The 515,430-nt window shown below is 39.6% G+C and overlaps 6 protein-coding genes, 2 long non-coding RNA genes, 1 other non-coding gene and 4 pseudogenes across 26 annotated transcripts; 4 read left to right on the forward strand and 9 right to left on the reverse strand.

The window, feature by feature from the left end:
• Positions 1–36,064: 36,064 nt before the first annotated feature.
• WTIP (WT1 interacting protein) lies at positions 36,065–77,207 on the reverse strand. Its single transcript, XM_077132200.1, has 8 exons — positions 76,544–77,207; positions 70,781–70,882; positions 49,097–49,164; positions 48,865–48,927; positions 48,572–48,702; positions 47,690–47,741; positions 46,870–46,938; positions 36,065–44,427 (listed from the first exon to the last, which is right to left on the reverse strand). The coding sequence occupies exons 1-8, from the start codon at positions 77,205–77,207 to the stop codon at positions 44,287–44,289; spliced, it is 1,290 nt and encodes a 429-aa protein (XP_076988315.1). The 3' UTR covers positions 36,065–44,286.
• A 21,721-nt stretch (positions 77,208–98,928) lies between these two features.
• UBA2 (ubiquitin like modifier activating enzyme 2) lies at positions 98,929–133,159 on the reverse strand. 2 transcript variants are annotated; one of them, XM_077132201.1, is made up of 17 exons: positions 132,972–133,159; positions 130,264–130,347; positions 128,531–128,601; positions 127,325–127,389; positions 125,414–125,514; positions 123,836–123,957; positions 119,229–119,296; positions 118,684–118,805; positions 114,888–114,987; positions 113,846–114,012; positions 111,561–111,654; positions 111,361–111,473; positions 108,898–109,053; positions 106,565–106,661; positions 103,236–103,341; positions 101,501–101,637; positions 98,929–99,955 (listed from the first exon to the last, which is right to left on the reverse strand). In XM_077132201.1, exons 1-17 carry the CDS (start codon positions 133,107–133,109, stop codon positions 99,774–99,776), a joined length of 1,923 nt encoding a protein of 640 aa, XP_076988316.1. In that variant the 5' UTR covers positions 133,110–133,159; the 3' UTR covers positions 98,929–99,773. The 2 variants fall into 2 exon arrangements, with proteins under 2 accessions (XP_076988316.1, XP_076988317.1); XM_077132202.1 differs by lacking the exons at positions 127,325–127,389; positions 130,264–130,347; positions 132,972–133,159 and having other exon boundaries at positions 128,531–128,596.
• Positions 133,160–133,225: 66 nt separating this feature from the next.
• On the forward strand, positions 133,226–146,702 carry LOC143659344 (uncharacterized). Its single transcript, XR_013163499.1, has 4 exons — positions 133,226–133,363; positions 135,283–135,389; positions 146,168–146,239; positions 146,613–146,702. It is a non-coding gene; the product is annotated as an uncharacterized LOC143659344 (long non-coding RNA).
• Positions 136,235–142,681, reverse strand: LOC143659343 (serine/threonine/tyrosine-interacting protein pseudogene; annotated as a pseudogene).
• PDCD2L (programmed cell death 2 like) lies at positions 142,841–194,177 on the reverse strand. The gene is made up of 7 exons (XM_077132203.1): positions 194,033–194,177; positions 193,756–193,922; positions 193,571–193,628; positions 172,190–172,563; positions 170,475–170,585; positions 151,863–152,011; positions 142,841–143,111 (listed from the first exon to the last, which is right to left on the reverse strand). Exons 1-7 carry the CDS (start codon positions 194,147–194,149, stop codon positions 142,981–142,983), a joined length of 1,107 nt encoding a protein of 368 aa, XP_076988318.1. The 5' UTR covers positions 194,150–194,177; the 3' UTR covers positions 142,841–142,980.
• On the forward strand, positions 142,877–142,950 carry TRNAK-UUU (transfer RNA lysine (anticodon UUU)). The gene has a single exon. It is a non-coding gene; the product is annotated as a tRNA-Lys (tRNA).
• A 6,496-nt stretch (positions 194,178–200,673) lies between the features above and the next one.
• GPI (glucose-6-phosphate isomerase) lies at positions 200,674–228,152 on the reverse strand. Of its 2 annotated transcripts, none has more exons than XM_077132205.1 (18): positions 228,130–228,152; positions 223,714–223,804; positions 223,293–223,361; positions 221,845–221,964; positions 216,572–216,655; positions 216,315–216,461; positions 215,450–215,521; positions 214,926–214,970; positions 213,520–213,573; positions 205,379–205,439; positions 204,921–204,964; positions 204,659–204,811; positions 203,604–203,733; positions 203,374–203,450; positions 201,636–201,764; positions 201,377–201,452; positions 201,224–201,290; positions 200,674–201,124 (listed from the first exon to the last, which is right to left on the reverse strand). In XM_077132205.1, the coding sequence occupies exons 2-18, from the start codon at positions 223,732–223,734 to the stop codon at positions 201,001–201,003; spliced, it is 1,473 nt and encodes a 490-aa protein (XP_076988320.1). In that variant the 5' UTR covers positions 223,735–223,804; positions 228,130–228,152; the 3' UTR covers positions 200,674–201,000. The 2 variants fall into 2 exon arrangements, with proteins under 2 accessions (XP_076988320.1, XP_076988319.1); XM_077132204.1 differs by lacking the exon at positions 228,130–228,152 and adding an exon at positions 224,943–225,175.
• A 2,785-nt stretch (positions 228,153–230,937) lies between these two features.
• GARRE1 (granule associated Rac and RHOG effector 1) lies at positions 230,938–363,999 on the reverse strand. Of its 10 annotated transcripts, none has more exons than XM_077132211.1 (16): positions 363,910–363,999; positions 356,099–356,168; positions 330,942–330,996; positions 303,493–304,778; positions 283,321–283,533; positions 279,849–279,989; positions 279,534–279,629; positions 279,260–279,421; positions 275,132–275,290; positions 272,853–272,950; positions 242,581–242,706; positions 240,444–241,465; positions 237,585–237,750; positions 236,664–236,801; positions 234,907–234,985; positions 232,975–234,359 (listed from the first exon to the last, which is right to left on the reverse strand). In XM_077132211.1, the coding sequence occupies exons 4-16, from the start codon at positions 303,985–303,987 to the stop codon at positions 234,051–234,053; spliced, it is 3,204 nt and encodes a 1,067-aa protein (XP_076988326.1). In that variant the 5' UTR covers positions 303,988–304,778; positions 330,942–330,996; positions 356,099–356,168; positions 363,910–363,999; the 3' UTR covers positions 232,975–234,050. The 10 variants fall into 10 exon arrangements, with proteins under 10 accessions (XP_076988328.1, XP_076988330.1, XP_076988326.1 ...); XM_077132207.1 differs by having other exon boundaries at positions 355,947–356,168; XM_077132213.1 differs by lacking the exons at positions 232,975–234,359; positions 330,942–330,996 and adding an exon at positions 230,938–231,333 and having other exon boundaries at positions 355,947–356,168.
• LOC143659349 (uncharacterized) lies at positions 240,134–243,490 on the forward strand. 2 transcript variants are annotated; one of them, XR_013163500.1, is made up of 3 exons: positions 240,134–241,034; positions 241,215–241,395; positions 243,186–243,490. It is a non-coding gene; the product is annotated as an uncharacterized LOC143659349 (long non-coding RNA). The 2 variants fall into 2 exon arrangements; XR_013163501.1 differs by lacking the exon at positions 243,186–243,490 and adding an exon at positions 242,567–243,090.
• On the forward strand, positions 350,194–350,466 carry LOC143659348 (non-histone chromosomal protein HMG-17 pseudogene; annotated as a pseudogene).
• A 16,664-nt stretch (positions 364,000–380,663) lies between the features above and the next one.
• LOC143658410 (trace amine-associated receptor 4-like) lies at positions 380,664–381,245 on the reverse strand (annotated as a pseudogene).
• A 35,892-nt stretch (positions 381,246–417,137) lies between these two features.
• Positions 417,138–465,683, reverse strand: LSM14A (LSM14A mRNA processing body assembly factor). Of its 6 annotated transcripts, XM_077132220.1 has the most exons (12): positions 465,194–465,311; positions 452,060–452,223; positions 451,906–451,948; positions 449,463–449,592; positions 439,517–439,639; positions 435,650–435,826; positions 435,305–435,367; positions 431,431–431,613; positions 429,657–429,828; positions 424,482–424,713; positions 418,312–418,368; positions 417,138–417,334 (listed from the first exon to the last, which is right to left on the reverse strand). In XM_077132220.1, the coding sequence occupies exons 2-11, from the start codon at positions 452,167–452,169 to the stop codon at positions 418,345–418,347; spliced, it is 1,257 nt and encodes a 418-aa protein (XP_076988335.1). In that variant the 5' UTR covers positions 452,170–452,223; positions 465,194–465,311; the 3' UTR covers positions 417,138–417,334; positions 418,312–418,344. The 6 variants fall into 6 exon arrangements, with proteins under 6 accessions (XP_076988335.1, XP_076988331.1, XP_076988334.1 ...); XM_077132216.1 differs by lacking the exon at positions 451,906–451,948 and having other exon boundaries at positions 465,194–465,681; XM_077132219.1 differs by lacking the exons at positions 435,305–435,367; positions 451,906–451,948 and having other exon boundaries at positions 465,194–465,682.
• A 23,515-nt stretch (positions 465,684–489,198) lies between these two features.
• Positions 489,199–489,761, reverse strand: LOC143658411 (ras-related protein Rap-1b-like; annotated as a pseudogene).
• Between the last annotated feature and the right edge of the window lie 25,669 nt (positions 489,762–515,430).

Genomic DNA, 515,430 nt, shown 5'->3' on the forward strand with positions numbered 1-515,430 from the left:
CAAGTTGACAAGGGGTGGACTGTCATGGTCAGGTTCATGTTTTAACTTGACCAAGCGGTGGATGGGCAAGTGCTGGCTTGTCTGTTGCGGTGCAGACATTTCATAGAATTAAATCATGATCATGTCAACTGCATCCACAGCTGATTCCATTTGCAATCAGCCAAAGGGGCATGTTTTCTGCAATGAGTGATGCTTAATCTAATCACTGAAAGCCTTACAAGGAGGATTCAGAAGATACAGGCTCTTCCTGATTCAGCTGGTGAGCCTCTCTTGTGGAGTTTGTCCAGACCCTCCATTGGAATCATTGGCTTCACAGCCTACTCTGCAGATTTTGGACTCTGCATTCCCACAGTCACGTGAGACATTTTTATAAATTTTATATTTGCGAATGTTCCCTGTTGATTCTGTTTCTCTAGAGAACCCTAACTAATACACTCCCCAAAGTGATTTACAGGTTCAACACAATCTTGATCAAAATTCCAGCAAGTTTTTTAGTCAGAAATGGAAACGCTAATCATTAGATTCATATGGAAAGGCAAGAGCTCTGGATAGGCAAAACCTTATTAAGAAAGAAGAAAAGGGGGAAGGGGCAAGATTTAAGGAGAGGTTTAGATTTTCTATTTGGTGGAGGTGTGTTTATTGGTTATCTTTCTCTTGAGAATAATGAAATTATCTAAAATTGAGAGTGCTGATGGACTGTTGACTTTGGACATTATACATGATACCTAATGAATGGAGGTGGCTGAAGGATGCACTGACTGAGAAGTAGATTGGCAAATGATGGTGTATACATATGATCAAATATTGTGCTGCTACAAAAGGAACAAAGCTTTAAGGCATGCAAAATTGTGAATGAACCTGTGGGATATTTGGTGGGACAAAATAAGCCAGAAACAAAAGAGCAATTATTGTAAGGTCTCCTTCAGAAAATGCTTATAAGAAAACAGGTGCCCTGATTGTAAGCTCTGATAGCTGTCACATTTAGTCTGGAGTGGTAATTATTATTTCTAATTTTTGAGAGGCTATTTTATATATTTATAACCTGATATTTTGAGATAAAAATTAATCCAATCAGGTCAGGATTAAGGTAATTCAGAATACAGGACTAAGGAAGACATTGTCTATATTGTAGAACCTCATCTACTCTTTGAGACCAAATTTTCTGTAGCACATAATCTAATTGAACCTGTCTGAATAGATCATTTAAACAATCCAAACACAGGGACTCTAGAACAAGAATGAGGGCCTTTAATCCTGTATAGCTTAATGTAATGGCTGAATATATCCCCAAGTATATTAAGCAAATCATCAAAAAGTATTGGCAAAGTCCCTTGAGGAGTGGGAGAAAAAATATGGAACTATTAAACTTGAACACCGGGGAAACCCTGATACTGTGTCAAACATTGAAGACACCCAAATCAATAAGCCAAGCTCTTGATCTTGAGGCTTGCTCTTGTGAAGCTTATGTATGTAGTGGAGAAGTTTAGCCTACCTATAGGTACGCCTAAGAGTTACTTCTGGAGGACCTCTTTTGTTGCTCAGATGTGTCCTCATTCTCTTTAAGCCCAACCATGCAAGTGAACTCATTGCCCTCACCCCCTACATGGCACATGACATCCAGAGGTGAAAGTCTCCCTGGAGAGATGATTCCCAGGGATGAGTCTGGCCCTGGCACCGTGAGATTAACAATGCCATCCTGACCAAAAGGAGGAAAAAGGTGTAACAAATAAGGTATCAATAGCTGAGAAAGCTCAAATAGAGTTGAGAGGTTACTATGGAAATCACCCTAACACAAGCCTCAGTTAGACACTGCTTCCTACCATAACTTGCCAAACCCCAACCAAAACCATTCCAACCAATCCTAAAGAACACCTAGGTTGATATATAAGATTCTACAAAGGTTCTATGCACTAGGGTAAATTTCTAGGAACCTACAACCTCCAGATGGGTCCCTGGACCAGATAAGTCCTGAGATGCAGGCAAGACAGCCTCTTTAGAACCCCTATCTTATATTATTAACAGCCCCTTCCAACATGAAAAAATTAGACTAGGCATAGCCTAAATACCCCTAAAGAATGGGAGAAAGATCAAAGGTGATGGTGGAGTTATACAGAAAAGGTAGGGTTTAGCAAATGAGTACTATTGTTGAATCATTATATTGATATTTCTTTTAGTCTCCAGTATCTTAGAGTAGCTAGAAGGAAAAACATAAAATTGTGTAACTGTAATGCATACCAGCTCTGAAATCTATTCTACAACTAAGTGTTGTGATGTGCTTTTAAATTTATTGCTTTTTTGTCTACATGTTATTTTTCACAAAAAAATTTAAAAATCAGTTGTGATTATTAAAAAATATATATACCTTCTAGCCTCCAGTGTTTTGGAGCAGTTAGAAAGAAAAACATGAGATGATAGGCTGGTAGCCCATGACAAATTCTGGGATTTGTTGTGTAACTACTTGTTGAAGAGTGCTTAGAAAATTATTGCTTTTTTCTCTCTTTACTTTGTATATATGTTATATTGTACAATTTTAAAAGTTTAAAACAGAGAGAAAGAAGAAAAATGGTAGAGAACTCACAGCTCCCAATTTCAAAACAAGCTACAAAACTACAGTAATCAAGACAATGTTCTTAAAGGCTACAGTTATCAGAACAATGTGCTTAGTAGTTTGGATTGATGAAAAAGTTTTAATAAATGAAAGTGATCATGGCACAATATTGTGAATGGAATTGATATCACTGAATTGTACATATATTGGATAAAATGGAATAAATATATTTTAAAAGTGAATAAAATTAGAAATTATCTGATGTATATAAAATCCCAAATTTTGTTTAAAACATAGAAACAGAAAGGACAGGGAAAAGAAAGATGGGGAAGAAGCAGAGAATGAAAAACAAATGAATTGACACAAAAGAGAGCAACATGAATTAATGTCAAGAAGATAATGTTGAGCAAAAGAAATTAGAAATAAGTGAGTATACACAATACAACCATGTATTTATGAACCTTGAAGAGGGCAAAATTAAAATTTATTGTATCACCATACAATGACATATAGGTAATAAACCATAAAGCAAAGTAACAAAAGTCAGGATGGCAGTTATATTTGGGAGGGAAGGAGAGTGCATCTGAAGCACTGACCATGTTCTTTTCATGAGTTGGTTGGTGGTGGTTATCGAAGTGCTTGCATTATAATCACTGAAGATGTCTACTTTATGCATTTTCTGTATGTGTGTTATTTGTCATCACAGAAAGGAGAAGCAGAGAGCGTGGAGAAGGGAGAAGAAGAGAGAGAAAAGGAGAAATGGAAAGAGAAGAGAAAAAGGAAAAATGGAAGAGGAAGGATAGAAAGAAGCAAAGAGAGGAAGATGGAAGGAGAAAGAGAGAAAGAATAATGGGTAGAGAAGAGAAGAGGGGAAGACAGTGAGGGGAAGGTGGGTAGGAAGCAGTAGAGTCTAAGTTATGTCAGTGTAATTCCACCACAGCAGGGTCATCCCCACCCACACCCACCCTCTGTCAGGGTGAGTCCCTCGGCTGGCTGGGATCACTCCATGCCATCAGGCTCTCTCCCTCCACTCTCAGACTGAGGTTTCTACCTCACATTACCTGCAGAAAGCATCATTTCACCAGCTCCTACACCACAATCCTTAGGCCTGCCTCCACTTGAGTGGCTCTTCTTCCCCAGTATCAACATATTTCCACACATCCCAGGGCCAGGGAAAGGGAAAGGAGGTGAACTATGTGAGGAAAGGATTGTTTGGGGACAGGGACTTTTTCTGTGCCCCAGACTAGCCTAAGGGCCAACGGTCCCTGGCTAAGAATCATAGTCATTTTGTGGAGGCCACTAAGCACCAATGACCACATTCTGAGGGGTTGCCAGCCTGGCATGGGAGGAGGGGCCTGGCTGAGTGGGCCCAGAAACCCTCATCCTCACTGTTTCACTCACCAGGAAGGCTGTCAAGCTTACTAAATGACTGAAATTAAAGGCAGGGAGGTAAATGTCAGATGTCACCCTGGACTCCATCCACAGCTCCAGGCTGATGAGTGTTCTGGGGCTGTCCCAAGGAAATGGATTATGCAAGTACAAGCATCTGGGACTGGCTGAGGGACCTGGCTCTAGTCCATTTGCCCAGTAACTTCCTCTGGTCCTCGCAGCCATTCATCCCCACTCTGCTACTGCCGAATAGTGCCACATGTGTTGTTGTGTTGTGTGTCATCATTCCTGCATACTCCCTAACTAGGAGCTCCAGGAGCCTGGCCTCTGTGAAACCTGCAGCCCCTTGCCAGCCCTCAACCAAGATCTGTTTACACCATCTACCTCCTTTGCCCAGCTGGATCTGTCTGATCCTCACACTGACACCTCGGCTTCTGATCTACCACTAATTATCCCACTTTGAAACCAGACCACAGACAGGCCATCTTCCCAACTGCACCTGCTCTCCATCTTCCAGCATACACGTTTCTAACCACAACCATGTATCAGCCTAACTCCCAGCTCAGTCCATCCCCAGCCCCCAGGTCCACCTTCCACTCAGATGTTTGGCACACGCTTGCTCCAGAGGATGTGCATTGGTGGTTTCTTTGCTGCAGCACACGCTGCCCCTCTAGTCCTGAATCTGCCTTGAACCCTTCTCTGAACATAGGCAGAAACCTGAAAAATCACCATCCACCCCATCATGTATCCCCTCTGTGCCCGGCCCCCTCACTCCCTACCACACACTTCTACAGCAGACTTGATTTAAGAAAGTGCCGAAGACAGCTGGAAGAAATTAGAACATTTTTTAAAACCCAGAGCTAATGATACTTGTTACCAGATACCAAAAGAAAAGTGTAATAAAGGTAAATCCTTCATGAGGAGTCTTCTCCCAAGAATACCCTACTTTCCAGCACATTCTCCAATTGCCAGACCCTCTCCTCTCTCTACCAGAATGAAAGTCCCTTCTTGGAAACTTCTTCATTGGACATCTATATCATGCCCCTGGGGAGAACAGTCTTGCCTGTAAATCCATTACCTTCCTCTCCTTGGGATACTTGGGACATAAAACTCCACCTCAGGAATTCTTTCCAAACTTTTGAGTATTTCATCTCCATTGGTTTTTCCATTTCACTTTCTTTATGGGGATCCCTTTCTATCATACCATTTCCTTCAATAATCCCCACCTAGCACAATCCACCTTTAAACAAAATCCTCCTAAACCCTTCTTCATTCATAACTCTTCAATCCCTCATAGTCAAACTTCTTCAAAGATGTGTATATACTCTCCACTTCCTCATCTTCTATTCGTTCTCAGCCCACCACAATCTGGTTTTTGTCTTCAACATCTCATGGTCACCACTATGACCCTTGCCTATCTTTATGTTTCCAAATTCATCTTATTTTGGCATCTTTTGGCAAATTTCAGCACAATGTACTCTCTCCTCCTGAAACATTCTGCTCCTTATGCTTCTCCAACTTTATGCGCTCAGTGATTTCCTCCCACCTCACTGGTCTCTCTTCTAAGGTTCTTTGTTTACTTCTCCTCCTCTCTACAAGTCAATATTTGGTGTGGTGGAGCTTCTCATAGACCCTGACTTAGCTCTGGGTCGTATCTAGCCTCCAAAATGCCCCTCAGAGATCCTTGCCTCCTGGTATTCACATCTAGTATTCACATCTACCACAATGACCAAAATTAACATGTATAATCAATAGAATATTATGAAGATGATAGCATGTGAGTACAAATACTGGATCATAAAAGATATTGCAGCTTCTTTCTTGCTCTCTTTTTGGATTAGTCACTTTTGGGGAAGTCAGCCACTTCATTGTAAGAACACTCAACCAGTCCCATGTAGAATTCCAAGTGGCAAGAAACTGAGGCCTCTCTCCAATATCCAGCCCTAACCTGCTAATCATGTGAGTGATCTATTTTGGAAGCAGATCCTCTAGCCCCAGTCAAGCCATCTGATAACTGCAGCCCTGGCTGACACCTTCCCTGCCTCATCATGAAAGAAAACACAGCCAAAATTAGTGACCCACAGAAACCATGTAAAATAAAAGTGCATTGTTTTATACTAAGTTTAAAACAGATCCTTAGACAATGGTTTTTGTACAAATATGTTTGAAAGTGTAATCTCACAGAGGAGTTTGAGACAACAGAAGTGAAACATGGAAGGGAAGGAGCCAGTAAAATGATCAAGTTGGGCACCACTAATATTTCCTAGCCACTTGATCCTGGAGACATTCTAAGAAGTCTTATGAAATGTGTCCCAGTTGCCATCTCCCAAGGGAAGAAAAACAAGAGTATTAAGATCTTGTAATTCTATATAGCTTAATATAATACCAGGATACCTCTCAAACTATGGTGGGTAATAATTAAAAAGTATTGGTAGAGTCATTTCAGGATCCAAAGTCAGGGGGGGTACTATACATATATATTATTATATAAAACTATTAAACTCTCCCATCTGGGCAATCCTAGGTGTCTCTCAACCATTGTGGACTCCAAAGAAAATAGACCAAGCCCTGGATTTTGAGGCTTGTCTTTACCAAACACTTCTGTAGGGGAGAAGCTAACACTACCCATAATGAAGCCTAAGAGTTGCTTCCAGGAAGCCCCTTTGTTGGTTAGATGTGGTATCTCTCTCTCTAAGTCCATATTTTCAAAGAAAATAACTGCCCTCTGCCTTGCATGGTACAAGCTGTGTGGAGGTGAAGATCTTCCTAACAGTGTGGAGCATGACTCCATGGGGTGAGTCTAGCCCTGACACTGTGGGATGGACAATGTTTTCCTGATCAAAAAGAGGAAAAGAGGCGTAAAGAAATTAGGCATCAGTGGCCCAGAGAGATCAAATGCAGTCAAGATCAAATGCAGCTATTCCAGAGGCTGCTCTTACACAAGCTTCAGTTAGCTAGAGCTAATTACTATGATTTGCTAAACTCCAATCAACTCAACATCACTCCAGCTGACTCTTAAGAATACCCAGGGCTCAAACTGAGACTCTATAAAGGTTTCAAGTACTAGGTGCCTTCCTGGAGCATATAATTCCCAGAAGGTTCCTAAGCCAGATAAATCCTGAAACTCAGAGGAGTTACAGCACTCCAGGATGATCAATTAATTACTTCCATTAGTGTAGACAACCTTCTCAACATGAAAAAGTCAGAACAGGCATTGCCCAAAGATTCTATAGATTGGGAGAAGGGTTAAAGGAGAAGGAGGAGATATGACAGGGAAAATGGGGTTTAACAAATAAGTATAGCTGCTGAATCACTATATTAATATTCCTACAAGCCTTCAGTGTTTTGGGACAGCTAGAAGGAAAAATCTGAGATGATGGAATTGTAGCCCATGACAAACTCTGGAATCTATTCTGCAACTACTTGTTGAAGTGTGCTTTGAAAATTGTTTTTTTCTTTCATTGCTTTGTATGTATATTTTACAATAAAAAATAATTGGAAAAGGAGAGTATTTTTCCCATCCCTATGACTCATGGGTTATCATATTAATCCTGCCTTTGGGGCCACTCTGTGACCTAGGCCAGGTCACTGTGGCCCCTGTCCTTGAGATTACTGTAATTTCACCAGAATGTGTTCCTGTGACAGTCTCTAGCCTGGGTCTATGTAACCCCTGCCTTTTGAGTCAATGTAACTTCCCCAGGCACATCTGTCTCATAAATTTTTGTCTGTTTTTTGCTTTTTTGGTGTTTTTTTGTCTCATACACTTTTGATGGAAATATAAATTAGAATAAATATTCAGAAGGGAAATTTATGTTCACCCAATGTCTACTTAATATTCTTTATCTCCTTAGCCATATTTTCCTTCATATCCTTGAGTTGATTTAGGAGCTTTGTTTGAACATTTTTGATTAGTTGTTCCAAATTCTGTATCTCCTCTGATGCTAGACTGTTTAACTGGACCATAATCTTCCTGTTTCTTAGTATGGCTTGCAATTTTTTGCTGATATCTGGGCATCTGATTATCTTGATGGGTTTATTCTGAAGGTTGGTTTCCTTCTTTTGTCTAAGATTTTGTTATTAAGGCTTTCCTTTTGCAGTTGGTTTGCCAGCATTTCCCAGCTAAGACAGAACTAGGCACTCAGACAGAGGGCACAGACAAAATCCAAAGAGCCCTGGGGAGAGATCAGGAAAGATTCCAAAAATCCTTTTATTTTTTTCTTTAGCTTTCCAAGGCTGTACTTTCTTGACCTGCCCAGCAGACGGTGGACTTTGGTAATCTATTCTCCTAAACCATTTGGTCAGGCTCTTTTTAGCCCTTTGCCCCTTCTGCCTCTGACAGGGTGGAAACACTGGTGCATCAGCACCTTATCAGGCTGGGCTAGAACAGCAGGATCCAATGGTTTAAATTCAGCGGCCAATAGCTGGATCAGTACTGGCAATGTCCCCAAGCTGCAGGACCCCTGCCAGAGAGCAAACTTCACTAAACTGCTTGCCTCAAAGGTTGGCAGTGGGCACCAGGAGCCCCAGGTGGAAATACTCAGTATTTCACCATGGTTGCTTGGTGTCTTTGTCCAACTTCCTTGGATGCTGCACAGAACTCCCTGGTCTCTGGGTCCTCAGAATAGTTGATTCAGGTAACTTCTGCCTGACTCCTCACTGCTTTGGTGAAAAGAGTGAGCCCTGCAACCTCCCTATTCTGCCACTTTTCCATGAGGGAAATTTGACAATATTGTCAAAAACTTCAAAATCTTTGAAATAGTGCCATCAATGTTGTCACTTCTGTCTGGAAAATACTGACAGAATTTGTTGCCAATGATAAAGAACAAATTTTCAAGGTTTTGGAAAATTTATATCTGCCACTGTGAGCTTGAAAGCTTCCCAATATTTACACTATTCTGATGATCAGAAATACTGATCATCAGATACCGACAAATGTAATTTTTCAATATTGTATAACGAAATGTGTTTACATTTGGAAGATCTGCATAATGCACGGAACCAATGTTCTCTAAATGACAAATGTTTGTTTGTTTTAAAAAAAAAAACCTGGGTGCCCCCAGACCAGTGCAGTTACACAGCTACATCCTCCCTGGCCACTGGGCACCCACATTCACAAGCATCAGCATAACACCCCCAACCTGCACCCATATCTGCCCTGAAACAAATCACGACACTGCATGCTCCACCCTGTGCCCTGCACCATGTTGTACAATCATCCTGAAAACACAAGGCCTTAGACTACTGAAAGAAATCAACTCCCAGAGTAAATCAATCAAGATGTTTACATGCGACGAACACAGCAGAAGATCACTAAGCATATCACAATGCAGACAGATATAGCCCTGCCCAATGACCAAATTAAAACACCAGAGGAGACACCTCTAATCAAAGATGTTCATACAACTCTACTTAATAAAATAAGTGGGATAGCAAACAACATAAAGGAGAACAAGAAAGCAGTAGAAGAGCACAAAGAGGAATTTGAAAGAATAAATACAAAAATAGCAGAAATCACAGAAATTAAAGACTCTGTTGACCTAATAAAAAAATACTAGAGGCACACAACACCAGATTTGAAGGGACAGAAGAAAGACTAAGTGATATAGAGCACAGGATAATTGACTTCAAAAACTCAAAACAGCAAATGGCAAAAAAAGAAAAGATGGAAAAAATTGAAAGAGAACTCAAGGAAATGATAGACGAAACAAAGCGCACAAATAGAAACATTGGTGTCTCAGAAGGAAAAGGAGGAATAAAGGGCTAGGAAGAGTAGTTGAGGATATAATGGGGGGAAACCTCCCAACCCTCATAATGGACATAAATATACACGTCAAAGAAGCCCAAAGAACTCCAAACAGAATAAATCCAAATAGGCCTTCCCCAAGGCACATACTAATAAGTCTGTCAAATGTTTAAGAGAAGCAGAAAATCCAGGAAACAGTGAGAGAAAAACAATCTACTACATGCAAGGGAAAACAAATAAGACTGACTTCAGACTACTCAACTAGCACCCTGAAGGCAAGAAGGCAGTGGTATGATATATTCAAGATCCTGAAAGAGAAAGATTTCCAGCCAAGAATTCTGTACCAGCCAAATTGTTCTTCAAAATTGAGGGACAGAAAAAAAAATTGAGGGAGAGATTAAAGTTTTCACAGGCAAATAAATCCTGAAAGAATTTGTCAACAAGAGACTGGCCCTACAAGAAATACCAAAAAGAGTTCTGCTGGCCAAAAAAAAAAAAAAAAAAAAGACAGGAGAGGGAGGAGGAGGGCACAGAATTGATGAGTACCACTAAGGATAATTTAAATAATATGAAGAGAAAGAGGGAAAAGAATATATAGATCTGACAAATAAAATAAAAATGATAAGATGGTGGAATCAAGAAACATCTTTTCAGTAATAACTTTGAATGCTAATGGACTATATTTAGCAATTAAAAAATATAGATTGGCAGAATGGATTAAGAAACATAATTGAGCTATATGCTGCTTGCAAGAGACTCATTTTAGACACAAGGATACAAATAGATTGAAAGTGAAAGGATGGAAAAAGATTTCTCATGCATGTTGTAACCAGAAGAAATCTGGAGAAACTATACTGATATCAGACAAAATACACTTTAAATGTAAAGACATCATAAGAGACAAAGAAGGCTGTTACATAAAGAAACAATGTCATGAGGCATGCAATGATGTGAATGAAGATGTGGGATATTTGGTGAGACAAAATAAATTAGAAGCAAAAAAGTAACAATGGTATGGTCACCTTTAGAAAATGCTTATAAGAAAACAGGAGCCTAGATTGTAAGCTTTCAGAGCAGACACATTAAATCTGAGTGGTGATTATTATTTCTGGATTTTGAGAGGCTTTTATATATATGACCTGATATTTAGAGGTAAGAACACAGTCAAACAGGTTGGGGTTAAAGTAATTCAGAACATAGGGGTAAGGAAGACAGTGTCTATATTTTAGAACCACACATATTCTTTGAGGCCAATGGAAGAAAAGTTTATTTGATCTGGAATTGAAATTTTCTGTAGTGCATAATCTAATTCAACCTATTTATATAGCTCATTTGAACAACTGAAACACAGGAAGAACAGAATAGGAAAGAAGTCTTTAATCCTGTATAGAGTATTGTAATGCCTGGAAACATCCTAGAGTATATTAAGCAGATAGAAAGTATTGACAAAGTCCCCAGAGGGAGGGGAGAAAGACTATGGAACTACTAAACCTTACCATCAGGGAATACCCTGATACTGTGTCATACTTTACGGATACCCAAATCAGTAGGCCATGCCATCAATCATTATGCTTACTCTTGTGAAGCTTATGTAGGTAGCATAGAAGCTCAGACTACCTATAAGTATGCCTAAGAGTTACTTCTGGAGGACATCTAATTGTTGCTCAGGTGTCGCCTCAGTCACTCTAAGCCCAACTCTACAAGTGAAATCGTTGCCCTCCCCCCCTACGTGGGACATGACATCCATGGGTGAAAGTCTCCCTGGTGACATGGGAGAGGACTCCCAGGGATGAATCCAGACCTGGTACCATGAGATCAAAAATTCCATCCTGACCAAATTGGGGAAAAGAAGTGTAACTGAGGGCAGGCCACTGCGGCTCAGCAGGTAAGAATGCTTGCCTGCCAAGCCCGAGGACCCGGGTTTGATTTCTGGTGCCTGCCCATGTAAAAAAAAGTGTAACTAATAAAGTATCAGTGGCAGAGAAAGTTCAAATAGAGTAAAGAGGCTACTCTGGAGATTGCTCTTATGCAAACTTCAGGTAGACCTTGCTACCTGTTGTAACCTGCCAACCCCCAACCCAGGACCATTCCAGACAATCCTAAAGAACACCTAGGGCAATTTATAAGATTCTACAAGGGTTCCAGGACACTAGAGTAACTTACCAGAAACCTACAACCTCCAGATGGGTCCCTGGTCCAGCTAAGTCCTGAAACCTAGCCCAGCCTCTCCAGAACATCAGACAGTTCCATCTCCCTACCCCATATTAGTGACAGACCCTTCCAGTATCAAAAATTTAGAGTTGCCATAGCCCAAACAACCCTATAGAGAGGTATGGAAAGATCAAAGGTGTTGGTGGAATTATACAGAGAAGATAGGACTTAAGAAATTAATATGAATGCTGAATCATTAAATTGATATCTCTTTTAGTCTCCAATATTTTAGAGCAGTTAGAAGTAAAAACCCAAAATTGTGAAATTGTGACCCATGTCAAAGTCTGAACAATGTTCTACAACTAATTGTGGTGCTGTGCTTTGAAATTTATAGCTTTTTTGTATATATGCCTTGTTCACAAAAAAAGAAGAAAAAAAAGTGATGATAAAAAAGTATTTAAGCCCTCTAGCCACCTGTATTCTGGAGCAGCTAGAAAGAAAAATATGAGAGGATCGTATGGTAGCCCATGACAATCTCTGGGATCTATACTGCAGCCACTCTTTGAAGAGTGCTTTGAAAACTGTTTTTTTATTTCTTTGTTTGGTATATATGTAATACTATACAACAAAAAAAAGTTTAAAAAAAAAAAAACCTGGGTAGAAGAGCCACTCAGGGTTCAAGACAGACCAATGAATATTAACAGACTATAAGGTATTCATTAATATAATAATTTAATATAATTTCAGATTCCAATTGGCAACTACTCTTTAACAAATTATTTTGTATTTTGGTATAGTAATCAAAGAACAATATCTAGAGACTTCCGGAGAAGATGGCGGCTTAGTAAGACGCGCGGGTCTTAGTTCCTCCTCCAGAAAAGCAACTAAAGAAACAGAAACAATACGAAACAGCTCCCGGAGTCACGACAGACACCAAAAAGACAGCGTACCCCATTCTGGAACAGCTGAACCGGCAGGAAGAATCTGCTGCGGTGAGATACCCGAGGGGCGCGCGTTTTCCCGGCCGGGGCGGCTGGCGACTGGGGTCCCCTCCACGCACGTGGCTCCCCGGTCTGACTGGGAATGTTGGATAGCGGGGCCCTCCCGTCACGCTTGGCGTTTCGGGCCAGCTGGGCAATTAGGACTGGCACTCTCCCAAGCCGCAGCGGCCAGCGACCCCCGCCTCCACGCGCGGTTTCCCAGGCCGACCGCCGTGCAGACAGACGAGCGCCACGAGCGCCACCTACTGGGCAGGAAAAGAAAAACAGAGCCCAGAGATTTCACAGAAAAAGCTTTCAACCAGCTGGGTCCCACACCCAGGGAAATCTGATCAAATGCCCAGACACCAGCAGAAAATAATGGATGACGCTCGGAAAATTGAAGATATGGCCCAGTCAAAGGAACAAACCAATAGTTCAAATGAGATACAGGAGCTGAGACAACTAATGCTGAATATACGAACAGAAATGGAAAAACTCTTCAAAAACCAAATCAATAAATTGAGGGAGGACATGAAGAAGACATGGGCTGAACAAAAAGAAGAAATAGAAAATCTGAGAAAACAAATCACAGAACTTATGGGAGTGAAGGACAAAGAAGAAAAAATGGAAAAAACAATGGATACCTACAATGGTAGATCTAAAGAGACAGAAGCTACAATTAGTGAACTGGAGGATGGAACATCTGAATTCCAAAAAGAAACAGAAACTATAGGGAAAAGAATGGAAAAACTTGAGCAGGGGATCAGGGAACTGAATGACAATATGAAGCGCACAAATATACGTGTTGTGGGTGTCCCAGAAGGAGAAGAGAAGGGAAAAGGAGGAGAAAAACTAATGGAAGAAATTATCACTGAAAATTTCCCAACTCTTATGAAAGACCTAAATTTACAGATCCAAGAAGTGCAGCACACCCCAAAGAGAATAGACCCAAATAGGCGTTCTCCAAGACACTTACTAGTTAGAATGTCAGAGGTCAAAGAGAAAGAGAGGATCTTGAAAGCAGCAAGAGAAAAACAATCTGTCACATACAAGGGAAACCCAATAAGACTATGTGTAGATTTCTCAGCAGAAACCATGGAAGCTAGAAGACAGTGGGATGATATATTTAAGTTACTAAAAGAGAAAAACTGCCAACCAAGACTCCTATATCCAGCAAAATTGTCCTTCAAAAATGAAGGAGAAATTAAAACATTTATAGACAAAAAGTCACTGAGAGAATTTGTGACCAAGAGACCAGCTCTGCAAGAAATACTAAAGGGAGCACTAGAGTCAGATATGAAAAGACAGAAGAGAGAGGTATGGAGTAAAGTGTAGAAAGAAGGAAAATCAGATATGATATATATAATATAAAAGCCAAAAGGGTAGAGGAAAATATTATCCAAACAGTAATAACACTAAAAGTTAATGGACTGAATTTCCCAATCAAAAGACATAGAATGGCAGAATGGATTACGACCCAGCAATACCACTGCTAGCTATCTACTCAAGGGACTTAAGGGCAAAGACACAGACGGACATTTGCACACCAGTGTTTATAGCAGCATTATCTACAATTGCAAAGAGATGGAAACAGCCAAAATGTTCATCAACAGACGAGTGGCTAAACAAGCTGTGGCGTATTCCTACGATGGAATATTATGCAGCTTTAAGACAGACTAAACTTATGAAGCATGTAATAACATGGATGGACCTAGAGAACATTATGCTGAGTGAGTCTAGCCCAAAACTAAAGGACAAATACTGTAAGGTCCCACTGATGTGAACCGACATTCGAGAATCAGCTTGGAATATATCATTGGTAACAGAGACCAGCAGGAGTTAGAAACAGGATAAGATAATGGGTAATTGGAGCTGAAGGGATACAGACTGTGCAACAGGACTAGATACAAAAACTCAAAAATGGTCAGCACAATAATACCTAAGTGTAATGTAACTATGTTGGAACACTGAATGAAGCTGCACCTGAAATATGGTTTTTTGTTTGTTTGTTTGTGTGTTTGTATCTTTTGTTTTTGTTTTTTTCTTTTTCCTTTTTATATATATATATTATTAGTATTATTATTTTAATTCTCTTCTCTATGTTAACATTCTATATCTTTTTCTGCTGTTTTGCTAGTTCTTTTCCTAAATTGATGCAAATGTACTAAGAAATGATGATCATACATCTATGTGATGATACTAAGAATTACTGAGTGCATGTGTAGAATGGAATGATTTCTAAATGTTGTGTTAATTTCTTTTCTTTTTTTTGATTAATAAAAAAATTTAAAAAAAAGAACAATATCTACAATTATCTACAAAGACTATATATCTGTATAAGTTCATATATTTTTATACACTTTAACCAAAATGACATATCACAAAAGATTAAATGTAGACTCAGATTTAAGAATTCAGCTGTCTTTTATTAAGGCAGACATTTAGAAGAATTGCAAAAATGTAAAACAATACTACTCTTCTCACCAAGTTTTTTAAGTTTTGTAAAATGTACTAATTTCACATAAGAACATTATTTTGTGAACATGTAATGAGTTTATTATTGCTATTTCTAAAATAAGTAATAAATAAATATTTGAATGTACCAATATTAATTTCAATGCAGTAACTATTGAAAGCTTTTGGGGTCCTCAATAAATTTTAAGAGTATAATAGATAACTGAGGGGCAGGCCACAGTGGCTCAGTGGCAGAGTTCTCACTTGCCATGCCGGAGACCTGGGTTTGATTCCCGGTGCCTGTCCATATATATATATATATAAAAGATAAGTGAGATAAAAACCCTTAAAAATCATTTTTGTAGAGCAATATTTATTGACATGGAAAATATTTTCACACTGTAACAGGTTGGATTTTTTTAAAAATAGAATTCAAAAATCTATTTAGAGTATTTCTGCTAGAAGTGAGTTATTTTAAATTTTCAAATCTTCCAAAATGAACATGTAATTAGAAAATTTTAATGTGGAAGTCATTTTTTAATATGTTTCAAAAGGACAGGGAAAGTGTCATACATGAAAAGTTTGGGAACACCTTAACAAAGATTGATTTCTTTTTTCACAGCATTATCTCTTCAGGTAACAATCTGCATTAGTCAGATTTTCAGGGAAATAGAAACAACAGGAGATATGTGCAAACATATAATGTAAATATATGATATTTATCATAGGAATTTGGTTCCTTGATCAGAAGCAATGCTGTGTGGAATACCATGATAATGGAGAAAGCATTCTGTGAGTCTGTGGATGATAGTTTTGGAAGGAGCATTGTGTGTATGGCAGGCAAATCCATATACAGAGTATGTGTCTGTTCCAGTAAGAACAAAGCACTGCCCCTTTCAAATTAAAATGGTCTAATGTAATCAACCAGCTGATCAAGTTGGGGACTGAGTGTTGGTCTCTGCTGGAAGGTTGGGCATTCAGCTGTGGCTGTAGCCAGGTTAGCCTCAGTGAGTAGAAGTCCATGTTGCTAAGCCCATGCATGATCTCCCACCCTACATCAATGACCACTTTGTTCATGAGCCCATTGGGCAATGACAGGAGTGGCTGGGGTAAGAAGCCAACTGGTATCCACAGAGCAGTTCATCCTATCCACTTGATTATTAAAATCCTCTTTTGCAGAAGTAACTCTCTGGTGAGTTACTTCTTGGGACACAAATATCTTCATGTTTTTCACCCACTTAGAAAATTTATTCACACACCTCTTTCCCAGATCACCTTGCCACCAATTTCCCACTCATATTCTTTCCAAGGTCCTGACCATCAGCCAAATCATTGGTCACAGCCCATGAATCAGTATACAATTGCAAAACTGGCCATTTCTCCTTCCAAGGAAAATGAACAACCAGGTGCAATGCTTAAAGTTCTGCCCCCTGGTAGGATTTCCTTTGACTATTCTTCTTCAGAAATATCTCAGAGAAGGGCTGCAGTGCTGCAGCCATCCACTTTTTGGGTGGCCCACATAACATGCAGAACTATCTGTGAACCAGACCGAAGTGTTGTCTGCCTCAGTCAACCAATCACAGAACTCTCCAAGAGTCCATAGATGCAGGCTGGGAGACAGAAAGTAATGTGACAGGAGTGAGGGCCATGGGTGTTTAGGCCACATCTTCATGTAACTTACTTGCACCTTCAGGCTTGTTCAAGTCTGATATCATAAATATCACTTCCATTTAATGATGGAGTACTGCTGTGCACACCCAACTTTACCACTTGATGGGTCAGACACTGATGAGCATCTCATGTTGCTTGGTGGGCCATGGTTAAGCATTCAGTTTCTACTAAGACCCAGTAGCAGACAAAAAGTTTTTCTCAAAAGAATAGTTAACCACAGAGGATGCAGGGCATTGCTCCAAAATCTAAAGAGATTATGCTGTGATTCACATATACAGGCCTGCCAAAGACTCCAAACAGCATCTCTTTCTGCCATGACACTTTGAGTACCATTGGATCTGCTGGATGGCATAGCCCAAATGGCAAAGAAGGTTGTACAACAGAGCTTTCTCTTATTCTAGAACCAATTCAAAACTAGAAGCTTTTCAGGTTGGTTGGTAAATGGGACAATGTAGCACACCCAAATAAGGAATGTGCTGCCTCTAAATTCAAGGAAGCCAACTAGGTGTTCTGTCTCTTTTTTGGTTGAGAAAAAGCCAGAATCAATAGCTTATCCTTCACCTTAGAAGGGAAACACACCGCACACTGCTGGATGCCTAGAAATTTTAATGAAGCTAAAGGCTCTTGAAATTTTGTTGAACGTGTTTTCCAGCCCTTGAAATACAAATATCTTACCAATAAGTCTAGCGTAGTTGCTGTTGTAGAGTGCTCTTGCTCACTAGGTCCAATCAGCATTATTTCATCAATATAATGGACTAGTGTGATATGTTGTGGGGGGGGGGAGGGGAAGATGATCAAGGTTCCCGTGATTAGATTATGATTAAAGGATGGAGAGTTGATATACCCCTGAGGTAGAAGAATGCAAGTGTATTGCTGGCCTTGCCAACTGAAAATAAACTGTTTCTGGTATTTACTAATAGTCATTAAGCAAAAAAGCGTTTGCCTGAACAAGCTGCTTACCAGGTACCTGAGTATGTGTTAATTTGTTCAAGCAATGAGGCCACATCTGGAACAGTAGTTGTAATTGAAGTTAACACCAGATTAAGTTTATGATAATTCACTGTCATCCTCCAATTCCTTTATTTTGTGCCCAGGCCAAAAAAGACAGTTGAATACAGATGTGGGGGTATCACCACATCTGCATTCTTCAAGTGGGATACTAATCTCTGTAACTCCTCCAGAAATATGGTACTGCCTTTAGTTTACTGTTTCCCTAACTAGACGTATTTCTAGTAATTTTCACTTGGCTTTTCCTCCCATAGTATCTCTCACCCATGTCATGGACCCACTGTGGGGATTCTGCCAATTGCTCAGTATGTCTATTCCAATTATGCATTCTGGAACTGAGGAAATAATTACAGAATGAATCTGGAGACCCACTGAACTCACTGTGAGGCAGACCTGAGCTAAAACTCCATTATCACTTGGCCTCCATAAGCCCCCACTCTGACTGGTGGACCACAATGATGTTTTGGGTCTCTTGGAATAAGTGTCAGTTTAGAGCTTTTATCTAGTAATCCCCAAAAAGCCTGAATATTTCTTTTTCCCCAGTGCACGGTCACCCTGGTGAAAGACCATATGTCTCTTTGGGGGAAGCTGAGAGGAAACTTCACAGTATAAATTTTTGTCAGTATGATAGGGTCCTTCCTTAAGGGGACCTTGCCTCCCTTTCATTCAAGGGGTCCTGGGTCTGTAAATTGTCTCAAGTCTGGAAATTGACAGAGGAGACATGATTCTGTTTTTGTGACTCAAGGCAGACTTTGTTCACTTGATCTATAATTTTGCCCATTTATACAGATCAAGTAAGAATTTAGTAGTCTGCCCAACTATTTTGCTTCTAAGTATCCCATGATCAATTAGCCAATGCCATAGGTCTGTATGACTCAGACTATTCTTGTTACTGCTTTGACTCTGCTGTCTATTAAGGTAACTTTGCTCACCTTGTCTTTGGTGACTAAATGCCACAAATTGACCCCTGCCACCCCAGGATCCAGTTCTCCCCCCTTGTGTACTAAGGATCACAGTTCAGTGGCAGCAGTTCCCACAGCTGTATCTGGCCTACAGAGAAGAATGACCACAGAGTCAGGGTTCTCTAGGGAAGCAGATCAACAGGAGATGTGCATAAATATTATGAGATTTTTATAAGAGTTGTCTCACATGACTGGAGATGGACAAGTCCAAATCCCGTAGGGCAGGCTGCAAGCTGGGAACTCCCATGAAAGTTTTCAATGAATTCCCCTTGAGAAGCTGGCTGGTTGAAGTAGAAATAAAAATTCTCTCTGCTTTCTTATGTGGGAAGGCACAAGATGGTCTCTGCTGGCCTTCTCTCCAGGCCTCTGGGTTGCAACAACTTTCCCCAGGGTGATTTCTTTCTGCATCTCCCAAGGCCTGGGCTGAGCTGTGAGTGCTGAGATGAGGTATGCTGAGCTGCTTGGGCTGTGCTACATTGGGCTTTCTCATTTAAGCACCATCCAATTAAGTCAAATGTCATTCATCGCAGAAGGCACACCTCCTGACTGCAGATGTAAATCAGCAACAGATGAGGTTCACGTACCATTGGCTCATGTCCACAGCAACAGAACTAGGTGCCTTCACCCGGCCAAGTTGACAACTGAATCTAACTACCACAATGCCTTAAAGAGAATGTTGGTAGAATTGTGGACTCTAAGGATGATTCTGATAAGACCTTAAACAGAAATGATGCTTGTATTATTGCAAACTTGAAGGAAGGTGTTCCTTTTTCTAAAGTGACAGATAATTTAGCCAAACCATTTCCTGATTTGGGCTGGAAGTTAGAATTTAAAATTGGCAAGCTGTGGTACTTAATGGAAGAGATTTCCAAACTAAATGTGGAAAATGCTGCCTGGTTCCTTGTAGAAGTGTCCTGCATGAGGATTTAACCAAACTTGGAAACAGTCAGTCATTTCAGAGAAAGCCAGAATTAGAGATGGAGTTATCCAGGAAGGATTTCTGCAAAGTTCTATAGTCTTATGGTTTTGATGCTTACATACTAAATAGAAAACCAAGAAGAGTGTTGTGGTATCAGTATATTCAGAAACAATGCCAGTATGGACAGAAAGGGATAGAAAAGGACAAATTGAAGGAAAATTGACTTCAGGAGCAGAACCATGGAAGTTAAAATCTGAAGCAAAGAAACCTTGGTCCAGAAGAGTGGACCCACCTATCCACATGGAGAGGCTGAGTTTGCCCCAAAGGCAGAAGCAGGCCTTCTGCTTCCAAGAGTTTTGGTGTCTCAGGCTTGTGAGAGGGTGGAGCATGTTCCCTGAGAATTAGCAAGAGCCTTGTTGCTGCCTCACTGATTTGAGGGATTGAGCATGTGCCTAGGAGAGGACAGAGAGCTGGGGTGCTGCCCTGATAATTGGGGATGGTAAAGCTGAGATAAAGTTAGTCTCTCCAGTGTCCCACAAGGTTGCATATCACATTCCAGGGCTTGGAATGAGAAAGGCTGCTGCATAGGCTTTTGGGTAGGGTGAAACTGATACTTTCTAGAGCCTTGAGGATAATTGACTCTCAGACTTTGGAACCTAGTGGAGTTTGCCCTGCAGATTTTTGAAACTGTTTGGGACCTGTGCCTACTGTGTTCTTTCCAATATCTCCCTATGGAAATGGGAATATGCACCTTATGACTATCCCTCCTTTATAAATTGGCAGCAGTAAATTTCTGAGTTTTACAGGTCCAGAGTTAGAGGAGAATTTTGCCTTGGTACAGTTCATGCCTATAACTAACCTTGATGAAATTTTGTATGGGGCTTGACTTTGTATCATACCTGTATTGTTACTGAAATGGTTTAAGTCTTTGGAACATTGTAATGGATTGAATGTATTTGTAAATAGGAAGAACATGTCTGTTTAGGATCCAGAGGATGAAATGTGCCAGTTTGAAACTATTATGTAGCATAAAGAAAAGCCATGCTTTTAAATTGCCATTCAATAATGCTCATTGGGATCTTTTGAATAAGCTGCTTCCATTGAGATCTGACACACCCAGTTGTGGATAAGACCTTTTGAATAGGTGGTTTCCACAGAGATGTGTCTCCACCCATTTAAGTTTGGGTTGCCTACTGGGGCCCTTTAAGAGGGAAGAAGTTTGGAGAAAGCTTCAGAACCCATGCAGTCAGAGACTTTTGGAGATGAGGAAAGAAAACAACTTTCAGGAAAATGCTTGAAATTAGAAGCTGAAGACTCCACCAGATGCCAGTCACATGCCTTCCCAGCTGACAGAGGTGTTCCAGACCCATCAGCCTTTCTTGAATCAAGGTACTGTTCACTGGATGCCTTTGTTTGGACATTTTTACAGCCTTAGATCTGTAAATTTTCAACCTAATAAATTTCCTTTGTAAATTTTCAACTTAATAAATTTCCTTTTTAAAAGCCAAAAAAAAAATTCTCTCTGCTGGCTGCTGAGATCATCACTTCTTTTAAAGCCTTCAACTGATTGGATGAGACTTCTCATTTTGGAAGGTAATCTCTGTTGATTGTAATGTAATCAGTCATAGATACAATCAACTAACTCATGCTTTGAGTCCATGAAATATCCTCACAGTAACAACTGAGCCAGTGCTTGCTTGACCAAACAACTGGGCACCAAAATCTGGCAAAGTTAATATAGGAACCTAATTATCACAAGGCACATGTTAATAAATACAGCCTGATCCAACTTTATATTCCTTCCACCATTATCCCAAACCCTTAAAATCCATCCCCATGGATTAAATCCTTCCCTAGATTTCTGTCTATATAAATTAGAAAATCCATGCAATATTTTTGGAGTGTAGTGTGTCTCCTCTTGGCATCATACTTTGTATCTCACCTTTTGCAGCTCATTGGGACTTCAGTCCAGTTATAGGTCTAAAAGCAAAGAGGGCTCTTTGGGGTGAGACCTGAAGAGAATTAGTGATGTCTTGCTAGTTAGCTATATCAAGAGATTACATTACAGGTGAATCTGACAAAGCAGGTTTAACCTCCTCAGACAGGAGTGGAAGAATTGCTTCTACTGGCAAAGAGAGCAAAGTTTAGGAATTCAATGTCCCCAATTTCATCTTGATCTGCTCATATGTCTCCATTCTCATTTCCAGCATCCCATTCCTTCCCAATCAATATGCTTACTTTAACAGTAGCCACCCCCCAAGGTTAGGAATTCAATTTACATGATAATTCAGTTACTCACACAACGATACTCTGAATTTGGTTTTCAGAAATCGCAACTCTGTGGCTACATATAAAAACTTTTATGTAATTTATGTGGTGTTTGAGTTGGGAATTTGAAGCCCCAAGTTCATTCTGTTTTTCCTCTACTATCTCCAGTGCATTTATAGGAACAACCAATCTCACTACACTCATTAGTTTGGCACACATGTTATAAGGCATCAAATACATGGTCACCCATAACCTTAGGTCTTATAAGTGTTCAGTTAGGAATATTCTGTGGTGATATTTTGCATGACACCATGGACTATCTGTGCCTTCTTTACCACTGGAAAAAGTCATTAGTGTCTTTAAACCTAATCAGATTTAAAGTCAATTCAAGAAACTCATCCTCAAGATTCTGTTCCTCTAGAACCACTTCTAGTACCAAAAATCTGTATTAGTTAGGGTTCTCCAGAGAAATAAAACTAACGTGTGTGTGTGCATGTGCATATACATTGTGTGTGTGTGTGTGTGTACATATATACATATATAAAGAGATTTGTTATAAGAAATTGGCACACACATCACAAGTCTGAATCTCATAAGGCAAGCTGGAGGCTGGAAATTCTGGTAAGATGATGTTGAAGTCTTGAGTCCATATTCCTTAGGTTGAAAACTCAGGGAGCAATAAGGTGTAGTCTTGGAGAAGAATTCCTTCTTCTTTCTGGAACCCTCACTACTTTGCATTTAAGGGTCTCCGTCATGGTCAGTTTTATGTGTTAATATGGCCAGGTGGTTGTACACATTTGTCTGGTTGGGCAAGTGCTGGCCTGTCTGTTGTTATGAGGACATTTCATAGAATTAAATCATGATTTTGTCAGCTGCATCCACAGTGGATTCCATTTGTAATCAGCCAAGGGGAGCATCTTCTGTAGTGAGTGATGGATCTAATCACTGGAGGCCTTTTAAGGAAGATTCAGAAGAAACAAGCTCTCTTCCTGCTTCAGCCAGCGAGCCTCTCCTGTGGAGTTCATCCAGTCCCTACAATGGAGTCGTCAGCTTCGTGTCCTGCCCTATGGATTTTGGGCTTCATATTCCCATGGTTGTATGAGACACCTTTATAAATGTCATATTTACAGATATTTCCTGCTGATTCTGTTTCTCTAGAGAACCCTGACTAATACAGCTTGGTACCAGAAGTGATTCTTAAGAAACAGAGTCTTAAAAATGGGTTTTTAGAATTCGTTTTCTACTCTGACTGGACTCAAAGTCACTAAGGACTCTGATTCCCATAATCAGAATGACTCTGCCAATCCATGGGGTGAGATGACAAAAAAGATAGCCAAAATATCACCATTTGATTCTTCTAATGCTTCACTTGTATGAAGCCAGGCTCTGGGGGATAATGCTTTTGACACCTTTACAGAGTGTTGTAGAAATAGGAGGTACAGAGATGTTTGCTAGTTGTTGTCAGATACACTGTATACATTAATGAGTGAAAGGGATGGGCTTAAGGCTTCAAATAAGAAGCTTACGCACTGTTTGACAGATGTAGACGTTTCTATCAGTGTCTTGAAAGAAAATCTTATTTCCTGTAGCTGTAGACTGGAGATATCTGAAAATCAGACTTGGAATCTTATTGTTAGAGTAGCGACTTTACAACATAAACTGAAATCTCAATATTGCATGGTGTCTGCCATTAAAGTGAGGGCATTGATTGGAAAGGAGTGGGGACCCTGAAAAATGAGATGGCGACATATGGATTGAAAATGATGTTGGTGGAGAGATTGAAACCCTAGATCATGTTGAGCCTTCTTAGATAACCCTGTAATAGTTTGCCCTGAAGATATAGCCACCTGTCATGGTTAGGGACAGGTGTCAACTTGGCCAAGTTGTGGTACCCGTTCATCTGATTGGGCAAGCGCTGGCCTGTCTGTTGCAATGAGGACATTTCATAGGATTAAGTCATGATCACGTCAGCTACATCCACAGCTGATTCCATTTGTAATCAGCCAAAGGGGAGTGTCTTCTGCAATTAGTGATGCTAAATCCAATCATGGGAAGCCTTTTAAGGAGGACTCAGAGGAGACAGGTTCCATTCCTGCTTTGGCTGGTGAGCCTCTCCTGTGGAGTTCATCCAGGCCATCCATTGGAGTCATCAGCTTCGCAGCCTGCCCTGTGGATTTTGGACTCTGCATTCCTATGGTCACGTGAGACACTTTCATAAATTTTATATTTGCAAGTGTTCCCTGTTGATTCTGTTTCTCTAGAGAACCCTAACTAATACATCTTGGTACCAGGAGTGGTTCTTAAGGAACAGAATCTTAAAAATGGGTTTTTATGAATAATTTTCTACTCTGACTGGGCTCAGAGACACTAAGGACTCTGATTCCCATAATCAGAATGACACTCCCAATCCATGGACTGAGTTGGCAAAGGAGATAGTCAAAATATCATCATTCGATTCTCCTAACGCTTCGCTTGTACGAAGCCAGACTCTGGGGGATAATGTTTTTGACACCTTTACAGAGTTTTGTAGAAATAAGAGTTATAGAGATGTTGGTTGGTTGTTGTTAGATACACTGTCTACATTAAAGGGTGAAAGGGATGGGCTTAAGGCTTCAAACAAGAAGCTTAAGTGCCGTCTGAAAGATGTAGAGGTTTCTATGAGTATCCTCGGGGAAAATTTTATTTCCTGTAGCCGTAGACTTGAGATCTCTGAAAATCAGACTCAGAATCTTATTTTTAGAGTAGCAACTTTAATCCCCACGTTGGTTCTCTAACTCGTGCAGTGAGGGCTATTATGGTGGGAAAGGCCAAGTGGAAGCCACTAGAACTGCCCCTACCAAGCAAAATAGTAAATCAAAAGCAATATCGTATTCCTGGAGGGATTGCAGAGATAGCTGCCACTCTTAAGGACTTGAAAGATGCAGGGGTGGTGAATCCCACCACATCCCCGTTCAACTCTCCTATTTGGCCTGTGCAGAAAACAGATGGGTCTTGGAGAATGACAGTGGATTATCGTAAACTCAACCAGGTGGTAACTCCAATTGCAGCTGCTGTTCCAGATGTAGTATCATTGCTTGAGCAAATCAATACATCCCCTGGTACCTGGTATGCAGCTATTGATCTGGCAAATGCTTTTTTTCTCAATAGCCATTAGTAAGGACCACCAGAAACAGTTTGCTTTCAGCTGGAAAGGTCAGCAATATACTTTCACTGTCCTACCTCAGGGGTATATCAACTCTCCAGCCCTATGTCATAATCTTGTTCGCAGAGACCTTGATCGTTTCTCCCTCCCACAAGACATCACACTGGTCCATTATATTGATGATATCATGTTGATTGGACCTAGTGAGCAAGAAGTAGCAACTACTCTAGATTTACTGGTAAGGCATTTGCGTGTCAGAGGATGGGAGATAAATCCAACAAAAATACAGGGGCCTTCCACCTCAGTAAAATTTTTAGGTGTCCAGTGGTGTGGGGCATGTCGAGATATCCCTTCTAAGGTGAAGGATAAATTGCTGCATCTGGCCCCTCCCAGATCCAAAAAAGAGGCACAACGCCTAGTTGGTCTTTTTGGATTTTGGTGACAACATATTCCTCATTTGGGTGTGCTACTCTGGCCCATTTATCGAGTGACCAGAAAAGCTGCTAATTTTGAGTGGGGACCTGAACAAGAGGAGGCTCTGCGACAGGTCCAGGCTGCTGTGCAAGCTGCTCTGCCACTTGGGCCATATGATCCAGCAGATCCAATGGTGCTGGAAGTGTCAGTGGCAAATAGAGATGCTGTCTGGAGCCTTTGGCAGGCCCTTATAGGAGAATCACAACGCAGACCCTTAGGATTTTGGAGCAAAGCCTTACCATCTGCTGCAGATAACTACTCTCCTTTTGAGAAACAGCTTTTGGCCTGCTACTGGGCCTTAGTAGAGACTGAACGCTTAACCATGGGCCACCAAGTTACCATGAGACCTGAGTTGCCTATCATGAGCTGGGTGTTGTCTGACCCACCAAGCCATAAAGTTGGGCGTGCACAGCAGCACTCTATTGTAAAGTGGAAATGGTATATACGAGATAGAGCCAGAGCAGGCCCTGAAGGCACAAGTAAGTTACATGAAGAAGTGGCACAAATGCCCATGGTTTCCTCTCCTGCTGCCACATTACCTTCTCTTTCCCAGACCACAGCTATGGCCTCTTGGGGTGTTCCTTACAGTGAATTGACTGAGGAAGAGAAAACTCGGGCCTGGTTTACAGATGGTTCAGCACGATATGCAGGTACCACCCGAAAGTGGACAGCTGCAGCATTACAACCTCTTTCTGGGGTGTCCTTGAAGGACAGTGGTGAGGGGAAATCCTCCCAGTGGGCAGAACTTCGAGCAGTGCACCTGGTTGTTCATTTTGCTTGGAAGGAAAACTGGCCAGAGGTGCGTTTGTATACTGACTCATGGGCTGTTGCTAATGGTTTGGCTGGATGGTCAAGGACTTGGAAAGACCATAATTGGAAAATTGGTGACAAAGAGGTCTGGGGAAGAAGTATGTGGATAGACCTTTCTGAGTGGGCTAAAAACATGAAGATATTTGTGTCCCATGTGAATGCACACCAGAGGGTGACTTCAGCAGAGGAAGATTTTAATAATCAAGCGGATAAGATGACCCGTTCTATGGATACCAGTCAGCCTCTTTCCCCAGAAACTCCTGTTATTGCCCAATGGGCTCATGAACAAAGTGGTCATGGTGGTAGGGATGGAGGTTATGCATGGGCTCAGCAACATGGACTTCCACTCACCAAGGCTGACCTGGCTACAGCCACTGCTGAGTGCCCAATCTGCCAGCAGCAGAGACCCACACTCAGCCCCCGATATGGCACCATTCCCCGAGGTGACCAGCCAGCTACATGGTGGCAGGTTGATTACATTGGACCACTCCCTTCATGGAAGGGGCAGCGATTTGTTCTAACTGGAATAGACACATACTCTGGATATGGGTTTGCTTTCCCTGCACGCAATGCTTCTGCCAAAACTACTATCCGTGGGCTTACAGAATGCCTTATCCATTGTCATGGTATTCCACACAGCATTGCTTCGGATCAAGGAACACACTTCACAGCAAATGAAGTGCGGGAATGGGCACATGCTCATGGAATTCTCTGGTCTTACCATGTTCCCCATCATCCAGAAGCTGCTGGATTGATAGAACGGTGGAACGGCCTTTTGAAAACTCAATTACGGTGCCAACTAGGTGGCAAAAACTTGAAAGGCTGGGGTAATGTTCTCCAGGAAGCTGTGTATGCTCTGAATCAGCGTCCGCTGTATGGTGCTGTTTCTCCCATAGCCAGGATCCATGGGTCCAGGAACCAATGGGTGGAAATGGGAGTGGCACCACTTACTATTACCCCTAGTTATCCACTAGGAAAGTTTTTGCTTCCTGTCCCTGCAACACTGAGCTCTGCTGGTCTACAGGTTTTAGTTCCAAAAGGGGGAGTGCTTCCACCAGGAGAAACAACAATGATTCCATTGAACTGGAATCTAAGACTGCCACATGGTCACTTTGGGCTACTCATGCCCCTAAGTAGCCAAGAAGCCAACAAAGCCAAGAAAGGATTACATTACTGGCTGGGGTGATTGACTGTGACTATTAGGGGGAAATAGGATTGCAACTACATAGTGGAGGTAAAGAAGAGATTTCCTGGAATATAGGAGATCCCCTAGGGTGTTTTTTAGTACTACCATGCCCTGTGATTAAAATCAATGGAAAACTGGGCGGGCGATGGTGGTGCAGTGGCAGAGTTGTCACCTGCCATACCAGAAACCCTGGTTCAATTCCCAGTGCCTGCACATGCAAAAAAAAAAAAAAAAATCAATGGAAAACCGCAACAACCCAATCCAGACAGGACTACCAATGGCTCTCAAATTTCAGGAATGAAGGTTTGGGTCACCCATGTGGTAGTTAGATTCAATTGTCAACTTGGCCAGGTGAAGGTGCCTAGATCTATTGCTGTGGACATGAGCCAGTGGCATGTGAAACTCATCTATTGCTGAATCCATCTGTAGTCAGCTAGGAGGCATGCCTGCTGCAATGAATGATGTTTGATTCAATTGGCTGGTGTTTAAATGAGAGAGCTCAATATAGCACAGCCCAAGCAGCTCAGCATACCTTATCTCAGCACTTGCAGCTCAGTCCAGGCCTTTGGAAATGCAGAAAGAAATCACCCCAGGGAAAGTTGTTGGAACCCAGGGGCCTGGAGAGAAGGCCAACAGAGACCATCTTGTGCCTTCCCATGTAAGAAAGAACCTCAGTGGAAAGTTAGCTGCCTTTCCTCTGAAGAACTAATGAAATAAACCCCCTTTTATTAAAAGCCAATCCCTCCCCCTGTCTATGTAGAACATGACTCCCAGGGGTGTGGACCTTCTTGGCAACGTGGGACAGAAATCCTGGAATGAGCTGAGACTCAGCATCAAGGGATTGAGAAAACCTTCTCAACCAAAAGGAGGAAGAGCGAAATGAGACAAAGTGTCAATGGCTGAGAGATTCCAAACAGAGTCGAGAGGTTATCCTGGAGGTTATTCTTATGCATTAAGTAGATATCACCTTGTTATTCAAGATGTAGTGGAGAAGCTGGAGGGAACTGCCTGAACATGTAGAGCTGTGTTTCAGTAGCCATGTTTCTTGAGGATGATTGAATAATGATATAGCTTTCACAATGTGACTGTGTGATTGTGAAAACCTTGTGTCTGATGCTTCTTTTATCTACCATGTCAACAGACGAGTAGAACATATGCAATAAAAATAAGGAATGGGAGAACAAATGTTAAAATAAATTTAGTTTGAAATGCTAGTGATAAATGAAAGTGAGGGGTAAGGGGTATGGTATGTATAATCTTTTTTTCTTCTGTTATCATTTTAGTTCTTTTTTGGTTGTCTTAATTCTTTTTCTGAATTGATGCAAATGTTCTAAGAAATGATGAATATGCAACTATGTGATGATATTGAGAATTACTGATTATATATGTAGAACGGAATGATACATTAATGTCTTTGTTCTTAATTTTTAAATAAATAAATAAATAAATAAATAATTTTTTTAAAGCCCATCTGTCTCTGGTGTGTTGCATTCCATCAGCTAGCAAACTAGAACACCCCACCAGGCAAAGAACCACGGCCAGCTAAAGTGCTTGCTGAATGGGTAGTGGAAGAAGGTAGTGATCAATATTAATTACAACCATGTTGTCAGTTACAGAAATGAGGACTGTAATGCTGTATGTTGAGCTCTCTCATTTAAACACCAGCCAATTCATGTTCATGTATTTAAATTGTAAGATATCAATTTTAAGAATAAATATTACCCAAGGATTTGCACCCTATTCTGAGGAGATATAATGTGTTTCTGGTTGTATGCAGGACAGTTGAGTATTCTTAGGTGAGGAAAAAAATGTGTCTCTTATTGTTTTCTATTTAGAAATTAAGTATGGTTTAAAGTGATGGGTATAGCTGCCAAGCTGACAAGGGGTGGACTGTCATGGTCAGGTTCATATGTCAACTTGGCCAGGTGGTGGTACCTGTTTGTCTGGTTAAATAAGTGCTGGCCTGTCTGTTGCTATGAGGACATTTCATAGAATTAAATCATGGTCACGCTGGCTGAATCCATAGCTGATTCCATTTGTAATCAGCAAAGGGGAGTGTCTTCTGCAATGAGTGATGCTTAATCTAATCACTAGAAGCCTTTTAAGGAGGATTCAGAAGAGACAGGCTCTCTTCCTGCTTCAGCCAGTGAGCTTCTCCTGTGGAGTTCATCCAGAACCCCCATCAGAGTTGTCAGATTCACAGCCTGCCCTATGGATTTTGGATTCTATGTTCCCATGATTATGTGAGACACTTTTATAAATTTTATATCTACAGATATTTCCTGCTGATTCTGTTTCTCTAGAGAACCCTGACTAATATGGTCTCCAACTGATTGGAACAGGCCCACCCACATCATCAAGGGTAATCTTTACTTAAAGTCAGTTCATGTAAACTCTCTACATAGTCTCTTCTGTTGTCAGATTCCAGATTTAACTTTTCATCAGCTGTTTACTGATTTTCCACTCTGGGCACACAATATCCTTTCTTATCCCCATAAGTAGGACTCATTGAACACGGGAAGAACTGATTGTAGATGCTAATTCCATCTACAAAATATCTTCATAGCAACATTGAGGCCAGTGCTTTACCAAACAACTGGACATCATAATCTAGACAGGTTGACATGAAATTAACCATCACATAAATAAAATGTGGCGTATCATACAATGGAATTATTTAGCTGTAAAAAGCAATGAAGTCCTAATACATGTGACAAATGGATGAACCTTGAAAACATCTTGTTGAATGAAATAAGCCAGACACAAAAGAACAAATACTGCATGATCTTACTGATAATAAATAATCCAAATATGCAAATTTCACAGTCAGAAACTGTATTCATAGAATACAGTTCAGGGGCAGGGGGTAGGTGAGAAATGGGGAGTTAATATTCAATGGGTACAGAATTTCTGTTTGGGATGATGTAATAATGGATGGTGATGATGGTAGCATATTGTGAATTTATTGAACACTTGAATACTTGAGAGGTTGTATATATGTTGTCAGAATAGAACTTCACAACACAAACAGTGAACCTTGATGTAAATTATGGACTATAGTTAATATTATAAATTTAATAACATTTCACCGATTGTAATAAAAATACCACACTAATACAAATGTTAATAATAGGGAAAACTTGTATGTGTGTGTGTGTGTGTGTGTGTGTTTAACTCTACTTTTTACATGATTTTTCTATAAATCTACAACTCCTCTAATTTTTTTTAAATTAAGTTTACAGGTCTGGAAGTCTTGAACATGATTAGGAGTCACCTCCCTGTGATGGTGACAAGAAGGCCAGAACTGCTGCAGGTCAGTAAGTTCATGTTTAGGAAAGAGAGAGAGGATTTGAGCCCACATTTCCTCTAATTGGAGGCAGAGAACTCTTACCCCAGCCCTGAGTAGGATGGTGGGGATGGAAAGGAGCCACCAGGACCAGTAAAGGATGCTGACAGAAGCCTTGGGGACCGGGAAGCAAAATGTCCAAATGCTTTGATGTGAGCTGAGCCACAGGACACACAGAGGGAGGCAAAAGAGTATGTGGCCCAGAAGGGGTTTGCAGGGAAGGCTGGTCAGAGGGCCCCAACCCCAAACATGCACCTTCAATGTAGGCATGACCCTGGGGTCACCAGACAGATAATCTGCAGCTGGCTCAGTGACCCCTTCTGGGGAGGGAGTCTAATCTGCCCCCACAGAGTTGGGGACCACCTCAAAGTCAGACATATGTCTGGCCATCCAGCCAAGGATACAAAGGCAGGAGCTTGGCTATCTTCATAAAGTGGGTCCCATTTCCAGGATGTGTGACCCACCCCAGTACGTGGCCCCAAGTGTGTAGTGATACATCTCACAGCCACAGGGGATGCCAGTTGTTGCAGGGTCAAACCCACCCTCACTGAAATGACACAGACACTGTCCCAAACAGGGAACCATGTACAAAATGCACAAATGATTTCCCTCACATTCATTCACCTAAACAATAACAGTAACTCACTTTTCCAGAGCATTTATTATGCGCTATCAGTGTTCTAGGTGCTTTGCATGTATAGACCCATTTATCTAACTAACCACATGCCGAGCAAGGGGCTGGACACAGCAGTGACCTCTGCAGTCACATTCTCTGGCCTTGTAGAACATAAGGTCTGTTAGAGAAGAAGACCTTGGGATTACCCATGTGGAGGTTGGGTGTCATGACACACAGGGGTAGTGTTGAATAAGCCTCAGACATGCCTCAGCTTCACTCATCCTTGACCCAAAAGCCCCATTCAGCTGCTGCAGCTCTTCCCAGTAAACTCGAAAGACTTGGCTACACTTGCTGTCTTCTCTTCCCTCCCCTCATCCCAATGGGCTCTGATATATTTTCCCCACTACTCAACTGAAACAGCTCTATTCAATTTTCCCAAGGAGCTCTGTCTTTCCGAAATCATGGTTCAAACCCCTGCCCTCTTTGCTAGGCAATACTGACACGGCAAACCACCACTTCCTTCTTGGAGCCCTTTCTTGGCAAGGCTTCTCTGGCACCACGTTGTTACACAATCCACTCCTTCCCTTCCTTAAATCATGAACACATTGGTTACATCCATGGTTGATTACATCTGCAGTCAGCTAAAGGGAATATCTTCCACAATGAGTGATACTTAATCTAATTACCCAAAGGTCTTTAAGGAGAATTCAGAAGAAAGAATCTCTGTTTTTCTCCTTCAGCCAACTAGTCTCTCTTGGGGAGTTCCTTGAGGACCTTCATTGGTGCTGCTAGCTAGAATGGCCTGCCCTACAAATTTTGAACTCTTGCATATCCACAGTTTCATGAGACACTTACATATCTCAGATTTACAGATACTGCCTATGGGTTCTGTTTCTCTAGAGAACCCTAATACAACTTGGTACCAGGGGTGGTTCTTGACACACAGAATCTTAAAAATGGGTTTTTACAACTAGTTTTCTACTCTAATTAGATTCAAAGGCACTGATGACTCTATTTCTAATCATCATGGTGGCACTGAAAGTCCTTGGAGTGAATTGGTGATAGAGATACACAAAATATTACTATTTGATTCTACTAATTGTACATTTACATGAGGCAAGATTGTGGGTGACAGTGTTTTTGACAATTTAACAAAGTTTTGTGGGGTTAAAAAAGTATAATGATGTTGGCTGATTTTTCTAGATAGGCTGGATACAGTTATAAAAATGAAAGGGATGGATGAGCTGGAGGCTTCAATTTGCAGCTTAAGTGTCATATGAAAGATGTAAAAGTTTCTATGTGTCCTGAAGGAAAATCTTATTTCCTGTAACTGCAGACTTGTGATATCTGAAAAACAGACCTAGAATCTCATTGTTCAAGTAGCAGACTGACAACATAAATGGAAATCTCAAACTCGCAGGGTGTCTGCTGTTAAAGTGAGGGCACTGATTGGAAAGGAGTGGGATCCTCAAAATTAGAATAGGGACATAAGGATTGATAATGATGGCTGCAGGGACCTTGAAACCTTATATTCTGCTGAGTCTTTTCTAGATAAACCTGCAATGGTCTGCCAAGAGCAAACAGCTGCCCCACCTCCAATCTGCCCTGAGGAAGCAGCCACATATCTTTAGCTTACCCTAAAATGACAGCTACTCAACAATGTCCACCCTGCCTTAAGGAAAGAGCTTCCCAACCTCCAGTCAGCCCTGAAGAGTTGGCCATCCAACCTCCGCTTGAAGAGATTAAACCTTCAGTGTCTCCTAGCATGTAAACACTGTCCCTAGGGAAACATCTCTTTCTCCTCTATCTGGAGAGATTAATCCTGTTTCACAAGATGAAACAGCAAAAGAATGTACTGAGGTAATTGGTTTGAAAGACACTTCTAATTCTTCTCATGACTTCACCCCCACACCTCTCTTTTCTTCCAGAGCCATAACTAAAGTTCCATCAGGCCCCAAAAGGTGAAGTACAATGTGTGACCCATAAGGAGATATTCGAGACTCCAAAAGAAATGCATGAGTTTTCAAATATATATAGACAGAAATCAGAGGAATATGTATGGGAATATATACTAAGGGTGTGGGATAATGGTGGAAGAGCTATAAAGCTGGATCAGGCTGAATTTATTGACATGGACCCACTAAGCAGATTCTTGATTCAGTGTTGCTGCTCAAGGGGTTACAAATGGCAATAACATGCCTCTGCAACCAAACTTTTTCCCTCCTCTGTTCACCTCTTCATTGCTTCGCATCCTTCCAGGGAGGGATACCAGAGATCCAACCTCTTGGGTGTTGGCTGAGATTGCTCAAGGAAGGAGGAAACTTGGATTCTCTTCATTTCTGAGCCTCATGAGGTTAAGGAATATAGCAACAGTCACAGGACAAGAAAGCACAGGTCCAGGATTTGACTTGAAACCTGGACGTCTGACTGTGTGTGCTACCTTCCATCCACCCATCTGCAGTAATTTCCTCCTCGTTTATGAATCCTGCAGAGCTGGGTTTGGAGGGACTTGTACTTGAATCTCTTGCCCACTTAATTGTGTGGTCCTCCAGAGGATAAGGTTTGGCTTATCCCATTGTTATCACTGTGTCCAGCATAACCTCTTTGTCCAGCAACATTATCCCTCATCTAGACCGGTGTCGTTGCCTCTTTCCCAGTGTCCTGGCTTCTTCTCACTCCTCCTTCCTCCAGCCACAGAGACTTTATTTTATTCCAAGTCAGATCCCCCTCCCTACTTTGCTTAGAACCCTCCATGGCTCCCACTTCACTCAGAGCAAAAGCCAAAGTCCTTCCTGAAGCCCACAAAACCCTGCATGACCATCCCCATTACTCTTGCCCTCATCTCCTTCACTTGCCCCTCATTCACTCTGCTCCAGGCACACTGGCCTCATGGCTGTCCCTCAAATGCACCAGGCATGGTCCAGCCCCAGGGCCTTTGCATGGCTGTTTCCCCTGCCCAGAGGGTTTTCCACACCTGCCACCCCAAGGTGGGAGGTGCAAATATGTACTTCCTTCAAGTCCTAACTCAAATATCACTCTCTGCACCTCTCACATGACACATGTGACTATTCAGCACTTGAATGGAGGTGCATTGTAAGTGTAGACTACACACCAATAAGTGCAGCCTATTACACACCAAAATCTAGTCCAAAGAAAATAACATAAAAGATCTTAGTAATAATCTTTCATATTGATTACCTGTTGGATTGATGCCTTGGATAAACTGGGTAAAATAAAACATGAAAATTATTTTCACCTGTTCAATTTACATTTTTAATGCAGCCACTAGAAAATTTAAAATGTCATAGGTGGCTCTCGTTACATTTCTGCTGGGCAGTGCTGGTCTGGACATTTGATGCAAACATCACCGCTTTCCTTACCCACCCCTATGCCACCAACACTTCCCTTCCTTCTTCTCTGCTTTGCTTCTCTCCTTGGTACACATCACCTCTGACTTCCAGCATATTTATTGGGTTTATTCTTGGTCTCCCTCATGCAGGCAGAGGTCCCTGTGACTTATGTCCTTGGCACCCAGGGCAGAGCCCAGTGCATTGTAGGTGCATCATTCAATGTTTGTGAAACAATTAAATACCTGCAGTTTGCACTCCACCCCCTAACGAACAGCTTTTCACATCAGCCAAGGTGCAAGAATGTAAAGTGAAAGGAATGCAATGGTGGTCTTTGAGACAGAGTTCAAGGAACCTAAATGAATATCAGAAAATTGGTGGTATGGGGAGAGAGAATCGAAATCAATCATATTCCGCATTCTTCGGGATTGTATCGCGTTCCCCCACCTCCTGCTCTCCTGCTTCATAGCACACACTCTTTGTCCAAATCCCAGCCAGGCTTCCATCTCAGTTCCCATCCCAGGTCATCTCTGCAAACCATCACTTCAGCCTGGAAACTTCTACCCCCACTGACCTCAATTACCCCTCCTCATCCATGAGATCTTGACTTTGGGGAGCCCCAGACTAATTAACCCCTGGCTGCTATGTGCCCTCAACGCTCTTATCTTTCCAGCACCCTCTGAGAATGCATCACACCTCTGACAGATTCATTCATAGCGTGTGCAGGCACACCTTGGAGATATTGCGAATAGCTCAATAAAGCAAGTCACATGAATTTTTTTGTTTCCCAGGGCATATTAAAGTTATGTTTACTCTCTACTGTAGTCTATTAAGTGTGCATTGTCTTTAAAAAATGTGGACATCTTACTTAAAATGTGATACAGAGAAATGAAATGAGCATGTGCTGTTGGAAAAAACAACGCCAATAGACTTGTTCAACGCAAGGTTGCCGCAAACTTTTCATTTGTAAAAAAATACGTCTGCGAAGCACAATAAAGTAAAGTGCAATAGAAAAAAAAAAAAAGAAAGAAAGAAATGGCATTTACAGCTTGTTTGGGTAATTGGCAGAAACATGGATCAAAAGGTGGTCAACATTACCTGAGGTGGAAATGCCAGAACTACCCTTGTATAATGTAGATGAGGGGATCCAAAGGCTTAGAGAGATTGGAATGTTAGAGTGGATTTATCATGGAATACCTGCTCACACACCCTAAAAATGTACAGAGGACACACCTTTTACCAGAACTATGAGCAATAAACTTGTGAGACTAGCTCTATCATTCCTGAAGAGCTCTATAGTTGCCCTTCTCTGTAGGTCAGATATTACTGTGGGAACTGCCATCACTGAGGTGGAATCCTTAAACACAATGGGGATGATCAGATCCCAAGTTGACAGAGGCCAGGTGGTGGCACTTAATCACCAAAGACAAGGTGGGTGTGGCTATCAGACTCAAAGCAACAGTCAAAACACTGACTCAAAGAGACCTATGATATTGGCTAGTAGATCACGGGGTACCTAGAAGTACAATAGATGGGCAGTCTACTAAATTATTTTTTTTGAGCTGCATAAGCAGAATAGCTCTAGGTCAAGTGAACAGTAGTCTAACTTTAATTACAAAAACAGAGAATCATGGCCCTTTAATCAATTCCCAAACTTGAGACAGTTCACAGACTCAAAGCCCCTTGAATGAGGGGAAGACTGGGTCTCTTTGGGGAAGGACTCTATTTACTACCACAAATTTATATACTGTTAATCTTCCTCCCAGCCTTCTCCAAGGAGACCTATGACTTTTTACCAGAGTAACTGTGCATTGTGGAAAAGGAAATGATCTAGATATTTGGGGATTATTAGATACTTGCTCAGAAGTGACATTAATTCCAGGGGACCCAAAATATCACTCTGTTTCACCACAGTGGGGGCTTATGGAGGTCAGGTAATCAATGGATTCCATCTCACAGTGGGTCCTGTGGGTCCCCAGACCCATTCTGCACTTATTTCCCCAGTTCCAGAATGCATAATTGGAATAGACATACTGAACAACTGGCAGAATCCCCACATTGACTCTCTGACCCATGGAGTGTGGGTTATTATGGTAGAAAAGGCCAAGTGAAAATCACTAGAACTGTTCCCATCCAGCAAAATAGTAAATCAGAAGTAATACCAGATTCCTAGAGGGATTGTGTTTATTAGTGCCATTCTTAAGGACTTGAATGATGCAGGGGTGGTAATTCCCACCAATCCCCATTCAACTCTCCAATTTGACCTATGCAGAAAACAGATGTTTCTTGAGGCTGACAGTGGATTATTGTAAATTCAACCAGGTGCTGACTCCGATTGCAGGTGCTGTTCCAGATGTGGTATCATTGCTTGAGCAAATCAACACATTTCCTGGTGCCTGGTATGCAGCTACTAATCTGTCAAATGCTTTTTCTCAATAACTATTAATAAGGACCACCAGAAAGTTTGCTTTCAGCTGGTAAGGCCAGCAATAGACCTTCACTATTCTACATTGGAGTATATCAACTCTCCAGCACTCTATCATAATCTTGTTCACAGGTACTTTGATCATTTCTCCCTCCCACAAGACATCACACTGGTCCATTATATTGATGATATCAAGCCATAAAGTTGGGCATGCACAGCAGCACTCCATCATAAAATGGAAATGATGTATTAGAGATAGTGCTCTGGTGGGTTCTGAAGCCACAAGTTACATGAGGAAGTGGCCCAAATGCCCATAGCCCCCACTCCTGCTATACTGCGTTCTCTTTCCCAGCCCAGAGCCATGGCCTCTTGGGGAGTTCCTTATTGTCAGTTGACTAAGGAAAACTTGGGCTTGTTTCACAGGTGGTTTGGCACTATATGCAGGTACCACCCAAAAGTGGACAGCTACAGCACTAAAGACCCTTTCTGGGATGTCCCTGAGGGACAATGGTGAGAGGAAATCTTCCCAGTGGGCAGATCTTCGAGCAGTGCATGTGGTTGTTCATTTTGCTTGGAAAGAGAACTGGCAGAAGGTGCATGTGTATACTAACTCATGGGTTGATGCTAATGGTTTGACTGGATGGTCAGCAACTTGGAAGGAGCATGATTGAAAACTGGTGACAAAGAGGTCTGGGAAAGAGATTTGTGGATAGACTTTTATGAATGGGCAAAAAACATGAAGATATTTGTGTACCATGTGAATGTGCACCAGAGGGTGACTTCAGCAGGAGAAGGTTTTAATAACCAAGTGGATAAGATGACCCATTCTGTGGATAGTCAGAACTCTCTCTCCAGCAACTCCTGTCATTGCTTCATGGGCTCATGATAAAAGTGGTCATGGTGGCAGGAATAGAGATTATGCATGGGCTCAGCAACATGGACTTCCACTCACCAAGGCTGACCTGGCTACAGTCACTGCTGAGTGCCTAATCTGCCAGCTGCAGAAACCCACACTCCGCCCCCAATATGGCACCATTCCCCAAGGTGATCAGCTTCCTACATGGTGGCAGGTTGATTACACTGGACCACTTTCATCATGGAAGCAGCAGTGATTTGTTCTAACTGGAATAGAAATATACTGCGGATATAGGTTTGCCTTCCCTGCACACAATGCTTCTGTCAAAACTACCATCCATGGACTTAGAGAATGTCTTATTCACCATTATAGTTCCCCACACAATATTGCTTCTGATCAAGGAACACACTTCACAGCAAATGAAGTGTGGGAATGGGTACGTCCGCATAGAATTCTCTGGTCTTACCATGTTCCCTATCATCCTGAAGCAGCTGAACTGATAAAACAGTGGAATGGCCTTTTGAAGACCAATTATGGTCCCAACTAGGTGCAATACCTTGTAGAACTGAGGCAATGTTCTCCGGGCTATGTATGCTTTAAATCAGCATCCACTCTATGGTGCTATTTCCCCCATAGCTAGGATTCATGGGTCCAGGAATTAAGGGGTGGAAATGGGAGTGGCACCACTATTATCCCTAGTGACCTACTAGGAAAATGTTTGCTTCCTGTCCCTGCAACCTTGAACTCTGCTGGTCTACAGGTTTTAGTTCCAGGAGTGCTTCCACCAGAAGACACAATGATGATTCCACTGAATTGGAACTTAAGACAGTCACCTGATCACTTTGGGGTACACATGCCCCCGGATCAAAAGGCAAAGAAGAGGATTACTTTACTGGCTGGTGTAACTGACCCTGTCTATCAAGGTGAAATAGGACTGTAACTAAATAATGGAAGTAAAGAAGAATTTTCCTAGAATACAGGAGATCCTGTAAGGCATCTCTTAGTACTACCACGCTCTGTGATTAAAGTCAATAGAAAACTGCAATGACCCAATTCAGGCAGGACTACTGATGGTCCAGAAACTTCAGGAATGAAGGTTTGGGTCACCCTACCAGGCAAAGAACCATGGCCAGCTAAGATGCTTGCTAAGGGTAAAGGGAACATGGGAAACATAGTGGAAGAAGGTAGTGATAAATATGAACTACAACCACATGACCAGCTACAGAAACAATGTCTATAATAGTATCAACTTGTTTTGCATGAATATCTTTGTATTTGCATATGTAGTAAATATCTTTGCTTTATCTTATCCCCTTTAACATGACATGAGTTGCATTGTTCATGTTATAGTATTTAAGTTATAAGAGATCAAGTTTGACTGAATATTATCCAAGAACTTGCACCCTATTCTGAAGAGATTTAGTGTGTTTCTGATTGTATGCAGGACAGTTGAGCATTGCTAGGCCAAAAAAAAAAAAAATGCATCTGTTACTGTTTTCTATTTAGAGATTAAGTATGGTTTAAGTGATGTGTATAGCTGCCAAGTTGTAAAAGCGTGGACTGTGACAGGTCTGTGTGTCGATTTGGCCAGGTGATGGTGCCTAATTGTCTGGTCAAGCAAGCATTGGCCTGTTAATTTGGGGACACTTTGCGGTCTTAAATCATGAATACTTTGTCTACATCCACGGCTGATTGCATCTGCAGTCAGCTGAGTGACACATAATCTAATTACCCAAAGGCCTTTAAGGAGAATTCAGAAGAGAGAATCTCTTTTTCTGCTTCAGCCAGCCAGCCTCTCCTGGAGAGTTCACTGAGGATCTTCATTGGCACTGCCAGCTTATGTGGCCTGCCCTACAGATTTTGGATTCTTGCATACCCAGTTGCATACAACACTTTTATAAATCTCTTATTTACAGATATCCTCTGTTGGTTGCTTCTCTGGAGAATGCTAACTAATACACGTCCCTCTCTGCTGATCATATGAATGTTGGCACACCTCAGAGTTCCAGCTTAGGCCCTTTTTCCTTTCTCATATTCTTACCATGCAATGTTGTCCCATGAAACATCTTTGACTACTTCTATATCTGATAGCTTTGAAATGTATATCTTCAGCCATGACTTCTCCCCTAAGCCACAAACTGATTTATCCAATTGCCTAGTTGACTTGACAGACCTCTTCATTTGGTCAAACAGAATTTTAGATTTAAACCCCTACACAAACCTGTTCTATCCATCTTTCCTCTTTAGGAAAATGGGAACACCACCCACCCAGTAGTTCCACCTGAGAGTCAATGAGTTATTCTCTATTCCAATCAGACTTAAGTATAATAATCTCTTTAAATATGTTTAAAAAACAAAAGAGTAAGAAGAAAGGGAGGGAGGGAAAAAGGAAGAAAGGAAAGGGGGAAGGGAGGAAGGAGGGAGAAAGGGTGAGTGGTTGGGCACAGACAAATGAACATATGACAGGTACACATACACCACCAGTGAGTACTTCCCTCCAAGGTTCCAGGATCATCAGAGCCACAGTCCCCCCAGCCCAAGGCCCAGGAAGGCCTCATGTCCTTGGGGAAGCCCTCAGGGCCTCTCTGCCCTCCAGGGTAACCTTTCTTGCAGGAAAGGGCCCAAATGTGATACATACTCCAGTCTTGGGGAGGGCACCCCAGCAGTGCCCTTGAGACCAGAGAAGGAAAATGGAAGAGGAAGGACTGCCTCCTGCATGAGCTGTATTCCCCTTGAAATCTCATTTCTCCAGGAACCCAGACACTTCAGAACTAGATACTGGTTTGATCCCAAAACCAGGAATTTGATACATACCTGTTGTCCCAGATGGATCCTGTTATCCCAGGAGCCAGTGCCCCATGGATTTCCTCCTAGGAGTAGGTCAGGAAGAAACACACACACACACACACACACACACACACCCCACCCAACCTTAGGCCGTATGGTTCCTCCCCACTTTGAGCCATGTTGAGACTATAAAGGCCAGGGAAGGGTCTGATTCCAGCAGTAGTAGCATAGACAACCACATGAATGAGACAGCTTGGCCCTCACCTGGGGAGATTACCATCTAGCGAGGAGATGCATGTCAAAAGAATAACTACATGGCCAAAGCAAGGAAAGGAAGAGCCCTTGGAGGTATCTCGAGGTGCTGACATCGAGAGGGGATATCCTAGTAGCAGGTGGGTTTACCATCCACGGTTGGAGGGTCATGGATAATCTGCCAGGCTCAGAGTCTGGCTCTTACGCTGTTTCCTCAGTCTCATCCACCAGGTCAGTGTAACCCCTGAAACAGACTGGAAGATGCCACTTTTGGAAAATGAATGTGCCTATTTGAAACTGTTACATATCACAGAAAAGTCATGCTCTTTTTCCTAGTCCAGTCTTGTGAGGGCAGACCTATCGTTGGGTGGCATTTTTACGATTAAGATGGTTTCCATGGAGACGTGTCTCCACCCTTTGAAGATGAGTCTTAATCCACTTACTGGAGTCCTTTACAAGGGAAACATTTTGGAAAAAGCTCAGAATCCACACCAACAGAGACATCAGGAGATGCAAAAAAGAAATCACCCCCAGGGAAGCAGTTTGAAACATGAAGCCAAAGGACTAGCAGATGCCAGTCACACGCCTTCCCAGCTGACACAGGTATTCTGGACCCCATCAGCCTTTCTTGAGTCAAGATATCTTTATCTGGATGCCTTAGTTTGGACATTTTTATGGTCTTAGAACTGTAAACCTGTAACTTAATAACCCCCCTTTATAAAAGGCAACACATTTCTGGAATTTTGCATTCTGGCAACATTAGCAAACTAAAACAATGAGCTTGGAGAGCAGGACCAAAAATCCTGGGTGGCCAATGAAATATACCAAGTGGGAAGCCTGACAGATTCATGCAGCTGGTATCTGGAAGATGTGGCCAGGAATTAAAGCACTGAGCAGCAGCAGCTCCAGGCAGCAGGAACTGCATGTGCAAAAGTCCTGTGGTGGGAGGGAGAGTGGTGGCCACCAGTCTTGACAGAAGGCAATGTGGGGACCAGGAGCCCAGAAAGAAAGAACAGAGTGGGGTCTGAAATGAGGTCAGTCTCCCACAGGTCACTCCCTTGGACCTCACTTTCGACAAAGTATGTGTGCACACACGGTCCTGAGGGGGTGTCCATGCTGTGATAACCCGGTCAGCCGGGTGAGAGGAGTGTGATAACCATCAAGATAGGGCAGATGTGGAGAGTGACAGTGACCCCTATGGAAGGTGAGGGCCACATCCAAGTGGACAGAGAAAAAGAGAAAAGAGAAGGGCTGAGTTTGCAACAAGGAGGAACCCAGGTCAAGGCAGCCTTGACAGAAGGAGAGAAAAAAAGGGTAACTGGAAGAAAGCTTTGCAATAACTGGCTGGAAGTACAGCTGTCCAGCACAAGAGGAAGGGAAAGGTAGGAACTGAACCTCATTCCTGGAACATGCTCTCTCTGGCCCCGTAGGGATCACTTCCTCCCAGAAGCTGCTCTGATCGGACTGAGGCCCCCTTCTCCACACTTAGCCCATGTCAGCTCTCACCACTGTGTTCTACGAGCCTGGATACTATCGTCCAGTTTCCTATGTGGTGTTGTTTCCTCTGCCCACGAGGGGGCGTCCCAGTACTAGTCTTCAGCCCAGCTGGGGCCCCCCTGGCTGTCACCTCCCTCGCTGGGGGAAACTGCTGCACAACTGTCCCTGCCACTCCTCCCCTCTCCCCGGACTGGCTATAAACATATCCACATATAAGCAAGCAAACCCCACATGAGCACATGGGAGGGAAGGAGGGAAAGAGCAGGAGCCCAAGAAGAGCGGATGAGGCTCTCACAGGAACAAATGAGCTTAAGTCAAACTCCATGAACACTGAGGTTTCGCATGACCAGGGGCCACTTGCCATGGGACCAGCCACAAATGCAAACCCAACATAACCCCTGGGTGAGAAGGCCAAGTGTCCAATGCCCATGTCTTTCAGAGTGGTTTCACATTTCCCCGAACAGCACTTTGCAAAGTCACCCTTCTTCAGACACTGACACAAACAAAACCCACATCATTCTAAAGTCTGAAAGCAGACACGCATTTTTGAGATTTTAGAGACATTTATACAAAAATAGTTAAACTACAATGTTTTACCACTTGGAAACGAGCTACATGATATACAAATTGGGCATTTGTGAATTTCCTGTAATTTTTTTTTTAAGAAATAACAACCTTGGCCAAAAATCTTAGAAGAAAACTATATTCTTTTAAAGAAAATGAAAATATTCTCAAAAGAAAAACTTAATTTAAGTCAGATCATATCCTTTTGTCATGGAGCAGATACACAGGGCGCACTGAGAGGGCGTTCCCGGCCTATGGCTGGAATTTTGCTGGGAAGGTCCTTCCCACCTGGCTGAAGGACGAGGGATAGGAAGGGACACAGCTCCCCAGGCAGGGGCCAGGCATGGGGAGGACCAGGCGTGAAGTGTAGCTGAAAACATCCATCAGAGTCCTTGTAGCCAAACCCCAGTGGCCACAATGGCCAAAGGCAGGCCCCTCAGCTCTTACAGCTGCCACCAGCCAAGGGCATCTTTCCTCACGCTCCCCGTTACCCCACCCCAACAAGACCCCCTTCCCATCCACCACAGACAAGGTGATTAGGAGCTGCCACTGTGCGCCCTTCCAGCCACAACCCGGCCCCCAGGGTAGCGCCCTGGGAGAGGGTCGCAGACCCCCTCAGAGCCAGGGCCAGGCTGGGGCTGTGGTGCGATAGGAGGGAGGCAGAGTGAGCCCCGAGGGCAGCAGCCTGAGAGGCACAGCCAGTGAATAAATAGAAGATGGACGCCGGAGGCCATGGGGCCGGCCCCTGGGGCCAGCAGCTCCTTGGGAAGGAAGGGTGGGGTGTGGAGGGGTCCTGACACCCAGTTCCTCAGCTGCTCTGGGGCCACCTGCCCCACCGCACACCCCACACACACACACCCTGGCCCTGCCTGGGTTGGTTCCAGCCCCGGCTCAGAGCTCAGTGACATGTACGGCGGGTGAGGGCAGTGGACCGGGCCGGAGGCGCCGCAGATGGCAGCGACGGCACAGCAGGTGACCCTCCAGTGGGTAGCAGCGGCGACCGTCCTCCCCGCTCAGCTGCAGCCCGCAGTCCTGGGGAAGAACATAGCACTGAGCCCCACTGCAAGTCAGGAGAGGGGGCAGGTCTCGTCATGGGCAAAGGGCAGGGGCCGGGCCAGAAGGCTGATTTAGAGGGCTTTGCACACCATTGTAAGGACTCTGACTTTTCTGGGGCGGGGGGGGGGGGCGTGCAGGGGATGAGGAGCCCAGCGTTAACCACCCCAATTTCCAGGCACCTCTTAGACATCCAAGTGGACCAGGAGCGAGGGGAGTTACTGGCTGGAGAAAAAAAGTGGGCATCAGCACCCCGATGGGTTTTATTTGTTTTTTTTTAATATTGATCTTTCAGCTTTCTTTTGTTTTGTTTTGTTTTGTTTTACGTGGGCAGGCATGGGGAATGGAACCCCAGGCTCTGGCATGGCAGGCAAGAACTCTGCCACTGCCCCACCTTGGCCTGCCCCTCAAGGTTTCTGAAAACAAAAGAACAGATTACATTGCTCAGGGAGGGCAGATAACCAGAAGAGAGGACAGCTGAGCCCCGGGAGACTCTGTGCTTAAGAGGTGGAGAACAGGAGGAAAGAAGTGAAGGAGACTAAGTGGAAAATGGGTGATCTTGAAAGCAAAGTGAAGAAAGGGTACCAAAGACAGAGGCACAGCACGTCAGAAGCTGCTGAGAAGTCAGAAAGGTGACCACCAAGGTCACAGGATGACCCTTGGCAAGAGGTAGGGCATTTGCCTTAAGAGGTCATAGGAGATAATGGGAAGAGTCTGGAGACAAGTCTACAAGGAGTTTTGCTTCATGTCCCTTATCTCACCACTTTATCACTGCAGTATATTTTATTAGCTCCTTTTCTCAAGCTATTTAACAAGCTATTCTATCCTCATTTGACCTTTGTAAATAACTGACAGGAAGCATGTGAAGGGCAATCAAAGGGGCTTCCATGAAGAGACACTCCTGTGCAGGGCGAGTTCTTCTTTTTGCCCTTGTCCCCTCAGTGGCCCTTTGGTCTACTCTCACTGCCCCCAAGGCTGCATCTCTGCCTCACAGCTTCCACACTTGTTACCCAAAGCCCCCGAGACCCATGCCCACCCATCGTCCAAGTGGAGCTGAGCGGCTACGACTGAGTCCCGGCCTCCTGGCCCAAACCACTCACATCCCAGGGGTCCTTCCAGCCCAGCCACAGACTAAGCTCTGCCACCAAGCACCGCACACAGGAAAGGGGAGGACGGAGCGGGCCCGGAGACCCTGCTTTCAGTCCAACAGCCTCCTGGGGGACAACAGCACTGCATCTTACAGCCCCTCGAGCTGCTGACTCACAAGGTTCAGATGCCATCCTGGAGGGGCTCCCCTCAAGTGAGGAGTCTCCCTCTGTGCACGGCCAGTGGCTGAGGCCTTGGTCCTGGACTATCAGCATCCACCTTGTGTGCAGTGATCCCACGGAGAGCCTACGGTCCCTAGGATCGTAGGTCGCCCTCCAAGCAGGCCAACTGACTCTCTCCCATCTACTTGCACGGTGAAAGGGGAAACTGTGGCCCCTCCCCAGATGTCTGCTTCTGATCCTTCTGCCCTGGGCCCCATGCAGGATTTCTGTTCCCAGTGGGCCACTTATCCCCACCCGGGCAACCTTGTTGCCAAAAAGACCATTTCCTATTGAAGATTCCTCCCAGATGGTCCCTGATGCCCTTCCTTGGTGCTCTGTAAGCCAATCGTTCTTCTTGGTTTTCTTCCCACCCTCTGTTCTCTCCTTCACAGCCGCCCTTTGCTTCAACCCATCCTTCAAAGTCAGTGCTTCTTGAGCTGTTCTCAGCCACCTTCCTCTACCTTCCCAGGAAGCTCCCATCTGGCTTCGGCTGCCGTCCACACAACCACAATGGGAATCCTGCTTGGATCTACCCTCCCACCTTAAACAACTAAATAACTGAAACAATGACTGCAGACATTGGACAACAGGCAAGGCAGGTGAGTGAATCCTGAAAGAGGGGAAACAAACAAGGTGAGCCTCACAAGGGCCCCCACTTTACTACCTAGAGATATTACCTAGACTGTAGAGCAATGAGGGGGAACTCAAATGGAATCCACTTCTCTAGGGACAGAACCACAAACTCACCTTTGCACCTAGGCACATTCTGCTTCTATTACCTGGAATTGCCCTTCTCCCTCCCTCGCCAGCTCTTATTCATCCTTCAAATTTTAGCTTGGGCATCACCTCCTCCAGAAAGCCTTCCCTGGTTTTCCAAGGCCTCCTACTGCTTCAAGAGCAACTCTCAATAGCCCTGATCACAGCTGAAGGCGATGTCTTCCCATGAAATTAAAGAAAACATATTTTGGAAAGAAGGAAGAGAGCTCACTGCTGGAGGACAGTAGAATGGAGAAGAAGCCATACAAGAGACAGGCAACAGAACAGAGAGAAAAGGAGACTATATGGGCAGGGGGTTGCTCCAGCCATGGCCTTCCAAGGGGTCCACCCGGCTCACCTCACAGTGATAACATTCCACATGGTAGTCTCTGTCCATGGACACCACACGGATGGTTGTCTCACAGCCCTGGGGAAAGAGATGAGATTCGCACACAATGCATGCTGGGCTGGGGGCAAATTGCACATGGGAGTGCACACCTATACATGTGCTTATGTATTAGCAGATGTGGTTCATACTGTGTGAGTGCTGGCACAGGTGGTCCCCTGAGGCCAGCATGGGCCTCCGTGGGTGTGCAGGGATGGATGTGCATGTGCTTTGTGCATCCAAACACAGCTGCAGCCAAGAGCACACACAGGCCAATGAAACCGCCACATGGTTGGGAATGTGGGTCAATGTGTATGCACATGTCATTTTCACTCCTGTGGAGTCAGGAAAGTCCACGGCCAGTCTTGCTTCCCTGGGCACACCAGCCTGGGATGAAAGCAGGGCATGTGTGAAGCCCCACTGTCTCAGAGCTGGGCCACCCAGGGTCTCCCCTTCACAAACCACATCCTTCTTTCTCTGGTCCCTCAACCACCTCAACCTCAGCTTACAGAGCTGAAGAGACCCAGGGAGCAGCCCTTACATCAGTGCAGAATGGAGCTGAGGTGAAAGGGGGGCAGCCAAGCAGGGGCTACCATTTCCTTCCAACTTGTGCCAGGAGACACCAGTGCCTGGAGCACCTGGGCACAACCCTTCCCTCAGCCCTGAAGGATATGGAGCAGGAGCACCTGCTCATCCCGCCCACTGTGGCCCAAGACCTGAGGAAGACCCGTAGGATCAGGCAGATGCCAGGCTGGGCCAGGCACCTGAGCATCTCCAGGTGAGAGGTTCCTACCTGTGCAGGGAGGATAGGACGGGCACAGGAGGCACATTTTGGTGCAAAAACCCTGGAGGAGTAAAGGAAACCAGAAGTGACCAGCTGAGTGACCAGAGACCAAGGATACAAGGATATCCACCCATGGGCGCCCCATGACATGTCCTGAGTGAGCATCAGGCCCTCTTCCCCTGTGTGGACACCTGGGGGTGGGAGCAGTTTCTGCTATGGCTCCTTGGCACCAGCCTTTGAGCTATCTCCCTAATTCACTTCCACCCCATCATCTCCTTCAAGATGGCTTTGGGTTCTGCTCTGCCTTCCCCTTCATGCTTCCTGTGAATTTCCTGCCCCGAAACATCCAGGTTTGGACCACTCCCAACCTGTGACCCCTGCAAAGCTTGGCTTCACCCTGCGTACGAGGTACTGACCTAGCCCAGCCTCAACCCCATGCAAGACAGCAGCATAGGACAAAGCTCCCAGGGCTGAGCCTGAAGCCACAGCAAAGGGAAGCAGAGTGGCTGCCCACTTGGGTACCAGACAGGAGGAGAAAGGCTCTGCAGAGACCCCAATCCCTGACTCCCATAGAAGAGGGCTGGCCTGGCCTTAGGAGCAAAGGGATGGATGAAGGGTAGGACAGGGCAGGGCAGCTGAGAGAGTCCCCAGCAACAGGAGGAGAACATGGAGGCAGAGCTGGAGAGATGAGTGGAAAGAGACAACCGGTGGCTCAGCCACCTGGTCCTCCTCTAGTGCAGAGAGCACCAAGGGAGGTCTGAAGTGCCTTGGTTTGTGCTCTGTGAAAAAGCCAAGAATGAGAGAACACAGGCAGGCAGGTCAGGGAAATACTTCACGGGGAGGCAACTGAGACTTTGCCAGTCCCACCTCCCCCACATGTGGGCTACTCACGTGTGATAGTCCCTGACACAGTAGATGTTGTTCTTCACATCCACAGTGAATGGCACCCCATCCAGGCACTCATTGCACACGGAGCACCGGAAGCAGCCTGGGTGGTAGGACTTCCCGAGGGCCTGGAGGATCTGGGGGTCAGTGCAGGGGAAGGCTCAGCACAGCCCCCGGAAGAGGCTCTGTCCCTGAGCCCCTCGCAGGTCTGGAACAGGTGAAAGGGTGGGAGGGGGCGGTCCTCAGTCTCCGCCCAGGTCATAGGGGTAGAACTCCGGGAGGCTGGGGAAGGTTCTCACCATCTCCATGATGAGGTGTCCACACACGCTACACTTGTCAGCCGTTTGCTGGAACCCGGAGTACTGGTGGGGTGGGAGTAGGGGGACAGGATCCAGGATGTTATATGACAAAGGGGCACTTGTTGCCCAACCAACAGCTGCCTCCTGACCTCAGGTTTCCATGGGAGTCAGAAGGAAGGTCCCCCACCCCACTCCCACCCATGGCACAAACCAGGGCACAGCTGTGACTCACTAGGAAGTCCTCCTGGCAGTACACTTTCTCGCCCACGTTGTAGAATGCCTTGCCTCGAAGCCGTCTCCCTGCAAGGACAGGAACTGAGATGGAAGCCCCTGGACAGCTGGAGACCAGAGCTGGGGCCCTGCTCCCACCTCTCAGCACCCTCCTCCAGCAGATGAGTGGTCGGATTACAGATGAACTGTTAAATTTCCCTTTAATATTGTGTTCCTGGGATTGTAACCACGATACTTCAGAAAAAAATTAAACAGAACATGCTGTCTGTAGAGTAAGAGGTTTTCAAAGCAAATGCATGAAGACCTGTTTTTCAAATGTACACTGAAGTTTTGATTGTGAGAAAACACATTTGCTTTAGTCCATCTAGATTCAGAGCAGATTTTTGGAAAATGAATTTTCTTAATCCATGAATACTAGAAGTAAACTCTCAGCATTTGAAGGAGTCCAGTGTTAAAGAGAGCCCTGTCAATAAACAACCCCCCAGGACCTAGCAGAGCTAGGAGAAAGACAATTCCCTAGCTACGAATAAGAGGGTATTTCCTCAACGAACAATTGGAAAATGAATTCATAATTTTTACAATTGCATTTATACTAGCATCAAATAAAACCATGAAATACTTAGGGATAAATTTCATGAAAGATGTGCAAGATCTTACACTGAAGACTACCGCACTGAGAGATTTGAAAGAAAAACTACATAAACAGAGATACACCGCTGTTGGGAAACAATTCTCCATGGGTCTCTCATGTTTCCGCCCATCTTGCTAATGTGAGGACTTACAGCTTATGTTCTGGACTGTCTTTGCAAGATGTTTATAGAGCAAACTGCCTCAGAGATACAGATAGCATCTCGCACTGGAGCCTAGGGTAGGCTTGTCTGCTGTCTGGTATAATAACGTCTGCCTCCAGGACAAGGGCGAGATGGGTTTGCTGGCAGCCAACAATACAACAGGGGGTTCTCTACACTCAGAACTCCTCAGTTGTGCACACACCCAATACACATGCGGCATCCACCTGAGCTGCTGTGTCTTGCCCCAAGGAGACTTGGGGGGGGGGAGCAGAACTGATGCAAACGGAAGGCTCAGGCTGCTTGCAGTGCTTTGTGAGTCTCTGATGTAAAAATCTCATGCCTTCTGCTAGCAACCATGAAACTGCGATAGGTTAACATGTCAACTTGCAAGTAGAGGACAATCTCAGACCCTCCACAATTTTTTAAGTCACAGAAAGCAGTCACCATATAACAAATAGAAAATTGACAAACTGGACTTTCATCAAATTTTTAACTTCTCATCAAAAGATACTCATTAAGAAAATTAAAAATCATACTGGGATAGCCATGTTTCTTAAAGACGATTGTATAGTGATACAGCATTCTCAAAGTAACCGTGTGATTGTGAAAACCTTGTTCTGAATTTCCTTTTATCTACGGTATGGACAGATAAGTAAAAAATATGGATTAAAAATCACTACATAGTGGGGGAACAAATGTTAAAATAAATTGGATAGAAGGAAATACTAGTGGTCAATGAGAGGGAGGGGTAAGGGCTACAGTATGTATGAGTTTTTTCTTTTTTCTTTTTATTTCTTTTTCTGGAATGATGTAAATGTTCTGAGACATGATCATGGTGATGAATATACAACTATGTGATGATACTGGGAGGCACTGATTGCACACCAAGTATGGAATGTTCATACGTTAAGAATGTTTGTGTTGTATGTTGATTGGTTTTATTAATAAAAATTTTTTAATAATCATACTGGGAGAAAATATTTACAAAACATACATCTGACAATGTAGCTAAGAGATATTTACGAAACATACATCTGACAATGTACCTAAGAGGAGAGGGAATATATATACCAAATTCTACAGCTCAATAATGAAAATACAAATGTAACTCCCTTTAACAAAACGGGCAAAAGACTAGAAAAGACTTCACAAAAGATATATTAATGGCCAGAAAGCAGAAAAAAAGATTTTCAACATCATTAGCTTTTAGAGAAATGCAAATTAAAGCCAGGAGATACCACTTTATGCCTAACAGAATGGCTAAAATTAAAAAGACTAAAATACCAATCGTTGGCAAATATGTGGAGTAAACGAACCATCTTACATTACTAGTGGGAGTGTAAGATTGTACAACCCCTTTGGAAAACAGTTTGGCAGTTTCTTGTAAAGTTAAACATACACTAACCTATGAGCCAAGAATTCTACCCCACGGAATTTACCCAAGAGAAATGAAAACATGTCCATAAAATGATTAGTACAAGAATGTTCATAGCATAACCCAGTATCTATCAATAGTTAAGTGGATAAGCAAATTGCAGTCTGTTCCTACAATGGAATGCTACTCAGCAATAAAAAGTAATAAAGTATTGATACAGGCAACAACATAAATCTTTAGAAAATGCTCTGTAAAAGAAAGTAGCCACTAAATAGTATATATTATATGACTGCATTTATATGAAGTCCTTCCTAGAACAGACAGAGCTAATCTATGATAGCAGAAATCCAAACAGTGGATGCTTCTAGTCAGGTTGCAACTGAGAAAAAGTTGAGAAGGAGGAAGATGGAAGTTTCTGGGGTGTTTAAAACTTTCTGTGTCTTGTTAAGTGTGTGAGTTATATGGATGTATACATTTGTCAAAACTCTTTGAACTGTACACTTAAGATCTGTTTGCTATTCTGCATGTAAATTATACACAACTTTAAAAACAAAACAAAATAAGGATAGACCTGGAACATCTTGTACCAGAAGAAGTACTCAAAGAATGACAGGGACAAGTCAAGGCACAGGAGCCAGGTTACAGGGATTTCACCAGCCAAATCGGGGGCAATTTATGCACCAAAAAGAATAATGACTGTATTATAATATGCTACATGAATAAAAGTCTATACGCAACTAAGAATACTCAGAAAAAAAAATTTTTGCCCCTCATTCAAGTTTAAAACTTTGCTTAATCAAAAGTTTTACAACTTTCGCTGGAGAAATGCACCCTCAAGAGAGACCTCAATTAATGCACACAGATAGACTTTCACCATCAAAAATTATAAAACACACAAGGAAATAAGATATCATGATCAAGAGCAAGGAGAAAGAGCAAGGAGAAACAATAAACAACAGAAGTAGGACTTCAACAGATGTCTGATACTGGATTATGAGATACAAAATACAGAACAGGAATGTTTAACATGCTAACAAAATAAAAACAGACATCTAAAATATAAGAGCAATAGACTACTAAGATTTCTTGGACAGGACATAAAAAACAATAACCACAAAGAAAACATAAAATAATAAATTGGATTCCATTAAGAACATCTTTTCATCAAGACACCATTTAAAAAGTGGCAAAAGAAGCCAGAGGTTGGGAAAAGATATTTACAATATGTATATGCAACAAAGGACTTTTATTCAAAAATATATCACCTCCTCTAAATCAATAAGAAAAAGTTAAACAACTCAATTTTAAAATGACTTGAGGGCACATTACAAACAAAGGTATTCAAATGGCCAACAGACACACGAAAAGATGTGATGGTAACCACTACTCAACAGGGAAATTAAAATTAAATTCACATTAAGAATAATAATAATAGGTCAGGAATATAGGGGAAAAATACCCCTATGAAAACTATGGACAATAGTTATACTACTACTTTAATAATCTTTCATCAATTGTAACAAATTAAACTACCATTAAAAAAACACAACTACAGGGCGGGCCATGGTGGCTCAGCAGGTAAGAGTGCTTACCTGCCATGCCCGAGGACCCAGGTTTGATTCCCGGTGCCTGCCCATGTAAAAAAAATATATACAACTACAAAAAAAAAAGTGTTGTCAATTGTAACAAATTTTCCACACCACTGCAAGCACTGGTAATTGGGAGGTGTAGAGAAACCTGTATTTTATGCATGCTTCTGTAAACCTTTAACTTCCCTGATAAATTTTTTTTTAATTCACACAGATACCCCCATTAAAATGGCTAGAACTAAGAAAACTGGCTGTGTCAGGCATTGTGGGAATGAGGAAAAACTGGATCTCATGTACTCTTCAACAGGATTATAAACTGATCATCTCCTGTAGTAAACTGTTTAGTAATATATACTAAAGTGAAAACATGCTGCCCCATGACTAAGCAACTCCACTGCTAGAGAAATCAGTGCAAATGTAGATCAACCAACACGTAAAGAACGCTTCTGCTGTATTCATAATAGTCAAACATAGGAAACAATTCAAAGTTCCATCAACAGGTGGATGAAGTGAAACACATGAGAACCTTCTGATGTGATGGAAATATTCTATATCTTGATCTGGGTGGTGATCACATGCATAATCATATATGCAAAACCATATCATGCTATAATGCACTTAAAGTATAATACACTTAAACTTTACTGTTTGTATTTTAAATCTTGATAAAAATAAAATCAAGAGACTATCAAAAATGAGGCAGATTTTAAAACAGAACCAAATTAAACTAATTGTTAAAATGAAAAACTCAATGAAATTTTAAAAAATCTAATCACTAAAATGAAAAACTCAATGAAAAAGTTAAAGAACAGATTAGTAACATCTGAAGAGTGAAATCAAAGTTCTAGATTCCATATTCTGGCAGATGAATCTGAAGAAATTAAACAGAATGCAGCAAAAGAGATAAAGAAAAGGCTCATATGAAGGAGAGGTTAAGAGACAAAAAGAACAGAATGAGAAACCCTAACATTCCTAATTTAAGTTCCAGAAGGAAATAATAGAATAGAGAAGCGATTGTTTATAATTTTATTCAGAAATATTTTCAAATTTCCAGAACAGTTACAAAAATAATACAAACCCCACACAGAGAACTCTAACATATTCATAACCCCACCCCCAGATACCCAGATCCACCAATTTTAACATGTTGCTACATTTGCTGTATCAATCTATTTATCTATCTAACAATCTATTCTAGCAACACTTGACTGTGTGGGTATATACATCATGATCCTCAAACATTTAATACTGCCATTTACATACATTTCTTAAGAACAAAGATATTCACTTACGTACCTACCTTTAATGCAGTTATCAAGTTCAAGAAATTTAACATTGATATAAAGCTTAAAGTCTACATTTCAACTGTTTTTTATATGTCCCCATAATATCTTAAGACTTTCCTATCCCTTACTAGATGCCGTCCAGGATCAAGTATTGTATTTAATTATTTTATCTTCAATTGCTCTTTTTTTTAAACTGTGGAAACACATATACAACATAAACTTTTCCATGTCAGCTACCCACAAACATATCATTCAGCAGGATTAACCACATGCATTATGTTGTGGAACCCTCACCAACTCCCATTACTAAAACTTTCTCATCTCCCTAAACAGAAACCCGACGCCAATTATGTGCTAACTCCCCATGCGCCCCGTCCCCCACTGCTGGCAACCTGCAGTCTCTGACACCAAACCAACTTCAGTAGTATACACAAACCATATTCCAATACCCCTCCATCCCCCCAGCTTATCACAAATTAAATATTTTCCATGTTTCTTCCTCCTCTATTCAATATCATGTACATTTAATTGTCACTATCTCTTTTTCTTTCTTTCTTGATTGTGGAAACATATATACAGCATAGATCTCCCCATCCCAACCACTCCCAAGCATTCCAGAATTAATCCCCATTCACTGGGATTAATCACATTAACAATGTTGCAATTCCTTCACCACCATCCACTGCTGTAACTTTTCCTTGTCCCCAAACAGAAACCCTGCACATATTTTGCATCCATTCCCCATTGCCCCTGCCTCCCACCCCTGGTAATCTGTACTCTACTTTCAGTCTCTATAAATTTGCATACTCTGATATTTTCTTTGTGGTCACTATGAGTCTTAAATTTAACACCTTAAATCTAAAACTCTCTTTTGCACTGATAATTTAACAACTTAATAACATATATAAACTATGCTCCTGTACCCCTTCACCTCCCTCACCTTTATGTAGTTCTTCTCACAAATTACATGTGTAATTTATGTACCTATAGATTTATAAATTACCTATAAAATGTACCAAAGCCATTGATTTATCGTAACATTTTATGCATTTGCCTTTTAGACCCTGCAGGAAGTAAAAATTAGAGTTACAAATCAAAAATAAAATATTATTGTAATATATACTTATCATTTCATTATCTTTACCAGTTCTTTATTTCATTATATGGCTTCAAACAATTATCTAATGTCCTTTCCTTTCAACCTGAAGAACTCCCTTTAGCATTTCTTGTAAGGCTAGTCTAGTAGTGATGAAGTCCCTCAATTTGTGTTTATCTGGGAATGTCTTAATCCTTCCCTCATTTTTGAAAGACAGTTTTGCCAGATACAGAATTCTTGGTTGGCAACTTTTGCTTTTCGCATTTTTGGGGGGTGGGGGTGGGTACATGGTACGGGGGGGAAGGTGGGCAGCTTTTAGCACTTTAAATATATCTTTCCAAAGAAAACTACAAAAAACTGTTAAAAGAAATCACAGAAGACCTAAATAGATGGAAGGGCATACCGTGTTCATGGATTGGAAGACTAAATATAGTTAAGATGTCAATCCTACCTAAATTGATTTACAGATTCAATGCAATACCAATCAAAATCCCAACAACTTATTTTTCAGAAATAGAAAAACCAATAAGCAAATTTATCTGGAAGGGCAGGGTGCCCCGAATTGCTAAAAACATCTTGAGGAAAAAAAACGAAGCTGGAGGTCTCGCGCTGCCTGACTTTAAGGCATACTATGAAGCCACAGTGGTCAAAACAGCATGGTATTGGCATAAAGATAGATATATCGACCAATGGAATCGAATAGAGTGCTCAGATATAGACCCTCTCATCTATGGACATTTGATCTTTGATAAGGCAGTCAAGCCAACTCACCTGGGACAGAGCAGTCTCTTCAATAAATGGTGCCTAGAGAACTGGATATCCATATGCAAAAGAATGAAAAAAGACCCATCTCTCACACCCTATACAAAAGTTAACTCAAAATGGATCAAAGATCTAAACATTAGGTCTAAGACCATAAAACAGATAGAGGAAAATGTTGGGAGATATCTTATGGATCTTACAACTGGAGGTGGTTTTATGGACCTTAAACCTAAAGCAAGAACACTGAAGAAGGAAATAAATAAATGGGAGCTCCTCAAAATTAAACACTTTTGTGCATCAGAGAACTTCATCAAGAAAGTAGAAAGACAGCCTACACAATGGGAGACAATATTTGGAAACGACATATCAGATAAAGGTCTAGTATCCAGAATTTATAAAGAGATTATTCAACTCAACAACAAAAAGACAGCCAACCCAATTACAAAATGGGAAAAAGACTTAAACAGACACCTACCAGAAGAAGAAATACGGATGGCCAAGAGGCACATGAAGAGATGCTCAATGTCCCTGGCCATTAGAGAAATGCAAATCAAAACCACAATGAGATATCATCTCACACCCACCAGAATGGCCATTATCAACAAAACAGAAAATGACAAGTGCTGGAGAGGATGCGGAGAAAGAGGCACACTTATCCACTGTTGGTGGGAATGTCAAAGGGTGCAACCACTGTGGAAGGCAGTTTGGCGGTTCCTCAAAAAGCTGAATATAGAATTGCCATACGACCCAGCAATACCATTGCTAGGTATCTACTCAAAGGACTTAAGGGCAAAGACACAAACGGACATTTGCACACCAATGTTTATAGCAGCGTTATTTACAATTGCAAAGAGATGGAAACAGCCAAAATCTCCATCAACAGAAGAGTGGCTAAACAAACTGTGGTATATACATACGATGGAATATTATGCAGCTTTAAGACAAGATAAACTTATGAACCATGTAATAACATGGATGGACCTAGAGAATATTATGCTGAGTGAATCCAGCCAAAAACTAAAGGACAAATACTGTATGGTCCCACTGATGTGAACGGACATTCGAGAATAAACTTGAAATATGTCATTGGTAACAGAGTTCAGCAGGAGTTAGAAACAGGGTAAGACAATGGGTAACTGAAGCTGAAGGGATACAGACTGTGCAACAGGACTAGATACAAAAACTCAAAAATGGACAGCACAATAATACCTAATTGTAAAGTAATCATGTTAAAATACTGAATGAAGCTGCATCTGAGCTATAGGGTTTTTTTTGTTTTTGTTTGCTTGTTGGTTTGTTTGTTGTTGTTGTTTTTTACTATTACTACTACTTTTATTTCTTTTCTTTATATTAACATTTTATATCTTTTTCTGTTGTGTTGCTAGTTCCTCTAAACCGATGCAAATGTACTAAGAAACAATGATCATGCATCTATGTGATGATGTTAAGAATTACTGAGTGCATATGTAGAATGGTATGATTTCTAAATGTTGTGTTAATTTCTTTTTTTTTTTTCCGTTAATAAAAAATAAAAATAAAAATAAAAAAAAAATAAAAAAATAAAAAAAATATATCTTTCCACTGCTTTCTTGCCTCCATGGTTTCCAATGAGAAACTGGCACTTAATCGTTTTGAGACTCGCTTGTACATGATGTGCGGCTTCTCTCTTCCAGTTTTCAGAGTTCTCTCTTTTCTTTGGCATGAGACAGTTTGATTACACTTTTTTGATAATGTCCTTTGATATTTTTTCTTTTGTTGTTTGTGCTTTTGGAGGTATACCTAAGAATCCATGGTCAAATCCAAGAACATGAAGATGATCCCCTATGTTTTCTTCTAAGAGTTTTATGTATTTATGTCTTATATTTAGGTCCTGGATTCATTTTGAGTTAATTTTTGTTTATAGTGTAAAGTAAGGTTTCTTCTTCATTATTTCCCATGTGGACAATCAGGTTTCCCAGCATCAAAAGGTGAAAAGACTATCCTTTCCTCCACTGAATGTTCCTGGCACCCTTCTCAAAGACCAGTTTGGTCATATCTACATGAGTTTATTTCTGCACTCTCAATTCTATTCCATTGGTTCAAATGTCTATCCTATGTCAAGGCCACACTGTATTGATTACTGTGGCTCTGTACTAAGTTTCGAACCTGGTATGTGTTTCGGCTGCCAGAATGCACTACACCAGAAATGGGTTGGCTTCTAACAATGGCAATTTATTAAGTTACAAATTAAAATTCTAAGGCCAAGAAAATATCCAAATTAAAGCATCAAGAAGAGGATACCTTCTCTGAGGAAAGGCTGTTGGCACCCAGGGTTCCTCTATCACATGGAAAGGCACGTGGCCAGACTCTGTTGGTCCTTCTCTCTCAGGTTTAGCTTCTGGTCTCAGTGGCTTTGTCTCCCTGCTGCTGTGGGTCTTTCCTTCACATCTCTGGGGAGTTTCTCTCTAAGCTCTCTGGGCTCTTACTGTCTTTTATCCTCTTCACGAAGGGTACCAGTTAAGAATTAAGATCCATCATGGATGGGCTGGGTCACATCTCAGTTGAAATATCCACATCAGGTCTGCTTCCCTCAAGAATGGATTTAAAGAACATGGTCTTTCCCAGGGCACATGTGCTGGTTTGAAATGATGTAGGTACCCTAGAAAAGCCATGTTTTAATCCTAATCCTATCTTGTAAAGGCAGCCATTTCTTCTAATCCCTATTCAGTATTGTATGTTTGAAACTGTAATTAGATCATCTCCACGGAGATGTGATTTAATCAAGAGTGGCTGTTAAACCAGATTAGGTGACAACATGTCTCCACCCATTTGGGTGGGGCTTGATTAGTTTCTGAAGTCCTATTAGAAAGGAAACATTTTGGAGACTGAGAGACTCAGAGAGAGCAGAGAAGAATGACATAGCCACAAGAAGCAGGGAACCCACAAGCCAGCGACCTTTGGAGATGAAGAAGGAAAACCCCACCTGGGGAGCTTCATGAAACAGGAAGCCAGGAGAGAAAGCTAGTAGATGACGCCTTGCTTGCCATGTACCCTTCCAGCTGAGAGAGAAACTGTGACTGTGTTAGTCATGTGCCTTTCCAGATGAGAGAGAAAACCTGAACTTCATTAGTCTTCTTGAACCAAGGTATCTTTCTCTGGATACCTTTGATTGGACATTTCTACAGACTTGTTTTAATTGGACATTTTCTCGGCCTTAGAACCGTAAACTAGCAACTAATTAAATTCCCCTTTTTAAAAGCCATTCTGATTCTGGTATATTGCATTCTGGCAGCTAGCAAACTAGAACAGTACATTAACAGATTCAAACCAGCACAGGAAGCATAAGTCCTCCATCTCTGTTCTTCCTTTTCAAGACTGTATTGGCTATTCAGGGCCCCTTTTGAGTCCATATGAATTTGAGGATTGGCTTTTCTATTTCTGCAAAAATGGTTTCAGGAATTTTGATTCCATTGAATCTACAGATCACCTTAGGGAGTATTACCACCTTAACTATATTTGTCTTCCAATCCATGAAATAAGCTGTCTTGTCATTCACTAAAGTCTTCTTTAATTTCTCTCACAAATGTTCAGTAGTTTTCCATATACAAATCTTTTACCTCCACGGTTGAATTTGTTCTTAGACATTTTATTGTTTCAGATACTATTGTAAATGGAAGTTTTTTTTTTTTATTTCATTTTCAGATTGTCCATTGCTGGTATACAGAAACACAACTGATTTTTCTATGTTAACTTTGAACCCTGCAATTTTGCCAAATTCATTTATTAGCTCTACCAGTTTTCTTGTGGGTTCTTTGGGATTCTGTATATTTAGGATCACATCATGTGCAAATAGAGATAGCTTTACCTCTTACTTTCCAATTTGAATTTTTTTTTCTCATGTAAGTGCTCTGGCTAGAATTTCCAATACAAAGTTGAACAGCAATGGCGAGAGTGGGCATCGTATCTTATCCCTGATTTTAGGGGTAAAGCTTTCAGCCTTTCACCACCAAGTAGCTGCAGATCTTTCATAATGCCCCTTATCACGTTAAGACATATTATTTTTTGTTTGTTTTTGGTTTTTTGTTTGTTTTGTTTTGTTTTCTTAAGACACATTATTTTTAATGAATATATTTTAACATAGCCAAAACTGTCAATCTTTCATGTTTGGGGGTTTTTATGACTGATTAAAGAAAATCCTTTTTCACAAAAGGTCAAGTAAAGGTACACGTCTATATTTACTTCTAAAATGTTTACGTTTTGCCTTACATATTTAAGTCTTTAATCCATATGCTATGAATTTCATTTTTATATGGATATCCAGAACTATCTGTAATGTCATCTCTATCCATCAAGTTTCCACATACACATGGGTCTGCTTCTTTTTTTTTTTACATGGGCAGGCACCGGGAATCGAACCCGGGTCCTCTGGCATGGCAGGCAAGCATCCTTGCCTGCTGAGCCATGGTGGCCCACCCAGGGTCTGCTTCTTGACTCTATTCTGTTTCACTGGACTATCTGTCAATTCTTGCACCATTACTACATGCAAATACTGTTAACACTACAATAGGTACTAATATTCAGTAGTGCTAAGTCTTCCAACTTCTTCAAAAGCAACTTGGTTATTCTTGGCACTTTGCTCTTCCATTTAATTTTTAAAATTAGCTTGTCGAATTCATGAAAAATACACATAACTGGAATTTCAATTAATTAATAGATCAATTTGGGAAGAACTGATTCGTCGATCTACCGGTCCATGAATACGGCATATTTCTTTTTCTTGGGTTACTGCACTGACTAGGACCTCCTGTATAATGCTGAATAGAAAGCCTACCTGCAAGCATCATTCTTTTCCCAATTTTAAAATAAATTTCACTTTTCACTATTGGGTATAACAGCTGCATAGGATTTTTTGGTAACAAATCATTTGGTTTAGAAAGTTCCCTTCTATTCATCATACTAAGAGTTTTTTCTTCATGAACAAATGCTGAAATTTATTGAGTTATTCCTGAAATCTACTAAGGTAATTCTATGGTCTTACTCCTTTAATCTGTTAATGAGATGAATTACATTAATGAATTTTAAAATCTTAATCCACCCTAGTATTTTTCAGATAAATTCAACTTGGTCATAATATATTGTTTTGATTATACATTGCTGGGTTCAATTTCAGAGAAAAAAAGAAGGGAAGAAATAAAATAAATAGCATAAGAAAAACTCACAGAACTGAGAAGTAGGTCTAGAGTTTCAAAGTACTCTGTGATTGTGCAGCACAAGCAATGATAAAAAGTCTACACCAAATATAAACAGAATATCCTAAGCTAGGTTGCTGTGTCGCACAACTTCAAGGGCACTGTGGTGGTTTGAAACTGTATGTGCCCCAGAAAAGCATGTTCTTAAAGTTAAACCATTTCTGTGGGTACAGACCCATTGTAAGTAGGATCTTTTGATGAGGCTAATTCAGTTAAGGTGTGACCCACCTCAATCGGAAAGGGTCTTCATCCTTTTACTAGACTAACTTATAAGACAATGAAATTCAGAAAAAGGAAGAGAATGCCACAGAAGCAAGAAGCTGAAAGCAAGGAAACCAGGAAGAGAAAGGAGCCTGCATATGCCAGCATCCTGCCTTGCCATGTGACAGAGGAGGCGAGGGTCGCTGGCAGCCAGTCTTCATGAAGAAAGCATTGCCCTGATGATGTCTTGATTTGGACATTTTCTTGGCCTGAAACTGTAAACTAATAAATTCTCACTGTTTAATCCAACCCATTTCATGGTATCTACTTTAAGCAGCCTAGGAAACTGAAGCACACACCATTTTCACTGTATCTACATAAACAGAGACCCTGAGAATCACGCCATACACAACCATTCACAGACGCTACAAAGTTAAGCAGTGATCAGAATTTGTGTAACATGACAGCCCTCTTCCTCAGAGCACCCAAAAAAGAAAAAACAGATCACACACACACAAACAAGAATGAGAATGGCATCAGAATTTAACAGTAATATTGGTTGCTAGAAGATGAGAAAATTATCCCCTCAAAAGTCTGAATGAAAATTATTCCAAACTTGGAATTCGATTTGCAATTATTATTTAATAACTGATAGGTACTAAACTATCAATTAAATGTGAGAATAAAATATAGACATTTTAGATTACAAAGATTCAGAAAAATTACCTCTCACATACCCTTTTCTTAGTTAGCTACAGCAAAATTAGGAAGTCAATGTTAGAAACATTTTAGGTTGCTTCCCAGCACTGACTTCCCTCTTCTCCAAGTTCTGTTCAGTATCCAACCTTTCCTCACATAGCCTAGTGTGCTTCAGGAAAACCTGAACCCACTCCCCTATCCACAAGTGGTGAGTCTGACTGATACAGAGATAATCATTCTTTCCTTTCCACAATATTGGTTCAGGGACTAGGCAAGTCAGTCAATCAAATCATGGCATGCTTCCAACCAGTTCAAAAATGGACAGGTAACATGATTTGGGTCAGTGAGATACAAAACAAAGTTTGCTACCTGATTTCTGGGAAAGAATTTTCCCCTCTCCAAAGGAATGACCACAAATGAATGCCCTTCTTCCTTCAGACCACTATACCCACAGACCCATTAGACAAGCTGTTCTAAGGATAAAAAGCCAAACCCAAGGAAATCCAGCCAAGGGAATTACAGAGTGTGTCACTAGATCAAGCCCAACCTGAAGCTGGCCCTATCTCTGGACTCCCAGTTAACTGAGTCAAGAAACATTTTTTTAAGCTTTCTCCGCTCCTTTTCTATTATCTATAGTTGAAAGGTCCTAGGAAACAGTAGTTCTAAACCTAGAAAGTATATGGGGAAGGTGTACAATGAAGTTTCACATGAGTCTGGAAGGAAACTGGTTCAAAATTGGGAGGGTCCAGAGGGGACTCAGTAAAATGCCTAATATAAGGGAGCATTTGGGTGGAAGCGGGGAGACAACAATTGGAAATGGTAAAATAAGACAACACAGGAAAAAGATTCTTTCAAAACTTCTAGGAAAAGTAAATGACTACAGAAAAAAGGGAATGTGATCACAATGTGACTCTTGGCTCTGCAGTAAATAATATTTATACAGTCATAGTAATGTAAACCCAGTATATTGACTTAACCAAAATTAGGGCTGTGACTATATTGGGAAGATGGAATGAGAGAGGGGGGACTGGGTGGTATAAAAACTTATTTCTTGGCCTCACCCCAAACAAAATGGCAGAGTGGGAACTTTGAATAAACAGCAAGAACTGACTTTCTCAAAGCAAACAGTTAAAGGACTGCAGTAACAAGGCGCACATCAAATCAAGGAAAGGGCTACTTAAATGTGGTAGGGTTTCATGGCAACCTGGCTGGAACACCTTTTGGCTCAGTGCAGGGCTCACTGTGCTTACAGGGCAAATTCCTGGTCCCGGTTCCAGAGAGGGCAGATAACCCTCATGCACACACTAGGAACAAGCGTGCAGGGCCCAATCTGTCTGTCGGTAGCCTGAGGGACCTGCTTATACCAGAAGTTGCCCTGCATGTACAAGGTGGCTCACAGCTCTTCTACAGTCATATCATGCTGCCTGGGCAAGGGATTATTCACCATAGAACATACAGTACAGGGTTCAGGCCTGAGAGGAAACTGTTCCTAGAAAAGAGGGGATATTTACACCTGTGTAAATGGGGGAATTCCAAGGGCCAAATATGCACGTCCAAGACAAAGATACATAGGCAGAAAGAATTAGGGAGGTCCCTATGCTTTGCTGTTCTCCAAACTCATTGCATGGATACTCCCTAAAAGAGAGTACTCACACAGGTCAATGCGCAAAGACTGGGAAAGGTGTTCTCTTTTTTTCCTTCTTATTTATTTATTTATTTACTACCTCCTGCCATTCAAGGAAAGTTTGGTCATTACACTAGCTGGTTACAAGCTTAAGGAGCAGATGGCTCAGAATCTAAATTTCAGCAATAACACATTAAAATATCACAAGCCCAGGTTTCAACAAAAGATTACCAAACAAAAAAAAACCCAGGAAGCTGTGGCCCACATAAATGAAAATATTAAAGCATTAGAAATCATATCAATTGAGATGATCAGACCTGTGACATTCCGGACAAAGACTTAAAAAAAAAAATAGTCCTATGTAATTCCAAAGAGCTAAAACTAAAGGAAATCAGGAAAATGATACATGAACACAAAGACAGTATCAACAGAGAGATGGAAATTATGAAAAAGAAACCAAGCAGAGTTGAAGACAAGAGTAACTGACATTAGAAATTCCCTAGAGGACAGAAAATATGGAGTTATTAAAGTTTACCACCAGGGAAATCCCTGATACTATGTCAAACACTGGGGACACCCAAATCAATAGGCCAAGCCCTTGATCTCGGGCCTTGCTCTTGTGAAGCTTATGTATGTAGTTGAAAAGCTTAGCCTACCTACAGGCATGCTTAATAGTTACTTCTGGAGGACCTCTTTTGTTGCTTAGATATGGCCTCACTCTCTCTAAGTCCAACTCTGCAAGTGAAATCACGGCCTCCCTTCTATGTGGGATTTGATGTTCAGGGGTGAAAGTCTCCCTGGAAGCGTGGGAGATGACTCCCAGGGATGAGTCTGGCCCTGGCACTGTGGGATCAACAATGCTATACTGACCAAAAGGGGAAATGAACTGTAACAGATAAGGTATCAGTGGCTGAGAGAGTTCAAATATAGTCAAGAGGCTACTCTGGAGGTTGCTCTTATGCAAACTTCAGTTAGACATTGCCACCTATCACAACTTGCCAAACCCCAACCAGGATCATTCCAGTCAATCCTAAAGAATAATTAGGGCAATATATAAGATTCTACAAGGGTTCCATGCATTGGGTAACTTTCCAGATGTGACCCTGGACCAGATTAGATCTGAAACCTAGAGGGCCCAGCCTTTCCAAAACATCGGCTAGTTCTACCTCCCTACCCCTCAGTACTGACAGCCCCTTCCAACATGCAAAAGTCAGAATGGACATAGCCCAAATATCCTTAAAGAGTGGGAGAAGGATCAAAGGTGATGGTAGAGGTATACAGAGAAGGTAAGGTTTCACAAATTAGTATGTTTCTTTTGGTCTCCAGTGTCTTAGAGCAGCTAGAAGTGAAAACCTAAGATTGTGGAATTGTAACCCATGCCAAACTCAGAAATCTGTTCTACAACTAATTATTGTGCCATGCTTTGAAATTTATTGCTTTTTTGTATATATGTTATTTTTCACAAAAAAGAAAAAAAAAAAGTCGATTGTGATGATAAGAAACATTCCTTCTAGCCTCTAATGTTCTGGAGCAGCCAGAAGGAAAATCTGTGACGATGGTGGTAGCCAATGACAAACTCTGGGATCTGTCCTATAACTACTTGTTGAAGAGTGCTTTGAAAACTATTGCTTTTTTCTTTCTTTGCTTTGTATGTATGTTATAGAATACAATAAAAAAAGTTTAAAAAAAAAGTCAATGGCTTGCGATGTACTTTGAAATTTATTGCTTCTATGTTTATATGTTACTTGAAGAGAAGGAGGAGTATAACAGAAATGATAGGATTTAACAAATGAGCATGACTGCTGAACGATTATACTGATATTTCTGTTTGTTAGTCTCCAGTGTCATGGAGCAGCTAGAAGAAAAAATGAACAATTGTGGAACTGTAACCCACACCACACTTTAAAATCAGTTCTATAACTACTTATTAAAGTGTACTTGGAAAAAAAAATGTACTTGGAAATTTATTGCATTTTTGTACATATGTTATATTCCACAATTTAAAAAAATGTTTTAAAAAATTCCCTAGAGGTATTCACAGCAGATTGAAGATGGCAGAACAAAGAATCAGTGAACTGGAAAATAACTGAAATCATCCAATCTAAAACACATGAAAAATAAATGAAGGAACGTGAACAGAGGTTGAGGAACCTATGGGACGCTGCCAAATGTTCCAATATATATATTGTGTGAGTCTTAGAATGAAAAGAACCAGCAAAATAAGCAGAGATTATTCTAAGAAATAATGGCTGAAAACTTCCCTAATTTAATACAAGACATGAACATACATATCCAAGACACTCAAAAAATGCCAAGCAGGATACACCCAGTGACTGACACTGCACCATGTTATAATCAAACTGTTGAATGTCAAAGTAAAAGAAGAGAGATCCTGAAGGCCACAAAAGAGAAGAACCTGTCACATATTAGGGAGCTTCAACAAGATTAAGTGCTGATTTCTCTTAAGAAACCATAGAAACAGGAAGTCACTGGGAGGACATATTTAAATTGCTGAAAGCAAAAACTGCCAACCAAGAATTCTATATCCAGCAAACTATCTTCCAAAAATGAGGGAGGGATGAAGACATTCTCAAACAAACAAAAGCTGAGGGACTTCATCACTAGACCAGCCCCACAAGAAATGCCAAAGAAAGTTCTGCAGGTTGAAGGGAAGGGACACCAGACAACTGACTGAAGTCACATGAAGAAATAAAGATGTTCATGGGCAAATATAAATACACGCTCTACTGTATTTTTGATTTGTAACTCCACTTTTAACTTCCTCCAGCAACCAAAAGGCAAATGCATAATTGTAATGATAAATCAATGGTTCAGGACTCATAACATGTAAATATGTAATCTGTGACAAGAACTACATACAGATGAGGGCAAAGAAGGATATAGGTGGGAAAAGAGAGATTCAGAGAGCAGAGCAGAATGACATGGCCACAAGAAGCAGAGTCCACCAGCCAGCAACCTTTGGAGATGGGAGCTTCATGAAACAGGAAGCCAGGAGAGTAAGTTAGCAGATGATGCCGTGTTCACCAAGTGCCCTTCCAGATGAGAGAGAAACTCTGTGTTCCCCATGTGCCTTTTCAAATGAGAAAGAAACTCTGAAATTCATCGGCCTTCTTGAATCAAGGTATCTTTCCCTAAATGACTTAGATTGGACATTTCTATCATTTCTATAGACTTGTTTTAATTGGGACATCTTCTCAGCCTTAGAACTGTAAACTAGCAATTTATTAAACTCCCATTTTAAAAGTCAAAAAAAAAAAAGAAGGATATAGGAACAAACATAGTTTATGTATGCTACTGAAGTTAAACTGTTATCAAAGCAAATGCGATTTTTATAGATATAAGATATTAAATTTAAGCCCACAGTGGCCACAGGGAAAGTTTCAGAGAATAAACAAGATCATAGAGACAGAAAATAGAGTAGAGGTTACAAGGAGTTGTGGGCAGGGGTGGTGGGGGGTTGATGCAAATAAGTGTTGGGTCCCTGTACGTGGTGAAGGAAAAATTATAGCGACAGATGGTGGAGAGGGCACTGCAACACTGTGAATGGGATTAATCCCACTGGATGGCATTTGGGAGGGGGTGGAATTTATGTTGTATATGCATTTCCACCATTTAAAAAAAGGAGGAAAGACACTTCCTGCCACAATGGACAAGGAGCAGTGGGACGTGCCTGCTCAGATTGTTCCCCCATACCACACCATGAGCATCAGGACCCCAGAACTCCCTGCACAGACGGATGGACATGAGCTCCCTTCCTGGGCCTACGTGGACCTATTTCCTGCATTTTCTTCCCAAAGAATGGCTAAAAGACAGCTATTTATGGAGGTGCACTTGGACGTGCAATGCAGGATTACAGGGACCACTGGTTGAGGCTCCAAAACCCATTCGCTCCAACCTGCGAAGTTGAAGTTTCATGAACTCTAAATTCAAACCAAGCCTTCAGGTTATCATGGAGGCACGTGTGCCAACAAAGGAGGACAGAACCTAGGTTTGTTAGTTTGATGTATAATTTCTAAACATTTAGTCACATATGGGCTTTCATTTGAACTCTTGCTCTGGGCCGCACAAATGTTAGTGATGAGAATTCAACTCTGCCTGTTTTGGAGTTTGGTTGCTTGTTGGAACACATGCTGCTATGAACCACAGTGCCTTGAAGGCAAGTAGGAATTAAACAGACCTCAGCAATCAGTGCAAATAACTTCTTTGTATTCACAGAAGGACAGAAGGCCCAGAGAAGCAGCTAGTGTCAGGAATGGAAAAAGTTGGAGAGTTTCAAATAATCAACAAAATCCAAATGAAGGGGAAAAAAACATACGTTTATACACATAATAAGAAACTAAATGTAAACAAACCACTTATAAAGCATTAAAATGACTAGCACTGTTTATTGTGGCCACTGCTGTGCATTCCTTATTTAGTTATTTTTTCTTTATATTTATTATTTCAATATTTTTGCTATGAACCTAAGAATGATAGCAAAAATATGCTTTATGGCAGAACTCAACCAATTATTTAAGTGAAACCAATTGAATAGATGAGTCATGTTAGAAAACATACTTTATTATATAAATTTTCTTTAAAATTAAAAGTAACACTGAGAAAAGTAATACTTAAATTCATAAGTCTTTAAACACTGATTCTAAAGGATATCAAATTCACTCCACAAGAAATAAATATCCCATGTTAAACATACACACCAGGTATTTCTAGAATGTTTTAAAAAAACCTCTACTGAGTACTTACTCCCAGAAGCCAGGAATTTTTATGTCACAATTAAATCTTAAGATATTATTTTAACTTTTCAAAAGAAAAGAAATGGCATTTTAAGAACTTAGCCAATAACTTCCAAAGATATCTATGGAATGAGAAAATGGAAAAATGATTCCAAAGATTATTTTTTTCATGTTTGAGATAAAACATCCTCAATACCTGAGGAGATTGCAGTTTAATAATGTTTTGCTGGGGTAAAATATATAATTGCATATTTTCAGGTCTGTCTGTTAGTAACCTGTGTTTTAAGAAATAGTTGGAGGAAGATTCAGCTATTAGGTTTATGAAATGTATACTTGAGGTGACAATACAATATAAAGTGAGATTTGCAAATCTTATGTGTTGGCAGTGTATAACAAGCAATCATCTGTAAATAAACTCTTAATTTTCAATAGCACAAGGAAAAAGAAAATCTTCAAAGTAGTGACAGGCTTTGGATTAGATTTTTGAAGTTTGAAGATGCAATTTGCATAGAGCAGCAGAAAAGCATTTAACCTAAACCTCCAAAATTTTAGAAAGGAGAAGGTCAAGTAGTGCAGGATTAAAACAGAAAAAAACAAAAGGAAAATGGAAACATTAGGATGCAATTTTTGACTGATCATTATCTGCATAATGTCCTTTGCAATCGTTGATGTTGGCTATTAGAGTTTTTTTAAATGTTCTATTTTATCCCCCATTTTTACTTCTAGCATTTTTGTACTGATCAACTCATTAGTTTTACTCTCCATTCTGATTCCCTAAAAAATAAAAACATATGCATTTAAACACACACACAAAAAGTGCAGGGAAGAAGGAGGAACTACAGAGACAATGACAAATGTAGTGCATGATACTGGGTGGGACTAGGAATGGGGGAAAAAAGACATTTTGGGGACATGGGAAAAAATTGGAACATAGAATGCAAGCTTTTTATCAATGCTAAATTTCTTGAACTTGGCATCTGCATTTGAGCTGACTGCAAGGGTGAACGTCCTTGTTTTGTGGGAGATACACATGGAATATCACGTGTTCAAGAAGTGTGATGTGTACAGCCCTCTTTCAATTGTTCAGAAAACGGATGGAAAGATGGATGCATAGATGGTGGATGCACGAAATTATGTGGGAAGAGTAACAAGATGTTGAAATGGGTGGATCTAGGTATCTGGGGGTGGGGAATGTTGGCGTTCTCTGTATGAGGTCTGTATTATTTTGTAACTGCCTTATAAGTTTGAATATTTTGAAATAAAATGTTTTTTAAAACCTATTTTTCATTTATCACAGGAAAAATAAGGAGATCATGTCTCAAAGTGATATATCAAGAAAGAGTAGCACATGCTTACTAAAGGCACACAAGTGTCTACAAGATGAAATTACTTAAAAAAAGTGTTTAATTCTGGGAAATGGGATTGGAAGTGGAAATATAAGTGTTTTTTTACAATAAAGCATCTTAACACTGTTTGACTTTGACATTATGCATGCATTATACTTTTAGGAAATAAAATATTAAAGCACTAAATGTAAATAAATAAAAGATATTAACTGAATGCTTTTATGATTCTGTTGAAATGACTATGGTTTTTCTCTACTAATGTATTAATATGCTTAATTAAAACAAATAAATAAATAACTAGGAATGGAATTCCTGGGTCAAAAAGTTGGTGTATGTTTAACTTCATAAAAAAAAAAAAAAGATATTAACTGAAAGATAAGGTCTAGAAAAACACCGGGAAAACTGAGAGTGCAGATTTAGTGGGGTGGTCGATTATGGTCACTTTTTTCTTTTTATAATTTTGTCAAAGTTAAACTGTAAATTCTTTATACTGTGCATACAATTGGGAGAGAAAATAAATTGAAGAAGAAATGCAAGAAAAGGAGAGATGAGCCTCAAATCCAGGTGGGCAGAAGGCCCCTCATCTGCCACATGTCCCCTCCTAGGCAGCAGCTGGGAGGCATCAAATGCCCCCCTCCCTGCACAGAAGGGAGGCTCCAAAGCCAAGGGCCAGAGGCCAGCCTTTCCCCACGGCCACCAAAAGGCTCCTCGCTGTCTCCACACCCCCCTTCCCAGAGCCCAGCAGATCTCCCCAGGGGCCTGGTCCCTGAAAACAGGTCAGACCCAGAAGAAAAGAGGCCACACCCCTTCTGCATGGAAAGACTCTGCCCAGCCTCCCCTGTACCCGAGCACGGGCCTGAGCCAGGTGATCCTTCTGCCTAAGGTTTAGGTTTCTGTCCCAGGTGCAAAGGGTACAAAGGGAGAAGTTACCTACCACAGGAGTCACAGGTGAAGCAGTCGGTGTGATACAGGCTCCCCATGGCCTGGCACGCCTGCCTTGCTCCATAGATGCCGAGCCCACACTTGATGCAAATGCCTGTGAGAGGAGAGGCAGGATGTGCTGTGGTTAGCCCCCTGGACTCCCCATCCCAATGCTGACCACCTGCCTGCCTTGGGGCAGGTTAACTTCCCTAGGCCTCCAACACTCAGTTACAAACAACTAACCTGGGAACAGTAAGGGAACCCATTACTCAGGGTCTGCTGCTGTTGTAGTCTTGAGGATTCAGAGCTCAGCAGAGCACCTGACATGGAGTCAGAGCCGACCGAAGCTGTCCTCCCCCATGCTCCCCATGAAGCTATCACTGTGCCTACAGGGTGTCCTAAGACCTCCTTTACCCACTGGCTATTCTTGTACTGAGAGAAGATCCCTTCTGCTGTCTAGGAATCAAATCCTATTCTTCAAAATAAAAATACTAGGGATACTAGGTAGTTCAGTGGTAGAATTCTCACACACCATGCGGGAGACCCAGGTGAGATTCTGGGCCCGTGCACTTCCCCCCACCTCTCCCCCTACCCCTCCCCCACCCCAAAATCAATAAATGGTGCTGCAATAATGGAATAGTCACATGGAAAAAGAATGAAACGTGACCCCCACCTTACAGCATACTAAATAAATATGCATATTTCCTGATACAGACACAAAAAATGAAGACCAGATGGGCACATAGTGAGCAGGGTCACTGACCCTTCCCAGCCAGTTTCCTCATCTGTGCCAAAAGGTCCATTTTGTCCCCTCCCCATTCAGCACCCAGACACACCACTGGCCTGCCAGGTGCAGGCACAGTTCAGGGGTTGGAAAATCTGTAATGCACCAAAATTCTCTCCCTTAAAGGAACCTGTATTCTAGTGGAGGGAGACAGACAACAGTTGTTAACTAATCTGTCAGTGCTGGGGAGAAAAAGAGCACTGTTTAAGAGCACATCTGAGTGTGTGATTCCTAATCACCTGCTGAAAAGGTGATACTTGAGCAAAGGCCTAAAGGAAAGAAAGAAGGTATCTGGGATTGTTAGATAGAATTGGGGACCATCCCTGGCAGCATAGGGTCAGAGGTTCAGCAAGTAGGGTGCTGTGGAAAAGGAAGTGGAGCCCTATAATGCCAGGGTGAACCCCAGGTCTAGCCTTAGGGCACCACTGGCCAGCTGTCCCAGAGACCCAGACAGTGGCCAGCCATCCCAGACATCATGACTCCCCTTCAGAGTCAGTCAGAGTCTCCCACACCCCACACAAAGGGCAAGAAGACAGCTACCATATTCCCTCTGGATCCTCAATCTTCTGGCTCCAGGACAAAATGTCCTCACTCTCCTGCTTCCTACCAGAACACTCTCCCTAACACATAACCATGCTTCAAAAACCCCTTCTTGCTCCATCAGCCACCCCATTTCCTGCCTTCCCTCAGTCAAGAAAGAAAGATGAATTCACACTTAGTTGCATCCTAACCATCCACAACTGCGGACCTTCAGCCCTGATCTTGCTGGAGGGTGGAGCATCTCCTCCTCTGGTTTCCTCAATACAACCTGTCCCTGGCTTTCTGGTTCTTCTTTTTCCTTCTCAGATCTGTTGAGGAGCTCTGTCCCGGGCCTCCTTTGCCTCGCTCTCCCCTGGAAGTTCAATCCAGACGCCCCCAGAACGAAGCAGGACGTAAAGGCAGCCTGGTGGGGACCCTGGCGAATAGTGAGCGGGCCCCCCAACCCGAGGGAACGGCCATGCCTCAGCTCCAGCTGACCGCTGCTTGGTGGCAGCACAGGCCCACATGCCAGAGAGTCTTACTTTTCAAAAGAAAGTTACAAATCTAGATCTGTAGAACTATTCCCATACTGAAATTCGTTACTAATTAAATGTCTTCAAAAAGTGAGGGCTGAACATACCCAGTCTGCAGGCCACCACATGCAGCTGAGGCCTTACTCCACCTTCCAGGACAACCCCACCCACACCCACGCTCACCCTGCCAAGGGTCACTGGCCGTCCTCCTCTCATCCCATCCTCTTCTCTGCCTGACACATCCACCTCCCAATTGCCCCCGGACTGCGACGCCTGCAGAGCCACACAAACTGCTCCTGTGCCAGTTCTCACCAGAGGAAGCGGCACGTCCCTGTACCTGGATTCCAGGAAGCCGCCAGGTCTCTCCTCTGTCTGTCATATCCAACTCTGAGTCTTGGCTCCTCTGTTCCCTGATCCTGACTTCATCCCTTCCCCTCACCCCCCACTGACCTGGTTGAGACACTGTGTTTTCTCATCTGAACGGCTGGTACATCAGCCTCCTTGCTGCATCCCAGCCTGATTCCCAGTAATCCACGCCCCAGCCCCAGCCAACCTTATCTTTCTAAGGTGAAAAGGGTCCACCCTCACACCGTCACTCTTTCGTCAGCTCTGCAAACCTGACCTTGTCCCTTTCCTGGTTAAGTTACTAGAAGAAGCGGTGAAAACCTGGATTGTTTTCAGAATAAACGGTGAAAAGAATCGACCTCACGGGAAGCAGGATGGAAAGCTGGACAAGGGTGGAAGCTATTACCTTCTACAATGAGGTTTTTTGGCCTTGTTTGATTTTTCTATATATGTACTGGAGGCATCATTTTAATAAAAATACCTTGAAGAAGAGCCAGGAGCACGCAGCACCCCAGAAATTAAGGGAACAGAACATTAAGGAAAGCCTACACAATGCTGTCAGTTGCAGCAATGAGGTCCAGACAAGGAGACCTGAAAAATGTGCCTTGGAGCTGGGGCTGGGAAGTCACCAGTGTCCTGGCAGACAACTGAAAACAGGGGGGAAGGCGAGGAGGCAAACACATTTCAGCGGGACACCGAGAGGGAGGGGGCACTTTTTGTGGTGATGCAGGCTGGGGGGATGGGGGGTGGATTTATTGATGGCTTAATTGGTCATTTGAAAAAATTGAACGAATGCCCTAGAAGATATCAGTATAAAAGAAGTTAAAACAGGCTGAGCACCCCGGAAGTGCACCATGCGCCTCTTTCAAATGCAATTCCCTCTGCAACCTCCCCCAATAGCCCCCTAACCTTTCTCATGATTTCCATAGTAATCGCTTCCCTGCTTTTCTTTTTCTTTTTTTTTTTGAAAGAGTGAAATGAAGGCTCATCACAGAGGGCCTACTTTTCTTTATACTTTTTTTATTACACAAGTGTGAATTCCTAGCACCGCAGTTGGGTTTCTGCTGAACTCTTTTGCCTACCCAAATGCCTAAATAATTACTCAAGTGATTACATATATATATATGTGTATATATATATATATATATATAAAATCTTGTAGGTGTCTTTTAATCTATAGGTTCGGGAGAGGGGAGAATTTGCCTCTTTTTTTTTTTTTAAATATGAAAGAGTCTTGTACATATTTCTAACCAAAAGACAAGGGTCAGTGAAATAGGAAAGCTGCAGTTGGAGGGGAGGGGTGTTGGACACGTATTTGAAGGAGTCAGGGGGTAAGGGGCCCAAAGCCCCAGCAGACAGACTGTGGTGCTGGCTTCAAGGTTCCGAGCAAAATGGAAGGAAAGGGCAGGGGCTGGAGGAGAGAGAAAGGTTGTTGGGGGGGGGGGGGGAAAGAGTTGGCTAAGGGGAAGGAAACCAAGAAGAACGCAGGGGATGGAGATAATAAGCCTGAATTAGACCCAGAGGCTCCCTCAGCAGCCCCTTACCACCTAACACAGCAGCAGAAAAGGAGGGCTGCAGCTCTTAGAACGAACATTCAGCTAGGCAGACAGCAATTAGAGGGATGAGAGGTATGGGCCACACGCAGGCTGGCATCAGAACTGAAGCTGGAGTGAAACAAAACGGGGTGTGGCCCTGGGAGTGAGTGGCTGAAGAGAAGGCCTGAGGTTACCAAATTTAAAGAGGTTTCCGAATCTGAGGCCGTGGGCTGGCTGATGAAATTGGAACTTGGAACTTGAAGAGGAGACACAGAAAGTTTCAAAAATGTCAAATGAATGGCAGAGAGGGACCATAAGGTCAGCTGATGCCCGGGCCAAGGGGAAGGGATGGTTGGAAGAGAAGAAACACACTCTGATAATGAGGGTTACCAGAAATCACTTGGACTCACATGACCTACAGACTTAATTTTTTTAAATCATATTATATAGGTTGATTTGTATAAAAGTACCATTTTGTAGCTCAAAAAGGGGCCAAAGAGCAGCAGTAACATTTAATGCAAACAAAGGGCCCATATTTTTAAAAATCAAGGTAGTATCACCTGAGTCTGGATTTCTGGCTTCTTTTGAAAAAGACGTTCATCACTCATCTTCCACGTGGCTCCTACGGGTGGAGTAGAGCAGCTGCTCCCTTTTAGGAAAGCTGGGCTCCCCCGCTTCCCGTGCCACAGTGTTCTACCATCAGCTCCCCTCCTTCTCACATTCCCTGGCTGGGTCTATGGCCACCCCTGTTCCACAAAAACATTTCACCAGCTGCTCTGGAGTCCACAGAACACAACCTCACCCTGGTTCCGACCCTGCAGTACATGGGGTACAGGAGAAGGCGCAGTCACCCCGAAAAAACACTGGAAAGTGTGCTCTCCAGGATACAGCCCTGGTTTCTGCTCCTGTCACCTGCCTGGCATGAAAGACAACACTTTCCTAACTCATCCTCTTGTTTCCAGGCCACCCGACAGCAGCTACAAGATATGCCAAACGATGAATTTTCACCCTAATCTCCCAGATGGGCCTGAATCCCTTCAGTGTTCTGCATCTCAAAAGCAGGCCAACCCCGCTGGCCCCCACACATCCTTCAAAACCTGATCGCTTCTGGGCTGCAGCTCCTGGGAGCCTGGTGGAACAATCTCACATCCTTACTTCGCTCCTTTTACCCGTGCTCTTCCCTCTGCCTGGAATGCCCGCATATGGTCTGGCAGATGCAGCCTCATCTGTCAAGATCCAGTTCAGGCCAGCCCTGAGCTCCTCGCTCCAATGAATGCATGGAAGAGACAGAATCCCAGGAAAGCCTCAGTCCTAGGCATGATAATCCACCCACCCCCTCCAAAGCCAGGTGCGGCATCTCCTGCTTATCAGGGAGGGAAGGGAGCCCCGTCTCAAGGCCCCACAGTACTTCTACCCTTCCTCCTAGAACCTCTTGCTTCTCTGAGAGCTGTAGAAACGACTAGGGGGGAGCGGGCAGGGGGCCGGAGCCAGAAGGGGAAAGGTAGGCTGTCAGCGGGAAACATCTCATACACACAGCCCAGCGCCTAGGCAGCCCGGTGCGAGGGGCTTCATCCCTCCTAACCCCCACCCTAAGGGGGGGGGGGTCCCCTCCCTGACACACTCTCCACCCATCATCAAAGCCTCGAGTTAGGGGCCTGCCCCTGTTCGCGCCCTACACTCCTCAGGGAAGGCGGGCGCCGGGATGGCTGGGTCCCTACACAGCTTCTGCTCACCACGCAGGGCTAAGAAAAGACCATCTGAAATGGCTTATGCTACCTATTAATCTGGCTTTTTCTCCAAGTTAGAAACAGTGCATCAACTCCCTTTGCCAGAACACCGTCTACGGCCGGGAGACCTAGAGGCGAAGGCGCTGTTTTAAACGCCGCCCAGATCCGGCGGTCCCGGTTCACACACCCTCGGCGAAAGAAACGACGCCGGCTTCCCAGTGCCCCCTGAGACGCGCTTTTCTCGTCCTGGGCCCCCTTCCGACAAGCTCCCGGCCCATGCCGAGCTCTCTTGGGCTGAGCCGGCCGCCGAGGAAACCGCGGGAGCTCGCTCACCGAAGTAGTCCCGCGCCGTGCGCGCCTCCAGCGCCTGCTCCAGATCCCGAGTAAGCGCTTCCAGGCGCCGCTCGGCCGCGCTCGGGCCGCCCTCCCGGCCCGAGGGCAGCTGGATTGCAGGCAGAGCGAAGGGGGCCGGCCCAGCGGGCTCCGGGGACCGGGCCGGCGCGGAGCAGGCAACCGGCAGCAACAGGTCGGCGTAGGCACCGGCCGAGCCGCGGGATCCGAGACTGGACACGCTGGAGCGGGCGCTGCCCCCCGACGGCGGCCCGGGGCCAGGACGCGGGTCCGAACGGCCAGAGCGCGGGCTACCGTGGCGTTGGTCGTAGCCCAGGCTGATACCGCTGGAGCGGGCGCTGCCGCCGCCGCCGTCGGAGCCCGCCAGGCTGGCCCGCGGGCTACCCGCCGGCTGCACACTGGGCTCCGGGGCCACCGCGCGCCGCGGGCCCCTCTCCCCACGGCTCAGTCCGTCCGTCCCGGCCTCGGGACCGCCGCCGCCGCCCTTCCCTCTGCGGCCCAGCGCCTGCGCCGTCTCGTCGCCCGGCCCGGGCCGTGGACCCCGCCGGCCCCGACCCAGGGAGTCGCCGGCCGGCTCCGGCTCCCGCAGGGCCAGCCCGGCCAGGAGCAGGGCCGCCTCGTCCGCGGCAACCCGGGAGCGCTGCATGGCCCGGCCCGCCGGCCCTAGCGCGTCACCTCCGCCTCCGCTTCCCGCCGCCGCTTCGGCCGCGCCGCCGCATCGTCCGCCAGAAGCCCGGAGCCCGCCCCGGGACCCCTGGGCGCGGGGCGGGGCCGGGCCGGGGTCGCCGCGCCGGGCCGCGCGGTAGGGGGACGCGGCGCTCCGCTCGGTGGCGCGCGCGCGGCGGAGGAATGTGCGCTCCGAGGCGCCGGGCCGCGCCCCCTCCCCGCGGCCGCGCGGGGGGCGGAGGGACTCCTTTGCGGGGGCAGGAATGCGAGGAAGGAGACTGCGCTGCGGCTCTGGAATGTGGAGGAGTGGCGGCGGCGGCGGAGCCGGAGGGGCGCGGAGGCCCGGAGCTAGAAGGAAAGCGCTCAGGCCGGGCCCGGCCGCTGGGGCGTGCAGCGTGGGGCCGGAGGGGCCCTCGGGGGTAAAGCGAGAGGCCGGGGCGCGCCAACCACCGAGCCACTGGGAAGATGTCGGAGTCCCGCGGGCTGAGCTGGAGGTGGCCCCCAACTCTAGGCGAATCCCGGCCGGAGAAAGAGGGGCATTTGACAGACGTTCCCACATCCTTCCCCCTCTTACTTCCCCATGCCTGGCAGTCTCAGGCGCTGGCCTAGGCAAACCCAATCTGGGGCAGACAGCGCTGCGCCCGCTCTGGGGCCCCTAAGAAGACAGTGCGTCTCAGGTAGCGGCGCTTCCAGGACCTCGCTTGACACCCCCGAACCCCAGCCTGGCCCGGGGCCGTATGGCAGAGCACTAGGCAACGCCTGGCTGGTGGGGAAGGCGCGGTGCTAGGAGCCAGGGTGGAGTGGGGACTGGTCTTCGCGCAGGGTCGCTGTGCGTAGGCCCCCAAGGCCAAGCCGGAAGCAGGCCTCCAGCTCGGAGTGGACGGGCGAGCCTCGGCTAAAGCCATTGCGAGCAGCCCCTTTGAAATGTGAAGACCCCTCCCTTTTCCAGCACCCGCCCTCAGGGTCCTGGGTAGGCGGGCGAAGGGTGCTCCCGAGAGCACCTGCGCTCCCACAGGTCCTGGGACAGCTGTGGGAACTACATGGTGTCTAGGCTTTTGTACCCAGGAATACAAGCCACAAAGCCCTCGTCATATATTTCAGACGGCTGTAGGGAAGAAAACCAAACCATTACCTGTCAGGACCTGGTAGGTCCAGGAAAACAACCTTCAGTAAAGAGCTCTCTCTTATCCAGGCAACAATCCCCCCACCCACCCACTCCCACTCGGGGAATTCGTGGAAAGTCTCAGGAGTCAGGGAGGCTGGACGGTTAATTGACCCGCCACAGACTGACCAGGTCTATTTGGTCTCAACGCTGCCAAGGAACTGGCTGCGACCCCTTCGCCTCACTTGACGGCAAAACTTAGGGTCTCCCTTGGGACTCCACCTGGAGACTGGAACCTGCAGAATTCCAACCGCTCTCCACCTGCAGTAGGCCCCGGGACAAGCGTTTTGGAAAGCAAATATCCCGGGAAGCTAGTCCATGAAAAATGGTCGACTTCTCTAATGCAAAAGGAAGCACGAAGAAAGACAACCCATTTCACTGGTCATATTATCCATCATATAAAAATGATAATATTGGCACATAGTTTCAGGAAGAGCAATTCGGTGGGATTAGAATCATAACCAAAATCAACAAAAACATTTCTAAGTAATACTGTTCCTTCTAAGAAGCTCTTCTAGGAAGTAAGCCAAAAGGAAGGCAAGGATCTAAGCACAAAAGTGGTTATCACATTTTTTATGTAATCCATACATTCCTGGGATCTCCAGCTTTCCAAAAAGTAGCTCAGAGGGAGCTTTCTACCCTAAAAGGCAGTTCTTAATTAACTGTTCTGCCCTACCTGCCAACTTAGAGTTTTCAAGATTTAAGCAACATATTGGGGCCTGGTATCAGCTAAAATCCATTACTTATTCTAATTGTAAAAGAAAGAGAGGGAGAAAAGGAAGGAGAAAAGGAAGTAAGAAGGGATGGAAGGGATGAAGGATGAGAGAAAGCAAGAAGGAAAGAAAAAAAAACAAGTAAAATGTTCAGTGTTTAACACTTGAATAAAAGTATTTCCGTAAGTGGGAAATACATTAAGCAATTATTTATAAATATACTCAAAGCATTTAATTATAAGGGGAATCAAACCGTGGCAATGTGAAGAGGAAACTAGTCAAATTTTTGTGGTCTCAATTATACATTACCATCCCCCAGATGCCATCTTCTTTTGTATCCTCACTAAAGGCATGTTGAGTGTTTGATCTCAATTCTCTGGCTCTTTCTGTTTCGGGAGGCACCCTGGGAGAAAGGGAAAGGGACAGAGGCTGACTCCTGGGATTTGAAGCATGGTCCTTGGACTCACTGCCAAGTCTCTTGGAGAAAAAAAGTATTTGCAAAGTCCCCTTCGGGGAATGGTGAGAAAGGGGTAAACTCAACTTCCCCATGTGGAGAATTCCTGATATTCTCACAAGCAGTGGGGACAACCAAAGCAATAGGCTGAGCCCTCAATCTTGGGGTTTGTTCATATGAAACTTAACCCCACAAAGAATAGGTCGAGCCTACTTAAAATTAGGCCTTAGAGTCACCCTGAAGAGAACCTCTTTTGTTGCTCAGATGTGACTTCTCTCCAGCCAACACGACAAGCAAACTCACTACTCTCTTCCTGTCTGCGTGGGACATGACTCCCAGGGGTGTGGACCTTCCTGGCAAAGTGGGACGGAAATCCTAGAATAAGCTGAGACTCGGCCTCAAGGGATTGAGAAAACCCCTAAAATGAGCTGAGACTCAGCATCAAGGGATTGAGAAAATCTCAACCAAAAAGGGGAAGAGCGAAATGAGACAGAATGAAGTGTCAATGGCTGAGAGATTCCAAACAGAGTCGAGAGGTTATCCTGGAGGTTATTCTTATGCATTAAATAGACATCACCTTGTTAGTTAAGATGTAATGGAGAGCCGGGAGGGAAATGCCCAAAAATGTAGAGCTGTATTCCAGTAGCCATGTTTATTAAAGATGATTGTATAATGATATAGCCTTCACAATGTGACACTGTGATTGTGAAAACCTCTGATGCTCCTTTTATCTACCTTACCAACAGATGAGTAAAATGTATGGAATAAAAATAAATAATAGGGGGAACAAATGTTAAAATAAACTTAGGTTGAAATGCTAATGATCAATGAAAGGGAGGGATAAGAAGTATGGTATGTATGAATTTTTTTCATTGTCTTTTATTTATTTTTCTGAACTGATACAAATGTTCTAAAAATGATCATGATGAATATGCAACTATGTGATGATACTGTAAATTACTGATTATATATGTAGAATGGAATGATCATGTGTTAAGAATGTTTGTGTTTCTTTCTTGTCATATATTTTTTTAATTTAAAAATTAATAAAAAAATGAAAAATAAAGTAAAATATTCGCAAAGTCCCCTTGAGGGAATGATGAGAAAGGGGGAAAATTCAACTTTCCCAAGTGGAGAATTCTTGATATTCTCGCAAGCAGTGAAAACAACCAAAGCAATAGGCTGAGCCCCCAATCTTGGCGTTTGTTCATATGAAACTCAACCCCACAAAAGATAGGTCAAGCCTACTTAAAATTGGGCCTAAGAGTCACCCCCCAGAGAACCTCTTTTGCTGCTCAAATGTGGCCTCTCTCTCTCAGCCAACATAGCACACAAACTCACTGCCCCCCCCCCCCCTTCTACGTGGAACATGACTCCCAGGGGTATGGACCTTCCTGGCAACGTCAGACAGAAATCCTAGAATGAGCTGGGATTCAACATCAAGGGATTAAGAAAACCTTCTCTGCCAAAAGGGGAAAAAGGGAAATGAGGCAGAATCAAGTGTCAATGGCTGAGAGTTTCCAAATAGAGTCGAGAGGTTATCCTAGAGGTTATTCTTACGCGTTATATAGGTATCACCTTTTTAGTTAAGGTACATTGGAGAGGCTGGAGGGAACTGCTTGAAAATGTAGAGCTGTGTTCCAGTAGCCATGTTTCTTGAAGATGTTTGTATAATAATGTAGCTTTTGCAATGTGACTGTGTGATTGTGAAAACCTTGTGTCCGATGCTCCTTTTATCTACCTTATCAACAGATGAGTAAAACATATGGATTAAAAATAAATAATAGGGGGAACAAATGTCAAAATAAATTTAGTAGATTGAAATGCTAGTGATCAATGAAAGGGAGGGGTAAGGGGTATGGTATATATGAATTTTTTCCTGTTTTCTTTTTATTTCTTTTTCTGAATTGATGCAAATGTCCTAAAAAATGATTGCAATGATGAATATACAACTATGTGATGATATTGTGAGTTATTGATTATATATCAAGAATGGAATGATTATATGGTAAGAATGTGTTTATATGTGGTTAAGTTTAATAAATAAATTTTTAAAAAAACATCCCTGCAATATTGATATTCCTTTGTTCTTCCTCATGTAAAAACATTTTCTCATTTGTACATTTAGTCACTATCATTGTACATTCCAGGCATTCCTAGATTATACCATCTCAGTCTTTACTGTCTTTCTTTCTGATTTCGTTTGTGCCCCCAGCCCTCCTCCCTCTATCATTCTCACATTCAGCTTCATTCAGTGTTCTAACATTATTGTATTAGAGTTAGGTAGTATTGTGCTAGCCATTTCTGAATTTTTACAATCAGTCCTGTTGCACTATCTGTATCCCTTCAGCACCAATTACCCAATATCTACCCTATTTCTATCTCCTGATGGTCTCTGTTCTTAACTGAAGTTCTCCAAGTTCATTCCCTTGATGAACTTGTTATGTTAGTTCATATCAGTGAGACCATACAATATTTGTCCTTTTGTTTCTGGCTCATCTCACTCAGCATAATGTCCTCAAGGTCCATCCATGTTGTTATATTCTTCATAACTTTATTCTGTCTTACAGCTGCATAATATTCCATCGTATATATATACCACAACTTTTTTAGCCACTCGTCTGTTTTTTTTATTAATTAAAGAAAAAAAAAGAAATTAACCCAACATTTAGAAATCATTCCATTCTACATATGCAATCAGTAATTCTTAATATCATCACATAGAAGCATGATCATCATTTCTTAGTACATTTGCATCGATTTAGAAGAACTAGCAAAACAACAGAAAAAGAATGTTAATATAGAGAAAAAATAAAAATAATAATAATAGTACAAAAAAAAAAGACAAACAAACAAACAGACCAAAAAAAAAACCTATAGCTCAGATGCAGCTTCATTCAGTGTTTTAACATGATTACTTTACAATTAGGTATTATTGTGCTGTCCATTTTTGAGTTTTTGTATCTAGTCCTGTTGCACAGTCTGTATCCCTTCAGCTCCAATCACCCATTATCTTACCCTGTTTCTAACTCCTGCTGGACTCTGTTACCAATGACATATTCCAAGTTTATTCTCGAATGTCGGTTCACATCAGTGGGACCATACAGTATTTGTCCTTTAGTTTTTGGCTAGACTCACTCAGCATAATGTTCTCTAGGTCCATCCATGTTATTACATGCTTCATAAGTTTATTCTGTCTTAAAGCTGCATAATATTCCATCGTATGTATATACCACAGTTTGTTTAGCCACTCGTCTGTTGATGGACATTTTGGCTGTTTCCATCTCTTTGCAATTGTAAATAACGCTGCTATAAACATTGGTGTGCAAATGTCCGTTTGTGTCTTTGCCCTTAAGTCCTTTGAGTAGATACCCAGCAATGGTATTGCTGGGTTGTATGGCAATTCTATATTCAGCTTTTTGAGGAACCGCCAAACTGCCTTCCACAGTGGTTGCACCATTTGACATTCCCACCAACAGTGGATAAGTGTGCCTCTTTCTCTGCATCCTCTCCAGCACTTGTCATTTTCTGTTTTGTTGATAACGGCCATTCTGGTGGGTGTGAGATGATATCTAGCCACTCGTCTGTTGATGGACATTTTGGCTGTTTCCATCTCTTGGCAATTGTAAATAATGCTGCTATAAACACTGGTGTGCAAATGTCCATTTGTGTCCTTGCCCTCATGTCCTCTGAGTAGATACCTAGCAATGGTATTGCCGGGTCATATGGTAATTCTATACTTAGCTTCCTGAGGAACCGCCAAACTAAGAGGTCATTTTTAATCTTATCTCACACCATGTCTGGAACCATCATCTCCTTCTTCTGAGGCCACAGGGGCTGATCCTGGCCAACTGTCCCACTAATGCCCCCCACCACTTGTCTCTTCCTATAATCTAGCGTCTCTCAGACCCTCTCCTCTGTTTGTAGTGTCTGGACCCCAATTATGGAGTCTGGAAGCCCAGATCAATCAGATGTGGCTGCATGACTTGGGCTAGGAAGGAAGAGCTCAGCATGCAGTCATTCTTCACACAGAGCAGCTCCTAGAACTGACTCCTTCCTCGCTCTTAAAAGCTGACAAACCTTATGGAAAAATTTCTTCAGTGGAGAGCGGCAGGAATCTCTCACCTAAAGCACCCTGTACCTCTCCCAGCTCAGCTCCTGGAGATCTGTCCTCCACACACCACACAACCACAGGTTCATCAGGAATGTTCTTTCTAATACACTGATAATTTTTTAGGTGTGTCCAAGGGGATATTTTCCATCCCCTCTTCTCTGAGCCCCAACTCTTTCAACCAGATTGAGGAACCAGAATGAACCACCCTCAACTTCCTTGGACTTGGTATTTCCCTTAGGCCTTTCTGGGGGCACAGTAGGTTCAAGCACTGATAGCTGAAGCCACAGACACCTTGGTTCCCCAGTCTAAAATTAGCATTAGGATCTGTCATTTGCAGCTTGCTTCCTCCATCAAGGAAACAACTCTTCTCTCCCTTTCCTTGAACTCTTACTCCTGGACTCAAGGTTGGGAATTTCTGCCCAAGCTTTCAACCACAGTAGAGTCCCCCAGTCAATTGACAACTCCATGGAGAGAGCAGCTTTCGGTATCATATATTTGAGCATTAGGTTGGTGTTTCTGACTTTCAGTGCTGCTGGAGGCTGCTGTAGTGACCAACTGGGAACCCCCTGGCATTCTGCTCAGCTTGGTGGCACACAGGATATGGGTCCTCAGAGCCCCCCATCCATCACTTGTTGCTACCACTTACGAGATGAGGAAGTTCGGTTTCTGTACACACCAGTCAATGTTTTTCTGCTTTCAAAGGTTTCTACCTGAGCTGACCATGTTGGCCAGGGTTTCTATTGAGTGTAGCGTAGTACAGAGTAGGGATGCTTCTAGAATGAGTGGATGACACCGTGTGCACAATACCTAAATTCTCTGAGATGGATTAGTCTTCTGAGAAGCAAAATAAACTGGAGATTTCTAAAGTGTAAAGCCTGAGGACCTTCTTGGAGCTTTGATTATTCTCATAAGAATTTTGCTCCAGGGCTATATTAGTTTGTAAGCTGCCGGAATGCAATATACCAGAAATGGAACGCCTTTTAAAAAAGGAATTTGATAAGTTACAAGTTTACAGTTCTAGTGCCGAGAAAATGTCCAAACTAAGGCACCCAGAAAAAAATACCTTAGTTCAAGAAACGCAAATGGAACTCAGCAGGTGAACTCACTTCCCTTCCCCCCCATACACACACGTGGGACATGACTCTCAGGGGTGTCAATCTCTCTGGCAATGTGGGACAGAAACCCTGGGATGAGCCAGGACATAGCATCAAGGGATCAAGAAAGCCTTCTTGACCAGAAGGGGGAAGAGAGAAATGAGACAAAATAAAGTTTCAGCGGCTGAGAGATTTCAGAGTTGAGAGATTATCCTAGAGGTTATTCTTATCATCCTATAGATATCCCTTTTTAGTTTATGGTGTATCGGAGTGACTGGATGGAAGTACCTGAAACAGTTGAGCTGTGTTCCAGTAGCCTTGATTCTTGAAGATGATTGTATAAAGATAAAACTTTTACAGTGTGACTGTTGGATTGTGAAAACTTTGTGTCTGTTGCTTCTTTTATCCAGATTATGGACAGATGGGTAAAAATGTGAATAAAGAGTAAATAAATAATAGGGGGGAAAAGGGTAAAATAAATTGGGTAGATTGAAATACTAGTGATCAATGAGAGGGAGGAGTAAAAGGCATGGTACATATGAGGTTTTTTTTTTTTAATTTCTTTTTAGGGAGTGATACAAGTGTTCTAAAAAATGATCACGGTGATGAATACACAGCTATGTGATGATATTGTAAGCCACTGATTGTACACCATGTATGGAATGTATGTGTGTGAAGATTTGTCAATAAAAATATTAGAGGGCCACGGTGGCTCAGCAGGTAAGAGTGCTTACCTGCCATGCCCGAGGACCCGGGTTTGATTCCCGGTACCTGCCCATGTAAAAAAATAATAATAATAAGTTTCCTAAGGGCAAGCCCCAAAGTTGAGGCCTTGGTTTCTTAAATGGGGGCCCCTCTTGCTTAAGAAAAGAAAAATATTAGAAAAAAAAAAGAAAGAAAGAAAGGTGGATGGTTCTGGAACACCTCTGTTAGATAGGTAGGCATGTAGCTGGCATCTGCTGGTCCCTTACTCCTTGGCTCCATTGCTCTCAGACTGTTCCTGCGGGGATTCCTCACTTTGCTTCTCCTGGGCTGGCTTTCATTTCTCGGCTTCTCTTGGCTCTGTCCGGGTTCTGGCTTGCTCAACATCTCATCGGAACCACATGGCTATGACTGCTGGGCTCCAAGCATCTACCAACATCCATGTCTCTGTACTCCAAGCATTGGCATCTGTGTCAGCTTCACTCTCTCCAAAAGTTTCCCTTCTTAAAGGACTCCAGTAAACTCATCAAAACCCACCCTCAATAGGTAGAGTCACACCTCCATCTAATCAAAACATCATACTCATGACTGGATATATCATATCTGTGTGGATATAAATCTAATCAAATGTTTCTGCCCTACAGTACTGAATTAGGATTAAAAGAAACTGCTGCCCCACAAGATTGAATCAGATTAAAACATGTTTTTCTGGGGTACATAATATTTTCAGACCAGCACAGGGTCTTTCCCTAATGAGTCTTTATTTGATACTAGATTTAAAATTTTTAAAGCTGGTACATGAATCAGAGACATTTAGCAAAATTCCTAAAATGTTGCTTTACCAGGAGATGGTTATCTTCAAATATATATAAACCAACATGTAAAAAAATATTTAATTGTGTTAATATATATATACACAACATAACATTTCTCATTTTAACCACTTTCAAGTACATAATTCAGTGGTGTTAAATACAAATACATTCGCTGTATTGTGCTACCATCATCACCAACATTACCAATACTTTTTCATCTCCCTAAACAGACATTGTGTGCACCCCCTTAAGTATTAACTCCTCATTCCTGGGGTCGGGATCCTGGATGCTCTGTAATCTACTTTCTGTCTCTATGAATTTGCATATTGTATTTATTTCATATAAGTGAGATCGTGTAATTTTTTCCCTTTTATATCTGATTTTTCACTCAATGTGATAACGTCAAAGTTCATCCATGTTGTAGAACTTCATTTCTTTTTATGGCTGTATAGTATTCCATTGCATGTATATACCATATTTTGTTTATCCATTTATCTATTGATGAACACTTGATTTGCTTCCACCTTTTGGCTTCTGTGAATAATGCTGTTTCATGAACACTGGTGTACATCTTCCAAGACCCTGCTTTCAATTCTTTTGTAGAAGTGGGATTGCCAGGTCATATGGTAATTCTATACTTAACATTCTGAAGAACCACCAAACTATTTTCCACAGTAGCTGCACCATTTTACAATCCCACCAACAATATACTCAAGCCAATTTTTGACAAGGGTGCCAGTACCATTCAATGGGGCGAAAAGTCTCTTCAAAAATGGATAGTCATTGAGGGATTGGGAGAACCTTCTCAACCAAAAGGGGGAAGAGTGAAATGAGACAAAGTGTCAGTGGCTGAGAGATTCCAAACAGAGTCGAGAGGTTATCCTGGAGGTTATTCTTACGCATTAAGTAGATATCACCTTGTTAACCAAGATGTAATGGAGAGGCTGGAGGGAACTGTCTGAAAATGTAGAGCTGTGTTCCAGTAGCCATGTTTCTTGAAGATGACTGTATAATGATATAGCTTTCACAATGTGACTGTGTAATTGTGAAAACCTTGTGTCTGATGCTCCTTTTATCTACCTTGTCAACAGATGAGTAGAACGTATGGAATAAAAATAAATAATAGGGGGAACAAATGTTAAAATAAATTTAGTTTGAAATGCTAGTGATCAATGAAAGGGAGAGGTAAGGGGTATGGTATGTAAATTTTTTTTTCTATTTGTTTTATTTTTGTTGTCTTTTATTTCTTTTTCTGAATTGATGCTAATGTTCTGGGAAATGATCATGATGATGAATATGCAACTATGTGAATTGCTGAGTGTATGTGTTGGGAATATTTGTGTTTCTTGTAATTTTTTTTAATTAATAAAAAATTAAAAATTAAAAAAAAAGGATAGTCACATATAGAAGAATGAATTTGGACCCTTACCTTGCACCATATACAAAAGTTAACTCGGAATAATCAAAGATTTAATTTAAGAGTTAAAATTGTAAAACTCTAAGAAGAAACATAGGGAAAAGTCGTCATGTCCTTGGATTTGGCCATGGTTTCTTAAATGTGACACCAATAGTACAGACAACAAAAGAAAAAATAAACTGGACTTCCTGAAAGTTAAAAACTTTTGTGCAAATAACCCAAACAAAAGAGTAAAAAGACAACCTATGGACTGAGAGAAATTATTTACAAATCATATATTCGATAAGTAGATTACAGGGTACTTGGGATGGGTGTGGAGAAAGGGGAGTTAACATGATATCTGACAAGAGTTTAAGAACCATAATACAAAAAGATCTCCTGCGACTCAAGAGCAGAAAGGCAGCTCAATTAAAAATGGGCAGAGAAAGATAAAGAAATTGCCAATAAGCACACGAAAAGATGTGCAACATTGTTAGTTATTTGGGAAATGCAAATCAAAACCACAAGATACTACTTCACACCATTTTGATGGCTATAATAATAATAAAAAAAAAGTGGGAGAGGATGTGAAGAAACAAACCCTTTAATATTGCTGGTGGGGATGTAAAATTTGTGTAGCTGCTGTAGAAAAGTTTGATGGGGCATCAAAAAGTTGAAGATGGGAGGGAAAAGAACCATGGAACTATACAACCCTAATGTAAACTATGGGCTAAATATAGCATGATTATATTTTCATCAATTGTAACAAAGCTATCACAGTAATGCAAAATATTACTAGTAGAGAAAACTGCATATGAGAGGGGAGTATATGGGAAATCTGTACTTTCTGCATGATTTTCTGTTAAACTACAACTGTTCTAATTAATAACAATGAAAAAGTTAAACAAAATTACCAAGTACCCCAGTAATTCATTTCTAGGTATATAAGCAAAATTGCAAACAGGGACTCAGATACTTGAACATCAATGTGTTTAGTAGCATTAGTTGTAAAAGCCAAAAAATATATGGTGTATACATGTATTTGAATCAGCCATAGAAAGGAAGTACCGATACACACTACAACCTGGATGAACGTCAGAAACATTAGACAAAATGAGAATCCAGATATAAAAGGCCATATATTGAATGGTTCTAATCATATGAAATACCCAGAATAAGGAAATCCACAGAAAGCAAATTAGTGGTTACCAGGGCCAAAGGGCAGGGGAAGATGGGAAGTGGCTGCTTAATGGTCAGTAGGTTTCCTTTTGGTGTGGGTGGAGAAAATGTTTTGGACCTAGAGGTGGCACAACACTGTGAACGTTAATTATTGCCCCTGAATTGTACACCTAAAAATGAATAAAATGCAAAATTCCTACAATTTAAAAAAAATTTCACAGCAGCATCAGAGTCCCATAATTCAACTCTGTTGATTTTTTTATTTTTTAAGCAAGAATAGTTAAAATTTTTCTCAAATTAGCTTTTGGCTGGAATTTGTTTTAAATTACAGAAAAAAGTATTCCCTGTGTGCAGAATGCAAATAATGTATTTACAGCATGAAAGTGTCTATAAAGTTACTCCTCTAAATATACCCTCCCTCAAACTGTAAGTGGAGGTTCCGGACCTCAAGAATATAGCTTTAAGATGCAGAGCAATGAGGCCCTCCCTGCCTCTACAAGTTGCAATTAGAAACCTCTGCTGATATTCTTTCTTTCCTGTTTTCTCTTTACTTTTTATAGTTTTCATTTTTCTGTTTATTGTAAGAGGTGGATAGGAGGCTTTAATTTGCCCATGTTTTTTGGCTATGGGGCAAAAATGTACTTCAGATGCATGTCCCCCATGGACGATTTTCAGAAACAGGAACATTTATTATGAACCAAATTATTTCTGGGCAGCTACTGAATAGACCATAAGTATATTGAGAACAACCTGGCTCTCTTCTCTTTAGTTCTCTGGAGGCTCAAAAAGATAAGAATCCTTCTGAAGTCAAAGCCTGGCAAAGGGGAGGATGGGTGAAGCCAACTTCATTCATGTTGGACTCAAATAACTTTAACACTTCCTTGTCCCAACTTCAATTTTTTTTTTTTTTTTTTGTCTTTTTGGTGCATGGCAGTGTCACTGTCAGGTTCATGTGTCAACTTGGCCAGATGGTGGTACCTGTTTGTCTGGTTGGGCAAATGCTGGCCTGTCTTTTGCTATGAGGACATTTTATAGAATTAAATCATGATCACATCAGCTGCATCCACAGCTGATTCCATTTGTAATCAGCTAAGGGGAGAGTGTCTTCTTTATTGAGTGATGCTTAATCTAATCACTGGAAGCCTTTTAAGGAGGATTCAGAAGAGTTAGGCTCTCTTCCTGCTTCTGCCGGCGAGCCTCTTCTGTGGAGTTCGTCCAGACCCTCTACTGGAATTGTCAGCTTCACAGCCTGCCCTACAGATTTTGGACTCTACGTTTCCATGGTTATGTGAGACACCTTTATAAATTTTATATTTACGAATATTTCCTGTTGATTCTGTTTCTCTAGAGAACCCTAACTATTATAGGCAGGGAATCAAACCCAAGCCTATAGCAGGTGAGCATTCTACCACTGAACCAACTTCAAAACTTAAGTAACTTTTATTGCCTTACTGATTTCACCATAAGTATACACACTCAGATACAAAACTTGGAAGAATTAAAAAGGCACAAAAGGAAAACAGACTATGTATACATACAAAGTCAACCCACTTATATTATGAAAAGCTTTTAGAAAAAAGTTTAAAAGATATGATGAATAGTTGTAACTCCACCTGGATTCAACAAATATTAACATCTTGCTCTCTTTTTTTCACCTCTCATATTTTGCTCAGTCATCTAAAAGTTGTAGGTAAAGCTTCATACCTAATATCCCAAGAGTAAGGACACTGGCCTACATAACTACACATTTATACCTAAGAAAACAACAGTCTCATACATCTAATATGCATTCCATTTTCAAATTTCCCCAATTACCACAAGAATATTAACTATTATTTTAAGCCAAGATACAAAAAAAAGATTCATACATTATGTCCCTGTAATTTCTTTTAATCTAGAAAGGGCATCCTCTTTTTTAAAAAAATTATTTATTGAAGTACCTAGGCAGTTCAGCTAAAGAAAGTCCCACATTCTGCACTGTTTCCACTTAGAGTTGTTTAATCTGTCGTTCCTCTATCCCCCTTTCCTGTCAAGTGGGAGTTTGAGGCTTAATGAGATTTGAGTTAATCATTTGTAGGGGTTGGGGGGTGGGGGCAAGGTGCTCTTGTGTTCTCCATACCATTTCATCAGGAAGCACATTAACACTAAGACGTCCTAGTGCTGCCAAGTTTGATCAATAATTACGGTGGTAGCCAGATCTGCCCATTGTGCAGCAACTCTTGAGCCCTGTGTGACGATTTTGTTCAAGAGGCTTTCTACCTAAAGGTTTTAGCGTTCATTAACATTCACCAGATTATTTCATTAAGTGTTCAGGCTTTAAGAGTGTGGAATCTCCCTGAAGTACATGTTGAGTAAACAGTTTAATCTTTGGGATATTTGACTTTCCAGGTAAACCAGTTATCCAAGTGCTCCCAATGAGGCTGGATGACAGTTTGTCAGGACTGTATTTCAAGCTGGAGATGGAGCTGCTGCATTAACAGCCTTGACAGCCCTTGGGCCAACTCACCACTGAGAAGACAGCTCACAGAGGGAAACTGTGATACACATGGAGGGGGGCCCTCAACACCCCATACTCCAGACATGGAGGCAGTTTGGATCTGCCTGATTCACTAACTGAGCAAGGCCCCTTATACCTAAGTCAGATCTGCCTTGCTGAAAACCCTGATTTTACAAAAATGGGTGGAAAATGAACAGAACCTGTTGGAAAAGTTAGTAATAGAGTTGAGGCAAGAATGTAAACCATTGGTTTGCCAAAACAGAAGCACATTTGTAGATCTACCTGGCACTTATAGCCACGTGCATTCCAACGGTAAAGAAAAGAACAAAAGACCATATACAAATGCTGGACACACACTGTTGATGACAGCGTTTCAAGAATGCAATGTCAAAATTCAAAATCTTGGAAAGCTTTTTATAAGTCAAAGTTGAAAATGACCAAAGTTACCCCCTGATTAGTCAAAGCTTATTTCTGAGTGGTGGTATTTCAGGGTATTTAATTTTATCAGTTAAAAGATTCTAGAATTTTGGTCTCTTTTCCTGGAGGAAAATGAAACACCATCTAAAAATAGTGAGCCTCACAGGCTCACAGGAGTTACGGATGAAGTCCAGCTTGCTAGCAGCTGCTGTATCAGAAGGCTGTGTCCATCATGGGGACGTTGAGCAGTACATTTCTCAGGGCTCAATCTTGTTCGGTATAGTATGTCTGAAGGCTTGGATTACATGCTGAATTTACAAATGGTATAAAACAAGAAATAAGAATACAATGAATTATCAATTTGAAATTCTTCTCATATACAAAAGGACGGTGACACAAAACACTGGTATGTAATGGAAACAACAGCTTACCAGGTGGGTTTCTATTTTCTGAACACTCAAGACACATCCCTGTGTGATAAGAGCACCCAAAGGGCCAAGACCTTCTGACAGAGGAAGGGTGGCCATGCCAGCACTGTGTGGCCACCTCTACAAACTGGAGTTGGGTTGTTAATGTTCCACTCAAGAAGGGATCCTGGTTAACTGGGGACAACTCAGAGAAGGACTGTCAGAATAGAGAAAAGACTCCACCATCTAGCATTTCAAATCCAAGGCTCTAAGTAACTGGGACTGGGCAAAGATCACTTAAATGTTCTCAACAAAAGCCCAACTGTTGACAATACAAATTAAAAAGGCAACAGTGGGCCCTCCTCTCCCCTCTTTGTCTGCCCGCCCGGCACGCGGCGCCCACGCCCCGCTGCAGCCGGCCCGCCCGCCCTCCTCTCCCCTCTTTGTCCGCTGGCCTGGCGCGCGGCGCCCACGCCCCGCAGCAGCCGGCCCACCCGCCCTCCTCTCCCCTCTTCCCCCTCCTGCTCTGGCGGCTCTCCAACCACCACCGTGCCCTCTTCCGCCTTCACCGGCTCCTCCGCCACCGGCCTCGACAGCCTTGCCACCTTTCCTCCTCCAGAACAGTTACTGGGGGAGTGGAGACAATACAGAGCAGCTCCCGGAGCCACGACGGAGACCAAAGGGACGGCGTACCTCATCCTGGAACGGCTGACTGTCTGGGAGAACCAGCTTTGGTGAGATCACCGAGGGGCGCGGGCTTTCCCGGGCGGGGCGGCAAGCGGCCGGAATCCATCCCTTACTCCTTCCCAGGCCAGCTGGCAGAATTGGGCAGGCGGTCCCCTTGGGCCGCGGCGGCTGGTGCCCTCACCACGCAAGGCCCCCCGGACCAACTGAGAGAGTTGCCCCCCGGACCAACTGAGAGAGTTGGGTCGGAAATCCCCAGACTGCGGAGAACGGTGACCGGGGGGTCCCTTCCAAACACGTGACTCTCCGGTCCGGCTGGGAACAGTGCACTCTCCCAGGCTGCGACAGCTGGCGCCCTCCCGCCACGCTTGGTGCCCCAGACCGACTAGGAAATTCGGTTGGGTGCTCTCCCTTGTTGCGGCGGCGGCTGGCGACCCTCCCCGCGTTCAGACCCCCGGCCCGGCTGGCACTCTTCCAAGACGCTTCGGCTGCCGAACCTCCCCTACAGCGAGAGTTTTCCAGAGTTAAAGGACCCACAGCAACTTTCACTGGTGGAACCCGTAGACAAACGTGTGCCACGAGCGCCACCTACTGGGGAGGATAAGAAAAACAGAACCCAGAGATTTCACAGAAAAATCTTTCAACCTGTGGGGTCCAACACCCAGGGAAATCTGACTAAATGCCCAGACGCCAGCAGAAGATAACGGATCATGCTCAGAAAATTGAAAATATGGCCCAAAGGAACAAACCACTAGTTCAAATGAAATACAGGAGCTGAAACAACTAATGCTGAATATACGAACAGAAATGGAAAACCTCTTCAAAAACGAAATCGATAAATTGAGGGAGGACATGAAACGAAATCGATAATTGAGGGAATCCATCCAAGGGATGGATTCCGGCCGCTTGCCGCCCCGCCCGGGAAAGCCCGCGCCCCTCGGTGATCTCACCATGAAGAAGACATGGGCTGATCAAAAAGAAGAAATAGAAAAACTGAAAAAACAAATCACAGAGCTTATGGAAGTGAAGGATAAAGTAGAAAAGATGGAAAAAACAATGGATACCTACAATGATAGATTTAAAGAGACAGAAGATAGAATTAGTGATTTGGAGGATGGAACATCTGAATTCCAAAAAGAAACAGAAACTATCCGGAAAAGAATGGAAAAATTTGAACAGGGTATCAAGGAACTCAAGGACAATGTGAATCGCACAAATATACGTGTTGTGGGTGTCCCAGAAGGAGAAGAGAAGGGAAAAGGAGGAGAAAAACTAATGGAAGAAATTATCACTGAAAATTTCCCAACTCTTATGAAAGACCTAAAATTACAGATCCAAGAAGTGCAGCGCACCCCAAAGAGATTAGACCCAAATAGGCGTTCCCCAAGACACTTACTAGTTAGAATGCCAGAGGTCAAAGAGAAAGAGAGGATCTTGAAAGCAGTGAGAGAGAAGCAATCCATCACATACAAGGGAAACCCAATAAGCCTGTGCGTAGATTTCTCAGCAGAAACCATAGAAGCTAGAAGACAGTGGGATGATATATTTAAGTTACTAAAAGAGAAAAACTGCCAACCAAGACTCCTATATCCAGCAAAATTGTCCTTCAAAAATGAGGGAGAAATTAAAACATTCTCAGACAAAAAGTCACTGAGACAATTTGTGACCAAGAGAACAGCTCTGCAAGAAATACTAAAGGGAGCACTAGAATCAGATACAAAAAGACAGAAGAGAGAGACATGGAGAAGAGTGTAGAAAGAAGGAAAGTCAGATATGATATATATAATACAAAAGGCAAAATGTTAGAGGAAAATATTATCCAAACAGTAATAACTCTAAATGTTAATGGACTGAATTCCCCAATCAAAAGACATAGACTGGCAGAATGGATTAAAAAACAGGATCCTTCTATATGCTGTCTACAGGAAACACATCTTAGACCCAAAGATAAATATAGGTTGAAAGTGAAAGGTTTGGAAAAGATATTTCATGCAAATAACAACCAGAAAAGAGCAGGAGTGGCTATACTAATATCCAACAAATTAGACTTCAAATGTAAAACAGTTAAAAGAGACAAAGAAGGACACTATATACTAATAAAAGGAACAATTAAACAAGAAGACATAACAATCATAAATTTTTATGCACCGAACCAGAATGCCCCAAAATACGTGAGGAATACACTGCAAACACTGAAAAGGGAAATAGACACATATACCATAATAGTTGGAGACTTCAATTCACCACTCTCATCAATGGACAGAACATCTAGACAGAGGATCAATAAAGAAATAGAGAATCTGAATATTACTATAAATGAGCTAGACTTAACAGACATTTATAGGACACTACATCCCACAACAGCAGAATACACCTTTTTCTCAAGTGCTCATGGATCATTCTCAAAGATAGACCATATGCTGGATCACAAAGCAAGTCTTAACAAATTTAAAAAGATTGAAATCATACACAACACTTTCTCGGATCATAAAGGAATGAAGTTGGAAATCAATAATAGGCGGAGTGCCAGAAAATTCACAAATACATGGAGGCTCAACAACACACTCTTAAACAACCAGTGGGTCAAAGAAGAAGTTGCAAGAGAAATTAGTAAATACCTAGAGGCGAATGAAAATGAAAACACAACATATCAAAACTTATGGGACGCAGCAAAGGCAGTGCTAAGAGGGAAATTTATTGCCCTAAATGCCTTTATCAGAAAAGCAGAAAAGGCAGAAATGCAGGAATTAACTGTCCACTTGGAAGAACTGGAGAAAGAACAGCAAACTAATCCCAAAGCAAGCAAAAGGAAAGAAATAACAAAGATTAGAGCAGAAATAAATGAAATTGAAAACATGAAAACAATAGAGAAAATCAATAAGACCAGAAGTTGGTTCTATGAGAAAATCAATAAGATTGATGGGCCCTTAGCAACATTGACAAAAAGAAGAAGAGAGAGGATGCAAATAAATAAGATCAGAAATGGAAGAGGAGACATAACTACTGACCTCACAGAAATAAAGGAGGTAATAACAGGATACTATGAACAACTTTACGCTAATAAATACAACAATTTAGATGAAATGGACGGGTTCCTGGAAAGACATGAACAACCAACTTTGACTCAAGAAGACATAGATGACCTCAACAAACCAATCACAAGTAAAGAGATTGAATTAGTCATTCAAAAGCTCCCTAAAAAGAAAAGTCCAGGACCAGACGGCTTCACATGTGAATTCTACAAACATTCCAGAAAGAATTAGTACCAACTCTCCTCAAACTCTTCAAAATAATCGAAGTGGAGGGAAAACTACCTAATTCATTCTATGAAGCCAACATCACCCTCATACCAAAACCAGGCAAAGATATTACAAAAAAAGAAAACTACAGGCCAATCTCTCTAATGAATAAAGATGCAAAAATCCTCAATAAAATTCTAGCAAATCGTATCCAACAACACATTAAAAGAATTATACATCATGACCAAGTAGGATTCATCCCAGGTATGCAAGGATGGTTCAACATAAGAAAATCAATTAATGTAATACACCACATCAACAAATCAAAGCAGAAAAATCACATGATCATCTCAATTGATGCAGAGAAGGCATTTGACAAGATTCAACATCCTTTCCTGTTGAAAACACTTCAAAAGATAGGAATACAAGGGAACTTCCTTAAAATGATAGAAGGAATATATGAAAAACCCACAGCTAATATCATCCTCAATGGGGAAAAATTGAAAACTTTCCCCCTAAGATCAGGAACAAGACAAGGATGTCCACTATTACCACTATTATTCAACATTGTGTTGGAAGTTCTAGCCAAAGCAATTAGACAAGAAAAAGAAATACAAGGCATCAAAATTGGAAAGGAAGAAGTAAAACTATCACTGTTTGCAGACGATATGATACTATACGTCGAAAACCCAGAAAAATCCACAACAAAATTACAAGAGCTAATAAATGAGTACAGCAAAGTAGCAGGCTACAAGATCAACATTCAAAAATCTGTAGCTTTTCTATACACTAGTAATGAACAAGCTGAGGGGGAAATCAAGAAACGAATCCCATTTACAACTGCAACGAAAAGAATAAAATACCTAGGAATAAATTAAACCAAAGAGACAAAAAACCTATATAAAGAAAACTACAAAAAACTGCTAAAAGAAATCACAGAAGACCTAAATAGATGGAAGGGCATTCCGTGTTCATGGATTGGAAGACTAAATATAATTAAGATGTCAATCCTACCTAAACTGATCTACAGATTCAATGCAATACCAATCAAAATCCCAACAACTTATTTTTCAGAATTAGAAAAACCAATAAGCAAATTTATCTGGAAGGGCAGGGTGCCCCGAACTGCTAAAAACATCTTGAGGAAAAAAAATGAAGCTGGAGGTCTCGCGATGCCGGACTTTAAGGCATATTATGAAGCCACAGTGGTCAAAACAGCATGGTATTGGCATAAAGATAGATATATCGACCAATGGAATCGAATAGAGTGCTCAGATATAGACCCTCTCATCTATGGACATTTGATCTTTGATAAGGCAGTCAAGCCAACTCACCTGGGACAGAACAGTCTCTTCAATAAATGGTGCCTAGAGAACTGGATATCCATATTAAAAGAATGAAAGAAGACCCGTATCTCACACCTTATAAAAAAGTTAACTCAAAATGGATCAAAGATCTAAACATTAGGTCTAAGACCATAAAACAGTTAGAGGAAAATGTAGGGAGATATCTTATGAATCTTACAACTGGAGGCGGTTTTATGGACCTTAAACCTAAAGCAAGAGCACTGAAGAAAGAAATAAATAAATGGGAGCTCCTCAAAATTAAACACTTTTGTGCATCAAAGAACTTCATCAAGAAAGTAGAAAGACAGCCTACACAATGGGAGATAATATTTGGAAATGACATATCAGATAAAGGTCTAGTATCCAGAATTTATAAAGAGATTGTTCAACTCAACAACAAAAAGACAGCCAACCCAATTACAAAATGGGAAAAAGACTTGAACAGACACCTATCAGAAGAGGAAATACAGATGGCCAAGAGGCACATGAAGAGATGCTCAATGTCCCTGGCCATTAGATAAATGCAAATCAAAACCACAATGAGATATCATCTCACACCCACCAGAATGGCCATTATCAACAAAACAGAAAATGACAAGTGCTGGAGAGGATGCGGAGAAAGAGGCACACTTAACCACTGTTGGTGAGAATGTCAAATGATGCAACCACTGTGGAAGGCAGTTTGGCGGTTCCTCAAAAAGCTGAATATAGAATTGCCATACGACCCAGCAATACCATTGCTAGGTATCTACTCAAAGGACTTAAGGGCAAAGACACAAATGGACATTTGCACACCAATGTTTATAGCAGCATTATTTACAATTGCAAAGAGATGGAAACAGCCAAAATGTCCATCAACAGAAGAATGGCTAAACAAACTGTGGTATATACATACGATGGAATATTATGCAGCTTTAAGACAAGATAAACTTATGAAGCATGTAATAACATGGATGGACCTAGAGAATATTATGCTGAGTGAGTCCAGCCAAAAACTAAAGGACAAATACTGTATGGTCCCACTGATGTGAACGGACATTCGAGAATAAACTTGAAATATGTCATTGGTAACAGAGTCCAGCAGGAATTAGAAACAGGGTAAGATAATGGGTAATTGAAGCTGAAGGGATACAGACTGTGCAACAGGATTAGATACAAAAACTCAAAAATGGACAGCACAATAATACCTAATTGTAAAGTAATCATGTTAAAACACTGAATGAAGCTGCATCTGAGCTATAGGGTTTTTTTTTTTTTTTTTTACTATTACTACTACTTTTATTTCTTTTCTCTATATTAACATTTTATATCTTTTTCTGTTGTGTTGCTAGTTCCTCTAAACCGATGCAAATGTACTAAGAAACGATGATCATGCATCTATGTGATGATGTTAAGAATTACTGAGTGCATATGTAGAATGGTATGATTTCTAAATGTTGTGTTAATTTCTTTTTTTTTTCTTTCCGTTAATAAAAAAAAAAATGCAACATTGCCATAAAAAGCTTTATTTCAGAATGGCAAACAGTGGAGATCTTTTAAACTTTCAGACCCATTAGGAGTTTTTAAATGCGAATTATTTGGCATACCTGCAATACAAATAGTGTATCACCTAGTAAGGCAGCAGAAACACGAACTGCGCAGGCATGTGTAACAAGTATGTAGATACCATTTATTTGGTCCATAAGTACAGTATAGTTGTATTTGAGTTTTACAAAACATCAAATATAAATAACCTGAAACTGTAACAATACACAAAAATTGGTTTCTTACACAGACATACCAGGCAGTACAAGCTGAAAACTTGAGTAAATTAACATTGTTTTACAGTAATATACACAGTGCCAGTTAACATTTAAAAACAAGGTTCAATGCATAGCACTTGATAGTTTTTTGAATCTGTTTCAGTCAGTTAAGAGTATGAAAATGGTTAGATCTAGGCTAAAAATAATTCTTCTTCTAACCAAAAATAAAGGCATAATATTTATAACCAGGTATCAACTTTACTAAACCACAATATTTTAAAACTATTAAATGATACCTAAGGGTATTTACATTAAAAGGCAACATGCAAGGTGTTGTTTCATCTCATGACTCTTTATGCACACACTTTGTTCAAAGGGTTTTAAATCTATATTCCTACCTTCAATACAGTATACTGTAATGTTTCTAATAGTTCTAGCAAACTGAATGCTTTCAAAGTGAGCAGAAGTGTTTTCAAGTCATTGGTGTACATTTTTTCCCCTTTGGAACAAAGGACCCAAAGAATAATCTGGTTCTGTCCAGATGGCCTAATGTGATTATAAAGTTCTGTTCAGAGGCATTTCTTTTCAATCTAATGCTATAACATCATCAAGTTCTTCTGTCTGTTCTGTACGTGGCCTCTTTGCACTAACATTATCTTTCTCATTTAATTTCCTCTTAAGGCTTCTCTCTTCTTCACTGATGTCAGCATTATTTGAAGGGCCTTCTTCATCTGAATCAACTATAAGCACGTCATCTTGTTCTTGTGCTTATTTTAGAAAGAAAAAAACAAAAAAAAACAAAATAGTTAACAGTGTGGGAGCACCAATATTTTATATAACCGAAAGATAATCTTTCTAATATATACCAAATTTAAGAATGGCTATCTTTTTTTTTTTTTTTTTTTTTTTTTTACGTGGGCAGGCACCGGGAATCGAACCCAGGTCCTCTGGCATGGCAGGCAAGTGTCCTTGCCTGCTGAGCCACCATGGTCTGCCCGAGAATGGCTATCTTTTGATATCCAAATTTAAGAATGGCTGTCCTAAGGGAACCTTCATGAAATTACATATTTCTTTTCTAATCAAAGCAAAAAACTGTATCATATAACTCAAAAGAATCACTACAGTTCCTTGTTTCTATCTCTACCTTCTCCAACAGGAGAGGGAAGGTACATATCCTAATAATGATGGTGGTGGTAGTAACAGTAACATATGTAGCATTTACAATGTGCCAGGAACTGTTCTGAGCACTTTACACAGAGCCACTTAATCACCACAACAATCCTATAAAGAAGATAACACTGTTATCTGCTTTCCAGAAAAGAAAATTGAGGTAGAGAGACACTGGCTTGCCCCGGGGTCACAGAGCAGAAGAAGAGGCCAGGATTCAAACACGGGGCAGTAGAGCTCCACAGCTCCACAGTTCATCCTCTTAACCTTACCCACAAATTGGTTTTGTCTCCCTCCTCCAGGGAAGGTAAAGGCAGGATACGTATCTCACTCATGTCTATAGCTGCTAAAACCCACCCAGAGTAGGGGATCAATAAATGTAAATTTCAAATTATGATTTCTGAAAAAACTACCAGTTTCAGAGGATGATGATGGACCCTTTCTATTTTCATTCTAAAAAAGGTTCAGAAATTCACAGTGAGCCACACTCCAGAGAGTCTCAAAGTCTACCTTCAAAATTCTCAGAGGAATACCAGAAACAACTGCAACTGTACTCCAAAGAATGCCAAAGACAAAGGGCCAAAGAAATGAAAAAAAAACCAGAAGTGAAAACGTGGTAATTTTTAGGTTCCTGACTGAAAAATGAAAGGTACATGGGGTGGAGGGGCAGTAAATACTCAAACAGGAGCACAGTAGAGTCAGTTATTAAAAGTACCAAGTACCATCACAGAATACCCCCCAAAAAAAGATCTCTCAGGTGTACTTTAGCAAGGTTACACTGCTTCTGACAAAGCTCAAAAATGCTTAAATCCTTACTTGCCAAGCATTTGTTCACTCAAAAACAGTCAGATGCACTAAATAAAATAGGCCTACAAAATTCAAAACTAGTAAGGAAAATAGACTGTCTACTCTCTAGTAAACTGGCTGACATTTTCCAGTTGTAAAAGACAGTGTTTACCCCTCAATCTTAACTTACTGGTGCATGAATTCAAAGTTCTATTAAATCAACACCAAACCAACACATACCTCTAGTAGCTTTATGAATTTCTACTTTATGGTAAATGTTCATAAAAATAAAGCATACACTATTTCTATTTTTTGCTTAGTGGGTAATTAACAACCTTCTGGCTGGGGTCATGACTCACCTGTGGATGTGGAAGGCTGAGCTCCGTCATCACTGCCATTGGTTATACTTTTGGTAGCACCTTCTGCTTGTTTGGGCCCCACTTTTTCTGGGGCATCACCAACAACTTCAAATTCAACATCCTTTCCTAGATCTTCACTGTAAAAGAAACACACACTATAAAAAAGGCACCACCACAACTATATACAAGGCAAAGGAGCACTGGAGAGACACTGTTACTCAAAGCTCAATGAGTATACTATTATGCACACATCAAATAGATGGATTTTGATTTTCAAAGAGCTAAAATTATAGTAAAATAATGACTTGTACAGATCAGATTCTTGTTGTCATTCAAATGGTCATAACCACTGCACCTTCAAGCTAGGGAATGGCTTTTTTTTTTAAAGGGTAAACAACTTTCACTGCTAAAGCAGAAAACTGAACAAACACCTGTGGCCCACAGTAAATCTCTGCACTGATTTTTTCAGCTGCTAGACCAAAGGATTCTACACTGTACTTACAATGTCATCTTGATCACAGTGATTTGTAATTTGTTTTAGGAGTAAGGTTACACGGTTTCTGGGTTCCCCCCATCTTTACAAGCAGTCCTCCACTTTTGTACATGAGTCCCCAAAAACATGTATGCAAGTCTAAAGCATGAAAGTTAAACTAAAGACTCACATGTTATAAGAGGGGTTCTGTTTCCAGAGAGCTAAAAAATATGATTTTTAAAACAAACAAATAAACCCAAATATGCTTACTCTTTCAGAAACCATCTGACACATTTCTATTTTATTTTATCGCACATCTTTCATGGGTACTTCTTTTACAAGTGGACACAATTACGCTATTTACATTCAATTTGTGTTCAACTGAGGCTAGACAAGATGCCTAGCAATATTTCTGACTCAACTGTGTAAGTTTATGAAACTTATGCTTCTTATGAATAAATCCACATTCAAACTTTGTTATTTTATGCTTTTATAAATCAGGTATAAAACGTAATAATCTTCAAACAAGACAAAGATGGTACAGGCAAAAAATTGACAAAACAAATAGACACAGATAGCAATGCTACAACCACCCTTTATGTTTGTGGGATGCTATCCAATGGTTCAAGGTCATGGTGCAGTTTAGGAGTTATCAATGAACATGTACAAAAATGTACCTTGTTAAAACAGATGAATATACCAAAGTGAAGGACCATCTGTACTTTGTGTGATATTTAGGTAAATATTCTGTAATATAAGCAGTTTTGAATGTTTTTTAAGTGGGCAAGTGAGAAAAAAGGAAAAAGTAATCTAACCCAGGAATCTGTAAGCAGATTTTTTTATTCTTCTGTCACTGTCACAGATCACAAATGAAATATTTTTTGTTTTATAGGGGGAGAAATACTTCTTTCTTCTTGGAAATTTGTAAAAACAATTGAAATTTTTATTCCAGTTCAGTTACTGAAATTAATTTACCTCTGATTAAAATTATTCAAGGGCTGGCTTTCTACCTTCTCTAGGTCTTTCTGATTAGCCACCATTGCTGACAGTTACCCTTTTAATAATATGTTTTAATAATATATATCCTTTTATTTCTGGATTCTCAAATTTTCCTATAGGTCAAATTTGGCCAACTTGAGAAAGTATATTGTGTAACTTCAAATAACAGGATTTGGGGTAAGAAAACATTTCTTTCCCTATTTTATCTGTATATTGTATACTCAAGTAAGCATATTTAAGTATATTCTTATACTTAATTCCTACCTATGAAGGATGTTGATCAATAATGTGTAGTCCTGAAGAAAGTCATCTGCTTGAAGCCGGCTGCCATTCCTAATTCCAAATTCTGACAACTTCTTATGATTATTAGCTAGAAAATATGAGAGAAACTTAAATACTTTACTTATACTTTCATGGCGCAGTCAGGTCAGATTTAAACAAGATAACCCCCCTTTAAAATATATTAAACATTATCTGTAAGCTCCATGAACACAGGACAGGGCCTTCCTTCAGGATGTTCACTGCTTGTGCCCCAAGGCTCAGCAGCGCTAACCAGCACCTAGGAATTCAGCCCTGAAAACTCACTACCAAAATCTACCTCGAGAGGACCAAATTGTGATTAGTTCTGACAATCTTCTCCCATCAAACCAAATTAATTTTGGAGTCCTGGAGAAATCAGAGGCAACTTATAAGCTACATTTTATTGAATTTTACAATTCAGAAATGGGAAAATCTTGTTTAATGGATTTTTCACCGTAAAGACAGAAGGGCCAGTGAAGGCTCCAAAAGTAATCACCCAAAACTAGTTCTATATTCCATATGTTACTTCTGCATTATCCCATTATCCCCAGGCCAAGCTTCAGTGCGTGGTACCCACTAGCATTCAATAAGTCTTTGCTACGTAAATTATAAATATTATGATGAAAGACCATTCCCCCCCATCTTCCAGGGCCTTTCTACTTTAATTATCCACTCTCTTTGTTCAAACGCACCTTTCCTGGCCTGCCAAAGCACTCAAGTGTTTTTTTTTTTTACATTTACAACATTGCTCATCTTAATCCTGATTTACACTTCTTCCTCCCAATACTCAGTCCACTTTAGTATTGTAATTACTGCAATATTTGCTCTGTGAAGGTACAGACAGTATAGAACCTCTGATCTGTTCTTAGTATGTGGCTGGCACATACTAAGTAAATAACATATTTAAAATTTTGGTTATGATGTTTAAAGAATGTAATTTTCCATAAAATCTAACAACTTTTTTCTTTAGTATTTATCAATTCTTTCATGCTTCTAAGGAAAATACTTAAAAAGGCCCTCCCTATCTTGACCTTGAGATCCATGAAACACTGAATTTTAGTTCTTTTACAGACTTATTTCTTGTCTTAACTTTCAAATCTGTCTGGAATATCTTTGGAAAAAATTTCCTACCCAGACTTCTATCCCCAATCCCAGTCCTATGTATTTTCACATGTTCCCACTCACCAGAACCCCCTAGACCTAACACATTCAGCATTCAAGAGGGAACCAGTTAATATGGTTTTCTTATCTTGGTAGATCAGCATCTTCTCTGACAATAGTCCTGTACAGCCCTAATGGAATGCTTCCTCACTTCAGCTCTAAATTCTGACTTTACAAATCTCAAATCTATCACCTAAGTTAGTAAAAAATCTCTACCTCCCTCATTCTTTTTCTCCCTGACTGGCTCTCTGACTCTATACTCATGTCCCTTTAAATTCACCCTCTGCAGATTAAAGGTACCCACATTAGTTTCTGCTTAAACCCTGGCAGGAACAGTAAGACAGATGAGAAAGAAGCCAAACACTTACCATAGCACAAGTCCTCCAGTCTCACTACCACTGCCAACCCCATAGCACGTGTCTTCCAGTCAAAGCAACAAGAACAATAATAAAAACTGGCTGTTCCCAAAGGCTTTTATGTTCTTTTACAGATATATCTCCTTGTAGATGCTGCTTGTTCTGTCCAAGTGTGGATGCTCTCTTCTCTGCCCAGAGGGTCAGGGGTCATTGTTCAAGAACTAAGAGCCACTGCCACTAAGATCCCACCCCTCTTTAAGTTCTCCTCCACAAAGCTAAATATATTTTCCTACAACTCATACCCTGAACACACTCTTTCTACAATACTTTCTAAGCCTATACTAAACCCATTTGTAACAGTTTCTCCTCTCCTTCCAAAGCATAAGGTACTTGAGGCCAGGGATCACTGTCTTATTCAATTTTGAATTATAAGCACCTATGACTATGCTTATAATATAGAAGGACCCAAAACATTTTTGTTAAATGCTATCTCACCCTCAGTGGCACATGCATTTCGCATGGAAAAGGGCCACATTTAAGCCACTGAAATTCTTGACCAGTTTCCATTTCTAAAACCTAGCATTTTGAATAGCTGGCTAGAACTAAGGAAAGAGTACAGGGGTAGTGGACAAACATTTTGGGGAATGGAGGGCTGAGTGAACACAGTTAGCTAGAACAGCACTTGAAGAAATATTTCAACTAAACTTCTAATATACCACCCAGACAAATATGGCCCCCAATTACACTTGATGCAACATCCCAAATAACTTCTCAATAAGCAACTACAACCAAAAAGAATCCCAAAACTGAATCTTAATGTAAAGAAGGCTTGACATTTGAATCCCCAACAGAATCTGGCACAATGTATTGAATAAACAACCACAAACAAATAGGTGAATGAATTACTCATTATATAGGGAAAGCAGTGTTCCCAGCTTTTGAAAGTAATGGTAAACTGGCAAAAATTGGGAGATGAAGAAATCAACCACATGGTAACCTAAGAGATGAGTGCAAATGTGACAAAGGAGGTGCAGGAACTTCCAAGCCCAATCAAGTGACTAATGCAGTATGAAGGAAGTATATAACTACAATGCGATGCTAAGAAAGTTTCAACAGAATCAAACGTATTACAACTTATCTAACAAATGCATTAACAAAAGGAATGACCTGCCTGAACTTTTCTTTTTGTTTTTTTTTGCACGGGCAGGCACCAGGAATCGAACCCAGGTCTCCGGCATGGCAGGCAAGGACTCTGCCTGCTAAGCCACTGTGGCCGGCCCCCTGCCTGAACTTCTGAAAAGAAAAGCCAAACACTGGTTTTCAGCTTTCATGCTTTCTGGTACATAATTGACACAGGTTATCATGGTTTCTCCAATTTTCAACAAAGACCCCTCCCCACTCTGATCTAACAAGCAGAGGAGTCTTCTCATCACTAATTTAGCTCCTAGGATCCATGACACAACAAATAAAATTCCCTGAAAGTGGATGAGAGCATCATGGTCAGTGTCAATGATCAGTAACCTGTGGTCTGGGATATTAAGAAATAGTCCCCCTAAATTTGAGCAATTTCAGGACACTCCACCAAGGCAATACACCACTTTGGGAGAGTATCCCTGTGAACATGCACCTCCCCTTCTAATTATCTCAGGTATCACCAGTCTCAGTATCACAAGTGTGATACAGAGTAACATACAGGGAATGGATAGACTACTGTGCAGGCCTTGTTTTAGGCAGTCTCCACCCAATGAGGGGAGTGAATAATATAGCATATAATACCTTCTGTCTCTCCCTCTTCTGAAGATATAAGGATTGTTCCTTTTCCGTCTTCGATTTGGACATCTGGTGCTACCATTGCAAATTTTTCTTTCACTATCTACAAAAAAAAAGAGATTCAAAACATTAATATATGTCATTAGAAATCATTAAAAAAAACCTAGAATCTTTTTTCTATAAAGGTCTTACGTTTCTCTTCCATAGGAAAGGGTATATCATACTTTAAAATACTTTGGGCTAAGTAGGAAAAACAGCAGGCATTTACCTTATGTCAGGCCCACATCCTATCTCCATTTTTGACCACTGATGCAAATCATATTAAACTTCCTACAAACGGGTATTGAGGGCTTTTAACTGGCTCTTGGTATTTTGTCTTTTACTGTAGATTAGGTTCTGAGCTAAACTAGACACTCAACATTTGTTATCACTCAGTCTCTGTGCCAATCCTGCAATGGCAGGCATTTTATAGATGGAAAAAGTTCTTATTGATCTGAGCCTCCTCTTCCTGAATTTATCTCTCTATATATTTCAAGATGTGTTAAAAGTGATAATTTTCTATCAAATCCAACCAGCTCCTAAATAATAACAAAGAACCCTTTAAAGGTCCAAATTGCCCTACAAATAGAGGCATTACCTTTAGCCAAGAACCAGCAGGCACCAACTGAAATTATTTCCCAGGAAAGGTCAAGCAACCATCTTCCCTCCTGGACAGGACACCAAATCTTGCTGCCTCCTCACCCAAAACATGAGCTTAAAACAACCTATTGTGTGTAACCAACTCAGGGAAAGGCCACTTACTATCAAACAGCCTTTAGGGCCACAGATATGTATTCCCCCTTTATCAAGTGGTATGTAAATATGTCCATGATGGACACAATCAAGGAACAATATGAAGTGGGGTCCTGTTTGGGTCATTTACAAAATCATTCCTAATGAAGAAACTAATCTGGTCAACTTAGAAGGAAGGAATAATCAACCAACCATATCCTAAAACCCTGAAATTCCCTCACTCCAGATCTACAGGTGACTCCAGATACGAAAATGCCTTAACTCTTCAGGAACTAGTCTAACTTAACTACCAGAATCAGATTGTACTGGAAAAAGTATATACCGTCACCAAGTCTCAACTCAGACCCTAAAAATGATTAACAAGAGCGCCCCAATTTGGTGTTGAGTAAGGGTTGCTTATAATCCAGAGCACCCCAAACCCAAGCCCTTTAAAACAAAGCTAATAATTGGGATTTTACTCTGCTGGAAATGCAAAACCTCACCATCTTAAGTATTCATACTGCATGCAAAACTTGTCTGCTCTCTGCCATAGCCAGGACCACCTCCAGACCATTCAAGAATAACTCATGTCTGCCAAAAAAAATACAAAATTTACCCAATGTGTGGGAAACAGAGTTCTTCTACTTCTCAATACTGTGTCACTTCTGTACTATGTGTGGTACAGATTCCAGCCAAGTATACTGTAGTAGTAAGATTCAGGTGTCAACTTGGCCAGGTGAAGGCACCTAGTTCTGTTGTCATGGACATGAGCCAATGGTATGTGAACCTCATCTGTTGCTGATTACATCTGTAGCTCTGTACTATGTGTGGTACAGATTCCAGCCAAGTATACTGTAGTAGTAAGATTCAGGTGTCAACTGGGCCAGGTGAAGGCACCTAGTTCTGTTGTCATGGACATGAGCCAATGGTACGTGAACCTCATCTGTTGCTGATTACATCTGTAGTCAGCTAAGAGGTGTGCCTGCTGCAATGAATGGTGTTTGATTTAACTGGCTGGTGCTTAAATGAGAAAGCTCAATGTAGCATAGCCCAAGTAGCTCAGCATACCTCATCTCAGCACTCGCAGCTCAGCCCAGGCCTTTGGAGAGATGCAGAAAGGAATCACCCTGGGGAAAGTTATTAGAACCCAGAAGCCTGGAGAGAAGGCCAGCAGAGATCGACCTGTGCCTTCCCACATAAGGAAGAACCTCAGAAGAAGGTTAGCTGACTTTCCTCTGAAGAACTAATGAAATAAATCCCCTTTTATTAAAAGCCAATCTGTCTCTGGTGTATTGCATTCCAGCAGCTAGCAAACTAGAACATATACCTATTTCTTTCTCAAGTAAGAGAGACGTACTCTGGAACCACACATAAACAGGCCAGCAGGAACCCAGATGATAGAGCAACCCAGGTAGTCACTGACACTTCAGTAGTCAGAGTCTTACAGAATAATTATGTGCCTTTTAGTTTGTGATCACACCAACACTGTAAAAGGCAAAAGGGAACTTGCATTTCTTTTTTTTCCTCAAAGGAAACAGACATAGCAGAGAACTAAGCCATGCAGTTACCTTATCTTGTAATGTGAGAACAGTCACTTTATGGACATTCAGCCGTACAGTCACCTCTGGCTTGCTGGCACAAACATAACAATTGGGATTGGGAGGATCCAGTGTACAAGGCACAAGCAGCTTTTTTCTTGGGTTTGGTTGTTTATTCAAAAAAATCTTTGGAGAAGAAAAAAACCGGAAGAAATCAGAAATGTGAGTTATAATTTTATAAACCGTACAATCTAAAATCCTTTTACTATACATCCAATGAAAAATATTCCCTCCAAGATGGCAGGAAGGATAAGGAAAATCACAACCTTGTTAAAAGTCAGATCTTCCAGATTTCTTCTCAAATCAGCTACTACTTAAAAGGCTGGGCTTACTAAAAAGAAATCCTCCTGTACTGATGTTTCTAGATCCTTTTGCAATCTAATGTAGAAACAGTAAGGATCTAGCCATACTGGTCTCTGGTATCATCAGAGTAAACCAGCTTTTAGACACTGTTTTGGTATGCTAAGAAGAGTCCACCTGGAATCTGTCCCAACAAAGAATACTGGTAATCTGTTAGGACTAGAAGGAAACCAGCTAAATCAAGCAAGTTAAAATGGAGGAGTAACAGGAGGATTTATTTGATCTTGGGCTTCACTGAGGATTCAAATGTACTATGGGAAATCAAAGAGTAATGGAAACAATTGCTAACACTAAATACTTAAGCTAACACTATTAATCCACCCTGACATTAGTGTAAATATGAACAAATGGAATTCAGACATAAGAAAATCAGTAGCCCACGAAAGAGGAGCAGAACAGGCAAAAATACCAGAATGATGTTACAGAAAACAGCAGATGCCTTAATAAGTTCAATATTAAATACTCAAAGGGATACTATAGCCATAAGTTGTGGCTGCTATAAAAACATAGTAATCAAAAAATGAAGTTCTTAGAAATAAAAAATATGGAGCCAAAATAAAAATGTAAATATAAAATTGAATCAAGATGGCAGACTGGTAATAGGATTCTATACACCTTCAATATGAAATCTCACGAAAGCAATGATATTAGAAAAGAATACATCAATATATCAAACTGCAAAATTAGAGTGCCATCATACACTAGATATTTGAAGAAATTCCTGAAATCAAATGGGTTCTTTTATTTGTGACATTATAGTAAAAAGGTGAACTTAAACAGCCCCTTTGTTGTAAGCAGCTAAAAACATTGGCTACAATATATTTTAGGAAGTTTCTTCTGAATTGCTAAAAACAGGTTAGAAACCAAAGCATCTTCAAACACCAACTCAATAGAGAATGAAAGCAGTAATCCAAAGAAAACACCCAAATAGTTCCAGTCTTTCCCACAGAAAAAAAAAAACAGCAAGAAAAATGGTCTTGACCTTTAATGCTTAGTGGAGAGGGAATTAATAGCTCTCATGAAGCATTGCTGTCTGAATATATATGTGGGTTGAAAATCTAAAGTTGAAAATTCAAAAGTGGTCCCAGGAAACACAAATCATTTTTTGGATAAACACATCAGCAGCAGGTCTCTGAAGAATTAGCACAGATACAGTTCTAACATTAATTCAGTTAAAAAGCCAATCATATATAGCTTTCACAAGTGACTGTGTGGTTGTGAAAACCTTGTGTCTGATGCTTTTATCTACCTCATTGACAGACGAGTAAACATATGGATTAAAATATAAATAAATAATTTTAACAAATGTTGAAATAAATTTAGTAGATTGAAATGCTAGTGATCAACGAAAGGCTAGGGGTAACAGGTATGGTATATATGAATTTTATTCTGTTTTCTTTTTATTTCTTTTTCTGAATTTATGCAAATGTTCTACGAAATGACCATGATGAGGAATGTACAACTACGTGATGATATTGTGAGTTATTGATTATATAACAAGAATGGAATGATCATATGGTAAGAATGTTTGTGTTTGTATGTAGTTATGTTCATAAATAAATTTTTTAAAAAAAGGCAAAAAAAAAAATAGTACTTTGGGGCAGTGCGATAGTGGTTCAGTGGCAGAATTCTTGCCTGCCATGCTGGAGACCTGGGCTTGATGCCCGGTGCCTGGCCATGCAAAAAAAAAAAAAAAATGTACCTTGAAAATTATTGCTGTTTTCTGTATGTGCATATGCCATATTTCACAATAAAAAGCATTAAACGATAATAATAAAAAAAAGCCAATCATTAACCACATAAGCAAACAAGGTATCACGAGTGAGATCTGCAGAAATAACTTCTACATCCATTTACAGACAGAAATAAGAGAAGCAAGTGTGCTTTTTCTGTTGTAACTTCCAGGAAGCTTAAGTTTACTTTAGCATGTACTCACAAGGTAAATGGAACAATTATTTTTCCATGGTCTTAAATCAATTTTATTGTTTATAATTTTTTGTCTGTTTTAAACTTTTTATAAATCATTTTGAAAAAGAAATTGTATAAAAAGTGTAAACAAAAACAAATACTCACTGTTCTACATTGGTCTATTTTTCCTGATAGAATCTTCAATCCTTCCAATACTATCAACCCAGCAATCACTGCATTAGTAGTAGCAATAGCAGGAATAATGTTTCCTGCCATTGCTAGGGGAAGGGGGAAAAAAAGAATGTTTAGCAGTTAAAAAAAAAGTTCAAGTTTAAATGATACAACTTTGGTATGAAATAACTTACATTTTATGTCAAATCTGCTCTTCATATTCATACTGAAAATATGCATCCTGAGGTTTGCAGCAGAGGTGACAAAATCCATTGCAGATGGGTCATCCTGTCAGTAAGTTAAAGAATTTAACAACTGTCCCCACAGATTTGGTAGCTTAACAAAGTATTACTTTCAGAATGATACTTCTGAATGTTTATAACATTGTAGACAGCCAACTAGAACAAGGGAGAGGCTTGAAGGAGAGACCAGTCAGGTAGAGCATTACAGTAAGTAGTGTGGAGGTGGAGGATCTCATCATCAGGTTTCTCTGGTCCAGGAATGTGGCTTGACAAATGCACCAAGAGCCACCTAGGCTTCCCAGAATTCACTCCTGCTTAACTGAATGCACTGCTTAATTGAAAACATCATCCATTCAATGACACAGCAACTGTTTGCTGTGTCCATCAATTACTAATGAGAAGTTTGAGAAGCACAGAATCCAAGCAAGCAGACAGATGCTGTTTTGTGAAAGCTATGTCATTAAAGTCTCAGAAAAGTCTGGACCACTGCAACTGAGCTGCAGAGTATACATCTCTAGTAATCAGATTTTATCTCCCCAGAAACCTTATCTTTCTCCAAACTCCTTTCATACACACCACTTTCCATCTATATACACTGTTTCCTCAGATATGACTACAATAAAGTTTTCTTCCACAAATTTTACTCTTCCTGAAACTACATCCTAGTCTTTTTAATTGGATTTCATCAAGGCTTCCTACTTTAAACTGAGAAGATAGATACTATCCTAGCCTGGAACTCAAAAGAACTAGAGTACAAAAGAAAAAGCACTGATTGGATGGGATTCTTTGTGTACTTTACGGGCTAGCTGTGTAAACCCAGGCAAGTTACAATCTCCATGAGCCAACATTCCTTACTCTGTTAAACAGGGAAAATCATATCCACATCTCATAAAGTTGTGGTGAGGACTAAGTAACAATATCTAAAAGTTCCCAACCCAGTGTCCACTAGGTACTTCCCTAGGCAGTTAGCTAATTCCAATCATGAGGTATAATTTTATTCAAGAGGTAATAATTCCCTGTTCCAAGGGTCCTTTATTTAGCTCCTAAGTACTGATAACAACTTTCCAAACCACTAATATTCCAAATTTGTGCGGACACACACAATGTTACTTTAGGTTTCCAAAACTGGCCAAACTTTTCCCTTACTTTAAAACCCATGGTAAATCTTTACTGTGGTAGGAATACAGAAACTTTAACAGATAAATCACGTATAGTCTCTAAAGAAAATACTGACTACAATTAAAAATGACTCATAATAGCAAATCTCAACATATGACATCTAATTATACAATACCATCATTAGAAAGAATATCCCATTTTTATAAATATCTCATCTGTATTGAGGTCTCTTTCCATAACTATCCACTGAAAAGCAATTATTACTTTCAAAGTCAATGAGACACAGACTTGAGAAAAAAGGTCATGGAACGCACCACTGACAGTTTATTAATAAATTCTGCAGTGATTGTTGATCCATTTCAGATACCTATGGCAGGCAAACAAAATGTAGTTAGCTCATCTTTACAAATCGGGGAAAGACAAGAACTCTACTGAATTTTCAACCTCTCCTCAAACAGCAATATTTCTGAAGCTTTGAAAAAAATTGGTATTTCAGCAAACGACACCTCAATTATAACTGTTTATTTTGAAGAGGGAGTAAACAAATCAAGAATATCTAATATCTCAAGTAGATGGTTATCAGATTTCTCTGGAAACCCTTCTTGAAATAGCAAATATTATAGAAGTAATATTGGGACAAGAATAAAGTACTGGGACAATACTGGATGGTATTATTTGTAGAATGTCAACAAAAGATATTTTGTGAAATGTGAGAAATATTTAAAAAAATTTCAAAATTAAAAAAACACTGATATAAAAAAACTTAGACCAAGGAACTGTTGTCTACAAAAGGATTATCTGACTTCTAATAAACTATAAAGCATATACAAGAAGTTTAAGTCTGTTCTCTTAAGTCAGTGAAACGTTTACTGTAATAAATTTACATTATCTCCCCAGTCAACATAATCATAAACCAAAATAAGGTTTTACAACATTGCTTGAATTCACATTTAGAAAATTCATAGTTCAAGCCCCCAAACAGAGATGAAAATATCCAAACAATATATATTTCCTCAAAATCTGGGAGAATAGAAGACATTCAGAAAGTACTAGCTTCTTTTGCAAAACTCAACATACATTTAATATATAACTAATTGCCAGGCGTTTTCAAAACGAACCTTGTCCCATATGAGCTCAGCTCCATCCCCTTTTTCTGCTAAATGAACTCTCAAAGTCTCAATGCTCTTTGAAAAAAGACATGCATAGCTCTTTACATCTAGAACCTGCTGGTCTTTCAGACCCAACTGGGGTTCATTTAGCTGATCTGATGCATTGGTTTCTTCACCTAAGGGAAAAAATATGAGAAATATCAATATTAAAACATCATTCTTCTACTGTGTTCTATTTAACAAATTCAATGCCTAACGAGTAAGAAAATCAAAGAATATTGAAAAATTCTATTTTAGTAAATGTCACTATAATACAAATATCTGTACAGAAAACTTATAAAATTAAGATGGGAGAGAAACAAAACCATTCCAGTACACCTTATAGGGTTATTGGGAAATTCAAGCATATATTGTATACAAGCATTATGCTCAGCACACAGCTTACACTCAAAAAGTGGGAACTGCTAGAGCCATATATGAATTCGTCCATAAAGTTAAACATTCCATATTGTTTAGAACTATGCCAAAATTATATCCCCCTTTAAGTTCCAGGAGAGAGATTGCACTGCAATACAGTGCAGATAAAGAAGAAACACAGATGTGTTAAGAGGGAGTGGCATAAGGAAAAAGTCCTTACTACAGTAGTTCTTTTCACATTTAAAATTATATTTCTAAAGTAACATTAAAGAGCTAACCACACAAGGGTACAAAGGTGTATGCATATAAATGTTTATCACAGCACTATTTATTTCAGGGAAAATTTTAAACAATGACATGGTAATGAATTAGGGACTAACTAAATAATATATTCTGAAGAAAGCAAGTTAGGAGTATTAAACAGTATAACCTCAATTATGTAAAGTGTATACACGACTGCCTGTACCTAAAATGTTAATAGTGGCTATTTCTCTAGGTGATGGAACGTTGATTTTTCTCCTTAAACAGTCTGGAAAAGTACCAGGAACAATGACCACTTTCAAGAAAAAGGGCCACTGAAAGACTCAGACGAGGGAATCTCTAATATAGGTATTCCAAAGACTATACTCTTTACCTTGACTTTGCACTTCAGCCCAGTCCAACGGAACTGGAGGTTTCCTTTTCCTCCAAAGTTTGTCCATTGTCAGCAGATACCTGATATCATCTTTAAAAAGCTTAAAAGGAGAAAAGATAAATCCCATGAATCCTAAAGACCCTACGCTTCAACTGAATACTGAAAAATTTCAGTGCTGATCTTAAATATACCACATATTCTAGTTTAAAGACACATGCCATATGCCAGATTTCCAGCAATTTTCAAAAGCAAAAAAAAAGTATAAATCTTTTCTAAAAGGAAAACTTACATAGAGCCTCTATATTTAAAACAGTTAAAAGCAAAGGTGTCCTTGGGAAAGCAAGGTAAAGGAACTCTGAACTGGCATGACTACCTCCCCCAAATCCTAGACCTCCAAAGATGATGAAACACAATCGTACATCGAATAAATGCACACCAATTCCACATGAACTAAATACAATCATTGAGCCTAAAGATACTAGGTATCAGTATCTCTAAGTTCATGGGCGATACATACACTTGCTAAAAAGGAAGGTGCTCAACAGGATTTCAAAATTATCTGCAACAACTTTGAAAAGTGCCTCCCAATCCTTCAAACCATGCCCCACCCCTACCCTCAAAATGCTACCATAAGCACACTGAGAGACCATCACATAAGCAAATGAAAACAACAGGTAGAATTAGAGGTGATTTTAATATTTTCACTTTTTCCTTATCTGAATGTTGTATTGTGGCTTAATTATTCAACACATCTATTGTATGTACTAGATTTGGCTATGTCAAAATAGCAGAACTATAAGTCAAAATATATTCAACCCAACCAAGTTAATGAAAGTGAACGGCCTCAAACCTTCAGAAATCAAACTAAATATACAAATAATTAAAATACAATTAAATGTGAAAAATCACACATAGCCATGAAAACTGAGGATTCAAGATGGTTAACATGTGAAATGGGCACACAGGCACAGAGATGAGAAGTCCCTTGTAATTTGGGAGTAAGTAACCATGGCTGGAGACATTTTGAAAAGGACCTGAACGCTGGGCTGAAAAAGCTCAGGAAATGGAGAATTAGCATGGTTTTCCCAAGCACGAGCTCCACCTTCTTCTCCTTTACCTAACTATTAAATACCGGGTTCTGTTCTAAACCATTGTCTCATTCTATAAACCCCATCCACTCAATTAAATCCCATCTATAAACCTAAGTAAGATTCCCCATTTTATCTCTAGCCTAGACTTCTCTACTCACCTTGAGAACTATCTTCTAATGTTCCATAGGAATTTCAGTGAGTTCAAAGCTAATTGTATCACATTTTCCTATCTTCAAAACCCCATACACACATCTGCTTCTTACCTCACCTTATCTTAGCAAATGGCATCTGTTTATCCAAGTGCGCAGCAAGAAACCAGGTATCAATCTTGATTCCTTACTATTCTCCTTATACATCCAAAGTAGTCCTGTTGGGTCTACTTTGCCTCATGCCCCACTGGGAATGCAGATGGGTTGTACTTCAGATTATTCTGATACTGCACTCCAAGGGATGCTGTTTCATACTGATTATAGGTCATCCCCTAGAGTGGTTCGATGCGTATCTTTCACACACATACACAGTGATCCCATAGACTACCTTCCAACTCTCTTGATATATAAATCTGATCCCAGCTTCTCTCTCCAGTCATCTCTTCTTTCCACTCTCCTCTTATTAATGGGAATTACTTTACTTCAACCTAAGACTTTCTTTGTACATGGTGTTCTCCTATTCCTACCCTTAGAGAATTTTCAAAATATTTCTGAGAAATTTTCACACATACAGTCCACACATGGTGTACAGTCAGTGGCTCACAATATCATCACATAATTGTGTATTCATCACCATGATCATTTTTAGAACATTTGCATCACTCCAGAAAAAGAAAGAAAAAACTCATACATAACCATACCTGCTATCCTGCCCTCTCATTGGCCACTAGTATTTCAATCTACCCAATTTTTCACCCTTTATCCCCCCCATTATTTATTTTTTATCCTTATTTTTTTTGTTTGTCTGTCCATACCCTGGATAAAAGGAGCACCAGACACAAAGTTTTCATAATCACACAGTCACACTGTGAAAGCTACACTGTTATACAATCATCTTCAAGAATCAAAGTTTATGGAACACAGCTCAACAGTTCTTCTCAACAGTTTTTGGAGAGAGGTACTTCTCTCCACTCACTCCAATACACCATAAACTCAAAAGGGATATCTATAGAATACTTAAGAATAACCTCCAGGTTATTTATGTTTTAAACACTGAAGCTGAAATTACTTGCTCAATGTTTGATTCCCCCAACTAGACTGTGAGTTCCCCATAGGACTCTGTCTTATGTCTCACTCATCACCGAATCCCCTATACCTAAAGCAGTGCCTGGCACACAGCAGGTATGTAAGTTGTCTGCCTGGCACACAGCACGTATGTAAGTTGTCTGCTAAATGATCATGGTGATGAATACACAATTATGTGATGATATTGTGAGCCACTGACTGTACACCATGTGTGGACTGTATGTGTGAAAATTTCTCAGAAATATTTTGAAAATTCTCTAAGGGTAGGGATAGGAGAACACCATGTACAAAGAAAGTCTTAGGTTGAAGTAAAGTAATTCCCATTAATAACATTAATAACCCCAACAGATTGGGGTTGTACTTCAGATTATTCTAGCATGTGAATGTTGCTCAGACTGAAATGGAAACAGGGGCTTAGGAGACCAGTTTGGAAAACATTGCCACTGTCGACAGCAGAATTTAGTGCCCTTTCAGAATGATCAAAATAGAAACCATCTTTCAAGAAACCTGTAGTGAGGAAATAAATTCAATAGCTGTAAGAGTCAACCTCTGATATCTGTTACCACTGAGGGAAAGATGAAATACAAGCTAGAGAGATTAGGAGAACTATCCATTTAGTTCAGTGGGACCTGCGTATATCTGAAAGCAGACAGAAGTAGCTAGGAAAAGAGAGAGAAAAAATACTGTTGGAAGAGTAAGGTACAAGGGGATGGAAAAACACCAAGTGGGAGAGTTAAACTTCACTGGAAGATTTCTCCCAAAAGACAAAAGGGAAAAGATTTTGCAGTGAAAAGCAACAGTTCCTGCAGCTGGTAAATTATGTTCAAATGCTTCAAACCTGTTAACAAATCCATGGGATCCTTTGTTCAAACTGAGGCAGCTGAAGATGTGAAAAAGTCACAAGTCCAACTGTGATAACCTTGCTAGAAAGTTAAGGTAGAACACTAGACACAAATACGAGGGCCCAGCTAAGCAATAACTATGTGGACCAATTAAAATAATCTTGTATATTTATATATTATGTCTAGAAACATTCAGCAGGCCAGCAATATATACCAATGAAGAGGGATTCTGCCAAGAAAGAACAAGGGGCTTAGGCATTCAGGGCAATTTAGAACATACCAATCAAACAGCCAATCGAAAAGATTTGAGCAGGAAAATGATGTAAGTGAAGACAAAAAAGAAGTAGAAACCAGGGGAAAACAAAAGTTCAGTCAAAGGGAGGGAGGGAAAGATAACCATGAGAAGAGGGTATATAAGCAAGCTTCTGTATTTTATCTCCCATTAAGAGGCTACACTGTTTGGTACAGGTGCTAAAATTTCAAACCTGCTTATCCTGTCTACTTCGACCAATTTATTAAGGCGGCATTAGACAGATACCTTAAAAAGAAAAAAGCTAAATTGAATTCCATATACTATTTAAACACAATCAGATAATCTATCCATAATTATAAAGAAAATAAATCTAACCTTTGTAAAAAGTTTCACTGGATCATATCCAGTTGATTTAGCCCATTCCTTAGTGGAAATACGTTTAATGTCACCATCTTCATTAGATGCTCTAGCTCTAGCTTCAGCTTCCATTGGTTCCCCTATAAAACAGACATCATTTTATTTTCAACTGTATACCTTTGTGTGTCAGAGGTGAATGGCGGCGTGTAGTCATTCAGGGAAGTACCTAGATAGGACATTCTGAGTTCTAGGAGAAAGGAAAATTTAACAGGTTCATCAGCATCTTTCTCTACCTCACATTCTGAAGGCCATACGCAGTCTAAAGCATAGACTTACAGTCAGATCTGGGAAAAAGTCTACCATTAACTAGATCTTCAGGGAAACCATTATTTCACTACAGAACCACCTAGTTTCTAAAACATCACTTTATAAATCAAATATGTTAAACACATAATGTATTAACTAGCACATAACAGCAACAAATTTTTTCTCTTAAGCTACAAAAATTAAATTAGCAAAAGATAGTAAACAAAAAGAAAGCACATCCCAAATACTTTACTCACAGGCAGCTTCAGGGTCAGCTCTGTCAGGAGATACTTCTTGATCAGCATCTTCTTCCCCAAACAATTGGCTATAATTTAAGATTAATGAATATTTATGTAAAACAAAACATTTTATACAAATGTGTTTTTTCCCCTACCTTTTTCACAAACACCTAATTCAGAGTAATATAACAAAGGTTTAGCAGGAATGAAAAATGGACAATTGACAAATGATACTCTGTAAATTTAAAAAGTAAAAAAAAGCAAGGCTTAATTTAGTAGTTGTTGAACAAACACAACACCTGATAACTATACATGCAGAGCACTGCTCTAGGTGCAGGAAACATAGCAGTGAACAAGACACATTGCTTTTTCATGACAGTATATAAGATCTTAATAACCAATATAAAAGCTTTTTAATCTAATCATCTTAAGAAAACTGTTTAATTATATGTAAGAGCGAAATAATTCTCTAACCCTTCTTCATGCATAACTTATAAAAATTTGGTAAGGAACTCCTTTACACAGTTTAAAAAAAAACACAAACGAACCCACTATAATCTCAGCAGCTCCTGAAACATTTTACAAGAAAATATCGCTTCTCAAAGTAGTTGTATCAATTTAACAACAGCACATAATCCCTACAGATTCACTTTCTCTCCAAATTTAATATTTTATCAAATTAATGAGTGTAAAATAGCATTTTACTGCGGTTTTATTTTCAATTTCATAAGCTGGTCATAAGATTAAATATATCTTTATTTACTGCCTTTAAGTGAAATACCTGATCATATATTTTTGTGTCTTTTTCTTATTGATTATAGGAACACATAAAGATCACAAACTTTAACTATTTCCTCTCATAAGGCTGATTTATGTATCACTTGAAATCTTCTGATCAAGAGATATATTTAATGGACTTGAATGTACTAATCTTTTCTTTCATGGTTAGCACTTTATGTATATAAGAAATCATTTCCTACTTCTGAAGATAGAGTTTTGCCTTTCACATTTAAATATTTAATCCAGATGGACTTAATTTTGTTAGGAAAAAAACTGCTGTACTTGAAAGTGAGTAAATGCTCACTCAATTTTGGAGAAGAATTTATTCACGATCTTGCAATAAGTAGAGAATGAATCTTTTTTCCAACTGTCCTTGACTTAATCCCTTCTTATCTGTTATCTATAATGCAATCTCCATCAATTATCAATTTTCTTGATATATGAGGGTTTGAGTCCGCATTCTATATTCTATCCTGGTGGTCTACTTTTCTGTCCTGTATCAACACCCTATTATCTTCAGTTTATATTAAATTTTGATTATCTGTTAGAGCAAGTCATCTCACCTCTTTTCCCAGTAGTGGTCTGCCTCCTTTTAGGCCTTACTCTTCTATATAAATTTTAGAACCACATGCTCAAGTTCCAATAAAACCCTCTGATGAATTGGAATTACACTGAATCTGTAGATTAGTTTGGGGAGAAATGACAGTGGTAATACTGGGACTTCCTATCCACAAACACTCTCTTTCTATTTGATACTTATGTTCCAACAGCTGCATTAATTTTCTATTTTGCGTCAATTATCTTAAGCTTTCTCAGGTCTTGTTTACTTTATGATGCTTTTAAATTTAGTTATCTTTTACAGTTAACAATTTTTTGTTATATTTTCTGACTGCCTGATATTGTATATAAGAATGTGATTGGTATTTTATAATTATCTTTTAGTTGGCAATGCTGGCACACTCTCATTATTCCTAAGAATTTCTAGATGCTTTGAAATTTTCCATGTAGATAACCATATGCAAGTAAGTCCTTTTCTTCCTTTCCCAATTATTATTCGTATATTTTCTTTCTCATGTCTTACTGTGCTGGCTAGGAACTTCATTACAAACCGAAACAGAAGCAGCAGTAACGGGCATCTTGCATTCTTCATTTCCAAGGGAACTCTTTAAAATTTTTACCATTAAAAAAAATGCTTGCATTAAGTACATGGATGGGAGATGGCAAGAGTTTATTGTTAAGTAGGGGAAAGACGCTAAAATTATCCGTATGATAATGGATTAGAATTGGAGACATCAGTATGTCTCATCATGTTTAACTTGATAAACAATCACATATAGAAATATCTACAAAACTGTGTATGTACAAGGGTTACTACAAACACATCTATTTTTTTGTCAGCTGAGAGGGGACCTACAAGAAACCACCGAAACGTTTCAGTAGCAAGAAGCACACCTAGTTTCCAGAGCTTAGTTTCTAATATCATCCTCCAATAAAAGGAACAAGTGTTTTGAAGAAATGGCTGATTCTATAACAGGTACAATCTGAGCAACAAAATAAAGTAGTATTGGATTACAATCACAAGTATAATTAAATCCATGAAGTCACACTGATATGAACAATTTGAATAAATTTTGCATATTTCCAAAATAAAGCTGGAGCAACTTGTAATGCCAGAAAGTAAGGAACTGCACAAAGCAAAACCACAAAGCATACACATTGGTGGGGTATGTCAAACAAACACAAGAATCAACTGAAAGCTCCCGATGGGCAAAGCTGAAACTATTTGAGCAACAAAATAAAGTAGTATTGGATTATAACCAAAAGTATAATTAAATTCACGATTTCATACTGATATGATTTGAATAAACGGGGGAAGAGGAGACAAATTTCCCATGCAGAATATTTCAAATAAGTTATGTAGATAATCCATGTCAAAGAGGAGGAGCCGAACTCCCCACTCTATGGGTGCAGGCTGTGCTTACTGGCTTCCTTCCAGAGTGTACAATATGAAAAGGAGGAAAAAGGTTTTACAGTGGTCAAACCTGACAAACATGACCTCAGCCAAGTGAATGATTCCAACATCACCAGTCACAAATCATGCTCATAGAAATATCCTTGATCTGATGTAATATAAATGGTACTTCATCTTTGTGGCCCAATAACCCATAACTCAAGTCTTAACCATAGAAAAATATAAGATAAGTTCCAATACTGGAGCATCCTACAAAATACCTGATTAAATTCCTCAGAACTATCAAGTTCATCAAAAAGAAGGAAAGTATGAGAAACACAGCCAAGAGAAGACTAAAGAGACACGACAATTAAATGTAATCTGGTATCCTGGATGGGATCCTAGAACAGAAAAGGACATTAGGTAAAAACCAAGGAAATCTAAATAAACTAAAGACTTATTTAATAATATTGTATGAATACTGGTTCATTAATTCTAAAATAAATTCCATACTAATACAAGATATTAACAATAGGGGAAACTGGGTGCTGGGAACTCTGTACAATCTTCTCAATTTCTCTGTAAATCCAAACTGTTCTACAAAAACAGTCTATCACACACAAAAAAATACTTGCCAAAAAAAGATATGAATAAGTAAGGTTTGCAAGTGTACTTCTTAGTGAAAATTCTCAAGCTTTTCACTTATATGCATATTTTATTTAGACAATACCTTTTATCAGGTTGAGGATGTGCCTTTCTCCTCATATTTCACTAAGAATTTTTGATGAAAGGGTATCTCCTGCTCAATTTCATCAAATGCTGTTTCTACGTCTATGCAGCTTATATATTTCTACTTAAGTTTCTTAATGAAGTGATGACAATTATAGACTTTCTAATAAGTAGGCCATCCTATAAATTCCCAGAACAGATACAACACAGTCATGATATACTTTTTATTTCATATGATTCTACATTTGTTACTATTTTCAAAGAGGATTTCTGCAACTATTATTTATGAGTGAGACTGACTTGTAGTTGCTTTTTCTTATGCCATACTATCCATAAGGTTAGAATAATCTATTCCTCGTAAATTTACTGTACCATATAGGCTTGGTACATTATTCAGGAGACAGTTATAGTACTATTTAGGTTTTCTATTTATTTTTGTGTCTTTTTTTAAGCTTTTATTGTTTGTTTAGTGAATTTTTTCAGTTCATTAAAATTTTAAATATATTCACATGGTCTTACCTTTTTAAATCATTCTAATCTCTACTATATCTGAGATTATGCTCTTCTTATTCTTATCTATTCCTTCTCTCATTTCAAACCTGCTGGTTTTATTTTTGCTCTTATCTTGATTATATCTTTCTACTAATTTCTCTGAGTTTATTTTGTGGTTCTTTTTCTAACTTAGGTTGGATCCTTAGCTCAGTGTTCCCATTTTCTTCTTTTTTTAATTCATGTATTTAAGCCTATAAGTTTCCTTCTATCTACCACATTTCAGTGCATCCAAGTTTCATATGCAGCATTTTTACTACTATCCAAAGTAATTTAACTTTCATTATTTGTTTCATTATAAAACAAGTGGGTTTCATAATGTTTTTAAATTTCTAAATATGTAGATTTATATTTATTTAGTTATATGTCCACCGCCAATATCAGAAAAATCTTCCAAAATGGTTCATGGCACACAATAGGCATGTAATGACTATCTGCTTAATTAAATTTAACTCAAGAAATCTGACAAGAAAGCTACCAAAGTGTTCCTTCACCATATTTAAAAGAAATAACGCTCATTTTAAGCATACTTTTTCTAAGACATTTAAATTAAAAAATGACCCCATTCCCCATCATCAGTTCTCAAGAACAAGCCCAGAAATATATACACTCTTACTTGAACAAATACTTTGCCCAAACAATACAATGAATAGGTTCTGAAGGTGTGTTACGAATTGTGCAGCCAGGAAAAGTTCTCTGTGTTGGTTTAGGATGACATTCGTAACACTCAGTCACACCCTGCAAATTCAGGAAATGAGAAAAATATAAATTTCATGATGTGGTTATATAATAATAAAATTCCATTCATTCATCTACATTCCAACTGGATTTTATATCATCAAGGAAACTTAAAAACATTTGACTCCAAAATAGTTATTTTACAGACAAGGAAACTACAATGTAAAAGCTAATTGAAGGCAGGCCACGGTGGCTCAGCAGGCAGAGTTCTAGCCTGCCATGCGGGAGACCCGGGTTCTATTTCCAGTGTCTGCCCATGCAAAAAAAAAAAACTAATTGAATCAAGCAGACTCTCTTTTCATCTGAGGAATTCTCAACCTCAGTTTTAATACACAGTGGTGTCCCAGGATTAAAGTAATAAGATATGTAAAGAATTGTCTTTCTAATAATAATGAACCAAAACCTGAAAATATCTGAATATAAATTGAATGAGATTCTGGGTTTTCTCCATAATACCATTTCTTATGACTCCAGCCTTCTAATGTTTTCTAAAGGTAGCTACACCTCATTGTATCAGTAAAAATGAGTATTGCCTTGGCCTGTTCAACAGATCCTGAAGGCCTCCGTTGTTTTATCTAAATTTAATACACATTGCAGGGTTAAACAACCTTTGTAGAATGATTTTAAGTAATCTTTCGAAAGTAACAGTCAAAATAAATAAAATGGAGACATACTTTTTAGCATGTATAAACTGCCAAAAAATATTTTTAAAAAAACTGCAAATCTTAAGTACAGTAGAATTACTTCTTCACAGTCTCAAAATTAGCAAAATGATTCCTCAAATATACCTATAATGTTTAATTTCTTAAAAGAACTAAGAGAAAAGATCTGAAGAGGAAATGAGCCACAATGTTGAGATCTTGCAGAAGAAGGTTATGAGTACACAAGATATTCATTCTATTGTTATCTCATTTTATCTCAATGTCTGAAATATTTTATAAATACACCAAAAAAAGTTTTCAAGGTTCTCTTCAGATCTATGAATTCAGACTTCTTTTTTTCAGAAGTTTACCATATATTAACTATTGAACGTAGTTCCTTATCAGTCTAAGGACTGGAAAACAAGCTAAATGAAACGAGGTGGCAGAGTTAAAGGTCTCTTTTGCCTGTACCTTTTGAGTACCTTAAAACATCCTAAATTTTATATGTGCACAAAAATCCTTATGTTTAGGGTATTAACCTGCTCATCTCATACAAATTCAAAGTTTACTTCTTTCTTCCCTAAGTTTCCAAATAAATATATTTTTTTCTTCTCACAATTATTAGTTCATATTCTCATTTTCTCATGCCTGAATGGCTGGCAAAGGCAAACTGACCATCTCACTTCCAGTCTCTCCCTGCTCCAAGCCATTTTCTCAAATTCATCTTCCTAAAGCAAATTTATGCTCAAGTCATGCTTTAAATAAATATTTTGAAAGTAATAAAAATAAATAAACAAAAGAAAGCTTTTCTTTACCTTTTTAATAACAGTTACTTGTCCAAGATAACCTGCAGTTCCACTCTCAATAAGGGGGACATCAGCTGCTAGACACATCCTATTAACATGGTTGCGGGCAGCTGGAAGAAAAATACTAGTCATCTAGAGTTTTGGGGGGAGATAAAAATCCCAAACTCCCCCAAAACAAAAAAACAGAAATTAGTTACCTTTAATTAGGATAACATTTACCCAAACTACTGATTGTCTTTATATGTAATTTTTTCTTTCTTTCTTTTTTTTTTTTTTGGCATGGGCAGGCTCCAAGAATTAAACCCGGATCTTCAGTATGGCAGATGAGAACTCTGTCACTAAGCCACCTTTGCACCGCCCTATATGTAATTTTAAAATTACTGTCAATGATAGACATTTATGCAAAATTCGTTTATTATAAACATAAGGAATTTATATCACAAATTTATTCTATGAAAAAGATCCCTAGGTGAACACCCATAGAAATTTAATTTTTAAATTTCAAAGTGCCACCCTTCTCTTCTACTACTGTATCTACTCTATTAACCTAGGGTGAAACACTGTTTCAATGTGTTCAAAGTCCTTAACTTACTATCATCCTAATATAATTATCAGAAACATATAGGAGTGAGTGAAGAATATGGAATATCCTTACAACTATTAAGTCGATTTAAGTCTAGGAGAAAAGAAGGAAGTCTGATTCTTTCCTGTTTTCTTTTTTTTTTAGTACTTCTGGCCCAAAATTAACTTGAACATAATAACTGATGATTTTCTTTTAAAAGGTATATTTTATAAATAATAGGGGGAACAAATGTTAAAATAAATTTAGTTTGAAATGCTAGTGATCAATGAAAGCGAGGGGTAAGGGGTATGGTATATATAATTTTCTTTTTCTGTTGTCTTTTTATTTCTTTTTCTGAATTGATGCAAATGTTCTAAGAAATGATGAATATGCAACTATGTGATGATACTGAGAATTACTGATAATATGTAGAACGGAATATGTTAATGTTTTTGTTTGTTGTTAATTTTTTAAATTAATAAATAAATAAATTTTTAAAAAAGCTGTATTTTACATTCTTAAATGAGATTGTTTCTGGGCAATGGTGGCTCAATGGCAGAGTTCTCGCCTGCCATGCTGGAGACCCAGATTCATTTCCTGGTGCCTGACCACGCAAAACAAAACAAAAAAAGAGATTGTTTCCTAAGTAAAAATTTTTCCAAAGAAATAAAAATCCAAATATATATTAAACTGCAGTTTATTCACTGATAAACCCTGCCAAATATCCAACCTAATTCACTTGCCAGATGTACTCTTACATGTGGAAGTAATTACAAGCAAGGATACTACTTAAATCTTTACCCTCACAGCCCAGACACAGATTTGCTAAACAATACTTGATTATATGGAATAACATATAATGCATGTATCTATGTCTAAATTGTGTATATCTAATACATTTCAATTTGATAATTTATCTGAAGTAATTTATGAGTCACAGTTCATATTAACCTCAGCACCTTGTTGCTTCATTCCCCAAACAGTGGTTATCAATCCTGACTGCACTACAGAACAATCTGGGGCATTGTGAAAAAAAATAAGTTCAGCACCCATTCAGTCTGCTTTAAATGGTCTTGGGTAAGAACAAGGCATTGATATTTCTTAGGTCCCATGTAAATGAAGTCATTGTGTCACACTCCCCTTTATTCAGAACTTTTGGAAAAAGAGCATGGTATATAGTAGCAAAATTCCTGCCTTGAACCAACCAAGGTAAAACTGCAATTGATGGGCAATCTTTAAACCTGAGTCCATTTCTCTTTTGGCCTGTCAATTCCAGCTATTTTAATTAATAGTATATTTGTAAACAGCCTTGATGTGGGGGAAGGTGATATACTTTAAAAGTATTTCAATAATCTCACCTCTGTTATCTAAAGCATTCATAACCAATATAAACTGTCGAAAAAATTCCACATTATAGTCGGGGCTACAAAGCAAAACAAAAAAAAAGTCACCAAAACAGAATAACAGGGTCTAAAAAAGCATAATAAAGTAGTAATAGTGCAAATATAACTGGCATTAGGGGTTTCTATTATATAGACAGTAATTAAAGAAATTATTTCCCCCAAATTCCTATGAGTGACTTCAGATCTTTTTTGGCTAGCTACCCAAGGCACAAGAACAGGATCTCACACTGGCAGAAGGATGGCATAACTTCACTAGTCCCACCAGGCCTTCTCCAGGCAAAGTGCCTGGGAACACACAGAGAGCACATTTTCCCAGGATATGCTTAGCCTCTGGCTTTACCTCATGTGGTCAAGATCAGGCAAGGTTCAGGTCCCTAGGGTCCATGCTTTTAGCAGTATTGGGAAAGCAATACAGGGTAAGGGTTATAGAGCTACAGTGAGCTTGTGGAACAAACATTAAGAGAATAAACTGGAGATACAAATTCCCTGGAAAAGTGAAAGACTTCCTCTAATCCCAGCACCCCAAACAAATTATTTTTAATACCATCTGCTTCTGAGATAGAGAACAACGATAGACAAGGGATAATTTAGGCCCACGGTTTCTTTGTCCCAACACTTCCAAATTATATATTTAGTGTCTATAGCTTTATTGGGATCACAGTGTATTTAAGTACTGTTAAAGCTAATACTCCATTTACAATTCCTAGTGTTTTACAGAGTCAAAAAGTCCATAATAAACAGACTATTTGGGGAAGGAACTTTGTAAACAGTAAAGGGCCACAACTAAAATCAATCAGAATAAGAGAAATATATTTAGAAATGTTTGATTATATCTGAATCATCACTTATAAGGATATGTCATAGTTTAAGATATCACTTTTAAAACAACCGAAGATGCTTTAGCTGATTTATTAAAAGTACTAAAATATCTCACTTATCATCTAAACCATTTAAATTGTACATATAAACTACAAAAGAATGCTTTTTACATGGGCATAAACTACCACATTATAATAATTCTATTAGAGCATTCCACTTTTTTAAAAAAAAGTAGAATGACTTCGAGCTCATATATTTGGCCAATAAAAATACCTTATATTTTAAAAATTAAATTAAAAAAATCATGGCAAACAATTTTACAACATAATAATTAAAGCATACTTCATGATGCTGTCATGGTAGGCTACGATATTAGCTTTCGGATAAAACTGCAGCACACTTTCTTTGGCAACCTGGAAAAACAAACAACACTAAATTACTAACACTACATTTCTATCTGTATCTGAAATCTACTTCTGGCAGCCCCTTAACCTAAATTTTCTGTAACACACACTCTAAATTAAACTGTCTGGATAGCTCATTTAAACAACCCAAACACATAGAGCCCAGAATGGGAATGAGGCCTTGTAATTCTGTATAACTTACTGTAACATCCAGAGTCATCCTAGACTATCGTGGGCTAATAATTAAATGTATTGGCAAAGTCCCTCGAGGGACTAGAGAAAAAGTATGGAAATACTACATTTTCCTATCTGGGAAACTCCTGATACTCTCTCAAATATTAGGGACTCTCAATAAAATAGGCCAACCCCTTGATTTTGAAGCTTACCCTTACAAAACGTATTTGTAGTGGACAAGTTATGACTACCTATAATTATGCCTAAGAGTTGTTTCAGGAAACCTCTTTTGTTGCTCAGATATGGCCTCTCTCTAAGCCCAACTCTTCAAGGAAAATTATTACCCTCCTGCCTACGTGGGACATGACATTCAGGGGTGAAAGTCTCCCTGACAATGGGGGACATGACTCCCAGGGTTGAACCTGGCCCTGGCACTGTGGGATTGACAAGGCCTTCCAGATTAAAAGGGGAAAAGATAAATAAGAAAATAAGGTATCAGTGGCTAAGAGAGTTCAAATGGAGTCAAGAAGCTATTCTGGAGACTACTCTTACACAAGCTTCAGCTAGATATTGCTAATTGCCATGGTCTGCCACACCCCAACTAACATTATTCCTGTTAACCCTACAGAACAATTAAGACTCTGAGACTCTACAGAAGTTTCATGTACTAAAAGTTTACTTTCCTGAAACCTATAACCTTCAGAGGGTTCCTAAGCTAGATAAGTTCTGAAACCCAGAAGGGCCAGCCTCTCCAAGAATATCAACTAATTTTATCCTTCTATTTTGTATTGCTGATATCCCTTTTCAATATGAAAAAGTTAGAATGGACATAGCTCAAAGACCCCTATAGATTGGGAATAGGATCAAAGGAGAAGGAGGAGTTATAACAGAGAAGATAGGATTTAACAAACGAGTATGACTGCTGAATCACTATAATGATATTTCTTTTAGCCTCCACAGTTTTGGAGCAGCTAGAAGGAAAAACTTGAAAATGTGGAATGGTAACCCATAATAAACTCTGAAATCTGTTCTGTGACTACGTGTTAAAATGTACTTTGAAAATAATAGCCTTTTTTTGTATACATGTTATATTTCACAATAAAAACTTTTTTTTTAAAGATAAGGTAATGAGTTTAGAGTCTCAGAGGAGGCTGTATTCTTTTAAAGGGGACAGCAGCATAAGCTTAGCTTCTCTTGCACCAACTTCTGGGGGTGATAAGACCAAGGTACATAAGGCTCAACTTAAGTAAAACAATCAGAAGTTTAAATAAGAAGGGGGACAAACAGTCCCAACATTTACAATATTACGATGGAGCATTCTATTTCCTCTTAGACCAAACTAGGAGGTTATAATCTTTAGTCCTTTAACTCTCTGTATTTTTATTCTCCACAATCCCTCAGCTAAAAAGAGATAGTTTATTCTCTCCCTTCTAACCAAGAATTAATCTGATACTATAAATAGATCCATCAAAAGGCTATAGAGAACTATAAGGTTACCTGTGCCTTTGATCTTCCAACATGCTTCTTTTGAAACAAAAACTGCCTGTTGAGGTTGCTGACATCAATAGTATCCAGATCAATCTACAAATGCATAAAACCCAGATAAATCACAGTTTTTCTGTTACATTTGAGCATTATCACTCGCTTCACCATCCATGATCCAGAACTTTGACATCTGCTATACGAGCTCAGAAAATGTTTTTAGGACATACCAAAATTGTTAATTGGCCATAATTTCTTAACGCATGCACATATACATACAAAAAAAAAGACCAAAGTTTAATTCCAGACATAACTTACTCAAAGATATTTCAGAAAAGGCTTATTTTTTAATTTAATCATTCTGTCAAATATTTCAAGAAATCCCTTAGATGGCATAAAATGTATGTGTAATTATTGAAAATTCACTATAGTTCATTTCTCTATTAATTCAATTAATTATACTTTTAAGTCTAATATACTAAATTGTGCCCTTTCCTTTTTAATGATACTCCACAAAGATTTATTTAATTTTTGCTGTCTTCTTTATTCAAAAGTTTTCATCCATACACAACTTCATTTACAATTATTACCTGAGGACTGTGAAGGGATACTTTTACACATAGCTCAAAAAGTGTTGGGTTTAAAGCCTTATATAAATGCAGCTTAAAAATAAATATGTGAGTGAGGGAAAGATCAAAGGTGCTGGTGGAGTTATACAGAGAAGATAAGATTAACAAATGATTATGAATGCTGAATCATTAAATTGATATCTCTTTTAGACTCCAGTATCTTAGAGCAACTAGAAGTAAAAACAGAAAATTGTGTAACTGTAACCTATGTCAAAAACTCTGCACTACATTCTACAACTAATTGCGGTGCTGTACTTTGAAATCTATTGCTTTTTTGGTGTATATGTTTTCACACACATTCACACACACACACACACACACACACAAAGAAAAAAGTCAATTATGATAAAAAAAAATTTAAGCCTTCTAGCCTCCTATATTTTGGAGCAGCTAGAAGGGAGAATGTGAGATCATATAGGAGCCCATGACAAACTCTGGGATCTGTACTGTAACTACTTATTGAAGTGTGCTTTGAAAACTTTTGCTTTTTTTATCTCTTTGCTTTGTATATATGTTATACTATACAATAAAAATAAATATAAGAAAATGATAACGGCAAAAAGACATTTTCATTTCATTTCAATGTACTTTTATAAAAAATAATCAAATGTTCTAAATGTGAAGCTCCCCAATGATTTTGGCTGTAACTTCTGAAATTTACCAATATATAACCACCTAAACATTTTTTAGTTTTACTTTTTAATTATAAAAATTAAACAAAATAAAAAGGGGCCAGCATTTATTTTTTCAGGTGTCCAAATTTACTGCCTCTTCTATTATAAAATAGTTCTTCGATACAAATATCAGTAGTAACCAGCTAACGCACAATGATATTTGGATTTGTGATTCAGAATTGGATGTGAAAACTAACCCTATTTTTTTTTGCCACCTCTACTTTCTTTTCATTTCATTTCCACTACACCTTAAGACACTTCAAGTGCATCCAAATTCCTAGTCACATTTCTAGTCTAAGTCTACAAAAGAAAAACTTGACTCAAAATTACAGCGGCTCCCTGCCATGTACACCAATGACATAAGTTAAAAATCTACATATATACAAACAAATAAAATAACAGAAAGACAAGCTCAGAGTATTCAAACAGTAAGCCCTTAGCAGAAATACCAAGAAGATGCACCTTTAACTTTAATTAAGGTACACAACACTTTAAGGTACACGAAGTACATAATAATTCGGTTCGATCAAAACTTCATTCCCTCAAAAGAGGGAGAAACAGATTATCTCAATAAAGAACAGCTGGGTTTAAATTTATTTAAAGCAAAGAACTACTACATGCTGACAGTTCTGACATAAACACATACTCTCAGCGCAGAAGCACGAGACTGCACACATTATTTCAGGTGAATTTTGTTGAGACAGCAAGTGAAATTCTAACGAGCATCTTTAATATAATAAGCTGTATCTCTGGTGACATTAACAATGACACACGCAGAAGGTCTGTACTCAACGGAGAGGAAGGAGCGCGAGCCGCGGAGTCCTCTTCTTGCTTCGTGATCCAGGGCAAGCTACTAAATCCCATTGCATCTCACTCTCCTCATTTGTTAAAAATAAACAGGGATGAAAACAGCGTTTGCATCCACCGAGTGGTAGAGAAGATTAAATGCGTTAATAGGTGTAAACTGCCCGGGACCGAGCCAGGTTCGCGACTAGGGCTCAGTATGTGAGTTGACTGCTATCAATGCCATCCTCTGCTCTAGATCATTATTTCTCAGTTGGGGTGACATCTAAATTGAACAAACTATCCACAAGATACTCAATCATCTCCCGCCTCCCCTTAAAGCTGGGGAACTGCTCTAAAGCGAAAAGACACGAGGCCACTTCCACGTCCCAGAGTCGCCACCCATTGGTGCGGTCCGGGAAGCGGGGGGCTGCTTCGGCAGCGCGGCCTCCTCGGTCCCAAGAGGGCCGCGAAGTGCTGCCGAAGCCCGCCCAGCCCTTACAGACCAGCTTCTTCCACGCCGGTAGCCCCAACCCACCGGCCTCTCGGCCCGCCCCCACCTCCCCGCCCTCCGGGCCCCGAAATCCTGGCCCCTGCCCCACAGCCCGCCATTCAGTCCGCGCGCTCTGAGTCTCACCAGATCGATGTGAGAGAAGCCGGTGAGCACGAGGTTCTTGAGGAGTTCGCAGCCGATGCCGCCTGCGCCCACAACCAGAACCCGGCCCCCGGCCACGGCTTCGGCCAGCTCCCGGGAAAGCCCCCGCGACAATGCCATGGCGGGACGACCACGAGCGGCAGCGGAGGCGGAGGCGGAGGCGGGAGAAATAAGCGGCGGCCGGAAGCGGGTGGGGGAGGGGCAGCCCGGCTTCCGCTCATGCGCACCGCGGTGCCCGGGAATAGGGTAGTCTGACTGCCACCCCGGTCCAGACCAGGCTGTGCTCTAAGGGTATCTCCGACCCCCGGCTGTGCTAGAGCTTGGACGTGTTTTTTACGAATTTATACGCAGACCTACTCTCTGGCCTAAGAAGTGTAAGGATCATGTTTTAGTCTGGGGTTTGTTCGAACTCCCAACCAAGACTTTATTACAAGTTAGAAATTAACCAAAAAATATAGGTAAACAAAATATATAGGTAAGGAATATAAAGAACACAAAAAGGGCAGTACGGTCAATAAAAAATAAAAATGTAATAAAAAACCATGGAAAATAAAATGGCATTAGAGCCGTTTTCACCTGTTAAATTGGCAGTATTCTAAACAAGAATTCCCATACACTGCCGGTGAGGATTCTAAATTGGCAAAACTTTCCTAGAGGACGAAACCCGGAAAATTGCATAGCTTTTGAATGGATGATACTGATTCCAAGAATTTGTCCTATGAGAGTTATTATTGATTTTTAAAAGATTTAGCTATAGAGGTGTTCATCATTAGAACAAAAAAACAAAAATTGTATACTTTTAATACATATTTTAACAAAATGCTTTGCAGCAGTTAAAAATGATGTCGTGGAGCAAACTAAGTGGGAGAATGCTCACAATACAAGGTCGAAAGATACAAAACCAGTATATACTGTGATTAAATTTTGCAAAACAAAAAACCAAAAATATATTAAAGGACAGGAAATAACCACATTTAATATTTTTATGTATCTGTGTGTAGTGGAATTGTGGATAATTTTTTCTTCTTTTAACTTCTCCGTATTTCTCAGGTATTAATGCTCATCAAAGAAAGTATTTTTTGAATGAGAGGAAAAAAACTATTAGAAGAATAAAAAGACTGAAAACAAAGAGGAAAACGCTATTTCAACTCCTGTGATCTCTCATTCAGCTGCTTGGTTCATCTGCCAGGCTGCTAGATGGGGGAGGGTGTGTGTGTGTGGGGGGGGATGTTCAGACTGCAGCACAGCAGTTCAGGAAGAGCCAGATGTCATCCAGGATGGAAGCCCTCAGCTATGGGCTTCTGATTCTCCACAAGGCCCCACCCTGGCAGTTGAACCTCAAGGTGGCCTCCACACAATGCTCACCTTCCTTCTCCTTCCCAGGCACTGATTGAATGGGAATGCACCTTCCCCTAGGCCTGGGAACTGGCCCTTAACCCCGAGGCCATTTGCTTTTCTTTGTGATGTTTTTTTGGAGGGTGGGTGGGGCGGTCTTGGGTGGGGCGGTCTTGGGTGGTGGATAAAGTGTAAAATGCTTGCTACACCAGAGACCTGGGTTCGATTCCCAGAGCCTGCCCATGCCCCACCCCCCCCAAAAATGCTTGCTCATCTTAATTGAACAAAGAAAATGCTTGCTCATCTTAATTGAACAAGACACAAATGCAGATGTAAAAAGCTGAGAGTACTGCCTACACTTCACGTCCAATCCTACTCCTCCAGGCCTTTGCTGGGTGGGTGTCCTTCCAGACTTAGGTCTTTATTTTTAAGCGGGTTCATACTGGACTTATTTTTATTTATCTTGCTTTTGAAATATGTCACAAACCCTTTTACTGGATCAATGGGAATGCTCTTACTAACCTGTAGTGTATTTTCATAAATTAAGACCTGGTACAAAGCATATATAATTAGATTCAAGAATGTGTTTGATTGGAAGTGCAGCAGTCTGTTTCCATATAAAAGTCACATGTGTTAACACCTAACTCATAATCTGAAAGTGTCTGAACTTCTGACCTCTAAGAATATTCTTATCCAACAACTCTTCTCCACCCTTAAGTCAAAGGAGGGCACCCCCTGATCACTTTTAAAAGTCCAAAGTAGGGTTGTTTCCTGGTGCCTGTGTTAAAAAAAAAAAGTCCAAAGTCATGTATATAGGTATCTGAGTGACAGGGCTTTTGCGCCAATTAGAGGAGGTGCTCTGGTAGTCTCTGCCCACAGCAACAGAAGTACTACTACAGGGAAACAGAGATCATTCTCCAGCCCGGCAGATAAAGGAAGGTTTATAATCTCTCTGCAGTTCTATGCTCAGCTTCAACCCACACACCCTAGAGAGCCTGAAGCCCCACTGGCCAGCACCTTCAGATCTCATACGTACATCTTCAGGTGTCCAGGAGAAGGAATCAGGTGAGTTTCCTTTTTATTTTAATGGCACAGTAGTTTAATACAGCCACCAATTTTAATACTTTGTGCCTGGGCTAGCAGCATCTTGCACTATGACATTCCTATGTACACATAAGCATTTTATCCAAGTACAAATGTTTGTTAAGAGTAAATTAAGCAATTTACTCAAAATTTTATTAGGAGCTAATAAAAAAATTTTACTCCATCATTTTTAAAACCTAAATTTACAGCTTTGAAGAATCTTTGTAGAATTAAGCATCAGAGATTATTGAATTGCAAGAGAGATCTTTGCTGACCTGTCCAATCTATATATAGGAAAGAGTGTTATCTGGCACTTTGCTAACTGAAATTCCTGAACACCCAATGCAAGTCTTTACTGCACACTTGACCACAATGGGATTACTGCTATGCTGTTTTCAGGATGGAAAGATGGGGGAAGGGAAAGGAAATCAGAAGACTATCACCTGGGTCAACAGGAATTAATTTAATTAACAAAGCATTTTAATCCATTTTCATTCTCTCACTTCACATGGATAAAATAGCTTTTCCTGTATTATTACATCATAGGAAAGCAAAGCAAGTACCTTCAGTGTAATAGGTTACCTTGCATAGTACCTCTTGGTATCAAGGGAATGTATAGAAATCATTCCTACCAGTAAAGCACCTCAAGAGAGGACTGAGAAAAGTGAAATACAAAGGAGTTTCGTTTGTGCTACCCCTAAAATCTCCAACTATAAAAAGTTAAAAACACTCCCCTCCTCCCTCCCATCACATACTTAAAATAGCAAATGTTTTTCTCAGAACAATTTTTAATGCATATAAATAAAAACATGGAGAACAAATAATTCATAAAGTGACTTTGCTAATGCAAATCATGGGGGAAATTTGGTTTATCTCAATTTAAAGAACTTATTAAAAATCTAATTTGTTATTTTTCACAAGAAAAAAAAGAGAGAAGAGTATAACAGAGAAGATAGGATTTACCAAATGAGTATGACTGCTGAATCATTATATTGATATTTTAGTTTCTAGTGTCTTGGAATAGCTCAAAGGAAAGAAAAATCATTGTTCTAGTTTGCTGCCTGCCAGAATACAGCACACCAGAGACAGATTGGCTTTTAATAAAAGGGTATTTATTTCGTTAGTTCTTCAAAGGAAAGACAGCTAACTTTCAACAGAGGTTCTTTCTTATGGTCTCTGCTGGCCTTCTCTCCAGGCCTCTGGGTTCCGACAACATTCCCTGGGGTGATTTCTTTCTGCATCTACAAAGGTCTGGGCTGAGTGCTGAGATGAGGTATGGTGAGCTGCTTGGGCTGTGCTACGTTGCGCTTTCTCATTTAAGCACCAGCCAATTAAGTCAAACGTCATTCATTGCAGCAGGCATGCCTCCTAGCTGACTGCAGATGTAATGAGCAACAGATGAGGTTCAGACCATTGGCTCATGTCCGCAGCAACAAAACTAGGTGCCTTCACCTGGCCAAGTTGACAACTGAATCTAACTACCACATGTCCACCCTTGTCAACTTGGCAACTACACGCATCACCTTAAACAATATTAAGGTGCAAAAAACTCTCTTCTGGTTGTGGACCTGTGAATCTCAAAAGAAGTTGTCTGGTGCCAATATGCAAAGGAAAGACAGTCACAAGATCCATAGGAAGAAACTGGAAGGAAAACCTGCAGGCAAACACCATTGGATTTCAAAGTATGAAAATCATTTATCCTTCAGCTTTAAAAAGTGGCAATCCCACCCTTTCTGAGAGCCTATGCAGTAGCCTGCCTCTTTCCAAATCAACCTCAGGGAACATTGAGGAGACCACCTTTTTCTTGGCTCCACTCTCTCCAGGCATCAGGGCCATCCCTGGGCTCTACCATTTCTGGGGCACACGCTCAACCCCTCCATGTGATGGCAGCCAGGCTCTCCCCAGTCCCCCAAGTAGCGTGCTCTACCTTCTCCAAGGCCTGAGGTTGCATGACTCTTCCACTGCAACAAGGTGGGAGACTCATCTGCACTCTTCAGGGTAAACTCACCCTCTCCATGTATATGGGTGGGTCCACTCTCCTGGCCAAGGATTCTTGGGTTCAGACCTGAGCTTCCATGGTTCTCACTCTGCAAACTCTAATCTCTCCCTTTTGTGTCCACCTTTGTCCAGGTTGGCAGTGGTTCTGTTTACACCAACAGTCTCTTCAAGCACTCCAGGACCTCTCCATCATTGTCTTCACAGTTCCTCCAAAATCTTCACCTTAGCCATCCAAAAACCATTTCAACATATCTGGTATTTGCAAACCACAGCAGCACTCGACTCTCCGGTACCAAATCTGTTCTAGTTTGCTGCCTGCCAGAATGCAACACACCAGAGAAGGATCGGCTTTTAATAAAAGGGGATTCATTTCATTAGTTCTTCAGAGGAAAGACAGCTGACTTTCAACTGAGGTTCTTTCTTACATGGGAAGGCACAGGATAGTCTCTGCTGGCCTTCTCTCCATGCCTCTGGGTTCCAACAACATTCCCTGGGGTGATTTCTTTCTGCATCTCCAAAGGTCTGGGCTGAGCTGCAAGTGCTGAGATGAGGTATGCTGAGCTGCTTGGGCTGTGCTACGTTGTGCTTTCTCATTTAAGTACCAGCCAATTAAGTCAAACGTCATTCATTGCAGCAGGCACGCCTCCTAGCTGACTGCAGATGTAATGAGCAACAGATGAGGTTCACGTACCATTGGACCACTGGCTCATGTCTGCAGCAACAAAACTAGGTGCCTTCACCTGGCCAAGTTGACAACTGAATCTAACTACCACAATCATGGAACTGTAACCTACACCAAACTTTAAAATCTGTTCTATAGCCACTTGTTAAAATGTACTTGGAAACTTATTACTTTTTTGTATACATGTTACATTTCACATGCAAAAAAAACCCGTTAAAACACAAAATTTAACTTAACCCTTCTGCCCCGCCCATCACCGCGCAGTGGGAGATGATATTCAGCACCCTCCAGTTGGGGCCCTCAAGCTTGGCCTTTAAGGCTGTTTTCTCTTCAGTTTCCAATTCCGTTTTGTCCTTGGCATTGACAGTTTGATCATAACATATCTCAGTGTAGGATCTGTTTGAGGTCATCCTGCCTTGTGTTCACTGAACATCTTGGACTTATATGTTCATAATTTCCATCAGATCTGGTGTCTTCTGAGATGTCCATCATCCTAACTGATCCCTGGTCACTGATACATACCACTTGCCACACAAAAGATGAAACCAAAAAAACGGGAAAGAGAGAGAAGAAAAGAAGCAACCATCTGCTATCAGCTTTCCAATGTATCATGTACTTCATGTTTAAGAGTTTATTCTGTGGTACTTTTGATATTTGGTTTGCCAAGATCACTACCGCAGCATCCAATATATTAAGGAGAAAATTATGTGTATAATTTGTTTGTTGGATATACAGAATGTAAATATATTTTAAATTGTATACGTATATAGCTATCTCTTAAATATCTATATCAAGATTGGTGGAGCAGATCCAACAAACATCCAAAAATGCCCACTGGATTCTTTCTACTTCTGTACTCTGAGGAAATATGACATTAAATGGACACTGTTACTAATTTTATATTTTTAAGATATAAATAGTTTCATATATTGTTCTCAGACAAATTTAGTATAATTTTTCAAACACAATGTTCAATTTCTTTAGAAAAGGCTGTTGAAAATAAATTCGCTATAACAAAATAAATATGATCAGATTTTTAAAACAACAGCAAAATATCTCATTTAAAACAGTAAGGGGGCAGTTCAATGGTGGTTCAGTGGCTCAGGTCTCTTGCCTGCCATGCCAGAGACCTGAGTCCAATTCCTGGAGCCTGCCCATGCCAAAAAACAAACAAAAAAACCCAGTTAAGTCTCCCACAAATCACTTTCCCCAATAAATGCATTTTCAGAGAAAAGCTTCTATCAGGGCTGGAACAATCTCACAGAATCATTAAGACAACATAAAATGAGTATATTCCAGATAATCTACTGAAGTCTCTTTAAAATTTTTTATTTAAACTAAGTTATGTTTTTTTAAAAAACAAAGAAATTACAGAAAAACATTTATCTTACTTTTCACTGTTCAGTATACTAATTTTGGAGATCATGAGCATTTATCTTTTTATTTTTTATTATTATTATTTTTTACATGGGCAGGCACCGGGAATCAAACCCAGGTCCTTGGGCATGGCAGGCAAGCACTCTTACCTGCTGAGCCACCATGGCCCGCCCTCTTTTTATTTTTTAAATGATACAAGTCACTTTCCTTTTTTGGGTTTCACTTGGGGGAAAAAATAGTGCTACATTGGTATATTATATGTTACTGAGAACCATTTCAGACAAAACAAAAACAAAAAAACCAGGTTCTCAAAAGAACAGATAAAAGTAACACAAAAAAGGAAACGTGCCACTTTGAATCTATTTGGGTACCCTAGAAAAACCAATGTCGTTTAATCCTCATTCAATTTGGCTGGGTAGGATCTCATTGTTTCCATGGAGATGTGACCCACCAGATTGTGGGTGGTAATCTTTGATTAGATGATTTCCATGGAGATGTGTCACCACCCATTCAAGGTGGGGTTGCTTACTGGAGCCATTTAAGAGGGAACCATTTTGGAGAAACGACAGAACCAACAGAGCCACCAGAATCCACAGAGCCAACAGAACAGACAGAGCCCCCTGGAAGCCATTGCAGATTCTTGGAGAGAAAGCTAGCAGATGCTGTCATGTACCTTTCCAGCTGAGAGAGAAATCCTGAACATCACTGACCTTCTTGAACCAAGGAATCTTTCCCTGGATGACTTAACTTGAACATTTTCACAGCCTTAGAACTGAGGCTTGCAACTTAATAAATTCCCCTTTTTAAAAGTCATTCCATTCCAGGTTTATTGCATTCCAGCAGCTTGCAAACTAACATAGAAAGTCACCTGAAACGTCTAATGCTATCCTTTTTTGGGGAAAATCTGATACTATAAAGTAAAACATCTTTCTTTGTTAATTAAAATTTTTTTGAATGGAATAAACAAATTAGGACGGTAACAGGAAAGGAAACAATAACTGGATCATACTAAAATAAGGAAAATTGGCTAATGACATGACTTAAAGACTCTTAATGAAGGTTCAAGAAGAGCTTAGAAAAAAATTAAAATAAATGGACAACTAATAAACTGAGTTACACTAAAAAGGAGAAATATGGCAGATTTCCTGCATTGTGTTAATGTTCCATCATTAAAGTTGAACAGTAAAATTATTTTTTAAATGTAACATAACACAAAATGAATTTTTAGCAAGCTTTAGTAAACTCTTTTGTTATAAATTACCCAAATTTTATAAACAAATCCCCCAACTTGCATTTTCTTTAAAGTAATAACTTTATATCATTACAAATAAATTTCAGCATAAAAGTACACTATTGCAATAATATCTTTTTGCAAGTGCAAAATTTATAATAAAACTGTAAAGTGAAAAATAAAAAAAATGTTTTTAATGAATAAAACCATCAGTGCCATCTATTGCAGAGGTTCAACATCTTAAAATGTTGCTCAATCAGAGCAGCTAGAAGAAAAAACAAAAAATCGTGGAACTATAACCCATACTAAACTAAAAACTGTTCTCAAACTACTTGTTAAAATGTACTTGGAAATTTATTGTTTTTTTAAATATGTTATATTTCACAATTAATAAATGTTAAAAAACAAAAACACACAACAAAAAAAGATGTTGCTCGACAAGTTGCAGAGAAATACACCTTGAAGCAACATAATTAAAAACAACGTATTTTTTACCATTTTACATTATTATTGTTTCTAGTATTTTCTTCTTCCCAAATAGAAATTCACATCTTCTATAACTCTGCTTGAGTTAACCATTCTGTGCAGTTGCCACCACATGTTTCCAAAATCATCATCACTTCATGTGTTCTCTTCAAACTGCCTATAGTACCAGAATGGACAGATAAGGACTTTTCTATCTGTAGTGGTAACATCTTCTGTGTTGTTAATTTTGCTAGGTACATGACTTCATATTCCTGAAGTTGATGGATGACTCTAGCATTAGGATTAACACAAAATCCTTCTTGAACATAAGCAACTACATCTCTGTACTTCATTTCAACTGTTTCCATAATGTATACGACAACAAAGGCAGCACTCCTGGAGATGCCTGCATTTCCATGGACAAGAACTTTTCCTCCAGTTTGTAAGCTCCCAATCAATAAGTTCTTTAGTCATGTGAAAAAAATGTACTATACTCTCAACTGGATTATCCAAGCCTAAATATCTAAATAATTGCTGAAAGTTTGGTTTAATAAAGTTTGCTTCACTATTTGATCTTATGCATATTATATGGGTTATTCCACGTTTCTGTAATATAGATAGTTTGCTTTTCATAGCAGAAAAATATGGGCCTAAAAACAATCCAGGTAAAATTTCCTGCATCTCTTATCTCACAGAACAGATCCATTCCTCAGCATCTTCTTTGTACTGTGGGAGGGTGGGGAACTCCAGCTTCACGTCCTCCATGGTCCCAGCCTGTGGGTTGGTGGGTGGGTTGAAAAGGCAACTTACCTGGCTGGCCAATGTCAGAGCTGGCAGTGGCAGTCCAAGGGAGAACCGGTGGACCACAAGACTGGCAGGCTTACAACTAACACATGCAACCTAAAGGATCTCAGTGGCAGCGAAAGCAAGGAACAGGAGGACTGGATGGCTCAGACTCAGCTACCTCGCTGTTGTTGCCTCCTACCCCCAATGTCTCCACACCTCGGGTGGGTTTCTCACCAGTCACACAATGCCTAGGAGATTCCAAACCTGGTAATCCAGGCCCAAGGTGTTATTTACTAGAGCAGCAAAACAAACTGTTTATGTGAATACCTTGTTTCCTCATTTACACAGGCAAAAAAGCAGGTCTGTATATCACAGTGGATTGCTGTCAGGAGCAGCAGAAAGGAAGAGGTGGAAAACATAAAAACTGTGTGGAGAAAGGGGAGAGAATGGAAGAGTAGAAAGCTGGATGGAGGGACAATGTCCAGAATAGAGTAAGGAACCCCATCTTGTGAGGCAGTAAGAGGCAGGTGGGAGAGGGACGTAGGGGTGGAGGGAGCTTGGGCTAATGTCACAGGGCCTGGGTCTCAAAGAGATAGAGCAGGTCAAGTGGCTTCATTTGTCAGCATCCAGAAACAGCTGCAGAATTTAATAGAAGACAGAGTCAGAGGGGTAATCAAAGGCTGACTGCTGCGCTTGGCTCATTTTCCTAGAATGCCCACCAGGCAGCCTGTGCAGGAAACAGATGCTTTTGGAGCTGCCCCACAAGGACAGGCCATTGACCCTAGAAGGATAAGGCAGCCCAGTTATGAGAGTCTAAGTTAATAACTTTTGAGTTAAAATTAGGTTAAAAACACCACAAATTTGGTCATTAAAATTTGTTTTAATATATATATATATATATATATATATATATGAAAAGGAAATACGAGTGGATGTGTAGTTCAGTGGTTAGAACGCCCACCTTTTATGTGGGAGACCCGGGTTCAATTCCCGGATCATATACAACCCCCTTCCCCCGCAAAAAAAGAAATGCTCTACTTAAATAGTAATTCATCTGGGTCTTCTTGTATAATACAAAATTCTTCCATGGGAGTCTGATGATTTTGAGGCCAGCAACTCTTCTCACATGTATAAATTAGAATTGTTCCAAATTCCACAGAAACATCTGAAAAATACAATATATTTGGTATTCCAACAACGAAAAGTCTTAGTAGAAGCACTCACTCTTTGGTTTACGTAAGCGAACGGAGTGTATCTGAAGAAGACTGCCGAGGTTCATATCCCAACTCTACCACTCTGAGCAAAGTACTTAAGCTCTGTAGTCATAAGACTGTTGTGAGGGGAATTAAATAAACGAATCTATATAACATGCTTAGAAGAGCGTCTGGCACATCTTAATGCTCACTGTGAAACAAAGAAATGAAGTAATCAGACGGTAACAGAGGTGGAGAAGAAAGATGCTCAACAGCAGGATAACTGGTATTACTACAGGGAGTGACCGCCCCTTAAAAGCATAATTAGATAGCGCAAAAACAGTGCTTGCTAGCTTCCAGTCGCAGTATAGCCCACTATTTCCTACAGTAAGTAAACATTAGGTCAAAAGGCAGATTTAATCAGAAGTAGCATGAACATACAATGCAATAATAAAAATCTCAACAAGTTTTCTTCATTCTGTTTAGAGTATCTAATACTGAAAATCCATATTAACATATATTACACACACACAAAACATGCTACCTCCAAAAAGGATTCAGTCAAAAAATAGAAGTGAATCCTAGAGTTTATAGAAATTTATCATTGGTTGGGGCTATAAAGAACACTACCAAGAAAACATGAGCAACAACAACTCCTGCTGATATTAGAATACAGGAAGCAGGAGTCAACAGCATGAGTTGGGTAAGTGATTTGGGACAGCAAAGGGACAGATTTTTTTTCAATGCATTTTTGTTACCAAACCAAAACAACATACAAACATGAACATTCTTAACATACAAACATTCTGTGTATAGTGTACAATCAATGGCTCACAATATCATCACATAGTAGCACATGCATCACCATGATCATTTTTTAGAACATTTGCATCACTCCAGAAAAAGAAATAAAAATTAAAAAGAAAAATTCATACATACCATACCCCTTATGCCTCCCTCTCATTGACCACTACTAGTTTTATATACTCAATAGATTTTAACCTTTGTTCCCCCTTTTTTCTACACCTCTTACCACTCCCTTTCATTGTTCACTAGTATTTCAACCTACTCAATTTATTTTGACATTTGTTCCCCCTATTATTTACTTATTTTTAATCCATATTTTTTATTCATCTGTCAATATCGTAGATAAAAGGAGCATCAGACAATTTTTTCACAATCACATAGTCACATTGTAAAAGCTATATCATTATTACATTCATCTTCAAGAAATATGGCTACTGGAACACAGCTCTACAATTTCAGTCACTTCCCTCTATCCTCTCTAAAATACCTTAAACTAAAAAGGGGATATCTATAAAATGCATAAGAGTAACTTCCAGGATAACCTCTCAACTCTGAAATCTCTCAGCCACTGACACTTATTTTGCCTCATTTCTCTCTCCCCCCCTTTTTGTTGAGAAGGTTTTCTCAATCCCTTGATGCTGAGTCCCAGCTCATTCTAGCTTTTCTGTCCCATGCTGCCAGGGAGGTTACACCCCTGAGAGTTATGTCCCACGTAGAGAGGGGGAGGGTGGTGAGTTTGCTTGCCTTGTTGGCTGAGAGAGAGATAGGCCACATCTGAGCAACAAAAGAGGTTCATAGGCTTAGTCTGTTCTTTGTGGGCATAAGTTTCATATGAACAAACCCCAAGATTGAGGGCTCAGCCTACTGATCTGGTTGTCCCCAGTGCTTGCGAGAATATCAGGAACAGGAGCTAGATTTTTTTTTTTTAATGTAGACAGGGATAATGGAAAGAAAACCACCAAAGAGAGAGCAAAGAAAACCGAGATAGTTTAGGAGAAAGAACCTGATGAATTTGAGATGATTTCCAACAAGAAATATACAATAGCCAGTTTGTAGAGAACACAGAAAGGCTGGAGAAACAACCAACAGTATTTAAAAAAAGGTGATGAAAAGGATCAGAGAGAATAAAAACCAAAAAAACAAGTACCATAAGTGAAAGCTAAGCCCTAAGAAATGCCACAGTCTTTACAGGTGCAGGGTTGGTGGGGGGGGGGTGGGGGGGGGGTGGCTTTAGGGGAAAAAGGAAACATTGAACCTGAGATAGAAAGAATAAGTACCCCAATACAAACATGTTCTTAATCCTAATCCACATTCCTGTAAAGATAAACTCAGTAGAAATAGGACCTCTTGAAGATATTATTTTTAGCTAAGGTATGATACAACTGAATGAGAGTAGGTCTTAATCTACACTATGGGAAGCCTTACAAAGAGAAGAAACCAGAAGCCAGAACTTAGAGAAACACTAGAGAAGTCAGAAACTAGGAGTCAGTGGAAAACTGGGAGAGCAGATACAAGATACTGTCATCGACAGGAGGCAGAAAGAGAAGCCAAGGAGCCCCAAGGATCGCTGGCAGCCAGCGTCAGAATGCTACAGACTCCCAGAGAAAGCAAGCCCTGAAGAAATCTTGATTTTGGACTTCCAGCCTCAAACTTACGAACCAAAAAATTCCTGTTGTTAGCCAACCCACTATGTGGTATTTATCATAGCAGCTGGCAAACTAAGACAGAGGCCAATAACATCCCCACTAAACATCTAATGAAACATCAGAAATCACAAGGATTAGAAAAGACAGTAGAAACCTTATTGCAGAAAGGAAAGGGAAAGATCTTAGCATTGATTTGAGAGGGAAAAGGTGACCCAATGTCAGAATAACTGGCATCACTGCAGGAGAAAAGCTTCAAATGAAACAGGGAAGGTATACAGAAATAAATCAGAAGAAAAACTTAATCTATGGCCCAAAGACATCTTATTTCATGATAAAAGTGATACAGATCAAGAATGCTGTGCTTGGCATTTTGCTAAGTGTCAGAGCATATAGATGGCGCATATAAAGAGGCCAGATTTTTATGTTTCATTTTACTTTTCTTTTCTTTTTTTCTTTTCATTGGCAGGCACCGGGAATCGAACCCCGGTCCTCTGGCATGGCAGGTGAGCGAGCATTCTTGCCTACTGAGCCACCGTGTCATTTTACTTTTAACAGAATATTTGTTTGACTAACAGAAATATTATGAAGGGCAGAACAAGAAAAATGGAAGAAGAAACCTACCACTTCCAGATGGGTCCCTGTACCAGGTAAGTCTTGAAATGCAGAGGGTCTAGACTCTCTAGAACATCAACTAGTTCCATCCCCCTATTCCATTTTATCAACAATCCCTTCCAACCTGTTAAGGGTAGAATGGGCATAGCCCAAATACCCTTAAAGAGTGGGAGAGAAAGAACAAAGGTGATGGTGGAGATACATAGAGAAGGTAAGGTTTAACAAATGAGTGTGACTGCTGAATCATTATATTGATATTTCTTTTAGTCTCCAGTACCTTAGAGCAGCTAGAAGTAAAAACTTAAAACTGTGGAATTGTAACCCATACCAAACTCTGAAATTCATTCTACAACTAATTATTACAATGTGCTTCGAAATTTATTGCTTTTTTGTATGTTATTTTTTCAGAAAAAAGAAAATGAAAAGTCGACTGTGAAGATAAATGCACAGCTATATAATATTGTGAACCTCTGATTGTACACATTGGGTGATTATAAGGTATATAAAATAAATCAATAAAAAATTAAAAAAAACAATTATTGGTAAGTCTCTATGCTGATATACTGTTGGAACCATTACTTCAAAAAAGGAGCCAGTGGTATAGGAGATAAAAATGCTATTTTAAAACTTCTTTCTTCTTAAGTTGCTCAAAACGCTTACAGAAATAATCTGTCAGAGGAGAAAGAACATGCTTCTTATCATCACTGTGAAACTCAAACAAAGCAAATTACTTTTTCAGCCCAACTGGTGGGAGAAGAAAGGTGGTCTGATCTTTTCCATCTGAACACTTTCCAAATAAAGAACAGTTAAACTGGAAACTATCCACGGGGCAGGGTGGTGGCATTATCATATATAAATAATGATATCAAAGCATAATTTTCAAAAAGTTAGAAATACTATTCATATAAACAGAGAATGAACTGAATACATGTCAAAGACTTTTTTTTTTTAACTCATCAATGAACTAACAAACAAGATGGTAAATCTTGTTCAAAGAGCATTTGAGGAACTGGATATTTCTTTGAAAGAAGAAACTTAAAATAAGATTGCTCACAGGGATGAATCTCCAAAGAATTTTTTCTAAGAGAAAAAAGCCAACCCCAAAAGGTTACATACTGTATGATTCCATTTATATGACATTCTTGAAATGACAAATTTATAGAAATAGAGAACAAATTAGTGGCTGCTAGGGAGAAGGGGGTGAAGGCTTTAGGGAAGTAGATGTGGCTAAAAAATGACAAGTGAAGGAACTTCATAATTGCAAACGTTCTGTATCTTTACTGTATCAATGTCAAGTCCTTGGTTGTCATATTACGTTACAGTTTTGCAAGATGTAACCACTGGGGGAACTCAGGTAAAAGGTACAGAGATATATCACTGCATTAAAATTTCTTATAACTACATGTGATGCTAATCTTGAAATAAAAGCTGATTAAAAAAAAAAAACTGGGTGGGCCATGATGCCTCAGCAGGCAGAGGTCTCACCTGCCATGCTGGAACCCGGGTTCGATTCCCGGTGCCTGCCCATGCAATAAAAACTAAAGGAATAAAGAAAGAGGATATGAGTTCCAAGAAACAGGGAAGCCTACCTAGACAAGGGGCCAAGGGATGCCCAGGATAAAGGCAGACATAACCCAAGATAAGCTCAATGCTACAGGTGTGGAAGGCAATAAGCTCTGCCTAGAGCAGGAGAACAAGAGGCACTGGAAGAGAGGTCTTCAGGGGAGAAGAATAGAAGTAATGGATTATCTAGAGCTTGATTTGCAAGAAAAATAATATTGATAACCTCCAGGAGGGTGTGAGAAAAACAGGCCAGAAGAATTAGAAATGAAACTAAGCAAATGAAAAACATTAAGTACTTATTAACTCCAAGAGAGCTAAATCCTCTTCTGCCTATAGTAATTCAATAAACAATGTCTAAAATAGATAAACCAAATAGTACATTTCATTTAGAACTATAAAAATAAATTATAGAAAAAACTTAAAGTGCTGATGATTTCTCCCTTAAGTGTGAACAGAGGGTGGAGAGAGGTCGAACAGGGGCTGCAATGTTTTGTTATAAGCCCTTCAGTACTATGTACCCTTTAAAATTGTGAATATTTTATTTATAAAAATAAAGATTAAATTAATAAAGAGAGAGGACACTGGTCTTTCATAACAGGGCTCACTGCTATCAACAACAACAAAAAAAACAAAATATAATACAGATACATGAACAACTTATTTTCAACAAAGGTGGAAAGACAATTCAGCAGAGAAAGGAAAATGGTGCAGAAACACTGGATGTGCAAAAAAATTAACTTTGAGCCACATGTCAAAATATGTACAAAATTAAATGAAAATGTATATAAATCTTAGGTTAGGGAAATATTTCTTATACAAAATATTAAAAGCATGATACATAAAAGGAAAAAAACTAACAAATTAGACTTCAAATTTAAAAACTTCTGCTCTTTGAAGGACGCTGCCTAGAGAACAAAAAGGCAAGCCAAAACTTTATGGAAATGAGGGAAAAAGAGCAACTTTACACTGGAAAGACCCGACAAACATGACCTTAGCCAGGTGATCAAGGTCAACATAGACAAACATAAGTCATTTTGATGGTACATGCTCTGGATATAATGTATGGTATACTGTTACCTCTGTAATCTTCATCTCAAAAAATCTCTAAACCCAGTCTAATCCTAAGAAAACATCAGTCATGTTCCAACATAGAACATTCTATGAATTAACTGAGCAGCACTCCTCAAAATTGTCAGGGTGACCAAAAATAAGTTAAGTCTGAGAAATTGCCACAGTCAAAAGGAGAGTAAGGAAACATGACAACTAAATGTACTATGGTATCCCAGACAGGAAATAGGTATTAGTCAAAAACCAAGGTAATCTATATAAACCATGGATTTTAATAATAAGGTATCAATCTTGGTTCACTAATGGAACAAATGTACAGTTACACTGTAAAGAATTTAAGATATTCAAAGGGGAAACGGGTGTGGAATATATGGAGACTCTCTGTACTATCTCCTCAATTTTTCTGTAAATCTACGAGTGTTCCTAAAAAATTAGTCTATTAAAAAGAAAAAGGTAAGCAAAAGTCTGGGAGAAAATAAATAGTGGTAAATCATGCTTTAGGACTTACATTGAAAATTTATACAGGACACTCAAAACTCAAATAATAATCAACAAAAAATTAAGAAGTGAATTAGCGACTCTTAGGAAATAAGGATGGAGATCTCAGAACAAAATAACAACCTCAAATAAAAAACTGCTCTGCAAGCTCAGCTGATCCATATTCCATATTGGGCACTACATTTTACAGCACCCAAGCTTGTGAGACAACAGGTGAATGAAAAAGACCATAAAAATAATTGAACAAATAACTCAATAATAAAAAATAAACAACCTAATTTTAAAAAGGGGCAAATGAGCTGAATTGTCAGTTCATAAAAGAAGACATACACAGTGCCCCAAGCACATGAAAAGATGCTCAAAATCAATAGTCAAGTCACACAGAATTTATTAATGGGATTTTTTACTGCACTTTTAAAAAATTTCTTTTCTTTTCTTTCTTTTTTAACATGGGCAGGCAACGGGAAATGAAGCTGGGTCTCTGGCATGGCAGGCGAGAATTCTGCCACTGAGCCACTGTCGCACCACCCTCATTTTCCATTTTGACCTTTGGATATTGCCATTGAAAATGAGGTACAGATGTTTTTTCCCTACTACTCTTTGATTCTAGGATATGAACTTTCAGAGAGTGAATTCAATTTAGGAAAGTATAGTCAATGGCTAAGCATGAGGATTGCAAAGTGAGAATGCCAGATAGTCTCAAATCTTGGCTCTAAATTTGACTAAATTTGAAATGCCGAAGTATCTATTAGTAGATGAACAGAGAAATAAACTGATTAGTCATGTTATGGTATACTATACAGCAGTGAAATAGAACATGGATGATCTCACAAACAATGCTGCATGAAAAAAGCAAGTTTTAAGAGAAATCGTACAGTATATCATTTATATAGAGCTGAAATATCTACAAACACTACTATATAGTTAGTATATTTAGGGTTACATAGGTGTGTGCTAAAAGTACAAATAAATGTGTAAGAATTATAAACACCAAGTTCAGAAGAGTGGTTACTTCTGGTAGAAGAGGAGGGGAATATGATTGCTGAGGAGCAGAGCAGTACAAAAAGATTTTCAGCTATATTGTTATGTTTTATTTATTCGGTTAGGAGATGGATACATAGGTGACGTAAAAAAAAATCGTAACTCATTAGGGAAATAAAAATTAAAACCATGAGATACCACTACATACCTACCAAATGGCCTAAAATTACAAAGACTGATCATACTAAGTGCTGACAACAATGTGAAATTCTCATGCATTGTTTGCTAGTGGGACATAACTGGTGTTTGTCAGTGGGATATAAATGGTACAACCACTTTAGAAACACTCTGGCAGTGTCTCATAGAACCAAATACACACCTACCAGCTATTCCACTCCTCGGTATTCACATGAGAGAAATCAGAATCAATACTCATACAATTAGGGAATGTTAACAGCAGGTTTGTGTAACAGTCCATCAAAAGGTGAATGGAGAAACAAACTGTGGTGCTTCAATAATATAAAGGAATGAACTACAGATACACATAATTGACACAGATGTAGCTCAAAATAATTACGCTGAAAAGAGTACACATCATACGATTCCATAAAATTCTAGAAAATGTGAAATTCTAGAAAATAACAAAAAAGAAGATCAGTGGTTGGCAGGAACAGACAATAGGGCACTATAAAGGAGCTTGAGAAAATGTTTGGGATGAAAGATGTTTTCATTTTGACAATGTATGTGTTAACACTTTAAATATGAGCATTTTTATTGTACATCAATTATACCTCAACAAAGCTGTTTTGCAAAAGATCCTTATATATTAACATGGAAAAATGCCCCCAAAATGAGAAAAAAAACATAAAATTGTAAGCATATTTAAAAAAATATATATATATATACTTATGTGTACATAAAATATGTATAGAAAATTTAGTAGATTGAAATGCTAGTGATCAATAAAAGGGAGGGGTAAGGGGTATGGTATGTATAAATTTTTTTCTGTTATCTTTTTATTTCTTTTTCTGAATTGATGCAAATGTTCTAAGAAATGATCATGCTGATGAATATGCAACTATGTGATGATATTGTGAATTACTGATTATATATGTAGAACGGAATGATCATATGTTAAGAATGTGTTTTTTTGTTATATTTTTAAAAAATTAATAAAATATGTATAGAGAAAATATAGAAAAATAAGTCTACCATTAAAAATAAAAATACAGTTCCCTCTACTAATTGATATTAGGAAGGCTTTTTACTTCTTACTATATATATTTCTGTACTGTTTGCACCTTGAATTACGAACACATATTACTCTAACTAAAAAGCTTTTAATTTTTCTTAAAACAATTATAAAATTAAAGACTATAATGATAAAATAATTTTAAAAGCTGTTTCTTTTAAAATAATTTCAATTTCACTAGTTTTCTATAATATGCTTATGATATTTTATAAGTAAACAAAAATAATCTTCTGTTTTCAAATAATTCAAAATAATGCCAGAAATCCACGCACTCAAATTAAAAGGGGATTTGTTACCTAAATCAGTACTTTTGAGCATGCTGACAAGTGCTGGCATAAGCTGAAACTCAAATGTCCTTTGGCTTCCACAGTGGCTGCAGGCTGGGAGCTCAATGACCTCTGATGAAGGACAGGTCAAAAAGAGTGGCTCTCCACTCCAGGAATACCTAAGGCAAAAAAAAACAAAGGCAACTGAATCAGAACCCACATACCACCTTGTCTCATTTCATGATCTAAGGTCATGCTCTGCAAACTTTCTTTCTGGCAGAGGACAACTTCCCAGCAGACAGAATTACCAGTAAGAATGTAAAGCACAATAGGATATACAAAGTCTTCTCAATGTTTGCATCAAAGTCTTGACAAAGGGACTAATGCCAGTGTTGAACAGGAACAAAAGTCCAGACTCAGCTCAACTACAGATTACACTGACTCAGAATCCCATACTAATGGATTTACAGAAGAAGGGAATGTCTCTGTAGAGGGTTAGTATTTACTTCAGTATCTACTGTACTACCTAAAATATCTGGCAAACAAATGTATCATAAGACATTTGAAGAAGCAAGAAAAATTCACCATAAAAAAAGTTAAAACAAGAATTATGGACAAGTTGTTGCAATTTTGAGACAAGGATTTAAGAAAATAGAATGACAGAATCAACTCAACAATATCAATAATTATATTAAAAGTAAATAGACTAGAGAATGCATAGGTAGTTGAACGGTAGAATTCTCGCCTGCTATGCAGGAGACCTGGGTTTGCTTTCTGGTCCATGCCCTTCTTCAAAAAAAAAAAAAAGTCAACAAATCATGCTGCAATAAGGGAATACTCACATGGAAAAAGAGTGAAATGTGACACTCACCATAGAGACTATAAAAAAAAAAAAGTAAATCGACTAAATACTCCAAGCAAAAAGCAAACGTTGTCAGGTAGGATAAAAAAAGGCAAGACCCAACCATCTAAGCTATTTAAGAAATGTGCTTTATATTTCAAGTCACAAATAGAATGGAAGTTAAACAGTGGAAAAAGATAAATCACACAGCTAAGAAAAGAAAGTTAGTGTGACTATATTAATATCTGACAAGATACACTTCAAAGGAAGACTATCATCAGAAATAAATAGCAACATGTCATAACTATAAACGAATCAATTAATTAGATAGTTATAACAATCCTAAATGTACATACATCATAAAACAGCACAAACAAGCATAAAGCAGAAGAACTTCTGTGAAGATGGCAGATTAGGGATTTGCAGGCCCCACTTCTCTTACAAAAACAGTGAGTGGACAGGCAGAAACTGTACCACAGGAGTACTGTACAGCATCCAGAGAAGAGCAGAACGAAGACTGAGAAACTGCGGTGAAAACTGTAAATCGCTCTGCCACGGATCCTGACACCCTTCCAATGCTGGAGGCAAACAGCTTCAGGTAGGTCTGGTCTTTGCCTGGTGGCTGCTGTGGACTGGGAAGGCTGTAGAAGTCCACCTTTCAAACAGATGGGAACATGGCCCCGTACTAATTCAGCTGCTGGCCAGCAAATTTAGAAGGCTGGGTCCCACTGCATTAGTCTGACAGCTGCAGCCACACAATTGTTTTGACCCCTTCCAGGATGAAGTCTCTGCCTAAAAGTACCCTGACTTCTTAGGGCTGCCAGGAAATAGGTTGCCGAAGAGCGCCATCTGCTGAGCAGAGCAGGAGATCACAGCTGAAATAATGGACTTTTTGGCATGGACCTCTCCCTCTTCCCAGGGGTGTTTGGAACTGGTCTGCATCCCCAGCGTGGGTCCCTGGCACTGTTTTGGCTGGAAAATACTGCCAAACCAGTGTCAAAGAGCCTTAACATAAGCCCAATCAACAAGATCTTAGCAAAGAGAGAAGCCAACCTTCAGAATAATCACAATAATCTTACCATGATAATCAGAAGCCCAGATATCAGCAAAAAAATTACAAGCCACATTAAGAAACAGGAAGATACGGTCCAGACAAGGGAACAAATCAGAGTCAAGAGATACAAAATTTGGAGCTAATCTAAGATGTTCAAAAAAGAAATTATGCACAAAGAAATTTTAAGGATATTAAGAAGACATAGAGTGAGCATAAATTTCTCTCCTAATCATTTACTGCAATTTATATTTCCATATAAAAATATGTGTATGAAACAAGCAACAAAAAAATAGATAAACAGGATCTCCATAAAACTGAATTACTACTTCCGGGTCAAGATGGCGGCTTAACAACGTACGCATTTTAGTTCGTCCTCCAGAACAACTATTAAATAACCAGAAACAGTACAGAACAGCTCCTGGGCCACGTCAGTGACCAGACACATAGCATATCCCAGTCTGGACCAGCTGGACCAGCTGTGAGCACCCCCCCGAACTGTGAGTTCCCAAAGCTGCAGTGGCCAGCGCCCCTCCCCTACAGGCCGCTTCCCAGAGGGGAAAGGAAAGGACTTTACCAGCAGCAGGGACTGGGCTGCTGTTGTGGCTGTTCCACAAATGCCAATTGTAGAACTAATTAACAAATTCTGACTACTAAAAATAGGCCCCCAGCTTAGGTGAACTTGATCAAAGCGGAGGTTGCTCATTTTTGCTCCCCTGCCAAGGGGGCAGGACAGACAGAATAAGGGGGAAAAGAAAGAAGGAAACACAGGTTTTTGTGGCTTTATATCTACAAAGGCTTGACTGCCTCTGGATACAGCAGCAGGAATTTTCAGGCTGCAACTACCCCAGGCATAGGCAGAAGTGAGCTCTTTTGGAGGCTTGTCTGGAGCCTGTGCCTTCCCAGGGGAGGGGTGAAGCCCAATTCAGGTGGAATCCCTCCATCAAGGAATTCAGACACCAGGGCTTGGTAATTTGAAGCCATTAAAACCAGCCTACAACCTCTCCTCTGTCTCCACCACGCCCCCAGCAGGGAGAGTCTGCCAAAGTTAAAGGTACCGCATCATCTTATGCTGGTGGGACCTGCAGTCAGAGAAGCACCACACACAGGGCAGGATAAGAAAAACAGAGTCCAGAGACTTCACAAGAAACTCTTTCAACCTGCTGGGTCTCACCCTCAGGGAAAACTGATGCAGGTGACTCTTTCCTCCTGATAGGAGGCCAGTTTGGTCTGGGAAAATCTGGCTGGGGTCTATAATATCTAAGTAGACCCTCCTAAGTGTGTGTGTGTATGGGGGGGGGGGAAGGCACCACACAAGCAGGGCAAGAAACAGGAAAGCAAGAACTGAAAAATTCTCCTCTGTTAAACAAAACTTAAGCTAAAGGTCCAGATAAGGTTAACGGAATGTCAAAGAACAGATAAACAACAAATTCATCCAGCAAGAAAACCCTAGATAAAAGAAGTGAAGGCAATCTCCAGAATAAACTAATTAAGGTAACTAAATGCCTAGACGCCAGCAAAAATAACAAATCACACTAGGAAAATTGAAGATATGGCCCAGTCAAAGGAACAAACCAACAATTCAAATAACATACAGGAGCTGAAACAATTAATTCCGAATGTACAAACAGACATGGAAAACCTCATCAAAAACCAAATCAATGAATTTAGGGAGGATATAAAGAAGGCAAGGAAAGAACAAAAAGAAGAAACAAAGTCTGAAAAAACAAATCACAGAACTTATGGGAATGAAAGACACAGTAGAAGAGATGAAAAAACAATGGAAACCTACAATGGTAGATTTCAAGAGACAGAACATAGGATTTCTGAATTGGAGGATGGAACATCTGACTCCGATAAGAAACAAAAACTATAGGAAAAAAATGGAAAAATATGAGCAGGGACTCAGGGAATTGAATGACAATATGAAGCGCACGAATATACGTGTTGTGGGTGTCCCAGAAGGAGAAGAAAAGGGAAAAGGAAGAGAAAAACTAATGGAGGAAACTATCACTGAAAATTTCCCAACTCTTATGAAAGACCTAAAATTACAGATCCAAGAAGTGCAGCATACCCCAAAGAGAATAGATCCAAATAGACATACTCCAAGACATTTAATAATCAGAATGTCAGAGGTCAAAGAGAAAGAGAGGATCTTGAAAGCAGCAAGAGAAAAGCAATCCATCACATACAAGGGAAGCCCAATAAGACTATGCGCAGATCTCTCAGCAGAAACCATGGAGGCGAGAAGACAGTGGGATAATATATTTAAATTATTAAAAGAGAAAAACTGCCAACCAAGAATTCTATATCCAGCAAAACTGTCCTTCAAAAATAAAGGAGAAATTAAAACACTTTCAGACAAAAATCACTGAGAGAATTTGTGACCAAGAGACCAGCTCTGCAAGAAATACTAAAGGGAACACTAGAGACAGATATGAAGACAGAAGAGAGAGGTGTGGAGAAGAGTGTAGAAAGGAAGACTATGAGTAAAGGTAAAAAGAAGGAAAATTAGATATGACATATAAAATCCAGAAGGCAAAATAGTAGAAGAAAGTACTACCCATGCAGTAATAACACTGAATGTTAATGGATAAAACTCTTCAATCAAAAGACATAGTCTGGCAGAATGGATTAAAAAACAGGACCCATCTATATGCTGTCTCTACTCAAAGGACATGAGGCCAAGGACACAAATGGACATTTGCACACCAATGTTTATAGCAGCATTATTAACAATTACCAAGAGATGGAAACAGCCAAAATATCCATCAACAGACAGTTGACTAAACAAACTGTGACATTTACATAAGATGGAATATTATGCAGCTGTAAGACAGAATAAAGCTATGAAGTATGTAACAACATGAATGGACCTTAAGGACATTATGCTGAGTGTGTTAGCCAGAAACAAAAGGACAAATACTGTATGGTCTCACTGATATAAACTGACATTAGTGAATAAACTTGGAATATTTCCTTGGTAACAGAGACCATCAGGAGATAGAAACAGGGTGAGATATTGGTAATTGGAGCTGAAGGGATACAGATAGTGCAAAAGGACTGAATATACAAACTCAGAAATGGACAGCACAATACTACCTAACTGTAAAGTAATTACGTTAAAACACTGAATGAAGCTGCATGTGAGAATGAGAGAGGGAGGAGGGCTGGGGACATAAATGAAATCAGAAAGAAAGATAGATGTTAAAGATTGAGATGGTATAATCTAGGAATGTCTAGAGAGTATAATAATAGTGAAATGTACAATGTACAAATTTTAAAAATGTTTTTGAATGAGGAAGAACAAAGGACTGTCATTATTGCAGGGTGCTGAAAATAGAGGATAACTAATACTTTAAAATGTCACATTATGTGTGAGACTAAAGCAAAAATGTTTATTTGTTACAAAATTTATATTTTGACTAGAGCATTTCCTAATATAACTTATGTAGATAGTTTGATTGAATGTCATAAGTACTTGGAATCTCAGGTAGAACATGAGTTTTTGTTGGTTTGTCCAGAGTGATGCCCCGATGAATCCTAGAGTGATTTGATCAGTGACTGGAAAAGCCCCCTTCGGGGAATGGTGAGAGTGGGGAGAAATTCAACTTCCCCAAGTTGAATTCTTGATATTCTCACAAGCAGTGTGGACAACCAAAGCTATAGGCAGAGCTGCCAGTCTTGGGGTTTGTTCATATGAAAACCCCACAAAGGATAGGTCAAGTCTACTTAAAATTTAGGCCTGGGGGTCACCCCCAAGAGAGCCTCTTTTGTTGCTCAGATGTGGCCTCTCTCTCCAGCCAACATGACGAGCAGTCTCACCACCCTCCCCCTCTCTGTGTGGGACATGACTCCCAGGGGTGTGGATCTTCCTGGCAATGTGGGACAGAGATCCTGGAATGAGCTGAGACTCAGCATCAAGGGACTGAGGAAAACCCTAGAATGAGCTGAGAATTAACATAAAGGGATTGAGAGAACCTTCTCGACCAAAGTGGGAAGAGTGAAATGAGACTAAGTGTCAATGGCTGAGAGAGTCCAAACAGAGTTGAGAGGTTATCCTGGAGGTTATTCTTATGCATTAAGTAAATATCACCTTGTTGTTCAAGATGTAGCAGAGAGGCTGGAAGGAACTGCCTGAAAACATGGAGCTGTGTTCCAGTAGCCATGTTTCTTGATGATGCTTGAACAATGATATAGCTTTGAACAATGTGACTGTGTGATTGTGAAAACCTTGTGTCTGATGCTCCTTTTATCTACCATATCAACAGAAGAGTAGAACATATGGAATAAAAATAAATAATAGGGGGAACAAAAGTTAAAATAAATTTAGTTTGAAATGCTAGTGGTAAATGAAAGCGAAGGGCAAGGAGTATGGTATGTATTATCTTTTTTTTTTCTCTGTTATCATTTTATTTCTTTTTCTGTTGTCTTTTTATTTATTTTTCTAAATCGATGCAAATGTTCTAAGAAATGATGAATATGCAACTATGTGATGATATTAAGAATTACTGATTGTATATGTAGAATGGAATGAAATCTTAATGTTTTCTTTGTTAATTTTTTTTAATTAATAAAAAAAGTTAAAAAACAAAAAACAAAAAACAGGACCCATCTATATGCTGTCTCTACTCAAAGGATACGAGGCCAAGGACACAAATGGACATTTATACATCAATGTTTATAGCAGCATTATTAACAATTACCAAGAGATGGAAACAGCCAAAATGTCCATCAACAGACAGCTGGCTAAACAAACTGTGACATTTACATAAGATGGAATATTATGCAGCTGTTAAGACAGAATAAAGTTATGAAGTATGTAACAACATGAATGGACCTTAAGGACATTATGCTGAGTGTGATTAGCCAGAAATAAAAGGACAAGTACTGTATGGTCTCACTGATATAAACTGACATTAGTGAATAAACTTGGAATATTTCATTGGTAACAGAGACCATCAGGAGATAGAAATAGGGTAAGATATTGGGTAATTGGAGCTGAAGGGATACAGATTGTGTAACAGGACTGAATATAAAAACTCAGAAATGGATAGCACAATATTACCTAACTGTAATACAATTATGTTAAAACACTGAATGAAGCTGCATATGAGAATGATAGAGGGAGGAGGGCTGGGGCATAAATGAAATCACAAAGAAAGATAGACGATAAAGATTGAGATGGTGTAATCTAGGAATGCCTGGAGTGTATAGTGATAGTGACTAAATGTACAAATTTAAAAATGTTTTTGCATGAAGAAGAACAAAAGAATGTCATTACTGCAGTGTGCTGAAAATAGATGGTACTTAATATTTTAAATTTTTCAACTAATGTGTGAGACTAAAGCAAAAAATGTTTATTTGGTACAAATCTATACTTTGACTAGCGCATCTCCTAATATAACTTAGGTAGATAGTTGATTGTACACCTTAAGTACATGGAACTTTGGGTAAGACATGAGATTTTGTTGGTTTGTCCAGGTGATGCCCTGATGAATCCCAGAGTGATTTGATCAGTGAGTGGAAAAGTATTTGCAAAGTCCCCTTCGGGGAATGGTGAGAACAGGGGAAAACTCAACTTTCCCAAGTTGAATTCTTGATATTCTCACAAGCAGTGTGAACAACCAAAGCTATAGGCTGAGCCCCTAGTCTTGGGGTTTGTTCATATGAAACTTAACCCCACAGGGGATAGGTCAAGGCTACTTAAAATTAAGCCTAAGAGTCACCCCCAAGAGAGCCTCTTTTGTTGCTCAGATGTGGTCTCTCTCTCCAGCCAACACAACAAGCAATCTCACCACCCTCCCCCTGTCTATGTGGGACATGACTCCCAGGGGTGTGAATCTTCCTGGACAGAAATCCCGGAATGAGCTGAGATTCAGCATCAAAGGATTGAGAAAAACTCTACAATGAGCTGAGACCCAGCATCAAGGGATTGAGAAAACCTTCTCGACCAAAAGGGGGAAGAGTGAAATGAGACAAAGTGTCAATGGCTGAAAGAGTCCAAACAGAGTTGAGAGGTTATCCTGGAGGTTATTCTTATGCATTAAGTAGATATCACCTTGTTGTTCAAGATGTAGCAGAGAGGCTGGAGGGAACTGCCTGAAAATGTAGAGCTGTGTTCCAGTAGCCATATTTCTTGATGTTGATTGAACAATGATATAGCTTTCACAATGTGACTGTGTGATTGTGACAACCTTGTGTCTGATGCTCCTTTTATCTACCATGTAAACAGACAAGTAGAACATATGGAATAAAAATAAATAATAGGGGGAACAAATGTTAAAAAAAAAACAAAACTGAATTACTTCTGTGCTTTTAAGGACTTTGTCAAAGGGGGAATGGGCACCCGACTCAATGGGAGAAAATATTTGGAAACCACATCTTTACCTAGGATTTGATATCCAGAATATACAAAGAAATTGTACAACTCAACAATAAAAAGACAAATAGGGTGGTGCAATGGTGACTCTGGCAGAATTCTCACCTGCCATACCAGAGACTCGAGTTTGAGGCAAAAAAAAAAAAAAGACTAACAACCCAACATAAAAATGGGCAAAAGATATGAATAGACATTTTTCCAAAATGGAAAAACAAATACTCATCTTCATTAGCTATTAGGGAAATGAAAATCAAAATCACAATCATTTCACTCTTATTAGAATGGACATACTAAACAACAGGAGACTACAGGTAGTGTGGGACAGAATGTGGAGAAAGAGGAATACTTATTCACTGATGGTGGGAATGTAAAATGATATAGCTGCTGTGGAAGATGATATGACAGTTCCTCAGAAAACTAAGTAGAGAGCTGTCCTATGATCCAGCAATCCCACAACTTGGTGTATACCCAGAAGAAATGAATGCAGGAATGCAAACAGACATTTGCACACCAATGCTTATAGCAGCATTATTCACAATTCCCAAAAGACAAAAACAACCCAAGATTCCATCAACCGATGAATGGATAAAAAAAATGTGGTATACACATGTGATGGAATATTATTCATCAGAAAGAAGGAATGAAGTCCTGAAGCATGCAATAACATGGATGAACCTTGAGGACATTATGTTGAGTAAAAGAAGTCAGACACAAAAGGACAAATATTATACATTTCATTAATATGAACTAATTATGTGAATTCATAGATGATACATGAATTACCAATATAGGTTAACCAGGAAATAGAATGGGGGTAGAGAATGGGGAGCTGAATTGTGCAGAATTTCTAATTAGACTGATTGTAAATGTTTAGAAATGGATAGAGGTGATGGTAGCACAACATTGTGAATAACAGTTAACAGTGCTGATAGTTTGCCAATGTGGTTGATAGGGGAAGTTTAGAGTCATACCTGTCTCCAGAAGGAATGCCAGAGGTTAAAGCATGGGACTGTATAACACAGCAAAACTTGTGGTGGACAATGACTGTGATTAACAGTACAAATATAAAAAATTTCTTCCATGAACTATAACAAATGTATGAAACTACTACCAAGGAGTTAATAACTGAGCAGTATAAGTGGGAAAAAAAACGCACCTATTGCAAACTACAGACTATAGTTAACAGTAATAACTTAATACTCTTTCATCAACAGTAACAAACGTACCACACCAATGCTAGGGATCAATGATGGGGGGAAAAGGGGATAGAACATTTTGAGTTTTCTCTCTCTTTTTTTTTGAAGTAATGAAAATGTTCTAAAATTGATTGTGGTGATGAATATACAACCATGTGATGATACTGTGAGCCAATGACTGCATACTTTGAATGGACTGTATGGTGTATGAATGTATCTCAATAAAATTACATTTAACAGTGGGGAGAGAGTTAAGAAATAGATGCGCCTAGGGAAGTCACAGTGACTCTGAAGGGCAAGGATTATACTGACCCAGAAACCATGGAGGTGAGAAGGCAGTGGTAGGATACATTTAAGATACTGAAAGAGGAAAACTGCCAGCCAAGTTGCTTTAGTCAGCAAACAGCTTGGCTGTTTCTTAAAAAGTTAAACCCATATAAAACATGTAAACCAGCAATTCTAATTCTAGATTACCCAAGGAAAATGAAAGCACAAGTCCACGTAAAGATTTGCAAACCAATGGTCACAGCAAGTTGATTTATAACAGTCAAATTCAAAAGGTGAATGGGATAAACAAATTATAGCATGTCTATACAATGGACTATTACTTGGCAATAAATGGTAATGAAATAGTAATATATACAAGGATGAATCTCAAAAGAATTATGCCGAGTGAAACTGGATCCCCAAAACAGAGTACATCCTAGATGACTCCAGCTATATGAATTTACAGAAAATGCAATAATGTATAGTGACAGAAAGTAGATCAATGGTTGCCTAGGGACAAGGGGTGAGGGAATACAGAAGAGGCAGGAGAGAGAATTTACAAAGGAGTGCAAGCAAATTTCTGGGGGTGACATGTTTTCTTAATTATAGTGAATATTTCATATTATATACATATGTCAAAACTTATCAAATAGAACATTTTAAAGATGTTCAATAAAGCTGTTTAAAAAAAGATCAGGACAAAAAAAACTTTTGAAAGGTGCAAAAAAGATATACACACGTTTAGATAAAAAGATGTAAATATATGCTTCATAAAGAAGATAAACAGATGGCAAAAAAGCACATGAAAACATGCTCAACATCACTAGCTACTAAGGAAATGCAAAACCATGAGATATTGCTACCATTTAATAGAACTGCTAAAGTTTAAAAATGACTGATAAGTTCTTAAACCACCACCAGGCTTTTCTCACTGTCATTCTGTATTCAGTGTACTCTAATATTTGCAGATGTAGTTCTTATATCATCTTATTCCTATTTTAATCTTGACTATTGTTTTATGATCCATTTGTTGGATTCCCTATTTTGGGCACCAATTATCCTTATAATATCTTTGTCAGTCCTTCAGAGATGTCATCTACTCTCTGATTGTTTTGTCTGTTTTAATGCATTTCACTGGATGTCTCAAGTATTTCCTCTGTATCAGCACTTTGATACTTACCCAAGTCTACTTTGTTCCTCATAATCTAAATTCATGAGATATATAATGGCATTTGTTGTGTGGCTTAGCTTCATAAGCAATTCATCTTTGACATAAAGATAAGGAGGTTATCTCATTTATTTCCTCAACTTTGAGCTCGTTTTACTGAATTCATTTTCTAATGAAGTGCTTCTATATCCTCAAGTATCTGTTGGGAATCATGTATTCTTTGGATGTTTTATTCCATACTCGTTTCTTCAGCTCATTTCTCTGTGTGCTATTCATTTCTTTAATTTTACCGACCACAGGAAGATCCCGTGGGTCCCGTGCCATTTTTCATCTACCTCACACTTGTACAGGGCACCTCCATTTAGACCTTTCGTTTGCTCTGAAATGGTGTGCAGAGTTCTCACTGATTTCCTGATAATCCCATATATGAGATTTCCCCTCTCCAAGGGTATTTTCCATTTCCTCTACCTTCCTGAAGGTGAGGAAATGGATGGGGCAATGTCCTACTGAGACTAGATATAATATTTACTGGAATATCTGAGCTCCTTTTGAGCTACCTTGTAAGTCTTGATTGTTGAGGAGATCCCACACTAGTGGAGAGAAGTTGCCCTTGACCTCCTTATCTTTATTCTAATTCATCATGGAACCTTGCAACTTTTGCTTCTACGAGGTAAACCCTGATTTCTACACCACCACCCCATCACACCACAGTCTACCTGACAGCTAGTTTCATTATTGCCCACATCATAAGATGAGGATTCTACTTCTGTTTGCTTCTTTCCAGATTCAAGACTATTAATCAAAATTCTCAGGATTTTCTAGACTAATCAGTATATCTTGGGGAGGTGAGACAAGAGGTCCACAGAATTAGAATTTGCAATAAACCACACCTGAAAATTCTATGCCTTGCTCTGTGAAGGGTAAATGAATTACATAAATCAGCACAGGTGCAGCTCTCAGAACTGTATTGGACATTTACCAATAACTATACTCTGGGCTGCTACTTTAAGTTTTATTAAGTCCCTTTCTTTATTTCTATATTGACAGAAGGGATTTTTAAAAAAATATTTTTATTGGCAAATCTTCACACACACATACATTCCACACATGGTGTACAATCAGTGGCTCACAATATCATCACATTATTGTGTATTCATCATCATGATCTTTTTTTTGCATCACTAGAAGGGATTTTTATTTCTTTAATTTTTGTTTATTTGTTTTAGCTGATTTTTTAGATTCATTGTGTTAGGCATTAGGGGAGAAAAATGTTTGATCTCATCCCACCCATTTTATCTGGACCCAGTTTTACAAGTTTTCACTACATGGCTGACTATTCTTATAAATTATATCTGCTGGGTACATCACCTCCTCTGAGGCCTCCCTGGCCCCCCCCTACCAAAAATAGCTCTGTTTTAATTTTCTTATAGCACTTATCACTTCCAGAAATCATACATGCCTGTTTATTTTCAATCTCCTCCACTAGAAGGTAAAATTAGGAGAACAGAGTTTATTTCTGTCATACCCTGCTGTATCCTCAGCACCTATAGCTAAAGTGAACGACATGAAGAATAAACCCAATAAATATTTTTGGATGAATCATACTTTAGTTTGCTAAAGTGCTGAAATGCAACGTATCAGAAACGGGCTGGCTTTTAACAATGAAGACGACTTAGCTTACAAGCTTACAGTTTTCAGGCTGTGAAAATGTCCAAATCAAGGCACCATCAAGACGACACCTGGACTCTTATCATACAGCAAGGCACAAGGCTATGAAAATGCCCAAATCAAGGTACCAACAGATGATGCCTTCTCCCCGATGCCAGGCTACAAACAATCTTGGAATCCTCTGTCACATGGCAAAGCACATGATATGTTTGCTGGTCTTTTTCTCCTATGTTTTGTTGCTTTTGGCTTCTAGATCTCCATCTGTGTGGCTTTCTTTCTCAGCTTCTGTGTCTTTCTCTCTGTATTTCATCCCTTTATAAAGGACTACAGTAAAAGGATTAAGACCCACCTAGGGAATGCCTCAACTGAAATAACCTAATCAAAAGTCCCACCCATAGTCAGTAGCTCGATATTACAAACAGAGTTTTGGAGGTTATTCTTACACATTATACAGATAACCCTTTTTAGCTGATGGTGTATCAGAGTGGCTAGAGGGAAGTACCTGAAACTGTTGAACTGTATTCCAGTAGCCTTGATTCTTGAAGATTACTGTATAACTATAAAAGCTGTATAGTGACTATGTGATTATGTGATTGTGATAATATGACTATGTGATTGTGAAAACCTTGTGTCTGGTATTTCTTTTATCCAGGGTATAGATGCATGAGAAAAAAATATTTTTTAAAAAGTCCCACCCACAGGAATGGATTAGCTTTAAGAACAAGATCTTCTGGGGAAGCCTCCAAACCATGGACATATTTTATCTCCCTGCTTCCTAAATCCTCCCGACCACCTGTAAAATGGTTCATTTTACTGAGAAGAAAAAGAAGGCAAATTTCTTTGCCCAAGGACAGGTGTTCTAATGCCAAGACCAAGGATCTTTTCCATCCCTACTTTGTCTGCAAAGGAGTTAGCACTATCAAAGATTTAAGTACCCACTATATATAGGCCACTGTACTTCGCACAAGAGTTATTACTGTCCTCACACACAAGGAATTTACACAAATCGGATAAATCAATAAACCCTTACCCTGAAATCACAGGCAATCCATAAACTTGCAAATACCAGTAAGAGATCCCACAGATCCCTGCTTCCCCAAAAGGCAACCTGGTGGACTTCAGACAACAGCCAGTGCTTATATATGTTTTACAGAGTATTTTCACTCATCATCTCATTTATTTCTCATAGAAGTCCCATTAACATCATGGAAATAACCAAACTTACTTGTCAGTTACACTACTTTGCTCTAATGCTTCTCTAGAAGAACACATCAACAGAAACGCACTTTAAAAGAGAAGCAAGGCAAATAAGTATATAAACTGCGTTCTACCTATTAACTAACATAACTCTGGTAAACATATATAAGCAAGATAGGACAAGACTTCTGCTACAGTTTATGGATGATGACCCCAATATAACTCAACTGACAAAAAAAAAACTTACTCAAAAGTCTGTAACAGGTATGAATAGAGATGATTCCTAAATGTAGGAGAAAATGCTCATAATAAGAAAGGAGCAAAGTAAAATTATACCAAAATGCCCTTTTCTGTCATAGATACAATCTCTAAGGAGGTCAATTAGTTGCAATCAATCAAAATTAAAACTGCATATTTCCTTTAGCTTTACTATGCCACCTCAGGGAACATATCCTACAGATACACTTGCAGGCATACAAAATGTAGGTTCATGTTACACCAAAATCAGGAGCCACAAAAAGAAAAAGAAAAAAAAAACAGATAAACTGGACTTCATTAAAATGAAAAGCTTTTACTCAACAAAGGACATTATCCAAGGAAGTGTAAAAACAATGAAATGGGAGAAAATATTTGGGAACCATATATCTGATATTTGATGAAGTTTTATTATGTAGAATATACAAAAAAGCTCATACAATCCAACAACAAAAAGAGATCGCAATCAAAAAATGGGCACAGTTCTTGAACAGATAATTCTCTAAAGATACACAAATGGCCAACTTAGCATATGAAAAAAAGTTCAACATCATTAGCCATTAGGGAAATGCAAATCAAAACCAAAATGAGATCACACTTCACACCCACAAGAATGGCTATTATTAAAAAATGGAAAATAAAAAGTGTTGACGAGGATGTGGAGAAATAAGAATGCTCATCCATTGTTGATGGGAATATAAACGGGGCAGCCACTGTGGATAGTTTGGAAACAGAATTACTATATGAGCCGGCAATCCCACTTCTAGGTATATACTCAACAGAATTGAAAGCAGGGATTCAAATAGTTATTCACAGGGCAATGTTCATAGAAGCAGTATTCACAATAGCCAAAAGAAATTCAAGCGTCCATTAACCAGTGGATGGGTAAACAAAATGTGATATATACACACGATGGAGTATTATTTAGGCATAAAAAGGACTGAAGACCAGATACATGCTATGACATGGATGAACCATGAAGAAAACATATTGAGAGAAATAAGGCTGAAACAAAAGGCAAATACTGTATTATCTCAATTATATGAAATATCTAAAATATGCAAAGTCATATAGATAGAAGGACGATGACAGGGTACCAGAGGTGGGGAGGGGGATGAAGAAGGGGGAATGCTTATGGGTACAGAGTTTCTGTTTGGGATGAAGGAAAAGTTTTGGCAATGAATGGGTGTTAACTGTAGCACAACACTGTGAATGTAATTAAAGCCACTGAAGTATATGCTTGAAAGTAGTTAAGATGGGAAATTAAAAACAAAACAAAACAAAAGGGTGGGTAACAGCAGCTCAGTGGCAGAGCTCTCTCCTGCCATGTTAAAGACTCAGGTTCGGTTCCTGGTGCCGGACCATGTAAAAAGAAAAAGAGACATTTTTTGTTGTACATATGTAACCACATTAAAAACTAAAAAAAGAGAGAGAGAAACTAAGTGGCTATAAGAGAAAAACAACTAAAATGCAAAACGTGAGCCTGGGCTGCATCTAATGGAGGAGAAAATACCCCAAAACACATTATGGGAACGTTTGAAAAAATCAGAATATAGGCTATAAACTTCATATTAATGTTAAATTTCTTGAACTTGATAATTACACTTAAGGTGGTTGCATAAGTGAATATCCTTATGCTTTGGAAAAGTATATGAGAGTATTAAGTATTTAAACAGCATAATGTATACAATCTACTCTCAAATGTTTAAAAAATAGATAGATAGCCATACAAATAGAGAGAATGGTATGGCAAATGTAGCAAAATGTTAAAATTGGTAGATCTGGGTATCTGGGTAGGGGAATGTGACAGTTTTAAACTGTTATATACTGTAGAAGCCAAGAGTTTAAAGCAAGACCTACAGAATTTGTTGCAAGCTGCTGGCCTCGGGATGGCAGCGGTAAACTGTGGAGATTGTTATGTAGAGCAGTCTGGGAGGAAGAGAATGTTTACCCAAAACAGTTATGTTAAGTATGAAGAACACTGTGAGATAAGAATCTTGCTCCCTCAGGAAATGCCTGCATATCTATTGACATCCTGTGGTATATAACTAAGATCTGGTTGAGAATAAAGTTGTCTGAAGTCTGTCTGAAGTAAACTCAAGCTTCAACCCCCCTGAGCCCGTCTGTGTCTTTCTTTCTTTCTTTCTTCCTTTCTTTTCTTTCTCATCATTCCTTAATATCCTTCGAGCTCCGTTTCTACAGGAAGCAACAATATACCCCAGAAGGCCAGGTTCTTTAATCCTTATTCAATATTGCTGGGTGGGATCATTTTTATTGTTTCTATGGAGCTGTGACCCACCCAATTGTGAGTGGTACCTTTAGATTAGGTGGTTTCCATGGAGATGTGTCTCCACCCTTTCAAGGTGGAGTTGCCCATTAGAACACTTTAAGAGGGAACTATTTTGGAAAAAGCGTGAGAGCTCACACACCTTTGGAGATGCAGAAAGAAAGCACACTCTGTCCCTAGGAAGCCATTTCAAAAAGTCGCTATGTGCCTTCCCAGCTGAGAGACAGACGCCGAACTTTATCACCCCTTTCTCTGGAGTTAGGGTATTTTTATCTGGATGCCTTAGTTTGGACATTTCTATGGCATTAGAACTGTAAACCTGCAACTTAATAAATTTCCTTTTTAAAAGCCACTCCATTTCTGGTATATTGCATTCTGGCAGCTTCAGAAAACTAAGATGGGGGTATACTGGGGTTCTCCGTATGAATTTTGGCTTATTTTTGCAACAGTCCAGTAAGTCTGAAATTACTTCAAATTAAAAAGTTAAAAAAAAAGGTTCAATTAGCATTATCTGCAATAGTAAAAATCTGGAAACAATCTTGAATGTGAGGGGTTGATTAAATATATTATACAGACACTACACTATTATAAAACTTTTCTGTTTTTAATAAAGCTCTCAATTTACTGAAAAGATATAGTACTCCAAGATATAATATGGAGTTAAAAAAAGCAAGACAGAATATATCTAGAATGCTTACTTGAGTGTAATAAAAAAAAAGGGAAAAGTAATATATAATAATATCTGCTTCCACATGCATAAAGAAACTATGGAAGTATGCCCAAGAGTTACTTCAAAGGACTTGCTCAGATGTGTCCTCTCTCTCTCTCTCTAAGCCTAATTCTGCAAGTAAAATCAGTACCCTCCCCACTATGTGGGGCATGACATCCAGGTGTTACAACATGGGATAGAACTCCCAGGGATGAGCTTGGCTCTGGTACTATGGGATAGACAATGTCTTCCTGACAAAATGGGGGTTATCAGTGGCTGAGACAGTTCAATTAGAGTTGAGAGGATATTCTGGAGGCTACTCTTACGCAAGCTTCAGCTAGATACTGCTGTTTATCATGGTTTGCCAAACCCCAACCAAAACCATTCCTGCCAACCCTAAAGAACATTTAGGGCTCTGTTGGAGATTCTACAAAGGTTCCATGCAAGATGATTACTTTCCAGAATCCTACAACTTGCAGATAGGTTCCTAGGCCAGATAAGTCCTGAAACCCAGAGGGGCTAGCCTCTCCAGCACATCAACTAGTTCTATCCCCCCTATTCCCCATTAACAACAGCCCCTTCCAACATGAAAAAGTTAAAATTGGCATAGCCCAAATACCCCTAAAGAGTAGGAGAAAGATCAAAGAAGAAGGTAGAGTTATAACAGGGAAGATGGAATGTAACAAATGATTGCTGAATCATTATATTGATAATTCTTTTAGTCTCTAGTTGGAGCAGCTAGAAGGCAAAACCTAAAATAATGGAACTATAACCCATACCAAACTCTGAAATCTGTTCTATAACTAATTGTTGCAGTGTGCTTTGAAATTTATTGCTTTTTTGTATATATATGTTATTTTTTCACAATTAAAAAAAAACAACAGTACCCATTTCCCCATAACCTCACAAACACTACAACGATCCACATTTTCAGTCTTGGCCAAAAAGGAAGGCCAAAAGAATTAACATTTTATTGTTTTTATTCTCACTTTTATTACTACTGAGTTAATCTTTTTGATCAATTCAATTATGTAATTACTTATAGAATACAATACAATTATCTCTTCTGTATTAAATATACTTGAATAACACAGTAAAAAAAATTGGTATGCATGGAGTTATGGATTTGCAATATAGCTTTAATGAATAAATACCAAGGAGGCAGAATAACAAAAACAAAAAAAGCAACTATGGAAGGACACACAAATTAACATTAGTGGTTACCTGAACAGATTGTGGATGGCTGGGAACAAATTATTTCACCAATTTATACATACATATGTATATATTTTTATATTATAAATTTATTACTTATTCAAAATTTAATTTTAAAAAAGCAAAAAAAAAGTTTTAATAATATAGGAAAACTGTCAATACCAATGAATGTGTACTGGAAAGCAGAAAAATTAACGAATATTCTAGATCCCAACTATGATTTTAAAAATACATATACCTAAAAATTATGTGATGTTAATACACTAAAATCTTAGTGGTGTTTTTCTCTTCATGTGGGAATGCTGTAGATTTCAATGTTCTCATTATGCTTTACTGTGTTTTCCAAAATCATGTGCATTATTTTTATAATGAAGAAAAACGATAAAAGAAAATGTGCCACCTTTACCTTAAAATCTGTTCCGGACAAGCTGCAATTCTCTTCATGAATTTGTAAAACATCTTATCCCCACTTTTAATTACGGTCTTCTCATATTTTTCATCACTATCACTAGAAAGACTAAGAGAAACAGAAAATATTTTAGAGTTCTACATCCAGAGAAGTATAATATACAGAAGAGTAAGATAATTTTTTTCAAAAAATATATTTTTTCAAACTAAATTTATTTTAACATTTGTTCTCCCTATTATTTATTTTTGTTACATATGTTCTACTCATCTGTTGATATGGTAGATAAAAGGAGCATCAGACACAAGGTTTTCACTATCACAGAGTCACACTGTGAAAGCTATATCATTGTTCAATCATCATCAAGAAACATGGCTACTGGAACACAGCTCTACATTTTCAGGCAGTTCCCTGCAGCCTCTCCACTACATCTTGAATAACAAGGTGATATCTACTTAATGTGTAAGAATAACCTCCAGGATAACCTCTCGACTCTGTTTGGAATCTCTCAGCCATTGACACTTAGTCTCATTTCATTCTTCCCCCTTTTGGTCGAGCAGTTTCTCTCAATAGAGAGATTATTTTATCAAAGATATACTAGCACACAATTTATATATTTAAAAATTTTAACAATTTCTAAGGAAAGCAGTACTGCTTCCTCAACCTCCTCCCAAGTCCTGTCCCCCAGCCATTTTCAATTCTGGGGTAATTATTACAATTTAAAAAGTCACTGTGCCAAATATCCCTAAAGAGTGGGAGAAAGACCAAAGGTGATGGTGAGTTATGCAGAGAAGGTAGGGTTTAATAAATGAGTATGATTGTTGACTCATTAGATCTGTATTTCTTTTAGTCTCCAGTATCTTAGAGCAACTAGAAGAAAAAACCTGAAGTTGTGGAATTGTAACCCATACCAAATTCTGAAATCTGTTCTACTAATTGTTGTTCTGTGCTTCGAAATTTATTGCTTTTTTGTATACATGTTATTTTTCACAAAAAAGAAAAAAAAATCATAGGCCAAATGCTTTTTCTCTTCATTTTAGATTATTTTCAAACAGAAACACCTATTCATGCACTGTACTTTCACATTATTCTGAAAAAGCCTAAAAAAATAAAATAACCTAGTAAAAATCAGGTAATCTCTTCAAATATCCTGTTTTAATAGCAAAAATGAATCCTTACTTTGATATATAAAGCCTTTCAACATCAATTATCTTGAAACCATCTGATGTGGTAGATAACAGAGATATTATTATTATAGGTGAGAAGTGAGGTTTGGGAAGGTAAATGGTAGTATGAGCTCAGGCCTAGACTTCCAGAACCAATTCTTGAGCTATAGCCAAGAGTCAATAAACAAATGCTGTTTTTCTAACTCACCTACACATTTTTTTTCTTTTAGTGAAAAGAAAATAAAGAAGATAGTCAACACATCTTCTATGAATTCTTGGCATCCCTTACTTCTGTTATTTGTTCATTTTCTTCAAGGTACTAATAAATACAGCAGTGTTTCCAAACTAACACAAGGGTGGCTGGTAAGAAAATTCCTTTGTTTCTGTCTCCCTGTTCATCCATGATGAGGAAGCAAAAAGGGCCTGCATACACAGGGCCAGCCTGAAAGGTTTCTCTAAGAACTGGGGTACTGAAGTAAAACCAAGGGCACCTACTGTGGCAACTTCATAACTAAGTCACCTCTCAACATCAATAGGACAAATTCTCACCTTTGGGAAAGCAACTGTTCCATGTCAATTCCTTCTCTCTGTTGATACTCTCTCAGAAGGCTGTGGGCATGATCTAGGTTGACAAAGTCTGCGTAATCATCCTCTTCCATGACACAGATGTAATAAGGCAGGAAATGTGGTCCCACAGTGGGCAAGGCCAGTCTTTCCTCAGGAGGTGTGGGATGAGCAGCACCTGAGACAGCATTCTGCAGGCTGAGGTCTTGGAGCTGGGCAATGCAATCTGCATCTTTGGCACTGTTAGAATAATTTCTAAAACCTAAGGTAATCTGTGGTGGAGATGTCTCCTCACTGTCACTTCCCCAGTCGTCTGCACCTTCACACCAATCCTCTGCAGCAAGGCCATTTTCATGTTTCTGCAAGAACATCCAATGAATGAAGTCCTAGCACACTTGGGCAATCTCATCAATTCTGTCAGTTTCAACTACCCATCTTTCCACCAGCCCCTTTTCCTCTGGCACACTCTGATTCATGCCCCTGGATCCCATTTACTCAGATTATGTTAAAGCTTACATAAATATTTGTCTTTCCTTTTCAGGTGCAGTGTGGCAAAGGTATACAGTAGTTTCTTCAACCACTTGTTCCAAATACTTTCTGTTGTGCTTCACATATTGAAGAGGCAGGAAGGGAAGAATTACATTTCCCGGACATCAGTTAGGGTTTTGGATATGATCAGGAGTCTGCTAGTCAAGTACACTAGAGACAGACATACTCTTAGGATAGACTGAAATGGGGAGAAAGGCCATGAGACAAAAGGCAGCCAGTTTGTAGGTGTAGACTGAGCAAAGCTGTAGAGCCAACAATTCTGACAAAGATGACTTCCAGTTCACCCGAACACACCTAAACTTCCTAACTGTAGCACAGTGACTCCTTCAGAGGCCAATACTGCAGAGTGGTTCTGGAGATCATTCCAGAAGTTGCCTCCTTCAACCTACCCAACAAGTTAGTAAAAACCTAATTCCTTGCATTAAATTCCTCTCAGCTTATGAAAATAGATGGTAATTAATATTTTAAAATGTCACCTTCTGTGTGAGACTAAAGCAAAACATGTTTATTTGGCACAAAATTTATATTTTGACTAATGCATTTCCTAATATAACATATGTAGACAGTTTGATTGAACGCCATAAGTACTTGGAATCTCAGGTAGGACATGAGATTTTGTTGGTTTGTCCAGAGTGATGCCCCGATGAATTCCAGAGTGATTCGATCAGTGAGTGGAAAAGTATTTGCAAAGCCCCCTTCGGGGAATGGTGAGAATGGGGAGAAATTCAACTTCCACAAGTTGAATTCTTGATATTCTCACAAGCAGTGTGGACAACCAAAGCTATAGGCTGAGCCCCCAGTCTTGGGGTTTGTTCATATGAAACTTAACCCCGCAAAGTATAGGGCAAGCCTACTTAAATTTAGGCCTAAGAGTCACCCCCAAGAGAACCTCTTTTGTTGCTCAGATGTGGCCCCTCTCTCCAGCCAACACGACAAGCAGTCTCACCACCCTCCCCCTCTCTGTGTGGGACATGACTCCCAGGGTTGTGGACCTTCCTGGCAACATGGGACAGAGATCCTGGAACGAGCTAAGACTCAGCATCAAGGGATTGCGAAAAATCCTAGAATGAACTACGAATTAACATCAAGGGATTGAGAGAACTTTCTCAACCAAAAGGGGGAAGAGTGAAATGAGACTAAATGTCAATGGCTGAGAGATTCCAAACAGAGTTGAGAGGTTATCCTGGAGGTTATTCTTACGCATTAAGTAGATACCACCTTGTTGCTCAAGATGTAGTGGAGAGGCTGGAGGGAACTGTCTGAAAATGTAAAGCTGTGTTCCAGTAGCCATGTTTCTTGATGATGATTGAACAATGATATAGCTTTCACAATGTGACTCTGTGATTGTGAAAACCTTGTGTCTGATGCTCCTTTTATCTATTATATCAACAGAAGAGTAGAACATATGTAACAAAAATAAATAATAGGGGGAACAAATGTTAAAATAAATTTAGTTTGAAATGCTCGTGATCAATGAAAGCGAGGGGTAAGGGGCATGGTATGTATAATCTTTTTTTTTTCTGTTACTGTTTTATTTCTTTTTCTGTTGTCTTTTTATTTCTTTTTCTAAATCGATGCAAACGTTCTAAGAAACAATGAATATGCAACTGTGTGATGATATTAAGAATTACTGATTATATATGTAGAATGGAATATGTTAATATTTTTTGTTTTTTTTAATTAATAAAAAAAAAGACAAAAAAAATTCCCCTCAATTTAAAAAAGGCAAAGTGTTTTTCTATAACCTGCAACTGAATCCTAGCAAATACAGCCAGACAGCACCACCTTCATCTTTTTATTCTTGGTAATACTTTCAGCCTCTCCAATATGTGAAACACAACAGAAAGCGTGATTCACAACAGCTAGTATGATTCTGAAAATGATCAAAGGTGGGGGGTTCTCTGCCTGATGTACTCAAAGGATCAATTCAGGAGAAAGTTCAGAGCTACAAAGAGAGAGTTTATTGTGGGACACAAAGCAGGAGAGCAGATGGTTAACTGCCTAAAAATCTGTCTTTCTGAACAGCAATAACTCTGATGGTTTTATAGTATCAAAAGATGGGCAGGTTTTAGGATAATGAATTGAGGTGGGTTAGTTCTGGGTTAACTCAAGACCCTTCATTAATAAACATTAGGGGCTATCTTTAGTGATCATAATGCTCTAAAGTTGAAAAACAAGATAAGGGGGTGTAAGTGAGGGTCAATCACAAGGTTTTTACAATCACATGATAGTTCAGAAATTTCAGGTATTTCTCTCGGGTCACTCCAATACATCAGATAGTATAAAGAAATATCTATATAATGACTACATAATCATAACCATTTGTTAAATCATAACTTCTTGGTTACAACTCCTCCCTCTCATTTTGTTCTCTCAGATCTCGATGGATATCTGGGTGAATCTTTCTAACTTCTTCATGCTAAGGCACTGGCATTAGAGTACAGAGGAATGAAACTGGATGCTGTTTTTGGAGAGACCAGTACCTCTGGGTTTCAGGACTTACCTGGCATAGTAACAATCAGGACTGACTACAACAAAGTTAAGTTTCACAAAACTTCTACATTTTTCCATATCCACTCCAGGCTCATAGTGAGCAATGACTACAACAAACAAAATCCACTTTCACAAATCATCTACAACTTTCTGCATTCACTCAAGTTTTATCCTACACGTTCTTGAGAATAAAACTACACACTTTCTTTTAACAAAGCACATCTTGTATATTCTACATACCCACATATTTAAGTTACCAAAAAGATCTTTGATACTGTCTTTAAATAGCTTATAGGGCTGTGCATTGATGGCTCAGTGGCAGAATTCTCTCCTGCTGTGCCAGAGCCCCACATTCGATTCCCAGAGCTGGGAATAGAACCGAAAAAAAAAAAAAGAACCTAAATAGCTTATAAAATATAATTACTTCAAAAATATTTTTTCAAAATAATAACTTCATTAAACACCATAATAAAGATCTAATAATATAATGCTAATTTACTGTACCTGTAAACTTGCTTAAATTTAGAGAGAATATACCTTAGTAGAACAAAAGTGTATCTGATTCAAAAATTCATCATAAAAACAGGAACAGGACTAGATTTAATGCATTTTCTGCAGCTGTATTTGCTTTCTTATTCCTTCTATTAGAGGTTAAAAAGAATTTCTTTTTCATAATAACCTAAAATTATGAACAACCTTAAAAGTATATTATAGACTCCCAGTGGTCAAAACAGGATGGTACTGGCACAAAAACAGTACTGATGAATTCAATCGAATTGGTAATAGACCACCAATTCTACGGACAACTGATCTTCGATAAGGCCCCCATAGTCACTGAACTGGGAAAGAATAGTCTAATCAATAAATGGGCATGGGAGAATTGGATATCAATAGTTGAAAGAATGAAAAAGGACCCCTACTTTACACCCTATACAAAAATTGATTGGAAATGGATTAAAGACCCAAATGTAAGAGCTAGTACCATAAAATTTCTAGAAGAAAATGCAGGGAAACATCTTTAAGATCTAGTATAGAAGGCAGCTTCTAAAACTTGACCCCTAAAGCACAATCAGCAAAAGAAAAAAATAGACAAATGGGAACTCCTTAAGAGCAAGAGTTTCTGTGCCTGACACTGGTGTTTCTGGTGGCAGTGATCACAATCCACAATGAATGGAAGTGGCCTAAGGGTACAATGGCTGAGGAATGGAAGGGGGAACTCTTATATACACATACAATGGACCACTGAGCTACCACGAGAAGGAATGAAGTTGTGAGGCATGCAACTAGATGAATAAACCTTAAAAACTGTATGGTGAATGAAATGTTAGGAACAAAAAGACAAACATCATCATGCCTCAATTATGTGGTCTAATTATAATACAAAAACTCATGAATTAAAGTAGAGAGCATGGGTTATCAGGTTGGGGTTTATTGTAAAAGGACCTAGATTATAAGCTCTTATAGCAGTCACATATATTTAGGAGGTGAAATTGCTAATTCTAAATTCTGAGATACTGAGCTATTTGTATATAAGTTGGTCTTTCCCTGAAACTTTGGGTATTTATGTGACACCTGAAACTCAGAGGCAGAAGTCTGAAGCTATGCAAGTCAGCAGTACCCCATACAGGAACGGTTTAAAAAGGTGAAAAAGACACCGAGTAGAGACATGAATGAAGCTTACCTGGAAAGGACTAAGGAATATCAGAAGACTGGGTTAAGGATGGTATCATCCAGTATCTTAAAACTTCAAATTCTACATGAGACTAAAGGAAAAGATGTTTATTGGGGGCAATATTTATATTTTGGGTAGTGCATTTTCTAATTTAACTTCTGTGGACAGTTTAACTGAACACCATAATTACAGGGAATCTTGAATAGGGCATGATATTTTGTTGATTTTTTTTTCAGGTTAGTCTGATGCCCTAATAAATCCCAAAGTGATATGGGCAAATAAAGAAGTATTCGTAGGGTCCCCTTAGGGCAATGGGGAGAAAGGGGGAAAGATTTAACTTCCTCATTTGGAGAATTTCTGATACTCTTGCAAGCAGTGGGGATGATGAAATCAACAGGCCTAGCCTCCGATCTTGGGGTTCACCCCTATGAAACTTATTCCTGCAAAAAAAAGGGTAAGCCTACTTAAAATTAGGCCTAAGAGATTGAGAAAGCCTTCTTGACGAAAAGGGGGAAGAAGGAAATGAGACAAAGCGTCAATGGCTGAGAGATTCCAAACAGAGTCGAGAGGTTATCCTGGAGGTTATTCTTACACATTAAGTAGATATCACCTTGTTAACCAAGATGTAATGGAGAGGCTGGAGGGAACTGCCTGAAAATGTAGAGCTGTGTTCCAGTAGCCATGTTTCTTGAAGGTGATTGTATAATGATATAGCTTTCACAGTGTGACTATGTGATTGTGACAACCTTGTGTCTGATGCTCCTTTTATCTACCTTGTCAACAGATGAGTAGAACATATGGAATAAAAATAAATAATAGGGGCAACAAATATTAAAATAAATTTAGTTTGAAATGCTAGTGATCAATGAAAGCAAGGGGTAAAGGGTATGGTATGTATAATCTTTTTTTTTCTGTTTTTGTTTTATTTCTTTTTCTGTTGTCTTTTAATTTTTTTCTGAATTGATGCAAACATTCTAAGAAATGATCATGATGATGAATATGCAACTATGTGATGATACTGTGAATTACCGATTACATATGTAGAATGGAATGATCATATGTTAAGAATGTTTTTGTTTGTTGTTAAATTTTTTAAATTAATAAATAAGTAAAGTTAAAAAAAATTAGGCCTAAGAGTCATTTCCAGAGAACCTCTTTTGTGGCTCAGATTCAGTCTCTCTCTCTAAGCCAAAATGGCAAGGGAACTCACTGCCCTCCCCTCCTACGTGGGACCAGACTCCCAGGGGTGTGACTCTCCCTGGCAACTGGAACAGAAATCCCAAGATGGGCTGGGACTCGGTATCAAGGGATTGAGAAAACTTTCTTGACCAAAAGGGAGACCAGAAAAATGAGAAAAAATAAAGTGTCAGTGGCTGAGAGATTTCAAACTGAGTTAAGAGGTTATTCTTACCATTATATAAATATCTCCTTTCAGTTTATGGTATATTTAAGTGGCTAAAGGGAAGTACCTGAAACTGTAGCGCTGTGCTCTCGTAGCCTCGTTTCTTGAAGATGATTATATGAAGATACAATGTTTACTGTGTGTGTTTGTGAAAATTTTGTGTCTGATGCTTTGTTTATCTAGGGTATGTACAGATGAGTAAAAAATACGGAAAAAAAATCATGGGGGAACAAAGGTTAAAATATATTGGGTAGATGAAAATACTAGTGATCAATGAGAGGGACGGGTAAGGGGTATGGTATGTGTGAGTTTTTTTCTTTTTCTTCTTATTTCTCTTTCTGGAATAATATAAATGTTCTAAAAAATGATCATGATGATGAATATACAACTATGTGATGATACTGTGAGCCATGATTATACTCCACGTATGGAATGTTTGTATTTATATGTTGTTTTGTCAATAAAAATATTTTTTAAAAAAGTAACAACAAAAAAATAAACAACCCAATTATAAAATGGGCTAAAGATGTGAATAGGGATAGAAGGGGCCAAGATGGTGGCTTAGCGAGGTGGGGGATTTAGTTCATCCTCCAGAGCAGCAAATAAATAGCCAGGAACAGTATAGAACTGCTGGGGCCACGTCAGTGACTGGACACACAGCCTACACCAGTCTGGACCAGTTGGGCTGGCTGAGAGCCCCCCCAGAACCATGAGTTCCCCAAGCCCCAGCAGCCAGCACCCCCCCCCCCCAAAGGCTGCTTCCCAGAGGGGAAAAGAGAGTATACCAGCAGCAGGGGCTGAGCGCAACCAAACTTCAATTGTGGAATTAATTAACAAATCCTGACTACTAAAAATAGGCCCCCAGCTCAGCAGAACCTTGAATAAAAGCGGAGGTTGCTGCTTTTTGCCCCAGTGCAGAGGAGGTCGGAGCTAATGGAAAAAGAAAAGAAAAAGAGATTTTGGGGGCTTGAAAAGGTCTGCGCCCTGAAGGAAAGGAGGGGGAACATAGGACCTGGAAAAACACAGAGCAATGTACCAACTTAAGCTCTTGATTGGCAAACCTGACGAATGGAGGTCCTGCTCTGAAAAGGATTTTTCTCTTTTGTTTTGGTGGCTGTGTTTCTATGGCTTGACTGCTCTTTAGATACAGCTGCAGGGCTTCTTTGGATCAATTGCCCCAGGTATACGCAGAATTAAGCTTGTTTATGAGTGTTTGTCTGGAGCCTGTGCCTTGCCCAGCTCAGGTGGAATCCCTCCCTCAAGGAATTCACACCTTAGGGTCTGGAAAAGTGAAGCAATTAAAACCAGACTACAACCTCTCCTCTGTCTCAACCAAGACCCCAGAAGGGAGAGTCTGCTGCAGTTAAAGGTACCACATCACCTTATGCTGGTGGGACCTGCAGGCACGCAAGCGTCATACACTGGGCAGGAAAGGAAAAACACAGAATTCAGAGGCTTCATAGGAAACTCTGTCAACCTGCTGGGTCTCACCCTCAGGGACAACTGACGCAGGTGATTCTTTCCTTCTGACAGGAGGCCAGTTTGGACTAGAAAAATCTGGCTGGGGTCTATAATACCTAAGTAGACCCTCCTAAGTGTGTGTGTGTGGTGGGGGGGGGAGGCACCATACAGGCAGGGCAAGAAACATGAAAACAAGAACTGAAAAATTCTGCTTGGTTAAACAAAACCTAAGCTAGAGGTCCAAAATAAGCTGAACTGAATGTCAAAGAAGAGACAAACAACAAAGTCATCCAACAAAAAACCCTAGGTAAAAAAAGTGAAAACAATCTCCAGAATAAAATAATTAAGGCAATTAAATGCCTAGACAACAGCAAAAAAAATGATGAAACATACTAGGAAAATTAAACATATGGCCCAAATCAAAGGAACAAACCAAGAATTCAAATGAGATACACGAGTTGAAACAATTAATTCAGAATGGTCAAAAGGATGTGGAAAATCTCATAAAAAATCAAAGCAGTTAATTGAGGGAGGATATAAAGGCAAGGAATGAACAAAAAAAGAAACTGAAAGTCTGAAAAAACAAATCACAGAACTTATGGAAATGAAAGGCATAGCAGAATAGATGAAAAAAACAATGGAAACCTACAATGTTAGATTTTGAGAGGCAGAAGATAGGACTGGTGAACTGGAGGATAGGACATCTGAAATCCAACAAGCAATAGAAAATATAGGGAAAAGAACGGAAAAAATATGAGCAGGTACTCGGGGAATTGAATGACAACATGAAGCACATGGATATACATGTTATGGGTGTCCCAAGGAGAAGAGAAGGGAAAAGGAGGAGAAGAACTAATGCAGGAAATTATCACTGAAAATTTCCCAAACCTGATGAAAGACTTGAAATTACAGATCCAAGAGGTGCAGCATACCCCAAACAGAATAGATCCAAATAGACATACTCCAAGACACGTACTAATCAGAATGTCAGCTGTCAAAGACAAAGAGAGAATCTTGAAAGCAGCAGGAGAAAAGCAATCTATCACATACAAGGGAAGCCCAATAGGATGATATATTTAAATTACTAAAAGAGAAAAACTGCCAACCAAGAATTCTATATCCAACAAAACTGTCCTTCAAAAATGAGGGAAAGGGCAGCCCATGGTAGCTCAGCAGGCAGAGTTCTCACCTGCCATGCTGGAGACCCGGATTTGTTTCCCAGTGCCTGTCCATGCAAAAAAAAAGAGGGAGAAATTAAAACACTTTCAGACAAAAAAATCACTGAGACAATTTGTGACCAAGAGACTGGCTCTGCAAGAAATACTAAAGGGAGTACTAGAGACATACAAAAAGACAGGAGAGAGAGGTGTTGAGAAGAGTATAGAAATGAAGACTAACAGTAAAGGTAAAAAGAAGGAAAATTAGATATGACATATAAAACCCAAAAGTCAAAATGTGAGGAGAAAGTACTACTCATACAGTAATAACACTAAACTTTAATGGATTAAACTCCCCAATCAAAAGACATAGATTGGCACAATGGATTAAAAAACAGGACCCTTCTATATGTTATCTACAGGAAATGCATCTTAGACCCAAGGATAAACACAGGTTGAAAATGAAAGGCTGGGAAAAGATATTTCATGCAAATAACAATCAGAAAAGAGCAAGAGTAGCTACACTACTATCAACAAATTAGACTTCAAATGTAAAACAGTTTAAAGAGACAAAGAAGGACACTATGCATTAATAAAAGAAACAATTCAACAAGAAGATGTAACAATCATAAATATTAATGCACCAAGCCAGAATGCTCCAAAATACATAAGGCAAACACTGAAAACACTGAAAAGAGAAATAGACACATTTACCATAATGGTTGGAGACTTCAATTCCACATTCTCATCAATGGACAGAACATCTAGACAGAGGATCAATAAAGAAACAGAATTTGAATACAACAAATGAGCTAGACTTAACAGACCTTTATACAACATCACAGTCCACAACAGCAGGATACACCTTTCTCTCAAGTGCTCATGGATCATTCTCTAGGACAGACTACATGTTGGCTCACAAAGCAAGTCTCAATAAATTTAAAAAGATTGAAATCATACAAAACACTTTCCCAGATCATAAAGGAATGAAGATGGAAATAAATAAGAGGCAGAGTGCCAGAAAATTCACAAATATGTGGAGGCTCAACAACACACTCTTAAACAACCAGTGGGTCAAGGAAGAAATTACAAGAGAAATGAGAAAATATCTTGAGGCAAATGAAAATGAAAACACAACATATCTCACTTATGGGATGCAGAAAAGGCAGTGCTAAGAGGGAAATTTACTGCCCTAAATGCCTTTATCAAAAAAGATGGGGCAAAAATCAAGGAATTAACTGCCCACTTGGAAGTAGAGAAAGAAGAGCAAACTAACCCCAAATCAGGGAAAAAGAAAGAAATAATGAAGATTAGAGCAGAAATAAATGAAATTGAGAACATGACAACAATTGAGAAAATCAACAAAACCAGATGCTGGTATGATGAGAAAATCAATAAGACTGATGGACCCTCGGTAAGATTGACAAAAAGAAGAGAGAGGATGCAAAGAAATAAAATCAGAAATGGAAGAGGAGACATAACCACTGACCCCAGAGAAATAAAGGAAGTAATGACAGAATACTATGAAAAACTTTATGCTAATAAATATAACATAGATGAAATGGACAACTTCCTCGAAAGGCACGAACAACCAACTTTAACTCAAGAAGAAATAGACGACCTCAACTAACCAATCACAAGTAAAGAAACTGAATCAGTCATTAAGAAGCTCCTCCAAAAAGAAAAGTCCAGTACCAGATGGCTTTACATGTGAATTCTACCAAATATTCCAGAAAGAATTAGTACCAATCCTGCTCAAATTCTTCAAAAAAACTGAAGAGGAGGGAAAACTACCTAACATTCCATGAAGCCAACATCACCCTCATACTAAAGCCAGACAAAGATATTATAAAAAAAGAAAACTACAGACCAGTCTCGCTAATGAATATAGATGCAAAAATTCTCAACAAAACTCTACCAAATCGAATCCAACAACACATTTAAAGAATTAGACATCATGACCAAGTAGGATTCATCTCAGGTATGCAAGGACGATTCAACATAAGAAAATCAATTAATGTAATATACCACATCAACAAACCAAAGCAGAAAAACCACATGATAATCTTGATTGATGCAGAAAAGGCATCTGACAAAAGTCAACATCCTTTCGTGTTGAAAACACTTCAAAGGATAGGAATAGAAGGGAACTTCCTCAACATGATAAAGGGAATATATGAAAAACCCACGGCTAACATCATCCTCAACAGGGAAAAACTGAAAACTTTTCTCCGAATCAGGAACCAGATAAGGATGTCCACTATCACCACTGTTGTTCAACATTGTGTTGGAAGTTCTAGCCAGAACAATTAGATAAGAAAAAGAAATAAAAGGCATCAAAATTGGAAAGGAAGAAGTAAAACTCACACTGTTTGCAGATGATATGATACTATATGTCAAAAACCCTGAAAAACCCACAGCAAAACTACTAGAGCTAGTAAATGAGTACAGCCAAGTGGCAGGTTACAAGATCAACACTCAAAAATCTGTAGTGCTAAGACCATAAAACAGTTATAGGGAAATGTAGGGAGATATCTTATAAATCTTATAATTGGAGGCGGTTTTATAGACCTTACACCTAAAGCAAGAGCACTGAAGAAATAAATAAATAAATGGGAGCTCCTCAAAATTAAACACTTTTGTGCATCAAAGAACTTCATCAAGAAAGTAAAAAGACAGCCTACTCAATGGGAGACAATATTTGGAAACGACATATCAGATAAAGGTCTAGTATCCAGAATTTATAAAGAGATTGTTCAACTCAACAACAAAAAGATAGCCAATCCAATTACAAAATGGGAAAAAGACTTGAACAGACACTTCTCAGAAAAGGAAATACAAATGGCCAAAAGGCACATGAAGAGATGCTCAACGTCCCTGGCCATTAGAGAAATGCAAATCAAAACCACAATGAGATATCATCTCACACCCACCAGAATGGCCATTATTAACAAAACAGAAAATGACAAGTGCTGGAGAGGATGTGGAGAAAGAAGCACACTTATTCACTGTTGGTGGAAATGTCAAAAGGTGAAACCGCTGTGGAAGGCAGTTTGGCGGTTCCTCAAAAAGCTGAATATAGAATTGCCATATCACCCAGCAATACCACTGCTAGGTATCTACTCAGAGGACATAAAGGCAAAGACACAAATGGATACTTGCAGCATTATTTACAATTGCAAAGAGATGGAAACAGCCAAAATGTCCATCAGCAGACGAGTGGCTAAACAAACTGTGGTATATACATACGATGGAATATTATGCACCTTTAAGACAGAATAAACTTACGAAGTATGTAACAACATGGATGGACCTTGAGAACATTATGCTGAGTGTGTTAGCCAGAAACAAAAGGACAAATACTGTATGGTCTCACTGATATGAACTGACATTAGTGAATAAACTTGGAATATTTCCTTGGTAACAGAGATCATCAGGAGATAGAAATAGGGGAAGATATTGGGTAACTGGAGCTGAAGGGATACAGATTGTGCAACAGGACTGGATACAAAAACTCAGAAATGGACAGCACAATACTACCTAACTATAATACAATTATGTTAAAACACTGAATGAAGCTGCATGTAAGAATGACAGAGGGTGGAGGGCTGGGGACATAAATGAAATCAGAAAGAAAGATAGATGTTAAAGATCGAGATGGTATAATCTAGGAATGCCTAGAGTGTACAATAATAGTGAAATGTACAATGTACAAATTTTAAAAATGTTTTTGCATGAGGAAGAACAAAGGAATGTCATTATTGCAGGGCGCTGAAAATAGATGGTAATTAATATTTTAAAATGTCACCTTATGTGTGAGACTAAAGCAAAAAATGTTTATTCGTTACAAAATTTATATTTTGACTAGTGAATTTCCTAATATAACTTATGTAGATAGTTTGATTGAATGCCATAAGTACTTGGAATCTCAGGTAGGACATGAGATTTTGCTGGTTTGTCCAGAGTGATGCCCCGATGAATCCCAGAGTGATTCAATCAGTGAGTGGAAAAGTATCTGCAAAGCCCCCTTTGGGGAGTGGTGAGAACGGGGAGAAATTCAACTTCTTGATATTCTCACAAGCAGTGTGGACAACCAAAGCTATAGGCAGAGCCCCCAGTCTTGGGGGTTGTTCATATGAAACTTAACCCCACAAAGGATAGGTCAAGTCTGCTTAAAATTTAGACCTAAGAGTCACCCCCAAGAGAGCCTCTTTTGTTGCTCAGATGTGGCCCCTCTCTCCAGCCAACACAACAAGCAGTCTCACCAACCTACCACTCTCTACGTGGGACATAACTACCAGGGGTGTGGACCTTCCTGGCAACATGGGACAGAGATCTTGGAATGAATGGAGACTCAGCATCAAGGGACTGAGAAAAACCCTAGAATGAGCTGAGACTTAGCATCAAGGGATTGAGAAAACCTTCTCAACCTAAAGGGGGAAGAGGGAAATGAGACAAAGTGTCAATGGCTGAGAGATTCCAAACAGAGTTGAGAGGTTATCCTGGAGGTTATTCTTATGCATCAAGTAGATATCATCTTGTTATTCAAGATGTAATGGAGAGGCTGGAGGGAACTGCCTGAAAATGTAGAGCTGTGTTCCAGTAGCCATGTTTCTTGATGATGACTGAACAATGATATAGCTTTCACAATGAGACTCTGTGATTGTGAGAACCTTGTGTCGGATGCTCCTTTTATCTACCTTGTCAACAAAGGAGTAGAACATATGGAATAAAAATAAATAATACAGGGAACAAATGCTAAAATAAATTTAGTTTGAAATGCTAGTGATCAATGAAAGCAAGGGGTAAGGGGTATGGTAGGTATAATCTTTTTTTTTTCTTTTCTGTGTTCGTTTTATTTCTTTTTCTATTGTCTTTTTATTTTTTTCTGAATTAATGCAAATGTTCTAAGAAATAATGAATATGCAACTAAGTGATGATATTGTGAATTACTGATTATGTATGTTGTTTTATTTTGTTTATTTTTTTAATTAATAAATAAATTAAAAAAAAAGAAAGATGTTAAAGATCTAGATGGTATAATCTAGGAATGCCTAGAGTGTACAATAATAGTGAAATGTACAATGTACAAATTTTAAAAATGTTTTTGCATGAGGAAGAACAAAGGAATGTCATTATTGCAGGGTGCTGAAAATAGATGGTAATTAATATTTTAAAATGTCACCTTATGTGTGAGACTAAAGCAAAAAATGTTTATTTGTTACAAAATTTATATTTTGACTATAGCATTTCCTAATATAACTTATGTAGATAGTTTGATTGAATGCCATAAGTACTTGGAATCTCAGGTAGGACATGAGATTTTGTTGGTTTGTCCAGAGTGATGCCTCAATGAATCCCAGAGTGATTTGATCAGTGAGTGGAAAAGCATTTGCAAGCCCCCTTCGGGGAATGGTGAGAACGGGGAGAAATGCAACTTCCCCAAGTTGAATTCTTGATATTCTCACAAGCAGTGTGGACAAAAGCTATAGGCTGAGCCCCTAGTCTTGGAGTTTGTTCCTATGAAACTTAACCCCACAAAGGATAGGTCAAGTCTACTTAAAATTTAAGCCTAAGAGTCACCCCCAAGAGAGCCTCTTTTGTTGCTCAGATGTGGCCTCTCTCTCCAGCCAATATGACGAGCAGTCTCACCACCCTCCCCCTCTCTGCGTGGGACATGACTCCCAGGGGTGTGGACCTTCCTGACAACGTGGGACAGAGATCCTAGAACGAGCTGAGACTCAGCATCAAGGGACTGAGAAAAACCCTAGAATGAGCTGAGAATTAACATCAAGGGATTGAGAGAACCGTCTCCACCAAAGGGGAAAGAGTGAAATGAGACTTTCAATGGCTGAGAGATTCCAAACAGAGTTGAGAGGTTATCCTGGAGGTTATTCTTACACATTAAGTAGGTATCACCTTGTTGTTCAAGATGTAGTGGAGAGGCTGGAGGGAACTGCTTGAAAATGTAGAGCTGTGTTCCAGTACCCATGTTTCTTTTTTTATCTATTATATCAACAGAAGAGTAGAACATATGGAATAAAAATAAATAATAGGGGGAACAAATGTTAAAATAAATTTCGTTTGAAATTCTTGTGATCAATGAAAGCGAGGGGTAAGGGGTATGGTATGTATAATCTTTTTTTCCCTCTGTTGTCGTTTTATTTCTTTTTTTATTGTCGTTTTATTTCTTTTTCTAAATCAATGCAAATGTTCTAAGAAATGATGAATATGCAACCATGTGATGATATTAAGAATTACTGATTGTATATGTAGAATGTAATATCTTAATGTTTTGTTTGTTGTTAATTTTTTTAATTAATAAAAAAAATCTGTAGTGTTTCTACACACTATTAGTAATGAACAATCTGAGGGGGAAATCAAGAAAAGAATTTCATTTACAATTGCAACCAAAAGAATAAAATCTAAGAGGACCTATACAAAGAAAACTACAAGAAATTGTTAAAAGAAATCACAGAAGACCTAAATAGATGGAAGGGCATACCGTGTTAATGGACTGGAAGACTAAATATAGTTAAGATGTCAATTCTACCTAAACTGATCTAGAGACTTAATGCAATACCAATTAAAATTCCAAAAACTTACTTTTCAAAAATAAAAAAAAAACAATAACCAAATTTATCTGGAACGGCAAGGTGCCCTGAATAGCTAAAAGTATCCTGAGGAAAAAAGTGAAGTCGGAGATCTCATGCTACTGGACTTTAAGGCATATTATGAAGCTACAGTGGTCAAAACAGCATGGTACTGGCATAAAGATAGATATACTGACCAATGGAATAGAATAGAGTGTTATAGATATAGACCCTCTCATCTATGGACAATTGATCTTTGATAGGCAGTCAAGCCAACTCACCTGGGACAAAACAGTCTCTTCAATAAATGGTGCCTAGAGAACTCAATATCCATATGCAAAAGAATGAAAGATGACCCATATCTCATACCCTATACAAAAATTAACTCAAAATGGATCAAAGATCCAAACATTAGATCTAAGACCATAAAACTGTTAGAAGAAAATGTAGGGAAATATCTTATAAATCTTATACTAGGAGGTGGTTTTCTAGATCTTACACCCAAAGCAACAGCATTGAAGAAAGAAAGAAAGAAATGGGAACTCCTCAAAATTAAACACTTCTACGCATCAAAGAACTTCGTCAAGAAAGTAAAACGACAGCCTGCAAAATGGGAGACAATATTTGGAAATGATATATCTGATATGGCCTAATGTCCAGAATATATAAAGAGATTGTTCAACTCAACAACAGAAAGACAACCAATCCAATTACAAAATGGGCAAAAGACTTGAACAGACACTTCTCAAACAGGAAATACAAATGGCCAAAAGGCAGATGAAGAGATGCTCAACTTCCCTGGCTATTAGAGAAATGCAAATCAAAACCACAATGAGATATCATCTCACACCCACCAGAATGGCCATTATCAACAAAACAGAAAATGACAAGTGCTGGAGAGGATGTGGAGAAAGAGGCACACTTATTCACTGTTGGTGGGAATGTCAAATGGTACAACTGCTGTGGAAGGCAGTTTGGCGGTTCCTCAAAAAGCTGAATACAGAACTGCCATATGATCCGTCAATATCACTGCTAGGTATCTACTCAGAGGACATGAGGGCAAGGACACAAACAGACATTTGCACACCAGTGTTTATAGCAGCATTATTTACAATTGTGAAGAGATGGAAACAGCCAAATGTCCATCAACAGACGAGTGGCTAAACACACTGTGGTGTATACATAAGATGGAATGTTATGCAGCTGTAAGAGAGAATAAAATTATGAAATATGTAACAACATGGATGGACCTTAAGGACATTACACTAAGTGAGATTAGCCAGAAACAAAAGGACAAATACTGTATGGTCTCACTGATATGAACTGACATTAGTGGATAAACTTGGAGAATTTCATTGGTAACAGAGACCATCAGGAGACAGAAATAGGGTAAGATATTGGGTAATTGAAGCTGAAGGGATACAGATTGTGGAACAGGACTGAATGTAAAAACTCAGAAATGGGCAGCACAGTATTACCTAACTGTAATACAATTATGTTAGAACACTGAATGAAGCTGAATGTGAGAATGATAGAGGGAGGTGGGCTGGGGGCACAAATGAAATCAGAAAGAAAGATAGACGATAAAGACCGAGATGGTATAGTCTAGGAATGCCTAGTGTGTATAATGATAGTGACTAAATGTACAGATTTAAAAAATGTTTTTGCATGAGGAAGAACAAAGGAATGTCGTTACTGCAGTGTGCTGAAAACAGATGGTAATTAATATTTTAAAATTTTAACTTATGCATGAGACTAAAGCAAAAAATATTTGGTACAAAATTTGTATTTTGACTAGTGTTGCATTTCCTAATATAACTTATGTAGACAGCTTAATTGAACACCATAAGTACATGAAACCTTGAGTAGAGCATGAGATTTTGTTGGGTTGTCCAGAGTGATACCCAGACAAATCTCAAAGTGATTTGAACAATGAATAAAAAAATATTTGGGGGAATGGTGAGAAAGGGGGAAAATTCAACTTCCTCAAGTGGAGAATTCTTGATATTCTCACAAGCAGTGGAAACAACCAAAGCAGTATGCTGAGCCCCCAATCTTGGGGTTTGTTCATATGAAACTTAATCCCACAAAGGACAGCCTAAGCCTACTTAAAATTGGGCCCACGAGTCACCCCCAGAGAACCTCTTTTGTTGCTCAGATATGGCCTCTCTCTCCAACCAACGCAACAAGCAAACTCACCACCCTCCCCCTGTCTACGTGGGACATGACTACCAGCGGTGTGGACCTTCCTGGCAACGTGGGACAGAAATCCTAGAATGAGTTGAGACTCAGCATCAAAAGACTGAGAAAACCTTCTCGACCAAAAGGGGGAAGAGAGAAATGAAACAAACAAAAAAGTCTCATTAGCTGAGAGATTCCAAACAAGGTCAAGAGGTTATCCTGGAGGTTATTCTTATGCATTAAATAGACATCACCTTGTTAGTCAAAATGTAATGGAAAGGCTGGAGGGAACTGCCTGAAAATGTAGCACTGTGTTCCAGTAGCCATGTTTCTTGAAAATGATTGTATAATGATACAGCTTTCACAATGTGACTGTGTGATTGTGAAAACCTTGTGTCTGATGCTCCTTGTATCTACCGTATCAATAGAAGAGTAAAACATATGGAATAAAAATAAATAATAGGGGGAACAAGTGTTAAAATAAATTTAGATTGAAATGCTAGTGATCAATGAAAGGGAGGGGTACAGGGTACAGTATGTACGAATTTTTTTTCTGTTTTCTTTTTATTTCTTTTTCTGAATAGATGCAAATGTTCCAAGAAATGATCATGATGATGAATATGCAACTATGTGATGATATTGTGAATAACTGATTATATATGTAGAACAGAATCATCAAAAGTTAAGAATGTTTGTATTTGTTTGTTGCTTATAGTGTAAAAAAAAAAATTAAAAAAGAAAAAATATTCGGTAGGGATATGGGGGAAAAGACCCCTACAAAAACTATGGCCAATAATTAATAGTACTACTTTAATAATCTTTTATCAATTATAACAAATGTAACTACTGTTAAGAAAAAATAGAATTACCAAAAAAAGTGCTATCATCAATTGTAATGAACTTTCTTCACCAAAGCAAGTGTTGATGGCGGGAAGATATATGGGGATCCTGTATTTTATGCATGATTGTTCTGTAAACCCACAACCTCTGTGACAAAAAATTTAAAAACATTCAGGGGTGAGGATTTCCCGGGCAACATAGGACATGATGAGCCTAGCACTATGGAATCAACAATGCACTCCTGATCAAAAAGGTGAAAAGAAATGTAACAAAACAAAGCATTAAGTAAGAGAGTTCAAATTGAGCCAAGAGGCTATTCTGGAGGCTACTCTTATGCAGGCTTCAACTAGACACTGCTAATTGGTATGGTTTGCTAAACCCCAAACAACATCATTCCTTTAACCCTAAAGAACACCGAGAGCTCTGAGATTCTATAACAGGTGTATACATTGTTTACTTTTCAGAAACCTAAAACCTTCAGATGGTTTCCTAGGCCAGTTAAGTCCTGAAACCCAGGAGTGCCAGTATCTCCAAGAACATCAACCACCTCCACCCCCTATACCATATGGTTGACATCACTTTGCAACATGAAAAAGTTTAGAATGGGCATAACCCAGATATCCCTAAAGACTGGGAGAGGAAACAAAGGAGTTATGACAGAGAATTTAGGATTTAACAAATGAGTTTGACGACTGAATCATTATATTGATTTTTCTTTTGGTCTCCAATGTCTTGGAGCAGCTGGAAGGAAAAACCTGAAATTGTGGAACTGTAACCCACACCAAACTTTGAAACCTGTTCTATAACTACTTGTTAAAATGTACTTGGAAATTTTTTGCTTTTTTATATATACATTTCACAATTAAAAAAATTTTTTTTTAAAACAAAAGAACTAAGGCTTTGAACTTTGGTGCTTAGAAGGTTTTTTTCTTTTTGTCCAGGATTCCAAGAGTACTAATTTATATATATAAAGCAGTTATTTATCTTTAAGTAAATCTAATAGAGGGTAAGCAACAGTGGTTCAGTGGCAGAGTTCTTGCCTGCCATGCCGGAGATCTGGATTCGATTACTGGTGCTTGCCCATGTCAAAAAAAAAAAAATTAAATCCAACAAAGCTCTATTAAGAATTTTCTGTTAATTAGCTATTATCATTCTGAGGTATTAAAATATACAATGGACAAGCAGACAGACACAAATAGAAAGTGAGACACAAAAAAACAGAAACACAAAACATACTTTTGAGTGGGACAAATACACACATCTCATCCCATTTCTGCTCTCTTTTGCAGAACAACTCTAACTGTAATACAATGTTGTTTATTTCTATAGAGTCTTTTCAGGCCATTTCTTCCCTGCATTTAAATCATACTGAGGCTAGACTGTGCTACAGAAATAAACTTTTTGTTGTCATTTTTCATAGTCTTGTAACTAAAACTTTTCCAAATTTTCAAAATATACCACAAAGGGCTATATTCAGTAATGCTATTAGAATCAGAACTTTCCATTTAAAAAAATTTCTACAATCAATAACCAATTAGGAACATCTGAGCAATACAAAGTGTACACGAACAAAAATATTTAAACATTTAACACATATATATTTAAGAAACACTGATTAATAACTAGACCAAACACACTGATTAACAATTAAACAAGCATTAAATACATACTATAAGTAATACCCCAATTAACAGTTAAACAGGCATCATAGTTACTTAATTTCATTGATTACCAGTTAATTTCTGGAGTATTTATTTTCTAGGATTATCTCATCAGAAAGGTATAGAGGTCAAAGAAAATAGGATCATTCCTGAAGCAGGACCCAGGCTTCAAAGACAGGTCCAGGATACTTTAACCGTCATACTGATTTCCCAACCCATCTTTACCCTGATAACCCACTCACCCAGTCTGATATTGGGACTTGGAACAGGAAACCGCTTCTCTCTTTGAAGATTTTTAAGGCACAGAGGGTGTGGAACGCAGGCAGAATAGAGAAAAACCCAGTTGCCGAACCTGTAGATTAAAAGTCCAGCAGTGGAAAAAGGCCCAATTACCATGTCTACCTGTCCTGCTGAGGCGCCAAAACTTGGGGCAGATGGACTTCCTGCTTCTTAGGAATCCTTGTCCCATCTGGGTCACCAAATTGATATCTATCAAAGGCAGTGGGTTCTCTGCCCAATGCACTAAAAAGACCAATTCCTGAGACACTGGGGCTTCAAAGAGAGAAAAATTGCATTGCTAGGCACAAAGTAGGAGATCAGATAGCCTATGACCTAAAAATCTCTCTCCCTCAACCGTAGTAACCAGATGATTTTATAGTACCAAAAGATGGGTAGGTTTTAGGAGAATGATTTGGGGCGGGTTAGTCCTGGGTTGACTCAAGGTCCTACATTAATAAGTATTAGGGGCTGTCTTTAGTGATCATAAGACTCAAACTGAAAAGCAGGATAAGGGGATACAGGTGAGGGTCAGTCAAAAGGTTTTTACAATCACAAGAGAAAGGCTATGTAGTATATCATTATCAGAGATCAAGGTATTTGGATTACAGTTCAGAAATTTCAGATATTTCCCTCTGGCCACTCTAATACATCAGAAAGTATAAAGAAGTATCTATATAATGACTGAGTAATCATAATCATTTGTTAAATTCTAACTTGGTTACAATACCTGGAAGATAAAAACTTCAGTGACATAAAGTATCAAGAGACATTTACAGGAAAAGGAGAATTTCTGAACAGGAAAACTTTGTTCAGGAGCTACCAACTTGACTGACTTCATAATTCAATAAATTCAGGTATCTTACTGTTTTATATATATACGTATATATTTATACACACGCACACATCACAGCAAGTTTATTTATTATTAAATATGTATATAAAAACACTTATCTCTCTATACATACTTTTTTCCAGACAGCAAAAATCATCTCAACCTCCTTCAAAACACACGGTTTAATTCTTAAACTATATTCCCGAAAATAATCTCAAATTAATGCACCAATAACAATCGCTTTACCTGAGCGTCCTGCGTCTCCTCTTGCACCTGCAGACACTGGGAGCGGTACACCTTCCAGCTTTGGGGGAACCAAAGATTACAGTGAGGACTCCGCTCGCCACGCTCAGCCCTCCGACCCACCCCTCGGCGCTGGTCCAGCCCACGTGGACTCCCTTCCCTCAACACCTCCAAAAGCCCCCGCCTACCTGCGTGCCCCGCCGCTCCCGCACACCCGGCTGACGCAGGCGAACACGTGCAGCAGCCGATGAAACGGAGAGCCTTCCAGAGGACAATAAACTTGTACGGCCAGGATGAGCAGCTGCCCACAGCGTCCACACACCGGCCTCGGCACTGATACGGCAGGCAGGGCGTCCTGAGAACAAGGGGGGCGCTCAGACCCCCACTCTGCCCCAGGATCCTCGCCCATTCCCTCCTGAACCCTCACTAGCACCCACCGACCCCGGCTCCGGGGCCCGCCCTCACCGGGACTCCGCCCAGCTTGCTGGCAGTCCAAGCGCCGGGTCCCTTGAGGCAGCCAGGCAATGCAGCGTCTCGGAGCCCGAGCAGAACCGGTTTCCGAGCAGCAGCCATGACCGTCATCAGAAGTATTGGTGGAAATGGGAACTACGGCAGCTGAGAGGGTGCGTCTCTGTGCGCATGCGTGCTGCCGTCTCCTGCGTCTCCTGTGATTCAGCCCCACCCTCTTAGGATTTGGTAGGGGATGCAGAGGCAAAAGCCTGAAGGCCCGTAGGGGTCGAGTCCTCGTCACTGCAAGAGATTGCTCAGGGTGGCAGGGGCTAAACATCGGGCGCCCCAGGTATTATGTGTCTCCTAAACTGTTGTGATAGGAAGTACCATCTACTATGAAGTGGTCTTGCCAAAAATGTTTTATATGAAATAAAATATTTTTAGATAGGATAATGGTATTTTCCTTAGGTTAAAAAAGATACATAACGTCCTGAAACCTAGCCCAGCCTCTCCAGAACATTAGATAGTTTCATCTCCCTACCCCATATTAGTGACAGACCCTCCCTATATGAAAAATTTAGAATTGTCATAGCCCAAACACCCCTAAAGAGAGGGATGGAAAGATCAAGGGTGATGGTGGAGTTAAACAGTGAAGAGAGGATTTAACAAATGAATATAAATGCTGAATCATTAAATTGATATCTCTTTTGGTCTCCAGAGTTTTTTGAGCAGCTAGAAGTGAAGACCTAAAATTGTGGAATTATAATCCATGTCAAACTCTGAAATATGTTCAACAACTAATTGTGGTGCTGTGCTTTGAAATTTATAGCTTTTTTGTATATATGTTATTTTTTACAAAAAAGAAGGAAAAAAGTCAATTGTGATGATGAAAAATATTTAAGCCCTCTAGCCTCCTATATTCTGGAGCAGGTAGAAGAAAAAATTTGAGAGGATCATATGGTAGCCCTTGACTCTGGGATCTGTCCTGTAACTACTTGTTGAAGAGTGCTTTGAAAACTATTGCTTTTTTCTTTGCTTTGTATAAATGTTATACAATAAAAAAAGTTTAAAAAAAAATGATCACAGTGATGAATATACAACTATGTGATGATATTGTGAGCCACTGATTGCACACCAAATATGGAATGTTCATATGTTAAGAATGTTCATGTTTGTATGTTGTTTTGTCAATAAAAGTTAAAAACAAAAGATACATAGCGAAAATTTTGATAGATGAAATGATATATCTAAGACTAGCTACATTATAATTAAGGGAGGGGAGGTAGATGAAATAAAATTGTCCATGAATTGGTAAGTGTTGAGGTTGGATCATTGGTACATGGGATGTAGTGATATGAAGCTGTATGATGCTCAGGAATACATGTTCTTAAATCCAGCCCATTCCTGTGGGTGTGGACCCATTGTAAGTAGGACCTTTTGATAAAGTGTGACCCACCTCATCCAGGATGGTTCTTAATCCTATTATATTAGTCCTTTATAAGAGAATGAAATTCAGACAGAGAGAAAGCCACAGAAGCAAGAAGCTGACATCAGTGGAACCTGGAAGAGAAGGAAGAGACTAGCAGACACTGCCAGGTGCGTGGCCATGTGGCAGAGGAGCCAAGGAACCCTGGGAAGAAAAGTATTTGCCTTGATGATGCCTTGATTTGGACATTTTCCCAGACTCTTTACTGTGAGCGAATAAATTCCCATGGTTTAAGCTGAACCGTTTTGTAACCAAGAGTTAACAAATGATTATAATTACTGAATCATTAGAGGCCTTTTTACTTTCTAGTATATTGTAGAATAGCCAAAAGTAAATACCTGGCACTACTAAAACTCACTGAACTGTAACCCAGATGTCTTGATCTTTGATGATGCTTTATTGTATAAAGCTTACAAGACAAAGTTCTAATCAAAATTGGCCCGCCTGACATGCGCAGTAGTTACCTAACCTATAGGTGACCTATATTTCATTATAGGCAACTTTTATATATGTTAGAAACTTTGCACAATAAAAATTTTCAAATACCTGTGGCACAACGTGGATGAATCCCCAAAGCATCATGCCAAGTGAAAGAAGCCAGAGACAAAAGGCAAAACTTTAGGCACAGAAATCCAGTCAATGATTGCCAAAGGTTGAGTTTGGGGAGTAGGGACTGATTACAAGGATGCTAGGAATATTCTGGAGAGATGAAAATGCTGTACATCACAACTGTGGAGCTGACAAGACTATATACATTTATCAAAACTCAAAGACGTATACATGAAAGAGGGGCAAGTTTTACCATCTGTAAATTATATTTCAGTAGATCAGACATTTAAAAAATGTGTTGCACAAGCAATTTGTCAGTCTGCCTACTATGATTTATGCAAAGGAAATGGCTGCCTTCAAGAAACAACACCTCAAAAGAGAAAGCACATGTCTTGGGATGCATGGCTCCAGCACCAGTGAGGACCTGGAGCCTTACTGCTGGTTAAACGTCCTGCCAACTAGATAGCTTTTTTTTTTTTTTCCATTTTTTACAAATATTTATTTTAGTGAAGCTGGTACAATGTCCATTTAAAACCCATGTCCCAGGCCAAAAAGTACAAATAAAATAAAAAAGAGCAGTGCTCTGTTGTATATACTTCTGCATGAGTAACTTTTTAAAACTGTTAATGAAAATTAGGACTCTTCTGGGATCTTCTGACGAGATTGTTTTGTACTTTGTCTCTTCAGTGAAGCCATCTTTGGAATTCGTTTTTACTCCCCCCTTATTTGTCATCTTCACTCCAACTAAATATCCCTCTTCTTTTGGCCCAGACCCTCAGATTTTAAAAGTAGCTTCAAGTTAAGGAAAGGTCATTTTTCCACAGTTCAGTTCTCTGAAAAACTTCCATCTCCCACTGAAAGTCATAGTTCAAGAGTGAAGCAATCAGGGTGTGGACTTTCCTGGCAACGTGGGACAGAAATCCTAGAATGAGCTGAGACTCAGCATCAAGGGATTGAGAAAAACCCTAGAATGAGCTGAGACTCAGCATCAAGGGATTGGGAAAACCTTCTCGACCTAAAGAGGGAAGAGTGAAATGAGACAAAGTGTCAGTGGCTGAGAGATTCCAAACAGAGTCGAGAGGTTATCCTGGAGGTTATTCTTAGGCATTAAGTAGATATCACCTTGTTATTCAAGATGAAATGGAGAGGCTGGAGGGAAGTGCCTGAAAATGTAGAGCTGTGTTCCAATAGCCATGTTTCTTGATGGTGATTGTATAATGAATTATATAGCTTTCACAATGTGACTGTGTGATTATGAAAACCTTGTGTCTGATGCTCCTTTTATCTACCTTGTCAACATACGAGTGGAACATATGGAATAAAAATAAAAAGGGGAACAAATGTTAAAATAAATTTAGTTTGAAACGCTAGTGATCAACGAAAGGGAGGGGTAAGGGGTATGGTGTGTATAATCTTTTTTTTTTCTGGTTTCGTTTTATTTCTTTTTCTGTTGTCTTTTTATTTCGTTTTCTGAATTGATGCAAATGTTCTAAGAAATGATGAATATGCAACTAAGCGATGATTTTGTGAATTACTGATTATATATGTAGAATGGAATGCTCACATGTTAATGTTTTAGTTCATTTGTTAAGTTTTTTTAAATTAATAAATTAAAAAAAAAAAGAGTGAAGCAATCACATGCTAGAGCCTCAGGGCCAATGGAAAGGCATTATCAACACTCTCATTGGTTGATCTTATTTATCACAAGCCTGAAAACTTGTCATAGTTCTGGAAAAGGTGACCTCTCTATGCAATCACGTAATTTTTTAAAAGGAGAGAGAGGGCAATATGAAGGGTGCTGAGTCTTGATCAACAAAATCAGCACAGTGAAAACGTTAGTGAATACTGAGCACTAGAATTCTAAATACTAGGTGTTTTAGAGAGATGAAGCGCCAGTTTTCAATTCCATTTTGAACACCACATTACAAAAGAATTATTTTTAATAAAAAAGGATTAAAGGGGCAGGCCACGGTGGCTCAGCAGGCAGAGTTCTCACTTGCCATGCTGGAGACCCGGGTGTGATTCCTAGTGCCTGCTCGTGTTAAAAAATAAATAAATAAATAAATAAGGATTAAGGAAAAATAAAGAATATCTCAACTGCTGAATGACACCTTTTGTTCCTGATATACTTCAGTCCCATCTTCTTCCTCCATTCCCAGTTCTTTTGGAGTGTGATTTTAAGCAATTCTCTGACCTTTAAAGAGAAACCTGAATGAATTCATTGGAACTCCTTTTGACAGTATGGTTCTGAGTTTCTTAAGATGTGTTGTCATTTTCCCTGAAGTGAATCTCACTGCTATCCTGTCCAATGACTTTCAGTTTAATGTATTCTCCCTCTTCTTTTTTATCCTCCAAGTCCTCAGTTAAAAGTTTTGCCTGCTGGTCAGACAAGGTGACATGGCTTCACCCTGGGGTCTCTGCACAGAAGCGACCCTCGGGCAAGCAGAACCTCATTCTAGGATTTACAAATCTGTCCCTCTTCCCCACAGCCAAACAACATGGCTAGAGGGGCTTCCATTTCGCCCCTCATAGCTTTAAAAGGCATTATGAAGTCTGTCCTTGATGGTAACTTCTGGTCTAGTGAGAAAGGCTGGAAGACTTGGCAGGTAAGATATTTATTATATTATCTGTTTCCCAATATATGTTTAAAAATTATTTTAAGAAAAAATTTTTTAAAAATTATTTCAAGAAACAGACTTCAAAGTTATTATTAACAACCCTGCAAGATATCCTCTAATAGTTACTGAGATCTTCTCAACGTCAGTCATCTGTTTGTATCATAACACTACTTATTGCAGCCTCTTGATTAAGGTGTGATAGCAATATGATGGCTTATTAAGGTGAAATTCTGAAGTGTTAATTGCTGTTGCTGAGGGCAGCAATGCACAAATGCTTCCCAAATTCTGGAGGCAATTTAACATCCAATTTGCTTTTGGCATTATTGTAGTCAAACTTGGAACCAAAGATATTCATGATTTTGTAGGATTTTGGACCTCCTGACAAAATCACACAAATCAGCAAGTTTTGATTTGAGGAAGTAAAAAATGAAGATGCTGCTTGCCTCACATGCTAAAGATGTATTGAATACAATGAATATAAACCTTGAACTACTGGCAGCTACCTGACAATTAAAGCTGCAAGTGATGATAGTAGCAATAATGAGGGGCAGGAGAACAAGTCAAAGTCAAGAGCCATGAGGCTAATTGACATGTGCAGTTTCTCCGGCATAAGGGAAGACATGGGACTTGGAAGCTGGCCATGGGAGAAGCACAGTAATCCCACTGCTAAGAGATCCTTCCCATGAAGCCAGGTTAGCCTGAGAGGGTCTGCATCTTTAAATCTTCCTCTCAGCCTACAGACTTTTTTGTGCTTGCTCCTTTGTAATAGAGAAAGTACCTCTGATGGGAAAAGGCCTTCAGTTTCTACCAGCTGCAGTAAGAAAGGAAGGGAGTCAGTAGGGGCCTCAACAGAGCTTGACTGTCAAAGAATTGTCTATCACCTCAACAAAGATGAGAATTGGCAGGGAGCATTCACTTTTGGAATAAACAAACAAACAAAACAACACTTCACCGATAGAAAGATGAAAAGTGCTAGCAATTTCTGAGTATTAGCCTTGGTGGACATTTGCAACTATATGGTAATGGTTCTATAATTAGGTCCTCACATTGTGCCTTCATGGTGCAGTTTGCTTCCTCCACACCGGAGCAGAACATGCTAATTGTGGATTTCCCTCTTTCCCTTACAGATCCGAAGAAGGTATGAGACCAAGCTAGGCTACAGCTGGAAGTGGGTGACCCAGGGAAGATGGGACAATGAAACTTTTTACCAGCTGCAGTAAGAAAGGGAGTCAGCAGGGGCCTCAACAGAGCTTGACTGTCAAAGAATTGTCTATCACCTCAACAAAGATGAGGAGGGCAGGGAACATTCACTTTTGGAATAAACAAACAAACAGTGGCATCTATTGCCTCATTTCGGGGCAACAGTTTCCCCACCCAGACGTTCTCTATCACGGAGCATAGGTCCTAGAGTTTCTGCCTTCAGCCTGCCCATTGATTTTGTGAGATACCAATTCATACTCTGTAAATAAAATTCCTTTCTTGCTTAATTGGTCAGAAATAGTACTTAAAATATTGAGTAAAAGATAAAAAGGTAGTTTGTTTAAAATCCTTTTGTCCAATGTCTGCTTTATAAAAGGAACTAAGAGGGTAGGCCACGGTGGCTCAGCAGGCAGAGTTCTCACCTGCCATGCTGGAGGTACAGGTTCGATTCCCGGTGCCTGCCCATGTTAAAAAAAAAAAAAAAGGGTAAAGGAACCAAGAGATGCCAGTTACCCTTGATCTTGGCCAGGAATTCACCCAAAATAGATATGATCTTAATGTGATTTTTAAAGATATCCATTTTACACTGATCATATATTTCTGATGTCTCCAACGTCACAGAGGTGAGGCGTAGAAGGAATTTGAATTCAGAAGTCAAGTTGCCCTCCTGGTTTTGATTAATGCAGCACCCCACCCACTCTCTTTGCACCTCAGCATCCTCTTTCTAGACCTGCTCACCTCTTACAGTCAAGCCTTGACCAAGATAGGCATTCCTACCACAAATCATTTCAGGAAACAAGAGGCTGAGCCCACCACCTCCTCTGTGGCATCTTTATTTCTCTACCTGGGAGATGAACAACGTGATTATGGGTGGGAAAAATTAGCTGCAATGAAACACTTCAGACAATTGCAAAACAGAGGGAGGAGGACACGGAAAGGGAAGCAAGGCGATTCCAGACCAGCTCCCCCCAAGAGGCTTGTGGTCCAAGCCCACAACCCAAGGTGCTCTGGACACAGTGGGGCAGGACCATGCAGTGCAGACTGGTGGGGGGTGGGGGGGCGGTGTGCAGTCAAGAAAGGCCAGTCACAACAGGGGCTGCCGCTGAGCATGAGTTTATTGACTTCGGGCCTCACACTTGCTGCTGCTTGATGAAGCTGATCAGCCCATTGGTGGAAGAATCATGAGAGGTCACCGGGCTGCTACTGTCAAGCTCAGGCTCAATTTTTTTAGCCAGCTGCTTCCCCAGCTCCACTCTGCCAGGAAAAGGAGGAAGAATGGTTTAAGGAGGTTCCAGCATTGCTAGTGAAATCCACGGGCCAACCCACAACGTGCCCCTGCAGTCAACAACTCACCCCCACTGGTCAAAGCTGTTGATGTCCCAGATGACGCCCTGTACGAAGATCTTGTGCTCATACATGGCTGCAGAGGTGGCAGACAGTACATATCAGGACACTGCTGGCCCAGTCCAAACTACCCCAATTTGGTACCCTTCCCACCTCACTCACCAATCAAAGCTCCAAGAATGAAAGGGGTGAGCTTAGTGAACACGATGGAGTTGCTTGGGCGATTTCCTTCAAAGACCTTCAGAAAACACCAAGGAATGTTTCCCAGTTAGTTGTGACTCTCAAACATGCTGCCCTAGAGACTGGACAGTGAAGACTGATCCTACTACTGGGTAGAACAAGCCAGGCCTTGCCCTCGCCCCACAACTTCATCTCTCCAACTCTGACATGCCACTCCAAAGCCCACTTCCGAAGTGCTGACCTTGTGCGGCAACAGCTTTTCAATGTCCTCTGCACTCTTCCCCGCAGCCTGGAACTCCTTCCGGGCCTCGTCAGTCGTTTTCCCCTTCATGAGGGCCTCAGTCTGGGCCAAGAAGTTGGCCAGGAGGATCTGACAAAAGAGACATCCAATTTACTTGAAAGCACTGTCTGAACTTCAGAGGAGACAAGACCATCTGGCACTGCCCACTGGAGCTGGTCCCAGCCTGAGTCAGGCTGCCTGCCCTCCCTGCATTCCTCATTTGGGGTGAGCGGGCACAAGGGCATGCCTGATGAGCCCATGGCAGGCAAGCACTCTTACCTGCTGAGCCACCGTGGCCCGCCCCTTGCTAAGGGTCTTGTTAAGAACATTACCAACATCCATCTTTTAAGATCCTAAGGGGGAGGGGCATCAACTTTCTTTTCTAGTTGAGCCTCAGTTTCCTTAATCTTTTGGTCACAGAACGAAAGAGGAGAAGAATGAGAATTCACACACAAGTCTTTTAACTCCAAAGCCTGTGTCCACAGTAACTTTATACTACTCTGCATCCCCAAGACAAGACACTCACTACTCACTGGGACTTTTAAAATTAACGAAAACCTATGACTGATTTTCAAGGACTTTGTTTGATTGTGAATTGGAGAGTTGTCCTGTTCAATGCTGTGACAGGCAGGACCTCACCCCATGAGCTTCGTCCCTGGCTGTTGCACCTGTGCATGTTAAGTCAAGTCGCCAAAGGGACTTTACAATTTATATCAAGACTATGGGCCTTAAAGTAGGGAGATTATACTATTGGGGGGGGAGGTGGGGGTCCATGTGATTACAGGGGAAGAAAAACAAGAGTTAGAGAGATGTAATAGAAAATAGGGGAGGAGAGAATCGAAGCTTGAAAAGGACTCAACCTGCCACTGATTGTTCTGCAATGAAGGAAGCTACAAGTTAAGGAACACAGGCGGCTTCTGCTATAACAAATACCTAAAAATGTAGACATCACTTTGGAATTAGACAGTGGGCGGATGCTGGAGGAATGCTAAGGAGCAAATAAAGCCTAGAATGCTTCGACAAGACTGTTAATAGAGATCTGGTCTTGGAGGAGTGAGGGCTCAGTGGGGCAGGAGAACCATGAACTGGAAACTGTGGCAAAAACTTAAGTGAAATTTTGTTCTGCAGTTAAGTAAAAAGCAGAACTTGTAAATGATGAAATTATTATTTGCTGATGTGATTTTCAACATATTGAAGGTATAGCCTGGATTCTTCCTGGGACTCAGTAAAATGCAAAAGGAGAGAGATAAATTGAAGAAAGAACATTTAAACAAAGTTTGAGAAGGACTCAGTCTGCCATTGCTGGTTCTGAGATTAAGGAGGCTATAAGCCAGGGAATGTGGGTGGCCTACAGAAGCTGAGTATGACTCCCAGCTGACAACCAGCAAGGAAACTGGACCTGGGCCCAACAACCCCATGGCAATGAACTCTATTAACAAACTGAAGGAGTAAGGAAACATTCTCTCCTAGAGCCTCCAGAAAGAACACAGCCCTATGAGACTCTAAACAGAGCCCACTTAGAGCCTGCTGGACTTCTGTGGAACCTACACAATACTATATGGATATGTTTAAACCACTTAATTTGGTTAGCTTTATTAGGGCATCAGGAGAAAACCAACAGCTGCCAATCAGCACATCAGGTCTAAAGACGTCTGAGAGTGATATGAGCCTGGGGATGTATGAGGATAAAGGCTCTTACCTTGTGATGCAAGCCCTTCCGTATTGGGTGCTGGGTCTGGACCGGGATGAGGAAGTCACAGGGAATCATCCTGGTGCCTGTGAAGGGCACTTTGGTCACCCAGGCAGCACCCACCCCAGTTCACAGGAGCTACCGGCATGATCTACAGGAGAGCACTGACCTAAGCCAGACGTCTCTGCTGACTGGTCTCCAGGCCCAGCACCCCCCCACCCAGGCCACAGGGACCCTACCTTGGTGGATAAGCTGGTAGAAGGCATGCTGGCCGTTGGTCCCAGGCTCCCCCCACAAAATGGGGCCTGTCTGGTAGTCCACACGGTTGCCAGACTTGGTGATGTACTTCCCATTGGACTCCATGTCACCCTGGAATGGGACAGGAATCCAGCCCTTTACCTGCAAGTCGTGCCCCTCCATGCGCTGCACCCAACACCCACCTGCCTTAGCCCCACGAGGTGGACATGCACATGGGTGTGCACATGCTCACCGCCTTTCTGACTTAAACATTCTGCCAGTGGGAGATGGTGGGTATGGGGGCCGAGAAGGACCTCCCCAAGGGCAAAAACCAGCCACAAAATCTTTAACTGATTTCTTGAGGGAGGAGGAGACTGGGGTCCTGAGTGCATTACTTTTGTAGGTTGTCACCTCAATTAGATATTGGACCCCCTGAACAAATCCTTGGCATGAACAAATCCTTGGCAAGGATTTGATCATGCAAATCCTTGCCAAGGCAGCTGAGACTAGGGGACCCTTGGCCTCTCCTTCAACCACAGGATTCTTCTCCAGCTGTTGGTGAGCTCTGCTGTGCCCACCACAGGAACCCAGAGCCTGCAGGGCAGGGACCAGGTTTGAGCCAACAAAAGACTGACTAGGATAGGGGCTGCTCAGTTTCTGGGGATGTTGGAGATTGCTGGGCAGGGGGCTGCAGAGGGCTGTGAGTGGCTCAAAGAGGTGCCCAGACCAGTGTAAACCTGTTACCAGGGCCAGCAGGCTATAGTGGTCCCAGCCCCACCCTACAGCAGGCCACACAGAATCATGTCCAAGAAAGAAGGGGCCCTGGCTGAGACACATGTCCCAAGCCAAGGCAGGACCTAACTAGACAGAATGCACAGATAGCCAATCACTCACACCCTCACAAGTGGTCGAACTCAGCTCAGACAGACACTGGATGTGAAGGGGAGCAAAGGCGGGCATTGACTATGTCCTAGGAGATGGGGAAAGTGCCCCTAGAGGAGCAGGAGCCTGAGATCACGAGCCCCACAGACCCTGCTGACCCCTTGGCTGTTGGTACCTGCTGGAAATAGGCAGCAAAGCGATGTAGATACTGGTCATAGGGCAGCACAGCCTGCGTCTCACACCCAAAGAAGTTGATGTACCAGACACCCAGCAGGGCCAGCACAATGGGAACGTTCTTCTCCAGGGGTGCCGTGCGGAAGTGCTGGTCCTGAGACAAGAGCGGGGTGGGGGGGAGCTGAGCAGCTGCCCGGGAGGCAGGGAAGGGAGCCGGAACAACACAAACGTCTCTGGCAGAGAACAGAAGCTTCAGCACTCACCATCCAGTGAGCCCCCGAGAGCAGCTGCTCAAAGTTGTCAAAACCTGTGACACAAAAACAGTATCAACAGAAAGGGCCATGCTCTGGGCCCTCCTGACAGCAGGCACAGCGTCTTTATGAAAGAGGGAAAGACCAGATGTGGCGCTAGAAGAAAGAGGACTGGGAGGGCTAGGGCCTGCGGAAGAAGTTAGCCTTTCTAACCAGAGTGGGCCTCGAGCATAAGGCCAGGTCTAACTCCCCCTAGATGGGAAATGAATAGGACTGCAGGTGTGAGAGGCAGAAAGAAAGGCTAGCCTGCAAAGCTGACTGCAAAGAAATGTTTTGGCCAAGGGCAGAGAGGCCAGCTGGTCTGAGGGGCCAGAAAGGTATTTGGAGATACAAAACACTCCCACCCCTGAACTAAGATGACAACACTGCCTACCTTGGGAATTGCAAGAAGCAGAAGCACAGACACTCACCCACGTGCAGGGCAATGGAGAGTCCGATGGCTGACCACAGAGAGTACCGGCCTCCGACCCACTAGAAAAGACATGAAAAGGTGCTGAGGAGGGGTTGGCACAGCCCACCCCCTGCCCCTCCTGCCACAGAATTTGCCCCCTGAGAGCTCTGCTCCTCTGCGGGGGCAGCTCCGAGGACCTGGGCCCACCTCAGCTCTGAGAAGCTAACAGCAGGCCAGGCACAGGTGAGTCCTCAGGCTGCCCCACAGAGCAGACTCCATGTGGGACCACTGGAACCACAGACTCAACTGGAGAGCTTACCATGGCCAGGCCTGTCGCTTCAGGCCGCATGGACAGACCTAGTCTCTGGTACCTGAGTCTGGTTCCACCTCCTCAGATGCTGACAGACCTACCTACCTGTGCCTGGTCTGGCTTCCTGAATCCAGCAGTCTCAGTACCTGTTACCTGGCCCCTTCTACTTGGACACTGACTGATCCAGAGCCTTCTACTTGTGCCAAGGACCACTTCCTTGGATACTGACAGGCTGAGTACTCCTGCCTGTGCCTGGTTCAGCCTTCTCAGACACAGAGCTCCCACCAGCGCCCAGCTCCCTCTCCTCAGACACTGAGAGACTCAGCATCTCCTCCCTGTGCCCAGATCCAAGTCCTCAGACCAACAGACCCACTGCCTCCTACCTGTCCCAGGCCTACCTCCTTGGACACAGACAGGCCCAGAACTGCATACCTGGTGCTGACCACACCTCTTCGGACTGACAGACTGAGTCTCATACCTGTACCCAGTCCTGCCTCTTCAGGCTACACTGACAAACCCAGTGCCTCCTACCTGTATCTGGCCCCACGTCCTTGGACTCTGAAAGACCCAGCATTTCCCACCTGTGCTTGGTCAAGCCTCCTCAGACGGCAGACTCAGCACCTCCTTGCCCCTCCTCCTTGGATAATGACAGACCACAGCTTCATACCTGTGCCTGACTCAGCCTCCTAACACAGTGACATGAATCCAAAGCCTCCTAATTCGTGCCCAGTCCCCCTCCTCAGACACTGACACTTAATAGATCCAAAGGCTTATACTGAGTCCAGCCCATACCCTTGAACACAGACAGATTCAGAGTCTCATACCTGAGTCCATTCCCAACTCCTCAGGCTGCACTGGCAGACCCCAAGCCTTGTACCAGGGTCTAGCCCAGCCTCCTGAGACACCAACATATCTGCGTCATACTGGGTTTGACCCATCTTCTCAACCTCAGTCCAGAGACAGCTAGGCCCACCACTCATTCTGTACCTCCTTGTTCAAGCCACATGTACAACAGACTCACCTTTATACAAAAATCTCTTCAGAATCTTCCTAACTCTACTACAACAAATATTTATGGAGCACCTACCATGTGCCCTGCACAGGCATTGAAAACAATCCAGTGGTGAAGAAAGACATAAAAATAACCACACCAATAAATAAAAGTGTTCAGGAGGAAGGGAATATGGTACCAAGACTGAGTACAAAAGGAATCTGAGGGATATGTGATCCTAGGTTTGACAGATGAACAGTCATTATCCAGGGAAGCAGTGAGAGAAGAGAAGCATTCTAGCAGCCAGAACAGCATATGCAAAGGTCCTGTGGTAAGCACAGCTATTCTCAATAGTGAAAGAATTAAGCCAAAAAAATAATTTAAGTGACTTAACTTCTCAATTTGTCTAAGAAGGAAAGATGTTAATTAATTACATCACAATGGATACCTAGGGCATGAGGTCTTAAATCTCTCTAAGATGCCTGCTGAAAAGAAGGAAGCCTAAGCAAGGCTAGGCATGGCACAGTCTAGAAGAGGAAGGAAGGGTAGAAGCTAAGAGGCAAGACTGGATATCAAAAATAGCCTATAGGTAAGGTCAGGGTAGAAGAAGGGAAACAGTTTAGGAGGCCCTGGTGGTCATCTAGAGAATAATGCTACCCTGGACAGAAGAGCGAGGAGGAGGCATAGAAGGGGACTGACTTTAGAAAGTTCCACCAAACAGGATGACTGAGAAGAATGAGAGAGATCAGGTGTGGCTCAGGGTCGCTGGCCTGGGCAATAAAACAGATGGTTGGCACCCTGACCAGGAAAGGCCTTGGGTTTGGAGGAGTCTTACATGACAGACACAGACCCACAGACCAGACCATGCCTGTCAAAGGCTCTCAGAAATCACCTAACAAACTCAATTATAAAAATTCGACCTGAGCAGAAAGCTATAGCTTCTAGGCTGCTCACCTTTGCCTGAGGCCAGGTCCACAAACCTTACTTTTGGGAGAGCCAAGCAATGACAAACAATGATTGATTTGGGCCTCGGAGACCTCAACCTGCAGACACAAGCCTCTGGATCTCACCTTCACCCACAATGGGTCTCTTGAACCTTTCAGACACAGCTCCTCAGTCAGTTCAGCTGTCTATGCTTCATGTGCCCCAGTACCCCAGACCTCCTCTTTTCTAACCAGGTAGAGTCCTACCTTTCTATTCACCTGAGCAACACAGACACATGTCAACCAGCTCCAATGTCACAGACTGAACCTTGGACGGGTTAGGGATCCTCAGGTCTTGGCAACAACCTCAACTCCACACATATCAGACTAGGGTACTGAGGAGCCAGGTGGCTGTCCTACCTGACACTGAGGGGCTCCCCAGATCCCACCAGGCAACCCAGTAAACACACCTGTGATGGCTCTGGCTTTCCCTTGATAAAGCCCATACTGCCCACCTGATTTGATTGTGCCTACTCCTACCACTGAAGGTCCCACATGTCTGACCTGCCTTCTCAGGCCAGTTACACATTCCTGGGCCAGACCCTGCTCCATCCACTTCCCCTAATAAAAACCAATGAACCTGAGCCTAGCTTCCAAGGACCCAAGGATGAAGTTTATACATCTCTGCCCAACAGACCCTGGAGCCACAGACCTTGCCAAAAGATGCAGGTAAACATTCTAGTACTGGACACGATGCAAAAGTTTTAGAGGGGAGACCAGGCTTTGCTGACCTGTGTCCAACTCCAGTGCCTCCCATGATGAGGTTAAATGCCTGTCAGAAACGGGCTTCAGACATCTCAGGGGATGGACCAGGCTTCAAATATCTGTCTGTATTTCACCCAACCCCGCACACCTCAACCAACAGGCTCAGGCCCACCTCCCTGAGCATAGCTCAGGTTCCTCATACCTTCCTTCCCAAGGAAGTTCTGTTCTCATAGACCTCAGCTCCCATCTTTATCTGGGGTCTGACTTGGCTTTTCATGTCTCACAGACAGATACATCATCACCAACCTCTGCTTAACCTAGGCACCAACAACCTCACTGAGGATCCTTGGACATCACCAGATAAGAACATCTCTGCATACCTGTGCTCCAGAGACCTCATCTGAGAGCACCTGAGAGAATAACCCATGCTCTCCAGGCCTCACCTCTAAGACCCAAATCTGTACACCTCAGGTAGAGCTATGATCGAAGAACTTCACCTGCTGGAGCCCAGTTGTACATACCCCTCTAGTACCAAACGCCTTGCCTGAGAGAGCCAAGTCTATTCATCCCTGTCCAACTTGGCCTGCAGACCTCTCATGACAGACCCACAGTGGTCTGCCTACCTGGAGCCTAGAGCTGCAAGCCTAACCTGAGAGGCCCACCAAGGCTTAACCCTTGTTCCTCAGGTCTCACTGTATAGACCTTTGTCTGAATCCAATTCCTGAAAGGGCCAACTACCTACATGTACCCAACCCTTATGCCTCAGGTCTCCCCAGGAGAAAGCACCTGGAGGGCAAGCTCTCCCTACCTGTGATTGCCTTGTTTCCCAAGACTGCACCAGACAGGTCAGTTCTGCTTACCTATGCTTGACCCTGGCTCCTCAGATTGCACATGGCAAAACAGTTCTGCCTACCTGGGCCTCACTGGCTCCTCAGCCCACACCTGGCAAGCCAGCTCTGCATATTTGTGCCTGACCTTGCTCTCAGACCATACTTGGAAAGCCAATTCTACTGACCTGTGCTTGACCCTGGCTCCTCAGACCACAATTAGCAAATCAGTTCTGCCTACCTGTGCCTGACTCTGGCTCCTCAGACCACACCTGTAAAGTCAACTTTACCTACTTGTGTTTGGCCTCTGGCTCCTCACACTGCACCTGACTAGCCAGCTCTGCCTACCTGTGCTTGACCCTGGCTACTGAGACTGCACAAGGCAAACCAGTTCTGCCTACCTGGGCCTCACTGGCTACTCAGACCATACCTGGAAGGCCAACTTTACTTACCTGTGTTTGACCCTTGGCTCCTCAGTCTGCACCTGGCTAGCCAGTTCTGCCTACCTATCCTCGACCCTGGCTTCTCAGACCATTACCTGGCAAACCAGTTTGCTGACTTGGATCTCACTAGTTCCTCAAACCATATGTGGCTTGACAGTTCTACCTACCTGTGCCTAACCCTAGTTCATCAGACTGCACCTGGCTGCCCAGCTATACCTACCTTTGCTTGACCTCAGATCATACCTGGAAAGCCAATTCTTCTTACCTATGCCTGACTGTATCTCCTCATACCTAGAAGGCCAACTCTACCTACCTGAGCTTGACCCTGGCTCCTGAGACCACACCATGAGGGCCAGCTCTACCTACCTGTGCCTCACTTCAGCTGCTCATACCCCATCCCAGACATCGGTTCTTCTCACCTGGGCTTGACTCTGACTTTTTAGATCTCATTGGATAGGCACAGTTTTGTGAAACTTCCCTGACCCTGGATCCATGGACCTTACCTGATAAATTCTGCTCTGTGCCTAACTCGTGTTCTTCCAAACTAACAGATTAAAGGATGCCAATCTGTGACAGACACAGACACCACAGATAATCCTGAGAATTCAGTTCCACATAATTTAACTGACCATGGCTCTTCAGACCCCACATACTACTATCTTGGCCTCACCTGAAAGATCTTGCTCTGTTTACCTGTCTTTACTTCACATCCTCAGAGGTTATCTGAAAAATCAGATTTCTTCCTAGGTGAGCCCAACCCTGGCTCCTCAGGCCTCACCTGACAGATCTGCTCACTTACCTGTCCATGACCTCAATAGAAGGACCATGTCTTTCAGTTCAACCTGCCTCTACTTACTCTTGGTTTCAAAGATGCTACCTGATGCTCAGTTCTACTCACCTGTGCTTGACAGACATGGAGTACAAACCAGGGTCTGACCTTACTAGCTCAGACCTTACCTGTGACATCCAAAAATACAAACCAGTGTCTCTCCTCAATTCTCCTCAAAACCTTCCTCAACAGACCTGGCTCCTCAGAATACAGCTGGCAGCGAGCTCTACCTACCTGTGCCAGACTCAGGCATCATAAACTTGGATGGAGGCAGGTCTCAATCCCTTTGCCCGACTTCAGCTTTTCAGTTTTTCTCAGGGGACCCAGGATTACCTCCACGACCACCTACCTGCCCATCACCTGAGGATATAGTTCTAACCTGGACCCAATCATGGATTTTCAGACTTCATTAGTCAGACCCAGCTCTACGCACCTCTGCCCATGTCCTTACCTGACTAACCCAGTTCTACTTATATGTGCCCAATCCTGGCTCCTTAGATCCCAGTTATACACAAACCTTTTCTGGTTTTAGTTCCCAGGACTTCAGACAGACTTGGCACTACAGAGCACACCTGAATTATACATGCCTACACTGAACTGATGCTGTCCCTCAGACCCAATGGAATCCTGCTGCTGACCTCAACCTGAGGTAAGCCGGGGACAGCTCAGTCATGCCAGTGTCTGAGTGACCCAGGCCTGAAATACCTCATCCTAAGGACACGAGTCTCTAGACCTTTACCTACCCCGAGCCTCACAAATCACACATTACAAAAACAGCTCCTCTGTCAATTCACTCATCTGTGCTTTGCCTGCCCTAGCTCCCCAGTCTCACCTCTTCTAACCAGATACAATCCTACCTTTTTCTCATCTGGCTCCTCAGAGCTCATCCTCTGTGACCCTAAGTTCTGCACATCACACTTCTTTAGGAGGCCAAGAAAGTCAGGGACTGACCTGGCATGGAAGACTGTACCTGTCTGTGTTTGCCTAATCCTGAATTCTAACCATCTTGTTTGAGCAACCAGCCACCCATCGCGTGACACTGGCTTTTCAGAACTGGTCAGAGAAACCCCAGTTTAGAAAACCTGCCCCAAGTTATAGATCTAAAGCTCTCATCTCACAGAAACAGGTTTAAGTATCTGTGCATGCCTGTCACTCATCAGACCTCATCTGATAGAACTGTCTCTAAATACTCGTGTCACCTCCAGAATTCAGACCTTTACCTGTCCTGGCTCCTCCTAACTCACCTGTATCTTTCCTAGTTCCTCCTTGAATCTCAAATATACTTGGTCCTGGCTCCTCCTCAGACCTCAACTGTACCTATCCTGGTTCCCCCTTGGATTTCACCAGGGTAGAATCAGCTCTCCAATGTATGCTGACTCTGGTTGACCCCACAGACCCCACAATTCACCACCTCACCGCTGCCTGATCCTGACACAAGAGGCTGCCCCTGTGATTTACCCCAGCACTCCCAGCCTGACCACTGATACGTACCTCTGCCAGGCCAGACTCATCCTATTCCCTTCAGAGCCATGGCGACAGACCTATGCCTGACCTAACTCCTCTAACACACCAAAAGACCCCAACTTCAGAAACCTCACCTGTCCCTAACCCTGGCTCTTCAGACTTCACCGTCTGGATTCAGCAACATAAAGGAGCTCATAGCTAAGCTAAGTCCCTCCTCCAGCCACTGAGGCATGTCTGAGATGGACCACAGTCCCCTCCTCCTTGGTCACTCAGGCTCACTAGGCAGCCACAGCCCTGTGTCCAACTACCATTCCTCATCCTTACTTGGGAAACCTGCCCCTCTCCCTAAGCCATACCCCAACTCATGTCTCCATGCTGGGTAATAATGTACAATGACAACCCAGACTTGGGAGACAACCCTGCTCTGCTGGGCTCCTTGGCTGGCAGGAATACTCCATGTTTCTGAGCATTACCTGCTTAGGCTCTAGTTCCCTGGGAGGAGGTAATAGGGCCCCTTTCTCCTTTATCAGGCATACAACACTTGTTATAATCTATACTGTCTTTCTCCACTGGGTTCCTCATTTGAAGGACATGGAAAATGAACTGAGTGACTACTCTTCTAAAGATGGTACATAACTAGTCCCATTGACTCATTATACAAAACAGATGCCTTGGGGCACTTGATTTAATTCTTTCCCAGACTATGAAAGAAAAAGGTCTTTAAAACTTTCAACGCAAGGAATTCATATCAGTGAATGCTGCCACAAAGAACAGAGCCTCCAGCCCAGAGGCCAGAAAATAGCCCCCAAAGGGGAACACTCTGAAAGGACTATGCCCTCTGTGGTGCACCTGCCCGGCCATGTGTTAGAGCACTGCCACACTCACAGTGCTCACACCCACACCACAACCTGTACCCCAAGTCTTCACTGTAATCCACAGTCAGAGCCCCAAATCTCACACTACCAGGCACTCAGGCAAGCCTGCAAGGAAACCTCCTGTTAACTGCTCGGCTCCAGCTCAGGCTCCAGCAAAGATGAGTCTATGTGATGACCTGTCACTACAGAGGAGCCAGTAGTTTTGCCACTAGAAGCAAAGTTGGCTGTGCAAGCTGCCCAGGCATTGCCCCATCCACCCCAGGCAGGCCTCCGCCCCTACTCTTTGGCCCTCTAGCTGCTCCTGCAGCAACTTTCCAGGTCCACCCAGGAATACCTCCTACCTCACCCTGCTCCTTGACCTTTACAGATTGTGGCTGCAACTCGGAGAAAGGTCGTTACTAAGAATAACTCACATCCTCAGCTCAGTGTGGGGTTAGGGTAGGGATGGCTCTGGTTACCCCATAGTGGGGGCTGCTGGCATGTACCCCACCCCAGAGACTTGGCCCTGCAAGTTCTGCTCAGCACTTGGGTGGAAGCAGAACCCTCATCCTGACCAGGCTCTTCTTGCCCCACAAGTCTTTATTTGGGCCTTTCTGCTGTTTCCAAAGCCAGGCATGCAGCAGGTTCCCCATAAATGCTAAGCTGACCTCACAGGCCCTTCATCTAAGTCTCAAGTGTCAAGACTTGGCAAAGGCCAAATAATTCACCCAGCACAGGAAGTGCCTTTACTTACATCCCAGAACTCGAACATGTTTTGAGGATCAATTCCAAATTCCTTCACTTTGACCTAAAATGAACAAATAGAGAGAGAAGAAATGAAGACTTTGTTAGCCAGATGGACATAGGCAGACAAGAACAGGAGTACCAGGATGCAGGATGCAGGATGCAAGGATATGACTGTACCAGCTACCAGAGCAGCCTTGCCTTCCTCAGAGCCCGAGATGGAGCAGGGCTAGAACAGCCTGTGAGTTGAAGGTCAGAATGAGGATCTGCCCACTCCCAGAGCCGGATGCCAGGCCAACCTACCTACAGCATGCCAGCCACACTGGCCCGTGCAGCCCTCCTGCTGAGGGAGGCTGGGCATCCAGTGTGAGGATCTGACCCACTCAGTTTGGTCTGCGAAAGCCACTTCCTGGGATACCAGACAGATATCTTCCTGGGATACCTGAGACCTCTCAGGACCTAGGATGGAACCTGGGAAAGGGCTGGGGCCATCTCCTAGGCCAGGGCTCACACAGCCTGTACACATGCCCAGCCCTTCCAAGAGCTGAGATGGTAACTCCACTCTAGGAAGCCTTTAGGGACATCCAATCCTGCTCTTCAGGTGCCCCAGCAACCCCTTCTCTCTATTCCCCACAAGAGAAACCCTACTGACCAGTTTAAGTCTGCCTGCAGAAGGGTTTATGGTTAGCCAGCCTCAAAATGTCTTCCTCTCTACTCCACGGCAAGTCAGCATCCGAGGCAGAGATCAGGGGTAGGAGGGGTGGGAAGGGGAGGAGAGGAAGACCTGGGTGTGGTTCCCAGCTCTTGACAGAGCTCAGTATGGCACCCACCACACACCAAGTGCTTGGTGAGGTTGCTGATGCAGTTGTTCCTGGAGCCTAGCCTCAGTCTGCCCTGCTGCCCCACCATATGCATTGCACAGCCTTGTGGCCTGGACAGACTTGGAGCTGGCAGGCAGGTGACCCCAGTTCCAATCCTGCCATCACAAAGTTGTGCAATCACTAACTGGGGCAAGATGGCACATGCCTTCATTGGGCTGAACGTAGTATGTAAAAAGTGGGATCCTCCCCATCCCCGCCCAGCTTATCTAATTTGGGGAGGAGTAAGTGGCAGAGGCCCAAGAGGTCAGGAGTGTGGAGGGCTCTGGATATCAGCCAGGCCCAGAATACGGGTTGGGATTAACATGATCCAATTGGCTACAAGCTCCTCATTGGAGCTGCAGAGGTTTAATGGGAGAACATAAAAGAGCAAAGATGGTTTGCAGCTCATGCCCCTCACAGGCAACCAACCCCCTACCCCATCAGCTGAACCTGGATTCCCCAAACCCACAAACCAACTCTCAGATCACGTATTCTGAAAGGCCGTGACCTCAGCCTGGCCTGACCCCTCCAGGGAGGTGATTACATGGACACTTACCGTGTTGGTAGACAGGGCAACAAAGTGCTTCGCCACCGCAGAAGGCTACAAGAAACAGAGCCAAGTTACGCCAAACCCACCCGAGAGGAGCCATCCAAAGGCAGTGATCCCCATTACTGGAGAAACCAAGGCCCCTTGAAACACTGACTGTTCCCAATTCTGGGTTCTGAGACTGTCAGATAAGCCCAACTTGAAGTTGAGAAGGTCGAAGGGCCAGATGCTGGCCTGCCCATGCCACCACCCCACACCTAGCCCAGGAGTCCTACTCCTGAAAATGGGTGTGGAGAGGATCCTGCATGGCCAAGGAGCCTTCAAGCTTGGCTCCTTAGAAACAGCTCTTAGCCAGTCAGCACAGGTTCTGCCATATTTGATGTGTCTGGAGGTAGGTGAGGAAAAGGAAGGCACCAGAAAGGCTGCCTCCTGCTTCCAATCTCAGGGCCACTTGGCCCACTCAGCTCTCCTGGGCCCAAGAGCTGCTCACTGCCTATCCACCTCCCGTGTGAGACACCCATCTATACACTTACATCCTTGGCCGACATGAGGAGCCACTCCTTGGCTGTCTCTGCATTAGTGATGGTCTCCTGGGTGGTGAAGGTCTGGGGGCCAGAGAGCACAGCAGTTAGCCCCCACATTCACGGTGTTGCAGCCTGAAGCTAGGGCCCAGTAGCGGAGGGCCCTGAGGCCATTTCACAAGGAGCATGCATGTGGGTCACCAGCAGTTACTCCACACTGCAGAGCTGGTACCTCCAACCCACATATCCAGAAAGCCACAAAGAGTGGCTATGTCCGGGGCAGGGGCCTGGAAGTAGCATCATTATCCTGTGATTCCAGACATTATGACCATAGGAACAGGAACCTTAGTGAGAGCCATACCCACCCCCCATACCATTTCCATAGGCCAAAGGTCAGAGCCCCTCTAGAGAGGGACTGTACCCATGCCCTGGGCTCCCTTCAGCCCAGACTAGGCTGTATCTCAGCATTCAGATGGAATTCCTATATTTCATGTAAGGAAATAGGGCATAAATTACAAAAACAAAAACAAAACATAACAAAAAACCTCCTCTATTATCATGGCACTATTCTGATGAGAAATCAGGGAGAAGCAACCATTAGGGCCAGATCTGGAAGAGAGATGAAGACAGCCCCAGGCCACGCACAAAACTGCCAAGTGAGTGCAGGTAGCTTTAAAACAAAGGTTCCAATGGACAGATCCAGGATTTCATAAGTTAAATCACATTTGCTGCCAAACAAGGTAGCTATCTTGACCCAATCCACAAAGCATGGTTCACTCAGAACCAGTCAGGAGGGTCCAATGCCCAGGGCAGAGGCAAAGCGTCCTCCCACCCCCACCCTACCCAGTGTGGGAGCCAGGCTGTTTCAGGGACATACCTTGGAGGCGATGATGAACAGGGAGGTCTCAGGGTTCAGGCAGGCCAGGGTTTTGGCAATGTGGGTCCCATCAATATTGGAGACAAACCAGACCCGGGGGCGTCCTGCAGAGTATGGCTTAAGGGCTTCAGTTACCATGAAGGGTCCCTGTGGGAAGACACATTAACACTACACGATTCCAGGGCCCACAGGAGGTGGGGCAGGGGAAAGCCAGAGACCAGCCCCTCAACCCATCCTAAACACAGCCCCCTCCTCACCAGGTCAGAGCCGCCAATGCCGATGTTGACAACATCTGTGATGGCCTTGCCTGTGAACCCCTTCCAGTCTCCACTTTGGACACGCTGGGACAGAGCAAAGACAACGTTAACCCAAATCCCCACAGACGAGCTACTGCTCAACAATGTCATGACCTCTGTGTCCTTCCTGCCTCAGCCCCAACTTTCAGGCCCTGGTAGTAAGGACCATGGCAGGAGATCCCAAGTGGGGAGACATTCCCAACCTCACAGTAATATTTTCAGAATTTGCAAAACCAAGGGTCAAGTCTCAGCACAACCTCATATGTCAGAGCTCAAGAAATGTGAAACCACTGTGATGGTCTGTGTCAGGGCCAGGAGTATCAGACATGTAGGTAACCTCCAAATGGATCCATACGCACTGGTGATCACACCCCTGTACAACTTCTCATCAAGGGCTGATCTGTGCAGCCATTAGGATATTGGGGAAATGATAGAGTGCAACTTCCAAGGCCAGATCATGAAAGACCTGGCAGCTTGTGCCTTGCTCTTTTGGATCACTCAGTTTAAGCGAAGCCAGCAGCTTCGCTTCCACGTTGTGAAGACACTCAACCTATTCCAGGAAGAGGCTTCCTTCTAACAACCAGTACTGACTCGCCATCCACATACAAGAATCAAATTGGACTCAGATTCTTCAGATAACTGCAGACCTGGCCAACATCTTGAATACAACCTCAAGAGAGACCCCAAATCAAGACCACCCAGGTAAACCACTCCCAAGTTTCTGACCCAAAGTGGGTTAAGATAATAAATGCTTACTGCTGTTTTAAGCCAAGTTTTGGTATAGTTTGCCACATGATAGATAATTTAAGCATATTTTGGTATCAGAAGTAGGGTGCTGCTATAATAAAAACCTAAAATACATGGATAAAAGCCAGAAGGACTTTAAGGAGTTAATGAAAGCCTAAAAACATTGGCTTGGAAGACACTGATAGCAGAAGTCATGGAAGACATTGATGGCAGAAGTCTGATGGTCCTTGAAGTGGCTGCTGGTGCAGGTTTAAAGGAAACTGTTACTGGAAGCAGGAGAAACACAGATGTTTGTTATGTAGTGGTAGAAAGTTTAACAATATTTTCACCTGCACTGACCTGGAAAGTAAAGGATGTATTGTTATAATCTGGATGTTCTAGCTAAGGAGTATTTCAGGCTATATTGTAGGAATTGTCTGGTTTGGAATGCTTACAATAAAACATAAGAGGAGAGAAAAAACTAATGGAAGAACTTTTAACAAGGATCCAGGAAACAACTGATTCTAAAATTAAGAAATGGTTCTGTGGCAAAGATCAAATTCAGGGCTGTCACAAAAGCATAGTAAAGAGACGAAGCCAAGGTACAGTTATAAAACCCTTGTTAAGACTACAAAGAGATAAGGTGGTACTTCAGGGAACCTTTCAAAGACAGAGCCTCTAAACAGCTTAAGAGTAACGTTCCTTTGCAGTCTCAGAAGCAAAGGTAGAGAGAATTTGAAGAAATCTGTGGATATGGCTTTTTGTCTAATGGAGTGAACCCCCACAGTAAGCTTCATAGGAGACTCACAAAGTTTTTAAGATAACTGAATTGGTAGGAACAACACCAGTTAAACTGAAAGGGACAGAGATAATATCAAAGGAAAAGAGGTCTAGGGATCACATTCCTACAGGCAGGAAGTAGGCTGAGAACTCTGTGTGGCTACAAACACAGGTACATTTCATGTAAAAACAACGACAGAGGGTGAAGCCAAGGGACTTGAGAAAATCATTTTCAGGCCTTGAGTCCTTCTGGCTTTCAAAATTGCTATGTACCAGTGACTCCTGCGTGTCTCTCATCATCCCCTTTTTTTTGCATGCTGTATGGTGTGGGTCACACTTCATTCTTTTTCCATGTTACTGTCCCATTATTACAGCACCATCTGTTGATTTTTTGGGGGGTGGAGTGCATGGACCGTTAATGAAACCTGGGTCACCTGCATAGTAAGTGAGAATTCTACCCCTGAACTACCTTTACACTTCCATTCCCCCTCTTTTGTAAAGGAATCATCCCATATCAATTTTCCAAGCCTGACCTTCTATTGCATGTTGGGTGTGTACAGGCAGGGTAGATAACTTACTGTACTAGAGTTGAATTAAAGGAAGTAGAGGTATTACCACACCTGTACTTGCTTTAGATGATGAGGTCCTAGATTGCAAGAAGATAAGTGGATAATGGGATAAGATTTAGAAAGTCTTTAGATAAGTGGGGTATTTTGCATGTAGAAGGCATATGAATCCCAGGGAGCTGGAGGGCAGACTTGCAAGACGGTTCCTAATAATCCACACCTACTGGCACTCATCATCTTGTGTAGTCTCCTCCCACTTTGACTGGAGCTGACCTGCACAGCCTTTAGGATGTTATAGAAATGACAGTGGGATTTCTGAGACTAGGTCATAAAAGACCTCAAGGTACTCTGCCTTCCTCTCTCTTGGACCATTCACACTGGGAGAACTCAGTCGCCACGTCATCAAAACATTCCAACAGCCCATACAGAGACCCAAACATAAGGAACGAAAGCCTCCTGCCAAGAATTAATGCAAACTGCTGGTAAGCCCAATTGGAAACAGATCTTCCCTCTCTGGTCAAGCCTTCAGATGATGGCAACCTTCCTGGTTAAGCCTTCAGATGATGGCAACCTTGGCCAGTATTTTGACTGCAGCCTTCTGAGGCCCTGAGCCCGAACCACCCAGCATAGCCACTGCAAATTTCTGCCCCACAGAAATATTGATTGTTGTCTTAAGCTGCTAAGTTTTGTTCTTTTTTTTTAACATGGGCAGGCACCGGGAATCGAACCCCGGTCTCTGGCATGGCAGGCAAGAATTTTGCCACTGAGCCACCATCGCACTGCTCTAGCTGCTAAGTTTTGGGGTGATTCGTTACACAGCAATCCAAAACTAGTGTACATGCCTTTCTCCCAAACCACAAAGAACCAGCAGCTTTTATTTTTAATTTAAAGAAAGGTTTTCAACTGCCCTGGCAAAATTTCCATCAATACAGAAAGAGATAAAATGCCTTTCAAGGTCCCAACTCTTCACCATGAAAGGTTTGTTATAAAGTATCCCAGGAGAGAAATCGTGTATCTCTTTAAGTATCACGACACATACCCTTTCTTTGATCAGATGTGGCTTTACAGCACAGGCAGGCAGATTCTGTAACTTCCTTTTTCAACTGCCAACTTCATTGGCAGGACAGGTGACTCCATTGCAGCTTCCTCACCGCTAATGCCTCACAGGACTATACCATATGAACCTGCCCTGTCTTTAATGATCAGCCCCAGAAATGATCTCAGGTTGTTTTGGGTTTGTGCCACTACAACCAAGGTCACAGTGAGCACCCTCACCCCTGCTTGGCAGATTTCTGAGAACACAACCATGGGTAGTGTTTCTCATAGTGGGATTGATGCAATTCAGCAGTTTTTTATATACATTTTTTATTTATTTTAATATGGTAACATAAAATTTGCCATTTTAACCATTTTTAAGTGTACACTTCAGTGGCAATTACATTTACAAAGTTGTGCTGCCATTGCCACAACTTTTTCCACTCATCCCAAACAGAAACTCTATACCCAATAAGCAATAACTTGCCATCCTTCATCTACCTTCTGTCTACATGAATTTTCTCATTCTATAATATTTAATGTAAGATGAATCTTACAATATTTGTCCTTTTGTGTTTGGCTTATTTCACTTAGCATATGTTTTCAAGGTTTACTCCACATTGTAGCATTTATCAGAATTTCACTTCTTTTAATGGCTGAATAGTATTTCCATTTCATACATAGAGCATACTTTATTTATCCATCTGTTGATATACACTTGGGTTGCTTCCACCTTTTGGCTACTGTGAGCAGTGCTGCTATAAAACACTGGCGTACAAGTTAGCTATCTGAACTCAATTTCAATTCTTTTTGGTCAGCAGCTTTTGTTGAACTATAAATACCCCATCTGCTGAGTCAGGGACTCCAGCTATAAGTGAGGGATTTCCTAGAAGTGGAACCCTACATGACCAGTACCACCCCCTCTACCTGGCCCGCCTAAACCCACAGGTTAACCAAACAGAGCACATTAGCTCTGCCACTCCCAGAAGATGGCTGGAAATGCCTCACACCTGAAGCCCAACACACAGACTGACCACCATAAAGGACACATGGGGATCCAGATGGCCATCAGGATCTCAAGCCTTCTTTACCCTGTGAAGTGCCACTCACATCGCGGCCATTCCTTTAGGGTTCATGCCAAGATCCCCTCCCACTGCTTACAGCATCTTCATATCTGAAGGTGGCTCTTGGCCAAAGCAACCCGACTATGACCAGCCACACTGGGGGCCACTGCTCTCAGGGATGAGCAGTGAATGATCACAGCCAATCAGAGCCCAGATGATCACCCTCAGAACATGGTGCCCGTACACACAAGATGCAACAGATCCCCACAGACCACCCTAATAATCCAGACTTGAGGACGTCTTGCGGAATCATCCCTGGGATAGACACTGAGTTAGCAGCAGTTGATGTGGGGCAATCCAGCTGGTCTGGAGCAATCCCTTACACACACACATACACACACACACACACATGCATACATGCATGCAAGAAAAAGAAAAGGTGAAGTTAAATGCACTGATGCTGACACAGAGCTATTTCTTCAAACTGATGAATAGAAATTAGCTGCTTAAGAGTAGGGACAAAATGAACCTCTATGCATGTGTGTGCATTTCAGAGGACATGGACATATGCAGTTTCTGAAAGACTTCACAATAATCTTCAAAAAGGTAGCCTCTGGGGAGTTGACCAAGGTCAAGGAACTTTTAGAACGTTAATTTTATCTGGTTCTGGGTTAGGCAATAAAGGCAAATAACTAAACAGTTTAAGAAAAAGCAACCTCCCTCCCCTGCTGCCCCATCCCACAGGGGCCTCACTTTCCATTTTAGATCTCTGCTACTGGCCAGCTTGTCACCATGAACCAACAGGTGTCTATAAATTCAGGAAAGAGGCTATCCTGCTGATGTCATTGTGGGTTCCCTCAGAACAGGGACAGGGCAAATTTGGGCCTCAGCAGAGACCCAGGGTTAGGCCTGATACAGTGGGGTGGGGTGGGGGGGCATGGTCCCCATCTCAGGCTGCTGTGGGGCCTGGAGTCCTGCCTCCAAGAGCAGGAGCCCCCATCCCAGCTCCCAGATTCTCAAGCACACACATGGCCAGAACACAGCCAGCCTAGCAGCCACGTACCTGGCAAAAAGTCTTCATCTTTTCCAGGACCCTGTTGACCTCCGGCATCACATCCTTGCCATCTACCAGAATGGGCGTGTTTGACCGGTTCCGCAGGGCAATGTGTAACACTGCCCGGTTCTGGGAATGAGAGTCAGAGTGTGATAACCCACCTCCCAGGGCAGCCAGTCCCAGTTAGGCACAGAGCAGAATCAGCTCAGTTCTCTGTCCACCGGACATGCAGACCAAGGGGTCAGTGCCATGGTCTCCTACTGAGAACCTACTGTACACTCAGCAGTAGAGGCTTCCCCAGGACCCTGAGCAAGGCAAGGCATGCAGTGCTAAGGGAGCATGCCAAAACAAGCCCCCAGGGCCGAGAGATGCTCAGGGCATGAAGAATTAGAAGAGGCAGTGGTGAAAACATAGGTCAGAGACAGGCAAAAAAATGTCTTCAGACAACCTAGGGCTCATCAAGCCTAAAGTAAACTCATCTTACCTAGGGGACCCCTCCGGGCCTACCTTGCAGGCATCCTTTGAAAAAGTACCCTTAGCCCTTTCTTCAGAGCAAGGCAGGAAACTCAAACTGCCCTCTCCACACAGCCCCATCACCTCCAACACCAAAAATGAAACCAGCCCCCAAGTCTGTGACAAGAGCCAGGCAGCTGGCCTGATCATGTGACTGAAACAGACCCACCAAGCTGAAGCCAGCAGGAGTTCCTGAGGGAAGCAGATCTCAAGACTTCAGATGGGCAGGAAAGGGACGGTCCTGGGACTCCAATCCAGTGAGAGGGCCATGAATGTGGAGGGCTTCATGCCACACCAGCCCCTCCAGAAACACCTCATTGAATGCAACCTCCCTCAGCCTTGCCAAACAATGCAAGCCAGGCTGAGCATGAGTCCCAGTTCTACCACTTAAAGCTGTGATGCATTTAGCTCTAAGCCTCGGATTCCTCTACGGAAGGGAATTACTATGAAAGCCCAGATGACAAGCTCATGCTTATTACACTTCCATGGACTCCACAGTAAATCAGGAACCAGGGCCTCCAACGTATGACCTTGCCACTTTTTACTGGCTCCCCATGCTGAGGTTAGGGTATTCTGACCTCAGATCTCTTTTCACTAATAAAGCTCACAGCAAGAAAGTGATGGCAGAGTCAACTTCTCTGGGAAAGTCGCTAAGCAAAGTTTGTACAGCCGTTGCCCTCCAGGTCTGAGATATGCTCCTTCCTGGGCAGACATCAGGAGCCATTTCAAGAAGCTCATCAGACTCAGCCTGCCAGTGTCTAGGCAGATCCACCCTAAGGCTGTACAACCAGCTTGAGAAAGTACACCCTCAGGCCCTACATTAAGCAAAAGCCTTGCAAAAGAGAAGGGAGGAAGCCACAGGGTGATGCTGCTAACAGTCAGATGAAACCCAAAGGGAAGGAAGAGGCCCTGGCCAAAGCCTAGGGTCCATCAGGCCTGCTCACCTCGGTGAAGTTAATCTTCTCACCATTGAACATGTGCTCCCGGGCGGCCTCCACACCCCTGGACTTGGCCTGGAAAAAGAAGACACTGAGGTCTGGTCTCACCCACAGAGGCCACTATGAGTCCCAGTCTCCAGGCCAAAGACTGGGTGCTGACACAAGGGGGCTGGTGGATGGCTACAGCCTCATTCCCTGCCCCATATAGGTTCTCTGTCCCATATGCTCCACAAGGGTTTGATCAAACATCGGCACTGAGGTCCTCTTGGGCATGGCTCAAAACCTGGGCCAGAGGCAGGTGCCCAGAACCCACATGAACACACAGGCAGTTACTGAGGTCTAAAGGAACTGAAGATGCTCAAGGACCTGCCCAACTCGCCTGCTCCACCATGGGTCACAGGTCAAGCTGCCCAAAAAGGAACATTACCAGCTCCACCAGCATCTGCATCACATCCTCGGTCACCAGGTTCTTAGAGTAATCCACCAGAATCTGCCCATGACTGGTGTTGAGATTCAAACTGCAGAAAGAAAGCAGGAGTGAAGCTGCTGAGCACCTCCCACCAACACACTAGGCCCATCTGTAGGTCTCCCCAGCCTACCATTCCCCAACAGAGTTGCTTCTGGAAGAACCATCCTCCCTGGGCCCTGCCCCACAAGGGCATCAGCTGCCAACCAAAGCAGTTCTGTCAGTCACATCTCTGCCCACTAGGCTGACTTATAGAAGCAGCACAATGAAAGACATCATCCTCATAGAGCCCACATGCAGACCCTGGGTGAGGGGCCATGCCTCTGCCAGCCAAGACTGCACCCGAGCATGGGGAGATAAGAGGGTGCAGCTGTCCCTGTGTAATTCAGAGTGGGCACCCCATCCCAGAGCTTCCACCCTGACACTCACATTCATCAACACGTACCCTGATGAGAGGCAGCCACTGGGGACTTCTAGTCAGGAGACACAAACCCCACCCCACCCCACAAGCAGCGACCAGAGAACCACTCGGCCCCATCTCCACCCTTCATGTTTGCCTCCACAGACTCCTTTCCATTTTCCTCGTTTCTAAGTCTAACGACCTCAGCCTCCTCAGTGGCAATCACACCCCAACACAGCCACTCTTCCACCACGGTTCTCTACAAATCCCCCGGGCCTGCCCCAACCCGCGATTGCACCCTGCACACGGTCACCAGCCCGTTCTCCGCCAGGAGCGGATGAAGGGAGCGGCCCTACCTCCGCGGGCTGCGTCGGTGAGAACCTCCCCTCACAATCTCGGGGTAGTAAGCCCCTTCTCTAGTGACCTGTGGGGGCGAGGGGGCGGAGCTTGCAGGTGGAGAGGAAGCTGGGGAGAGGCCTGCTCCTCCCTATGACTAAGCACCCCGGGCCCCCAAACATCCGGGGAGCCCTCCTCGAGAATCCGCTGCAAGGAGGCGTCAAGGGCGAAGTGCGGCCTGGACCCCAGGCCCGTGGATGGGGACCCCCGGGCCCGCCGTCCCGGCCTCCTGGTCCCAGTCCTTCACACCTTGCCCCCTACGCTTCGGCCCCGCGCGCCCCTCTACTGCTCCTGCGCGCTTCGAAACCATGCGGCCCGATCCAGGTCCTGTGCGCCCCGGGCCCCGCCGATAGCCTCGGCACCGCGCGCCCGGATCCCGGTCCCGAGCGCGCACCTGAAGCGGCTGAAGCGCTCCTTGTCGGCGTCGAAAAGGCGGCGCAGATTGAGCTCGGAGCCGTGCTCGCGGTGCCATTGCTGCAGTTTCTGGAACTGCGGGTTCCGGGTTAGAGTGGCCATGGCGGGGCCAGCGGGGAACAAGGACTCCGACTAGCAAGGAAGAGGAAGGAGCCGAGGCGGCGCGCGGCAAGCAGGGACCCGAGGCGCACAGCGGTCTTTATGGCGCAGGCGCCCGGCCCCGCCCCGTCCCGCCTAGTCCGGCTCTTGCCGGGTCCCCGCCCCCGGCCTTCGGCGCCCGCTACGTGACCTTGCTCAGGGCCGCCGCACCCAGGCCTCTTCGCTCGGTCCTCCGCACAACTGAGGGACCCCTTGCGCGGTCTCCCTGAAGTGGCTTAGGGCAAAGGCCGAGCTCCTATGTCCCAGTCTGCCATATTGATTCATTCGACACAATTTTGGCCAACACTTCATGTTACAGGTAGTGTTCCAGGTGCTTTGAAAAGAGATAGGACAAATGACTGAGTAAAACATAGGGTATGCCAGATGATGAAAAATGCTACTGAGAAAAAAAAAAGAAAGCTGGAAAGGGGGCTGACAATAAGGGTTTCAATTTTAAATAGGATGGTTAAGGAAAAACTCACTGATAGGGTGACATTTGAACAAAAACCTGAAGAAGGTGAGGGAACAAGCCAATTGGGCATCTTGGAGCAGTAATGTTCCAGACAGAGGGAACAGCAACTGCAAAATCCCAGAGACAAGAGCATGCTTAGATGTTCCAGAAATGGCAAGGAAGCCATTGTGGCTCCAGTGGAGAGGACAAGGGGAGAACCTGTGGGGTTGGGGGATGGTGGTGTGGATAGATCTGAGAGGGGAGGGAAAGCAACAAGATCACATGGGATCTTGCAAGTCATTATAGTTTTTTAGAGATAGTCTGGTACCTAGTCTCAAAGAGAACTTGGAGAGAATGACTCCCAGAGAGATGGGAACTGCTGGAGAATTCTGAGCAGAGGAGGGAGATAACTTGACATGTTTTACAATGGATCACACCAAAAGGGCAGGAGAGCCCAAAGTAAAGACAACAGTGAAGAGGCTCCTGGAGGCAAGAGATGAAGGTGGTTTGGGTCAAGGTAGTGGGAGTCGGTATGCTGATCTGGAAATATAGTGAATAAAGAACTGACAATTTCCTAATGAGATAGAAAAATGGTCACAGATGAAATCCAGTTTTTTACTTGAGTTCCTGGAAAAATTGAATGACATTCAACTAAGATGAGGAAGACTTTGAAAAGGGCTAGTTTTTTTGGGGGGGTAGGGGGTAGGGGGAGATCATGCTCTTGTCCAAAACAAGGTGCAAGTGGAGATTTTGAGAGGGGCACAGAGGAGAGAAAATCCCAGCTGGAGGAGAAACTTGGGAGTCATCAGTGAATAGATGACTGGATGAAAGCCAGGCCGTGAAAGAGTAAGTATAGTCAGAGGGAAGAGATCCAAAAACTGGGGGCACTCTTCAGTTGAGCTTCTCCATCATCACTCATCTTTTCTCCTGCAAGCCCAGCCACCCAGAGTGTGTGCCCTGTCCTACTGCAGTCCCAGGCCTCGGTTCTCCCAGCTCCATGCAGTTGCTGCCACCTCTGGCCTCCAGCATGACTCTTCTCTCCTGGCCCAGAATGAAGTTTCCCAATTTGGGGTCCTAAAGATGAAGAAAATACTAGGTTCTTATCTGGACAGTCATAGAGGAGTAACTGACAACAGAAAATGCAAAAAGTAGAAGAGCAAAGGTAACCAAAAGCCACTCATCATTTAACACAGCTCCACTGCCGGCAGGTTACCCTGTGCAGAGCCCTGGGTTAAATCATCTCTCGTGTAGCCTTTATTGCAGCTTAGCAAGGGATATCTTAACCGAGAGGTTAAGAAATTTGAAATGTTCAGTGGTAGCATGCTTGCTGGCCATGCAGGAGATGGGGTTTGATTCTTGGTCCATTCACACCCACTACAACCCCCCATCCCACCCCCCACCCCCAAAAAAAAGAAATTTGAAAGGGGCTACTCTGCTACTAGGTAGAAAATCAACCCAACGTTGTCTGATTCCTGAACCTCTGCTCTTTATCACAACCCTCTCCTGCCTGCCACTCCTCAGCTCTTCAGCCTTAGGAAAAAGGTGCACAGAGGGTGGGGGGAGGGGGATCACCCCAGTCATCCCAGTTGTTTTATTATCAATTAGGCCTCTGTGATTAACAGAGAAGAATTTTACAAGTAGCAATAGCCAGGAACCGCTTCCTAGAAGGAACAGCATGGACAAAGGCAGAGAGTAGGAAAATCCAGCCAGTGACTGCGTAACACTTGTCCCTTGAACTGGGTTCAACAATTTGTGTAACATACTAGCAGGAAATCCACCAGGGAAGATGTGGATGTGTTGGAGGGTGATCACAGTCACCGTAAGGGTGGAACCTTCTCTTAGAATCTTGGGGATTGAAGTGGGATCTGTTGTTCAAAAAAAACACGTAACTTTTTGAAGAACTTAAACCCTACTGTTTCTTAATACTATCATGACAACTGCTACTATAATTGTGCCAAGTATAGGGTCTAGAGTCCTCGAGACCTTGGGGGCAGTGAGGGTCAGAGGGGTCTTGCCCTGACCAGGGGCTGATTAACTGGAATAGAAAGAAATCTTGGCTTTAAAGCCCAAAAGACCCTGCTCCAGCGCAGGGCACCTTCAAGTGCCCCTCAGCAAGATGATCTGACCCCAGAGAGAGGAGTGGACTCGGAGGGGGTACATAACAGCAGAGGTGAATAAAGAAGCCCCAGTCCTAACTTCCAACAAGCTTTTTACTTTACAGCCTTGAGCAGCCATGGAAAAACAGTGATCTCCCAATAAATATTCGTGAAACCACCACTTATTGGGCTTGTGACGAGCCCAGGTCCAAACAAGCAGCCCTATTCTACAGACAAGAGAAACTGAGGCATGACCACTTAAATCAGGCCTTAATCAGGCCTGCTGGACAGGGGTCGGGCAGGACCTGGTGGCGGAATCTCAGGAAGGGTGTGGGGCTGGGGGTGAAACTTGGCGAAGGAACGGATTCAACGGGCGCGGGTGCAGTTCTGAGGTCTGAGCTAACAGCGCCCGCAGGAGGTCTTGCCCGAACGCGACACAGACACGCCGACGGATTTACGCTAACTGTATCGGGGAGGCGCACCCTTCGGAAATGGTGAGTCACGGTGACCCAGCAAGACAGAGGGGAGCGCGCCTCGCTGGACTCCCCGAAAGCTCCTAGCGCGGGTGCGCACGCTCCCAAACAGGCGGTGCGCATGTGTGCGCGCGCGCGGGGAATGCGAGCTCGCGCGCAGCTAGAAGGGCCGTGCGCACGCGTCTGCGTGTGGACCCGCACGTCCGGGGGTGGGTGGGGCAGACGCGTCTGCGCATGTCCCACCTCCGGGCCCCGGGCTGGGATGAGAAAAAAGGGCATGGGAAACGTCTGTGTCCACACGTCAGGGATGGCTTTAGTGCTCACTTGTGCGCCTGCTACTTGTGGGGGCGGGCGTACGCATGCGCACGCGAGGAGTAGCGCTGGGTGGGAACTCTCGCTTCCTGCGCTCCTGAGGAGACCCTGAGTTTATTTTTCCTCGTTTTCTTCACAGTCCGTCCTCTCGGCAAGTTCCGTCCCTTCGGGGTGTCACCGCTAGAACCCATTACTAAGATTTTTTCCCACCGCTCGTAGGCATGGGTTTCCACGAGAATAGAAAACTTTGTAAGGATTGCTTAGCCCTGGCCGCGGCTATTATTAATTCCACTTTGCAGTCCTGGTACAAACTCGGGTCATGATGTATAATTCTTTTAATCCAAAGCGAAAGTCGATTTTCAACTAGATTCTTAAGTCTAGTTCTGCTCCTTACTCTGTATTAGCATTCTACTTCTCATCCCAGCAACATCCCCTCGTTTCCTTTTTTCCTTCGCGGTGTTCTGGCTTCGCGGCGCCAGGTGCTGTCCTGCACTCTGAGTTGCTCCTACAGGGCCTTCGTTCTAATGGGAGGGCAAGATGCAAAGACACAGAAGATTCCAGGAGTGCTAATTGCTGTCATGAAATCAGAACCAGTGGGGAGACTGGAGCAGACGACAGCCTTGGCTGCAACAGGTGGGAGGGCTGGAAGGCACAAAGCAAGGCTTTGCAGAGAGAGGCCAGAGCCAGGTGAGGATCAAGTTGATGGCAGTGGACAGGGGCGAACACGGTGGAATTCAAGTGTGCTAGGAGAGTTACAGGACTGGCTGATTTGATTGAACGAGGTAGTAAAGAGTAATCAAGAATGTCTTGTAAGATTTTCTGCCTGAGCAACTGGGTGGAAGGTGGTGTTTCCTACCAAGGGTAGGAAAGATGAGGCTGAAACTGGCATATGGAGGGTTGGGAGACATAAGCGCTTGATTTTTGAGAGAACTCCTTACAGATGTTGTGTGTATGTCGGGTGTGGGTGGTGTGAGGGGTTGGTATATCTGGGTTATTTGAAGAGAGTCCCTGAAATCACTGAGTCTCTGTAGATAGAGAAGATGGCTAAAAACTGACCCCATACGTATTCCCAGATTTAGAGATGAGGAGAAAAGAAAGCGAAAACTACAGAAATGGCAGGAGAACCAGAGGAGGAGGAAGTGGCCAACCATCTCACAGGCTACCAGGTCAAAGGAGCACTCTTTGAATCTAGCAAAATAAATATTAATTTTTTACACATGTTGAAATAATACTTTAAATTGGGATAACTATATTATTACAGTTCATCTCACTTGTTCCTTTTTACTTTTTAATGTGACTTTAGGAAATTAAAAATTACATATGTGGTTCAATGTATTTCTATTGGGCAGAACTAGTTTAGAAATTTGCTGCAAAGAGAAGCATAAAATGGGACGATAGCTGGAGAAGTTGGGGTAAAGGGAGATTTAAAACAACAATAATTTAAGGCTGGGAAACCCCAAGGTATATTTGTAGAATGAGAATAAGCAGAGGTGAAGCAAAAATGGATGATTGGGGAGAGAGAGAAGACTGCAGGACTTAAGGCCCTGGGGAAGAGGGATGGATCCAGAGAAAAAGGGTGTCAGGGCTGGTGGTCCAGCAGACTTGACTGTGAGAATCTGATGTCCTTCTCACCTGGAAAAATATTATATGTGCAGGTCCTTGGCAGAGAGTGAAGAACAGTATGTTGAGGGTTGAAGAGAAATTGTTAAAGCAAGACTACCTATTAACAGTGATATTCTGTATGTCTCCCTCAAAAGATTGAGTTTCAAGGGTAGGGACTGCATTTTCTTTGCAGCCTTGGCTCCTAGCAAGAGCCTGTCCCCTGTATGATATCAGTAAATGTTGAAATGAATGTGCCACTCCTGAAATAATTCTTCCTCTGCTCCTAGGCCCATATCCCCCTTCACTCCCAACACAAGTTACATCCAGTTCCACCACAGGCACACATAACCCTGCGCCCCAGCCAGCCACCCCTGTGGAAGCATTAAGGTCACTTGCCTGGGTTACTTCTCTGGAGGTTCCTCAGGCTCCCAGCATCTGTGGTTGGGAGCCAGCTGGTCACGCTGTCCATGTGCAGGGCTTCTTTAGCAACTGAGAAGCTGGCCGCTGGAAGAGTTTATTCCTTTGTCTCCAGAAGAGGAGGCAGGCAGTACACAGTGGGCCAGCCCCTCACAGTTCCATGGTGGCATGCGGCATTTCAGTGACACCCCTGGAGTAGAAGCCCTTCTCTACAAGGAACCCCCAGGTAGAAAAGGAGGTACACAAGCCTCACCAGAACCCACCTGCCTGTGACCTCCTCCGTTTTTCAGCTAGGCTGTCCCCAGGCTGAGGCCTCCAAGGACCCTCTTGGAGTTCAGGTGTAATATCTGTGCTGCATCCATCCCCATTCAGGGGTAATGGGACTCCTATCCTTACCACTGCTGTGAATCAGAAGTCAGTGGACAGCACTGGGGGTTTGTGGTAATTAGGAACAGAACTGAATAAAATATGTGCCTTTCCCTGATAGAATTTTAATATGAATATTCAGTTTATTCCTTAGTACATTCATGTGACATGGCTGTTATTAAGCAACCTTGTCCTGAGGTGTACTTGGAAGGCTCTGGGACTTGATTCTCACAGTCAACTTTGGTGCAACCTCAGTGGAAAGAAGCTTGAGTGATAGTTAGACTTGTAGGTTATATATCAATGCTTCAACACTACTTTGTTTTCCTAAGTTCATGAAGAAGTTTAAAGAGTTTAAGTGCTGTAGTTCTGCCAACGTATGGGTTAACTTCCCCTGTAACCCAGCCTCCATTTGTGCTTCCATTGTATATTTCCTTCAGTTTATCAAGTAGTGTCATGCAATGAGAAGGTCCTTCTTATCCCTGAGGAGACAAGATAGCTCTGCCACAGATTGGGTCCCTAGGATAGAGAAAGGGTGGAATGAGTCCTCATCCCTGAGACTCCTCCTCTGAAAAGCGTGGTGAGTAGTTCACAGCACCCACGCTTGGTGGGATATGGGTGCTGGCAGACCTTAGCCCAAGGAGAGAGCCTGCATTCTTTTAGGAGACAGTCTCCTTCATCACTACCTTGGCTCTGCCTACACAGAGGCCCCTCTAAGCTGTGGCCTTCAGGAAGCCAACAGAGTGTGGTGGGTTGTGCTACTTTCCACCCACCCACCCCACCTCATCCTAATATCCCAAGTGGTCATCCCTCTCACTAGGTCTCAGAATCAGGACAGGCTGATCTAAAAGCCAACTTGAGTGCAGGACCAGGCTTCTCAAAGTAATAAATCAGGAAAGGCTTCCGGGATGATGTCGGCTACAGTTCATTTTAAACAAAGATACAAAAGTATTATTAAATGTATATTTTTAATAAAGCCAATAGTTATTTTACTTATAGGAGCTTTAAAAGTAAGATACAAAATGTAGAGTTCCAGTTTGGAAGCGTTCAACTATTCACACGATGTCCTGCTGATGCCCGAGCAAGGCAGCCACGCTCGGCCATGCAAAGGACTCACACGCACACACGCACACACATGCGCTTTGGCGAGACCCCTCTGCCGAGCGCAGCACCTGGAATTACCAATGTTCAAAGCAAGGTGGTGCTGAGAACACAGCACCTTCATGGAGGCCACACAAACAGCTTCACATAGTCTCACAGCCCATGGAGATGCAATTACAAAATGTCTTCCTTAATAGAGAAAAACAAACTGGAAAGTGACAACAGAAATGTCACTTCTGCTGGGACATCAAGGACTGACCTCTGTTAGGGATGAGATCTCTAGGGAGGCACTATTAAAACAAGAGTACTTCAGTACAATAGAATTTGAAATACAGGGTTCTGTAGACACATTACTGAAGGAAAGAGAAAACTATATTACAAGTAAAACAGCCACAACTTCAACAGAGAAAAGTGTGCACAATGACAGCTAACACAGACAAGAGCCACGCAGGGGTGTGTGGGGGTGTGTATGTGTGTGTATGTGTGTGTGTGTGTAAAGCATGTGCCTGAAAAAAGTCTATGTACAAAACAGTTCTCTGTAAACACGATGAGGTGAATATTCAGAATCCACGGTGACAGTATTCTAGGATCAGGCAGCAATGGCATCGCCACACAGCACAAGACAATACCTGAGGCCTGGAAACAGCCTGGCAACACAAGACTAAATATAGGTGGCTGGGCTCAGCTAGGGTCCTCTAGAATTTGTGTGTTTGTGTGTGTACATATATATATATATATTTCTTTTTTGGTATTTTTAAATATAAATTTACTTATATCTGTAGAAAAATGAGAACATAAATGTGTTATTACAATCTCTGCTGGAAAAGCTTATATGGAGTTAGAAAGAATAAACCATTTATTAGTAGTTAACATATATTAAAATGGTTTAATGATTTAAGAAAATATAAAAAAAAATATTAATACTGTCAAACTTTCATACCAGAAAATATTATGGATATTTCTCAATTAGAACTTTTCAAAGATGAAATATGAAAATTTAAATAAGTTTTCATATAAAGAACTTTCTGTAACCTCAATTAATATACAGTGGGATGTCTATTCTATATAGATATATTTATTATTATTTCTCAATTTAAGCACCATTCAATTCTTCTGGATCCATTCTGGCTGGAAAATATCTCTAAATCCACAGGATGTTAACTTATTTAATGGCACATGTTAACTGAAAGTGAGGTGTTTTTTTTTAAGAAAGACTAATTCCTATCTACATCTTAATTGGTTTGTCTTTTGAGCCAGCTCACAATGTTACTGCAATTTTAAGTGCAGGTGTCTCTGTGCAGCCCTTGGCCACACCCCACACCCTGAGGACTGTGGCGACGTCTCTGGCCATCTGTGCAAGTATCCAGTGGGCAGCAGGTGCGTCCTGCACGTAGACAGCAGCTGGCTGGCTTCTCTCCATTCACCATCAGGAATATGCCTCCCAACATCAGCTTTACAATCCTGCTTCTGTAAACGTGGTAAAAGTTGTATCCTTTGGATGCTGCCAGGGTGGTAAAGGGCTGCTCTCCCACAGACAATGCAGGTGATTGCTTGTGACCACACATATTTTATAATTTGCATATTTTTTATAATCTTAAAAAAAGGTAGTGTTGAACAAACCTCCAGCCACTCTACCTGTTAAAATATTCAATGTATTTTAGGCAGGAGGTGATGTTTTAACCTTCATGAAACATAGCTACATAATATAGTGATAGGTGTGGTCATCACGCAACATGTCAAGGAGGGGATTTCAGAAGAATGGTCAGTTTCCTCAGCCTTCAAGCCTGATGCCTTCCCAACACACACAGTGTGACTAAACTTTAAAGCTGTGTTTCTTAAAGCGTGGTCTGTGGCCTGCCTGCATCAGAATCACCTGAGGTGCTTACTAAGCAGACAGATTCCCAAGCATCCACCTGAGGGTCAGAAATCTCCATCTTCAGCTGGCTTTCCAAGGGTCTGAAGTCTCCATAGTTCGAGAAGCCAGGCTTTAAAGGCTTGAAGCTGCCAAACCACCCCCATCCCCAAGGATCACTGCCCGGAACAGGGGTGCACTGGTCCTCTCAGGAGCTGGTGTCAGCTAGTTGGCCCTTGGGTGGGGATACTAGCCCCACAGCTCAGGGCAGGTGAGTCCTGGATCAGTACTGTGGCAAGTAGGCTGGCCTGCGCTCAGCCTTCCCAGGGAAGGCCTTGAAGCCCTTGGGTGCTGCTTTGTGTGCTGGTGGGGGTGGGGGTTGTGGAGGAGTCTGCACGTAGGTGAAGGAGGTGGCACTGCAGTCGCTGGTTGCAGCCCACACCGGGGACTGCAGCATCTGCATGGTGTCATTCCACTGGCTGCCAGGGCTGGCCACTGCATAGAGGGGTGCACTTGGGCTGGGCAGTGTGCTGGGCAGTGGGGAAGGGTGTTGCCAGGGTGCTTTGGGCGGCCATGTTTTGGTTTTGTTATCCTGAGAGACAGAAGAGGGTTCTCCTCAGTGACATTTCTGGCAATTTGTCCTCTTTTCCCACCTTCCCATATCTCCACCCTTATTCCCACCTAGGAGGCAAGGTAGGAACCCCTCACTCCCACTCCTCCCCTGGAGCAGTGCTGTCCAACAGAACTTTCTGCAATGACGAAAATGTTCTATATCTGCACTGTTCAATACAACAAAAATACAGCCACTAGCCACATGCGGCTGCTAGTGTGAAAGAGAGAGTAAATTTTTATTCATAATTTTAAGTAATTTAAACTTAAATAGCCACACATGGCTAGTGACTATCACACTGGATAACATGGCCCTAAAGCCTCCTCTGGACATGGCTCTGTGTCAGCTGAGATGGCTTCTCATTTAGACAACTTTGTGGGAAAAAAAGTTAAGCAAAAAGTGTTTCACTACAATCAAGAAGGACCACTTCTTACTCTGAGGCCCTCTTAAAACTTAAGCTTTGGAACTTTGCTCACAGTCTGTGCTCCACAGAGCCCAGCCCCTCTTGGCAGACAAGGGCCCACAATACCTGGTTCACATCCTCCACTGTAGTAAGAAGAGGTGGTGAGGGCATCGTGCTGGTTTCTTGCTCTCCACTGCTGTGTTTTCTGAAAGAACCAAGAGCTCAGTGCAGTGATCATTAGGCTTCCTGTGCCGCTTATCAACAGGGGACACCGTATCTGCTCGGATTCCGCATCTCCAGGCCCTTGTTCTAGGTGGGAAGTTCTTGGGCCCAAAGCATTCAGGGGGATAAGGGGAACCAGTAATTGAGTGGTATACTCCTGCAGAGCCATCCTAGGTGGGTGGGGTGGGGGTAGATATGACAGGCATTGAAGACAGCTGCCGGCTTTTTTCAGCTACTCAGAGTTCACCAGCTTTGACTTCTTGTTAATTTATTCAATAGATACCAACTGAGTGTTTACCATGCACTGGTGATATGTGACTTAAAAACTACAGGCCATTAGTTTTACTAAGAACATGAACAAATTTGTGTTATAATTTTGAGTGAAAAAGACAGGCTGGAGCAGGACTGCAGGCAGAGAAAATCAAGCTCTGTCAGTGCTTCTGCATGCAGACAGCTGTCTCTGCAGGTGGTGCTAGAAATGATTTAATTCTTAGATGTCCGAATGGTCTCTTGAATTTAATGTCTAGATCAGAAGTCTCAGTTCCAATTCCTGGCTCAAGCCCACCTTTCCTGCCGTCTCCCCTCTTGGTTCATGATACCCTTCACACAGAGAGGCTCTGGCCAAAGCATGTATCACACTTAATTCTTCTCTCACGCACATCCCATGGGTAACCCCTTTCCAGTCACTCCCCACTTTGTTCAGCTCTCTGCTCATCAGAGAGCCTTTCTGACTACCCTTCTGAAAAGAGGAAATCTACCCCTCCACTGCATTCACCATCCTTGTACCCTGCTTTAGTTTTTTTCACTGCACCTAACCCAACATGATATCTTTATTTAGCTGTTTGTTTTTATCTGTCTTCCTCCACTAGAATGTAGATTTCATGAGGGAAGGGCTTTGTTTTATTCAGTGCCTGGTACACGATAGGTGCCAATGAATGAATGAATGAATTTAACTTCTCTGAGCTTGCCATCTCTGGGCTGCCTTCCTCAACCTCACAACACTCCACTTCTTTCTGTCCAAATTCTCTTATTACAGAGCCCATTTTAAGTTTCGTGACTCTTGAATACTTCTCAGATCTGAACTGATCTGATTTTTTACCTACTTTGGAGAGAGGTCATTTTATCTAGTCCCACCTTTGACAGAAAAGAAATAGTCACCTGCAGCCTGTAGTTGCATGGCTTACTGGTAAATCTGGATTAGAATTTGGTTGTCCTGGCCCTGCTCCTTTCAGAGAAAGCACTGCCTTCTACAAGGCACAGACTGGCTTTGGCAGAAGACTCCCAAATTCTCACCTGATTTACTGGTATTCTTGGCTATTGCTGCATGAGATTATTCTGCCAGCAAAACCTCAACCCAATGAAAGTCATCTGGAGTACAAGCCTGTATGGTGGCGCCACAGAAGCTTCAGCAAGCTGAAGCCACTTGTTCTTTGTGGAAACCACCTCTTGAAGGTGCTCTTTAAAGGCCTGTAGTCAGACAGTGCTGGGACCAAGGCCCCTCTGTTTCTCTCACACAAGGCAGACTGAGAGAGATGGGGCTCCTGACCTTTCCAAAAAAATAAACTATGGGTCAAATTCATATGCAATGCCCACCAACCCCACCCCCACCCTCAAATTCATATACCCTTCTCTCCTCTCTTGGTTTCAAAATCTCTTCATACCTTCTCTGCTTGACAGCAGCAACAAGGTCAGGCCCTGAGAACATGGAGAACAAGCTGTCTCCATTGGCAGAGGATGTCTCATCACTTGAGCTGGCTGAGTCTCCTTGAGTACCCGACCAGCTGCTGTGCAGTCCATCCCTGGAAACCAAAGACAGAAGCTGGTTCCATACATCCTGTGGCCAGACTGAATGCTGGCTGGACAGCCTTGAGGCCAGCTCCCACCCTCCATCCAACCCTTAAAAGAGCAGTCTTTATCCTGCACTCATCTCATAACCAAATAATGGTTTGTCTCTCTCTTCTAAAAGCTTGAGGTTTTTTTCCTTTACATTTTTATATGTAATATTACACATTCATCACTTCCCTTTATTTTTCTCAGAAGCCTGTGGTTTATATAGGAAATTTATTTTAGAGAAAACAAAATGATGAGATGTCTTTACCTGTCCAGATTTATTATCCAGGTAGCAATAAGGGATGCAAAAAGCCAGTCTCCAGTTCTTTCTATGACAAACATTGCAATTCTCTCCATACACACTGAACTCTGCACTATCCATCTTTGCTTTTTGTAGGCCCCAATGAATAGGTTTTCAATCAATCAATAATATGAGTTTCACAGCCATACTCATTCAACATAAAAACTCCATTAAACATGCAACTGCTTCACAAACACCATCCAATAAGATCCTTGACTAGGGCTGAAGAGTCTATCTTGAAAATCATCGTTTCCTACTGATGGTATACTCATGGAGGCATATCTCAAAAAACTGAGTCCCTGAGGTTTAACTATGTGTCATCCTCTCATTTGGAGGCTTGGTATTGAATTGTGCCTGACAAGAGCACACAAGTGCCCAGAAGCCTCCTTTCACATGCCCTTTCACATGCCCAGTCCCCAGACTCAGTCTCCCTGCAGTGTCCAGCACTCACCCTTCTGTGAAGAACTCTGGGAAAGGCCAGGTCCGATGGGCATCATCCATGGGCAGCCAGTTGCCCCGGGGATTGCCTAGGCGGCGACCATGTTGGGTGTGCCGCTTCTGCTGCATAGCCTGGCTCACTCCTGCCACATAGCGTGCAAACTCTGGGTCGGAACCCACTGTGTTGAGACAAAGGGACAAGCAAGGTTTGGAGCCAAATTGGCCTCTCGCTACCCTTGCTACCTTCAAAGGATGTACTGAACACACATGCAATAAAAAATGGTTGGAGCTGCCAGGCCTGTGCCACAGAGTTGATTCGACATTATGTCCAGACACAGCTATGGTGAGATGAGCCTTTCAGTACACCAAGATCTGAGGATGGGTATGGTATGTGCAGAGACTGTCAGAAGGGGTTATGCCTAGGGCAGGCAGGCTGAACATGAATGAAAGACACAGAGAAAAGAAAAAGGTTTGATTTATCCAAGACTAAAATTTAAAGGCAAATATTAGTTGCTTTAACATTTTTCAATGTCTGGTGTTATTTACCTAGAATCATTACTTAAAAACTTAAAAAATCAGGTGGTGACGCTGGCAAAATGGTACCCTGAAAGTGATTATCAAAGTGTTAGGGTCAGCCAGGTACAAAATACAAGCTGTTCTCACTTGGCCAAATTTTGATCCAGTATTTTCCTGAATAGTGAACAATGCACATGATCATTCAGACTGAGGATAAGAGTGGCAAAGAATGATTACCAATACAAAAGATGAAATTCCAGAATAAAGAACACAATGAACAGAGCCAAATAAGGATGTTCAGGGCAGTACAGGTGGGAAGAAAAGCAGCATAGACAGCATTTAGAGAAAAAATAAAAAAGATACAGCAAGACAGTATCTATGGGTGACAAACTGAATACAACTTTTTGCTTCAAATTGGGAAAGACTCTTAAGGTACACTCCCATTGTCAGCCTGTTTTTAGAGTACAGTTGTGGGTCCACTACATGAGGCTGTGCTATTTGTGCACTGAACAAAGATGACCAGACAAGGGGAGAGCTGCAATCAACCCTCAACTTGGTTAGTCAAGCCATGTCGCAAGGGGCTGTGTTTGCCTGTCCAGAGGGGGAGCTCTAACTAGCCCACCTTCTGTAAGTCACCTGCCCAGAGGAATGCTCTCCTTTAATTTGGGCAAAGGGCTAGGCAGACTTTATGCCACCAGGGCAAGGTGTACATGAAATTATATCCAGGACTTGAGGGTCAGAAGGAACACCCAAATGGTGGAACAAGGCAGGATTCCTAGATTAAAGAAGTAAAGATTGCCAGGGGTGCAAAAGAGGTAACAGATGGTAAAATTTTGCCACATACTATTTATACCCTGGATTCAGTTACATTACTGTCAAAAAATGTACAGAGCATTTATCATCAATTGAGAACATGTATCATGCCCACCTCAGATGGTGGCAGCCAGGAGAGCCTGCTCTATCAAAGCAGAGTGGAATCATACACCATTCCTGTGCCCCAAAGGCACATCTACCTACGCAGGGAGAGCAAGAACTAGAAAACATGAGCTATGAGAAATTTCTAGAAGACCTAAGAATATACTTCCTTCTTTTAGTAGTTAATGCTGGGGTGTTTTAGCAAGGATCTCCTCTTCTGGTGCTATTTATTTATATAAACATTTACTATATATATTTACAATATTTTACATATTCCCCTGTGAATGTTACATATTTTTCATTTCTGTATGCCCTTGGCTAAATTTGAGAGAAAAATAATTGACTTTTACAGATTTATCTCACATCTATTCACCTTTCCAGATTCTCTTCATTTTATAAGTTCTCTTTTTAAATTGAGCAGTCTTATTTTTCTCCAGTCCTATCACCAGCAAAGAGATGTGGTTATCTATCCTTTTCCAAAGTTTATACCACTTATTTCATTTGTTTCTGTCTTGATGCATTTTCTAGAAAGTCCAAGACAATCATATGTTTTTGGTGATAACAGATGCCTGTCTGCTTCCTGGTTTTAACTGAAATGATTTTATGTTTCATTATATAGATACAATTTGTTATTGGCTTTTGGCAAATAGTCTTTTTTAAATGCAAGAAATATCCTATTCCAATTTTATTTTGAGGGATTTATTTTTTAAAGAATTGCTGGTGTCTTATCAAATGTCTTTTTAGCATTCATGGATGAGATCGGGTTTTTTTCCATTTAATTGGCTGATATAACAGATTATTGTAAAGTAACAAAATTTCTTCTATGGAACTACCCTTACACCCTGAAATAAATCAGGTTAGTCCTAGAGTATTACCTTTTGACACTGCTAGGTTTTCTTGTATCTATCATATTCATAAATAAGATGCCCTATAGTTTGCTTTTTCAGTATTATCCTTGTAAAGTTTTGTGGTAAAGTTATTTTGGCTTCATAAAAAATGAACTGGGACAGGCCATGGTGGCACAGCAGGTGGAGTTCTTGCCAGCCATGCTGGAGACCCAGGTTCATTTCCCAGTGCCTAGAGTTTAGGCAAAAAACAATCAAAAGAACAAGTTATATATATAATCAAGAAAAACATACCTCACACAGCGCCAGCTGCCTTGGCTTCCAGGAATGGGAGGGTCCAGGCTGAAGCCCACTTGAACTATGGGACTTTGACCAGCTGAAGTTCTCTATGCCTCAGCTCTATCCTCTCAGCCTAATTCTCACCAATACTTTCCATCTTGCTAGATCTTTCCCACACTTGCCCCCCCAAAGTAAGAAAGTATCTCTAAATCTGGGTTAAGTCATTTTACCTCTACAAGTAAAGGCAGAGGTAGACAGGTCCCAGGAAGCCTTCAGTGATTACATTTTATGTTAACACCCCAGGAAACCACACATACCTGCAGGATCAAAAGGCAGAATGTCTCCCAACATCCCAAAGACTCCATCACTTTGGTCACGGTTTGGCCAGGTGTTATTTCTAGGTCCCTGTGGCTTCTGGCCCAAAACCTCCGACATCACGTTATCCATATAGCTGCTCACCAGACCCAAACTGTACAAGTCAGAACTGAAATCAGATATGCCAGGCCACTGGCCAAGAGGTGACAGACCCGCTCCAATGGGCTGTGCTGGCTGTTGGGATGAGCCATGTGCCCATTTCCCAGGTGCTCGAGGCTGGGGTGTGGGCTGCTGAGGTCCAATTGGTTGGAGTAGGTGTTGGTAGTATTGAACCTGGGGGTGCTGTTGCTTCGGGGACTGCTGCTGAGGTGCCAGCCCCGGCTGGGGTGTCAGAGGTGTGTGTACACCAGCATGGGGAGGGCGTGTTGGAGGGGGCACTGACAGTGGTGGCTGCATGGCTCCTGCCTTTTGTTCAGTCACCATGGCTGTGACAGCAGAATTACGCCTTGTCATCAATGGGGAACCTTGATGGGACTGGCCCATGTTAAAGCCCGAGAGAAAATCTATCACATCTTGCATTTCCTGATCAGTGGGTAAGTTCATGCCCTTCTCATCCTTGCCATCATCCCCATGCAGGCAGTTCTCATGCCTCTCCAAGACAAAACCATTCGCCATTTGATTACTGGAATTCTGCGCTGACTGTGAAGGGTCTGTAGTCCTAGGGAAATTACCAATGTTCAAAATGCTTTGTAACCTTGTGTCAATGTTACCAGGCACTTTGGCCTTCTCTTCTGAACACCCAGCTATGAAGATATTTCTGGAAGGGGTATTAGGGATGGAATAATTTGTGCTGCTAGAGCTGGTGCATGAAGCTTTCTTGGTGAACCGAGATGTCAGTTTGGAGAATGTCTTCTGCAGGCCACCTGAAGATTTGTTTCCATTTCCAGATGGCAGGTCAGTCTGATTCCCAAAGTCACAGATCTCTCTTTGAAGTTGGATCTGAATACATGGTAAAGCTTGCTCCCTATTTAAACAGAAATTTATTTAAAGAAAAAAAAAGACATAAAAATTAGACAATGAAATGGGCTTTGTGTTTTTAAGGAAATCTTAGGAAAGACCACCTGTTCTACAGAGAAATAAATGAACACCCAGGGATTTTGAGTGTACCTAATTTAAATACTACCTATATTTATTAGTATAAAAAAATCTATAGCACAGAGCTGGGAAAATTACAACATTAGCATTCTGGCTCACTAGAGAAGTTTGACCTAGTAAAACCCTCTCATCATAGCACAAGAGAGAAAGCATGCCTAGATATAATTGAATATAACTGGCAGAGCTCAGCTTTGTGTCCAGAGAAGAGGAACTGAGCATGTGGCAGATCCAGTAGAGGGACAATGAACAAATCCACAAAGCAGAAAGGGGTGCATGGGGAGGACTCAGAGACACTAAGCAGTATGGCTGTTCACGGAAGTAATTTACCAATTTTGCCAAAAAGAGATGTTGTTATTTCTAAGGTTTTCTGAGTATTTTTTTCTGATATTAAAAGACTGCCCTCGAGATAGGGCAAAGGACATGGCATGGGAGCTAAAGGCAGGCGATAGGTGGGATGACCCTGGATAAACCCTGGATAAAACATCACCATTCTGAAACTCTGTGTGCTCTTGAGGAAAGAAAGGGGTAGGGGCATGGCTAGATGTTTAAGGTTTTAAAGGTTAACAGTTCACTAAAAGATAACCTTGTAATTGTTAGCTACTTTCAGATCTAAATAAGTTTCATGCAGAACATAAGTAAATTTTCTCTGTCCTTAGTTCAGGAGAAGAAATGTGAGTTGGGTTAAAAGTCCTCTTGATTGGTAAAGGGGCATCATGTCTGTAACCTACTCTCAAATGATAAATAAAGGCAAAAATGTTAATAAATTGGGGAATATGGATAAAGGGCACACAGCAATTCTTTGTATTATTCTTATAGCTATTCAATAAGTCTGAAATTATTCTAAAATAAAATGTTCTCTTTCCTGCCTTATTTACCGACATACTATTAGAGACATGAGTATATATGAAATTGAATATGGTTCCACTGCCCCAGCTGTGGACCTGAATGCAAACTATTTGCACAATGACAGGTGTGGACACCAACCTCCCTGCCCTCCAGCGGTTCACATCCAGCACAGCAGTGTAGAGCACATCCACCAAACCCAGGGTCTTCTCGGGGTCGAGGCTTCTCTGCAGCAGGGACATGGTAGCAGGATCTTCTTTCAGGCACCTGGTCACAAACAAGTCTTAATTAACTGTGGCTACACTTCTCCACAAAGATGTTTCAAGCAGGCCTTAGAGAAAAGGCTATGACTTTTATGCACTTTTGGCAGCCAATAAAAATTCAATAATTTTAAGAACAGGGTTACCACTGTACTCATGGTTCTGCAAAAGAAGAAAGGGGGAAAAGTCACAGAAGCAATAAAGGTCTGGAGTCCCCATGAATTTATAACTCTCAAGAATCTAAGGGCTGCCCCCAAGGGGCCCTAATGCTCTCTTACTCTCCAACAGTTGCTTAGGACCCCATTTTCCTCTCTGCCTTGTTGAGATTCCTAGGTATGGCACAATAATCACTTTGGCAGACACTAATCAAGTAGAGGGTCAGCCTGCAGTAAGAGGAGGGCTCATCTTTCTTTACAGTAGGAAGGCAAGGTGTGTTGATGCAGATGTTAACTCTTCCATAACTCTTGCCCCTTTCTTCCTCTACAGCACTTCACATCTGTACTCAAGAAACCAAAGGAGGAAAAAAAAAAAAAAAACCTTGTGGAACTGCCATAATAATTCACCACAAATTTCAGAAAATAACCAACATGACCTTCCCATAAATTAACCTGTGTTCTTTCTAAGATGATCACTTCATCACTGTTCCTTGTTCCTCAGAGCTCTGATATCCTGTCACCTCTTCATTCTCTTCCTTAACACTCACTTAATTGAGAAAACAAATGAAACAGATGAAATCTACTTCACCTCCTCTACCAGTTTACTCGCATCTGCCTCCATTCACTTTGCCTTACCCTCCCATTGTAAGGAAAGATGAGACCTCCTCTTGGCGCAGGCTCACCCTCCACCTGAACAATGGCCGCCAGGTCCCCAGTTACCTTCCCAAGGACCTCATTCTTATAATTATCCCTTCCTCCCAGCGATATTTCCTCTGGCAAACAAAGCAGCTCAGCAACCATCCTCTCTTGACCCCAAGTTCTCCCTCAGGTATTGCTCCATCTCTCTGCTTAGCAAAACACATTGTCTCATTTTATTCCTTACCCCTTATTCTCCTGTCACCCTACTTTGACTGGTTTTCATCCCCATAACTCTACTAATATAGCTTTTTTGTTCTACCAGTAACATTTTTTAAAAACTTTTTTTATTAATTAAAAAAAATTAACAAAACATTTAGATATCATTCCATTCTACATATACAATCAGTAATTCTTAATATCATCACATAGTTGCATATTCATCATTTCTTAGTACATTTGCATCGATTTAGAAAAAGAAATAAAAAGACAACAGAAAAAGAAATAAAATGATAATAAAGAAAAAAAAGACTATACATACCATACCCCTTACCCCTCACTTTCATTTACCACTATTTCAAACTGAATTTATTTTAACATTTGTTCCCCTATTATTTATTTTTATTCCATATGTTCTTCTCTTCTGTTGATATAGTAGCTCAAAGGAGCATCAGACATAAGGTTTTCACATTCACAGAGTCTCATTGTGAAAGCTATATCATTGTTCAATCATCATCAAGAAACATGGCTACTGGAACACAGCACTACATTTTCAGGCAATTCCCTCCAGCCTCTCCACTACATCTAAGTAGTAGGTGATATCTACTTAATGCGTAAGAATAACCTCTCAACTCTGTTTGGAATCTCTCAGCCATTGACACTTAGTCTCATTTTACTCTTCCCCCTTTTGGTCGAGAAGTTTCTCTCAATCCCTTGATGTTAATTCTCAGCTCATTCTAGGGTTTTTCTCAATCCCTTGATGCTGGGTCTCAGCTCATTCCAGGATCTCTGTCCCACGTTGCCAGGAAGGTCCACACCCCTGGGAGTCATGTCCCACGCAGAGAGGGGGAGGGTGGTGAGACTGCTCGTCATGTTGGCTGGAGAGAGGGGCCACATCTGAGCAACAAAAGAGGCTCTCTTGGGGGTGACTCTTAGGCCTAAATTTTAAGTAGACTTGACCTATCCTTTGTGGGGTTAAGCTTCATGTGAACAAACCCCAAGACTGGGGGCTCTGCCTATAGCTTTGGTTGTCCACACTGCTTGTGAGAATATCAAGAATTCAACTTGGGGAAGTTTCTGTTTCTTGTCGGATTTCAGATATTCCGTCCTCCAGTTCAGAAATCCTATGTTCTGTCTCTTGAAATCTACCATTGTAGATTTCCATTGTTTTTTTAATCTCTTCTGCTGTGTCTTTCATTCCCATAAGTTCTGTGATTTGTTTTTTCAGACTTTCAATTTCTTCTTTTTGTTCTTTCCTTGTCTTCTTTATATCCTCCCTCAATTCATTGATTTGGTTTTTGATGAGGTTTTCCATGTCTGTTTGTACATTCTGAATGAATTGTTTCAGCTCCTGTATGTCATTTGAATTGTTGGTTTGTTCCTTTGACTGGGCCATATCTTCAATTTTCCTAGTGTGATTTGTAATTTTTTGCTGGCCTCTAGGCATTTAATTACCTTAATTAGTTTATTCTGGAGATTGCCTTCACTTCTTTTATCTAGGGTTTTCTTGCTGGATGAATTTGTTGTCTATCTGTTCTTTGACATTCCGTTCAGCTTTATCTGGACCTTTAGCTTAAGTTTTGTTTAACAGAGGAGTATTTTTCAGTTCTTGTTTCTTGCCCTGCTTATGTGGTGCCTTTCCCCCACACACACTTAGGAGGGTCTACTTAGATATTATAGACCCTAGCCAGATTTTCCCAGACCAAACTAGCCTCCTATCAGGAGGAAAGAGTCACCTGCATCGGTTTTCCCTGAGAGTGAGACCCAGCAGGTTGAAAGAATTTCCTGTGAAGTCTCTAGACTCTGTTTTTCTTATCCTGCCCAGTATGTGGGGCTTGTCTGACTGCAGGTCCCACCAGCATAAGATGATGTGGTACCTTTAACTTTGGCAGACTCTCCCTGCTGGGGGCGTGGTGGAGACAGAGGAGAGGTTGTAGGCTGTTTTTAATGGCTAAATTACCAAGCCCTGGTGTCTGAATTCCTTGAGGGAGGGATTCCACCTGAGTGGGGCTTCACCCCTCCCCTGGGGAAGGCACAGGCTCCAGACAAGCCCCCAAAAGAGCTCACTTCTGCCTATGCCTGGGGCAGTTGCAGCCTGAAAAGTCCTGCCGCTGTGTCCAGAGGCAGTCAAGCCTTTGTAGATACACAGCCACAAAAACCTCTATTTCCTTCCTTTTTTTTTCCCCCCTTTTTCTGTCAGTCCTGCCCCCTTGGCACAGGGGCAAAAATGAACAACCTCTGCTTTGATCAAGTTCACCTAAGCTGGGGGCCTATTTTTAGTAGTCAGAATTTGTTAATTAGTTCCACAATTGGCGTTTGATTGTGCCCAGTCCCTGCTGCTGGTAAAGTCCTTTCCTTTCCCCTCTGGGAAGCGGCCTGTGGGGGAGGGGCTCTGGCTACCTCAGCTTTGGGAACTCACAGTTCTGGGGGGGGTGGGGGGCTCACAGCCAGTCCAGCTAGTCCAGACTGGGGTACGCTGTGTGTCTGGTCACTGACGTGGCCCCAGGAGCTATTCTGTACTGTTTCTGGTTATTTAGTAGTTGTTCTGGAGGATGAACTAAAATGCACACATTGTTAAGCCACCATCTTGACCCGGAAGTCCCCCTTTTCTTTTTTTATTAACTAAAAAATTTTTTAAAAATATAACAACACAAACAATCTTAACTTATGAGCATTCTGTTCTACATATATAACCAGTAATTCACTATATCATCACATAGTTACATATTCATCATCATGATCATTTCTTAGAACATTTGCATTAATTCAGAAAAAGAAAAAAGACAACAGAAAAAAATTCATACATATCAATACCCCTTACCCCTCCCTTTAACTGATCACTAGCATTTCAATCTAAATTTATTTTAACATTTGTTCCCCGTATTATTTATTTTTATTCCATATGTTTTACTCTTCTGTTGATAAGGTAGATAAAAGGAGCATCAGACACATGGTTTTCACAGTCACATAGCTAATATAGCTTTTAACAAACATTTCAGCTCTTGCCAAAATCAATGGTCAATTACTTGTGCCCACCTTCCTTAATCTCTTGACAACATTTTGCAATGTTTCCATTCTCCTAGAAACACTACCTTCTTTAGCTTTGTCAACCCCACACTTGCTCGATTTTCTTCCTAACTTGCTGGCTGCTCTTTGGTCTCCTCTGCTGACTTCTCTTGCTCCTTTTCTCCCCTCTCTACAAATTCAAGACCTCTGAGCCTCTGTCTTCTCTCCCTAGAGAGAGTATCATAGACCACCCCATCCCCAGTTTCATGCCCCAGCTTAGACTTTTCTCCTTAGCTCCAGTCACGCATACTTGACAATTCTCTTTGCATACTGAGTAGGTGGTCAACAGAACTCTTGAGTTCCTACCTCCCTGCCAAAACCCACTCTGATTCTTACATACTTCCCCAATCAGTAAAAGACACCACTGTCTACCCAAAAACCTATGTCATTCCTGTCTCCTAGTTCCCTGGCATCTATCAGCAACATCCAATCTATCAGCAAATCCTGACAACTCTTTTTTCAAAATTTATTCAGAATCCAAGTACTTCCTACTATCACTCTTATTTCTACCCTTGTCCAAGAAACCACTAACTCCTCTGTCTGAAGACCAACATCCCCATCTGTTCTCCCTTTCTTTACCACTGCCCCTCCAAAGTCTATCCTCCACATAGCGGCCAAAGTAAGTGTCCTATGGCACAAATCAAAAGATCATTCCCCGGGTAATTGAAGCTGAAGGGATACAGACTGTGCAACAGGACTAGATACAAAAACTCAAAAATGGACAGCACAATAATACCTAATTGTAGAGTAATCATGTTAAAATACTGAATGAAGCTGCATCTGAGCTATAGGGTTTTTTTTGTTTTTGCTTGCTTGTTGGTTTGTTTGTTGTTGTTGTTTTTTACTATTATTACTACTTTTATTTCTTTTCTTTATATTAACATTTTATATCTTTTTCTGTTGTGTTGCTAGTTCCTCTAAACCGATGCAAATGTACTAAGAAACAATGATCATGCATCTATGTGATGATGTTAAGAATTACTGAGTGCATATGTAGAATGGTATGATTTCTAAATGTTGTGTTAATTTCTTTTTTTTTTTCTTTCCGTTAATAAAAAAATAATAAAAAAAAGATCATTCCCTGTTTAACACTCTCCAGTGGCATTCCATCATGCTTGAAATAGAATCTTTGCCACTCACTGCAGCCCCCAAGGACCTCTATAACCTCCCTCCACCCACCTTTGTAACCACACTTCTCTTCACTGTCATCTCCACTTGCTGTGTCCCAGCCATGAGGCAGTCACTTGTTTCCTGATTATCGAGTATACCCCCATTTCAAGACCTTTGCTCTTGCTGCTCCCTTTACCTAGGCTGCTCTTCCCCAAGATCTCGCTATGGCTATAGGCTCTCACCACTGTCTCATTGCAAAGGGCACCTCCTTCAAGAGGCCTTTTCTGAGTGAGCCATCTGCCTCTTTTATCCTCTTTATAGCATAAATAAGAAGCCAACATTATCTCATGAATGTGACGTACATTTGTTAACTCTTGCCCCTATCTACCATCCAAGCTCCTAGAGAGCAATGTCTTTCTCTTCCCACTACTGCACATCCATAGCTAATGAACTGCCTGGGAGAAAACCACTATGGTTCTAGGAACACAGCAGCCAACTGGGACTCCAGTCCCACGGGCCTGACCTGCTCTGAAGACTGGAAGGCAGGTCAAGGGAGAATTAACCTGTTGTAGGTTCTCAACATCCATATGCACAAAACATACAAGCTGACCTAACTGCTGAAGGTGAAAAATAAAATCCACAGACTACCTCTCTAAAATATGTTACAATGAATCAAAAATGAAAAAAGACTATAGACTGAATAGAAAAAGCAATCTAAAAAGAAAGTCAGTAAGAACAATGAAGTTTATAAGTGACACTAAGAGGAAAAAGAAAACAGAGAGCCAGGGAAAGGCCTCTCTGTCTGAGAGGAAGAACTGTTTGAGCAGTATTGTCTCCCAGGAAGATACTATCTGTTAGTTCCTGGGCCCTCTGGAGTTAAATGGTGAAATCAACACAGGCAAAGCCACCTCAGTGAGGCAGGTGTTTCCCCAACATGATTTTGGCTTGAAAAGGAATATATCTGTGAGGATAGTACCTGCCCAGTCTCAGGAGCAAAAAAGAAAAGGTGAACAAAAAGGCAAGTTCTGACACTGCCTTGGATTCAGGCTCTGGGACACTGAACCTGGCACTTCTCTGGTCTCAGCACCCTAATCACTCCTCTGTGCACCCGTTTCTCTCAGCCTGAAGTCACTGATTATCAAGTCTTATTCCTCTGCTTGCTCGAACTCTGCTCCCAAGTAGACTTCAGTTGTGATTCAGCTTGCCACATGTTTGCATCATCATTTACTGGTGATGCAAAATAAAATACTACACTTCCTGGTAATAATTATTTCTTTCTGAAAACAATAAATTGGCATTTTTATTTTATTCATTAGTTTTGAGAGCCTATCAACAAAATGCCCTTATGAGGTTAAACCTATCCTGTTGACAAACCATCAAGAATTGCTTAAAACCCTCCAACTGTTCTTAGATTAAAACCCAAGGGCTTCAAGGGCCTTGCATGTCTTGGCTTCTGTAACTTCCTTTTTTTATCACTATATAAAACATCTCCAGCCGTGCTGGTCAAGCCTCAGGCCTTTGCATTTGCTGTTCCTTCTGTCTGGAGTGCTTTCCCCATCTGTTCTTGGCATAACTGGCTGCTCAAGTATCATTTCTTCAGAGACCTTTCCTGACTGACCTTCTCATCTGAAACAACTGTCCCTCCCCCACCTCCACCCTGGTTATTCTCTATCCTATGATGTTTGTTACTCTTTTTATTTCCTTCATAGCACTTGTCAGTTTATTTAACTTCTCATGAGATATCTTTCTCGTCCTCCCCATTATAAAGTCAGCTCTTTGAGGGGCAGGGACCCTGTCTGTCTGTTTGCAATCAACAAATTCTCAGAGTCCAGTACAGTGTCGGGTACATAGTAGATACTCAGTAAATATTGGTAAAAAAAGAAGGGATGGATGGCCTTAAATATGACAGTTTAAAACTATCAAGTGAAAACTGTTAAAATGACAAATTTTATGTTATATATATTTTACCATGATAACATTTCAGTAAAAAAAGTTTTTAAGTCAAATAAGGTATTATTTTGGAAAAACAGCATCTGGCAGCTGAGACTTTCATTTTGCTAAAAGTAAAGCATCTGATAAACTTAGGCTTGCTTTGCTAATAATTTCATTTTCCTGAAGGTGAATTAAAGCAATCAATTCTATTTGAGTTTTTCTCACATACTGTTCTGTAACTTGAAACAAAATTCTAAAACTGAATCTTTACCAAAAGCAGCCAATAGAGGGAGCCAATTCAAAGTTCTTCAAGTCTATCATAGAGGTACAATATATTACAAAGGAAATGAATTACACAGGGAGAAAGTTTGAAGTAAAATAAAGTAGTAACCTTTTAGTATTAGCTGTTTATATTTGCCTAACCAAGAGTTTAAACTGTTTCTTAAAAATGAGAATCCTGGTTAAGTTCAATATTTTCAAATGAAAACATGAATTGGAAAAACAAATTAAGAATCTAGGAACAGAAAAACATACATAAAAGTGAACTTTTAATTTTTTGTCTGGTAGGAATGAAACTGTATCATCCATCTCGGTAAGCAATATATCAACTCAACAATTAAATTCCAACTTTGGGGGTTTGTGGGAGGAGAAACTAGAGACAGGAGGTTTTAGGACACAAACTGAATCACCAACCTTTACTTGATATATCGACAAGCTTTGAACATTACACTAATAATACTTTTGCTAGAATCTATAACTGTACCCTCACATTTCAAGGTTCAAATACAACTCAGATGCATTACCCAGCTACCACTTAAGTCCACAAATGCATCAATATTCCTTAGTATCTTTTTTCTATGTAAACAATTTAAGTATTTTCTATATTTATTTACATATTTATCCAGGTTACAATTTTAATATCATTACAGTTTTCTAGTATATGCTTAATTTTTGTTTATTAATAAAGTTATGATGTTGATTCTTATAGCTGACTCTACCAGCACATCAAAAAATTATTTCCTATGAATAAATCCCGAGAGGTGGAACTGTGGAGTTTCTGGGGTCATAATTCCTTATTTTAGGCTGCTGATGTACTAAAATGCCCTCCAGCAAGGCTGTGTGATTTATTTTCCAGTCAATAATTTCTGTGCCTGTTTCTGTATAGTCTGACCAAACCGTGGTATTATCATTTTAAAACAATTTAACAACATGCTGGGCAAAATGGTATTATATTATTTCTTTACTGTACCTCTCTTTGATTAATAGGTGAGTTAAATAATTTTATGTGTGTATTGACCATACTTTTCCTTTTCTGATTTACCTGTTTTATGTCCCCTGCCCATTTTCTTATTATATTGTAGGAGCTTTTGAAAAGGAATTAAGAATATTTCATCTATTATAAATGTTACAAATAAAAATAAATAATTAAAAACAGATCAGGAAGACAGCAGAATAGGATAGGCTATATTCGGCCCTGCTCCATGGAACAACCAGAAAAGTGAAAGAAAAACAACTGGGGACAGCAGTTCCAGGATACAAGTGACCAGAGAGGGGCTTCTATACTATATAGGGAGGTCCTAGGTAAAAAAGCAGAGGAATTAGGACAGAGAAAAAGGAGTGTGCTTGGTTGTGACTCCATTGGAACATGAGGCGGTGCTCAGCACAGTGCACTTCCTGAAGAAGTTGAGCACCCCTGCACTCCTGCCTGACCCTGCAGCTAACTAGGGATATATGCCCCACAGGTCCCTAGCCAGGAGCTACTGTGGGGAACCTGGAAGCCACCAGACTTGCATTCTGTATGCACAGAGACCATCCAGCTAGTACACAGTGCCTACCACTCCCCTTTCCTACAGTGTGGAGGGCCAGGAGCAATCAATCAGGCCTAAGCAGGAGCAATCAGTCAGGCCCAAGCAGGGAAAGTCCCCACAATATTGGGGCAGAATGTTCCCAAGAGTTAAACAATAACCAATGGTAGGAAACTGAGAGAACGGGATGTGTTTCAGCAACAGCTAACGGCATTTTTCTGCTTCTATGATACGCTTGCTTGCTAGCAACTGCAAAAGCACAACATGATTTTAGTCTTTATAAGCACACCTTGAAACCTCTGGGGGCTGCTCTCTCTCTCAATCTTCCTTCTTGGAAGTTTCTGAGGCAGTCGCCAGCTGGCTAATAAAGACTCCAAATTTGCTTGCAGTTTTGAATTATGTGGTCTCTCTTTTGGTGCGCCCCACAACATTTGGAGGCCCCAGCGAGATCGTCCCTAATGGGACATCTGGTGATCACAGGTCCTGGGGATCGCCCACAGAACTGAGGTCAGGCCTTGGGGAAGGCCTCGGAAAGATGTTCCTCTGCCCCAGGCAAGGACCAGGAACCGGGCCAGTTCTACAGGACCCTCCAAAATTATACAAAATCTGGTGGAGTCATCTGTTTCTGGAAACCTCACTGGTGAGTACAGGTCTGTTATTGGATCCAGTGAGGACCTCTGGAAGGCTGGACGCAGCATTACTTCCAAGGTCAGGTCCCGGAGCAAGACAATGCCTGGGCCTTCTGGTTAGGAATCAATTAATGATAAGGCTTTTGTGTGTCTTGGTTCAGTTTGTCCCTTCTCTCACCTATTGGTCTCGCCGCATTCTGTGTCGTTCTTGTCATAATTGCCATGGGTCAGTCAAGCTTCTCTGTCTATACTCCCCTTCAGTGTTTTTTGAAAAATTTCCAGGAATTTCAGCAGAAGGCCAGAGACTACAGAGCCCCTGTGAACACCTTCAACTTGAAAAAAATTCCGCTCATGGGAGTGGCCAACTTTTGGTTCTGGGTGGCCTCCTGAGGGAACCACAGATCTATCTGTGGCTTATAAAGTCCAAAGGACAACTTTTGGTAATCCAGGTCACCCTGACCAAATCCCCTATATATTAATTTGGATTGAAATTTTGCCTGGATTCCCAAAAAGAAAGACCCCCCAGAGCCAAAACGGCCCTCTTAATAAAAACCTCTCAAAAAAAAAAAAAGGACTAATGGGATCCCAGTATTGACAGGACCATCGGAGGATCCGCTCTTGATGGACCCTTCCCCATACCCAACAGCCCCTCCGCCCCCTCTAAGACCAGAGGGGAGAAATGGCCAAGAGGCGGCAACTAGCCCCTCTAGTAGCCGGCAGGTGACCTTCAGTCCCCCCGATACCAGAAGTGGCTCTGCTTACCACCCTTCTCCTGGTTCAAGATCACCAGATTCTTCCGGAGTCCCAATTTTACCCTTGAGGCAGGTTGGCCCTGCCCCGGGGGACAACCACCCACCTTTCGTGGTCTATGTCCCCTTTTCCTCTAGCGATCTGTATAACTGGAAAAACTAGAATCCCTCTTTCTCTGAAAAGCCCCAAGGGCTCATCTCCCTCTTGGAGACTGTCTTTTTTACCAACCAGCCCACCTGGGATGACTGGCAATAACTCCTCCAGGCCCTCTTTACCTCCGAGGAATGAGACAGAGGCAAGGAAATTAATTCTTGGACCTGATGGACAACCTACTACTGAAACAACCCAATTAGAGGCTGTGTTCCCCTCCACCCGTCCTGGATGGGACCCCAACACTGATAGAAGTAAGGAGGCTCTTGATTGGTATTGCCAGACTCTACTCCGAGGAATATGAGCGGCAGCCAAGAAGCCTACCAATTTATCTCGGGTAAGCGAAACCGTACAAAAGCCAGACGAATCTCTGGCTACTTTCCTTGAGCCCCTCCTTGAGGCATACTGCTTGTACACCCCTATAGATATAGAGGCGCCCGAAAATAGGCGAGCTGTAAATATAGCATTTGTCACCCAGTCGGCCCCAGATATAAGAAAAAAGTTACAGAAATTAGAAGGATTTAAGGGTAAAGTGCTGTCTGAGCTGATAGAGATTGCTCAAAAGATTTAATAACAGAGATGACCCCGGGATCACACAGTCCAAAAAATAGCCAAAATTTTAGTAATCGCAATGGCTGAACAGGAAGAACAAAAAGGTAAATGGAAAACCGTTGAAAAAAAGAAAGGAAGGGCGGGCCACGGCGGGTCAGGTAAGAGTGCTTGCCTGCCATGCCCGAGGACCCGGGTTCGATTCCTGGTGCCTACCCATGTAAAAAAAAAGAAAGGAAAAAGGTTGGGCCAAGGTGCAAACCAGTGCACCTACTGCAAAGAAAACGGACATTGGAAAAATGAGTGCCCTAAAAGAGGACTTAATGGACTGAAACCGATCCCCATTCTAGTTGAAGAGGCGAATTGATGGGGCTGGGGCTCCATTCTGTTGAGCCCCTGGGAGCCCAAGGACACCTTAGAAATCGGGGTCAAGCCTATAAAATTTCTTGTGGATACTGAGGCGACCTTCTCCTCAGAGAAGGTCTTGAGGAGAAGAAGACTTGCTTCTTCTTCCAGCAAGCAGAATAGCCCATATCTAAGGAAAAAATCCCCATACAGGGAGCAACGGGAAAGATAAAGTCTTACCCATGGACTAAGACTAGGATCACTAACCTTGGGGAAGGAACTGTCACCCACTCGTTTCTTATAATGCCAGAGTGTCCGTACCCTCTTTAAGGGAGAGACCTTCTCCAGAAATGACAAGCCACCATCTCTTTCAAAAACTGTCCGGCCAAGCTCTCCTTCAATACAAACCCTACAGCAATCCTCCTTACTTGCCCGTTATCGGAAGAGTATTTACTTACTGCAGAAGTGGTACTGCCAGCCTCAAGCCCATATTTGCGGGAATTTAAAGAAAAAATACCAGGCGTATGGGCAAAAACCAACCTACCAGGAGTAGTCGCCCACCGGGCCCCCATTGTTGTCCAGCTGACTAGCACCACCCCAAAGTCCAACAATACCCAATAAGCTTAAAGGCTAAAAAAAAGGCATTGCAGTTCATCTCAAAAGACTCCTGGAGGCAGGTATTCAAGTCCCCTGTGATTTGGCCTGGAACAGCCCCCTTCTCCCAGTCCAAAAACCCGGGACTGACGATTTCCAGCCAGTGCAAGATTGCCGAGATAAACAAAACAACTGAAACCATTCACCCCACTGTGCCTATGCTCTTGAGCCTGTTATCTCCCAGCCAGCAGGTCTACATTGTTCTGGACTTAAAGGGTGCCTTCTTTTAGCTTCCCCTGGCCACGGTAAGTCAACCCATCTTTGCTTTAGAACGGACTGACCCAGAGTGGGGGTTCTCTGGACAACTAACCTGGACTCGGTTGCCACAGAGTTTCAGAAATTCTCCCACCCTGTTCGATGAGGCCTTAAGCCAGGATCTGGCTTGTTTTAGACAAGAGCATCCAGAGATAACCCTCCTACAGTATGTGGATGACCTCTTACTGGCAGCTAATAACCTGTCAGACTGCAAAAAGGCAACCGAAAACTTGTTACAGGAACTAGCCCTGTTGGGCTATCAGGTCTCAGCCAAAAAGGCCGAACTAATAGCTCTGACCCAGGCTCTAAGGTGGGGAAAAGGGAAGGTTGTCAACATCTGTACAGACAGCAAATACGCCTTCACAACCGTGCATGTCCAAGGGGCACTATATCAGGAGCGGGGACTTTTTTTTTTTTTTCCATTCTACATATATAATCAGTAATTCACAATATCATTACTTAGTGGAATATTCATCATTTCTTAGAACATTTGCATCAATTCAGAAAAAGAAATAAAAAGACAACAGAAAAAGAAATAAAACGAAACCAGAAAAAAAAAAGATACATACCATACCCCTTACCCCTTGCTTTCACTGATCACTAGCATTTCAAACTAAATCTATTTTAACATTTGTTCCCCCTATTATTTATTTTTATTCCATATGTTCCTCTCATCTGTTGACGAGGTAGATAAAAGAAGCATCAGACACAAGGCCTTCACAATCACACAGTCACACTGTGAAAGCTACATCATTATACAATCATCATCAAGAAACATGGCTACTGGAACACAGCTCCACATTCTCAGGCATTTCCCTCCAGCCTCTCCATTACATCTTGAATAACAAGGTGATATCTACTTAATGCGTAAGAATATCCTCCAGGATAACCTCTCGACTCTGTTTGGAATCTCTCAGACATTGACACTTTGTCTCATTTCATTCTTCCCCCTTTTGGTCAAGAAGGTTTCTCAATCCCTTGATGCTGAGTCTCAGCTCATTCTAGGATTTCTGTCCCACATTGCCAGGAAGGTCTGTACCCCTGGGAGTCATGTTCCATGTAGACAGACAGAGGGTGGTGAGCTTGCTAGTTGTGTTGGTTGGAGAGAGAGGCCACATGTGAGGAACAAAAGAGGCTCTCTTGGGGGTGACTCTTAGGCCTAAATTTTAAGTAGACTTGACCTATCCTTTGTGGGGTTAAGTTTCATATGAACAAACCCCAAGACTGGGGGCTCAGCCTATAGCTTTGGTTGTCCACACTGCTTGTGAGAATATTAAGAGTTCAACTTGGGGGAAGCTGAATTTCTCCCCGTTCTCAACATTCCCCAAAGGGGACTTTGCAAATACTTTCCCATTTACTGACTGAATCACTCTGGGATTCCTCGGGTTATCACTCTGGACAAATCAACAAAATCTCATGTCCTACCCAAGATTCCAAGTACTTATGATGTTCAATCAAGCAATCTACATAAATTATATTAGGAAATGCACTAGTCAAAATATAAATTTTGTACCAAATAAACATTTTTTGCTTTAGTCTCACACATAATGTGAAATTTTTAAATATGAATTACTGTCTATTTTCAGCACCCTGAAGTAATGACATTCCTTTGTTCTTCCTCAAGCACAAACATTTTAAAAATTTGTACATTTAGTCACTATTATTATACACTCTAGGCATTCCTAGATTATACCATCTCAATCTTTAACGTCTATCTTTCTTTCTGATTTCATTTATGCCCCCAGCCCTCCTCCCTCTATCATTCTCACATTCAGCTTCATTCAGTGTTCTAACATAATTGTATTACAGTTAGGTAGTATTGTGCTGTCCATTTCTGAGTTTTTACAATCAGTCCTGTTGCACAATCTGTATCCCGTCAGCTCCAATTACCCAATATCTTACCCTATTTCTATCTCCTGATGGTCTCTGTTACCAATGAAATATTCCAAGTTTATTCACTAATGTCACTTCATATCAGTGAGACCATACACTATTTGTCCTTTTGTTTTTGGTTGATCTCACTCAGCATAATGTCCTCAAGGTCCATCCCATGTTGTTACATACTTCATAACTTTATTCTGTCTTAAAGCTGCATAATATTCCATCGTATGTATATACCATAGTTTGTTTAGCCACTCGTCTGTTGATGGACATTTTGGCTGTTTCCATCTCTTTGCAATTGTAAATAATGAGGAGCGGGGACTTTTGACATCGGGAGGAAAGGAAATAAAAAATATACCAGAAATACTCGCCTTGCTAGAGGCTTTCTGGTTGCCAAAAAGGGCAGCCGTTCGTTATACATTGCAAAGAACATCAGACTGCTGAAACTCAAATCGCCAGAGGAAATGTCCTGGCTGATAAAACGGCAAAAGAGGTTGCCCAAAAACCAGTGGGGACACTACAGATACTTCCTGTTTTACTGGGGCGAGTGCTGCCAAGTCCTCCAAAATATACCGGGGAAGAAATTAGACTGGGCGGAACTCTGGGCACTAAAACAGATCCGGATGGTTGGAAAATTCTCCCGGACAGGAGAATCCTAGTGCCAGAGCACCTGGGGAAAAACCTGTTTACCCAGGTTCACCAAGGTACACACCTGGGCAGTACAAAATTAACTGAACTCTTACAGAGAGATTACTACGTTCCCCAATTGCAACAACAAAACCGGCAGGTATCATCCAGATGCCACATCTGTGCCCAGGTAAATTCCTGCCGAGGGAAAGAAATGCCCCAAGGAACTAGGCTGAGGGGACAAGCCCCAAGGGAACAGTGGGAAATAGACTTCACGGAAATATTACCTGGTCCATATGGATACAAATACCTATTAGTCTTCATCACACCTTCTCCAGATGGACTGAGGCATTTCCTATCAGAACCGAGACAGCACAAAACAAACAAAAAAAAATAGTTTCTGAAATTGTCCCCGATTTGGCCTCCCAACTGCAATGGGGTCCGAAAATGGGCCGGCGTTCATCACCCAAGTTACACAATTATTAGCAAAAATATTAAATGTCAAATGAAAATTACATTGCATTTACAGGCCACAGAGATCAGGGCAAGTTAAAAGAATGAATAAAACAATAAAGAAAACTTTACATAAACTAAAGCTCGAGACTGGCAAAAACTGGGTGAGTCTCCTTCCATTTGCCCTCCTAAAAACTAAATGTACTCCCTATGTTAAGGGCATTACCCTATATGAAATCATGTTTAGGCAACCACCTCCACTAATCCCTAAATTGGAAGAAGAAAAAAATAGCTAAATTAAATAACCATTCTCTTCTAAAATCATTACAGGCCCTGCAATCTGGCACCCAGCAAACTCAGGAACAGGTGAAGGCAGCCCATCCAGGACCAACAAATTCTGCCCCTAAGAAAAAGATCTATTTCAGATGTAGCCTGGAGACCTAGTCTGGATAAAGAAGCTTCAGCCAGCCACCTTGGAGGCCCAGTGGACAGGACCCCTGCCAGTGATATGAAAACTTATTTTCCTGGTCCCCATGGCTGACCACGCCCTTGTCTGCCATAGCAGGGCCCCTAATTCTCATATTATTAAGCTTAATATGTGGACCCTGTATAATCAACTGTCAAACCTCATATGTGCAAAGAAAAATACAAACTGTTAGATTATTAGTCCTTGGAACCCAATATCAGCAAATTTATAATCAAAGTAAAGAAACAATGATTTGATTCTCTCATAAAACCAGTGGGGAATGTGGAGGGCCAGGAGCAATCAATCAGGACCAAGCAGGAGCCATCAATCATGCCCAAGCAGGGAAAGTCAAAGTTCCCACAACACTGGGGCAGAATGTTCCCAAGAGTTAAACAGTAATCAATGTTAGGAAATTGAGAGAACGGGTTGTGTTTCGGGAACAGATAACGGCATTTTTCTGCTCCTGTGATACACTTGCTTGCTAGGAGCTGCAAAAGCACATGATTTTAGCCTTTATAAGCACACCTTGAAAACCTCTGGGGGCTGCTCTCTGAATCTTCCTTCTTGGAGGTTTCTGAGGCAGTTGCCGGCCAGCTAATAAAGACTCCAAATTTGCTTGCAGTTTTGAATTATGTGGTCTCTCTTTCAGTGCGCCCCACAACAAAAGGAGGCTGGAGCTCTCCGTACTGCACAGACAGAGAAGCAGGGACGAGATTGCAAGCCATATTACACCTCAATGAGCCAGTAGGCATTTCCGGGTCAACTGTGGGCAGGGAAAGTTGAAATATCCACTTCCACAGCCCAAGGTCATACCAAGTGAGAGGCTGTGGGCCACCAGACCCATCACCCAGTGGAATCTCCAACTAGGTGCACAGTGCCTACCCCTTAGCCCTGGGATTAGTGGCTTTCAGTGTGCACCAGCACCAGCACAACTGGCTGGAACTGCACCACGTCTCCAACTAGCTCAGTCACCGGATGCAGCTAGGGAAAGGCGGGACAGAGAGGAAGAAGCAGTCTAAGAGCCTCATCTGCTGGGAAGAAGCAGTAAGGGCAGTATGGCAAACTGCCTCTCTAGCTTTAAACAGCTCCTCAACCAGAGCTGCATCTCTGCATGAAGTCTGGACCTTAGTTTGGAGGGGGATTATTGACAAATCAAATGAAAAAGGAGAGTGTCATGGTCAGGTTCATGTGTCAACTTGGCCAGGTGGTGGTACCTGCTTGTCTGGTTGGGCAGGTGCTGGCCTGTCTTTTGCTATGAGGACACTTCATAGAATTAAATCATGAGCACATCGGCTACATCCACAGCTGATTCCATTTGTAATGGAATGGGGAGTGTCTTCTTTAATGAGTGATGCTTAATCCAATCACTGGAAGCCTTTTAAGGAGGAGTCAGAAGAGACAGGCTCTCTTAGTGCTTCAGCTGGTGAGCCTCTCCTATGGAGTTTGTCCAGACCCTCCATCGGAGTCATCAGTGTCACCACCTGCCATACAGATTTTATACTCTATGTTCTGATGGTTATGTGAGACACTTTTATAAATTTGATATTTACGAGTATTTCCTGTTGATTCTGTTTCTCTACAGCACAGTAACTAATACAACTTGATACCAGGAGTGGTTCTTAAGAAACAGAATCTTAAAAATGGGTTTTTATGAATGGTTTTCTTTTTTTTTTATCAATTTTTAAATTAAAAAAATATATATAACAAACACAAACATTTATAACATATGATCATTCCATTCTACATATATAATCAGTAATTCACAATATCACATAGTTGCATATTAATCATAATCATTTCTTAGAACATTTGCATCCATTCAGAAAAAGAAATAAAAAGAAAACAAAAAAATTCATACATACCATACCCCTTACCCCTCCCTTTCATTGATAACTAGCATTTCAATCTGCTAAATTTATTTTAACATTCATTCCCCCTATTATTTATTTTTATTCCATATGTTTTACTCGTCTGTTGATAAGGTAAATAAAAGGAGCATCAGACACAGGTTCTCACAATCACGCAGGCACACTGTAAAAGCTATATCATGATACAATCATCATCAAGAAACATGGCTACTGGAACACAGCTACATCTTTAGGCAGTTCCCTCCAGCCTCTCCATTACACCTTGACTAACAAAGTGATAATCTATTTAATGCATAAGAATAACCTCCAGGATAACCTCTCCACTGTGCTTGGAATCTCTCAGCCATTGACACTTTATTTTGTCTCATTTCACTCTTCCCCCTTTTGGTTGAGAAGGTTTTCTCAATCCCTTGATGCTGAGTCTCAACTCATTCTAGGATTTCTGACCCACGTTGCCAGGAAGGTCCACACCCCTGGGAGTCATGTCCCACATACACAGGGGGTGAGTGGTGACTTTGCTTGTTGTGTTGGCTGGAGAGAGAGGCCACATCTGAGCAACAAAAGAGGTTCTCTGGGGGTGCCTCTTAGGCCTAATTTTAAGTAGGCTTGACCTATCCTTTGTGGGGTTAAGTTTCATATGAACAAACCCCAAGATTGGGGGCTCACCCTATTGCTTTGGTTGTCCCCACTGCTTGTGAGAATATTAAGAATTCTCCACTTGGGGAAGTTGAATTTTCCCCCTTTCTCACCATTCTCCCTAGGGGACTTTGCAAATACTTTCTTACTCAGTGTTCAAATCACTCTGGGATTTTACTGGGGCATCACTCTGGAAAAACCTACAAAATCTGATGTCCTACTCAAGGTTCCACGTACTTGCGGTGTTCAATTAAGCTGTCACATAAGTCATATTGGGAACTGCACTAATCAAAATACAAATTTTGTACCAAATAAACATTTTTTGCTTTAGTCTCACACATAAGGTGAAATTTTTAAATATTAATTACCGTCTAATTTCCAGTACCTTGCGGTAATGATATTCCTTTGTTTTTCCTCATGCAAAAACATTTTTAAATTTGTGCATTTAGTCACTATCACTATACACTCCAGCCATTCCTAGATTATACCATCTCAGACCTTATCTTCTATATTTCTTTCTGATTTCATTTGTGCCCCCAGCCCTCTTCCCTCTATCATTCTCACATTCAGCTTCATTCAGTGTTTTAACATAATTGTATTACAGTTAGGTAGTATTGTGCTGTCTATTTATGAGGTTTTACATTCAGTCCTGTTGCACAATCTGTATCCCTTCAGCTCCAATTACCCAATATCTTACTCTATTTCTATCTCCTGATGGTCTCTGTTACCAATGAAATATTCCAAGTTTATTCACTAATGTGACTTCATATCAGTGAGACAATACAGTATTTGTCCTTTTGTTTCTGGCTAATCTCACTCAGCATAATGTCCTTAATATCCATCCATGTTGTTATATAGTTCATAACTTTATTCTATCTTAAAGCAGCATAATAGTCCATCGTATGTATATACCACAGTTTGTTTAGCCACTCATCTGTTGATGGACATTTTGGCTGTTTCCATCTCTTCGCAATTGTAAATAATGCTGCTATTTACATTGATGTGCAAATGTCCATTTGTGTCCTTGTCCTCATGTCCTCTGAGTGGATACCTACCAATGGTATTCCCGGATCATATGGCAATTCTAAACTTAGCTTCCTGAGGACTGCCTTCTACAGTGGATGTACCATTTGACATTCCCACCAACAGTCGATAAGTGTGCCTCTTTCTCCACATCCTCTCCAGCACTTGTCGTTTTCTGTTTTATTGATAATGGCCATTCTGATGGGTGTGAGGTGATACCTCACTGTGGTTTTGATTTGCATTTCCCTAATAGCCAGGGAAGCTGAGCATATGAATGGTTTTCTAAACTGACTAGACTCAAAGGCACCAAGGACTCTGATTCCCATAATCAGAATGACGCTGCTAATCCATGGAGAGTTGGCAAAAGAGACAGTCAAAATATCACCATTCAATTCCTCTAATGCTTCGCCTGTATGAAGCCAGGTTCTGGGGGATAATGTTTCTGACATCTTTGCGGAGTTTTGTAGAAATAGTAAGTATAGAGATGTTGGCTGGTTGTTGTTAGATATACTGTATACATTGATGAAAGGGATGGGCTTAAGGCTTCAAAGGAGAAACGTAAACACCATCTGACTGATGTAGAAGTTTCTGTGAGTGTTCTGAAGGAAAATCTTACTTCCTGTAGCCATAGACTTGAGATATCTAATAATCAGACTCAGAATCTTATAGAGTAGCAACTTTACAACATAAACTGAAATCTCAGTCTTGCATGGTGTCTGCCATTGAAGTGAGGGCACTGAATAGAAAGGAGCTGGACCCTGAAAAATGGGATGGTGACATATGGATTGATGATGTCGGTGGAGAGGTTGAAACCCTAGGTCATGCTGAATTTTCTCTAGATAACGCTATAATAGTCTGCCCTGGGGACATAGCCACCCCACCTGCGGTCTGCCTTGAGGAGTTGGCCACCCAATCTCCACCTGAAGGGATTAGCCCTAGAGTGATTAATTCTGTTTCACCAGATGAATCTGCAAATGAATGCCCTGAAGCAAATGGCTTGGAAGATACTTCTAATTCTTTTCATGACCCACCCCTATCACCCCTCATTTCTTCCAGACCTATAACTAGACTAAAGTCCCAACAGGCCCCTAAAGGTGAGGTACAAAGTATCACACATGAGGAGGTACATTATACTCCAAAAGAACTGTGTGAGTTTTCCAATTTAAATAAACAAAAATCAGGGGAATATGTGTGGCAATGGATTTTAAGGGTGTGGGATAATGGTGGGAGGAATATAAGGCTGGATCAGGCTGAATTTATTGATATGGGGCCACTAACCAGAGATTTTGCATTCAATGTTATAGCTCAAGGGGTTAGAAAAGGTATTAACAGTTTGTTTGGGTGGTTGGTTGAAATATGGATCAAAAGGTGGCCAACATTACCTGAGGATGAAAAGCCAGAACTGCCCTGGTATAATGAAGATGAGGGGATTCAGAGACTTAGAGAGATTGGAATGTTTGAGTGGACTTATCATGCAAAGCTGGCTCTTATACCCCAGGAATGTTGGAGGATGCACCTTTTACCAGAACAGTGAGAAATAAATTTGTGAGACTAGCGCCATCATCCCTGAAGAGCTCTGTAGTTGCACTTCTCTGTAGGTCAGATATTACTGTGGGAACTGCTGTCACAGAGCTGGAATCCTTAAACACAATAGGGATAACTGGATCCTGAGTTGGCAGAAGCCAAGTGGCAGCACTTAATCGCCAAAGACAGGGTGGACGTGACTATTGTAATAGACAGCAAAGTCAAAGCAGGAGTCAAAATAATCTGATTTACAGTGTCTGTGGCACTGGCTAGTAAATCATGGGGTACCCTGATTGGCTAGTAAATCATGGGGGAAATACAATAGATGGGCAGTCTACTAAATTCTCTTTTGAGCTAATAAACAAAAGATTTCTAGGTCAAGTGAACAGAAATACAACTTGAATTACAAAAACACAGAGTAACAGCTCCTTAATCAATTTCCAGATTTGAGACAGTTTACAGACCCAGAGCCCCTTGAATGAAGGGAAGGCCAGGTCCCTCTGGGGGAGAACCCTGTTACACCGCCACAAATCTATACTGTTAATCTTCCACCAAGCCTTCCCCAAGGAGACTGATGGCCTTTTACCAGGGTAACTGTGCATTGGGGTGAAGGAAATGATTAGATATTTTGGGGACTATTAGACACTGGTTCAGAAGTGACATTAATTCCAAGGGGCCTAAAACATTACTCTGGTCTACCAGTCAGAGTGGGGGCTTATGGAGGTCAGGTGATTGACGGAGTTTTAGCTCAGGTTTGTCTCAGAGTGGATCCAATGGGGCCCTGGACCCATTCTGTAGTTATTTCCCCAGTTCCAGAATGCATAATTGGAATAGACATATGGAGTAACTGGCAGAATCCCTATAATGGCTCTCTAACTTGTGCAGTGAGGGCTATCATGGTGGGAAAAGCCAAGTCGAAGCCACTAGAACTGCCCCTACCTAGCAAAATAGTAAATTAGAAGCAATACTGGATTCCTGGAGGTACTGCAGAGATTAATGCTACTTTTAAGGACTTAAAAGGATGCAGGGGTGGTGATTCCCAGCACATTCCCATTCAACTCTCCTATCTGGCCTGTGCAGAAAATAGATGGGTCTTGGAGGATGACAGTGGATTACTGTAAACTAACTAGGTGGTAACTCCAATTGCAGCTGCTGTTCCGGATGTGGTATCATTGCTTGAGCAAAGCAATACATCCCCTGGTACCTGGTATGCAGCTATTGATCTGGCAAATGTTTTTTTCTCAATAGTTGTTAGTAAGGACCACCAGAAACAGTTTGCTTTCAGCTGGCAAGGTCAACAATATACTTTCACTGTCCTACCTCAGGGGTGTATCAACTCTCCAGCCTATGTCATAATCTTGTCTGCAGGGACCTTGATCATTTCTCCCTCCCACAAGACATCACACTGGTCCATTATATTGATGATATCATGTTGATTGGACCTAGTGAGCAAGAAGTGGCAACTACTCTAGGCTTAATGGTAAAGCATTTGTGTGTCAGAGGATGGGAAATAAATCCAACAAAAATACAGGGGCCTTCCACCTCAATGAAGTTTCTAGGTGTCCAGTGGTGTGGGGCATGTCGAGATATCCTTCTAAGGTGAAGGATAAGTTGCTGCATCTGGCCCCTCCTATAACCAAAACAGAGGCACAATGCCTAGTTGGTCTCTTTGGATTTTGGCGACAACATATTCCTCATCTGGGTGTGCTACTCTGGCCCATTTATCAACTGACCAGAAAAGCTGCTAATTTTGAGTGGGGACCTGAACAAGAGGAGGCTCTGTAACAAGTCCAGGCTGCTGTACAAGCTGCCCTGCCACTTGGACCATATGATCCAGCAGATCCAATGGTGTTGGAAGTGTCAGTGGCAAATAGAGATGCTGTCTGGAGCTTTTGGCAGGCCCCTATAGGAGAATCACAACACAGACTCTTAGGATTTTGGAGCAAAGTCTTACCATCTGAAGCAGATAACTACTCTCCTTTTGAGAAACAGCTTTTGGCCTGCTACTGGGCCTTAGTAAAGACCGAACGCTTAACCTTGGGCCACCAAATTACCATGAGACCTGAGTTGCCTATCATGAGCTGGGTCAAGCCATAAACTTGGGCGTGTGCAGCAGCACTCCATTATAAAATGGAAATGGTATATATGATACAGGGCCAGAGCAGGTCCTGAAGGCAATAGTAAGTTACATGAGGAAGTGGCCCAAATGCTCACTGTCTCCACTCCTGCCAAGAAGGGGATTACATTACTGGTTGGGGTGACTGACCCTGACTATCAGGGGGAAATTGGACTGCAACTACACAATGAGGGTAAAGAAGAGTTTTCCTTGAATACAGGAGATCCCCTAGGGCATCTTTTAGTACTATCATGCCCTGTGATTAAAATCAATTGAAAACTGCAACAACCCAATCCAGATAGGGCTACCAATGGCACTGAAACTTCATGAATGAAGGTTTGGGTCAACCCAGCAGGCAAAGAACCATGGCCAGCTGAAGTGTTTGCTGAGGGTAAAGGGAACATGGAATGGGTAGTAGAAAAAGGTAGGGATGAATATGAACTATGACCACGTGATCAGTTACAGAAAGGAGGACTGTTGTGCTGTTTGGTTCATGCTACAGTATTTAAGTTATAAGATATCAAGTTTAAGAATGAATATTACCCAAGGCCTTGCACCCTATTCTGGAGAGATTTAATGTGTTTTCAGTTATATGCAGGACAGCTGAGTATTGTCAGGTGAAAAAAAAACGTGTTTTTCATTGTTTTCTATTTAGAAATTAGGTATGGTTTAAGCTTATGAGTACAGCTGCCAAGCTGACAATGGTCAGATTCATGTGTCAACTTGGCCAGGTGGTGGTACCTGTTTGCCTGGTTGGGTAAGTGCTGGCCTATCTTTTGCTATGAGGACATTTCATAGAATTAAATCATGATCACATCTGCTACATCCATTGCTGATTCCATTTGTAATCAGCCAAGGGGAGTGTCTTCTTTAATGAGTGATTCTTAATCTAATCACTGGAAGCCTTTTAAGGAGGAATCAGAAGAGACAGGCTCTCTTCCTTCTTTGGCCAGTGAGCCTCCCCTGTGGAGTTCGTCCAGACCCTCCATCGGAGCTGTCAGCTTCACAGCCTGCCCTGTAGATTTTGGACTCTACGTTCCCACAGTTATGTGAGACACTTTTATAAATTTTATGTTTATGAGTATTTCCTGTTGATTCTGTTTCTCTAGAGAACCCTAACTAATTACAGAGACCTTCAAATGCAGACAAGCAAATACAAAATGTTAGATGAATGAGGAAAATCAATGCTCGAAATAACCCTATGAAGGAAAAATTCAACTTCCCCAAGTTGAATTCCTGATATTCTCACAAGCAGTATGGACAACCAAAGCTATAGGCTGAGCCCCCAGTCTTGGGGTTTGTTCATGTGAAACTTAACCCCACAAAGAATAGGGCAAGCCTACTTAAAGTTAGGCCTAAGAGTCACCCCCCAAGAGAGCTTCTTTTGTTGCTCAGATGTGGTCTCCCTCTCCAGCCAACACAACAAGCAAACTCACCACCCTCCCCCGTCTACGTGCGACATGAGTCCCAGGGGTGTGGACCTTCCTGGCAACGTGAGACAGAAATCCTAGAATGAGGTGAGACTTAGCATCAAGGGATTGAGAAAACCTTCTTGACCAAAAGGGGGAAGAGTGAAATGAGACAAAGTATCAATGGCTGAGAGACTCCAAACAGAGTGGAGAGGTTATCCTGGAAGTTGTTCTTACGCATTAAGTAGGTATCACCTTGTTATTCAAGATGTAATGGAGAGGCTGGAGGGAACTGCCTGAAAACGTAGAGCTGTGTTCTAGTAGCCATGTTTCTTGATGATGATTGAATAATGATAAAGCTCTCACAATGTGACTGTGTGAGTGTGAAAACCTTACGTCTGATGCTCCTTTTATCTACTTTGTCAACTTACGAGTAGAACATATGGAATAAAAAGAAATAATAGGGGGAACAAATGTTAAAATAAATTTAGTTTGAAATGCTAGTGATCAATGAAAGGGAGGGGTAAGCGGTATGGTATGTATAAATTTTTGTTCTGTTTTCATTTTATTTCTTTTTCTGAATAGATGAAAATGTTCCAAGAAATGATTATGATGATGAATATGCAACTATGTGATGATATTGTGAATTATTGATTATATATGTAGAATGGAATGATCAAAATAGGAATGTTTGCATTTTCTTTGTGTTTTTTGGTATTGAAAAAAATAAAATAAAAAATAAAGCGCCAATGACTGAGAGATTTCAAACAGAAAAAAAACCCTATGAAGATAATCAAATATCTTGAAGCAAACAGAAAATCACAAAGCACATGAATATGCATGCAGATATGGCAAAGCCAAATGACCTAATTAAAACACCAGAGGAGAGAGAGAATTTGGGAAAAACTAATCAAAGATGTTCATACAAATCCCTGAAATAAATTCAGTAGATTAGCAAATGATATAAAGGTATCAGGAAGATAGTAGAAGAGCATAAAGAAGAATTTGAAAGACTAAACAGTAAAACACACCACTCTCCTCTATAGAGAGGACAATGAGACAGAGGATCACCAAGGAAATACAGAACTTAAACAATTTGATAAATGGATTAGACCTAACACACATATATAGATTATTACACCCCAAATCACCAGGGCATACATTCTTCTCTAGTCCTCATGGACTATTTTCCAGGATAGATCATATGCTGGGATGCAAAACAGATCTTCAAAAATTTAGAGGATGATATTATTCAAACAACTTTCTCTAATCACAAGGAATGGAAATCAATAACCATCAAAGAACGTGAACTTTCACAAATATATGGAGATAAAACAACACACTCTTAAACAGTCAGTAGGTCAAAGAAAAAAAATTGCTAGAGAAATTCATAACTATTTGGAAATGAATGAATATGAGAATACAAAGTATCAGAACTTAAAGGATGCAGCAAAGGTAGTGCTGACAGGGAAATTTATTGCCCTAAATACCTATAATAAAAAAGAAGAAAGAACAAATACATAAAACTTAACTGCTCACAGGGAGGAACTAGAGGAAGAACAGCAAGCTAACCCCAAGGCAAATAGAAGAAGAAAAATAAAAGAAAAATTAAAGCAGAAATAAGTGAATTGGAGAACAACAAAAAACAATAGAAAGAATCAATAAAACTAAAAGTGATTTTTTTTTGAGAAAGTCAGTGGATCCTGAGCTAGGCTGACAAAGAAAAAAAAGAGAGAGGATGCATAAAAAATCGGAAATGAGAGGGGGGGTTGTTACCTTGGACCCTGAAGAAAATTAAAAAAAAAAAATCATAAGAGTTGTCTTTTTATTTCTTTTTCTAAATTGATGCAAATGTTCTAAGAAATGATGAATATGCAACTATGTGATGATATTAAGAATTACTGATTATATATGTAGAATGGAATATCTTAAGGTTTTGTTTGTTGTTAATTTTTTTAATTAATAAAAAAATCGTAAGAGGATATGATGAATAACTATACTCCAGCAAACTAGACAACTTAGATGAAATGAACAAACTCCAAGAAACACACAAATAATCTATACTAACTCGAGAAGAAACAGAAGATCTCAACAAAACAATCACAAGTAAAGAGATTCAATCAGTCATCAAAAATCTTCCTACAAAGAAAAGCACAGGGCCAGATGGCGCCAAAGGGGAATTTTATCAAACATTCCAAAAAGAACTAACACCAATCCTGCTCAAACTTTAAGATAAAATTAAGTAAAAAGGTATACAACCTAACTCGTCGTTTTATGAAGCTAACATCTGTTTAATTCCGAAACCAGATAAATATGCTGTGCTGGTTTGAAAGGATGTATGTTCCCTAGAAAAGCCATGTTTTAATCTAAATCTCATTTCATAAAGGTAGAATAATCCCTATTCAATACTGTATGTTTGAAACTGTAATGAGATCATCTCCCTGGATGATGTGATTTAGTCAAGAGTGGTTGTTAAACTGGATTAGGTGATGACATGTCTCCACCCATTTGGGTGGGGCTTGATAAATTTCTGGAGTCCTATAAAAGAGGAAACATTTTGGAGAAAAAAAGAGATTCGGAAAGAGCAGAAAATGCTGCAGCACCATGAAGCAGAGAGTCCACAAGCCAGCGACCTTTGGAGATGAAGAAGGAAAACACCTCCCGGGAGCTTCATGAAACAGGAAGCCAGGAGAGAAAGCTAGCAGATGACGCCGTGCTCGCCATATGCCCTTCCAGCTGGGAGAGAACCTGCGACCCTGTTCACCTTGTGCCTTCTCACTTGAAAGAGAAACCCTGAACTTCATTGGCCTTCTTGAACCAAGGTATCTTTCCCTGGATACCTTTGATTGGGCATTTCTAGACTTGTTCTAATTGGGACATTTTCTCGGCCTTAGAACTGTAACTAGCAACTTTAATTCCCTTTTAAGAACTGTGTTAGTTAGATTCAGTTGTCAACTTGGCCAGGTGAAGGCACCTAGTTCTGTTGCTGCGGACACAAGCCAATGGTACGTGAACCTCATCTGTTGCTAATTACATCTGCAGTCGGCTAGGAGGCGTGTCTGCTGCAATGAGTGACATTTGACTTAATTGGCTAGTGCTTAAATGAGAGAAGGCAATGTAGCACAGCCTAAGCTGTCACCACTGTTATTCAACATTGTACTAGAAGTTCTAGTTAGAGCAATCAGGCAAAAAAATAAATAAAAGGCATCCAAATTGGAAAGGAAGAGGTAAATTTTTCATTATTTGTAGATGACATGATACTATACTTGGAAAATCCTGAGAAATCTATGCCAAAGCTTCTTGAGCTAATAAACACATTTAGCAAGGTGGCAGCAGTGGTGACAGAGGGCATCCTCATCATGTTCCTAATCTCAGGGGAAAGGTTTTCTGATAATAATACTTCAAAAGGAAGGAGTCAAAGGAAACTTCCTCAATATGAGAAAGGGCATATATGAAAAAATCCATACTCAATGGTGGCTACAGAAAGGAATGAAGTCGTGAGGCAAGCAACGAGGTGAATTAACCTTGAGGACATTATGTGGTGCAAAATGAGCCAAAAACAAAAGAACAAATGTTGTATGGTCTCTTTCAGAAAATCTTATAAGAAAATTGGGGCTTAGACTGTATGCTCTTACAGCAGCCACATTTAGTCTGGAGCTATAAATCACCATGCTATATATGTATAACTTGGTATCTCTCTGTAACTTTAAGTACCTGTACGACACCTAGAGTTGGAGTTCTGCAGCTCTGAAAGTCAGCATCACTACATACAACAAATGTTAAAAGAAACCAAAAAAAGATTAGGCTTCAATTAGAGAAAAGAACAAGGTAAATCAAAATACAGGGTAAGGATGATATTGTCTGTATTTTAGAACTTCACCTACTGTATGAGACCAAAGAAAGAGAGGTTTATTTTGTCCAAAATCCAAACAAACAACCCAAACACATGGAGCCCAGAATGGGAAAGAGGGCTTATAATTCTGTATAGCTTAATGTAATACCTGGATACATCCCGGAGCATGTTGGGCAAATAATTAAAAAGTACTGGCAAAGTCCCTTGAAGGACTGAAGAAAAATATGGAACTACTAAACTTTCCCATCCGGGAAACCCCTGAAACTCTCTCAAACATTAGGGACTCCCAAGTTAACAGGCCAAACCCTTGATCTTGAGGTTTGCTCTTATGAAACTTATTTCTGTAGCAGAGAAGCTAAGCTTACCTATAGTTATACCTAGGAGTTATTTCCAGAAAATCTCTCTTGTTGGCCAAATGTGGTCTCTCTCTCTAAGCCCAACTCTGCAAGGAAAATTTTACCTACACCCCTATGTGGAACATGACATCCAGGGGTGAAAGTCTCCTTGGAAATGTGGGACATGACTCCCAGGGATGGATGAGCCTGACTCTTGCACTGAGGGATCAACAGTACCTCCAAAAGAAATGTAACAAAATAAGGTACAGTAGCTAACAGAGTTCAAATAGAGTAGACAGGCTATGCTGGAGGCTACTCTTACACAAGCATCAGCTACATATTGTCATGTTTGCCAAACCTCAATCAAAACTATTCCTGTTAACCCTAAAGAACACCTAGGCCTCTATCTGAGATTCCACAAAAGTTTCACGCACCAAGATTACTTTCCAGAAACCTACAACCCCTGGATGGTTCCTAAGCCAGATAAGTCCTAAAACCCAGAGGGCCCAGCCTCTTTAAGAATATCAACTAATTCCATCCTCCTATCCCAATATTGTTGACACCCCTTTCCAACATGAAAAAGTTAGAATGGGCATAGCCCAAATATCCTTAAAGATTGGGAGAATGATCAAAAGAGAAGGAGGAGTTATAACAGAGAAGATAGGATTTAACAAACGAGTATGACTGTTGAATCATTGTTGACATTTCTCTTAGTTTCGAGTATCTTGGAGCAGCTAGAAGGAAAATCCTGAAATTGTGGAACGGTATCCCCCATACCAACTTTGAAATCTGTTCTTTAACTACTTGTTACAATGTACTTTGAAATGTATTGCTTTTCTGTATATATGTTATATTTCACAATAAAAAATGTTAAAAAAACACAAAACAAAACAGATCAGTCTGTCCTTAGATTTGAGTTGTCTTTGAGTATATAATAACATGAGCTCAAGATTATCAGGGTTGAAGTCAAAACAGACCAAGGAGGAAAAGAAATTCTATATTCCATATTCATCTTCAGAAAAACACAGCATGACTATGCCAATGAATGATATAGCTGTAAATACATAGCTTATAAAAACTGAACAGCACTGTGCTAATTTAACCTTTGATTTTTATCTCTATTTTGTCCAAGAATAATAGCCTTTTTTTTTCTTAGCATTTATTAGCATGGTCTTCTCTAATGCCTGCAGCAAAAGCAAAATGCAGTTATAAAATATAAAGCACAAAGTCAGTCGAACAAAGTAGCTGGTTTACCCAAGTAAAGGTTAACCATGTTGTCCTTTTACTATTATTAATCTAGAGCAATTAATCAAACAAATAGGTTGATTTTAAATAAATTGTAATTGTGTAACATTAAAAAAAAAGAAAAGAAAAACATTGGGTGAATTAGAGAAAATTGTATACTCTGTTTAACAGCTGTGAACTCACCAGTAAAGATAATATTGCTCATTTTGATCCAAAAGCACATAAATTTTAGTTACATTATTAGTCAATGAGACTATTTTTCGCACATCTTGACGTCCTCATCATGGACCAATAACCACGACACATGTCACGAGCATACCATCACTGCAGATAAACTAAGAAATGCAGCTTGGCCTGTCATGTCAGTTCGTACAAGGTTGTTAGAAACAAAGCAATTAATTTCAAAGCTATGCATACATCAATCAGAGTTTAGGCTTCATATTAATGTAAAAATCACACTACCATGTAGATGGAACTTGAACCACAATTCTGGAGCCTTCTAAACTAATTTGGGGGGCATAGGCTTCTTTATTTTCAATCTGCGCTGTGTCAACCACTACCTAAGAGAGAAACAAAAACAACAACCAGGTTTCAGAGAGGAAAATCCAATACATAAGCCTATGGACACTGAATAACTCTAACAAAAACCCTTCTCTTGGCAATGGAGTTATATAGAGGCCAGCCACGAGCCCTGATGAAGACAGGGGCTCCAAGTAAGAGATATGACTGAATATAATCATATTTCAATAAAGAACACATTGTGGGATTTATGGAACTTTTCAAGCACTTGGCACTTTTTCCAAACTATAAATATGTTAATTAGGAATTACTTAGTTTCTTTTATCTTAGTAATTTTTACTCTATATACTTGAAAGAAGTAAAAACACCATTAAAAATAAAAACACTTTTTTCAACCATCAAGAAAAACAGAACTATTTCAGGACAGATGAAGAACAAGCATTCTTTCAATGATTTCCTCTCATTTGGAGGAGAGTTTGTTAATACTACAAAATGGTATAGTATCTTATATATTCTTAAGAGTTTGACAAAGTGATGAATACATTTTCAAACAATTAAAAGAAATTTCAGAAAATAATCATAAACACTTTAAAACCCAAATAGTGTAATATTTCTAAAGTGGCAGAAATGTGTATTTGTTTAACATAATTCCAAATTCAGCCTCTAATGGAGCAGATTTTTACTGCGATAAGCACAGAGTTCCCATGGCTAGTCTTCAATGCCATTCAGAAAAGGCTTCCTGTCCAAGGAATAACCATTGTTGTACCAGGCAGGTGTTTCCTCTCTCCTTCCGTCCCTACAATCATAATCTAAAAGGCTTTGTCATTCATACATGAAGATGCCCTATAGTGGAGGGGTAGGGAAATAGGAAGAACTTTTTTGCTCCTTGAATAATATGAAACTTTAAATGAAAAAACAAAACCCACAATGCTTACCCAAAACAGCCTGTGTCTTTCTACCTTATTTTGTTTTCTTCTATTTTATTTTGCACACTCCTCTCTAGAGATCTCATCACCATGGTTCTCCTGGTTTCAGCTAAATAGTCTCTGGAAATATGGATTAATGTAAAAGTAGTGGGTTCTTCTATACTTCAGTGGTGGTTATGGTTTACTCTTGCTCTCGGAGGTTTCCATACCCAGAAACAGACCCTAGAGAAAGCATAACTTGGCAGTGTGGACAGGCCTGCATCTACAGCTCCACAAAGTAGTACCACCATGAGTTGGACCACCGAGCCCTCACCCACATGAAATGAAAGGACAGCATCTTCCCAACAGCTCATTTCATGAATAAAGTAGGAATCACACTTAGAAACAGTCCTTTAATCTTCTCAATCTCTAATTAGCTTTCTCTAACTTCTTGACTGAAATGCCAACGCTCTGAAAAGTAAGCACTTAATTGCAGAAAGCCAGATAAATTATATGAGTTTATGCCAAACAAACAGTTAAATGATAGTTTCATATGCCAATCTTCTGCCCACCAGACTTTGGAAAAAGTCTTCATTCTGAAAACTGAAAAAGAAAAATCAAACTATTTTTTTTTTTTTTTTAACATGGGCAGGCACCAGGAATCGAACCCAGGTCCTCTGGCATGGCAGGCAAGCATTCTTGCCTGCTGAGCCACCGTGGCCCGCCCCAAACTATCTTTTTGTACTGACATTATTTTATTACTGAGAAAGAGATAAGCTGACACCTGAGCCACAATGTGACTGTGCATGGATACTACTTATTCTAGTATGATCAAAAGAGTCCTCTCTGAGGAGGTGATATCTGAACTGTCACCAAAAAGATGAGAAGGAGGTAGCCACATGAAGATCAGAGAGAATACTATTCCCAAGCAGAAGGAGCACTAAATGCAAAGGCCTGAGAAAGGGACAAGTTTGGCATATTTGAGTAACAGAAAGATGCCTATTGCAGCTACAGAGTAATGAGGCAAGGTCATATGGGCCCTATGAGGTCATTACTATGTAGTGGTTTCCCTAAAAGGAGGAAAACCTACATCATTTTCCAAATAGGTCCCCAGCAAAAACATGTTATCAATAATAGAAAAAAATGAATTTTTAGTGCTGTCTTCCTTTATCTTCTCTATTTGGTTTAAAATCTATAGCACAGAATAACTTTTCTAAGTATTCAGTACTTTCACAGATGTGTACACACCCCATCCTCACAGGCTGGAAAAGTCTCTCTCTATTCCCTCTTTCTCATCTATCATACACATTCACTCACCAGCCCAGCCTGGCCAAACAGTAGCTGCACAGCAGTCTTGCAGGCACCTCGCCATGTGGATGGGCAAACCTGGTTCAGTACTTCAGTCACAGGAAGATCATCCCTGGGTGTGATTCCATTATAGCAGCCTGCTTCCTTGATCAGCTGCAACATTGTATGCTACAGATCGATAAGAAGAGAGTTCATTACTCTGCAAGATAAAGTCATGCTAAGTCCCATAAAATTGTCCTAAAAGAAAAGCACCCAAATCATGTCATTTTAATTTCTTAAGGAATTGTCATCTTCAACCTTCAGGGATTTTCTCAATCCTGTAGAATAAGAATTTAGATATGCATATACCCACATTAAGATACACATTTAATCTCTACAGTAAAACAAAATATAGCATTATTTAGCAAACTACTAAGCAAATTTGTTGAGGGATTTTAAAATTCTAAATTCCTTTGGATAAATAAACAAAATGACATGCTAAAAGTAAATGCCAAGCGAAACCTCAACTTTATTTTGCATGACCTAGTGGTCAGTATGCAGGCTCTGGAAACACGGCATAAGCGCATACTCCAGCTCTACTACTCTCTAGCTGTATGAGATTGGTCATCAGTTCTCATATGTCAAATGGAGAGAAGGGCAGTTCCCACCTCAGAGGTAAGCATTAAATGAGACACTGCATGAGAAGCACTTGGCACATGATGCTCCATAAATATTTGTTAATACTGCAGTATTATGATAAGATTTCTCCTTGGCAAATAGCTCATTAAAAAAATCACTATACAACCCTGCCTCACACAATATACAAAAATTAACTCAGGAGCCACATAAACAGGGGCATCCCTACGGCCACACGTGCATTTCCAAGACAAAACACATCCCCAGAAACAATCAATGCTCTATGCTTTGGCTTAAAGCTATTCTCTAAACTCACTGAATGGATAAGCTCTGAAGGAGCATGTTAGCACTGGTCAATTTGCAAAGACTGGAAAAGGTCTTTTCTTTTATTCTTCCTTCTTTTTTTTGTTTGCTTCTGGCAGTCAAGGGAAACTCTGTCATAACATTAGCTGGATACAAGCTTAAGGAAAGTACCCTTCAGAGTCTAAATTCCAGTAATAACACATTAAAATATCAAAATGTCCAGGATGCAAAAAAAAAAACACGAAGAAATATGAAGTGGTGGCCTAAGCAAAATATAAGATCAAAGAATTAGAAATCATCAGTGAAGAGGAACAGACCCAGAGCATTGACTTTTAAAAAGTAGTCTTAAATATGCTCAAAGAGATAAAGAAAAACAGGAACAAAAAATTAAGGGCAATCAGGAAAATGATAGACTAATACAAAGAGAAAATCAACAGAGAGACGGAAATTATGAAGAAAAACTAAATGGAGCTGAGGACCATTAAAAATTCTCTAGAGGAGTTCAACAGCAGATTGGCACTGACAGAGGAAATAATGTGATAAGACAACTGAAATCATTCAGGATGAAGAGCAGAAAGAAGAAAAACTAACAGAGTTTGAGGAACCTGTGGCACAACATGAAGCACACCAATCTACATATTGTGGGAGTTCCCAAAAGGAGAAGAGAAAGAGGCAGAAAGAAGATTCGGAGAAATAATGGCTGAAAGCTTCCCAAATTTAATGAAAAACATGACACTCAACAAACTCCAAAAAGGATAAACCCAAATAGACTCATACCATGACATAATTAAACTGTCAAATGCCAAAGATAAAGAAAGAATTCTGAAAGCTGCAAGACAGAAGCAACATGTCACGTACAAGGAAGCCTCATTAAGATTAAATGCCAATTTCTCATTAGAAACCAGAGGCAAGAAAGCAGGCGATAATGATATAATTGTTGAAAGTAAAAACTGCCACCCAACAATTCTACATCTGGAAAAATTGCCTTTCAAAAATGAGGGAGATTAAAACATTCCCAGATAAACATAAACCGAGGGAGTCTGTCACCATGAAATTGGCCCGACAAAGGATACTAAAAAGAGTTCGGCAAGTTGAAAAGAAAGGGCAAGAGACAATAGATTGAAGTCAAATGAAGAAATAGTGATCTGAGGTGAGGGCAGTGACATGGATAAATAGAAACGCCAGTACTATTGTATTTTTGGTTTGTAACTCTACTTTTTACTCCCTATAGGATCTAAAAGGAAAATGCATAAAATATAATGATAAATGAATTATTCTGAACTCAAAAGGTATAAACATGTAATCTGTGACAATGACTACATAAAGGTGGGGCTACAATGGAGTAAAAGAACATAGTTTGTGCAGATAACTGAAGTTAAGTTGGTATTAAACCAAATGAGATTGTTATACATTCAGGATGTAAATTTTGGCCCTTTGGTAACTACAAAGAAAATATTAGAGACTATGTAAACTCCTAGAGATAGAAATTAGAATACAGGTTTCTAGAGGTGGGGGCAAGGGTAATGGGGACTTAATGCATAATGGGGGTAGAATTTCTGTTTGGGGAGATGGGAAAGTTTGAGTAATGGAAGATGGTGAGGGTACTGCAATATTAATCTCACTGAGTGCTATGCTTGGGAGTGGTTGAGATGGGAAAGTTTGCGTTATATGTATGTTCCCACAATTAAAAAAGAACTAAAGAGACAATGACAAGCACAATACATGATGGGATTGCTGAATCAGATCTTGTAATGGAGAAGAAAGGCTCAAAGGGACAGTATTGGGACAAATAAAAAAAAAATAGAATACAAACAGCAAGTTTTATATCAATGTTAAATTTCTTGAATTTGATAAATGTATTTTACATGGTTACATAAGTGTACGTACAGTACTACATGTTCAAGAAACATGATATATATAGCCTATACTCAAACATTCAGAAAACAGACTGACAAATTGATAACAAATGCTGGTGAGGATGTGGAGAAACTGTAACACTATAAACTTCTGGGGTGAGTTTAAAATGGTACAGCTATTGTGGAAAACAGTTTGGTGGTTCCTCAAAAAGTTAAGTAAAAAATTACCATATAAACCACAATTCCAGTACTAGGTATATAAGCAAAACAATTAAGAACAGGTATTCAAAGAAATCTTGTACATGAATGTTCATAGTAGCATACTTATAATAGCCAAAAGGTAAAAAGAACCCAAATATCCATGGTCAGAGCGATGAATGAACAAATGTTAATATATTCATGCAAGGGACTATTATGCAGCCACAAAAAAGAATAAAATTCTGATAGCATGCTACAACATGGATGAGTCTCCAAAACATAAGTGAAAGAAGCCAGAAAGAAAATATCATATATTGTATGATTCCATTTACATGAAATATCAAGAAGAGATAAATCCATAGAGACAGAAAAGAAATTAGTGGCTGCCAGGGGCTGGAGGCAGGGGAAAATGGGGAGTGATCAGTGATCACTTAAGGAGTATAGAGTTTCCTTTTTAGATGATAAAAATATTTTGGCACTAGATAGAGGTGACTTGTACAACACTGTGGAATTACTAAATGCCACCAAACTGCATACTTTAAAATGGTTAATTTTATGCTATGTGAATTTTACCTCAATTAAAAAAAATTTAATACTCATCTGCTTTTAGACACCAGCTTACTGAGAAATCCCAATGCCTCCTGCCATGGCCTTAGTTATGTTTTTGTTTTAACTTTTTACTGTAGTAAAATACATACAACTAAAAATCTCGCATTTTAACCACTTTCAAGTGTACAATTCAGTGGTATTAATTAATTCACAATACTGTACTACCATCACCAACATCTATTACCCCAAATTCTTAATTACCTAAAAAATAAACTTTGCACCCATTAAACAATATCTTCCCATTCTGCTCACCCCAGCCCCTAGTAACCTGTAATCTACTATCTGTCTCTTTGGATTTGCTTATCCTAAGTATTTCATATAAGTGAGATCATACAATAGGTGTCTTTTTGTATCTGGCTTATTTCAGTCAACATGATGTCTTCAAGGTTTATCCATGTTGTACAGTGCATCAAAACTTCATTCCTTTTTATAGCTGAGTAATATTCCATTGTGTTATATAACATCTATGCACTGGGTTATGTTTTTTAATCTATATTCTTCACAAGCCCACTGTTTCCCTGGAAACTCTATTTTTAAAGTTCACTTGGGTTGCTACCGTCTTAAGTTTCAGATTGTCAGCGGCCGACTCATTGAAGGAGACCCCCTTCAGGAAGTGTGATCCTATCTGCACAGGAACGGTGGGGAGCTCACACTGCATGGGCTGCGGGGGTGTCTGCCTCCGCCCCGTCTGCTGGGCTTCCGCCTCGCTGCAGCAGCCCTGGAAAAGGTTTGGACAGGAGAGGAGAGATGACCCACAGCACAGCTATCACTTGGCTCACATTAGATTGCCACACCACAGCTCCAGAGAGCTTCCAGAAATAAAAATGTACCTGCAAACTTGCTTCAATTGCCTTTGGATTCAGGTGGAAGCCAGCTTTCATTGCGTATTCACAGTGGCCTAAGCTATCCAGAGCTATTTTATATGCCTATGAAGAAATTGTTTTCAAGAATCAAGATTAAGGTTATACAACAGAGCATAATATAGCAAAATTTAGTGAAAACAGAAATTTAAAGTTTCTAAAGTTAGTAAAAGACTTCAAGTCAATTACCATTTTATTATTCTTGCCAACTGGTTAAATTTCAGAACTTTTACTTCCTTTTCTCCATCCCTTGAATATGAATATGCCTGTCCTGAAAAAACTTACATGCAAAGCACTGTCGATCTTAATGTTCAGTTCTTTTAGCTGGTGCTCAGGAATTGCTGCACTTTGAGAACAGAAGAGCTGCTGAACTTCAATTCCTGCCAGGCAGCCATCACAGCCTCTTTCTCTAAGTCTAGATGTTGCCTGGAACACAAATAGTAGGTAAAAGAGGATGCTATAGTTACCAGCAAGTTTTTTTTAAAAAAATTTAAACCACCTAAAAATTAGAAAAAGAACAAACAAACAAGGGGTTCTGGATTATTACAAAATGAGCAGCCAAAATAAACCATCCTGAAGAGAAAACAGACATGGTATGGCATCACCCTATTTTAGAAACCCTTAAAAAGGGACTTATTTACCTGCTATTATATACACAAATATATGTATGTATATATAAAAACTGTTCACCCATTCTTAATTTCCCTGCTACAAAAAGACAGATAACCTAGAATATTGGCACTTGAGGTTTCCAGAGTAAAAAAGAAAATTAAAAAAAATATGTATATATGGTTTGACACTCCTAAACACAGAATTAAAAAAGTCAGGCTAATGTGGAAGAGAAAAAACATACACTGGAACATTAAAGGAAAAACAGAACTTAAAAAAACCCCAAGACTAGGAGAAGGGCATCTACAACAGAGCCTTGAGGAACAAAAGCTGCAAAGTTTACTGAGAAGAAGCGAGGGAAGTATATGAATAAAGGATGGCCCCAGAGAGAAACAAAGAAAACCTGCTATAATGAAACCACATGAAGAGAGCATTTCCAAGGGAAAGAGTGGCCCATGCTATTCTGAGTTGCTGAATGGGGTCAAAGGGGTTCTCTGGATTTGGCTTTATGGAAGGTACCAGTGACCCTGACAAGAAAAGTCATGTGCCAGTGTAGAAGTGGAAGCCAAATTTCTGTGAGCTGAATAGACACCATTTATATAAAATTTGAAATCATGCAAAATAATACTTTATATTATTTATAGATAAGTACATCTACGGTAAAAATAGAAAAATATGCATGGGAGTCACAAACCCCAAATTCAAGATAGAGGTTATCTCTAAAAAGGAAAGGCTGTAGCGTGCACAGGTGGTTCAGTGGTATAATGCACATGTAGGAGATCCGGGTTAGATTCCCAGACTATTACACCCCGAAACAAAACAAAATGAAAGGAAAGGATGTGGTTAAGACAGTAGAGAGATACAAAGAAGACAACTGCATTTGTAATGATTCTTTTCTTTTAGAAATAAAAGGTCTGAAGCAAATCTGGTCAAATGTTAAGATTTATTTGACAATGCTAAAGGGAAGATATATGGTATGTGTTACATTATTAAAAGATTCATAATAATTTTTCCTTTAGAATGAAAAAAGTTGGTTGTGAAAAGGAGCAGAGAAAGAGGGCAAAGTGGGGAGAATTTTTGTGTTTTTAATCAGGTTTGTGTGCTGGTGGGAATAAGCTCAGAATGAGGGAAAGGAAATAAAATGTCCCTCAACAGAACCAGGTCCTCAAGAATGGAACATGTGTAGGAGTAGGGCAAGCCCTGGACAGGAGGATAGGGCACCTCCTCTGCTGTAAAGAGGAAGGAAGGCAGAGAAGATGGGTATAAAGAGAGGGGGCCTGTTGCTTTAGTGATATGAAGAAGGGGGCTGGTGGTAGCTGGATTTTATTTTCTCAGTGTAATATGAGACAAGATTATTGGTTGGAAGGGAAGGGAGTGTGAGAGGGACAGGCTGATATGGGTATATGAAAAGATGAAGGAGAGGAGCTCGAAGGACTATGGCAAGGGTTCCTAGCAGGTGGGTTCCCTACATGAATGATGACAGTAGGTGGAGTGGAGAGGAAGACCATTAGCCAGGTACTAAGATTTCCTGAATGAGTTCAGTGATAACGAGGTTGGAGCACTGCAGCTGGAACACCCCACCTTTACAGAGGGTTGTAAAGCCAAGTGAGAAGAATAAGGGTTGGGGCCCCACTACACAGTCACCTGCAATTCTCTGATAAACACCAAGAAACCTGAGGAAAGCCTCCAATGTGAAAAGAGGGATGAAAACAAAAGTCAAAGGAAACAACAACAATGCAGTGAACACAAAATTTTAAAAATTAGAGAATGTACAATGTTAAAATGCAAAAAAATAATTTTTTAAAAATTTGATTAAAGATTTCTAAACAATAAAGTGAAACACTTTGCCAATTTAATTATACCATAGTTCAAAGTAGACATTATATAACAAATCAATATACTACTCCTTAATGATAAATGATCTTTTATTCTATAAAATGAAAGATATCATCCTGGTTAAAGTCTCAACTTGGAAGGCTTTTTTTCCCCTTACGTGCGACAAAGGAATATTAAAATGCTTACAAGAAATGTGTTGTCATTGACTACAGAAGTTTCATTAAGAGATACCTCTTTTTTCTTAAGGTGGGTTTTTGATTGACTCATATTTAAATTCTAATTCTTCTGACTGTAGAAAGAGATCCTGCACAAGAGTGACTTGCAAAGGAATAGAGAATCTCATAGCAGGTTGGATTCCTACTCTGGGGGTTGCAGGTACCTGGGGTCCACTATGGTGGTGAGTCCTCTGAGATGGTTACAAGGTTGTATTGGAAAGCAGACAACATTATGGGAGGAGAATGTTCATGGATGAACATGTACAATCAGCCCTGTAAACAACTCCTGTCCTCCATCGCTGATCTCCAGGCAAGATGATCCCAAACAAATGCTCTGTCCATCTACTAATGGAGTCAACCACATGGTGGTCTGTTGCTCATGGCTGAATTTTATAAACATATCTGCTGTTTGGGAAAGCAGTCAATCTTTCAAAGGATGAAAGGTTTCATGAAGTCAAATAAAGTAATACTGGAAGACTGCTCAAATCACATGCAAAACAACTGATGAATGAAGATCTAGGCAGAGTTGGACCAGTTAAGGAGTTTAAAGAAGAAAAAAGCTACAAAGATAGCAAGCATTTTTAAAAAGAATGACTTGGCTATCAAAAACCAGACAAAACTCCCTGTCTCACTGAGCTTTCACTCATGCAACTGTGGCTCAGAGGACTACCATTCCATTTATCTGCAAGCATACTCCTGCTTGTTCATCTCTACCTAGCCACCTGGCTTACCTCACCTGCCCTAGCCAGTTTCACACAGATTTAGGCTCCAGACTTTTTTCCTTGATCCCTCTTCCTGGAAACTTCGCTATACCACATCCACTTAGAGACAAGGCCCTTCTTCTGAAGCTCTGGCAACCCTCCAGTATGGCACTTTACTGCTATCTCTATAAGTCTTTTCCCACAGTAACCTATTGGTAAGACCTGTCACCCTAGTGCCTGACACATGCCTGACATAAACTGCACAAAGGCATTCACTGTTAAATGAGTGAATAACTAATGTAACACCTTAAAACTTTAAGTCAAAATAAACAGCTCTTTTGAGCTAGAGTCTCTTATTTGAACATAGGATACCAGTTTCCCCAAAGCCAGGGTTACCTCAGCAGCCCCCCGCCAGGATCGCACAGCTTCCTCCAGTTCAGGTGTGTGGCTCATGCCAGATAAGCCACCGGTGCCACTGCTGCTGTTCTTTTTTTCTGGCACAACAACCTCAGCAAAGCAAGAATGGGCCACTGGCTGGACCTTCTGTAATGCCTGGGTCAAAAACTGGAAATGGACTTGCACCACTGTCAAGAAACATCGTCCCAACACCTGTGAAAACAAGAGAGCCAGGGATTTTTAGGTTGCAAGTAATTTCTGGATTAGTAAAATAAATCCTCATCTATCAACTTGAGTAGAAAGCAACAATTAATTAGAAAGCCATAATCATGTAAAGTTAAAAAGCCACCATGCTTAGGAGGATCTGCCTTGGTTCTCATGTCTGGACCTGGATGCCTGATACCCAGAACTCAAAATGCTTCAACCAAATAGCAAGCCCCAAGGCTCAAATGGGTTTTCAATTTCCCATCAAGCCTCCACCACTCCTGTTATCACTCCCCTACCCTGAATTCTGGTTGATACCTTCATTGTTGTCTTTGAACTCTTGCTGAACCAGAGCAACCTACAATCCCAATTATGTCCACACAGTATTCAGAGGGAGGAATAAAAGTCATGTCATCAGAAATCTGAAAGAAGGTCAGTCTGACTATAAGATGACATTCTATTGGAAATGGAATCCAAATTTACCAGTTCCAGCAGGCACGCTGTTAACATAGTTATATGTCATATTTCCAGTCTTGCAAAACAGCTGGCAGACCAGTTTTTTAAAAGTCAACAAAATTCTCTCAGGGAGGTGTGAACTATTTCTGAATTATCAACATGTTTGACAAGTCTAATAGTCAGTATAGTGGAAACCCACTCACCAGAAACATTAGTGGTTGGCTAATGAAAAAGTCCATTAAAGTAGGTAATTCATTTTTTAAAATACTATATACATACTATGAACATTTTATTTCAATTTAAGATATGAATGTGCATTCATCTGCCAACTTATTGGCACTGCCCTCATTATTTGGCATTGGGTGAAACTGTTCTCTGATATTGTTCGTTGTTCCATTTTCTTTCTTGTGTTAACCAAAGCTAGAGTGAGTGTCTTCTATGATTTTTTATTTCCTTGTCTTTACAATAGAGCAGGAACCTGCCACTTGCAAAGTAATTTGAGCAGAGACCTTCCAGAGACATTTTCCCCTAATCTTTTACATTTGTTTTGCTCTTCGTAATTTGTCAACAAGAACAACAAAAACTTTTGCAGTGCTTTTATAATGTGGTACAACATTTAAATTCATTTTTCTGTGGAAAGTATTTCATACTTCATTGGCTCCCATAGCAGATAACTTACAAAAAATTACTTTACTGACTTTGCAATATATCTAATATATGCACATCTGAGAGGCCCACTCTCTGCCAGCATTTAGGACACTGCTGTGGGAAGTGGGGAAGGCTGGGGTACTGTTTTTGATCACTACAAAGAACTTGAACCCAAACCCAGTGCCCATCCTCCAGTCCAGTTCTAATACCTTAGAGCAGCCTCAAATCAGGCTCAGTCTCTGACCTCTCACCCCCAGCACATATGCCAGATGCTGCCCTTTACTATGTGCCTTTTCCATCCTCACCATCAGAGTTCTGATTCCTAGAGAAATAGGGGCAGGCTAGTTCTCAGCAGTGACATTTATACCCTTTGAATATTTTAACCTCTGTGGAAATCGCCAGGACCAACTAAAACAAACAAAAATACTTGCACAAATCTCTCACCAAAGTACCCTCCCCTTCATAGTGAACAACCAGAACCACAAACTGAACCCCGCCCCTGCAAACCTCCTGGTTTCCACTCACACCTCCCTCACAGCTCCTCCCCATCAGTGATCTGTGTTAGATTGCTCAGCAAATCTTGGAACCTAGATATGTGTCATGAATAGAATAAACAGCAGTTATTTACTACTGTATATAACAATAGCCAGCTTTGAGCACTGAGCATGTATGCGAGTCTATGCTAAAGATTTCACATCAACTATTTCATTTAATCCTAGGAACAACTCTGTGGTCATCCCCATTTTGTAGGTAAGACTGAGGCAAAGGAAGGTTATGAAACTTTGTCAAGGGGACACAAACTGGGTGTGACACAGTGGTCCCTTGACTCGAGTATTGATGCATTTAGCAACTGTGTCCCACTGCCTTTGATAGACTCTAGACAGCTGGAAACAGCTGTGGGCTGGCAGAACTGAGACCAAACACATCCCAGAAACTCAAATTTAACTGTTGTAGGCCAGAATAAAGGTGTATACTGAAGGTTTATACAATGCAAGCACAGAGAGGAAGCACGGAGCTGGGTCCTCCGGGACACAAACTCTTCCTTCCCTTCTCCTCCCTCAGTAACCTGGCAGGCCACAGGGAAGGGCAGGGAGGAGGTGGAAAGGCCATGCACTACCAGCTCTGGAGTTACAATCACAGCTTCTGACCGATTTAACTGAGTCATTCATTCTTCCAACAAATATGTAATATGTGAATGCCTAAAATGTACAAAGCACAAAAAAGCTAGAGGATACTATAAGAAAGATGATAAGCACATCTGTGTCATCATACTGATTACACTCTAGTGGGGTGGGGCTAAGGGAGAGAACAAACCAATAAATAGCTATATAAGGCAAGGTGCTGCTGAGAGAATGCACACTAAGGGTCAGGTAGTAAGGAAATGACCAAGGGGAAAGAAAGAGCTTCCCCTTCCCCCTTCTAAAATATAAAATTCTGAAGGTCTAATGCAGGGCCCCTAGGTCCAGAATAGGACACTCTTCTGACAATGCCTGTCTGGGCCACATTTTCACTCCTAGACACAGGAGACCTCTTGCTATGGGGCAGCAAAATGGCTACAGGAATAAGTTGGGGAAGAAATGCTGGAAGGTTTTAAAAGGCAGATATCCCAGTTTATTTAAATAACCTAATTACATAGAAACGAGAATAGGGAAGGAGATATTATTATTTTGTAAAGGTTAAAGTAATATCCTGATACATTCCAGTGTATTTGGGGCAGAAAATAAAAAAGTATTTGCAAAGTCCCCTTGAGGGACTAGAGGAAAATGTGGAAGTATTAATCTTCCCCACCTGAGTAATTCCTAATATTCTCCCAAGCACTAAGGACTCCCAATTTAATAATCCAAGCCCTCGAGCTTGAAGCTTATGAAACTTATCTCAGCAATGGCGAAGCTAGGCTTACTTATAACTATGCCTAAATGTCATCCCCAGAGAAACTCTTTTGTTGCTCAGATGTGGCCTCTCTCTCTAAGACAACTTGGCAAATAAAATCAATAACCTCCCCTCTTTGTGGGACGTAACTCCCAGGGGTATAAGTCTCCCTATCATCATGGGACATGATCCCCAGAGATGACCCTAGCCCTGGTACTGTGGGAATGACAATGCCTTCTTGACCAAAAGGAAGAAATGGAGAAAATAAATACAGTTTCAGTGGCTAAGAGATTTCAAATAGAGCCAAGAGATCATTCTGGAGGTTATTCTTACAACAGCTTCAGCCAGATTCTATAAATTGCCACAGTATGCCAAGCCCCAACCAACAGTATTCCTGAAAACTCTAAAGAATACTGTGGGCTCTAAGACACTAAAAATGTTTTACCTAGTAAGTTTATTTTCTTCAGAAATTTAAGGTCTCCAGATAAGCCCTTAAACCTAGATGTGCCAGTCTCTCCAAGAACATCAACCAGTTTCATATCTCTATACCACAAGATCAACACCCGTTGCCAGCGAAGAACTCAAAATGGCTATTACCTAGATATCCCTAAAGGTTGATTAAATGAAAGGGAGGAAGAAAAAAAACAGGCAGACATTCAGTATGCAGATTCCCTTGATTTATTACACATTTGCCCATGGACAAGTCATTTAACTTCTCTGAGTTTCTTCCCTGTAAATAACAAATGATAAGAACAAGAGCTCAGCTTCTCTGCAACTCCCTCCTCCTATTCATGACGCAAAGAACATCAACCTAAATTATGGTTTTGATAAAATATTTATGCTACAAACAATTCATTAAAAGCCAACCAAACCTAAGAGTCACCCCCAAGAGAGCTTCTTTTGTTGCTCAGAAGTGACCTCTCTCTCCAGCCAACACAACAAGCAAACTCACCACCCTCCCCCTGTCTATGTGGGACATGACTCCCAGGGGTGTGGACCTTCCTGGCAACGTGGGACAGAAATCCTGGAATGAGCTGAGACTCAGCATCAAGGGATTGAGAAAAACCCTAGAATGAGCTGAGACTCAGCGTTCTAGTTTGCTAGCTGCCGGAATGCAACACACCAGAGACGGATTGGCTTTTAATAAAAGGAAAGGCAGCTAACTTTCCACTGAGGTTCTTTCTTACGTGGAAGGTACAAGATGGTCTCTGCTGGTCTTCTCTCCAGGCCCCTGGGTTCCAACAACTTTTCCTGGGGTGACTTCTTTCTGCATCTGCAAAGGCCTGGGCTGAGCTGCTAGTGCTGAGATGAGGAATGCTGAGCTGCTTGGCTGTGCTACATTGCATTCTCTCATTTAAGCACCAGCCAATTAAGTCAAAACGTCCGTCACTCATTGCAGCAGACACGCCTCCTAGCCGACTGCAGATGTAATTAGCAACAGATGAGATTCACCTACCATTGGCTCATGTCCACAGCAACAGAACTAGGTGCCTTCACCTGGCCAAGTTGACAACTAATCTAACTACCACACTCAGCATCAAGGGACTGAGAAAACCTTCTCGACCAAAAGGGGGAAGAGGGAAATGAGACAAAGTGTCAATGGCTGAGAGATTCCAAACAGAGTCGAGAGCTTATCCTGGAGGTTATTCTTAGGCATTAAGTAGATATCACCTTGTTATTCAAGATGTAGTCAAGAGGCTGGAGGGAACTGCCTGAAAATGTAGAGCTGTGTTCCAGTAGCCACGTTTCTTGATGATGACTGAACAATGATAGCTTTCACAATGTGTGTGATTGTGACAACCTTGTGTCTGATGCTCCTTTTATCTACCACGTCAACAGACAAGTAGAACACATGGAATGAAAATAAATAATAGGGGGAACAAATGTTAAAAGAAATTAAGTTTGAAATGCTAGTGATAAACGAAAGCGAGGGGTAAGGGGTATGGTATGCATAATTTTTTTTTTCTCTGTTATCATTTTATTTCTTTTTCTGTTGTCTTTTTCTTTTTCTGAATTGATGCAAATGTTCTAAGAAATGATGAATATGCAACTATGTGATGATATTGAGAATTACTAATTATACATGTAGAACGGAATGATATGTTAATGTTTTTGTTAATTTTTTTTTAATTAATAAATAAATAATTTTTTTAAAAAAAGCCCACTAAACCAATAGTTATTTATGGTGGACCTCTGAAATGGCTGTTTCACAGAATATCTCTAATGAAATTTACCTAAAGTTACAGATACATAAACATCACTTTCTCTTGAGAGAGGGCAGAGTTCAACTTCCAGCTCACCACTGCCCCTCATGTCTCTATGATAGCTCATATCTTAGTCTTAGCTCAGCTCTGCTCTTGCTAAAGACTTCTCATTTTCCTGAGAGATCTAACATAATGAATTTGGCAGAGCATGACCCTAGGACGGCCAGCAGCTCTTAAGTAGAGTGGTCATAGACACACACACTCGAGTGTCAGTGGAGCTACAGTTCTAGCTCTATCAAGTTACCATTTATTGTATGCTTAACCCATTCCAGGTACTTTATGTGCAGTGAGGTGACCCTGTGAGATAAGAGCAAGTCACCACTTTACAGATGAGGAAGGCTTAGCAAAAAAGAGAGAAAAAGAAAGCTACTCAATGTCAAACAGAGAATAAGTATTACAGTAGGGACCTGAAGCCAGCTCTGTTTGACTATAAAAACTGTGTTCTTAACCTTTACGTTTCGTCTCCCTATGACAAGATGCGGGATGGAGCCACAATCATGAGTGGATTCTAAAAAGAAAAAGAGAAGGAATCTTGTGCAGGAACCATGAAGTTTCCCACAACATATTCGGCCTTGGTGTGGGAATGGAGACTGAGAGCCAGGGTTCAGTCTTCTACCAGTGGGGAAGGGAGAGGGCCAATAGCAATGTGGAACACACCCTGTGTGGCACTCCTACATGGTACGGATCTCAAAATGGGGTGACCTCCACAACACAGAGCAGCTGCCAACATGGGCTTAGCATGTACTTGAGTCTATGCTAAGGATTTCACATCAACTATCTCATTTAATCCTAGGAACAACTCTGTGGTCATCCCCATTTTATAGATAAGACTGAGGCGAAGGAAGGTTATGAAACTTTGCCAAGGGGACACAAACTGGGTGTGGCATAGTGGTCCCTTGACTCGAGCACTGATGCATTTAGCAACTGTGTCCCACTGCTTTTGATAGACTCTAGACAGCTGGAAACAGCTGTGGGCTGGCAGCACTGAGACCAGGCACATCCCAGAAACTCAAATCTAACTGGTTTAGGCCAGAATAAAGGTGTGTACTGAAGGTTAACATAATGCAAGCACAGAGAGGAGGCATAGAGCCAACATGGGCTGGAAGAAGTGCTGTTGTTAAACCAGGAGGAGGAACATGGGGCTTGGGAAAAAGAGTAGCTTTTCTACCTTTTAAGGACTTCCAAACCCAAACACACTGCTGTTCAATCCTTCATCCCATTTAAGAGTTATTAAAAAAGCAATCTGATTTAAGCCTCCCTCTATATTTGCATTAAAAAAAAGAATAAGTCCATTTGTCCCGAATACATCCTAAGTTGATAGAATTTCAGACAATAAGAGGCCTGCAGAGACTTGGCATAAAGAAAAACCTTCATATGGCTTACATTCCTTATAAAGGCCCAACTGCTGAATATAGACAGTGACTTTGCACTTCTGCCTCCAAATGCCTGTGAGTGTTCTGGATTCCAAACAGCCACCAGAGACCTGAAACTGAATGCTGTTTTCTGGGAATGCCTGACAGTAGAGGAAAATGGCGCATTTTCACCTTCCATTTTTCTGTATACACACCATAGTCACTGCTAAGGGTGTTGTGTTCATGGATATAGCCAGAAGACCTTTTCCTTTTTATGATTTTAACATTTTATGCAGGTTGTAAATCTATTTAATTTAAGGCCATCCTTTTTTGAACCCTCAAAAGACCACCCTTCCTACAACACCATGGCTGTTGAGAATCAACCTAGAATTTAACTCTACTTTCTAGAATATATCACAATTTGGAGCTGATTTTAGTTATTCCTCTTCTAGTGACCAGCTGAAAGCCTGAACCAGTCCTCAATAACTGCGTGTGTTTGGAATTACGGAGTTGTCCAAGTTTACCCCAACTCCCAACACACCTTGTGATTTTCACATGGACACAGTAATTCCTCTTTAAGCTCACTGCTCTGCTTACCTCACTCAAGTTCATCACTCTCAGATCCCTGCAGAATGACAAACAAGTAAATTGTCATATATATCATGTTATCAAATATTTTCAGGGTGCTAGCATTTATATCTGATCAGTTTAAAAGTCCAGGGTGGGTAAAAATGAAGTAGATCTGGACAGGCTACTTTTTTAGAAATTCCAAATTCATTCTGTTATTTCTTTCTCTTCAATACTTACTTTTACCTTACACATTACATTTAGTTCCAAGGGTCCACAGTCTTGTCTTTTTTTCTTTTAACAGCAAGGATGACTTTATGCAGGGGCTGCTATAGTAAGGGGAGAAAGAGCAGAATTCAACTCCTCAAGCTTGTTTTTCATAAGGACTCTTGCGTTCTTAGGACAATTCCAGAATAGTTACATAATGACCTAGCCAGGAGGCTAGAATATCATACAAAGACCTAAATGTGGCTCCAGAGAAATAGAGAATGTTATGGACCTTGCCTGGCCCAGGCAAAGTGCTTTCTGAAGATTAGCTTACAGTATAAAAATGTAAAAAAACAAGTCTACTGAAGCTAACATATATAGTCTGACCTAAAAACCAATTACAGTGAGTGTTTAAATATATAGCAAACAAACAAAACAACGATAAAAACCTCTTTGTGGTTTTAATCACATTAACTCAACCTAGAAGATAAAAAAGCAGCTGCAGTATGTACAGGAGAAAGAACTAGGGGAGAAAAGGCAAGCGGAAAGAAAGCTAACACATGTCCAAGGGTCAACAACAAATGCTAATAATTCCAAGGAGATTACATTCTGCCCCTGGACAGGCCGCTTTACTGCTGGTTAAAGTATTTCGCAAAGATGGTTTCTGAGTGCTACTTCATGGGCTAAGTACTGTGGTACACAAAACCTTTTCAATCAATAGTACTATGTATAGATTGAATTATATTCCCCCTAAAAATACATGAAGACAGAGGCAGAGTGGATTTAATGTGTCTACAAGCCAAGGAACACTGACAAGGATTGCTGGCAACCACCAAAAGCTAGGAAGAGACGAGGAAAGTATTTTTTCCTCAGAGCCTCTTTAAGACATCAAAGTTGGAAACCTTGCTAACACCTTAACTTTGAAGGTCTGGCCTCCAGAAATGTAAGATTACACATTTCTGTTGTTACAGCCATGCAGTTTGTGACTCTGTTAATGCAGCCCGGGGCAAATAATACATACATATTCACTGCAAATAAATTACAAAAAAAACACACAAAAATTAGATGAATAAAATAAAAAAATACATAGCACCCAAATTTTACTAAACAGATATAACCACTGACTACGTTTCCCAAATAACCTACATTCTTTCCTTAGCTGTTTATTACAAAAAACGAGATCATATTTTTGTTCTGTTGCTTGCTTTACAAAATCAAATATACCAAAAATCTTAATATAACCAACAAGGATAATTATAAAATATCATGATAATAACTGGCCCTCTAAATAAGTCCACATCAATTACTGCAGACAAAGGACTCTGCTCTTAGAGTAAATTTTCCCCATTCAAAATGCAAGTTTTTTCTATAAAAGAAACAAAACAATATTGTAGGTTTACTTAGGGCAAGATAAAGATATATTTAAGTCACCCAGATACCATATAGCCTAACAAAGTTCAGAAAATTCTTCTTCTTGATGCATCGATGCAAGGGCATTTTTTGTTACAAGTTGTCACTTTAATAAGAAAAATACTAAAATATCCCAATTGATAAACTGATTCAAAAAACAGGGAATTTGTAGATGGAAATTCAATTCCACAAAATTAGCTTCACAATGACACATCATTCAGGAGAGAAGTCCTCTGCCCGTGAGGGTACATCGTACCAGATGCCTTCCTTGTGTCACCTCATTGAGATAGGGATTGCCATCCCTACATGACAGATGGGACACTTAATAGCCAGTTTTATTCACACTGTATCCCACTGGCAATAACTATGGCAAGTCTTGGGATGAGGTGGAGAGAGGGCCTCACACCTCCTCTCAAAACACCTGAAATGGTGGGCCCCCTCTCTCCTCCTTGCTTCATGGCTCCAGATCACTGCACTTGCTTCACCTTCTTCTTAACTCTCCAACTACTCCTTACCCAAGATCCTTTTTGCTTCCTATTTATCTTCAGACCTCTAAATTAGTGTGCCCCAGGGCTGACTCACCCTTGGATGATCTCATCCAGTTTTAAAACTTTAAATACCATTATTCTCTGATGGTTCCGAAATCTACATTTGCATTCCGGAACTCAGTCCTGAACTCCAGATGCGTTATAACTATCTATCTATATCTACTTGATATTCCCCTTGGATGTCTGAGGCATTCACTGACATATTATTCTAGCCCATGTCTCCCCTACCGCTGCCCATCTCAGAAGACAGCTTTTCCAGTGACCCATCTGCTCATGTTAAAAACCTTAAGACTGACTTCTGGGCCAAGATGGCGGCTGAACAATGTGCACATTTTAGTTTGTCCTCCAGAACAACTACTAAATAACCAGAAACAGTACAGAACAGCTCCTGGGGCCGCGTCAGTGACCAGACACATAGCATACCCCAGTCTGGACCAGTTGGACCCGCTGCGAGCCCCCACAGAACCGTGAGTTTCCCAAGCAGTGGTGGCCGGTGCCCCTCCCCAACAGGCTGCCTCCCAGAGGGGAAAGGAAAGGAACTTTACCAGCAGCAGGGACTGAGCACAATCAAACACCAATTGTGGAATTAATTAACAAATTCTGACTACTAAAAATAGGCCCCCAGCTCAGGTGAACCTGGTCAAAGAAGAGGTTGCTCATTTCTGCCCCAGCGCCAAGGGGGCAGGGCTGACAGAAAAAAGGGAAAGATAAAAAAAAAAAAAAAAAAAAAAAACAGAAGGAAACAGAGGTTTTTGTTGCTGTGTTTCTACAAAGGCTTGACTGCCTTTGGATATAGCAGCAGGACTTCTCAGGCTGCAACTGCCCCAGGCATAGGCAGAAGTGAGCTCATTTGGGGCCTTGTCTGGAGCCTATGCCTTCCCCAGGGGAGGGGTAAAGCCCACTCAGGTGGAATCCCTCCCTCAAGGAATTCAGACACCAGGGCTTGGTAATTTGAAGCCATTTAAACCAGCCTATAACCTCTCCTCTGTCTCCAGCACGCCCCCAGCAGAGAGAGTCTGCCAAAGTTAAAGGTACTGCATCATCTTATGCTGGTGGGACCTGTAGTCAGACAAGTGCCACATACTGGGCAGGATAAGAAAAACAGAGCCCAGAGACTTCACAGGAAAACCAACGCAGGTGACTCTTTCCTCCTGATAGGAGGCCAGTTTGGTCTGGGAAAATCTGGCTAGGGTCTATAATATCTAAGTAGACCCTCCTAAGTGTGTGTGTGGGAAAGGCACCACACAAGCAGAGCAAGAAACAAGAAAACAAGAACTGAAAAATTCTCCTCTGTTAAACAAAACTTAAGCTACAGGTCCAGATAAAGCTGAACTGAATGTCAAAGAACAGATAGACAATGAATTCATCCAGCAAGAAAACCCTAGGTAAAAGAAGTGAAAGCAATCTCCAGAATAAACTAATTAAGGTAATTAAATGCCTAGAGGCCAGCAAAAAATAACAAATCACACTAGGAAAATTGAAGATATGGCCCAAAGGAATAAACCAACAATTCAAATGACATACAGGAGCTGAAACAATTAATTCAGAATATACAAACAGACATGGAAAACCTCATCAAAAACCAAATCAATGAATTGAGGGAGGATATAAAGAAGGCAAGGAATGAACAAAAAGAAGAAATGGAGAGTCTGAAAAAACAAATCACAGAACTTATGGGAATGAGAGGCAAGGTAGAAGAGATGGAAAAAAAAACAGTGGAACTCTATGATGGTAGATTTCGAGAGACAGAACATAGGATTAGTGAACTGGAGGACGGAACATCTGAAATCGGACAAGAAAAAGAAAATATAGGGAAAAAAATGGAAAAATATGAGCAGGGACTCAGGGAATTCAAAGACAATATGAAGCGCATGAATATACATGTTGTGGGTATCCCAGAAGGAGAAGAGAAGGGAAAAGGAGGAGTAAAACTAATGGAGGAAACTATCACTGAAAATTTCCCAACTCTTTGAAAGACTTAAAATTGAAGATCCAAGAAGTGCAGCGTACCCCAAAGAGAATAGATCCAAATAGACATACTCCAAGACATTTACTAATCAGAATGTCAGAGGTAAAAGAGAAAGAGAGAATCTTGAAAGCAGCAAGAGAAAAGCAATCCACCACATACAAGGGAAGCCCAATAAGACTATGTGTAGATTTCTCAGCAGAAACCATGGAGGCAAGAAGACAGTGGGATGATATATTTAAACTACTAAAAGAGAAAAACTGCCAACCAAGAATTCTATATCCAGCAAAACTATCCTTCAAAAATGAGGCAGAAATTAAAACATTTTCAGACAAAAAATCACTGAGAGAATTTGTGACCAAGAGACCAGCTCTGCCAGAAATAGTAAAGGGAGCACTAGAGACAGATACAAAGACAGAAGAGAGAGGTGTGGAGAAGAGGGTAGAAAGGAAGACTATGAGTAAAGGTAAAAAGAAGGAAAATTAGATATGACATATAAAATCCAGAAGGCAAAATAGTAGAAGAAAGTACTACCCATGCAGTAATAACACTGAATGTTAATGGATTAAACTCCCCAATCAAAAGACATAGCCTGGCAGAATGGATTACAAAACAGGACCCATCTGTATGCTGTCTCTACTCAAAGGACATGAGGGCAAGGACACAAATGGACATTTGCACACCAATGTTTATAGCAGCATTATTAACAATTACCAAGAGATGGAAGCAGCCAAAATGTCCATCAACAGACAATTGGTTAAACAAACTGTGGCATATACATAAGATGGAATATTATGCAGCTTAAGACAGAATAAAGTTATGAAGTATGTTACAATATGAATGGACCTTAAGGACATTATACTGAGTGTGATTAGCCAGAAACAAAAGGACAAATACTGTGTGGTCTCACTGATATGAACTGACATTAGTGAATAAACTTGGAATATTTCGTTGGTAACAGAGACCATCAGGAGATAGAAATAGGGTAAGATATTAGGGAATTGGAGCTGAAGGGATACAGATTGTGCAACAGGACTGAATATAAAAACTCAGAAATGGACAGCAAATTATTACCTAACTGTAATACAATTATGTTAAAACACTGAATGAAGCTGCATGTGAGAACGATAGAGGGAGGAGGGCTGGTATAATCTAGGAATGCCTAGAGTGTATAATGATAGTAACTAAATGTACTAGTTTAAAAAATGTTTTTGCATGAGGAAGAACAAAAGAATGTCATTACTGCAGTGTGCTGAAAATAGGTGGTAATTAATATTTTAAAATTTCAACTTATGCGTGAGACTAAAGCAAAAAATGTTTATTTGGTACAAATTTATAATTTGACTACTGCATCTCCTAATATAACTTATGCAGATAGTTGGTTGAACATCTTAAGTACATGGAACTTTGTGTAGGACATGAGATTTTGTTGGTTTGTCCACATGATGCCCTGATGAATCCCAGAGTGATATGATAGTGAGTGGGAAAGTATTTGCAAAGTCCCCTTTGGGGAATGGTGAGAACAGGGGAAAACTCAACTTCCCCAAGTTGAATTCTTGATATTCTCACAAGCAGAGTGGACAACCAAAGCTCTAGGCTGAGCGCCCAGTTTCGGGGTTTGTTCATATGAAACTTAACCCCACAGGGGATAGGTCAAGCCTACTTAAAATTAGGCCTAAGAGTCACCCCAAGAGAACCTCTTTTGTTGCTCAGATGTGGCTTCTCTCTCCAGCCAACACAGCAAACAAACTCACCATCTTCCCCCTGTCTATGTGGGACATGACTCCCAGGGGTGTGGATCCTCCTGGCAACGTGGGACAGAAATCCCAGAATGAGCTGAGATTCAGCATCAAGGGGTGTGGATCCTCCTGGCAACGTGGGACAGAAATCCCAGAATGAGCTGAGATTCAGCATCAAGGAATTAAGAAAAACTCTAGAATAAGCTAAGACCCAGCAGCAAGGGATTGAGAAAACCTTCTCAACCAAAAGGGGGAAGAGTGAAATGAGACAAAGTGTGAATGGCTGAGAAATTCCAAACGGAGTCAAGAGGTTATCCTGGAGGTTATTCTTACGCTAAGTAGATATCACCTTGTTATTTAAGATGTAATGGAGAGGCTGGAGAGAACTGCCTGAAAATGTACAGCTGTGTTCCAATAGCCATGTTTCTTGATGATGATTGTATAATGATATAGCTTTCACAATGTGACTATGTGATTGTGAAAACTTTGTGTCTGATGCTCCTTTTTCTATCTTGCCGACAGATGAGTAGAACATATGGAGTAAAAATAAATAATAGGGGGAACAAATGTTAAAATAAATTTAGTTTGAAATGCTAGTGATCAATGAAAGGGAGCAGTAAGAGGTATGGCATGTAAAATTTTTTTGTTCTGTTTTTGTTTTATTTTTTCTGTTGTCTTTTTATTCCTTTTTCTGAATTGATGCTAAATGTTCTGGGAAATGATTATGATGATGAATATGCAACTATGTGATGATATTGTGAATTGCTGAGTGTATGTGTTGGGAATGTTTGTGTTTCTTTCTCATAATTTTTTTTTGATTAATAAAAAATTAAAAAAAAAAAAGCACTAGAAGATATAAGCTATACTCCCCTTAAAGACATACAACTCTTGGGAGTTCTATAGGTGCTCTGGACTCCTGAACTTTCTACACAGAGCACCAGCCAAGATGACAAAACCCAAAACTTAGGCCCCACTGTGGAACTGTACCTTGAAGCTGTCAAGATGTAAGAAAAGCAAGGAGACAAGTGACATTGCTGCTGTTCCCACTGCCCTCTCTTCACTTTCCTTTTGGAGGGTGACCTCATCCTGCCTCCTCTTTGGCCACCTTGAAAGGCCAAAGTTTCTTTACCTTTCTGATCTTTCCACCATTCTTCCTTTCATTCACTCTGTTCCAGCCCTAACAGGTTCCTCACTGTTCATCAAACATTCCAGCTTTGCTTCTGCCTCGGGCTGTCCCCACTGCCTGGAATCTTCTTTTCTTGATTATCAATACCGCTTGGTCCTTCACCTCCTTCAGGTCTTTACTCATATGTCACTTTCTCAATGATGAAGTTTTTAAGTTTGAAATTGCAACTCTCTTCTATTTATGTGAAGGAAGAGATTTTTGTTTGTCTTGTTCACTGCTGTACACAGTGCCTGGTACAGCACCTGGCACAAACAAAGCGTGTGATAAATACATGTGGAATGAACGCAGGAACCACAAGTCAACTCAACTCTTTTATTTATATACATTTGTACTGAAAAATAAATTTTATTTAAGAAAACTATCAAGTGTGTAAAAAGAGGTGAATATGTAACTTTATAATAAATAAAATATAAGTTATTGCTCATCTATGTACTTCCTTAATATGAACTACATGTTTTAATTGCAAATGGTCCTTAGTTAGGATCTGAGAGCCCAAAGACAAATGAAACTGTGATAGAGATAAATCAAAGAAAAATTAGCCAACTTAATTCAGCCAGCCTAGCATCTTGCAGGAACACTGGGATTAAACAAAATCACAAAAACCACTAGCAGAGATGTTCCCAGATATCAAAAGAAGGAATGCAGACAGCAGGTGCCATGCAATCCACCTCTATAAAATGTCTGGGTGGGATAGCAAAGCTTTGTACAAAGAACAAATTCAATATGTGGAACCACATTCTTCCTGAATTTCACATGGTAGTTGGAAAAATAGCTGAGCCACACTTGGAAAATAGCTGAGCCACACAAACACAAAGAAATTCCCATGAAGCACTTGATAGGGACAATATTTTCCTTTTTAGGCAAAATGCCACTTCATACTCATTGTAAAATTATAAAATTTCTATAAAGCCCAGGGTGGAAAAAATAATCCTACCTCATCTGCTAACTGGCTTGTCAAAAGGTTCTAGCTGGGCAGGCCACGGTGGCTCAGCAGGTAAGAATGCTTGCCTGCCAAGCCCGAGGACCGGGGTTCGATTCCCGGTGCCTGCCCATGTAAAAAAAATAAATAAATAAAAGGGGAATCTATTAAAAAAAAAAAACTTTAAAAAAAAAAAAAAAAAAGGTTCTAGCTAACGCAAATATATTCAGTGGGCATCCTTCCCCTGCACTGGCTCCCCTCTGCTCCATTCTAGTTACAAGGCAAATGGAGCACTGATTATCGATAAAGGAATCTCATTGGGTTTTATGCTAAAAAGATCCTGGCAGTTCCAACTTGGGTGCTGCCTTATGACCCCCAAGAGAGAAGATAAAACAAGGGAAAAGAAGGCAGAAGATAAAACAAGGGAAAAGAAGGCAATCAACTCAAGAACCAGGAGAGAACTCAGTAGGGCCAAATGTCCTGGGGCTGGCAATTTCTTTCACTTAAAGGGGTTCTAGTAAGAAGAATGACTTGCTGCACATTTCTTTCTGATGTTGGTTCTGTACATAATTGTGCTCTGCACTTCAGAGTAGGTCTAATAGTACCTTTCAAGCCATACCAGAAATATTATTACTGTTAATAACAATAAATGATGACAATGAAAACTAACTGGGGTACAGCACTTCACATACAGTAATCAGTTCTGATCTTTACAACAACTCTGGAAGGTGAGTAGTAATTCCATTTTATAGATGGGCAAATTGAGGCTTAGAGACGTTAAAAGATTTGCTCAAGGCTGTAAAGGCTGTAACCAGTAGAGACATTTTCTAAATCTATATCTTCTAACTTCATGCCCCACGTCTCACTTCCTAAGCTGATGTACCAGACAAACTATCGCAAGCATTAGCTAACTAGTAAACACTACAGTCACAACTCATTTCTCTAATAGCAACACCTGAAGGTGAACCACCCAGGGTAAGGGGCAAAGTCAAATGAGTATAGACAGGACAGGATTCACACACACCTTGCCTGCTCCAGAGCAGGATGGCAGAGCAGACTGTCAGCAATCATGGTTTCTGGACATAGGTTTCATTATCTGTCAATCAGTGAGCATATCCCAAATTGGATAGAAGTCAGAATCACCTGAGGAGGGTTGAAGAATGCACTGGCCACATTCAGAAATGGGACCAGTGAATCAGTACTTTGTCCTAGGTTTAAAATGGCCAAGTATGTGAATACTTCTGAAGTCAGGTCTTTCCTGTCCACAGTCCTGGGCTAAGCTCCTGAGCAAGGGTCCTTGCCTTCTAACAAGTAATTTCAGACAGGCCCCAAACTTCTTTCCCCAGTATGAATGTTAAGGAACTCATAGTGCCTCACTGATAAAATTTTAAAGAAGACCTAGAGGAAAAAATCCAAATGCCTAGCCACTTTATCTAAATTGGTGATTATTCCCAGAAGACCTTTTATTGGCCTATGGCTAAATTCACTGGCAGTCAATAAATCCTGGAAACAACAAATACCGCTCTGTAGAAAAGGCAAATGTTAAGTTTGCAGGCCTACACTTAGCAATCACATCTTAGAATTCACTTGTAAGTCAGCTGTTTGTAACTTAGAATAGAACCATGGATTCTAAAATGTACCCACAGCACTTAGTTTCCAGACTAGCTGTAGTAAGTCTGTCAAACTGCTATGTACAAAAAATACAGCCGTATTTCTACTACCTTAAGCAACACTTCATTAGGAAAGCCAAGTCAAAATCCAAAATCACAACAACAGGAAATATTTCCCCCTTTCAGTTTGAGTGGTCCCATGGTGGTTCTAGGAAGCAACAAGGTAGGTGCTACTGCAGCCCAGTGACTTACTAAGTCCTTGCTTCTCATGGATGAGTAATCCTTCTCTAGTTGTTCTAACCTGCAACAACGCACTTGTCCTCAGGGTTGGTCAGAAGTTAAGCAGGTCTAGCTGTGTCTCCTCTACTACCTGCAGCACCATCTGAAGAAGAGCTTAACACTATTCAAGTTAAAATGAAAGCCTTTGGTATTACTTTTCAAACCATTCTTGTCTGAGATCCTAAATAAAGCTAAACATTCTTAGGTCATTGAGGGTTGGTATCTATAACAGTCCAGGTCTAATGCTGTTTGATACTTTCTAAGAGAGGGCAAGGTGTCCCTGACTGTTCTCCTGCCACATTACTCTGTAAACCAGCAACAAGACACAGTGGCAGCCCAACATAATGATTCTCTATGTAAAATAAATGAAGATCAGCACTGTACACCTGTGCATGCACAGATATGTAGCTATGTCTGTAGTCTAGCATGGCATACACCAACCAAATGGGGATAGTGGTCACTTCTGAACAAAGGACTGGGATGGGAAAGCGGTGGGAGGGTAAAGTAGAAGTTTTAAGCTTCATTGCTTGAATTTCTTTTGAGAAGTACATGCATGTTTTACATGTGAAATTAAAAAAAATATTTTAAACTCACATGTCATTTTGTAAACACCTTAAATAATAATCTCCCTGAATATAAAATGTGATCATGGAATTAATCAGAAACTATAAATATACTTGAATATATAGATTAAAATTAGAATTATCCAAGAAGGTTATTATATATTTATACCAGTAGGTTCAGCAAACTATGGCTCATCAGTCAAATATAGATCAATAAACAGGCTGATGAGGTAGGAATGGTTTTTCACATTTTAAACGTTATTAAAAAAAACACACAAAAAATACTATGTGATAGAGACCATATGTGGTGCATGAAATCTAAAAATTTACAATCTTTTCCCTTTGCAGAAAAATTCTGCTGATCCCTGATTTTTATCAACGATGCTGTGTCTGTTCAAAAATAACTCTAAATTACTTGTGGAAATGTCATCAAAATCACATTTTGACACACTAAAAATGTTTTTATTATTAAATAGCCTATCTTTTATTTTTTTAAAAACCCAAAGCAATATTAGGTAGTTTGTTCAGCCACTTCAATTATCAGACGGCTCAAAATATATAATTACCCAAAATCAAATTCAGCCCCAGGGTGGGAAAAGGGACATTCTCCCTCCAGGCTAGCACTTCAAGCCCAGGAACCAAACCTCTGATGTGCTGGTCCAAGGTACAAGGATACATGGAAAAATCAGTCTCAGATTAATTCTCTGAGCAGCTAAAGACTAATAAAAGATATTTAGTAGTCAAACGAGTATAACAGATCGCAGTCTAACAACTTATTCCCTAAACTCCAGGGCTGAGGAAAGACAAGGAAAAAGACTATCTTTATTCTGAATGAAACTTGTATTCTAATCTTACATTCTAATCTGGAGCCCTGAAAAAGGGAGAATATTTCATTTTGACTATCAAAACCCTAAGAAGTATGCAGAATTAGAATCAAATGCTTTTGTAAACCTACACTGTTCTAAAAAATAAAGTCTACGATTGAAAAAAAAATCAAATATATCCACAGTGAATTCTACAGCTGGAAAAAAATATAAACAATTGTCAAACTCTCTACATTTAGCCAAAGATTTTTTTAAATTTACTTATTAATTAAAAAATAAACAAAATAAAACAACATACATAATCAGTAATTCACAATATCATCACTTAGTTGCATATTCATCATTTCTTAGAACATTTGCATTAATTCAGAAAAAGAAATAAAAAGACAATAGAAAAAGAAATAAAACGAACACAGGAAAGAGAAAAAGAAAAAAAAAAGATTATACCTATCATACCCCTTACCCATCGCTTTCATTGATCACTAGCATTTCAAACTAAATTTATTTTAGCATTTATTCCCATTATTTATTTTTATTCCATATGTTCTACTCCTTTGTTGACAAGGTAGATAAAAGGAGCATCAGACACAAGGTTCTCACAATCACACAGTCACAATGTGAGAGCTGTATCATTATTCAATCATCCTCAAGAAACATGGCCACTGGAACACAGCTTCACACCTTCAGGCAATTCCCTCCAGCCTCTCCATTACATCTTGAATAACAAGATGATATCTACTTGACGCATAAGAATAACCTCCAGGATAACCTCTGGACTCTGCTTGGAATCTCTCAGCCACCGACACCCTGTCTCACCTCCCCCCTCCCCCTTTTGGTAGAGAAAGTTCTCTCAATCCTTTGATGCTAACTCTCAGCTCATTCTAGGGTTTTTATCAATCCCTTGACGCTGAGTCCCTGTCCATTCCAAGATCCCTGTCCCACGCTGCCAGGAAGGTCCACAACCTCAGGAGTCATGTCCCACACAGACAGGGGTAGGGTGGTGAGACTGCTCGTTGTGTTGGCTGGAGAGAGAGGACACATCCGAGCAACAAAAGAGGTTCTCCTAGGCTCAAACTCCAAGTAGACTTGACCTATCCTCTGCGGGGTTAAGTTTCACATGAACAAACCCCAAGACTGGGGGCTCTGCCTTACCGCTTTGGCCGTCCACACTGCCTGCGAGAACATCAAGAACTCAGCTTGGGGAAGATGAATTTCTCCCCGTTCTCACCATTAGCCAAAGATTTTAAATGATATTTTTTTGAAAGCTAAGCACCCTTTGTACAGTATATTATTTGCAAATTAAATTCCAATTTGAAAATTAAAAGATTAAGAACATGAAATACTGGCTGATTTATTTCTATTTAATAATTTTTTAACCTACTTAATTTTAAATGAAGGCAATTCAGAACCTGGTATGCATAAATTTCCCACAAGGATGAAATATTAACAGAAAGATGACAAAGATCACCATTACACTGTTTTGAGAAAATTAAGACAGCATTCTCACTTACCACTGGAATACATTTTCTTACCCAAGCATCTTACACAAAAGATACTTTACCTCAATGTCCTGGAGACTGAATTCCTTCTGATCTGTAAAGTTTGCAGCCCCAGCACTAAGTTCCATCAGCATCTTGGCAATCTCAGGCTTTATGGCCGAGGTCAGTCGGCTTGCTGCTTCCATGACATGCTCCTGTACGTCTTTGAGCTGCATGGCTGCCTTGGAATAGTGCGAGTTCCTGAACACAGTGCTGAAGAGGTCCGTGAGGAAAGTACTGGCACGGCAGAAGACATTGAGGGCGTCCAGGTACTTGGATATCCCCTGCTGGATGTCAGCGATGGGGGTGGAGTGGGACATGGCATGGTGGCAGCTGCCTGCAGCGGTCAGACTGCTCAGAGGGGCGGTGGTGGGTGTAGATGCCAGGGGAGCACTCAGTGCTCGTCCCAGCTCAGGCATCGGGTACTGCTGGTGCTGTTGCACCTTCTGCTTGGACCCGCCAAGCAGAAAGCGTCGTTTGTAGTCCATTTTACTATCCTGGGCACTGCAGCAATACATGCGGGAGGAGAAGTTGTCCCAGAGGCTATGAGTGGGTCAAGGTTTTAATTCTTTTTTTCAAAACTGTGCCTATGTATAAAAATAGTGGAGTTCTGAAAATTTACGTTTTAAAAAAGGCATTTCCATGAGGCAAGTGACCACAAGATCCCAATGCAGATGTGAAAAGGACAACAAGTTTATATAATTAATATTTTCAGTGTTGGCAAAAATTAAAGTGTATCCAAACTGTTCTGTAGGAAATGTTTAGCATTCCACTCTCTTAATAAAAAGATATGTATGCTGAGAAAAATGTTTACCTATAATTGCTTGCAAGAATATTTCAATACCTCTATTTACAATGGCAGAAAAATAACTTAAGTTTTAAAAATGTAATATAAGATATTATAATGTAAGATAATGTGTCTTCACTATACCAGAAAAGTTAGAACCCAACTCACATGCTGATCAACAGCAATTTAAAAAGCAGGTCTGAATTACTTCACACTAAGTCCTTAAGAAGGAAGATGAAACCTCTGCAGAATTTTGACAGAGCCTGCCTGACAAATCCATATACCTGTAAAGCTTTTTCTTAATGCAAAAAATTTCCAAATTCCTTCTAATGTTTTCTGAAAACAACCTTTTTTAAAAACTCGCATTTGTTATTATAGGTCTTCTCCTCTTTTCTTTTGTTGGCTGAGGTAGCAGTTTCCTTGTAACTTTAATAAGAGGTGCTTCCAGGCTGGGTTGGCCCTCGACTGTAAAGTCTGAAGCAAGAATGCACAGATGTATTTGTAAGGCTTTTAAGTCATTTCCTGTTAGGGATAAAAAAATAAGATAAAATGAGTAAGGTTACAGGATAATGAGTAATTCTGGAACATTAACTCCTGGAATGCTAGCACCCACTCAGCACGTAGCTATTTTCTACACTGAGTGAAATAAGAAATCATATTACAACTTTAAAAAGGAGGTATAACAGAGAGACTTGTACTATGAAATGATGATTGTTGTATTACAAAATTAACCCAACATGGTAAATTTAATTCCACACCCCACACGCCAAAACTGGGGATAACAAGACAAGTCTGAATCAAGGTGTTCGGCATTTCCTTGCTTCCCCCCTCGAAGGGTCCACAGACCCACAGAGGACTAGAGGAGCACGCAGAGTATGGTGAGGACTGTTGACAAGTATAGCACTCACAAAAACTTTGAAGGAGAATACGAAAAGAGAGATGTGGGCAAAGCAAAAGAGAAATCTGGAAGGTTTTTATGAAGAGAATGTTTTTCTGAAGTAGGCCTTGATTAGAGGAAAGGTTTTAACAGGTGGAAAAGGGACAGGTGGGGTTCAATAAGTGAAAGGACCACCAGAGCAAAGGTCCTGAAGCAGGACAGCACAGCGCTGTTCAGGATACACAGCTGGGCTCAAGTGCAGGGTGCAGAAAGAAAAAGCCTGGAGGAGTTGGTGGCAGGCAGGCAAAGTTTGCACAAAGGATTCCTCTCATCCTCCCCCAGATTTGGATGTCAGAGGGGAAACGTGCCAATAATAACTCAAAATGGATGATTAAAGACCTAAATGTAAGAGCTAAAACTATAAAACTCTTACAAGAAAATACAGGTCTAAATCTTCATGACCTTGAAATAGGCAACGATTTCTCATTTCTTATTTCTTATGTTACCTAAACATAAGAAATAAAAGAAAAAAAAAAGACTCTATCAATACTAAAAATGGTTGTGCATGAAAGGAGATTTAAAAAACACAGGATGCATGGGTGGTTCAATGTAGAATGCTCACCTTCTAAACCTGGGAGAACCAGGTTTAATTCCCAGACTATGAACAACCCCCCCCCCCCAAAAAAAAAACAACCCACAGTACAGGCAAAATCATGTACAAATCATTTATTTTTTTGATAAGGGTCTAGTCTCCAGAATATATAAATAATTCAAACAACAAAAACAAAAAGACAAACAACCCAATTTAAAAATGGGTAAAGGCAGGGGTGAAAGTCTCCCTGGCAGCGTGGGAGATGACTCCCAAGGATGAGTCCGGCCCTGGCACCGTGGGATCAACAATTCCATCCTAACCAAAAGGGGGTAAAGAAGTGTAATTAATAAAGTGTCAGTGGCTGAGAGAGCTCAAATAGCGTCGAGAGGCTACTCTGGCGGTCACTCTTACACAAGCTTCAGGTAGACTTTGCTGTCTATCATAACTTGCCAAACCCCAATCAAAACCTTTCCTGCCAATCCTAAAGTATATTTAGGGCATTCTATAAGATTCTACAAAGGTTCCATGCACTAGGGAAACTCCCCAAAAACCTACCACCTCCAGATGGGTCCCTGGACCAGATAAGTCCTGAAACCTAGAGGGCCCAGCCTCTCCAGAACATCAGCTAGATCCATCTCTCTACCCCACACTAGTGACAGCCCCTTCCAACATGAAAAATTTAGAATGGCCATAGCCCAAATACCCCTAAAGAGTGGGAAAGATCAAAGGTGATGATGGAGTTATAGAGAAAAGGTAGGGTTTAACAAATGAATATGACAGCTAAATCATTAAAATTGATATTTCTTTTAGTTTCCAGTACCTTAGAATAGCTGTAAGTAAAAACCTAAAATTGTAGAATTATAACCCATACCAAACTCTGAAATCTGTTCTACAACTAATTGCTGCGTGGCGCTTGGAAACTTATTACTTTTTTGTATATGTTATTTTTCACAAAAAAAAAAGAAAAAAAAAGTCAATTGTGATGACAAGAAAATATTTATCCCTTCTAGCCTCCTATATTCTGGAGTAGCTAGAAGGAAAAATCTGAGAGGATGGTATGGTACCCCATGACTCTGGGATCTGTCCCATAACTTACTTGCTGAAGAATGCTCTGAAAATTACTGCTTTTTTCTTTCTTTGTTTTGTATATATGTTATATTAAACAATGAAAAAGTTTTTAAAAAATGGGCAAAGGATGTGAACAGACATTTCTCCAAAAATATACGACTGGCAAAGAAGCATGTAAAAAGATGCTCCACTGATCACTAGCCATCAGGAAAATGTAAATCAAGCCATATAATGAGGTATCATTCACATCCACTAGGATGGCTGAAAAAAAAAAAAAAAGAAACACGTGATGGTGAAGATGTACAGAAAATATAACCCACATTTGGTACTATTATAACCCAATACTGTAAAATGGTGCAGCCACACAGTGTTTCCATATGATCCAGCTACTAGACTCCTAGTTACATGTCAAAGAGAACACATGAGTTTACACAAAAATTTGTACAAATGTTCACAGTACCAATATTCATAGTTAAGAAGTGGAAACAACCGAAATGTTCACTTGCTGATGAAGAGACAAAATTTGGTATACCAACAATAGAACAGTGTTCAACCATAAAAAAGAATGACACATACTACAACACAGATGAACCTTGAAAATACTATGCTAAGTGAAAGAAGCCAAACACAAAAAGCCATATATTATATGACTGGGGGGATATGAAATGTCCAGATAAGGCAAAACAATAGACACAGAGAGTAGATTAGTGGTTGCCAAGACTGAAAGAGAAGGAGAATGGGGAGTGACTACTAAAGAGCAGGAGTTTTCTTTGTGAAGTGATGAAATGTTCTGAAATTAGTGATGATGATACACAACCTTCTTAATATATACCTACTGAACCTACTGAACTGTACACTCTAAATGGTGAATTTTATAGTACATGAATTGTATCTCAATAATAACAATGATAATGATAATAATACAGAAACAGAAAAATTTACTACTGACTTCCAGAAACACCTATTTAGAATAGACGAACAAAGTCCCAATATGCTACTTCTGAAAAAAGGACCTACTAGTTACTGGTTGGAGGTAGTCAGATTGGTAGGTGGTCACTAACTGACCTAGGTGGTGATTACATAAGTATGTTTATCAGGAGACAATCAAGCATTGTTACTATAACCTGTACACTTTCCTAGGTATTATGTGTCAGTAAAAAAAGTAAGGGAAGAAACAAAGAATTGACTGACACAATAAGGAGGGAAGTGTATAGAAGATTGGGCAAGGGAACTTTCATTCCAAGGAGAAGGAACAGCATAAGGGGAAAAGATATAAGAAACTACCAAGAAGCTGCTATCAATGCAGTATTCTTCGTCCTTTCCAATAAACCCAGAGGTCAAGAGTATCTATACTGTACCACTGAAAAAATGTGTGTGCTTAAATGACTCATCAAGTATAAGAAAAAAGTTCTAAATGGTATTTACTAAATCATTCTCAAATCTTTGATACTTATATCTAATCCAAGGCACAATTTTGCTATTAAAAGAGAGTACCACAAATTTAAAAATGTTTTTGCATGAGGAAGAACAAAGGAATGTCAACACTGCAGGATGTTGAAAACAGATGGTAATTAATATTTTAAAATTTTAGTCTCACACAGAGACTAAAGCAAAAAAGGTTTACTTGGTACAAAATTTATATTTTGACTAGGGCTGTTCCTAATATAACTTATGTGGACAGCTTAATTGAACACCATAAGTACATGTGGAACCTTGCAAAGGGCATGAGATTTTATAGGTTTGTCCAGAGTGATGCCTCGATAAATCCCAGAAGGATTTGAACAGTGAATAAAAAAGTGTTTGCAAAGTCTCCTTGGGAGAATGGTGAGAAAGGGGGAAAATTCAACTTCCCCAAGTGGAGAATTCTTGATATTCTCACAAGCAGTGAAAACAACCAAAGCAATAGGCTGAGCCCCCAATCTTGGGGTTTGTGCATATGAAACTTAACCCCACAAAAGATAGGCTTAGCCTACTTAAAATTAGGCCTAAGAGTCACCCCCAAGAGAACCTCTTTTGTTGTTCAGATGTGGCCTATCTCTTTCTCTCAGCCAACATGACAAGCAAACTCACCACCATCCCCCTCTCTATGTGGGAGATGACTACCAGAGGTGTGGGCCTTCCTGGCAACATGGGACAGAAATCCTAGAATGAGCTGGGACTCAGCATCAAAGGATTGAGAAAACCTTTTCAACTAAAAGGGAGAAGAGCAAAATGAGACAAAATAAAGTGTCAATGGCTGAGAGATTCCAAACAGAGTCAAGAGGTTAACCCAGAGGTTATTCTTATGCATTAAATAGTTATCACCTGTTTAGTTAAAGGCATAACAGAGAGCCTGTAGGGAACTGCCTGAAAATGTAGAGCTGTGTTCCAGTAGCATGTTTCTTGAAGATGATTGTATAATGATAAAGCTTTCGCAATGTGACCGTGTGATTGTGAAAACCTTGTGTCTGATGCTCCTTTTATCTACCTTTTAAACAGATGAATAAAACATCGGATTTAAAATAAATAATAGGGGGATCAAATGTTAAAATAAATTTAATAGATTGAAATGCTAGTGATCAATGAAAGGGAGGGGTAAGGGTATGGTATGTATGAATTTCTTTTTTATTTATTTTTAATTAATTAACGGAAAAAAGAAAAAAAAGAAATTAACCCAACATTTAGAAATCATACCATTCTACATATGCAATCAGTAATTCTTAACATCATCACATAGATGCATGATCATCGTTTCTTAGTACATTTGCATCGGTTTAGAAGAACCAGCAACACAACAGAAAAAGATATAGAATGTTAATATAGAGAAAAAAAATAAAAGTAATAATAATAGTAAAAACAAAAAAAAAACAAAAAAAAACAACCAGACAGACAAAAAGAAACAAAAAACAAAACAACAACAACAAAAAAAACCTATAGCTCAGATGCAGCTTCATTCAGTGTTTTAACATGACTACTTTACAATTAGGTATTATTGTGTTGTCCATTTTAGAGGTTTTGTATCTAGTCCTGCTGCACAGTCTGTATCCCTTCAGCTCCAATTACCCATTATCTTACCCTGTTTCTAACTCCTGCTGGACTCTGTTACCAATGATATATTCCAAGTTTATTCTCGAATGTCGGTTCACATCAGTGGGACCATACAGTATTTGTCTTTTAGTTTTTGGCTAGACTCCCTCAGCATAATGTTCTCTAGGTCCATCCATGTTATTACATGCTTCATAAGTTTATCCTGTCTTAAAGCTGCATAATATTCCATCGTATGTATACACCACAGTTTGTTTAGCCATTCGTCTGTTGATGGACATTTTGGCTGTTTCCATCTCTTTGCAATTGTAAATAACGCTGCTATAAACATTGGTGTGCAAATGTCCGTTTGTGTCTTTGCCCTTAAGTCCTTTGAGTAGATTCCCAGCAATGGTATTGCTGGGTCGTATGGCAATTCTATATTCAGCTTTTTGAGGAACCGCCAAACTGCCTTCCACAGTGGTTGCACCATTTGACATTCCCACCAACAGTGGATAAGTCTGCCTCTTTCTCCGCATCCTCTCCAGCACTTGTCATTTTCTGTTTTGTTGATAATGGCCATTCTGGTGGGTGTGAGATGATATCTCATTGTGGTTTTGATTTGCATTTCTCTAATGGCCAGGGACATTGAGCATCTCTTCATGTGCCTTTAGGCCATTTGTATTTCCTCTTCTGATGGGTGTCTGTTCAAGTCTTTTTCCCATTTTGTAATTGGGTTGGCTGTCTTTTTGTTGTTGAGTTGAACAATCTCTTTATAAATTCTGGATACTAGACCTTTATCTGATATGTCATTTCCAAATATTGTCTCCCATTGTGTAGGCTGTCTTTCTACTTTCTTGATGAAGTTCTTTGATGTACAAAAGTGTTTAATTTTGAGGAGCTCCCATTTATTTATTTCCTTCTTCAGTGCTCTTGCTTTAGGTTTAAGGTCCATAAAACCGCCTCCAATTGTAAGTTTCATAAGATATCTCCGAACATTTTCCTCTAACTGTTTTATGGTCTTAGACCTAATGTTTAGATTTTTAATCCATTTTGAGTTAACTTTTGTATAGGGTGTGAGATATGGGTCCTCTTTCATTCTTTTGCATATGGATATCCAGTTCTCTAGGCACCATTTATTGAAGAGACTGTTCTGTCCCAGGTGAGTTGGCTTGACTGCCTTATCAAAGATCAAATGTCCATAGATGAGAGGGTCTATATCTGAGCACTCTATTCGATTCCATTGGTCGATATATCTATCTTTATGCCAATACCATGCTGTTTTGACCACTGCGGCTTCATAATATGCCTTAAAGTCAGGCAGTGTGAGACCTCCAGCTTCGTTTTTTTTCCTCAAGATGTTTTTAGCAATTCGGGGCACCCTGCCCTTCCAGATAAATTTGCTTATTGGTTTTTCTGTTTCTGAAAAATAAGTTGTTGGGATTTTGATTGGTATTGCATTGAATCTGTAAATCAATCTAGGTAGGATTGACATCTTAACTATATTTAGTCTTCCAATCCATGAACACGGTATGCCCTTCCATCTATTTAGGTCTTCTGTGATTTCTTTTAACAGTTTTTTGTAGTTTTCTCTGTATAGGTTTTTTGTCTCTTTAGTTAAATTTATTCCTAGGTATTTTATTCTTTTAGTTGCAATTGTAAATGGGATTCGTTTCTTGATTTCCCCCTCAGCTTGTTCATTACTAGTGTATAGAAATGCTACAGATTTTTGAATGTTGATCTTGTAACCTGCTACTTTGCTGTACTCATTTATTAGCTCTAGTAGTTTTGTTGTGGATTTTTCCGGGTTTTCGATGTATAGTATCATATCGTCTGCAAACAGTGACAGTTTTACTTCTTCCTTTCCAATTTTGATGCCTTGTATTTCTTTTTCTTGTCTAATTGCTCTGGCTAGAACCTCCAACACGATGTTGAGTAATAGTGGTGATAGTGGACATCCTTGTCTTCTTCCTGATCTTAGGGGGAAAGTTTTCAATTTTTCCCCATTGAGGATGATATTAGCTGTGGGTTTTTCATATATTTCCTCTATCATTTTAAGGAAGTTCCCTTGTATTCCTATCTTTTGAAGTGTTTTCAACAGGAAAGGATGTTGAATCTTGTCAAATGCCTTCTCTGCATCAATTGAGATGATCATGTGATTTTTCTGCTTTGATTTGTTGATATGGTGTATTACATTAATCGATTTTCTTATGTTGAACCATCCTTGCATACCTGGAATGAATCCTACTTGGTCATGATGTATAATTCTTTTAATGTGTTGTTGGATACGATTTGCTGGAATTTTGTTGAGGATTTTTGCATCTATATTCATTAGAGAGATTGGCCTGTAGTTTTCTTTTTTTGTAATATCTTTACCTGGTTTTGGTATGAGGGTGATGTTGGCTTCATAGAATGAATTAGGTAGTTTTCCCTCCACTTCGATTTTTTTGAAGAGTTTGAGGAGAGTTGGTACTAATTCTTTCTGGAATGTTTGGTAGAATTCACATGTGAAGCCGTCTGGTCCTGGACTTTTCTTTTTAGGAAGCTTTTGGATGACTATTTCAATTTCTTTACTTGTGATTGGTTTGTTGAGCTCATCTATTTCTTCTTGAGTCAAAGTTGGTTGTTCATGTCTTTCCAGGAACCCATCCATTTCATCTAAATTGTTGCATTTATTAGTGTAAAGTTGTTTATAGTATCCTGTTATTACCTCCGTTATTTCTGTGAGGTCAGTAGTTATGTCTCCTCTTCCATTTCTGATCTTATTTATTTGCATCCTCTCTCTTCTTCTTTTTTTCAATCTTGATAAGGGCCCATCGATCTTATTGATTTTCTCATAGAACCAACTTCTGGTCTTACTGATTTTCTCTATTGTTTTCATGTTTTCAATTTCATTTATTTCTGCTCTGATCTTTGTTATTTCTTTCCTTTTGCTTGCTTTGGGATTAGTTTGCTGTTCTTTCTCCAGTTCTTCCAAGTGGACAGTTAATTCCTGCATTTTTGCCTTTTCTTCTTTTCTGATATAGGCATTTAGGGCAATAAATTTCCCTCTTAGCACTGCCGTCGCTGCGTCCCATAAGTTTTGATATGTTGTGTTTTCATTTTCATTCGCCTCGAGGTATTTACTAATTTCTCTTGCAATTTCTTCTTTGACCCACTCGTTGTTTAAGAGTGTGTTGTTGAGCCTCCACGTATTTGTGGATTTTATGGCACTCTGCCTATTATTGATTTCCAACTTCATTCCTTTATGATCCGAGAAAGTGTTGTGTATGATTTCAATATTTTTAAATTTGTTAAGACTTGCTTTGTGACCCAGCATATGGTCTATCTTTGAGAATGATCCATGAGAACTTGAGAAAAAGGTGTATCCTGCTGTTGTGGGATGTAATGTCCTATAAATGTCTGTTAAGTCTAGCTCATTTATAGTAATATTCAGATTCTCTATTTCTTTATTGATCCTCTGTCTAGATGTTCTGTCCATTGATGAGAGTGGGGAATTGAAGTCTCCAACTATTATGGTATATGTGTCTATTTCCCTTTTCAGTGTTTGCAGTGTATTCCTTATGTATTTTGGGGCATTCTGGTTCGGTGCGTAAATATTTATGATTGTTATGTCTTCTTGTTGAATTGTTCCTTTTATTAGTAGATAGTGTCCTTCTTTGTCTCTTTTAACTGCTTTACATTTGAAGTCTAATTTGTTCGATATTAGTATAGCCACTCCTGCTCTTTTCTGGTTATTATTTGCATGAAATATCTTTTCCCAAGCTTTCACTTTCAACCTATGTTTATCTTTGGGTCTAAGATGTGTTTCCTGTAGACAGCATATAGAAGGATCCTGTTTTTTAATCCATTCTGCCAATCTATGTCTTTTGATTGGGGAATTCAGTCCATTAACATTTAGTGTTATTAGTGTTTGGATAATATTTTTCTCTACCATTTTGCCTTTTGTATTATATATGTCATATCTGACTTTCCTTCTTTCTACACTCTTCTCCATACCTCTCTCTTCTGTCTTTTTGTATCTGACTCTAGTGCTCCCTTTAGTGTTTCTTGCAGAGCTGGTCTCTTGGTCACAAATTCTCTCAGTGACTTTTTGTCTGAGAATGTTTTAATTTCTCCCTCATTTTTGAAGGATAATTTTGCTGGATATAGGAGTCTTGGTTGGCAGTTTTTCTCTTTTAGTAAATTAAATATATCATCCCACTGTCTTCTAGCCTCCATGGTTTCTGCTGAGAAATCTACACATAGTCTTATTGGGTTTCCCTTGTATGTGATGGATTGTTTTTCTCTTGCTGCTTTCAAGATCCTCTCTTTCTCTTTGATCTCTGACATTCTAACTAGTAAGTGTCTTGGAGAACGCCTATTTGGGTCTATTCTCTTTGGGGTGCGCTGCACTTCTTGGATCTGTAATTTTAGGTCTTTCATAAGAGTTGGGAAGTTTTCAGTGATAATTTCTTCCATTAGTTTTTCTCCTCCTTTTCCCTTCTCTTCTCCTTCTGGGACACCCACAACACGTATATTTGTGCAGTTCATATTGTCCTTGAGTTCCCTGATACCTGAATTTCTTTTTATTTATTTTTCTGAATTGATACAAATGTTCTAAGAAATGATCATGATGAATATAGAACTATGTGATGATATTGTGAATTACTTATTATATATGTTGAATAGAATGATCATACATTAAGAATATTTGTGTTTATTTGTTGTTATGTTCTAAAAAAATTTAAAAATTAATTTTAAAAAAGAGAATACCAGATTCATAAAAATAAAAGCAAAAAAAATGGGAGAGAGGAGTGATACCATTGAAAATGGCAGAATAAAGACATCTCCAAATTCCCTCCTTCTTAAAAACAATCAGAAAACAGGCAAAAAAAAAATTGTCAGAATCAACTTTTTCACAACTACAGAAATTAACCAGGCTTGCAGCAATTGGGAAGCATTTATTCCAGAAAAACGAAGGAATGTCAGTAACAGCAGCTCGCTTATGTATTATTCTATCCTAGTCCCATTCCTCCCTCTCCAGTTCCACAACAGACTTGAAAACGAACAGCTGAAATCATGGTGAAATCCAGCAGTCTGGCAGCCACTGGAGAGTTCAGGATGGGGCTAGAACTTCTTCAGTCTCATTCTCAGAAAATCATCATCTCACCTGTTTGATGGTTCCCTGGAAGACTCCACCTCAAAAACTTTCCGTATTTCCAGAATTGCTACATTACATTATTAAAATGTCCAGTTTCATCAAAAAAAATTGATACATATAAAGAAACAAGAAGTATGGTTCATATAAAAGATTTTAAAAAATAAACAAGCTCAGCAATTAAACTTACTAAACAAAGATGTTAAATCAACTATATCTTCAAAGACCTAAAGGAAACCATGCCTAAGAACTAAAGGAAAGTATGAGAATGATGTCTCAACAAAAAGAAAATATAATAAGAGACTTTTTAAAAAAGAACCACACAGAAATTCTTGAGTTGAAACATAAAATAACTAACATAAAAAATGACACAGAAAAAAAAATTTTTTTTAAATGACTCAGAGCTTCTAGGGATATAACCCAAAGAAATGAAAACAAGGATGCAAACAGATTATTGTACACCAATGTTCATAGCAATATTATTCACAATAGCCAAAAAGCAGAAACAATCTAAGTATCCACTGATGAGTGGATACATAAAATATGTTATAGCCATACAATACATTATTTTTCAGCCATAAAAAGGAATGAAGTTCTAATAACTGCTACTAAATGGATGAACCTTGAAAATATTATGCTAAATGTAAAAAAGCCAGACACAAAAGGACAAATATAGTATGATTCCATCTATATGAAGTATCTAGAATGAGCAAATTCATAGAGACAGAAAGTAGATGAGAGGTTAGGAGGGACTAGGAGGAAGGAAAAAGGAGAGCCACTGCTTAATGGGTCTAGAGTTTCTGACTGTCTGACGGAAAAATTTTGGCACTAGATTGTGATGGTAGCAAATGTTGTAAATGTAATTAACATCATTAAACTTTATACTTGAAAGTGGTTAAAATGGGAAATGCTATGTTGTATATGTTCCCACAATTAAAACTTAAAAAAATGCTTAAAATGGAAATTTTGTATTATAAACGTGCCACCACAATAAACTTTTTTAAAAAACGACTGCAGGATTCAACAGATCTGAGCAGAAATCAGCAAACTTGAACATGGGTCAATTGAGACTCTCCAATCTGAGGAACAGAAAGAAAAAAAGAATGAAGAGAAATGCATACAGTCTAAAGGACTTATGAGATACCACCAAGGAAATCAATACCCACATGATGGAAGTCTGAGGACAGAAGAGAGAGAAAGCAGCAGAGAGAATATTTTAAGAAATAACTTCCCAAATTGGACAAAAAACCCTACAAATCTAAAAAGTTCAACAAATTTAAGTAGGATAAACTGAAAGATATTCACATCTAGATACATGATAATCAAACTGTCAAAAGCCAAAGGAGAATCCTGAAGTCAGCAAGACAGTACCAACTCATCACATACAGAGATTCTTAATAAGGTTTCATTCTAGTGCAGTTATTATTCTTATAGATGTGCTAATGTTCCATTTGGCCAGTTTGCTCCAAAGTCCTCTTGATAAACTCTGCTAGTTTCCTTGCTTTCTGGTATGCCAAGATGTTCCAGGCTCATTTTAAATTTTTTCTGCCCCAGACCTGAAATCAGACATTTCTCCAAAGAGTTCTAGTTTCTGTAAGTGGGAAGTGGTATTTATAAAAAAAAAATTGCAAAATGGATTCTAGAGGTCCTCAATGTTAATAGAGTGGTGAACACAGTTAAGAAGTACTCTTTTATTTTTAAGGTAAAGTACATCATGGGTTCATACTAATGCTTTCAGTTCAAATTCAGAACTACAGGGATTATATCTAACCTCATCTATGTGACATATGCATCTCCTTTCTACTATAGTAAAACTTCCAATAGTCTGAGAACAACATTAGCATCGGTGCAAATTAAATTAAAGAGAGACAAACTTGGAAGCTACTGGACGCTCATTTCCTCCCTCTTTTGGCAACTTCCCAGACAAGTGGCTTAACAGGTTTGAGATGGCTCAATGAAAGAAAAGGCTTGATACTAGTCACTGAGTTCTAAGGTCAATTTTCCAAACACAGAGCTTCCAAGAGGATAGGGACCCTCTCTACCCAATGTGGCTAGTGTGCATGTAGTCTATTTATGCCCAGCCTTAGCAGCAGATAGATTATTAGTGTTCTCCTATTTCTCTGCTAATAAATGCTTCACCATTAAACTCTATATTATATATACAGTGTGCCACTAGCGTAGTGATGTGTATTCAAAACATTTTTTAATGACAAATGTGATTAGTGAAAACAGTAAATTTAGGGGTTTTTGTGACGATAAGGTATATCTCAAAAGGTATATACAGCCAAGTTGTTGTGCAATAAGTTCTCCTTGCATAGTCAAGCCATTAAATCAATGCAGTCAGTATATCTGTTTCATTTTTCTTTTCAAGGTTTGCTGTTTTAAAATTTTTATTCAATTTTGTTATATACTTAAATTAATCAGTTGTTCCATAATATGGTTCCAAACTCAAATCATATTCAGAGAAGTCTATTAGTTTTCTTTTTTCCACTGTGCTTTTTGTTTTTGTTTTTTTAACTTCCTTTTAACTGGAAAGCACAGTAAATGTTTGTGAAATAATAATATTGGAATTATTCTATCATTTCCACATAAGGGGGCTATGGTTTGTTTTGTTTTTAAATATATATAACACTGTTTGAAATATTGGTATTCCCAATATAATAGGGTACACTTGTTTTTAAACCTAATATACAATAATATGAATATATGAAACCAAACAATGAGAAAGCTACTGAACATCTTAAAAGATATCTGGAAGTTCATTTAAGTGGAAAATGCTTAGAATATTTTGTGATTTCAAAGATTCCATTCACATACAGTAATCTTTAAAAATTTCATTACAATTGTTAAAAGCCAAAAGACTACAGATTTAAGGCCCAGCCCATCTATTACTTTAGAATACATAATTTACAAAGACAAATTTGTGTATCAAGAGAATAACTGTCTCAGTAAATTAGGGATGAGAGGATGGAATGGTTCTAATTCTTTTTTTTTAATGTTTTTATTGATAAAACCTAACATAAAAACATTCTTTTTTTATATCACATAGTTGTATATTCATTATGGTAGTTAGATTCAGTTGTCAACTTGGCCAGGTGAAGGTACCTAGTTCTGTTGCTGCGGACATGAGCCTCATCTCATGATAAGGTACGTGAACTTCGTCTGTTGCTCATTACATCTGCAGTCGGCTAGGAGGTGTGCCTGCTATAATGAATGATGTTGATTTAATCGGCTGGTGCTTAAATGAGACAGCGCAACATAGCACAGCCCAAGCAGCTCAGCATACCTTATTTCAGCACTCGCAGCTCAGCCCAGGCCTTTGGAGATGCAGAAAGAAATCACCCCAGGAAAAGTTGTTGGAACCCAAAGGCCTGGAGAGAAGTCCAGTAGAGATCATCCTGTGCCTTCTCAGGTAAGAAAGAACCTCAGTTGAACGCTAGCTGCCTTTCCTCTAATGAGCTAACGAAATAAATCCCCTTTTGTTAAAAGCCAATCCGTCTCTGGTATGTTGCATTCCGGTAGCTAGCAAACTAGAACATTCATCATCATGATCATTTCCTAGAACATCTGCATCAATTCAGAAAAATAAAAAGAAAACAGAAAAAAATTCATACATACCATACTCCTTACCCCTCCCTTTCATTGATCACTAGCATTTTGATCAACTAAATTTATTTTAACATTTGTTCCCCTATTATTTATTTATTTGTAATCCATATATTTTATTCATCTGTCCAGAAAGTAGATAGAAGCATCAGACACGAGGTTTTCACAATCACACAGTCACACTGCGAAAGCTTTATCATTATACAATCATCTTCAAGAAACATGTTACTTACTGGAACACAGCTCTACATTTTCAGGCAATTCCCTATAGCCTCTCTGTTATGCCTTAACTAAAAAGGTGATATCTATTCAATGCATAAGAATAACCTCCAGGTTAACCTCTTGACTCTGTTTGGAATCTCTCAGCCATTGACACTTTATTTTGTCTCATTCTGTGCTTCCCCCTTTTAGTCGAAAAGGTTTTCTCAATCCCTTAATGCTGAGTCCCAGCTTCATTCTAGGATTTCTGTCCCATGTTGCCAGGAAGGTCCACACCCCTGGGAGTCATGTCCCATGTAGAGAGGGGGAGGGCAGTGAGTTTGCTTGTTGTGTTGGCTGAGAGAGAGAGAGAAACCACATCTGAGTAACAAAAGAGGTTCCCTTAGGGGTGACTCTTAAGCCTAATTTTAAGTAAGCTTAGCCCATCCTTTGTGGGGTCAAATTTTCATATGAACAAACCCCAAGATTGTGGGCTAGCCTATTGCTTTGGTTGTTTTCACTGCTTGTGAGAATATCAAGAATTCTCCACTTGGGGAAGTTTAATTTTCCCCCTTTCTCGCCGTTCCCACAAGGGGACTTTGCAAACACTTTTTTATTCACTGTTCAAATCCTTCTGGGATTTATCAAGGCATCACTCTGGACAAACCTACAAAATTCCACGCCCTACTCAAGGTTCCATGTACTCATGGTGTTCAATTAAGCTGTCCATGTATATTATATTAGGAAATGCGCTTGACTCTCATTTTTTATTTACTCTTTTATTCCCTTCAAAAACATATTATCTCTGAGGGACTTCTGGGAAGATGGCCAACTAGAGCAGCTTGAGATTAGCCCTGCTCCACGGAAAAGTTAGAGAAGGGACAGGAGGCAGACTGAGGCAGCAATTCAAGAGTGCGGCTCACCTGGGAGAGGCTTCTGCACCACATGTGGCAGCCCCGGTTACAGAGGCTTAGCAGCTGTGAGGCAGAAAGCTGAAGCCTGGTGTGGAAGCACAGAGCAGCGGAGCCCACGGGAATGCATAGATGGGTAAACGGGACTAGTAAGTCAGGCTGCGTTCCTTGGGTGCCCTACCCTCACCAGCGCAGCCCCATGACCGGTGGCTCACCCCACACCCCACACACCTGAACCCCCTCACCCACTCCTATTCCCCGCGCTCCAGGCACCCCCACCCCACCAGCCCCCACTGCATGAACCTATCCCACAACCCCACCTCAAGTGCAGCCCAACTCACCTCTCCTACATCCCTCCCAAGCACTACCTCCCCCTCCCTGTTCCCTTCAGGCTGTTACCAGCTCATATAGGTTGCAGGCACTAACCTCCATACCTAGGCTACTCTGCCCCCATGGTGTTGTACAGCTTCAATCACCCTCCCTGAGCTCAGCGCACCCATTTACAGCACTGTAAATGAATAAAAATGAGAATACAACTTATCAGAACTTATGGGATGTAGCAAAGGCTGTGTTGAGAGGGAAATTTATGGCCTTAAATGCTTATATTAAAAAACAAGAAAGAGGGTAGGCCACGGTGGCTCAGCAGGCAAGAATGCTCGCCTGCCATGCCTGCCCATGTAAAAAAAAAAAAAAACAAGAAATAACAAAAATTGAGGACTTAACAGCAAACCTGGAGGAACTTTAGAAAGAACAGTAAACTAACCCCAAAGCAAATAGGAGACGAGAAACAACAAAGATTAAAGTTGAGATAAATGAATGGGAGAACAAAAGAACAATAGAAAGATTCAATAAAATCAAAAGTTGGTTCTTTGAGAAAATCAATAAAATTGATAAGCCACTAGCAAGACTGACAAAGAAAAAAAGAGAGAGGATGCAAATAAACAAAATCAGAAATGAGAAGGGGTGCGTTACCACAGACCCTGGAGAAATAAAAGAAATCATAAGAGGATACTATGAACAACTATACGCCAACAAACTAGACAACTTAGATGAAATGGACAAATTCTTGGAGACACACAAACAAGCTACACTGACACAGGAAGAAACAGAAGATCTCAGGAAACCAATCACAAGTAAAGAGATTCAATCAGTCATCAAAAATAGTCCAACGAAGAAAAACCCAGGGCCAGATAGCTTCACAGGGGAATTTTATCAAACATTCCAAAAGAATCCAATCCTGTTCAAACTTTTCCCAAAAAACTGAGGAAAAAGGAACTCTACCTAACTCATTTTATGAGGCTAATTTTTTAAAACTTTTTTATTAATTAAAAAAAATTAGCAAGCAAAACATTAAGATATCATTCCATTCTACATATGCAACCAGTAATTCTTAATATCATCACATAGTTGCATATTCATCATTTCTTAGAACATTTGCGTCGATTTAGAAAAAGAAATAAAAAGAAATAAAATGATAACAGAGAAAAAAAAGATTATACATACCATACCCCTTACCCCTTGCTTTCATTTACCACTAGCATTTCAAACTAAATTTAACATTTGTTCCCCCTATTATTTATTTTTATTCCATATGTTCTAATATAGTAGCTAAAAGGAGCATCAGACACAAGATTTTCACATTCGCAGAGTCTCATTGTGAAAGCAATATCACTGTTCAATCATCATCAAGAAACATGGCTACTGGAACACAGCTCTACATTTTCAGGCAGTTCCCTCCAGCCAATGAGGCTAATATTTTAATACCAAAACCGGGTAAAGATGCTGTAAGAACGGAAAACTACAAGCCAATCTTCCTAATGAATACAGATGTAAAAATCCTCAATAAAATATTAGTAAATCGAATCCAACAGCACATTAAAAGAATTATACACAATGACCAAGTGGGGTTTATAACAGGAATACAAGGATGGCTCAACACAAGAAACTCAATTAATGTAATACAGCACATTAACAAATCAAAAGGGAAAAATCACATAATCATCTCAACTGATGGTGAAAAAGCATTCGACAAAATTCAGCATTCTTTTCTCATAAAAACACTCCAAAAGAGAGGAATCAAAGGTAACTACCTCAATATGATAAAGGGAATATATGAAAAACCGATAGCCAGCATCATAATCAATGGAGAGAGACTGAAAGCCTTCCCCTCTAAGATCAGGTACAAGACAAGGATGCCCACTGTCACCACTATTATTCAACATTGTGCTAGAAGTTCTAGCTAGAGCAATCACGCAGGACAAAGAAATAAAAGGCATCCAAATTGGAAATGAAGAAGTAAAACTTTCATTATTTGCAGATGATATGATACAATACTTGGACGATCCTGAGAAATCTACAGCAAAGTTACTTGAGCTAATAAACAAATTCAGCAAGGTGGCAGGATATAAAATTAATATGCAAAAATCAGTAACATTTCTATACACAAGCAATGAGCTAGCTAGTCAGTTAAGGAAAAAATTCCATTCAAAATAGCAACTAAAAGAATCAAATACTTAGGAATGAACTTAACTAGGGATGTAAAGGACTTATACAAAGAAAACTACACAACATTGCTAAAAGAAATCAAAGATCTAAATAGATGGAAAGACATTCCCTACTCATGGATAAGGCGGCTAAATAGAGTTAAGATGTCAATTCTCCCCAAATTGATCTACAGATTCAACACAGTACCAATCAAAATTCCAACAACCCACTTTGAAGATTTGGAGAAGTTAACTACCAAATTCATCTGGAAAGGAAAGAGACTCCGAATAGTTAAAAGCATCCTAAAAAAGAAGAACGAAGTTGAAGGATTAACACTCCCTGACTTTAAAACCTATTATAAAGCCACAGTGGTCAAAACAGCATGGCACTGGTACAAAGACAGAAGCATTGACCAATGGAATCGAATTAAGAGTGCAATAATAGACCACAAAATCTATGGTCAACTGATTTTTGACAAGGCCCCCAAATCCTCTGAACTGGGTCAAAATAATCTTTTCAATAATTCGGCATGGAAGAACTGGATATCAAAAGCCAAAAGAATGAAAGAGGACCCCTATCTTACACCCTATACAAAAACTAACTCAAAGTAGATCAAACACCTAAATATAAGAACTAGCACCACAAAGCTAGAAGAAAATGTAGAGAAACATCTTCCAGACTTAGTAACAGGAGATAGCTTCCTAAACTTTACACCTAAAGCACAAGCAACAAAAGAAAAAATAGATAAATGGGAATTCCTCAAAATCAAATGCTTCTTCTGTACCTCAAAAGACTTGGTCAAAAAGGTGAGGAGGCAGCCAGCTCAATGGGAGAAAATATTTGGAAATCACATATCAGACAAAGATTTGATATCCTGTATACATAAAGAAATCATACAACTCAACGACAAAGAACACACAACCCATTATAAAGTGGGCTAAAATATGAATAGGCATTTTTCTGAGGAGCAAATATAGTTGGCTCAAAAGCACATGAAGAGATGCTCATTTTCATTAGCTATAAGGGAAATGCAGATCAAGACTACAATGAGATATCACCTCACACCTATTAAACAATCAGGAAATTATAAATGTTGGAGAGGATGTGAAGAAGCTGAGACACTTATGCACTGCTGGTGGGAATGTACAATAGTACAGCCACTATGGAAGACTGTTTGGCGGTTCCTTAGGAAACTAAATATCGAACTGCCCTATGACCCAGCAATAGTACTACTTGGTATATACCCAGAAGAGCTGAAAGTAGTGACTCAAACAGACATCTGCACACCAATGTTCACAGCAGCATTATTCACAATCACCAAAAGATGGAAACAAACCAAATGCCCATCAACAGACAACTGGATGAACAAAATGTGGTATATACATACGATGGAATATTATGCAGCAGTAAGACAAAATGATATCCTGAAGCACATGACAAGATGGATTAACCTGAGGACATAATGCTGAGCAAAATTAGCCAGACACAAAAGGACAGCTACTGTATGATTCCATTTTTATGACCAGCATAAAGGTATAATCAGAGACTTATAGAATACAGGGGACTTAGAGATACACAGAAGCTAGAGATGGGTGAACCGTTAGCTAATGAGGTTGAGCTCCAATGTAAGGGAATAGATAGGAGCAAAGGTGATTCTCTAGTGGGTCTAGAAGTAACATTACCATATTCAAGAAGAGTAAGATTGAAAGGAGTTGTATAAGATTTAACGTGTCCCACCGATTCACACCCGAAATATGAATGAGTTCTTGTAAGAATTACTTCAAAGATATGATTCTTGTACAAACAGTGTTTAAATCCAGGGTACAGGAGGAAAACTGCTATTGCATGCTCTGAGCTATGTTCAAAAAGAAACCATCAGCACTACCACAGCAATAATGGGGTGAGGGACAAGAGTTAAAAGGAGGTTTAGATCTCCTATTTGGTGAGGGTATATTTATTGGTTTTCTGTCTCTTGGTAACAATGAAATTATCTAAAATTGAGAATGCTGATGGGACTGTGGACCTTGGGCCCTCTACATGACGCTTAATGAATGCAGGTGGCTGAAGGATGCTCTGACGGAGAAGTAGAATGCCAAATGATGGTGTTTACTTATGAATGAAGGCTGTGCTGCTAAAAAAGGAACAATGTCAGGAGGCATGCAACGATGTAAATGAATTATGTGGGAAATTTGGTGAGACAAAATAAGCCAGAAACAAAAAAATAACAATGGTATGGTCACCTTTAGAAAATGCCTATAAGAAAACAGGGGACTAGATTGTAAGCTTTTAGAGCAGACACACCAAGTCTGGAGTAGTGATTATTATTTCTAGATTTTGAGAGGCTGTTATATATATATATAACCTGACATTTAGAGATAAGAACGAAGGCAAACAGGTTGGGGTTAAAGTAATTCAGAACATAGGGGTAAGGAAGACAGTGTCTATATTTTAGAATCATACTCTGAGACCAATGGAAGAAAGGCTTATTTGATCTGGAACTGAAATTTTCTGTAGGGCATAATCTAATTCAACCTAGCTGTACAGCTCATTTGAACAACTGAAACACAGAGAGCACAGAATGAGAAAGAGGTCTTTTGATCCTGTACAGATTATTGTAATGCCTGGAAACACCCTAGAGTATATTAACCAGGTAATCAAAAAGTACTGGCAAAGTCCCCTGAAGGAGGGGAGAAAGACTATGGAACTATTAAACCTTACTATCAGGGAATCCACTGAGACTGTGTCAAATTTCAGGGACACCCAAATCAACAGGCCATGCCCTCGATCATGAGGCTTACTCCTGTGAAGCTTATGTAGGTAGCATAGAAGCTTAGACTACCTATAGGCATGCCTAAGAGTTATTTCTGGAGGATCTCTGTTGTTGCTCAGATGTGGCCTCAGTCTCTCTAAGCCCAACTCCACAAGTGAAATCATTGCTTTCCCCACTATGTAGGACATGACATCCAGGGGTGAAAGTTTCCCTAGGCGATGTGGGAAAGGACTCCCAGGGAAAATCCAGACCTGGCACCGTACGATCAACAATTCCATCCTGACCAAATGGGGGAAAAGAAGTGTAATTAATAAGGTATCAGTGGCAGAGAGAGTTCAAATAGAGTTGAGAAGGTACTCTGGAGGTTGCTCTTACACAAGCTTAAGGTAGACCTTGCTACCTATCATAACCTGCCAACCCCTAATCAGGACCATTCCAGCCAATTCTAAAGAACTAGGGCAATTCATAAAATTTCACAAGGGTTCCACGCACTAGAGTAATTCACCAGAAACCTACAATCTCCAGATGGGTCCCTGGTCAACATAAGTCCTGAAACCTAGCCCAGCCTCTCCAGAACATCAGATAGTTCCATCTTTCTACCCCATATTAGCGACAGACTCTTCGAATATCCAATATCAAAAATTTAGAACTTAGAATTGGCATAGCCCAAACAACCCCAATGAGAGGTATGGAAAGATCAAAGATGATGATGGAATTATACATAGAAGATAGGACTTCAATGAATATGAATGCTGAATCATTAAACTGATATCTCTTTTAGTCTCCAGCATTTTAGAGTAAAAACCTAAAACTGTGAAACCGTAACCCATGTCAAAGTCTGAAATATGTTCTACAACTAATTGTGGTGCTGTGTTTGGAAACTTTTTGTATATATGTTATTGTTCACAAAAAAAGAAGGGAAAAAAAAGTCGATTGTGATGATAAAAATGTATTTAAGTCCACTTGCCTCCTATATTCTGGAGCAGCTAGAAGGAAAAATACGAGAGGATCGTATGGCAGCCCATGACAAACTCTGGGATCTATCTTGTAACCAATTTTTGAAGAGTGCTTTGAAAACTATTGCTTTTTTATTTCTTTGCTTGTATATGTTATACTATACAATAAAAAAAGTTTAAAAAGAAAACATTATCTTTGAAATGAAAAATAAATTTTTAAAAGCTAAAGAAGTTGAAGAATTATCTTATTAGCCATTAAATATTTTATTATAGTATGAAATTTCTTCACAGTGAAGATTTTTATAAATATGCCATATTACTATTGCTTAAAAAGCAACTAAGTAAGTTAAAAATATATTAAATATATAGATTAAATCTCTTCACACATAGTTGCTTCATCAAAATATTACTCAAATCAAAAGAAAGACAATAAGAAGTACTGGAAGGATGTGGAGAAATTGGAACCCTCATATATCGCTGGTATATATCGCTGGTAAGGTTGTAACATGGTACAGCTACTTTGGAAACCAGTTTTGCAGTTCCTCAAGATGTTACATATAGCGTTACCATCTGACCCAGCAATTCCGCTCCTAGTATACAACCAAAAGAATTAAGAACATTTGCCCCCACAAAAACCTGGTCATAAATGCTCACGAAACATTATTCATAACAGCGAAGGAATAATAGAAACAACCCAGATGTCCATCAACTGATGAATGAATAAACAAAATGTGGTATTATCCACACAATGGAATATTATCAATAAAATGCAGATCTGACACATGCTAGAACATGGATGACCCTTGAAAACATTATGCTAAGTAAAAGAAGCCAAACATAAAAGGCTATATATTGTATGCTTCCATTGATATGATATGAAACATCCAGAATAGTAAATCCATAGAAACAGAAGGTGGGCAAGGGAGAGGAGGGAATGTAAAGTGAATGCTAATGGGAATGGGGTTTCTTTTGGGGTCGATAAAAAGGTTCTGAAACTAGGTAGTGTGATGGTCACACAACTTTGTGAAAATACTAAAAGCCAATGCATTGTATTTTTTCCAAAAGGGTGAATTTTATGGTATGTGACTTACATCTCAAACAGCTGTTATTAAAAGATGATTGCTTCATCTTTCTTTGCTATTTTCCTTATGTAACTTTTCATTTAATAGCAAAAAATATATTAAAAAAATAAGATTCTCAGGGATTCCTTTAATGCCAGACTTAGTCTCTTTTTTTACACTTCAATTAGAAATCTGTATTTAAATGCTACTATCCAGAATCAGGGGTTGTAAATGCCAAAAGGGTACATAACAATCATTTAGTTCTAACCCTTCAATTTAAAGATAATGGGAAAAAGTTCAGAATGCTAAATGTCTTACACAGATATTGCACAGATATTTTAGTAATACTGCCAGGATCAAATTCAGATATCTTGACTCTCAGAATTCAAAACATGTAATGTTCTATTCTGAACTATTCAGACTGATGGACAGAGTAGGCTATGCTGCACTAACAAACCCTGAAACAAATGGACTAACATAATATTTATTTCTTACTAACATGAACTTTGCTACGTATCTGGCAGACCTTCTCCAACTTGTCATTATATTGGAACTTGTGTTTTCCACTGTTATGCAGCACAGGAAAAAAGTGTGAAAAATTCATACCCGCTTGTATTAGTTAGGGTTCTCTAGAGAAAGAGAGCCAACAGGAGATATCTGTAAATATGAGATTTATAAAGGTGGCTCACACAAGCATGGGAATGGAAGAGTCCAAACCCCGTAGGGCAGGTGGTGAAGGTGGCAGCTCTGATGAAGGATCTCAACGAACGCCACTGGAGAGGCACACTGGCTGAAGAAGTGAAGTCTTTTCTTCCTTAAAAGTCTTTGACTGATAAGATTATCTCATTTGCAGAAGACGTCCTCTTAGTTGATCAGAGATGCAATGGGCCACAGCTGCAATCAACTGACCGATGATTTAATAAACCGGTCTTCCAGTTTATCAACCAGCCATGAAATATCCTTGCAGCAATGGTTAGGCCAGTGCTCACGTGACCAGATTACTGGGCATCATCATCTGGCCAAGCTGACACCAGAACCTAGTCATCACACCACTCTTTACTGTTTCCCATTGGAAGTGACACATGTGACTTCCCCTCACAGTTGCTTGGTTAGAGTTAGTCAGATGGTGTCAATTTAACTACAAGAGAAGTTGGGCAATGTAGAGGAACATATGGGATATTGAGCAAGCACTGGTCTGTTGTACATGTCCATTTCGCCTATGTTCTGTGTAGTTCTGACAAGATGGCAAAAGCAATTTTGATTTCACACAGGAGAGAATGCTTTGTAATGCAGAGTCCACACAACTGCTCTCCAGACATTGAGTGATTCTTAGAGAGGCTGCTCCAGAAGAAGGTCCACGTGTGCGCACGTGTGTGTGTGTGTGTGTGTGTGTGTGTGTGTGTGTGTGTGTGTTGGAAGGGAGAAGGGAAGAATGGAAGGTGGTGGGGAAGGAAGGGTCACAGATTCTTTTGAGAAATTGATGAAAAAAACACTCCCTAATCAAAGAGGCATCAAAAACACCAAAGTTTCTATTCAGTTTTGGAATTGCACCCCTACTTTAAGTTCCCCCAGAGGAGGCCTATGCAGAGCTGGAAGCAAGAGATGCCTTCGTGAAAATCGAGCCTCACTTCCTTCACTGAGTGTTGGCCCTGCAGGTAACCACATAGGGGAAGCCCAAGACTCAGGCTAAAGCATCCAGTGAAACCAGAGAGAAGTACACATGAGATCCTTTGCACTCACACCACCACCAATTCATCTATTCTCTAGGTGTAGCCCTTGGACCATGAGTATCAGAGATGAACTTCCCAACATCAACAGTGCATCCTTATGCAGGTGAGTATTTCTGTATGTCATGACAGCATGGGGGTGAAGAGGGGAGGAGGGAGTCAAAACACCTACTGAGCACCTATTTATAAATGGAAACTTTTCAAAGAAATTTTCATAAGCTGTTATAGTACTATTAATTCTATTAAGATTAAGATAAAAAAAAAAAAAGAGAAGAATCCAACAAAAACCAACCCTGGCTTAAGGATTTCCCTCCTTGGTATTACAATCAGAATACCACTCTAATAGAATGACTATGAAAATACTGATGAATCCATCTTTGGGGGTAAGAACTGAGAATACGTATTTTTAAACAAGCTCCCCAAGTCATTCTGATATATGCTAGTAATTTGAGAACCAAATTGGTCAGTATTCGAAAACTGTCACTTGAAGAAAGCCACAAGGCTGAGGACCCTTATCATATACAACCAAAGATGCTAACTACCACTTAACACAATTCAGGTATTCTCATCAATATTCCTGTTCATTCAAAAATCCAGAAAAGGAGCACCTCCACTTCACTCCATTTGAGAAATGGCATTATTTATGAGAACCAAGGGACTGGAGGGACAATTCAATGAAAAATCCTATTTGTTTCCTATGTGCCTCTAACAGGACCACTTAAATCCCACAGTCAAGCCTGTAGTTGTGCTCCTGGCAGAGAAAAAACAAGACCCTTAAGAACATGAAAATTGGTTTTTACTTATCTTTAACAGATTTTGTGTTCTGTGCTGATTTTGCTGTCATCAAAAAATTAGACACCAGTGAATTCAAACATATAAGTCTAACAATTCAAGTTCTATAAATTTGAAATAAGATTTCACTAAGACACAATAAGCAGAGGAAGTGGTAACATCGATTTGAGAAGTCATCTCCACAGCAGATCATAATAGAGACACACAGGTTTACCACATCATTTGCTCTACTGTTATATATGCTTGAACATTTCTATAATATAAAGTTTAATTCATTTGCCAGCCCGTGCACCTAGAAAATAATAAATAAATAAAAATATATAGTTTAATATGCACACATACATGCATACAAGGACCTGGATATAACTCTTTTTTTTTTTTAATAAAATAAAACCCTTCCTAATGCTTGTTGTGCTGTTTTGAATAGATTGTGGACCCCAGAAAAACCATGTCCTTTAATCCTCATTCAATATTGCTGGGTGGGAACATTTTGATTGTTCCCATGGAGATGTGACCCATCCAATTGTGGGTGGTAACTTTTAATTAGAGGATTTTCATGGAGGTGTGTCTCCACCCATTGAAGGTGGAGGTGCTTACTAGAATCCTTTTAAAAGAGGAAACACTTTGGAGAGAGTCCTTTTTGTAGAGCCACGAGAAAGCCAGCAGATGCTGCCATGTTCGCCAGGTGCCCTTCCAGCTGAGAGAGAAACACTGAATGTCACTGGTCTTCTTGAACCAAGGTAGCTTTCCCTGGGTGTCTTAAATTGGACATTTCTATAGACTTGTTTTAATTGGAACATCTTCTCAGCCTTAGAACTGTAAACTTGTAATTTATTAAATTCCCATTTTTAAAAGCCATTCTGTTTCTGGTATATTGCATTCCGGCAGCTAGCAAACTAGAACACTTGTCAATAATTTTCAAATGTTTTTCCTCCTTACTTATCTGCCTACACATTAAGACAGGTTAAGGACATTTCTGTATTTTCTTAAAAACAACTTTCACAGTAAAATATTTCCTATTTAAGAATCCACTATTTATCCTCCATGGAAAGACCTCAGAAGTTAGCTATAGTCAAAACTTTTAAGATTTAAGTAATGTATTCACAAGTTTTAAGATTGCCTAAGATTCTAAACATGTAGCAAAGAAAGGACATTTTAGGGAAGAAGTCACATCTTTTCAACACCACAATCATTTGCAAAAGTTTCCAAAAGATTAAAATTGAACTCAGACCTGATTACATCATTTAAAACATTCCTTTTTGCAATCAAAACCCTCAACAATTTCTATTTCAAGCAATAACACAAAACATGCTTGAAACTAGACAAAGGTTAAGTATAAAAGAGTTTTCTTAAACCCATAAATTGATAAGATAAGGAAAGTGGCTGTACTAAGAAAATCTCCTGAAGTGCTTCCCCTCGTAGAGAGGCAGGATAGCATAGGGGTAAAAGAATAACCTTGGGGCCCAACTGACTGGGTGAGATCCTGGCTCTGCCACTTACCAGCTATGTGACCTTGGGCAAGTTCCTTAACCTCTCTGTGCCTCAGTTTCATCATCTGTAAAATAGGGATAATAACAGCAGCTACTGTTATTGAGTTAAATAAATTTATATATATAAAGCACTTAGAACAAGGTCTGGCACACATTAAACAGTAAATAAAGTGTTTAGTAATATTACTTACTATCATTCTCACAAAACAAGCAGAAGTACTTGTTATCTCTGCTTGTCCCTTGAATAAAGCTACAAACAAGAAGGATCTTGTAAAGTCGCCAAATCCCTAAACCAGGTCGAAATCTACCTATTCCAGGGCGGGAGGCATCACATGATTTAGTGATGTCTAACTTCTACTTCAATGGACTAAGTAGATGCTATGAGAAATTTAATCCCTGAATTGATTCAGTAATTAAATTTTTCCATTTAGCTAAATATTGACAGCTATGATTTGAGAACATGGAGAGGAAATTTAATCCATTTCAATCTGCAAGCCAAAAGAGAAACTGAGTGGCAAGAAGTCCTCTAGTCAGCAATGACATGGCATAAAGGATCTTCATTTCAAGATGCCAGGCTAAATAAACACACATATGCATTAAACTTTCCACCCTTTCCAAATTCCAATGACATAAAGATATTCACAAGGAAATCACAACATGACAGTAGTGAGAAGGTCTGAGGGTCACAGATTATTTAAATGCCAGCTTCTTTCTAGAAGATGAAGAGACAGCAGAGGAAATTGTATTATAAGACAGACCAGAGCAAAGCTAGCCACTTTCAAAGGATGCAGAAGCAAGGGAGGGCATAGAGGCAAAGCCCTTTTGCCTGAAGGAGCTGGATAATGTACAGCTTAGAGTCAGCAAACAATAGACGTGAGAAATAGGTTAATCAGCCAGATCTCAGCCATACTTCTTACTCCTGATCATTGAATCAACCAACTCCAGTGAGGCAAGAGAACTGCTGGAAAAACAGAGGAATCTCCTGCTAATAACTGATATAACCAACCCAGTTCCCTCTCATAAGGATCACCAGACAGTGGAGGAAAACGAAAGGACAAAAAAGGTCAAGTAAGATGAAAAATCAGATCAGACCCCAGAAGAAAACTATATTATAGGTTACAGCAAACACCTAAAAAAGAAATTCTAACCTGTATCCTCTGGGAGATTTGAAAAGACAAAGCATCCCTAAAATAAATGCAAGAAACAATAATGGACCTCCAGGGTGATGGCGGAGTAGGGTGGGCTGACTTTACCCAAGCTCCATGGAATAAGAACAGGGTCAATTAAAAAAAAAAAAAAATATATATATATATATGTGTATATATATATGAACAAATAGGACTGCAATTGAAGCAAAAGACTGGGATGGAGAGAGCAGGGTAAGTGTCCTCAACTGTGAGCCAAACAGGGGTGGGCAGTGCATGTGTGTGTGTGTGTGGGGGGCACAGGCCCCAAGGTGGGCCACCATGGGCCCCTGGTTTTGGCAGAGACTAGGGGTCCACCCCCACAGGGAGGAGAGGGGGATAAAGGGTGGGAGAGGGAGGCTCGTGGGATCCCGGTCCTGCTTCCCTTTATGCATGGAGACCTGGGGAATCTCAGGTGCATAAGGACAGAAAGGCGGGGCCAACCTGTGGGTCACCAACTTTATTATTTTTGCCCCCTGCTGCATGCATGGGCCAGGAGTCGAACCCAGATCTCCCACATGACGGGTGAGTTTTCTACTGCTGAACCACCTGTACATCCTTTTCTGGGTAGCTTTTAACAGATCCTCAAGTTTTGTTTTTTACCTTTTTTTCTTTTTTTGATGCATGGGTTGGGAGATGAACCCAGGTCTTCCACATGACAGGCGGGCATTCTGCCTCTGAGGTACTTGTGTACCTTTTCTGCTTAGCTTTAAATAGGCCCTCACGAAGAACTATACTCCCTACATAAGATCTGGGCCTTGATTTGACAAGGAATTTCTGACAAACCAAGTACAAAAGGGAACCGTCAATGCAAATACAAGAAAAATACAAAGCTTTAGACGAATGAAGGAAACCAACTCACCAAATAACTTTATTAAGATAATCTAACAAACCGGACACAAAAGAATGTGAACATACACACAGAAATGGCCCAGCTAAACGACAAAATCAAAACATCAGAGAGGACACAGAATATGGAATAACTACTCAAGGACATTTATAAAGAAACAAAAGGTATCAGGAAGACACCTGAAGAGCAGAAAGTTGAATTTGAAATATTCAACAGAAAAATAGCAAATCTCACAGAGATGAAAGATACTGGAGGCCAAATTAAAAATATACTAGAGACATATACCAGCAGATTTGAAGAAGTAAAACAAAGGGTAAGTGAATGAGAAGACAGAACAATTGAACCCCAGTACATAAAAAGAACAAATGGCAAATAAGATGGAAAAAATGAAATTGAATATCAGGGAAATGATGGACAAGAAAGGAAGTACAAATATTAATCATTGGTGTACTAGAAGGAAAACAGAAGGTAAATTAATGTTAGTTGAAAAGATAATCAGAGAAAACTACCCAACCCTTACAAAAAAAACATGCAAATCAAAGAGGCAAAAAGAACCCCAAATAGAGTTAAGCCCAACCAGCCTACTCCATGATACATACTAATCAGACTGTCAAACACTGAAGAGAAGCAGAAAGTCCTGAAAGTTGGACGAGAAAAGTAATCTATTACATACAGGGGAAACCGCATAAGACAGAGTTCAGACTAATCAATAGGCACAACGGAGATAAGAAGGCATGCTATGGATATATTTAAGATCCTGAACGAGAAAGGCTTCCAGCCAAGAATTCTTTATCCATCAAAGTTGTCCTTCAAAATTGAGGGAAAGTTTAACATCTTCAAAGACAAACAAAGACTGCTCAACAAGAAACATGCCCTACAAGAAACAGTCAAGGGAGTTGTTAGTTGAAAATAAAAGACAGGAGAGAGAGGTCTGGAGGGGAGCAAATAATTGAAGAGTAAGGGTAATTCAAAGGATAAAAAGAAAGAGGGAAAAGAATTTATAGATCTAACACAATAAAATTAAATATAAATAACATTTATACATAATAAAATATATGTTATGTATAATTATATATATTATAAATATATATATAAATAAAATATAAGAGCCAGTACCATAAAACCTCTAGAAGAAAATGAAGGGAAACATCTTCAAGACCTAGTAACAGTAGGTAGCTTCTTAAACTTTACACCTGAATCACAAGCAGCAAAAGAAAATCAGATAAGTGGGAACTCCTTAAGATCAAGAAGCTTCTGTGTCTCAAAGCACTTCGTCAAAAAGATGAAGAGGCATTCAACTTAATGGGAGAAAACATATGGAAACCACATATCGGTACTGGCTGGATCTAATATCTTGTGCACTTCAAGAAAGTATACAGCTCAACAACAAAAGAACAAATGATCCAATTATAAAACAGGAAGAGGTTATAACAGACACTTTCCTGAAGAGCAAATACAAATGGCTAAAAAGCACATGAAGAGATGTTCATTTCATTAAGCTATAAGAGAAATGCATATCAAGATAACAATGAGATAACACCTCACACCTATAAAAATGGCTACTATTAAACAAACAGAAAATTACAAATGTTGGAAAGGACGTGAAGAAATTGGAACATACATTCACTGTTGGTGGGAATATACAATGCAGTCACTGTGGAAAACAGTGTGGTGGTTCCTTAGAAATTGAATACTGAGTTGTCCTATAACCCAGCAATATCAATACTCGGTATATACTTAGAGGAGCTGAAAGCAGTGATACATACAGACATTTGCACACCAATGTTCACAGCGGAACTACTCACAATTGCCAAAAGACGGAAGCAATTCAAGAAACAAGATAAATGGTTAAACAAAATACGGTATATACATGCCATGGAATATTAAGTAGCAGTAAGATGAAAGGAGGTCCCGAAGCATATGACAATGTGGATGAACCTCAAGGACATAATGCTGAGTGAAATAAGCCAGACACTAAAGGGCAGATACTGTATGATTTTATTATTATGACTCTGATAAAAGTAATCTCAATCACTCCAGAAGGCACTTTGGCGGTTCCTCTAGGTATACATTCAGAGGAATTGAAGACAAAGACACAAATGGGCATTTTTACACCAGTGTTTACTGCAGCATTACTTACGATTGGCAAGAGATGGGAAACAGCCTAAATATCCATCAACGGATGAGTGGCTAAACAAGCTGTGGTACATACATACAATGGAATATTATGCCGCTTTAAGACAGAATAGTCATAAAGCATGTAACAATGTGGATGGACCTTATGGACATTATGCTGAGTGAAATTAGCCAAAAACAAAAGGACAAGTAATGTATGGTCTCACCATACTAATATTAATGAATGAACTTTGAGAGTTAAACTTGAGATCACAGTATCTGGAGATAGAGGGTAGAGATTGGGCATTTGATAGTAAAGGAGTACAGAATGTTCAATAGGATTTATTGTATAGATCCAGAAATGGATAGCACAATACTCTCTCATGGCAGCACAATATCGTTGATGAGTATCAAAGATGAGTATGAGTATGGTTAGAGGCTCATACGGTACCAGAAGGAAAGACAGAAGATAAACACTTACCTGTTTAACTTCACAAAATCTAGAGCGGTCCATGATGGTTATCAAATGTAAAAATATTGAAACATTTTTGCAAGAGGAAGAACAAATGAATGTCAAGAGTGCAAGGTATTGAAAATGGGATGGTTATTTATATACAGGGAAAAAATACAATCAATGCAAGCTTGAGTCTACAGTTAACAGTAATACTGTAATATGCTTCCACTGAATGTAACAAAGGCATTATGCCAAAATTAAATGTCAACAAGCAGGGGACATAGAGAGGGGTATGGATTCTTTATGGAAGAAGAGGAAATGCCTTCATATAGATTATGGTGGCAAAAGCATGGCTATTTACTTAGGGTGGATTGTATGATGAATGAATAAAACAGCTTAAAAATGAACAGAGGAAACAAGTGCTAGAGAAAATGTGTAGAAAGAGATGTACCTATTCACTGTTGGTAGGGAAGCTGAGAGGGGCAGCTCTTTTGAAGGGCAGTGTGGTGGTTCCACAGGAGACTAGTGGTAGGGTTGTCATATAATCTTGCAACCCGTTGCTAGGTATATATCTCGAGGAACTGAGAAGACATGAATGGTGTTTATGGTGGCAGTGTTTCACCATCCCAATGGATGGAGGTGGCCTAAGGGTACAATGACTAAGGAAGGGGAGGGGAAATTGTGGTGCTTACATACAATGGACTACTGAAATGCTGCAAGAAGGAATGAAGTTATGTGGCATGTAACTAGGTGGATGAACCGTAAGGACATTATATTCAATAAAAAGTCAGAAACAAAAAGACAAATACTATCATGCCTCATTCATATGAACTATAATATACAAACTTGGAGAACTGAAGTCAACAGTATGGGTTATCAGGATGGGGCCTATTGTAAAGGTTCCTAGACAGTAAGCTCTTACAGCAGTCACATATGTTTATGAGTCTTAACTGTTTTTTCTAAATTCTGAGATACTGAGCAATTTGTATATAACCTGGTCACATTCCCTAAAACTTGGGATATTTATGTGACACCCAAAACTCAGAGTGAAAGCACTGATGCTATCAAACTCAACATAATCCCATTTAGCAACTGTTAAGAAAGCTGAAAAAGTGATCAGACCTCAACTAGAGATATGAATGAAGCTGATATGGAGAGGACTAAGGTAAATCAGAATACTGGGTAAAGGATGATATGGTTCATATTTTCAAACTTCAACTTTTGTGCAAGACCAAAGGGAAAAAGAGGTTTGTTTATTGGTACAAAATTTGCATTTTGGGTAACACATGATCTAATTTACTTTGTATGGTCAGTTTACCTGAACACCACAATTACATGGAATCTTGAATAGGACATGAGATCCTGTTGGTTTGTACAGGTTAGTGTGATGCTCTGATATATCTCAGGATAATTTGGGCAGGGAATATAAAAGTATTTGCAAAGTCCCCCTGGGAGATGGGGAGAAAGAAGGAAATATTAAAACTTCTCCATCTGGGGAATTCCTGACATTCTCACAGACAATAGGGACAACCAATTCAATAGGCTGAACCCTCAATCTTGAGACTCGCTCCTGTGAAGCTTACTTCTGCAAAGGAAAAGCTAAGTCTATTGATAATTATGCCTAAGAATCACCCTGAGAGAACCTCTTTTGTTGCTCAGATGTGGCCTCTCTCTTTAAGCCAATTCTGCCCTCCCTGCTATATGGGACTTGAGTCCCAGGGGTATAAATCTTCCTGGCAATGTGGGACCTGAATCCTAAGGATGAGCCGGAACCCAGTATTGTGGGATTACAAAAGCCTTCTTGACCAAAAGGAGGAAGAGTGAAATGAGACAATGTTTCAGTGACTGAGAGATTTCAAACAAAGTTGAGAGGTTAACCTGGAGGTTATTCTTACATACTATATATACATTGTTTTTTAGTTTACGGTGTATTGGAGTGGGTAGAAGGAAGTGCCTAAAACTGCTGAACTGTGTTCCAATAGTCTTGATTCCTGACTACAATTGTATAACTATATAGCTTTTACAACATGACCGTGTCATTGTGAAAACCTTGTGTCTGATCAGCATCTGATTTATCCACAGTATGGACAAATGAGTAAAAAAAAAAAAGAATAAAAATTAAATAAATAATAGGGGGGATAAAGGGTAAAAATTGTGTACATCGAAGTACTGGTGGTCAATGAGCGGGAGGGGTAAGGGGTATGTGACATATGAATTTTCTTTTCTTTTTAATTCTTTTTCTGAAGTGATGCAAATGTTCTAAGAATGATCATGGTGATGAATACACAACTATGTGATGATACTGTGAGCCACTGATTTTATAGTATGGTTGGACTGTATGTGTGTAAAGATTTCTCGATAAAAATATAAATTTTTTTTAAATGGGCAAAGGCAAATTTAACAAAAGACATAAATATATAAATGCAAGACAGTCAACAAATTCCACAAAGGATAAACCCAAATAGACCCACACAGGCCTCTGCTTTAATCAAACTATCAAATGCTAAAGATAAAGAGAGAACACTGAAAGCTACAAGAGAGAAGCAGTATTTCACATACAAGAAAGCCTAAATATGTTTAAGTGCTATTCCTCCATCAGAAACCATGGTGGCAAGAAAGCAGTGGGATGATGTATTTAAAGTGCTGAAAGCAAAAAATTGTTAACCAAGGATTCTATACTGGCAAAACTGTCTTTCAAAAATGAGACAGAGACATTAATCTAATGTCTTAATCTGTATCTAATATTCTAATGTTTATGACATTAATCACAAACAAAAGCTGAGGGAGTACGTCATCACTAGATCGATCCTCCAAGTAATGCTAAAGAGAGTTCTGTAAGTTGAAAGGAAAGGACAACAAACAATAGATGAAACTGCATAAAGAAATAAAGATCTCTGGTGAGGGCAATGATGTAAGTAAATATAAATTCCAGTAATACTGTATTTTTGTTTTGTAACTCTACTTTTACTGCCTATGGGATCTAAAAAGCAAATGCATAAAATGCAGTGAGAAATCAGTGATTTTAGACTTTTAATGTATAATATATAAACATGCTATCTGTAATGAGAACTACATAAAGGTGAGGGATGACAGGGTATAGGAACATAGTTGTGTAAACTATGTTGATATCAAAGCTGTTACAGATTTAGGATGTTAAACTTAAGTCCATGGTAACTACAAAGAAAGTATCAGAAAATATGCAAGCTCATAGAGACAGAAATTAGAGTGCAAGTTTCCAGAGGTGTAGTGCTGGGTGAATGGGAAATTTATACATAATGTGTGCAGTTACTGTTTGAGGAGATGGGGAAGTTTTAGAAATGCAAGATGGTGAGGATATAGAAATACTGTGGTGAGGGATGACAGGGTATACGAACATAGTTGTGTAAACCATGAAAGTTAAGTTGATATCAAAGCTGTCACAGATTTAGGATGTTAAACTTAAGTCCATGGTAACTACAAAGAAAGTATCAGAAAATATGCAAGCTCACAGAGAAATTAGAGTACAATTTCCAGAGGTGTGGTGCTGGGTGAATGGGAAATTTATGCATAAGGTGCGCAGAGTTACTGTTGGAGGAGATAGGAAAGTTTTAGAAATGCAAGGAGGTGAGGATATAGAAATACTGTGAATATGACTAATCCCAATGAATGGCATCTTGAGCAGTAGTTATGATGGGAAAGATTATGTTGTACATATGTTCCCATAACTAAAAAAAAAGAGGACAATTAAAGCAAAAATCACAATTATATGTAATACATGATCCTGAATGGAATCTAGCAAGGGGAAGGAGAAAAAGCCCCAAGGGATATTATTGGAGCACATGAAAAAAAATAAATAAACAAACAGAAATATAAACTGTAGCTTTATATCAATGTTAAATTTCACGAACTTGACAACTTGAACAAAGTGAATATCCTTGTTCTTAAGAAACATATATGGCAGTATTAAGTGTTTAAGGTATATGATACATATAACCTGCATTCAAGTGTTTAGAAAATGGATTGATCAATACACAGACAGATAGACAGATAGACAGACACTTAAAATGATAAGGCAAATGAGACAAAATATTAAAATCAGTGGATCTGGGCCTCTCGGGAGGAGGGAGTAGGATATGTGTTGAACCACCCTGCATGAGTTCTACATTATTTTGTAACTGACCTGTAAGTTTAAAGGTATTCCAAAATAAAAAGTTTTTTTAAATGGGCAAAGGATTAAACAGACATTTCACCAAAGAAAATACTCAAATGGCGAATTAGCACATAAAAGACGTTCAACAAGCAAACAAAAAAGTATTTGCAAAGTCCCTTGGGGGAATGGTAAGAAGGGGAAAATTTAACTTCCCCAAGTGGAGAATTCTTGATATTCTCACAAGTAATGGGGACAACCAAAGCAACAGGCTGAGCCCCCAATCTTGGGGTTTGTTCATATGAAACTTAACCCCACAAAGGATAGGCTAAGCCTACTTAAAATAAGGCCTAAGAGTCACCCCCAAGAGAACCTCTTTTGTTCCTCATATGTGGCCTCTCTCTCTCAGCCAACCTGACAAGCAAACTCACTGCTCTCCCCCTCACTACATGGGACATGACTCCCAGGGGTGTGGACCTTCCTGGCAACGTGGGACAGAAATCCTAGAATGAGCTGGGACTCAGCATCAAGGGATTAAGAAAACCTTCTCGATCAAAAGGAAGAGAGAAATGAGACAAAATAAAGTGCCAATGGCTGAGAGATTCCAAACAGAGTTGAGAGGTTGTCCTGGAGGTTATTCTTTTTTTTTTTTTTAACTTTTTTTTTATTAATTAAAAAAAACTAACAAACAAAACATTTAGAAATCTTACACATTAAATAGTAGACATCACCTTTTTAGTTAAGGCATAACAGAGAGGCTGGAGAGAACTGCCTAAAAATGTAAAGCTGTGTTCCACTGACCGTGTTTCTTGAAAATTATTGTATAAGGATATAGCTTTCGCAATGTGACTGTGTGGTTGTGAAAACATTGTGTCTGACAGACGAGTAAAACATACGGATTAAAAATAAACTAATAGGGAGAACAAATGTTAAAATAAATTTAGTAGATTGAAATGCTAGTGATCAATGAAATGGAGGGGTAAGGGGTATGGTATATATGAATTTTTTTCTGTTTTCTTATTTCTTTTTCTGAATTGATACAAATGCTCTAAGAAATGATCATGATGATGAATATACAACTATGTAATGAAAGGAAAAAAGAATGTTCATATTGTATGTTTATTGACTTTATTAATAACAATTTTTAAAAAAAGATGTTCAACATTATTAGCCATTAGTGAAATGACAATCAAAACCACAATGAGCCCAAGAGAGCCTCTTTTGTTGCCCAGATGTGGCCCCTCTCTCCAGCCAACATGACAAGCAGTCTCACCACCCTCCCCCTCTCTGCGTGGGACATGACTCCCAGGGGTGTGGACCTTCCTGGCAACGTGGGACAGAGATCCTGGAATGAGCTGAGACTCAGCATCAAGGGACTGAGGAAAACCCTAGAATGAGCTGAGAATTAACATCAAGGGATTGAGAGAACCTTCTCGACCAAAGGGGGAAGAGTGAAATGAGACTAAGTGTCAATGGCTGAGAGATTCCAAACAGAGTCAAGAAGTTATCCTGGAGGTTATTCTTATGCATTAAGTACATATCACCTTGTTGTTTAAGATGTAGTGGAGAGGCTGGAGGGAACTGCCTGAAAATGTAGAGCTGTGTTCCAGTAGCCATGTTTCTTGATGACTGAACAATGATATAGCTTTCACAATGAGACTCTGTGAATGTGAAAACCTTGTGTGTGATGCTCCTTTTAGCTACTATATCAAGAGAAGAGTAGAACATATGGAATAAAAATAAATAATAGGGGGAACAAATGTTAAAATAAATTTAGTTTGAAATGTTAGTAGTAAATGAAAGCGAGGGGTAAGGGGTATGGTATGTATAATCTTTTTTTTCTGTTATCATTTTATTTCTTTTTATTTCTTTTTCTAAATCAATGCAAATGTTCTAAGAAATGATGAATATGCAACTATGTGATGATATTAAGAATTACTGATTGTATATGTAGAATGGAATGATATCTTAATGTTTTGTTTGTTAATTTTTTTTAATTAATAAAAAAAGTTAAAAAAAAAAACCACGAGGGGAAAAAAAAAACAACACAATGAGACATCATTTCATACCTCCTAGAATGGCTGCTATTAAAAGAACAGAACACTACAAGTGATGGAGAGGATGTGGAGAAATAGGAACATTCATTCACTGTTGGTGGGAATATAAAATGGTGCTGCTGCTCTGGAAGGCAGTTTGATAGGTCCTCAGGGAGCTAAGAATAGAACTGCTTATATGATCCAGCAATTATGCTACCAGGTACATACTATGATGGGCTGAAAGCAGGGATGCAGACATTTGCACACCTATATTCATAGCAGCATTATTCACAATTGCTGAATGATGGAAGCAACCCAAGTGTCCATCAACCGATGAACAGTAAACAAAATGTGGTATATTCATACAAAGGAATATTATTCAGCTGAAAGAAGGAATGATGCATGTGACAACATGGATGAATCTTGAGGATATTATGTTAAGTGAAATAAGTAAGCCAGACACAAAAGACAAATATTGTATCTTTTGATACAATAATATGAACTAATATGAACTAATTATAATAAGCAAACTCACAGAGTTAAAATCTAGAATACAGGCTACCAGGAGATAGAATGGAGGTAGAGAATGGGGAACTGGTGTTTATTTTGTGCAGAATATCCAACTGGGTTGATTGTCAATGTTTGGAAATGGATGATGATAATGGTAGCACATTATTGTGAGGTTACTAACAATGCTGAATTATGTATGTGAATGTGGTTGAAAGAGGAAGTGTATGGGAAGCTTATGGTTGTGTATGTCATTAGAAGGAAAGCTAGAGGATAAAATATGGGACTTTAATACACACATCCACGTTGCGGATGATGACTGTGATTAATAGCACAAATATAAGAATGCTCTTTCATGAGCTACAACAAATGTACGTCACTATTACAAGGTACTAATGATAGGGTGGTATATGGGGAAAAATAAACCTAATGCAAACTATGGACTATAGTTAACAGTAATGTTTTAGTATTTTATCATCAACTGTAACAAAGGTACCACAAAATGTCATGCATCCCATATAGGGTATGGGATTTTTCTTTTTGGAGTAATGAAAAGTTCTAAAATTGTGGTGACGAATGCACAACTCTGTTATTATACTGAGAGTCCTTCACTGTACACTTTGGATGGATTGTACGGTGTGTGAATATATCTCAAAAACCTGCTTTTTAAAAAAAAACCCACAAACAGCACTTCAAACCCACTAAGACAGTTATTACTTAAAAGTGGAAAACAAGAGTTCTGGGAAGATGGCAGAATAGGATAGATCGAGTTCACCCCTGCTCCAAGGAACAGCTAGAGAAGGTACAGGATGGCAACTGAAACAGAGGTTCCAGGATGTAAGTGACCTGGGAGAGTCTTCTGTACCACAAAGGGAGGTCTGACTGCAAACACTGAGGAACTGAGAGGCAGAGAACCAGAGACCAACCAGCTACTGCAAACAGCCTAATGTGGAAGCCCGGAGCCCTCAGGAGCGTATAGACAGGGAGAGAGGGAACAGGAAGTAAGCCAAGCAGCATTCCTTGAACGCACTACCCTCACAGGTGCAGCCCCGCGACCCAAGACTCACTCCATACCCCACGGACCAGAACCCTGTCACCCGCAACCCCTCCCTGCGCTCCAAGTGCTCCGCCCCGCCAACCCCCTGCGTGTACCCACCCCACACCCAAACCCCAAATACGCATGCACACCTGCTCCAGCCCAACCCACATCTGCAAAAGTGCATTCCCACCTCGCTGTTCCTGAGTCCTACCTCCTCCTCCCTGAGCAGGAGTCACCAGCAGGCAGTCGCCAGCACAGAAAGGCTGCTAGGCACTTACTGCCATACCCAGGCTACACCAATCCCCAGCCCATACAGTCATGCAACATCCCCCCACCCACCCACCCCCAGATCTGCACATGTGTCCATCGGTTTACAGCCCTACCAGATCTACGCAGGTGCACGGTCAACAGTCATGACCCCCAGCTCTGGGCAAGCGAACTCTGCAGCTGGGCTGCATGTGCCCCTAGCCTAAGCAGACACAACGCCACTGACCTGCTGCCCTGAGCTCTGCACATGCACCCAAAAGGCCCCACACTCTAGACCAGCACACACCAGAGCCCAGCCCCCCAGACTCATACAATCACATTCTCCTGCCGCTGAGTGCCCACGTTCACAGGCACCACTGTACCACCCCCAACACGAGACTATATCTGCACTGCAACGCATCAGTGCACTGTTGTGTACTGTCCCGCATCCTGCATCTTGCTCCACATCCATCCCGCAAATCAAGACTTCAGACTACTGAAGGAAATCAATTTCCAAAGTAAGCCAATCAAGATATATACATGCAGTGAAGACAACAGATCACTAAGCATATCACGATACAGACAGATATAGCCCAGTCTAATGACCAAATTAAAACACCAGGGGAGAAACATACATTGGAACAACTAATCACAAATGTTCATATAACTCTACTAAATAAAATAAATGGCATGGCTAATGACATAAAGGAGATCAAGAAGACACCAGAAGAGATAAAGAGGAATTTGAAAGAATACAAAAATAGCAGTTATCACACAGATGAAAGATGCTGTAGACCAAATAAAAAACATACTAGAGACACACAACAGCAAATTTGAAGAGGCAGAAGAAAGAATAAGCAAACTAGAGGAAAGGACAACTGATTTCAAACACTCAAAATGGCAAATGGAAAAAACATCGCAAAATTGGAACTGGATCTCAGGGAAATGATGGACAAAACAAAGTGCACAAATATAAGAATCACTGGTGTCCCAGAAGGAGAAGAGAATAGTAAAGGGCTAGGTAGATTAGTTGAGGAGATAATGGAGAAAACTTCCCAACCCTTAAAAGGACATAAATCAAAGTCAAAAAAGGTCAACGAACTCCAAACAGAATAAATCCAAAAAGGCCTTCGCCAAAATACATACTAATCAGTCTGTCAAATGTTGAAAAGAAGCAGAAAATCCTGAAAGTGGCAAGAGAAAAACAATCAACTACATACAAGGGTAACCACATATGACAGTTCAGACTACTCACCTGGCACTAGGAAAGCGAGAAGGTTATTTAAAATCCTGAAAGAGAAAGACTTCTAGCCAGGAATTCTATAGCCAAATTGTCCTTCAAAACTGAGGGAGAGATTAAAATTTTCACAGACAAACAAATTCTGAAAGAATCTGTCAACAAGAGACTGGCCCTACAAAAAATACTAAAGGGAGTTCTGCCAGTTGAAAAAAAAAAGGACAGGAAAGGGAGGTCTGGAGGAGGGCAGAGAATTGATGAGTACCAGTAAGGGTAATTTTAAGGATTAAGAGAAAGACAGAAAAGAATATTTAGATCTGACAAATAAAATCCAAAAGATAAGATGGTGGATTCAAGAAACACCTTGTCAGTGATAACTTTGAATGTTAACGGACTAAACTTACCAATTAAAAGATTCAGATTGGTAGAATACATTAAGAAATATAATCCAGCTATATGCTGCTTACAAGAGACTCATTTTAGACACAAGGATACAAATAGACTGAAAGTGAAAGGTTGGAAAAAGGTATTCCATGCAAGCTGTAACCAAAAGAAAGCAGGAGTAGCTACACTAATACAGACAAAAAGACTTTAAATGTAACGACATTATAAAAGACAAAGAAGGACACTATATATTAATAAAAGGGACAATTCAACAAGAAGAAATAACAATCATAAATGTTTATGCTCCCAATCAAGGACCTCCAAAGTACATGAGGCACACATTGGTAAAACTGAAGGGAATGATAGATGTTTCAACAATAATAGTAGGAGACTTCAATACACCACTCTCCTCTATGGAGAGAACAACCAGACAGAAGATCAACAAGGAAATAGAGAAGTTAAACCATTTGATAAATGAATTAGAACTAACAGACATACAGAGGTCATTACACCCCAAAACAGCAGGATATACACACTTCTCTAGTGCTCATGGAACATTCCCCAGTATAGATCACATGCTGGGGCACAAAACAGGTCTTTATAAATTTAAAAACAATGAAATTATTCAAAGCACTTTCTCTGATCACAATGGAATAAAGCTGGATATCAATAACCACCAAAGAATGAGAACTTTCACAAATACATGGAGATTAAATAACACCTTGTTAAACAACCAGTGGGTCAAAGAAGAAATTTTGAAATCAGTAGCTATCTGGAGACAAATGAAAACAGGAATACAACACATCAGAACATATGGGATGAGGCAAAGGTTGGGCTGAGAGGGAAATTTATTGCCTTAAATGTCTATACGAAAAAACAAGAAAGAGCAAAAATTAAGGACTTAACTGCTTACCTGGAGGAACTTGAGAAAGAATAGCAAACTAACCCCAAAGCAAAGAGAAGAGAAATAAAGATTAAAGCAGAGTTAAATGAATGGGAGAACAAAAGAATAATAGAAACAATCAATAAAACCAAAAGCTGGTTCTTTGAGAAAATCAATAAAATTGATGGGTAACTAGCAAGACTGACAAAGGAAAAGAAAGAGGATACAAAAAAACAGTATCAGAAATGAGAAGGGGTGCATTATCACAGACCCTTAAGAGGATACTATAAACAACCATATGCCAACAAACTAGACAACTTAGATGAAATGGACAAATTCCTGGAAACAGATAAACAAGCTACAATGACTCAGGAAGAAATAGAAGATCTCAACAAACCAATCACAAGTGAAGAAATTCAATTAGTCATCAAAAATCTTCCTACAAAGAAAAGTCCAGTATCAGATGACTTCACAGGGGAATTTTATCAAACGTTCCAAAAAGAACTAACACCAATCCTGCTGAAACTTTTCCACAAAAATAAGGAAAAAGGAATACTACCTAATTCATTTTATGAAGCTAACATCACTTTAATACCAGAACCAGGTAAAGATGCTACAACAAAGAAAAACTATAGGCCAATCTCCCTAATGAATATGAGATGCCAAAATTCTCAATAAAATACCAGCAAATTGAATCCAACACATTAAAAGAATTATACACCACGACCAAGTGAGGTTTATACCAGTAATGCAAAGATGGTTCAACACAAAAAAATCAGTTAATGTAATATAGAATATTAACAAATTGAAAGGGAAAAATCACATGATCATCTCGATTGATGCCCAAAAATTCAAAATCCTTTTCTGATAAAAACACTCCAAAAGATAGGGTACCTAAAAGGTAACTTACTCAATATGATAAAAGGCTTCTATGAAAAATCCATAGTCAGCACTGCACTCAATGGAGACAGGCTGAAAGCCTTCCCCCTAAGATTTGGAATGAGACAAGGATGCCCTCTGTCACCACTTTTTATTCAACATTGTATTAGAAGTTCTAACTAGAGCAATCAGGCAGGAAAAGAAATAACAGGCATCCAAATTGGAAAGGAAGAAGTAAAACTTTCATTAACTGCAGATGACATGATATTATACTTGGAAAATCCTGAGAAATCTACAGCAAATTTACTTAAGCTAATAAATTCAGCAAGGTAGCAATATATAAAATTAAAGTGCATTCATTTCCCGGTGCCTACTAATGCAAAAAAAAAATTAATTAATGTGCAAAAATCAGTAATGTTTCTATAAACAAGCAATGACCTAACTGAGGAATCATTTAAGGGGAAAATTCCATTCAAAATAGAAACTAAAAGAATCAAATACCTAGGAATGAACTTAAACAGGTAAGTAAAGGAGTTGTACACAGAAAACTATATAACAGTGCTAAAAGAAATCAAAGGAGATCTAAATAGGTGGAAAGACATTCCCCCCTCACAGATAGGAAGGCTAAATATAGTCAAGATGTCAATTCTACCCAAATTGATCTACAGATTCAACACAGTATCAATCAATATTCCAACAACTCACTTTGAAGATTTGGAAAAGCAACTTACCAAATATATCTGGAAGGGAAAGAGACCCCCGAATAGCTAAAAGCATCCTAAAAAAGAATGAATGGAGGATTAAAACTTTCTGACCTTAAAACTTATTATAAAGCCATAACAGTCAAAACCACATGGTACTGGCACAAAGACAGAAGTACTGACCAATAGAATAGAATTGAGAATGCAGAAACAGACCACCAAATCTATGGTCAACTGGTTTTTGACAAGGCCCCCAAATTCACTGAACTAGGACAAAATAATCTTTTCAATAAATGGGCATGGAAGAACTGGATATCAATAGCCAAAAGAATGAAAGAGGACCCTTACCTTACACCCTATACAAAAACTAACTCAAAGTGGATCAAACACCTAAATATGAGAACAAGCACCATAAAGCTTCTAGAAGAAAATGTTCAGAAACATCTTCAAAACCTAGTAGTAGGAGGTAGCTTACTAATTACACCCAAAGCACAAGCAACAGAAGAAAAATCAGATAAATGGGAATACTTCAAAATCAAATGCTTCTTCTGTACCTCAAAAGACTTTGTCAAAAAGGTGAGGAGGCAGTCAACTCAATGGGAGAAAATATTTGGAAATCACACATTGGACAAAGGTTTGATACCCTGTATACATAAAGAAATCATACAACTCAACAAAAGAACACACAACCCAATTATAAAATGGGCTAAAATATGAACAGAATTTTTCTGAAGAGCAAATACAGTTGGCTCAAAAGCACATGAAGAGATGCTCATTTTCATTAGGTATAAGGGAAATGCAGATGAAGACTACAATGAGATACCACCTCACACGTGTAAGAATGGCTACTATAAAACAAACAGGAAAGTAAAATGTTGGAAAGCATGTGGAGAAATTGGGACACTTATGCACTGCTGGTGGTAATGTATAATGGTACAGCTGCTATGGAAGACAGTTTGGCAGTTCCTTAGGAAACTAAATTATCAGATCGCCCTCTGACCCAGCAATAGCAATACTTGGTATACATCCAGAAGAGCTGAAAGCAGTGACACAAACAGACATTTGCATACCAATGTTCATAGCAGCATTATTCACAATTGCCAAAAGATGGAAACAATACCAATACCCATTAACAGACAAGTGAATTACTAAAATGTGGTATATATATATACAATGGAATATTATGCAGCAATAAGACGAAATGACATCCTGAAGCACATGACAAGATGGATGTGCTTTGAGGATATAATGCTGAGAAGTGAAGGCAGTTTTCTAGTGGGTCTATGAGTAATAGTACCATATTGAAGGTGAACATGATCGAAACAGGCTGTACAGACAGACCTACATGTCCCACTAATTAACCCTAGAAATATAAATAAGTTATTGCAAGAACTACTTCAAAGGTATGATTTGTGTACAAAGAGTGTTTCAGTTCAGGGTATGGGGAAAAACTGCTATTGCATGCCATGGGCTATGTTTAACAGGAAAACATCAGCAGTACCACAGCAACAGCAAGGGTAAATAATGGAGGGAGAGACAAGAGTTAAGGAGAGGTTTAGATTTCCTGTTTGGTAAGGATGTGTTTATTGGTTATCTTTCTCTTGGGAACAATGAAATTATCTAAAATTGAGAGTGTTGATGGACTGTGGACTTTGGGCATTATACATTTTGCCTAATGAATGCAGGTAGCTAAAGGTTTAACAAACAGATATGATTGCTGAATCATTAAATTGATATTTCTTTTAGTCTCCAGTATCTTAGAGTAGCTAGGAGTAAAAACCTAAAATTGTGGAACTGTAACCCACACCAAATTCTGAAATCTGTTCTATACCTAATTGCTGTGCTTTGAAATTTATTGTTTTTGTATATATGTTATTTTTCACAAAAAGAAAAAAATAATCACTCGTGATAATAAAAAAAAAAAAATGTATCCCTTCTAGCCTCCAACATTCTGAGGCAGCTAGAAGGAAAAATCTGAGATGATTGTATGATAGCCCATGACAAACTCTGGGATCTGTGCTGTAACTACTTGTTGAAGAATGCTTTGGAAACTACTATCTTTTTCCTTCTTTGTTTTGTATATATGTTATATTATACAATAAAAAAAGGAAAAAAAAGGCCAAAAAAAAATAAAGCTAAAAAATAAAATTAAAACCAAGTGAGATATCACTTCAAGAGCACTATGTGGGGGGGGGGCCATGGTGGCTCAGCAGGCAGAGTTCTCCCCTGCCATGCCACAGATCCGGGTTCGATTCCCAGTGCCTACACATGCAAAAAAGAAAAAAAAAAAAAGGCACTATGTAGGGTGCATAGGTGGTTCAGTGGTAGTATGCTTGCTTTTCATGCAGGAGATCCGCATTCGACGCCTAGACCATGCACCCCACCCCCCACCCCCACAAAAAAAGCACTAGGTAGCTACAGTCAAAAAGACATATAAGTATTAGTGAGGATGTGGAGAAACTGGAACCCTCATACACTGCTGGTAGTAAAGTAAAATGAAGCAGACACTAAGGAAAGCAGTGGCAGTTCCTCAAAAGTTTAGATATAGGAGCAGTGTGAAGAGGCAAGAATGACCCACAGATTGATCAAAGCCCTGGCACTACTGCATCCCTGCATCCACCATGAACAAAAGAAAGGCTGAAGAGGATGCTAAAGCAGATAAAGCCAAGATAAAAGATGAACCACATGGAAGATATGCAAGGTTATCTGCTAAACCTGTTTCTCCAAAGCCAGGACCCACGCCTAAAAAGGCCACTGCAAAGAAGGGAGAAAAGGTACCCAAAGAGAAAAGGGGGAAGGCTGATGCTGGCAAGGATGGGAATAATCCTGCAGAAAATGGAGATGCCAAAACAAACCAGGCACAGAAAGCCAAAGGCGCTGGAGATGCCAAGTGAAGTGTGTGCATTTTTGATAACTGTGCACTTCTGGTGACTGTACAGTTTGAAATACTATTTTTTTTTATCAAGTTTTATAAAAATGCAGTACTTTGTTTCACTTTTTTTTAAGTTATATGGTTAGCGCCCAGAATACTTCATTGTTGTTTTTTGGGGGAAGGGGCAAAAGTCACTAATAGAACATCTCCAAAGCTGGATTAATGTGAGAGAAAACACCTTTGCGCTCCAGTTTTGAGAGACTTCATCTTTAGTCCCAAGATACTGGATTCCCTGACACTGATACACATTAGCTACCTTGGCACAGATGCCTTGTGGTATGGAAAAACTAAAATTTGTTTCTATATCCTCACATCCTCTTCTCCCTCTCAGCATTCAGCATAAACTTGACTCCCCTTAAATGGGTTGGGGCCTGACCCCCCAAAATTACCAGAATATCAGTCAATCTGGACTTTCTAGTGATGCCCCTGAGATAGCATCCTGCAAAAAAGCAGCGAGTCCATGTTTAAGTTGTGGATTTTCAAACTGATAATTCTGCCATTTTCATTTCATTTCCTGAGAGTCAGGGTCAGCTTTTAAGAAGTTGTCAAACAACATGCTAAATGTGAATTTGTCAACCCTCACTCTAAACATTGCTTGTTCAGAACATTAAATGAAGGCTTCACTGGATTTTTTAGTGGCTTTCTGATTTTGGTAGTCCATCAAAGAAGGGAGTCTGAAAGCTCTTGTATACCGTTAATGATTGTCTGCCCATGTTCCACCTGAAGTATCATGATTGTTTATGAAAATTATCTTTTATAAAACTGAATAGTTTGAAAACAAAAAAAGGTTAAATATAGCATTATCATATGACCCAGAAATTCTACTCCTAGGCATATACCCAAGAAATGAAAACATATCCACATAAAAATTTGCACAAAAATGTTCAGAGAAACATTATTCTACAATAGCCAAAAAGTGTAAACAACCCAAATGTCCACCAACTGAATAACGTATAAACAAAATGTGGTACTTCCATACAACAGAATGCGCAGTCATAAAAAGGAATGAAGTATTGACACAATGAGCCTAGAAAACATTATGCTAAGTTAAAGAAGACAGACAAGAAAGGCTAAATATTATATAATTCCAGTGATATGAAATATATAGAAGAGGAAAATCCATAGAAACAGAAAGTAGATCAATGGTTGCTTAGGGCTAGGGGAAATGGCAAGAATGAAGAATGACTGCCAACTGGATACAGGTTTCTTTCTGGGGTGATGAAAAGCTATATAATTGATCGTAGTGATGGTTGCACAACTCTGTGAATATACTAAACACCACTGAATTGTACAGTTTATGGGTGAAATGTGTGGTATGTGAATTAGATTTCAATAAAGCTATTATAAAAATATCTAGAAAAAATTTTTAAAGCTAACTAAAAAAATTTTAAGTTGGAACAAAAAATATATAGATGAAAAAATATACAGAGATGAAACTTTCACACGATGCTGGTAGGAATACAAAATAATACAGTTGTAGAAAACAGTTTGCAAGTACTGAAAAAGTTAAACACAAAATTACCTTATGACCCAGCAATTCTACCTTTAGGAAGTAGAAAACAAGGACTCAGTTATAGTTACATCAAAGTTTATAGCGGTATTATTCACAATAGCCAAAAGGTAGAAGCGATCCCAGTGTCCATTAACAGATAAATGGATAAACAAAATACGGCATGTGTATATGGTTGTGCACACTATACAATGAAATAATTATTCAGTCATAAAAAGGAATGAAATTCTGATACTAACAGCATGGATGAATCCTGAAAACATCATGCTGAGTGAAATAAGCCAGACACAAAAGGACAAATAGTGTATGATTTCACTGCATGACACACCTAGAATTAGCAAATATGGAAAGACAAAAAGTAGATTAAAATCACCAGAGACTGGGCAGGTGCGTGGGGAAGGGAGATGAAGAGCTGTTGCTTAAAGGGTACAGAGTTTGTTTGGGAGGAGGAAAAGTTTTGTTAATGGATGGTGGTGATGACAGCACATCACATTTATAGCAGTAATTAATATCACTGAACTGTACATGAAAGTGGTTAAAAGGGAAAATTCTGTGTTATATATATGTTAACACAATGAAAATCTTAAAAATAGGGAGGAAGAAAAGGAGGAAGGGAAGGAATGAGAGAAGGATGGAGTCACAGTCCACAAACAATTCTCTCTTCAGAGAAAAAAATACAGAAAAATTAAAAATCCAAATATCTACCATTGATAATGCAGAGACGTTACAGAAAATTCTCTTGGCAGATTAGTGAAGTTATTGTCTGTGAAGTTCAAAGCCCACGCATATCCGTGGTTTTAGTCAGTTCAGAATAACATCAGCCATATTTAGAGATGCAGTCCAGAAAAAATACTTTGAAAAATTTTATTCTCAACATTCATGAATTTGAAATACCTATCATGCATAAGAAAATGCCTGAAAGATTCAATCCTTTGTTCCCTTAGGACTATGTACATTTTTGGATCCCCTTACATGGTAACATACTAAAAAATAGTGGGGGGGGGGGATGAAAAGTTATTGCTTAACACGCAGTTTGTTTGGGACGATGAAAAAGTTTTGGTACTGGATGGTAGAAATGGTAGTCAATATTGTAAATGTAATTGGTATCACTAAATGTACACACGAAAGTGGTTACAATAGGAATATTGTTACGACAATTAAAAAAACCCCAAATTTTCTAAAGTGAGGCAACTCCATAGGTGATGAAATGAAAAAGGGCTAGTTATCTTAGTTATTAGGCCATCAGTAGTTGCCTTTTGGGGCCACTCTTCCTCTGATAGCGCTCAATGGATCCTCAGAGCTCTACACTGTACTCCCTCTGTTTTGAAGATCCATATATTCGCCGTAGGAGGATTCCCAAATTCATTTTTCTAGCCAGATCTTTCTCATGCGCTCCAGACCCCGATATCCAACTGCCCACTGGACAGGTCCCCATATCAGTTGTGCAACACCACAAGTGTCTTAAATGTTTCTTCCCAAGGCTGGTGAATGGCATCACTATCTACTTATTTGAACAAGCCAGAAACCTGGGAGTTATCGTCTCCTTACTCTCCTTCACATCCCACTAAGTCATTTAGTCATATCCTTTCTGTCTCCTTATAAGCATCTCTCAAGTACCTTACCTTCTCTCCATCTTCTTTGACAATAGCAAAGCTCTGATCATATTTATGTCTTGCCTGAATTACCGAGGAGCCTCTGAAGTGAGCTTCCAGATACCAGAGCTGCTCCCTCTGGTTGCCATGTGATTATTCTAGGGCCAACATACTCATTCCACTCTCCTGCTTAAAAAGTGTTAATGGCTTGCCACCACCCTCTCCCAACTTTCTTTCACCTCCCACATTTGCCCAACACTGCCCAGTCTTTGGATGTGCCATCTTCCTTCCCATTGCCCAGTACATACGCAGTTCCCTCAGCCTAGAAAGCTCTCCTGGCTTACTTGTGCTCATCCTGGATGTCTAATCCAGATGTCACCTCCTCTGGAACGCCACCTTAACAAAGACAGAGCTTGGGGCCCTTCTGTGTGCTACCAAAATACTGTTTTTAGCCCCATGTTAGCATGAACTTTACAGCATTGTAATGCACTGTATTACTGCCAGTTTCCTCTACTTTTCTTTGCCATCTCCAAACCCCAGGATTACCAAATTCATTCAAGATATTCCCAGAGTGCTAAGCACAATGTTATCATTCAACAGATTAATTGTTGAATGATTAGCTTATCCTCAGTACTTATTTAATGGTTATTTCTGTACAGTATTCAGTCAAACCCTATCCAGAGTCAGTTGTTAAGTGCTTAGAAATAAGGTTCTGACAAAAAAAAAAAAAAAAAGACTGCTTATCACATGCCACATTCACACAAAAATTCTTCTACAAAGCAGACCATTCATTAAATGACTACAACATGTCAAGTACTAAACCTGGAGATGTAGGTCCATTAATCTCACTTTGTTCTCAGTAGGACCCTAAAATAAAAACAGTTAACATTAACTGAACACATATTAAGTGGCAGGCACTGTACATGTGTTATCTCACTGTATTCTCACAATGACCCTATGAAGTAGGTCCTGAACCATACACAGTGGAAGTTAAAGCGAGTTCTCCAAGGTCACATGGCTAAGTTATAGTCACTAAAAGAGCTATGTAGTCTGGCAGTCTGCCTCCAGAGGCTAAGCTTTCCAGCATTGCACTACACAACCTCATCAAATATCCAGACAAGGACATTTTGTTTACCATTCTTAGAAGATGGCTTAATGCTGTAGGCCTTAAAAATTACAGGAAATTGAGCTAGAGCAATGTAAAGAAAAGTAAACTGATCTCTCTTTAGGAGATCATACCCACATCTGTTGTTGATGACTCCCAAGTTCAACTCTCAGTCCAGATCTCACAACTCTGGGACCTGACCCATGAAACATCTTCTTAGGTCCTTCACGTTTACATTGTCACTCTCCCATTCCCTGCTCCTCCTGCTGTAATTACTGCCTTGCTTAAAGGCACTACCAACCCTGATCCAAACCCAAGATGGCATCCCAAATGGTCCTTGTTCTGTTCCTTACCTTTCTACCCTATTCATTCAATTCCAACAATCTGGCTTACCACAGTACCTGGACTGCTCCATAATTCTTTGCTATCATTTGTGTTACAGCCTAAATATTTCTTCTTCCTTCCTTTACAACACTGCTGTTCAGCCTCTCAGGAAGCAGAGAGCCTTCTAAAGACAAGCATGAGGACCAGAAACCCAGCCACCACTCTCTTAGGTCCCTAATCTTTCCATGAGAGCACACAAAACATACATTCCAAGGCTGGCTGATAGGGAAGAGCAAACTAAGACTGTATGAGAATATCAGATACTAGAGTCAAAACTAAACAATGGTTCCAATCTCAAGGAACTTAACATTCTACTTCATTCCATCCATTAGCACATGCTTCTCAACAAGTGGGGACAGGAATGATATTGTCTCTTCATACCTCCAGCCCTGACATTGAGCAAGGTCTAGAGACATTTTTGCTTGTTAAAACTAGGGGAGAGCTAGTAACATCTAGTAGGCAGAAGTTAGGAATACTGATAAAGTCCTAGGATGTATAGGACAGCTCCCAACAACAAAGAATTACCCAGCACAGAATGTCAATGGTTTTGCTATTGAGAAACCCAACTAAACAAATCTAACTTCCATATTCAAGTTACCATGTATAAAATGCTACTTCTTCCAGGGAAGAAGATACGATCTTTGTTCAGAAATGAAGTACCAACAGGGTAACAGATATTAAGAGGGATAACTGGGAAAGAGAATGGTAAGTGGATGGTAATGATTAAGAGAACAAATGTCCCGAGTTCTGCGCAAGGAGAGAGCCAGAGATTGAGGTATTCATCAAAGATCTCTGAGACCCAGCCAGCCAGTCAAGGTCCCCTAGAACAGAATCCACCTTTCCAGACTTACCTCTAACAGGTCTCCTCACTCACACTATCAAGCTGTTTGCTGTTGACAACATTTGGGTCACCGGGCCACAATATTCAACCCCTACGATTATCACGGGAAAACTCCTCAGCTGTTTCACCAAAGTGCAGTCATCTAGTTGAGCAGCAACCCACCTCTATGTCCAAGGTTGAGAAGGGCATGACATCATCTCAACCCAATCAAAAAATCAGGTTCTTCTGATTCCTAGAGGAAGAAAGTAGTGAAAAGATAAAGATGGAAAGTGCTTTAAATGGCTCTAGGCTCTAAGGCCTCGTTCTCTGCCACCTAAAATCAGTGTTTAGCAGCAGCCAGCTAGGAGCTACCTCATTTCCTGTAGTGGCTTTGTAAAAATAGGAAGTCAGGGAGGAAGTTCACAAAGCTGAAATAAAAGTAATCACTGCCTAGTTTCCTGAACACAAATCACTGAGCAGGATATCTTTAAAACATCAAAACGGAAAGGCAGGCACATAGAGCCAAGGCCAAAGGAAAGGAAGTGACACTTTGGGTCCAGCAAGCCCAGATTAAGTCTGTGTCTAGGAGACTGCCCCAAAAGAAACACGTGTGCAAAACTGAACACTAGCCTATTATACAGAAATGGCTCCCAAAGAATTAATACTAAAGAATGTTAATTTGAATACTCCTCCAAAAACTCTGAATGTTAAAAGTCTTATCAGAATAAAAATGTCAATGAAAAGGTTTCAAAGAAGCTAACATTAACTATTTTTCCTCTAGTCTTGAATGGCAACTATATATATATATATAATAACCTAAAATTAACTATTTTATGATCTAAATTAATCATTTTTGTTACTTTCAAATAAAGTTCTATCTACAAATACCCTACTACACATAACCAAAGGGTGAGCTCTTGAACTTCTGAGAAAAAGTTTTTATCTATCAACTAAAATGGCCATGTACTATTAAATACTTTCACATCAAATGCACCCAAGCACTATGAAAATACTACAACTAAATGTGCTGTTGATGCCTATCTAAAATTAACCTCAAAAGGAGAAAAATGAATATTTATCAAGAAACTTATATGCATAAATGGGTTAATCAAACTGTAATTGGGAAATTATTCTCTTGCTAGAGAAGAATTATATATATTTTACATAATTATACTTCAGATTCAGGCCCATTTCTGAAAATTTGAGTCACCCATGAAAATTTTTACCAGAGGATAATTCTAGCAGCAATCTCTCTCCAAGCTGAAAAGGAACACTGACACAGACTTTGCACACCCAGCAAGCCCTCCCATTCCTTAAAAGACCAGAGAGTCAGAGTCACAGCCAGAGAGACCACTCTTTCCCAAAAAACACTTAACATGTTAAACATTTAGGACGGAGGAAATTTAAGGAGCCTCTTCACTGTTTACATCCTAGGCAGGAAGATGGCCCCTGAGAGCAGGCCAGCAAGCTTTCTCCACCAGGCTGGCTGCTAAGTTTCACCACCTATCTAGGACATGAGTTTTCTCATACTCAAACATTTTTACCAAGTACCTACTATGTCCAAGGCACTGCTCCAGAAGCCAAGGCTGTAGAAGTGAATGAGAAAGACAAACATTTACACCCTAATGGGAGAAATAGGAGGAAATGCTCATGTTCTTACCTTTCGAGGAAGACGCTCCAATATAAAGAAGGGAGTTCATGGAGATCATACACTGCTAAAATGTAGTAGTTAATGATAGAGGTTTAGGAGCCAGCCTAATCTAGATTTGAATTCTGCTCTCACTAAATGTTAGCTGAAATAAATGGTAACTACACACTCGAGGACCTCAACCTACTTCATTTCTTGTGCCTCCGTTTCTTCAGTACTGTGGTGAGAAATAAATATACAAAATGCAGCACTTGACACACACTGAGTCTCAGTAAATGGAAGCTGCCGCTCTAAAAGAGGCCAGGGACGATCTTTTACTGTATCGTCATTCCACTCTGGCCTACTACTAGTCAAAAACAGACTTCTTTTTTTTTTCTGATTAAACCCATGGTACGCCAACTTTAAAAAATATGTTACCTTCCTGCAGCTCTGATCCCAACTCCCAAAGTCCAGGCAACAAATTAAAAGGAGTGCTGCCTTGTGTCTTCTAGAAAGGAAGGAAGGGGGTCAGGCCTTTCCTGCCTACCACCCACTCCTCTTTGAGCCCCAAGTTAGAGGGAAGAAAAATAGAATGGACACTGCTGAGGAAGGGAGCATCACACACTACAAAGTATATTACAAGGTTACATGTACAGGGGTGTGGTCTTGGCCATAATTACTATCTTAATAGCACCTAATCCCAGCATCATTTTAAATAAGAAAATTGATTTTTTCCCCAGGTAATTTCACACTCAAAAACCTGGCCATTCTGATTCCTCCCAAGTGACAACTTGAAAAACCACATATCTGACAGTGGCCCAGACACAAAGAACATAGTTAAATGGTAAAACATAAACAGACAGAGAGAAAACACATCTAGAAAAAAATTCTTGAAACAGACTAACAATAAATACAGTGATCTTTGTCATGGACACCCACTGACAGCACGGTCTATCAGCATCAATCTGGAAGTAACCCACATGTCCTACATTAAGGGGTTCATTAAATAAATTACATGGGAGCACCTTACAGCCACTTCAAAGATCAACGTAGAGCTGCTACCACATGTTATTGGGTCTAAGATGCCATCATTTATAAATCACATCATTACTTTATAAATGCTAAGAAAGAAAACTCTGCCAAATAAATGATGACAGGCCATCACACGACAATCCCAATTTCAAGTTCCCTCAAGGCTCTTTCCTGTCTTTGATTCTTTTTTTTTTTTCCTGTCTTTGATTCTTTTGCCTTGATCTGTCTTGGATGAACATTACCCTGAGACAGGGTGCCCTTTTCTCTCCTTTTAATTTTTCTAGGAGTTACTCATATATAAGATCCACTGTTTTAATGAGACCACCTGGGGCTCCTCTAGTTCCTATGGGACCTTTCCTGAGCTCCTGTAGGCTTTGCTGTCACTGCTGACACTAGCTTTGTACGTCTTCTCTTGCCAGATGAACTGTAAGCACCACAAAGACAGAGATGTGGGCACATCTTCACACTTACTGGATCGCACAGTGCAAGTCAAAGCACTCACAATGACAAAAAACCCCATACCTGCCAGAAATTATTATAAGCACTTTGTAAATATTTACTCATTTAAACTTCACTGTAACCCTATGAGATAGCTACTATCACCTACCCTTATATTCGGATACGGTAAAATGAGGTAATGACAGGTTATATGACTTACCCCTAGATCAGAGAGCTAATAAGAGGTAGAGACAGGATTCCATCCAAGCAGTTTGGATAGAGTCCTTGCTATTAATATCTACGCTACACACTCTCTCTAAACTATGCCATGTACATAACAAAGACTTGTCATTTTAAAACTTAGTTTTATTAATCTTTACTGAAATTATAATACTCGTACATGGTAAAAACAACTCATGCCATACCAAAGAGTATGCAAGAAAAAGCTAAAGTCTAGCAGACTGAATTTCTGGGGCCTTATCACACAAGTAACCATTGCTACCAGCTTCTTTTCTATCATTTCATATTTTCCCCCCATAATTATAAACCTGTGTAATATTTACATATATATTTTATGCAAATGGGCACATTTTATATACATTGTTCTATACCTTCCTTTTTTCACAGAACAGCTATTTCTTGAAGCTTGATCCATATCTGCATCTATACTGTTTTTATTCCATTCTAAGATGCACAATTTCTTTTTTTATATTTTAACCCAAGATGCTTTCACGGAATCAAAGGATCTTGATAGATTTGGACTTTATCAGGAAACAACAGCCATAAAAGGCTTTTGAATATACAAAAGACCTCAGGGTAAGCCTTGCAGCAGTGTGTAGGTTGAATGAAGAGGCAGAGAAATCTACCAGGTGACACTAGACATGTACTACCTTTGTACACATCACACCCCTGACTGGAAAGTCTTTTGCCCTTCCTGGGATGATGGTCTGATTCCCTTTTTCTCACAGTACTAAGTGTAAACACAGCCTTCTCTAGGAAGTCTTCTTTCACTTGCAGGCTGGAGTTCCTGAAGGAGCAACTTGGGAAGAGCCTGTCTTTACCACTGTCTAGGTTCTCAGCTTTGTCACTGCACCAGAGAGCAAGCCGGTTCGGGGGGCTGATTCATGCTAACTAAGTTCAAAGATGACTGATATTTTATATGGAGAGCTATCACAGGCTCAGTACTACTAGGTGGCAGGTAGGTGCCAAACACCCTCCTAACCAACACCAGGAAGAAGGTGCTACTATTATCTCCATTTTATGGATAGAGAAACCGAGAAATTAAGCCAGCATCCCAAAACCAGGATCTGACCCAGGCAGTATGGATCCAGAGCTCTCAATCACTCACATTCTCTCCTCAAGAAATCTCCCTCTAAATTCATATTCCAAACCAAGAGTATAAGGAGTACTATGGAAGCAAAGTGTAAGGGAAATATCCTCACAGCAGAGGGATCAACAGGGACACACCCATCTGTTTAGTAGTACATGCTACACAAAGCTCCTCTGGTCAGGGCCCCCAGACAGTACTACAGACACATAACCCAATTCCTCTCTTGGACTCCCACTCCAATTTCCACCCCCAACCATCTTAATCCTCTCTTTCTAGAAAGATAGTCTTTCTTCTGAGGATATAAAGTTTAAGCTTTCTGGCTACAAACACATTCCAATCATGCTTTCCTGGGGTTATAGCTGGGTCAGTTTGGCTGAATACAAAGTTTTCCCTGAAATCCTTCAAACTGCACTTACAAAATGACTTTTAGCTTTACTATAGATTGCTAATTTATGTAAACTTACTCTGATTTCATTCTCAGATGATTCTTCATTCATTCAACAAATATTTAAAGGTTCCCAGAACACTGGTTCCTAGCCCTGGAGATAAAGCAGTGAACAAGACAGGCAAGATCTCTGAAACCTGGCAGACCTTATCTGGAGTCTTCCCTTTAAGGCATGTAAAGAGACTTTTTGGCAATTTCTTATTTAGCTTTCTTCTCCATAGGCTGTCTTTCATCTCTGTATCCCTAGCATCTAGTACAGCATTTAATACAGTAAATGGCCAGTACTGTAAATGCTACATAAATTTGCACTAACTCAATTCATGACTAAATTCACTGGGTCTCATCTTTCTCATCCACAGTAGGACCAGATTATGTCTGAAGCTCCTTGAAATAAAGGCACATAGTACAAAGCTTAAATCATTGTGTTAAAAAAAAAATCAAGGTGTAGGAGTAGAAAGCAAAAGGCAATTACAATATGATTCAAGGAGGAAGACTAGACGAAATGTCAGCTGGTAAGAACCGTGGAGCTGTGAAGGACAGGCCACTTTGGGAAGGGATGAAGGGCTCCATCACCTGGAGAAGGTACAGCCTCAGGAATATGTCTAGGAGTCAATGCTGGAGGGAGATAAAGAACTGATTTGCAGTTGGGGTCACTGAGTGAAGGCCAGGTTGGGAGGCAGAGGTGGTTCTCTAGCTAAAAGTCACAGGTGAGATAACTAGAAAAGAAGGAGAAGAGAAGGGACATGAAGCTAGGCTTTAGAAAATGTTCCCAGGCAGAAGGGAGATGAGAAGCCCCCCAAAACAAGTGAAAAATCAGAGTTACAAAGTTAAGAAAATGGCCAACAATAGCTCCAATTCAAAAAGCCAAGCAGCAAGAGTGGCTCATCATGCCAAATGTTTATGGTCAAGATCAAGGGAAGTGAGTAATCAATGGCCAATGCATATACCAATTTTGAGGAGCTTCAAGGGGGTAGTTTCAGAAGAGACTAAGACATTTTAACCCCTGACATTCAGCTTTTAGACTGAATAAGGGAAAAACAGGCTTTCCATGAACTTATTTTAAGAGAAAACAGCAACCAACTTTTTCTTTAACTCCAAGATAAATCAATTCCTTATTCAAACCAACATTCTTTCTCCACCTGGGAAGGTCATCATTTTCAACAAAGAACAAAGTCACAGGGAGGAAAAAGTGGACACCCAAGGCATATGATGTCCTAGTCTGCTAGCTCTCAGACATAATTATTTTCCTATAGATTTGGAAGATGTGTTTGATAAAAAGCTCATGGTATATCAGCCTTCAGGTTTTCAACAGAATAGTAAAATTTTCAGTAGAATCATGTGTGACTAGTTTCTTTTTTAAAAAAAGAATGTTTGAAACATACTGTCTTCTGAAAATCCAGGGATAATTTTAGATTGAAAAATCTAGGCTTGCCAAGGGAATCTGAGAACTTTTCTATCTTGGTCTCCAATGCTAACCTACGTATTCGTGTGCAAAAATAGAGGAAGATTAGAATCTCAAATGCCAAACTGAAAAGTTGCCACAACAAATCTGAACTCTTCATATGGAGTTTATCTTGTCAGCAAGAAAATAAATGAAACAGCAATGAACTATCTAAACTTTTTCCTTTAAGAAATTAAAAAAAAAATCTCAAGCATAAAAACATTCCCTGGACTTGTAAAGGAAAATCCTTAAAAAAAAATACGATTTTGTGAATGGAATCTGAAAACCTTTTAACATATGCAAAATCTAAATATCAAAATTTTAATTAGCCCTTTACAAACACACACTTAGAATTATAGGTCGAAAATATGATTAAATGGCATTTATAGCTTATTCAATAAAATTGGGACAAATGATTGACCGTTTAGAAAATATTTCACATCTTAAGCCAAAAATAAATTTTAAGTTGATTAATCTGCTAAAAGTAAAAAAAGTAAAACCGTGAGGTAATGAGAAGCAAACACAGTTGAATTTTTTTGTAATAATGGGTGGAGGAGAATTTTTCAAACATGTCAAGGGAGGAAAAAAAAACCACTTTAAAGAACGAATGTTACCTTTGACCTCACAGGTAAATTTATTCCAAGACAATAAGCGATAAATCTTTTTGGCAGAATAGTTTATAACTGTAATAAATCAGAAACAATCTTATATGTTCATCAATTGGGCTTGGTTAAATTATGGTATACATGGTATACTATGAAGTCAGTAAAAGTGACGTAAATATCTATATTTATTGATATCACCAAAACATTAGCAGTGGTTGGCGCGATTCGCACCTTCTCCTTTATACTTTTTGTTTTGCCTAGTGTTTTACAAGAATGGGTTACTTTTATAATGGGAGGGGAAAAAACAGCTACTTTCAAACTGTGGCCACTGCAAAAACTGAGTTTTATCTGGCAAATTTTGTAAGGGATATAAACAAAATTCTTATCGTGCCAACCAGGCATGCTTCTTTCCTCGCACTGAGCTGGACAGGAAGACACACCCTTGACCCTGCGCTCGCCCCCCGGGGCGTGGGCCCTCCATCCTCAGCCCGGGCCTCCGTGGCCCCCGCGGACCTTTCCCAGACCCGACTTCGTCGGGGGGATCAAGCGAAGCCGGAAAATCTCTTTGCTGTGCAACGGGGCACGGCGGGGAAGGTACGCGCAGCAGGGAGGGTCAGCCGCGGGGAGGCGTGAGGGCCGCGTCCCCGCCAGCGCCGGCTGACCCTGGTCTCCTACTGCCCACAGGCCGCCGGCCCTCCGCAGACTGAGCTGCGGGCTTCCGGGAGTGAGTCTCCCGCTGCCGCCCGAGCTCCGCGGCCCTGGCGGCGGCGGCCAGAGGGAGCGCTGCCCCCTCCCCGGGCTGACCGGTGCCAGCCCCCTCCTCCCGTCCGCGTCCGCCGGGTCCCAGCTGAGCCCCCAGTCACCGGCACGCGTCAGAAGGTCCCTCCGGGCTTCCGTCCGCCCGGCCAGCGCCCCCAGAGCCCGGCGTCTTCCACATCGGCCGGGCAAGAAGCAGAAGCCCACGACCCCGCGAGCGGAGAGGCGTCCCACGGACTTGCCCGGCTGCCAGCTCCGGCCGCAGGCCACCGCCTACCCCCACTTGCGCCCGCCGGAGATCGCCCTCTCCCATTCCTCACCTGCGACGCGCCCCGGCCTCCTGCACACCGCCCGGACCGGCTGTGTACACCGGAAGTGACGTCCACAAACCGGCCCCGCCCCCACTCAAGTGGACGCCCTGACTGCGGTGGATCGGCTGCTGCAAGCTGACCCGCCCCTCGCGCAAATCGGGCGGTGGTCATCCCCGAGTCTTCCCTCCCCCAGACGGAGGAACCTGCATTTGGGCAGTTAGGGCGGGGGTGGAGGGCAGGTGTCCAGAGCTTGTAGAGGGATTTGCTGCCTGTTTATGGGTTTAACGTTGAAATTGAATCCTGAAATATTGAGCGCCTACCGAATACTAGAGACCCTGACAGACACTATAGGAAATGGATAACACCCTTACCCATTTGAGTATATTCTTTGGTGGTAGAGACACAATAAAATTAAGCCACAAATCCGTGGAATAACATAGTGCCAATTGTGACAAGTGTTAGGAGGGGAAAGTGAAAGGCGGAGCCAGAGAGAGTCCCCTGACCTAGTGAAAGGAAAGTGATCGTGATCGGGAACTGAGCTCCTAAAGGGGAGAAAGATAACTTGGGAGAAGAAGGGAGGAAAGGACGTTCTAGCAGAAGAAATAGCCGGCATCTTCAACGGCTTTACGTTCAAGAAAACGAGTAGTGGAAAGTCTGGTCGTCTCATGGGTTTTTCAGCAAAAGGTTACTTGACCACACTTGTGGGTTTAAAAGGATTACTTGGGCTTCACTGTGGAGAAAGACTGGGAGGAGGAGGCGCGAGTGGATGCAGAAACCTGTTAGAGGCTGCTGCCAGAGCCCAGGCAAAAGGGGATCCTAGTTTAGATCAGGACCTCCAAATTTTTTGTTCATGGATATCTATCAGAAAAACGTTTGCATGAAAGCACCTATATTTTACTTGTGTTATATACATGCACTACACTAATATACAATTTACATTATGAAATGGGCAAAAAAGAATTTTAAAAGATAAACATGCAGTATATAAAGAAATTACAATATTATTTTCTTCCCATACTCCAATGAATTGCCTTCTCACACTACTTACTAGGTGTATGAACCTCACTTTGTAACCTACTGGCAAAAAAATGATAGTGGCAGTGGGGATGGAGAAAAATTGGTCAAATTTGAGGAAGATGTTGGAATAAAATTGATGCAAGTCAGGACGAGGAGCTCGAGTCTGGGATGAGCCATTATGCTGGTGACACCGTGGGGGGAAGCCCCTGAAGAGGACATTTGGGAGGGTGGAGGATAGGAAGAAGGCCATGAGTTCCATTGTGAACATGGCATCAAGGAGGAAGCACCAAGTAGGCAGTTGGGGATGTGAGTCTGGAACTCTGACAGGAGGTTTGTGCAAGAAATGTAATTATGTGAGTCCCTGGGGCTTAGGTAGTAACCAAAGGTGCAGGCTGTAGCTGAAGGTGAGTGTAGGTTGAGATGAGTGTTTTTTTTTTTTTTGGTAGTTGATATTTTAAAATGGAAGAGACTTAAACATGTTTCGATGGCAGCGAGGATAACCTGGTTGAGAGATGATGACCTGATTCATATTGTAATGTTCTAAAAGGCTTGGAGGAGGGGGACTTGAAATGTTTGGTTTTTACCTCAGACCACAGCAAAAAGTGAGGAGAATCTGGGACCATACGTTTGAGGAGAATAGAAAAGGTCCAAAAGCAGAAAGATGAGTGGACTGGAGAAATGTGGTAGAATTTTCAACTAGATCCAAGAATCCATTTCAAGTTGATGACCATGAATTCAAGCAGAGCCCTCTTTCCTACTAGGTGATTTACCTCAGCAACCATGAGGGGAAAGTGGGAAAAGTTGGAGCAAGGATTCATTTGGGGGTTGAATAATATACAGAGGGGCAAGAGAGTTACTGATCTGATAGGCTGTGGAATCCAAGCCACAAGAGGAGGAATGTGAGGAAGAGGACAGCCAGGTTGGAGGAAGCATCCCTGGGTGCTGGTGTCATTCTGCCTTTGTGGGCTGGGGAAGGGGCCAGGTATGATGGTGGCTGCTGCAGTCTCAGAACAAGCCCAACTCCTACCTCCTACTACAATCCCCATGTGCCCCTACACCTTACCAGGGAAGCCTCCCATGGCCACACCTAGAGGCACCTGGTAAACATTGGAGGGGCCTTGAGGAAGTCTGCTCCCCATGGAGCAGACTTGTCATGCTCCAAGACAAGCCACTGCTGTTCATTTCACTCCAGTCCTCATGGTCCCAGAGTAATGTGCTGGAAACCACCCTTTCCTGATGCCATCTGGGCCCCTTCTGCAAACTTCACTCTCAGTAACAGCAGGTTCTGGGGACCTACTCGGCCCATAGACACAGTTCTTATTGGAGTCCACTTTGAATCTTGCCAGTCTCAGGGCCCTTTCAGTGACCTTTGTGGCTCTCCAAGCACCATGCTGTCTGGGACCTCTCAGGCTCATTTAAGGACATTTTCTGTTGTGGACATATCAAGTCTGCTTTGTTAGTGCATCTGCAGATATAATGCCCATCTCCAACCGGTTTGGACTCTGTTTTTATTCATCAAATACATATCTATATAGAGAGGGAGGAAAAAAAATACCCATGTACCCACCACACAAGCTTGAGACATTTGTCACCTCATGACACCTCTCTACTCCAAGCTCCCTTACACTGAAATGCCGAGAAAAGAGGATGGACCCACAGGATTTAGGGCTAGGGCATGAGCCCTCCTGGAGAGACCCCACATAAGAGGGACAGAAGTTGTGGACCTCCTGTTCTGCAGAGGTCTGTGTATTGGAACTTCAATTCAGCCAGCATGCAGGGATGGGATGGAGCCTCAGGCCACTGACCCTGCAAGCTTGATTTGCCATTTAAGAGTCTGAGAAAGCCAAGTCCAGGAGTCTTTCTCTAAATCCACAGCTGGAGCCAGATCCTGTGGAAAGGATGAGAGCCTCCGGGGTCATTGCGCATGAGAAGTGAGAGCAAAGCTCTGTGAGCTCTTCCATGACTGAGGAGCCAGAAAGAGCACTGCCTTAGTGAAATGTGCCCTTGAGATACACCTGGACCTGGACATGAGAGGCCTCCCTTGCAGAGAGAAAAAGCAGATTTGCTATGGCTGGCTTTTATAAGGGCTTTTCATTCCTAATGAAAATTAAGGCTTCAGAATACGGACAGCCTACTTACAGGACTCATGAGGGATACAGAACTGATTTTTTTAAGTAGCCAAAGTTATTATTGTTGGCTTGTGCATTCACCACTCACCATGACGGTTAAAGGCAGGACTTCCAGGCTGGGATTTTTACATGTTATTTTTAATGGGACTGTCTGAAAGAAGAGCCTTCATGGAAGAGTTTTTCTCAGCTAAGTGTTTTTGGTTGGTGGGGGTTGGGGGTTGGGAGCGGCGCAGGGTGGGCGGGTAGAGGCAATGGGGTTAAGTCTGGCAATACATACTTTACATTACCGGTCTGCTTTGGGCAGGATGGGAAAACTGCGAGATGGCCTGTGAGCCTCAGGAAGGGTAGCTGCATTCCAAGAGTTCACAGAAGTTAGGAGCGAGTCTGGGGAGAGCTGGCCAGACATTCTGGGCCCAGAACAACTGGCTGAGTCTGCTGGGTCAGGAGAGAGGTTGGGACAAGGCCAAGGCAGTCTAGCTTAGGTGGCATGGCCCAGGCAGGAATGGGATAAAGGGGGGGATAAGTTATGCTCCAAAGGGGAATCTTCTTCCACAATCTGCAGATTCCTTCCCTGGACATGACCATCTAAGTAAGTATCATGTTGTCCTCTGTGCACTGCTACTGCCTATTGCTTTCTCTTCCTATTCAGACCCTGTTGGGACTTGGGGCTGAACGGCTGTGCTGTAGCCAAGAGGCCTTTGCCAGGCAGAGCTATCTGTTTCTATCTCACACCCTCCTCCCCATCTCTAAGGTCCTAGCTTGCCTTTAATTGTCCTGAGGGTCTAGGGTCAACTAGAAGATCCCTTATGGGTGGACTGGACCCGAGAAGACTAGACCCCTTTCCCTGCAGCCTAGACAGGAGACCTGGTATGTCCTTGTTGATTTCTATTTGCCTGCAGTGTACTCAGTAAAAAGGGGCCCAGGTGGACATGTGAAAACACCTACCAGAGAGGTAGGCGGGAATTGGAGAGCTGCTTTTGGAGACTGTGCAGGCTCTCCAGGCTTTGTGAAGTAGAGGAGCTGGATGTGTATGTAACCACAGTGAGCCGAATAGAATAAAGACCACCCTAGAGACTGTGCCTAGGGTCTGTGTGTGTGAGAGGGTAAGTTTCCTAGTCTCGCAGGCTACTAAAGGTCCAAGGGCTTATAACCAGGACACAAAGGAAAGATGTTGGGGAGGGAACCTAGAGTTCTGGTGTTGGTGGACCCATGGCGGCTGCAGCCTTTGGGGTCAAGCCATCCTAAAAGCCAAGGCCAACTATAGTCTTGTCCACAGCTGACAGGGCCAAGGTCCTTCTCAGGGTCCAGTGCTGGGACCTGACTACGGACACTCCCTTAGCCCAGAAAGCATGTACTGTGTTCTTGGTCCAGCAAGATGTGTCTCCCAAGAATCACAAGAGAACGGTTTGTAGAGTCAATTCTGTGGCCTTTGTAAAGAGTTCAGACATAAACGAGTTTTAGAGCTCTGAACAATTAAGCATCTCCTTAGGTTTATAAACCCAAAGCTGAGAGGTGCGAGGAACCTACTCAGGGTCCATCGGATTGAAAAAAACAGAACCCTATCCCCCTTCCTGGGTGTGAGCAGACTCCTTTTTGGTTATCAAGATGTAATAATGACAACTTCTTGTCACAGAAACAAAAGGGGATGTATTAGCCTGAACAGAAAGGGCACTGGGACCACTAGAATGGCCACCCTTGGCAGCAATCTGTATTTTCTTTTTCTTTTTGGCATGGGCAGACTCTGGGAATTGAACCCCGGTTTCTGGCACGGCAGGCAAGAGGTCTGCCACTGAGCCACCGTTGCCCGCCCTATTGGCAGCAAAACTCATAGACCAGCACCCTGCAACCTGCCTGCTGATATCCCCCACTCCCTGCCCTAGTTTGGGGGTTTTTGAAGGTTGCCTTAGAAATATATGAGGTGATATTGAGAAAAATATATGGAGAAACCTTGAAAGAAAAATAATACCCCACATAAAGCCTGTCAGATCAGTAAGAAGAAACAGGATTACTTTTTGAAAATTCCTTGTGATCTCACAAAATCTGCAACTCAGTCTGTTTCTTTATTTGCACAGTCACGGACAAATCCAAGAGAACCAAAAGTCCAGAAAGCACTCGAAAGTTTGGTCCCCACACAAAATGGGCCTGCAGTTGTGGGGCTCTTTAATTAAGTTGTTCCAAGCATGACCTCATGAGACTTCTTCTCCAGGAAGTCTTCTCTGAAATATCAACTCATACTTTCCAGTGATAGTATTTATTTCTCTCACAGAACTCTAATGGAAACTATAATAACTTGGCCCTTTCTAGACTGTGAATACAGACAATATCTATCTCATGTTCTACTGAATCTCCATCACTTAACTTAGCGCTCTATATAACAAATAACAGGCATTCATTAAGTGATTTGTTCATTTATTCAACAAATATCTGAGCAACAATTGTGGGCTAGGCTGTGTGCCACGTGTTGGGGATAGAATGGTGAATGAGACAGAGGCGGTCCTTGAACTCATTTGCTGGGGCTTCAGACTTGAATAAACAAAAATGACCAAGATGAACATAACATAAACATGTAAGCACAATTAGGATATGTTTCAGTGGACGAAAAGTATGGAGTACTAGATTATACAGTACAAGGAGAACTTGATGCCTTCTGGATGATCCTAGAAAGCATTCCTGAAAATGGAAAGTTCAAATTGACATCTGAAGAATGAGAAGCAATTAGGTGGGGAAGAGGCCACTGGGTGGAAGGAGCTGCCTGTGCAAAGGCTGAAAGACAAAGAGGGATTGGGTTCATTTTAGAAACTGACGGAATGCTCAGTTTCATACAAGGTAGGCTGGGAGGGACTGAACTCTTCCTTAAGAAAAACAGGGAGTCACTGGAGGGCCTGCAAAACTTTGCCTTTTAGGCTATGACTATATCGGATTCAAAGCTATTTCCATAGCACTTGGGGGTTGGAGGTGGCAGGGTACTCAGAGGTCTGTGTGTGCTATCAGAGGGGCAGGATAATGGAGAAAATCCGAAGTCCCTTTCCATGTATCTTTCTTTTATATTAAGGTATAATTTAGATGAAGTATACACATCTTAAATACACACTTCAGTTTTTTGCTTCTGTACCCACCACTCCATGCTAGACATAAGCCAATCATTTCTGTTGGGCATATATCCAAGAGTGGAATAGCTAACTGGGTCATATGTTTAGCTTTGGTAGACACTGTCAATTAGTTTTTCAAAGTGGGTGTGCTAATTTATATTCCCACTATATTATTTATATAGTGTGTGGAAGTCCCAGTTTTCCTACTTCCTCATCAGCACTTGGTAATTATGGTCTTTTTTAATTTTAGTCATTTGGTGTGGGTGTAGAATGGTATCTGATTATGGTTTAAATTTGAATTTCTCTGATTACCAAAAAAATGTTAAAACACAATTCATGTGCTTTTTAGCTATGTAAATAACCTCAATTATTTCTCTGTTCAAGATTTTAAAATTTGAATTGTTGGTCTTTTAAAAAAACCTTATTTGTAGGTCTTCACTCTGAATATGAGCTCTTTGATGGCTAATATTACATATTGCAAATATCTTCTCCCAGGTGTGACTTCTCTTTTCACTCTCGTTATATCATCTCTTTTTTAACTTAAGTACTTCTAATGTTGAAATCACTTGTAATAATTCAGATGGATTCCAAATCCAACTGACTTTTTAACTGTCTTTTTCATTAGAGAAGGTGTAGGTTTACTTAAACGTCATGTAAAAAATACAACAATCCCATAGAACCCCCCATTGTAGACACTTGGCATTGATGTGGTACCTTTGTTACAGTGGATGACAGAATATTAAAATATTACTGTTACCTATAGTCCATAGTTTGCATTAGGTGTATTTTTCCATATACCCCCCCTATTATTAATACCTTGTAATAGTGACGTACATTTGTTCTAGTTCATGAAGAACATTCTTATACTTGAACTATTAAACAGTTATCATCTCCAACAGGTTCATTGTGTTATAGAGTCCCATGTTTTATCTTCTAGATTTCCTTCTAGTAACATAGTCAACCACATTCACACACATATTTCAGCATTGTTAATTATATTCACAATAATGTGCTTATCCATTTCTATACATTTATAATCAACCGAATTAGAAATTCTGCACAAATTAAGAACCAGCTCCCCTTTCTATCTCTTGGTAACCTATATTCTAGATTCTAACTCTGTGAGTTTGCTTATTATAATTAGTTCATAGTAGTGAGAAAAATACAGTATTTGTTTTTTGTGTCTAGTTTATTTCGCTCAACATAATTCCCAGGGTTCATCCATGTTGTCGCATGCATTGGGACTTCATTACTCCTTACAGCTGAATAATATTCAATCGTATAAATATACTATATTTTGTTTATCTGTTCATTGGTTGATGAATGCTTGGAATGCTTCCATCTTTTGACAATGGTGAATAATGCCGCTGTGGACATCGGTGTGCAAATGTCTGCATCTTTGCTTTCAGTTCTTTGGGGTATATACCTAGTAGCAGGATTGCTGGATCATATGGTGGTTCTATATTTAGCTTCCTGAGGAACCACCAAACTGTCTTCAACAGCAACTGAACCATTTTAAATTAACATGGGTAGTGAATGTGTGTTCCTATTTCTCTATATCCTCCCCAATTGTTGTTGTTTTCTGTTCGTTTAATAGTGGCCATTCTAGTAGGTGTGAAATGATATCTCTTTGTGGGTTCGGTTTATATTTTCTTAACATCCTGTAACGTTTAACATATTTTCATGTGTTTTTTAGCCATTTATATTTCCTCTTTGGAAAAATGTCTATTCAAGCCTTTTGCCCATCTTTTAATTGGGTTGTTTGCCTTTTTATTGTGGAATTGTTGAATTTATTTATGTATTTTTGATACTAAACATTTATCAGATGTATGGGTCCCAAATATTTTCTCCTATTGAGTAGGCTGCCTTTTCACTATCTTGACAAAGTCCTTTTTAAAAAAATTTTTTTAAACATAACGAACATACAAACATGAAGATTCTTACCATATGATCATTCCATTCTTGGTATATAATCAATCACTCACAATGTCATCACATAGTTGTATATTCGTCATCATGATCATTTCTTAGAATACTTGCATCAATTCAAAAATGAAATAAAAAGAAAAAAAGAAAAAAATTCATACATACTATACCCCTTATCCCTCCCTCTCATTGACTGCTGGTATTTCCATCTACCCAATATATTTTAGCCTTTGTTTCCCCTATTTTTTTCTATACATCTTACCACTCCCTTTCATTGATCCCTAGCATTTCAATCTACTAAATTTATTTTAACATTTGTTCCCCTATTATTTATTTATTTTTAATCCATATGTTTTACTCATCTGTACATAAGGTAAATAAAAGGAGCATCAGACACAAGGTTTTCATAATCACACAGTCACATTGTGAAAGCTATATCATTATACAATCATCTTCAAGACAGGGGGAGAGCGGTGAGTTTGCTTGTTGTGTTGACTGGAGAGAAAGGCCACATCTGAGCAACAAAAGAGGTTCTCTTGGGGGTGACTCTCAGGCCTAATTTTAAGTAGGCTTGACCTATCCTTTGTGGGGTTAAGTTTCGTATGAACAAACCCCAATCATCTTCAAGAATCATGTTCAAGAAAACTGCTCTACATTTTCAGGGAGTTCCCTCCAGCCTCTCCATTAAACTTTAACTAAAAAGGTGATATCTATTTAATGTGTAAGAATAACCTCCAGGATAACCTCTCAACTCTGTTTGGAATCAAGAATAACCTCCAGGATAACCTCTTGACTCTGTTTGGAATCTCTGTCATTGACACTTTATTTTGTCTCATTTCTCTCTTCCCCCTTTTGGTCAGGAAGGTTTTCTCAATCCCCTGATGCTGAGTCCCAGCTCAGTCTAGGATTTCTGTCCCATGTTGCCAGGAAAGTTTACACCCCTGGGAGTCATGCCCATGTAGAGTGGGGGAGGGCAGTGAGTTTGCATTCATGTTGGCTGAGAGAGGCCACATCAGAGCCACAAAAGAGGTTTTCTGGGGAATGACTCTTAGGCCTATTTAAAATATATATATATATATGTAACAACAAACAAACAAAAACATTCTTAACATATGATCATTCCATTCTACATAATCAGTAATTCAGCATATCATCACAAAATTGCATATTCATCATCGTGATCATTTCTTAGAACATTTGCATCAATTCAGAAAAAGAAATAAAAAGAAAAAAGAAAAAAATTCATACATACCGTACCCCCTTACCCCTCCCTTTCAATGATCACTAGCCTTTCAATCTACTAAATTTATTTTAACCTTTCTTCCCCCTATTATTTATTTTTATTCTGTATGTTTTATTCATTTGTTGATAAGGTAGATAAAAGGAGCATCAGGCACAAGGTTTTCACAATCACACAGTCACATTGTGAAAGCTATATTATACAATCATCTTTAAGTAACATGGCTACGGGAACACAGCTCTACATTTTCAAGCAGTTCCCTCCAGCCTCTCCATTACATCTTGACTAAGAAGGTGATATCTATTTAATGCGTAAGAATAACCTCCAGGATAATCTCTCAACTCTGTTTGGAATCTCTCAGCCATTGACACTTTATTTTGTTTCATTTCACTCTTCCCCATTTTGGTCGAGAAGGTTTTCTCAATCCCTTGATGCTGAGTCTCAACTCATTCTAGGATTTATGACACACTTTGCCAGGAAGGTCCACACCACTGGGAGTCATGTCGCACGTAGACAGCGGAGAGCAGTGAGTTTGCTTGTTGTGTTGGCTGGAGAGAGAGGCCACATCTGAACAACAAAAGAGGTTCTCTGGGGGTGACTCTTAGGCCTAATTTTAAGTAGGCTTGACCTATCCTTTGTGAGGTTAAGTTTTCATATGAACAAACCGCAAGATTGGCGGCTCAACCTATTGCTTTGGTTGTTTCCATTGCTTGTGAGAATATCATGAATTCTCCACTTGGGGAAGTTGAATTTTCCCCCTTTCTCTCCATTTACCCAAGGGAATACTTTTTTTCACTGTTGAAATCACTCTGGGATTTATTGGGGCATCACTCTGGGAAAAACCTACAAAATCTGATGCCCTACTCAAGGTTCCACATATTTATGGTGTTCAATTAAACTGTCCACATAAGTTACATCAGGAAATGCACTAGTCAAAATATAAATTTTGTACCAAATAAACGTTTTTTTTTTACTTTAGTCTCACACATAGGTTAAAGTCTTAAAATATGAATTACCATATATTTTCAACACTCTACAGTATTGACATTCCTTTGTTCTTCCTCATGCAAAACATTTTTTAATTTATACATCTAGTCACTATCATTATACACTCTAGGCATTCCTAGATTATACCATCTCAGTCTTTTTTCCTCTATTTTTCCTTCTGATTTCATTTGTGCCCCCAGGCCTCCTCCCTTTATCATTCTCACATTCAGCTTCATTCAGTGTTGCAACATTATTGTATTACAGTCAGGTAGTATTGTGCTATCCATTTCTGAATTTTGACAATCAGTCCTGTTGCACAGTCTGTATCCCTTCAGCATCAATTACCCAATATCTACCCTATTTCTATCTCCCAATGGTCTCTGTTCTTAACAGAAATTCTCCAGGTTCATTCACTGATGCTAGTTCATATTAGCGAGACCATACAGTATTTGTCCTTTTGTTTCTGGCTAATCTCACTCAGCATAATGTCGTTAAGGTCCATCCATGTTGTTACATACTTGAAGACTTTATTGTGTCTTTCAGCTGCATAATATACCATAGTGTGTATATACCACAGCTTGTTTAGCCACTTGTCTGTTGATGGATGTTTGGACTGTTTCCATCTCTTGGCAATTGTAAATAATGCTGCTGTAAACATTGGTGTGCAAATGTCTGTTTGTGTCCTTGCCCTCATGTCCTCTGAGTAGATTCCTAGCAATGGTATTGCTGGGTCATATGGCAATTCTATACTTAACTTCCTGAGGAAACACTAAACTGCCTTCCACAGCAGTTGTACCATTTGACATTCCCACCAACAATGGATGTGTGCCTCTTTCTCCACATCCTCTCCAGCACTTGTTGTTTTCTGTTTTATTGATAATGGCCATTCTGGTGGGTGTGAGATGATATCTCATTGTGGTTTTGATTTGCATTGCCCTAATAGCCAGAAAGTTAAGCATCTTTTCGTGTGCCTTTTGGCCATTTGTATTTCCTCTTCTGAGAAGTGTCTGTTCATGTCTTTTGTCCATTTTGTAATTGAGTTGTCTGTCTTTTTGTTGTTGAGTTGAATATCTCTTTATATATTCTAGAAACTAGACCTTTATCTGATATACCATTTCCAAATATTGTCTCCCATTGTGTAGGCTGTCTTTTTACTTTCTTGACATTGTTCTTTGATGCACAAAAGTGTTTAATTTTGGGGAATTCCCATTTCTTTCTTCAATGCTTGTGCTTTGGGTGTAAGATCTAGGAAACCGCCTCCTATTTTAGGATTTATAAGATATTTCCCTACATTTTCTTCTAAAAGTTTTATGGCCTTAGATCTAATGTTTAGATCTTTGATCCATTTTGAGTTAATTTTTGTATAGGGAGAAAAGAGTCACCTGTGTCAGTTTTCCCTGAGGGTGAGACCCAGGAGGTTGAAAGACTTTCCTGTGAGGCCTCTGGACTCTATGTTTTTCCTATTCTGCCCAGTATGTGGCGCTTGTCTACCTGCAGGTCCCATCAGCATAAGTTGATGTAGTACATTTAACTTCAGCAGACTCTCCCTTCTGGGGACATGGTTGAGACAGAGGAGAGGTTATAGGCTGGCTTTAACTACTTCAGTTTTCCAGTCCCTGGGGTCTGAATTCCTTGAGGGAGGGATTCCACCTGAGCTAAGTCCCACCCCTACCCTGGGGAAGGCACAGGCTCCAGACAAGCTCTCAGAGAAGCTTAATTCTGCTCATGCCTGGGGCAGTTGGAGTCTGAGAAGCCTTGCAGCTGTATCCAAAGAGCAGTCAAGCTGTAGTAACAGAGCCACAAAAAAGAAAAGAAAAAAATCCTTTTCAGAGCAGGACCCCCATTCCTTGGGTTTGCCAATCAAGAACTTAAGTTGGTATGTTGCTCTGTGTATCTCCAGGTCCTATGTGCCCCCTCCTTTCCTTCAGGCCCAGACCCTTTCAAGTATTTTGTGCTGTCTGATCCAAAAAACCTCTGTGTTTTGTTTTTTTATTTTCTTTTCCATCAGCCCTGCCCCCTCTGCGCTGGGACAAAACCCAGCAACCTCATCTTTTACTCAAGGTTCAGCTGAGCTGGGGGCCTGTTTTTAGTGGTCAGAATTTGTTAATTAATTCCACAACTGGAGCTTTGTTGTGCTCAGCCCCTGCTGCTAGTAAAGTCTCTTTCCTATTCCCTCTGAGAAGCAACCTGTGGGGAAGGGGCGCTGGCTGCAGTGACTTGGGGAACTCACGGTTCTGGGTTGGTTCACAGCTGGTCCAGCTTGTCCAGACTGGGGTATGCTGTGTGTCTGGTCACTGGTGTGGCTCCAGCAGTTATTCTATACTGTTCCTGGCTATGTAACTAGCTGCTCTGGAGAACAAACTAAATCCCACACCTCACTAAGCCGCCATCTTGGCCCCTGACGAAGTCCTTTCAAGAAAAAAGTTTTGAGGAAGTCCCATTTATCTATTTTTCTTTCATTGCTTGTGCTTTGGGTGTAAAGGCTAAGAAACTATTATCTACCACAGGATCTTAAAGATGCTTCCCTACATTTTCTTCTAGGCATTTTATGGTCCAGGGTTTTATATTTAGTCTATTTTGAGTTAACTTTGTATAACTTGGGAAATAGGGGTCCTCTTTCGTTCTATTGGACATGAATATCCAGTTCTGTCAGCACCATTTGAAGAATCAGTTCTATCCCAGTTGAGTGGACTTGGCAGCCTTGTCAAATACCAATTGGCCATAAATGTGAGAGTCTATTTCTGAACTCTCAATTCAATTCCATTGGTCTATTAATCTATCCTTATGCCAGTGCCATGCTGTTTTGATGGCTCTAGCTTTGTTATATGCTTTAAAGTCAGGAAATGTGAGTCCTCTAACTTCATTCTTCTTTTTCAAGATGTTTTTGGCTAATTGGGGCCCCTTATCCTCCCAAATGAATTTGATAATTATCTTTTCCATTTCTGTAAAGTAGGCAGTTGGAATTTTGATTGGGATTATGTTCAATCTGTAAATCAATTTGGGCAGAATTGACATCTTAATGGGATTTAGTCTTCCAATCTATGAACACAGAAATGTCCTTCTATTTATTTAGGTCTTCTTTGATTTCTTTAAGCAATGTTTCTTAGTTTTCTGTGTACAAGTTCTTTACATCCTTGGTTAAATTTATTCCTAGATATTTGATTCTTTCAGTTGCTATTTTAAATGGTATTTTTTCTTGATTTCCTCCTCAGATTGCTCACTACTAGTGTGTAGAAACACTACTGGTTTTTGCATGTTGATGTTGTATCCTACCACCTTGCTGAACTCTTTATTAGCTCTAGTAGCTTTGTTGTAGATTTTTCAGGTTTTTCTCTATATAGGATCATGTCATCTGCAAACAATGAAAGTTTTACTTCTTCCTTTCCAATTTGGATTCCTTTTATTTCTTTTTCATGCCTAATTGCTCTAGCCAGAACATTTAGCACAATGTGTGTAAGGATGGTGATAGTGGGCATTCTTGCCTTGTTCCTGATCTTAGAGGAAAAGCTTTCAGTCTTTCTTCATTGAGTATGATGTTAACTGTAGGTTTTTCATATTGAGGAAATTTCCTTCTATTCCTATCTTTAGAAGTGTTTTTATTTCTAAATCAAGAAAGGATGCTGGATTTTGTCAAATGCATTTTCTGTGTCAGTCAAGATGATCTTGTAGATTTTGCCCTTCGATTTGTCAATGTGGTGCATTACATTAATTGATGTTCTTGTGTTGAACCATCCTTGCATAGCTTGGATAAAACCCACTTGATCATGGTGTAAAATTCTTTTAATATGCTGCTGGATTTGATTTGCAAGTATTTTTTTTATTAATTAAAAAATTAGCAACAAACAAAAATATTAACAAATCATTCCATTCTACATATACAATCAGCAATTCTCAATATCATCACATAGTTGCATATTCATCATTTCTTAGAACATTTGCACTGATTTAGAAAAAGAAATAAAAAGGCAACAGAAAAAGAAATAAAACAATAACAGAAAAAAATAGATTATACATACCATACCCCTTACCCCTCACTTTCATTTATCTCTAGTATTTCAAACTAAATTTATTTTAACATTTGTTCCCCCTATTACTTATTTTTATTCCATATGTTCTACTCGTCTGTTGATATGGTAGATAAAAGGAGCATCACACACAAGGTTTTCACAATCACAGAGTCACATTGTGAAAGTTGTATCATTATTCAATCAGCATCAAGAAACATGGGTACTGGAACACAGGTCTACATTTTCAGGCAGTTCCCTCCAGCCTCTCCACTACATCTTGAACAACAGGGTGATATCTACTTAATGCATAAGAATAACCTCCAGGATAACCTCTCGACTCTGTTTGGAATCTCTCAGCCATTGATACTTTGTCTCATTTCACTCTTCCCCCTTTCGGTCGAGAAGGTTCTCTCAATCCCTTGATGCTGGGTCTCAGCTCATTCTAGGGTTTTTCTCAATCCCTTGATGCTGGGTCTCAGCTCATTCTAGGGTTTTTCTCAATACCTTGATGCTGAGTCTCAGCTCATTCCAGGATCTCTGTCCCACGTTGCCAGGAAGGTCCACACCCCTGGGAGTCATGTCCCACACAGAGAGGGGGAAGGTGGTGAGACTGCTCGTCATGTTGGCTGGAGAGAGAGGCCACATCTGAGCAACAAAAGAGGCTCTCTTGGGGGTCACTCTTAGGCCTAGATTTTAAGTAGACTTGACCTATCCTTTGTGGGGTTAAATTTCATATGAACAAACCCCAAGACTGGGGGCTCAGCCTATAGCTTTGGTTGTCCACACCTCTTGTGAGAATTTCAAGAATTCAACTTTGGGAAGTTGAATTTCTCCTCGTTCTCACCATTCCACAAAGGGGGCTTTGCAAATACTTTTCCACTCACTGATCAAATCACTCTGGGATTCATCGGGGCATCCTTCTGGACAAACCTAACAAAATCTCATGTCCTACCTGAGATTCCAAGTACTTATGGCATTCAATCAAACTGTCTACATAAGTTGTATTAGGAAATGCACTAGTCAAAATATAAATTTTGTAACAAATAAATATTTTTTGCTTTAGTCTCACACATAAGGTGACATTTTAAAATATCAATTACCATCTATTTTCAGCACCCTGCAATAATGACGTTCCTTTGTTCTTCCTCATGATTTACAAGTATTTTTGCATCTATATTCATTAGAGAAACTGGTCTGTAATTTTTTTTTCTTCTAGTATCTTCATCTGGCATTGACCTTAGGGTGATGTTGGCTTTAGAGAATAAGCAAAGTGGTATTCCTCCTCTTCAGTTTTTTGGGGGAAAGAGTCTGAGCAAGGTTTGTATTAACTTTTCCTAGAAAGATTGATAGAATTCACCAGTGAAGCCATCTGTTCCTGGGCTTCTGTTGGGAGGTTTCTGATGACTGATTTACTTTCTTTACTTGTAATTGGTCTGTTGAGTCTTCTATTTCTTCTAGATTCAGGGTCCTATCTTCTAGTTCACTGACTCTTCTATCTGTTCAAATCTGCTGTTGTATGCCTCTAGTATATTTTAAATCTCTTCTATTTTGCCTTTCATTCCCATAAGTTTTATTACTTTTCATATTTTCAAATTCTTCTTTATATCACCCACTGTCTTCTTAATATCTTTTATCTCTTTAGTCATATTTTCCTTCAACTCCTTGACTTGATTTAGAAGATTTGTGTGAACATTTTGGATTTATCGTTCCAAATTCTTTTTCTCCTTGGAACTTTCTTTTTTAATGTTTAAGATTCTTTTATATGAACATTAGAAATCTCAGGATTAGGACATACTACATGGAGGTATGGTGTCTTTGGGACAGGTCAGAGGATAGAGTTTGGTTAATGAAATATTATAATAGTTACTACAAAAGTTAGCATATAGTAAAATATACATAGCATTAAAATCTATGCTAATGATGTTTTCGCTTTGCCACCTAACAATGTCTTATGGTTCTTGTTATGAAAATCAACCTTTTACTGTAAAAACAAAAACAAACAAAGGTTGAGGAATAAATTGCTCCAGCCACATAGAAACAGTTTTGAAGTGTGTGAGTATATTATAGTGATTTGGAAGTGTGTTAATGTGTGACAGTAGGCTGGTATTTCTGGCACCTCTATTTAAGAAATTCCCTCAAGAATCTGTCACATTCACTAAGAATTTGTTGAGTGACCAAATTCTTCTATAGAGCACTTGCACTACTGAAGCAGTAGAAAGGATATAAGGTGTAGCCTCTATCCTCAGGAAGTTCTCTACATGGGCTTGAAAGCTAAATGCAGGGTTTCACAAGTGTTTCTGAGTTGATGGACCATTTTCCACTACGTGCCTTGCTGAATCGGTCTCCAAGTTCCCCAGCACAACATTGTTCACATGTGATGGAAGCCTATGCAGCTGACGTCTGCAGTGAAATCTTCTGCACCAATTATATTTAATTCTGAGAATAGCAGGACAAAGGCAAAAAAGATGGGAATGGGCCAGCTGATGATGAGAAAGACATCTGTGAAAGGAATAGTGATTTCGGTGACATAGCACTAAGGGTCACGCACAGCATAGTAGCAGTCAACTGAGATGAAGCAGAGATGGAAAATGGAGGTGATGCAGAGGATGATGTCACAGCAACCATGGACTTTGCAAAAGAGGTCTCCAAGGTACCAGCAGGACTCGATGGGCCTGACCATACTGAAGGGCATGACCATACAGCTCAACATAAAGTCAGCGGAGGCCATGGAGAGGATGAGGAAGTTGGTTGGGGAGTGTTGATGCTTGAAGTGGGCAATGGAAATGAGGACGGCCATGTTGCCCAGCATGGTCACAACTATGGCACCAGCCATGACAATGTACATGGCGCACATGCTCAGCACAGACCTTATCTTCCTGGGGCACAAATTGTTAACAAAAGAAAAGCAAAATGGGACTTCTTGGGAGTTTCAAATGTCAGTTGAGTTCATTGTCTTTGACCCAAGGGGATTATGAGTTTTTTCCAGAAGTTCTGTATTCCTAATATTGCTCAAATGATAGATTCTGTAAGTCTTGTGGATTATTATCTGTGATTTAGCAGCTGCTTTCATGAATTCAAATTTAGGTTGACGGTCTCCTATCTTGGTAACAAATTTGTCACATTGGAGTCCTCATTGTTTAGTCTGTCATTTGATAAAATTTATGCTGGTGTCCTTATAATGGAAAAATGATGGGACTGACTCATGCAGAGTATGACATGTTTTTCCAGTGCTGTATCTGCATGTGCAGCTCTGATGACTAATGGCCAGCATTTGTGTGGTGGAAGGCCAGATTGGAGAAGTGGACTTTGACCTGTGAAGAGACTAAAACTCATAGTATAATCAGGGAAATGAATCCACAACCACATCAATCACAGACATACTTGGAAAGACATTATAATGGGAATACAAACCCCTTTGAAAACAATACTTCCACTACTGACTAACATAGCTCAGCAATTATTTCCAGTATCTATGTGTTATTTGAAATCTTAATATTAGGGCAAATTTTATATGCTCTGGATACAGCAATTTAATTTCTCTGACTAGAAGTTTTCTTTAGATATTTTAAAATTGTAACAATTAAGTATATGATTGAGTTGAACTTGAGAAAACAAAATATAGGGAGGTATTAAGTAAGAAGGACAAAAGAATTATTCATACCTAGCAATGGGTTGCTAGATCATATGGCAACCTCACCCCTAGCCTCCTGTGGAACCACCATACTGCCTTCCAGAGTCTGTTCTGAAATTTTAATTAGCTCCTTTGACTGGGCCATATCTTCCTATTTCTTAGTAGGCTTGTAATTTTTTGCTGATGTCCAGGCATCTGATTGTCTTGATGAGTTTACTCTGAAGCTCAGCTTTTATTTTTTGCCTAGAGTTTTATTGTTGATTAAACTTGTTTTAAGGCTCTTCTTTGATGCTTAGTTTATCTTATTCTAGACCTTTAGAATCTCCAGTGTTTAACGGATCAGATTTATTCAACTCTTCTTCATCTGATTCTTGCTCTGGATATCCCGTTCAATTTTTAAAATTGCTGTTTTTGTATAGTAGATTGCTAGGTTTTTGAATTTTTGTGGGCTTCTATTATCAATGGTAATGTTTTAAATTTTAATTTTCTAATAAATTGTTGCTCCTATAGAGAAGCAACTGATTTAAATATATATTTTTATTATAAACAACAAACAAACATACAAACACTGTTGAGATGGTTACAATCAACGGTTTACAATATCATCATATAGTTGTGTATTCATCACCATGATTATTTTTTGAACACTTGCATCTCTCAGCAAAAGAAAGAAAAAATTCATACACGTCATACCCCTTACCACTCCCTTTCATTAGCCACTAGTATTTCAATCTACTCAATTTATTTTAACCTTTGTTTCCCCTATTATTTGTTGATTTTTAATCCATATTTTTTATTCATCTATCCAAACTGTAGATAAAAGGAGCATCAGACACAAGGTTTTCACAATCACACAGGCACATTGTGAAAACTATATGATTATACAATCATCTTCAAGGAACACGGCTAATGGAACACAGCACTACAGTTTCAGGTACTTCCCTCTAGCCACTCTAATATACCATAAACTAAAAAGTGGGTATCTATATAATGCATAAGAATAACCTCCAGGATAATCTCTATGTGAAATCTCTCGGACACTGATGCTTTATTTTGTCTCATTTCTCTCTTCCCCCTTTTGGTCAAGAAGGTTTTCTCAATCCCTTGATGCTGAGTCCAGCTCATTCTAGGATTTCTGTCCCACATTGCCAGGGAGGTTTACACCCTTGGGAGTCATGTCCCACGTAGAGATGGAGAAGGCAGTGAGTTCACTTGCCATGTTGGCTGAAGAGAGAGAGAAAGGCTACATCTGAGCAACAAAAGAGGTTCTCTGGGGATGACTCTTAGGCCTAATTTTAAGTAGGTGTCGCCTATCCTTTGCTGAGATAAGTTACATGGGGACAAACCTCAAGACTGAGGGCTCAGCCTATTGATTTAGTTGTCTCCACTGCTTGTGAGAATATCATAAATTCTCCAAATGGGGAAGTTGAATTTTTCCTGCTTTCTCCCTATTCCCCTGAGAGAGCTTTGCAAATACTTCTTTATTCACTGTTCACATCACTCTGGGCTTTATTGGAGCATCACACTAACCTGGACAAACTGACAAAGTCTCATGCCTTATTCAAGGTTCTAGGTACTTATGGTATTCAATTAAACTGTTCATATAAGTTAAATTAGCAAATGCACTAGTCAAAATATAAATTTTGTACCAAATAAACATTTATTGCTTTACCCTCACATGAACGTTGAAGGGTTTTTTTAGTGTTTTTTTTCTATACGAGCAGGCACTGGGAATCGAACCCAGGTCTACAACATGGCAGGTGAGAAGTCTTCCACTGAGCCACCGTTGCCTGCCCAGAAGTTGAAGTTTTAAAATATGAATGACCATCTATTTTCAACACCCTGAAATACTGACATTCCTTTGTTCTTTCTCATGCAAAAACATTTTTAAATTTGTACATTTAGTCACTATCATTGTACACTCTAGGCATTCCTAGATTATACCATCTCAGTCTTTATCGTCCATCCTTCCTTCTGGTTTCATATGTGCCCCCAGTCCTCCTCCCTCTGCCATCCTCACATTCAGCTTCATTCACTGTACTTACTGTGAATGATTTTTATGTTTTTTTCCTAATTCACTTAACTCTAGTAGTTTGTATGTATGTTTGGATTTTGTAATTGCATCTTCTGTCATAAATGACAGTTTTTCCCCCCACAATCTTTAAACCTTTAATTCTTATTACACTAGTGAGGACCTGCAAAACAACAATGAAGACAAGTAGTGATAATTGACATGTTTGGCTTGTTCCCAATCTCAAGGGGAAAGAATTCAATATCTCACCATTAAACTTAATGTTAGCTTTAGGGTTTATGGAAGATTCCATCTATTCTTAGTTTGCTGAGAGTTTTAATCCACTCTTCCTCTTTGAAAGGCTGAAGACTGTGTGTATATAGAACATGTGCATAGGTAGTGGGGTAAAAATTAGATGTAGGGATGTCAGCCTGCTCCAGAAGGCATCCTTGGGCCCATGCCAGCAATTCTATTAGGTTTTGTCAGCCTTTCCACCAACAGTCCCTGTGGGTTCATCACTGCAATGTCATCTGTGGTTGGCTGTCCTTTCCTGGGAGTTGGCTGTGATAGACATTACTTGTGTTAATATTTGTTTCTGTATTTCCCTGCCTTCTTAAGTAAAGTGAGACCAAGGCAAGTTCAGATTGGGTTAATGCAACAGTGAATATGTCTACATCTCCTTTGCATTCCTGGGAAAAGCAAAAACAGCTACCTTCTTACTGTATTCAGGAGAGATAACAGGATAGTGGCCCATGTCAGCTCATGGAAGCCTGCCTCTAGGATTTCCAGATTTGAACAAAGTTGTAGCTGGAAAGGAAGGAAAAATGCTGGCTCAGACACTCAATATGTTCTGAGCACAAGTTGTGACCTGGGTTGATGAAACCTGCAAAGAAAGCAAGTGGAGGAGACAGAGGGAAGATTCCCCTGACAGTCTGGAAACCAGACTCAGAAAGGCATCTGACACAGGGACAGAAGCAAGGGGAGCATTGCTTTCTTTGTCTATCAAGAAGGCCTTTAATACTTGCAGAGAATGGGGCCTGAGATTCTGGTCATTCAAAATCTACAGATAAATAATTCCAAGTTCTAGTACCCTGGGACTTGACAGCAGGACATCCCAGCTGTCAAGAACAACAGCAGTGCAGGACATTGGAACTCCCTGCTGCTGACCCATGGGCTAGCCACAGAACCAGAGGTATGCAGCTTCCCTGCAAGCTCACAACCCTGTGACTTATTTTTAGGTTTGTGACTCAGAGGCCTAGACCAGTGCTGAAGCCTTGGGGAGAGATGAGGCCTGGCTCAGGTGCTGGCTCATTGATATCATACATCTGGCTTTTGATATAAGAGTCACATCCATATCAAACCACAGATGCAGTGATACAATTTCTAGGAAGACATAATCTCTTGAGGCCTCCACATCAAATGCCTTCTTTAAGACGTGATATAATTAAACAATCAGATAAATGTTTCCAAAAATTTATCCTGGCTCCTGTGTAGAAAATTAACTGGAGGGGTGCAGTATGGATGGAGCGTTCCCAGTGCGGTTGTGGTAGTAGTTCAGGAAATAGCTGAAAGTATTTCAAAGTAGGGCAGGGAAAAATCTGTGAAATATTTCAGTAAATTTCTAGGCTGGCAAGAGCAATTGGAAGTGGTGACCCAAGGCAAGGCAGAGGGTGATGACACCTGGACCATAACCAGGGATGTTATTACGAAGAAAGAGCCACTTGCCTAAAGTCTGAGAGGCTGCCACTCTAAGGCAGCAGGTAAGGCAGAGGGCAGGCATGAAAAGGAAGCCTGAAAACAGGAAAACTAATCTAGTATCTGTACAACAAGCAGTGCTGCAATCAGAATGACTGCAACATACTCTTAGGAAAAACAAAAAAATAAAGGGGGGATTCTCCACATATATCTGGGATATTAGGATTCCAGAACAAAACCCTCTTAAGGCTAAAGATCCTTTCTATGCTCATCTACTCTAAAGTAAATCCGGCCAGTTGACAAATCCTGGCCATACACACAGGAGCTCTGGGACTATTCTTCTGCTTCCTTCTTATGACAGACAAGCAAGAATCCTCAGACATTTGAATAAAGTCTACTACAGGATAAGGAAAGAAAATATGAGAAAATGCTAAGAGACAAAAAGGATCAACCTGACAGCTCTATGTCTGACTAATATGGAGTTCTAGTGAAAGAATAGAGAGGATGGCTTAAAAAAAAAAGTTAGTGAAAAGAGAAAGAGCTAAAGGGAAGACACAATCCCTTAACTCAAAAAGGCCGACCAACTGCCCAGCATACCAGTCAGATAAAGAAAAAAGACCCACATCCAGAGAAGTCAATATAAAATCTCATAGTACCAAGGATAATGCTAAGTTTCCAGAAAGGAAAAACAAACACAAAAACAGGTTATCTTCAATGAAATAGAATCAAACCGATACCAAATTTAGCATTACTGCATGCTAGATCTGGAGTTGGCAACTGAAGTAAGTTTTTTTTTTTTTTTTTTTTGCTTTAAGTTTTTTTAAGGATTGTTAAATTAAAAAATACTAATAATATATGACAGAGACCTTACTATCTGGCTCTTTACATAAATGGTTTGTCAATCCCTATTCTAGATCATAAAACAATGTTTGCAAAGTTCTGAAAGAAAATGGTTTTCAGCTTAGAATAATATACTCAGACAAACTATCAATCAGGTATAAAGGTATCTGAATACTTTAGGTATCTGAATACTCAGAAAGTTTACCTTACACATACATTTTCTTAGTAAGCTCCCCCAACATGAATTTCAACAAACAAGGGAATGAAAAACATAACTTCCAGGAAACTGAAACTCTAACCTCGGAGAGCAGTGAAGAGAAATTACGCTATCATAACTTTGCTGAAGTTCAAAAGCAACATGTTCAGATGGAAGTACGTTGGTAGAAGATTATAGGACAATAGCCTCTAGGCAAAAAGGGGGGGAACTTCATAGACTAAATCAAAGAAATAGAATAGTTGAGGGCTTAGAAAAACTTTAGGATATAGATTCATAAAAGCAATACATACAAACAAAAAAAGAAGAGCATTCAGACATTCCAGGAAAACAAAAAGCTGTACAAAAAAGTACTGATTCTGGCAGTGCAGTGGTGGCTCAGTGGCAGAATTCTCACCTGCAATGCCAGACACATGAGTTCAATTCCTGGTGCCTGCCCATGCAAAAAAAAACTAATAATAATAATAATAATAATAATAGTGGTTCGAAGAAGAAATGGCCTAAATTAAGTTAGAAAGTAATAGAGAACATTCAGAAAAAGTGAACGTTTGGTGGGTCAAGGAGTATAGAAAACCAACCAGAAATTCTACAAGGAGAAAAATCATAAACAAACAACAAAACCAAGTTCAGTAATGCATAGATGCAGGTTGTTGACAATACCCTAGTTCTTGGGTTAAGTCATAGAGTCACAGTTATTCATTAAATTTTGGATAACATATTCTTTGTGCATACCAAATGTGAAAAAGATAAAGAAAAGACAAAGGAAACACAATGTAAAAATTGTAGAAGGCAAAGTCCAAACATGAAACAAATAAAAATGTGGGTGATTTTAGGCAACTAGGGAGATTTAGGAAATGACAATCCATGTGATCTTGATCATAGTAATATTTTCTTTGGAAGGGTAGAGTATTCAGGATACTAGATCTATAGGGAAGGCACAGCACTTAGCTTGTGCTGAAGAATTCTTAAAAATCATAGCAGAATATTGTTTATTAATTTTCATCTTTTAAGTTTAAACAACACATGAACATAGAGCAATTCCTGTTAGTAGGAAGAATGAAGTATAGCGCTAATAAATAAATGATATTTACTTAGTTGTAATACGGATTACCTATTAGCTGTAATCAAGTATTATGATAATATATATCATAATAATTACGTTATTTATATATGTGGTGGTGGGGTAAGAGGGTAAATCTTCATATCATGAAAGCAGTTGATATCTAGACTTGTTAAGTGAAAAATGCAAAGTAAAGACTAGTTTATACAGGCTCTCCCTACTGATACAATAATAGAAGGGAATATATGAGGGCATTATACATACACACATTTGGAAAAGGACACTTTCTGGAAGAATACAGATAAAACGGTGAATAGTATTGGCCTTTAAAGACTGGAACTAAAGGGCAAAAACACTGGAGCACACAGGGTGGGAAGAAAATGTACTTATTGTATATTATTTTGGTTCATTTATAGTAACTATGTACAGGTATTGTTCAATTACAAGCAAAACAATCTTCCTTAATGAAAAAGAGATCCATAAATCAACAAGAATAAGACTAATATCCAAAGAGAAAAGTGAGCAAAGAATATTTATGCATAGTTCACAGAAAAGGAAATATCAATAACTTTTTTTGAGGTTTTGCTCTATTTTACTTTTATGCATTTACCAGAATTACGTTAATTAATAGATAAACTATAATATACATATATTTGTCCTGCCTTTCTTTTTTTTTGCATTAAAATTTTTTTATTTATGAAACATAACCACATACAAACACAAACATTCCTACCATATGATCACTCCATTCTTGTTATATAATCAATAACTCACAATATCATCACATAGTTGTATATTCATCATCATGATCAATAGAACATTTGGATCAATTCAGAAAAAGAAATAAAAAGAAAACACCAAAAAATTAATACATACCATACCCCTTACCCCTTCCTTTCATTGATCACTAGCATTTCAATCTACTAAATTTATTTTAACATTTATTCCCCCTATTATTTACTTATTTTTAATATATAAAAAACTTATTTTTAGTCCATATGTTTTACTCATCTGTACATAAGGTAGATAAAAGGAGCATCGGACACAAGGTTTTCACAACCACACAGTCACATTGCAAAAGCTATATCATTATACTATTTTCTTCAAGAAACATGGCTACTGGAACACAGCTCTGGATTTTCAGGCAATTCCCTACAGCCTCTCCATTACACCTTAACTAAACAGGTGATATCTATTTAATGTTAAGAATAACCTCCAGGATAACCTTGTGACTCTGTTTGGAATTTCTCAACCATTGACACTTTATTTTGTCTCATTTTGCTCTTCCCCCTTTCGGTCAAGAAGGTTTTCTCAATCCCTTGATGCTGAGTCCCAACTCATTCTAGGATTTCTGTCCCATGTTGCCAGGAAGGTCCACACCCCTGGGAGTCATGTCCCACATAGAGAGGGCAAACATTTCATATATGGTGTTCAATCAGTGGCTCACAATATCATCACATAGCTCTGTTTTCATAACCATGATCATTCTGCATCACCCCAGAAAAACAAAAAGAAAAAAAGAAAAAACTCATATATATCACACCTCCCTCTCATTGACCATCAGAATTTCAATCTACCCAACTTTGTTCCTCTATTATTTGTTTATTTATTTATCCATATTTTTTACTCATCTGTCTGTACCCTAGATAAAAGGAGCATCAGATGCAAGGATTTCATAATCACCCAGCCACATTGTAAAAGCTGTATCTTTACACAATCATCTTCAAGAATCGAGGGCACTGGTCTACTTAAAATTTAGGCCTAAGAGTCACCCCCAAGAGAGCCTCTTTTGTTGCTCAGATGTGGCCTCTCTCTCTCCAGCCAACACAATAAGCAATCTCACCACCCTCCCCCTGTCTACATGGGACATGACTCCCAGGGGTGTGGACCTTCCTGGCAATGTGGGACAGAAATCCTGGAATGAGCTGAGATTCAATACAAAGGATTGAGAAAAACCCTAGAATGAGCGGAGACTCAGCATCAAGGGATTGAGAAAACCTTCTCGACCAAAAGCGGAAGGAGTGAAATGAGACAAAGTGTCAATGGCTGAGAGATTCCAAACAGAGTCGAGAGGTTATCCTGGAGGTTATTCTCACACATTAAATAGGTATCACCTTGTTATTCAAGATGTAGTGGAGAGGCTGGAGAGAACTGTCTGAAAATATAGAGCTGTGTTCCAGTAGCCATGTTTCTTGAGGATGATTGAATAATGATATAGCTTTCACAATGTGACTGTGTGATTGTGAAAAACTTGTGTATGATGCTCCTTTTATCTACTTTGTCAACAGATGAGTAGAACATATTGAATAAAAATAAATAATAGGGGGAACAAATGTTAAAATAAATTTTGTTTGAAATGCTAATGAAAGCAAGGGGTAAGGGGTATGGTATGTACAATCTTTTTTTTTTCTGTTTTCATTTTATTTCTTTTTCTGTTGTCTTTTTATTTCTTTTTCTGAATTGATGCAAATGTTCTAAGAAATGATGAATATGCAACTAAGTGATGATATTTTGAATTACTGATTATATATGTTAATGTTTTAGTTCGTTTGTTAAATTTTTTTTAATTAATAAATAAATTTAAAAAAAAAGAATCAAGGGCACTGGAAAACTGCTCAACAGTTTCAGGAACTTCTTTCTAGCCACTCCAATACACCATAAAATCAAAAGGATTACCTATATAATGCATAAGAATAAACCTCCAGAATAATCTCTTGACTTTGTTTGAAACCTCTCAGCTACTGAAACTTTATTTTGTCTCATTTCTCCTTTCTGGTCAAGAAGGCTTTCTCAATCTCTTGATGCCGGGTCCCTGCTCATCCTGGAAGTTCTGCCCCACGATGCCAGGGAGATTTACACCCCTGAGAATTATGTCCCACGTAGGAGAGGAGGGTAGTGAGTTCACTTGCCACGTCAGCTTAGGGAGGCCACATGAAACACATGAAAGAACACTCAACTTCACTCATAATAGAAATGCATGAGACACCACTTATCAAATTGGCAAAGATTTTCAAAGAGTTTGTAACACTATATTGGTAACAGTATAGGGAAATAGGCACCCTCAAAATTCACTGGTCAAAGTATAAATAGCTACAATCTGTATGGTGTGTGACATGACAATACTTATCAGAATTACAAAGCTGTCACCAGTCCACAATTTCCAGTTTTTGGAATTTATCCACAGTAAATTCACCTATTTATGAAATGCCTCATGAAGGTTCTTCATTGCAGCATTGTTTGAATTAGCAAAGATTGGAATCAACCTAGCTCCACATGGAGACGATAACTATGAGTCTGAGGTTCAGTGAGGATAAGGAGACTTGACTGTAAATCCTATTAAATTATTTTTTATGTTTAGAAGATATGATATGCATGCTTACTTAAAGCTTTGGCCAGAAGAAAGCTCTACTGAGGGTATCTCGCTTGTCGCCATACCACAAGTCTCTGCTGCAAAGTCCTTTGCAACCCAGGCTCAGTATTGGAAGTCTAGGCTGCAGAACTGTGCTTGTGTTCCAACTTCCAGCAAGCAGGGAGAACTACCATCATGGATTACAGCATTGGCTTCCTAACTGGTCTCCATATTTTTCACCCTACTAGTTTATTCTTAACACAACAGAGATTCTTTTAAAATGCGAGTCAGATTATCCCTCTTCTGCTCAGAATCATCCAATTGCTTCCCATCTCAGAATGCCAGACTTCCTGAGTGGACTGCAAACTGTATACAATGATCTCCCTCCCTGCCTGGCCCCCATTTACTCTTTGACCTCGTATTCTATTACCCTTCCCTCTCACACTCCACTCCAACCATTAGGATGTTCACACCTGCTTCAGGGTCTTTGCGGCTGCAGTTTCTGCTGCTTTGAATATACAATCACTTTCTTCAGGGCATTTCTCAAAGGTCAGCTCTCCTAACCTATTTAAGATTGGAAGCAACAACCCTCCTCCTTGCCCACATGCCCCTTCCTGGCATTTTTTCCACAGCACTTAACTTTCTGCTTTTATTAATACATAGTGTCCTTCTTTGTCTCTTTTAACTGTTTTACATTTTAAGTCTAATTTATTGGATATTAGTGTAGCTACTCCTGCTCTTTTCTGATTGTTATTTGCATGAAATATCTTTTCCCAACCTTCCACTTTCAACCTATGTTTATCTTTGGGTCTAAGATGCGTTTCCTGTAGATAGCAATAGATGGGTCCTGTTTTTTTATCCATTCTGCCAGTCTATTTCTTTTGATTGGGGAGTGTCATGGTCAGGGACATGTGTCAACTTGACCAAGTTGTGGTACCTGTTTGTCTGGTTGGGCAAGTGCTAGCCTGTCTGTTGCAATGAGGACATTTCATAGAATTAGATCATGAGCATGTCAGCTGCATCCACAGCTGATTCCATTTGTAATCAGCCAAAGGGGAGTGTCTTCTGCAATGAGTGATGGTTAATCTAATCATGGGAAGCCTTTTAAGGAGGATTCAGAAGAGACAGGTTTCATTCCTGCTTCAGTTGGTGAGCCTGTCCTGTGGAGTTCGTCCAGACCCTCCATCGGAGTTGTTGGCTTACAGCCTGCCCTGCGGATTTTGGACTCTGCATTCACGCGGTCACGTGAGACACTTTTATAAATTTATATTTGCAAGTGTTCCCTGTTGATTCTGTTTCTCTAGAGAACCCTAACTAATACAGGTAGTTTAATCCATTAACATTTATTATTATTATTGTACAGGTAGTACTTTCTTCTACCATTTTGCCTTTTGGATTTTATATGTCATATCTAATTTTCCTTCTTTTTATGTTTACTGATAGTCTTCATTTCTACACTCTTCTCCACATCTCTCTCTCCTGTCTTTTTGTATCTGTCTCTGGTGCTCCCTTTAGTATTTCATACAGAGCTGGTCTCTTGGTCACAAATTCTCTCAGTGATTTTTTTGTCTGAAAATGCTTTAATTTCTGCCTCATTTTTGAAGGACAATTTTGCTGGATATAGAATTCTTGGTTGACAGTTTTTCTCTTTTAGTAATTTAAATATATCATCCCACTGTCTTCTCGCCTCCATGATTTCTGCTGAGAAATCTATGCATAGACTTATTGGGCTTCCCTTGTATGTGATGGTTTGCTTTTCTCTTGCTGCTTTCAAGATTCTCTTTCTCTTTGACGTTTGATATTCTGATTAGTAAGTGTCTTGGAGTATGTCTATTTGGCTCTGTTCTCTTTGGGGTATGCTGCACTTCTTGGATCTGCAATTTTAAGTCTTTCATAAGAGTAAGGAAATTTTCAGTGATAATTTCCTCCATTAGTTTTTCTCCTTTTCCCTTCTCTTCTCCTTCTGGGACACCCACAACACGTATATTTGTACACTTTATGTTGTCATTCATTTCCTTGAATCCCTGCTCATAGTTTTCCTTCTTTTCCCTATATTTTCTTTTGCTTGTCAGATTTCAGATGTCCTGTCCTCCAGTTCACTAATCCTACCTTCTGCCTCTTGAAATCTGACATTGTAGGTTTCCACTGTTTTTTTCATCTTTTCTACTGTGCCTTTCATTCCCATAAGCTCTGTGATTTGTTTTTTCAGACTTTCGATTTCTTCTTTTTGTTCATTCCTTGCCTTCTTTATATCCTCCCTCAATTCACTGATTTGTTTTTTGATGAGGTTTTCCATGTCTGTTCGTATATTCTGAATTAATTGTTTCAGCTCCTGTATCTCATTTGAATTGTTGGTTTGTTCCTTTGACTGGGCCGTATCTTCAATTTTCCTAGTGTGAGTTGTTATTTTTTGCTGGTATGTAGGCATTTAATTACCTTAATTAGTTTATTCTGGAGGTTGTTTTCACTTTTTTTTTTTTTTTTTTTACCTAGGATTTTTCTTTCTGGATAACTGCTGTCTATCTGTTCTTTGACATTCAATTCAGCTTATTCTGGACCTCTAGCTTAGGTTTTGTTTAACAGATCAGGATTTTTCAATTCTTGTTTTCTTGTTTCTTGCCCTGCCTGTATAGTGCCTTTTTCTCCCCTTAGGAGGGTCTACTTAGGTATTATAGACCCCAGTCAGATTTTCTCAGACCAAACTGGCCTCCTCTCAGGAGCAAAGAGTCACCTGAGTCAGTTTTCCTGAGGGTGAGACCCAGCAGGTTGACAGACTTTCCTATGAAGCCTCTGGGCTCTCCATTTTTCCTATCCTACCTAGTATGTGGTGCTTGTCTGCCTGTAGGTCCCATCAGCATAAGGTGATGTGGTACCTTTAACTTCAGCAGACTCTTCCTGGCGGGAGCGTGAGGAGAGGTTGTAGGCTGGTTTTAATCACTTCATTTTTCTAGACCCTGGGGTCTGAACTCTTTGAGGGAGGGATTCCACCTGAGCTGGGGCCCATCCCTTTCCTCGGGAAAGCACAGGTTCCAGAGAAACACTCAAGCAAGCTTAATTCTGCCTATGCCTGGGGCAGTTGGAGCCTGAGAAGCCTTGCAGCTGTATTCAAAGGGCAGTCAAGCCGTAGAAACACAGCCACCAAAACAAAAGAGAAAAAATCCTTTTCAGAGCAGGATCCCCGTCCCTTGGGTTTGCCAATCAAGAGCTTAAGTTGGTATTTTGCTCTGTGTATCTCTGGTCCTATGTGCCCGCTCCTTTCCTTCAGGGCCCAGACCTTTTCAAATCTCCCCCCAAAAAAACCTCTTTTTTTAAAAAAAAATTTTTTTTTACCCTTTCTGTCAGCCCTGTACCCTCTGCGCTGGGGCAAAAAAGCAGCAACCTCCGTTTTTACTGGAGGTTCAGCTGAGTTGGGGGCCTATTTTTAGTAGTCAGAATTTGTTAATTAATTCCAGAGTTAGAGTTTGGTTGCAGTCAGCCCCTGCTGCTGGTAAGGTCCCTTTCCTTTCCCCTCTGGGAAGCAGCCTGTGGGGGAGGGGCACTGGCTGCTGCTGCTTGGGGAACTCACGGTTCTGGGGGTGCTCACAGCCAGTCCCCCTGGTCCAGACTGGGGTACGCTGTGTGCCTGATCACTGATGTGGCCCCAGCAGTTGTTCTGTACTGTTCCTGGCTATTTGTTAGCTGCTCTGGAGGACAAACTAAATCCCACACGTCACTAAGCCTCCATCTTGGCCCCTTCCTATCCTACCACTCACTTAACTGTCTTCTTAATATACTGTATATTTTATTCATTCATGTTGTCTCTCTCCAGTAGAATACAAGCTCCTTGAGGGCTGGGCTTGTTTTAACTCCAGTTTCCCCTTACAACTAAATTGTACCTGGTCTACAGTAAGGTGAATAAATATCTATTGAATAAAATGCTTCCCCTTTTTCATAAAAAAGTCAGCAAAACAAAAACAGAAGGCTAAGGGATAGGAAGAAATAAGATTGTTAGCATGGCAGCTGCTTTCCACTACAAACACTTCTTTGGGGTTAAAAAATACACACACATACATCTCCTATAAAAGTATTAAACCTTTTGATTTTTTAAAAAATAAGAGGTCAGGTTGGACACAGTTAGGAAGCAGAAATGACAAGACTCAATTTGGATGTAATGCTGATGCAGAATTGGAGGAAATGGAGGCTGTCAAAGCTGACTTCTAGGTGGTGCCGCTACACACCCAGTATTAAGAACACTGGAAGAAAAAATTGGGGTAATGGGAGGAGATCAAGAGTTAAGTTTTGGGAATATTAAATTTGAGAGGCCTATACAACCTTCAAATACAGCTGTAAAGAAATCAGACCTGGACTCAGAAGAGAGATTGGTACTAAATTTGGGGATTCCTCTATATAGTTAAGGCCTTAAAAGTGGATGCCAGAAAAGAGTATGCAGCTTAAAAAGGAAAACAAACAAACAAAAAATGGTTAAAGTAGAATCTGGGGTACACTATTATTTCAAGATGAGGTGAAGGGAACAGGTAAACAGACTGAGAACCAACAGCTAGGAAATGAAGAAGGAAAATGATGTGATTATAGTGGTCATAAGACAATCTGTTTTAAGAAGGAAAGCAGTGAATGGCATGGAATGCTTCTGTAAGATAAGATAGGAGGAAAACTGTGAAATGGCCACCGGAGATCACTGGTGACCCTACTAAGAACTGTTTAGTGGATTGAGAAGTGAAAGGGAGATCAGGAAGCTTGACAGTGAAAGACTTAGGCACCAGTGGGATGTGGGATTCAAGGATACTTTGTAAAGGAGGAGTCTGTAGCACAATTAAATACTTATGGAGGCTTGCATCCCAGGGCGGGTGCCTAATGGTGGCTTCTCAGCTACAAGGGTAGTGGCCATCCTCATATGGTGGCCCTGCCCTTCCCCCCATATTTATATTAAAAAAACAGAGGTGAATTGGCACCATTGAAAGTTTGAAACACTTTTTCATTTTTATTCCCATTGGACATTCTCTCATCCTTCTCAATGACTGATAATGCAAATTCTTTGGAAGTAGAAATTCAGCATATTGGTTTGGATCTTCCCACAACTTGGAGCTGTGAAAACATGCTCTGTGGAATAGCAAAGTAGGATCCCACTGAAAGAAAAAGTGAATACAAACAAACAAACAAAATCAAGCCCACAATAATTTTGTGCAGTAAATTACAGTCAACTGAGCCCTGAGGCCAAAACTGTTTGTATTTAATATAAACCCTGGAAATACTGAAACGAGTATCCTGTCAGCACAAACAAGACTCGTGCTGTGATATATTCCTCAATTAGACCAGCCTATGGGAATAGTAAACTATTCAACCTCAGATCCATTTCTTAATGTGTCCCAGGGAAGAGACAGAAAACCTCACCAAGAAATAGCAATTAACCTCTTGCCACTTACAAGCCACATTGAGACCCTGGTAGCTCAGCACTGCTACTGGCTTCAGATGCATGGATGCTGGATTCCCGTGAGGAATGAAGTTCCTGCAGCCATGGATCTTCAGTTGCTACTCACTGTAGGCTCTGTGTTAGATTTTAGCTATCACGCAGTACAGAGAGATTGGACAACATAAGGGTCTCCTCCTACAGTCAACTGTTCAACCAACAGAAGGATGATGGGAAGACCAAGCCAGGCCTGTGAGAATGGATTTAGCATCACTCAACCTTCAAGGTTGTGGTTGTGATTATTATGATCCTTGACTAAGAGAACAGCATCAGCTAGGGATGGACCAGGATTCCTACAAACTAATATCATTTACTACTCCAAAGATCCTGCATAGGCAAGTGCTCTTACCCTCAGGCTTCCCATGAGGACTTTGAAATATAGTGGTGTTACTTGACTTGCTAAAGTCAAACACCAGTAAATAGTGAGCCAGGTCTCTGTCATTTACTCCATACATTTGTTTGCAATGCCTGATGTTTCTGATACTGAATGATACAGCTATTATAATGTGACCACAAATGCATAGATTTATGTCACCAAGATGCCAATCTTCATTCCTCTCAGGTCAGAAGATCCTTAGGTGTGCTAAGGAATATGTCAACTCTGATGTTTGGCCCCTCCAGGGAAGCAGAAAACAAGCACTCTAGAGAAAGGTGCTATCTCCAGGATCAATTACAGCAAATTCCTTAATGATTCAAAAGTCTTAAAAGAGCTTATTTCCATTAATGGATCATTAAGAGATACAGATGATTATGAGATGTCCTGTGAGAAGAGGATGAGGAAAGCGATCACTTGGGACTTATTAATGAGCAGAGAATGCATGAAATCATCTTTGTGCTGGTTTGAAAGGATGTGTGTACCCTAGAAAAACCATGTTTTAATCTTGATCCGATTTTGTGAAGGCAGCCATTTCTTCTAATCCCTATTCAGTACTGTATGTTTGAAACTGTAATTAGATAATCTCCCTGGAGATGTGACTCAATCAAGAGTGGTTGTTAAACTGGATTAGGTGGAGACATGTCTCCACCCATTCAGGTGGGTCTTGATTAGTTTACTGGAATCCTATAAAGGAGAACGACGAGAGAAAGCAAGGAGATTCAGAGAGAGCAGAGAATCCTGCATCACCACAAAGCAGAGTCCACCAGCCTGTGCTTTGGAGATGAAGAAGGAAAACGCCTCCCGGGGAGCTTCACGAAATAGGAAGCCTGGAGAGAAAGCTAACAGATGACAGCATGCTCACCATGTGCCCTTCCAGCCAAGAGAGAAACCCTGACTGTGCTTACCATGTGCCTTTCCATTTGAAAGAGAAACTCTGAACTTCATCGACCTTCTTGAATCAAGGTATCTTTCCCTGGATGCCTTAGATTGGACATTTCTATAGACTTGCTTTAGTTGGGACATTTCCATGACCTAAAAACCATTAACTTGCAACTTATTTAACTCCCCCTTTAAAAAGCCATTCATTTCTGGTATATTGCATTTCAGCAGCTAGCAAACTTGAACAATCTTTTTCCAAGGAACAGTCTGAAGGAATTCAGTCTAAATCTGGGGGGCAGAACTAGGTCACTTACCAGTTAGAGCCATACAACGTGAGAACACCTACATCCTTCCTATTTCACAGACCCTTGATCCATTAAGAATCAATGACAGGAATACAGAATATGGTAACACTGAAGAAATTGCTAATGTAATGACCTTTATTGCATTTTATATACAGCTGCTCTTAAAGTATCAGTCCTCATAAACCAACCAAGGAGTCTTTGAACTCCTTCCTTGCCCTTCCTACATTCTGTAGAATTCTACAACCACCGTGGAACAGGACTGGTATCAGGTAGCAGCATTTAGGTTCATTTGGTATAAAGAAAGGGGTAAATATATTCTGGGGCCTCAACATTAAGGATTTTGTGTGTGGGAGTTTGGTCTCACTGCTCCCTACTCTCTACAATGGTGCTTATTCCTTCTGCCACATACTAGAGTGTCACACCTTCTTTTCTGACGTTACCTGGTTTAAACTGCACGCAGAGGCAGGGAATGCCTCCCACAACCTCCTTTCTGTTGAAAGTTGGGCTTTAAACAGAAGTTCTTTGAAAACGTGATAGGTGAATCTATAGTTTGAGTCCTAGTTTCCTGAGAAATAGGGTCTGGGGTTATCCCCAGGACCCCAGAACTTCAGTGGGGAGAAGGCCTGGGGCAGGAGAGGACTCCTAGAAAGATGACACAGCAGTAGGCAATGTCGAAGCACCAAGAGGAAGGAAAGACCAGGGAGTTCCTTATTCTCCTCTTCACTGGCCTCATCTGGTGACCTGGATGTTACACTTGCCGGAGAAGTTTCTCAGATAACTATCTTCTGCTTCTCAATCTAGAGGAATTTTGTTTTTGATCCTGGTAGGAGAGCTGATTTGTTTAGCCATGAGGCAACTAAAATGTGTCGAAATTCAGCCAACAAACAATTCTTGCATCAATCAGGCCCACAATAAAAATGGCCAGGAGCTCTTCCCAGAGTGGAAAGGCAATGCTTTTATAGGGCACAGTTGGAGCCATGTGAGAAAATGTTCAAATTAGATATCTAAACTGCATTGTTTTCTGGGTTGTTTCTGGTAGAAAGGCTCTTTGATTGGTTTGCATGAAATTGATATTTCTTAGAAAGGCATTCATTTAAGTGAAACATACTGCAGGTGTTTAAAGGAAAGGCTGCCTTTAAGTTCTGATGTTGTTACTTGGGTCTGTTGGTTATGGATTGGCCATGGCTGGTCACTCATCTCTTATTCCCCTATTGAGGTTTATTCTAACATGCCCAACTGGAAGGCACCATTATTTGGTGGGTGTCTGTACACCCTCTTTTACTTTGAAGGCCAGGAGTCACTTCTATACTAGCCTTGAGGAAATAAAATGTACAGTCCAAGGTTGTGAGATGTTACTGAGAGTGTGAAATTTGGGTAGAACCCAAGCAATGCAACCAAGTGTCTTTACTCATTTTCATATACAAGTGTTGTAGCTGTTCCTCACCATTCCCGTGCCTTATTCCAAAGATTTGAGAAATTAACACATAGTATAATAAAGAACGTGGCTGGTTTTTGTCTTGGGTTGCATTACATCCTTGGAATTTCCCATTATAGGAGTATTTTGCGAATTATTGTGGGTCTTAGACTTCACCTCATGTGCTAAGGACATGATAGGGTCAGGCTAGCCACACCGGTATTCTTACAGAGTGGGACAGCCACATCAGAATGAACCATTAATGGATCGGGATGTTGAGCCAAGACCTCCATGACTTCTGGGGAGAGAAGAAAGGATTGAAAATGAGTTCATACACATGGGCATTGATTCAGTCAAGTGTGCCTACACAATGAAGCTCATGTAAAACACTTGAAACAAGGGTGAATTCCAATAATTGAGGCAGTATATTGCTCTGTTGATGTATAAGTTTGTTCTGTCTCCTCACAGAGAGGACATAAAAGTTTGCATTGAAACCCTCCCACAACACACCTTACATGTTTCTTCTGTGTTCTTTTTTTGAACCCCGATTTCTTTTTTTATTGTGAAAAATAACAAATACAAAAAAAAGCAATAAATTTTGAAACACACTGCAACAATCAGTTGTAGAACAGATTTCAGAGTTTAGTATGGACTACAATTCCACAATTTTAGGTTTTTATTTCTAGCTGCTCCAAGACACTGGAGACTGAAAGAAATATCAATATAATGATTCAGCAATCACATTCATTTGTTAAACCCTATCTTCTTTGTATAACTCCACCTTCTCCTTTTATCTTTCTCCCAATATTTAGGGTTATTTGGGCTATGCCCATTCTAACTTTTTCATGTTGGAAGGGGCTGTCGGTAATATGGGATGGGGAATGGGACTAGTCGATGCTCTGGAGAGGCTGGCCCCTCTGTGTTTCAGGACCTACCTGGCCGGATAAGAGTAGCGAGCTCATTGCGCCTAAACTGTACAATGTGGGTTATGCTGAACACCTGCTGTGTTAGTTAGATTCAGTTGTTAACTTGGCCAGGTGAGCATACCTAGTTCTGTTGCTGCGGACACAAGCCAATGGTACGTGAACCTCATCTGTTGCTAATTACATCTGCAGTCGGCTAAGAGGCATGTCTGCTGCAATGAGTGACATTTGACTTAATTGGCTGGTGCTTAAACGAGAGAACGCAATGTAGCACAGCCAAGCAGCTCGGCATTCCTCATCTCAGCGCTTGCAGCTCAGCCCAGGCCTTTGGAGATGCAGAAAGAAGTCACCCCGGGGAAAGTTGTTGGAACCCAGGGGCCTGGAGAGAAGACCAGCAGAGACCATCCTGTGCCTTCCACGTAAGAAAGAACCTCAGTAGAAAGTTAGCTGCCTTTCCTCTGAAGAACCAACAAAATAAATCCCCTTTTATTAAAAGCCTATCTGTCTCTGGTGTGTTGCATTCCGGCAGCTAGCAAACTAGAACAGATTTGGTACCAGAAGTGGGGTGCTACTGCGGTTTGCAAATACCAGATATGTTGGAACAGTGTTTGGATGGTTAAAGGGAAGATTTTGGAGGAACCGTGAAGAGAATGATGGAGAAGTTCTGGAGGGTTTGAAGAAACTGTTGGTATAAATGGAACCACTGCCAAACTTGACAAAGGAGGATACAACAGGGAGAGATTGGAGTTTGCAGAGTGAGAACCATGGACGCTCGGGTCTGAAGCCAAGAAACCTCGGCCAGGGGAGTGAATCCACCTGTATACGTGGAGAGGGTGTGTTTACCCTGAAGGGTGAGGATGAGCCTCTCATCTTGTTGCAGTGGAAGAGTTGTGCAGCCTCAGGCCTTGGAGAAGGCAGAGCACTCTCCTTCGGGGACTGGGAGAGCCTGGCTGCCACCATGTGGAGGGGTTGAGCGTGTGCCCCAGAAATGGCAGAGAGCCCAGGGGTGGCCCTGATGCCTGGAGAGAATGGAGCCCAGAGGTGGTCTCCTCGATGTTCCCCGAGGTTGATTTGGAAAGAGGTGGGCCACTGCATGGTCCCTTGGAAGGGGTGGGACTGCCACTTTCTAAAGCTGAAGGATGAATGACTTTCAGACTTTGAAATTCCATGGCGCTTGCCCTGCAAGTTTTACATCTGTGTTTCATCCAATTTCTCCCTATGGAAATGAAAATGTGTATCCTGTGAATATCCTCCTTTGCTTATTGGCACCGGACTTGTTTTGAGATTCACAGGTCCACAGCAAGAGAATTTTTTACATCTGTTTAAGGTGATGCTTGAAGTTGCCAAGTTGACAAGGGGTGGACATGTGTTAGATAGATTCATTGTCAACTTGGCCAGGTGAGCATACCTAGTTCTGTTGCTGCGGACACAAGCCAATGGTACCTCATCTGTTGCTAATTACATCTGCAGTCGGCTAAGAGGCGTGTCTGCTGCAATGAGTGACATTTGACTTAATTAGCTGGTGCTTAAATGAGAGAACGCAATGTAGCACAGCCTAGCAGCTCGGCATTCCTCATCTCAGCGCTTGCAGCTCAGCCCAGGCCTTTGGAGATGCAGAAAGAAGTCACCCCGGGGAAAGTTGTTGGAACCCAGGGGCCTGGAGAGAAGACCAGCAGAGACCATCTTGTACCTTCCACGTAAGAAAGAACCTCAGTGGAAAGTTAGCTGCCTTTCCTCTGAAGAACCAACAAAATAAATCCCCTTTTATTCAAAGCCAATCCGTCTCTGGTGTGTTGCATTCCGGCAGCTAGCAAACTAGAACACCTGCTTTACTTCTGGAAGTCTCATGGCTGTGAGTAGGACAATATGCTAAGTCCTGGGAGACCTTCTAGCAAATCATTGAGCCTGGAGTGGAACTGGGGACTTCCAACATAGACAGGTAAACCACACAGAAGCTGAAATCATTCAGAAGGATGGAAGTAGAGAGAAGATGAAAGCAGTATTAGATTTCCCAAGAGGAATAGTTATCAAGTCATTAAATGAACATGACCAGAAGAGTGAAAGGATTCCATGAGCCTCAGCAGAGTAGGGTTTTGTACAGGAGAGTGGAATGGGCAAGGACACAAAGTCAATATCCTGAACAATTTGTAGGGCAAGAAATACCCCCCCACTGTCTCCATTGGAAAGGGCAGTAAAGGGAGCAATGTCTTTTGGGGAAAAGACTAGGGACATAAAGGATTAACCTTGGGTCTGCTCTAATATTCACACTTACCTATATCTACATCTCTAGTACCTCTGGGTTTACTTTTACTTTATTGCTACTTACAAACTACTTGCAGCAACACACTGGTGTGCACTGTAAATCCTCAACAGGTGTAAGTCAGTGTTCCTTTCATCCACCTGAGCACTAGCTTCTCTCTTGGGAAGACAAAACAGCACCAGCATTATTTTTGATAGTCAAAAGGTAGAAACCACCCAAATACCCATTTAGATGGATTAATTGTGGCCTATTCACACAATAGAATATTATACTGCAACAGAAACAGCCTGTAGTCAAATGCAGCAATAGAAATGATTCCCACAAACAAAATGCTGGATACAGAAGTCAGGCACAGAAGAGTATGTAATGTATAATTCTATTTATATAAAGAATTAAAACAAGCAAAATCAATCTATGCTGTTAAAAGACAGCATAATGGTTTCTCTTTGTGGGGGACTCCTGGAAGGGAGCTGAGGTGTGAAGGTGAACTGAGGAACTGTTACTATTCTAATTGCTGATCTGGGTGCTGGTGTGTTCAATCTGTCTAAGTACACCAAGCTGTAAGATTATATGTATACTTTTTCATATGTATATATGCCTATTATACTTCAATATAAGTAAAAAATAAAACAAAACTCAATACATTAGGTGAAAAAAGCAGGCTTCATAACAGTACATATACTATGAACTCTTTTCTGAAAAGCACATTGCTGTATGTAACACTGCCAGGGAGAATACACAACTTAAATCATTAGCAATGGTTGACACTGAGTGCTGGAATTATAGATGGGGGTTTTCCCCCCTTTCATTCATTCATTCTTTCTTTCCCCAGCTCCTTTTAAAACCATCTTCCACAGTCTGTATTCTCTTCACAATGTATTTTATTTTTATTTTTTTAAATTAATTATTTTTTTAAATTCCAAAAAACACAAACAAGCACAAACATTTGTAATTTTTGATCATTCTGTCCTACATATATAATCAGTAATTCACAATATCATCACATAGTTGCATATTCATCATCATGATCATTTCTTGGAACATTTGCATCTATTCAGAAAAAGAAATAAAAAGAAACCAGAAAAAAATTCATACCACTGATCACCAGCATTTCACTCTAAATTTATTTTAACATTTGTTCCCCCTATTATTCATCTTTATTCCATATGTTTTACTCACCTGTTGATAAGCTAGATAATAGGAACATCAGACACAAGGTTTTCACAATCACACAGTCACATTGTGAAAGCTATATCATTATACAATCATCTTCAAGAAACATGGCTACTGGAACACAGCTCCACATTTTCAGGCAGTTCCCTCCAGCCTCTCCACTACATCTTGACTAAGAGGGTGATATCTATTTAATGCATAAGAATAAACTCCAGGATAACCTCTCTACTCTATTTGGAATCTCTCAGCCATTGACACTTAATTTGTCTCATTTCACTCTTCCCCCTTTTGATGGAGAAGGTTTTCTCAATCCCTTGATGCTGAGTCTCAACTCATTCCAGGATTTCTGTCCCACGTTGCCAGGAAAGTCCACACCCCCGGGAGTCATGTCCCACGTAAACAGGGGGAGGGTGGTGAGTTTGCTTATTGTGTTGCTGGAGAGAGAGGCCACATCTGAGCGACAAAAGAGGTTTTCTTGGGGGTGACACTAGGCCTAATTTTAAGTAGGCTTGACCTATCCTTTGTGGGGTTAAGTTTCATATGAACAAACCCCAAGATTGGGGGCTTTGGTTGTCTGCACTGCTTGTGAGAATATCAAGAATTCAACTTGGGGAAGTTGAATTTTCCCCCGTTCTCACCATTCCCCGAAGGGGAGTTTGCAAATACTTTCAAATTCACTATTCAAATCAGTCTGGGATTTATCAGGGCATCACTCTGGGCAAATCAACAAAATCTCATGTCCTACTCAGGGTTCCATGTACTTATGGTGTTCAATTAATCTGTCTATGTAAGTTATAGCACTAGCCAAAATATAAATTTTGTACCAAATAAACATTTTTTGCTTTAGTCTCACACATAAGGTAAAATTTTAAAATATTAATTACGATATATTTTCAGCATCCTGCAGTAATGACGTTCCTTTGTTCTTCCTCATGCAAAAACATGTTTTAAATTTGTACATTTAGTCACTATCATTATACACTCTAGGCATTCCTAGATTATACCATCTCAGTCTTTATCATCTATCTTTCTTTCTGATATCATTTGTGTCCCCAGCCCTTCTCCCTCTATCATTCTCACATTCAGCTTCATTCAGTGTTTTAACATAATTGTATTACAGTTAGATAGTATTGTGCTGTCCATTTCTGAGTTTTTACATTCAGTCCTCTTGCACAATCTGTATTCCTTCTGCTCCAATTACCCAATATCTTACCCTATTTCTATCTCCTGATGGTCTCTGTCACCAACAAAATTCTCCAAGTTTATTCACTAATGTCAGTTCATATCAGTGAGACCATATAGTATTTGTCCATTTGTTTCTGGCTAATCTCACTCAGCATAATGTCTTAAGGTCCTTCTATGCTGTTACATACTTCATAAATTTATTCTGTCTTATGGCTGCATAATATTCCATCGTGGCTGTTTCCATCACTTCACAATTGTAAATAATGCTGCTATAAACTTTGTTTTTTTAGGAAGCTTTTGAATGACTAATTTAATTTCTTTACTTGTGATTGGTTTGTTGAGGTCATCTATGTCTTCTTGAGTCAAAGTTGGTTGTTCATGTCTTTCCAGGAACCCGTCCATTTCCTCTAAATTGTTGTATTTATTAGCGTAAAGTTGTTCATAGTATCCTGTTATTACCTCCTTTATTTCTGTGAGGTCAGTAGTTATGTCTCCTCTTCCATTTCTGATCTTATTTATTTGCATCCTCTCTCTTCTTCTTTTTGTCAATCTTGCTAAGGGCCCATCAATCTTATTGATTTTCTCATAGAACCAACTTCTGGCCTTATTGATATTCTCTATTGTTTTCATGTTTTCAATTTCATTTATTTGTGCTCTAATCTTTGTTATTTCTTTCCTTTTGCTTGCTTTGGGGTTAGCTTGCTGTTCTTTCTCCAGTTCTTCCAAATGGATAGTTAATTCCTGAATTTTTGCCTTTTCTTCTTTTCTGATATAGGCATTTAGAGCAATAAATTTCCCTCTTAGCACTGCCTTTGCTGCGTCCCATAAGTTTTGATATGTTGTGTTTTCATTTTCATTCGCCTCGAGGTATTTGCTAATTTCCCTTGCAATTTCTTCTTTGACCCAGTCGTTGTTTAGGAGTGTGTTGTTGAGCCCCCACGTATTTGTGAATTTTCTGGCACTCTGCCTATTATTGATTTCCAACATCATTCCTTTATGGTCCGAGAAAGTGTTGTGTAAGATTTCAATCTTTTTAAATTTGTTAAGACTTGCTTTGTCTGCTATAAACTTTGGTGTGCAAATGTTTGTTTGTGTCCTTGCCCTCATGTCCTCTGAGTAGATACCTAGCAATGGTATTACCAGGTCATATGGCAATTCTATATTTAGTTTTTGAGGAACCACCAAACTGCCTTCCACAGCAGTTGTATTACAACATACTATATGGTCTCACTGATATGAACTGACATTAGTGAATAAACTTGGAGAATTTCGTTGGTGACAGAGACCATCAGGAGATAGAAATAGGGTAAGATATTGGGTAATTGGAGCAGAAGGAATACAGATTGTGCAAGAGGACTGAATGTAAAAACTCAGAAATGGACAGCACAATACTACCTAACTGTAATACAAATTATGTATTTGACATTTCCACCAACAGTGGATAAGTGTGCTCTTTCTCCACATCCTCTCCAGCATTTGTCATTTTCTGTTTTATTGATAATGGCCATTCTGGTGGATGTGAGATGGTATCTCATTGTGGTTTTGATTTGCATTTGTCTAATAGCCAGGGAAGTTGAGCATCTCTTCATGTGCCTTTTGGCCATTTTGTAATTTCCTCTTCTGAGAAGTGTCTGTTCAAGTCTTTTGCCCATTTTGTAATTGGGTTGTCTGTCTTTTTGTTGTTGAGTTGAACAATCTCTTTATATATTCTGGACACTAGACCTTTATCAGATATATCATTTCCAAATATTGTCTCCATTGTGTAGGCTGTCGTTTTACTTTCTTGATGAAGTTCTTTGATGCGCAGAAGGGTTTAATTTCGAGGAGTTTCCATTTCTTTCTTTCTTCAATGCTCTTGCTTTGGGTGTAAGATCTAGAAAACCACCTCCTATTATAAGATTTATAAGATATTTCCCTACATTTTCTTCTAACAGTTTTATGGTCTTAGATCTAATGTTTATATCTTTGATCTATTTTGAGTTAATTTTTGTACAGGGTGTGAGATATGGGCCCTCTTTCATTCTTTTGCATATGGATATCCAGTTCTCTAGGCACCATTTATTGAAGAGAATGTTCTGTTCCAGGTGAGTTGGCTTGACTGCCTTATCAAAGATCAATTGTCCATAGATGAGAGGGTCTATATCTGAACACTCTGTTCTCTTCCATTGGTCAGTATATCTATCTTTATGCCAGTACCATGCTGTTTTGACCACTGTAGCTTCATAATATGCCTTAAAGTCAGGAAGCATGAGACCTCCAACTTCACTTTTTTTTCTCAGGATACTTTTAGTTATTCAGGGCACCCTGCCCTTCCAGATAAACTTGGTTATTGTTTTTTCTACTTCTGAAAAGTAAGTTTTTGGGATTTTAATTGGTATTGCATTGAATCTGTAAATCAATTTATGTAGAATTGACATCTTAACTATATTTAGTCTTCCAATCCATGAACACGGTATGCCCTTCCATCTATTTAGGTCTTCTATGATTTCTTTTAACAATTTCTTGTAGTTTTCTTTGTATAGGTCTTTTGTCTCTTTAGTTAAATTTATTCCTAAATATTTTATTCTTTTGGTTGCAATTGTAAATGGAATTCTTTTCTTGATTTCCCCCTCAGATTGTTCATTACTAGTGTATAGAAACACTACAGATTTTTGAGTGTTGATCATGTAACCTGCTGCTTTGCTGTACTCATTTATTAGTTCTAGTAGTTTTTTTTTTTTTTATAAATTATTGTAGAGGACATAAATGACCTAGGTATCATCCCTGCTTTTGAAGATCTAATGATGTAACTGAGGAGAAATCAACACAACTGGGGACTAGAATAATAGATACCTTGAAGGGGCACTTCTTACACGCTAGGCAGTGGGATAAGTATTCTTATACTCTGTATGTCTCACCACACAACAAATTATTTGCTATTAATACCATTGTCTGCATATTATAGATAAGAAAGCACAGACAGGTTAGTTAACTCACCCAAGATCACAGAGCTGGTATAAGTGGAATTTAGGGCAGTCTGACTCCAGAGCAAGTATTATCTTTTTTCTTAAACTTTTAATTTTTAAATACTTTCAAGCTTTTTAAAAAAATATAAAATCCCATACAGAGAATCCCAACATACTCACCCTCTACACTCAGAAGCACGAATTTTAACATTTTGCCACTTTTGCCGTATCATTCTAGCTACCCATCTATCTTTATAGCATTCCATCTGTCATCTGTCTGTCTGTCTGTATCTAAATATCCATTTGTGTTCTAAACATTGGAGTAAGTTGTAAACATCCTGCTCCTTGAACACGTAACACTTCCATTTACATCTCCTAAGCATAAGGTTATTCACTTACATAACAACCTTTAGTACAGTTATCAAGTACTTTTGGAGTTTTCAATATATAGTATCATATCGTCTGCAAACAGTGAGAGTTTTACTTCTTCCTTTCCAACTTTGATGCCTTGCATTTCTTTTTCTTGTCTAATTGCTCTGGCTAGAACTTCCAACACAATGTTGAATAACAGTGGTGATGGTGGACATCCTTGTCTTGTTCCTGATCTTAGGGGGAAAGTTTTCAGTTTTTCTCCATTGAGGATGATGTTAGCTGTGGGTTTTTCATATATTCCCTTTATCATGTAGAGGAAGTTCCCTTCTATTCCTATCCTTTGAAGTGTTTTCAACAGGAAAGGATGTTGAATTTTGTCAAATGCCTTTCTACATCAATCGAGATGATCTTGTGGTTTTTCTGCTTTGATTTGTTGATATGGTGTATTACATTAATTGATTTTCTTATGTTGAACCATCCTTACATACCTGGGATGAATCCTACTTGGTCATGATGTATAACTCTTTTAATGTGTTGCTGGATTCGATTTGCTAGAATTTTGTTGAGGATTTTTGCATCTATATTCATTAGAGAGATTGGTCTGTAGTTTTCTTTTTTTGTAATCTTTGTCTGGCTTTGGTATGAGGGTGATGTTGGCTTCATAGAATGAGTTAGGTAGCTTTCCCTCCTCTTCAATTTTTTTTTTTTTTTTGAAGAGTTTGAGCAGGATTTGAACTAATTTTTTCTGGAATGTTTGGTAGAATTCATCTGTGAAGCCATCTGGTCCTGGACATTTCTTTTTGGGGAGCTTCTTAATGACTGATTTAATTTCTTTACTTTTGATTGGTTTGTTGAGGTCATCTATTTCTTCTTGAGTCAAAGTTGGTTGTTAATGCCTTTCTAGAAAGTTGTCCATTTATCTACATTGTTGTATTTATTAGCATAAAGCTGTTCATAGTATCCTGTCATTACTTCCTTTATTTCTGTGGGGTCAGTGGTTATGTCTCCTCTTCCATTTCTGATCTTATTTATTTGCATCCTCTCTTCTTCTTTTTGTCACTCTTGCTAAGGGTCCATCAATCTTATTGATTTTCTCATAGCACCAGCTTCTGTTTTTTTTTTATTTTCTCAATGTTTCCATATTCTCAATTTCATTTATTTCTGCTCTAATTTTCATTATTTCTTTCCTTTTGCTTGCTTTGGGGTTAGTTTGCTACTTTCTTTCTCTACTTCTTCCAAGTGGACAGTTAATTCCTCAATTTTTGCCCTCTCTTCTTTTTTAATATAGGCATTTAGGGCAATAAATTTCCCTCTTAGCACTGCCTCTGCCGCATCCCATAAGTTTTGATATGTTGTGTCTTCATTTTCATTTGCCTTGAGATATTTATTGATTTCTCTTGTAATTTCTTCCTTGACCCATTGGTTGTTTAAGAGTGTGTTGTTGAGGCTCCGCATATTTGTGAATTTTCTGGCACTCTGCCTATTATTGATTTCCAACTTCCTTCCTTTATGATTTGAGAAAGTGTTTTGTATGATTTCAATCTTTTTAAATTTATTGAGACTTGCTTTGTGACCCACCATATGGTTTATCCTTGAGAATGATCCATGAGCACTTGAGAAAAAGGTGTATTCTGCTATTGTGGGTGTAATGTTCTATAAATGTCTGTTAAGTCTAGCTCACTTATTGTATTATTCAAATTCTCTGTTTCTTTCTTGATCCTCTGTCTAGATGTTCTGTCCATTGATGAGAGTGGAGAATTGAAGTCTCCAACTATTATGGTAGATGTGTCTATTTCTCTTTTCAGTGTTACAGTGTTTGCCTCATGTATTTTGGAGCATTCTGGCTTGGTGCATATTTATGATTGTTATGTCTTCTTGTTGAATTGTTCCTTTTATTAACACATAGTGTCCTTCTTTGTCTCTTTTAACTGTTTTAAATTTGAAGTCTAATTTGTTGGATATTAGTATAGCTACTCCTGCTCTTTTCTGGTTGTTATTTGCATGAAATATCTTTTCCCAACCTTCCACTTTCAACCCATGTTTATCTTTGTGTCTAAGATGTGTTTCCTGTAGACAGCATTTAGATGGGTCCTGTTTTTTAATCCATTCTGCCAGTCTATGTCTTTTGATTGGAGAGTTTAATCCATTAACATTTAGTGTTATTACTGTACAGGTAGTACTTTCTTCTACCATTTTGCCTTTTGGATTTTATATGTCATATCTAATTTTTCTTCTTTTTACCTTTACTGATAGTCTTCCTTTCTACACTCTTCTCCACACCTCTCTCTTCTGTCTTTTCATATCTGCCTCTAGTACTCCCTTTAGTATTTCTTGCAGAGCCGGTCTCTTGGTCACAAATTCTCTCAGTGATTTTTTGTCTGTAAATGTTTTAATTTCTCCCTCACTTTTGAAGGACAATTTTGCTGGATATAGAATTCTTGGTTGGCAGTTTTCTCTTTTAGTAATTTAAATATATCATCCCACTGTCTTCTCACCTGCATGGCTTCTGCTGAAAAATCTATACATAGACTTACTGGGCTTCCCTCATATGTGATGGATTGCTTTTCTCTTGCTGCTTTCAAGATTCTCCCTTTCTCTTTGATCTCTGACATTCTGATTAGAAAGTCTCTTGGAGTACGTCTATTTGGATCAATTCTCTTTGGGGTATGCTGCACTTCTTGGATCTGCAATTTTAAGTCTTTCATAAGAGTTGGGAAATTTTCAGTGATAATTTCCTCCATTAATTTTTCTCCTCCTTTTCCCTTCTCTTCTCCTTCTGGGACACCCACAACACGTATATTCATGCACTTCATATTGTCATTCAGTTCCCTGAGTCCCTGTCATATTTTTCCATTTGTTTCCCTATATTTCCTTTTGTTTGTCAGATTTCAGATGTTCCGTCCTCAAGTTCACTAATCCTATCTTCTACCTCTCGAAATCTAACAATGTAGGTTTCCATTGTTTGTTCTCATCTTTTCTACTGTGCTTTTCATTCCCATAAGTTCTGTGATTTGTTTTTCAGACTTTCGATATCTTCTTTTTTGTTCATTCCTTGCTTTCTTTATATCCTCCCTCAATTCATTGATTTGATTTTTGATGAGGTTTTCTGGACCACTAGCTTAGGCTTTGTTTAATAGAGGACAATTTTTCAGTTTTTGTTTTCTTGTTTCATGCACTGCCTGTATGGTGCCCTCCCCCTTAGGAGGGTCTACTTAGGTATTATAAACCCCAGCCGGATTTTCCCAGACCAAACTGGCCTCCTGCCAGGAGGAAAGAGTCACCTGCGTCAGTTTTTCCTGAGGGTGAGACCTAGCAGGTTGAAAGACTTTCCTGTGAAGTCTCTGGACTCTGTTTTTCTTATCCTGCCCAGTATGTGGCTATTGTCTGCCTGCAGGTTCCACCAGCATAAGATGATGGGATACCTTTAACTTTGGCAGACTGTCCCTGCTGGGGGCGTGGTGGAGACACACGAGAGGTTGTAGGCTGGTTTTAATGGCTTTAAATTACCAAGGCCTCAGGTCTGAATTCCTTGAGGGAGGGATTCCACCTGAGTTGGGCCTCAGCCCTCCCCTGGGGAAGGCACCGGCTCCAGACAAACTCTCAAACAAGCTTGTTTCTGCCTATGCCTGGCACAGTTGCAGCCTGAGAAGCCCTGTCTCTGTATCCAACGGCAGCCAAGCCTTCGTAGAAACACAGCCACAAAAACTGTTTCTTTTTTTTTTTTCTTTTTCCGTTTGCCCCCTTAGCACCAGGGCAAAAATTAGTGACCTCTGCTTTGACCAGGTTCATCTGAGCGGGGGCCTATTTTTAGTAGTCAGAATTTGTTAATTAATTCCACACTTGAAGCTTAGTTGTGCTCAGCCCCTGCTGCTGGTAGTCTTTCCTTTCCCTGCTGGGAAGCAGCCTGTGGGGGAGGGGCATCGGCTGCCGCAGCTTGGGTAACTCACCGCTCTGGGTGGGGTCTTGCAGCTGGTCCGGCTGGTCCAGACTGTGGTACGCTGTGTGTCTGGTCACTGACGTGGCCCCAGGAGCTGTTCTGTACTGTTCCTGGTTATTTAGTAGTTGTTCTGGAAGATGAACTAAATCTCACACCTTGTGAAACTGCCATCTTGGCTCCTCCCCCACAATGTATTACTTTTAAAATAAAAACTGTATCTAATTCTGTTTTGGAAACAGAAACTGCATTGCCCCATATACCCACTTTGCGACAGAGAAATGCTGTTAACTACTGAGAAATGGAGCAAAGGATAACCATCACTCAAGTGATCCAAAAAAGAAAAAAATTATAAAATGATACAAACATTTCAGCACAAGAAAAATCCTGATTTGCAACACTGGACTGCCATGTTTGGATTTGCATTCTCAACAACAGTGCATTGTGCAGCAGCACCAAGGATTATCAGGATTAAGTGAGCACCAGGATTAGAGGGACAACCCAGGCATCTAGAATATATTCCTGAGTACAGTACTAGAATGACTGTAAACTAGCCACTGAAATTCACCAGTCTCAATTCAGGCCTACATTTCTTGAATACCTCCTCATGGTTGGATTGTTTTCTCTCCTCTCCCATTCTGACTGCTCTCCAAGTCCAGATAGAAAGGCAAGACTTTATGGGCCATGAGCATCTTGCAGACACTCTCAGTTGTTCCTGTGCATCTAAAGTAGGAGTTGTTCTAAGAAAGCCTGATTATTGAACTGAAATATGCTTTGTCCTCTCAGAGCTGATGTTTTTTTCCTTTATAAACCATAGCATGGTATCAATGTGTTTAAAATCACTTAAAATCAACATTCATTTATGAACTGGAGTCAGATTCAAATCTAATTTGACATTTATGGGCTAAACCTAACATTTTGTCAGCCAAGTTCATTAAATATGAGCTGATCTGGAACATGTCATACCAGTGGCTCACTGCTCTGCACCATCCTGAGAACAGAAACCATACTGGACTCTAGTCCCACTGTCTTAGAGTGAGATTTATAAATGTCTCAAAGTCACCAGCTTGCTTTTATGAACACTGACTCAAAATTGGGTAAAAACCTTTGTATTGCTTCTCCTTAGAAGGCTGGGATTGCTTCCACAGGACCAGTGCCTGGGACTAGCATCTCTAGCTTCCCAGTGTACACTAGCATGGCTGGTTGCCACCAGCCTCCAAGCTTTCATTGCTGGAAGCTGCACTCTCCTTGCTTTCCTCACTTGATGAACTATTCAGGGAACACTCATCTAGGAAGTTGTCCCTGTGTCGTCACCTTGAGAGGTCAATGGAGTCTACTCTGAGCAAATTCCAATTTAGCATCCTCAGGTTCAGAGATTAATGGTGCTACTTTACCTTGTTAAGTTTTATTTCAATTGTACTAATACTTGTTCCTTTTTAAAAGTCATAACGGGTAAACTAAAAAAACTGGTGACAGGAGCTCCTAAGGAACAGATCACTCACCTTGATTACCTATGACACTCCCCCCCTACGTTGAGAGCTTAAACCAGCTTAGTCTCTTAGCTAATGGGAGAGAGGGGATCCTTTAACACTCCCAAACCAGACAGGACTAGATCTAAAATGTCAACTATAGAGGCTAAATAAACTTTTTCAGGAAAAACAGAAGATGCTTCTCAGCCTATGCTATTAACACAGGAGCCCTGCAGGAGTGGCTTTTCTTGCAGGCAGATACCCCTATAGAGAGACATGGACAAAAATTACGTAAAATTAAGGGACACAGAAACAACATACAACCATTTCCTGTATGTTAGGAGTAAAAACCAAATCTCAGTACTTGAAGAAGCCAAACCCGGAAGGAAACCTGAGTCTCATCTTCTCTGAGATTCTGTCCTGCAGAAATGCTCCCCTCCCCTTTCACTTAATCCTTTTCCTCCCTTCATGCCCCAATAACAACCTGCATATACTGGATGTGGAAGATGGGAAAACGACAAGCTAATCCTCCTGTGGGAATCTAACTAAACCCTTCAAACAAGGAGCTAGACTAGATGAGCCAGCTGATGATGTTTTATAACTTTTTGTAAACTTGGCTCAACAGAACTACCTATGGGACTTTTAACATGGACAGATTCCCCAGTCTCCACCCCAGAATTTCTGGGGGAGAGACCTGGGAGTTTGTACTTCTAATATCTCATGTAGAGATAATCTCTTAAGCATTATTAAAAATAATTAAGTTCTAACTATTTTAATTAAAATCTTACAAAATTTTATTTTATACTTTAATAACATTTCAAAAGTTACATTTATAAAATTTTAGTTATAATCTGATTTATAAATTAAATACTAAAATTATTAAATATTATATTTGGTTTGACATTTATTCCCTACTCATTCTTTTTAAAATTTTTATTATTTTTTGGCTTGGGCAGGCACCGGGAATCAAACCTGGGTCTCCATCACCTACTTGTTCCTTTCCATATGGACTTCAGCTAGTATTTCTTAAAGAAAGATACTATTGCACTTTGGGCTGGATAATTTCTCATGTAGCACTGTTCAATCCACTATAGGACATTCACCATCCCTAGCCCTTATATCTTAAAAGCTAATGGTAGACCCTAGTCATTGTGACAATCAAAAAACATCCCCTCACATCTATATGCTCTTGGGATTTCAGTTTGACCCTTGACTAAGAGCAACTGAGCTGAACTAACACTCTTTACCTCCCTCCACAGCCCTCATATTAAGTTCTGTTATTGGAGGGAGAAATGGTCTATCCAAAAGACCAGGAGTCAGCTCTTTCTTCCCTTTTGAATCTACCTCCCCACAGGGGACACATTTGGGCCTGAGCAGTCCAGTATAGCCTGTGCCTGGTTGCCCCTAATGTGATGGATCACAACTCATAAATGGTCCACATTCAAAAGGGAAAAAGGGGCTTCTAACTTTCCCTAAACACCTACTACAATAAATAAATCTAAATATAATTTTAGGTATAAAGTTCAGAATTGCTTTATTTATTTTAGGGAATATAAATATGATCAATTCAATTGCTGCATTTTAAAGATGCCTTTCATTATGTTTCTTTCTATTGTAAAGAGCATGTTACTGTTTAAAGAGAAAAAACTTCAACAAAAAGTTTTTTATTGAAGAGTTTTATTCTGCCTTAGAATAAAAACCTTGCTTTAATATTGTAAGGTGTACTGCAGGTATGCCATGCTGCCAGTTATTACTGGGGCGCCAAAGGCCCCAATAGGTGACCCAGAGGTCTGGGAAAACGCACAAATCCAAATTTTCAGAGCAGATAGGACTAGTATTTACAGTTTTTCTTCTTGAAATTGGCCTGGGACATCTCAAACAATCTATACAAGTATTGCCGTAGCATTTGCTTCATCTTCAGAAATATCTCAGAAATGTGCTCAGTATCATGATTGGTGGGTCCTCCAAAAGGTTTTGTTTTTAGCATGTAAGCAAATAGTACTAAACGATATTATCTACAATATGGCTGCCAAATATTGGATCTTAATAATGAAACCAAATTACAAAACATGTCCTTGTAGAGCTATACAAAAGATACAAAATTAAAATAAAAAATATCAACCATCTTTAAATACTCCAATTCTGTTACAGAATAATTTTCAATATCTTTATCACTTTTGAGTATTTTAAGGATAAAATTAACAAAAATCAAAATAGATAAAAAGATATTTAAATCTTTAGATCCCTTTATTCCATGGCCTTCATAAAAACACAAGTGGTCAGATACTTTTCCATTATAGTTTAAAATATCAAAAAGATTTTCCAGCAATTTATAATAAGCAATGAACTCTACATGGAGTGATTTGTAGGTCTCAGGCCCAAGAACCAGCACTCTGATCTTTTACAGGTTGTCAAAATAACACTTTCTAACACTCTGAAGTTTTTTGAAACTGAATGGTATGAGCCAAGGCATCATGACAAAATGTTTAATTCCAGGCATATCAGGAAGAAGAGGTTAACTGATGTCTAGTTTTACTTTCTTTAAAAAAAAAAAGGGGGGATTACTTATCTGAAAATACAACTAAGTACATTCTTATCTATGATTATGTACATTCATATACTGAAAATATCTAGTATTTGGACAAATCCTGTGATATGCCATTTACTATAAAATGAAGTTCTTATAATGAGCATGAAGAATTTATCCATCTTCATTTATGTTCCAAACATTAAAAAGAAAAAAAAAAGTCAAAGAAATGGTAAGCCTGGAAAGCTAAGGAAAAAACACCCACCAGTAACTCTGCTCCTCAGCATATCAACTTCTGCAAGGACACAGTATGTTTGCTGAATTTAAAATGTTTATTCTTTAAAAAATTAGTTGCTTTTTATACAGCTATACAAAGTTCTTAATGTTTCTTTGGCAATGGAATATAATGGAATTTTACAACTATATAAAAAAGTTACCTTTGCCTAAGAAACAGTATTTACTGTGTGTACATAGTTGACTGAAAATTCTCTACCATCCAGCACCTAAACAATTGACAAAATAAGCTACCTCAAAAGGGATATTACAGGATTTCCAAAAACAAAGACATACACACACATATACACACAACCTTCTGTGGCTCAAAACACAGTATCACGGCCCCATCTGTAGGCAACTTGCAATAATTGCCAAATACAATTTAGTGATAAGAAAAATCCTCTCAGTGATGAAAAAATACTTATAAGTCCCACTGAAGTACTGCTTTAGTTTAACTATACATAAGAAATTACTTAACCTTCCACTATTCCAAATATATTTAATGCTCAACTTTTAAGATGAGCCCCCACCCACCCACCCCCAAGTAACTGCATTATATCTTTGAAATTAAGCAGAAAACAAAACAAAACAAAACCCAGTGCTGGTGACAAATATACAGCAAATTCACTTCTTCATTCTTCGCAAAGACTGAAACCAATTTCAGGACCATGAAGAGCTAGAAATTCACCTAGGTTCAAAGACTTGTTTGTAGACTATGCAGCAACTTTGTTGTCTTTCTAAAAAAAAGGGGAGAAAAAATTAGTTCATGTTCAAATTACTGATTTATTAACAAGTCTTTCTACTTGGCTTAAATATATTTTCAATTTCCTTTAAATATACCCTACCCTTTTACTTTCATTTATAAACGTGTTCACGGATTTCCAGGAAACACTTTATTTTTAAAGCTAGCAGTAACTCGTTATTTGTTAAATGTGTTTTTCAAAGTAGCAGAGATTAAAGCAGTGGTGTTATGGCTTGGTCCTGGCAAGAAAGTCATCCTAAAATGTGTTTTTTATCTATCTTTGTTTATTCTCCTAATTAAAAAAAAATTTAAACAATGATAAAACTTAAATTTCAACTTAGATGTCAAGCTCATTAAATTCATTTAACAATATACTTTGGTAAAATTTAACAAAACCTTCAACTTGGCAACATATTCTGGAAAAACCTCCATAAAATCTCCAAGTCTTTGATGTCTTTACTAAGCAAGTAAATACCATTTGTCTCCAAAATTTTACAATAGAAAGTAATGATTTAAAAATTCATTTAAAAAGGAGTAACTTTTAAATCTGAAATAGTTTCTGAAAAAACAGTAAGTTGGATGGGAAATTTAAAAAAAAGTAATCAGTGAGAAAGTAATAAAAATCTCAAGGAGTCTTATGCTTAAGACTACACCAAAAGCCTATATACAGTGCTAGAGCCAACATGATGGGGCTTCTATTTTCCTCAGTACCATTTACTATAACATACCTGATTTTTATTACTAAGTCTCACCCCCACTGTTAGAAATACTTTCCCTGGGTTAAAGACAACTTTATCTGTGTATAAAACAAGAAATCACCGTGTATAATGTTATTAAAATGCAAAACATATGGCATGGTGTAAATTGGTACAGAAAGAAATGAGCTGAAGATGAATGCATCCCCCCGCCCCCAAAAGCCAACCTTCACATCCCCCAATTTGCTTATTTATTAGGTTTTGTTTGTTTTTTTACCTTTCAGAAAGCTGTACGACTGATCCAGACCTTTTAGGGTCCAAAAGCTGTGGTTTTCTGAAAGGTAAAAAAAAAGAGAGAGATGGGGGTGGGAGAAACGAAAGAAAATAAAAGGAGAGGGAGAGGAAGAGTACCATGCTGAGTCATTTCCGATTCCTCATTGTCTCTGGAATGTTTCTGAAGCAACACAGACTCAAATGTAAGGCAATCGGTCTCACCCACCATGGTAACTCCTTGGTAGCAGCAAATGAAATAGGAACTGGCTACATTCTTATCATCCATACCCCTTCACCCCACCCCCACCTCAAAAAAATAAAAAAATAAAGCACCAAAAGACTAAACTCACCAAAAGTTCACGTTTCTAACATTATTATCCTTAAGGAAAACTGAGCTGAGGTAAAAAATAATGAAGTTCTAGTTTTGGTTCTATCAGTTCATTATCTAATCAAGAGAGTAACCCCTAGGGTTCTTCGTTTCCTAATCATCTAATGGGGTGGGAAGGAGTAGAAATCCTAGTTTGGCTGATTTTTTTCTAAGGAGTTCAAAAATCTATGTTCCTATCTTCACCCACGTTTTCATTAAAAAACGGGGTTTGCTTATCCTTACCTCAAATCTGTAATGGTTCATGCCAATAAAGTACAAAAAGTAAAGCTAACTCACCACACAAAGGCTGCTTAAAATGCCCCAGGCATCCATCTCAAGGTAAATCTCTAAATAATAGATCACTCACTATTTCCAACCCTCAACCGTACCAAGTAATAGGATTTAGAAGGTGTAGGCTGCTGAGTGAAGAGGGTTATTGAACTCTGCAATGGATAATCAAGGGCTACAAAGTGTACCTGCAGCCTCACTGAAGGTTTAAGTGCTATCTTCCTCATCAATATGCTAAGCATTCATGCTGAGCATGATGATTTATGCTGAGCCCACTATGGCTCCATACTCAGCTAGGTGTTTTGGTGCAAAGAAAAGTAGAATACATATTCACTAGTTCAAAGAGACTCCCAACTAGTTTGCAATTTAGAATGAAAAAAAAAACCCCAACATGTGTGCCAATGAAAGCAAATATAAAAGGATGTTAGAAAAGCGAAAATTAGTGTAGGAAGAATATGTTTCCAAGGGTAGGGCAAGACAATGAAAGATAAGAGTCGAATTTTAGCTGTATCTCTCTGCTGGATTGTAAATACTAAGAAGGCTAGAACCACATCTGCTTTGCTTCCCACCAATGCCCGGCACAGTGCCTGGCATATATGAAGAAGTCAGTATATTTGGTAAATAAATGATGAGTCAATTTGCTTGACTCAGGCTAAGGGGTAATGAGAAATGAAGCTGGATAAGTCAAGTGGGGACCTGGCCTTTACACAGTCAGGAGAGCAAGAAACTTTAGAAACTTTAGTGCCTTATAACCAAGAGAGCAATGACAGAAGGTCCAGTGAATCTATCACAATGTCAAACACTCAAGTAGAGGCTGAACCGAATGTCAGGGATACACTAGGGCAGGTAAACCGAATGTCAGGGATACACTAGGGCAGGTAAAGACTCAGGGAGACCCCCTGTAGAAGGCATTCTAATTCTATCATATATGTGATAGAGTTTTAACTAAAGGCTTGAAATGAACAGTGAGACAGTTTCAACAAAATGTTTGTATTAATAAGTGCATGTATAGTGCACACAGTAATTACTCAATGAAGGTCTGCTGATAAGTGCAAATGTGAAAGAGAAATGAGTCTGGTCATACACAGAAAACACTGACAATTATTTTTCCAAATATCTGAAAGACTAACATTTGCTTCTATATTCTGTGAATTCTCAAGACAAATAGGCAGAGGATCCAGGGAAAGAGATTTCCACTCAAATTATGTATATGTCTGTGAGATCTTAATAATATAGAGCATTCCTAGGTTGGGACAAATGCCCTTGGGAAGATTTAAGCCCCCAGCACCCATAAGGGGTGCTACAAATGAGGTTTATGATTTGGCCAGGAAGTCAAACTTCTCAGATGCGTTCCAGCAGAGAGTTTGGTAATCTTCTGAAAATAAAACTATATAATCCTCTTTCAAAAAATGTCAGAATTGAGGACTTGAAAGGTTTAGCCACTCATCTTAGGTCATATTAGCAATGATTATATAATTCTCATCTGGCTCCAAGTTTAATTTACTTTTATCTTAAACTGAGTTGACTCAATGTGGTCTTCAACAAGGAGATGTCATAGATTTCTGAACAGGTAAATTATGTACCCAAAGTGGATTAAAGAGAGACTGAAGGTCTGAAGATCAACCTGTGGATTATTATGGTAGTTGGCAGGAACACTTCAAATAAATGATTGTGATGATGGAGGAAATAAGCAATGATCATGGATGCCACTAGTGCGTGGGAGATAAGAACAGTGAACCACTGGCCAACACAGATCATTGGGAGGCAGAGCTGGGATAATGGGAAAGGTGATGAAGTCAGTCTGAGGAAGGTTATGTTTAGCTGATGGCAGGACACAAAGTAGAAGATAGAGAAATATGCATACATGACCCTAGAAGTCATATATACAAGAACAGAAGTTATGAATGAGCATGTTTACACAGTAGGGAGAAAGGGGAAACAAGAAGAGAAAAAGAAGAGAGAGAAAGAGGGAGCCAGTGAGGAGGCAGAAAGACTGAGAGAGAAACAGCTGAAAAAGGGAAGGAAAACACAGTGCTTGAAAAACAAAGAGAAAGGTGAGTTCTAAAAAAGGAGGGACAGTTGAAAATAAAAAAGAACAAAAAATGTCCGATGTCACCAAGTACAGGGAAATATACACAGTTCAAGATACCAGAGGGGTAGGGTGGGGAGATGTGCCCATAACAAACTACTATGCAGCCATTAAAATTATGTTGTAAAAATTTGCTGGAAAAAATCGGATATTAAAATGGACTTAAGTGTACTATTAAATGGCAAATAAAAATTGTTACATTAATTATAATGATTAGGAAAAATTATATTGTAGAATAATTGATTACGTGGAAAAATTGTGGTCACTGATAAGAAGTGCCTGCCCATGCAAAAAAAAAAAAAAAAAAAAAAATGGTGCTCACATATTATTAAATTGAATAACTGTATGGACCCAATTTGGCTTAAAAAAGAAACAAACATAAAAAAGATGTTATTGATGTGTGGTAAGACTACAAGGGATAAAAAAAATACTTCATTAAAAGGAAAAATGGATATTAAAAGTTTTGATTTATGTATCATGCCAAATGTTAAATATTTTGAATATCACCTGTAACCCTTACAAAAAAACACGTATGTCTGGAGTAATGACAATGTCCTAAAATTTATCATGGGGGTGTCTGCACAAATTTATTTGAGGTGATTTTAGTTTTTTACATGGGCAGGCACCGGGAACCGAAGCTGGTTCTCCAGCATGGCAGTTGAGAACTTTGCCTGCTGAGCCACCATGGCCCACCTTGTACAAATTTATGATGATACTTCAGATGGTTTGTATGGTGTGTGAATATATCTAAATAAAATTACATTAAGAAATTTTAAAATTAAAAAATAACATGATTTTAATTTTTCTTTTACTTATTTCGTTTCTACTTTAAAAGACTAATAATTTATTCATCCATTAAACAATTATATCTTTACTGCTTAATTTTGTGCCAGGCACTTCTAAAGACCCAAGAAAGATCAAAGATCCTGTACTCATGAGCTTATATGCTATAGGTGCTATGGAGAAGACAGACAAGTAATATACAAACACATATTTTAAATAGTACTGAAGAAAAATAAACCAGTGTACGCTTTCAATCTTGTATGCACATGTATGTGTGCAGGTGTGAAAAGGAGAGAGAAGTGCATGAACATATAAATATGAGTACTTTGGGAGCAAACTGATCATTCTAGGCAGAAGAAATGGGTGTAAAGGACCAGGGACAGGAATAAGCTTGGAGCTAAATAAGAGGAAGGCCTGCATATCTGCAGCAGGGTGAACAAAGTAAACAACAATCCTGCTGGCAACAAGGGACTAGAGTCAGACTAGAATTCTGACCTGGAAAGGCAGGCAGATCACGAACAGCCATATAGGTTGTTTTTATAAGGAAAAACGTATAAAAAATATTGGAGGAAAAAATTACCCAAGCAGGGTTGGTGGTTACCAGTGTCAACTACTGCAGAGGGATTAAGGGCAGATATTTGTGAAGACTACTGAATTTCGTAAGAGACCACTGGCTACCTCAAGAGCAGTAAAGATGATAAGGGCCATTCTGGAGTTTCTAAGAAAGTGCTCCAGCTCAGATGGCATTTTTGCAAGTTAGAAAAGTTTTATAGCTGCATCAGGACACTATGGCTAGAGAGCCCGAGCTAATGCCTTGAGGCTAATTTTCAGCAGTGTTGGCTGTGATAACAATACCAAAGCCATCAAAATCAAAAGTAAGACCATGGCCAAAAGCATGAATGCTGATTCTTCCAGAGGAATCTCAACAAAGGCTAGTTTTAAACACTAGAAATAAAATTTCCACCAGCAGCTCTGTTTCCACCTACCCTCTGCTATCCTTAAAAGACCTCTTAACAAGGAGATTTTGATCTTTTCTGAGATTGATTACACAATCTCCTCTGCACCACGACTCAAATCAGTAACTAGGATAGTCACACTGACTTGATTTACAGACTCCTTTTAAATATAAATAAATTACACGCTTAAGCATACGATACAGAATACAATTCTCTAGCAGTAGTCCCAAATGCTAACATATGAAATTTAAGACCATGGTGAAGTAAGAAAACCACTGAAAACGTATTGAATTTTCCAGAGAACTAAATTAAGATTACTGACTCAGGAACCAACTTGCTAGAGGTTTAAAACTTAGCACCATCGCCTACTAGCTATGTGACCTTAGACAAATTACTTAATATTTCTATGCCTATGTGCTGGTTTGAAAGGATGTATGTCCCCTAGAAAAGCCATGTTTTAATCTAAATCCCATTTCATAAAAGCAGAATAATCCCTATTCAATACTGTTATGTTTGAAACTGTAATCAGATCATCTCCCTGGAGATGTAATCTAATCAAGAGTGGTTGTTAAAATGGATTAGGTGACGACATGTCTCCACCCATTTGGGTGGGTCTTGAGTTTCTGGAGTCCTATAAAAAAGGAAATATTTTGAAGAATACAAGATTTGGAGAGAGCAGAGAATGGTGCAGCACCATGAAGCAGAGAGTCCATGAGCCAGTGACCTTTGGAGATGAAGGAGGAAAATGCCTCATGAAACTGGAAGCCAGGAGAGAAAGCTAGCAGATGATGCTGTATTTGCCCTGTGCCACGTTTGCCATGTGCCCTTCCAGCTGAGAGAAGCCCTGACTGTGTTCGCCACGTGCCTTCTCACTTGAGAGAGAAACCCTGAACTTCATCGGCCTTCTTGAACCAAGGTATGGAACCGTGGATGGATGCTTTTGATTGGACATTTCTATAGACTTGTTTTAACTGGGACATTTTCTCGGCCTTAGAACTGTAAACTAGCAACTCATTAAATTCCCCTTTTTAAAAGCCATTCCGTTTCTGGTATACTGCATTCCGGCAGCTAGCAAACTAGAACAGTCTATTTCCTCATTTTTAAAATGGGGATAATAATAGGAGAACTGATATGAGGTTTAAATGAGCTAATATGTGAAAAACATTTAGAACAACGCCTAGCACACGCTAAAATACTATATAACTGTATAACTGTTAGTTGCTACTAAATGAAAAGGGTATGTCCAACCTACTGTTTTGGTATACAAATCTATTTTGCAATATGATAAATAAAGGTGATAATATATACTATATCTTTTTTTCCATTTAATAATGCATTACTTAGCCTGCCCTCTCTCCCTACAAAAGAAGTAACTCTAAACCTGTTTCTAAAAATTGGGGAGTGGGGTATGGGGGTATACTTTTGAAATCTTAAAAGTCTAGGAACCATGGTTCCATAATAAAAAGATAAAAAAGAACACATCTACACACACATCTACAATTTACTTTCTTCATTTGTAAAGAAAAGTTTTTAAAAAGTTGGTCTCATTAGCCAAGTTCCTTAAAAGTATAAAAAAACATCCCAAGTGTATCCTTTACAGAAAAGTCAAAATGGAAACTATTCAAATGCCCTTAAGAAAATTCACCTCAAACAGATAACTGCATGCCAACCCCAAAGCATATAATACTTACCCTATATTCAAAATCTGCAAACTCTCTGCCGCCACGACCCCCTCTAAATCCGCCACGAAATCCTCGAGGGGTGGTAAAGATACCACCTCTGCCACCACCACGCCCTCTGCCACCACGGAAACCGAGACCTCCCCTGCCTCTGTACCCGCCACGGCCACGATTTGGACGAAGTGGGATTCCAAATGTTTCAGCATTTAACCTTCTTTCTTCAGCCCAGGTTGGTCTCCGTTCTCTATTATAAAAACAAAGGTTTCAATAAATCAGGCTTAAAAGAATATTCCTCAGCAAGAAAATGTAGGACTCGTTCCCAAATTAAGGTCGTAATTCCTAAAGTTCAAATAAAAACAACCATCTTGTCTAAAGTCATCATGAGCTGTCCATGGAATATGAAATCATTATGTTTCTATAAGATTCTGTTAACTTTATGTGAAGACAACTATAGTTTCCTGCAAATAAAGTTAAAATAAACATCACAGACAAAATATAATAGGAATTCAGGTAAGATGGGATTGGCAATTGATTCCACTCTTCACTTAGCTCCAGTGGAAGGGACTGGAGCTAATGCCAGGCACTAAACCCTGTCTCAGGAAACAAAGAGATAGTGGGTATGTGCTTAACTCTCCAGTATGCTCCTAGCCTAATTTCTGGATTTGATGAAAACAATTAATCCAGCATGTGTCTGAAATGCTGCTGCTGTTCTCCCAAACAGACAAAATATAGGACTCAGAATCATCCCTATGCAGGTTTAAATCTGAAGTAGATAATCACCAAAAGGTGGCACCAAACTGAAGCCAAGACAAGGACAATTTGGACCGGACAGCTGAATTTCTAGAATTCTCAGCTTGCTATGCTGGGTTCTTTAATTAGCCCTGCAATTTGACACATTCACATTCACCACAATAAGGGAAAATTTTACTGTATCAGCTAACTTTATAACAGTATTAGCACTTTTGAATTCATTTGAACTACAATGTAGAGGGGTAAATAAGAAGGTCTTAGATGTTATGCTTCTATTTTCTTTTTTAATTTTCATTGTGCTAACAGGTATACCAAGCAAAATTTCCATTTTAACCATTTCATACATACTAATTACATTCATAGTATTGAGCTACCATTAACACCATCCATGCTTCTGTTTTAATTACTAATTTTGTGAATGTGAATGCACCTTCAAACAAAAGTTTATAGTTGGATGCAGCAAAAGGCAGTGCTGAGAGGGAAATTTATAGCTCTAAATGCTTGGAATAAAAAAGGAGAGGCCCTGCCCCAATTGAGATGGTGGAGTGAGAAGCTTATGCTTCATGCTTGTGTTCCCCAACAGAAGTTTTGAACAACCAGCAAGAATTGGCAGAAACATCTTTCTCAAAGGTCCAGAAAACAGATAAAGAACTGCAGGAAAATCCTGAGTTAAGGAAAGGACAACTAAAAGGGTAGCATAAACCTTCTTTGCACAAGTGAAAAAGCTAATTGTCAGATTTATATGGAAGAATCAGGGGCCCTAAATAGCTAAAGCGATCTTAAGAAAGAAGAATGAAGTTGGAGGACTCACACTTCCCAATCTTAAAACTTTTATAAAGGGACAATAATAAAAAACGAGTGTGGTACTGAGTTGCTGAATTGTAATTCAGTAGCATTGGTCATTGTGTAAAATTACATAGCAAAAGAAAAAAGAAAAAAATGTCGGTTGCCTGAGTTTGTATGTATCTACTTTTGAATATTTCATTTTGTGTGTATATATTTCTGACAATACTACACTGTCTTGGTTAACCTACCTCTATTGTAAGTCTTAAAATTGGGAGAGTCCAATACCAGTGGTCAAGAAGACAGGAGGAAAGGGGTATGGAATGTTTGGGTTTTTTTTTTTCCCTACTTATTTCTTTTTCTGGAGTAATGCAAATGATCTAAAAATGATCATGGTGCTGAATGCACAACTATGCAATGATACTGTAAACCACTGACTGTGTATTTTGGATGGACTATATGATGTGTGAATATATCTCAATAAAATTACATAAAAAAAAGCATGGTATTGACACAAGGACAGACATACAGAACAATGGAATAGAACTAAGAAATCTGAAATCAACCCTCACACTCATGGCCAATTGATTTTTGGCAAGATGGCAAAGATCATTCTCAATTGAGAATGAACAGTCTCTTCAATATATGGTGCTAGGAAAAACAAATATCCATTTGCAAAAAAAAAAAGGAGGACCATTTACACAAAAATCAACTCAAAGTGGATCAAAGACCTAAATATAACAGCTAGCACTATCAAACTCCTACGAGAAAACATAAGGAAGCATCTTCAGCCTGTTAGACAATGGTTTCTCAGACCATATACCCAAACTACAAGCTACAAAAGAAAAAATAGATAAATGGGACCTCATCAGAATTAAAACTGTTTGTTCCTTGAGGACTATTATCATGAAAGTAAAACGACAACCTACACAATAGGAGAAGATATTGAAAACCACAGATCTGATAAAGGATTAATATCTAGAATATATAAAGAAATCCTTCAAAACATAAACACAATCAACCTTTAAAAAATAGGCAAAAAAAAAAAATGGCAAACAACTTGAACACATTTCTCCAAAAATATACAAATGGCTAGAAAGCACATGAAAAAAATGTTCATCATTAGCTATCAGGGGAATGCAAATCAAAACCATAATAAGATACCATTTCATACCTATTAGGATGGCTGCTATTAAAAAAAATGGAAAAAGCAACTGTTGGAAAGGATATAGAGAAATAGTAACACTCATTCATTGCTGGTGGTGATGTAAAATGGTACAACCATTATGGAAGACAGTTCCATAGAAAGCTAAGTATAGAACTATCATATGACTTGGCAATCCCACTACTAGGTATATACTCCAAAGAACTGAAAGCAGGGACTTAAACAGATATTTGCACACTGTGTTCTTAGTGGTGTTACTCACAATTACCAAAAGATGAAAGCAATCCAAGTGCCCATCAACCAACGAATGGATAAACAGAACCTAGTATATACACACATGGAATGTTATTCAACCATAAAAAGGAATGAAGTCCTGATACATGCAACATCATAAACCTTGAAGACATTACATCGAGTAAAATAAACCAGACACAAAAGGACAAATGCCATATGATTTCACTAACTTGAAACAAACAGAATAAGCTAACTCGGAGTCAGAATCTAAAATCCAGGTTGTGGGATATTAAGGCTTAAAATATACAGGGTTCCTATTAGCAATGATGGAAACGTTTTGGTCATGGATGATGGTGATGGTAGCACAACACTGTGAATGCAATTATGAGCACTGAAATAGATACCTAAATATGATTAAAAGGGGGGGGGGGAATGTTAAATATGGTAACATAAAAATTTTTTAAAATCCTTGGAACTACACTACCAAACAGTGACCCATAGGTTAAACCATGAACTCTGATGACACAATTAAAGAATTATTAAAATTACAAAAGTGTGCTATCACTGACTATAACAAATGTCCCACACCAATGCAGGATGTTGGTGGTAGGGTAGTATATATGAATCCTGTATTTTAGGCACGATTGTTCTGTAAACCCACAACTTCTCTGATAATAATTTCACAAAAAAGAAAAACAAAAGTTGACTGTGATGGCAGTTGCACAGGTATATGATAGTATTGTGAAAAAATATTTAATTCCTTTTACATGGTAAAGGAATTAATTAAATACTTAAAAAAACAGCAGTAGGATGTCCTGGGGCCCTTGCTGATCACTCTCCTCTCACAGTATGGATCCCTAGTAACCCTTGTGCACATACTAGGAGCATGTATATCTGACTCAATCTGTCTGTTGATGGCCTGGGGGATTCACTGTGTCAGAACTTGTCCTGAGTATAGAGGCAGCCCAGGGAACTCTCCTACAGAACACTGTGGGAAAGGCAATAGAACATATAGCCTGGGCAAAGAATTGGCAGCTATAGGACAAGTGCAGTGCCCGGGACCAAGAGGATACTGTTTCCTAAGAAAGAGGGGGCTTTCAGAACAAAGTAAATGGGGGAAAGTCCATGAAAAGATGCTCAATATCATTAGCCATCAGGGAAATGTAAATCAAAACCACAAGATACCATTTCACATCCACTCCAATGGATATTCTTCAAAATATGGAAAATAACAAGTGTTGGAGAGGATGCGGGAAATAGGAACACTCATTCATTGCTGGTGGGAATGTAAAATGGTGCAGCTAATTTTAAAGAGTTTGGTGATTCCTCAAAAATCTGAAAATAGAATTAACATACATACAACCTGGCAATCCCACTGCTGGGTACAGACCCCCCAAAAATGAAAGCAGAAACTTTAGCAAATATTTCCACACTGATGTTCACAGTGGCATTATTCAAAATTGACAGAAGATGGATGCAACCCAAGTGTTCATTAATAAAAATGTTAGCAAAATGTGGTATATACATGTAATAGAGTTTTATTCAGCCATAAAAAGGAACGAAGTTCTGATACACGTGGCAATATGGATGAATCACCTTGATGACATCATGTTGAGTGAAATCAGACACAAAAAGAAAATACTGTTATGATATCATGTGATTCAGAAATGTCACTGGGGGTGAGGTGGGGTAAGGAATAGGGAGTTAATGCTTTTTGTGTTTGTGTTCAGGTTGATAAGTTTTGGTAATAGATGGTGGCAATGGCTGCATTATGAATGCAATCAACACTATACTATAAAGAGTTAAAATGGGAAATTTTAAGCTGTATACATGTTAACAAAATAAAAAATTTAAAAACCTTATAACTGTAAAACACAGTGAACCCTAATATAAACTATGAATTATAGTTAACAGTATAATTATAATAATGTCTCATCAATTTTAAGCACCAAACTAAAGCAAAGTGCTAATAATAAGGAAATGGTGTGTGTAAGGGGGATATACATATAGGATGTATGTATTTGCTGCAAGATTTATCTATAAACCAACAATTTTTCTTAAAAAAAAAAGTACATGGTTAATTCTTCTTTTCAAGAAATAATATGATTTACATTTTAGTATATATTTTTTGAGCAAAACAAAGGATTAAAAATTGTGGACATTAGGTATTTTTAGGTATTCATTAAATCTGAATTATAATAAACCATTTATACTTTGACATCAAAAGATCATAGGAGCAAATTAAAATACTGTACCTATTATCATCACAAGAAATATTATCAAAGAAGGATTTAGTTTTGTCATAATAGCAATTAGGTCCAAGCGGATCTTCTTCATCAGCATTTCCTTCACTGTTTTGGGTATCAACTCCTGAGTCTCCTTTATCTTCACCATTTATAGGCTTCTCCTGTTTCTCAAGTTTATCTTCTAATGAAAAACAAGCACATACCATGAAAGTCAAGATTTGTACTAAATAGTATTAAACACCTACACCTAAGACTCAGAGTTGGAGTTCTGTAGCTCTGAAATTCAGCACTGCAACATACAACAACTGTTAAGGAAACCGGACAGAGATCAGACTTCAATTAGAGATAAGAATGAAGTCGATCTGGTCAGGACTAAGGTAAATCAGAATACAGAGGAAAGGACGACATTGTCTCTATTTTAGTACTTCACTTACTGTATGAGACCAAAGGAAGGGAGGTTTATTTTGCCCCAAACCTAAATCTGCTGCAGCACATAATCTAACCCAATCTGTCTGGATAGTTCTTGGGTTGATCCTTAAACAACCCAAACAAATGGAGCCAAGAATAAGAAAGAGGGCTTGTAATTCTGTATAGCTCAATATAGAATTACATCTGGATACATCCCAGAGTATGCTGGGCAGATAATTAAAAAGGACTTCTCCCTTGAAGAACAGGAGAAAAAATATGGAACTATTAAGCTTTACCACTAGGAAAACCACAATACTGTCTCAAACATTAGGGGCTCCCAAGTCAATAGGCCAAGCCCTTGATCTTGAGGCTTGCTCTTGTGAAGCTTATTTCTATAGCAGAGAAACTAAACCTACTTATAATTATGCTGAAGAATTACTTCCAAAAACCTCTTTTGTGGCTCAGATGTGGCCTCTCTCTATCTAAGCCCAACTCTTCAAGGAAAATCATTACCTTCTTGCTTACATGGGACATGAGATCCAGGGGTGAAAGTCTCCCTGACAACATGGAACATGACTCTCAGGGTTAAGCCTGGCCCGAGCACATGGGACTGACAATACCTTTCTGACCAAAAGGGGGAAAAGAAATGTAATAAAATAAGTTATAAATGGTTGAGACAGTTCAAATAGGGTCAAGAAGCTATTCTGCAGGCTACTTTTATGCAAGCTTCAGCTAGATACTGCTAAGTGCCACCTTTCGCCAAACCCCAACCAAAACCACTCCTCTTAAGCCTAAAGAACATCTAGGGCTCTATCTGAGACTCTACAAAAGTTTCATGCACCAAGATTACTTTCTAGAAACCCACAACCTCACAGATGGGTTCCTAGACCAGATAAGTTCTAAAACCCAGAGGGGCCAGCCTTTACAAGAACATCAACTTGTTTCATCCTCTTATCCTATATTATTGACACCCCTTTCCAACATGAAAAAGTTGGAATGGATGTAGTCCAGATATCCTAAAAAATTGGGAGAAGGATCAAACGAAAAGGAGGAGTTATGAGAGAGAAGATAGGATTTAACAAATGAGTATGACTGCTGAATCATTATACTGACATATCTTTTAGTCTCCAAGGTCTTGGAGAAACTAGAAGGAAAAACCTTAAGTTGTGGAAATGTAACCCATACCAAACTCTGAAATCTGTTCTATAACTGCTTGCTACAATGTACTTTGAAATTTATTGATTTTTTTGTATATATGTTATATTTCACAATAAATAATATAAAAAACAAAAGATTAAATATCTAATTTGAAAAACATCCTTAATTCACAGGTCAAAAACAAGATTAAGTTCTGAGGAGAAAACCTAAAATTTACCTTTTAATTTAAGTTTATTATGAAATTCTCTATCAATTTCCTCCTTATTAAATTGTGCATTTGCACTTTCAAAGTCAAAGTCTTTCTCAAATTTCATTGGACCATCTCGTCGAATACCAAATCTTCCTCTGCCACCTCGATGGCCCCCACGTCCTCTCCTTGTTGCTGAAGGAGCACCTGGAACTATGAAAATAAAGAATATATACAAAGGACATTAAATACACAACAGCTAGTTCAGGACAGAAGTTGCTATTGTGGTCTTTACATTACACGGTCAAAAACAGAAATACTGAAAATCTGCATACACAATACCATTTTTTTTAATATAAAATAAGAAATTAAGTTTTACTAGTTTTTAACATACAGACTGAAATACAACACTTAAAGTTCTAAAATATTTATTTATATATGTGGGGCCCACTTTCATAATTGTGTTACTGACAGAGTATACAAACTAGTTTGGAGACTTCTGCACTAAATTAATGTTTGCTTAAGGGCAGGGATTTGTTCTCATTAGTGCAGTATTCCTAATATCTATTAAGTTTCTGGCACAGAGTAGGTTCTCAAAATCTAGGAAGCCTTTTACGGAAAGGATCATAGGAACCAAAATTTACAGTAATAAAAGAAAAATGAGTACTAACTAGCACAAACTGCAAAGTAGGAGGTGCTACTTCCACATCACAGATAAAGCAACAGACGAAAAGCACCAGGTCTCGCTGATTCCAAACACTTTCTATTTCACCTTTACTGTCTCCTCCCTAAATGGCTCCATATTATTCAAGTCTTCCTGTACCGATCTTTACTCTTTCTACAATATAACACAATTGAAAGGATTTAAATCAACTGTATGACCTATGATAAAGCAATACTAAAGTAGCATAATTTATAATGAAAACTTGAGAACCAAAATATCCAACACAAGAGGAATGAATTAGAAGTAAAAAATCAAAAGAGGAGAATGGAATAGGGTCTAATATGAGTAAACAGAAAAATGCAGAGCACAAAACAGTCTCAATTCAATAACCATAATTATGTGAATTGTTCCACACACATTGACAAAGATCAGGAGTGACTACAGGTTGGTGTTTGCTAAGGTTTGGCAAACTGTCTTGAGTCTGAGGAAACAAACCACAAAAACCACTGTGGCAACAAATCCAGATATTTTCTATGGCATACAGCACATATAAAAACTTACTGGAGCTATTATATAATATATTACATTATATATAATAGATTGCTTAGATTGTAAGCTCTTATAGCAGGCACACTGAGTCCGGAGTGGTAATTGTTATTTCTGGATTTTGAGAGGATGTTCTATATAGCTATAACCTGGTATTCAGAGATAAGAATGAAGCTGATCAGGTCCGAAGTAAGGTAATTCAGAACACAGGGTAAGGAAGACATTGTCTATATTTTAGAACCACACCTACTCTTTGAGACTAAAAGAGAGGTTTATTTTATCCAGAACCGAAATTTTCTGCAGCATATAATCTAATTCAATCTGTCTGGATAGCTCATTTGAACAATCAAAACACAAGGAGCCCAGAATAAAAATGAGGGGTTTTAACCCTGTATAGCTTAATGTAACACCTGGATAAATCCTAGAATATTTTAAGCAGATAAGCAAAAAGTATCAGCAGAGCCCCTTGAGGAATGGGAGAAAAAAGATGGAACTATTAAACTTTACCATCAGGGAATCTCCTGATACTGTGTACAACATCAGGCCAAGGGACACCCAAATCAACAGGCCAAGCCCTTGATCTTGACGCTTACTCTTGCGAAGTTTACGTAGGTATGCCTAAGAGTTACTTCTGGAAGACCTCCTTTGTTGCTCAGATGTGGCCCCACTCTCTCTAAGCCTACCTCTAAGTGAAATGATTGCCTTCCCCACTACGTGGGACATGACATTCAGGGTAAAAGTCTCCCTGGCAACACAGGAGATGACTCCCAGGGATAAGTCTGGTCTTGCCACCATGGGATCAAAAATTCTATCCTAACCTAAAGAGGGAAAAGAAGTGTAACTAATAAAGTATCAGTGGCTGACAAACGTCAAAAAGAGTCAAGGCACTACTCTGGTGGTTGCTTTTACACAAGTTTCAGTTAGACACTGCACCTATCATAACTTGCCAAACTCCAACCAAAACCAATTCAGCCAACCCTAAAGAACACCTGGGGCAATATATACGATTCTACAAAGTTTCCATATACTAGGGTAACTCTCCAGAAACCTACAACCTCCAGATGGGTCCCTGGACCAGGTAAGTCCTGACACCTAGAGGGCCCAGCCTTGTTCCACTTCCCTACCCTATATTAGTGACAGTCCCTTCCAACATGAAAAATTCAGAATGGGCATAGCCCAAATACCCCTAACGAGTGGGATAGAAAGATCAAAGGTGATGGTGGAGTTATACAGAGAAGGTAGGGTTTAACAAATGAATATGATTACTGAATTCTTAAACTGATATTTCTTTCAGTCTCCAGTATCTCAGAGCAGCTAGAAGTAAAAACCTAAATTTGTGGAATTGTTCAAACTCTAAAATATGTTCTACGATTAACTGTTGTGTTGTGCTTTGGAATTTATTGTTTTTTTTTTGTATACATGTTATTTTTCACAAAAAAAGAAAAAAGTTGGTTGCAATGATAAAAAAAATATTTATTTCTTTTAGCCTCCTATATTCTGAAGCAGCCAGAAGGAAAAATCTGAGATGATAGTATGGTAGCCTATGACAAACTCTGGGATGTGTCCTATAACTACTTATTGAAGAGTGCTTTTTTTCTTTCTTTGCTTTGTATATATGTTATGTTATACAATTTAAAAAGTTAAAAAAAAATTTACTGGAGTTATAGATTTATAAATCTACAATAATTATAAATCAACTATTTAAATTAATAACCAATAAACAAAACCAATAATATCAATAATTTAACTACTAATTAATGTTGATTAGAATACTAGAATTAATATTATAGTATATTTATGTATTTACAAACTCGTCTGGCTCCCTAAAATTACATGAAAGATCACTTTTAAATGACAGCCTATATTAAAGTTACTTTTCATTGTTTTTAATTTGGAAGAGTTTTTATTAAAATTTATTCTCTAGTAATAAATTGAAGATATTAATAAAATGGATGATTCATGGCTAAATCACAGATAAAAGAGAAATATAAAAATCTTATTAAATCATGAAGGAAAATTAGTTGCTCTAGAAACAAATATTTTAATGAGAAAGCATTTCAAGCTTTTAAGGTATTTATTCATAAGAGCATAGAAAACAATGAAAAGCATCAATTATTATAATGCTACATGAAATGGATACAAAAACATAAACAGAAATGAGAGTCAAAAGAAGCCATACAGAAACGTAAATATAAATGCACAAATCCTACTAGCATATAAAACTAAATAATATATTAAGACAATCATCTACCATCAAGTAGGGTTTATTCCAGGAAGGCAGAGATGATTTTTAAGAAACATTTAGTTTAAAATAATCATAGACACAAGAAAGTGAAAAATAGTACAGAGTGGACAAAAAGTACACATCATCCATGTTCCCCTCCAGTAACATCTTATATAACTATTGCACATCATCAAAACCAGGAAATTGACTGTGGGACAATATAAATAATTACAAACCTTTAGTTAGGTTTCACCAATTTTTACATACAATCACTTTTGGGGTGGGTATGCCTCTGTGTTTAGTTCTAAGATGTTATCATATGTATAGATTCCCATAATCTAGATAAAAGAACTGTTTTGTCATCTTATGCAACTTCTTTATAGACACCAATCACTGCATTTCATTTTTTTAATAGTAACTAGTTCTCCCCATTAAGAAACACATATGGCTTTCATGTCCAACTAACTTACCTACTTGTCTCTTATCATTTCTGAGTTGCTCATTTTCTGGCCTTGAGACTTTGTGTGCTTCAGCTACAGAAACATGTAAAGTGACAAATCAACTTGGGATACATAAGGAAAAACTTCTGTAAGGTTTGAAATGGGGAAAGCCCCCCAAAACAGAACCTGTGCAATGCCCACAAAAATCTATATATACACCCCCCCACCAGTTTGAGTCAAACTTGAAAGACTGAACATTCAGTTCAGTTTAAACTTTCTAGGACCATTCATATAAAGTAAATCCTTTTGTGATAATGAGGTGAATGGAAGATGCTGATCAGTCAATTAAATAATAATAAATAGCTAAAATTCTACCTCGCCTGTGCTCTTGATTCTCTATTGCTTTTTGGCTGGTAGATGGCCCAGGCCTGGTTGATACCGGGCTCCTTCTCCCAACAGGTGCTGGAGCAGGTAAGTGGGCCGAGGCGGTCTGTACTGCTTGTTCCATGGTAGGGCTTTTTCTCAAAGGGTCTAATTGAGGGCTTGAACGACCTAAAATGTAACCAAAAGTTAAGATACTACCCTATCCCTTAGAGATTTCAAAATAATCTAGGCCCTAAAAAAAAGCATGTCTACAATTTTATTTCTACCAATCCAAATTCTTAGCCCAAACTGGAATTCATCTACTTAATCAGAGTTTAAAACTGGTTAACCCTAGAAACTGGAATTCATCTACTTAATCAGAGTTTAAAACTGGTTAATCCTACTAGTATAAAACTAAATAATATATTAAGACAATCATCTACCATCAAGTAGGGTTTATTCCAGGAAGGCAGTGATGATTTTTAAGAAACATTTAGTTTGAAATAATCATAGACACAAGAAAGTGAAAAATAGTAGAGTGGACAAAAAGTACACATCATCCATGACCTAGAGGACTGGTCAACAGGTTAGTTAAGAAATATTAAAAAGAAAAAAAAATCTGTATGTCTACCTAGTGGAATAAGATTTAAGTTCTTTAAAAACTGCTGCATATATACACTAACCTAAAAAGTTTGAAGCATTATTTCCTGATACAAGATTTCTAAGAATATTATTAAAGATCATGCTGTAGATAGGCCAGATGCAGGTTTTCTCCAATAACCCAAGATGATGTTCAGTTTAGTCAATATTTCCAAAGGCTTTACTGTTTTAGTACCATCTGAAGATGTGACTGAAGTGATACCTTTATTTCTATAAGCATTATCTACATTAAATTTCTATTATAAGGAAGTCAAAGACAAGAAAATTAGACAGGTGTCTTCAATACATATAGATTTGGGTAATTAAACAGTAATACTACAAGACCAAAAACTCAACCCTCCAGATATTACACAACAGCCACAATCATCCCTTGCCATCTGAAAGATTTCTTGGCAAGTTTTGCTTAATATGGGTTGCGTACTTCACAAAAACTCCAATTTTTCTTTTATGAGCTCAGAGATGATCACAGCATGTCCCAGAAGAATATGACAGGTGCAACATCATGCTTTTTTTGCCCCTAGAATATTTGCTGTAAAGTATGTGCTCAGAGTGCTCTTATATTCCATGATATTGCACCAATTTGTTTTGCTTAAAAATTATGAATCAAACCTGGGTCTTCAGTATGGCAGATGAGACTTCTGCCACTGAGCCACCGCTGCACCATCCAAAATTATGCTCATTTTATGTGAAAATATGCTATACATATTACTATCAGCCTATGCATTTTTTTTTTTGCACAGGCTACAAACAACTGGTGAATTGGTACATGTTGAACATACTGGTTATCACGACCCAAATGCTTCAGGGGCAGTTAGTTTATTAGTAATTCTGCCCAAATTTATAATTATAAAAAGTATGCAATTATGAAAGTCATTATCACTATTTCTAGCCTAATGTCTGAAGGATGCCATTAATAGAAACGGCAAGTTTTCCACTAATTATAAATAAGAAATTATGTGATTTATGCAAGTTTTTTAGTATGTGTTTTGGACTATGAGAAAAGTTTGGAACCATTTATACTTGTGTTAAACTTTTTTCTTTAAGCATATTGCTATAGTTAATTTTATAATACTACAATAAATGATCATACTTCATTAAGGTTTTTCCTCAAGAAAGGATCCTGTGTCTGTCTCACATGTACTACAAAACCACAAGTGATGAGGTAATCACTGCAACTAAGAATTCATTTGCTGTGTACTTAAAAACCTATTCGCAAACAAAACAAAACAAAAACAAAAACAACCTATTTACTAATATTAAAGCTATTATACTAATCTTGGTATGAATAGGGAGCTAAAGAGGATACTGGGCATATCAGGAATAAATCCAGAAGTTATTTCAATATAATAGAACATACCTCCCTGAGCTATCTTCCCATCCTTTAGACAGTTAAAACAAAATTACAGATGGTTTAACTTTTGTGAAATTCAGAAATTTTACTTGGTTGAACATAAAATGAAGATTCCCAGGCTATTTCTACCATAATTTTAAATAAATACGTGTCTAACTTTCTTCTAATATGCACTTTAAATAATTTAATATTTTAATATATTTAACATATATTTTAGTGCTTAGTACAAGGGCAAAAATATCAACTTATTTTTCCCAATCAGCCAGCAGAAATAATTTACTGGAAATAATATATAATTTACTGGAATTATTTCCCAATAACCTACTGGGGTAGTCAACCTTTTCCCACTGATTAATATATTTTATACATAATTGCTTTCTCTTGTTATTATGAACATATTCTTTTATCCCCATTATATAATCAGTGGGTTAGGTTATAGGTAAACTACTGATTTTTGTGTATTTACTTTACACCTGACCTTGATTTAATTTAAGTCCTTAATTAGTTTTTCATGTCTCTCTTTTCCAGGAGTTCCTGATTTGACTAAATATTGGAAAACAATGCTGAGTGGTAGCTATAGCAGGCATCCTTATTTATGATTTTAAAAAGAATTAATTTGGTGTCTCAATATTAAGGTTGATGTTGGTTATTGATTAAGAGAGCTACCACTGACTGGGCACCTTCTGTGTGCCAGACATTATGGTAAGAGCATTGGATACATTTTAAAAAGTTTAATCCTCACAATAAATCTGTTAGTTTCTGGTATAAGTCCCATTTTACGGTTTAGAAAACTGATACTTGGAAAGATTACATATTTTCTTGAAATAAGAGAAAAATTCTTAAAAAAAAATAAATCGATATACATATCCACAATTATACACTTTTATTAGCCTAGAGAAAAGTGTGGAACAATATACACAAAATGGAAATCTGTTATTTTCTCGTAGCAAAACTATGGATATTTTAATTTTTTTCTTATGCTTAGTGTAGCTCTAGCTCATCTACAACAAATCTTGAGGACACTGAAAAAATTAATAATATGAAAGTAACTGCAAATTACTTCAAAATATCTAAAGGTGAGATACACAAGATTATGTTTATCATTGGGATTGATCTTTATTTTCAATAGCTTTTAAATAGTGTCTTATGATTGTAACATTTTTCTGAAATTATTTTACACTGTTTTATTTAAAATTAAATCCATAATAGCCATCTAAAGCAATAATCCAGCAGCACTCACTTTAGTAGATATAAATATGGAATCTTACAACAACTGAAAAGTTACGAGACTGGCTAAAAAAGAGAGCAATCTGCTGGTGGAGAAACAGAACTTGGAAGAAATGAAACATGACTTCTTAGTTAAGTTTATTAAAATGCAGACCCCCAGGCTCCAAGGATTCTGATTAGGTAGGTCTCAAACAGGATATGCATTTTTGAGAACTCCAGATGATCCTTTTATGGTGATCCACACTGAAAACTACTGCTCTAAGTGTTATGAGGATGCTAGGGAAGATGCAACAGAAAAATGAATCGTTTCTTCAGCTGATATTTTCAACTCATTAACAAATCAGTGGGACTGATTTGATATGCTCAAGTGCAAATACTAGTTATATAATTAATCTGCAAATAAAAAAGCACATCAAATTTAGTAAATGTTCACCATTTCAGTTTCATGATCTAAAAATTATTAAAAGTCTAAATCATAGATGTCAATCAACAATACATTTACTGCAATAGTGCAACTGGAATATTTAAAAAGAACTGAACAGAAACTACACATATGATATACAAGTTTTCTTTTACACTTAGAGAAAGACAAAACCACTATAAAAGTTTAGAAAGGAAATATCTGAAGAAAAAATGTTTACCTTGAGATAACTGCGTTTTTAGAGATCTTGTATCCTGTGTAAAGGCAGAACCAACAGCACTACTTTGGGATAAGGTACCGCTGTTTGATGTTTCTGTTCCAAAGGATGTCAAGGAGGTTCCAGCTTTAAGAGATTTTTTTAAAACAAAAAAATTTTAAAATAAACTTTAAACCTTTCAATATTAAAGTAATATAGCATTTCAATCATATGAGTGTTTTAACACTGTCATGTAATAATTGTACAAATTAATAGTACTAAAAATGTCAAACAATTAAAATATGTCAAATAATAGTTTGGGAAATCTTTGGCAATACAGGGGGAAAAAAGCATCCTTAGATGCAAAATATTAATTTTTATAATACATCAGTACTGTCTAAGGCAGTTATGTAGATCTGATAGTAAGGACCCACATCAGATAGAAAAGTAGCAGAAATGATACAATCTACACCAACGCTAAGATTCAATTATTTTAATAACAAATAACCAAATTAGCAGATACGTCTACCGGGAGCTTGTCCAGCATTTCCAAGGCAACAGACAATGGACTCCAGCTTTAATACCTCCCACTCAGGATGCTACTGTGGGACTGCATTCTGCTTAAATCAACAGCAAAATGTTCTGGTAATTTGCAGTAAGGGGTTGTCAGTCCTCCCCTCTAAGTAGCTACAGTATTCTGAATCATCTATTTTTCATATACTATACTGTCTTCTTAGTAATTTTAGTTTACAGTTAGAAATCATTCTTTCATATTCTTTAACAAGTCTGAAATTATTAAATAAAAATAATTCTTAAAATTAATTTAATTTTAAATATTAACATTTTTTTAAAAACAAATCTTCCAATCGATAAACACCTCTTCATTTAATCTTCCTTAATTTTCTCAGCAATGTTTTGTGCTTTTCATCAGAGGCCACAGTTTTCTTAACCTTGGCACTAGTGACATCTTAGGCTGGATACTCTTTAGTGTGGGAGCTGCCCTGCACATTGCAGATTAAATGACATTCCCAGAGATGCCAGTAACACCCCTAGCTATGACAACCAAAAATGTCTCCAGGCACTGAAAATGTCCTTGGAAAAGATAAAATTATCCCCCACCACTGATAACCACGGCTGCAAATGTTTTTAAATCTTTTGCTAAATCAATTCCTGAGAATTTTATATTTACTGATGCATAGTAATGGGTTATACATTTCATTTCCCAATTATGTGTTCTAGATCAGGTATTGGTAAATACATTTTTTTCTGTACTGGCCAGATAAAAAAGACTTTAAGCTTTGCAGACAATATGAACTCTGTTGCAGCTATAAGGTTCTAACTTGGTAATGTGTAAACAACCATACACAACACAGAAACAAATGGGTGTGGCTTTGTTTACCAAAAAGCATATTTATGAAAAACAGACAAAAGGCTGGATTTGGCTCACAATCACTTGCCAATCCCCATCCTAGAATACAAAAACACAGTTGATTTTGCATATTTACTATGTATCCCTCTACCATGTTAAATTCACTTCTAGTGGTTTGAATTATTTCTTTGCATTTCCCATAGAAACAATTACTTATGTCACCTCCGAATAAAAACCATTTAAAATTCTTCCTTTCTAATCTTTAAGCCTATTTATTTATTTTTCTTGCTTTAATTGAACTGGCTAGATCTCAAGAACAATGCCCATTAGAAATGGTATGAGACATGCTGATTTATTTCTTATCTCGGGGGTAAACTGTTTATTATCTCACCATTACGTATTTTAGCTTTAAATTTTTTGTTTATACCACCAATCAGATCTAGGAAGTTCTCTTCTATTCCTTAATTGCTGATAAATGGGTAATGCGTTTTATTAAATGTCTGTGTTGGATCTACTGAGATAATCAGTTTTTCCTTCACTCTATTAATATGGCAAATTATTAATTTACGGCCATTATCAACAAAACAAAAAATGTCAAGTGCTGGAGAGGATGTGGAGAAAGAGGCAGACTTATCCACTGTTGGTGGGAATGTCAAATGGTGTAACCACTGTGGAAGGCAGTTTGGCGGTTCCTCAAAAAGCTGAATATAGAATTGCCATACGACCCAGCAATACCATTGCTAGGTATCTACTCAAAGGACTTAAGGGCAAAGACACAAATGGACATTTGCATACCAATGTTTATAGCAGCATTATTTACAATTACAAAGAGATGGAAACAGCCAAAATGTCCATCAACAGACAATAAACTGTGGTATATACATACGATGGAATATTATGCAGCTTGCAGCTTTAAGACAGAATAAACTTATGAAGCATGTAATAACATGGATGGACCTAGAGAACATTATGCTGAGTGAGACTAGCCAAAAACTAAAGGACAAATACTGTATGGTCCCACTGATGTGAACTGACATTAGAGAATAAACTTGGAATATGTCATTGGTAACAGAGACCATCAGGAGTTAGAAATAGGGTAAGATAATGGGTAATTGGAGCTGAAGGGATACAGACTGTGCAACAGGACTGAATACAAAAACTCAAAAATGGACAGCACAATACTACCTAATTGTAATGTAATTATGTTAAAACACTGAATGAAGCTGCATTTGAGCTATAGTTTTTTTTGTTTTTTTATATATTTTTATTTTTTTCTCTATATTATCATTTTATTTCTTTTTCTGTTGTCTTGCTATTTCTTTTTCTAAATCGATGAAAATGTACTAAGAAATGATGATCATACATCTATGTGATGATATTAAGAATCACTGATTGCATATGTAGAATGGAATGATTTCTAAATGTTGTGTTAGTTAATTTTTTTTAATAAATTAAAAAAAATTATTAACTTATTTTCATATGTTAAAACACCTTTGTATTCCTCAGATAATCCACACTTTCCATCCCCTTTACTACTTGTTAGCTTCATTGCAAACATTCTGCCAAAGATTTTTATACCTGTGTTCATGGGAGATATTGATCTGTAATTTTTCTTATAACTGCCTTATCAGATTTCGGTATCCCAATTATCTAGCATTATAAAATAAGTTAGGAAGTGTTGTTTCTTCCTCTATTCTCTGAAAGAATCTGTGTAAGATTAGTAAAAATTACTTCTTCCCTAAATGTTTGGTAGAATTCATCAGTAAAGCCAACAGTCTAGAATTTTCTGCATGGGAGATTTTGAAATACAGTTTCAACTTTTTAAAAACAGATTTGGGCTACTGAGATTTAATTTCCTCTTCAGTTAGTTTAGGAAAGTTGTATTTTTCAAAAATTTATCAATTTTATCCAAGTTGTTAAGTTTGTTGACAAAAAATTTTCATAATATTCCTATATTAACCTTTTAAAATTTATCGTGATCTTCATTTCTGATACTGGGTTTTTGGGTTTTCTTTTTTCCTTGATCAGTCTTGCTAGGGGCTTATCAATGGTATGAAACTTTTCAAAGATTCAACGTCTAGCTTAGTTTTCTTTTTGTCTTTTGGTCTATTTCATTGATCTCTGCTCTTATCTTTGAAATTTCTTCCCTTTACTACTTTCGGGCCAAGTTTCTTTCCTTGTTCTTTGTGTCTTCATTTCTGTCCTACACCATTAATAGGGAAAGCGATAATAAACCTTTTCAAAATTGCTCCTCTGTCTTTTCTCTCATTTTACAGTATTATTCATATAATGGCTGTGCTGGTTTGAAAGGAAGCATGCCCCCTAAAAAAAGCCAGGTTTTAATATAAATCCCATTTCATAAAGGTAGAATAATCTATATTCAATACTGTATGTTTGAAACTGTAATGAGATCATCTCCCTGGATGGTGTGGTTTAGTCAAGAATGGCTGTTAAACTGGATTAGGGGACGACATGTCTCCACCCATTTGGGTGGGCCTTGATTGGTTTATTGGAGTCCTATAAAAGAGGAAATATTTTGGAGAATGAGAGATTCAGAGAGAGCAGAGCAGGATGAGAAGCCACAAGAAGCAGAGAGTCCACCAGCCAGCGACCTTCGGGGATGAAGAAGGAAAACATTTCCCAGGGAGCTTCATGAAACAGGAAACCAGGAGAAGAAGCTAGCAGATGATGCCTTGCTCACCATGTGCCCTTCCAGCTGAGAGAGAAACCACGACTGTGTTCACCATGTGCCTTCTCAAATGACAGAGAGAGACCCTGAACTTCATCAGCCTTCTTGAATCAAGGTATCTTTCCCTGGATGCCTTTGATTGGACATTTCTATAGACTTGTTTTAATTGGGACATTTTCTCGGCCTTAGAACTGTAAACTAGAAACTTATTAAATTCCCCCTATTAAAAGCCATTCCGATTCTGGTATATTGCATTCTGGCAGCTAGCAAACTAGAACAATGGCAAAATGGAGCAATCATACTAGGATTTAGCAAATAGAAGCTCTTTAGCAAACTTCCTCATCAAAACTACCATCTGTCTTCTGTTCTTTTGTGCTTTCAAACTAATAAAAATTTCCAAAAAATTAACGTTTGAACTTAGCCGTACTTCTGTTTCAGACAGACATTGTCACGTGAATATTTTTGTAAGCTTAATGAAACTAGCCTTGCTGTCCTTTCCATTTTTCTAAAAAATAAAGTTTTTGTTTGAATCCATAGCAATGAAAATATTTTATTTTTAGCACCCTCAAACTTTCCTGCAGTTTTGAGATTCACACAGAGGTAACAGTAAAACTCTAGAGAGGTGACTGAGCAAACACTGGAGTCACCATCAACATGGACATGACATTTCAAAACAGCAAAAGAGATGAATCTCTTGTAACAAGGAAGTTTACTACTCTTTGTCTATGGTGTTAGGAGGAATTCAAAATCCCTTCACTTGAAATTCCTACAATTTTTTCCTCAGTTTAGCTGGATCTCTGGGGGAGTGGTAAGGCCATGATCCTCACAGGCAGAATGGGATTTCCACATACTGCTTACATGAAACGCAGAATCACCTACTCAATGTATTCTACAAGATTATATTACATAATATAATGGGACAACATCAAAGGTAAACATGTAAATGACAGTAGATACTAACATTCCTAGTAAGAATGATTTTATAATCTGACGACTCATTTCTATATTTTGCCATTAGTTATTATCAACTAAGGTTTCAGTGCATCCTTACAGAAATAAAGCAGTATACATATAATCAATCTGTAGAGAACACCAGAGACCTAAGAGAACTATTATCTCTGATATGCTTTTGTTATTTAACCAAACTACATATGTATCCATTTGTCTGTTCGTTCAACTAATATTCCTCCATCTCATCCATAAGAGTATTATGAGACTCAGAGAGCATGCTATTAAACCTATTTATATCGGAAATGATTCATTTTGCATAAATTATTTGTGAAGCCAGCTGACCTTATTAACCAGAATAAATAATAGAAACAAAGATCCAGTTTCCCTAAACTCCTTTATTTTAATCTTGCCATAGAATTAATTTAAATGGCTTGTCAAATCTACAATTCACTGTTTTCATGAATACTTTTTCTCACTGCATCAATAACCTCTAATTGTCTATTAATTAGTGGAAAAATATGGAAAATATTGTTTTGCTGCCTAATTTATTGAAAAATATTTAATTTTTCTCAGCCTCCATAAATTAATGTTAATAATGATCTAATCTCTCTCTGTACATAAGAATTATTTTAGCACCAGCTTAAAAGAATAGTGCTTTAATGCAATCTGGTGCATCATTCTTTTTTTCAATATATGAGAGTATCTGTTTCCCCGCACTCGCACCAAAAAGCACTAGTACGTAGTCAAACTTTTGGATTTCTGTCAAATTAATAGTGGGAAACAATATCTCAGTGTAGATTTAATTTACATATCTCTTAGTATAAGCAAGATTTAGCACATATTTAATGGCGACTTTAAAATTTCTTTTTCTGTGACTTGTCAGCTTCTAACTTTTGCTCATTCTAGTTGGGCTGCTGATCTTTATTTTTAGAAGCTCTTTACATATTAAGGACATTAACTTTTGTGCTATAAACTGCAAATAAAGCTGTAAAAGAACTGTAAAGCGATCTGTAATTTCAAAAGACAAAAGTAATATATGAAAATTCAAATGGAAATTGATTTTCCCCCATCAAATAACAACTGTATAATACTGGATCATCTAACCTTACTTTTTTTTTGTATGCTGTATAGTGGGGGGGGTCACACTTCATTCTTTTTCCATGTAACTATCCTGTTATCGCAGAACCATTTGTTGATTTTGTTTTGTTTTGTTTTTGGGAAGTACACAGGCCGGGAATTGAACCTGGGTCTCTGGTATGGCAGGTAAAAATTCTGTCAACAAACTACCCTTCTATTCCACAACCTTACTTTTTAAATCAGAATGCTGGGGACCAAAAATGAAAAAAGGAGGCTTAGATTAAAAGCAGGCTATACTGTGCCAACACAAAGTATATATGAGTAAATTATTTAAAAAACCATCTGCCACCTTCATGAATGCCACGGCTTTCATCCTCATCATTTAACAAAACTTCTTAGTGTACATAGTTTTCTAATTAGCCAATCCATTAATTAGACTGCCAATATAAAATCAATCAAACAAAAATAATCTGCAAGTGCAAAAATTATTTTGCCAACAAGGAAAACAGGTAAAACTTTATCTCTGTGACACTCAAAGAACACTAAAACAGCCACCTTCAGTATTTTTTATCTTTTTTTTAACCTCCAATATTAAAATTGATAAAAGCATTTAGAAGAAATACACTTTACCACGAGAAATTAAATTCATAAAATACTTTGATTAAACGTACAGACCCTGAAGAATGGCAGAAGCAGTAGTAACTACATAGATACTATGTGCCAGACCCTGTTCAAATGCTTTACAAATATTGTCATGCAAAATTTACAGTATCATAGGACACATAAGTACAATAATTATCCCAACATTAGTTAACTATTTAATTTAGTGAGAGGAGTCCCCAAAAGATAAAGTAATTTGCAATCATTCCTTATTTGAATCCTTAGATAAGGATTCTAACAGTTAAGGTTAACATAGGGTACATACCTTGGTTAACATGTACAATTAATATTGGTCTTATTACTTGAATAGGATTAAGAGATACATGGACCAAAGTTAAACCGCCTATTATACAAAGTCTAAAAGGAACTAAATATTAATTTTTTTTTAATTTTGAAGAATGTCAAACCTATGTAAAAACTAAAAGAAAAATACACTGAGTACCCACATATTCTTCACCTAGACTTACCAACTGTTAACATTATCTATTCCAATTCCCTGTTTCTTTTATCTGAATATACTTCTCTTTTGCCATACATTTGATCTTTCACACTAATATAGCTCAAAACCATCTCCCCAAAACAAAAACCTTCTCCTATACCACAACAATAATCATCATACCTAAGAAAATCAACAACATTATTCAACATATTGAAGTTCCTCAGTAATTCCTAAAATGTTCTTTATATCAGCATCTTTTTCAATCCAGAAATCAACTAAGGTTCATATATTGCATTTGGATGCTATATCTCTTCAGTCTCCACCAGTCTAAAATAGTCCCACTGTCTCCCTCTGTTCTTCAGAACACTGAATCCTTTGAAGAGTTCAAGGAATAGACTTGCAGAATAGCTCACCTTCTAGATTTTAATAAAATTCTGCATTTTCAGCAAGAACAACACATAGGTGGTGTTGTATACTCCCTGCTATATCATCTTTCAGGAGATATACAATTATTTAATTATGGCAATGCCAAACTTGACCACTTGATTAAGACAGTAACCACCAGTTTGTCAATTACAAAGTTCCATTTTTTTCCTTTATAATTAATAAATAATCTGTGGGACCATATTTTAAGACCATCTTAATACAGTGTTTCAACATCTTTCACCAGTGATTTTAGCATCTGTTGGAGACTGAATTATGTCCTCCAAGAAAGACCTATTCAGGTCCCAACCACTGGCCTTGTGTACGTGAAGCCATTTGTAAATAGGACCTGTGAAGATGTTATTAGTTAGAAAGTGCCCATACTAAATGAGGCTGGGCCTTAATCCAATATGGCTGAAGTCCTAATAAGTAAAGGAAATTGGACACAGAAAGAAAAAAGCCATGAGGAACAGCCAGAAGCTTAAAATTAATGGAACCCAAAAGAGAAAGTAGAAACACGGTCATGTGCACTGCCTCGTGACTGAAAAGGCAAAGAACTCTAATGACTGCCAACCTGCTATAAGATACTGACCCCAGTAGGAAGCAAGTCTTGTAGCTGTGAAACTGCAAGCCAATGAATTCCTCTGTTGAGCCAACCCACTGCATGGCATTTGTTTAGCAGCTAGGAAACTAAAACAACATCTCACTGATAATCCTTGCAGGAATTAATTATTACAAATGGTGATTTTCTAAGTCTACCATTCCTTCTACATTTATCATCTAGTATTTTTCTATAAAACATATTTTCTATCTTTCCTCTTCTTTCTCTTCAAGGGGTCCTGGTTTCTTTCAGTGGGAAATGGTGTATAAAAAATAAGAATCGAGTCTACAGTTGTTCTTTGTTACTAGGCGTCATGGCTTCTAGGCCTTCTCTATGAAAAGAGCCAAGTAATACATAGTTTTTGAAAATTTTGACTTCATACTCACACTCTCAGTTTACATCCAATAGGAGGGTTCTTAAACTTTACCTTCCCTCATTCCATATTTGTATCTCCCTTCTCCACTGTAACAACACTGTTTCCCAACATCATCAACATATTTACTCATTGGCCCTATCTAATAATACATATAAAATAGTTTCAGAATTAACAACACCAATACTATTACCAATTACAAACTTAAAATCAAGTTCAAGATTTCTTTACAGTTCTACACTTGTTCTTAGAATATCACCTACTAAGAGTAATACAGTCAGAGTATTACACTTAACATTTACTTGAATTATTTATTTTCTTTGTGTGGTTGCTATCAATTTGATATATAGTTGGCATTAGTTGTTTCTGTTTATACTCAATTTTAGGATTTGCTTTTTCCCATACTTTTTAAATTTTTGTGAATAAGTAAAACATTTATATACATCAAAAGACAAAACTATATAAAAATATAAAGTATATTCAAAGAAAGGAATTAAATAATTTCAACAAAACTTGTTAGAGTACTTATGAATATCAAAATACCCTTGAAAGTGAATTAGTGATTCAGTGACACAAAGAATAAATTGATAAATGATTATTTCAATTGGATTTCAAAAAGATTAAAGGCTAGAGCTTGAGATTCAAAGTAATTCTTTATTGTGGGAATATTAATAAAGGTCTATTTAAGAGATAAAATGCAGAGGTATAAAAACAAAACAGCACTGAGCTGATGTGATTATATACAGCTTTCATACACAATGGATACCTTTGTCCTCCAATCATTAGTAGGACTGTCATTAGTCTAGTCCTTACTATATGCCTTCAATACATTATATTTCTTAAATATTGTTGTAATAAAGAAAGCACCAAACCCTCAAACATGCTATTTGTGAGGATCTCTCACAGGTGAGTGTTAAAGGTGATAACCATCCACATTCCATAAAGCAATAATATTCCTGAATGGCATTATCTACAATCCCCCTTTTAGGGAGCCGTCCTGTCAGAAAAATGTTTATTTAAAAATTTTATGTAAATTTAAAATAACATTCAAGGAAATGTGGTAACTGGACATGTAAGGGTTTAAAATATATGCAATATGCAGGAGACCCAGTTTTGATTGCTGGCCCATGCACCAAAAAAACCAAAAAACAACAACAAAAAAAAAGATACTGGATTTTTCTAAGAGCTAGCCTTTATAGAACTGCTAGTCATTAAGGCCATTAAATAAAGCCTTCAAAATAATAATTAAAAATGCGTTTTCAACATCATGAAACAAGGTTACAAAAGGAACATTAAGCAATATTTCCAAGAGTTTGTGGTGTTCTAGACATATGTGATAAAAAGAGGGAGATTACAAAAAAAAAGAAAAGAAAAAAAGCACCACATACCAACACCAACAGCACCAAATTGCTGCCCGACTAATGAACTTGGACTGAACTGGCTATACGTTGACATCCTGCCAAAAGGTCCGTAGGAACCCACTGACTGGAATGAAGAAGTAGATGAGCCTAGTGAAGACTAAAGGAAAATCATGGGTTATTTTTCCAACTCTAAGCAACATATATATATATATAATGGAAAGAAGCTTGGGTTTTTAAAATTTTAAGATAACTATGAGATTACAACCAGACACAAAAGTAAATAACAATAACTTAGAACATGCATCAAGATAGCTGAACAACCTTCTGAATTCAATATTGTAGACATGACAATTACACTCAATATGATTTACAATACTTTCTTTTCTATAATGACCTCCCTCTTTGGGTTAAAGAGCTTTACAGTGAGTTTTATAAAGAACTGAGTAAAGTTACTTTACTTAAAAAAAATATATATATATATGTGTGTGTGTGTGTATATATATATATATATGTGTGTGTGTATATATATATGTGTGTGTGTGTGTATATATATATGAGGGAAAAAGCCCCAACATTTTTAGGTATTATATTTTAGCTTGGTGCTGACATAAAAAAAGACATCTTGGACAGGCAACAGCGGCTCAGTGGCAGAGTTCTCACCTGCCATGCCAAGACCCGGGTTCATTTTCCAGAACCTGCTCATGTTAAAAAAAATAAAAATAAAAATAAAAAAATAAATCTCATTTAAAAAATTTTATTCTTATTTTCAGTCATTTGAGGTATACTATTAATTTCAGTTAGGAAAGAGATGCGGAAACAAGCTACCCCACACAAAAACATTTACATTTTATACTGCTACCATTAATTTTAAGAACATTTAGAAACCTTAACTTACCAAACCTAATATAAACACACACATATTTTATACATTATTACATCTAATTATAAAATGTTTTATAATATAAATATAGAGATTACTACAAACTACTAGGATATAACTCATTGATGGCAGGACCTTATCTATGTGTTCACTTTTAGTGTCAGGCACATCTTAAGCACTCAATAAATTCATCTTAAGCACTCAAATTCTGTTCAATGAATGACTAAGTAGATCAAGTCAAAGTTTATGGTGGTTAAAAGAAGTTGTTCACCATCTTTTCGTACGTGCTGGCTTAGTTTTTTCCCTCATTTCATAAAAAACTGAATACTAAAATAACTGGTTCCTGGAGAATTTTCAAAAGATATACGAAAGAGAGCAAGGTAATACCTGGTTTGCTATAGGGTAGCTCTCTCTATTAAGATTGTCCCTTCTTCCTCCATTCAAAGATTAACATGTTCTGAGGATTCTTTCAGACTTACTCCTCTGATAAATAAGCTTAAAAAGGGGAGGGCATGGGTGAGGAGAGAATTTCTTCAGTTTCTGCTGTAAGAATAAAATTTACCATTTCTTATTTAAAAGCTTATCTTATATTCAGGAAAAACAAATAGTAGATACAGGGCAAAATGCATTTTCTCCCTCTTTTTTTTTTCACTTTAAAATTACATAACATTTTATATTTTCTTTTAAAGAGTTCACTAGGTATTTTCTTTTACTAGCTGGAAGATAGTAATATAAACCCTATGCAAGATAATATATATTTTGAATATCTGTTTTATGGAAAACTAGTATTTTTTCATCTAAGGGAAAAAAAGGGAGGTAAATTTAAAATAACCTAGAAGTATTAAACTGCTGAATAATCAAGCAAATTTTAGATCAAGTGATAAAACAATGAATCCTGAGAACAAAAAAGATTAAATTGAGAAGAAAATGGATTCGGGAGGAAACCACAGGAATCATGAGCTTTTAACTAGCTATACCGTCAAGTAAAAATACTCTTCATGAACTTGCTTCTTCTTCTGTTATAGCTGAGATTTAAGACCTTCTTTACACTTCTGATAAACATGTAAATTTGTAATGTTCATCCCTTTTACATCAAAATGTACACTTTTAGGTATCATGCATATTCATTTTTAATAAAATACTCACATTTTTAATTTCTTTTACTGAGAACACTTATGGTCTTTTCTCTTTTAATGTCTTATTTAGGGAATCCAACAACCTTAAACTTGTACTATCTTTTTACACAATACAGCATATTATATAATATATGTAAGTTAGCATTTTTCACTAAACCTTTACTTAAAATTTTACTTAAGCGTAGCCATTATATCTTGGTTTGTAATATGAAACATATATGAATATATTAAAAGGGAATGGGTCATAGATTTTGGAATCAAACTACGTTGGTTCAATTTTGACTCTACCTCAGTTGCCTCCCTCACTTGTTAAAAATGAGAATAATTACATGAGACTTAAATTATGTACAGTGTTTCAAACCGTGCCTGACACAGAGCTCACCTTCTATCAATGTCAGCTATTTCAACTGTGACGAAATTAGAAAATATTTTATAATAAAAATAAATTCCTCACCTGTATCTTATTTAGTCCCAACTTATGATCCAAAGACAAAAACCTAGATGAGAATATTATCCAGATAATTTTTAACTTTGAAATGAGAAGTGATGTGAACATTAAAAAAACAAAAACTTGGGAAAAGCAAAAGCAAGGCTAGTCGCTCAGTTACCTGAACAATAGCTGGGTCCTGAGGCAAAGAACATTGTGGTTTTGGTGGCTCACAAACAGTAAGGTCTTTAATATCACTCCCGCGGAATATAATATATTCAAAGACTTCATCTCGAGGTGGTATTGGACGATCTGTTGGTCTGTCTTCTGTACCAAAGGAACGAACTGGTGACAAAATAGAGATAAGATGTGTGTCTATTCATCACATCCAGATTGCGCCTTTCAAAAGTATGCTGTTGCAAGTACTAAACAGCAGTTCTCAAATGTAATCCATAACAAAGCATTCACTAATAGGCTGATAAATTAAAAAAAAAAAAGAAAGAAACTGGGTTTTGCCTACAAGTAAATGTATTCAATTTAAAAGACTCTTTGTATCTGTCAAAGGCCCTCCTTCTACAAAATTACAAAGAAACTCAAATAGGGTTTCTAAGGCTTAATGAAATCATTTCAAACTATACCCAGAAAGTAGATTCAGAGTAAATTCAATGAAAATTTGCTTATCACGTTTGGGCAAGCAGCAGGCACAGAAAGGTATAAGGTAAAGAAAACAAGGTGGTGGTGGGGGAAATGTAGAACAAAGCAAAATTTTTACAGAAAAGATGAAAGTAAGAAAGGGAAGAAAAGAAGGGACCAAGTATACAAGCAATGAAAGAAGAAAAAAAACAAGTAAACAGAAAGAGAGGAAGAAAGAAAGACAAAGGACATGGTAAACAAAAGACAGATTAAATATTCATTTAATGGATAGGAAATAGATGAAGATTTCAGAAAGAATTACCGCAAATTCTTGAGAACAATAAGCAGAACATACTCATGATCAAAATGATACTGAAAAGAAAAGGTAGCATGCAGAGGTAAGAAAAGAGAAAAATACACAAGCTAAAATCAGCAGAATAAATGTATAATCAATGGCAAGAAACAGAACAATTCAGTAAACCAAGTTCACAGTAGAGAAAATTTCTGAGAAAAAGCAAACAAAATGTAAAGAAAAAGTATAGAAAAAAAAGGTAACAAGGAAATTAGTTATTACGATTCAACAGTTAGTTAACTCTTGTCCCTGAGTTAGATAACAGAATAAATATAAAGATATAACAGAACAGGAATTTCCTGACATGAAGACTTAAATCCGACCAAAAGACTTCACTGTATTTCCAGAAAAAAAAATTTAGCACACTATGAACCATACAGACTTATCCTTTGCTATATTAAAACAAAGAACTCATGGAAACAGTAGTATCAAACATAATAAACTCATATAAGCACATAAATATACATGACAATTTATTATATTTATAGAACAAAATATAAATGTAATGGCTCTGAAGGCTAAATAATGTGACAAAATAAGCCAAACAGTATTTATCACATAGTAGTCCAACAAAAATGAGGAGATGAAGATGAGTGGAGACAAGAAGAAAAACAAAAGGAAAAGTATGCAAATTAACATTCTCTCATCTTTTATAGATACGGAATCATTTGATAAAGTTTTTTTGAAAGTTGATTAATTACTAAATGTAGACTTTAAAATCTGTTATATGAAGTCCTAAAAGTAATACTAAGGGCATTCCTTCCAAAATATGGGATGGAGGAAACCCTATTATACAGTCAAAGAGGCAAAATGAAAAAGCAAGAAAATAGAAACCATGGGATAAGATGGCTTACAGACACCAACAGCTTGAAAAACATACTCTAACAATGGGGATTGGTTCGATCAGATTATAAGAAAAGAGATCAGAAGGGCACATAACACAAGATATTGTCACAGAACAAATGAGAGGTGGTGAAGGTTGAAAACCAAGCATTGGTTAGGAGAAGAAAAGGAAGGAGGCATAACAAGACCTGCAAAGTAATTACCAATACGGTTCTGCCATAACATGCAGTTAAACACATGAACCAGCTCCACTGCAACTGACAAGGGAATTATGTGAGTACACTGAGAAGTAAGGTTGGTTCATCCTCAATTTTTCCTGAAATGTTATTGTTTTGCACTTGCAGGTAGCAGCAGCTAGATGCAGCAAGACAGAGAAGAAAGTACCCAAGGCTCACTAACTCAAACCTTTCTCTTGGCTCAATGTGACTTTATGCTCTGTGCTCCACAGAAGTGTTTACTATGTTTCTCCCCGATTTCACTCTTTTCCCCTTGTCTCCAGAAGTTGGTCCAACTCATATTTTCTTTCATTAGGCTACCTTCATCTTTATTTTTTAAGGTATAATCCTTTAAGTATGTATGTCTTAGGAATTTAATAATTACTTAAAGGTGGTGATATCTGTATTAATTTATTAATGCTTAAGTTACAAAGTTGTGCAGGTACTGAATGGTCTGTTTTCAAATCCTAGTTTTCCTATAACCTTGCTTCTTTTAGTACAGGAAGTTATACATATGTTACAGCAGAAATATGTGTACCTGACTGATAAAACCTGCTACATTTTTTCCTGTCCTCCCATTCTTCATAATTCTTTGGGGCTAAAATTGAAATATTCAATTTAACCTAGGATCCCAGAATTATTTTCCTATGTCTCTTTTCTTTATAACATTCAGTATTCTAAGAGAGAAACATTTTTACAGGATTAGCTTATTTATTTTACAACACCAGCAGTAACTACACATTCCAATTTAAAAACCAACTGGTAATGTGATGAGTCCTAATTAAAACAATACTGCTATATTTCACTGTATCTCATTTCATTCTTTTCAAATGCTTACTGGGCACTATGTACCAGCTACTTTGCTAGGTGCTAGGGAAATCCATTCCTATTCTCAAGTCTATTTACATGAGTTTGAAGGTCCACTCCGTATTTAAAGTCTGTAATGCAACCTCTCATACTCTAATAAGAACCAACATCCAGTTTCCTCAACATAATCCAATCTATTAAATTGACACAGCATTAGCTTCAAATTAAGCTTTAATTCTACCATCAAGTCAGAATGTGGTACAGATCTGATCCTGTGAAGCTGGGTGATTGTCATGAATAAATAAAAATGTAATAATTCAGTATGCCTAGAATTTTTTTTTTTTTTTTTACTTTTTATGATTTGAATCTATGATCCATTTTGAATGAATTTTTGTATGTGCCTAGAATTTTTAAGTGACACTAAGTAGGCTACTATGCTAAAGTCCTTGCCCTCAGGGAACGTACAGTCTAGCAATTATATTGCGCACTGTGTAGGAAAGAAAGCACAGTGTTAACTGGAGCATATGACAAACTAGTGGGATTGAACTAGACTGAGAAGTTTATAGTCTTTCCAAAGGGAAGTAAGTTAAGATCTGAAAGATGAGTGAAACATTCTAGGAAGATGTGCAGAAGCTCTGAACTACTATAGGAACCAAGTTAAGGAGAAGGTATTGAAGGAATCTAAGTATATGTTGGTGGGGGGAGGGAGAAAGGGTAGGGGTGACAGAGATTAAAGGGTACAGAGACGGACGAGGGTTTTCAAAGACCTGAGTGCAGTGTGGAAAATAAACTGGAAATGGAAGGCAAGTGATGGTGATGTTGATGTTCTCAGAAAAAATTCACTCTTAAAAGAGACCCAAGATCAAGGTAATATGACTTAACTAATACAATTTTTTACTCAGTCTTCTACCACTCTGGCTATTTTTATTTTCAAAACAGTCTGCTCTATTACTCATAGTATTTAAAAAATTAGGTAAATCTACCTGGTAGAAAGTTATACAGCCATTAAGGAAATCATAAAGACTATACAGCAACACTAAACATTTTAAGTAAAAGAGAAAGATTATAACTATATTTTCAAAATATTTTAATTACCTAAAATAAAAACACAAACATCCACAAAAAATAAAGCCTGGCAGACAAGACACAAAGTAATAATAGATGGGTTAAAATGGTAAAGTGAGGGATATCTGTCCTCTATATTCTAAACTTCATCATATTATTACATTAATTTAATAACTAATAAGTATTTTAGTTTTTTTATTCCTCAAATGAGGAAAGCTAAGTTTTAGGCCAGTGTTTAATTTAAAAGTATGAGAAATGGGGAAAATAATTTTCTCTATTAGTCTTAACACACACACACACACACACACAAAACAGAAAGGGTACAAGTATCTGGCAAAATTATCTCTAAAAATTCTCCATATCAAAGCAAGCTCAAACATCATCCTAATGCCAAATTTGATTACCAATATATTCACACCTATACACACAGTCAAGAATATGGTCAGAAGGAATAGGTGTAGTGACCAGCTCCTCAATACAATATCCCCATTGTAAAATACCAGAGCTCTCTAAGCTTGAACAGGATAAACATCATATACTTAATCTACATAGTTCGGTACAGTTAGAAACCCCACTCATGACATCCTTAGCATTTTCTCAAAGTTTTAATTTCTTAAAAAAAGATTTTTTTTATTATGGTAACATAAAATTTTCAGAGCCTTAAATTTTTTTTCAGTCTTATATTTTGAGTAAATTAAAATTGATAAATTAGACTCTAATATCAACCTATAAGAGAAACAAATGAATATCAAAATGTGGCTGTAACAAATGGAATGGCTGAATTATTCAAAAAATTGCAAAGTTAGGAAAAGTAAGGCCAAGTAAAATTCAAACAGAAATCTAAAATAAGATTTATGATGTGATCTTAAAAGACCTGGGTGCAGTGTGGAAAATAAACCCCCCTGGTCAAGTGTCAGCTTCAAGACCTAATCCCAACCTGATCCCAATCCAAATTTAAGTTTCAACAAAATCCACTATTCTGTTTCCATACCAGGACTTCAGTCCTCTATCATAGCTCCTCCCCACACTCAAACTAAACTAAATTTCAGCTGCAATTATACTTCTCCAAAGTTTTTACTGGTGTTGGAGAGGAGGAGCTATCCAGTTGTATGAAATGCAAAAGGGGATTGATTTGGAGATCTAAGCACAGTTTAAAAACTTTCAAATAATCCTCCAGTTTTTTGCTCTACCTTCACCCTGAACTACTTCATAGTTTTCTAGTACCCAATTGTACCTGATGGTGCCAACTCCTGTTTTAGGAGCTTGAAGGGTTGTTAATCAGGTTATTTCTTGGTTTTCTCAACTGTATGCTTAGGTTGTAGCCTTCTCAACTCTGCTAAAAAGTCACTTAAACCCATCCATTTGTTTTCCAGCTTCCAAAATTTTATTGCTGCTGTCTCCCTTTCAAATCTACTTTGTTCTTTATGGGTTTATATCTTAAAAAAAAAAAATCCCTCTTGTGGTTTTAATAGGATTTATCAATGGGGCAGGAAAGAAAAAGTATGTCCAATCTGCCATCTTTACTTAGCAGTCTAAATTTAACCTTGTCTCTTGAAGCTCTTTTCACTTGGGCACTCTTCCTTATGGTTGATTTTCTATTTTAATCTCCCAAACTATAAAACCAAGAGACAAAAATATGAAAAATAAAATAGAAACCAAAGATAGAGGACATCTGCACCTAATAAAAGTTCTAGCAAGAAAGGGGGTGAGAAAGAAGAGGAACAGAAAATAAGGTAGAAACCAACAATCACTAGTGTGGTAACATTTCTGAATCCCAAGAACAGAGAATCCCAAAAGTTTCTGGAGAGAAAAGTGACTGAGAATCAGACCAGCAACAGCAACACCAGAATGCTATAAGACAATGAAGCCAAAACTCTATAGAAAAAACAAATCTGATTTTGGAATGCTATCACCAACGAGTTAATCAAGCAAACAATAATATAAATTCACTATGAAAATTTACTATCATACATTCTATTTTTTAAAATTACAAAGATGTACTCAAGAAAAATGGGGGAAAAAAGGAATCAAGTGGAAATAAGAAACAGAAACCCTTGAGGGTCTTTGAATAGACTGGTGAGAGAAGTAGTAGAGGTAGTAAAAAGTCAAATTCTAGGTATATTTTGAGATTAGAGCTAACAGGATTAAATCAGATAACGTATGTGAGAGAAAGAGGAGTCAAAGATGACTCCAAGGTTTCTGGTCTGATTAACTAAGAGAATGGAGGTACACTCAATTAGATGGGAACTAATGAAGGAACTGGCTTGGGATATGTTGAACTTGAGATGCCCAGTAGACACCCCTGTGGAGATGGTAAGGAGACAGTTGGATATACAACCCAGGAGTTCAGAGGAAAGGGTTCAGAGTGAAGATAGGAGCCAGTAATGTATAAATAGTATTTAAAGTCATGAACTGGATGATATTCAAGAGAGGAGTATAGATGATTAAATAAGCAAAATAAAAATGTAAAATGCTGGGGGTAGGGGGACAATAGAGAGGACTGAACCCTGAAACTCCTATATTTGGAGGTTTAGGAGTTGAAGAATCAGGAAAAGAGAATGAGAAGCAACCAGTGAGGCATGAAAAAAAAAAACCCAGTTAAAGTCAAGAGAAGAAATAAGTGGAAGGTGGTGAGGGTACTGCAATACTGTGAATGTGAGAATTTATTCAGGATAAAGTTATGAGGAGAGAGAGGAATGGTGAAAGTGGTGGGATCAGTAGGCTATAAACTACAGTGGGTGTGAATGACTGAATGAACTGGGGTACTAGAGAGACTGAACACCTAGACAGAGGTGACTGGAAATAGCAAAGGGATAGCTATCCTCTATTAAGCATATATATAATTTTGCTATTACCTCATTTAATTGCCAGAATGGCCCTGAAAGATGGACATTATTATTCCTATTTCAGAGATAAGGAAGCTAAAACTTAGGTTAAATAACTTGTCCAAGGTCAAAGAGATAAGTATTCCAAACTGGCTTTTTGAGCCGTATTTTTTTTCCAGAAAAACAAAACAAAAATCACAAAATCTAAATAAGACCCCTGTAAACATAATATACTAATCCCCACACTAACTCACACTTTATCCATCTTAAGATTTATTACAATAAAATGCAGTGTTTAAAATGGTTAAAATATTCCTTTAAAGCATCATGAGAGAAAATAAAAGCAAATTTACTCCTGTAGAGGGCATCCTTTACTGTGGAGTAACTAAAATCAAGTTAAACCATCTGTAGTTACTGCTATTATTATTTTGGCACTGTTATTAAATACAAAATCTTGCTATGCGTTATGCATATATAAGATTTCTTTACCCTTCCTACTACCATTTTGTTTGTGTTTGGTTTTTTTTTCCCCTTTGACATGTGCAGATTTGGGGTACTAAACCTGGGTCTCCCCTACAACTATTTTTTTATTTGTGGTTTAATGTTGTTTTCTTAACTTCTGGTTCAGAAAGTCATGGTTTATCTTACAAAACTGGAAAATAAACAGTTTTTGGCACCTGACTTCAGACTCCCAGAATTACTGAGCATTTCTGTGGCTTACACGGCAATAAACTATTTCCAAGGCTCTAAATCTTGGCAACCTCACTAAATAGGACAACCAAAAAAACTGGCTTGAAGTTTCATTGGGTCTTTGAAGTTCTAGGCAGTGATTTTGTGAACTGCTAGATCTAAATCCCCAAGTCTACACTAAATCAATAAGGTGTCTCACTGGAATTTCATCGATTATATAAAGCTCTTCCACCCTCTCCAACAGGGTCATAGTTTATAATTATGTGGCTAATTAACAATCAAGAAGTGGGTGAAAATGGGGCAAGACTCAGCAGATGATTAAAGAAATAGTTTATTAATAATTTATCTGTTTTTATACTCTTCTACCTACCTCCTAATTTTAAGACAAATAATTAAAAAAAATTTATTGTGGTAAAAATAAACGAAATTTGCCATTTAACCATGTACAATTCAGTGACATGAGCCACAGTCACAATGTTGTACAACCAACACCACTGAGGACAAATCACTTTAAAAGCAGCTGACTTATCTGATCATTTTTCTTCACAAAGTCCCCTTTTCTAATGCAGTGGCAACCTGGTTTCCATTTGAGTGATATATTATCTAGCTACAGCTAATCTAAATACATAAAAATTTCACCCATTTTAGTTCATTTTATTTAAAATGTTAAAATCTACATACATAATGCTTATAGGAAATGTGTATTTCTTCCCAGCTTTGACATCCCTATAATGGGAAACATTCAATAACTACAATTATCTTTAAATATTTACTGAGGGCTTGCTATGTGCCAGGTACTAATCTAGGCATTGAAGACAGAACAATGAATGAATGAGATAAAACCCTGCCTTTGAAGAGCTTCCATTCTGTGGGGGAATCTCTTGGAATTCAGGATCTAGTATGTGCCTGGCCATCACATACAGACGCAGGCGCAAAAAAACAGGTGTGGATATAACTGGAACTATTCCACAAACTATTCATGAGTGTCACCACTATAATTACCTCAAATATCCTGAATTGATTCTTCCCTCAGATGTTAAATAAAAATCATAATTAAGCTCGAGTCCAAGTAAAAATTTATCTCTCCCCAAAAGTCAATTTTGTCACAGGAGTTTTTTTTGTGTCTCCACTCAGTAAAATTATCCAAAATCTCTTAAAGTTGGTGGGTGGGGGATAGGAGGGGAAGGAAAGGCAACATGTCTTAAATATTTTAATTTTAAAGGGAAATACAATTGTGAACACGGAAAGCATTATTTGGAGATATCCTCAAGAGACTCCTGTAAGATTAATAAGCAAAAATGTGAAATCACTGCTGTTTACTCATTCATTAAATGTTAGTTCACCCAAGGAGCTCAACTGGGGGTTGGGGGTGGAGGGGGGAGGGAGGGCAGGGAAGATGAGGATAGACAGTAAACATCTACAAACTAGCAAAACCAGCAAAGAAGATTAACTGTAGCACATGATCAGTGCAAGGTTGAAATTAAACAAAGACTCCACCCAGATTATTTATAAACATACTTAACAGGTTGACATTAAAGCCCTTCTAGGTTGTCTTTAAGACATCTTGGTATTTACACTTAAAAGGGTCTCAATATCAAAGTGCATCAAACTCACTTCAATTTCACTTTTAAAGAACTACAGCTAATCTATAAAATCCCTCACAGAAAATGAAGGACATCATCCATTTAGCAATACCTCTGGGACTGGGCTGTTGCATATAAAGTAACTATATTCAAACTGCAACACTTTCAAGAGAAAAAACTGTTCCAGAACAACAAGCAGGAGCAAGAACTTCCCACCAGGGCAAACCAGGCCTGGTCACCTTAATTATACACCATATCAAACATAAATAGCCAAAATTTCAAGAGTAGTTTAAAGCTTCAGATGGAATTAAATTATAAGTAATATCCAAGAAAAGAACCTAAATTAAAATCTGGAATATACAAACCAAGTGAATCCCTCACTAAATTTAAAGAGCTCACACCATATACAAAGTCAATTTGAGGTGCATTATAGACTTAAATGTGAAAAGGCAAAAAAGCAAAACAAAAATCTTTGAAAAATCTCCATGACCCTGGGATAGAGAAACATTCCTTAAAAAAAAAAAAAGACACTATAAAGCAAATAAAGCAAAAGACTGATAAATGTGACTATATATTAAGAACTTGATTGAAAGAAACCATTAAATGGGAAGACATTTGCAATATATACATCCAACGAAAGATTCATACTCAAGAGAAATCTACAAAAAACTCACATTTCAAAAAAAAAAAATGGGTAAAGAATTGCAAAGGCACTTCCTGAAAGCTGAAATCCAAATCAACCTCATTAGTAATCAGGAAACGGAAATTAAAAGCACAGTGATTATGATCACTGCATACCCACCAGACTGGTTGGAATTAAAATATCTGATATCAAGTACTTTTGGTGAGGATGTAGATGATGAAGACTCCCTTTGATCCTGAAATTCAATATTCTCAAGAAAACTACATAAACATGCATCAGCACACAACGAAAAACATCCATAAAGGCCCTGTTCAAAAGTCAAAAAATGTAAACTATCTAAATGTCAACTGTAGAATATCCAAGACAACTGCAGAATGGGTATACTTGTGTTATACTCGTATGCCGAAATACTATAAACAAAAGCCCCAGATAAAATACATACAGGATTCTATTTACATAAAGTTAAAAAAAAAAAAAGGGCAAAACTAAATTACAGGGATGTAAACTTAACTGGTAAAACTAAAAATGACAGAACAGAGTTTCTCTCTAGCTTAAGAGGGTGGAATTGTGATGGGAAGACATAGGTGGGAGGCTTCTAGAATGCTGGCAAAGTCTATCCTGCCCTAGGTGGTGGTTACAAGTGTCTTTGTTAAAAATATCTCATTCACTAAGCTGTGGTATATTTATAATAAGAAAGGGGGGGGGGGACTCTTTACAGAGAAATGGGGAATAAAAGGTATTCTGAAGAAATTCTACGAATGTTGCTGGAAGAAATTAACTCCTAATCAAGAGTATAAAAAGAATAACAAGGATCTCTAAAACCGAATACATACTGTGTTCTAAATTCAATGAAAAATTTTAGTTCTTTATCTCTTAAGACTCCCATTCTTTTTTCATCCAAATTTTGAAAAATTTGGAATTTTTCAGATATCAAATTACTCAAGTCATGTAAATCACCTATAAAATCAAGACCAAACACCCACTTCTACTTTTGAAATAAGTAAAATGCCCTGTATTGACAGGACAGTTATTAAGTATTTTTGGATTAGATAATGCACTCAAATACATCAAGATTTTTGCAAACACGATTAAATAATGTTAAATAATACATATTGCTTACGAAAAAGTGCATACTGATACATAAAGAGCAAAGGCAAAAGTACAGGCATAAATTCAATTATTAAAAAAGGTTTTCACTGCCATATTCATATGGCGTATTTATCAAGTCTTGACACAAGGAACAAATTATGTTTGGCATATTAATTTAAATACTAGATGCTAATAAAATGCTTGTGACTCCAGAGCTGCTGAAAACAAGTTTTAAAAAAGTGAGTCATTAACAAAACATACATTCTTATATTCTTGTGTAGAAAGGTATGTTCATAATTTTTTAAAAAGACAAATTAATAGGGGTGGGCTATGGTGGCACAGTGGCAGAGTTCTCGCCTGCCATGCCAGAGACCCGGGTTCAATTCCTGATGCCTGCCCATGCAAAAAAAAAAAAAAAAAACAAAAAAAGACAAATTAATAATTGAGAAATCTAAAAACGTGCAGAGTTTAGGAGTGTAAGGATAGTTCAGTGGTATAATTCTCACCTGCCATGCAGAAGACCCAGGTTCAATTCCTGGTCCATGCAGTACTTCCCCCAAAACAAAAACAAAGAAGCAAAACAAACAAATAAAAATTCAACAAATGGTACTGCAATAATGGGATTATCACATAGAAAAGTAATGAAATGTGACTCCACCATACGGCGTACAAAAAAAAAAAAGAATGGACACTTTTTGAAAGGGTAAAGGTAGCACTGACATCACTAAACTGACAAGGTATCTGCAAATTTAGATGAGGTAAAGCAATGCATTTCAAAAATTAAATCACTTTAACGAGAAATACTGCCTTCAACCTCTATGGAACTTTCATCAAGAACTTTAGAATGCCTTTTTCATAATTTCGTAAAGCCACAAAAATAAAAACTACAATGCTATGCAAATATTAGCCATCTGCTAAAAAAAAAGAGAAACTTAAGAAAAATAACTTAAAAATAAATCCAAGCAAAAATTTATTGAATTATTTTAGAAGCATCACTTGGCAAGTCTCTACTCTTTAATCATCACTAAAACCCATCATGCATCCTCAAACATAGTGGAGTCCTGGAGAAGATATGAGACAATGTTTAAACAAGGCAATCACAGAAGTTTCAGGGGTACTCTGGTTTCTCAGACTACTCTTTTTTGAGTAGATTTGGTAATTAAAGTGTACAGTTCAAAAGTCTTGAGTAAATTTACAGAGTTGTGTAACCATCACAATACAACTGTAGAACATCTCATATTAGTGTTGCCTATCTGGCTGAAATTTATATTGTTGAAAGGAAAGGGCTCCAAAAACAGTGACCATGAAGGAAACACCAAGGTCACCAAGAATGACCATACCACACAATATAACCAGCTGAATCAAGCCCTTCTATGTAATGGTGTACGGTTTCATAAATAAAGATTCCCTACCCAGGTTTAAGACTGGTCCCAACACCAGTGCTATTAAAAGGATATAAAAACTTCTTTGTGTGAAATGCCATCAATCAAAGATTAAACTTTGTTTATGGATTTAGAAATTATTCTTCCTACCTGTGGACTTTAATTACTCTGACCCTATCGTGCTGTTTAGTTCACAACTTTACCAGATGTGCTGGGAAAATTACCTAGTATCTTGCTTCCCGTCCTAGGTAGCCCAAATGTATGACATTTCCTTTAAGATCAGGAGCTAAAGGGATTTATTTTCTTCCTGGTTTCCTGGCAGAGCAAAGACCCACGAGTAAACGGAAACAACACCTAGATAGACTATGGCGATGCTAAATACTACGGGTCTTCATTCTTCTCGCATCCAGAACTCCCTTTCCTAACGAGCCTCCACAGGGTTCAGTCACCGCCCACTGACCACTCGGATCTGCCTTTTGAACAAGGGTCATGGATAAAGCTTGACCACTAGCGCCTCGCTTTGCCTCCCTCCCCTCCCTGGGCTTCCAGAAGCTGGGAGGGTCGTTGGGCAGCAGCATTTTTAATGTGCACCCGAAAGAGATGGTTGCACAACAAGCTTTGAAGAGGATTCCGGTTTAACAGGAAAATATATTTGAGACAAGTAGGATGTGAACTGCCCGATGGTACGAATGGCATTTTCAAATCGTCTGCGTCGCAGAGCAAACCGAAAGTTTTGACATACTACTACAGTTCATCTGAAGAACATCTCAACGAACTGAAACTAAGAATATGAAAAAATGGATCCTATACAGTCAATAAATAAGCACTAAACCTAAGATAAGAAGAAAAATTCTTTGAACGCCCAGGCTTTGTTTTGTGGTAAGACAACAGAACTACCGAATTTCGGAGTTGGAAGACGCGTATCACCGTGTTCTCCGGTTGGTTCTCCGACTTCATACCCCCCCAACATCGGCCCTGGAGTTGCCCGGATTGAAGGCGCGGACCTGTCGAGTGGTCGCCGAGGGGCCCCGAGGAGGCCGCAACCCAGTCGGCGATGCCCTAACCCCGAGAGAGGGAAGGGAACGGCTTCCGGGAGGGCGACCGAAGGAGCGAAGGGGCCGAGGGAGGGGCGCGGCCCAGAGCGGGCGCCTGGTTCGGTCTCCCACCCCGAGGCCTACCCCGGCGCACCTTTGGCTAGAGCTACGGTGGAGTTCTCGGTGTCGATGGTGTAGAGAATGCCTTCGTAGCGGATCTCCGCCTTGGAGATGAGGCTGATCTTGCTGCCGATGTAAGGGGTGCCCCCACTCATGGCGCCGCCGCCGCCGCCGCTCCGGCCCGCTCGCAGAGAGGCAGATCCCACGCCGCCGTCCCCACTCCACACGCACGCACGCCCGTTCACTCCGTAGGCGCCTACAGCAGCCGCTTCAGAACCAACATGGCGGCAGCGCCGGCTCCGCTACCCTCCCCCAGCCTCCCGCCCTCAAGCCGCGGCGCGGCGGCGGCGGCAGCGGCAGCGGCGGCAGCGACGCAGGGCATGCTGGGCCGAAGAGGCCGCCCTCTCGCGATATTCGACGGTGGGGGTTGGCGGGGATGAAGGGGGTTCCGAGTTTCTACGCGTCTTTGGTAGTCTTGGCTGTGAGCCCTTGTTCTGGTCTGGCTGGGCTCCGGGCTGTAGTGCTCCCCGCGTCGGAAAAGAGGGCTTGGGGGCTAGGGTGAAGTTCCTCCTGGCGGAGAGACACTGTGGCTGGTGTAGAGGTCGTTATCTGTCGCCTTATTAGCCCTATCTTACTGCTCCTGGAGTCTGTACCAGGGACTCGATCCTTAAGCCTGCCCTTACCAACACTTTCAGATGGTCATCAATCTCATGGATTTCATTCCCATTGTATACTGACCAAACCCAAATGTGTGTCGGCAGCTGTGAACTCCTCACCTCTCCAGTTGGATGTATAATTGGTATCTCCAACTGTGCATGCCCAAAGCCATATTCCTCCTTAAACCTGCCCTTTCCCCACTGTTCCCCATCCAAGTAACTAGTGCCATTTACTCAAATGCCCTGACCAAAAGCCTCGGAGTTACCCTTGACTCTTCTCTCACAGCAACGTCTGTTTCTGACTGCAAATCTTGTCCATTGTACCAACAAAATCTGACCACTTCTCATCATCTACGCCCCTACGGCTCTACTATCTACAATCATCATCCACTCTGATGAGGATTTTGTAGTAGCCTCCTGAAAGTTCCCTTTACTTTACTTGCAACACAGCAGCCGGAAAGATCTTGTTAAAATTTAGGTCAAGTCATGTCCTCTTCTACTCACCATTCCTCTTCTCCAGATCTCCAGGTCAAGCCTTACTTGGGCTTATAATGGCATACATGATTTAGCCCATTACCTCCTTTCCCCACTTTGCTCCAGTCACACTGGCCTTTTTCACCCAGAATTTTCCTGCCTTTTTCAGGCCTCTGCTTAAATGTCACCTCCTATAGAGATGGCTTCCCTGACCACGGTTTAAAAATAAAACCAGTGTACATCACTTTACATCCCCTTATCCTGCTTGCTTCACGTTCATAGCGTTTATCACTCCCTGATATGCCTTGTTAAATATTTGTGATGGCTGGCCCCTTCATTAGAATGTAAACTTTTTGAGGCACGTCTTTGTTTTGGTCTCTGATGTATCCTCAGGGCTTCTTACAGCACTTGGCATAGGGGTGGCTGCTCAGTAAATATTTCCTGCATGAATGAACAGTTGGATGAAGGTAGAGAACAGATGGGATGTCAGATGAGCTCAGTGAATAAATGGTGAAAATCCTGGCATCACTGAGAGAGAAGTAGGACGAAGAGTAGGAGGCTGTGTTGGGGCTGGTGCACAGTGGCGTCAAAGGAAGCCTATGACATACCCAGTTCAGTGCAAAGTTCTTGGCAGGGAGTTGAATTATTGTTCATGGTCCTTCCTCCCTTCCTCAGTCCTCCTGAGCCTAGGACTCGGTTTACCTTCTCATGCTTCTTGAATGAACTCATCCTTTCCCATCTGTAAGTTGGTGATTCTTCAGTTTGTATCTCCATTCCAGACCCCTGACTTTCAAGATCATACTCTCTACTAGATGTAATCACTTGGGTTGGGTGTCCCACAGGCACTTCCAACTCAACATGTCCAAAATTATTCCCCTCTCCCTTCCTCCCCCATTCATCACAAAAAATTAAACCTGCTCTTCATCCATGCTGCTTATCCCCATCACTGGTTCCAGGGCTCATTCAGGTGTCCAGCCTTGAAACCAGGAGTCCTTATCTAGCTATACCCAATCGGTCACCAAAATTTGTTAATTCTACTTTATAAATGTTTTGCAATTCATGGCTTCCTATTTCCTATGGCACCAGGAACTATGCAGTTGAGCAGTGTGGTAGTCATAGTATATAATGCCTAAGTGTAACTTATGTGGTAGAATAAAAACTTGAGAAGTATGACCTATTTAACAACTAAATCCTGTGTTACTCTCCTGCTTAAGAGTCTTTGATAGTGGCCAGTAGCTTACAGAAAAAAAAATTATAGCTCCCCATTGAGTTTTCTAGAGCAGCAGTTCTAGATTTTCTATTTTGCATGCAGGTGTTAAGGGATGACAATTTGCTTGGAATGGGAGACCAACAGGATTGGAGGTTTGTCTAAAACTGTGTTTCTAACAAGTACACTTTTTTTTGTTCAGTGGGAGTGGTGGTGGTGACTGATAAAGAATATGGGGGAAATAAGGCCTCTGACCCTCACCACCCTTAGGTGTAGTCGTTGCTATTTATGCACATACTTTCTGCACACCTTAAGCCCTGTGCACACTGAATTTCTTACTTCCCAGAGCACATAGCTTGCTCACCCTCCTCTGACCATTTACTCATCTTCTGTTTGATCTAGAAGGCTCCTTACCCCATCCCCTCCTGACAGGCAAGATTCAAAGTCTTCCCCACATCATAGACAAAAATTAACTCAAAATGGATCAAAGAACTAAATGTAAGACCTGAAACTATAAAACTCTTACAAGAAAACATAGGGGTAAATCTTTGTGATCTTGTACTAGGCAATGGTTTCTTAGATATGACAGGAAAAACACAAGCAGCTAAAGGAAGAAAATAGATAAATTGGACTTCCTCAAAATTAAAAAACTTTTGTGCTTCAAAGGACACTATCTGGAAAGCAGAAAGACAACTCAGAGAATGGGAAACTATATTTGCAAATCATAGATCTGAAAAGGTACTTGTATCCAAAATATATAAAGCACTCTTACAACCCAACAATAAAAAAGCCAAATAGCCCAGTTTAAAAATGGGCAAAAGATTTTAATAGACATTTCTCTAAGGAATATATACACATAATAATACAAATAAGCACATGCACATGAAATTTTGCTCAGTATCATTAGCCATTAGGGAAATGCAAACCAAAGACACAGGATAACACTTGACAACCACAAGGATGGCTGTAATAAAAAAGATGGACAATTACAGGTGTTGTGGAGGATGTGGAGAAATTGGAAGTCTCATCCATTGTTGATGGGAAGGTAAAATTGTGCAGCCCCTTTGGAAAACAGATTGACAGTTCCTCAAAAAGCTAAACGTAGAGTTACCATATGATCCAAGTGTTCCACTTTTAAGTGTATACTCAAAAGAAATAAGACATATATCCAAGCAAAAACTTGTACACAAATGTTCATAGAAGCATTATTCATAAGAGTAAGAAGTGGGAATAACTCAAATATCCATCAACTGATGAATGAATAAGCAAAATGTGATATATAAAAAAAAGGGATATTTTTCAGCCAGAAAAAAAAAGATTGAAGTATTGACACGTGCTACAACATGGATGAACCTTAAAAACGCTATGCTGGAAAGAAGCCAGACACAAAAGGCCTCATATTGTATGATTTCATTGAAATGTCCACAAGAAGCAAATCCATAGAGACAAAGAATAGATTACTGGTTGCCAGGAGTAGGGTAGGTGGGGAATGGGAAAGGAAAGTGACTGCTAATGGATACAAAGTTTCTTTTTGAGGTGATGAAAATGTTCTGGAATTAGTTAAGATGATAGATATGCTACTTTGTGAAATACTGAAAACCACTGAATTATACACTTATAAAATGGTGAATTTTATAGTATATGAATTATATATCAATTTTAAAAGATTCAAAATTGCCTCATATTATGAAATTATTAAAACTAAGCATCAAAACAAAGGTTATGTAGCCACATGCACATGCTTGAGATAGTGTTTTAATAAAATGTGACTACAAAGTTGCAAGAGTATGAAGACTGTTTATGAAGGAGAAAAATTGACAACATATTAAAATAAAGTAGGAAAGTAGTAGCCTTCAAATTCTATTGTACCAAAATATTAGTATAGGACTTTATGGGAGTTTTTCTCTCTGTATTAGTTAGGGAATGTGTTCTCGTTATCCATTGCTTTGCAACAATGCACCCCAAAATTCAGTGACTTAAAACCATTATTTTATCTCACAACTTTGTGGATCAGGAATTCAAGTAAGACTTGACTGAGCAATCTCTTGCTCCATGTAACATCAACGGGGGTCATTTGGTGTCAGCTTTCTGGTCTAGTGGGTTCAAGGTGGCTTCCCCTACATATTTGACTGCATGGCAGGATCAGCTAAAAGGCTAGGATATTTGTGATACTGTGATTGGATTGTTAACTATCTTATTTAGGCCAGTGTTGTTTTGAGTCTTTCTTAACTAATAGTCAAATGCATGTCCTAAGTGATGTAAAAGGAAAAGAACTAATATTCACTGATAACCTACTTTGTGCCAGATAGTTATTTTACATACCATGTAGGAGTCATATCTTACATGGGTTTAAAGTCAGCATGTGTGTTAGTTGGCTCTTCTCAAAAGCAGATGCTGAGGCAGACTCAGGAGTGCAAGAGGTTCATAGGTAATGCCTATGAAAGGTAAAAGGGAGAAGAAGCAGGATTGAGCAGGAAGAGCCCTAGACTGTATTGCAGATCTGATAAAATCTTGCCAACCTAACAGGGAACTCTAGAGCAAAAATTGCTCATTAGAAGAGTACTGCACTGGGTAGAAATGGCCTGGGTTAGTGCCAGAAGAGCCTGGCCTTGACTTCAAATCTGAAGTAGATCCTGAAGGTGCAAACAACTGGAGGCTGTCTTCTAATTGCACTCCTTGCAGTAGCATGGCAATTTCTTGCTTGAGAGGATATTTGGGCAGCACATCTCCATGGCTTCCATAGCATATAAGGTAAAAATTAGGTGTGGTAAGCGGTATCTTACTCTGCATTTGTATCTCACTTTAGTAATTGTTAGTCTCCTTTATCCCAAACATTTTTCTCTTTTTCAAAACTTTACAGGCAGGGTTCTCCAAAGAAACAGAACTGGCAAGCTATAAATATGTATGTATGTGTACAAATATTAAGATATTTGTTATAGAAATTGACTGACATGCAAATTCCATAGGGCAGGACACAAGTTGGAAACGTGATGAAGGTGAAGTTGGATGTCCTAGGAGAAGCAGGCGGGCTGAAGTAGGGAAAGAAGTTCTTTCAGACTGCTGAAATTCTCATTCTCTCTTCTAGGCATCCAGATGATTGTATAAGAAGATTCTTCTCATTGCTGAAGGCAGTCTGCTTGGTTCATTGTAAATATAATCTGCCATAGATGCAAAACTGACTAATGACTTGAATCTATTGATGAAATACTCTCATAGTAACAATCAGACCAGTGCTTGATTGACCAAACTGTGGAACATTGTAACTTAGCCAAGTTTGCACATGAAATAAACCATCCCATGGTCCTGAAATAGAACTTTCAAATTTTATATTTCTTATATCAGTTTCAGTAAATTGCATTTTTAAAGGAATTTTTCTATTCAATCTGAGTTGTAAAATTTGTTGTATAATAAAACAAGTTGTTCATAGCACCCTGTTATTATCTTTATAATTTCTATAGGATGTGTAGTGATAGTCCCATTGTAATTTGGATCTTCCTTCTTTTTTTCCTTGATGAGTCTTGCTAGGGGTTTATCAGTTTTATTAATGTGTTCAAAGAACCAGATTTTGTTTTTGTTGATTTTATCATTTGTTTCCGAATTGATTGACTTCTGCTGTTATCTACATGATTTCCTTCCTTTGCTCTTCATTTTCTAGATTCTTAAGGTAGAAGCTTAAATTATAGATTTTAAACCATTCATTTTTTTTTTTTTTTTTAACCTGGGCAGGCACTGAGAATCGAACCAACCATTCTTTTTAACTTTTTTTTTTTTACATGGGCAGGCACCGGGAATCGAACCTGGGTCCTCGGGCATGGCAGACAAGCACTCTTACCTGCTGAGCCACCGTGGCCCGCCCCATTCTTTTTAAATAAAAGCATTTAAACATTTCCTTCTATGCTCAGATACATCCCACAAATTTTATTTAATTTATTTTTTTGTATACTATATGGCGGGGTCATGTTTCATTATTTTTCCCCATGCGTATCCCATTATTGCAGCATCCTTTATTGAATTTTTGTTTGTTTGTTTGTTTTGCTTGTTTTGTTTTGGGGGAAGTGCATGAACTGAGAATCGAACCCAGGTCTCCCGCATGGTAAGTGAGAATTCTACCACTGAACTACCCTTGCCCTCCCCATCCCACAAATTTTAAGACATGATCTTTTCATTATCATTCAGTCAGAAATATTTTCAATTTCCCTTACTCTCCTTTTCTCCTTCTCCTTTCTTCCCTTCCTTCTCTTCCTCCTCACTCCTCCTCTTCCTTCTCCTTATTCTTCAATGACTAGTATATCTTATTATTATTCCCTTGAATGTAATGAGATTTTTTCTTTGGCTTCTTTAAGACTTTTTTCTTTAGGTTTGATTTTTAGAATGTTGTCTATGATATGTTTAGGTGTTGTAATCTTTATATATTTTTTACTTGCTTGGGTTTGCTGTGCTTACTGAATCTGTGGGTTGACATATTTAATTAATTTTGGAAAAATTTTCAGCAATTATCTCTTCAAATATTTCTACTGCCATATTCCCTTTCTTCCTTGTGAGTCTCTAATTACAGATATGTAAGACCTTTTGATACCGTCTTATATGTTTCACAACAGTTGTTCACAGTATCATCTATAGTTGTGCATTCATCACCACAATCCATTTTCATTATTCCAAAAAAAAAATACAAATAAGAATAAAAATAAAAAAGAACACCCTGAACATCCCATACCCCTTATGCCCCACTATTATTTATTTATTTTTTGTCTTTTTTTTCCTTACTCATCTGTCCATACACTGGATATAGGGAGTATCAGTAACAAGGTTTTTCACAACCACATGGTCACATCATAAAGCTATATGGTTATACAAGCATGTTTAAGAATCAAGGCTACTGGACTACAGTTCAACAGTTTCAAGTTTCAGGTATTTCCTTCTACTCTAATACACTAAAAACTAAAAAGGGGTATCTATATAATGCATACGAATACCCTCCAGAATGTCCCCTTCACTCTATTTGAAATCTCTCAGCCACTGAAACTTTTTTAAAAAATATTTTTATTGTAAACTAACAAACAAACATATAAACATTCTTTTTAAAATATTTTTGTTATAAACAACGAACAAACATACTAACATCCTTGACATACAAACATTCTTGACATGGTCATAATCGATGGCTAACAATAACATCACATAGTTGTGTATTCATCACCATGATGATTTTTTGAACATTTGCATCTCTCTAGCAAAAGAAAGAAAAAATAAAAATCTCATACACACCATACCCCTTACCCCTCCCTCTCATTGACCACTAGTATTTCAATCTCCACAATTTATTTTAACCTTTGTTCCCCCATTGTTTGTTTATTTTTAATCCATATTTTTTTACTTATCTGTCCATACCATAGATGAAAGGAGCATCAGACATAAAGTTTTCACAATCATGCAATACCATTGCAAAAGCTGTATCATTATACAATCATCTTCAAGAAACATGGCTCCTGGAGTACAGCTCTACAATTTCAGGTACTTCCCTCTAGCCATTTTAATACACTAGAAACTAAAAAGGGGATAGCTATATAATGCGTAAGAATAACCTCCAGGATAATGTCTTGACTCTGAAATCTCTCAGCCACTGACACTTTATTTTGTCTCATTTCTCTCTTTCCCCTTTTGGTCAAGAAGGTTTTCTCAGTTCCTTGTTGCTGAGTCCCAGTTCATCCTAGGATTTCTGTCCCACATTGCCAGGGAGGTTTACATCCCTGGGAGTCTTGTCACATGTGGTGGTGGGGGCAGTGGTTTGCTTGCTGTGTCAGCTGAGAGAGAGAAAGAGGCCACATCTGAGCAATGAAAGAGTTTTTCTGGGGGTGACTCTTAGGCCTAATTTTAAGTAGGCTTAGCCTATCCTTTGCAGGGATAAGTTTCACAGGGGGAAGCTCCAAGATCGAGGGCTCAGCCTATTGATTTGGTTGTCCCCATTGCTTGTGAGAATATCGGGAATTCTCCAAATGAGGGAATTGAATTTTCTGCCCTTTCTCCTCATTCCCCCAAGGGGACTTTGCAAATGCTTCTTTATTCACTGTTCAGATCACTCAGTGATTTACAGGGGCATCACACTAACCTGGACAAACCAGCAAAATCTCATGCCTTATTCAAGGTTCCATGTACTTATGGTGTTCAATTAAATTGTCCATATGAGTTAATTTAATTGAACTTAGGAAGTGCACTAGTCAAAATACACATTTTGCACCAAATAAACATATCTTGCATTCGTCTCACACAGAAGTTGAAATTTTAAAATGTGAATGACCATCTATTGAACTTTATTTATTTATTTTTTTACTTTATTATTATTATTTTTTAACATGGGCAGGCACCAGGAAACAAACCCAGGTCTTGGGCATGGCAGGCAAAAGCTCTGCCACTGAGCCACCGTGGCTTGCCCTGAAGTTTATTTTGTTTCATTTCTCTTTCCCCTTTTGGTCGAGAAGTCATTCTCAATCCCACAATGCAAGCCTAGGCTTATCCCTGGGAGTCATGTCCCACATTAACAGGGAGATTTACACCCCTGGGAGTCATGTCCCATGTAGTGGGGAGGGCAGTGAGTTTACCTGCAGAGTCGGCTTAGAGAGAGAGGCCATATCTGAGCAACAAAAGAGATTCTTTGGGGGTGACTCTTAGGCATAAACATAAGTAGGCTTAGCTTCTCCTTTACAGAAATAAGTTTCATAAGGGCAAGCCCCAAGATTGAGGTGTTGGCTTATTAAATTGGTAGTCCTCAATGCTTACAAGTATATCAGGAATTCCCCAGGTTGGAAAGTTTAATATTTTCACTTTTCCCCCAATCCCTCAAGGGACTTTGCAAATACTTTTTTATTCTCTGCCCAAATTACTGTGGGATGTATCAGGGCATCACACTCACCTGTACAAACCAGCAAGGTCTTACTCTCTAATCAAGCTTCCATGTTCTCCCTCAATTTTGAAAAGGCAGATTTGTTGGATATAGAGTTCTTAGTTGGCAATATTTTTTGGCTTTCAGCACTTTAAACATGTCATCTTATTTCCTTCTTGCTTTCAAGGTTTCCAATAACAAATTGGTGCTTACTTTTATTGAGGCTCCCTTGTACATGACACATTGTTACTGTCTTGCAACTTTCAGAATTCTCTACATTTTGCATTTGACAGTGTGATTATTACAAAATGCCACAGTGTGGATCTATTTAGGTTTATCCTGTTTGGAGTCCGTTGAGTAGCTTAGACGTGTATATTCATGTCTTTTGTTATATTTGGGAAGTTAACAGCCATTATTTCTTTGAGTATTCTCTCTGCTCCTTTCTGTCTTTCTTATCCTTTTGGGACTCCACCATGCACCTTTTTGTGTGCTTGATGATGTCCCACAGGTTCCTCAGGCTCTATGCACTTTTCATCATTTTCTGCTACTTAGGTTTCATCTGTAATTTCATCTTGAGTTCATTGATTCGTTCTTCTGCCAGCCTGAATCTGTTGTTGAACCTCTCTCGGGAATTTTTTATGTGTCTCCCTACATATATGTATTTCTATATCTATACATACATGCCCACAAAGGCAGGTATGAGATATGTGTATCATAAGGAATTTTGTTCACAGGTTTATGTTTTTTTTGGGGGGTGGTGGCGGTGGTGGTGCAGGGGCTGCGAATTGAACACAAGTCTCCTGCATGGCGGGTGAGAATTCTACCACTGAACTATCCATGCACCCTGATACTGGTCTTCAGCTCTGTTTGGTTTCTTTTCATAATTTCCGTCTCTCTATTTATAGTCTCTTTATATGCATCTGTCACTTTCCTGGTGTCCTCTGGTTCTTTGTCCATGTTTTTCTTTAGCTTTCTGAGTATACCTAGGACCATGAAAAAAATCTTTTCCTGTATGTTCTAGGTCTGTTCCCCCTCACTGATAGTTTCTAGTGCTTTAATCTTTTCCTTTGCCTGGGTCATCAATTCCTGCCACTTCGTATGTTTTGTAGTCTTTTGTTGAAACTTATACATTTTGAAATTTTAATGTGTTATCACTGGAATTTAGACCTGTAGATATCTGTTCCTTAAGCCTGTATCCAGCTAGTGTTATGACAGAGCTATTCTTGAATACCGGGAGCTAACAACAAAATCACCTTTCCCAGTCTTTGCAGATTGACCTGTGTGAGGGCTTTTTCTCAGAGCTCATCTGTACAGTATGTTTAGAGAATAACTCCAGGCCAAAGCATTAGAGACCACCCAGGTGCTTTCTGCACATTTCTTTTCTTGGGCATGCACATGTGGCCCTAGGAATTTCTACATTTACACAGATATGAATGTCCCTTTTCCCTAGAGAACAGTTTCCCCATGGTCCTAGATAGTATACTATATATTACATATTGCATTCAACTGTTGTTGCTCATTTTTAAAAAATTATAGGGACATCTATAAAACATAACCTTTCCCATCTCAATTACTCCCAAGTAGCTATATTACTCTTACCGCTCTTGAATATTTGTCCCACCACCTTATAGCAGATAATATAAATTGATAATAAGTGTTACTGGAAAGCAAGCAAAAATAATGGAAATTAAGCTATCATGGATTTTTCTGAGGTAAAATCTTTTTAAAATGCATATCTCATGATTCCAGGCTTGTCCACCTGTCTCTCCAAAAGCCTTAAATCACTTCAATCATTTCTCACTGCTGTATTGCTCTTAGGATATCCTGGGGGATATTCCTTTCAAAATCCTGTGTGAACTGGTTCCTGCTCAACTCTCCAGTCTCGCCTCTGCCACGCCCCTTCACCATGCTTCTTTCTCTCCACCCCTCAGCCTTTGTTCTCCATTCCAGAAGCCATATGAAACTTGTCTCAGAGTCTCCTTCTCAGGCTTTCCTGCTGTAGCTCTCTACCTAGAAGTCACTCCCGTCCAGAAGCTTTCTCACTACTGTCCTAAAAACTGCCGCCTAAGACGGTTGTTCCTCCCACACGATCCTATCCCACCTGTACTAACTTGGTCACTGCACTAATCACATTGTGATGAAATTGCCTATTTATTTCACCATATTCTACATTGGTGTGTAAGTTGTGCTGAGAGCACAAATGGTGTCCTTCCACCATTGCATTCTTGGTCCCACTCAGGACCTTGCACAGGATAGGGACTCAATAAATTTTTGCTGGATGAATGAATAGATACATCAGTGATTTTTTTTTTTTTTTTTGGTATTTTGTGGATTTACGGCAAAGATGCTCATAGTAAAGGTGACCTTTTTTTTTTAATAGAAGATATTGAAGGAACTACTTCTAGTTTTAGAGGTTCTATTTTAATACATGACAGCTTAAAACAAATTGTGTAGGACATTAATTACTGCACATATGTCTTATGTTTTGTTTTTAAAATGAAATATTCTGCCCCAGATCCAAGCATTTTGACTCATTTCTTGTTGTCTACTAAGTTAACATGCAAATTTCAATTGTCAACTGAGTAGTCTGCATGATGTTTTCTTGTTATTATATGGCAGACACCCATGGCTTTCTCATTCATCCCATCTGGGCCTCCAGTGTGGTGTAATTATCTTAAAAAACCAAGATGTGTTAGAGCCGAGCTTGATTACTCTAACGGCACACAATGTTTTAACAAACCTCCTGATTCCTGAATAATTATCATTATCATATTTATGTGTTTAGCCAAAAGCTTAATTGGAAGATTCCAGAGTAAAACAATGCTACATGTGAAAAAAACTTCTAGTCATTTATTTGAAAGAAAATTTTTTTTAATCAAAGTACCACTAATGCATGCATAAGGTTAAACCATCAAATCATGTAGAAGGACTTATTTATGATGCATAGCAATCATCTCCAGCCTCTCTCTCTCCAGACTTGTTCTACTGAGGCAATTGCTTTGAACTCTTTCAGCTGTTTCTCTGAGTGATTAGAGAGTGAGTCTGTAAATAATATGCTGTGTCAGAGTTCTCCAGAGAATGGAGCCAGCAGTATGTAGTATAAGGCCCACATCACCATGGGTGCCAGCAAGACCAAACTCTGTAGGGCAGTTTGAAAGCTGGTAACTCTGATAAAGGTGAGGCTAAGGCCCTAGTCTGAATTCCCCAAGGGAGCCGGCTAGCTGGAATTTCCAGCAAGAATCAATACTGAGTCTGAAGTCCTCTTCTGACCCCTGAAATCTGCAGTTCTGGCTTTTAAGACCCTCACCTGACTGGATAAGGAGACTTTACATTCTGAGGGCAATCTCCTATTTTGAAGTAGATGTAATCAACTGATTATAGATGCAAATCTCATCTTGAATCTCATATTAACAAGCAGGCCAGTGCTTGGTGAAACAGTTGGACATCATCACCTACCCAAGTTGACATATGAAATTAACCATCACATGTTTACATCACCAGTTCTTGATTCATCTATCCTAGATGTTATCTATTAATTTCCAACTGTGATACATGAACATTTTTCTCACAGGCCAAACACTTAGAGATAATTTTAAAGTTCTTTTCCATTCTTTAGCTATCTTTTTTTCTTGTGTGCAGATTTGAGGTCCAGGCTGTATGCATTGCAAGGCCGGCCAGTTATTTATGTGTGGTGCTCATTCTGACTCTAAATGGTCTTTACTGTACATAGTGTGAGGATGCCTTCTGCCTCCTGGTCATGTTTTCTGTTTGCTTATCTTAGAGTGGTTCTGGTTGGAGGCTTTGGAGTCTTTCATGTTGATGACCATTGGGTATCACAGCACAAATGAGAATAAGATTGTAAATAATCTGTTTAAGTACTCTGAGTTTGTAGTGAACTCATAGACTGCAGGACTTCACTTAGGGTGATCAGGTAGGATGCTGCTCTCCAGACATTTAGCTGGAGAACCTCTAAATGACAGATTATGGGAGCTTTGGGACATTTGATTCTTTCTAAGAGAAGAACCCTGCATTTTTTCTCTACCGGGAGAGGAATGGGAAGATTCAGCCTACATCTCACTCCTATCTTTTGCTGTACAGGGCATTTACAAGGCAGAAGCCACATGGAGATCTGAAGGATAGTTTGCTCCCTGTCTGGCTGCTTCCCCTCCATCCAGATACATTCTGGTCCTTGGTCTCCTCTATTTGGCTTTATTAGTTACTTCTGCCCTTGGTTTTGCATCTTCAATAAATATGTTGAAATTTCTTATCTCTTAGTGGCTTCCCATCTTTTATTGTGGATTTACATCTTTACTATTGTTTTACTGGGGTTTTGGGAGGGCATGGAGATGAAAGTATGGGGTCGATTGTCATCTCCAACCAGTAGTTCATTTACTTTCCAAAAAATTCCAAGCATCTTTGTTAAGATTTCATCTTCATGGTATATAACTTTACTACAATTCAAGCTAAGTGTCTGAGTAAAAGTAGCTCCTTTAAGATACTATGGAAGGTGGGGTTTTCGATCTCGAATACCTGATATTGGGCCCACTCATTTGTTGATAACAATTAACCCTGGACAAAAAGAAACATTTTTTTAACTACCTGTAATGGTTAGGTTCTGGTGTCAACTTGGCCAAGTGATTATGCCCACTCGTCTGGTCAGGCAGGCACTGCCCTGACCATTGATGCAAGGATATTTTATGGCAGGTTGATAAACCGGATAGCTGGTGTATGAAATCATCAGTCAGTTGGTTACATCTGTGGCTGATTAAGCCTATGATCAACTAAGGTGTGTCTCCCACAACAAGATACTCCAAACAGTTGAAGGCTTTTAAGGAAGAAGAGGGATTCTTTCTCTGCTTCTTCAGCCAGCAAGCCTCTCCTGTGGAGTTCATCTAGAACCTTTATCAGAGCTGCCAGCTTCACAGACTGCCCTGTGGATTTTGAACCTACCCATTCCCACGGTTGTGCGAGAGATGAACACAAGTCTTATAGGAAGGAGAGGAAACTGGGTTAGTTCCAATTTATCAGGCATTCCCTCTGAGGACACTCCCAGTCCTCGGCAGCACATAGTGGAGTAGAGCTCAAACAGAAAGTGGCAGCTCTTACAGCTGAAAAGACAGAGGTTAGATTATAAGCTGGAAATTGAGGGGGAACATTCTAGAAAGGAGGGAGTCATGGCTTTCCCTACAGAATCTGCATATAAATTTCCCTCAAATTCCTGGCTGACACCTAAAGGGTACGTGTTCAGGGCAAGGCCTCAGGGAGCCATGAGCTTTGTAGCTACTCATATTTTTTTTCTGAAGTGTATGTATGTAAATATAGTGCAGGGAGGACAGATTTAGGCTCTGTAGGTAGTTACAGGAAGAGACACACAGATACAATCCAAAGACTTCTAGGACAACTGCTAACCCAACGTAGAGGAATGTAGAGGGCAAAACCCTCTATGGTGGAACTTCAGTAACTAGATCCCATTAGGCCAGGAAGCAACTAAAATAGCTTATTTCTGCATCTACAGATTTGGTAAACATCCATCTCTAAGGTTCCAGGGCTGGGACTAGGCTGAAGAAAGGTAGATAACCAAGGTTCAAAATTAAGGAGGTATTAACTCTCAATTTATGACTCAAAGAGAAACAGAAGACTGCTCCAGCACGCTGCTACCGGTGCAGGTACCTTCAGGTAACATCTGTCAGAGCAAAGCAATGTCACTCTAGCATTAGAGAACATGATCCAATAAACAGACTTTGCATGTTTTAAGAAGGTAACAAATGGCCTATTAATGTCACTGCTAATTACATTCTCAGACAAGCATTTTATCATTTGATCTTTGTAATATCTGTCTTGTGGAGCAGAGAACCAGTATTACCATGTTTCTCTCTTTACGGTAGTAAACTAAGAGCCAGGCATGTTGGTGCTGTGGACTTCGGTGGTCAATGTGCAAGCTATGAATTACTCTCAAGTCTTGTAAGTGCAAAGTTCAGCTCTTTGCATTTTAGCACCCAGTTAGAAAAGAATGTAATTTAATTTAACTCCATCTTTTTGCGTGCAAAATTTCTGCTCCTTCCTTACTTCATATCTTGCCTAATTACAACATGGATTATTGAAGATATAAATAAATAGTGATAATATGAATAATTATTGGCAAGTAAAAATGATAGAGACTAACTGATCAATATATGATTGTAAGTTGCTTTCATAAAAATTGCCTTTTTCTAGAGATTCAAAGTATCAGAGAAAAAAACAGAAATTGCAGTGAAACAACTTTTGAGGTTTATATTTATATAAACTAATTTTAGAACAAAAGTATAATTGAGCAAAATAATGAAAAAAAACCCAGTAAATGATATAACAGCTACTACATAACTAATTATATAAATTACCTAAGAGTAATTATTAAAGTATCAGATGCCTTATCAAAAGCAGCATATTATTAGAAATGATAGTTAGAGCAATATCCATTACTTACCTCTAAAACATTAAAGGTGACAGGTACTTCATGGGATATAATTTTAAAGAATCATTCATCTTTCTAGATATACTTCATGGTGTGCATTGTCTGGATACTGTATTGATGGCATTTAATTTGTTGGAATTCCCCAGTGTCTTGGACATGAGCATGTACCACTATTGGTAACATGGAGACTCCTTACACCATCCTCCAGCTTTGGAATTTTCTGGCTAAGGGAAATGTGCTCTAAGGCCCTGTGCTCACTGGAAGAAGTAGTGTCAGAAATGGTGGTGTCAGAGATGGTGATGGCAGAGGGGCTGTAGCATAGTGGTAGCATGCTAAATAAATGAGACAGGAGACAAAGAGCCCTCCAGATTTTCTACCACTAAGGGATTTGTTGTTCAAACATCAAGAAAGTGAGGGAAATTACCAAAACCAAGAAAAAAAAAAGATTTTTCCAGAGATAGAGTTCAGGAAGATTGAGGAACTGGCCAATTTGGGGTCTTCTCAGTTCTGCTGCTAGTAGCTAAACACCTAGGTCCTGGAAAAAAAGCCAAGTTGGGTGGCTGTAGGAAAGGGTAGCCTGGGAGGCACTGCCACAACTTCCCCTGAATCTCCCAGGGTTACTGTGGAGACAGGATCCAGCTTGCAGCTTCTCTTCTCTGGTGAATCACCTGTGGGGACCAGTACACTCTGGTTGAGACTGTTCTGAGAAGTATTTGTGCTTTTACAAGGCTGCCCCTTGCATTATGGGGCAAAGTACAAATGCAGACCACATACATACCATATGAGTAAATATTTATAGTCCAAGCTATTAACTGTTAAATACGATATATTCTATCCTCTTACCCTGGACAAAATACCTTCAAACCAACTTGGGAGGCCAGACTCAAATTGTAGAATTCTCGGACTCCTTGGACTTCCACACCAGAATATGGTGATACGGGGGCACCAGCTGCAGCTTATAGTCTGTTTCTCCCCTTCCCCCACCACACTTTCCTTCCTACCCCACAGTTGTTTCTCACTCTGCCAGAGGCTCATCTTCACCCTCAGGGACACCACAGCTTGCACATCCACATCTGTCCACATTCCTCCAAACAGCCGCCTCCCCATCACACTTAGGCCTAGGGATGTGCACACTATGGGGCAATACGGTAGATCTCAGGATGATGGACGTAGGGAAGGCCCACACTGGCTCTCCCTAGAAATGAGCTTGAGGCTGTTTGGAGGAATGTATCCAAGAACCCCTGGATTTCTGGGGTTCTTGGATACCTGGGACATGGATTAGAATAGGGGTCAGCAAACTATAGCTTGCACGCCAAATCTAGGCCTTCTTCCTATTTTTTATTCAATAATGTTTTATTGGAACACAGCTATGTGCTTTCAAGTATGTATTCTCTGTGGCTGCTTTTGGGCCACAACGGCAGAGTTGAGTAGTTGTGACAGAGATCGTATGGCCTGCAATACCTAAAATATTTTCTATCTGGCCCTTTACAGAAAAAGTTTGCCTACTCCAGGAACAGATGGTGGAAAATGGGCAGACTCCAAGAGGCTTGCCCTCTTGGTTCTAGACTTGAGGGATGCAGCCAAAGGAGGGCCAGAGTGGAGCTCCTGAGAGTGTGGGACCCCAAAACGTGAATTTGACCATAAGGAAACATCAGGCAAATAAAAATTGAGGGACATTTTGCTAAACAGTGGGCCTGTACAATTCTGATTAAAGGAGGTTAAAGTAACATGAGAACTAAAAGCAATGAGAGATGAAAAGATTGAATTGGGGACCAAAAATTGGGACACTCTCTCTCTCCCCTCCCTTCTGGCATCTCCCTTTCTCTCTCACTCTCTCTTTCCTTCTCTCTCTTTTACAATAGTCTTCTAGACTCTCTGTACTCTATTGCACATAACTTTGTATAAAGTCATTCTTGCCTGTTTTTTAAAAAAAAGAGCAGAAGAATATTGGGATAATTGGCAAAATTTTAAGTGATTTATAAATTAGATAATAGCATTGTATAATGTTGATTCCCAATTTTTATAATCATACAGTGATTATATAAGTGAGTAGCTTGTTTTTAAGAAATACACAGTGAAGTACTTAGGGGTAGAGGGCTATGATGTCTGCAACATATTCTCAATAATGATACTAAATAGCATAGTCATATAAATAAAGTAAATAAAGCTAAAAAACAACTAACAATAACAGTCATATATATATGTAGAGAGAGAATATGATAAATGTGGCAAAAATGTTAACAAGTGGCAAATTTCCTTGAAGTCTTTACAGGAATTCTTTATACTCCTTTTCCAATTTCTCTGAGAATTTGAAAAATGTTTCAAAATAAAATGTGAAAAAATAGTGTGGGGCCCAAGATGTTCCCTCATCCTTCCTCATCTCTACACCCCTCAAACCCTCTCCTCTGGTTTATCATTGTGTTTACTATTAGTCAACATAGATCTGCAGGTTCCAGAGGTGAAAAAGAAATGAGTACACTTATGGAAAGGAAAAGAGAAAAATATCACTTTTGGCAGCTGATGTGATTGCCTACAAGACACTCACCAGTGGCGGTCTTAGATTCATTCAGACTCACAAGGTTACGGCAGGGAACGCTCGGCATCACTCTACGTAGAAGGATATAGGGCAGGAGCCACAGTGGCAGCATCACGGTCCCTCCCAGAGGGTATCCTCATAGCAGTTCGCTCAGCAGATGGCTCAGGTGCAAGGACGTGCATTTCATGTTGGGCTTTAATGAGAACTACCTTGATAATGAGTCCCAAGCCCCACAGGAGACAATCTCATAACTCCAAAGGCAGAGCGTCCAGGGTCCCTGCAAGTGACAGCTACAAAAGTTATCTATGCTCAGAACGCCCTGGATAGTGATTTCCCCATCAGTTAGTCATAGATCTGTCAGATTACCAATGATCACTTTAGTTAAAAGCAATGCTGCCTAGTAACATAGTTGACACACCTGTTCAGGGAAATAAACCTAAGGTCAGATTCTCATGCAGGTTTTGTTAAAATCTTTTCCTGTCTCCCATCCTCATGACTTTGGTTAAATGCCTTGAACACAGAAAAGGAAAATTTAATGTATTATATGATCACCAGGATTTGTAATGGGAAAGGTGGACCCCTTCATTCCCTCCTCAACTGGAATAACTATTTGACCATATGTTTTTATAGTGCCATCAATACCATTATAGTCTGGGAATCCTAGGTTTGTTTGTTTTTTTCTTTCTTTTTTTTTTTTTGCATGGGCAGGCACCAGGAATTGAACCTGGGTCTCCAGCATGGCAGGCAAGAACTCTGCCTGCTGAGCCACTGTGGCCCGCCCTCTAAGGCACTTGTATATTGAACAATATTATATGATAGTTTTTAGCAAATTAATATAGGCATTTAAGGTGATAAATTTCTCTCTTAGCACAGCCTTTGCTGCATCCCATAAATTCTGATAAATTGTTTTCTTATTTTCATTCATCTCCAGATAGCTGCTGATTTCTCTAGCAATTTCTTCTTTGATCCACTGGTTGTTTAAGAGTGTGTTATTATTTCATCTCCATATATTTGTGAATGTTCTCATTCTTTGGTGGTTATTGAGATCCAGCTTCATCGCATTGTGATCAGAGAAAGTGCTTTGAATAATTTCAATATTTTAAAATTTATGAAGACCTGTTTTGTGCTCCAGCATATGATCTATCCTGGAGAATGTTCCATGAACACTAGAGAAGAATATATAACCTTGTGCTTTGGTGTGCAATGACCTATATATGTCTGTTAGGTCTAATTCATTTATCGAGTTATTTAACTTCTCTATTTCCTTGTTGATCTTCTGTCTGGTTGTTCTATCTATAGAAGAGAGTGGTGTATTGAAATCTCCCACTGTTATTATTGAAACATCTTTTGCTCCCTTCAGTTTTGCCAATGTCTGTCTCATGTACTTTGGAGCTCCTTGATTGGGAGCATAAACATTTATGATTGTTATATCTTCTTGTTGAATTGACCCTTTAATTAGTCTATAGTGTCCTTCTTTGTCTCTTATGATGTCTTTACATTTTTATAGCTACTGCTGCTTTCTTTTGATTACACCTTGCGTGAAAAATCTTTTTCCATCCTTTCACTTTCAATCTATTTGTACCCTTGTGTCTAAGATGAGTCTCTTGTAAGCAGCATATAGCTGGTTTATGTTTCTTAATCCAGTCTGCCAATCTGTATCTTTTAATTGGTAAATTTAGTCCATTAACATTCAAAGTTATTACTGAAAAGGCATTTCTTGAATCTACCATCTTATCTTTTTTTATTTTATTTGTCAGATCTGTATATTCTTTTCCCTCTTACTCTTTGTATTCTTTAAATTACCCTTAGTGGTAGTCTTCAATTCTGTGCCCTCCTCTAGACCTCCCACTCTTGTCTGTTTTTGTTTTAGCTGGCAGAACTCCTTTCAGTATTTCTTACAGGGCTGGTCTCTTGTTGACAAATTCTTTCAGGACTCCTTTGTCTGTGGAAGCTTTAATCTCTCCCTCAGTTTTAAAGGACAATTTGCCTGGGTACAGAATTCTTGACTGGATGTCTTTCTCTTTCAGGATCTTGAATTTATCATACCATTTTCTTCTCACCTCCAGGGTGCCAGTTGAGTAGTCTGAACTTAGTCTTATTTTATTTCCCTTGTATGTAGTAGATTGTTTTTCTCTTCCCGCTTTCGGGATTTTCTGCTTCTCTTCAACATTTGACAGACTGATTAGTATGTGCCTTGAAGAAGGCCTATTTGGATTTATTCTGTTTAGAGTTCTTTGGGTTTCTTTGGCTTGTATATTTATGTCCTTTATGAGGGTTGGGAAGTTTTCCCCCTTTATATCCTCAACTACTCTTCCTAGTCGTTTACTCCTCTTTTCTCCTTTTAGGATATCAGTGATTCTTATATTTGTGTGCTTTGTTTTGTCTGTCATTTCCCTGAGTTCCCATTGAATTTTTTCCATCTTTTTTGCCATTTGGTGTTTTGAGTCTTCAAAGTCACTTGTCCTGTCCTCTATATCACTTATTCTTTCTTCTGCCCTTCAAATCTGGTGTTGTGTGCCTCCAGTATGTTTTTTATTTGGTCAACAGAGTCTTTAATCTTGTGATTTCCGCTATTTTTCTATTTATTCTTTCAAATTCCTCTTTGTGCTCTTCTACTGTCTTCTTGATCTCCTTTATGTCATTTGCTATCCTGCTTATTTTATTAAATAGAGTTGTATGAACATCTTTGATTAGTTGTTCCAATGTCTGTATCTCCTCAGGTGTTTTAATTTGGTCATTAGGCAGGGCTATATTCACCTGCATTGTGATATGCTTAGTAATCTTCTGCTGTCTTTGTGGCACGTAGATGTCTTGATTGATTTACTTTGGGAGTTGATTTGTTTCAATAGTCTAAGGCCTTGTCTTTGCAAGATGGTTGTACAGCAGGGAGCAGGGCACAGGGTGGAGCACTCAATATAGTGATTTGTTTCAGGGCAAGTATCTGCGCAGACTGGGGATGTTACGCTGGTGCTTGTGAACGTGGGTACCCAGCGGCCAGGGAGGATGTAGCTGTGTAGGTGCACCGATCTGGGGGGTGTAACCCTGGTGTGTGCTAGTCTAAGCCACTGGGCCCTTTGTGCGCATGCGTAGAGCTGTGGCAGCAGGTTGGTGTTACTCCTTTGTGGATTGGGGGCAGATGTGACCTGGCTGTGCAGGTCGGCGCTTTCTCAGAGCTAGGAAGTAAGATTGAGGGCTGTGTGCTTGTCCCGTTCTAGGACTGCAAATGTGTGGTTCTCAGAGCTGAATGATGTGATTGGGGGCCCGGGCGCATGCCGGGCCTGGGAGTTCCGTTCAGGAGGGCGGGGTGAGGCTGTGCAACACTATGGGGAGGGGGGAGGGAGGCGGGGGTAGCCTAGGTATGGAGGTTAGTGCCCTCAACCTTTATGTACTGGTAACAGCCTGCAGGGAACAGGGAGGGGGAGGTAGTGCTTGGGAGGGGTGCAGGAGAGGTGGGTTGGGCTGCACTTGGGGTGGGGGTGGGGGGCAGGTATGTGCACTGGGGGCTGGTGGGGTGGGGGTGCCTGGAGTGTGGGGAATGGGAGCAGGTGACGGGGTTCAGGTGCGTAGGATGTGGGGTGAGTTGGCGGTCACGGGGCTGTGCTGGTGAGAGTAGCGCCCTCAAGGGACGCAGCCTGGCTTACTTCCTAGTCCCCTATACCCATCTGTGCATTCCCGTGGGCTCAGCTGCTCTGTGCCTCCGCGCCAGGCTCCACCTTTCTGCCTCTCAGTTCCTTGGCCTTTGCAACCAGGGCTGCCACATGTGGTGCAGAAGGCTCTCCCAAGTTAGCCACACTACTGAATTGCCACCTCAGTCACACTCCTGTCCCTTCTCTAATTTTTCCATGAAGCAGGGCTAATCTCAAGCTGCTCTAGTCAGCCACCTTCCAGTTTTTAGCAAATTAAACAGAGAAATTTGTTTAATCTTTTCAGAAAAAATGCCCCCCCCTTTTTTTTTACCTACCTTGTATAAATCAAACGTTTATCTAATCTGAAATTGCATACATCTTTTTAAGATTATTTTATTGTGGTAACAGGTATGTAACAAAAAATTTCCCATTTTCACCATATAACTCAGTGATAATAATTATATTCTCAATGTTGTGCTACCAACACCCAAACTCTCTTCATTACCCTAAACAGAAAGTCTGTATATATTAAGCAATAACTCCCCATCACCCCTTGCCCCCAGTCGCTGGTAACCTCTTAGCTACTTTCTGTCTCTATGAATTTGCTTATCCTAGAGATTGCACGTAAGTGGAATCATACAGTCTTTGCAATTTTCACTCAACATAATGATTTTGGAGTTCATCCATGCTATAGCATGTATAAGAACTTCATTTTTTTTCTTATTAGAGAAGTTGTAAGTTTACAGAGAAATCATGCATAAAATGCAGAGTTCCTATATACCACCTCTATTATTAACACCTTGCCTTAGTGGGGTACATTTGTAACAATTCATGAAGGAAATTTTTTATTTTGATGGCAATCCAAATTTATTGAACCATGGATGTTAAGTTATACAAAATTGCAGCACTTTAAGGCTCTCAGTTTCCATTTGTCTACCTCGAAGTAGTAGCGACATTAGGTTGATCAATTTAAATTCTGTGGCCTCATGTTGGATAGATGCACAATCTTTGCACCCAAACATTAATGCATACAAAGCAATAGGGCATTGTTAAATAAAACAGTGATAGTTACTAGGCTTTGTGATAAATTTCATGATTAAAATTACTTCTCACATCCACAGTACTCATCCACCATTTAACATGTCAATCAAAATGTTACTCATGTGAAACAATCACTTATAGGCAAAAATACTAAACCTGTATATTTGGCATTGCAGATTCACTTATGCATGAGTAAGCAAGGGATTCACAGTGAGAATCTGCAGCTGGAGAAGACTGAAAAAGACACAAAAATTGCTAAATTATTAAAAAATTGTTTGAAGAGATACACTTCTTATGGTAGACCCCCAACGTTCCACATGATTATAAACACTGTTCCCTATGTAAACAAAAAAGGAAACATATAATGTGAGATTTGAACATTCTGGCCATTTCCTTCCCAGTAGATATTAAAGGCAGTATCTATAAGACATTTTACTGAAAGGACTATCATATTTTAAAGACAAGATCACTGTCTGCACAGGTTTTTCAAAAACTAAAAAAATATATAGCTATGTTAATCAAGAGTAATTATTTTGTAGAATACAATGATAATTATCTTGAGTTTCTTTTAAAAATTACAATCAACTACAAATATGAAAGAAGTGAAGTTCTCTAGAGTAGTCTATATAGAAGCTCTTTGGACTTTCTTTTATTACGCTAGAATAGTGGCGCTGTTAGGATTTACATTATTGTACTCTCCAATACAAAGTTTATAGGGTGTGTTAAAGCATACAGTACACCATTTTCATACTTGCACAACATAAGTGGATGAGGAATGTCTGTTAAGCAGTATACTAGAAGTTGCATACTCAAGAACTATTATATAAGTAATAATCTCTTATGATACTGCAAAGTGATTAGAATGTACAAACTGATATAGTGGTTTTCATCCACCTCTTAAAGGGTACCGTCACAGGAAAGACCATTTAAGATGTTGGGTTTAACAAAGTTGGAATGCTGGCATTGTTGAATTGGGTAACAGTTCTTCAGACCTGGCTCAGAGCTCGAAGACATTTAGTATATTAAAGCAGCTGTCATGATGTCTTTTTTTTTTTATTGTATAACCTACATACAAAGCAAAGAAAAAAAAAAGCTATAGTTTTCAAAGCACTCTTCAGCAAGTAGTTATAGGACAGATCCCAGAGTTTGTGATGGCTACTGTACCATCATCTCAGATTTTTCCTTCTAGTTGCTCCAGAACATTGGAGGCTAGATGGAATAAATACATTTTTTTATGGCATGATGTCTTTTTACGGGCCCTCCCAGGCACTGGAGTTTTCTGTCATTTTCCCTTACTAGGTCATAAAAGATCTCATTAACATTTATTTCTGATTTTGTAGAAGAGTCCAAGAATGCATAATTTTTCCATTGTCTTGCTATATTTTGACCTTGCTCCTTTCCTCCAACTCTTTCATCCTCCAAGTCACACTTAATTACCAACCAGAATCATTGGAACATCAAGTATCTTTTATGCAAGGAATTTGTTCTCTTACAGCTTGTAAATCATTAAATATGGACTGTGCTGTGATGGAATAAACTAATGCAAAGCCTTGTCCATATTTTCATCCAAGATTTCGAGCATACGCTGTTGTGCATCTATTTCAACTTGCTTTCTATAAGAATCTTCTATTACAGGATCATATTTTTTCAAAAAAATTCCTTGAACTAACTGCATGATCAGAGAGGACTCCAACACCACCTGACAACAAGAATGACTAGTTTATAATCCTGCATGATATGAAGTTGTTGTCAAAATTTAATACCTATTGTGTTGTCACAGATCAGCTTAGCCAACCTCACCCTGTGCCTTGTGCTCCCTTCAGGTCACTGTTCTCAGCACCCTGGCTGTTCTGCCATTGCCATGCTCCTCCATCTGGTTATATGACTGACTCTGAGCAGGTTTTCAGGAATATTTTTATAATTGTACTATTAACTATAGTCCATCATTTACAGTGGGGATCACCACTTGTGTTTTACAGTCCTGTAAGTTTTATAAAATTTTTATTCTAGTAACATATATACAACCTAAAATGTCCCCTTTTAAACCACATTCAAATGTATAATTCAGAGTTGTTAATTACATTCACAATGTTGTGCTACCATCATCAGCATCTGTTACGAAAACTTTACAGTTAACCCAAATGGAGACTCTGTATAATTTAAGCCTTAACTCCACATTCCCTGCTCCCACCCTGTCCCCTGGTAACCTATATAACTCTAAGGGTTTGCTTATTTTAATTATTTTATATCACTGAGATTATACAATATTTCTCCTTTTGAATTCGCCTTGTTTCATTCAATAGGATGTCTTTAAGATTCATCCATGTTGTTACATGTATCAGAAATTCATTCCTCTTTACAGCTGAATAATAAATAATCTATCGTATGCATATACCACATTTTATTTACCAATTTATTGATTAACAGACCCTGTGTTGGGTTGCTATTATGAATCATGCTCTATGAACAATGGTGTACAAGTATCTGTTCCAGTTCCTAGTTTCAATACTTTTGGGTATATATCTAAATATGAAATTGCCAGGGAATATGGTAATTCTATGTTTAGCTTTCTGAGGGATCATCGAACTATTTTCAGTGGGAGCTGTTTCATTTTATATTACCACCAACAAACCACAAGTGTTTCAATTTCTCCTCATACTTGATAGCACTTAATTTCCAGTATTCTTAATAATCATCCTAGGTAGTGTGAAGTGGTATATCATTGTGGTTTAGATTTTCCTTTTCCTAATGACTAATGATAGTGGGCATCTTTTCGTATACTTATTGGCTATTTGTGTATCTTCTTTGGAGAAATGTCTAATCAGGTCTGTGATGGTTAGATTCATGTGTCAACTTGGCCATGTAATAATGCCCAGTTGTTTGGTCAAGCAAGTACTGGACTAACTATTACTGTGAGGCCATTTTGTAGGCTTAACTCATCAGTAAGTTGATTGTATCTATGCTGATTATATCTACAATCAACTAAGGAGATTGCCTTCAGCAATGAGAGATGTTTCATCCAGTCAGTTGAAGGCTTTAAAAGGTTGAAATGATGATTTCAGCTGTCAGAAGAGAGAACTTTCATCTCTACTTCAACTAGCCAGCTTCTCCTGGGGAATTCACGTAAAACCTTCATCAGAGCTGTCAGCTCGCTGCCTTCCCTTTGGAATTTGGACTCATGCATCCTCATAGTTTCCTGAGATGCTTTTATAAAATCTCATATTTATAGATATCTCCTGTTGGTTCTGTTTCTCCAGAGAGCCCTGACTAATACAGCAACCAAGAATTTTATATATGGCAAAACTCTCTATCAAAAGTGAGAGTGAAATTAAGACATTCACAGATAAACAAAAGCTGAGGGAATTTGTCACCACTATAACTGAACTACAAACAATGCTAAAAGGACTTCTTCACACTGTAAGGAAAGGACAGTAGATATGAATCAAAGAGGTATAAAGAAATAAAGACTTCTAGTGAAGGTAAAAATAAGGGTTGTTATAAATGATAGTACTATGATTTGTAGTTTTTGGTATGTAACTCCACTTTCTGCTTCTTATAGTTCTAAAATGCAAATGCATAAAAAGTAATGATAAATGTATGGTTTTGGATAAGAATGTATAAAGATATAATTTGCAACAAGTGCAACAAAAAGGTGGGGGAACCTGGGGAGGGGGGAATGGAAAGTTTATGTGTATGCTGTTAAAGTTACGTTGCTTCAAATTCAATGTGATTATTATCCACCTTGTGATTGCTCCCACTGAATGTGACACTGTGTTCATGGATTCCCATTTACCTCAGCTTGTTTTGATTTTGGTCTCCTGGTTGGCTTACTAATTGTCTGACTCTGCATCTACAGGATAGGTTCAGCCAAGTTTCGATGGGCATAAAGACTGGAAAACAAAGCAGACCACTCCATATAGCAAGATAGTACAGTTTATTAGGGAACCTATAGACTAGGAAGCTGGCCCGGGTGACTGCAGGATGTTCAGAGTAGATCTCTGCACCACTCAAAGGGCTACATGGAGTTATATAGGGCAATCACAAGGAAGGCACAGAGCCAAATTGAGATACACAATATTGTAAACATGTTTCTTGAAGTTACTGACATACAGCAGCAGTGGTTCTAGTATAGATAGCTATTGTGCTTAAGAATGTGAATGCACACTTTAAGAAGCACTTATGAGGGAGAGGGCTTGCCTTATCTAGGAAATTAGGGCTTCTATGGTTATGGCCTCACACATATGAAGCAAATATTGACAGACTTGAAGGGAGAAATAGATGGTTCTACATTAATAGTAGAAGAATTCAATACTCCACTTGAAATAATGGGTGGAACATCTAGACAGAAGGTAGTAAAGAAATAGAAGACTTGAACAACACTAGAATCCAACTAGATCTAACAGACATATAGGACACTTCACCTAACTGCAGCAGAATACTTATTCTTCTCTGGTGCACATGGATCATTATCCATGATAGACCACATGCTAAGTCACAAAACAAATTTATTGAAACTAAAAAATATTGAAATCATACAATGTGTATTCTCCAGCAAAAGGGAATGGAACTAGAACTCAATAACAGAGGGACAACTGGAAAATCCACCAATATGTGAAAGCTAAACAATATACTTTTTTTTTTTTATAGCTCAGATGCAGCTTCATTCAGTGTTTTAACATGATTACTTTACAATTAGGTATTATTGTGCTGTCCATTTTTGAGTTTTTGTATCTAGTCCTGTTGCACAGTCTTAAACAATATACTCTTAATTAACCCGTGGGTCAAGAAGAAGTTGCAAAGGAAATTAGAAAATATCTTGAGGCAAATAAAAATGAAAACACAACATACCCAAACTTATGGGCTGAGCAAAGGCAGTTCTGAAAGGGACATTTTTTTTTTTTACGTCCACAGTCCAGTAATTTATTTTCAATTTGAGTAATTTCAAATTCCACAAAACTGAAGAACAGCAATATTTGTTTGAATTCTCTCTTCTGTACACTCAGTGATCTAAAACACCACAATATCCAACATACACAAACCTCAGGGAAGGATTAGTAAATACATACAGATTGGAATCATGGTGCTCTTTGTTCCTGAATGGAATGGTCCCACACAAAAAGCACAGGGCACAGCACAACATTAGGGCACCTATTATGCACAAAGTGAGCGAAACACACTGACATTTTCTATATGCATAATGGGGAAATCTGCATAGGTTAGACGGCCTTTTATGCTCATTTAAAAATGAGGCAAGTCGTCTGTATGCATTTTTCAAATAATCTGGAGAACAATACAGTCTGAAAGGGAAATTTATTGTTCTAAATGATTGCATTGGAAAAGAGGAACGATCTCAAATCAGAGACCTCACGTCATAACTGGAGGATCTACAAAAAAGAAGAGCAAACTAAACCCAAAGTGAGCAGAAGAAAGGAAATAACAGATTAGAGTGGAGATAAATAAAATAGAGAATTTGAAAAAAAAAAAAGCAATAGTATCAATGAAACAAAAATTTGACTCTTTAAAAAGATCAATAAAATCAACAAAACTTTAGACCGACAAGGAAAAAGGAGACAGGACACAAATACTAAAATCAGTAATTAAAAAGGGAATATTAATACCAACCCCACAGAAATAAAGAGGATGATAGGAGGATAATATGAACAACTGTATGCCAACAAATTAGATAACCTAGATGAAATGGACAAATTCCTAGAAACACAAACTACCTACCCTGATTCAAGAGGAAAGAGAAAACCTCAGCAGACCAATAATAGGAGATTGAATCAGTCATCAAAAACCTTCCAATAAATAAAATCCTAGGACCAGGTTGATTCACATGGGAATTTTGCCAAACATTCTAAGAAGAATTAACACTAATATTGTTCAGACCCTTCCAAAAAATTGAAGAGAGAGAACACTCCCTCATTCGGTGAGGTCATTACCCTCAGTCCAAAGTCAGATAAAGATGTCATAAGAAAATAAAATTATAGGCCAATATCTCTTATGAATACAGTTACAAACATCCTTAACAAAACACTAGCAAACCAAATCCAATAGCACATTAAATACACCAAGTTCTAATGGAATTTATTCCAAGTATACAAGTGTGATTCAACATAAGAGAACCAACTAATGTAAGATATCACATTAATAGAATGAGAAAAAATTAAAGGTCACCTTAATTAATGCAAAAATGTATTTGACAAAATCCAGCACCCCTTCTTGATAAAAATACTATGGAAACTAGACATGGAGGGGAATTTCCTCAACACGATAAAGGGCACATATGTAAAACCCACAGTTAACATCACATTAAATGTTGAAACTGAAAAATTTCCCCCTAAGATAAGGAACAAGACAGGAATGCCCTGTCACCACTGTTATTCAATATTGTACTGAAAATTCTAGCCAGAGTGATTAGGCAAGAAGATAAAAGAGACAAACAATCCCATTAAAAACAGGCAAAAGACGTGAATGGACATTTCTCCAAAGATTTACAAATGGTTAAAAAGCATATTAAAAGATGTTCAACATCATTAGCCATTAGGAAAATGTAAGTCAAAACCACATTGAGATACCTTTTCATATCCATTAGAATGGTTACTATTAAAATAATGGAAAATAAGTGTTGGAGAGGATGTGGAGAAATAGGAATACTCATTCATTGTTGGTGGGATTGTACAATGGTGCAGTCATGGAAAATAGTTTGGTGATTCCTCAGAAAGTTATGTAGACAATTAACTATATAACCTGGCAATCCCACTTCTAGATAGAAACTCAGAAGAACTGAAAGCAGACTCAAACAGATATTTTCACACCAATGTTCACAGCAGCACTATTCACAATTGCCAAATGATGGAAACAACCCAAGTGTCCATCAATAAATGAATGGATAAACAAAATGTGACATTTATATATTATTCAGCAGCAAGCAAAAAGGTCTGATATGTGTGACAACATGGATAAATCCTGAGGACATCATGCTGTAGAAAGAAGACAGACACAAAAAGACATACATGGTATGATCTCACTGATATCATCTTAACAGAATAAGCAAATTCATAGAGCCAGAAACTAGAACACAGTTTTCCAGGGGGTGAGTGGGGAATAGGGGATTGGGAGTTAATGCTTAATTGGTATAGAATTTTGGTTTGAGGTGATGGAAAAGTAGTGTGTTTTGAAATTGGAAAGTGTGAGTCCTCCAACTTGGTTCATTTCCAAGATTACTTTGGCTATTTGGGCCCTGTGGTAGTTAGATTCAGATGTCAACTTGGCCAGGTGAAGGTGCCTAGTTCTATTGCTGTGGACTTGAGCCAATGGCATGTGAACCTCTACTGTTGCTGATTACATCTGCAGTTGGCTAGGAGGCGTGCCTGCTGCAATGAATGATGTTTGATTTAAATGGCTGTATGCTTAAATGAGAGAGCTCAATGTAGCACAGCCCAAGCAGTTCAGCATACCTCATCTCAGCACTCGCAGCTCAGCCCAGGCCTTTGGAGATGCAGAAAGAAATCACCCCGAGGAAAGTTGTTGGAACCCAGAGGCCTGGAGAGAAGGCCAGCAGAGATCACCCTGTGCCTTCCCACGTAAGAAAAAACCTCAGTTGAAAGTTAGCTGCCTTTCCTCTGAAGAACTACACATCTTAATGAAATAAATCCCCTTTTATTAAAAGCCAATCCATCTCTGGTGTGTTGTATTCTGGCAGCTAGCAAACTAGAACAGGCCCCTTGCAATTCATATGAATTTTAAGATTGGCTTTTTCAGTCTTCGATAAAGGGCGCTGGAATAGATAAGGCTTGTCTTGAATTTGTCTTTCACTTTGGGTAGTGTTTTAGTTTGCTAGGTGCTAGAATATAGTATGCGAGAAATGGAAAGGCTTTTAAAAAGGAGAATTTAGAAAGTTACTAGTTTACAGTTCTAAGGCTGAGAAAATATTCCAACTACAAGTCTATAGAAATGTCCAATCTAAAGCATCCAGGAAAAGACACCTTGGTTCAAGAAGGCCAATGAAGTTCAGAGTTTCTCAAGTGGAAAGGCACATGTTGAACACAGTCAGGGTTTCTCTCTCATCTGGAAAGGCACATGGTGAACACGGTGTCGTCTGCTAGTTTTCTCTTCAGGCCTCTTGCTTCATGAAACTCCTCTAGGGGCATTCTCCATCTCCAAAGGTTGCTGGCTGGTGGACTCTGTAGTACTCTCAGCCTCGTGGCTGTGCTCAGCTCTGCTGTACCGTTCTGAAGCTTTCTCTAAAATACCTCTTTTGTAGGCTTCTAGTAAACTAATCAAGACCCATGTAGAATGGGTGGAGACACGTCTCCATCTAATCAAGTTTAATACCCACAACTGATTGAGTTACATCTCTGTGGAGATAACCTAATCAAGCTCCCAACCTATATTATAATAGGGATTAAAGGAAACTGTTGCTCCCATATGATTGATTAGGATTAGAACATGGCTTTTCTAGGGTACATAAATCCTTTCAAACCAGCACAGGTAGCATAGACATTTTAACAATATTAAGTCATACAATCTATGAACATGAGCTGTCTTGCCACTTATTTATGCCTTCTGTAATTTCTTTTGGCAGTGTTTTGTAGTTTTCTGTATATCAATCTTTTAACTCCTTGGCTAAATTTACTCCTATATGTTTTATTATTTTAGATGCTATTGTCAATGGAATTTTTTCTTAATTTCCTTTTTGTATTGCGCATTACTGGTATTTAGAAACCCACTTATTTTTGTGTTGTTAGTGCTTAGGCTTTTAAAATATTCAATTACTGCTTCAGAAAATTTGTCTGTCACTTTAGAAAATGTCTGCGTTCCCATTAAGTTTTCACTAGATGGCAGCAGAAGATATTGGTTAGACTCCAGTGTAGCATTAAATCCACTTAAGAACTCTCAGGCATAGCTTTTGTCAGACTCTTGAAAAAAACTTTTTTTAGTTGGTCTTGGGTTATCCCTTCCCACACAAGGAGAATTTTCTTTAAGCTTTATTTTTGTGATCCGAAATCCTATTAAATTGTTGTCATTGTAGCTGTACCTGGCCTTGCTGGCCTCCAGAAACATTTGTCTGCCGTTACCCACCACACTTTGGGGGACTATCAAACATTTCTCAGTGTTAATTGGAAAGGATTTAGAGCCAACTTGACAGATCCACCCTCTTTATCATGTAGCAATTCTGTTTCAAGCATTGTGTCTCTGTGCTCCTTGTCTTGTATTTGCCACCTTTTCCAACACCTACCCCAGCAGATGTCAAATCTTCCCTGAAGCCCAGATGCAGCTGGCCAGGTCCATTTTGTGGACTGTAACAATCTCTCCTCTCAGTGTGAATTTGGTTTCACTCCAAGCTGCATCAGTCCCCACACCTCCCCCAATCAGGAGGCAATTTATGATTTACCCCTTGTCATATGCTGCAGAACTTTCACCATCAGAGTGTAAGTGGATGAATTCTCCTACCAAGGCATTCAGTGCCTTGTTGACATCTCTCTTCCCATCTCTTTTATCTCATAGTCAATTGGCCAAACTGAGTTGAGGATTTGAAAGCCTACTGCTGCTACCACTCTGCAGTGCACATGGGAATGTATTTTAGATTCAGATAAACATTCAGACTCACAAGACTACTTACTGCAGGCCAAACATGACAGTGGTCTATTCAGAAGGACATGGGACCAGAACCACATACATTAGCAAGGCAGTGTCAGATATTCCTTGCAATGGGAATCTTTGCAGCAGTTCACTCAGCAGATGATTCAGGTACACACAGCAGATAGCTCAGGCGCAAAAAACAAGTGTTACATTGAGCAGGTCTGGTAGCTGCTCTAATTTAAAAGCTTCATGCCCCCAACAGACAATAACTCTGGCAACAATTCCATAGACATGGCTTCCAGGACCCCCTCAGGGGACTACAAGAGGAGCCCAAAGCTATGGAGATTCCAAATCAAGATAAAATTAATCAACCAAGATTCATTTTTATTATAAGCAATGTTGCCTAGTAACATATTTGATGCATCTATTTTTATCTGCTTCCAGGAAAAAAAAAAGGTTAGACAGTTAACCAAAGGTCAGATTCTCACACAAATGTGAAAGATTTTAACACTTTACCCATAACCTAGATTTGAAAAGAGAATCAAATGAAAAACTATCAAAATGAATGGAGTACATTAATTAGGCAGCCATATATATATATATTTCTATATATATATATAAATTTCATTGTTGTAACATAGAACACAAAATTTCCCATCTTAACCATTTTAAGTGTATATTTCAGTGGAGTCATTACATTCTTAAAAATGTGCTACCATCACCGTCATCCATTACCAAAACTTTTTCATAGCCCTAAAAGGAAACTCTCTTCCCATTAAGCAATAACTCCCCATTGACCTTCTCCTTTGACCTCTGGTATCTTCTAATCTACTTTCTGTCTCTATGAATTTGCTTATTCTAGATTTTTCATATAAATGAAATCAAATATTATTTGTCCTTTTGAATCTGGCTTATTTCACTCAACATGATGATTTCAAAATTCGTCCATGTAGTAGCATGCATTGGAACCTCATTCCTTTTTTACAGTTGAATAATATTCCATTGTATGAATACATGACATTTTTTTAAACTTTAAAAAATTGTATAATGTAACATATATGCAAAGCAAAGAAAGAAAAGACCAATACTTTTCAAAGTACTCTTCAACAAGTAGTTATAGGACAGATCCCAGGAGTACATGAGATTTTGTTAATGCATTCTCACCTGTCGATGGACACATGGGTTGTTTCTGTATTTTGGGTATTGTGAATAAGCTGCTGTGAATGGTGGTATAGAGGTATCTGTTCTAGTCCCTGGTCTTAATTCTTTTGGGTATATATCGAGAAGTTGGAATTTCCAGGTTAAAAGGTAATTCTATGTTTACCTTTTTGTGGAATTGCCAAACTGTTTTCCACAGTAGCTATACCATTTTACATTATAACCAACAAAGTACAAGTGTTTTAATTTCTCCCTAAACTTGCCAACACTTATTTTCCAATTTTTAATAATATGAGCTGATGTGAAGTGGCATTTCATTTCAGTTTAGGTTTGCATGTCCCTGATGACTAATCATGTTGAACATCTTTTCATGTGCTTATTGACTATTTGTGTATCTTTGCTGGAGAAGTATCTATTCGAGTCCTTTACCCAATTTAAAATTGGGTTGTGTGTCTTTGTTGAACTGTAGCCGTTTTTTCCTATACTCTGGATATCAAAACCTTACCAGATACATGATTTGCAACTGTTTCTTCCATTCTGTAGGTTGTCTTTTCACTCTTCTTATAATGATCTTTGATATACAAAAGTCTTACATTTTGATGAAGTCCATTTTATATATATATTTCCTGTTGTTCCTCTTGCTTTTGGTGTCACATCTAAAGTACCACTGCCAAACAGAAGTCATGAAAAGTTCCCTTATGTTTTGAGATTGGGAAGTGTGAATCCTCCAATTTTGTCCTTCATCTTCAAGATTGTTTTGGCTATTCAGGATCCCTTGTAATTCAATATGAATTTGAGGATTGGCTCTTCCAGTTTTCAAAAAAGGTTGCAGGAATTTCGATAGTGATTGCATTGAATCTGTGGGTCTCTTTGGGTAGCACTGACATCTTAACAAATTAAATCTTCTAATCTTTGTACTTGGACATCTTGCCCTTTATTAAGGCTTTAATTTCTTTTGGCAGTTTTTTTTTTTTTGTCATTTTAAGTATACCAATCTTTCAACTCCTTGGTTAAATATATTCCTAGATATACCATTATTTTAGATGCTATTTTAAATGGATTTAAAAAAATTTCCATTTCAGATTGTTTACTTCTGGTGTATAGAAACACAACTGATTTTTTTTTTTAGCATGATCATTTAAAATTTTTTTTGTGTTTTTTTTTCATTTTAGAGAAGTTGTAGGTTTACAGAAAAATCATGCATAAAATTCAGAGTTCCTACATACCACCCTACATTAGTATGGTACATTAACACAGCTGATTTTTTTAAACTGTGAAATATAACATATATACAAACAAGCAATAAATTTCCAGGTACATTTTAACAAGTAGTTATAGAACAGATTTTAAACTTTGATATGGGTTAGAGTTCCACGATTTTTTGTTTTTTCTTCTAGCTGCTCCAAGACACTGAAGACCAACAGAAATATCAATAAAATGATTCAGCACTAATACTCATTTGTTAAATCCTATCTTCTCTGTTATATTCCTCCTTCCCTTTCAATAACATATATACATAAAAGTTTCAAAGTACATTTCAACAATTAGTTGTAGAACATATTTTAGAGTTTGGTATGGGTTGCAATTCCACAATTTTAGGTTTTTAATTCTAGGTGCTCTAAGGTACTGGAGGCTAAAAGACATCTCAGTATAATGATTCAGCACTCATACTCAGTTGTTAAACCCGACCTTCTCTATACAACTCCACCATCACCTTTGATCTTTCTCCCACTCTTTAGGAGTATTTGGGCTATGCCCATTCTAACCTTTTCATGTTGAGAGGTAAGTGACTTTTGATAATATGGAATGGGGGATGGAACTAGCTGATATTCTGGAAAGGCTGGCCCCTCTGCATTTCAGGATTTATCTGGTCCAGGGACATATCTGGAGGTTGTAGGTTTTGGAAATTAACCCTAGTGCATAAAACCTTTGTAGAATCTTATATAATGCCTTAGGTATTCTTTAGGACTAGCAGAAATGGTTTTGGTTGGGGTTTGGCAAGTTATGATAGGTAACAATGTCTGACTGAAGCGTGTAAAAGAGTGACCTCCACCGTAGCCTCTTGACTCTATTTGAGCTCTCTCAGCTACTGATACCTTATTTGTTACACTCCTTTCCCCCTTTTAGTCAGGATGGCATTGTTGATCCCATGGTGCCAGGGCCAGACTCATCCCTGGTAGTTATCTCCCACGCTGCCAGGGAGACTTTCATCCCTGGATGTCATGTCCTACATAGAGGTGAGGGCAATGCTTTCATTTGCAGAGTTGGGCTTAAAGAGAGGCCACATCTGGGCAACAAAAGATGTCCTTCAGAGGTGACTCTTAGGCATACCCACAAATAGGCCAAACTTCTTCGCTACATATATAAGCTTCACAAGAGCAAGTCTCAAGATCAAGAGCTTGGCCTATTGATTTGGGTGTCCCTAATGTATGATATGGTATCCAGGGTTTCCCTGGTGGTAAAGTTTGATAGTTCCATAATTTTTCTCTCATCCTTCAAGGGACTTTGCCAATACTTTTTTTAAAAAAAAATTTATTAATTAAAATATTGCAAGAAAGAAACACAAACACTCTTAACATATGCTCATTACATTCTACATATATAATCAGTAATTCACAATATCATCATGTTGTGAATCAATAGTTGCATATTCATCATCATCATGATCATTTCTTAGAACATTTGCCTCAATTCAGAAAAAGAAATAAAGAGACAACAGAAAAATAAAACGAGAACAGAAAAAAAATTTTACGTACCATATCCCTTACCCCTCCCTTTCATTGATCATTAGCACTTCAAACTAAATTTATTTTAACATTTGTTCCCCCTATTATTTATTTTTGTTCCATATGTTCTACTCGTCTGTTGACAAGGTAGATAAAAGGAGCATCAGACACAAGGTTTTCACAATTACACAGTCACATTGTGAAAGCTGTATCATTATACAATCATCATCAAGAAACATGGCTACTGGAACACAGCTCTACATTTTCAGGCAGTTCCCTCCAGTTTCTCCATTACATCTTAGATAACAAGGTGATATCTACTTAATGCATAAGAATAACCTCCAGGATAACCTCTTGACTCTGTTTGGAGTCTCTCAGCCAAAGAAGAGAAGAGAGAGACACTTTGTCTCATTTCACTCTTCCCCCTTTTGGTTGAGAAGGTTTTCTCAATCCTTGATGCTGGGTCTCAGCTCATTCTAGAGTTTTTCTCAATCCCTTGATGCTGAATCTCAGCTCATTCTACGATTTCTGTCCCATGTTGTCAGGAAGGTCCACACCCCTGGGAGTCATGTCCCACATAGACAGGGGGAGGGTAGTGAGTTTGCTTGTTGTGTTGGCTGGAGAGAGAGGCCACATCTGAGCAACATAGAGATTCTCTTGGGGGTAACTTTTAGGCCTAATTTTAAGTAGGCTTGACCTATCTTTTGTGAGGTTAGCTTTCATATGAACAAACCCCAAGACTGGGCGCTCAGCCTATAGCTTTGGTTGTCCACAGCCAAAGACAACCATATTCTCACATTGGTTGCTTGTGAGAATATCAAGAATTCAACTTGGGGAAGTTGAATTTTCCCCTGTTCTCACCATTCCCCAAGGGGACTTTGCAAATACTTTTCCATTCATTGATCAAATCACTCTGGGATTCATTGGGGCATCACTCTGGACAAACCAACAAAATTGCATGTCCTACCCAAGATTCCATGTACCTATGTTGTTCAATCAACTATCTACATAAGTTATATTAGGAGATGCACTAGACAAAATATAAATTTTGTACGAAATAAACATTTTTTGTTTTAGTCTCACACATAAGTTGAAATTTTAAAATATTAATTACCATCTATTTCCAGTACCCTGCAGTAACAACATTCCTTTGTTCTTCCTCATGCAAAAACATTTTTAAAATTTGTACATTTAGTCACAATCATTATACACTCCAGGCATTCCTAGATTATAACATCTCAGTCTTTATTGTCTGTCTTTCTTTCTGATTTCATTTGTGCCCCCAGCTCTCCTCCCTCTATCATTCTCACATTCAGCTTCATTAAGTGTTTTTTTTAAACTTTTTTTATTAATTAAAAAAAAATTAACAAACAAAATATTAAGATATTCATTCTACATATACAATCAGTAATTCTTAATATCATCACATGGTTGTATATTCATCATTTCTTAGAACATTTGCATCGATTTAGAAAAAGAAATAAAAAGACAACAGAAAAAGAAATAAAATGATAACAGAGAAAAAAAAAGATTATACATACCATACCCCTTACCCCTTGCTTTCATTTACCACTAGCTTTTCAAACTAAATTTATTTATTTATTTATTTTTTATAGTTATTTTATTTTATTTTTTAACTTTTTTATTAATTAAAAAAATTAACAAACAAAACATTAAGATATTCATTCTACATATACAATCAGTAATTCTTAATATCATCACATGGTTGCATATTCATCATTTCTTAGAACATTTGCATTGATTTAGAAAAAGAAATAAAAAGACAACAGAAAAAGAAATAAAACGATAACAGAGAAAAAAAGAGATTATACATACCATACCCTTTACCCCTCACTTTCATTTACCACTAGCATTTCAAACTAAATTTATTTTAACATTTGTTCCCCCTATTATTTATTTTTATTCCATATGTTCTACTCTTCTCTTGATATAGTAGCTAAAAGGAGCATCAGACACAAGGTTTTCACATTCACAGAGTCTCATTGTGGAAGCTATATCATTATTCAATCATCATCAAGAAACATGGCTACTGGAACACAGCTCCACATCTTCAGGCAGTTCCCTCCAGCCTCTCCACTACATCTTGAACAACAAGGTGATATCTACTTAATGCATAAGAATAACCTCCAGGATAACCTCTCAACTCTGTTTGGAATCTCTCAGCCATTGACACTTTGTCTCATTTCACCCTTCCCCCTTTGGTCGAGAAGGTTCTCCCATTCCCTTGATGTTAATTCTCAGCTTATTCTAGGGTTTTTCTTAGTCCCTTGATGCTGAGTCTCAGCTCATTCCAGGATCTCTGTCCCACGTTGTCAGGAAGGTCCATACCCCTGGGAGTCATGTCCCACGCAGAGAGGGGGAGGGTGGTGAGACTGCTTATTGTGTTGGCTGGAGAGAGAGGCCACATCTGAGCAACAAAAGAGGCTCTCTTGGGGGTGACTCTTAGGCCTAAATTTTAAGTAGACTTGACCTATCTTTTGTGGGCTTAAGTTTCATGTAAACAAACCCCAAGACTAGGGGCTCAGCCTATAGCTTTGGTTGTCCACACCGCTTGTGAGAATATCAAGAATTCAACTTGGGGAAGTTGAATTTTCCCCCATTCTCACCATTCCCCGAAGGGGACTTTGCAAATACTTTTCCACTCACTGATCAAGTCACTCTGGGATTCATCGGGGCATCACTCTGGACAAACCAACAAAATCTCATGTGCTACCTGAGATTCCAAGTACTTATGACATTCAATCAAACTATCTACATGAGTTATATTAGGAAATGCTCTAGTCAAAATATAAATTTTGTAACAAATAAACATTTTTTGCTTTAGTCTTACACATAATGTGACATTTTGAAGTATTAGTTATCTATTTTCAGCACCCTGCAATAATGACAATCCTTTGTTCTTCCTCATGCAAAAACATTTTAAAAATTTGTGCATTGTACATTTCACTATTATTATACACTCTAGGCATTCCTAGATTATACCATCTTGATCTTTACCATCTATCTTTCTTTCTGATTTCATTTATGTCCCCAGCCCTCCTCCCTCTATCATTCTCATATGCAGTTTCATTCAGTGCTTTAACATAATTGTATTACAGTTAGGTAATATTGTGCTGTCCATTTCTGAGTTTTTATATTCAGTCCTGTTGCACAATCTGTATCCCTTCAGCTCCAATTACCTAATATCTTACCCTATTTCTATTTCCTGATAGTCTCTGTTACCAAGAAAATATTCCAAGCTTATTCACTAATGTCAGTTCATATCAGTGAGACCATACAGTATTTTTCCTTTAGTTTTTGGCTAATCTCACTCAGCATAATGTCCTCAAGGTCCATCCATGTTGTTACATACTTCATAACTTTATTCTGTCTTATGGCTGCATAATATTCCATCGTGTGTATATGTCACAGTTCGTTTAGCCACCTATCTGTTGATGGGCATTTTGGCTGTTTCCATCTCTTGGTAATTGCAAATAATGCTATTATAAACATTGCTGTGCAAATGTCCGTTTGCGTCCTTGCCCTCTTGTCCTTTGAGTAGAGACAGCATATAAATGAGTCCTGTTTTTAAATCCATTCTGCCAGTCTATGTCTTTTGACTGGGGAGTTTAATCCATTAACATTTAGTGTTATTACTGCATGGGAAATACTTTCTTCTACTATTTTGCCTTCTGGATTTTGTATGTCATATCTAATTCTCCTTCTTTTTCCCTTTATTCATAGCCTTCCTTTCTACACTCTTCTCCACACCTCTCTCTTCTGTCTTTTCATATCTGTCTCTAGTGCTCCCTTTAGTATTTCTGGCAGAGTTGGTCTCTTGGTCACAAATTCTCTCAGTGATTTTTTGTCTGAAAATGTTTTAATTTCTCCCTCAGTTTTGAAGGACAATTTTGCTGGATATAGAATTCTTGGTTGGCAGTTTTTTTCTTTTAATAATTTAAATATATCATCCCACTGTCTTCTCGCCTCCATGGTTTCTGCCAAGAAATCTACACATAGTCTTATTGGGCTTCCCTTGTATGTGATGGATTGCTTTTCTCTTGCTGCTTTCGAGATTCTCTCTTTCTCTTTGACCTCTGACGTTCTGATTAGTAAATGTCTTGGAGTACGTCTATTTGGATCTATTCTCTTTGGGGTGCACTGCACTTCTTGGATCTGTAATTTTAAGTCTTTCATAAGAGTTGGGAAATTTTCAGCGATAATTTCCTCCATTAGTTTTTCTCCTCCGTTTTCCTTCTCTTCTCCTTCTGGGACACCTACAGCATGTATATTCATGTGCTTCATGTTGTCATTCAATCCCCTGAGTCCCTGCTCATAGTTTTCCATTTTTTCCCTATATTTTCTTTTTTTTGTCGAATTTCAGATGTTCCATCCTCCAGTTCACTGATCCTATTTTCTACCTCTCAAAATCTACCATTGTGGGTTTCCATTGTTTTTTTCATCTCTTCTACTGTGCCTTTCATTCCCATAAGTTCTGTGATTTGTTTTTTCAGACTTTCCATTTCTTCTTTTTGTTCATTCCTTGCCTTCTTTATATCCTCCCTCAATTCATTGATTTGGTTTTTGATCAGGTTTTCCATGTCTGTTCATATATTCTGAATATGTTTCAGCTCCTGTATGTCATTTGAATTGTTGGTTTGTTCCTTTGACTGGGCCATATCTTCAATTTTCCTAGTGTGATTTGTTATTATTTGCTTGGATCTATGCATCTAATTACCTTAGTTAGTTTATTCTGGAGATTGCTTTCACTTCTTTTGACCTAGGGTTTTATTGCTGGATGAACTTGTTCTTTATCTGTTCTTTGACATACAGTTCAGCTTTATCTGGACCTCTAGCTTAGGTTTTGTTTAATAGAGGAGAATTTTTTAGTTCTTTTTTCTTTCCCTGCTTGTATGGTGCCTTTCCCCCCACCCCCACCCTTAGGAGGGTCTACTTAGGTATTATAGACCCCAGCCAGTATTTCCCAGATCAAACTGGCCTCCTATCAGGAGGAAAGAATCACCTGCGTTGGTTTTCCCTGAGGGTGAGGCCCAGTAGGTTGAAAGACTTTCCTGTGAAGTCTCTAGACTCTGTTTTTCTTATTCTACCCATTATGTGGTGCTCGTCTGCCTGCAGGTCCTATCAGCATAAGATGATGCGGTACCTTTAGCTTTGGCAGACTCTCCCTGCTGGGGGTGTGGTCGAGACAGAGGAGAGGTTGTAAGCTGGTTTTAATGGCTTCAAATTACCAAGCCCTGGTGTCTGAATTCCTTGAGGGAGGGATTCCACCTGAGTTGGGCTTCACCCCTCCCCTGGGAAAGGCATAGGCTCCAGACAAGCCATCCAAGAAGCTTGTTTCTGCCTATGCCTGGGGCAGTTGCAGCCTGAGAAGCTCTGCCACTGTATCCAAAGGCAGTCAAGCCTTTGTAGAAATACAGCCGCAAAAACCTCTGTTTTTCCGTCAGCATTGCCCCCTTGGTGCCGGGGGTGTGGGTGGGGGGTGGTGGGGGGTGGTGGTGGAATGAGTGACCTCTACTTTTACCAGGTTCACCTGAGCTGGGGGCCTAGTTTTTGTAGTCAGAATTTGTTAATTAATTCCACAATTGGTGTTTGGTTAGGCTCAGCCCCTGTTGCTAGTAAATTCTCTTTCCTTTCCCCTCTGGGAAGCAGCCTGTGGGGGAGGGGTGCTGGCTGCCGCAGCTTGGGGAACTCATGGTTCTGAAGGGGCTCGCAGCAGGTCCAGCTGGTCCAGACTGGGGTACACTGTGTGTCGGGTCACTGACATGGCCTCAGGAGCTGTTCTGTACTGTTTCTGGTTATTTAGTAGTTGTTCTGGAGGATGAACTAAAACACGCACATTGTTAAGCCGCTGTCTTGGCCCGGAAGTTTTGCCAATACTTTTTTGATTATCTGCTTAATATACTCTGGGATGTATCCAGGCATTACATTAAGCTATACAGGATTAAAGGTTCTCATCTTTATTCTGGGCTCCCTGTGTTTGGATTGTTTAAATGATCTATCCAGACAGGTTTAGTTAGATTATGTGCTACAGAAAATTTAGGTTCTGGATGAAATAAATCTTTCTTCCTTTGGTCTCAAAGAGTAGGTGAAGTTCTAAAACAAAATGTTTTCCTTACCCCTGTTTTCTGAGTTACCTTAATCCCAACTTGATCGGCTTTGTTCTTATCTCTAAATACCAGGTTATGAATTGTTCTAGTTTGCTAGCTGCCAGAATGCAACACACCAGAGACAGACTGGCTTTGAATAAAAGAGGATTTATTTTGTTAGCTCTTCAGAGGAAAGGCAGCTAACTTTCCACTGAGGTTCTTTCTTATGTGGGAAAGCACAGGATGGTCTCTGCTGGCCTTCTCTCCAGGTCCCTGGGTTCCAACAACTTTCCCCAAGGTGAATTCTTTCTGCATCTCCAAAGGCCTGGGCTGAGCTAAGAGTGCTAAAATGAGGAATGCTGAGCTGCTTAGGTTGTGCTACTTTGCGCTCTCTCATTTAAGCACCAGCCAATTAAGTCAAACGTCATTCACTGCAGCAGGCACGCCTCCTAGCTGCCTGCAGATGTAATGAGCAACAGATGAGGTTCACGTACCATTCGCTCATGTTCACAGCAACAAACCTAGGTGCCTTCACCTGGCCAAGTTGACAACTGAATCTAACTACCACATGAATATATAAAACAGCCCCTCAAAATCCAGAAATAACAATTACACTCTGGAATAAATGTGACTGCTATAAGAGGTTACAATCTAGGCCCCAGTTTTCTTATAAGTATTTTCTAAATGAGATCATACAACATTTGCTCTTTGTTTCTGTCTTATTTGCTTTACCAAATGTCCCACAGGCTCATTCATATTGTTGCATGCCTCACAATTTTGTTCCTTTTTGTAACAGCACGTTGTTTGATCATATGTATACACCATCGAACACAACTGCTTTTTGCATGTTACTCCTATGTTTCCCAACTTTATTGAATTTGTTTTATTAGTTGTAATAATTTTCCTGTGGATTCCTGGGACTTTCTAATCATAGGATCATATTATCTACAATTATATGTATAGTGTGGTGATTAGTTCAGCTGTCCACTTGGCTAGGTGATGGTGCTCAATTGTTGGGTCACATAAGCACTGGCATGTAACTGCAAGGATATTTTGGGGCTGGTTAATAAACCAGAAGGCTGGTTTATTAAATCATTAGTCAGTAAATTGCATCTGCTGCTGATGACATCAACGATCAATTTAGGGCATCTTCTGCAACAAGAAAATCCAATCAGTTGAAGACTTTTAAGAGAGAAAGAATTTCCACTTCTTCAGCCAGCCAGCCTCTCCTATGGAGTTTGTCAAGAACTTTCATTGGAGTTGCCCAGTTTATGGCCTGCTGTATAGATTTTGGACTCTCGCATCTCCACAGTTATGAGGTACTTTTATAAATCTCGTATTTACAGATACCTCCTAATGGTTCTGTTTCTTTAGTGAACCGTTACTGATACCGAGAGTTTTACTTCTTCCTTTCAATATGGATGCCTTTTATCTTTTTCTTGCCTAATTACTCTGATGAGAACTTCCAGTACAATGTTGAATAGCCACTTTGAAAGTAAGCATCCTTATATTCTTTTTTTCTCACACTATGATAGTTAATTTTATTTGTTCAAGGGTTCCTATTCCAAGCATTAAACCAAGTATTTGCTTTGATTCTATGGGCCCAACTACACATATTTGGGAAGATAAAAGCAAACTGATCCATGTAGATGGATGATAACTAATGGCTCAAGGTTAATCACATTGCAATTTTAAAATTTCTACAGCATATAACTCAAATGTCTCATGTCTTTCAGGTCCTTCTGGAGGTCCCAGAGGGTATCTGCACTCTTCTTGAGTTGAGCAACTTCATCATCCTTCAGCTTCTGATTGATAACATTGGTTAATCCCTGAGCATTCAGGATACATGGAAGGCTTAAGGAGACCTCATTCTCAATGTCATACATCCCCTTCACCATTGTTGATACTCGATGAATCCTGGATAGATTTTGAACATGGATTCAATCAAATCAGCCACATTTAATCCAATAGCCCAGCTGGCATATCCTTTTAGTGTGATGACTTCATAGGCCCTTTCAACAACCATATTTTTATGCACTTCCTTTCAATTTTCATGTCATTATCTGTTCACATTTCTGGGTTCAGTTCCCTGGACAGAAATTTGTACCACAATCACTCTACATCATACAACCAAGCTTGAGTCTCCATGTTCTCCCAAAATCCACCCATGTCAGATGCTGGAATGAATGCCAAATTTTTCAGCCATAAAATAACAAAAGCGAGCAGAATCCAGATTGCACCCACTTCCAATCACACGGAGCCTGGATAACCCATTTAGTTTCCAGGTAACATATGCTAGAATATCCTCTGAGTTGGAAACCACAATTATGATGGAATCGGGACTATACGTGAAGACATTAATATTCCTCTGAATCAGGTTGAAGCGACTGTCCCCCTCTTGCTGATGGACTCCTGCAGTTACCCCCATAGTCTTAGAATTAGCAGTCACAAAGTAATCGTTATATGCCACAATTTTAGGTGTTTGAATAAACAAGGTTCCATGCTGCAGATTCATCATTTCTCCTTTGAGTTTATCTTCCAAAATATCCACAAGGGCAAGTTCATTAGCCAGAAACTTCAAGAGTATTGATGGCACATGACATATCAATTTGTCCAACACCAACTATAGGGATCTTATTGTTTGGGACTGTTGCCTCTTCTTCTGCAACTGGTTAAGTCAATTTTTTCTTAACTAATGTAATATTAATTTTTTCCTCCAAAAATTGTATTTGTCATATTGAGGAGGTTCCCCTTTGTTCCTATTTTCTGAGTGTTTTATTCAAGAAAGAGTGGTAAATTTTGTCAAAATATCTTTTCTGCATCAGCTGAGATGGTCATTGTATTAGTTAGGGTTCTCTAGAGAAACAGTATCAACAGGGAACACTCGCAAATATAAAATTTATAAAAGTGTCTCACGTGACTGCAGGAACGTAGAGTCCAAAATCCGCAGGGCAGTCTGTGAAGCTTACGATTCCAATGGAAGGTCTGGATGAACTCCACAAGAGAGGCTCACCAGCCGAAGCAGGAAGAGCCTGTCTTTTCTGAATCCTCCTTAAAACTTCCAGTGATCAGATTAAGCATTACTCATGGCAGATGATACTCCCCTTTGGCTGATTACAAATGGAATCAGCTGTGGATGCATCTGACATGATCATGATTTAATTCTATGAAATGTCCTCAGTGACAGACAGGCCAGCACTTGCCCAACCAGACAAACAGGTACCACCACTTGGCCAAGTTGACACATGAACCTGACCATGACAGTCTACCCCTTGTCAACTTGGCAGCTATACATACCACCTTAAACCATACCTAATTTCTAAATAAAAAACATTAAAACACATTTTTTCTTTCACCTAACAATACTGAACTGTCCTGCATATAACTGGAAACACATTAAATCTCTCCAGAATAGGGTGCAAGTCCTTGGGTAATATTCATTCTTAAACTTTTTATCTTACAACTTAAATAATATAACATGAACAAAACAGCATTACAGTCCTCGTTTCTGTAACTGATCATGTAGTTGAAGTTCCTAGCGCAATGTAAGCACAGCCCAAGCAGCTCAGCATACCTCATCTGGGCACTCGCAGCTCAGCCCAGGCCTTTGGAGACGCAGAGAGAAATCACCCCAGGGAAAGTTGTTGGAACCCAGAGACCTGGAGAGAAGGTCAGCAGAGACCACCCTGTGCTTTCCCATGTAAGCAAGAACCTCAGATGAAAATTAGCTGCCTTTCATCTGAAGAACTAATGAAATAAATCCCCTTTCATTAAAAGCCAGTTCGTCTCTAGTGTGTTGCATTCCGGCAGCTAGCAAACTAGAACCGTCATGTAGTTTTATCTCTTCATTCTGGTAATGAGGCATATTACATTGATTATCTTATACTGAATCATTCTCGGGTTAAATTGCACTTGGTTATGGTGTATAATCCTTTTAATATAGTTCTGTGATACTTCCTACATTAATAATTGTGTATGGTACGATGTAGGGGTTAAGGCTTATACTTTCTCAGATGAATATCCAATTGACCCAGTCTCACTCACTGAAAAGGCCATCTATTTCCTTCTGAATTTTACTGGAATTTCTAGCCAGTGCAATAAGGCAAGAAAAATAAACATAATTTAGATCAAAAGGAAGAAGACAAAAATACGTATAGATGATATGAATGTCTATGTAGAAAATCCTATAGAATGTGCAAAAAGCTACTCAAACTAATATGTGAATTCAGCTAGTTTGCAGGATACAAGAACAATAAACAAAAATGTATTTTATACATTAGCAATTAACTAATTAAGAATAAATTAAAAAGAGAAAATAATGAAATACTATTTAAAGTTAGCATAAAAGCATGAGAAACTTAGGGATAAATCTGACAAAAGATGTACAAGATGTGTTCATGTACAGGTGCACAAGACTGCACACATTAAGTAAATGGCAAATTATAACATATTCATAAATTGGAAGACTTAATATTTTGAAGGTTTCAACTTGTTCCAGGCTGAACTATAAATCCATTGCAATGAAATATCAACAGACCTTTTTTTTTTTTGATAGAAACTGACAAGCTGGTTCTTGTCATTTGGAAATGCAATTCATTTGAAAATGGAAAAAACCTAATATAGACAAAATAATTTCAAGAAAGAACAAAGTTGGTAGATAAACTACCTGATTTCAAGAATTAATATAAAGTTATGGTAATCAAGGTGTGTGGTATGGGAATCAGTGCAGACAAATTGCTCAATGAACAGAATAGAGAGATGCTACAAACAAACCCAGATTTATATGATTGGCATCAAATCACAATGGCAAAGGTAATTCAATGGACAAAGGATAATCTTTTCAACAGATGGTTGAAACAACTGGATATCTAGATGCAAAAAAAATAAACTTCAGTCCATATGTATTAGTTAGAGTTCTCTAGAGAAACAGAATCAACAGGAAATATTCATAAATATAAAATTTATAAACGTGTCTCATGTACCCGTGGGAATGTAGGGTCCAAAACCTGCAGGGTAGGCCATGAAGCTGACGACTCCAATGGAGGGTCTAGACGGAGGGTCTAGACGAACTCCACAGGAGAGGCTCTCCAGTCAAAGCAGGAAGAGAGTATGTCTCTTCTGAATCTCCTTAAAAGGCTTCCAGTGATTAGATTAAGCATCACTCATTAAAGAAGACACGCCCCTTGGCTGATTACAAATGGAATCAGCTGTGGATGTAGCCTTTGTGCTCATGATTAAATTCTGTGAAACATCCTCATAGCAAAAGACAGGCCAGCACTTGCCCAACCAGACAAACAGGTACCAACACCTGGCCAAATTGACACATGAACCTAACCATGACACCATATATCACACTATATGTAAAAGTTAACTTAGCATAGATCACAAACTTTCTCTGGAAGTTTTAGAGAAACTCTAAGAACACAAGGAAAAAAATCTTTGTGGCCTTGATCAGGTAAGAATTTCTTAGATATGGCACCAAAAGTACGGTTTATAAATTTAAAAAAAGATAAATTGAACTTCATCAAAGTTCATAACTTCTGTTTTTGAAACATGCTTTTAAGACGATGAAAGAGCAGTCATAGACTGGAAAACACTGCAAATCATATACATATCCAGATTATGTAAAGAACTTTCAAAATTCAATAGTAAGAGAACAAACATCTTGATTAAAAATGGGCAAAGTTCCATCAGGAGATAGAAATAGGGTAAGATAGTGGGTAATTGGAGCTGAAGGGATACGGACTGTGCAAGAGGACTGGATACAAAAACTCAGAAATGGACAGCACAATACTACCTAATTGTAATGTAATTATGTTAAAACACTGAATGAAGCTGCATGTGAGAATATAGAGGGAGGAGGGCTGGGGACATAAATGAAATCAGAAAGAAAGATAGATGTTAAAGATTCAGATGGTATAATCTAGGAATGCCTAGAGTGTATAATAATAGTGAAATGTACAATGCACAAATTTTTAAAATGTTTTTGCATGAGGAAGAACAAAGGATTGTCATTATTGCAGGGTGCTGAAAATAGATAACTAATACTTCAAAATGTCACATTATGTGTAAGACTAAAGCAAAAAATGTTTATTTGTTACAAAATTTATATTTTGACTAGAGCATTTCCTAATATAACTCATGTAGATAGTTTGATTGAATGTCATAAGTACTTGGAATCTCAGGTAGCACATGAGATTTTGTTGGTTTGTCCAGAGTGATGCCCCGATGAATCCCAGAGTGACTTGATCAGTGAGTGGAAAAGTATTTGCAAAGTCCCCTTCGGGGAATGGTGAGAATGGGGGAAAATTCAACTTCCCCAAGTTGAATTCTTGATATTCTCACAAGCGGTGTGGACAACCAAAGCTATAGGCTGAGCCCCTAGTCTTGGGGTTTGTTTACATGAAACTTAAGCCCACAAAAGATAGGTCAAGTCTACTTAAAATTTAGGCCTAAGAGTCACCCCCAAGAGAGCCTCTTTTGTTGCTCAGATGTGGCCTCTCTCTCCAGCCAACACAATAAGCAGTCTCACCACCCTCCCCCTCTCTGCATGGGACATGACTCCCAGGGGTGTGGACCTTCCTGGCAACTAGGACAAAGATCCTGGAATGAGCTGAGACTCAGCATCAAAGGACTGAGAAAAACCCTAGAATGAGCTGAGAATTAACATCAAGAGACTGAGAGAACCTTCTCCACCAAAAGGGGGAAGAGTGAAATGAGACAAAGTGTCAATGGCTGAGAGATTCCAAACAGAGTTGAGAGGTTATCCTGGAGGTTATTCTTATGCATTAAGTAGATATCACCTTGTTGTTCAAGATATAGTGGAGAGGCTGGAGGGAATTGCCTGAAAATGTAGTGCTGTGTTCCAGTAGCCATGTTTCTTGATGATGATTGAATAATGATATAGCTTTCACAATGAGACTCTGTGAATGTGAAAACCTTATGTCTGATGCTCCTTTTAGCTACTATATCAACAGAAGAGTAGAACATATGTAATAAAAATAAATAATAGGGGGAACAAATGTTAAAATAAATTCAGTTTGAAATAGTGGTAAATGAAAGCGAGGGGTAAGGGGTATGGTACGTATAGGTTTTTTTTCTCTATTATCATTTTATTCTTTTTCCATTGTCTTTTTATTTCTTTTTCTAAATCGATGCAAATGTACTAAGAAATGATGAATATGCAACTATGTGATGATATTAAGAATTACTGATTATATATGTAGAATGGAATGATTTCTAAATGTTTTGTTAATTTTTTTAATTAATAAAAAAATAAAAATAAATAAAAAAGTAAATCTAACAATCTTAAAAGAAAAAAAAAAGGGCAGTTACGAATTTACCAAAAAAGATTTATGGATGGAAAATAATCTCACAAAAGGAAGCTCAACATCATCAGTCATTAGGGCAATGGAAATTCAATTTTAGATAAGCTACCAGTACATACCTTCCTGAATGTTTACCATGTATTGGCAAGAATGTGGAGGATTTAGAACTTGCATTCACTGCTGGTGAGTATGTAAAATGGAATAATAACTTCAAAAAATAGTTTGGCAGTTTTTTGTAAAGCTAAACATACATCTACCATATGACAGCCATTTTACCCCTACATAATTATCCAAGAGACATAAAAGCATATCTGTACAAAGACGTGAACACATGTTCATAGAAGCTTTATTTGTAATAGTCACAAATTGGAAACCCCGAAAAGTCCAACAGGTGAATGGATAAACAAATTGTGTTATACACAGTGGAATTCAATGGGATACCACTCAGTCAAAAAAAAAAGGGAATGAAGTATTGATAACACTCAGCAATAAGGATAAA

Source organism: Tamandua tetradactyla, chromosome 16, assembly GCF_023851605.1.
Source record: "Tamandua tetradactyla isolate mTamTet1 chromosome 16, mTamTet1.pri, whole genome shotgun sequence".
Taxonomy (NCBI): Eukaryota; Metazoa; Chordata; class Mammalia; order Pilosa; family Myrmecophagidae; genus Tamandua; species Tamandua tetradactyla.

Bases quoted from the DNA above. Each gene is read 5' to 3' on its own strand.
- WTIP (XM_077132200.1), bottom strand. From the start codon at position 77,207: ATGCAGCGCTCCCGGGTTGCCGCGGACGAGGCGGCCCTGCTCCTGGCC. The intron at 48,928-49,096 runs GTGAGTCACAGC...CCACCCCACCAG, and splicing joins ACTGCCAGGAGGACTTCCTA to TACTCCGGGTTCCAGCAAAC. The intron at 46,939-47,689 runs GTAGGAACCTCT...CTCTTTCCCCAG, and splicing joins GTCCTATCCTCCCTGCACAG to GGCTGTGAGACAACCATCCG.
- UBA2 (XM_077132201.1), bottom strand. From the start codon at position 133,109: ATGGCATTGTCGCGGGGGCTTTCCCGGGAGCTGGCCGAAGCCGTGGCC. The intron at 109,054-111,360 runs GTGAGTATTTGT...TCTTCTCCAAAG, and splicing joins AAATAGACCAATGTAGAACA to ATTTTTTTGAATAAACAACC. The intron at 99,956-101,500 runs GTGAGTCATGAC...TTCTAAAATAAG, and splicing joins TCAGCCTTCCACATCCACAG to CACAAGAACAAGATGACGTG.
- PDCD2L (XM_077132203.1), bottom strand. From the start codon at position 194,149: ATGACGGTCATGGCTGCTGCTCGGAAACCGGTTCTGCTCGGGCTCCGA. The intron at 193,923-194,032 runs GTGAGGGCGGGC...CCTTGTTCTCAG, and splicing joins GCAAGCTGGGCGGAGTCCCG to GACGCCCTGCCTGCCGTATC. The intron at 152,012-170,474 runs GTAAAGGTGGCA...TTTTTGCCTTAG, and splicing joins TGTCCGGAACAGATTTTAAG to GTATTCCTGGAGTGGAGAGC.
- GPI (XM_077132204.1), bottom strand. From the start codon at position 225,064: ATGGCCACTCTAACCCGGAACCCGCAGTTCCAGAAACTGCAGCAATGG. The intron at 215,522-216,314 runs GTATGTCCCTGA...TCTGGCCCCCAG, and splicing joins TGTTCATCATCGCCTCCAAG to ACCTTCACCACCCAGGAGAC. The intron at 205,440-213,519 runs GTAAGTAAAGGC...TGTCTTTTCTAG, and splicing joins ACATGTTCGAGTTCTGGGAT to TGGGTCGGAGGCCGGTACTC.
- GARRE1 (XM_077132212.1), bottom strand. From the start codon at position 303,987: ATGTATTGCTGCAGTGCCCAGGATAGTAAAATGGACTACAAACGACGC. The intron at 283,534-303,492 runs GTAAAGTATCTT...TTGTTTTCACAG, and splicing joins TCAGTCTCCAGGACATTGAG to GTGTTGGGACGATGTTTCTT. The intron at 241,466-242,580 runs GTTGGTGTCCAC...CTGTTTAAATAG, and splicing joins AACCGCTGGAGGGCAGGGAG to GGAGCAAGCTTTACCATGTA.
- LSM14A (XM_077132218.1), bottom strand. From the start codon at position 465,314: ATGAGTGGGGGCACCCCTTACATCGGCAGCAAGATCAGCCTCATCTCC. The intron at 449,593-452,059 runs GTAACTGAGCGA...ATTTTCCTTTAG, and splicing joins AGGACCCAGCTATTGTTCAG to TCTTCACTAGGCTCATCTAC. The intron at 429,829-431,430 runs GTAAATTTTAGG...GTTTTTCATTAG, and splicing joins TAATAAACTTAAATTAAAAG to AAGATAAACTTGAGAAACAG.